Here is a 453,541-nt window from a genome sequence, read left to right as displayed (position 1 = left end):
TTTTGTTTGTTCAGAGTGTGTTTTATTACAGAATATGGAGTATAATTCATTTCACGTATGATGAAATTAAAGTAAAGAGGATAACTGGAATGAAGAGTTCTTTGGGGAGTCGAGTAGGTTCCACCTTGTTGGTCAGGTTGTTGAAGTAACTCCACCAATATTCATATATTCATATTCTCGGTTTCTTTCATAGTCGTAGCACATTAGACTCTTTCTAGCATTTACAATTCGCTCCGAGCAGTCGAAGCGTACAGACAGATAGATGTTGATTGACATAATTTATATTTATTTATTTAATGCCAATACTCGTACACAGGAAGTAAATTTCTAGCTACATATTGCCCTCGCAGAGAGGAGCACGTACTTACGCTGGAAACTAAGTAAGGAGACAGAGGCAAAGGATCCAATCTGAAAGGCATTGTAGGACTGGCAGGCAAGCAAGATTGAAGTTGCGAAGCAGATAGTCCAATCGGGAGTTTGTTTTAAAGACAGTCCGGGTAAATTTGCTTTGGACAGCTTCAAGGGCGCGACAGTCATGATTGCGGAAGAGAAACCCGACTCCACAGCAATATTCAAAGATGCTTGGAGTCCTAAGTCCGCACCCACTTGATAACGGAACGGACCACTTGGGAAGCAACTTACTTCCTCTCTTTTGGTCCACAAACTCCTCTTTTTTGGGTTAAACACCCAAATCGTCAGTCTTTTTTTGGAAAACTTCAGTGTTTAACCCAAAAAAGAGAAGTCCATGGACGGCAAGAGAGGAAATAAGTTGCTTCCCAAGTGGTCTGATCCGTCATGAGAGCAATATGTTGTTTACAATTAACAAGAAAGAGGTTGGGAAGTTCATCGGGACCAAGCCCGACAATTGTATCAAAAATTCCGAATTTGGAGCAGTATGCATCTAGAAAGGAAGTGATCGAAGTAGTAAATACAGAAGAGAATTAAGATAAGAGTAGGTCGCAGGATTGTTGTGGGGAGAAAGGAACGATTATGCGAAAAAACATTTTCAAGTTACTGCGTACAAGGGCAACGCTCAACAAGTATCTCTTATGCTCTCTTTTAATTAAAGACTATGAGCTAGGTCGACGTCATTCTTAGAATCCCGAAACTTCGCAATGGACGTTTCGGGCGGGTGTTATTAAGAATCTCTGTGGTAAAACAATTTGGGCTCGAAGGTAGACAACTAAGACAAAAAGAGACATGACAAAATAGAAAATCGGCCAGGATATTGTAAAAGATGTTAAGAGCTTGAGTTAGATAACATATAATCACAGTTGACGCTAAAGCTCAGTTAAGGCCAAATGGAGTTCGGTTTAATATACGACCAAAACAACAGCTACATCAGCGGCAATCGGCAGCAGTCCACATTTACGTAGAAGGATCAGAAACTGAAAATATGTTCCTGGAAGTAGTTCCAAACGAAGACCAATTCAATTTCGTAGCAGGTGGCAGAAATGGGACTAAAGAGCAGGTTAGTGCTAAGCATGTAAGAGCTCCACATTCCCTTCCCGTCACATTCGAACCAGTCTGATGGTCAAAGAGGAAAGGGTTACTGCCGTCAAAGATATCATTTGAATGTACTGCAACTTGCCAGTTTGAAAGGAAAAGGATTTGAACGCAACCTATAAAAGCACGAGAGAAGATAGGTCCATCATATTCGCGGAATCTGTCGCTGAACGCACAACAAAAACCCCCATCTTCAGTAAGCACACATTCATTAATTATTCGCCCATAATTTACCGGATAATAAAGTTAAAAACCTTCAACTTAAAATACATTCGGTTCTTCAACTTAAAATACATTCGGTCCCAAACAATATACAAAAGGAATAAAGCTCTCCACTTGGAGAATTTAACGCCCCTGAATAAATCGCAAACGCGGCTGTTCACGGCCGTCTTCAAGCTTATTCAAGAGCTCATTGAAGTCATAGAAATTAAGTATATCCTTCACTGAAAGTGGGTCTTGAAAAGGTAAAACCAGTTGAATAAGTACAGTGTTTTATCTGAAGAACTTAGGGCACATCGCCCAAAGTCACAAAGTTTGACAAGTCCCGTATCTCTTACGCTCAACTCACTAATAAGACTCTCCCGAAATTGGCTGTTCAATCCGCTTCCAGTCCACCTACCAACGCTTTCCGCGAATTGAAGCCCCCCAGCGTCAATTTGCAGTACCAAACTAATTCTCAACCTATAGAGTTACACATCATAACTTTTACCTCCGCGTGCGTGATCTAATGCAACTGTTGATTGACCCTCGGAAAACAGACATCTACTGCGTTTTGAAAATCCAGCTTAAAACCAGTAAATCAGTAAATCGTTATCGGTAACCTGCTTGCCTCTTCCTCTGCGGCGACAATAGTGAAAACTGCAAATACTTAACTGCCCTCGTCCTATGCACTGCAAATGCGAATGATAACAACTACCACATCCTTCTGCCAGAAGAACTGGGATAAATTCCAGAACTTCGTTTTGATTAAGAACAGGGAACCTACACGCAGTGACGCTAGAAAAGCGGAAGTTCTAACGGAATTTTCTGAGCGACAGGCCAACCGGTGTCCTTCATGGAAAAACTAAACCGGCACTGTGACTATTTAATCAACAATTAAAGAATTCATCTCAAAAAATTACTACAAACTCACTACTTTTTCCCCAACGAATCCGTCAACCAAACTCATGGATTCACGAAATCTAAGGTTATCACAATTCACCTCCCTGACGAAAAACCTAAACGGTAAGTCAGTAGGGCTTGACGAATTTCCAAGCTTCGTCATAAAAAACCTCCCTGCGGATTCAAACAAGTTCCTACTTGCAGTCTACAAGAACAGCATAAATAACGGTTACTTCCCATCGATCAGGAAAAATTACTGCCATTAAGAGCATAGGTGTCTCTAGCGAACCAGAGAATTATAGGCCCATTTTCTTATTAACTAACTTGAGGAAAGTATTATATTTAAGAGAGCATGGAGAACGCTTTACCAGCAATTTTAAGGTACCTCCACGATTCCATGAATATCCGACTAAACGTCAACGTCCTTTTAACAAGGAAAAGCCCTTTAACTCCGTGTGGGTAAATGAACTCAGTCACCTCAGTCACCTATACCATAAGACTTGCTATCAGTGTTTTCGAAGATAGATAGTGTTGGAAATGACATTTTCCGATATTTTGTCGGTAATATCTGAAGTGCCGCAAGAATCCGTGTCTGGCCCAACCCTGTGTAACGTTTTCACAGCTGATATTTCAAACCCTGAAATCGACACCAACCTGATTCGATTTGCCCGACGCAGACACGATACTAGAAACTTCTAACATATATGTCCAGGTTTCATTTCCCAACCGAAGCTAGGTATTTATGTATTTTGTTGTTGTATTTTAAAATATGTATCATGTATTTTAAAACATTATTATGTGCCATTACGCTAAATTAAAAAATGAGTGATTCGTCTTTCGGCTCCAAACGTCACATGGACTGCTCCATGTCCATGTCCTAAAAAATATTTTGAATAAACACCCGTTTGGATTCCCAATTAAACATGGAATACAGTATACATTTAGCTACCTGTCCGACACCACGACTCTTTCTCAAGAGATGCGACTGCAGTATCAGCTTCACACTTCACACAAAATCGAACAGTAGACCATAGTTCAAATCACCAACTCGAGTAAGGATTACTTGCAGAAATCCTAGATATTTGTAGAAGTCACTCTCAGTCATAATTTGGATGTCGAGGTCTCCAATATATGTCCGGCATGCGGCTCGTCATAGGGTTTGTAGAAGGCTTAGATTCGACACTTGTCTAATCCCAATTCCATCCGGGTGTCCCGGCTAAACGGCGCAATAGACTTCTAAGATGGCCTTCAGTACCAGTCAATTCATACTTAACATATAAGCCATATTTGCTTATGTAACTATGCCCACTGAAATCATTCAATAGCTGCAAACCAAACAGGACTCATTGAATTCTCTTCAAGGATGCGTTTCCGTATGCGGATGGACTCAGAGGCATTGGCGCTTTCAGATAAACTCACTGACATCGTTCCGTTACTGTCGGTAAAAACTTAAACTTAGCTATTAGTTTGGGTTCAATGTGATACAGATGCAAGATGTTGATTAGCCAAGTGTGCGGAACGCTTTCAAAAGCCTTGGTGTAATCGATATAGCAACTAAAAAGGCTTCTTGAGCCTTGACCCAACTCGGCAGCCCTTCTGCTTTTCGGACAGAATGTTGTTGGTCTGGAGATGGGCATTAACCTTTTCACTAATAATGGGCATAATAGATTTGTAGAGGGTTGTTATCGGTAGTTATCGGTCTTCGCGATTCTGTACCGTGTACAGGTTGCAGTTAAGGTAGGCAATCCCGGCAGTGAGGAACGGTAGAAGTTTCTTCGACTAATGACCTGATTTATGATATGTGCCCATCCACCGTGAATACTCCCCACTTCCCTTGTTTCAACAACCGGACTTGAGACCGGCTACCGCGGAGTTATTATTATTGCAATCGAGGATACATAATAGTGGTATCGTCCGTTTATTTCTTCGCACTTAAAACTATACTTCTCTAAATGTTTCCGGTTGAAATAGAACATTTTGCTTCCTGCAAACCTCTTAAATAAAAAGTAAGAATCAATAAACACCAAATTATGGAAAGCTTTTTTTTAAATCATAGAAAAAAGTTAACCACACTTTCAAGTCTTAGCACAACATCAACTTTACGCCCTATTAATGAAAACAGGATAACCTCCAAAAAATCAAACCGCAAAGCAATAATGGATGTTTTGCCTCACTATGATTTACAGCCTTATGAAGCCCCAATTGAAAGGTAATTTTCTGTGTCGTGTGAAGCCTCGAAACCACAATAAAGCAATAACAGATTTGAATTAGGAACTTGGTCAGAGACCATGTGACATTTATCTGCACTGAAATTGGTATATGGCTGTTCTGCCACCGCTACAATCCAATACCCATCCATAATGTCAATTTATAATCTCGACAGCCTTTGGTGCTTTGATTCTTTCCAATACTGTAACTGCTGTTCCGGTTTTCGGTGGAAAGTTTTTATGTAATTCAGTGAATTTCAACCTTTATTTAAAAGGATTCTAATTGAATTTTACATGATTACGATTCGATGGTTAAGTAGAAGACTCTGTCTAAACGCCTCCTTCCCTCACAATTGCCCTACACCTATTGTCAGGAAAGTCAGTGCCCCTTGTCCTCCGATTTTCCATGCATGAGAAAGGGGTACATTCTTTCATTCTCGCTTATTATGTTCAATGAACGTGGCTGATAAGCACTTCTGGATCCTCTCACTGCCATTATTGAAAATGTACGAATGCAAGGAGTAGTATTGAATGAATTCAGGAGAATAAATGCGTTATTGCTATCAATTTTCGCTGAACTAATCGAGCTAGACACAACTATCAGTTGCATGCCACCTAAACTTGCAAAAAGATCAAAGTTTTTGATAAAATATTATCTGCATCTATGATTATATCTAATAATTGCGGTTATCTTACAGTACCAGATTAATGGCAAGAGGGAAACGTCATAATTGCCCCTGCTTATTTATCCTATGATTCCTTGTTTCCTTCGTCGAAGCAAAAACTAAGGGACTGTAATGTATGCAGAATCAAGTAGCTCTGAACTTTTAATAGGTTGTGATGCGAACGCTCAGCATATTTTTTGCGGCAGAAACAAATGCATTCCTAAAAGGGAGAAACCATGAAGTCAAGGGGCAGTGAAGTTATTGATCTAACAATCTGCACTTCAAAGTGGTTAGAGCTGATTAGAAACTAGCAGGTGCTAAACGAAATCTCATTCTAAGATCTCCGTTATTTAGAATTAAGTCTGACTGTTGTAGGCGAACGGACTGTAACACAAAGATAGAATCCCAGAAAAAAGGATTGTACAAAGTTCAATGAATCTCTCGTCCCTAGGCGACTAAGATTGATTGGAAACTCTAAACCGAACACTTTAAAGAGGCTTGTATAAAGTACGTTGCTACCAATAGGCCGATGTTCGCTTATGTACTTCCCTGCAAACTGGGTCTAGGTATCACCAGTACCATGAGCGCAGCTCTAAATACATTACTCAATTTGCACATCTGGGATAAAACTATGCAAAACACTGCAATGAGAGCAGCTCATGGACTAACTCAATTGGAAGAGTTATTGAAAGAACTGAATCCAGTTTTTTCAATCCCTTTTGATGCTCGAATTCCCGTACATCTATTTGGTACAAGATATAAAGTTATCCTAGATCGTAGTGAAAACTAGGAAGAACCAGAAGAGTGTGTGGCATTATATACTGAGGTCTTAGGTTAGTTCTAAAGCAGCAGTCTATCTCTCGAATAAAAACGGGAGATAGACTTTTCCCTTGGGGCGATTACTTTAGAAGTAATCAATCAGTATTTAACAGAAAATGGTGAGGGTAAGGGGTCCGTGAATCGTTAGGTGAAAGGGCAACCGAAGAATCTACCTTACATTTTCGCAGTGATGGTAACAAACTATGTAGCAACTTCTAGCAAGTGTTCACCCCCGAAACGAAAGTACACCTGTAATCAAAATGGGTCATCTCCGAAATATTGCTACAGGTCCCAGCTTAAAAGTTACGGATACAATGCAGTAAAGACAAGGCATTTCATTCGCGAGGAAAATGTTTGCACGACTTTGGCTCAAATAAGGCCCGAACACAAGGTGCATAAAAATCTTTACTCACGTCTTCACCTGGGTGTCGGTGAAATGTAGGTTTTTGAAAAATTTGCAAAATATTCGATTAGCACTGAGTGGGATTCGAACCTTGGGCCGGTTGAATATTCTGCGGGATCTCTCTCTGACTTGATTTGAGGTTAATAGCTCATTTATCTTCTGCAGAACGCTTGCGAAGACAACGCTTTCTTTGTTATTTTCCAGCTGCAGGTAGAATTTTACCAGATGAAGCCATTCTGAGACTTTGGAAATGAAATCTAATAAGAACTACATGTAATTCTCACGGTCCTCCTTCACCTAAACATGAAAGGTCGGAAGCTGCAAGGTATGAAAGATTTTGTTGATTTTTTAAGGTTTTGTGTAAAACGAAACCTTATTAGAATCGATTCGATATCTGTCCGTCTGTCTGTCTGCCGTCGGCTGCACCGATTGTCACGGAAATTGGTGAGAGGGTGTGGTCTGTCGTTCCCTTTACATATAGCAAGTGGCGCCATTTTGTGTTGAGGGGGCTCCCCACACATATGAATGGAAGGTGAAAATTTTTTTTTCGCAGTATGTGGCCATGTGGGGTATCAAATAAAAAGGCTCAATTAGTACTTTCCCATATTTGATATCGGGTGATATGTAGCGGAGTGAGGACTCTAAATATGACTGTCAAAAAGTGTAACAGGTCTCGTTCTCAGGACCTATGCAACCAAAAAATCTTAAAAAAATCACTGTGGTGCATCTCTACGAAATCTAGGCTTCAAAATACATCCGGTTATGATATCTGCACAAATAAAGTTAATAATAGTATATTTCCACACTTTAGAAATTTACCCGGCAACTCCCCTTATGTCTATCCCAGAAGTACAAAATTTGGCATGGGTGTAAGGGATAACGCAAGGCACAATTTGGTCAGTTTGAAGAAAATTGAGCTACTATTACCAAAGTTATATAGGGTGAAACTTTGCCATTTTTTGTGAATTTCGTGCATTCTACAACGTGTATGACGTCATCATCATATATCATTCGTCAATACCACAAAAAGTGAGTTCACATGAATTATTTTGTGTTAATTTTTGGTCATTTGTACATGAATATCAATTACTTCAAACAAACATGTGTGTGTGCAGGTATATATGTAGTATATGCGCGCTAATGAAGTTTGCGGGTAGTGTCTAATTCAGATAGATTTATGTGTACATTAAGTCAGCCCTATTTAATGTACTTACTATATATGTGCATATGTATGCTTTTGTGCAAGAAGTAAATCGGAAATATGGGTACGATCACTTTATATAACGTGCAGTGTATTGTATTCCGAAATAGGCAATTGTTTGTTTAGGGATAATTTCTGTGGCTGTAATACAGGTCTTAGGGTGCGGCAGCATAACTTCCTTTTTTAAAATGCGCGCCACTCAGTTAGTTAATGTCATAGCGGAGCGCTAGTGGTCTCGTTCAAGAGGGGATACTGTAAAGTTTTGTCCCGACACGGTCCAGTCGCCATCATGCGTTGGAATAGTGAGGAGCGTGCCTTTGCCGTTGAGGTTTACTTTTCAAGCGGATGTTCGGTTATTGCAACACAACGTGCATTTCGGAATCGCTTTAATTTAGCCCCGTTGGCTCCCGTCCCAGACCGCAAATCAATTGTTACATGGGTTGCTACATTCAAACAAACTGCAAGTCCGACAAAAGGAAGAACTGGAGTCCCTCGGCCGATTAGATCACCTGAGAACATTGAAGCAGTGAGAGCGTCAATGTTACGATCGCCACGGCGTTCTGCGCGCAAACACGCATCTGCCCTTGGACTATCCGATCGTTCTGTGAGAAGAATTCTTCGTCATGATCTTCATTTTCACCCTATAAGATGGCGATAGTGCAGGAACTTTTAGAACGTGACTTCGTTTCTCGGATGAACGCGTGTGAGCTTCTTCTTGATGTCGTTCCCGAGGGTGCTATTGTTTTTTTTTAGCGATGAAGCCTATTTTCATTTGTGTGGGTCGGTTAACAAACAAAACATGCGCTACTGGGCTGACACCAACCCTCGAGAATTGCATCAAAGGCCTTTGCATTCACCCAAAGTCACAGTGTGGTGTGCAATTTCCTCAGCTGGAATTAATGGTCCCTGGTTTGTTGAGGAAAATGAGGTTACAGTGACAGTGAATTCGGACCGGTATGTAAACATGCTACAGAATTTTTTTTTCCCACGGCTAGAAAATTTGGATTTGAGGGACACTTGTTTCCAACAAGACGGTGCAACAGCACACACTTCAAGAGCATCGATGGCTGTTTTGAGGGAACACTTTCCAGAGCGCCTTATCTCAATTAGAGGCGATTTGGAATGGCCGGCACGCTCTCGCGATCTGTCCCCTTGTGATTTTTTTCTATGGGTTTTTTTGAAATCCCGTGTTTATGTGAACCGTCCAAGAACCCTACAAGATTTGAAGACCAACATCCAAGAAGAAATTGCCAACATAACACCTGCTATGCTAACAAGAGTCATGATAAACGCCAGAAATCGGTTTACGCAATGTATGGAGAATGGGGGACGTCACCTAACAGATTTGATCTTCAAAACAATGTAAATAAAAACTTTAGACATGTACCTACATTATAAAAAATAAATAAATATTTTCCGATGCATACAATAGTTTTTATTGAGTTTTGAAAAAAGGAAGTTATGCTGCCGCACCCTGTATATACGTATGTCTTGTAGTTTGGAAAAATATGAGGGAATGTGTTGGATTTGTAGCTATATACGGGTAGAAAACTGTTCGTAGAAGTTTCTCACATAAGATGAATACCAAACCTTTATACCCGAAGCGCGAGCTTCCGGTATTCCGATTTGTTATATATTATTTGGGTATTCGATGATTCCATTTAATTCGGTATGATACTGACATTGTATTTCTTAAGGAATAGTGATTGAGATGCGAAAATGGCTACTGCCTACTATACCTTTGTTAATAATAATAGGATTTCCACCAACCTGTTTGTTACTATATTACTGCTAAACTTTCCGAATCTAGGATTAACTTAAGGAGGGTTTGCACTACATTTTCAAATTACTTGACGGCTCGATGGTTCACGGAGTAAAGCGTCAGCCTCCCAATCGCGTTGTTCTGAGTTCCAGTCATCATGGGTGTCCATGTTCGTCTTGTGTTTTCTCTCCCTGCTGTGAGTTTATCACTTGTACAGTGTTAAGTGTAATGATACTGAAACTGAAGGATAATCTGACTGCGGATGCCCGAAGGAGGAGGAGGAGGAGGACTGAATAGGAAACACTATTCAATTTATTAGAGGACGAAGGTACCGTACCGGAGAGTATTTCGGAGCGTAGATACCATATGCACGCACCACCAAAATCTTTCGTTTTCTCCCTCTGCAACCAGTGTCAAAACTAACACCGATCCCAAAAGTACTTTCATTTGTCACCCCACATGGCTATATTCAGTGAAAAAATATTAAACCGTTCTTTTGGCTGTATAGGGACCCCCCCCCCCTTAAGTTCTTCGCACAGTCGCGTAGGAGTCCACAGTTCCAGCGTTTCTATTATACTTTCGTGCCAAGAGGTACAACTATTTCTAAGAAACACTATTAAAAATTGGAAACAAACTTTCCTTGCCAGAACACACATACTGCGTACTTTATGCATTCTGACTGGTCCTAATTTACTATCTGGGCATATAAATGAGTTTTATATTCATACATCGACTTACCCCAAAATTTTCTTTGTATTGGAAAGATTTTTTTTGTAGTAAAGGGCAGCTTTTCAGGCCCACGGCTTCTGGATTATGGTACAATATTTCTAGCAGGCAATATTATAAGAACTACAACCACCGTCTCGAGATACAATTTCTCTGATTTCTTGAGCCATAGGCTTCTCTGTGTATTTCCCCCCCCCCCCCTCCCCTTCCTAGTTATTATTAAAGGTAGCAATTAAAGAGGACGCGCGGAGACTTATCACGAACTCTGTCGAGCAGCGAAAAGGTTTCACGGACGAAAAGGAAGCCTGGGAGAACCAACAAGTGTGTGTCCAGGCGCGCAAGTTTTACCAACAAGTCAGCAGGATGAAACCATATACACCTCGATGCTCATCCTGCCGAGACAAAGAGGGAAATCTGATTTCCGACAGAATGGGCATATTAGAGCGATGGGTTGAGTACTTCGATGAGCTACTGAACAACCAGAACATCGGCGAATTGGAGGTCCCGCCAACTGAAGACGCCGGACAAACACCTGCACCACCAAGTATAGGAGAAACAATCTGTGCAATTCATCGGCTAAAAAATCATAAGTCGCCAGGATACCAATGAAATTACAGCCGAATTGGTTAAATATGGTGGTGACCAGTTAGACCAAGTGGTTCATCAACTTGTGCTCAAGGTATGGGACAGCGAATCAAAGCCTGACGATTGGCAACGAGGCATTATCTGTTTCATACATAAAAAGGGAGATATCACACAGTGCATGCGATACGATGCGATGAAAAAACTGTCGGAATATGGACATAAGTTGAACCATCTAATCATCGACTTTAAAGCCTCCTATGATAGCATATCCAGGGTAAAACTGTACACGGCCATGAGAGTTTGGTATCCCGATGAAATTGATAAGACTGACTAGGCTGACCCTGACCAATGTGCGAGACTAGATAAAAGCAGCAGGATCACTCTCAAGACCATTCGACATCAACAACGGTCTACGTCAAGGAGATACCCTATCATGCGTCCTCTGCAAGATTAAGAGACCTTGCTTTGACAAGAGTGTCAGCTTATTGTCTAACTGCAGAAAACAAAGGAACCAATTTTAAGAATCTCGTACCTGCTACTAAGAGGACCCTGGTCATCTCAATTGGATTACGCCATAGGTAGGCCAAGCTTAAGAAGAAATTTCGCTAAAGGATCCCCAAACGGAGCGGAATTTTGGAAGATTACCACAACGCACAACGACGAGTCTAAAAAGAGTAAGAAGTCTCCCTTAAAAGCATCCAACATGGCTGAATCGAGTAGTTTTCTAAAGTATGCCTGCGGCGGATGCGGTGCGGTTAGACCTCTGAGCCAAATATAACTATTTTGACCGATAATCAAGCCACTCTTAAAGGTTCGGCGTCTGCTGCAACATAGCTGTTAGGTCAGTGCAAAGGTAAACTAAACTAAAACTGAGCTTTCACAACACATGTATACAGAGAACATCTCGCTAACTGTAATGAGGAGAGAAATCTATTCGCACTACTTAGTATTTCGTGATCCCAGAAAGAGCACTTACTATCTTTAGAGAAGGAGAAGAAGATTTTGCCCTTGTGCAAAAAAATACGGCCATAGGAGCTTATGAGCCAGATACGAGCGAATACTTAGAGGATCATAGTAATCTGCAGAGGGCATTGGCCAATAGGAGATCATGCCAGTTATTCGGATATATGCCCAAGTTGGAAAGAGGGAAGCGTGATTTTCAAGCGCTTCCTTTGCCACTGCCCAGCTTTAGTTAGAACTAGGCAGAGGACACCAGGGAAGCAACTCTAAAAAAATCTTTAACTCTAGGATAAAAAGTGGATATCATCCGCATCCGCGCATCCGACTGAATCAGGGCCTACCCGGTTTTACTGTTACTGAATCAAAGTGGACGACTATAGCGCTAACTGTGGACCAGCCACTTTTACCGACCTATTCTAACCATCACCGCCTAAGTGAACAGTAAGGGAAAATATTTAATCCTCATCTTTGTACCAAATTTTGAAATAACACTAGAGTAGAGAGGGTTAACAATCCCTGACCACCGCTAACTATTTCAGAAAAGCCTCAATATATGCACACTATACCCGAATTTCTAGGACTTACTCAAGCCGATTTCCCTGTCCTAACTGTCACGCTAGCAACTGACAAAATAGACCTGAACAAAAAACTATTGGAAAAATGCCAAACAAACAACCGACATGCATAAAAATGAAAAATACTCTGGGACATATTTAAGGGAGCACACCCGGAAAACCAAGACTTGTTCAGCTCCCATCCTTTCCCGTGAAAAAAGACAATAAATGTGTACAGCTATATGCATTAAATTCCAACATTTCATTGAGCAACGGATGCGGAAAAAACGCAGAGCACATATAGGTATGTACATGCATGCAAACAGTTTAAAAATCCAAATGGAAATTTGAAAATAAATTCCCTTCAGTCAAAATCGAAATGTTTACTGGGAGATACTTTTTTTCCAGCAAAGCGGAAATAGATGGCAATTTCGCGGAAAATAAATTTCAGGAGTGCACTCCAAACTAGGTACGTGGCGTACATGGACGCAACCCATGAACCGTGGAAAATAGTGCTCCATGCGAAGCAATTTCCAGGTTATTAGATGTGGGATAATTTCCTGTCCAGGATAATTGTTAAAGCGACGTTTGGGCACGTTGCCCGTCGTTTGTTTCAGTCAATGAATAATCAATAAATTTGGGTCAAATTGCAGATATTGGGACGAAAAACGGGGGAAGGATGGGAACAATTTGGCCTGGGAACAGGTGTCATCCTTTGAAGTAGGGATGAAGAGAAACGTTCGCTAATGTGAGTAGTGAGCAGTATTTGTTAGGATTAAACGAAAAAAGGCTTTTGATTACTCTGCGTCAAATTCCAATTAATGATATTTAGTCATGGCTCGACTAATGGGAAAGCTTTCAAACATGTAATCCGGATTAACGATTACTTTGCAAATTCCCTCAAACCTGTCTCAAAATCTACCAAATATTGCGGTCTTTCCCTACTACACAATATACCCGCCGAAAGGCTGTGGTTAAGAGATATAAAATGATGGCAGCCAATTTTCCGGGCACCGATATTTCCTGCTCTGGTGTTATTTTCCATCATCGTCGCCTTGCGTAAATTATTAACAAAGGCTTATTAAATTTTATGTTCAACGACGCCCCCACCACCTCGTCAGCAAATAAAAAATTCTTATTTCGTAACAGCTTAGGTCAGAGTCGATTACATTGGCCAAGGACAAGGAGGAAAATTTCATGTATCTGCTCCTGCAACAAGCAAAATAGAGCGGAAGATGGGGATGCAAGTAAATATCTGGTTGTCGTGTAATTTTGAAGGACCCATCTATCCCACCCGGCCTTGTGGTAAACACAAGTCATACTCCATGTAATCTCTCAATCAGTGCCTGAAAGGTTATGCCTTAACATTCTGGCACAATGACATGCCATTCAGCCAAGATGGGAGATTTCAGCCCTCCGGGGAAGAGTGACCATCTGAATGAGGTGAAGCCTGGAGGAACCGGAACCAGACATTTTCATGAATTCGGTCATGTATACACTTCCCGGCATATAACCCCCACCAAGAGCACAGATGGCCAGGCATGATTATTTTAAAATTTAGCTATTTTCCTCTAGCGCTTTCGAGGGGGAGAGCTGGAAGCATTACTGTATTGATGTTTACCCAAATCTTGTTTTCGGAAGGGTGGATTGAGTACAGTAAGATATCTGTTGTCATTGTACTGATGATGAAATGTGATGAGGATCCACATTAGGGAATATACCAAGTTTGTAGTCCATTAAAATGGTATAATGAAGTTGTTATCTTTTTCATTAGATAATGAAAAAGTCATTTTATTTTTACCACCCCTTCGTAATGAATACGGCTTCATTGATTCTGTATCAGTTAATAATTTATTGAGTTGGAATGAAAGTTTGAGTCCGACGTCGACATTGACACTTTTAGTGATATTTAAGCGCTCTGCGTCAAATAAGTAGCCGGTTCTATTATAAATGTCAAATAAAAAATTAGGGGGTCGTTAGTTTGCTATACGATATTCTTACAAAATTATATATAATTAAAAACTGAAATGTGTTAACTGTGTGCTGTGCTACCTCCAGCTATGATATAATGCGTTCCAGCCACAGTCCAGTCCGTGCTGGTGAAAGAACTACAAATTAAAACCTTTTGTGGACAAAAAAGTGGACATTACTGTACCAACAAAGGTGGCAATGCTTAGAACAATCGTTGTAATGCCCATGGCTTTGCGACATATAAAACTAGTCCGAGGACAATCTGACGGGAGAATGCATTTAATAATATGCAATATTTCTTTGTTTTCTCACATTTTCACACCCCTTAGCTTTCGTAACATACTCCTTTCAATTTTCTAATTCCAATCCCGATATCCACTTATATCCAAAATTTAACATTTTAACTTTATTTGAGGGGGTCATCCCGTGTGGATTTTCTTTGGCATCAATTGTATCTAGATATAGTATAGAATATATGGACAAGGTGAAACGAGAAACAGAGGTCAAACATTTGGGAATCACGCTAGACCAAAAATTACTCTGGAAAACACATGTCGGAAACACTTGTCGGAAAGCCACGAGGGCTCTGATGACTTGCAGATCCATAGCAGAAAAAAAATGGGGTTGCAGCCCGAAGATACTACTTTGGATATATACTGCAATAGTAAGGCCAATGATTACCTATGGAGCGGTAGGGGCAGAAAGAACCCAACTCAGCACACAAGCCAGGAAATTACATAAGCTCAAAAGGCTGGCTTGTGTGTGTATCAGTGGGGCAATGAGGACATGCCCAACGACATCCCTGGATATCCTTCTGGGATTAACCCCTTCCATCTGCACATACAGATGCAGGCAAGGAGATCAATATTCAGGATGGCCGGTAGTATGAGTGAGGCGAGGAGCTGCCTAAATCGACGGAAGATTGATATCCTTTCTAGGCGGTATCCCGAATTACTGATACCGAGGGACAACATGACAACGAGGTTTCACTTCGATAAGAAGTTTGACACACGTTGGAGTAACAAGGCAAACTGGGAGAGCGTGGCTGCGACATACGGCTTAAACCAGCAACTGATTACTTGGTACATTGACGGATCCCTCACAGTACAGGGAGCGGGTGCCGATGTCATTGGTCCAAGGAAAATGTACTTTGAGCCAATGGGCAGGTACACTAGCATATTCCAGGCGGAAATATACGCCATAGACAAATGTGCCTCCTTTATTCTGCGAAGGAACTACAGGGGGAAGAACATAGCTATTCTCACCGATAGCCAAGCAGCGATCAAGACACTTAGGTCTAACCAGGTGAACTCTAAACTGGTATGGGAATGCATTGAGAGATTGAATACACTACTTTGGGTTCCAGGCCATACTGGTTTGGAAGGCAACGAGGCAGCGGATGAACTAGCCAAGAAAGGGGCAGGGATGCCTTTACACGGGCCAGAACCCTTCTGTGGAATCGGAAACGGTTTCATGGCTATGAATCTAAGAAACGAAGAGAAACGGTTGAGGGAACTATATTGGGCGGACCTACCAGGGATGGAGCAGTCCAAGGTGCTTATTGGGGGATACGAACCCATGCGTACAAAGGATTGCTTAAACGTCACCAAAAAGAACCTCCGAATCATAGTGGGAATTCTCACTGGTCATTGTCGGCTGAACTATCACCTAGGGAAGCTAGAGATATCTACGGACACTGCCTGTAGGTTTTGTGAGGAGGAAGTGGGGAACATACTAAAGTTGCTAACGGTTACAGGCCTGCTTGAGATACTATGATCAATAGGTACACTATAACCAGGACGCGGTGCGACTTTCCCTTAACAGAATAATAATAATGGGCAAGGTTACTTTTTGATATTCGGAATCGTTCGGAAATTATAGTCTTAAACACATAATAAGTCACATGCCAGATTTATGTCGATTGCCGTAATAAAGTGCGCATTTATCGGTCCGAATGACGTTTGAATGACTTCGCTAAAAGGACAAGAATTGAATCCAGGGCTATACATGTGTTTCTTGAAGAAACCTAAGGTTTATTTACCAGGTATAGCAGATTAATGATCAGTTAAAATTTCATGGCTAAAAATCACACTCTATTTTTCTTTAAGATGACTGCAGTGCCCTCTAGCGTGTCAGCAGGAAAACACCTGTTTTTGGAAATGGATGTGCAAATTGCGCTGTATTTCAATAACGATGCTATAGTGCTGAAAAAATTACTACCCATGCTCAATAAATATGATATATCGTGAAAAATTCGTATTTGTATTTTTATCCAGTTCTTCACAAATAATTTCTAAAAAAGCGAACAAAAGGCCTTCACACGGGATGACTCCCTTAATTTAAAAAAACCAAAGAATTGGTAGCTTTCACCTAAACCCTAAAATCGATTTCCATTTTTAAAAAATGTAATTTGTACACAATAACAATTCCCTAATATTGTAAACGAACATTCACCGGGCAAAATGTAGGTTGACCTTTCTTCTTGCCCACGCTGCCAATTGCGAGTGTAGCAGCCGATTCTGGTTTGGAAGTTGTTGTTATTTTCGAAACACAATGTACTACGGTAACGAAAGGGTCATCATAATATTGGGAGAGTCCTCTAGCCGTCATTTGATTCTAAGCGGGACCTTGTTAGCGTTTTTTTTAAAGACAAATTTTATGAAATTTTGCATTTGCCAGGCTGGCTTGGACTTTGAAGTTCAAGGTCGGGGTCAACAAAAGCAAGTGTTAGCAGCATCCAGATCGGCAAGATCGATGGAGTTTGGAAGAGCTTAGTAGAATGCTGGATTCTTGCCCGTGGAGGAGATCGATTTAGGCTTTTGGGTGAAGATCTGTCACCGTGATAGGATGGATGGGGGAGTTTGGGAGTTTTTATGTAAATGGCGCAGATTGAGAGTGGAGAAGTTTTGGAAAATTATGAGTGTGAAGCAGATCGTATCATGGATCGCCAGTAAAGAAATGGCTTAAAGTGGCAAGCCGTTAGCAAGCAGTCAACAAGTTGATTTTCTAAATTGCAATTAGCTGTACCCGGAGACGATTTTTCAGAGTGGTTAATTTTTTGCGGGACTACGAAAAATGGTGGGTAATTAAACATAGCTTAATAACAACCCTCCAGGAAAGTTTGGCTCAGGAAACGAAAAATTCCAAGGATTAGAAACTAAACAGAAGGTTTTGCATCTGCGAATTGAAATTGAATTGATGGGTAGCCTAATTAGCATGAATGAGCAACGGAAGTGTCTTATGCTAAAGTTTATCAATGGGAAATCCATATGGATTAAGTGATCCGCTTACTGCAACCTATTGAGCCGGATTTTGTCCAGAACCTGAGGGCCATGGTATCATTCATAAATTTCTTCGTTATGTAGGGGCCAAAAATTCTTCAAAGGATTCTTCTCTTGAATGCAGCCCAGAGTTCGCAATTTTTTTTGCTAAGAACCTAAGTCTTCGAGGAATACATGAAGACTGGCAAGATCATTGTCTATGACCCTATGGTGAGGCGTTTCGAGCGAAATAACTTTTGTAAGCTAAAATAAGGTCTGTTGGCTGCCAACAACCGTGCGCGAATTTCACACACAATTGGTTACGATTTTTGACCATAGATAGGAGAAATTATCAACAGTCTCCAAGTTGTAGTCCCCTATCTTTATTTTTCTTATTTTATCAGTGTGATTTGATGGCTCTTTGGTTTTTGATGCTGATGGTACCATCATATATTTTATCTTCCCATCATTAATGTATAGTCCAAGATCTCATGCCAATGACCGCCTGCTCAATCTGAATGAAGCCAGTTTGTACATTCCTTTTTGTTCTTCCCATGGTGTCATTATTGACAGCATTGGTCAGTTGGATGGACTTAAAGAAGATGATGTCTCTCGAATTTACCTCAGCATCACCGATCACTTTTCTCTGGGCCTGGTTAAAAAGGATGCACAATAAGGCATCCCCTTGTCTTAGACAGTTGTTGAAGCCGAATGATCTCAGAAGTGATCCCGCTGCTTCCATGCGGCCACGCAGGGTTAGCCTAGTCAGTTTTATCAATTTTGTCGGGATACCGAATGCTCTATGCTGTTATAGGTGCCTTAATAAACAATAATAATAATAATCGTTAGCGCAACAATCCAATTGGACCAGCAACTTAAAGTGTGTTAGAACACTTCTTTCAAGACCGTAACGGTACACTACGGGATAAAAGTACCCTGTAGGAGGCAATGTGGTCAGCTTTGCACTCGCCTGAAATTATTACCCTGATTTGACTCAGGTACTCATTCGAAGCTGAATCGGCTGGTATTCGACGTCAAATTGCCATACAAATCCAACTGCCACCGATGAGATTTGAAGCGTGATCGTCCGTACGACAACCTCGTGCTCTAGCCACTGCGCTATCCGGACACACACATAGGCGCCTTAAAGTCTATGAAAAATAGTGCAACATATTCCAAATTTGATCGGTTGCTGATTTGCCTGGAGTGAAGCCTCTTCGTTGTGGGCCGATGATGTTGTAGGCATTTTGGGCCATCCAACCTAGCAAGAGGCGGAGAATATCTTATAGAAGGTACTCAGCAACCTGACGCCTCTATGATTGTGGAACTGTGTGATGTCTCTCTTTTCATGCATACTAATCGCTAGGTATTGATTCGCTATCCCATACCTTCAGTTTAAGTTGGTAAACTGCTTGGTGTAGCAGGTCCCCTGCATATTTAACTAGTTCGGCTGCAATTCCATCGGTTCCTGTCGAATTATGATTTTCCTTCCATACTTAGCCATGGCAATATTTGTCCGTCGCTCGATTCTTCCCTCGTGCGTAATCCTCCAGGCATCGAAGAGCTACTTATTCAAACTGAAAAGAATTCCTCCTGAAGGACACGTCCAGAAAGTCAAACGCAGCACTTTTAGAGTGCTGGGAAAAGGCAGACGGTTCCTTGATTGAATTGAGGAATTCAACGACTCGAGAAACTAAACAGGCGTCTTTTGAATCGTGCTTGTAAAAGGAACAAATCGGAAGCTGGAACCTTAACACTTCAGGTATGAAAGGTTTTGGAGTATTTCCTACACAAGTGTATTTGAGTACAGAACTATTCCATTTGTACGTAACTCGTAATGTATGTATATGCATTTGGCATGTCAAACTACTCACTTTTGTATGATATTGATATTCAGTGTTGAAGGTTTGCTGTAAATTTACACGAACGGAGAATATTGAGCTACTCTAACTTTGTAACAAATACCATGATTCTCACTAAACTTGAGGAGGCGATTAGCAATAGCCTACAAACGTCGTGTTTCAGCTAGCATTTCCTGCACTATCCACGTCAATACTCAACCAAATTCCCCTTAAATTAACTTTTGTCAACTAAGAAAGTAGAGCAAGATCTCATATGGAAAAGTGATCAATAGCTAGTGCTGAACTAGGTTCAACTGCACAGCAACATTCACTTAACAGTACTTGCACACGACGATGGTAACCACTTTAGGAAAGCGACTGCGGTTCTTGACACTGCCCTCAGATTTATTGTATAAAAATACACATGCCCCAGCACATAGCTCCTGAAATGTGGAACTGGGTAACTCTTGAACCCCGACGTGTATTCTCGGTGGGATCACAAAAAAACTAATCAAAGGCCCACCGAATTTCATTCCACTTCTTATAATAAGCTAATATCAGCAAAAAGAAAAATTTTAAACTTAGGACGCAAGAACGCAGAACCCCAGTATCGATGGCTTTTAGCGGTGGGCAAAGTAGCTCCTGGCCGTCGGTTTTCCTCGATTGCAGCGTTATGATGGTTAGTTGCTTCGACAACATTCGGTTACTAGATCACCTACAACAATAGCGCCGAAAGATGCGCTTAGTGAAAAATGATCGGTATCGCCAGCCGTAATGACGTCAGTCATACAAAGCTACCTCAGGTTGAGTGCTGGGTCCATTTCGCAGAAACTCAGTGATTATGAAATTTTCTCCAATATCCAGAGTAATAGGAGTTATAGGCAAAAGGAGCTATCTAACCATTGTGAAATGTGGACAAGCAGGAATGCAGATCACTCTAGTTGTTGAGAGAGAGAAGCGTTACATCGCCCGAGAAGTAACTAGTGTGCTGAATTGAAACAAGTCGGGAAACCGGAAGCTAAACGCTTCAAGTATGAAAGGTTTTGTGTATTTCTTATATAAACACAGTTGAGTGTGCATTTGCCCCATTAGTACGTAGCACGTCATATATGCATATATGTATTATGTGAAAATATCCACTTTCAAGTGATATTGACATTCAAAGTTTTGAATTTTCAAAGAAGCGACAAATCTGGCCTATTATATCTTTGTTAGTAATAGTGCGATTTCCACCAAATTTGGTAGGATCATGACCTATTCTGTAGTCAATATTACTGCAAAATTTCTTGATTCTAGGATGAACTTAGAGGGGGTTTTCCTGCCAATTACTAAAAATCATAGTACTGTACTATTATTAACTTTATTTGAACGGATATCGGTATGCAGGGTATTTCAGTGCCTAGACACCATATTGTGGCAGCATCTTGATCTTTTCAGATTTTTCGGTTGAGTAGTTTCTGAGAATGGGTCCGTTAAAGAAATGATCACTTTCGACTCCCCGCACCTTTCCAACAAATGTCAAAACTAAAAGTAACTTCGGAAAGTACTAGCCGAGAGCTTTCATTTGATATGACTATGACATGACATGACATGACTATATTCGGTGAAAAAAAAAATTACATACTCCTTTTGCATGTATGCTCCCCCCCCTTAAATTCGACGTGAAAGGATGTAACTCACTGTATGCATGAGCGTTCACAGTTGCCACCTTTCCACAAAATTTGATGTCAATCGCTACAACCGTCTTCGGGACAGGCAGACAGTTAACCGATGTTAATAAGGTTTTGTTTTACATAAAACCTTAAAAAGGGTTAACTGCAATGTAAAAATGAGGATAATTCAAATGAACCTCAATTATTGATCTACTCTTGCAGACCACCAACGAATTATAGATTACAATAGTTATAATAAGCGTGCAAAACATGTAATGGATGTTAAGTTGTATTCATCCGGAGCAATTATTGCTATACATGAATGGCTTGAAAAATACAGACCTTGTTTTCCCTAGCATCAGAATGGGAAACCAACTCATCACACACCGAAAACAGCTATCAAATACCTATACTACTTTACTTAGGACCACTTTAAGGATGTATAATCCTTACCGAATGAAATGTTCAAGAAATGACTACGGTTTACAAGAAGACATCCTTAAGAGTGTACTGTAGCCTTAGATGATGTCACCCAACATTTTAGTCCATGAGATGACGTCTATCTATGATGGGTTCAGTGGGCACTTGAAAAACGGAACCCAACGGAAAAATCGTTGGACAAGTGCCAATAACGATGGTGCAGAGGAGACAGGGAAAGATAATACACAGTCTCATTCAATTTATCGCGGGACATGGTGAGTTGTGACGGTATCTAGGAAAATCCAGTGCATGTTTTCTTCCATTGTCTTACATTTACTGGGGAAATGAAAAATTTGCAGGACACATCGAGAACGATGGCAGCACCTAATTATGGAAAGGAAGGAAGAATTTTTGAATATCCTAACATTCCATAATTGTTACAAAGTCATGGAGAAAGCCAATCGTATATTTCTACATATATCCCATGTAACCACCCCATTTCTACCGAAAATAGCAGTTGAACCTTGAGCTCTCTAGAATAATTAATAAAATTGAAATTCAATTCATTCGTGCTCCGTAGAACATACTCATTATTTCCTGCATCTACTTTTCAAGTGTTTGGATGAAAAAACAAAATGAATTAAATTTCAACGGAATCGTCGTCAAAACACCGTTCCTGACATATATCCTCGTACGTCGTAGTTGAATAAACCACAAAAATATCGTATATCAAACATCCTTCACCTAACTTGATGTGACATTATAGCATCAACAGCGACACATCCTTTCAAGATAACTGTACCCACGCTGACGTTTGCGTTATCTGAAATTGATATTTTCTTTTGAATTTATTTTAAGTGAAGGAACTCCCTGCAGTACAAGTGTAGATAATGTGTATTTTGTAAGCTTGCATGTATGGAAGAGACAATGAAATCCAAGGAAAGCTGGAATAAATTGATTCTCAAATTTGTCACTCATGGGATCGATTCAAATGTCGTAAAATTGTATAAATTGGAAATGAAACCGGTTGGAAAATCAAGGATTAAGTACTGCGTTCTAAACATTCACAATTTGCTCCTTGGAAAGATATAGATTATAAAAACCACTATGCAAATTGTATCTAGAATGGGTTTGACGAACCGAAGAATCCAAATAAACCATGATCTCTATAAAATTCTTTATTAGGATTCTTCACTAATTTCTCTCCATTTCTAAGCTGATCTTGTTCACAAATTCCCCCAAAAACTACGTATATAATATAAAGACACTGGGACAAAATTGGTTTTCTTTCTTAAGTACAGAAGGGTCGCTACCCTACTCGGATATGCATCCCATTCTCCCAAGAAACGGGATGAAATGGTAATAGTTATGTAATGCACCCTCTCCTTTTCCTATCCGAATAGCTGAAAATGTCATAATATAGTACAAATTTATTTAAAATATCCGCGATCACTAAGGTTTTGCACCGATCGTGGAAAAATTGCGAAAGAGGCGTCTTCAATGGTATGGTCACGTAATTCGCACTAATGAGAATTCACTCGTCAAGATTGGTCTGAACATCGAAGTCAATGGCAAGCAACCAAAAGGCCGGCCGAAACAACGGTGGCGTGATACGCTGGATGGGGATTCAAAAGCCTCGCGATTGCATCCAGATCAGGTATTTGCAAGAACCAAAGGGGGAAACCGATCACGACGAGCCAGCCCCGCTTGTAAACGGGACAAAGGCTAAAGAAAAAGAAAGATCGATTGCACCATTGACACAATAGCATCCTTGTAACAGTCCTTCTGCAGTACATTACTGATTCCAGTGATTGTGGAGTGCTTACCTCACTGACCCCACGGCACTCAATGGATTTTATAATATTGGCTATGCGGTTTCGATCGCAGGTCAGAGGCGATCTCTCATGCGCCATGAAGTAGATGGTGGGCTCTGGACATGCTCATCCCAAAACAAAATTTTCCATTTTTATTAACTCAATGGATATTTACTGGCTCTCATTCCATCCTCTTTACTAGCTTCCACCGTCACTCGAAATTGGAAATATCACTCGGTTGACGAGCAAGGTATTTGCAATAATATTATACTTCCATGTGCTTTTGAATATACGTCGTCTGTTTTATTCGACTCAGTTGATATACAATAAGTTTTATATTTAACTACGCGAGAGCCTGATTCAATTCAATTGATATACTATAAGTTTTAAATTTAACTAGTCGTGAGAAAAGCCGTGCGTGTGCACATGCCGGTGGTCAAGACAGGAGAGACCGGCTTATCTCCATGCGGTCTTTTGCTGTCCCAACCAACGGCACCTTCTCAACGCTAGTCCTGGCGTGGCGAATTCTAAATAGTGGAGAGTTCGGCGCGCCATCTATCTGTTCACATTCGCAACATTCGAAATAAATTTCGAATGCTGCGAATCCTGCCGCGCCACAGATATTCGACTAAAATGGTAACGCATGAATCGAAGCAACCATGTAGAATTGGACCTTTCTGAAAGTGCGTGTTTCCGATTATTTGCAATTGCCTCGTTACCCAAAGTCACAGGAGCCTCTAATAAAAATCTACTCATAGCGAACAAAATCGAATAATTTTTTTTTAATTGGATTGGAATCTGAAGTTGCAGTTAATAGAACTAAGAAATTACAACGAATGAAAAGAACCAAATAAAAGTCGGTGTAATGTCGACATCATCTGCGAATAGAATACAAACCATTAAGCTTTCAAAAAAAAAATGTTCACTCAGCAAACTCATAGGAGCAGATACCAGCCCACAGAAAACGATCTCCTTAAAAATTAGGAAATAAAGATTACCTTAAACATCCAAGCTAGCAGAGGAAGCCGTCCATTAAGCTTTAGATGGTAATTTGAGAACCTCTTGACTCCATTTCAACCAAACTGACAGTTTTGATGAATCTAATCCAGATGACTCCGCCACCGACAAAGGACAAAAGGATAATAATAACAACAAACGTTGGCGCAACAATCCATATTGGATCAGGGCCTTCAAGTGTGTTAAAGCATTTCATTCAAGACCGCAACGGTACACTACAGTACACTGTATGAGGAAATGTGGTCAGCAATACGCTCGCCCGAGGTTATTACTCTAATTTGACTCAGGTACTCATTCACAGCTGAGTCGACTGGCACCCGACGCCAAATCACGTTAGAAATCCCACTGCCACCAGTGAGATTTGAACCGCGACCTTACGTACTATAGCCTTGCGCTCTAACCACTCAGCCATCCGAACCGGAAACAAAGAATAATGAAGAACTAGAGAAAGAAGATGATAGTGAGCTGATGAGCTTTTAACTTTTCTAACTTTTCGCCAATTGCGTTCCTCAGCCTATGCACTTACTTTCAGCTCCTCCAGCTTATTAAACTGGCGATTACAAATGAGGTTTCTATGCTGTACTATCGAAGGAAGTGCGTGGTGATCTCTACCTGCCAACGAAAAACTGCTACCAAGGAGATCTACTATTGGCCCTTCGGGGGAGTATATTGATTAACTTAATAATATGTTAACTGATGTTGGAGCTAGCTGTTGCTTGATGCCTCTAAACGTCGTGGATAAATATATAACGGACCGTTGATTTTATTAATATGATAGTTAGGGTCTCAAAACCGCCTTAAAACAGGAATTGTATTATTTACAGATTAAGGTGGGCAACCTTCAGAATGTAGCTACCCAAATTGAAGAAAGATTGTCGCATTTTTTCCAGACGTCATCCTCAATTGCTGATACTGAGAGATAGCACGACAATGAAGTTTCATTTCGACAAGAAATTGGAAACATTACGGAGCAACATCGTGACAGTGACATACAATTTAAATCAACAACCGATTACCTGGTACATTGACGGGCCCTTCACAACAGACGGAGCGGGCGTAATGGACATTAGTCCAAGGAAAACTTACTCCAAAGCAAATGCGTGAACACACTAGTGTATTTCTGGCAGTAACATGGGCCATAGATAGATGCGCCTACTTTAACCTACAGAGAATCTATAGGGTTCCAGGCCATATTGGATTAGAGGGCAATGAGGTAACGGATGTACTATAATCATCTTATGGAATTATTATATTCAAAAAATCCTTAAATCTTCACGCTAAAGAAAGGTGATAAGTTTCGGTTGTGGGGCATTGAATTTAAAATAGAACGAAAAACTCTGGAGTGAGCAATTCAATTCAATTCTCCGGGTTCGTTATTGTCCAGATTGTATTCCTCCTTCTAACTAATATGAAGCAGATCTTCCTCAACCATTACCTACCTTGTCGCGGTGAGGGAGCTCAGAAGTGACGCCTGAAGCTAGGTGGTAAGCAAAATCCCAAGCCAAGGTGTCCCTACCGTGCCGATAGTTGAATGGTCAGTCTGAAGTCTGGCTACCAGGCGGCCCGCAGTTTTAACAAGCCTTGTCACGGCAAAAAGGGACTTCATCGAAATCGACTTAATTTTCCCAGTAAAACAAAGGCAATGACAGCCAACTAAAAAAAAATTAAAAACTCAAAACATAAAACAAGACATAAGCATAAAATAAAATTTAAACCCTGAGCAAAGAGACAACCCTGAGCCCATCAATGGGAATGGGAACCAATCCAATTGAAAACCACCCCTTAACGGGCGAGCCGAAGCTGTCCCTTTCTGTCAGCAGTCGTGACCCCGTGCTCGAGTCGATGCCACCTGCAGAGGCCAAAATCTTGCCTACGGGTATGTATCTGTCTTCGGGCAGCAAACAACCATCAAAACAATGCCTTCGAACAACCCGCTTCCGGGCGAACCAACTCGGGGCAAACCGCCTCTGGGCAAACCTCCTTCAAACAACTGCCTTCGAGCGAACCACCACCGAGCAAAACCCCAGGGATGCGTTTTGCATCCCTGGGTTGTGCCAATGTTGAAGGGAAAAGATCGTCCCGGGCATTTGCGGCTAAAAGCAAACCAAAATGGCAGCGATCTTCTGACGATCCCAGTTTCATGGCTCAAATGGCTGCAAGGAGGGCTTGACCAGTAAGGACTAAGATTTCATTTGCAGCCAAGGCTACCAAACCGATGGATAGGACTTGTATGACGACACCAATCCATCCGGTTACGATACCCAGTAATGCGCGCGACTTAGGAGGAAACGACGACGAAAGCACGAACGAGTGAATCAGGCAGTAATTCTCCTCCTTCAACGATGTGTGGGAGGAAGCACAACTGACTCTGAAAAAGGTTTCTTAGCTGCCATCTTTTAAAAAGTGCTTTCCCTGGCGTACAAAAGAGGAGTGTAATGGTGCTGAGGTCCTGGAACAAATTGATGTTCAAAATAACCTCATCACCGCCACCTAAATTCTGATAACTTTCCTCACTACCGGCGTTCCTGAAAGAATATTAACAAAGTTCGGAACCAAGGGGTTGCTGGGTCTACTATGGGCTTGTGACCGTCACATTATAAGTGTCGGTTCCTAAAACCATCAAAGGGAACGCGCAACACACGACGATCCGAATCGTAGACGAAATATCACATCTCTGAAATAAATTTGCAGGATTGCAAAGAGGCGATTGCACTTACCTGTAGTCGAATCAATAGCTGCAAGACATGTATATGCCCCATACAAGAACGATGGGCTGTTAGTGGGGTAATTAGGTCCGTAAACTTTTGACATGCTGACTTGTTGTATGCCAATGGAAGTGATAGACCCCGCTTCTGAATAGCGGTTTCAAAAGACCTCCAAGCTGCCTTTGATGACGACCTATGTGATGGCGTAACCTCAACGATCAAATTGATCATAAAAAAATCAATAGGGAGATAAGGAGATCCTGTGGTGCTCTGCTTATTTCCTTTTTGACGTAGACGAAGTTCCCAGTGGAACATTCATCAGAGCTAACGCTCATCACATATGCTGGAGAAGTTATCAACGCGAGATATTATGGAAACCCAATTTTAGGTCCTCAATTTGGGTAATGAACCCACTTTCTTCAAGGTGGTCATGCAAGAGATCATCGACATCACGGTGGCATCCCCTAACATTGCGGCTTTTAACGGAGAATGGAGAGTATTAAACGATATCACGCTCTCGGATCACAGACACATTGATTTTGTAATGAGCATGGATCCACCTCCATTCACACTAGAAAAAAGAAAAACAAGAAAACAGAAAGCGATGAAGTGAACTTTCCAGGCAGCATTGAAAATTTCATCTCGGGGCAGAGAGCCCTCAAAAGAAAGATTGGTCTCCGCATGAAACGAAACGAACGAAATGGGCATTTAACTCGTTCCATAGATAAAAGACTGCGGGCCCAGATGGCATTATTCCTGCTCTAGTAATAAAACGAATGGATACCTAGGTACATGCCGTGCTTGCCATGATGTAAAGGTAATATTTATTCCCAAACCAGGGAATCCCACCTGCACGAATAAATGGGTAATCATCTTAACTTCCTTTTTGATAAAAGGACTGACAAGACAAGTAGATCAGTTCATAAGAGATACATTCATCCGTAGGTGGCGACTTCAGTGTAGGCAACATGCCTCTCAAAAATGCAAATTCATGGAGACAGAACTGTATGAGCTAACGGCAAAAATTGAAAGGCCGATGCCTTAGATGCATTCATGGATATTGAAGCCATCTTGAATTATGCCTCTTTTGCGGCAATTTGTAAGCGGCAGTGGTTGAATTCTTCTCATGCTACAATGGAGAAGGATATACACATTAGTCGGAGAGAAGTCTATTGGGGCAAATGTCTTAAGGGTTGCCCATAGAGAGGGGTTTTCTCTCCTCTATTATGGCTCCTGGTTATGGACACCTTGATATGGCTCCTGGAGGACAGAAAAGTCTTCGCATAAACGTTTGCGAACGATCTAACCATAATAAACATCGGCAAGTTTGCCTGCACTGCATGTGACCGTTTGAATACAGCACTGTATGTAATCCACAGTTTGGGCTTTCGTTATGCACGCTCGAAATACTGGACTAGTCATATTCACTAAGTGGGGCAATATCCAAAGTCCTGCAGATTGCTCTGTGTTGTAGGACTGCAACAGGTTAAGACCTCGGTACCTTCGCCAAAACGGATTGTTGGCACAGATTCAAAGGCACGGTTGCCTAAGTATTACTAGAACAGTCAGTGCTACTCCGACCGTGGCATTCAAAGCTATCCTAAATCTATTCCTCGTTTATTTGCAAGTCAAACGCAAAGCAACTAATGACGCATATAGGCTTGATACTATTGGCACATGGATAAAGGGCGAATCATACGGGCATGTGTCCATCTGGAAATTCCTTGTCAAACATCAGGTGGCTCTGATGCCCGCCAATTACATAGTTTCCAGATTCTACTCGAAGTCTTCAAGAATCAAGAGGCCTGGTAAAGGAGGAGGGTTTGAGGGAACATACTTTTTACTATCCTAAGTAAAACAAAAATTAAGTGCTGAGATCAGGGAAAGAGGGAAATAAAGTATAGTTAGAGTTATTCCACTAAGTTAAATTTTACCTGATCTCTCTTGATGGCTGGCCCGCCACAGTCTGACTAAGAAAATGCAACTAACGCTATTAAAAACAATGTGATCGTGTTGAATCCAAAGTGTCGGAAAAATACCAGAGCATTAACTTCAATCAATGCGGCAGGACGAGCCCCAGTCTTGTCAGGAAATGGGCAAGGCTTCTTACACACCAACAGGGTCAGGACGTAAGTAAATTAGCCAGAGCAAAACAAATACGTACTCATCATCATCAGAGGCGCAACAACTGGTATCCGGCCAGCCTTAGTAAAGAACTCCAGACATCCTGGTTTTGCGCCAAGGTCCACCAATTCGATATCCCTAAAAGCTGCCTGGCGTCCTGTAGGCCACGGAATCTTCCGTACTCACGTAGTGGGCAAAATTTTTTTGAAGGATTCTTCTCTTGAACGCGGCCAAGAGTTCGCCATTCTCACCGATGAATAAATAAGAACTGGCAAGGTAATAGTCTTACACAGTAAGAGTTTTGACCCTATGGTGATACGCTTCGAGCGAAACAGTTTTTGTAAGCTGAAATTGGCTCTGTTGGCAGCTAACAACTGTACGCGGATATCATCGACATAGCTGTTATTGATTTTGATTTTCGACCCTATATAAGAGAAATTATCAACGGTCTCAAAGTTGTAGTCTCCTATCTTTATTGTTTTTATTTAATCAGTGCGATTTGATGTTTTTTGTTTTTTGGTTTTTTTTTTGCGCTGACTTTGGCACCATGTACATATTTCGTTTAACCTCCATTAATGTGCTGCCCAAGGTGTCACGCCGCCATCTAGATTTTGGGTTGTTCTCCCCACAATATCAACATCGTTAGCGTAGGCCAATAGCTAGGTGGACTTGGAGAGGTTGGTGCCTCTTGCATGAACATCGGCATCGCGAATGACTTTCTCCAGGGCCAGGTTGAAGAGGGCACATAATAGGGCATCCACTTGTCTTAGACCATTGTTGATGTTGAATGGTGTCGAGATTGATCCTGCTGCTTTCTCTGGCCTCGCACATTGATCAGGGTCAGCCTAGTCAGTCTTATCAATTTCGACCGGATACCGAATTTTCTCATAGCCGTGTACAATTGACCCTGGCTGTCATAGGCGCGTTTAAAGTTTAAGAGATGGTGCAACTGATGTTCATATTCCAACAGTTTTCCACCGCTTACCGCAGAGAGAAAATCTGATCTGTTGCTGATTTGCCTGGAGTGAGTCTCTTTGGTAAGGGTCAATGATGTTCTGGGCGTATGGGGCTATCCAGCCTAGCGGAGTGGAAAATATCAAATAGGTGATACTCAGCAACGTGATACCTCCATAATTCCTGCACTGCGTGGTATCTCCCTTTTTATCTATGATAACGATCGCCTCATGCAACACGGTCTCAGATTGAATTTAAACAAAACTGAATTTTTGACGACCGATCCCCATGAAACAGGCGAGGGATTTAAATACCTCGGGTCAACGCTATCAGCCAATGGAGAACTGCGTTATGAAATTGCTTCACGCATTAACGCAATCTGGATGAAGTGGCGTTCCACAACTGGTGTTCTTTGTGATCGACGTATCAACGAACGTCTCAAATCTAAAATTTACCGCAATGTCATCCGTCCAGTCGTTCTCTATGGTTCTGAGTGTTGGCCGACTATAAAAGACAATGAACGGCGTCTTGCGGTAATTGAGACGAAGATGCTACGTTGGACTAGTGGCGTCACACGTTTAGATCACATCCGAAATGAGGATATCCGCGATCGTTATGGGGTTGCACCGATCCTGGAAAAGTTGCGAGAGTGGCGTCTTCGATGGTATGGTCACGCAATTCGTGCAAACGAGAATTCACTTAATAAGATTGGTCTGAACATCGAAGTCGATGGTAAACGACCAAAAGGCAGACCTAAACAACGGTGGCTTGATACGCTAGCTGGGGATTTAAAAGCCTCGAGATTACACCCAGATCAGGCATTCGATAGAGCCAAATGGTGAAGCCGATCACGACGAGCCGACCCCGCTTGTGAACGGGAGAAAGGCTGAAGAAAAAGAAGAAGAAGATGTATGGGGCAGATAATGCTTCGTTGCTAGTCGTCAGGCATTGATTTGCTGTCTCACACCTTGAGCATCGGTTAACAAACTGCTTGCTACCATCGGCTCCTGTCGACTTATGGTTTTTAATAGGTCTGTTCGTTAAATATTGCCACCCTTACTGGAAACACTAAGGAACTCGCAAGAGTCCTTCGTCAAAAGCTATGACATAGAAAGCGAACGCAGTAAAAATGGCTATAAACCCCTCTATTTTGGTAGCTCACATACTCAGCACGATGTTGGCCATTGTCGCCCCGAACAATCTGATGACCAGCTGATGAAGCTCACCATTATTTTAGCTGATCGCACGTGGTAAAGAAGTGAATATCTTTACCGCGTAACCGTCATGGACATTTCGACCTGATGGTGAAAAAGATGCCTGCTGGCAATTTCTCAATGCAAAAAGCTGTAAAGTGCGTCTCATAGTAAAAATTATCTCTAACGACTTGTCGAAAAATGTAATGATCGCCACTCTCAATGCCAGTGGGAAACTGCGTTATGAAATTGCTTCAATATTAGCGCAACCTGGATGAAGTGACGTTCCAAAACTGACGTTCCTTGTGATCGACGTATCAAAGAACATCTTAAATCGAAAATTTACCGCAATGTCGCCGCACTGTCGCTCTCTATGGTTCTAAGTGTTGGCCGAATAGAAATGACAACGATCGACATCTTACAGTAATAAAGACGAAGATGTTGCGAAATGAGAATATCTGCCATCGATATGGGGTTGCACCGATCGCGGAAAAATTGCGAGAGCGGCGTCTTCAATGGTATGGTCATGCAATTCGCGTTAACTAGAATTCACTTGCTGAGATTGGTCTTAACATCGAAGTCAACAGTAAACGACCAAAAGGCCGACCGAAACAACGGTGGCTTGATACGCTGGATGGTAATTTGAAGGCCACGTGACTACATCCACATCAAATGGGAAAATGCAGCCAATGTGAGAAGGAAGAAGAGACTGCCCTGCACTTCGTATGCAGCTGCCCTGCCTCCTAAGACCTCAGACGAAGAAGTAAAGTTTTCTTCAAAAAATATTCTCTATCTCTGGAGAGTTTTCTCAGATTCGCGGTCTCCGGGGATATTACAATGGGCCTAATAAAAGCCTGAGTATTTGGAGTTGCGACTCCTCCCACTAAATTAATCTAGACTAAACTAATATGAACCAGGTAGGTGCCAATATGCATATTCTTTGAGGCTCTGATGATAGCTTAAAACCATTTCATAAGAGCTGTTGTAGAAATGCATATAAGCTTCTGCAGGTGCAGCTGTCTGACTCCGCCTAATGCAATGTTTACAGAAAACATGCTTATTATCCGTTTACCCCTAAGAATGCAATAAACTAGCAGTTGGATAATCGCAGAAAGTAGATTGGCAAAAGTTGGAGATAGTCTTGAATTCCTTTTGACTCTTCCTCCTGCTTCGCTACTGTGATCAATGCAACACCCCCTAAAAATACAGTAATAACCATAATCAATAATCATAATGTGAGGCGCGTCTGCATCTATAGAAGATTTTCTTCAAATGGCGTCGAGAGACGAATGATAATCCCTTATCATCCTTAACGAACTTGAAGTCAGCCATATTTTTTTTCCATTCCTCCTCATTATGTGCAGCTAAGTATGGGATCATAGTCTAGCATTAAAAAGTGCTCAGTGCTGAAATGTCTTCATATTTGTACAAAAACTGCAATTTCCCCGATATCATTAAGATAATCCTTCTAATTGCTTTTGACGTCATCAAAAATTTTGCAACTTCGCAGAGGAGTGCCCTGGTTTTCCTGGAAGGCATATTCCGCTCCAAGTGTTTCCTTCTACATCCTCCGGGCGTGAGCGCGAATTGGTCCTACTCGCCGAACATAAAAAATCAGCTCTGCTTCAAAAGCACTCCGGGCTGCCTTTGTGGTAATGGAACCAATATATGATAGTATTTTCGAAAGTTTTTATATTTATCGTTATTTTATGCTCGCTTTGTTATGACAGCTCCAGCTTTGCATCATAGTCAAGGCATCATTGATAGCCAGGATCAAAGTGATATATTTCCTGCATAGCGCACAGCTCGCAATGTAGCGACACGTCCGCCCATATAGAATCCAATATGCCGCGATGGGGTGAACTCTCTATAATTCCGAAGCACACATCGGGAACTTATTGCGTTCGACTCGAGTTCATGTAGCACTCGAGGCCTCCTAACCATATCCTTGGAATATGACAGCATTACGGTAAATAGCAGGGAAATTTCGCTTTCGCTTTCGCGTAAGATTTTATTGTTACTTTTAGAAAGCTTCTGGGGATGATTGCGGATTATGACGCCAAATTGAATTTTTAAACGAAATCCCTATGGTGTAATGTTTCGGGAAGTTCTTAAATATTTGGAGGATTCGCAAGGAAATTTAGCACCGCCGTAGCCGTCGCCTTCATCGCGTAGAGCACAGCTTCTGGAAGATAAAACTGGCGTGGAATGAGCATCGCCGCGAAAGGGAACAGCTAAAGAAAATTTCTGGCAGGAGATTGGTACGGTTGTTTGCTTGGTGTATTTTGCATACATTGTAAATATTTGGATATTTGGCAAAGTAATGGTATCGCTCGCTTCCATCATTCGAGTTTGGAAGCAATTCCTAGCGAAATTTGTTTTCGCATTGGCCCCAACCTCCACGCAAGAGTTCTCAACGGGGCTTTAATCGGATTTTGAAATCTATTTGTTTTCCTATTTAGAATTAAGATACAACATGAGAGGATTTTTAGCTGGAAATCAAATTTATCGTAATCCTAGCAAAATGAAGTCTTATTGGAAATGTGGATTTGTAATTAGCATTACGAAAAGCTGAAAGGAAACAGCCTCTAAATATTGTAATACACATTGAAAAGGACCAGAATCTTTACCATACAATGTCGGCCTAGGAGAGTTTAGCGCACAAGTTTTCCCTCTGATAAGCACCATTGAAACAGTGGAAGGAAGAAACAAGAAAAACGACAAATTCAAATGAGAGTAATACAGAAAGTAATCTCTTCATCATTTAGACAAATCCTGCAATTCAAAAGTATCAGTGATGCTCATGGAAGCCCATGAGATCGTGCTGTATTGGCAAAATCCTCTGTATTCTTAACATATCAGAAAATGGTAGGCAATTTTTCATGGGAAAATGATATTTCCTTTCATTTCCCATAACGATCACTAAGAAAAGAGGAGGAAAAGAGGAAAAAATAGCCGTCAGTGCCCTAATTTAAAGTAGGGCGTGCCGTTCCAGTGGAGAACTCTACGAAGGATTTTTGGCCTCATGCAAGAGGATGAACAATTCTGGAGCGAAGAACTTTACGAGCGATATCACGACCATTTGTGTTGTGGACAAAATCCGAATCAATAGGCTGCAATGGGCGAATCACCTTCTCCGTGTGAGTGAGGATGATCCATCTCAGAAAATCTATAAGGGTAATATCTATAGTAGAGAAAGAAGATGTGGCAGACCTGCTTAAGAAGGAGCGATAACGTAGGTGAAAATGGCAAACATCTGCTAGAGATATCGAATTGGCAAAACTCGACAAAAACTGGGATGTTGGATGATAATAATAATGTTGCACCAGAGATTCGTCGAGCGTTTCCCGCAATTCGCGCACGTGACTGTGCAGCGAGTCGCAGACTAGTACCGCTTTATTACTCGCAGCGACACAATCCCGGCCACCATCAGGGAGCGAGTTCGACTTGAGGTCATCGGGGAAAAGAGTGACCGAGGGTCGATGGGGGCAGAGGCGGCGGCATCAACAACACCACGCCGCACTGCAGGAAATAGTTTCAGTACTCGCCGAAGCACTCTTCTCCACCGTCCAGATGAGGTTTCCGCTGAGATTCGAGGCGAATTCCAAAGAGCATGTATAGAATTCTCGGATATGGATCGTTTGGGTAGACCAGGTATTCTCAGGCTCTATGCATCTCCAGCAACTCCGGGAATTCTATTTCAAATCAATGATGAGATTGCATCTCGGCTGTGTGCTGATATGTCGCTGCTACAACTACAGTCACTTGTGTATTGTAGTGCAGTTGCGGCTATCAGATTGTACGGTCAGAAGATTCGCTTTCGTGTTATTGGTTTGAGTGACCAAAGAGATCCACCCTTGGAAAATTCGTCTGGAACGTCGCCGGGACTCAATAAGGCAGGACATTGCTAGACTGATTCAGATCAGCACTGGCAATGCCAGCCGACGGGTGAAGAATAAAGTGCAGAGGGTTTACCGGAACTATGCCATCCCCAGTGAGACACCTGTAATTGAAATTCTGGACACACTAAAGCAGAAACTTTCTATCATATGTACTCGGTTACGACCGTATAGCGAAAGTTATTCCAGACGTGTCCAAAATGCAACATACGCGAGGAAGCAGCAGAGCGTCCAGACAGTGCAGTTTTCGGTGACGGAAGCGAAAGAGTATTGGGATGGATTTTGGGCGTTACCCGCCCAGCATGCTGAGTGGCATGAATTTTGCGGATGTTACCGAAGAGGAAGTTCGACGGGCCATAAACAGCTCGAAGAACTGGAGGGGCCCAGGTCTGGATCGGGTGCGGAATTTCTAGTATAAGAAATTTACTAGCGTACACAGTCTGTAGGCACGTAGTATAAATGAGGTCATGAGTCGGCCGGAGGAATTTCCACCCTTCCTCACTGCGATTACTTGCTTACCAAGGTGGAAAGATCAATGCGCACCTCGAGACCAACAACATTCTCTCCGAGGAGCAGAAGGGCTGCCGAGTTTGTTCAAGGGGTTGCAAAAAGCAACTCATTATCAACTCGGTAGTTGTAGGACAATCAATTAGAGGCCAAGGAAATCTCTTTAGTTGCAATATCGATTATGCTAAGGCTTTTGATAGCATTCCGGATACCTGACTAATCGATATCCTACATCTGTATCGCATTGATCCGAAACTAATAGTTTTTGGCGACAGTCATGAGCTCCACATCCAAGCTATGACCGAGACAAACTTCTACAAGTACCTAGCAATTCTGCAAGGAACCCATGCTCGAGTTGGAGATCTGAACGATGCTGTACTGTCTGAATTCCTGCGACGTGTAAAACTGGTGCTGAAATCGCATTTCTCGGGGAAGAATAAAATAAGCGCGTTGAATGGATTCGCTATCCCTTCACTGACTTATGCATTCGGAATATTGCCGTGGACGAAGACCGATCTGGAAAACGTCCAGCGGCGGATACGGACAACTATGTCCAAATTACGAATGCATCATCCAAAGTCTGTCGTGGAGCGGATGAACCCACCACGTGACATCGGAGGTAGGGGCGTGGTTGACGTGGCAGCACAACATCATCGCCAAGTCGACTCGTTGCGCGCTTATTTTTACAGCAAAGAGCAGGCGTGTCCCTTGCATGCTTCTATCTGTAAGGCAGACTGTGGGTTGACTCCACTTAACTTGAAGAATCGATCTTTCAATCCTCTGAGTGGGGTGAAGTCGGACCAAGAGCGGATCGATGAATGGAAGTCGAAGGCAATGCACGGTAAACGCGCGAAATATCTTTGGTAGCCAGTTGTCGATTTGCATTTGTCGAACAGATGGCTGTGTGCTGGGGGAGCTCTTTGCTGAGACGGAGGGGTTTATGTGCGCCATTCAGGACGGCGTGGTCGCCATCCGAGCTTATAAAAAACTCATCATGAAAGAACGGGTGGAGAACGACCAGTGCAGAATATGTGGTTCGGCGTTAGAGACGTTGGACCATCTCATTTCTGACTGTATAATGCTGTATGTAAGGTTATCCATCAAAACCTTGCATACAAGCATGGGCTTATCACGGGAACATGTCCGGTTTACCGATATGAGCCGTAAACAGTACTTGATAGTTCTGATTACAGCATGTATTGGACCGGCAAGTTGTGACTGATCGCCATACTCCACACAACAAACGTGACTTACTGTTAGTTGACAAGACGGGTGGCTCCGCGTATATTATTGATGTTTTTATCCCCCATAATAGCAACATTAAACGGAAATACGTGGAAAAGAAGGCGAACTATGAGCCATTGGCTCGGGAAATCAAAGAAATTTTTCGTCTCGAGCGGGTGGTTGTAGTTCCCCTAATATTGTCAGCTACAGGTATTGTACCTAAATCCCTCACGGCTTCACTTGATGTTCTGGGACTTGCGCACAGTCTGGTTCAAACCATGCAGAAGTGCACCATTCTGCATACGTGCTCGATGTTACGGGGAGTTCTCGACGGATTCTCCTATTAACCTACCACCAACCAGCACCACCAGCGCTCCTTTAGTTTTTAAGTAGGTAGGATCCTCCGAGCCTAAATGCTTAGCACTTAGTGCTAGTATTGGGTAAAATCCGGCATTTGCCGAGATTGTGATAACTCGGAAATAATAATAACACAACAATCCATATTGGATCAAGGCCTTGAAGTGTGTTAGAGCACTTCATTTGAGGCCGTAATGGTACAGTGCAGTACAGTGTAGGAGGCAATGATGTTCGATGATGATGGCGATAAGTAGCGAATTTGAGACGTAACAATATCTCTGCTATCTTTCGAAGACCACCATCTACATGGACGAAAATGCAACTCTATGCTGACCTCAAAGAATTTCTTTTTTGTGAATTTAAATATAAACCGGTGCACACCTCTCACAAGCACGTCTACAACAAATAGATCAGGCAAAAACAAATTTCGGAAAGATCCACGTTCAATTTGGCAATGCCACTCCAGGGCAGGTACTCCTCAAATACGTCACTATTCCATAACGAATTGTAAAATCACAAAAAAAAAGCAAGGCAACTCGACCGGCAGAGAAAGAGTGAAGGGCATTATAGTCCTTTTTTAAGGTTTTGTTGAAAATAACTCTCATTTACAAATCTGGACACACAAAGAGTATGGGAAGAAGGGAGAATAATCATGTTCAAAACGATATAAATACCTACTGTGTCCACGATGCCCAGTCAGGAAATGAGTGAAGTGATAGTAGACTCTCAAAGCTGGATATATGGAATCAACCTATCCCAACGTGCCTACCACACCCTGATTGTGTGCATTTTCTCCTCCCTTCGTAGATTTGCGGCGTTATGGTCACCGCATTATTTCCAGTTTTATAATCTTCACATCTCCTCAGCCAAAATATCAATGGCCACCATTGTTCGGAATGCGTTAGAGACTCTTAACGTGATCAGATGATATACTGAAAATAATTTTTTCCCATACGCGTGAACAAGCAAAATGGATGAACATACTTTGGTTAGCGGCAACCTCCTCGGTGGTTTGGGTCCTCCAATACTGGTCTTGCAAGTTAACACAGTTACAACTTTCTCTGATTTTTCGCTCGCGTTGCTCAAGAGGTCCTTGAAGGTCAATCGATGATCACATGCTGTCCCACACGAAACCGTTCCGTTCCGTTTGCGACTTCTGACCAGCACACTCTTAGTTTTGTGTTCCGCTAATTCTAATCCATGTGATACCAACCAATCCTTGATCAGCCTAACCGATGTCTCTCATGCACAAACAACCTCCTCCAGTTGTTTGTCTACTACAACAATTGCGATGTCGTCTGCCTAGCCGATATAGGTAGCTTGTCTTGGGAGTTTGATGGGCAGGACATATAACACGTTCCGGAATAGTGAGCTGAGCACCGATCCTTGAGTCACTCCGCTGGTTACCAAATATTCAACTGGACCTACGTCCGTGTCATTAAGGAACTTTCTATCCACGAAATAGTATTTTTCGGTACCGCCCTGCCACCTTATGCCTGCAATTACTTCCTCTGCCTGATTGACCACATAGCAACAAAACCAGGTTGTTATGTGGACATGCCTCCTATTTCCTCCAGAATTGGGAGGCGCCTGTAACATATAATGCGCTCCAGCAATTTTCCCATACTATCCAGAAAACAAATAGGACGATACCACCGATGGCTTACCAGATGGGTTATCACTCTTTGGTAGCAGCACCAGCATTAGCGGGTTCCACTGATTCGGAAAAGTGCTATTCCACCCAATCCACATACTTTTTTAACTCCTACCTTTTCGCAGGCAATGGTGAGCACTTTTATTATGCTTAGGATATCTTTTAGAAGGTGCTCTTTTTCGATCACAATAGTGTACTTGCTTTGTTGTGGAAATAAAATGATCACTATTCTTCCCTGGATTGATTTCGGCCTCTTCGCAGTTTTCTGAAGGAGTTCCGTTTAGTTTCATGGATCGCTTTCTGAAGCTCTCTTCGACTAGCTTTGTACTTCGCCTTTCTCTGGGCAATTTCCTGCTCATCATTCCCGCGCTAGTAATTTCTTCTTATTTGCAGGTATAAGGCACGCAGTCGTCTGATTTCGTCGTTCCACTATGATTTCAGTAGTCTGTAAACGCAATTTCTACGCCCTGGCATAGAAGCATCGCAAGGTGCATTTACGTTTCTGACAATTTGCTCAAATTTTTCTCTCGCTGTACTTGTTGGTATAGAACTATCCTTAAATATCTCAGCGAAGATTGCTGTGTCAAACATCTTTTTGAACTCCGCTGCTGCATCCGGTATGACTTTGTCTCTCAGATGCTATGCATATAGTTTTTACTAACTCGCCAGGTAATGACCTCCACTGCTTACGAAGGTTATATCTGCCACTGAATCTACCCTCCTTTTACAGAAGGTATAGGTACTTCCGACATTAGTAAGAACAATGTCCAGCGTGGAAAAAGTTTCCAGCAATATCAACCCCCTGTTATTAGAAATCTTGCTTCTCCACTCGGAAGACCATGCGTTGAAGTCTGCCGCAATGACAACGGGGTTCATAAAATTGCATCTAACGCCAGTTCATGTAACATTCGCTCATATTCCACACTTGGCGGAGCGTAGCCACTATAGACATGCAAACCATTAAATTTAGCTCTTACAAATCGATTACCCAGGCGTTGCAGTTATTTCTTCGAATGTGTATTGTCTTGTCGTCCAAATTGTGCGCCTCCCACTTTTGTAAGTGTCCCATACTGCGTTATCTTCTTCTCTGTATGGTTCGCTAATAATCGGCACTTCCCCATCGACCTCCTGGACAGGAAAGATCGTGCGCGGTATCACACGTCCGTCTATCTGTCACCTGCATTTTTTTCAGAAGCGGTTACACATAACTTATCATCACGAAATTTGATAGAAAAGTTGGAAATGTGAACCCCCACACGTGCGATGAGTTACATTTCATCAATTGAACCCCTCATATACCTAAAAGAGGGTTGCAAAATTGTTTTCAGCGAATATAGCCTTGTGGAGTGTTAAATAAAGGAAGTAAATGTTATTTTTGATATTGGTTTCAAAGGGGAAGAATGCATGGGTGCGAAAAGGATCAGTTCATCCTGGATTCCTTGCGTTTAGCAAGAAGCACTAAAAACCGGAAATTTGGCGGAAACCCTACTAATATTAACAAAGTTATAACAGGTCAAAGTTGCCCCTTTTCGCGTCAAATCACTACTTTCTACGAGCTAAATTATCAGTACCACATCGAATTAAATATCGGGTATTTTCAACGTGCTATGTACATATATATATATATTAAATGGAACTATAGTGTACCCAAATATTCTTACACAAAAAATCAACAAAACCTTTCATACTTGTTTTCTTTTTGAGCAGATGGGAATCTTTGAATGAAATTGACCTGAAGGCGCTATTGTGCGGGGCTTTCTGTGGAACCACCGCAAGGTGTTACATGAAGGAGCGCAATCAGCTTAATCTAGCTTGTGCCCTTTTTTTCTCTCCGTAGCGTACGTAACTATCCTTCGCTCGTCTCCTCTGCCTTTCACAGTTTGCTCTGTCTAGTTCCAATTATGGAGTTGATCACATGCCAATCCCCCTCACAAGCTAGCATTCTCCGTACCAAATTTTCTGATACCAGTAGCTCATCTACAATCTCCTCTAGGTTCTTCATTTCTTGCAAAAATCATAGGAAGTGGAAGAATACATGTTCTGGGCACTTTGGGACTCCACGAGAAGAACTGAGTAAGATTATAAAGGATCTCACCGCGCCGTCTCTTCAACCACTCCTTGATGGTAAGAATCGATTTGTTTCTCCACTGGCCCTTTATCGAACGTTCCCGGTGCTCTTCCCATCTATGTATTTACAGATCTCCCGTTTTAGCGTGGATGTAATTTCTTTTACAGCGCTTCGCAAAAAGGACCGCTTTTGTTTTCTTCTCCAAAACTTTTAGATCTGAATTAGCAGCACTAGTTGCTTCGCATGAGTACAATTCAGCAACTTCGAGCTTCTTTGCAACCATAACTAGTGCTCTGTCTTCGGCATAACCCACCATCGTGGTCTCCCCAGGAACCGGAAGATTAAGTAAATAATTTTACATGATGTTCCACAGAAGTGGGCCCAGTATGGAGCTTTGTAAAGAGAGGAGGTAAAGTAATTCTGGCGTCTGTCATCGATGTTATACCAGAACATTCGTTCTTGTAAATACCTATCGACAAAAGCAGCGAGATAGCCACAAATATCGTCGCGAAGGATTTCCATATTAAGTTACAATTGGCCCAGCTGCATGTATTTTTCATGTCCAGGTCGCCGTAACACAATATTTGCTGGTAATACCCTTTCCGTTAATTCTAGCTTCAGTTAAGCCAGTAACCATTTTGATGGAATGAATGGATGATTTGACTTTACGGAACCCCAAAGATCTCATTGGCTGTCCACAACCGGTAATAATCTACTGTAGATTACTCGCTCTAGTATTTTCCCCATAATGTCCAGAAGATATAAGGGTCTGTAGGAGTCTGAAAGTTTAGCAACCTTAGGCATCAGTGACAATTTCTGTCACTTCCATACTGAAGGAAATGTCCCCTCTGAGATACGAGCTTCGAACGACTCTGTCTGAATATGTCGCGTCCGGATTTCACGGCAAGACTTCGGTATTCCGATCAGGCCCGGGGCTTTACAGTCACCTATTCTGCTGCAGATCTTCAGCAACTCTTCTCTGGTGGCTGCTGAAATCTCTTTCGCATTCAGAGGTCACTGAAAGCTGTCGATGGTCCTCTCTTGCTAGAGGAATAACCCTTTAATGAATTTCAATAACAGGAAAGCCCCATGATCTACGGAGCAGAGCTCCTTGAAACATTCCCTCTTGCTTCACTAGATGGCCAGCTTAAGTTGTTTGCGGGGTTCCTTATATACATACCCTTTTTGCACCTGATCCGCTCTCTGAGCTGTTCGTCCCGCTCGGTGGGCGTGGGCTGATCAGGGGCTGGTCAGTTCGCTATTGCACCAGTAGTTGAGACTTCTTCTGTACAATGTGCATCTCTTAGGCATGGATGCCGCCAGCTTTACTAGGTTGATAAAGCCACATTTCCACGGTTTGCCGTCCAATATTTTTGAAGACCAGAATGAAACTTAACTTTTCTCGGCTTTACCATGGTTTAAAACTGATTGTCTGGTGATAGCTGTGACTATAGCCTTCGCTGACGCACCACGACATATCACTTCCCACTTGCCAATGCATGGCTGAAAAAAGTCAGATCTATGATTCGGTTAACCTTCCTTTTCGAAAAGTGCTTACATCACCCTTGTTGGCTTATTTGAGAAATTTTCAGGAATTGCATTTTTTCCAAATTTACCACTTAAAACAATATGCCCGCTATTGCGTCCCTCCTTTCCCCCGCACAGTGGTTCCTATTGCAATCCCTGGTAATATGGCGTTTCTTTCCACACTGTCAGCATACCTTCGTGTGGTGTGCAAACATAAGGCATTTAAGGCACCTTTTTAGAGAAATCTTAAACGCCAGACTATCCATTTGGACCGAATTTTTGTGGCTGCCAACAACTTCTTCGGTGACTCCACTGCTAATCTGCACTCGAAGGTTGCTAGCTTCCGCTTGAGTATTGCATCCGCATCTATTTGCAGGGGTGAGGAGCCTCAACCCCCAAGTTCAACACTATCTGTTTCTGTGATACAGCTATCATTCGACAGTGGAAACATCTTCCTGATCAGATAGCAAACTTCTTGAACAACTGGCAGGACAATATTGAAAAGCATCGGCCGCCAGCTCTAGTGCAATTCAAGTTGTTAACCACTCCCAGTAGAAGCGACATAAAATCTGGCTGTCTGCCGAAACTTGAAAGCGGATCGTCAAACGTAAGGAACTGAGAGTTTGAGAGACAAACATGATGCACTGGAATTTCAATAATAATAATAATCGTTTGCACAACAATCCATATTGGATCAAGGTCTTGAAGTGTGTTAGAGCGCTTCATTCAAGACGGTAACGGTACACTACAGTATTCTGTAGGAGGCAATGTAGTCAGCATTGTGCTCATTGTCTAATCCGAACTCCATCCGAATATCGCGACTTAACAAATCTACTATGCATTATCAGTACCAACTTATAACTTCATATTATCTAAGTACATCAAATGTGTCAGCCCGCACTTAGCACATAGGCCATACTTTATTTCGAAACCATGCCCTCTAACATCATTTAGTAGCCAAGAAAAGAGGTTCAATGCCATACAGAACCAAAGAGGACTCAATGGATGGAGGATGTCTCTCGGTATGCGGGTAGGCTTAGGATTAAGCCAGGTGTGCGGGATGCTGTCCAATTTATCAAATAAGGAGATTTCTTTAGCCTCTAGTTGCTTGTCCTACAACTACTGAATTGTTAATGAGTGACTTTTTGTAACCTCTTTATCCAACTCAGCAACCCTTCTGCTCCTCGTTGCTGAGAACACTCTCTGTTTCGAGGCGCGCATTAACACGTCCCTTCCTTTCTGAATTTGGAAAGGGTTGGTAAGCAAATAAGCGGTCTTATATCTGCGGAATCGCGTACCGTGTCCTTCTAAGGGATAAGGTAGGTAATTCTCGCAGTGAGAAAGGTGGAAATTCCTCAGCCCGACTAATGGCCTAGTTTATGCTATCTACGAAGCGACCGTGTTCAATGGTGAACTTTTTGTACCTGAAATTCTGCGCCAATCCAGATCAGGAACTCTCCAATTCTTCGAGCTGTTTATGGCTCGGCAAATCTCCTCTTCGGCAACATCCGCAAAATTCATACCCGGTGACGTGATATGGCGGGTCTCTTCGATGGTAATCCACTCAGCAAGCTCAGCATGTTCGGCAGGCAATCCGGCAAGCTGTATTGTGTGCTCTGTCTTGCTCAGACTCTTTGAGGGAACTGAAAATAACTCCGCTGGTTCTTCGCATATGTTGCATTCTGGTGATGTCTGGAGTGAATTTTGCCGTGCCATCGTAACCGACTTCATACGATAACATTTTCTGCTTTAGTGCGTCTAGAATTTCAACTACGGATGTCTCACTGAGGATGGCATAGTACCTGTAAACCCTCTGCACTCTATTCTTTACTCGTTTGCTGCCATTGCCAAAGTTGATTTGAATCAGCCTAGTAATGTCCTGCCTTAGTCACGCCGACGCTCCAGACGAATTTTGCATGGTCGATCTCCTCGGTCACTCAAACCAATAACCCGAAAGCGAATCTTCTGACCGTGCAATCTGACAGTCGTAACTTCACTACAATAAACATGCGATTATAGCTGCAGCATCGACACATCAACCCACACCCGAGATACAATGTCATCATTGATTTGAGGTAGAATTCTTAGAGTTTTTAATAATACCTGGTTTACAAAGGATCCACCTCAGAGGTTTCTATACACGCGCTTCGGAATTCGTCCCGAACCTTTAACCTGTACCTCTAAGTTACAATAGGTGTGTCGCTTTTGTGCAAATTTAATCCAATCTAAGACTTTGAATGTCAGTAAGACACTAAAATGTAGATATAATCTGACATAATATGTGCATCTACATTATGAGGTAAGTTCAAACCGGACAACTATCCACTCAAATGATTTTATGTAAGAAATATGCAAAAGCTTTCAACCTGAAACGTCCAACTTCTGGTTTACCGACTAGCTCTAATGTCAACCATTCATATATGAATACAATTATACATTATATGCCGCTACTACACACATGCAAGCATATTACTCATCCGAAAATAGGGGAGTATGTGACCAAAACTCGGTGGGTTTTTTTTCAAAATCCTATGGATTACGCGTACCTTACGCAACTATTGGTTGAGATTAAACCCACAAATGTAAATTACAATTCCTCCCTCTTCCGGGTATATAAGCATTTCAACAAGGACCTTTTCACTTTCCACGCAGTGGTGTTTTTCATTATGTAACCCTTTTGTGTCGGTTTCGTTTTGTTATCGTAATGAAACCCATTCATACCATTGACTCGCAAGTTTAATTGAAAATCCTTCTGGCTTTGAACTCGGTAAATCTAAATTAATATCGGAATTCCACAGATACGTACTATGCCAACCGCAGTCGATTTCGAAATTGAAACAAAATTTGAAATGAAGGGAAACAGAAGCAAGTACATGAGGGAAAACCTATCAACAGGATAAACACCATTATTCGAGAGTTACAAAAAAATTGAATATATGCGAATCGTCGAAAGGCTCGCGTCGGTTAAATTAGCGCCAGAAATGCAGTGCGATGAACGATGGTCTGCTATTCAATGGATTCGTCAATATTCCTGAAACCAGTCTATAAGATTAAAGCAATACTCAAAGCTGACTGCAGACTAATCTACCCAGTTTGGATATTCCCTCCTCCCTACCCTCCATGGGACCTAAAGCCTTTCCTTATCTACATTTCCAATACTTCTTCAAACTCGAATGAATTTCGACCCAATTTTCCCGATTTTCTTTTCGAATTTCTCAAGAGAAACGCCTACAAACATATTGTTTATGTCAAAGTAAATTGGAAGGATATTGACTCAGTTGCTCCTTTCCTGACTGTCACTGCCGGCGCCGTCGGAGCCAGAGCTCCAGTTCACCATTTAGCGTATTTCAAAATCAGCCTACATATTGCACATTTATCGCACCACCGAAGAAAGACAGTTTGAAAAATGGAAGTTACCTGATGCATGACAATGAGACGCTATTATTGGTTTTATGGTTGAAAGGGAAAACGTTCCAATCCAGCGATAAACGTAACCGAAGTGAGGGTCGAATTTGTGCTTAGTCGGGGATCAAGTTAGTAGTATATATCGAATTGTAAATGACTTTTCGGCATTTAGAAAGAAAGCATTTAATTTTATATGTATATCAAGGAAGGACGTGTTCTTCAAGTGAATTTCCAACTGACGAAAAGCTTCGATAACTTTTTCAACTCCAAACGAACGATATTTGAAAATCTGTATTTCTTTGAAATTTTTCGAAAAGTTTAGAATGGATAATACATATTTTAATAAGATTGCAAGGTAAAATGCGAATAATACAGAAGAAAAGAATTAAGACTACCATTTAGGGGATATTTCCACAACCAATGAGATAGATGTCTGGCTACGGTGATAAAATCTGATGATACAATTCTACAATTCTCCCGAATATCATCGTAGTACAATCCTGCACCGCCTCAAAGAAAAGGAAAGCCCCTAACTATTTTCCAACCTGCCTCACTCTGTGAGCTTAGGCTTAAAAACACACTCAAAGTCTTGCTTGTCGTAAGAGCCAACGAAAAGGGATAGAAATCTGTGGGTTAGAAGCCCGCAAATTGTGAAACGTTATTGCTACCAAAACGTTAACAGCAACGCCAGGGATAGGAAATCACCTCTCGGCTATGACCCTCAGCTATCGAAAACGTACTAAGATTGGTTTCTGGGATGCTCCTGCGCTCCTCGACAACGGCGGCGATAGTCCTCAGAATAATCGCTTTCTCCACCTCGAGCGGGAATTCCAATGTATGGAATGTAAACTAGACATTGTGGGCCTAAGCGAGGTAAAATGATGGGAATATAGAGAGTACTCCTCTTCTTCTTGCCACACCTATGGCAAAGTGCTTATGTACTCTGGCAAGTGGATTGTGTTTGTGTGATTTTGTTTCTGGTGTCGTATTGTTTCTGATGTTTACCACAAGGAGCGCTCTCTTAATCTGGGAGCGGCTTCTGATGGACTTCTAACTTATTGTAGAGTGCTATACACCAACAGCAATTTCCAATATAATAGTATAGTCTATGAGCAATTACACGCAGTTCAGAGGAGGCTTCCTAAAAGTGACACTGTGTGTGTGTGATGGATGATCTAAATGCCAAGATGAACTCTGACAACACCTTGCTCGGACACGTGATGCGGAAGCATGGATTCTGGATATCTGCAACTTCCACTGTCTCGTCATTGGTGGCACAAGGCTTACCATAAGGTCAGTTGGATTTCAGCTGACCGATACCGTACGGGCAATCAGACTGACGACTTTGCTATCAGTGGCAGATTTAGAAGTTGTCTCCTGGATAAGTGTAATAAGAGAGGGGCTGACATCGGCCTTGAAAGGGATCATCAACTCATCTTCGTATGAGTGTTGAATCCGCCAGTTGTCGCGGGGTTGGAGAGCTACGATCACCCAAGCTCAAAAACGCCCGCTTATAAGACCCATCTGCTGCTCGACAGTGGGAGAACTATCCTGCTAATCGGAAGGCAGATACGCTGAGTAACCCATATGAGAATAACGACGTACATTTCGCCACCATCAAACATACTCCACCCTCGGCTACGGCCACGTCCCGAAGGGGCGTCATAAGATCTGGCTGACTGTGGAATCGTGGTAGTAGATCGATGAACGGAGAAGATTGAAGGCTTGAGGCGCTGGAACTCCGACATCGAGCAAAATCCCGAGAAGTTCAACGTAGTGTGCGCTGTAACTAAAGGGAATTTGTCATTGCACTTGCCAGGGAAGTGGCAGATGCTGTAGAACCCAATGATTTTAGAAGTGAACTAATACGAAAGAGCTTACATGTGGTCGCAAATCTTTCAATAGTCATACGGAGAAAACTAACTAAGATAACAAGTAGCTGAAGAGGTGGAAGGAACACTTCATCACGGTTCTTAAACGTATCACATCCAGTTAAGTTCCACTTCTTGAGGATGAAATGACTAATCACCGTAGCATATGGATACGGACTGTTTGTCTAAGCAGAAGAAAAATTATTCCGGCCAACAATGCACTGGAACGGAGTAAAACCCCTGGGCTAGACGGTCTCCGCGCAGAGCTATAGTGGCACCCATGTTTGCCACAGATCTACTGCTTCCACCATAGTGAAATCTTACTAATCCGAGACCTTTCCCATAGAGTGGAAAAATTGGACGATCATTAAGATTCCAAAACAGGTGTGACAATTACAGGGGAACACGCGTGCACCCTTTCATCGCAAACACAAAAGCTAAAATAATCCTAGAACACATCAAAGAACATCTCGAAAGCTTTATCGACAGAGAGCAGGCTGCTTTCCGCTCCGGATCCTCCCGCATGATGTGATCAATCAACAATGCATAAAGTTTAGATCTGCGCTTCACCTGTTCATCATCGATTTCGTGAAGTTTCCGATCGTGTAAACATGGTGGAAAGTACGCCGGAGGGGGATTCCGGAAAAACTAATAACTATTATCAAAAGGCAATGGCCCAAAATGTCACCTGATGCAAAGAAGTAAAATTTCAGAGAATTTAGAGATCCAAAAACCGAGTTCGACAGGGTCGCATTTTGTCTCCGATATTATTTCTTCTTGTTATCTATGACGCTCTTCATGCTGCCTTGTCCGGGGACATGGAGCAGTTCAATGGACTATGACTTCTTTCCTCAAATACCACTACTACGGTCATGACATTTGTTTTCTCTTTTACCGAGTCATGGACCCTGGCCAAATAGATCTGGATTTCGAAAAAAAAAGGCAAGAGTAGTTGGACTGAACAGAAACACTAAGAAAACCAAGGTTCTCAGCCTAACGGGTCACCGTACCCTCCCTATTTGCATTAATGGACAGAGCATCGAAGGCAATTTTCAATTTGTTTATGGATTCTGCCGAAGGTAGCACCAAACTGGATATCGCCCGACACATTAACAGAACTAAATCCGTTTTCGCTGGCTTGGCTAAAATCTGGAACGTCTGAACACCAACACCAAGATGACATCCTAGTGTTATTTCTGTATGGTTATGTGGAGGCACAAGCTAATTAGCGAGGATTCGTCCGGGGTCTGCACGGGAATAATGTAATTCACAATGGATTGAAATTTATCCGCCTACCTATGGGTAGGTGAAAGTCACGAGGCTAGCGGAGCAATCGAGTATTCGAGAAAAGCCGGTTATTAGTGATGGGTGAAAAATAGTTGAATTAAGTTTTCCTCATTTTGAATAAACAATACAAAAATGACATTGTTTTATAATTGATTTCTAATAATTGGTAAATGTTCTTCAATTGAGTTACCATAAGTCATTAACGTTTATAATATAAAAGAAAAATATGTAGTAAATGACTTAAATTTAATGGACGAAATAGCCGCACTTTAATTGTGTGTGTGTATCGTCGGAGTACGCTAGTCTGATACTATTTCGAACAAAGGAGGAAGCAGAATCTCTCAGCATTCAGACCGTGGTGGTCCATTAAAGATCTGATATCTGATGCGTCCATAGGCAAGGCATTCATATAGAAAATACTCCATGGATTCCGCTTCCTTATTACAGGAATGACACGTATCATTCTGACGAAGCCGACATGGAGGTAATCGAACAGTCTTTTGCTAAGGCATTCGAGATTTCATTTCCCTCTACACCCTACAAAGCAGTTCCACCCTATTGAATCTAGAAATTTTCGAGGTGATCAAAGGCGGACTACTCAACGTCGCCAATACAACCTGGCTATGACCGCAGATTGCGATGCGCTGCCCTTCAATCGCTCGTAAATCATCCAGGGTGTAGCCCTTAGGATCGCATATATTCCAACTACATACAACCATTGGATATTGTCCCAAAGAAAAAGCTCACTTGTTGTTTTTAGAGGTAGACTCCAGCTCCAGAACCGTGTTCTGTTTTTGAGCCATCGATGTAGCAGACGCCTGTATATACTGACATGCATTCTTCTGGTTCCAGTTTTCGCTTCATTTCAAGATAAATTCATATCTTCTACCAAACACATGTATGGGGATCAGAAGGCTTCGCGAAAACTGGATTCAGTTCTGCCAATAACTCTTCCAATGCTCTGTGCTCCCCCACGTCCGTTATTTTGGTCTATAAGCTTCTTTAATTGCAGTGCTTTGAATAAATATTTAGGGCTGCACCGGCTGTTGTTTTCATGGGACCGGTAATCTCCAAACACACAGTTCTTTGCAGTGCGGCTAGTTTGCAGTGAAGGCTTTTTTTGTCTCACCTTAACACACCACACTACGGATGCATAAGCGAACATCGGCCGAATGATATTCTGACTTATATCCACATTACCACATAAGGCCTGGATCCCCAGATCAAAGTAAAGGTCATCTTCATAGCTCGTAGGCTATGAGAGCTCGTTTCATCTTTACCTATACATGTTTGTTTCAAAGAAGCTTTTTATCTAGAGTGACTCCCAGATATTTCATTTCTTCGGAGAGTGGAAGGGTTGTAGCCCTCATCTCTGGGAAGCAAAGTCATCCAGTTTTCTCCTTTCTATAAATAATACCATTGTGGTTTTATTTGGAGTTACTGAAAGTCCATGCCTAAGGCACGTTGTATATTCTACACACAGTTCCCAATTGACAGTAAGCACAACCACGTCATCAGCATAAGCTTGAGCGTGTAATGGCAAATTTTGCAGTTTGAATAGTAGCGTGTCGATCAGCATACTCCACAGAAGTGGCAATAGCACACCTTCTTGGAGGCAGCCTTTCCCATAAGGACTCTGCGCAGCGTTGAAGTCTCCCTTTCGCCTTCCAGTTGCTCACAGTACGCTCTAAAGGAGCCTCGTTTTGAACACCTAACGAACCTTTTATTATATATTCACCCTGTGATTTCTGAAGGTTTAACCAGTCTTCATTCTTATTGCTTTTACAAACACGATTCAGAAGTCGTCTGGTTAATTCAAATATATTGAGCACTCGCGTCGGTCGGTATCATGCGTCGTCTTTAACCTGACCCTCGAGAAAGTGATCCGTGATGTTGACTCTGACCAATGTGCGAGGCCTGATAAAAGCAGCAGCATCGCTCTGGAGACCATTCAGTATCAACAACGGTTTAAGACAAGAGGATGCCCTATGATGTATTCTCTTTTACCTGGCCCTTGAAAAATTGATCCGTCATGCAGATGTTCATGCAAGAGGGACCATCCTCTTCAAGTCCACCTAACTACTACCCTACGCTGACGATATTTACATTATGGGAAGAACAAACCGTAATATACAATATACCTTCATTCAGATCCAGCAGGCGGCGCGAGATCTTAGGTGCACATTAATGAGGGCAAGACGAAGTACATGGTGGCAACATCAGAACCAAAAACCAAAAAACAACATCAAACCGCACTGGTCAAATAAGAACAATAAAGATAGGAGACTACGACTTTCAGACCGTTGATAATTTCTCCTATATATGGTCGAAAATCACAATCGATAACAGCTACGACGATAAAATCCGCGCACGGTTATTGGCAGCCAACAGAGCCTATTTCAGCTTATAAAAACTGTTCCGCACGAAACGTCTCATCAAAGGGTCAAAGCTCTTACTGCACAAGACTATGATCTTGCCAGTCCTCATGTATTCCACAGAGATTTGAGCAAGAAAAATTGCGAACTCTTGGTCGCGTTCAAGAGAAAAATCCTACAAAGAATTTTTGGCCCCCTACATGAGGATGGATGATTCCGTAACCTCTATAACGATAAAGTCAATGAGCGATACCACGATCGTCTGGTTGTAGATAAAATCCGGCTCAACAAGCTGCGGTGGGCGAGTCACCTAATCCATATAGGTGAGGATGATCCAGCCCGGAAAGTCTATAAGGGCAACATCTATGGTAGAAAAAGAAGACGACAACCTCGGCGCAAAACCGGGATATCTGGAGCTCCTTACTAAATCAGGCCTACATTGCATACCGGTTGTTGTGTCGGTGATGATAAAAATAATAGAACTTATTCGAAGCTAACACTCGTCTCTAATTGTAGATCTTAGCGAATGTGCAATGCCAACAATTAAAATCAGGAATATACTGCAATGAAAAATTATGCATGAATGCCATCGGTCGAAATTAGAAGTAGCGATAATTAACAAGAATACAAGGAAAAGGGACTAGAGTCCGCCTCCAGAGTTGTTTATCTAATTTGAGAAGCAATCAATCCTGCTTCGGCTTATAAATATGAATCAGAAATAAAGAATGAATGCATTGCAATGCACTATACTTCCATAAAGTATAGTGCGGTGCAAACTTTTTCGACTACACTCTTTTGGTTAAAATAGTAAAGTATTCATATTTTTTGACCAGATGGGTGTAGATCTTAATGTAATGAGTATAGCATAGTAATTTTAAAGAGAGGAAAAAAGGTTTAAAAGTTGAAAATTGAGGTCCAAAAAAATTGGCTTTAGCCCGGCTTAGGTTTAAAATACTGGCATTAAGTTGGATACAATTCGCAGCCTTGCCGTGTTTGCAATTCTATAAAAAGGAGTAATTTCCATTTGTTGCCACTTTCGGGTGCTCTGAGGTGGCGGTGAGGAAGATGGGGTGGCAACCCTATCGGCCAAACCAAAACCAAGTGGCCGAGGAGAACCTCCATAGTGGTGGCACCGGGAGACGGTGTATTCACTTTGGTTTGCCGGCCGTGATGCAGTAGGCGAATACTCCAAGGCCTAATCAGGGCGATCAGACCCGAGTCTGCACGGAGACTCATCTGAAGTGGCAAATTGGTAACGAAACCTTACCAGGGGTATACTGGTACCATGGGAACCGGGAAAGCCCCTGGACTCACATATAATACTTCGGGTGAACTGCTGTTGTATGTGAGGACAGCTCGGTTATTTGCGGCTGGCCCCCCTAGTGGGAGTTTCATGGTGGTTGTGGTGGTGCTCCAGCGAGAAGAGACCTTCGGACCTCGACGTAGTGTTGCGTATCAACACGGGTGCCGTACTCCATAGTTCAGTAGAGATTTAGGTAATTCTTGCATCCACCAGTATGAATGCTAAGCCATGCACTTGGTATAGACTGGTACCGTGGTGATTGTGGTCACAAAATCAATCCGTGTCTTAAGAGGACCGTAGGATTAAGTCTCACGACTTAAACACCATGGACGAAACTGTTGCCACTTTCGGTCACGCTGTTCCTAAAACAGAGGTGGGGTAGAGTCTGATGAGTGGCCTGAACGAAACCGTTAGTCATTCTTTTTAATTTTGAGCCAATTGGCAGCTGGCACCTGCACAAAATGACTACTGTAACTTTGATATTGGAATTTCTTTATAAAAATGTGAGCGGTGATTCCTAAAGATATTTAGAATAGAAAAATTCAAACAAAAGAAAAAATCGATTTTTCAAAAATGATTCACAGTACTACACAGTACCTCAAAATTTATTTAGGGGGGTAATCCGCTATGTCGGATCCGCTGAATCGATTTTTTTTGCAGCAATTGTATTTAGATATAGGTAGACCATGATTGTTGCTATGGGAGTAGGGAGGCAGAGTCCTGAAGGCTCGGATCTTCAGGGCCAGCCCGTAGCATTCACGAAAGAAAGCAGCTCTCCCACCCTGCAGCTAGAGATCTCTCTGAGGTCCCCAATGAATGGTTTACCCAGTGTCCGAGGCCTGACTCTAGCCAGAGCTGGGCAATCGCAGAGAAAGTGCATGAGGATTTCCCTTCCCCCTCCGCAGCTTCGGCAATGCGAATTGCAGGGTATGCCGAGCCTGGCGGCATGGTCTCCTATGGGCCAATGCCCCGTGTAGACCGCCGTAATCTTGAATGCATTTGCATGTTATAAGCGGGCCAAATCCTCCTTGACTTGGCACAGCTCGGAAGCCTTCGCCATCTTAGGCCCGCGGCTGCTAGGTAGTGCGACTAGACTCGGCCCTCGACAACCGCCAGCGGAACACCGACTGTATTCGCCAAAGGGCAGAGCTTCGCCTGGCCAATTCGTCAGCCCGCTCATTCCCCTTTATATTCCTATTCCCGGGAACCCAGGGGAGAGTGACCTTGAGCGCGCTGCCCAGACGGTTCAGCGCGTCTCTGCACTGCCCCACCAGCCTGGAAGATGTCGTCGCTGAGTACAAGGCCTTGATGGCCGCTTGGCTGTCGGTCAGAATGGCTATGTTACGCTTAGGGTTCGAATCTCGCTCCAACCATCAACAGACTTCCAACATCGTCAGTACTTCCGCCTGGAATACACTGGCAAAACCTGGGAGACTATATGACTTGGATACACTATGTGTATTCGAGAAAACCCTCGCGCCGACTCCACAGGCCATCTTTGATCCGTCCGTAAAGAATGCTTCCACTTTGCCCTGGTTGGAAAGTCCACAGCAAAGTTTCTCGTGAAATTCAGCTTGCGTGTGGCATAGTCCGTGGAGAATGCCCAGATTTCCCGAGGTACTTCGTCTATGATGTTATTGTAGCCATAGGACTTCGCTGCCCGGCATCCGGACTCACCTAGTCTGACGGCACCGCACGCTGCAATGTATATAATGTGGAGTTTAGGGGGAGAAGATGCAAGAGTACATTGAGGGGCATCTGCCGGGCAGGACTGCAGAGCCCCAGTAGCACCTGCACACGCGGTTCTTTGAATCCTATTAAGCTTCATCCTATTGTATTTTTTCTTCAAAGCCTGCCATCATACAATAGAACCGTACGTTAGGATCGGACGCACTACAGCGGTGTACATCCAGAGAACCATCCTCGGGTATCTAGATATAGTGTGAATACATGGGCAAATTGAATTTTTGATGTTCGGAGTCGTTCGGAAATTACAGTGCGCCGTAATAAAGCGCGTATTTATCGGTCCGAATGACGTTCGAATGACTTCGCTAAAAGGACAAGAATTGGGCCAAGGCTATACATGTATTTCTTGAAGAACTTAAGGCTTATGGACTAGATCAATTAAGATTTTATGGCTAAAAATCAGATTCTCCTTTTTAAATGCGTTTTTTCCGAAAATGCATATTGAAAATTGAAAATGCATATTGAAATCTCATCATCATCATCATCATCATCATCAACGGCGCAACAACCGATATCCGGTCTAGGCCTGCCTTAATAAGGAATTCCAGACATCCCGGTTTTGCGCCGAGGTCCACCAATTCGATATCCCTAAAAGCTGTCTGGCGTCCTGGCCCACGCCATCGCTCCATCTTAGGCAGGGTCTGCCTCGTCTTCTTTTCCTACCATAGATATTGCCCTTATAGACTTTCCGGGTGGGATCATCTTCATCCATACGGATTAAGTGACCCGCCCACCGTAACCTATTGAGCCGGATTTTATCCACAACCGGACGGTCATGGTATCGCTCATAGATTTCGTCATTGTGTAGGCTACGGAATCGTCCATCCTCATGTAGGGGGCCAAAAATTCTTCGGAGGATTCTTCTCTCGAACGCGGCCAAGAGTTCGCAATTTTTCTTGCTAAGAAGTTTCCGAGGAATACATGAGGACTGGAAAGATCATAGTCTTGTACAGTAAGAGCTTTGACCCTATGGTGAGACGTTTCGAGCGGAATAGGCTCTGTTGGCTGACAACAACCGTGCGCGGATTTCATCATCGTAGTTGTTATCGGTTGTGATTTTCGACCCTAGATAGGAGAAATTGTCAACGGTCTCAAAGTTGTATTCTCCTATCCTTATTCTTGTTCGTGTTTGTGTTTGACCAGTGCGGTTTTATGTTGTTGGTTGATTCGTCTTCGGTGCTGACGTTGCCACCATATATTTTGTCTTGCCTTCATTGATGTGCAGCCCAAGATCTCGCGCCGCCTGCTCGATCTGGATGAAGGCAGTTTGTTCATCTCGGGTGGTTCTTCCCATGATGTCGATATCGTCAGCATAGGCCAGTAGTTGGGTGGACTTGAAGAGGATCGTACCTCTTGCATTCACCTCAGCATCACGGATCACTTTCTCGAGGGCCAGGTTAAAGAGGACGCATGATAGGGCATCCCCTTGTCGTAGACCGTTGTTGATGTCGAATGGTCTTGAGAGTGATCCTGCTGCTTTTATCTGGCCTCGCACATTGGTCAGGGTCAGCCTAGTCAGTTTTATTAATTTCGTTGGGATACCGAATTCTCCCATGGCCGTGTACAGTTTTACCCTGGCTATGCTATCATAGGCGGCTTTAAAGTCGATGAAAAGATGGTGCAACTGTTGTCCATATTCCAACAGTTTTTCCATCGCTTGCCGCACAGTGAAAATCTGATCTGTTGCTGATTTGCCTGGAGTGAAGCCTCTTTGGTATGGGCCAATGATGTTCTGGGCGTATGGGGCTATCCGGCCTAGCAAGATAGTGGAGAATATCTTATAGATGGTACTCAGCAACGTGATACCTCTATAATTGCTGCACTGTGTGATATCTCCCTTTTTATGTATGAGACAGATAATGCCTCGTTGCCAATCGTCAGGCATTGATTCGCTGTCCCATACCTTGAGCACAAGTTGATGAACCACTTGGTGTAACTGGTCGCCTCCATATTTAACCAATTCGGCTGTAATTCCATCGGCTCCTGGCGACTTATGGTTTTTTAGCCGATGGATTGCACGGACTGTTTCTCCTAAACTTGGTGGTGGCAGTATTTGTCCGTCGTCTTCAGTTGGCGGGACCTCCAACTCGCCGATGTTCTGGTTGTTCAGTAGCTCATCAAAGTACTCAACCCATCGCCCTAATATGCCCATTCTGTCGGAAATCAGATTTCCCTCTTTGTCTCGGCAGGATGAGCATCGAGGTGTATAAGACTTCATCCTGCTGACTTGTTGGTAAAACTTGCGCGCCTGGTGCGGTTGCTCCCTGTACTTTTCTAGTTCACAGACTTGTTGGTTCTCCCAGGCTTCCTTTTTCCGTCTGTGAAGTCGCTTCTCCGCTCGACGGAGTTCGTGATAAGTCTCTGCTCGTGCCCGCGTTCTTTAAGAATGCAACATTACTCGGTATGCGGCATTCTTCCGTTCCGTTGCTAGCTTACATTCATCGTCAAACCAGCCGTTCCGACTCCTTTTGCGGCTGGGGCCAAGTATATTTGTGGCCGTATCCATGATAACGTTCTTCAGGTGGTTGTGAAGATCATTAGTTGATGCTTCATCTCCAGGTCCTCTCTATTGACTGCGGTTATTGCGGCATCCATTTCCCTCTTATAGGTGTCGCGAAGGGTTGTGTTGTGGATGGCTTCAGTGTTCACTCTCACCTGATTGTCAGAGGGGATTCTAGGTGGTATTGTTATTCGAGCTCGGAGCACCATGCCAACGAGATAGTGATCCGAGTCTATATTGGCCTCCCTATATGTTCTGACATTCATCAAGGCTGAGAGGTGGCGGCGTTCGATCAACACGTGGTCAATTTGGTTGAAAGTGGTCCCGTCTGGAGAGGCCCACGTATGTTTGTGGACCGCTTTCCGCGCAAACCAGGTACTTCCAACAACCATTTCGTGTGATCCTGCTAATTAAATAGTCCGCAGTCCGTTATCATTTGTTTTTTCGTGTAAGCTATGGGAGCCAACGTATCGCCTGAATACGGGCTCCTTCCCTACTTGGCTGTTAAAATCCCCAAGTATGATTTTGATATCATATCTGGGACAGGCTTCGAGGGTTCTTTCTACTGCCTCGTAGAAGGTATCCTTCTGCGACTCTGCAGTCTCCTCTGTAGGGGCGTGAACGTTTATGAGGCTTATATTTCTAAACTTGCCTCGCAAGCGCAGAGTGCATAGCCGTTCGCTTATGCTTTCAAAGCCGATAACAGCAGGTTTCATTTTGAAATCTATCCAACGAAATTCTTTGAAATTTTCAAGACTTATTCAGAACGGTCCGCAAACTGGGATAATTGCGATTCATTCGGTAGTTTTTTTTTATTCATTAAAGAAGCCGTGAAAAAACACTAAAATTCACAAAAAAAAATGAACACGGTGCCAAAAATTTAGTTTTTAATATTTCACATAATCCTAGTTTGCGGGCTGTAGTTAAGTCTGCACCTTAAAATGCGCTTTACGGTTTTTCTATAAAATGATCGCAGCGCCCTCTATCCTGACAGCAGAAAAACACCTTTTTTGGAGATGGATGTATAAATTGCTCTGTATTTTAATAATCAACTATACTATCGGACTGGGAAAATTATAACGCATGCTCAAGATATTAATGATATATGGTGAAAAATTCATATTTGTATCTCTATCCAGTTCTTCACAAACAAATTTCTAAAAAAAAAAAGCGAAAAAGAAGGCCTTCACACACAATATTTTAATTTAATCAAATAAACTTGAGAACATAAATATTTGCATTGTGTATCGGAAATACTGGATTCTTGGTGGCCATGTCTTGCCTCATTCTAGCTTAATGAAATTTGTATACGTATCATCGTTTTTTGGCTATTAACTCAACGAATTAGGCGGTGAGCTATGATTTTCCCATCAGATAGCAGGTATGACTAAACAATGACTAGCTTTCCGCGAAGTTGATGGTAATTCCGATTCACATCAGATTCTTCATCTATCGAAAGACAATAGCTATCTAATCCGTCCACATAAAATATCTACTGATTTGAAAAACAGTGTTTTTTTGTGAAAAAGCTTCTCTGATCCACTTTTGTATTACCTCTGCCTCCCTTATTTCATGCTCTTTCGACACGGTGACAGGATTATCGTTTCTTTTTATCTTTTCAAACGGTACATTAAACATGTTGGATACAACTGAGCTACTTTGGTAAATTTGATGTGGCTCTATCTTTTATTTTTTGAGTGTAAAATACATTTAAGCACAGAAAACAATAAAATATACTCTAATTACCGTTAACTATCAAATTCATTATCAATAACGGTGCAACAATCGGTATCTGGTCTAGACCCGCCTTAGTGAGTCCACCAATTCGATATTCCTAAAAGCTGTCTGGCGTCCTGGCCTACACCATCGCTCCAGCTCAGGCAGGAGTTGTCCAGTCTTCTTTTTCTAACATAGATATTAACCTTATAGACTTTCCGCACCGGATCATCCTCACCTATACGGATTAGGTAACTCGCCCACCGCAGCCGGATTTTATCCACAATCAGGCGGCCGTGGTATTACAGAGGCCATTCTCACTGTCAGAGAGAGAGGAGGGGTGGAAATTGATGATTTCTTTAACAGACCCATTCTTAGAAACTACTCAACCGAAAAATCTGAAAAAAAATCATGAAGCTGCCTCTATTTGTGTCCAGGCATCAAAGTATTCGCCATATCAATATCCGTTGAAATTAAATTAATAATAGTTTATTACCACCTTAAGTTTATCTCAGAGTTATAAAAGTTGGTAGTATTATAAAATATAACATGAAGCATATTATCCCCAAGTTTAATCAAAATCATATTACTGACAAAGTTACAGTAGTTCAAAGTTGACTTTACCCTGTAAATTTACTGGAACTAAATATCAATAACACACTAAACTGGGTAGACATGCTACATGCATATACATAATGGGCTACGTACAAATGGTGTAGTTCTTCACTCAAATATACTCACAGAAGAAGCAAACAAAACCTTTTATACCTGAACCGCCCAGCCTCCGGTTTCCCGACTTGACTAAGCTGAAATAGGCTCTGTTGGCTGCCAATAACCGTGCGCGGATTTCATCGTCGTAGGTGTTATCGGTTATGATTTTCGACCCCATATAAGAGAAATTATCAACGGTCTCGTTTTTTGTTTGTTTTTTGGTTCTGACGTTGCCACCATGTACTTCGTCTTGCCTTCATTAATGCTCAAGACCTCGCGCTGCCTGCTGATCTGGATGAAGGCAATTTGTACATCTCGAGTTGTTCTTCCCAAAATCTCAATATCATCAGCATGAGCGAGTAGTTTGATTTAAAAAGGATGGTGCCTCTCGAATATACACCGGCATCGCGGATCATTTTTCCAGGGTCAGGTTAAAAGAGATGGCATTCCCTTGTCTTAGACCGTTGTTGACATTGAATTGCTCAGTCAGCCTAGTCAGTCTTATCAGTTTCATTGGGATGCCGAATTCTTTCATGACCGTGTACACTTCTACTCTCGCAACGCTTATCATAGACACCATTGAAGTCGATGAAAAAATTATGCAACTGATGTCCATATTTTGACATGAGAAATTCTGATCTGTTGGCGATTTGCCTGAAGAGAAGCCTCTTTGGTATAGACCGATGATGTTCTGAGCGTATGGAGCTATCCGACCTAACAAGATTGCGGAGAATATCTTATAGATGGTACTAAGCACCGCGATATTGAGCTATTGTTGCACTGCGTGATATCTCCCTTTTTATGTATCGCGTATAATTCCATAGGCTCCTGGCGACTTATGATTTCTAAGCCGATGGATTGCATGGACTGTTTGTTTCCTGCTTGGTGATGGCAGCATTTGTCCGTCGTCCTCAGTTGGCAGGACATCTAAATCGCCAATATTTGAGTTGTTGAGCAGTTCACCAAAATAGTCCATCCATCGCTCCAATATGCCTATTCTGTCGGAAATCAGATTGCCTTCTTTATCTCGGAAGGATGAGCATCGAAGTGTATGAGGGTTCATTCTGACTTATTGGTGAAACTTCCTTGCCTGGCGCACTTGCACTTGCACTTTTCGAGTTCACAGACTTGTTGGTTCTCCCGGGCTACCTTTTTTTCTGTGAATTCGCTCTGTTGCTTGCTTACATTCATCGCCAAACCAGCCATTCGGACTTTTTTTGCGTAACTAGAGTCCAGTATGTACGTGACCGTACCAATGATAACATTTTCCAGCTGGTGTGAAGATAATTTATTGATGCTTCACCTCCAAGACCTCTCCCCCCCCCCCCTCCTTAGTGTTCTGATATTCAACGCTGGGAGACCGCGAAGTTGGATTGGCTCGCGGACAATTTGGTTGAAGGTGGTCCCGTCTGGAGAGGCCCACATGTATTTGTGGATTGCCTGTATCCGGACTCCGTCCCTACTTTGCTGTTAAAATCTCCAACTATGACTTTGATATCAAAGCCGAGGCAAGCTACGAAGGTTTGTTCTACTGCCTTATAGAAGGTGTCCTTCTCCGACTCTGCATTCTCCTCTGTAGGAGCATGAAGGTTAATGAAGCTTATATTTCGAAATCATTTTTCATTCATTCATTTTTTGGCTGACTAGGAAACCTACTCCGAGCACATGGTTTACCAGATGGCCATTATGGTATATGGTATAGTGGCTTTTTTCCAGGGAACCAGTCCCTTTCCAGCGCATCTCTTGTAACGCTGCTACATCAGCCCTATATTGGGACAGCGTATGGGCTAGCTATTTGGCAGCTTCTGCAGAGGGAGCGCACATTCGATGAGAAAGTGCACAAACAATTAGTTCATTTTCGTTGCCAGGTTCGTCGTTTTATTGTCAATCCAATCCGAGTCTCCATTCGTGGCTCCATAACTTTGGTTTTCCACGTAAGGTTGTCAGCCCTATCCAACCCCGATTTTGAAGGCCCAGTTGATACAATTCGTCTCGTTTTTAAGCGTGGGAAGCCCGCCTTTATTCTTCTCCATCTGGAGTTTTTCATTAAGCAATCACCACGTGAAGGTGGAGATAGGGTTTGGTAGTAGAGCTGTAAATGATGGTACAGCAAGTGTTGTCCAGGTTTTATGCTCCATCGTGTGTAACAGTCCACATTTCGCGCTAGGATCTATACTACCCTTTAACCGTTTAGTTACCATATTTTTTAGTTATTTAGTTAAGATATTTTCTTGTAACGAAATTAACAAAAAATATGGTAACTAAAAAACAAATTGATTTTCAAATAAATTTCGCTAATTAATAACTGTGAGGGCACTTCTAATGCCAACTACATAATCCTAGCGGAAACCAAAAAATTTGGTAAAAATTAACAAAATTTGATGTGTCGAAAAATGTTACACCGCACTATAGTACGCTACGCAATTTAATTAAATTAATCCACGGTAACCGTGTTTGCTATTAATACTAGGCCTTTGGGAACGTGGATAAGAAATTCAAGAGAGGAAACCTCAGGGGTTTATTTACCTTTACCAATTCGAAGCCTCAGTATTCACGTAACCATAAGATATCGACAGAAAACAAAGACACATATTTCAGTTTTGAAAATAATAATAATTATTTTTTCATCATTATCCTTAAAAACTACCAGAAAAAATGTTTACATCTAGAAAACAATCTTCTAACTTAACTTTTTATATTTGTTAAAATATCCTAGTCCTAAGTCTACAGTTTTGTTTCTTTGTTTTTAATACACGACATATAAATTAGTTTTTTGAACATCACCATTACATGCTACTATTAATTACGTACACATACTTGCCATTATCGTCTGTTCAATAGTTATTTTGATACAAGTATCTTCTCAATTATTATACAATGTTCGCTAAACAGCTCTTTACAGCGCTTAATGATCTGTGCCTTTTTTGAATTAGTTATTGTCAGTTCTTATAAAACATAAAATACCAAATGCAAACTTGTGTTTTGGAAGCTAACGAAATCGAGCCACTTTCTAGAATGTAGAATAAATTAATAAGGTTATATTCATAATATGTACAAGTGGTGTAGGGATAGCAATAACAAGCTAAAAGATATTTTGGGGAGTTAAAAAAGGGGAAATCATTACTTGCTTTATGTGTATACTATGGATGTAAAGCAATAACAAAACTTAAATACTAGTAAACAATGTATTCTCCATTTTATACGTCTAGTTATTCATTTGTCTCCTCACTTAGGAAGCGGTGTCAACAAAGCGATAAATTATGCTTGAAAAAGACGCTCCTCTCATGGCCATTGCCACGTTAATTCCCCTTGAACTTGGCAGGGTGTGCATCTTTCGGATCGGAAGCAAGGTTTCAGGACGTGCATCCAATGCACGCCTGCCTCAAATCCTTGCATACCTGCAAAGAAGCTTGTGCCTCCATTTTGAAACCTGACAAAGCTTCACCAATCGCATTTTCCGACCCAAAAGCTGCTCCGTTCGATTGTATCCTGCAAGTTCACGAGTTGTGTATTACCAACGTGAAAGTCTGCAACGACCATGAGAGAGCGGAGGTTTCCGGTCATTTATTGGTTTGTGTCGCCGAATGTGGATGGTGTTGTTGGTGAGTTTGCGACTGGGGTTGATGCTGGTGGGGTTGATTGGAGGTTTGTTGCCGGTGCTGTTGTAGTTGTTGATGTTGTTGAATGGAACTTGTACAAGGAGGTGCAGGAGCTATTTTAATAGGTTTAGTTCTTTGGTGTCCTATCGTTGAATTCGTGGCCGGTTGTCGCCCACGACTTTTGCTTTTCCCCGGTGTGGTAGCTACACCGTGTGTGGTTGATGTGGGCTGGGCCATAGCCGAGATTCGGTCCAATTCGGTCATTGCTTCCTGTATGGCACGTTCAAGTTGCTGATTCAATTTTCGGCTCCTAAAAAGCATGATGTCAAGACGACTCATTAGTAATTCAGCAAGTGAAAATAGGAAAAGCGAATTGACCTCAATTCAGAACAAGTGAATTCGAATTGATTTCAACTCTGCTTGAAATATGAAACTTTGAAACTGAATCAAAACCAATGTTTAAACTATCTAATCAATCAAACTAAACAAAATCTTAGAATTGGCCAATAATCCAAATTTCTTTTCAAGGAAACTAAGAGTTACGCAAACTAGATAAAAGCAAATCTGGAAAAAAGTAGCATTGCCGTATCTTTAAATAAAACTCGAATATAGTTTTCAAAACAAACGGAAAAAATCAGATACACTTCGACTTTCGATTAGAAACTTACTGATCCGATTGATTTTCAATGAAGCGGATTTTTCTTAAAGAAAACATTTTTTTATCCTAAGAAACTAAAGTCTATTTTCTTATTATTGTGCTCACTTTCTAGTATCCTTCTGAGCTTTATGATGCGCCTCCAGGCCCTCAGAAAGAGTTTTAAGGCTTAGAATGCCAACAAGTTCAGGATTCGATCGACCGCCAAACCATTGAACCCAGGTCGAATCCGAGGGTGTACATGCCCCATCCGGTGGATTGACAATTTTTCCAGGCCAGGCCGGATGGCCGCGTGCGGCACCCCATACTAATTGGCCAATACTGAACGATGGCAAGCCTACATTGAATCCATTGGCTCCACCGATGCTGTTGTTACCTAAAGAAATGCCGCCAGAAGTAAGTTGTCCGCCAACTGGTGCTGAAGATAACGAAGAAGAAGTTGAAGAGGTCGATGAAGCAGTTGGTGAATTCGATGGCGACTCTAAATTGGGGGTGGTTCGATGGATTGTTTAGAATTTTTACAACAAATATATAAAGGGATTCTAGCTAATGTTGCTGAGAGTTTTAGGAACTATCTGTTTGAGTCAGATGTTAAAATGAACAGGTTTAGGCAGATGGACGTGAAAAACTTGATTCCTATGAGTATATGGCCACAGTTGAGTTTTGCTTCACTTTATACACTTCCATTCGGAAATTTTTATGTTCCCTTCTATCCCCGATAGGAAAATTTATTCCATTTTCTTGTGTAATCGACAGACCTAGGGAAGCAGTTGAATGAAGTAGCAATGTCTTCTGAGAAAAGCAAATAACTCCTGCTCTTTTTAAGTTATATATAGGCAAGATGAACATATGACTGGGGGTAAAGTTTACCCTTAACTGGTATCGATATTTTCATCGATAATTTTAATTAGTAAGTCCGTCGATTGAGAAATATTCAGTCAACTGAAGAGAGAATAGCGAATCTGTCACTGGAGATTCCTCTTGTCGGCTAAATAAATAAAAATGTTATTCTGCTTAAACAGTTTTGCCAATTGATTCCTAAAAAGAGGACTTCCAGTTCTCAATTCATCACTCTCCACAAACTTCCTCCCTGACACACACATTCCGAAATTGGGTAAAAGTGAAGCAAAACCAAATCAGAGCCAAGTAGAATTTATGCCGAAAAATCAAGTTCCCTTAGTTCCTTTTATTGATGAAATGAGATGTAAAATGAAAAATGGACAACACAAAATATATACGAATATTCATTATATGTAAACGATGAGATGGTAAACATAAATCACCATTGTTATAACAGATATTGAAATATTGAACTAACTAACGAAAATGAAGCTCCAACACCTAAGCGAACAAGTAAATGTATTGTCTGTGATCTTGTTAATTATGCGTAGATTGCTAGTACATGTAAGGAGTTTAAAAATTTGGATGCATTTCATGAAAACACCGATACCTGATGTTAGTTGTTTTATAACGTGAAAATCAAAAGCAGATTATAAAATATGTACAGGTAAAAGGTGGCTTAAATCGCTCTTTCTTCAAAAATAAGTTCAAATTTAGATTTTCTTCAGAAGTCCTTATTAACGACCTCCACGGATTGTTGTTTGGATCCAGTAATTTAATTCTGTTTTGTTGATGTTCAATTTGTAATGGATTCTATTCCAAAATGACCTGAAAATAGCACCCGTATTTGCATCTACCAATCCATCATTGAAGGCCATTCGTTGCTCTACAAATTTACTCATCCCCTCAAAAACTATCCTAAGTTCGGTTGGCGAAGGAGTCATTATAAACTAAATGGCTAAGTAAATTCTAAACTTCTTAGAGGACAATTAGGCTAAAATTGAAAATGCAATAGATGAAAATTGAGAACTTATCCACAAAACTGCCTGCATGAAAAGATTACGATCCAACGCATCAAGCTACCTAGAGCCTTGTAACTTGATGCGATCCCCAAAGCCGCTCGTAATTTCTTAGTGCACTATCTTTGCAACTTCGTCAATAAATCCACTTTGTAGCATTCCAACACACATTTTTTCTCTCCGCAAGAAAACTCTAGACTTTGAGTTCACAAATCACAAATTCTTGACTGTTTTCTCATCACGGGAAAATCGCTTCATCATAGACACTGGCCAGATGGCTCTGGATTTAGAAGAAGTAAATGGCTGCAATGCCGGGCAAATGGAAACTACGTTGGAAAACTGCCCAATGGATAGATCAAGCATTGCAGAATGCTCTACTGTCAGCTATGACATGCAGTGCAACCTACTATCCTAAAATAGCTGACAAGTGCACCATCCTAAAACTACATGGCATAGAACGGTTAAGGCATGAAAGTTCTGTGGAATTGATGGGGGAACTAAAACAAATCGCCAGAAAGCGAAGAAAGAAAAAATCGAAAATATCCAACGTAAATCCGCCCACAGTTCGTACCAAAGTTTAGCCGGAGCTCGACAATTTTTGTTTAGGGATTGAGGATGCACTTGACACATGCACACGGACTGGACCAAATAGAGAGCAACTTACTCCCACTCTTTATGATCCACGAACTCCGGTTTTTGGGTTTAACACGCGAAGTGAGGCAGCGTCTGAAAAGTTGCCTCCGCCCTGGTAAGAAACCGTAGCCGTCTTCGTCCCTGTTTTAATTTTGGAATCTTTGGTGCTAAATCCAAAAAGAGGAGTCCGTGGACCATCAAAAGTGAGAGCAAATTGCCCTCCATTTGGCCAGATCCAGCTCCAAGTGACTTAGGATTCCCCATTCCCTAAAAAAAATATATTTGAGCTGCCCGTCAGAAAGAAGTTGGTAACAACCAAGTTAACATAACGTCGTGGTCCGGAACTGAAGGTCTATGAGATAGCTGAGACACAGTTATATTAACTGAATTGATCATTTCAATTCTAGACGACTTTTTGTGCATGAAAAGCGTGTTTAGAAGCCGATAGTAGTATACTAAAGGATCCAAAGAAAGAAGAAGCGGCCAGAAACGTAATGGGGCTTCGATTTTTATTTGTGCGATTTACTGGCACATACCGCAAATGCCAATTGTAACAAACATGAAATAGCGGAAGATTTTTACGTGTAGTTTTGTATGTTGCGTGCTAGAGAGCAACCCCACAAAAGTCGGAAAACATCGGCTAGAAGGCATACTAACACATTTTTCTTTGTACCGAACCACCCAGAGAGGTGCGTAAGCAAAGAGGGAGCAGAAATCAAATAAGGCAATCATTGAATCGGGAGAAGTAATTTAAGGTAAAAATTCTTCAGGAAATAAATTATCAATTGTGTTCTTTTCACTAATATTGGTATTATTGGAAGTTGTAATGACTCATTACATTGTGAATGCCCAAAATGGACATCCAAGTTGAATATTGTCGACCACGAAAACAGAGGCATTTAATCAAACGGAAAAACATGGCGAAGTGAGTTCGTCCAAGTCTACTAGCGCCTAAATTGTTCGCTGGCCAGTTCGGCAAGGTGGATCGAATGCTTTGGTACTTCGTTCCCTCCCACATCATGATCGCTACTTGTTAGAGCACTTCATTCAATACCATAACGGTACACTACAGGATTATAGTACCCTATAGGAGGCAATGGGGTCAGCATTTTGCTCGTCCGAGATTATTACCCTGATTTGACTCAGGTACTTATTCGTAACTGAGTCGACTGATATCCGACCAATGAGATTTGAACTGCGACCTTCCGTACGATAGTGGGATACACAGGGTCCACTCTTGCTAAGTAACATTATGACCTGGTCTTGGTTTCAAGAAGAAAATAAGAGAAACTACCTTTCCTTATGGTATTCAGCGTGGTTTTTGCTTGCACAACAGCAATATTTTGATCCGCTACATGCAGAAACCTGGATAATGGTGACCCTGAGCAATTTGCCTCGACAGTTCGGTTTCGTTTTTAACCATTTTTTGTCTTTCATAAGTTCCTTTTCTATAAGCTTGAATACTGTCGCACTTGAAAGGTTAAAATTCGCCACTTATCGGTTTGTTTGATAGTTTAGTGACGTCAATAAATTTGAATGTTCACTTTGATCATTCCCACACATTTTGTTTCACACTTTATCCCATATGAACCTACATTTGCTTCGCAAAAGACCTATCGCGCCCAATTCCTTGTATGTTGCATTCATCGGAAGATATGAAGTTATAGATTTCACTAAGGGGCCTTACGGGCTGGAAACCAGGTGGTAAATGATTTTCCCGTCCAACTCCTTTCACACAGTTATTACTGTGTTTAAGGCTTCGATTCTCGGAACTCCTTTAAGTCCTGCAATGTGGGGCTTTGTGATTGAATGCTGATGAAAAACAAGTAAGACCTGTAGCGAGATGTTATCATTAAGCAAAATTTGCTTGGCTAACGGGCTGTCAGGTACTAAGTCTGTCCATTAAGTTCCGTCCTCATTTTGCTTTCAAATCCTAGACAGAGAAGAAGAAATTTCCTTTGAATAGGATAGGGTAAACCCCCGGCTCGGAGGAACTTATTGTGGTATTTCCAGTTATGGGCTTGGTTTCTTTTATACGATTTACGTAGCACGGGATCGTGAAGGCACTTAGTAATTTGCTTGTACTTCGCTTGAGATTTTGGAGTAAAATATTGAGGAGTAAAACATCCCCTAATTGAAAAGTGTGATTTTGACTTGGATTTTAAGTTTAATTTTTTTTTTTTGTTCTATACATTGGTTCTTAAATAATTTCGTTATTTCTTCCAACGGCAATACAGACGGGAAAAGCACTCTCATAGCTTTCGTGTTAAGTAAGAGCTAAAACAACAAGATGATCACGCCCGCATTTTTTTCAACTCTCTTGAATCTGTTTGTGAAAAAGGTGACCCCGGTGGATACAAGAAACTCCCTGTAACCAAATTTACACAGCAAGTAGCATATGTTGTTGATGTTGACATCATGCCTTACTATTTCATTTGAAGGAAGCGTTCCAAGAAATAGGGTCAGCTGCTAAGGGGAAGAGTAAACTAGTGAAAAACAAAGTATGATCCAAACAAAAAGGGGCTCTCTATTATGTAAAACATCCCAATGGGCCATTACAATTTTGAACAAACGAATTTGCGCAAAAGACGGCAACGAAAAACACTAGACACGCGTATTACGGAAGCCAATCTTCCATACTGTCCAAATTAATATCAAAGCTAGTCTACAAAGATAATGTACTACCAGAACAAGGATCCGACTTCATGGCATCTCTACTTGCTGGGTACCGCTGCCACCGAGACTTCGATCTGTTGCCTAAAGCCGAAGGAATGACTTTGTCTAGATTCGTTTTTAAGCTTTTGTGTAGAGACAAAACCCTATTAGAATCGAGTCGATGTCTGTCTGTCCGTCTGTTTGTCACACCCAATTTATTCGGAAACAGCTAGAACCATTGTTACGAAAATTGGTAAGAGTGTGTGATCTGTTGTTCCCTTTACATACAGCAAGTGGCGCTATTTTGTGTTGAGTTTAAGGGAGGCTACCCATTCATGTCAATGGAGGGTGCAACATTTTTTTTTATAAAATGTAGCCACATAGGGAAGTGAGGGCTCAAAATATAACCATTAAAAAGGGTAACAGGTCTCGTTTTCAGAACCTATCCAACCAAAAAATCTAAGAAAAATCAATGGTGTATCTAGCCGAAATCTAGGCCTCAAAATACATCCGGTTCCTATATCTGCACAAATCAAGTAAATAATAATATATTTCCACATTTTAGAAATTTACCCGGCAAGCCCTTATCTCCATCCCAGAAGCATCAAATTTGGCATGGGTGTAATTGATAACATAACGCACGATTTGGTCAAGTTAATGTATATACATGCATATATATGTACAGTATTCAAAAATAGGCAGTTTGTTTAGGGTGAGGATAATATCTATGGCTGTAATATGCACGTATGTCTTGTAGTTTGGAAAAATCTGAAGGAGTATGTTAGATTGGTAGCTACATATATACGGATAAAAAAATGTTCGTTGGAGTTTCTTACATAAGATGAACACAAAACCTTTATACCTGAAGCGCGAGCTTCCGGTATTCCAACTTGTTTTAATCTGTACCTAACACCCAATGAGACGATACCAGACATTTCACGCAGGGTTGATATTTTGAAGAACGGCGTTTTGGGCACGGGCGGGCGAATCCTGGTAGGTGGTGACTTTAATACTAGGGCCCTTGAATGGGGCGTGCCTCACCCAGACTCCAGAGGGAAACTAATCCTGGAAATGACGGCGAGAACCGGGCTCATAATTTAAACACCGAATCCACGACAACGTTCCAAGCTGTGAAAGAACCATCCTTAACGTAAGTTTTGCGTCAAAATCTCTGGCACCGTCGGTAGACGGGTGGCAAGTTCTAGAAGACTTCTCGGCAAGTGATCAACAGTACATCGCGTTCGAAGTATGGGCGTGCACCAAACCAGTGCTTGCCCCGCTCGTGGTAAGTTGTGGGGGTGAACATCGGAAGATTCGTCGAAGCTATTGAAACAGGCAGAGTTGCACTGGAGGGCACTTCGGGACTGGAACCTTTAGAGCTGATGCTGTCGCAAATTCAGTGATGGACCTGATAACGAGAACCTTTGAAGTCCTCGCAGATGCCCTAGCAGTGACAAGCCTTCTATGCACTGGTGGACGACAGAAATCGCAAATGTACGGAAAGGGTGGCATAAGTTTCACTGTTTGGCACAACGTTTACACGCCAGCGAGAAGGCATGCTTTATAAAGGCAGAGAAGAGATTCGTGGAAATTTGGTTGTAAATTTATCACCCAGAAAATCGGGGCTCTGCGGAAACCATGCATTTTTAGGAAAGACCAGATGGCTCGCGTTGTACGGGCATTGTTCCCCAGATGGGATGTCTGTACATATTGATGTCAACAGCGCATAAAGCCGAAGAGGGAGTTTTCACCATGAAAAATAAGAAGGCACCAGATCCTGATGGCATTCCGGAGTTTATGAACTGGTATTCCGCCAACGACCATATTTGAGCTGCCACCTGTATACCGACCACAGTGAATGCTTGACCCGGCTGGGGAAATACTCGAAAAGGTCATCAGGAGTAAACTCGCTGAAGCAATCCGTGCTGCCAAAAAAATCCCAATGATGCGGAAGTACTCTGTAGTCCGAGAGCGCCTCTGGTGAAGGAAGATGCGGCCCGCGGAAATGATGCAGGTCTTATTACGGAAGGCGTCAAAGTCTCGAGGATGAGTTTGGTGAACTTTATAGTTGCTTATGAGGAAAAACAGTTGTGTATAGTGGCTAAGGTTTCAATTTTGTAATTTGGAGATACTACACATATACATATAAGATGTTGGAGAAATGTTCATACATATGATCTGGTGGCTACTTCTACCACTTTGAATATATAAGTGCTACGCTGACACCTATTGCCGCAAAATTTTGAAAACCTTAGGGACATGCGATTCGTGTCTTTTATTCTTAATTTTAATGTGGATTTTGTTCGTGTAAACTGTTTTTAATTCCGAAAAGGGTTATATATGGCTGATATACCCTCTGATTTTCCAGATGTTAATCCATCCGATTGTCCGGATAGCTGAGTAGTTAGAGCACAAGGCTGTCGTACCGAAGGTCGCGGTTCAAATCTCGCTGGCGGCAGTGGGATTTATATCGTGATTTGAAATCGGATATCAGTTGACTCAGCTGCGACCTGAGTCAAATCAGGGTAATAATCTCGGGCGAGCGCAATGCTGACCACATTGCCTCCTACAGTGTACTGTAGTGTACCGTAACGGTCTTAAATGAAGTGCTCTAACACACTTCAAGGCCCTGATCCAATATGGATTGTTGCGCCAACGATTATTATTATTATTATTATTAATCCATCCGGTTACCATATGTTCGCATTCTTTGCATTATAAGGCTTCCAGTTCAAACACATTAGCCTGTAATCAATAGCAGCTTTAGAAGTGATATTTTGGATGATCGTGATGGAAGGCATATCGAAATCGGCGTCGAAATTAATCACCGTTTGAAGGTTATACTCTTCCATCTGTCCGTACACACTCATAAGAATGAAAGACTATGGCTAAGCCAAATCTCAACATAGAACTTCTTTGTTAACTGTCATAATCAATCGATCAAGGTGTAGCAACCCTTTTCCAGGAATAACCAATGTACCTTGTATGTTTAAAAAAAAACTACTCCTCTATTTATAATCGATCAGTAGTGAGGTTAGCATATATCCCTGAAACACAAAGCAGAATGTAATTCTTGGATGGTATAGCAGCTTTAGGTTTGCTCAGGAATTCAGACTTTAGAGCACATTTACTGCAGATTGAAAAATCAACCATCCTCACAGTTTTAACAAATTTTCTTGATTTCAAAAAATGACCTGCATGGCGAGGAAGCTAACCTACAAAAAAATTAAGACAGAGTAGAACAAATGAGAAATTTAAATATTACCGACGTATGCATCCTCTCAATCCTGTAGAATGAATATTCAACACCCACAAGCAAACCCGAAATCCAAGCCAGGGATTCTTGCTGCAGATATTCCCGATCATCTCATTGTCTCAATTTTAACAACAGTTTGCTCATTTTCCACAACTTCCTTCATCGAATTACATTTGCCCATAAATCATAAAAGTTCATTTACAATTCCTCCAACCCCTTGCCCACCACATGCATTCAATTGGACAGAATACCTTTTCTATAATTACATTTACTCGATTTTTCGCAATGAAATTTTTAAAACAAAATCCTAGGAAAGGGATGACCACTGCCAGCATACAGGGCGGATTCCACCAATAAAAAAGTAGGAACGAATGGTAATCTTCTGCACTGAACCATTGTCTCTCACATGTAGTAGTTTACGATGACAATGAACAATTCACCAGGGCTTTGGATTGGACCCATTCCACAGCCAAAAAGAAGTTAACCAACTGTGAAATTTACGTGAAATTTCCAGTAGAGTTGTTGGATGTCCTTTGGATCTCTTTTTATTTTTTTATCCCAATAAAATGTGTCTGCAACCGATGAGTTTAATTTATGATTTTCATTAGCGGGTAGTTCTGCATGTCTGTGTAATTATAGACAGTTCTTGCCTGTTTTTATTTTATGGGACTTGTTACATTCCTAGAGAACAGGTCTGCGTCTAGCCAAATTTTGCTGATGCAGTGTTCGAAACAATTATTATTCTTTTCCGTATAGATGGATAAATTGATCAGCAATTTTATTGATAAATATGAAAGCAAATTTTTTACACTAGATAGAGAATAGCCCATTTTTCAAAGAGGTTCTAATAACAAAGGCAATGTTTACTATATGCTCAGGAAATTGTGTTTAGAATTTGGTGGATCTGCAGAAGTATCTCGCACTAGGAATTACCATCAACAAACACCACTCTCGTCCCTGAAGTTTATTGCAAACAGACAAATTAACAGCAAATTGTGGGAAATGCTACATCAGGGGACTAAGCTGTATCGCCCATGAAAAGTCCAAAAACAGGTTACTTCTCTAGTTCTTCGCAGCATCTTCCTCGCGAACTATGCTTCTGTACTGATAAACGTAGTGGCGGCAGACGCGAATCGGGAGTCGTGAAGGCACGTTCTCATGAACTGGAAGCCGGTTTCTGACAGGATTTTGACTGCTGATGATCGGTGCTATATATGCAAAAATGTGGCTCTGACAACAACCCGCATGGGCATGTAATGTGCCGACATAATCTTGGTGACCGTAACAATAATGATGAAAGGTTCGTAAATTTCTGTCTGTGGCCGCCGCACCACCAGCGGCACATTGTTCAAGCACAGAGCCTGCTACAAAATTAATTGAATATCGACTGACCGGCAACGAACATTTGATTAGGTTGACTATGTTGCGATAGATTTAGGAGTCGTCCTTTGATTATATAATGCTGACACGTCTGCTTGCAGTAAAACAGGGCGTCGGGTGTGAACGAAATTACCGGCCAAGGAAGTCACAGGACCTGACTGACGGATATGTGATAGCGGATCGATGAACGTAAGGAACTAAGAGCTCTATTGATGTCTGGGATTGAGGATGAGCACGACGCGCTGGAACACCATTACCATGAAAATGTACCAGAAGTACAGCGTGGCATACATGTTGACGAAAGGAATTCTACCACTGCGTTAGAGCATGAAGCCTTAGCTGTCACAACTTTTATCGATTTTTTTTACAATACAACGCATCACGAAAGAGCTTACAAGTAGTCGTAAACCTGAGGGACATTAGCGGCAGACACTTCTTGTGGGTGGTATGGCAAGCAACAGTAATATATGTATACGGATTGCTCCCCCAAACAGAAGTGATAACCGTCAACTTTGTCGGCAGCCCCTGCAGTCATTATTTCTGCTAATTTGTAATCAAAGATCTTTTCCAATGAGTAAAAGAAGAGGATAATTGTTAAGATTCTAAAGAGGGGTTAGTGGGTACTTACTGCTTTGGCGAAGATATTAGCTAAAATAATCCCAAATGCGTCAAAAACAACTCGAAAATTTGATCAGCAAAAAGCAGACTAACTTCCACTTTGGATGATCCTGCATCATTGTGGAAAGACTTTCCGAGTTTGGATCACCGTTTCACCTGCTCTTCAATTGTGTTAATAGCGAGTACATCTCTAATACTTATTATCAGAGCGAGAGATGATGGCGCAATATGTCATCCATGTAAAATGTCAGAGGAATTTGAAGTTCAAAGCAGAGTTTGCCAGGTCACAGTTTGTCACCCATATCTTTTATTCAAGCTGCTTTGACCAGAGGACATGGAGGACATACACCTCAACTGGGCTAATGACATCTGACTAGGTGAGCCTTCGCCTAATGGCTCTGAATTTATCGAACTGAGTAAAAAGTCATTACATTTTTTTTTTGTATTTTTATAAAGGACAAACGTCAAACAAAGATATATTTCCCTTTTGTTCGATAATTATTTACCAGCCGTTATTAGAGAAAAATTGAAAAAGGTGTTGCTTTACCGCCTCATCTGAATCCAGGTTAACGAAGTTTTGGAGAGAGCTAAGCAAGTTTAAATCTAGCGGCGTAAAGTTAGAAAAGTATACTGGTAGAGGAGTGCGCCCATCCAAACTTCAATATTTTTTTACCGATTACCAAATATGTGTGTGGTCTCATATTTTTGTGAAGAATCGCAACTTCTTCACTTTTGACGAACTCTAGGGGTGTTTGTAGGGGAGATGCATTCTAATTGTCGAATTACCGACAACACGGTTCTGAATTTATCATCCGTTTCCATGGTACGAGTTTAAAAAACACCTGATAAAATTTTGCTCTTAAAATCGCTTGAGGCGAATCCTCTTATCGAGACCCGGACCGTTTCCCTTGCACACTCTTCTAAACTACCCTTTCTTATTATCAGTTAACATTGTTTTCAAAAAATGATTTGAGTTGATGGAGCAATATCTGGATGTTAATACACGCCATCAAAAAACCTCTTTGAGTTGTGCCAGTTGTGTAAAGTGGTTTGTAACTAGCGCAATTTCGTCGCTATCAATCTTGCCAATCTTTACCAAGGAGAAACTTTAATATCAAAATTCCCAGCGCGTAATTTTTTGGCCAGTTTTGGCACTGGCTCCTCTTTGTTTTGTGTTCTTTTCTTTTTCATCAAATAGAGGCATGTGGGGTATCAAATGAAAAGTTTCGGTTAGTACTTTCCGAAGCCGGTATTAGTTATAACATTTGTTGGATATCTATTCAAAGAAAATTAATAATAGTGTATAACTATAATTTCTAATGATTATCTGCAAAACCCCTTAAGTTCATTCTAGCACCACCATATTGCGACAATGTAGGATATAGCATAGAGCATGATCCAGTATTACTAACAAAGTTATAATAGGTCGAAGTTGTCGCTTCTTTACAAGTTCAAGACTTTGAGTGTCAATATCACCTGAATGGTGGTGAATATTCTCACATAATATATGCATATATTACGTGCTACGTACTAATGGGACAAATGCATACTCAAATGTCTTCATAAAAGAAATAAACAAAACCTTTCATGCCTGAAGCGTTCAGCTTCCGGTGGTCCGATTTTTCAGATGCAAAAGAGTAAAACATGACGAAAATGTAGTTTGTCGAGCAATTTGTAGCACGTATCTCAGCTGTACTGAGCTTGATGTCATTCGCCGCATTAACCGGGGTAAATTTGCTTTCATTGGTTTGTTCGAAATTTGGAAAGGTGACTATCTCAACATTAACATTAAGTTGAGGCTGCGATTGTTCTCTTGGTGCTATTATATAGGAGTAGTCCGTGGAAAGTGACTACCACTACCAATTGATAGTCGCGCCATTTCATTGGAGTATTCTGGCCTAAGACAATAACTACGCCATATGGCCCTGTTACTCATGGCCCTGTTACTCATGGACAGCGAAGATGGAAATGGGTGGGCCACATATTAAGGAAGAGCAACAAATCTATTGCGGACTATGCTTTGCCATGGAACTCACTATTCTAGGTAGGGGGACAGATTGGTCGCCTAGGACTAAATGGCGTAAAACAGTAGAGGAGGAATGCAAGCTTATCGAAAAGGAGGATTTTATAGCCCCCAGCAAGCAGTGGAAATATATCTCTAGCAAAGAAAATTCTACAAATTTTGTTTCAAGGGGGCTTATCATAGATTTATCAGAATCCAGCTTCAATGTACTATACTTGCTTTTATTAACGAATTCAAAATGGTCGGAAGGCCTTCAGAGCATCACTTACTACATTTCCAAGTAACAACACTTGGCCGCTCTATTCAATCGATCATGAAAACTCATCCCATAAGCTGTAAGAGTTTTTAGCTTTTCTCCTTCGCAATACCAACCTTTTCAAAAAGGAAAGGATCAACGTCTCCTCCTATCCTAAGAAGCAGTAAATTTGAATACGCTTTAATTGGAATTATGAGGGACGTACACACACAAACAAGCTTCTAAAGGCTAAACGAATTTGCCTATTTAAATACAAGCATTGCAAGCCATCGCTAGGCAAAAGTATTGGAGAGTCCAACAATGGTTGTTGCCGCAAATTGTGATCAAGATCAAAAGTAAAGCCACAGTTATGTTGATAACAAGTGGGCAGTTTTTCTAAACATCAGGTTAAAAATAGTCAACTATTCCATTTTGTGAACGGATCTATACTCACGTTAAAAGCCGAGATAAGTGGTCGCAAAAACCCTATTCACCTAGAAATGGTTTCAAATTTATCAACAGAAAGTTTCCTAGATTCACTTCAATGAGTTACTGTCCGGCGAGGAAATTGCAAGAACATCTACTGTGGCAACGGTCGTAACTTTATAGAAGTCAGGAATCAACGACAAGCAATTCATCCTCTACTTAGTGAGAAAAAGTCTCAACCAAAAATAACATATCCTGCTGCGACTCTGTTTCTTTTATATTCAAGGAATTCTGCACAGTAGCGTCTAAAATTGAAACAATCCTCAACAACCAATTACCAGAATTATCGCCTGGTCCATACGAGTTACCTTCATTAACACCGGCCCATTTCTTATTAGGATAACTTTTGTTGGGAACATCGTGTTTCAAATGAGTAAAACAAAATTTTACATACCGGGTGGCAGTTAATATTAACACTCTGAAATGAATGAGGGAGCTTCAGCAAAAAACTGAATGGAACAAGACAATTGCAAACATTCTTCCCTCTCGATCCCCTAACCACGTGCTCCAATGGCTAAATCCTACCAATGATCCGCTGTAGTCATATAGCATGGCCACCAATATTTTTTCCTTGTGGTCGTGTGGCTCAAACTACACCTTTCAGCGTGTGCTTGGGGAATCTACCGTCATCCATATGCCCCACATGGCCTACCCACTGCAGCTTGCGAAGTTTGACTAGAATGGATACACCAGTATTGTCAAAGATTTCGTACAGTACGTAGTCCATTCGCTGATACCGGCTAAATGAATAGGATTGATTCTAAGCTGCCTTCACCGCAAGTTTGGATGTATCTGTCATAATATTTCGAACTGGATAGGAAAGGGACCAGCCAAGACCACGTCGATGGAAAATTTGATGAAGCTGCGCTTAGGTGCGAGCAGACCTGAACGACCAAAATTTGCCAATTTTTTGTCTAATTGTTATACAACTTTGCCTTCGTTATTACTAATAGTCAACTCGGGTCAGCATTTGAACATCCCCACTCCAATATTTACTACATATTTCCCTGAATAAATTTAACTTTTAACATCTTCCTTCGCTAGTTTACAGTTGAAGATTTCTAGAAGTCATAAGAATTAGTTCTAAATACTGAGAACTCCCTGGATTTCAATAGTGGATCCAACAATAAGTCTTCATTTCCTTTATATTCACACTTTTACTATTCAAAGTCCCAGGCAGAACAAACACATGGTTCAAAAAATGTCTGCATGAAAAGTCCATTCTATTCAGAATTTCAATGCTTTCATGGATTCCTCAGGAGATAAAAAAACGAACTAGTGGAAAAATCCACAAACAATGAAAGCTTTGTAACAAATAACCAATTTGTAAAGCCCGAAAAGAGCGTAAGTAAACAAATCTATTTTGGACAAATGCCAACTGGCTATCAATCTGTACAAAGGCATTTTGGATGGCATCATTCTAATGCAAATTTCATATCTGCAGCCGGTTCGAAATTTCACTGTCACGCCAATTAAACATGAATTAATGTCAGCCTTCAGAGATAAATCTCTCATTTTCATAATTTTATTTTAAATCACAGCAGGAATAATAGTTTTGGTAGTTCGCATAAATTTTCTCACAATTAATCGAAAACTACTTTGTTGTTTTTTAGGAGATATCTTTTGTAGTGTTTGATATCGAAAGTGTTGTTTCATTTCGGTTCTATGGTTTTGTTATTGTTACCAAAGGCAATTCATCTAAATTGAAGCGTCTGATGAGAATTCTTCGTTGTCTAGTAAGTTCGCCTCAGGCAATCATCATCAATAAAAGATACATATTGTCTCGAAAAGAAGACCAAAGGCGTATTCGCCATCTGTAGTTATTTATAGCAAACCATCATAATAAACAGAATCTGATTTGCATTAGTGATGGAATCCGATATAATTATCAGTTTGGTTGATAAATTCACAATCAATCTTAAACGAGTAGCGAAATTGCGCATTCTGGTTAGCAATTTATCAACGTGATGAACGGCACATACAAGGGAACCGGATTCACATAAATGTTTACCCAGAAGATTATGAGTTTGTTTGTTAGGAAACTAACCCGAATGCAACAATATTTTGCATTTAACATATGGTTGTTATGCAGACCCTTAAAATAATACAATTGGATTACAATTATTGAAATGCTGATTTCAAAGCATAGATGACGTGTAACACTTGTTTCGTGTAATATTATCTATGTTTACGTTTGCTGGCAAGTTGATTTTGAAACACAAAATGAAATATCAAAAAGTATCCAATGTCGTATTCAAATTCAGTCAATCAAGATTTAAACAATAAAAAAAACAAAACAATTGTTAGCCAATTCCAAAATATAAATTCTACAAATACATCACAACCGGACATGCATTTTAATGTAAAACAACAACAGTAAAAAACACAAACATTCAATACAAACTTTACAAAACTACTTTTTCAAAACAAAAATGAACGCACATCCGAATAAACTTTAAATGCAAGAGCAGTGAATGAATGGGTGAAAGTGTATGGAAATATGAAAATCGTGTAAATTGCAATGAAAGGAAATCAGAACCTGCTTTACTCTCTTCTCCAAGACTCTCGATACTTACCATGTGAATCCGGTGGCATTTGATTTGAACTCTCCTGGATAATTGTGGTGGTCGAACTGAATTGTGGCGGAGTTTCAACTCGCCTAATTTTAGCATCAGATGGCTTATACATGTTAGTAGTACTCGACTGATATGATATGCCTAAAAATATTTGAGTATTTATTTAGAAATTTAGCAGAAAACTGAAAAAATTGTAAATATCGATGGCAAAAACACGTAAATTATTCTTTAGATTAAGATTTCGGCAAGAATATTATGTAAATGAATGAATTTAACAAATCCGCACAGGTCCAACAAACTCGCTTCAGTCTCTTGTCAAAAGATCATGATCGTAAAACCTCTTCCGAGAGAATGTAAAACTCCGCCTCCCAAAAATGGCAGTCGTTCTGCTCTCTCCGTAGAGGTAACGAAGAAAATAATCCTCGTAACAATGAAAAAATATGAAACTTAGTTAATGAAGGGCAGACTTCTATCCTTTTGAAATTTTCTTATGAACACGAGGGTGGTTGTTCTAGTAGCTGAAAACGTTCAACATTCATCGTGAATGACCTTTCTGTGGCGTGCAATTACCTAATGTCCACGCCATCAGTCACTGCTTGATCTGAGATGTGTTGCATAACTCAATCTTCAAAATCCTCATTCGCCGCTATCAGCTAAAATGCATTCATGAAACGACTAAAACGTCTGTCAACAAATGGTAGAGGATAAGCAGAGATAACCACTTTGCGCGCATCAAGATAAAGGCTCATTTTTTCACGCTTCATCAAGAGGATAGTCGACAGAGGTCAAGCCAAAGAGTGTCTACATGAGGGACGACATCCAGGTGTGTGGGTCTTAAGCCCTCCGACTCGAAAGACAAAAAAATGTCAAATAATAGCATAGAGTCTTGCTCACAGGTGTGTCGACAACTAATGTTAGTAAACGTTCTCCACATTTTCTAGCGAAAAATTGGTCTAGATTTCGTCTTCACAAACGGATAGTGGAAGACGTCATCGACGGTACGGCCACTGTAGAGTGACTACTTCCGTAAGTTGTCCTAATATCGAAGCATAGTTTCTACCACTTCCACCGGTCGTCCCTATTATTTTTTCTTCAATGAATGAATCAGCTTATCAAGATCACAGAATAGTACAGCCGGTGGCTCTGCATAATTCGCTTTCAATGCGCTTATAAACGAAGTCACAAGAGCTTTGATTTTAGCATCACCAACTCTATCATTCTGAAGATACATTCTCTAGTAGATTCACATTTTCGCAGTCTTACATGAATCAGCCTCAACGGTGCCATATAATAACAGAAACTATCTCGCTTGCCCTGAAAATCCTGACAAAAATCGATTTTTGTAATTGTACGATGCTAATAATCGACTTTAAGCATTACGAACTCGATGTAATCAAATTCTGCCAAAGCTGTGCTTATGATTCCATCTTCCTTAAATGATAATGTGAAGGACTGGACTGAACCTACGACCAATCGTTCTTGATAGCTCTCATATTTGCAGACCCAGCTACAGAAAGATGCACACATTTGATATGATCGAAGCCTTTTCTAGTCCCCTTCTCCTGGGGAATGTTGCACGCATGCTACCATTATTTAAATGCTCGGTTGCGAATCCGTCCCCAAAAAATATCAAGTCTTATAATCGATCTCAGAAGTGATAGCTCAGCACTGCCTTCAATTTCACCCAATTTCTTGGTGCGGTGGTTCTCTAAACAACATATTCCACAAGTTCTCTAGTCGACTACCTACTACGATGTAATGAGGGAACTAGATAAGGGAGATCTTCTGGGAAACTAAGAGGAAAACCGGAAGCTGAGAGACAAAGCCCGAAGATAAGGTTCGACTTCCATGCTTAGGGACTGAGACGTCTTAGAGGCTAACACGTGGCCGCGACCGGTGAATACGAACGGTGAATTCCGAGTACCAGGCAAATTCCAATTTTAGCTAGTATTGCCACCGTCACTAAAAGCTTTGTCAGCAGCCTATTTTCACCAGAAAAAAACTAATACTATGGCAGTGAATCAAATCACTCTAAAACAGCAAAGTAAATAATAAGATCCAACGTTGAGCCTCATTCAGGGAGAAACTCAACCTAGTCTCAGATTCTTCTGATATTAAATCAGAAAACAATTCAGTTGAGATCCAACCCTTGATGAGCCCAGTTCCAACTTCCAATCGGAGCGACCTGCTGAGAACAAAGTTATGCTCACGTGCAAACATCTGCCCGCATTCAGAAAAAAAAAATCCGGGAAAAAAACCGCCTTCGATTAAGTAGGGCAAACTGGGTTGTAGGAAGAGTGTAATAGAAGGATCATCCAAGAAGTCTGGGGACGATCAAAACTTGTCAACCCAAATAATTTACAGAAAATGCTATCGAAAGCGATGGATGATTCTTGCACATCTGATAATACCAACCTACAGAACCTACGATAGTGAGGAGTGGGCAGGGCTTAGAAGGAAACTCATCTTAGTGGTAAGCAAAGCACCATCGCAAGGAGTTAGGCTTTAGTTCAAGTCGTCAATTAAACTTTGACGAAGATGGCACGAACGAGAAGACACAGGCAAAATCTCCCCTCCTTCAACGATGACTGGGAGAAGGTACGACTAACTGAAAAAGGCTACTGAGCTGTCATCGCTCAACAAGTGCTTTCTCTGGTTTCCAAAGAAGCGCAATAGTGCCAAGGTTCTAAAACAGCTTTATGTCTCCTCAACTGCTAGGTAGCAGGCGAGGAGAAATTTCCTAACTGCCGGTGTTTCCAAAGCAAACATTAAGAAGATTGAGGAAAAAAGGGGCTGGCAGCTCTATTACGAGCTTAGGACAAGAACTTACTTGAGATGGTAAAAACAGAACAGGAAAGGAAATTCTTGGTCGCTTTGCTCATTTTCCTTAAGTACCTAGAACTACAGATCCTTAACTTAGGCAATGAATTCACTTTTATTATTTTATTAAAGTGATCACGGTAGAAGTCATCGATATGATGGTGATGTCCCCTTGCATTGCGACTTTCGTCGAATGTTGACAAGCATCGAATGATATCGCACTCTTGGACCATAAGCGCGTTGATTTTGTAATGGATATGGAACCCTCTCGGTCAGGTAAAGCAGGATAAGACACTATGGGGGAACTCGGCTTTGATAATAAAAGGACAACAAAGGTAGCCCTCAATCAAGCTCTGAAGATCAAATGAACTGAATGCTAAAATCAGTATAAAGAAATTTAGAACGCTCTGAAAAAGAACCAAAGATCAGCAAAATCTTAAAGACGCTCCTATGAAAAGACTAACTCGTTAAACCGCATCCTAGTCAAAGGATGCAACCAGCAACTAGATTATCTACGATTACAAAATGAAGAGGATTGCAGCCGTTCCATTCAGCCAAATGCACTGGAACCAGATGACATGATTCCTACCTTAATAATAGAAAATATTGCTGAGTTGACCCATCCAGATTATAAACTCATATCCTTCACACCTTTTTAGATTCCAACAATCCGATGACACATGGAAGAAATTGAAATAATAAAACTTGTTGTTTCTTTTTCGTTGGTGTGGGTATTTATTCTTGCAAATACCGATATTTCGGGAACCACTTGTTCCCTTCATCAGTGCAAACAAGTCGCATAATTTCACTCTGATGGAAGAAATGTTTATTTCCGAACTTGGCAAAACCACCCATATGGCATACAAACTTCGATCGATCAGTCTAACTTCCTTTCTACTAAAAATCCAAGTGTGAAGACAAAGAAGCGGAATTTCGCAGACGATATATAATAGGTAACTCGATAACAAACTCACGGTGAACGCTAGAAGTAATGGACTAATAATGTCCACTAAGAATACTACCGGCAGCTACACTATAACAACTTTACAAGGAGTGGAAATGCAACTAGCGCCTGGAGTCAGGTTTCAAAATCAACGCGGAAGCACCACATCCAGGAAAGATGTGATGAGTGAGACTAGGGAATTTTCACACCAACTGGATGTAAACACCTATAAACCCTTTTTGATATATAGACGCATTGTCTGGTGGTCGATATTGAACTTTGGTTAAGGGATGAAAGATTACTGAGATGCAACCGACTTGCCTAAATCTATCTTCTTCCCCTCTCCTGTTTCCCAACCATTAATTTGGAAGCAGAAAGCGGTTAATCAACCATATAGTATGCCCATGTGTCTATGGGAATCAATAGGCAAACATCAGGTAACTCGGGGAGATGTTCTGAGAACTTGTGAAGGCGCAGATAGGAAACCATCTGAACAGGCGCTTTAGAGAATAGTATAATGGGCCTAATATTAAGTTTGAATGCTTGGAGCTGCCGCTCCTCCCTCCCGAAGCCGGACACAATAATAACGTCAACGTCCAGGAATGGGACATTTAGAATACTAGATAAATCGTCTATCGACTTTTTACATACCGTACCTGGATGCCAGCCGTATAGAAACAACCACAACAAACTTCAGAAATGTGTTGAAGACTTCAAACTCTACCTTTAATGGAACCAAACTTAACCAGAGGATCTTTTCTGGTCCAAAATTGCAAATCCACATCATTAACTTTACCACTCGCGTTCGTAAATTCAAGTATGGATTTTCCAGCGACATACCGTCAAATTCTTCTGAAACAAGATCAAATTAAATTGCGAATTTTCTAGAGAAGATGCCTATTTTGAACCATCACTTATGGCTTAGATTATATACAACATGGTAGGCGAGTGGAACCCTCCATCAGGTGAATAAAGATTGTACCTCCGACAACGATACTAAATGAATAATAAAAAAAACATTTTCTAGGTGAAGGGCTCATTATATAGAGCGACGAGTGTTGAAGCGGACAAAGTAATAATCCAGATCACGGAGATGTTGACAGAAGGCAAACTGCCCTCAACTAGGTGGGCAGCTAATCGGAAAGCTGTCCTGGAAAATATGCGATTGAATGACTTTACACAGGATTCAAAAAGACCGAGAATGACTTAAAAAATGTGGAGTTATCTCAGCCCCAAGATCAAGTTGAGACGGTTCTGTACCAGTGTCCCAATTTAACATAAAAAAGAACAATACAAGTTATTTACCAAGTGGAAAATTCTAAGTGTAGTTGCTCGCTTGTACGACCCCAGTGGAGGGCTGCTGCTGAAACTCAGAGATCACGACAGGAAGGGTAGGGAGTATGAAAGTTTGCGAAAATATTCTCTTGCTTTAGGTATCTCAATCAAATTTAAATAGCTAGTTGGACTGGGACGTTACGTGTTTGGTCAGTTTTAGTGATGGTGGAGATGGATATATTGCAGTATTTTACAGCAGAATTGAATGAATACAGGCATATAGTGCGGCTGAACACGAGTAAGGACCGTGTTACTCCACCGAAAACTAAACGAAACCAGAATTTAACAGCCTATATTATTTCTAAGTTAGAGTTAGGAAGCGTAATCCTGTTGTGAGAGCTATATCGAGATGTAAAAAAAAGTATTCTAGATCCCCCCCCCCCCCCAAAATTCCTAGCTCGGACTTAATCCCTTAATCCCAGAATGAGAATGAGAATAAATTTCTGATGCGTACAGTCGCACCCATTCACAAGATGCTTTCTTTCTCTAACATTCATCATACGAGTATATACGTAGGGTCAAAATGAAATCCAGTTGATTGCGGATCCAGAGGAATGCTTGTGGCTTGAGGCTTTCGTTCTGAAGAGGAGAGTTGCCTACGACTCCCTTACCGACTATTAAGATTGCAATAGGCCAAGTAGCTATCTGTTAGATAGATCTCAGTAGATTTCATTTCACGATTTTCGTCATTGCATCGTCTGGAGCTCAAGTCCCCTAGCAGCTTTGGAGTTGAAGTTTGAATTTTGACAGGCAGATTACCAGCCTGATACAAGGACACTCAGTCTTGAAGAATCTCAACCGTTTGTTGCAATATACAACGGCCTCCTTAGAATAGTCCCATTGTCCTAGGACTTCACTTAACGGATTTAGCGTTTAGACAAGTCCATAAGGGCAATGATCATTGTGGTCCGGGTTAAACTACCACACTGATATGCTGTTCCGTTGTCTCATATGAAGTAGTTGGCACTCGCTTCAATCGACCGAGATTAAATCATCGTTATCAATAAGTTTCTCCAACTTCCATCATTCATCAAATTCAAGAACAAATTAGTTTCACTTTGTTCACCAGTGATAATGAACAGAGGATGTTCAAAATTTGAGGTACGTTGGGCTAATCAGTTGGCCTTTCTCGTACCCCTGGACCATAACACAGGTCAATAAACTTTTTGCCACTTGTCGAGCTCGAATAGTATAGAAGCAGATCCTATCGTTCACTTTGCTCTACAATCATTGCAGAGCAAGATCTTTTACTCGTCTCATTTAAACCAGCAAATTCTATTACGATCTAACAACGATAGAACAGCTATAGTTGCATTTGGAAACGACATATATACTGACGATCGTGGACGGTGTCGTTGCAATTAATTGATGAAATAAGATTTGTTAGGAAACAAAATAGATTCCCAGTTCAGTGGTTATACTCAGCAATGCTCTAGAGTCGCCAACCATAAGAGCATGCAGTCTTCTTGCTAAGCATACTATCAAGTCTCAAACTCACCAATGAAAATACCTACACTAGGTATAGTCTGGTAAATCTACACTAAAGTACAAAAAAGATACCTAAACATCAGATATTTCACCTTCACATCTACAATAATCCAAAGGTCTAAGTTTTCTGGAACAATACCTTATTCTTCTCTTATTCCACTACTCCAAAAAATACTTACTGCTACTCCGGTCATAGTCCGTAGTAGATGGAGACTGTGCGCTGTCAGCAGCAACCGGAGACACAACTGAATCAGGTTCAGAACTAGACACGCATTGTACCTTCAGAGAGAAAAAAAACAGGACGAATTAAATAACTCCACCAAGAATCCTTAATTCATGATCATTTCATTTAGGCAAAGCCATTTTCACTTACCATATCACTTCCACCACTCCGCTCACTTGGTGGCCGTTCCGGACTTCGTGGGCTATGCGTGGTAGTATCAGGCGGACTAGCCGTTCCTTGATTTTGTCCCTGATCTTGGTTAGTCGTTCCAGCACTAGCGCTACTAGTGTTCACACCACTTGTTGCATTACCTGCTCCTCCAACACTTGCTGACGTTGCATGTTGTTGAACGATCGTAGCATTTTGTTGCACAAACGTTGCTGTCGCACCTGTTGCATTCGACTGTGGCACTACCAAGCTCACGGGAGCTCCATACAATTGGCTTAAAGGACTCATTTGGTTATTCCCGCTAACAATGAACTGCTGACCAGCTGGACCGCTTGGCGAGAGGAAATTCTTATTTTGGGGACTAGGAGCGCGTAAGACCATTCCTTGGGGAGTCAGAATGTTGCCGCAGGGACCGATATTTTGAATCTGAAGCAGAGTTGTGTCAGGTGCAACAACTAATCCTGCCGGAACTAGAAGTTGTTGTCCAATGATATTCATAGGCTGAATCAATTGACCATTTTGGAAGATGATTTGTTGTTGTGGGGCAGTCGGTTGAGTGTTTTTGTTTACCACTGCTATTCCTTGAATGCCTGGACTGATTTGGAATCCTTGCGAAGGATATTGTGATGTTATCTGAACCATAGAAGAAGGCTGTTGTTGCTGTTGAATATTTGGACTTTGTTGTGGCGATAGACTAGAAGGCGTGGATGGGGAAGAGCTCGCACTGCTTTTTCGCTTCTTCGCTTTCCTTTTTGAATCAGGTGAGGTCAAAATAATCTGCCGCGTTTGTTGTTGTTGCAAAAATGATGCGTTTCCGTTGTCTTGATTGACAATCTGACCAACTACTTGACCGTCTACGGTAGCGAAATTCGGTTGGATAACATAGCCATTCGGCAGCGTATTTAATACGACTGTTTGCTGGCCAATCAAACCGCTATTATTCGGGGATATTAAATTCCCTGATTGGTTCAATATGTTTCCGCTATTTGAAATAACTTTAGCTCCATTAGGACCTGTTTGAATTAGATTCAAATTTTGTCCGCTCTGTTGGATGAGATTTGAGTTATTAAGCAGCATCGGCTGTATGCCATTTGTAGCTGGATTGACTATGAAGTTCTGCCCGTTTTGACTAATCAAATTCCCTGTGCCCTGTTGGATCATATTAGTTGAAGGTTGAACCAATCCTGTTGTGGCATTTTGAATAACAAGTCCATTGGGAGAATTCTGGATTATGTGATTCGTTGTGGAATTGGCTACATCTACACTATTGACTACACCTCCTTGCTGATTTATAACAGCCACGCTTTGTTGGTGCATGAGGTTATTGCCACTAGGACTGCTGATCAGAACTTGATTTGTTGCAGATTTGCTCGGTTGTGGAGGAGCTGGCATGACAATTAGTTGACCAGTTGATGTCATTATAAGTTGATTTCCTGCCTCGCGCATAGCAGGCTGCAGCTGGAGACCAGATAAAGTGCTTGAGACAGGAATCAGATGATTCGGAGATAGCTTTTGTGAATGATACTGGAATTCTCTATTCTGAATAGTTTGAGAATCCAACCCCAAAGTCGGCTGTAATGTACTCTTCTCACTTGTTGTAGATGTTGTTGTAACGGTAATAGTTCGCCCAGCCTGAACTGATGTTATTGTATTTCTACTTGTAGTTTGCGAAGTGCCGAACGTACTTCCTGGCTGTTGGCTACGCGATATAACCTGAGCCGCTGGCGAGGGAACACTTTTAATAGTTGACGATGTAGAATCTGAATCAGCTGGGGATGGACATGTTATAGGACTCTCGTTACTAGTCGAGATTGCTCCAACCTGTGCCGGACCCTTACTATCCAACATAGATCTCACTGGCTCTGAACCTGTCTGGCTGAATGTCGTACTAGACGAAACCGGAGATTCATGGGACACCCCTATCTTAACTTCATTACCACTGGAACTGTTGTGGTAGGTAGCAGGTAAATTAGCCACAGATACAGAAGAAGAGGAAACAGATCTCAGAGAAGGACCCGCAACTTTCTGGTACTGCTGACTTTGCCTGTAGAGCATGTTATGCTGATGTATCTGCTGCTGCAATTGTACGTGTTGTTGTGGTTTCAAGGGTATCATCATGCTATTATTATCACAGTTTTGCTCAACTTGAACCATTCCATTGGGGAAATGAGTCACCGTTTGGCCACCGATTGTGGTGGTAGTGGCTTGCTGCTGGTCGGCTTCAGTAAGGAAGTGAGCGTTCCTTATCAGTTGACCATGATGGTTCGGATTTTGATTGGGTTGGTGCTTTTCAATTAAATATTGTGGCTGATGTTGACTAGAAGGAACATTAGTAGCAAGAATCTGCGCTTGAGAAAGCGGTTGTTGCTGTATAGACTGATTCGAACCAGTGAGTCCTGGCTGTTGCTGTTGAAGATGTTGATGATGCACTTTTTCAGCTATTTGAGATGGTGCCATCATCCTAGGCTGATTCTGTTGATATAAGAAATTGGGATGGTTCACTGGTTGCAAATGCGGCTGCACTTGCTGTTTGATTACTAATGCAGGCTGTTGCTTTGATTCTATACTTGGCTGAAGATGATTTCGAGGATACAAATTTTGATTTTGCTGTATCACAGACGTTGCGGGCTGTTGCTCATTCCTGACAGGCATTTCGCTTTCTTCCCGATTCTCTACTTTCACAGATACATTGAAATTATCCTCCTCCTCTACAGAGGAAGGTGGCGGTGTTTCATTCAAATCAGGACTACTAACAACATTCAATATCGAGTTATGTAATATGGCTGTTTGGTGGTCAAGGTATCCGGTGGGATCATCCTTGAAGTTAGGCTTCTTTTTATTTGCGGAGGTACCAGTAACATTAGGAGATTGTCTACTCTTAACAACTCTGGTTTGTATCAAATCTGACTGTTGCTGGTGCTGCCACGGTGGCGTCATATTTTGACTTTGCTGTTGTAAATGGGTTTGGGGTAAGGGAGGTATCCTCTCGTTGCCAGTGGCATACATTTGATTTTGTTGCTGTAAAGTTGTACTCTGACCGGTTTGACTCTGTTGCTGCTGGAGGATTGAGTTTTTCCTCCAAGGCGGCGTCTTTGACAAAGTGACACTACCGATTAATTTCTCATTTTCTGGTTCTTGTTTGATTGGTTGCTGCTGCTGTGAATGGTATGCCATATTCGACACTGAACCTGGCTGCTGCGCTCCCAGCATTTGTAATCGAGAATTGGTTCCATTACTGTTGTTATTTGTCACTATTTGACTAGTTTGCATGACATTGCCGGAATAGACCGTGACAGAATTGCATTGTGGTACTGGTGACGTGGATATTTTGCCCGAGCCTGATGTTGATAGCACAGATAAGTCATTGATTTTCCGTCGTTTGAGTTCTGAAATCAAGAAAAGAAATAATTATTGCAATGTGTAGACATTTTAAACATTGGTTCTTATTGAAACTGGGGTAATTTCTTCGGTTCGAAGCAAGAATAGCAAAATGGTCAAATAAGGTTTGCAAGGGAGCCAATATTCACTTGAGCTATACACCAGAAAATAATTTTATTTATTAATTTATTTAAGTGCATCGCTTCGAAAACAGTCATTCTCCAAGATTTTCTCTGGAAGCGATGTCCCCAAAGAAATTTAAGTGCTTTGCATATGCTCATGCTATGTAACATACACGTAACTACACTCTCCGGATAGGATTTGATTTTTGAGCACAGAGTTTTACTACATAAGATAACACGCATCAGTTGGGCTTGGGTGTGAAAACTAAGCTGCTGAGGATCAGTGGCACAGGGCTTAACCAGATTACCGAAGGACGCGCGTCTTAGAGATTGCCGTCAGGAAACCACCTATTGTCTTAAATGTTAGTAGCAATCTGGCTTTTTGAGATCCTGATTATCAGGGTTCTATCTCCGACGTGATCTTTTCTACGGAATTCTTAGCCAGCAGCGCAACGATTGAGGATATTGGTCATAGCTAATGATAACCAGCACATTTCCTTCAAAGTAATCAACGTCTCCTTATGTACTCACGTCTGGAAAATATCATGTGGAACTTCGGGAACGACATAGATAAACTTTCGGAAACTATCTTAAAAAGAGATAAATAAGTCTCAAGACCGGCACGAAAAAAAGGGCCGTTACTGGATCATTAACTCAAGGGTGAGCTCTGTGACAGTAACTTGCTGTACCTCAAATCTGAAAATAGCCACGAGAAACCACCTATGAGCTGGCAAACAACTGCAATGAGCGAAGGAATTGCCTGAGGCACTAGAAGATTACAGAACGCGCAAGAGGTCAAGACGAGGTAGTCCTTAGATCTGGCAAATACCAAACCGCGAAGAGTGAACTCCACCACGAAATCAACAAGCACGCTGCTTACAGAACATGGTGAATGTCATATTAAAGCATAAGTTGGACTCAACGTGTTCAACACATGTTTGGCAGCAGATATTTTCCCTCTTACTAGAAAGCTGCGAACTCAATACTCTCAATATGTTGGACACAAAGAGGAAACTGCTCGAAAAACTGGTTGACGTGATTTGGGCTGCGAACGATGGATGGATGGTCCATAATTGATGTGATTGTGGAATTGATCGAAACGATCAGACATTCACACACATGCGCACAATCACCAACTATCGATAAATAGTGCTCCGAAGTAAAGCCTTCATTCTTACTTTCGGTCGAACAAACCTAACGTACCCTGGGAATGGTAATGCGACAAGTCAGCAGATCTATGACCGAGCGCTGATTCCCTTTAGCTCTGAAAAAATAGAAGTAAAGGTCCTGACCAAAAAGAGGATCGCCACAGTTCCTCCTATACAAGTTGGTGAGATCACGATGGTATCCAAGCCGCTGGTGAGATGTACCGCAAGCGCACAACGCAGGTTCAACGACGGAGACTTTTGCAAGAACACATGTTTGGCAGCAGATATGTTCCCTATCGCACGTCTCGAAGTAAGCGATATTGGTAATTTCATTTCAGCGCAAGACAGCAATTCTAGGCAAATCGAGCAATATATGAGCCATAACTGATCGCAGACGTGCTACCATGATTCAGCCGAAGGTACGATGAGTCCTATTATTTCCTAACTCAACTACTCAGTGGACAAGGATATTTTTGTTCCTTTCTGCACAAAATTGAGAAATTACTCTCTCAGCCCTTGTAAAATATCATTGTCGATGTCTTCCACATCCTTCCTCTCCTGAAAAAGATGGGCCTATCATCGCTAATGCTTCTTTGCTGGAGGGGATCAGATATATCCGCAAAACTTAATTGAGGTCATGCTGCAAAGTGAGGACATGTGAGGCGGGGTGGCATGTTGCACTGAAGGCAGGGTAACAGAAGCTCCCTGAATTACGGATTATGCGCTCTAAAATTGAATAAGCCTAGCCCGATGTATTTCATTTAGTTATTTGAAAAGGATAATATACAGTGAAAATCCAGGTAAATATTGCCACGCGAAGGAGGAAATAGTAAAAACTTAGAAAATAGGGAGTATAAAAAAGAGAGAGAGCATTGTTCAAATTTCAGGGTTACGCATGCTATATAAAGCCGTGTAGATGTCAGTAAAGGCGGAACAGTCCAGTAGACCGGTAGAGAAGGAATTAGAAGAAGTATGCATATCGAGGAAATTTCTGTGTGGTATTAGGTAAGGGCGATTAAAAGAGTAGAGGCGTGTAGGGCAGTCTGTACGGGTACAGTTCTTCTTAAAGGAGGGACAATCACAGATGCGGAAAGATAACCACATCAGGGAGCAATTCTCAAGGATGCTCGAACGAGAAATTTGAAGAGTGTTATGAATCCTTGAACTGAGTGAAATTCAGCAGCAAGTGACATTTAGTGCCAGTTCAACAACAAAACACCAGTGAACCAGAGTATGTAAGTTCGGCTGCGGAAACACGCAGGCTATTGAAGAAACTACAGAGGATAAGTGGTTAAGATTAAGGGCAAATAAGCAGAGAGGATGATGAAAAATGGCTAGGGTATGCCATATTAGAGAGATAGGGACGAACTATGATAGAAGAATGTTAAATGAATTGGGCAGAAGTGTTGCGTGAAATTAGGAAACTGTAGCAGTTTGGTACAAATTGATGGACGTTTCATAAAACCATGTTGGCTTTTAGCTATAAGGTGGTCAAATTATACAAACAATCAGTCGTTGACACATCTCTCAAAGATTTTTTGTAGCAGGAAATAAAACCGCAGTTCTCGGAAAGCGTATAACCGCTACTTCTTTGCATAGAGGGAATGATGACCTTTTCCCACAGGCTATTGAAATGATGAAGGAGGGAAAGGGGAAAAAGATTAAGAGATCCAGCGGGATCGGGCCCAGCATTGTCGTCAAGCTAATAACGTACTCAATTAAAGAAGGGGTATTGCTGAAGATGTGGATCAGATGCATCTAGTCGGGGAAGAGACGAAGGACGATAGGAGCTATACTCCAAGGAAAAATAATTACCGAGCTTACGGATGGTTAAAAATAGAAGGTACGGTTGTGAATGTACGTCCGAAAAAACTTCAAGTTCCAGCAAATCAATGCCGCCTGAACACTAGTCAAATGCTCGTTCCTGTGCTTTGAAAAATTGGAACGTAATGCGATCATAAGGGAAACAAGATGAGGAAAAAATGAGTTTCCCCAAAAGGGGATCAGGATGATGACGCCGCCAGGGTTGTCTCTGTCACACCGAATGACAGAGTTGCCTTCAAGGAGTTCCGAATTCAAAATTCCCAAATCCAGCTAAATTTTGAAACTGCAGATTATTTGGTGCTCGAAATAATATAGCTGGATATTGCCATTGAATTTCAGAACGGGACTGAACCCTACGAGACCGGACGTTACCGGTAAACATAATTAGAGCGCAATGCTGAGCAAATTGCCTCTTACAGTGTACTGTAGTGTACCGTTAAGGTCTTGAATGAAGTGCTCTAACACACTCCAAGGCCTAGATCTAATATGGATTGTTGCGCCAACGATTATTATTATAATTAGAGGCACGCCCCAGGGTGGCGCCATCTCACCGGTGCTCTGGTTAATAGTAATGGACAAAATTTTACGTACATTGGACAGCAGCGGGTCTAAGATAGTCCCTACTACCATAACAACAGTCACGCTCTTAGGAGTTTCTGGCATCAAAACGACGCTCCAAAGCGCTAATTGGGCTGCTCGAAGCCCTTACCCGTAGATGGGACCATTGATTATTTCTATTGTGAAATGAAGTCGCTCTCCAGCATATCCCAACCCCAACTAATGCCATGGTGAATACCTCCTTGCATCTAGGAATCCAATTTACGCAACATTATCTAATGTTACAATAATTAAAAATGTTGCCAAAGCAAATCCGTATTCTACATCTAATGACGCACAAAAGTCATTTTCCAGCCGTTAGAATGGGATGTTAAATTTAGGGGTGAACCAAAAGTTTTTTCCGATTTTTTATTAAAAATTCAAACAAAATTTTACAACAAACGAAAACGAATTAAATTTCAAAGTAACGACCAATTGAATCTATTACTCGAATCCACCTATCATCACGACTTGATCATGGGATCGCTCATAGATTTCGTCATTATGTAGGCTACGGAATCGTCCATCCTCATGTAGGGGGCCAAAAATTCTTCGGAGGATTCTTCTCTCGAACGCGGCCAAGAGTTCGCAATTCTTCTAGCTAAGAACCCAAGTCTCCGAGGAATACATGAGGACTGGCAAGATCATTGTCTTGTACAGTAAGAGCTTTGACCCTATAGTAAGACGTTTCGAGCGGAACAGTTTTTTTAAGCTGAAATAGACTTTGTGGGGTGTCAACAACCGTGCACGGATTTCATCATCGTAGTTGTTATCGGTTGTGATTTTCGACCCTAGATAGGAGAAATTATCAACGGTCTTAAAGTTATATTCTCCTATCTTTATTCTTCCCTTTCATCAGTGCGATTTTATGTTGTTGGTTAGTTGGTTTTCGGTGCTGACGTTGCCATCATATATTTTGTCTTGGCTTCATTGAAGTGCAGCCCAAGATCTCGCCCCGATTGCCGCCTGCTCGATTTGGATGAAGGCAGTTTGTGCGTCTCGGGTCGTTCTTCCCATGATGTCGATATCGTCAGCATAGGCCAGTAGTTGGGTGGAGTTAAAGAGGATCGTATCCCTTCCACTTACCTCAGCATCACGGATCACTTTCTCCAGGGCCAGGTTAAAGAGGATGCATGATAGGGCATCCCTTTGTGGTAGACCGCCGTTGATGTCGAATGGTCTTGAGAGTGATCCTGCTGCTTTTATCTGGCCTCGCATATTGGTCAGGGTCAGCCTAGTCAGTCTTATCAGTTTCATCGGGATACCGAATTTTCTCATGGCCGTGTACACTTTTACCCTGGCTATGCTATCATAGGCGGCTTTCGTTGATCGTTGATTCGTTGTTTTTAGAGGCGAAAAACTGCCGGTACCCATTTTCGGCCATTTGCGGCCACGACAAAAGTGCGCCATGGAAAGAAAAAGATGACAGTCAGATCAGACAAGTCCGGACTATAAGCTGGATACAGAAGAAGTTCAACGGCGTCGAGATTTTTATTCTCTTGGATTTATCTGGCGTTATGTGGTTTTGCGTCATCTTGCTGCATGATTGGTCAAAGCCGGGTATTTTTTGCCGAGTGCACCATACATTCGATCAAGTTGGGTATAGTAGAGGTCTGTGTCTATGGTTCGACCATTTGGAACCAGCTCAAGGTGAATTATACCTTCGAAATTCCACCAAACGCACAAAAGTGTCTTCCTTCAAAATCGATCCCGTTTTGCTACCGGTTCCGCCATTTGCCCAGGATCCAGCCATTGATTTTGTTTGTCTGGATTGTTGAAATAGACCCGCTTTTCGTCGCAACGATTCGGCAGGTGTCGACACGTCGTTGAGCTTGAATTTTTCTGCAACACCTATTCACTTCTCCAAGACCGTGAAGATGCCGCACGATTCAAGTTTGTGGAATGCCGAGTCTAGCTGATTGAGTGCTGACTGAGGAATTTGTTGCAATGCTTTCACCGATTGCTTCAAAATCCACAGTCGAAGGTCGGCCTTAATGTGCTTTGTCTTCGAGGTTAGTGTCGCCGTCGCTCAACTTTTTGAACCAGTTTCGTGCAGTACTATCCGAAACCACGTTCTCATCTTCAACTTCGCATATCTTTTTTGTTGTTGCCGCTGCACTGAAAGCTAGCTTCCAGTAATGGCGTAAAAGGATTCGAATTGCAGATTTTTCCAATATTTTTCAATGAATTAAAAAAAACACCATCAATTATAATGATAATTACTTCTACTTGATAGAGCAGCTCAAGACCTTTACAGTAATATATAAAACATGCTTTTCACATTCCTAAAAGACAAAAAAACGTAACAAATCGGAAAAAACTTTTGGTTCACCAATATATAATATTACCAAACGACATTCTACCTCCTTCCTCCTTTTAGTTCATTCGTGTAATCAGATACCAGCTTGCTTCCTACTATAAACAAACAAGCCATATTTAATTCACTGGGACGATCTAGAGGGTTTAGTATAAACTTTCATAGAATGCAGCAGCTGTTTCTTGAAGTTTTTGGATGCCTCTTGTGATCTACGATCGATGTGATCAACACGGTTCCTGATATAGCTAAATCTGCATTCGAGGAAAAGAAACACTGCAGATTGATAACACAACATGAAGCACGTTTCCAATTCCGTGAAATGGAAAAAATCGCAAACCTAATCAAACTAGTCGACCTAAAATGCATAAATATATTACCAAGTTTCTAATCCGAAGGATTCGGTGCTGCGTTTTAGAAAAAAGACCAAAAATATACATGACTCACCATACCCCCACAAGGGACCGTTTTTAGGTTAACTTCTAAAGGTTTTTATTTACTCATATAATGTAGTACTGCCACTATCCTATCCTATGTCACCATTGGTGTCGCGGATGATACTAAAAGATCGAGATTTATGCTAACGAAGGAGTTTTTGTCGTTAAATCCTGATTGGTGAATTCTGGTTTACTGCTTACCGAGGATAAGACAAAAACGCTAATAATCACAGAGTGTTTACTTTATAAGCTCAGGTTTGCCGTAGAATGTTTCGAATTGTGAACTACAATTGAGACACACATAGAGATGCTAATATGGGCACGGACAACAAGTAAATTCTAATCTGCCCTCCAGGGAGTGTAAAAAAGTTGATATTGGTAGGCGATAGCGTTTGAAAAGTTTTGGAGCTTTCTACTTCCACGGCGATAGGGAACGTAATGAATAAGACAAAACGGAACCTAATGAATTCATACTCAGAATGTCAGAGAGAATATCATTGACTACTTCCAACTGTTTTCAAAAATATACATAGTTGGCAATTCGTTACGTTGAGTAAAGTGCAGTTACCAACTGCATGTCTTCCCTGTCATTAAAAATCCATTTGCAGATTTTACCCTCACACGGGTACCTCTGAAACAGCGACCTCACATGCATCATTGTAACAAAAGCACCCTAAAACAATACGCCGGCCACAAACTGTCACCGCACAAATCCATTATGCATTTCTCTGGCTCACCTGGCTCTAAACAGTCGAAAGTAAGATAGGTGCAACTCACGTAAAAATATATAAACGAAACAACATGTAATTAATACACCAACGAAACGTTGAAACAAAAAGAACTCCTCGCGCCTATCCAGGGACTATCTTCATCACGTTGGCATACATGCAATGGAACATGAGTAAGACGTAAAATTAAATATTTTCCAGTGCATTTTCTCATTTTCTTTGAGGGGACATTCACGGTTGAGTTCCGTGAGTTTGTGTTTTCGTTTCGCGTTCCTCAGATGATTTGCATATGCAGTTAATTATGATCACACGTGTTGATAACGTGCTGATGACGATGCCGCCTCTGCCACCGTTTCTGCAATCAATTTGAATTCCATCTGATCTTTGATAGTAAAGAACAAACATGAATGGGAAACACATGAGGTAATTGATTTTCAGGTAGTGCAAAAGGTGAGTGGTTTGCTTTGAGTGCAAACTAGGAAAGAAGCCGACATGGTTGAGACTCAAACTTCTTGTGCTGCTTCCTTTGATAATGCAATTGGTTATTACATATGGAAACAGTTAAGTAAATTTTCGAAATGAAGTCTCGAAACTGCATTAATAGCAGAAGCCGAAAATGAAATATTAATTTTGAATTGCGCGCCATAAGAACATATCAAATATTTACTTCGCCATCTTGAAAAGATGCTATGTGCTAGGTGTTACGTGATATTTCAGAGAAAGGAAACGCTTGATTGCAATGGAGAAAAAGACTTTGTCGTTGTTTTATAGAGAGAGTTACTTTCGTTGAAAAAGCAAGACTCAACTGACAATCCACAATAGAGTACTTCTATACACTTAAATAATAAATAATGACACTTGTATAACGGCAATTTACCTTAGCTCTTCTAGCATATGCAAATATGAGACATGGCGAACATTTGGACTCTGACGACTGTTTCCCGTAAAGACCCTAGACATTACCACTTAATACGACCAATGCGTCATGGGAGCTTGTAGTTGATGGCACATCAACTCCGGCAATACAGGAACTAGTTATAACTCCAAATGAAAACTGTTGAATGTGCGGAAGAGGTGAAAATCATACATATCAGCAAGTCCTCAGATTGAAAATTCACTTTTGGGGTTAAACATGATAATTGTCGGCAAACTGAAGATGACTATAAAGACCGGTTGGATAAAGGCCGAGCCTTGTTTGTAGCGGTTTCGAAATACGCATTAGCCCCAATATCCAAAAAATATCGCATTTTAGAACCCAACTTCAAATAGCAATGGGTTCCTGTTTTGGGCGCACGTAACTCTGTTAATATCGTGAATAAGCTGCTCAGGGTGATTCCAAAAGCAACTGCACAGAAAATATCTGATCTTCCTACTTTTGATTCACATAAGCTTAACAATGGCCAACATCTCAAAGAAATCAGCACCTTTAGTTTTCAGGCCGTTGCACGTAGGACCACAACGGTACGAAGCGGATTTTCTAAGAAGCAATTCACAGAGCTCAGTTTAAGGTAGCACGTGTAATATGCTTTCGGTAATATATCCACCGCGAGTATGGCTCCTGCAACGATAAGGCTGAATATATGATTCTAACATTATACTATAGCGATGGGGAATCGCAAAAAAGGATCATTTGATTATATAAATTGCGATGGAATCCCGAAGGAACTAGAGGACAATACCACTCTCCACTCTCCGAGATTTTCAGACGAGAGGAGAAACGTAAAGGAATTCCTGGCATCTGAGAATTTGATGAAGCGAATGGTTTTATACTAGAAGAATGAGGATGCGATCAACCACTCGATCGAATCTATTTAATGTAAATTGGTAAAAAAGTGTGGAGACCAGAAAAACGTGGGTACGGACGGCACGTACAGAAGAAGGGAAACAGCTGGAGGAACCTAACTCCGTCCTATTATGTAATATCTGATACCGGTTCAATGGGCAGGGAAGTTATGGATGATTTTAGTGAATAAAATATTACACCCTGGCGATGATTTCCACCCCCTTGAAAAAAACAGACATTGAATAACGCCTTGCTTTACACAAAATCTTAAAAAAGGAAAATTTGTCGTGAAAGGAATTAATGTCAAGGAATTATGAGAATTCAGAATTGAGAGGGTTGTGTCAACAATTTGCACCTACCCTTCCCTTCTCTTACTGTATCGCAGACACGACTATTTCGACTTTTCGGGTTCCAATCTTACAAACCCTCGGCCTCTCCAAACCTTACACTATTCACTTTGACTCAGGAGTAGCAAAACTCTTTTGTCACTGAATAAAAATGTTTAACACCTGTAGGGGCAGTGCACAAATTCAGGGCGTATACCTGCCATTGAAAGTTTCCAATTTACATGCTGACACATAAGAGGATTTACAAGTAAATTCGTATCCCATAACAAGCTTTGGCCCAGCGTTCAACATGTACATACATATGTAGATACGTATCGTTTCGTACCTTCCACTAGGAACGAAGACGACCAAAGGATTCATCTAGAACAGAGGCAACTCCCCAAACCGTTCCCCACTTCTGACCTGAAAGCAGCGTGTGCGAAAATGGTAACGGGTGATAGTCCCGCTTTTTCAGATAATCGCAAACACGGCGTGGTCGCGAACTATATTCAACGTAGACACAAAACTATCACTATTAGTTGACCATAGAAATTAAGATAAGATATTATCGCCAGTCAACTGCATTTCATGTTGGAGATACCATATATGACATAAACGACTTCTTGGACAAACCAGCGCGAAGTAACGACCCAAACTTGATAGAGAGCCCATGAAGGCTTGGCACGGTTCAATACGCCTCAATTTTATATATAACTATCAGATGATGGCGCAGATTTCTTAGGAGTACTCAGACCCCAAAGTTCCTACAAATGTCCTGCCTGCCGTCTTAGACCAAGTACTCTCCAAGTACACCACGTACACTCTTTACTTTCCGCAATCGATTGTGAGGTCGAGGTTGATACAATTTACCATTGTTTTCGCGGAAGAAACTAAAAGATTTGGCAGAAAGGCAGGCAGAGGAATAGCAGAAGATCATATTGCACTTTCTTCGATCGATTTGAATCATACGATATTACTTTTATTCCTCGACTTTAAAGCCGCCTATGATAGCATAGCCAAGGTAAAACTGTACACGGCCATGAGAGAATTCGGTATCCCGACGAAACTGATAAGACTGACTAGGCTGACCCTGACCAATGTGCGACGACAGGTGAAAGCTGCAGGATCACTCTCAAGACCATTCGACATGCGTCCTCGTTAACCTGGCCCTGGAGAAAGTGATCCGTGATGCTGAGGTAAATGCAAGGGGTACGATCCTCTTTAAGTCCACCCAACTACTGATCTGACGATATCGACATCATGGGAAGAATCACCCGAGACGTACAAACTGCCTTCATCCAGATCGAGCAGGCTGCAATCGGGGCAAGATCTTGGACTGCACATCAATGAAGGCAAGACAAAGTGGCATATGATGGCAACGTCAGCACCGAAAACCAACTAACCAACAACATCAAACCGCACTGGTCAAACGGAAAGAATATAGATAGGAGACTACAACTTTGAGACCGTTGATAATTTCTTCTATCTAGGGTCGAAAATCACAACCGATAACAACTACGATGATGAAATCCGTGCACGGTTGTTGACACCCAACAAAGTCTATTTCAGCTTACAAAAACTGTTCCGCTCGAAACGTCTTACTATAGGGTCAAAGCTCTTACTGTACAAGACAATGATCTTGCCAGTCCTCATGTATTCCTCGGAGACTTGGGTTCTTAGCTAGAAGAATTGAAAACTCTTGGCCGCGTTCGAGAGAAGAATCCTCTGAAGAATTATTGGCCCCCTTCATGAGAATGGACGATTGCGTAGCCTACATAACGACGAAATCTATGAGCGATACCATGACCGTCAGGTTGTGGATAAAATCCGGCTCAATAGGTTACGGTGGGCGGGTCACTTAATTCGTATGAATGAGGATGATCCAGCCCGGAAAGTCTATAAGGGCAATATCTATGGTAGAACAAAAAGACGAGGCAGACCCTGCCTAAGATGGAGCGATGGCATAGGTCAGGACGCTAGACAGCTTTTAGGGATATCGAATTGGTGGACCTCGGTGCAAAACTGGGATGTCTGGAGTTCCTTATTAAGGCAGGCCTAGACCTTATACCGGTTGTTGCGTCGTTTATGACGATGATGATATTACTTCGTGTGATTTTTTCTGAAGACACTTCCTCATAATGCAGAAAACCACTGCGCTTGACAGCCAGATGGGAATTAGGTATGATACGTGTGAAGCCCTACGGGTATTGTTAGGGTATCTTTGGTCAGTATATCATGATAAAGAAAATCAGGAAAATACTTATCCTTGAAGTGAATTGCCATTACCATTACTGCTACTACTAATTCTCAAATGAATAATAGGAAAAAAACTTGACGTGGAACTCCATATTTCTGATATTCACCATTGTATTTGCATGCACTACATCATGCTTCTATGTTTATACCCACCATATATTTACGCATGAAATGCTACAATGCTGACACTCTGCATTATGTTAATCGCTCCTAAAAACGAAATCACACGAAACAATGCCCGGAAAACTTACACTCTGCCGAATATTCAATTAAACCTCATTGTTCGCATCGTTGGGCCCAAATTGAAGCCCATCGAGCAAGAAATCATCAAAACGAAAATAAGACAATGCTCTTGCCCCAAAATGAGCTCACAAAAAATTTCAATGATTCATGAAACGCTATTGCCTTTTCTGGATTTTTTATTTTATCTTCTGCAATAGGATCAAGATTCCGAAAGCAACAAAAGATTTGTAGTCTGAAGACGTAAAGCCGGAGGAACGGCTACACGGACGTCCAAGATGACATCGAATTTATTTTAATTACGCTGAAAATTACCCCGGGACTTTTAAATAGGTCTAAGAAGTCGAGGGGGGAGTGGTAATCATCATCATCACATCATCGACTACAACAATGCTCAAGAGTCGCTCCGCCTTTATGGCTGCAATGCAAGAAAACGAAAAACTTTTCCCTAGCTCCGCTAGTTCTTTCCTTTCTGTTATTGAATTAAATTGAAAATAACCAAAAATTAGCGGAGAGATAATGCGAAAAGTTTCTTTGATGTAATTTTTGTATATGTAGGTATCAAGTAATTTCAAGAACCCACGGACACGACTTGAAGGCTATGGAGGTTGGGGGAGGAAACATTGTAACGTCGTGCGAAAAGTTCTCTGGAGTTTAATTTGAATATGTTCAATGACCTATGATGGAAACTTTGGGGGAGTTAGCTACGACAGTGCCTTGAAGATGCTGCAAGTTGGCGTCATGAGGTAACGACCCACAGTTCAGAGGGAAGAGTCCGTGTGAAAATTCAATTCAGAAAAGAAGATACAGAAGTGAACCAGCAATTACAACTTGACTTGAAATGAAATACAGAGCTCACGACTCCATACATCACCATGAATTATATATTCACTGTGCGCTCCCTCATATTAACCACCATTTACTGGATATCTCAACATTAAAATCCAATTTAAAGTTTCTCTTTGTTCAGATGCAGTGACAAAACAAAATGAAAATGCCAGGACATTACTCATTTCACTTATTCTGCGCAAAATGGATTACAGCGACTAGGGTAGATGAAGTGGATAATCTAGACAAGAGAAAATAAAATAAATTGTATCTGCATCTTGCAGATGCGACTACAAACGAAACCAAGGATCTTTGTGGAAAAAGTTTGTTTAAAATATACGAGGACTTGTACTGTTCTATGCAAATAAATATATAATTGCTCAGTCTTTAATTTTAAAATGAAATCTAAACCCTTGAAAAATCCTTTTGCAAGGAACTTGTTTTGGAAGTATCCAGGGAACACGGCGACGTTCTTCCTTTTAACTTGATTTACGGCTTTAGATGGATGGTATTGTAGGTATGTTCTATCTTGAATTTATGGTTGGTGTGGTGCCTCTGTTCACACACACATGTGACAATTTTGAAACAAAATATTAGTCTGTAATCATATTTTTAAGGAAATTTTTCGGAACCGATTATACCGATTAACATCAAATCTAACAACAATATTGGAACCACACGAGCTTGAGGAGAACCCATTCCGAACAATTAACCAACAAAGCCCCTTCCCGCCCTTCCTTTGATTATCTTAAAAGTATAATATTCTGCAGCAATATAGACCATCACTCAGCGAATGAGACTGAAAAATTTAGTGATAATCTACCATTATTAACAATATTATGGTATGTCAGAATTGTCTCCTTCGTATAAATGTGATGCAATCTGAGACATCATAGGGTATCGGCATCATATTAAAGTCAGAACGACTGATTCCACGATGAATTTGCTGCATACCGGGCAATGCTGAACTTTCAAAGAATGCGGACACGTGCAGAGACCTATCACGAACTCCGTTGAGCGGAGAAGTGACTTCCCACACATAAAAAGTAAACCTGAGAGAAACAACAGCTTGTGAACTCGAAAAGTACAGGGTGCAACCGCACCCAAGCGCAGAAGTTTTACCAATCAGTCAGCAGGAAGAAGCCTTATATACCTCGATGCTCATCCATTCGAAAGAAAGAGAAAAATTTGATTTCCCATATAGGCATATCGAAGCGACTGAGTACTTTGATGTACTCATCAATAACCAAAGGTTGCCATCATCAACTATGGAGTAAACAGTCTATGCAATTCACCGGCTTAAAAATCATACGCCGGCAGGAGCCGATGGAATTACAGCCAAAATATTTTAACATGGAGGCGACCAACTACGCCAAGCGGTTCATCAATTGATGTTCAAGGTTTGAGACAGCGAAGGGCTGACGATTGGGAATAAGCATTATCCCTCGCATGTATAAAAAGAGGGATATCACACGGTGCAGCATTTATAGAGGTATCATATTGCAAATACCATCTATAAGATATTCTCCGCTGTCTTGGTAGGCCAGATAGCCCCATACGTCAAGAATATTATCGGCCCATACCAAAGAAGCTTCACTACAGGCAAATCAGCAACAGATCACATTTACTCTCTGCAGGAAGCGACATCAGTTGCACCATATTTGTAATACTAACTAGGCTAATCTTAGACCACTCTCAAGACCATTCAACATCAACAACGGCCTAAGACAAGGGATGCTCTATCATGCATCTTTTCTAACCTAGCATTCGAAAAAGTGATCAGTGATGCTGAGTTATATCCACCCAACTACTGGCTTATGCTAATGATATTGACATTATAGAAAGAACCACCAGAGTTTTACAATGTAGCTTCTTCCAGATTGAGTAGGCGGCTCTGGTCAAATGAAAATAATGAAGAGACCGTTGAAAATTTCCCCTATCTAGGGTCGAAAATCCCAACCGATAACAGTTACGACGATGAAATCTACACACGGTTGTTGGCGGCTAATAGAGCTTATTTCAGCTTGCAGAGACTGTTCCGGTGGATCTCACTGTAGTCAATGATCTTGCCAGTGCTCATATATTCTTCGCTGACTTGGGTTCGATGCGAACTCTTGATCGCGTTCGAGAGTCCGAAGAATTTTTGGCCCCGTGCATGGGGATGAAAGATTCTGTAGCCTATATAACGACGGAATTTATGAGCGATTCCAGGACTGTCTTATTGTGGATAAAATCCGGCTCAACAGATAGGGATGGACGGGCCACTTAATCAGTGTGGGTGACAATAATCCAGCCCGGAAAGTCAATTAGGGCAATATCTATGGGAAAAAAAAAGAAGAAGTGGCCGATCCGCTCTCAGATGGAGCGATGGTATAAGCCAAAACGCAAGACAGCTTTTATAGGCAATGACGGCAGATAGCCTTATGAATATCGAACTGGCAGGCCCCAGCGCAAAACCAAAGTTTTTTACTAAAGCGGTTGTTGTGCCATTGATGATGAAGGCAATAAGCCTAAAAAGATCCAAAATAAAGATTTTTTAACTTTCAAACAATTTCAAGGCGCAATACAGGTTGATCAGGAAATGATGTTCAGACGTCTACAATAATAATAATATAACTCCCCCGAAGCCGGTCTCAAGCCCGGTTGTGAATGGAGGAGGGATGGATAGCTTCAGTCTGAATGGCTGTACGACACCGCAGCGTCCAGGGGGTAGGTGAGGAAAGTGCAGGCACTTTGCAGTCTTGCAGATTACTCACTAAGGAAGCTATCCCAACACCTGGCAGCTAGGGATCAAATGCATCAACAAAAATGAGAAGAAGGAGAAATTTGAGGTCCGGTACGGATAACCGGCGTGAGTCGTCTGACTTGGTCACTGGGTCGGGCTCTCGTAATGGACAGCGCGGCGTCGCAACCGCTAGTCGTGGGGCGGTTCGACGTCTAGGCGCCACGACGACCAGGAGCACAGCTCCGCCTGCTGCAGCTGTTTTGCCACAATCTGTGGCGACTATTTCAGCAGGTTCGCGTAGGAAGCGGATGAAATGGACTGAAGAAATGAACCTCTTCATCATCCGCTCCTATTACGAAATAACGGTGGGGCGGGTACAACATCTTACCGCCCCTTGTTGCACCAGAGATTCGTCGAGCGTTTCCCGCAATTCGCGCACGTGATTGTGCAGCGAGTCGCATACGAGTACCGCTTTATTACTCGCAGCGACATAATCCCGGCCACCATCAGGGAACGTGTTCGACTTGAGGTCATCGGGGAAACTGGTGACCGAGAGTCGACGGGGGCAGAGGCGGCGGCATCAACAACACCACGCCGCACTGCAGGCAACAGTTTCAGTACTCGCCGAAGCACTCTTCTCCATCGTCCAGCTGAGGTTTCCGCTGATATGTCACTGCTGCAACTAGAATCACTTGTGTATTGTGGTGCAGTTGCGGCTATCAGATTGCACGGTCAGAAGATTCGCTTTCGTGTTATTGGTTTGAGTGACCAAAGAGATCCACCATGGAAAATTCGTCTGGAACGTCGGGACTCACTAAGGCAGGACATTGCTAGACTGATTCAAATCAACACTGGCAATGCCAGCAGACGGGTGAGAAATAAAGTGCAGAGAGTTTACCGGAACTATGCCATCCCCAGTGAGACACCCGTTGTTGAAATTCTGGACACACTAAAACAGAAACTTTCTGTCATATGCAGTCGGTTACGACGGTATGGCGAAAGTCATTCCAGACGTGTCCAGAATGCAACATACGCAAGGAACCAACGGAGTTTTTTCAGATCTCTCAACGAATCCCAACAGAGCGCCCAGACAATACAGTTCTCGGTGACGGAAGCGAAAGAGTGTTGGGGTGGACTTTGAGAGTTACCCGCCCAGCATCCTGAGCATGCTGAGTGGATCACCGCCCAAGGCACCCGCCATGCCAATACACCTGGCATGAATTTTGCGGATGTTACCGAAGAGGAAGTTCGACAAGCCATAAACAGCTCGAAGAACTGGAGGGGCCCAGGTCTAGATCGGGTGCAGTATTTCTGGTATAAGAAATTTACCAGCGTACACAGTCGGTTGGCACGCAGTATAAATGAGGTCATGAGTCGGCCGGAGGAATTTCCACCTTTCCTCACTGCGGGGATTACCTACCTTATCCCTAAGAAGGACACGGTGCAGGACCCCACAGACACAAGACCGATCACTTGCTTACCAACCCTCTACAAATTCATCACGTCCATTATTAGTGGAAGGATCAATGCGCACCTCGAGACCAACAACATTCTGCCCCAGGAGCAGAAGGGCTGCCGAGCTGGGTTAAGGGGTTGCAAAGAGCAACTCATTATCAACTCGGTAGTTGTAGAACAAGCAACTAGAGGCCAAAGAAGCCTCTTCAGTTGCTACATCGAATATGCCAAGGCTTTCGGCAGCGTTCCGCATACCTGGCTAATCGATATCCTACATCTGTATCGCATTGATCCGAAACTAATAAAGTTTTTGGCGACAGTCATGGAAGGGTGGCATACCATCTTATCAGTCCGTACATCTAAGGGTGCTAATACCTCAGAGCCCATCCGTATACGGAGGGGCATCTTCCAGGGGGATTCGGTGAGTCCCCTTTGGTTTTGTATGGCACTGAACCCCCTCTCATGGCTACTGAATGATGCTAGAGGGCATGGTTTTGCAATAAAATATGGTCTACGTGCTAACTGCGAACTGACACACTTGATGTACTTAGATGAAATGAAGCTGTATGCTGGGACTGACAACCATCTTAAAAGTCTGTTGCGAATAATAGACATGTTCAGCCGTGATATTCGGATGGAGTTTGGATTAGACAAGTGTCGAATCCAAGCCATCCGCACAGGTCATCACGAGCCGCATGCCGGACATAGCATTGGTGACCTCCACATCGAAGCTATGACCGAGACAGACTTCTACAAGTACCTAGTTCGAGTTGGTGATCTGAAGGATGCTCTGCTGTCCGAATTCCTGCGATGTGTAAAGCTGGTGCTGAAATCGCATCTCTAGGGGAAGAATAAAATGAGCGCGTTGAATGTATTCGATATCCCTTCACTGGCTTATGCTTTCGGAATATTGCCGTGAACGAAGATCGATCTGGAAAACGTCCAGCGGCGGATACGGACAACTAAATTCCGAATGCATCATCCAAAGTCTGCCGTGGAGCGGATGAACCTGCCTCGTGACATCGGAGGTAGGGGCGTGGTTGACGTGGCGGCACAACATCATCGCCAAGTCGAGTCGCTCCACGCTTATTTTTACAGCAAGAGAGTCCCTTGCATGCGGCTGTCTGTAAGGCAGACTGTGGACTAACTTGAAGGATCGATCTTTCAATCCTCTGAGTGGGGTGAAGTCGGACCAAGAGCGGATCGATGAATGGAAGTCGAAGGCAATGCACGGTAAACACGTAAATTGTCTTTGGCAGTCATTTGTCAATTTGCATTTGTCGAACAGATGGCTGTGTGCTGGGGAGCTCTTTGCTGAGACGGAGGGGTTCATGTGTGCCATTCAGGATGGCGTGGTCGCCACCCGAGCTTATAAAAAGCTCATCATGAAAGAACGGGTGGAGAACGACCAGTACAGAATGTGTGGTTCGGCGTTAGAGACGGTGGACCATCTCATTTCTGGCTGTACTGTAATGCACCGGTGCAATACATCACCCGGCATAATGCTGTATGTAAGGTTATCCATCAAAACCTTGCATAGAAGCATAGGCTGATCACGGGAACATGTCCGGTTTACCGATATGAGTCGCAAGCAGTACTTGATAGTTCTGCTTACAGCATGTATTGGGACCGGCAAGTTCTGACTGATCGCCACACTCTACACAACAAGCCTGACGTACTGTTAGTTGGCAAGACAGGTCGCTATTATTGATGTTGCTATCCCCCATAATAGCAACATTAAGTGGAAATACGTGGAGAAGAAGGTGAGCTATGAGCCATTGGCTCGGGAAATCAAAGAAATTTGGCGTCTCGAGCGGGTGGTTGTAGTTCCCATAATATTGTCAGCTACAGGTATTGTACCTAAATCCCTCACGGCTTCCCTTGATGTCCTGGGACTTTCGCACAGCCTGGTTCAAACCATGCAGAAGTACACCATTTTGCATACGTGGCCGATGTTGCTGGGAGTTCTCGACGGATTCTCCCATTGACCTACAGCCGGCCACCACCACCAGCGCCCCTTTAGCTTTTAAGTAGGTAGGATCGTCCGAGCCTACATGCTTGACACTTAGTGCTAGTATTACGTAAAATCCGGCATCTGCCGAGATTGTGATAACTCGCAAAAATAATCGTTGGCGCAACAATCCATATTGGATCAAGGCCTTGAAGTGTGTTAGAGCACTTCATTCAAGACCGTAACGGTACACTACAGTACACTGTAGGACGCAATGATTTGACTCAGGTACTCATTCACAGCTGAGTCGACTGGTATCCGACGTCAAATCATGATACAAATCCCTCTCACTGAGATTTGAACCGCGATCTTCACTATGACAGTCTTGTGCTCTAACCACTCAGCTATCCGGACGTCTACAATACTTTATAAAAAGAAAGGCAGTAGTTTGGTGCAAAAATGGTGAAAAAAATAAGGAAATCCGACAACTTTTGAAACTTCGGCTATCAAACAAAAAAGGGGCTTTCTAGTGAGTGAGACATTCTCTCTCTGCCTTTATTTTAACAGTTGTTTTACTATTTATTTAATTGGGACAATGGAAAGATGTGCTCCACCCATATATCAACCATCTATAGTTTCAAGTCCGTTTGAGAAGAGGAGAGAATAATCACTATAGTCTGAATGACCGTGGACACCAAAGCATCGCACGATATAGGTAGGGTAAATTGCACCCGGACAAATAGGATTGACTGTTAGTTATTAATGAAAAGTTTACTTAAAGTATTCCTTTTGCAAGCAAGGCATTAATCTGATGCAGGATTGATGAGTACTCCCTCCGCAAGGTGCGCTTTTATGTCATGGTAACCAGTATCAGACAGAATTTTAGCTGATCCAGAATGAGGAACATCTCAATAGTGCAGTAAGGTATGAACGAAATATGAAAGAAATTCTCTTTTCAGTTCAAATATTCGTCTGGGGTTTGTTGACTTCGAGGGGGTCAGTCGATTACGGCTTATTGTCATAGACCTAGAAAACCCCACAAAAAAAATCTAGTTTGTTCCATTTGTATCATAGATATTAGCGCTCGTCATTGATTTAGAATTTTGATAGACTCTACCACTAACCAATTGTGAATATACAGCATTGGCAAAGTTCTCGGCCGATCTGTTAGAAATGCTGGACAATCAAACTTTAGGGTTTGATTATTGTGCTTACGTTAAATTGGGAGACGAAGTAAATGTTTGAACGGTTAAACCATGCATTGGAAGAAAAGTTACAGTCACTAATTTGAGGCTGGGCAGGAAAGAAATATGTAGACAAAAATATAATTTAACACCTTCTACTCACGGAAACTATAAAAGATACTACAATACGACTCGTAGACTTCGTTAGTTTAGATCAACAACGAAAAGTAGGTAGATAGAATATTCCAGTTTGCTTTCAATGTAGTCTAAAATGGCATTATGCACGTAACGACAAAATGTCCAAGGAGATGCTCTCCTCCACTTCTGTGGATTATCTAGATCGACTCATTGCTAGAGCATCAGCGTGGGTGCTAGAGGAACCATTGAAGGGCAGGCGAATCGCAATTTGCAATGACAGCAAAGCAGCCTTGTGGGTGTAAAGCAACAAGTTTTAACTCTGGGTACCGGACTTGATGATTTAATAAACATTTTTAACTATGTTTCTACCATCCGAAGGGGCTCACTGTCCAGGAATCAACGAATTCGAAAATTCATGCAGTCGCCACTTTGGGCGGAAATGCGAGAGAAAGAACTCTGACATGTTGTTTATATAGCATGCTGGTCCCAACCTATCCCCAGTAAAACAAAAATAAAATGTTGAGATCAGGAAAAGTGATAAATAAAATAAAGTTGGAGCTAGTCCACTATGCTAAATCCTACATGATCTCTCTTGGTGATAGGACCCGCCACAGGCCGACGAAGAAAACGCGTTAAATGCCGTTAAGGAACAAAAATGATCGCGCTGAGTGAAAAGCCCTCTGAGCAATACTAGGGCGTTCATTCAGTGCACGCGGCAGGGCGAACCCCGATCCTGAAAGGAAATGGAAAAGGGTTCTTAACGAATGGAGAAAAACAAATACGCGTTTGCATGCTAAATATTGGTACCTTCCCTTAAAGACCGAGGAACCCTTTGGAAAAGGCGCATTGATATTTGCGCTCCAGAAGAAGCTCCACGATGTGGTACCGGAAGCTGCGACATAGACCACAAACGCAATACAAATGACTATAAACTTCTCTATTATGGTAGCCCAAAAACTCAGTATGGTGTTGGCATTGCCATCTCTGGGAGTTTCAATAATGCCGTTGTAGAAGCCGAGCGATGCGATTGATTCGACCAAGCCTGGTATGCGGTTCATCAACCGAGATACTTGGCTTTGGAATGAAGATGTCCAAATGAAGGTACCTGAAAAAAACGCCTCTACCATAAGTCTCTCGACGATAAAACGCTGGCAAATTCACAAGGAAACTGGAAAGCAAGAAAAGTGATCACCGTTACCCGAGCGGTCCATTACAAAGATCTTTACGACACTCTAACACTCGGGACGATGAAAGAGATCTATATCGACCGATCCCAATCAAACAGGCACTATCACTGTTAGTGGCAACAACCTGCCCAAAACTGAGCAATTTAAAAATCCCGGATCAATGCTATCAGCCGATAGGCAAATGCATTAGGAAATTGCTTCACGCATTACCTCAAACTTAATGAAGTGACGTTCCACAACTGATATTCATTGTGCCCGACGTATCGCTCTCCATGGTTCTGAAAGTTGGGCAACTATTAAAGACCATGGACGGCGCCTTCCGGTAATGGAAATGAAAATTTTGCGTTTAACTAGTGAGGAGGACATTCGAGATCGATATTGGATTGCACCGATCGTGGAAAAATTACGAGAGAGGCGTCTTCGATGGTATGGTTATATAATTCCCGCTAACGATGATTTACTTGCCAAAAATGGTGTGCACATCGAAGTCGATGGGAGATTACCAAATGGCCGGCCGAAACAACGGTAGCTTAATATGCAGGATTGTGATTTGAAAGCCTCGCGACTGCATATAGATCAGGCAAATGACAGAGCAAAATGGTGCAACCGATTAATACGAGGGGATCACGCTGAAGAAGACTGAAGAAAAAGAAGTGCGAAAAAAAGATTTCATTTCCTCTTCTTTAATCATTATCATGTTGGGTATTGGGACCGGTTCATCCAGAGGGAGTTCACCATATCTAAAGTTTCGTTATCTTGCAAATATTAAGGACTTTTCTATTTCTATTCTTACTTACTCAATGGACAAATGTAGTGAAAGTTCACCGGAGACATACCTGGAAAGAAAACAAAGTCATTATGAAAATCCATTATCATTAATAAACAAAAATTAGAAGTAGACTAGATTAAATGATAAATTATGAGTTTTCAATAAACTTTTCGCGCACTAAATGATAAATATCGTCCCCTGGAAAGGCTTGCATCTTACACGGAAAAAATATTGTTCCCTCTTTCTATTCACTGTTTGGCCCATCAGCTTGCCTAGATCACACTCCCCACTTTTTGCACTCATAAGCTAAGTGAATGACAAAATGATTGAAAAGTGATAACGCCTGTCGTCACTTCCTGAAATGAAGTTTCAAAGCCGTGCGACCAGAACAAAGCCATTCATCTTTGAAAATAACAAAGAAAACAGCTTGCCTTTGTAAAAGAACGTGCTATAAAAATATTAGACTTTTGATACTCCGTTTGACGGTTTGGCAAAAGTAAATAGCACCTCTTTGGGTTTAATAGGGATCAGTACTATATGTCTATAGGTAAGCCAAAACAAGCGTCATACATACATATAAAAACAGAGGTGGAAATATTTTCCTTTTGCTTGAATACAATCGCGCCCATACAAAACACAAAACACAATGCATACAAGTACTACACCACTCGTCCAACGTTATACCATTACTGTGAGCAGAGTTCATTGTACGTAGTAGTCAGCAAGCACTTGAAACCGTAGAAAGCAGCAGGACGAACGACACTACGGTGGATTTTAGAGTTGAGACGTCTGTTGTCGGGTCGATCGAAAGAAACGCTAGTTGTGGAACCCCATTCCATCCAAGTGGCACTAATGCATGAAGCCGTTCGGGAATATTGAACTGATACAATCAAATCGTTCAATTCTGGGCAATCGTCTTTCACTGTTAGTGCCTCTTTCTTTGGAGTAGGATTTTAGAAGCTCTGTTCCATTCAGATGCGGGCGAAGAACATATTGCAAAAGGCGATCGTTTCACTACTGGACAAGTTACTCGAGATCAACTTTGTTGTGAGATGCTAGGAAAACATCAGCGGAGTGTGTAGGGTGCTGGATGTAGGATGTCCAACGAGAAAATGTCTATGACAAGAAGAAAGAAGGGTGGCAATAGGGCACTGCCTTAATGAACACCGACAAAGACATGGAGTAGGTTTCATGTAACTGGACTTCGAATTTTACTCTTCCGGATGCGATAGAGTGATTTGGGCAGACACTAGGTGTTGCATACCAGATGAGTTTGTATGGTTCACGATTAAACTTCCTTTGTAGATAAGGAACACGGTTTTCCGTCATAATTAACTTTGCAGCGTATATTGAGTTAATAAGAGCAGGTTATATATAATAATCGTTGGCATAACAATCCATATTGGATCAGGGCCTTGAAGTGTGTTAGAGCACTTTATTCAAGACCGTAAAGGTACACTACAGAACAACATGTGGTCAGCATTACGCTCGCCCGAGATTATTACCCTGATTTGACTCAAGTACTCATTCACAGCTGAGTCGACTGGTATCCGACGTCAAATCACGATACAAATCCCACTGCCGCCAGCGAGATTTGAACCGCGACCTTCCGTACGACAGCCTTGAGCTCTAACCACTCAGCTATCCGGACCGGAGGTTATTTATACCCCCTCGATAAACGCACCTCTAGGTCCAGCTCAGGCCAGCTTCTGTGAGAAGACTTGTAACATAGCCCGCCCGTTTTCCAGTATAATGTAATACTGTGTCATAATTTAGTAAGACATCGTCCACTCGGTCCTGGCCAAAAAGCTCCTCGCAAAGTTCCTATTGAAATACGTTCCATTGCGAATGCCCAGAGTTCCCAAAAAATTTCCGGACTCAAGGAGCCTGACGGTATCCACCGTATCCGTATTTATTAGGTGTGTGAAAATGACTGTTCGCATTGCAGACAGTTGGCAATATCTTGGCAACCGGTTTGAACCCTGCATGGCAATGCATCCGAAAGGCCAATTAAAAGTGTTGTACCTGTAAAACGTCATTTGTGTGCCGGAATCGGATCAAACGCTTGTTAAAGCATATGGCTCGCATGCACCAAAAGTGATTTCAGCGGTTCAAAGATGGCGACTTCACTGTAGAAGGCAAAGGCCATAGAAGACTGAAGAAATTCGAAAATGGAAAACTGCAAGCAGTATCAGATACAGACTCCTATCAAACACAAAGCAACTTGCCCACGCATTGCGGGTAGATTGATCATCAATTGCATACCGCCTAAAAACCATGAAAAAGATTCAGAAGGAAAGAAAATTGAAGAAGTCTGCATGTTTGCGAATTGCTTCTTGAAAGACATGAAAGAAGGCAAATCCGTCATCGGACAGTAACTGGTGACGAAAACTGGATCTACCTACCAAAGAGAAACATCCACGGTAAGAAGACATTGCTGTGGACCCGGTGGGACCAGAAAGGAATAATCCACCATTTGATCTTGAAACTACTGGTCGAACGATGATGGCAGACCTTTACCGGCAGGAAGGCAAAGTCGAGGTAATTTAGCACGATAATACAAAGCCCCATGTCGTAAAAGCGGTCCAGGGAGCACTGCGAACACCCGGCTGGGAGGAGATACCCCACCCGCTGTATTCACCATATATTGCCCCATCAGGCTATCATTTACTTGGCCCACGGATTAGCTAACCCGCGCTTTGAGTCTTCAGCAAGTGGCGAAAAATGGATACCTGACTTGATCCGCAGCCAAGATGAGCAGTTGTTTCGACGCGGAATCCATATGCTACCAGAAAGATGGGCCAAGGTTATGACAAACGATATAATATATTATGATTAATAAATGTTTTGTTAAATAAAGAAACAAATGGAACAAAAAAAAACAAACGGTCATTTTCGCACACTTAATAATATGAAGGCGCAAGGGGAGCAGATCCAGAAGTACATTGAGAGCCGCCGCCCAGGACTGCAGAACCCAATGACACCTGCACTCACGGATTCTGTTACACTTGGTTCTATTGCTCAGCCACGGCTACCACAAAATAGATATATTACAATGGGACGAACCACGAGAGAACCATCGTCGGACGAAAACCCTTTTCCAGGCGTAGAAAGCTACAAGCCTTCCGAACCTTTAGTTTCTATTTTAACTTAGGATCCAAGATCAAACACAGCCACTTTACCGCGATACGTGGAATTCGAGAATCCTTGACTTGGTGGTGAATAGCATCAACTCCCTTTTGGTTGGATTTATGCCGAGTTCGCATCTTACAGCTCAGAGGCACATATTTCTCTCGAATAGGATAATTTTATAATCATACATTTTCGGAATTTCCACTTTCTGTATAGTTTTTTCTTAACTTCTGAAGAATTTGTGCCTGAACGGGAAAAACAAGAGGATTTTGAAGCAAATAATAAAATGAAAATTTCTATGAATCGTCTGCACCATGTCCTTCCTCTTCACCTCAACTTAAGTAAGCAATCCAACTATGATAGTATAACTCCTCAAACAGACACAGACAATCTGCAATTTCTCTTTGTCATTCCCAGGATAACATTGTTTTGTTGTTATCACTTGGAAAATATCATCCGAACAAAACAAATTTTCATACTAAAGGATCCCAAACGGATAAACCAGCGGCGAGATACTATCCTCTGTCGTATTCAAAAGATGAATATCATCATCCTTCCGTTTATCCCCCGATGCCGAACCCGATACATGTACACTCTATAAAGTTTATGTTATTCCTTCAGTTTAGCATCCTTTTTTTGGATAAACTTTATCTTTGTTGAGTCGTGGATTTCCTTTTTCGCTATGGTCGTTCGTTGTCATTTCGTATTCAATGAAATACACAAAGAGAAAGTTAGCTTGAAATAGAAGTTGTAATTGGATTTTATTGCTTTTGGAAAAAAACGGAGAAAAGGTGGAAATAGAATGGCAGATAGAAACGAAGGATATTTATGTGGATGCTGAAAAAGTGGTAAATTGTTGCGAAAGTTGAATGGCGCATATGGTCGGGGGATGCCTCTCAGAAGGTGAGGCCAAAGGGCAAGCGTTCAATGAAAGAAATTTGTAGCATATGTGCCTGGAAGAGTTTGTTATGTGAAAATATATTGTATGAAGATTGCCCTGAAGAAAATCTAAATTTCTCTTGCTCAGGACAAAGCTGCAGAGCCCAAACACCATTTAAAATACATTATGTTTCTATTTTGCGAGTTTACGGGATAGTTGACTTTTCTAGATGGTGCTTTTCCAAAGATTTTCGATAATATGATTTGTGAAACAAAGATTGCTAATTCTGTCCTTGTCCCAAAAATCGAGCCTAGGGCTTTCATAAAATAAATGACTAAACAGGAACACAACTTTTTTTATACAGAAAATTACTGTTCCATCCGGATTTCTTAGTGGTTAGATTGCTAGGCTATCCCAGTTGAATGTCTCACTGGTAGCAGAGGGTCTTCTAGCGTAACTGGATATCAGATACCAGTAGACTTAATTACCCGAGTCAAATCAGCGACCACATTCAATCTCACAGCGTACCGTAGTCCTATAGTGTACCAATACAGTCTTGAATGAAGTGCTCTAACATGATCCAATTGAATTTTCGCGTCAACGATTATCAAAATATAAAAATGTGATTCTATCCAATAAGCTCCTTCTCTAGTTGTAATATGAACCTTTATGTAGAATTCATATTCCAAGGACAGCTGCTGTGCTGTCATCTGCTTAGAACTTATTAAATAGACGCAAATTATGAGAAGAAATTGTTTTCATTCAAAATTAATTACACCTCCGGTTAATCACCCCAAGGATCAGCATTTTTATTAATGCTAAGCAAATTAATTCATTAGTTCACGTCACTCATTCTCCTTGGTAGTACCCAGGAAGTACGCTTATGTTAATTTGGTGGTAGCATTCAAAACGGCAGGGTTGAGTTGCTGGGAATACTTTTGAATAGTTTTTAAGGTCGGTATCGAAGGGTCACTAATGTCGTGTAACTTAAATAGGAGCATGCTGTAAAATGTTTTCAGTAGAGCATTGTAAACCAGTGGAACAAACCTTTTACTATTCGATTTAATCCTGAATTGCAAAATACCGCCCAAAATTGAAAATTATTATCGGACAATGCAAAGTAAATTACACAGCATAGCAACCTATGTAGGTAAACCAAGCGCGCTACTCGGACAAAATAGAACCAGAAATTGTACCATATAAGTATTATAAAAACAACCACAGGCCAACTGCAAATAACTGTGCCAAAACAACCGTATAAGGAACATATGTTTTCAAAGGGTTTACCGGACAAATCTTTACACTTTCGAATCTGATCTTATTCTTTGATATTCCGGGACGATAGGAAACACTAACGCCAGCAACAAAATCACGTGAGTGATTGACGAAATAATGACCAGTAGCTTATTCGAAAGGAAAACAATACACTCAGGATCCACAAAAAAGAAGCCTGAAGTTGGATGCCTTAGGTATTAAAGGCGAAACTTTTAATCTCAAAGAACCGAATCTATTTTGCAATTTACTAAAAAAATAAACAAATAAAATATTTCGATTTGGTTTCCCACCCAAATGCTAACAACTCAGAACAACGCTTAACTTCGAGATCGATTTCCCATTCAGTTGCTCTTCAAGTTGAGTTAATCAGACTTTTTTCGTCGCTTATTAATGTAAAGTAATATTAAGTGATGTAATTTCGATACTAGATAAATGGATTTCACCAGAGTAGTTATCCAGTAGTTTTGAGCTAACAAGAATACTCTCGTTATATAAATACGTTAGACTACAATGCTACGCAACAGTAATTCTGAATGTAAACATACATTCCGGAATACCGGAAGCTGGCACTTCAGGCATAAAGGCTTTGTGTTCATCTTATGTGAGAAAGTTTGTACGCACCTTTTTCCGTGTGGCTAAAAACCCAAAATATGCCTTCATATCTTTTTCAAACCACAAAAAATACGTACAATTTACAGACTTAGATATTATTCTCACCCTAAACAAGCAAACATTGCCTATTACCGAATACTATGCTTATATATGCACATATATAAATTGATCGTACATATATTTCCGATTTACTTCGTGCATAGTACATATGAAGTACTGATATTGAATACCGCTGGTTTAATTTACAAATATGTCCATTTGAATTAGGCACTACCCCAACGCTTCATTTACATATACATACCACATAAATACATACGTACATCTGTCTGGGGTAACTGATATTGATATATAAATGATTTAAAACTAAGACGAAATATTTCCCTGCGACCTCCCATTCACGTCAGCTCACTTTGTTGGGGTTTTAATGAATTGATATTTTGTGATGACGTCATACACCTTTTAGAATGTACGAAATTCACGCAAAATGTAAAAGTTTCACCTTCTATAATTTGGTTAATAATAGTTGGATTTCCTTCAAACTTCCTAAAGCTATGTCTTATGTTATCCATTATGCAAAGCCAAATTTTGTAATTCTAGCGGGAACTTAAAGGGGGTTTCCGGCAAAATTTCTAAAATATGCTAACATAGTATTATTAACTTTATTTGTGCAGATATCGACGGGGATATATTTTAAGGCCTAGATTTCGGTTAGATACACCACTGTGATTTTTTTCCAATGAATCGAATTTTTGTTTGGCATCAGTTGTATCTAGATATAGTGTAGAATATATGTTCAAAGTGATTTTTTGATATACGGAGTCGTTCGGAAATTATAGTGTTAAAGCTCGTATTTATCGGTCCGAATGACGTTCGAATGACAAGGACAAGAATTGAAGCCAAGGCTGTACATATTATTGGAGATGGGTGTATAAATTGCTCTGTATTTCAATAACGAACTATGCGATCGGGCTGGAAAAATGACTATGCACGCTCAAGATATTAATAAATATATGGTGAAAAATTCGTGTTTGTAAAAAAAGCCAAAAAAGACGGCATTCATATGGGATGACCCTCTTAACTCAACAACGTTGCAATCGTAGCAAAAAGCCTCGACTAGATCGAGATTTATCGAAAGCGATATAAGAGGTGCCGATTATAAAACAGAAGTAGTACTAATCAACAAGAAAAGAAAGGAGACAACTAAAAATTAAAGTTGACCAGCGAATGATTCACTTAAATACTTGGTATCGAAAAATCTTGAGCTGCAGAAAATTAGAACTTGCATACTGTCTGCGCACTCTGGACATGCGATGCCTAGCATACAACACCAAGAGAAGCAGCGGGGATGCCCTTGAATTTCACACTCTGACGAACGAAGCCGGGTATCTCAACGATCAAGTCTATGTAACTGAAGAGGTGGTGGATATCCCTCCATTTTTCGAACTTTTGAAGATGTGTTGAACAAACCCGCGAGGAAGTTAGCTACGAGGTGATACAATTTTTGAGTGGACTTGGACTTGGTCATATGTAGCATAGTAGGATGTGTTCCAAACATTGTAGTATCAGTCACTGTGTTATGGGCTATATTGCTTCCTATTCCTAATATATATGAATATACTATTATTAACTTTATTTGAACAGAAGTCGATATGGGTGCATCAATATGCTTCCAATTAGGAAGATTCTGAGATCGAGGCCTACTTCACTGTACGATGCGTACATGTCGAGGCCTAACTGCACCACTTTTCGTTTGATATTGGGAATTGAACTAATTCAGAAAAGTGCGATCTTTCACATGCTAGGACCACTTTCACAATACGAATACTTTCTCAAAATTTCGGGAGAATAAATTTGACCATTCCATTTTACAAAGGAACTTGCTGTTAGCTTGCATGATGTTGGCAACTTGAAAGGTTAGCAATAATTCATGGGGTTCTGCATGATTCTTCTCCGAAAAAAACACAGAAAGTATACAAAGCAGATATTCCAATGGAATATCATTGCCTTGTGCCAATAGTTAAGATAACAAATTTGTTCAGGTTGATTCTACGCAGGCAAAGGATATTTCTTAGGTGATATTACAGTTTAGATTATATACGACCAACGTCCCAAATCTGAATGCCGTAGGCCTACATTCACTTAATTACAACTTTGTATGAAATGACTCTGAACTCAAGATCACTCCTGACGATTCCCCTACAAACATGGAAATACTATTGCTTTGCCAAGATGGACGACAAGATATTGGAAGGACGAGTTCCATTTTTTGAGAGTAAAAGTGATATGTGAGCATTTATCCTGGTTGACTTTCTTCCCAATAAAAGTGCTGCTAAAATTGGAAGATGCCACTGTTGCCACATGTGTGCAGAGATTGACAGGAAATCATTTTTAGATAATACTCCAGTATCAGACCTAGGAAAGCTCCCTAGTACTCCAGCGAAAATATCGTATTTTTTTCCTCCACTATATTGTTCAGCATCTCTCTCTTAGGAAGTGTGGATGAGCAAAGACAACAAGCTCTTACTTTTCAATATAAGTAAAACCCTCATGCCTAACTCCGTTGGAAGCAGGACTACATCCAAGAACTACACAGACTAGTGTTCTCGTTTTCCAAATGCACCCTTTATTTCTGCGTTGGCTTAGTGTGTTTGTTCTGCAACTGTATTTTTCTCGAAAGCTCAAATGTTGTTGAAGTATTATCCTTTCATCTTCGAGGCAATAATTTCTCATAGAAATTCAAGAGAATCGGTAGAAACCTCGATGGCAACGTCAGCACCAAAAACTAACCAACCAACAACATCAAGTCGCACTGGTCAAACGGGAAGAATAAAGATAGGCGACTACAATTTTGAGACCCTTGATAATTCCTCCTAATTAGGGTCGAAAATGACAACCGATAACAGCTATGACGATGAAATCTGCGCATGATTGTTGGAAGCCAACAGAGTGTTTTTCAGTTTACGAAAATTGTACCACTCGAAATGTCTCACCATAGGGTCAAAGCTTCTACTGTGCAATACAATGACCTTACCAATCCTCATGTATTCCTCGGAGACTTGCGTTCTTAGCAAGAAAAATTGCGAACTCTTGGCCGCGTTCGAGAGAAGAATCCTCCAAAGAATTTTTGGACCCCTACATGAGGATGGACGATTCCGTAGCCTACATAACGAATAAATTAATGAACGATGCCATGACCGTCTGGTTATGGATAAAATCCGGCTCAATAGATCGCAGTGGAAAAGGATGATCCAGCCCGGAAAGTCTATAAGGATAAATGTGATAGGAAAAGAGGACGTGACAGACCCCACCTCAAATGGGAGTGCTGACAATCGTGATGCTAAATGCAGAACTATTAAAGCAAATCTTGCAGCTGCATGTCAGCATTCCTATGAAAGCAGAACGCTTAGAATATACTCTTCCAATCTGAGGTACTTTCGACTAGAAAGTCAATTCCTTTTCTGATTGATGCACATGTTAGGGAAAGGATTAGTAGCTCTCTTTTGTATAACTAAGTACGGAAGTATTTGTTTTCACTTTCTGGCTTCTGCGGAAGTTGTGGAAGGAGTACTGGCCATTTTACACACTACCACTGAGTGCTGGAACTTTGTCGCTTGATTACTATGTGGATGTAATTCCTCAAGTCATCAACAGCTGATCCTTCCGAAATGGACTCATGGGGATTATCAAGAAAACTGGGCTAGTAATATTCATTGAAAACGTTGAGTGAAACCGCTATATGGTTTTCACTTCAGCGGGCGTGAAAATCTAACCAATACACAGAGTAAAATATATAGAAGTGAATGTTGACTACCTATTAATATATTAACTGGGAAATATCACATTAATATGTAGTATATGGAGACTTTTGTCGTAACAGTTTTGATATATACCAGTCTAAAATTTGCTAACACCTGGAAGGATCTAGAACACATCAGAGAACTCGATGACCTAATACAAAAAAAAATGATAAATAAGCGGCGACACATATAACTTTAATACCATTGAAGCGTGGAAAAGTCATAATGGGAAGGAATTGAGATCAGAGGTATTTCAGAAAAATCCTGATTATAGAAATGGACCAAACCAAAAAAAAAATTACCACCATGCTTGAGGCGCTATTTTATTAGCATCAGAAAATTGCCTGTGATCAAATTAATTGAGTTGCACTGTTTGAGTCTATTTCGACAGTTGCTGTGTAATACAAAAGCATGCGAACAACTTTGACCATAAGAAGACTGACAGATTAGCTCGCCAAAAATCTGGCTTCATAATTGAAGGAGGAGAGCCAATTTTTCTCGTTTAGCGCAAAAAGAGCATTTAAATCTGCGAGCCGCTCCGATCACGATGCTCCCAGGGCAGAGATGAGACAGCGTCTGACGATTTGCCCCTGGCCTGATAAGAAACCGTAAAGCCGTCTTTGCCTAAAATTTGTTAAGGCTGCGTGCTAAGCCCTAAACGAAAGCATGGAACGAAAAAAGAGGGAATAAGTAGCTTCCCATTTGGTCCGGTCCGACATCAAGCGGATGTGGATGCGAATGTGGCCTCCTTAAGCAAAAAAGGTATTTTGATTGTTCATAAAGGAAGACGATTTGGAAATCCCTATAGACCTTTTACAACCAGTTGCAAAGCATATGAACCCTGAAACAGGTAAACATGCCAAGAAAAAGAAGAGCAGAGCATTTATTTGTCTGGATTTAAGGATAATGAATTTTTTTCGTTTAGATTTTCTACTTCTCGACTAATGTCTGTAATTGTCTTGCCCTTTCCCAGAATTACATAGTTGACTAGACATGTTTGGCACATATGAAGTATTAGGTTGTTGCATATGAAATGGCCGATTTGACAATCAGTGAAGTTAGTTGCGTTTTTTCTGTATCAAACCACCACGAGTTGGCGCTGTTGGTGTCGGACAATGAAGTATAAATACTCCTAAATTTAATCAAGGAGTCATTTCAGTTTTGACCATCGTTGGGATAACAATGAATAAAAAGGAAAAAAGGATAGAAAAGAGCCAACAACGTATACTTTTTCTGTATGAGTTCAAACTCGGACAGAAAGCAGCGGAGGCGACCAAGGACATTAACAGCGCATTTGGAACTGATGCGATAAGCGAACGAATTACACGGCGGTGGTTCGAAAAATTCCGATCAGGCGACGTAAACCTTCTAAGTGAGCCACGTGGACATCCAGGACCATCGATTGACAACGACGAGCTGCGTTTGTTAGTCGAATCCGACACACGTCAGTCTGTGAGAGACGTTGCAGAGAAACTGGACGTACACTATTCGACAGTTTCCTGGCACTTGGAAAGGTTAAAAAGCTCGACAAATGAGTTCCGCAAGCCCTTACGGAGCAAAACATGGCGCTTCGAATGGAAATTTGCAGTTCTTTACGCTCCCGTAACAGCAGCGATCCCTTTTTGCACAGAATAGTGACATGTGATTAAAAGTGGATATTATACGATAATCGTCGCCGTTCAGCACAATGACTAGATGCTGATGAGCCACCGAAGCATATGCCCAAACCGAGCCTCCAACCGAAGAACATCTGGTCTACAGCTGGAGTTATCCACTATTCTTTCTTGGCACCTGAAGAAACGATAAATGCACAGAAGTACTGTATCCTACCAAAAATCGAGTATTCAACGGCCGAGATTAGTTAACAGAGATGATGTGATACTCCTTCACGACAATACACGACCTCATGAATCCAGAACAGCGGTTCAAAAGTTGAACAAATTGCAGTATGAGACTCTGCCTCATCCACCATATTCACCGGACCTTTCGCCATCCGACAACCACTTTTTTAAGCATTTGGATCATTTCTTGGTGGAATAACAATTGAGGAATGAAGAGGTCATCAAAATTGCCATCGACGAGTTTATCAACCCCTGAAAATTGGACTTCTACGAAACTGGCATACATCATCATTTTTTGGCGGAAAAACAATTTAGGAACGAAGAGACTGTCAAAATTGCCTTCAACGAATTTATCAACACCCGACAGTTGGACTTCTACAAACTGGCATACATGCTCTTGTATCTCACTGGGAGAAGTGTTTTGAATCGACTGACACCTATTTTGATTATTTAAATAAATTTTTGTAAGCTTTACAGTCGTTTCAAATTTTAGTACCAAATCGACCATTTCATGTGCAACTAGGTATCTGATGAGTCTTGGGGTCTAAAGTATTCTAATGCTGAATACACCAACTAGAGGCGCCCAAACCGAGGGGAGATGAATGAGGTGATCATGGAGAAGAGGTCCTTTCAAAGCGCCCTAAAGTGGTAGATCATTCAATTTTCCACAGCTAAATTGCATAAGCTCTTAGTATCCAGTTTGGTTTTCACTGAATTGAAAAAGGTTTTTAAGAACCTACACAGAAAAGCGGAAAAAAATGGACGTGAACATGTGTTACAAAGACCTCCTTTACGTGGGTAAAATTTTGCGTTTTTTTCCGAGTTGCCAACCTTTCCTAAATGGAAAACGCTAAAAATAAATACAAATAACAAAATGACTATGCTCGCCCGCCCTTCTGACTTGATATGGGCACCAGCCAATCCCTGTAGCTAACAAAAGGGCGAAACTGGCAGTGAATAGGTCGTCATGTAAAAAATATAACAGCCTAGTGTCAATTACAGCGACAACTTCTAACTCCTAATCAAGCCCAATCAGTTCCACATTTGCTATATACGAAGCATTCAAGATAAATCCCCGCTTTAGTCCCCACTGAAATTTTGAACGTACGTAACTTTAGTATGCACGGTATTCGTTTGATGTTCTTATTTATCAGCACAACCCTATCTCATTGCATTTTCCAACGAAGCCCCGGAATAGAGTAGAGTGGATTTCAAATTAGCTCCAGTCCTCCTTACTGTAATTAGGCAACAAAGTCTGATCTATGATATCTACTTTCTTTTCCACCTGACCATAAATTTCTCTTAATATCTCCGTCACCGGAGCGAAATGTAAATGAAATTTGTCAGCCGGTGGTCGTTGTCGTTTCCTTTTTTTCTCGTTGCATTTCTCATTTCCATTTCAGAATTTCACTATGTTTGCTTATCGCGAGATTTTTATCGAGGTAAGAGGAAAAAAATCATGGGGCAGCCAGCCAAGTTGTTTGTATTTTTATGGAAGGGACCCATGGCCGCCAATTTGAATATCCTGCACTCAAGACAAGGGGGAAACGGTGCGCATTTTAAAACAAATACGACCACATCCCTTTCAATGTTCTTTGTCGTTGTTTGCTATTATTTTGTTTTAAGCGTACGCGACTGCACCCTTTTTTTCGTGCATTGCATCTGAGCAACTACAGTAACGATTCCGTTGGAAAAAATGTCCTTTGCCAATTTTCCCTTTCTGCTGCTCTGAAGAAAGTGTAGGCTGACGGACTGGCGTACATTCTGCACGTTGGGCTTTTTATTTGCTGTCGGGCTCTCCCGTATGTCTGTTTTTCGCTTTGTGCATAGTTGAAACAGAACAACTGTTAAACAAATGCAGTGCCAAAAAGAAACCTTTGGAATATTTTATTGAACCAACTTCCCTATCCGCTTTGCAGGCTTTCCTTTGGGTTTTCCGTAGATCCGCTTAAACCTTGCGCTTTGCTTTAGTGCGAATGGTCTGGGGTAGTTTCACGAGAGTGCAATACGTAGGTAGACACTGAGTGATTCCATGGTTGGGTGAACGCACATTGTAAAGCTGATTGCAGTAATGAATGTGCACTGTTGACGACAATCGACTGCATATTTTCAAGTCCTTTGGATTCAACGGACAATGAGGTGTAAAAGTGTTTAGACAATGCAGTTGTTTATCAAGTAATTGCGGCGTAAAACTTCAGAGAATATCCAAGGATACACTAAATTGAAAATCGGTTTCTTTCCTTGCTGTCGATATAGAAGATAAAGGCGAAAAGGATACATGCTTATAGTGATGGTACCAACAATGAATATGCTTTCATCTTTTGAAAGAGAACCCTATTGGATTTTACCGAAGATACTCTTTCACTAATTTACCCGTATATGAAATCACAGGCCACTAGCAAAAGGGAGGTGATTCTTACATTCTAAGAAAGGATACTTCGTTTAGCAATTGGGCACAGCTAAAAGTTGAAAACTTCCCATCAGCACTGTAATGTGACTTTCTACGTCTAGAGGACAATGCACGCCATTTGAGAGCTTATCACCTTACCTTCCAGCTTTGCATATCGCATATTGCACACATTGTTTGCATTTTCTCCGCGGACGCAGTCGATATGACGCGACACTGACACAAAACAAAATTCAACACATCACCCAAGAGGCGATCAATTCAAAAATGTAAAATGCAATCGTCCTTGCAAACAGGCAAAAACAAAGGCGACCTCCACCTCCTTCTCGCCACCACCAAAGACCATTTTTTGATTGTAAAACGTATAGGAAAGAACTTGGCCATTATCGTAGTCATCGGAAAGAACCAGCCGCAGCGAACGAAACTCCAGTCCGAGTCAATTAAAATGGAAAGAAATAATGCATTGAGAGTTGCAGTGAAAAAGAATGGAGGGAATGGCGGAAGTGCGCGCGAATTGAATTGCATTCGAAATGGAGTGCACTATTGCAAAAAGTGCTAGTGCTTACGTCAATAGCGTCGTAGTCGTCATCCTCCATCGGGTCCTTCGAAAAGGACTTCGACCGCCCCGACGCGAAAAAAAATTAAAATTGAGTACCCTCGAAATTGCCATTGCAGCATAGTGTAAGGAATAGGGGTTGATGGTTGGATGGTGCTAGGAGGTATTTTCACGAAATAAAATAGTTGAACTCATATCGATCGATTGGAAGAGCAGGAGTCATTCAAGTCATTGACACTATTGATGAATTGATGCATTTGTTGATGGAATCAAGTGAACAAAGAATCCAATCAGAAGAAAGGATCTGGTTTGTATGCACATACATATCTGTATATACATAATATATGAAGCAGTATGTAATACATAATAGAAAACTTCGAATTTCACTGACACCTAATTTTTCGCCCATCCTTTCCACTTTTTTTCTAATTCTTTTTCTCCTTCCTTCTTTTGTTAGACAATAGAGAATCGTCGAAGTGTTTCGTTTGAGGGTTCCAAAAAGATGGAAGTTATAGGAGAAAAATCCAGAATATAGAGAGGATTTTTAACGGTTCTTATCTCCAATCCAACTTTTAGCTAGAAACGTTTGCTGAATGAGATCTGACCATGCGTACAGATTATTGCGGTCTATATTCCAAACTTGACGAAGAAAGGAATAATTTTTGGTCGTATAGCTAACACGTTGCTCTTACATCATTCAAGACCTGGATCCAAAATCGATTGTTACGCCACCGATTATCAGCATCATAGGATCATATTTATCTCAAGCAATGATCCTAAAACCTACAAACCAAGGGACTCCCATGTTGTAATAAATATTGAGAATTCATGTGTAATCATAACAATACAATCAAGCACTTCAGCTAGAGTCAACGGAGGCAACTATCTTTCATATTTCGAAACTGCCCTGCATAAGCTGACGGATGTATTATGGTTTTTTTTAGTTTAGTTTAATGGGGCGAGTCTATCCCCATAAATCGCCTATTGAAAGGCTTTCCGCCTACGGCGTTCGCAGGCTTTTGCGAATCGAAGAACATTCTCCAGAGGTAGAGAGTGTGCAGATTCTTCATTGAACTAAACCTTACCAAGGTTTCTTCGTCTAAGATCTGAGGAGGCCGGACAGCTGCATGTCAAGTACAGGACCGTCTCTATAGCCGAAATCGCCATCCCAATCTTTTTCATATAGTAGTTTAAGTAGCAGTGGCCCGTTGGAAACCCTACTAGGGTTCTCAGGCCCCACTTTTTAAGGGGCAGAAAAAATGCCGCTCTAGTGGCCCTAGGTTCTTTCACAAGGATTTTCGCCTGCCGACAAGAGTTCGAATTTCTCCACTTGACTGCGTGAATGCTTGCAATTTCAAACGCTGGTTCTGGCCCTAGCATTGCGGATCCAGACTCTAGGCGAAACAGTCTGTCAGCCTTCTCATTACAGTGGGCCAAGTTTTAGCATCTGATGTCAACTCCACATCAACTGGCTTGATACGCCATTGCCGTTTAGTGCTAATAATGTTGCCCGACCTTCGGGAACAGATTCGCATGTTGTAACTCCTCCATTTTTCTCGCACACTTCATCCTAGTAATGAAATGACATAAATATCCGCCTGGAATATGGTCGTGGTTTTTCCGAGAGGTCGGGTCAATTCCATAATTAGATTACCCGAGAACAACCCTGCGCCCGATCCATCTTCCATGATGGGCCCGTCGGGGAACATTATTAAGTCTGTAATCTGAAAAAACTTATGAATATTTATCGACCATTCTTTTCTTTTAATGATTACGACAGTGTATGTCTTTTCAAAGATGGATCTGTAAACCATATGATCGGTCGGCGTCAGAGCTACCGGATGTTTTTCATGGAACTTCCAGATGGATGCATGACCGTATGATTGGCTGTCCTTCTACGTTCCAATGGTATTGACTCTATATGCGTTGTTGGCTGCTTTCCGTTTCACCTCCAAATGAATAGGGGGTATACTTAGGATAGCTTCGAGTGCCGCGGTAGGCGGACTAGTCATTGCTCCAATAGTATTTACGGAACCGGGCCCACGAATGTGCGTTAGCAACTTCCTGCTGTTAAGTCTTGGCCAGCAGAGGATGCATGCATACACCAAAATGGGTTTTATTATGGATGTGTACATCCAATGAATGTGTTGCGATGAAACTCCCCAGGTCTTACAGCACCATATTGTTCCTGGATATAGTGCTTGGAGTCTAAATATACTCCTGAATACTTAACTGTTTGTACCAGCTGGATTTTCGCCCCTGTTAAAGTAGGTAGCGTATAACTGCCCCACTTGACGTTCCTAGTGAACAGAACTAATCCGGTCTCCCTAGCGTTCACCGAAAATTCATAGCGGAGGCACCAACTGTGGATTTCATGCAGAGTTACATTCAAGCGATCACATACTTTTTTTCCGCAAACTTGCCGGGAATTATTATTGCTAGATCGCTGGCACATGTTTGCGCAAAAACTTTCTTGTCCTCCAGGAGCCACAGCAAGGTGCTCATTACTAGGAACCATAACAAAGGAGAGAGAACACCACCCTGTGGGCAGCCCTTAAGACATCCTGCCTCAATAGACTTCTGGACGACCAATATGCGGATTTTTCTTCACTCCAGCATGTGAAGGATTCAACGGATTAATAGTGGTTTGATTCCACGCTATCTTTCCGCGTCGCAAATTGCCACGAATGAGGCTTAATTGAAGGCACCTTCGAAATCCATGAATACGCCTAAGGCGTATTATTTTTCGGTATTATTGGATATTAGGGAAACTTTATAAATAGCCCTATGTGTGTTTTGGGATATCGAAGGAGCATTCGATAACATATCGCACACAAAGATACGAGATGCTCTGATCTGCAAGGGAGTGAGAAACATCCTGGATGAGTAGGATGTTAGAAAGTAGACAAATAGAAGTATCAACTGGAACAAACTCCATTGTCATGAACGCTACCCAAGGGTGTACACAGGGCCGGATTAATATTATCGCTTATGTGGAGTGTGGTAGTTGACGAACTCCTAGGAGAGCTAACTCACACTGGAATATAGGTCCAGAGGTACGCTGATGGCATTGATTTAATCTGTAGGGGTAAATATGAAAATACCCTATGTGACACAATCCAAATGGGACTGCGAATCACTAGTATCTGGTGCAGGAAGTCGGAGCTGTGCATCAATCCAACCAAGGGAAATCTTTTACTATTCACTAGGAAGCCAAAGCTTAAACATTGGAGGGTCATTAAAATACATGTACGAATAAATGCAACTCAAATATTTTGAAATCACACTAGACCAAAAACTACTCTAGAAGACACATGCCAAAAACATATGTTGGAAAACTGCTAGGGCTTTGATGACTTTCATGTCCATAGCAGGGGATGTGTCTCGAAAACGCCGCACTGGATATACAATAGATCGAAGGAAAATTGCTATCCTTTCTAGGCGGTATCCCGAATTATTGATAAAAGAAGTTCTGTAGGTTCGAGAAGAAGTTTGAAAAATCTTGGAGCAACAGGGCAAACTGAGGGAGCGTCGCAGTGACCTACGGCTTAAACCGGCAACTAACTACCTCCTGGTACACTGACAGATCCCTCAGAGTAGAGGGAGCGGGCACTGAGGACTCTGGTTCCAGGAAAGCGTACTTCGAACCAATAGGTAAGCATTCCAGGCAGAAATATACCCCATAGATCCAACCTCCAAAGGAGCTACGGAGAGCAGAACATTGCTATTCTAACGACACCCAATGAATTCCCAACTAGTATGGAAAGTAGGCGGCGGATGAACTGGCCGGAAAGAGAGCAGGGACGCAGGTGCGTGGACCAGAACCCATAGGGGGGGATAGTGAAAAATAAAGAGGAACCGCTGAGGGAACTGTACTGTGCGACCCTACGAAGAATAGAAAGTCAACACACTGCTAACTACAGAAGTTGCCGAATCCATGCCAAAATCAAGGAAAAATCGTAACCGAAGCAACAAATTCAACGCCCCGAGACAAATACAGTCCAGCCAACACATTTACGGTTGAAGGCTCTATAAACATAACTCAACAAGGCGTGAGCTATCGTAGCCTTTGAAATCCGCACTTGGAAAGAGAGGAAATAAACACTGGCTCAAAAGATGAACCAGTTTATGATCTCGATGTAAAACATGATGCGCAATCGGACCCTGAAATTACAAGTCCTTCTCAAAAGCAAAATGTGTCATTGGAATCCAAACGGTGTCAGCAAGCATTAACTGGAAATATGAAACTTCTGTTTGACAAAGAAATCGACATAATGCTCATATCCGAAACGGATCTCACTCCCAAAAACAGTTTTCATATTGATGGGTATTGCTTGTATGACTCTAAGCTTCCCGGATTAAGCATTACCTTCAAGAAGATTGCTGCAAAAACTACCCCGAAGCAACTTCAATCGGAGCGGGAAATAACCATCATTTCGATCTACTCTCCTCCAAGGTTTAAACCAATTTTTTAAGCATTCGAAGAATTTTTAACACACCGTGGAACAGATTCCTTGCCACTGGGGACTTTAATGCTAAGCATATGTATTAAGGAAGACAGTTGTGGGGCGTTCTAACCCGAGATATTAGACTTGACATCGTGTTATTTGGGCAGCTCATTTATTAGACAGCAAACTTACCAAATCTGAAGTAATAAAAACTTGTTATTTCTTTTTCGTTGGTGTGGATATTTATTCTTGCAAACACCGATATTTCGGGAACCACTTGTTCCCTTCATCAGTGCTAACTTGTTAGCTAACTAACTTGTTAAATATCGGTTTTTGCAAGAATAAATATCCACACCAACGAAAAACAAACAACAAGTTTTTATTACTTCCGTTAATTAATCGTTGGAAACACCACATAATTTCACTCAGATTCCCAAATCTTCCAAAAAATAGGACACTGCAACATATTACAGCTGGTCCAAGTGAAATGCAAGTTGACAATGAAGACTTACAGATCTCCAGAGCTAAAAAAACAATTAGCTAGAACAAATCGATCCTTTTAATTTCTGATTGAAAAAATACCCACAGACGTTGTGGGTTAGCAAAGGAGAAAAACCCCACAGTGTGCTCCGAGCCACTGGAACGGATGGAGTGTGGTCTGAATAAGAGCGTGTTTTGACGTCGACCAGTGAAAATGCCGTGGTCCTTAGAGGAGCGTTATTAGGCTAACTTTTATTTGATATTACGAAAATGACAGGGATTCATATTGTGACTCATAAAAGGGTTTTTCGATTTTTTTGGGAATTTTTTGTGAAGAATTGGATAAAGATACAAATACGAATTTTTCACTATATATTTATTAATATCTTGGGCTATGTATGCCCGATGGCACAGTTCATTATTGAAGTAAAGAGCAATTTATACACCCTCTCCAAAAATAGGTGTTTTTCTACTGCCACGCTGTGCGCTGTGCTCATCTCAAAGAGAAAAAATAAACGGTTCGATTATTAAAAAATATTTAAAAGTAAAATTTTGATGACTTGGTAAACTTTTTTTTTGTAAATTTTTGTGTTTTTTCACGGCTTCTTTAATGAATAAACAAATCGGGAAATCGGAAGCTTGACACTTCAGGTATAAAAGGTTTTGTGTTTCCCTATGTGAGGAGCATAACGTACCTCTCCATTGGCTGATAGCATTGACCCGAGATATTTAAATCGCTCAGTTCTGGGCAGGTTACTGCCAGTGCCAGAACTAAGCGATTTAAATATCTCGAGGGGCAGGTGACTGCCGTTGTCAGAACTCAGCGATTTAAATATCTAGAGTCAATGCTATCAACCAATGGAGAACTGCGTAATGAAATTGCTTCACGCATTAACGCAACCTGGATGAGGTGGCATTCCGCAACTGGTGTTCTTTGTGATCGACGTATCAGCGCACGTCCCAAATATGAAATTTATTGCAATGTCGTCCGTCTGCCGCTCTCTATAGTTCCAGTGTTGGCCGACTATAAAAGACACTGAACGATGTCTTGCGATAATGGGGACGAAGATGTTGCATTGTACTGTAAACTGTACTACTGTAACCCATATCGATGGTTTGCATCGATTGTGAAAAAACTGTGAGAGAGAGGCGTTTTCGATGGTGTGGTCACGTAACTCACACTAACAAGAATTCACTTACCAATATTGGTCTGAACATCGAAGTCAATGGTATGCAACCAAAAAGCCAGCCGAAACAACGGTGGCTTGATACTTTGGATGGGGATTTAAAGGCCTCGCAATTACATCCTGATCAGGCATTTGATAAAATAAAATGATGACCCCGCTTTTAATTCGCACGAAACTGATAAGTTTGAACTGCAATAACTTGGGCGTTAATGGCCAGATTTTCATGAAATTTAGTACGCACATACGAAATTTTGTCCTCTATGCTGGAAGTCCTACGATGAATTTAAGTGGGGTTTTTCAGTAAATTTCTAAAAATTAGTAATATACTATTAGTAGGTTTATTTGAGCAGATATCAGAATGGGACATATTTTGAGGCCTAGATTTCATCTAAGCGCACCACCGTTTTTTTCGTATTTTTAGGTTGGATAGTTTCCGAAAATGAGTCCTGTCTCACTTTAAGTGCGTACATTTTGACTTCTTACTCACGCACTTTGCAATTTACGCCAAAACTAATGTCAGTTTCGGAAAGTACAAATCGGCCTTTCATTTGATACCCTACGTGACTATATCTGGTGAAAAAAATTTTTGAATCCCCCTTTTGCATATATGCCCCCAGCCCCCCTTTAAACTCCACCTAAATTTATGCCACTTGCTGTATGAGTGGGACTTCATAGTTCCCACTTGTAGTTCGGATCGGTTTAGCCGTTTTGAAGAAAAGTGCGTGTGACAGACAGACAGACATTGAATCGATTTTAATAAGGTTTTGTTTTACACAAAACCTTAAAAAAACTACCCAATGAATCGCAAATTATCCTAGTTTGCGAACCGTACAAATATGTGTTGAATATGTCATGAAAATTTGAAAGAATTTCGTAGGATGGATTTTGAGTTATGGTGCAGCAGATTTTCAACACGCACTTTCGAGAAAAGCGCATTTAAAAATTAGAATGTGATTATTAACCAAAAAATCTTAACTGATCATTAATCTGCTATACCTAGTCAACAAACCTTCGTTTTCTTAAAAAAAAAAACACCTGTAAAGCTTTGGCTTGAATTTTCGCTCTTTTTGCGAAATCATTCGAACGTCGATCGGACCAGTAAGTTCGCACTTCATTACGCGGTCGGCATATACATGACATATGGCACTTTACCTGTTTAATACTGTAATTTCCGAATGACTTCAAATACCAAAAAATCACTTTGCCCAAATATTCTACACTATATCTAGATACAGTTGTTGCCAAAAAATATCGACTCCTGGGATCCGAAACACGGGACGACCCCCTTAAATGATAATGTGCAGAAAGCTGGTGTTATTTTGAACACCGACCTGAGTGTGCAATGATTGGCTCATAAACTGAATTTCAGTAAAACTTCAGTTTATCGCATCGTGACATAAGAGTCAAACATGAGGCCCAAAGCTCTGACGGACGTTCAGAAGACACAGCGTGAGGCAGTATAAAAGTTCGATAGAAGAAAAAAAAATTTAGAGCGATTACTGGTGATGAGAACTAATTTTATCAATACGACTCGGCAAGAAAGCGTCAAAATAGCAAGTGGCATACCGACCATACGATCACGCGTCAAAAGTCTGCTCATTGTCTTTTTCAATATGAAAGGAGAGGTGAACAAAGTTTCTACCTATTGCAAAGACTATTACCAGATAGTACTACGAGAGTAAAACATTGGGTTGCACAGTTTGAGCTCTCCGACGAATGGAACCTCCATCACTACAACGCGGCGAGCCTTACGTTGCTTACGATGGTTTAGGCAGAACATTGCCACACCTTACCTACAGCCTTGACGCGGCTTACTTCGGCTTTTTTCGCTCTCCCGGATGAGAAGGGGCTTGAAACGTGGAAAGTTCGACACAAGCCCAGAAGATTATGCCAGTTGCCAAATTCATGAGAGTCTATGCAGCTTGGAATACCCCACTGGCTGCGATGCATTGACGTAGAAAGATGTCTCTTTGAAAGAGATGTGCTGCCAAAAAACTGGCAATTTGGTTGTTCTGGGATCTATTATGGTATTTTTGGAATGTACCATATATTACGTGAACTGAACCGAGGTATAAACTCTACTTGAAGCTGAAGCTCAGCAACCCAAAGAAGCAGATGGCTGAAATGCGGACATTCGTTTTTAGAATGACTTCGAATGTTATTTCTCTTCACTATCACATAAAAACAGCTATCGCTTCATCGTTACCCTCAGAAGATCAGTGACTTTTTTGTGATTTGTGTAGAGAAGTTGGATCTATAGATAGCTTTTTATCTTTAAAAGTCAAATCATATGGAAAATGCGTGAATTGATTCCAATTTTCCATACTCTAACAGGATGTTTCACGTAATTGTTTCCTTCCACAAACTAGACCATTTTTGAAAATGATTCCTACCGAAACTGATAACCACGAATTTGTTCCTTTTCTGAAAGTCGCGCGAGTCATACCATCACCATCTACCAAATTTTGTTCTTTTCACTTTTTGACCCTACTTTCCATGTATCACTTTCGTGTCCTTTTCGACCCGAAACCAGCGATCTAGATTAAGTGTGGAAGAAATGACTCTCTCCGAACTCTACTAAATACCGGGATATGGGGTCGCAGTTCGACATTTTCATATATGTGAGGAGCTCTTCCTTTAAGATCAAAAAATTATATTTATGGGAAGCCATGCAATGCAGTTGCTACTATAGAAGTTACCCATAAACAGTCTCCTCGGTTAGTAAACATTTTAAATTAAATAAGAGACAATACGGGGCTTTTTATTTGACTTGCATCATAGTAAATACTTAATTCCATAAGCGCTCTTTGCATTTTCATATGCGCATTTTCACATTACCAACTATAACCGATAAGTGAAACAGCATCAATGCTAATATTTATATTACTAGACATCTACGTAGATGTACATTGCGATGAATGCATAATCAAAGCTACTCTTGTAGATATTTTTAAATCATCATCTCAATGCAAGCTACCATCATGCGATTATTTCTGTTGAGACCATGAAAAATGAGGCGTGTACTTTCCATATTTACTTCAGCCGAATACCAGCATACCCGATGTTCATGGCCCCCTTTAAAGTGAATTAATCAAGCACATGAAGAATAAATGCAAAATCGGAAATGATATAATAACTAAAACGGATAAATCACATGCACACCGAATCGTGGGTTTTTCTCGTATTTCCTGGAAGTCTGTTGGATATTAGTATATAAATACGGGGATCGATCATCAGTTCGCAGTCTTTGCTTTATTGTAAGCGGCTGGTGGAAATAATCTATTAGACGCAGAAAGTCAAAAATGGTGCAGATACTGGTTTTCGTTGGATTGACCTTTTTGGTAGTGGCTAGTGCACATGAAAGCTATCTCCCTAATTCAAGGCATCCAGGTAAGTTTTGAGAAAGTTCTTCCGGCCATATTCCCATCGTTCAATTGCTTAAGTTATGGTAGATGTAGCTTGAAAGTATTAATCGGAGAATTCACCAATACTTAAAAGTTGTTGTTATTTTAAGTATTATTCTTCCAAATGACATCTGTTTCCTTCAGCGTAAACCAAACGTTCTCTCTTTCCACTTAACGTATTCTTTGTTTTATTTCCGCTGATACTATATTTCGGGAACCAGCTGTTCCCATCTTCGGTGCGATCTGCAGAAGTTTAAAATATTATTTATTTCGGGAACCAGTTGCTTAGTTCCTGAGTGAGAGATCTATATATCTAGATCACGTATCAAGGAAGGAAATAACTAGTTCCTGAAATACGTATCTGATAGAGAAACCGCCAAGAAAGCAGCCCAACTTTCTTTATAATAATAATAACCGTTGGCTCGATAACCTCGTTCATTCAAGACCGTTATGGTACAATACAGATCTACGGCATTGCGCTCGCCTGTGATGATTACCCTGATTTCGCTCAGAAATTCATTCACAGCTGGATCGACTGGTATCCGAGATCCAATCAGATACATATCCCTCTGCCACTAGTGAGATTTAAACTGCGACCTTGCGCTGCAGCAACCTAGCGCTCTACCCACTAAGGCATCCGGCCACATTCTTCTTCCAAATTTTATTAATTATTACATAAAATGTTGGTAGAAATTCAACTCCTGGAGGTGATACCGAGATTCTTGCTTGACTTAAAAGAATACACAGAATAACAAATATCATTTGGTTAACAGAACGCAATTTACAATAAATTATCTCAACCAGTTTACATTCCATTCCAGATGTGCAGGACAAATGTTTCATTAAAGAAACTGGAGATTTTATCGAATTCGATAAATCATTGAAGCCTATTGGAAAATGTGTTAGATACACTTGTCGAGATGATTTCGTCGTTCAAGTCAATGAGTAAGTACCCAGTGGATATTTAAAAGAAAAACATGCTTCATAAGCAATATCTTCTGCCAGATGTTCTCGATATATGCAACCAGATAACTGTGAGATATTGCCCCGCGACTTGAAGCAACCATTCCCCGACTGTTGCCCCAAATTGAGCTGTATCGATAATGATGGTAATATTGAAATAAGGAATACGAGTGCATGATGAGATTACCGTAATGCTACCCTGGTGTGGAGTTCACACACGTCTACACAATACATTTACTTGTGAATACAAAGATACAGTGATTAAATTAAATTTAAGAATGAAATAAAATAAGTTAAATTTCTACGGCTTTTTTTTAACTCAAAAATTGCTAACGATTTCGTCGCAAGATCCAAGCCAACTCTTCAGACGTTGTCTCATTTCTACCCTGAGAGCAGGAACCAGGAAACACTGCATTCACAATGACTTGCTAGTTGGGTTGCAGTAGGTGAATGATCCAATGCCTTGGAAGATCAGACCCGAGTCTGTATAGGAACTCATCTAAAGTAGCTTCGACAACATAAGTTCACCAGAGATTATCTGGTATCATGGAAACCAATATAGCCCTTCGAGTTTATGTCTCAGGAGAATTCTTTCGGACATCTATTTCCGGTCTGGTTATTTGTGGTCGTCCCCTAGAACAACAAATAGTCTTTCGAGTCTGAAATGTGGAGTTGTGCTGTACTGGTGTCATACTCCTTAGTTCGAGAAAAGCTTTATGTAGATCTTGCAGTATCATCCAATATCAATGCTGAGCCTGCACTCAGTATAAACTGGTGCAGGGGCTCTGATTGTAGTCACAAAATCAACCCGTGTCCGACGCAACGTTCACGGAAAGCATCGTTAGGATAAACTCACCGAAATCGAGGATGGCGGGAAAAGAAAAAGAAAGAGAAAGGGACGTTTCCACCAGACTGGCCATTCAAACTTGTAATCACGGTTAAACCGGCAGGATTTTAACCTTGGACCAGATTTTTCCTTCCTACATCCCTGCGAGTTAGGCATGAAAAAATCAACCACCATCAGAATAGAGAATTGTTATTATTATTCTGTTAAGGGAAAGTCGCGCCGCGCACCTATTAATCATAGTATCTCAAGCAGGCCTATAACCGCCAGGAACTTTGCATCTGGTATTAAGTGTTCTCCCAATTGCCGCGACATGCTTTAAGCAAGTGCCGGACACTGTCCCAGGACGTGTATAGAGGTTTCATCACTCTCCGCACAAAACCGACAGGCAGTGTCGGTAGATATTCCTAGCTTTCCTAGCTAATTTTAGCCGTCAGTGACTAGTGAGAATTCCCACTATGATTCGGAGTTCTTTTTGGTGAGGTTTAAACGATCCTTTGTGTGCTTGGGTTCGTATCCTCCAATAAGCACCCTGCACTGCTCCATTCCTGGTACGCCCGCTCAGTATAGTTCCCTCAACCGTTCCTCTTCATTTCTTAACCTCATAGCCATGAAACCGTTTCCGATTCTACAGAAGGGTTCTGGCCCGTGTAAAGGCGTTCCTGCTCCCTTCTTGGCTAGTTCGTCCGCTGCCTCGTTGCCTTCCAACCCAGCATGGCCTGGAACCCAGAGTATCCAGACCTTGTTGGACGAGCCGAAGGTATTCAGTCTCCCAAGGCTATAGGGGATAAACAACGAACCATTGAAGAATTAAAAATTCGTTCCAGACGGACCTGTTCGGGCGAATTGAAACGCTTTCGTAAAAAAAATCCATTCAATGTGAACAAATTTTTTGAAAAGTAATTTACGGGTTTTATATTAATCTAAAGCTAAAATATAAGGGTTCATTTTATCTTGAATGATTCATCTTCATCTTAGTCAATTATATTCTTTATTGGAAATGCTGGGAGTCCTTAGTCCGTCCCACTTGGTGGCGGGCCGGACCACTTGGGAAGCAGCTTACTTGCTCTTTTGTAGTCCACGAACCCTTCTTTTTTGAGTGAGAAGCGTTTTCTTTCTCTTTTTTATTTTTATATTTTTTTCCTTTAATTCAAATTACGTTAAAGAGCAAATTTTTAGGGAGTGGTGATCAATATTTATTTTTTTCTGTAAAAAAAGAGCAAAATTTTTAAACTGATTCAAGTGTAGACGTCGTTGCGAGATCTAGGGCGTCAATTCTTTTCAGCTTTTTGAATTTCCGATGAAACAAAACTCTCTTAGCCATCGTGTTCAGTCTGGCTAAGTGTTTATTAGCAGAACACTCTATTACTTCCACTATTGTCCTGGTTTCTAAGTCTTTATAGAGACCAACGTTGCGGAAATACCAGACAACATCAGATATACATCTTAGAATTTTAAACTAAGGCCGCTGAAGGAAATTAAAGTTAGATGGTTTGACAAAGCCCCATAGTTGAATCCCGTAAGTCTACACAGGCTTAAGAGGGTCATCCCGTGTGAAGGCCGTTTTTTTTTTGGCTTTTTTTTGAAATTTTTTGTGAAGATTTGAGAAAGATACAAATACGAATTTTTCACTATAGATTTATTAATATCTTGAGCGTGCATAATATTTTTTTCAGTCCGATCGCAAAGTAATTTATTGAAATACAGAGCAATTCATACACCCATCTCCAAAAAAAGGTGTTTTTTTGCTGCCACGCTAGAGAGCGTTGCGGTTATCTTAAAGAAAAAAAGTAAACGACATTTTAACGTATAGACCTAACTACAGTCCGCAAACTAGGATTATTAAAAAATATTAAAAACTAAATTTTTAGTGCCTTTTTAAACTTATTTTTTAATTCTGGTGTTTTTTACGGCTTCTTCAATGAATAAAAAAAAACTACTGAATGAATCGCAATTATCCTAGTTTGCGTACCGTAGAAATATGTTCTAAATAAGTCCTGAATATTTCAAAGAATTTGGTTGGATAGATTTTGCGCTATGGTGGCAGCCGATTTTCAACATGCAGTTTCGCCAAAAATGCATTTAAAATATAGAATGTAATTTTTAGCCACAAAACCTTAACTGACCATTAATCTGCTATACCTAGTCCATAAACCTTAGGTTTCTTGAAGAAACACATGTATGGCCTCGGCTTCAATTCTTGTCCTTTTAGCGAAGTCGTTCGAACGTCATTCGGACCGATAAATGCGAGCTTGATTACGGCGATCTACATAAATCCTGCATGTGATTTATCACTTGTTTAACGCTATAATTTCCGAACGACTCCGAATATCAAAAAATCACTTGCCCCATATATTCTACACTATATCTAGATATAATTGATGCCAAAAAAATTCGATTCCGCGGATCCGACACACGGGGTGACCCCCTTAAGCACCGATTTAGGCATTTGATGTCATCCGATTGGAGTAGAGCGATATTACTGATCGTCACTTGAGGACAATTTCTTTTTGGCAAAGTGAAACTTACTTGCACACACTTCGACTCGTTAAATTTTATCCTCCACATTTGAAGCCAGTTTTCAACTTCCCTTGGATGCCATTCCTGGTGCAAAGAAGCTATTTTTGGGTCAGCAAAGGTAGCTGTGGTGGTTAACCCGCTAACAGGAAAATCGGTGTAGATAAAATACAGTAGAGGACCGAGTACGCTGCCTTGAGTAACTCCTCTTCTGATCTTATGTTGTTCACTAACAATACCCTTGTAGTTCACCTGGGATCTCCGTTTCGTTAAATATAATATTAACAAATTATGGAAACAACCAGGGAATAGATGTTTGGTTTTATTAATGAGACCTGCGTGCTAATTCTTGTCACATCTAGAAATGCTGCTGTACAATATCTTCTACCTTTGGGAGCATTGTTTATTTCTAATACAATCCGATGGACTTGTTTCTAAATGCGGATTGATGATCAGCGACGTTATGCTGTCTGCTAGCATTGGCAACAGCTTCTGGAGTAGTAATTTTTCGAATACTTTCGATATTATCGGAAGAAGACTTATCTCTATACAATTTGACTTGCGTGGCATCCCTTCCAGGTTTTGGAATCACTGTTATGATTGCATTCTTCCAACAATTTCGGAAATATCTGATTCTCAAGATTGCATTGAAGATATAGCGGAGTAATTTCAGGGCTTTAACTGGCAGCTGTTTCAACATGAAGGAAGTAGTTAAATCATACCCTGGAGCCTTTCTAGGGTTGACTTTTTCTTTAATGATCAGGGAAGTTTATAGGCTGCTTTGGCTTTGTCCTCATTACTTTTAGCCCAATCTCCTGGGTAGTTCTTAGCGGGGACTCTCTGAACATTGGCCTATTAATCTTTTTAGCTGCTTTACACAACGAACAGTCACTGAATTCACAAGCAGACAGTCCGCCCAGGAACCGTTGAATATCAGACTCTTGATCCTCTATAAGCGCAGATTTAAGCTGTTTTATGGTTTCATTAAGTCTGTTTCTTGCTTGGGGAGACCTATGCAGTTGTCATTCCCTTCGTTCTCGTCTTTTATCCTGCAAAAGATTTAAAATTGTCGACGAATAGACTTCTTTTAATTCGACTCTCTTCGAAATATTTGGTGTTGCTGAAACGCTCAAGTACTTCATCAATATCGGATTTACTCCTTAATCGAACGTTCAAAGAAACACCATTGTTGATTTCCTTTTTGAATCTTCGCCAGTTGGTGGATTTGTTCATCAATCCAGGTTAAGAGTTATTGTACTTTGGCTTATTTTGCACCGTGATAATAACGGGAGAGTGGTCTGACGATAGTTAGTAAATTGTTTGCGCTATTGGACATTGGCGTGGGATTCCTTTTGCGACCCCAAAATACATTGGGTCTGGAATTTTGTTGATGTCAGTCGGTCAGTAAGTACGCTGACCTGCAGATATGTGGTCAAGTTTGCCACCTAAGACTGCCTCATACAGTTCTTTACCTTTAGGAGAGACTAACCTTGAACCCCGGTGGGTATGCTTTGTATTGAAATCTCCAGCGGCGATGAATTGGTTCCCTAAGATCTTCAGGAACTAAGTAAACCACTCCCGTGTTATTTTATATCGCAGGGGGTAATAAACCGATGATATGACAAGTTCTCCTGACCCCATCTGCAGGCATAGCGAGATTGCTTCAATGAAATTCTTATTGATTACTTCCAGTGGATACTGTTTGATCTGGCGTTTAATCAAAATTGCTGTGCCATCTCTGGCTTACGCTCCAGGGTGTATAGCATCATAAAAAATATAGCCGGGAACATTGAACTTGCTATTTTTTTCTGTGAAATGAGTTTCTGATACTAGAAACAGATTGATGTCATAAGTTTTCAAGAAGAGAATAACTTCAGCCCTGTGTAGGCCGAGGCCTTTTGCATTCCAATGAGTAATTTTGATGGTATATATTTTTTTAATTAAAAGAATCTGCAACATCATTTTCTGGTTCTTTATTAGCTCCGGAATCGTGGCGCTGATAGTGTTCATGAACTGATTCAGATTAGTCGATATTATTATCACTGAGGAACCAGGGAGACCGACTGACCAACTGCGTTTCACACCTGAAAAGACGAAGAGAGTCTTTTCGAAACTCCAGCGAGATCCCGTATCGGATTGTTGTTGACTCAATAACTATGAGTAATTCGACGGAATCGACACAACCTGACGACCACATTCGAGATATAGAGCAGGCTAAATCAGGGTGATCTGGCATTAGAGTACATCATAGAAAAGCTCCAGGTAAAAGCCAAAGGTAAATATTCTACGAGTTCAACCAAAAAACAGCCTATGCGGAGTACATTGTTATTATTTCACAATCATTGACGTCCGCTAAGAAAATTTGTAGCAACCTCAACAAGGCAACAAATCAGAACCTGTGTTATGCTTTGCATGCGAAACATGGATGCACACGCAGGCAATTGAGGGAATACTGAGAGTTCTGAGAAGAATGAATAGAGGTTGGATCAAGCGCAGGTACAATTCCGTTGCATAGGGACTACTTTAAAGGGGACAATATCGATTTTGATGAATACTTTTGCCTTTTCAGCCCTTTAAACTGGAGTTTAAAAATTCGCTCTAAGCAGCCCATGGCTGTTTTAAAAGGCGGCTGCGTGCTGCGCCCTTGTACTCTAGAGAGCCTAGCGGTAGCAGCTGTGAATCCGGCGGATTGTTCTTGACTTCGACGTCAGGACGCACTTTCATGGCCTATATGACGATCTCTGGCATGACCTTAACTGCAAAATTCCAGTCGAGGTTAAAGACCATCACAATTGTGCAGTGCTACGACATATGTAAGGACGAAAAATGTTAATATCTGGAATTTCATTATTGGGTTGGTCAGCGAAACCGAAGCTGCTGTACATAACAACAATTTCAGAACCGCTTGCAGTTAGTCATCATTTCGATGATCCCCTTGTGGCACTAACGGTAGGCTTCTCATCCTCGATGATGCACAGCTGAAGAGGTGAAAGGGGGGTATCACAACAACTCTGAAACATAAAAATCCGGCATATTGCCACCCCAATACGGGAACTTGACCTACCTATCTATAAATGCAACTATCTCAACGCCAATAATTTTCTCTCGGTGCTGCTACAAGGAAATATGCATTGCATCTTCAGGGTATTCTGGCTAGAGACATTTTCAAATGGAGAACTTCGTTATTGTGCGGGCCAAATGCCTGTGGACGCAGGCGGATAAGCCACACATTGAAGAAGGACGACGATTTCATTGCGGGTTTTATTTCTCGGTGACATAGATCTTTCTCTTTTGACAGAAGAGCTCAATAGCGAACGGGAAATCCAATCTTAACGCAAAACTGTGCTTTCAGTTTTAGATGATTAAATTTCAGTGAGTAGTCAGGCAATCATTTTTCTTTTTCCGAAATCTTATTATACAGTTTTCAAAAATTTTATAAACGCAGTTCTTTTGTTTTCTATAGTTCTTTTTAAGTAAAACTATTAAAAGGAAAAGTTTTCTGTTTAACTATAGATTTATTGTTTTTTTAAGAAATGCAGACAGGTGTTTCGGACACAACAGTCAACAGAAGCATATATGCCCTTGCGTCAATTTCGAAAAATCGTACAATGTGCGTTTAGATACTAGAATCAGAATAACCAGAGACTTTGGTGGGAAAACTTATAAAACTAAGAGGGTCTCAGAAACACTTCACAACACCCTTCACAGGGCAAACCAATCCCGTACAATGTCGCAGATATAGCACAGGGAGAAAACTTCCTTACGGATAAAACTAACCCAATCGCATATATTTTATAATCGAAAAAATTCAATGTTCTTCCGCTCTTCTAGAGATGGTGTTAAAAAAAAGTTCACCTTGTTATAAGGGTGACCAGTTTATACCCTTGAAACTGTGAACAATCTTTTTGTGGTGAAGTTGATTCAAAACGAACTCCGCGGTGTCTACAACCCGAAGCGTATTTGTAAATTTAATGTACAGAGGTTTATTAGAACTGGTCCTTACAACCTTTTGTGTATGATTGAGAACTTAATTTTGTAGACTTTCGGCAAACCAAACCGGATAAAAAATCACTTTTTTAGGGAGCTGACGCCATAGAGGAATGTTGTCTAAACGAGATTAAACTCCACTTGGAATCTAATAATCGCAACTCAAAATCCGCTTAATTGGGAAGTAATTCGAAATGAAAAAATACCAGTAATGAGTCAGAATAATTACAGATGCATCAGCAGCTGCCGGATCGTGAAACGATTTGTATTTCAAGTGGACAGAAAGACGCACAACATAAAATATTCCAATAATTATCCCCTCACACATTTGCTATCGATAAATTACTGGCATCCGTAGGAATCACTGCCTGGGCCGTTCGGCGACACTTTTCCTTGAAATCGTCGTTAATACGCTTGTACTCAAAGGTGACGCCATCCCTTTATCATTATTGTGATAAACCTCCACACTACATATATGTAAACATCTTAAGCCTCTTGCCAATAATTAGATCCGATATTAACCTAACCTTCGGGCACTTAATGAGAGTCAGCTTAATCCAGTGTCGCTTGTATCACTCCATTTCAAGAGGCCGCAACATATCACTCAGTTGGTACCTTTACGCACTCGATCCACGGCTAAGCGGCGACAAATAAATCCATTACGTGTAATATCGCATACACCGGATTTTAATTGACCATAATTGGAATTAATTCCGCAAATTGCTGTAATCTGCAACATGTCTGAAACCCTTTTCCAGCTTGTCCATTATACGAAGGGAACGGGTACAACTGGCAGCTTAGTGCCGGACTTCTCATTAAATGTGGAGAAAATTCTATGATAAATGGACGATGGGCCGACATGACTGACTGGAATTGAAGGAAACTTGAGCAATGTCAAGCACATGTGAGACTGTGATGTTCAGTTATAACTATGTGCTCTGTCCAGATCCTAGTCAGGTTTGAAATTATGCTTCCTGTCGTTGCGATGAGGAATGGAGAGCACGTTCAGAGATATTCCGGTCTGCATCCTAGATACCGTGTTCGGCGCTAGCATGCCTCTAACTATATGGAATGAAGGGATTGTGATGAGAACTATTTCTCGGAATTCTGCGAACATTGTCAGAGAATATGATATGACGGATGAACAGACATCGTTCAGGATAGAATTACAAGAGTACTGTCATCGTTCAGGAGCTGATTTCAAACTCAATGACTCCAAATGTTGTCATCCCTCCTTTGAATGATTCAATTACCCATTCAGCATGTGTACCCAATAAACATTAGAATTTTCCGGAAAATGTACAAATTTCATTATTCTTGCAAGACATTTTCAGGAACAAAAAAGGATTGTCTGGGAGTGTGCGAATTTCAGCAATATAGAGGCACCTAGTCTTTCTCTCGACAGACAGCGGCAGGACAACATGGAATAGACACTCTAATATTGCGCCACGTCTGTTATCCTGTGATGTTGAGCTCTAGTGTTTCTCTTCTTTGTTCGTCTTGACAAGTTCATTATATTTCGAGGTTGTCGTACAAATTTAATTGACGCTAAAGACGTAAACTACCTTGGAATGGTTTCATGTCATGTTGGCGCCATTATTCTTGACGAAACTTTGCTGACGTAAAATGCTTTTTCAAATAAATAGTGCCCTGGGGATTTGTGCTTGATAGTTGGCCTTGGATCTTGGCAATTATCCCACTTTTTTAAGGCACCGATGGAATGAAATAGTGGATTATTCAACCGAAACCAATCAACGAGACTTGCTATCCTGCACACCAAAAAGGATCAAATGAGTACTATTAAGAAAAATAGGAATCCATGCGGTAAAATCCTTATTGAACTACCCAAAGAAATCTTTTGTCAACTTTTGCGGTGTGTAAAGTTACTCTTATTGGCATGTAACACTATTATTATGTTCCGGAAGGAAATCAGAAGTGTGTTTAGAGTAACATTAATATAAAACCTCGGTCTGCTGTCAATCAATTTCTTGAGTGACTTTAGCAATCTCGCCCTTAAGACCGTTAATGCAGGAAGGAAAGATCAGATCAGCACTGTTCTAATAAAGACGCCCACGACAGCTTTTTGTTTCCCTTCTGTATTCTGTTTCTGTATCTCATTCACCAATATTCAAACCTAACGTCCTTTAAATGAGCGATACCATGACCGTCAGGTTGAGGATAAAATCCGGTTCAATAGGTTACGGTGGGCGGGTCACTTAATCCGTATGAATGAGCATAATCCAGCCCAGAAAGTCTATGAGGGCAATATCTATGGTAGAAAAAGAAGACGAAGCAGACCTTGCCTAAGATGGAGCGATGGCGTAGGTCAGGACGCCAGACAGCTTTTAGGGACATGGAATTGGTGGACCTAGGCCCAAAACCGGGATGTCTGGAGTTCCTTATTAAGGCAGGCCTAGACCGAATACCGGTTGTTGCGCCGTTGATGATGATGATGATGATGAATGTCCTTTAAATATTCATTTTAAATAATCATATTAATAGTATTCGGACAGTGAGTGGTTATAGCGCAAGGCTGTCGTATGGAAAGTCGCGGTTCAAATCTCATTGGTGGCAATGGAATTTGTATTGTGATTTAACATCGAATACCAGTCGACTCAACTGTGAATGAGTACCTGAATCCAATCAGGGTAATAATCTTGAGCGAACGCAATGCTGACCACCTTGCCTTCTTAGGGCACTGTAATCCTATAGTGTACCGTTACGGTCTTGAATTAAGTGCCCTAAGGCACTTTAAAGCCCTGATTCAATTGGATTGTTGCGCCAATGATTATTATTATTCTATTAATGAATGTTTACCCAAAACCCGTCAACCTTACAATCCCCGTATACATTTCAAGCCAAAAAAGATCATTGAACCTCGTATATTTTAGCATTGCAATGCTACGTACATTTGCATGCTAACGTACAAATAAATGCATTTAATCTAAGTGGACCATCCCTGAAATATGGGAATACTCATGTACGAAATATTATGAAATTATCGGATATGCGTTGCACTATTAACACACAAGAGATTGAGCTTTTTGTTATTTGTCGCGGAAGGTAGAATTTCCATCGATTGACGAGGGAAACAATGGCTGAATCTTTAATCTTTGTTTTGAAATTTTGGACCGGAAGAAGAGATTGGATTCTTAGAGAGTCATGTTGGATCGTGGAGGCTCTGTAAGCGAACTACTTTTAAAAATAGGGGTCATTGAACATTTTGAAACAAGGAAAGTGTAATACTTATTTCCTGGACTTACTTCCAAAAATGCTGTGTTGGATAGCTCTGGTGGAATTTCTTTTGATATTCGAAATCGAAATAAATTTCACCGGCCTTTGGTTTAAAGAAAATATTGTGAAGGAGAGAAATATATTTCAAAACTAAGATCTTTCTTATCATACAACCACTATCATTGAATAACTTCCAAAAGGACATTTCCATAATCAATGATCGGAAGATCGACATCTGATGTACAAAAAACATCAAAAACGGATGCTGTCCATCGTGGATTCCGCCTCCGAGCACGCGATTTAGTCTATATTTTTTCTGGTCGTCAACTTTGCTGTAATCCATCCGACCATCTATTATTTCAGTACAAAATCGGCTTTTAGCTTGATTAGTCAGGCTCGAAATAAGCCCTTCATCCAGAGAAAATACGAAGAATTGGATTGATTAATTCATCGAATCTAGGCCTACAGAACAGACTGATACAGCTCTCTGGAAGCCAACCTATCGCTGATGTGTGGGCCTCGAAGAACCAAGCCCTACTATTAACAAAAACCTACAAATCTAGACGCAGAAGTCTGAAAAATATCTCTTGCGCTCAGGGTGTTATGTAAACCCGGTCCATTGGATAGTTTCCAGTTAGGAACAATTCGGATGGAGTTTCACAGATACCTGGACATCCCAATGAAATTAAAAAAATAGGCGACAGAGCCAACTTGAGGTTAGAATAATGGATGCTAAAAATAAAAGAGGTTCAGTGGCGCAACCGATCTGAAGGCCTGAAACTGGATATTTCGTCCTCAAAAAAGCTTACAATAGATCTAGTAAGACCGCAACAATAGAACCAAAAAAAGGAGCAGCACAAATTTGATGATGCGGTCGACCCAGGTTTAACAAAGCCGTGTTATTCTTTCATTATAAGATGACCCAAGTGAGCCAAATCGTTAACACATTTGTACAATTTTGGAACAGCAGAAGACGACCGAAATAGGGCGGCAATTCTCAGCAAAAGTGCTATTTCCCCTTTTGTGAATGGAGATGATGAGAGCCTCTTTCCATATACTGAGAAAATGGTTCCCTTCGAGGATCTTGTTGAAAATCATGGGAAGAGACGGAAGTGAACTAACTAAGGGACTAAGTTTTAATCAAAGAGAAGTTTAGAAAACCATCGTGACCAAGGCTACTAGGACTAGGAAAGAAGAAAGTTGGTAGGCCAGGCTGCATCCTGTCATTACTTTTTGCAGTCTCAGAAAAACCCTGTCAGATTACAGAATAATAAGATTCGATGTTGAGGGTAACTCTGAAATGAAAACAGTAGTGGAAGACCTCAAAAGAGTCATCATTGACGCGTATGAAGCTAGCAGCCCAGTTAAGACAATCACTTCATCAAGGGAAGTACCTTAAACCTGATGAAACCGGAATTTAGCCGAACGGCCATGGTGCAGGTACAAAAATACTATGAGGACGTACAGCAACGCAATCAAAGAAGAAAAGGTAAATAATTCCCGGAAGTTCTGCTAACAAACCACAGGCACATGCAGATCATATAAAGTTGTAGACAAGCACAGAACAATGGATTTTGTCTATCAGAAAAACGAAAATGAAACATTTACCAGGAATGAGGGCAGGATGTACTTTTTCCTCAAAACTTATTTCTATGTAGGATAGGAACATTCTATCTTGCACCTAATAACAGACAGAGGGAGGAAAAAGGAAATTCGGAAAATAGTTAAGAGGTACGTTCGGAAGCTAGAGTAGAATGGGTAGTGGGAATCTTTAAACCGTTAAAATCACACAAAGCACATAATATTTTCCCATCACTACGGCATGAGGAGCTACAAATCAAAATAGGCCCAATCTTGAGGGAGGTAAGGGGTAATGTAACCAACTGCGCGGAGGCGGGAAAGGTGATACTTATTCACGGGTAAGAAGCACCCTTTTCGTCCTATATCTTGCAGACCAATTTTCCTGTCACCATTTGTACTGAGAACAGTGGAGAATGCCCTGGGCAAATACATCAAAACTAACGTCTTCCAACATGCTCACCGGGCAATCAACCGAAACTGTCTTGCATCAGCTGATGGATCTACTTCCCAATGCCATAGACCCCAAAGGAATAGCCCTGTGTACAATTTTGAATATCGAAGGTACCGTTCTTATACCTTAATCGGCAAGGTAACCATAAAGGCCTTGACCATACCGGATAAGTACAAATACAGCTAGCAGTTCCACTATCATGGACACAACTCAAGGTCGTCCACAGGGACGTATAGTACATAGTTGATCAACTCCTAGGAGAGCTAATCGATACTGAAATACAAATCTAGGGTTACAGTTACGATATTGTTTCAATTTGCAGGGGAAAATATGAACTTATTTATTTTTGATAGAAGCCAATTACGATTGACAATTACTGGTAACTGCCGCAGGATCGAAACAGAAGCTTGATCACGCAAGAGCCATTAAACTGAATGCCATAACAGTTAAACAGACAACAGAGGACAAATATTTGGAAATTCCACTAGATAAAAATGTACACTGGAAGAGGCACTTCGGAAGCATATGTACGGAAGCTAGAACAGTTTTGATGAATTTCCGGACCAAAGAAGGATGAGGGGAATTCTGATCATCTTCACTTACAAATGCAAGCAAGGAGGACATTCTTCAGAATACCAAGGGATGGCTTAACAATAAAGTATTTCGATGAGGACACTGTTTGTCTGTCGCACGCACTTTTCTCTAAACCGGACATACCGATCCAAACGAAATTCCGGGAACATGCGGGAGTTAGAAAATCCAACGCATAGAGTGATTGACACAAATTTAGGTGGAATACATGTAAATGGCGGATGTACATTTTTTTACCTCAATTAGTATGATACTTTCCGAAACTCATATTAGTTTTGATGTAAATTGTAAAATGTGACAGTAAAGAATCAAAATGTGCTCATTTAAAACAAGACACGAGTCATTTTCGGAAGCTACCCAACCCAAAAATCTGAAAAAATCAGGGTGATGTACTAATAAGGATATGTCCCTATGCAATATTTTATCAAATAAACTTACTAATAGTATATTACCAGCTTTTTTGAAATTGACTGACTCTTTAGTTTACCTTAAGAGTACTAATATTTTGCAGCAGCATAGAGGGCAGTATCGAGCATAATATTGCCATGCGAGCCCGGCTATTAGTATCAAAGTTACAGCAATTCAAACTTATCAATTTTGCACGAATTTACTGCATCTTGAGTTATGCAAATAAGACCCTGACGTCATAATTAACGTGAATAATTGACAATCGAGTAAAATTCCATTTATGAAGATTTTCCCCAGCCGTTTTTACGGTTTTGTGTGAAACAAACCTTATTAAAATCCGTTTACTGTCTGATAGACTGTCTGTCTGTTCACCCGTGTCTGTCTGTCACACATATTATAAGAAACAGTTACTTCTATTTGTAAGAAATGGTAGATAGGTGGTACCTGTGAATCGCCTTGAATGCAGTAAGTAATAGAGCTCCACGATGAGTGTAAGGGGGGCCCCCATACATGCAAAAGAGGGTATAAAATTTCTTTTCCCCCAATATAGTCATGTGGGGTATCAAAGTAAAGATCTCGATCAGTACTTTCCGAAAACAGTATTAGTTTTGACATTAAAGGGGAGGGGATCAGAAAAACTTTAAGCCCCCATTCCCAGAAACTACCCATCCCAAATATATGGAAAGAAATACGGTGGTCAATGCACATGATATCTAGGCGTCAAAATACTCTCCACACCGATAAATGTTTGAATGAAATTAACAATAGCAGATTACCATATTTATTATAACTATATTTTTAGAAATTGCCTGGGAACCTCCTTGCAGTAATATAAACTCCACTATATAGGATGATACTACCAAGTTTGGTAGAAATCACATAGTTCCTAACAAAGTTATAATAGATCAAAGTTTTCAATTTTATGCAATCTTTTGTATTCTAAGACTTTGAATGTCAATGTCATACTAAAGTAAATAGTCCGATAAACTAAATGCGTCGACATTACGCGCTAATACAAATGAGACAAATGAACACTGAAATACCTTACATACCAGAAGGGTTCAGCTTCCTGTTGCCCGGCTTGTTTTCCTTTGAAACTCGCTCATATTTTTGTCAACAAGCTTAAAGTTAAAAACAGTTAAGGATAACAACCGTAGAAACTTGTGCTTCCTGGGTTAAACTACTTGAAGTAAGCGACCGCAGAATGTGTTATTTAATGGGCTGCACGTTACTGAGTTTCATTTCTGTAAGGCTTTTCAGAGTTTTTATTGCTGCTTTCTGTAGGAGAATCTCGTCGTAAGATTACCCTACGGCAAAATGAAATTCAAATGTGATCGTTTTCTTGCGCCCACTATTCAAAGTTTAAATAAGTTTTCACCTAGTGCATGTCGCAGTCCGATAGTGATACTTTCACGCTAATGAAACCGGTAAACTGCGTGAAGCATTTCACCAACAAAATCGTTGTCATACAAATACGGTCTATTCAGTGGAGAGCTGCATCCATGGTTCTTTTCTGGCTTGCATCATTATGTAGAGGCTCTGACACAAAATGCAATTATAGAGTGTTAATGAAATGCAACGCGGCCGGTGTCTGCTGAGTGCGTTGTTATATCTCCACACAAAATCCAATTGAATTTTCGGTGAATGCACTCATTCCCCCTCGTTCATTCGGCAATGATTCGACTAATGGAATGTGAAGAAGCATTTAGTCTTCTAATGGAAAATCAGGGGGAGGACGTGGATCAATTGTGTTTCTGAATAAATTGTTTTAAACAGAGTCGGAGAAGATACGATATAAATGGGTAATTAATGAAATTATACCTTGGTTGTTATAGAAAAGGAGGACCTCCCTTGCTAAAGACTAAAGCATCAAAGGAATGGGAACTGTCTATTTAATAACAAACCCTTCCTCTACAGTCCTAGTAGTTTTAAAGCATTTGCGACTAATTGTTTCCATTTGTAGAAATCAAAATCATTCTGAATCCACTGCATATTGCGCACAGATACAAAAAAAAATTCAACGCATCCAACCATTATTTGTAATTATAGAAAAAGAGGACATAAACCTACTTGAATCAAACGTTCAGAAACGTTTTTGAATTATCTTAAATTGAAATCAGTATGCATACACACCAAGCAAAAGGATGGCTCGTCCCTTGTAAGTTTGCCATGAAAAACCAACCTGCAACGTTCAGATGCAGATCGTCCCATAAAGTGAAAAATAGCCACAGACCAAGAATAAAATGTAATTTCAAGGAAACTTTTCACTCCGTTTTCTTTGACATCCAACGTCCACATACCAAAAAATGAACCCATGGCTTTATCCTTTCACTTAAGGTTCCTGGGTTTATGGTTTTCGACCTTGCAACCAAACGAAGAAAGTCTCCCGTTACCAACTGCAAATCGCCTTCGTTCTTTATTCCAGTCTCCGCTTACTTATTTTGTCCTCCTTCAATTTGCTTCTTTTTCTGGTTTACCCGTTCCTTTGCAAGGAGTGCACTCTAGAGAAATGCAATGAATAGTTTCCTTAAAAGCACAGCATTCGTAACGTTGGGAGGACTTTGAGGAGGACAGACTAGATATACATCGCAGTGTGTATGAAATCGAATAACCATCTCATCCTGCAGACCGAATATGGAAAAGCAAAGATAAATGAGAAAGACTAAATTCTGTTGGCATAAGATTGTGGAAGTCTCATGCTATCGTTCAACCGCCACCGTTGAAAATTTCATAGAACCCTAACTGCAGTGAATCTTAATTCAAAAGGAGAACGAAACCTTAATCCGTTTTGGAAGCCAAACAACGACGTTCAAGAGAAGCTGAACACATAAAGGCTTGAAAACATGGACGGGTTTCGGTAAGGACGAGGCATTCGTACGGGATTTCATTTGCCGGAGTGCTGAGCGTACACATTCAGAAAAGTGAATACTGCTCCACTACGTAATCGGATGCAGGAAGGATGGCTTCTATTGAATAGGTCAAAAGGACATGCATGGTTTGTACCTGCTGCATGTTGGCTTATCTATGGGACAGTCGACAGCACGTGATTGACTTCTGCTGCAAACTAATGGAACACCCGTGTCCTCCAACTAGTGAATAGTTCCACGTCCTCTATCAAGAAATTGTTGAAATGCTCGTCAGAAAATGTTTAAATGCCTCCCAGCAAGTATCATAGTCCGAAAACTCTATCTACCCGACCAATAATGACAGTTCCGTGTATTGACTCAGCCCAACACAATATGATATGAAATATGTTGATAGCAACAAGCAAGTACCCCCGAGTGTTGAGTCGAAGCAATCTGGGGAAGGTTTCATTCGTAACCTTATTTGGAGCTGAAGTTTATGTAGAACGGATTATCCCGACTTCACGGATAAAAATATTGAAAACCTGTGGATTATCCCCTGATGCATACAGAGAAATTTTTAGACTTAATTAAAAACAATAGTTGCTCTTCCCTTTTGTAATGGAATTAAGGTTTCCGAATATTAAATTCATTTTTGCTTCATAAGAAAGGCAGGACATCCTTGATTTCCGATTTCCATGAACTCCTTGATAAAATTTTCAAAAGTCCTTACTGCTTGAGCACTTCACCCTAATTTCCACTACCATCTTCACGACCAAATAATCCAACTGAAAAAAGGCTTGCATCATTAATTGAAAGGCCCTGCCTTTTAGCAAGGACGGATAATTTACTCCTTACTTTTTTCATCCTCCTTCCATCAAAGCATTTATCTTCATACTTATTGTCATTTGAAGCCTTTTCTCTCGCGAAAGATAACAAAGGCAATGAATATTTTCAAAGGAAAATTAGCAGATGAGTTGCATGTGAATGAGTATGAAAGTAAAAAGGAGTGTTGTTGACTAACCTTTATGCATAATGTTCTGTTGACTTTCAAAGTACTTCCTTTGATGATTGCATGCTAATGACGACGAACGGGCTGGTAATCCATTCTCCAGAGGTATTTGCAATAACATAGTAGGAACCTGAAAAAAGTGGAAAGAAGGAAAAATCAAAGTTGGTGACTTTTAAAAAGGATTTTATAGCATTTTGTACCCTATTTGCAGTATGAATTTTAATTAGGCAGCTTTGATGTAGGTTCGTGTAATGCTCAAGGAGAACTTTTGAGCTTAACTACTGATTTTTATCTTTTTGTATTCCTTACCAGAATTATCGTTGAGATGACAGAAGAATTTTAAAGAGCTCGTGAACACTTTATATTATGGGAGAGAAGAATTATTCATTTAGAGGGTCTTGTCCTGAATTTGTCTAGACGAAATGAACCGAAAGTTTGCGTTATAGATTTTTATGATTTGATTGCCTCCCCCTCTACAAAAAGCCTTTTCTTGTAAGGACCACGCAACGAATACTAATTGAAGATTTCATTTGTGAAATAACAACAAAACAACCCACACTTTGGCTCAGACAGTGCAAACATGCGTTGAAAATATGCAACCCTTGAACGACATATCAAAAAATCAAGACACGATTATTCACTTTACACTGGTAGGTCAATAGAACGGGCTATTTTTAAGGAGATCCTAGAAAATTTGTAATGAACATAAATGCATGTATGTGGTCAAATGATAATTTCGAGTTGAGTAGTGGTGAACCACAAAGGAAGAGCTGCAAATGTTGATCGTTCAAGTTCGCCCAAACGTAAGTGCAATTCCCGCGAAGGGCGTAGATTGTGAACAAAGGCCTCAATAATTCTGCTTTTTTCAAGCCATTTTACAAAATATTATCCATTTACGCCCGTTCCATTTGAATCCGGAATAGGTCTAGAAACCAAAAGTATCAACCAAAAATCGAAATAAAAACGTTAACAGCTGGAATACAAGCAAAAAAAAAAATAAATAGCTCGAGCGTGCACATCTAGCTGAACATCCCACGATCGAAATGAGAGAAAAGGGTAAATCCTTCGTCTTTCTTTCGATACTACCTTCAACATTAGCTTTGGCATCTTATACTAGGAAGGAAAAGCTAGTACCGGGACGAATGATGAACATATGGTTACCATAAATCCGCATAGAACATGGCATGTCAACCACACCTACAGGCCATCGCTGCCGATTCCCGGCAATGTACCTCAACTCCCTTTACGATTTTCCGTGAAATTTGCAGTCCTCCTCCCATGTCATACGCCATGTAGCTCTAAGGCAGTCCATTTGCCGACCATCCTGGGATAGTGGATTCCATTGCATGGCATAACTCATAATGCAGTTGTCGCTCTCTCCTAATATGTGAACTATCCCCTGCGACTTCTACTTTCTGATCGATAATTTGACCTACCCTATACGCCGACCACGTTCTTTATTTGTTGTTGTCTCACGACAGAGTATCTCACTGACAAGACTCAGACATGTGCTGATGAAACCTTAAACCCTTCAAGTGACAGTAGTGGACACTTTCAATGCTCTAATCCCACATAGCACCACCACAGCGAAGGGAGATTTAGCCCTGTTAATGCATCGAACGACATCAAGTTCGATACCCCCATCGGCAGACACAACACTTCCAAGATATAAAACTTGCTCGGCGATTTCGATGTTCTGTCTGTAAATGCAGACAGAAAGAGTGAGATGACCAATCAGACAGAAAACATTGGCTTCATTGGCATTCACCTTCGTGTGTTTCGGGATTAATTTAGCTATGATTGGCGGGAAGCGCATCAATGATCCTCCAATTGTTGCACTGTAAGAAGATATCCTTTTCAGTAATTTTCACAAACATCCTGCTCTTCCACCCATAGTGGAAGCAGGAACCCTGCAGAAATTGCATAGTTGCCCGATTGGACCGCCAAGGTCGGAGAAATTACTCGGCTGTCATCCAAAAGAGGTTTTTTTGAACTCCTCGGCTATCCATCATTGTGGATGAGAAGCTTAACGTTAACGTTCCTCACACAAACATCAAAAGACTTACGACCACTAGCAAACTGTTTCTTAATGCGGTAAACAATCGCGAAATCGTTGCTACAAGGCGCAGCTTCTGTTTCCCTGATCAACATAATGGTGGAATTATAATACTTTTGTCATACACACACCATGCAAACACGCGAGTTTGTCCCAATGACGGAATCCCAGTCTGTCGGGCTAACCCTCGCACTCCGCAGCCATCAACAGACCACTGCCGGATCGCGGACCGACATACTGTTCTCATGACAGACGCAGTAGCGACACACAAGAAAAGTTAAGCGACAAATGACACCCCCCTCCTCGTGTATTCAGAACACAGCTCCTAAATAAACTGCTGATCACAACATGATCAATCAGGTTAGATTCATCACCGGTAAGTGAACCTATTGTAGACACTGTGCTCACCAATGACAACCTGTCAACATTGTTGTTACGATCACCGGGACCATGCCTCTCCATCACATAACTAAGCAAGACGTTGTCTAACCTTACTTTGACATGTTGCGTGATGTGAAGCGCATCACGATTACAATGGAACATTTAGGAAACCTCTTTTGGAGAGCATGTAGTTGCTCATAGAAAGCACTTCTCTTCTCTACATCGTAAATCTGCGTTGAGCACCACACAATCGCGATATTCATTAACATTGACCGAAATCTACTAATCAAAATCCACAGTCCCATGTTTTACTTCGCTTAGGCCCAGTACATCCAACTTATATCATTAGAATTCTTGATTAAATTGAAAAGAACATTCTGGAAGCCCTCGAAATTATTGTCAAAGGACGTGCGTACATTCTACAAACCAATCAAAAGACATTTTCAATCACCGTAAGGTTAGTCGCTATCCGAGGCGATAAAGAAGTTTTAACAAGAATATTTCGAAATTCACTAGTCCTAGCCCATCAATGTCTATCCCCTTTAATAGCCTTTTTCAAAAAACCCGAAATACTTTGATTGTATGTATTCTTAAAACCCCAACTTAAGATATGAAAATTTGCATAGCCGATTAACTCAACGCATCAGCCCGCCAAACCCCTTCGTTCTCCAGACCACAGTTTCGTTTACCTTTGTCTCTGCAAAGAGAGTTTGGAAAATAACCCTCACATTCCGAAGATAGGTAATTATTACTGGAAAGCATCTGTTGCTAACAATTAACCGCCTTTATCTGGACTCATTAATTTGGTTTTCTCAGTACGGTTTCAAAGAAAGAGTTCCGTCAGTGCAAAACTTAAAATTTTGCTAAAATTGGTCACTGCAAAGACTGTTTGTTTGAAGTCGAAACATCGGATGTTTTTCATGTCGAGGTTTGAAGGTAAAGATCCTGGTTGTCAAATCTTGGAAATCTTATTAAAAACAACATCAATTTCGATCAAGACATTCACACCTCGAGCGATGGGCAAACTCTGAACTAAAGACAGGAAAATCTCCAGCAATATAATCCACAACCAATCCGACTGGTGATACTGATATTCATTCGTCAGCAACAGATCTAAAGCAGGATGCTATCGCCAATACGCATTAAGCTCCATTTACTAAGAAGAAAACTTCATATATAAGTAAGCAACGGTCTCGAAGCAGAAAACTTTCCTCGAGCAAACCACGATCTTCAAAAGGTACAACTTACGAAAACAGAAAAAAACGGATGGGGAGCATGATTGAGTTCGATTTTGGAAAAAAAAACCTAGCGTTAAGAGCAATCCTAACGCAGCATCCTGGACTAAACCAAATAGCACTTCCTGCTTTATTCAGAACGACTCCCTTGATATCATTGCCAATGTTCATCATGGGCTCGAAATCATGGCGAACTACGTTATGGACATCATTATCACCAGCCCTACTAACCGGAACGAGGAATGTTACTTCATCTTTTGCTAACAACCGAACCTGGTGATCTTGAAAATTAAAAACCCACTTCCAAGCAAATCTTCAGCGACTCCACGATTTATTGAGTATCCAGAATGGGTGACAACGGGTGACAAGGAAAGGACAAATTATCTACCGTGTACTTTCCAAGCGCTGCAACCATATCTCTAAGCTTACAGCTAAACATAATCCTGAACTCCAAGATTCGTCTCTAGCAAGCGAAATTATGTAAGTCCAGTGGGATAAGTCGGTTTTCACCAGGTTCTAAAAAATACAAAGGTAGTTTCATTGTGTCCAGCAGCCGGAAGCTAGGAAGACTCAACTAGGTGTATATCCTTGTCGTTATGGCTGAGAACTAGTATTTCGGCTCGGCACAGTTCTTCCACTTATAAGGATGCCAATTTGGATGAGATGCCCTTAATAGTCGCCTAAATACCTAATATGGAAATAAAACCATTCCTCCCAAATGGGTTCAAATTAAAAACACATCAGAGGAATTAAGTGAGCCAAATGACAGTACTATACAAAACGGTTTCTTTGATTTAGCAATGGACAATATATCAAAAGAGTACACTTTTCCATATTGACTTTAGTACCCAAATTACGTCGAGTAGGACATTCATTTCTGTTACTATGCCTTCACAAATCCATCCTCTCAAATGCTTCCAATGATGACAAAAAACGCAACGACAAAACGCTTTTTGCGGCCTCTTAGAAGGGCAGATGGTTTTTTTTTACAAGAAGTGGTAAGTGGTCTTCTGTAGGAAAAACAGTTATCTATGAGGAATCGGTGAATCGCAACGAAGGAGGCAAATCTCACCATGACTTTGATCAACTTGACAAAGACGTTCAAAAAAGAGATGAGTCAAAGGTTAGATCCTACTTTCTTGGAGAATGATTTAATTTGAACTAAATCTAGGTTAACGTTTACAGAAGTACTGCTTTCATTGGATAGTTGGATCTGGGGCTAACTGGTTTGTCAAGAGCGTTGTTGAATTTGGCAGACGAGAAGAGTTGCATAACAAAGGGAGCTTGAGAGGCGGTGATTTTATCTGAATCACGTAAGTTGTATTAATTTTTCATATATTGTCACTACACAGAGTTTTTTGTAAAATTCGAAATCTGCTGTCAGCTTTGCCAAAATCCAGACAGAAAAAATTCGATGCCAAGGGCGACCAGTTTTCTTTAGCGCTGCATCGGCACGAATTTATATATCTTATGCCACAGATACGTTGCAAATATGTCTAATTCTTGATAACTCCACTTATTCGACTGAGAATGAACTTGATTCGCTGGGAGTCTTTAATTTCAGAGGAAATTCTGGTCCCCATACATACAAAAGGGGAGTGTAAATTTTTTTTTCATCAAATGTAGTCATATGGGATATCAAATTAAAGGTCTCGATTAGTACTTTTCGAAGCCGGTCTTAGTTTTGACATTTGTTGAAACTCGATTAGTACTTTTCGAAGCCGGTCTTAGTTTTGACATTTGTTGGAAAGGTGTCGAGTGCGGGGGGTTGAAAGTGATCATTTCTTTAAGGGGGTCATTCTCAGAAACTACTCAACCGAAAAATCTGAAAAAAAATCATGAGGCAGCCACTATGTGGTGCGTAGGCTCCGAAATACCTTCCATACCGATATACCGAAGCTAAAGTATAGAGCATGATCCTACCAAGTTTGGTAGAAATCGCACCATTACTAACACGTCAAAGCCGTTGCTTCTTTGAAAATTCAAGACTATGAATGTCAATATCCGAAAGTGGATACTCTGAAATAATATATGTATATATTATGTGCTACGCACTAAGAAATACAGAAAACCTTTCGTACCTGAAGCGTCCAGCTTCCGGTCTCCCGGCTTGTTTTCACTACACACTATATTGTTTTTTAGACTGACTCTAATATTTGAACATTAAACTTAACGTAAAATAGTTGTAGTCGTAGTAATTTTCTGGGAGGATGAGTAGAAATGGCGGGTATGTATGTATCACAAAAAACCCCTGATGAAAACGAATATACATATAATTGTTATTGATAATTGATATACTGAAGCTAGACCAAACAGGGTTGATATAAAACGGGCTACAACTTGTGGACCAACTTTACAAGTAGAAATATAGACATGCTGGGGTAGGTCGGATTCTTCTCCGAAAAGTAATAACTCATGGCGGCCGTCTGAGAGTGCGGCCAGGAGTGTGAACAGAAGTGGTTTCAGAGGAGCAGGTTACTATTTCAAAACAATCGGATAAGAGTAGAAATCCCAACAGAGCTGCCAAAAATAGAAAAAGAGTACCAACAACACTTCAACTTATTCTGGACGGAGAAAAGCTGGTAGCCACATTCCCAAACACCTTTTAAAAAGATCGGAGATTAGGAAACTAAAAAGAATCCATGGTAGACTAGATTGACAACGCGAGTTAAGAACTCTTAGGTTTTTTTCAATTGCAAGATATAATTATTCGACCAAGACCAACTACGAGAAATTTTACGTGAGACCACAACAGCCACCGTCAAAGTCTGCGGTATTTTTTTATGATTCCAAACTACAGAATGGCTGGTTAGTATCATACTTAATCTCGACAACACAAATTTGAAATTTCAAATTAGACCATTCTACATTTGTGCGGAGACCAAAAATCCTTATGACAGGTGGCAGAAATTGCAGTTCGAAACTGCAAACAGTCAATGAAAGTAGAATCGATTTAGAAAATATTTATCCATGAAACCTGTACAGAAAGCGTGGATACATGTTTGAGATTGTCAGTAGACATCTTTGCGATTGTCAGTAGCATGTGCGACAATACAATACTAGGATGCAAGAATAACGTAGATTCATAGACCTTTGCATGCTGCGTGTAAATTCCGAAATTGTTCGCCTTGTATTGTACGAAAAAGGCTATTCGGCCGATTAGCGAATTAACTAAATTTTATGACAGGATCATCGTCATGCTTGGAGAATGGAAGTTTTTCAGACCAGCAATATGAATTTTTCATAAGACACTCCACTGTCACTGACATCATCAATGTTATTGACCCTGTGAAAATAACTTAAATAGTTGTCAGGATATACTATGCTATCATCCATTTAGCCCGTCTCAGTAAAATAAAGATAAACTCATATTTGGAAATGAATGTTGAAGAACTAGTAGTTGAATGTAATACCTAGAAATGGCTATCGATATCGACTTTATGAAGCATCATTATCAAATTTTTGACGGTGTGATGCCCGAGTTCGCTGAGTGCCAACCTCTAGATTTCCTTGATCCGGGTTCGATTCTCGATTTGTCATGGATTTTGATATTTGTATTTGTGCTTCATCCGTTCCCTTAGGATTACCATTAGGCACAGAGGTAGGTGTAATGATAACGAAACTAAAACATATTTCCGTTGCACATGAAATATGAAAAAATGACATTACCAGAGAAGTGAGCTCCACAAAGGAGTGAATCGTATATGCATGAATTTTCTAAAACGGTTAACAAAAGAGGCTTTGGGACAACATGGTATTAATAATAATCCTCACATCTTTTAGTGATTAATACGATTTTTATTCCTTAGTTCTCATAGAGACAAAGAAAAGGGTAACGTTAGGGTATACAATGAAATATAATAATAAGAATTCGAGAGCCAAATTATGGCTGCTACTTGGGACAGTTAGTTGTTCAGCATTAATTTACGTATCAGCAGTAAGCTATGGAACCTTAGAAATTCCAAGAAAGTTGTCCTTGTCGCTATTGTTATATAATGCTTAAGAGGATATGCAGGCACATTTTTGTTTAGCTCCTTCAAACTTAACCCTGAAAACCTCCCAATAAAATATTTATTGACAAACAAAGAAACAAACTCAAAGCAGAATTGTGCCTGCAGCATTGAATGCCAGAATTTTCATTGCTAGCAGGGAGAAGAAACGATAATTACCTCAAAATATTCATTGAACCGAGAGACCATGGTCCTTCTTCTTCAAAGTAAGCTGCTTGACTTTTTTAACCGCTACACTCACCAGAAGTATGCAATTTCAGCATATGTGGATGCAATTCCACTATTTTTTATTAACATGTAATAAATGAACATTATTTTATGATAAACCAGCATGCGACGAGCAATATCCCTCAAGTTTGATTTTAATTTTCATCGTTATCTTCCTTATGCTCTGTGCACGTCGTCGAACATCCATTTACCTCTGCAGCAAACAAAATTTATTATCCCCTTAAATATGAAGCATGTCCACAGTCGTTTCTCCATCAGTTGATTTCTCTGCAAAACTCCACATTTTATCCAGATACACCGACTATCTCCTAAGTCAATCTATCTGACTCCAGCGAACTCCTATTATCTGAAAAAGAAAATCTCCATAGATCGTGGAAATGCATTTGAATGCCATTCAACTAGAAAAACAGGGGGAGTGAGCGAATGCCAATGCAATGGTGAATTAGAGAAGGAACATCTCCATAAAATTAAAACCACTTTGCGGTTAACATGCACCCGAACAAGAAGAGTCACATCAAAAAAGGTAAATCGAATTTACAAGAAAATTGCATACCTGTCAGTTACCTTCTCTCTGATTAAATTGCATTTTTTTACTGTTTTGTTGGAAGTGACTTTTTCATTGGTTTTTCTTGATTTTTATGTTGTTTTCCCCATGAATAGTTTTCGGTTTTATTGACACGTTTCAAGGATTTTATATTCGGTTTTTATGTCTTCATGCTATGGAGATGGTGTCCACAAATATTTAGCAATAAAATTGTTGTTTGGAAAATTGTGTGCTGTTGCGAGATTAAAATCTCAAACAATCATAAAACGTCGCTTAAGCTTTAACGAACCAATTTATTGTGACACATATCACGCCTCCATATTTTCATGTTTTCGTAAAAACACATAAAGGCTCTTGGAGAAAACTCATTATCTCTTTCTTATTCTTAATTTGAATTTCACTCTGAAAATAACTCAAAAATACTTGCCATAAATTTTAATCCCTTCTAGGACCATTATTAAAGAATTCTATGAGAAATGTGAAGCAGAAATTGTAAAGGACTTGTTCTAATCGACATCCTTTCGAAGAACCCGTTTTTAAAAGAAGAGACTGTGGGTATCTTTCATTTCAAACTAAAATTATTTACCTAAGCTCATAGCTCGGAAATTCGCTTAAAGGATGCAAGACCATCGAACAACTTTGCCATTACGAAATCGTGGTGTCCTTTGGAAGAAGTTTCCATTCCCTATTCAGTGCAAAAGGGTTCTTCTCGACAATATTCAGCATCAAGTAACAAGTAACCTTTCAGATTTCGAATTTTAAAGGAATTGTACTTCAAGAGGGTCCACTCAATACCTGTGCGACCAATTGAATTTCTTAAGGCTCTGTAGTAACTACATAAGCGAGACTATAAATACGTAAAATTGATGAGTTATACATTTGCTAGAGCAATGCCAAACCATCAATTAATTTTTAGGCTTTCCTATAATTTACATTTTTCGAGGATATAATCTTTTTGGTGGTCAAGCCGAAAGGATTTTACCATTCACTCTGCGTTTTACAAGCTGCATGTGTTAGTTAGGTTCGCTATGAATAAATATTAAAAATAAAATTTATTATTATACTTGGAGCCGTTTATCTGGCGAGAGCGATCATTAATCATATAAGCTATGGGGTAGCGAGACTATTCTACATCAAAGTGTAAATGTGGTTGCGTAATCAGTCAAATGATGACAGTGCATGACCCATTAAATTTATTCTATTCTATCACTGTGAACTCTTCGACATCTCTCGTTAGGATAGGAATAATTCTTGATAAATTTTGAACCGTAAATTAGTATAGGCAGTTGACGAAAACCACAGAGTGAGTATTTCTTAAAGCCTCTGCGTAGCTAACCATGGTACTGGCCAATATTGTGTGACCACTTTCTAAGGCGCAGAATCAGAGACGATGCTCGATCTAACTTATGTCTAAACTTCATCGACGAGGGGGAAAGTCTGAAAAAACCCAACAGAAAGCGGTCTTGCAGCAGGACACCCACACTGCTCGATTGATCCACCTGAGGTTATGAAAAGCATATATTACTGGTGGTGTACACAGGGTCATGACCTAAAAGAAACTATAATGAAGAAAGTGGAACAGTTGCGACATGAAAAGCTATTTTGTCGAGACGACGTTAATCTCCAAAAGGACACCAAACTATGGATGAAGCTAGGAAATTATAACGATGAAATCGTCGTGTCTACAAGAAGAAAGTGTGTAAAATCACATCCAATGGCGCTTGTTCAAAATAATAACTAGCGTTTTTCCGGAGAAAAAGGAGGATGGATATTGGTAAATGCCGCCATTCAAGGCGAACTACAGAAGAAATTTAAAATAATGTTCTAAAGCTGGTTGATAACAGTAGTTAGTTAACCAGCACTTTTGAATAACGACATAAGTAGTATTTTATTTTTACTCAAGTGCCAATGGTAGAATTTTGCCTTTTTACGGAAACCTCGAAAGCGCCTCGTTGGGTTATCATTATATCGTCCTATCTGTCGTTAAAACCCGATAGAGTCGTTTGCTAGTATAAGATTGGAACATGAAAACGTTTGCTTTATAATTTAATGTTTCCTTTCGTAAATTATATATAGGTATCCGTCCCCTTACCTACCTGGCCTAACCTGTCTGCTTCAATTTTTCGATTTTTCTTGTTTTTTTTATATATAAAAATTTTTGTTTTTCCCCATATAAGGAACAATGAGCGCATGACAGCTTCATGCGTGCGTAGTAAAAAATTCAATGGGACATGCTATTTTGAGGCTTAGATTTTTTTTCAGAATTTTAGGTTGGGTAGATTCCGAAAATGAGTCCTGTCTCACTTTATGTGTGCACATTTTGACTCCTTCCTCGCGCATTTCACAATTTATGTTACAACTAATATCAGTTTCAGTACTGATTGAGACCTTTCATTTGGGGATTCATACGGGATATGTATGACAATAATCGGAAAGCCCTCCTTTAAACTCCACCTTACTGTGCGTAAGATTTCATAGTACAAAACCTTAAAAATTATGACTTCAAATCCGAAGACACACCCCGCTCCGACCACTTCAACCAGAATCATCTTTATTCATTCTTAAAAGAGAGTGCGTAGTTACACCGAAAGGTAAAGTCGAACGTGTGGCGGGTATATCAAAATCGCAACGTGTCCGGTGTTCATCAAGGGAACGCCTCTCCACACTCCTCTTTGTTCTTTTTATTGAAACTGTCACACGGGACATCCAGCGTCCAAGGCCCTACCACACTGCTTTACGCAGATGATATTTTGGTCTGAATATCGAAGTCGATGAGAAAAGACCAAAAGGCGGGCCGACACAACAGTGGCTTGATGACTCGCGACAGCATCCAGATCAAGAAGAAGAATGGGCGATAATTGACCGGTAACTTGGACTACAGCCAGAACACTAGTATTAGTCAGGAGGTACCTTTGTCAGAAGACTTTGAAAATTGGCTTGACAACTTCTGCAACTCCTTAATGTTTTAGGCAACATTAGTCGATAGGTGGGCGCAAATTATAATCAATGAAGTAGAATACACTATTGATTGACTTATTAGTTTCATATTCATTTCTTGTTTCAAAGTTATTAATCAAAATACGAATATTTGTTCATATATAAGGTGCATCCGTTCATTGAAAAAGCTGCTAGGTTTTCGCAAACCCATTCTATAGTCATTGCTCGGAATTTGGGAGCCTTCAGCAAGTGGTGACATAGGGATATATGAAATGATTTCAATACGGTCAAATGGTATTTCATTAAAAACATTTGAATAGAAACTTTTGGAAGTATTGATAACTTTATTTTTTATTCAATTGTCCTTTTCCCACCCAAATTAAAGTTTTTAGTTTGGGCCGAAGCGCTTTTTTTCAAAGGAATAACTTCAGTTTTGCCTCAAAACTCACGCTCAGATAGAAGATTAAATTAACAATACTGAGATTTCTATTCAAATCAAAAAAATACTGCGCAACAACCGCTAAACCGATCGTGCCTTAATATTGCACGCTGCTGACGAGAACCTCCTTCAAGAAAGACATCAACAGTAACTCTTCAAGGTTCTATAGTAGACTCTCCTTTATGGAACATAATGTATGACTTCTCGTGTCGAAGGAGACAAGGGGAATCCGGTTTTGAATATGACCGGGCACTGTTTGTTGTCGTGAAATTTGCCGAAAATGAGGAGTTATATGCAAGTCATCCTAGTGTTGATTTTATGTCCAAAGACTTGATGCAATCACCTGTTGTTGGCTTAGACGTCAACCACAAATCCCACAAGTCTACCCCTTGGAATAAAGATTGGTTACCCGGCTACTGATAGTATTCTCTATACGGTTGAGTCGCATCGTTCGAGTGGGAAAGAACTAACCTACTGCTCGAGCTCCGTGTCTCATCAATGCAATGACGCATATCATACGGCACTCCCCATCACCGTACTAGGAATTGACGGAGACACAACAAGCTCTGAACTCATTCGCTTCCTTCTAATACATTCATCCTATATACAACGACGTACGACCCCATGTATGGACATCAGCGAGAGAATGTCCTTGAAGCTTTGCCAGTAGTCTTACCCAATTACACCTAACCAGGTATAATAATAATAATGCACCATTCCTTAACGAAACCAAATCAGATTGTCTACTAGTCCTATCCAGAGAGGAAGAGAAAATTTTCTCCGTGTCAAAAAAGAGGAACCTTTAGTCTGTGACGTGCTATCAAAGTTGCTGACCCGAGAACTGTCCATTAATCCTTCGCGACCCACCATCCACACATCAAATCCTACTTAAGAACAATCAAACTAGACCAGGCTGAGGAAAAAACAAAGGCCCTTATCCGCGGAAAAATATAAATGCTAAAATCCGTTAAGTTTCAAGGAACACCAGATTTACGACAGGAAGAAATAACAAGGATTAACTCATTTCTAGCAAAAAGTATGAATAACATAGGAGGAAAGAGATGTAATCATGAATTACCATAATCGGTGCTGGAATGGTTGATCTAACCTACTACATACGAATTCTATCTGCGAACTAGAGAAAGACTGATCTAACAAACCATCTAAGTCCTGAGGGTAACCAGCGAACATCAAGTGAAGGACGGGGCTTCATAGTGGGAATAATCCCTACAGATCTTATAGGGATTCAGGCACATCATCTTTACGAGAAAACGAATCTACTCGATATGACCGTAGACTTCCGAAAAGGAATTAGGACAGAATTGAACAAAAGATGACAAGAATGGTGGGAGAACTCTGAAAAAGACCGCTGAACCCTCACACTAATCCTTTGTATTGAGAAGTGGACATGGGGTACGCGAAGTATATTATTATTATATTTGCATCGCTTCGAATTAGATGAATCTCCGTCTGAATGGCAAAAATGTAACGCTATACTCGAGCGCCTAGACCACGTATGTTCCATTGTACGACTTTCATAAAGAAAGTATGAGCGAGAAATGAATGTAAACGTTCGACTCAAAAATTGAATCGAGATGTTGATAATTATATCGTGCTATGCGCCATTACAAGGTGGAATGGAACAAGCTCAAAGAACACGAGTGTACAACTAAGATGAATATGTTGATCCAGATCAGAGTCCTTCGCGCAAAGTAATACTTCATCTCTGTTACTGCAGAAATAAAACCAGGAGGCAAGTGACTGCGGCATTCTCCTAAGATGATCTAGCGAATTTCCAATACGTAGTAAGATATTATTCAGTTTATCTGAGTAGGCTGTTTTGAGACCTATATTTCTTATAGGGACATCTGAGTATAATTTCTCGGTTTTTCTAGCGATTAAATTATTTGAAATAATCACGACTTGCTTTTTCTATTCGCTAGTGATATTTATTAATCTTGCAAATACCGATATTTGCAAGAAGGAAATAAGTATCTCCTGAAATACACATTAAATAAGAATAAAATATAGAATAAACACTTTGTAAGAGGGTAGCTATTTTTACATCAATAAAAAATCATAGCAATCCAATCCAAAGAATTGGGGAATTCCCAGAAGTAGAAATTTTCAGGCACAAGTAGCTAACGTGTTAATCGAAATATACATAACAAAGATAGGCAGGGCTACAGAAAAGAAAGTGCAGACAGTAAGAGGCGCACTGGAAGTGTGCGACGCTACAATGCGGTCAAAATATTGGTACAAGGTTGAGGTCGGGAGCTGTAAGCTTCATGTAGAAAACTCTGCAAGCGGTTTAGCTGCAAAGAGCACACACAAATCTTCAGAGTAGGCTTAGGGAGATCAAAGACATCAACAAGCAAGAATGCTTCGAATAACTTTACACTAAGGCAGATTTGAATCCTTGATAAACACCATGTAAGACTTTTATGAAGAAACTGAGCGTACTGAGCTGTCCGTATCTTTCTCGGAATTTAGTGTTTAGGGTAGTTCACACAATGGATGCGATTAAAAATACAAGCATAAAGCAGTGCTGGATGTCATTACCGTATCTGAATTAAGAGGTTTCCACGAGAATGGGGGATAACAAAGCTTTCAGCTTAAATAACAACTTAATAGAGCTCTTAAGTTCGCTCTCAACAACAGGCCATTTCGCTTTTGAGATATGCATAATAAAAAAGAGTTTCATCACGCGTTGGGAGAAACAGACACACAAAAACGGATTTTGTAGCCCACTCCAATTAGCAATCGGATCACCCATCCTAGTATTGCTCTATCTGCCTCATAGACATGTTAGAAAGGATAATTCAAAACAAAATTCGCCATCACAATGCTAAGTGAGCCGGCCGATATAGCGTTTGATACATTACAATAATAAATTGCCGATCTCGGTTTAGAATCAAATTAACGATGTATGGGACTTTGACAACAATCACAACTGAGGCACCGCATGTTATTTCAGCAATGGTTCCAACAGATCACAAAATACATGAGAGTACATATCATATGAGCAAAAGAGGATAAATCCGCTTAAAGGAGACATAGATGATAACAAAAAACGCCACAATAAAGCTACACGAAAAGTAGCAGATCTATATAGAAGAATGGATTCGTCGACGCCACGAACCCTCCACCCGATCAAACTAATGACAGGACATGATGATAAAGAAAACAGAAGCAGATTGGATGATTTCACCTTTGGCCTGGAATGTGGTAGCCCACCCGAAGGTTCAGGACTGCCCCCAATTTGATGCTGAGAAAGGAGGGCTCGAAAATGCGCTGAGGCTGACATAGCTCCACAAAATATTATTGGAGAGATATTAAATCCAGCGGAAAACTGCAATAGTATAAATTCTGTAATAGTGAGCATTTAGGCGGAGCTTAATAAGACGAAGCAAGTAAGAAAGAAGCTCAAAGAATGGAAACATTATCGCTTGAAGCGCTTCACAATACAGTTACACACATACGAAAGGTTAGTACCGAAATGATTCGCAGAAACCTCATAACTGGCCAAAAGGACAATGTGTGTTGATCTTCTTGATCGAATTGCCACCAACCACGATTGCTTCAATCATGCGATCGCAGGTGATGAATCACGAATTTCTGAATACGATCCTGATACAAGCCGACAAAGGGTAATATATGGGATTTCACAGCTATTAGCTGTTTTTCGCGAACCAGTCTCGGAAACCCAGGTGCCCTGTATTATCCGATTCACGACATGTGAACCATCGCTCCTTTTTCATTTTACCTTTCCGAGCTGGTATTTATTTGCTCATTTTCATCATCATGCATCTTTCCTCGACCCCACAATATGAAAATGATCGTGTTAAATTCACTTCAAAATTTTTATTCAAAGAACTTCATACTTGATCTTATTTAATAATTATACTGTATACATTTGAAAACTAAAATGATCATTGACATTTTCTTCGTGCAATGAGCACTACAATGCTATACACATTTTCATGGTAGCGCACAATCAAATACATTTTTGCCTAACGGATCGGCTCAAACAATAGAGAAATATTTACGCAAGGTTACGTAAGGTTGTGACATTACGAAATACGCGATGGATCACTGTGGACCAACGACAGGAGTCAGTTTTTGAACCGAGGCGACAACAGTTGGGTAGAAAAAATGAATAAAATGCTGAAACTTAGGAAATAAAAACTAGTCGGAATACCGGAAGTTCGCGCTTCGGGTATAAAGGTTTTGCGTTCATCGTATGTAAGAAACTTGAATGCACATTTTTCTATCCGTATATAGCTACAAATCCAACATATCCCTTCATATTTTTCGAAACTGCAAGACATGCGTACTTATTACAGCCATAGATATTATCCTCACCCTAGACAAACTGCCTATTTCTGAATACTATCCATATACATGCACGTATATAAATTGATCGTTCCCATATTTCCGATTTACTTCGTGCGCAAAAGCATACATATGTATATATATAGCATATATAGACAGACAGGCAATCTTCTTTGGGATATGGGTGGAGTCACTGGGCATAAGACCATCATGGCCGAAATCCAAAAAAGATGTCAAGCTGATGCGCTAAAGCTCTGGATAAGCAGACCTTCATAGAGGTGTGGTTAGACCAACCTAATAAAGCAGGCGCCTCTACGGAAAATGCCGTCCATGTGGCCCAATGCATCGCCAAGGCGTGTGACGGATCCATGCCTAGGAGGTGCTCATTCCCCAGTAGAAGACCACACTACTGGTGGAATACTGAACTGGCCAGCCTTCGATCAGCCTACCAGTGAGCCAGAAGAGTGGCAAGAAGGCCCGCAAAACCCTCAAGCTCGCCATCCAACGGAACAGATGGAAGTGCTTTAAGGAGCTCTGTTCAGAAGCCGTGGGGGAGCGCCTATAGAATCGTGATGGTGCGTTTCAGAGGCCGATCGATCATCTCCGCAGATCACGTGCCCTTCACTCTTGTTAAAAATTATCCCGGGTTCATTCCCCCAGCAAGAGGAGGGCATAGACAGCTTCCAGCGATCTCTGAACGATACGACAGTACCGCCAGTCACCAGTGACGAGCTGCTGGAGATCTGCGCTAGGATAGGAGATAACAAAGCTCCGGGTCTGGATGGCGTGGCCGAATAGGGCCCTTAAGCTTGCCGTGAAATTCAGACCGGACATGTTCGCTGAGTTGTTCGAAGCGTGCATGTCCGAGGGGATATTTCCTGCATCATGGAAACGACAGAATTTGGTGCTACTGCCTAAGGCAAACTTCCAGGTGAGCCAGCCTCCTACAGACCTATTTGTCTTTTGGACACTGTGGGCAAAATACTAGAGCGAGTAATCTAAAGTAGATTACTCCCGGTTGTTGAGAGCCAGGGAGGTCTTTCAGATCGGCAGTATGGGTTCCGTAAAGCCAGATCAACCATTGATGCCATCAAAATGATTATTGGCTTGGCCGAAGACGAAATCCACGGAAAGAGCAGTATTAGCAAATATTGCCTGGTAGTGACCCTGGACGTGAGAAATGCATTCAATTCGACCAATTGGAACCTAATACGGGAATCTCTGGTGAAGATTGGTATTCCCGCTTATCCCGCTTAGCTTGCCAACAGCTATTTACAAGAACGGAGGCTTTGGTATGGCACCGATGACGGACCCCAGGAATGGTTCCAGGTTGTTTATAGCTAGGGTAGTGAGTTCGAACTTGCTCTATGCAGCTCCAGTTTGGAGAAAGGCATTGCAGGTTACATTTATCGCTAACAAACTGAGTTCAGTCTACAGAAGAACAGCCCTAAGGATGTGCTCGGCATTTAGGACTGCCTCAGATGATGCAGCATTTGTCATCTCTGGAATGATGCCCATTGACATCTTAGCAGATAGATGACGAATATATATAATGCGAAATCTATCTCTCCTTTATCGCAGACGAAGAATGCCGAAAGAGAGAGATCTATAAATAGATGGCAAGAGCTCATCCCTACCATCAAGGAGTGGTTGGAGAGAGGCACGGTGAGATTAATTATAATCTTACTCAGTTTCTCACGGGCCATGGAGGATATCGCCAGTACCTGTTTAGGTTTAAACTAGATACCTCAGGAAGAAACTAGAGGAGACTCGAGGAGAGGTGCTCGTACCAGAGAATCTGGTGCAAAGAATGTTAGCATGTCAGGAAGACTTCATGGTTGTATCTATCCAGAGCAAACTGCGAAAGGCAGAGGAGACTAGAAAAGCGCGGTTACGTACACCGCGTAGAGACGAAAGGGGACCAAGCTAAAATGAGCTAACTCCGCCCCGTGATGTAATATCGTACGATGGTTCCACAGGGCTTGGGGAGAGTCTTGGGTGGTTTTAGTGGGTAAGAATCCCACACGCTGGCGTGTCCAGGCCAGTGTGATTTCCACCGCCTCAAAACAAAAAAACCTGGTTAAATTAACCTTGAAAAATTTAGTAGTGCTTTTCGAAGGTGCAAGGTGTTCACCGCAGATTTTTGGAAGGTATAGGGTACATGAGTCGAAAGTTGAAAGTTGAATCGTTTTTGATGTGATTTTATGATAAAATGTGAGGGGAAAACATATATACATAAATTATATTCCATTTCTTTACTTTGTCATAAATGAGACAATTTTTCTTTTTAATTTTGGAGAATTTATAAATTTTCGGATATATTTAAATAATTTGTGCATTTTTAGATACCAAATAGCCAAGTATTTAACGGCGCGCTGGTTGAGATGGTACAGCGTCAGCTTCTAATCTCGTTACTCTGGGTTCGAGTCCCATCATCAAGGGTGTCTGTGTTCTGTGTTTGCCTCGCTTATATGAGCTTATACCTTACAAAACATCAAGTGTGATGATAATGAAACTAAAGCAGAATCTGACTGTTTGGAAGCCCTATACTCCAAGAAACACTACTGCTCAATAAGTATTTCACCACTTATACTTTAGTAGATTATGAGACGGACTCTGAAGTGCCATATTCCAAGACTTATAGATCCCGATACTAGGGCCGAAAAGGTGCATAAACTGTAACACTGAATTTTCTAGCCCAGCAGAGAACATCTAAGACAGTGTGCCGGACACAATAAAGCCTACACCGGTTTTCTAGCGTTCCTACCAAGCTGGAAAAAGTTATTGTTCCTTGAAGAAAACAAAGTATTTGTAAATAAAAAATCCACTTCATCAGCTTTCTATGACGCCTAACACAGTCCTATACACAATAAAGGAGGTGTGTGGGAATGAATGAATGCAAAATTATAACGATAGTACGAGTTAAGGAAAGTAATCGGTTAATCGGTCAGGATTTACACGCCCGACGAAGTGCCTCTACACACCTAAACGCTATTCTAAGCTTTGGGTATTATTCCCAATTAAGCGAAACCACTCTCCGTAACTATCAGCTTTATCAAATCGAAATGATTCCTTTGGTAACGTTTTATCATAATCGCTCCGTAATCTCGTTACACTTTATACCCAGCAACGATACTTTGCCACTCGAGACGTTTTAACGAAATCATGCAAAATAACTTTCCAAGCTCTTGACGAATTACATCTACTCTACCCTTAATCCCCCTAAGCATCATCAAAAATAGTGGCCGGAAACAAAGTTTTCCATACTTCACTGAGCTATCGTAATCCTTATTACTTATAATTAGCAAGGCCATAAATCCTTTTCGTCCGGAATTTCCAGGCGAATTAAAAGCGGAGGCATGAAGTCCCCAATGGAGGAAACATTAGCTTTAGGTAAGGTAAAGTGAACTCTATGGGTCAAAAACGACATTCGTAAGTTTTGTAGAGGATTTAGTCCGAGATAAGGATACGACAGGAGCAGGTAAATTGTGCAACTGGCAGCGTGTTGCTTGTTCATGATTTCGCTCCTGGCAATTTGGGGAATTAACTCTGAAAACGGGGCAGGGATCGTTGTTGCTGGAAGGTGTGATATAAATCTTTGCTTAATTGTCCTCACTGATATGCTACGAAAGATAACAGCTAGTGATATTAGTGAATTCATAAATCTTCAGTCTGCTAAAGCCTAGAGGTGGTGGAAATAAAATAACTATTTAACTGAGACACTGCATCAATTAGTTTGGAATTTATGACCATTCGGCAATCAACTATGAAAGCGAACAGTCACTCGCGTAAGAAAACAAATAAACTTCCTAAGACGGCTAAATATTTACAGATATAATATACACAACAGTAAAGTGATTTGTTTAGATAAAATAGTAGCGTAATCCTCCTCTGTTATCGTACATTACACGCTAAACGTTTTCCTCTATTGTCTAGCATTACGAGCACTTTAGTGAACCCCAAAGAAACGAATGGAAATGCTCTTGAAAGGAAAAACAAAGACAATTTCTTGATTATCTCGTTAATCGCATTCTCTTCCACTATAAATATGGCTTGGACCCTCCGTTCTTAGTTCACTAGATAAAATTCTTTCTACCGCGTTTGGATAAAGTTCATAAATAAATATCTCCATTCTCATAAGTTCGGATATGGTGGCAGTTTAAGGGGGAGTTCTTTTGAGAAGATGTAAATGGGATTTGGTTGAGATACTTTTGCATTGGAGGCTTGAAATCTGGAGGGGACTTTGGAAGATATTTGAAATGTTGTTCTTATTTTAGGGAAGCTTTTGTGAAATTTGGGAAGAGATAATGGTACATATCCAGACTTTTTATTTAGAATGAGTCAACTCCCCTTTAAGCTCCAACATACAAAAACACTCCCAACTTTCCAACCCGAAGACTAACTAAAATCCCAACAATTTCACTACCTACTTACCCTGGCTCTTTGTTCAATTACTTTATCTCGCCACGATCAACGTATTTATGTGAAACAATAAAACAAGAATGGAAAAAGGAGGTGAACAGAGGCCATGGTACCTAAGAGTTTTATACCACCTGAAGTAAAAATATGGCATTACCTGGACTGAACGCTACATGGAGTGAACGAGGCCCAGAGTTAATGTGCAGGCGTGCGTTGGTAACCAGCAATCACTGACCGAGCATTTCCTTTCGCGCGCTATTATCAATTTTTAATTTGAAAGGCAGCCAGCCATTGTGCACTTGGCAAACTGCTTTATTGGGAAATGATGTTTTCCTACTTGGCACATTAGATCGCACTTATATGCATGATCGGTGCAAGCAAGACCAAAGTCCCGGATTCTGGCCTTACACGGGCTCGTACACGATGACTATCAATTGTGGGAGAAGATATCTTCGGGAAATCGTAGGGATTGGAGCGCAACTTATAACCATAAAATTGCACTGAATCGGTGCTGCTTCAATGAGGCTAGGCATTCACTTGGATGCTGAGGTACGGTTGTATGGAGAAGTGACGGTAGGAATGGTGGACGCTGGGATCGATTTAATCCGATACTTAACTGGTAATTTTCATTTTATGCAGTTGCTCGAAAGAGGTCAAGCAATCCCAAGATTAATTCAACTGCTCCATGTGTGTAGTCCACCACTTCAAAGAGGTTCTTCGATCTATTGCCACTTAATAACTTCTTATTTACGATATTAGGAACGTACAATAGTCCCTCCTGGATCCGCACTCCTGTTTCCCGCAGGTACTTGGAGTTTTCAATAGCAAGACAGCTTGTATAGCGCCCAATGGTAAATTCATTCCACATACACTTGTTAAGGAAGTAATCTCATAAAATTACTGCTCGCGAAGGAAAAATAAAGCTGAAATATGTGGCCAAGAAAGCGCACTATTGAAATGGCATGTTACAGGCAGTCATATAATTGCCAGGTGTTCAATTTAGATAAGCAAAATTAACTGTGATTAATAATAACTGAAAGGGTTACTTATACTGAGTAAAGTAGAAAGGATTGGAGTGGAAGTACATTGATATGAGCGTCAAACCATATGTACCTGTACCAAGTCACATACCAATTGCTCCTAATAATTTATAGCGTATTTGAACCCGATCGGTTACAAGAATGGAGGAAGGAGAGTTCATGTGGGAACATGAAAGTTTCACCTCCCCCAGGGGATATCTTTTATGCTGGCACTGAATGTCAGATAACTCCTCGATCGATTTCTATACTATTTTCGGCAAGGTCGCCCTGAAAATAAACATATCAGCAGCGCCGAATACGGTAGTAAATGTTCATCAACACATCAACGTGAAAGCACATAGGCTATAGTGATTCATGTTCAAAAAAAGCTCAAGGATACGAGTTCAATGAAGCTAGCATTCAATCTGTTATTAGCAAGTAGGCCACAAATTGAAAATTCTACTGCTACCGAAATGTCAACAACTTATTCAAAGCATTCGCGGAGTTGAAAGTGAAGGAGTAAGCCTAGAGTCTCTAATAGGTCTGGCATACACGAGCGCCACGTTAGCCGGAAGCGTCGCTTGTTATGTTAGTGAAAACTATATTGAGACTGACCACCAGGCAATCAGCATGGAAATCAAAAGAAATCGAACTACAAAAGTAATTCTCAAAGAATAAGATATGCCCCATGAAGAGCGGAGAATTTCAAGTGAGACGTTTTCCGGAACGCTGAGACCAATATACCCTGAGAGGTTCCTTCATAGAAAATGTCACCTAGATCACATATGTCACGTAAGCATACGATACGACTGCGTAGGGGAGGCGACTGTTCCCCAAGATGTACACCAATTACTGATGGATTAAAGAAATCACAAGACTGCAAAATCCATTTTTCTCTGGCAGGGACACTTTAAAAGAGGCTCCGAAGGTAACCTGGTAGCGAACGATTGTGGGGCAGCCGAAAGAAGACCATTCCAACATGCAAAAGAAATTGCTTCAAGCAGAAAATGTCCGAATAACCCCTTGAGATAGTAATTCCTGAGTGGTAAAGAAAGAAAAGGCTGCGCGGACAAACATTACTGCCGGTAGTCTGCCCTGCGCTTTCTACGTGCAATGTTTCTGTTTTTAGTTACCGTCGAGGAACTCCGGGCAACTTGCGGAAGAATCGGCAATAATAAGGCTACCGGATTTGGATGCCATTCCCACCAAAAAATGAGAGATGGCTGTGGCGACCAGGCTTGACCTATTCACTAATACCTCCGAGGAACGCCTATAAGAAGGAATACTTCCTGCCTAATGGACAAAAACTAAAGATACTTCATAAACCCAATGAACTATTCAAGACTGACAATCATCATTTTTGCTCGCTTGAAACAATGAAGAGGATCACGGAGAAAATCATCTAGAAGAGACTGCTGATCAACAACGGAGGCGCAGAATGAGCTTCTGCTCAACTACTCCACTGTGGATGCAGTAAGCACGATGGTGATCCTGGAGCGATTCGATGAATTATAGCAGGTATTGTGCCATACGGGCATTGAACATCAAAAATAAATTCAATTGCGCCCCTCGAAACCTGGCAAATTTTTTCAAGAATTAATTCTCAGAGAAGACTCTCTATTACGCCCGGGGACATGGGGAGGACAACACGACTTTGTCACCGGTTAGGATCGGTTTCTGGAACAGGTATACCTACTCTTTTCGAAAATGGTAACAACCGTCCTCAGAATGCTCGCTTTCTCCACTAGTAAGTGATTCCGGCGATATAAGCTGGACATTCTGAGCCTAAGCGAAATGAGATGGTAAGAGTCTGGAAAGTACTCCTCCTCCTCTTGCGGTATTTTGCTTTTCTACTCTGGAAAACAGACGCGGATACGATGTTAAACTGTTGACTTCTATGATCGGGAAGCCAGTTTCTGACAAGATCTTTATTGTGAGGTTCTGGTTAAGGAGCATCACAACGAGATTTCCGATATAAATAAGAAAGTATGCCTGACATTATGATCTGGATGACAAAATTTTGGTCGGCGCATGTGATGCGGCATGGTCCTCATGACCGTAACAACAACGGCCACAGGGTTGTAGACTTCCGTACTATTCACGCCTTTTCATCGGTGCCACAAGATCAGTTAGATTTCGACTGACCGCCAAATAACATGGATCATATCGCGATTAACAGTAGATTTAGGATTTAGGTGCTGTTGACATCAGTCTCGAAAGGGGCAATCATCTGATGTTCGCTTATCTTCGGTTGCGTGTCGCTGCTACGTCTGCTCGCAAGGGAATAGGGATAAAGTTGTCGACCACGTCGAAAAAGGACGTTACAAGAAACGGCTCCCGAAATTGGGAAGTGAATGGAAGAACTTAAGAAATTTAGAAGTCTGTTGATCGCTGCGACCAAGGGTGAGCGCGACGCGATGGAACCCTATTACTGTAGAAAAGTACGAAAGGTGCAGGTGTCATGACAAAAGGAATTCTAACATTCCGTTGATGAGGTAAGCAGAAGCTGCCGTTAATATTTTAATAATAATTTCGCTATCGTATACCGCATTACGAAAAAGCACGCAGCTATTTATAAGCCTCTCAATGATCCTATACAAGCCGTTGACGACAGGCTTACATCCATGATGACAAGAAGCTGAAGAGACAGAAGGAGCACTTCACCACGACTCTCAATCGTATAACATCCGGTCAAATTCCAACTTTTGTGAATGTTATGGTTAGATAACATGCGGACACCGACCCTCCAAACAGAGTTAAATTATCCACTTAAGCAGAACCTAGAATTGTTACTTCAACTCATTTATAAATCCCTGAAATATAGGAGCTTTTTCAGAGCGTAGAAGTAGGGTATGATTGCTAAGTTTCCAAAGAAAGTCAACCCTCTTGAATATGACAACTGTCTAATATTGCGATGAACTAGGAATATGAAGTTCAAAATGAAGTCCGCTACCGTTGTGGTTTTTTATTATCGATGAGTTGGCTGCCTTGGCTGTAGGACGGGGAAGAACTCGGTGGACAATGTTACCTTTCCTCATTTGCTTACCCTCTTCCCAAACCATGGAACTTGACCAAATGACTCTCAATTTGGAAAAGAAGGTAAGCAGTGTCAGACCAACAAAACAACAGTTTTCAATCTTACTGCTCACAGCACTCTTCTCATATTTGTTTGCATTAATGGATAGAACGTTACACACATAAACCCGTTGAACAATTCGTATATCTAGATAGCGTTGTTTTCGTGGGCAACAGCACCGAACCGTTTGTCGTATCAATTCCACACCAATGTTCTTTCTTTGCTACTATATGAGAGTAATACATGAAAAGTGATCACCACTGCATCACGTTCATTGTTTCCACTCTGGTTAGAAGATTGGTTTTCATTTAGCACCTTCAGGCCCTATAGTGTATATAACCTCAATCAGCTTATCAAGACATTTCAATAATACTGACGTTAAGGTAATTTCTCTGAACTTCTTAGGGTTTGAATAGCCATCGTTTCCGGGCTTCGAGTTGAAGACTGCTTTAATCTTTTACCAAGAAGTTGGCAGGTCGTCCAGAGCACAAGGCACGTCAGAAATATTTACTAGATGCCATTCGAGGTGTTCTACGATAGATGCTTTGAAATCTTCGGAGGATAGTATAACAGCATTCCAGTAGCCAATTTTTGCTATGACTGATTTGCATAACCGGGAAAAGGTGGGTTTTTTAACCACAATAGACCCACTCTACTATGCCCTGGTATGCCAGACATCTAAGTCAGAGAAATTGCAAATTCTACATTATAGATTAGGATGAGAAAGTCGAAAAGGTCCATGCAAAATACAAGGCCGAACTCGACTCTGCTCGATTTTCTTTAGATGGCAATGCTTTGTTGGATACCACAGAAACATTCTCATGTCCCCATTTAATGGTTCTTAAGAATATTCTATCGAGCTCGGGTTTCTCTACAAATATGAAACGCTCGCCAAAAGGAGTTAAAACTACTCAATTCGGTTATGCGAATGCTCCTAACCTCGCTCTTCGAACATTTTACTTTGATCCTATCATTGTGGAACCAGACCCCTGTTAGCTTCTTCGTTTTATCGACCAAATTTAAGCAACGCCTAGTTTCTTTAAACTGGCTTCATATGCTATTTAATATAGTGCTGAACGCTGCTTGATGTTCAGGAACAAATTCGATCCCAAATTTGTCCGAAGCTATGTGGCCCGAATAGTAGTGTAAGTTATTTGATTACCTAGAAAAACCTCAAAAAGGAAAATACTGAAGTGGCGCTCACAAAGTATAAAACAGAAGCAATTTATCATTCTGTTGGCCAAGACACCAAACATGATTACGCTGATCAGGAAGGGGTCGCGGAATCTACAGACTTATTGCTAACATCAAAGTCAAGATGTGCATCAAAAGGTTAACTATACCGCAGATACCTACATAGGTTTAAATTAAACGGTTCATCTAACTGACCCACCTATAACTATGTCCAGAAAAAAAAAGCAGGGAGAATTCAGGTAGGGTGGGCGCGCCGGAAGACTTTGTTGAGGAAATTGTGTTTCGAAAAGTGAAATGCAATTGCCGACATTCAGTGTAGGCTGCGGGCAACGGATGAGTGAGAGAAGAATTAATTTCACAGGTAAATGGACAATAACTGATGAGAACTTTTAGTAACTTGTTCAAGTGCAGACATAATAATGAGTGATGAGAGGGTCTTTGGTACAAAGGCCTGTCATACTTTGAGTTTATATTTTTGATTCCTACTTTCCTGAAATGTGATGTATACAGAAAAGATGCGCCTCCTCGATTCTATGTTTTCAATCACAACTACTCTCCTTCTTACCAATGTATACTTCTTTAAGACCCATAGTAGATCCACATAGCTACTAATTTCCTGTTTTATTGTTGATAAGACTATGGTTCAGTTTCATTTGCATGGCAATGCTATGCTTATAATAAGCCTAGAACAGCCGAACAAGCACAAATTGAACAAAAACCTCTGGTTGAAACCAGGATCGGAACTCGACTCACGATATCGTGAAGCTGGGACACCTCTGCAATCTTCCTTCAATAAAAACAAACAACTCAAGCAGAAAGTCGAGATTAAGGGATACTACGACCACTATAAAATAGAGGACACAAATGGGGGGAAGTTACTGCGTGTAAGTATAATCCTGCAAATTTTTGGAAATATATACATATTATATATAAAAATGCCGAATTAGAAAAGCTCTGCGGCACGCAGTATAATATGGAAATATTGGATGTAGGGACCCAAAAACTTGAGTTCAGTTATCATTAGAATATCTAAATATCAGATATTCGGGTAAAGTCTGGGTACATATTTGTAGTTATTTCATCAACATCACATTCATTTCAGTATATTCCATTAGGAGTCGGCTTAAATTATGACTATGTCACCACCCAACCATGTCCTCCCCGGCTACAGTTAAATATAACCCTGGAGTACATCAAACATTCCACCGTCCTATTCAAACGATTATGACCGTTGCGCGTGATGTTGCAATTTAAATGCATGTGCACAAAAATATCACAACAATTGCATGCCAGTTACATCTCTCTCACCTCACCAAGCACCGTAGAAATTTATGAGTTTTATCGTGTGTTATTGCAGAATGGTCACATTGAATGGTATCGCCCAGAAACTGAGTAGTTGCGAATGAATGACTTGCAAGCAACATTACCAATTAGAGACCATGTCGATAAAAATAAAATATATGCGCGCATACAGTTGGGAGCCAAGCTGGGTATGAAATCGTAAGCTGGCTCGCCTGTAATTAATTATGATTAATTGTGCGAATACAAACGTTACGTGTATTTTAATTGCCCCGCGCCAATTGTATTTTATTATGCATTGAGTGTGTGCACTATCGGAGTCTATCGGATTTGTAGGGTGAATGACAAGTTTAGCAGGATTAGTCGGCGGTACTTTTGAGGTGCATAGTGGAAGCTCTGTGTGGGCCGATGGAAAACCAAAGAGCCAGATGGAATGACCTCGGTATCAGTCTAAATCCTCAGAGAAAAAAATAAGTCCAAAAACACTAGCGCCTCCGCGCACTCTCTCCAGCACCTCATCGACGCCCGATACCACTGAATCACAGGCTATACCTGCCGTCGGCGGCCTGGTCTGATTATGCTTCAGGTTAAAGTTGCGTAATTAGGCAAGTCCTCACACGACCTCCGCGTGGTGGCCGCTGGAAACCGTCTTCGGGCGGAATCATGATATCATGTCGCTCCTGCGGTTTCCTGCTGAACGTTGCCTCGGCACCAAAACATGTCAAGAAGGATGGTTCTGCACACCAAGTGATAGCTTCCTTCGCCGCATCGCCCAATTTCCATTTTGGCCGCAAGAGGTCTTCATCAAACTTTATCAGAAAACTAAGCATCGAGAAAATGTCCGGCCTTAGCATTCCAACATCATGACGTCTGCATCGCAAACACTGGATGACAGGATTTTAGATTTCTGTGACAGCTCTTACTGTACAAGACAATGATCTTGCCAGTCCTCATGTATTCCTCGGAGACTTGGGTTCTTGGCAAGAAGAATTGCGAACTCTTGGCCGTGTTCGAGAGAAGAATCCTCTGAAGAATTTTTGGCCCCCTACATGAGGATGGACGATTCTGTAGCCTACACAATGACGAAATCTATGAGCTATACCATGACCGTCCGGTTGTGGATAAAATGCGGCTCAATAGGTTACGGTGGGGAGTCACTTAATCCGGAAAGTCTATAAGGGCAATATCTTTGGTAGAAAAAGAAGACGAGGCAGACCCTGCCTAAGATGGAGGGATGGCGTAGGTCAGGACGCCAGACAGCTTTTAGGGATATCGAATTGGTGGACCTCGGCGCAAAACCGGGATGTCTGGAGTTCCTTATTAAGGCAGGCCTAGACCAGATACCGGTTGTTGCGCCGTTGATGATGATGATGGTGATGATGACAGAGACTAACGCTGCACTTGGCAACTCAACCAGTGGAAGTACTAAGTCCACTTTCGGTAACGAAACCATCTTTTTCTCCCCCTCCTCCATCTACCACTCTGTCACTGGACGAACCAAACGTATGACTCTTTATCATATATTATATATATTTTCCCGACATTAGTCCCCCTTCTCTGCACGAAAATTTCTTCGAAAGTTTATCAGGAGTCCTAACCGTTTTGTATCCTTCTTTTCTTTCCATTCTCTGTGGCGACTTTAACTTTTCTATGCTCTCTTATCCTTCTACTCTTGACCTTTCTTCCCTTCCTTGATTCATTTTCATGAACAACTGAGCCGCCCTCCAATTTGTCCTTCCTAGAAATCACTTGAACCGCACTCATGAGCTTGTCCTCTCAAAACTTCCCGTATGTTGCCTTTCCCAATCCCCTCATGACCATTTTTACATAACCCGACTCCACTACCCTCTCATGCGCAAACTCTGGTGACAATCAACTGGGCTCTCCTCCGCTCTCCAGCAAGTTCTAAACCATTTGAACAGATCTTCCCTCTTATGTCCCATCATTCCCTAAGCCTCTGCGCTCTTACCTTGTCTGATTCACCACTGAAGTCCACAAAAAGGTTCGTCCAAAACACACTACTAGAAAAAAGTTGCCCTCTGGAACCAATGCTGACTTCGCTTTTTTCAAAATTCTGCGTTCCTCGATCAAATCCCTTCAGTCCAGAAAGGAATATCTGGCTAGTGTTGAAAACTCAGTGGAGCGTGGACACCTCAAACCATTCTGGCCCGACATTCGGAATGCCCGTAGTTCCCCGCAGCTACTTCTATTCAATTTTCTGATTGCCCTGTTAACTCCCCCAATATCTTGTGACTTACTCTGTCGCTACTTTTCCTCAGTCTGTGTTCCCTCTCCATACTCCTCCAACCTTCCACTAGTGAATGTAGCCTCCCCTTATCTCCCACCATTGGCCTCCTTCGCGTCTCCTTGTCGAGTACCTCATTGGCAAACTTGATGCCAATATCGGCCCTGGTTACGACGGTCTTCGAAACCTCTTTTTGCCAGTCAGTCCATCTCCCTTCTCCTCTTCATTATTTTCAACAAAAGCCTTGAAGAGAACCATTTCCCTGAACTTTAGAAAGAGGTTCGCATCATATCCATTCACAAAAATGGCAATCGCACTTCTTCTGAGAGTTACCGTCCCATTTCGCTTCTTTCCTCATGTCCCAAAATCTTGGAAAGGTATGTCAGCGACTGGTTATCCGTCCACTTTGGACCTCATAGTGAAAGAGCAATACAGCTTTATTAAGCGTAGGTCCATTGCCTCCAATCTGGTTGAGTTCACCAACTAATCAATTCAAGGCAGGAAGTGTATATTTTCTACACTTAATTTGCTAAACCCTTTCACGCTGTAAATCGTGACATACTTCTATCCAAACTCTCTTCTCAAAACTTTCCCACATCACTTGTTTCATGGCTTGCCTCTCACCACTGCAACTGACCTTTCCGCGTTTCTTTTGATGACTGCACATTCCATTCTTTCTCCCTCTCTTTTGGGATCTTTATTATTTTTATCTTTATCCCTCCCTCCTTACTTTTTGCTATTTGCTCTTATGTCGACGACCTTAGCTGTTTCCGCTATATCGTCGCCTATGGGCTGTGTCTCCCTTCAATCAAATCTAGTCACTTTGGCTCACTGAGCAATCTGGTCAGCTTCACGTAACTATGATTGTCTTGCCCTTGAAAATTCATTCGTTCCCTCTTCTTTAAAGAAAACTTCCCTCATGTGGACTATTTCTCCCGGCTGCAGTTTCTGCACCTCACATTCCCACAACAGCGTAGTACCAATCTAGATTTATGCACATTTTTAAACAGCCTATACAATGCAAATTCGGCCTTTAAATAATCGCGTTCAAACAAATTTAGACAATTTGTTACTTGACTTGATTTTTTAATGATTTGATTGACGGTGCAATGGTCGAATTGTTTTAAACTTAGCCTCAAGGTTGAGCCCAGCCACAGCCGTTTTTATGTCTCCCGCAGGACTATCATTTGTATAGTAATAAGAAGCCGACATTTTACCACCGTCACCGATTGCAAGGCCATTCCCTATGAGACCGCCGCACCTCAACTTTGCTCGTTGGTTGCGTCTTGCGAATCAAGTCACCGATAAAACAGCGTGAGGAACGCACTAGTCCGACGCGCAATAAATAGTGGCGATTTCGTGAGAAGAAAGAAGAAATGATCTCACTTACGCAATTACCAATAATTACGAATGTCGAAGAATCGAGGAACCAAATTAAAGACACGATTCCCAAAGCGACCTCTGCAACCCTCGCGGTCAACAAGCCAGGTAAGCGATTCATCAACCGCGATACTTCGCTTTGGAATGACGATGTTGAAATGAAGGTCCGTGAAAGGAACCGCCTCTATCATAAATTTCCCGACGATGAAAGCTGGGCACTTGGCAAATTTATAAGAATGCCGACCGGGAAGCAAAGAAAGTGATCGCTTTCACCCGAATGGTTCAAGATCTTTGTATCTTTACGATAAACTGGACACTCGGGATAGCGAGGGAGATCTGTATCAACTTGTCAAAAGTGGACACACACGATATCGAACACTTCTATTGCATTAAAGATTACAACGGTACTTTGCTTACCGATCGTCGAGCTCCGACAAATAGATGCCGGCAATATTTCGAGCAGATTTCACTGGAGCATTTGTTCATCCTCCACTTCTGCAAGCATTGCCCACATTTCGAGCAATTCCACCTTTCAGCGTCACTGAAGTCGAAGAAACAAGAAAACAGGAGAAATCGGAGTAAGCACCAGGATTTTACGATATAGCATCTGAGTTATAGGAAGCGCAGAACTGGGACCCAACACTGTGGCTTAGTGTGTTCTTCAATCGGGTTTTTCAGGAAAGTATCACCTGACTGGCAAGAACGCATGACCGATCCAAAACGGAAAAAGGTAAGTAATTCAGTAGAGTGTTTAAATTGCCGTCTGACTCGGTTGTTGTAAGGCGGGTGTATAAAAACGGCTTCGTGCCTCTATTGATGTTCATCAAGGAAACAACCTCCCACCATTCCTCTTTGTTCCTGTTATGGACACCGCCCTCTAGACTGCTTTCCTAGCTTTCAATAGCAAAAATGATCTTGAGCAACTTGTAAAATGGGTGGAATTATCGCCCCATGCAACACGGACTCAGACCAAATCTAAATAAAACAGAGTTTTTGAAGACCGATCCCTATGGGACAGACACTAACCCTGTCAATGGCAGTGACCTGTCCAGAACTGAGCAATTTAAATATTTGGGGTCAATGTTATCAACCAATAGAGAACTACCTTGTGAAATTGCTTGACGCATTAGCGCAACCTGGATAAAGTGGCGTTCCACAACTGGTGTTCTTTGTGATTGGCGTCTTAAATCTAAAATTTTCCGTAGTGTTGGCCGAATATAAAAGACAATCAACGGCGTCTTGCGGTAATGGAGATGAAGATGATGCGTTGGACTAGTGGCGTGACACGTTTTGATAACATTCCGAAATGAAGATATCCGCGATCGATATGGGGTTGCACCGATCGTGGAAAAATTGGAAAAGAGGCGTCTGGTATGGTCACGTAATTCGCGCTAACGAAAATTACTCCCCAAGATTGGTCTGAATATTGAAGTCGATGATAAGCGACCAAAAGGCCGGCCGAAACAACGGTGGCTCGAAAGCCTCGCGATTGCATCCAGATTAGGCTTTTGATAAACCAAAATGGCAAAGCCCATCAGAATGAGCCGAACAACATTGTGAACGGGACAAAGACTGAAGAAAAAGAAGAAGTAATAACTGTAAAGCTGATTACAATTTGAGTAGGAATTAAATAGTAAAAAAAATCTCCGTTTATCTAAAGGAGCCGTGTATATGTAGCAGGGAACTGCGGCTGGGGGCGAAGGAAATGAAACTTACTCGTCTCAGCAATATGCATCAAACAATGACTTTTCCACACTAAAAAAGACACACTAATCCCACTAACTTTCTATCCACCCATTCCTCTGATTTCGCAAGCATCATCAATGATTTGAACTCAGCGCACATTTAAAATCTCACAGATTTCAAATCTCTATCGATGCGTATACAACAACAATGGATCTACAAAATGCTTTCTGCATTGGATAATTGGTTTTCCCTTGTAATGCTCTACATATTTAATACCGTGCGTTTCCCATTGTTTATTAGCAACCTCCGTGAACACGGAGCGTGCAGTCGTACCCGATCAAAAGTGTAGTTTCCAGTGATTCATACTAAATTGAAAAATATGCTTGAAATTGCAGCGCCATTATACCAACGTACGTTTTCGCCATATTCAAACCGCATTTCCTTTTCATTGTGAACCACCAGCAGATTTTGGGCATTTCTTGTTGCCATTATTCTAAGTGCAGATACTCCGAGCTTACTCCCGACAATGGTGCTCAGTCAAGCGATTAAATTAGATCGGTTTTAGTGCCATGTCTGCTAAAAAGATCTCTAATTTAATAATAAGAATAATCCAGCGAAAATAACACCTTGCTTGGCATTCACTGAACCGAAGCCCTAGAAGTGTGGTGGCCTCGGTTACGTGATACTCTCCATGTCTTGTAGGAAGTTGTGATTTAGCTAAACTGGATTCGCGGCGCCTCTTTTCTTATTTTCATTCTATCAGGGAAATGAGTTTCAAATCGTTGATAATAAAGACAAATGGGAGAGTTAAATCTTGCAAACATTCAAACGTATTTCCAAAATGCCAGTAGAAATATGATAAATAAGCCAGTAATATGTGCCCATAGATACTGCTTAGCTAGACTAACCGTCGAATTCTTAACTCCATTTGAAAGGGAAAAAGGAGGAGGACGTTGCGGTCGTAATAAGTAATTTAAATGCCCCGGTTAGTTTTGATAACACCTCACGGTCTTACCGACCATAACGATAACGGCGAGAAGTTTACGGATCAATGCAGTCTCTACTGATTGGTCATTGGCAGCACATTGTTCTAACGCAGGTCAGTTATTTTTCAACTTACTGGCGACATATATCTAGTCAGATCGATCAAATAGTAGTCAGCAATATACTTGGGTACTGCGTTCTGGATGTGCGAATCAAGAAAGGCGCCGACACTTCAAGATTGCTTGCATTCGCTTGCCTATTGCATCCACATCTACTCGCAGGAACAGAGAGCTTTGACCATCAAGTTCGGCAGGTCTTCTTTCGTGATCCGCAGTTGTCCGGTAGTGAGAGAACTACCTTTCTGAACGACGACAGATATCTTAAATAGTTCGCCGGAGAATATTGATGGGCACTACTAGGTCATCATTGAACATTTTCTTTTCTCTTCTGCAAGTCAATTTTTCGACCAAGTCACGATAAGAACTTGTAAACAGATCGGCGAGCGTAAGGAATATAGCTTGTCCTTCCAGCCCCTGCAATTTCTTCTACTCCTAATTATTTCTAAAGACAGGGAAATAATCCTTTTCAGAGAGTGGAAGAAAATAATAACCGCCAATATTCCGGAAAAATTCTATCCGCCTTGAGTGCGACAACTGCAGGGTGCTGCCTTTCGTCACAAGTAACCAAAATAATCCTGAAAGGTAGTTTGATAAAAACAAGTTAGAAACTGGAAGCTCGCCACTATAGGTATGAAAGGTTTTGTTGACCTTTCATGTAAGAATATTTGGGTACACAATAGTTCCATTTATGTAAATGTATACCCGATATTCTATTCGATGTGATACTGACATTTTATCTCTTAGGGAATAATAATTTGACGCAAAAAAGGCAAATTTGACCTACCACAACTTTGTTAATAATAGTAGGATTTTCACTAAACCTTTCAGTATGATACTTTACATTAAAACCGGACTGGATGGACTAAATTTTTGAATTTTCATACCTTTGCAAACAATGTCAAAGTCATATCATCATGTCTGCTTCTTTCCGAAGTACTAATCGAAACCTTTCATTTGCCTACACCACATGACGATATTCGGCAAAAAAAGGTTTCATCTCCACCGTTTACGTTAAGTGATAACTCATTATATTCGAACGAAGACCCAATAACTACAAAAGCAACCAAGAAGGTAGAAGTTCAAAAGTCAGGCAGCAAAGCCAAGCTGAGCATTGATCTGATGTGAAAGCCAGAACCAACAAAGACGAACGATCAGCAAACAGGGCCTCGAAGGAACCGGAACCAAATAGTATCTATTTCTTTGCTTATTTATTTAAGGCCAATGAAGTCTTCAACAGGACAACCGAAAAAGAAAAGAAAAACAAAAGAAAGGCATGGTCCAAAAAATCCAACTCAAACCGAAGAACGAGTTCAGAGTAAGTTAAGCTAACGCGGTCAAAGGATTCGACAGGTCATCAATTATTTTCGGAACAAATACTCATTTGTGAGGTGCAGGAAATAATCGGAAACGTTTTCGTCGGCAAATGTACAACGGGTGAGCTGACAAGTTAACGCTTGACCGTATGGATATTGGTAGATTGCGTAAGAGAGGATACAGCTAACCATATCCTCTAAATTGCTAGGTTTCCGCTTATGATAGGGATAATAGTGATAGCCTACTTTTCCAAAACCACAACGATGGAAACCAAGAAAATTCGGAGCTTTATGATTACCCGAAATTTAGATTTCCAATTACAACGATGGAAACCAAGAAAATTCGGAGCTTTATGATTACCCGAAATTTAGATTTCCAATTACCGTTACGGAGGAACAGCAGAAGGCAAATGAAAACTACTGAGAATCAGGAGAGATAGCAGATTTTTGAAGGCAAACAAGTGTAACAAATTCCATATTAATTAAAGATTCGGTAATATGCTGATGCACGTATACAAGGAGGACATATCGGGTGAAAAATTTAGTGAGATTCCTAAAAGAATCGTGGACGCTATGGAAACCGAAAGCGCGGAGTGAATACGCTGATAAAAAGAAGCTGGATGATCCCGGTCTGGATCTTCTAAGCCTTAAGGCGGGCAGAGAATCACGGGCTAGTGCCATGTTAGAGGAGATGGTCTTCCCCCGTGTCTTTGACACTGTGTGTATGGTGAGGAGAAGCTACAGCTTCTGAGCACTCAGGCCGTGTTGGCCCATTGTACTCGCTTGACACTGGATCATTAATCATTAATGGTGCCGATGCTAAAAACTAAGACCGCCCAGGTTAATTTCTACCAGATAAAAGTTCAGTCTACAGCAATTGCTAGGCAATTTTCAAGAATCAGATTGGAATAACGCTGCTTCAAGAGCCGTGGGGGTACCGGGGGCAGATCCATGGTCTGCAAAGAGGAAGTATGTCGATGGAGAACATTCTTTTACGGAAAAGAAACAGAGGTGTAGACTGAAGACCTCCTTCAAATTTCATTGAAAACCAAGGAGAGAACTTCTGGAGTAGCATTGGACATTTGGCTAAAGACGATACTCGGATCCCACAGGAGCAAATTTTTAGACTTGTGGGTTGTCCTTCTCAGCTACGTTGTCAAGGAACACAATGAGATTTGGGGAAGCAGAGAAGCAAGAAATACCAGTATTCGTGACTAACACTAGACTAGGCAAAAGCGCGTGAGCCAAACCCAAAGGAATACAGTACAATTCTGATAATCCGGCAGCTCGCTGCTCCAGCACTTTCGGTAATCTGGCGCTTCTGCGAAACACCGCGGGATGCAAAGAACCAAAATTATCGTCGTGCAACCTTGTGTCTCCGTATCCTTCCCTATTTCATCAAGTACGCCGCTTTCCATTGCCTTGCGCTAATCACCGATGTGGATTTATTTCAAATTACATATTGGCGTTAGTGATGGAATAAAAATATCGACAAAAGCGAAACACGTGACTTTAAGTTAGAGCGATAAAAAGGAAAGAATAAAAAAATTAGGCAAAAGAGAATCTATAGCGAACCTTGAAGATATTCACCGCGTTGGACGATCTACATCAAAGTCAACCGTGTTATTATTTTTTACAGTAAAAGAGTTCCGTCGATAGTCCGGAGCTCTTCGAAAAGTGGTTTTCGGTCCTGGACATAGAATTAACCTTGTAACACGTAACACATTACATTCATAGCACCATATCTACCAAACAGGATAATCAACTGAAACAGCCGCAATGGATACAAAGGAAGGAGCTATGAAATGTCCTTCTCCATAGAGGAGTTAAAATCACTTTGCCGTTCTGTATGGCCAAGTTCTTAAACAACAGACAAATAGATGTACCTATAAAATATATGAATACATCCCGAGGTTGTCTACAGGGTGGAATACTGTCATGCTAATGCGCAATAGAGTAGTAGACGAACTGTTAGGAGAGTTAACTAATAATCAAATAAAGTTCCAGGATTATGTTGATGTCTGGCTCGTGTGTATATCGCTGGGGCAACGGAAATATAATCAACGGCGTCTGTAAAGGTCTTTTCGGAATTGTTTCCTCTTCATCCTCACAGACAAATGCAGACGAGCAGGGGTAAACTTCAGAATGTTCTGATATATCAAGACAAAGGTTTACTTAAATCGAAGAAAGATAAGCATTCCTTCTATGTGATATTCCGGTTTACTAATACCGAAGAATAGCGCGACCATGGCGTATAATAGTGACCTACTTACTTGATTAACGGATCCCTCACCTTAGAATGAATATGAGTGTAGGGTGACAGGTCCAAGGCAAAAGTACTTTAAGCCAATGGCTAAGCACACCAGTAGATGCCATAGATAGATGTGTCTACTTTAACTTTTATAAACTGCAGGATATCGAATATTACGATTCTAGCTGACAACTAGTTGCTTATCTGAGAACTTGGAAATCTAACAAGGTGGACTCTAGATTGGTATGAGAATGCCATAATAAATCATATAAGCTTGGCTCGTTAAATATGGTCTGCTCGGAACTCCGGACCATAAAGGGTTAGAAGGCAATGATATAACAGATGTGAGGCGAAGAAGAGCAGAAACGGTGCTCTATGTTAGGGACCAGAACCACACTGTCAAAACGGGAAGGGTATCATTGAGATAACACTCAAGAAAGAGAAAGAACGATGGAGGGAACTATATCGGGAAAAATTACCAGGAATGGAATGATATGGAGCGACCCTTCTTGTTAAATAACAGAACGTCATATTTATTGTGTAGAATTTGGCGATCAGTAAAAACTTTCCGATCTCAATACATACCATAAGCATGAACTATCAAATGCTATCTTCGTTTCATATCGGTGAGGCGGACATGTTTTCTTGATCGACCGATACTCGTACGCCCAATAAATAATAAATCACCTAACACGCAGCATTAGTCCGGCCGGGTGTTGCACCGCTCCCATGGCATTGCAGCCAGAAATGAGATGATCCAACGACTATCAAGCCGGATTACACATTTTGCATTGGTCATTCTCCACTCACTCAGGACCACACCATCCTGAATGATACGCATAAACCCTTCCGCTTCAGCAAAGAGCTCGCCAGCACAAAGCAAACGGCTGCCAAAGATTAATTCACGTGTTTGCCGTGCATTATCTTAAACCTTCCAGTCGCCGTTCCGCTCTTGGTCTGCCTTCATCTCATTCAGAGGATTGAACGATCGATTCCTCAAGTTAACTAGAATCAGCCCACACTCCCCTAGAAACAACCGCATGCATGAACATGGTAGCCCGTACCCGCCGCTAAATGTTTTCCAGATTGGTCTTCTTTCACGACAATTATATATGTTAATTTCCCTAACACACGGTCCCAGCATTACAGAAAAAATGAACAAACTAACAAAGAAAAATAAAGCTAGATTCCTAACTGTTTTTGCAAAATATCACAAATATTGTTCGACAATAGGAGAGCTATGTTGCTGATTGGACGGTAGATATACTGAGTAACCCACCTGAGAATATTGATGCCATCCAAAATACTCTTTTCTCGGATGCTGCACAGGTCGTCGCTATGTCCCGAAGAGGCGACATAATCGTGGGAATCGTGAAAGCCGATCGATAAATGAAAAGAGTTGAAGCTTCTATTGACCACTGCCAGCGATGGTGGGCGTGACGCGATCGAAATCCGATACCGAGTGACATCCCGTGAAGTTCAGCGTAGTATACGCAGTGACAAGAAAGAATTTGCTATTGCGCTGGTCAGGAAAGTAGAAGATGTCGCAGAACGCAATGATTTCAGAACTGCATATCACATCATGAAAGAGCTTGCATGGGGTCGAAACGATCAACTTCTCAACCATGATGACGCGCAACTGAAAAGGTGGAAAGAACATTTCACCACGGTTCTCAACCATATTACATCTGGTGACATTCCTCCTTTTGTCGTTGAAATCGCTAGTCACCGTAACATACGAATATGGTCTGTTTCTCCAAGCAGAAGAGAAGTCATTTCAGCCATCAATGCAATCAAACGGAGCAAAGCCGCTGGGCTTGACAGTCTTCCCGCAGACTTATTTGTCACTGAACCTGCAGACACTACGGATCTGCTGCTTCCACTCGTACGGAAATCTTGGAAATCCGAGACTTTTCCCAGAGGGTGGAAGAAAGGAATGATCGATAAGATTCCAAAGAAGGGTACTCCTTTTGAGTGTGCCTGCTCCCTACCGCCGCAAAGACAAAATCTAAAATAATCCTGGAAAGTATCAAAGAAAATCCCGAAAGCTTGATCGACAGAGAGTAAGCTGGTTACCACTCCGGATCTTTCTACATTGACCACATCAACACCTAACAGATCATTTCGGACCAGAGCGCGAAATTCATCGATTTCGAGAAAGCTATCGACATCGTCAATAGGGAGTGCATCTGGAGTGCTCTATGCAGGAGGGGCATTTCGGAGCAACTAATAGCCACTATCGTAGCAACATATGATGACGCAAAATTTCACGTGCTGCACCGAGGTAAAATCTCGGAGGGTATTAAGTCCAAAGCGATGTCCGCCAGGGTTGCATTCCGTCACCGATATTATTTCTTCTGGTTATCGGTGACGTCCTTCATGCTTCCTTGCCCTGAAGACGTGGAGGAATTTAATGAACTACAATATCTTTCCTAAAACACCTCGACTACGCTGATGAGATTTGTTTGCTCTCTCACCAGGTCATGGACCTTTGCCAAATGGCTCTGGATTTGTGAAGTGAGACGAGTAGAGTTGGACTGAAGATAAACACCAAGAAAATCAAAGTTTTCTGTCTAATGGGTCATTCACGCTCTCCACCTGCATTAATGGGCAGAGCATCGAAGGCATCGATCAATTTGTATATCTAGGAAGCATGGTTCTGTCTCATACATAAAAAGGGAGATATCACACAGTGCAGCAATTATAGAGGTATCACGTTGCTGAGTACCATCTATAAGATATTCTCCACTATCTTGCTAGGCCGGATAGCCCCATACGCCCAGAACATCATTGGCCCATACCAAAGAGGCTTCACTCCAGGCAAATCAGCAACAGATCAGATTTTCTCTCTGCGGCAGGCGATGGAAAAACTGTTGGAATATGGACAACAGTTGCACCATCTGTTCATCGACTTTAAAGCCGCCTATGATAGCATAGCCAGGGTAAAACTGTACACGGCCATGAGAGAATTCGGTATCCCGACGAAATTAATAAGACTGACTAGGCTGACCCTGACCAATGTGCGAGGCCAGATAAAAGCAGCAGGATCACTCTCAAGACCATTCGACATCAACAACGGTCTACGACAAGGGGATGCGCTATCATGCGTCCTCTTTAACCTGGCCCTCGAGAAGGTGATCCGTGATGCTGAGGTGAATGCAAGAGGTACGATCCTCTTCAAGTCCACCCAACTACTGGCCTATGCTGACGATATCGACATCATGGGAAGAACCACCCGAGACGTTCAAACTGCCTTCATCCAGATCGAGCAGGCGGCGCGAGATCTTGGGCTGCACATCAATGAAGGCAAGACAAAATACATGGTGGCAACGTCAGCACCGAAGACGAATCAACCAACAACATCAAACCGCACTGGTCAAACAAAAGCACGAACAAGAATAAGGATAGGGGAATACAACTTTGAGACCGTTGACAATTTCTCCTATCTAGGGTCGAAAATCACAACCGATAACAACTACGATGAGGAAATCCGCGCACGGTTGTTGTCAGCCAACAGAGCCTACTTCAGCTTACAAAGACTGTTCCGCTCGAAACGTCTCACCATAGGGTCAAAGCTCTTACTGTACAAGACTATGATCTTGCCAGTCCTCATGTATTCCTCGGAAACTTGGGTTCTTAGCAAGAAAAATTGCGAACTCTTGGCCGCGTTCGAGAGAAGAATCCTCCGAAGAATTTTTGGCCCCCTACATGAGGATGGACGATTCCGTAGCCTACACAATGACGAAATCTATGAGCGATACCATGACCGTACGGTTGTGGATAAAATCCGGCTCAATAGGTTACGGTGGGCGGGTCACTTAATCCGTATGGATGAAGATGATCCCACCCGGAAAGTCTATAAGGGCAATATCTATGGTAGGAAAAGAAGACGAGGCAGACCCTGCCTAAGATGGAGCGATGGCGTGGGCCAGGACGCCAGACAGCTTTTAGGGATATCGAATTGGTGGACCTCGGCGCAAAACCGGGATGTCTGGAGTTCCTTATTAAGGCAGGCCTAGACCGGATACCGGTTGTTGCGCCGTTGATGATGATGATGATGGTTTCTGCCGACGGTGGCACCGAACTGGATGTTGCCCGACACATTAACAGCCTTAGACCTGCTTTCGCTGCCATACCTAAAATCTGGAAACGCAATTATCTCAATACCAAGATCAAGTTGAGATGGTCCTATGGTAGCGTTCTTTCTGTGTTGTTATATGGGAGTAACACATTGAAATTGAACTTCATTGTTAATCAAAAGCGCCAAGCCTTTGTCGTATCATTGGAGTACGCTGGTTTGACATTGTCTCAAACGAACGACTTGGTCGGCGCAAAGGCACTCATACGCATCGGAAGACGGAATTGGCAGTGGATAGGTCACACATTAATACTCCAAGACACCGGACGATCAGACCCGAGTCTGTACGGTACGGTTCTAGGAAGCCTCACCAACGGTTATCTGGGCCCATAAGAACCAGGATAACCCTCCAAGTTCATATGCCCCATGAGAATTCCTGGATCATGTGTTCTTGGCCTGGTTAATTGCGTTTCGCCTTGTGCGAGTGGTTGTGGTTATGTCTATGTGCATCACGGAAAGAGCTCTTTCATATTCATGTGTAGAGTTGCAATGTACAAGCCGGGTGGCATACTCCTTAGTTCAGTAGGTACTTTAGGTAGACCTTGCCTGAATGTGGTCACCAAATCCATCCGTGCCTTAAAAAGACCGTGGGATTAGGCCGACACAGTGGATACCACGTAAAACCACCAGGTCTTAACTAAAGGTTTCTATTTATGTTACATACTACGAAAAAAACGATTGCGAATAAAGTTTTATTTGTGCCTATTTGGTGCGTTCATTTCTTCTGTAATGCCGTGATGAAATATTACTGTGGTGAAATGTACATGGAATAAAACAGGTAAACAGGCGGGGATCTAAACGAAATAATCTCCAACCATAATTATAATAGAATAGGTACACCTTCAGTGCTACAATAATCTCTGACAGAATTATTGAAATAAACCTGTTTGCTGACACTACTAGCTAAGAATAAGCAATTCTCATTAACCTATCCTACGTTGTAGACTGCACATGTCACCATCAAGTGAAAACATCACTGCAATACATCATACAAAAACGCACCATCTAAAATCTACAAAACGCTTCCATAAATGGAATAGGCTATGGTAATCATAAACATAAATAAACAAATGTCACCCTAAAAGACGATAAATGGAACAGAAGGACTGATCTCAATGTTCATGCCTTAAATACCTTCCACACTTGAAAACTTGTTTACTAAAGATTTATGGAGTCAACTACATACTCCCAAATGGAATATGAACTTTTATTTATTTATTGGCTGTAAGTGGTAGTTCATTTAATTGAAAAGAGAAAAATAAACGATTCAAGAATTAAAGAGGTTTTGAAAAGGATCCAAGTCATTATTGCTTAGTCAACTTTTGCGTTACATCCTGCCTTAGTTTAGTAGGATGCCGTTGTTCATCCGAAAATTAGATATCTTCAGATAATTTCAACTAGAAAATTAAATATTTTAGTTAAGCATCTTTTACGTTAGCATTTTATTATATCTTCCATATATTTTATATTTATTTTCACTTCTTTCAAAATAGGATTTATCGTCATAGAGTTTTCGTAGAAAAAGATTTTCGTAATATTATTTTGATCATCTTGAAGCCTTCCAAAATCTGATCACAATTCTTCTAGGACTAATTTACATTCGCAGGGAAGCCACTTGAAATCAACCAATAATTCCAGGCATTGCTGAAAACCGTGTCAGTCGATAAATGACTTTAGGAAAAATTTGAATAATTTTTGGGTTGGGATTGAGGGAGTTATGTGTTCGCCATCCACTTGATGGATCGACCAATTAGCGAGAGTCTTCCTCTCACTGTTTTTGGGCCACGAACCTCTCTTTTTTGGGCCGAGGTGAGGCAGCATCTGATGAGTTACTTCTGCCTTGGACGAAACCACAAGTCATCGGAACAATGATTTTACTTACTGGATTTTCGAAGGGCACATCAGCAACGAATAAGCCCATGAATCTTACCTGAAAGAAAAAAGATATTGAATTAGTGAGGTGTGTTTTCCGTTTCTAAGTAATAGTGAGTAAATCGACCGATATAACAACGGCGAATAAAAGGAAGTGACTTGTACAAGAGATCCCTACTATGAAACCATATATTCCATCTCATTAAATCCGTTTCAAACAAACCTTAACCATATTACATGGCACTGCTAACGTTCGAATCAAGATAATTTGTACTGACACTCATTCATGTTTCAAACCAATCGACCGTTTTCTATTAAATGCATTTCATTCAAATGTCAGAAGAATATTTTTGATTGAATTACCTTGCAAGACATGTTGGACATTCAAAAGCACTAAATATTTATTATAGATTGCGGCAGTGGTTCACAGCGAACCGTACCCGTATCCGCCCCTTACGTGCTAGACGCAGTTAGTGTGGCATAAGTGATATTGTTTATGCAACATGATATGTAAATAAAGCACAAATAAACTGAGAATAACTCAAATGACTGGGATGTCATTGTACTTTTGCCTCGCAAATAGTAAATCACGAGATACTTTACGACTCCAATCTTTTCTAGCGCGACTTGGTCTTGGGAATGTACACAAAGTATCCAGCCCAGCATATCTTGAAAGACGGTTATGTTCCCAGAGGATATTTAATGCACGGAATAGTCATAAACACTTAAGAGTGGTATTTATTCTTGGACGAGGGGGAATATGCCCAACACTCCAGAACGTAGGTATTGCAATGATTCGCATGTTTTATTATTGAGAAAACCGGCAAAAATTGAAAAGGTGCATAAAAATAAAAAGAAAGTTGTGAAAAGTACACGAAAGATTTGGAGGGAGTCATTGGCGTTGAAGCTTGAAGTTTGAGCCCTTTTTATGACCTCGAAATCATTACATACGGGCCGAGAAAGAAGCTACAGGCGACTTCGAACCCTACCTATAAAATTTCGTTCTATGCTCTCTTAAATCCCATGGTTTGCACCATTTAACTTCAAATAGGAAGCCATAAAATCTTTTCACCCTACGCTTTGTGAGGATAAAAGATTTAACCATAGAATGAAACTTTTGCTCGATTCTCATTGCCATCATAAAATGGTTTATTCGAGATTAAACGAAGCTGATATCTAGCCCATTATAGAAAGTAGTGTAGCTGTCCATCTTAGCCGGTTCTTGCATCGTTGCCGTTGTTGCAGTTTGTGTACTTAATTAAAATTCCTATACCGCTCAAAAATCAAGAGTGCATTGATAAGAGAATTACCAAATGGAGTCCAGTTTCCCTTCAATGTAAACTTAGATTGAAATTCCTCTCTATAATCCTCTCCGTTCTAAGAAGTACTCCTTGCTCTCTCGACTAGAGAATACTTCAACTAGGTACTCATATGGATGAGGACCGCCCTTACAAGATTGTACGCTGCAAGTTAATATGGCCGAAAAAAATTGATTCAGATGCGTTCCCCACTCATTGAAATCCTTTGTGAATAAGATATAACATAATCGACTTAAAATTTACACGGTACTTACTACCATCTATTCTAAGCCAAGGTATTTCCACTGGCTCTAAACCCCTGATCCAGCGGCCCCTATGCGACGATTTACGGTCCACCGAGCCTCCGATCCTGTCTCGCTCCATCGCGCCTAAAACGCAGTCTCATCAGCAAGTCAGGAATCAGGACACAGCCGCCCCACTTTTTGACATCGTTCCTGTCGCCAACGAAGCTCCACTTCCCGCCGCTGTCATATATCCTGGCACTTCATCCACCCATACCAGTAGCCCCAAGCTAAATATGGCGTCCCCACCTAAACAGCTCTTTATCTCCAGGCTAGCGTTCGTAACTTCTACGGACGATGTTCTAGAGTATATAAAGGGAAAAGTTGGTTTACTTTCTCCTCCTCTCTCCCTTTCGAGGTGACTTATCCACACGAAGTTGACGTCCTCGGCAACCCTTCTTTCTGGCCTGAAGGTGTATTCATCAAGCCATACAAGCGCCCCAATTCGCGGGAAAATTTCAGGGCAACCCGCCTGCGTCGCCGAGCTATATAACTGGATTCACGTTTACTGTCCGTCTGTTTTATCAGAACGTTAAGGGTTTAAGAACCAAGCTGGGGGCCTTCAATTTATCCGCGCTGGCTCAGCAACACCATGCCATATTAAACTCCGAACTGTGACAAGGACTGGGATGCATCTCGTAAGTCCACGGCCGGTGGAGTCCTAATTGCAATAAAAGCGTACACTCCCCGCCGAACTCGTCTTCTCCTCCTTTGGGTTTCCTTTTGATTATGTTGCTTTTCTTGTCTCCCCGCCCAACTTCCTCCCGTTCATTGTATCTTGTGTATATGTCCCCGGTGCTTGCCCTTCTCACCTGTATGAAGAATTGTTTGACAGATTATCTGAATTCCTTGCTGTCAGATTCCCTTCCCTCCCTTTCTTCCTTTGCAGAGATTTTAACCTCCCTATGCTCCACTGGCCTAATCATGCTAGCTTTCTTCCTTCATGAACACTTGTTCTGCCCTGAATTTCAATACCACCAAAAACTCCTTGGGCCGCACTCTCGATCTCTTCATTTCCAACCTCCCCGAGCGCGAACTCTCGTTTATTTCCTTGCACATCCCCGTATGACAAAACTGACGTTCACCACCCCGCAGTTGAATTTGAAGCGGAGCTCCTTCGTTCAAAACCCAAAATCAAACGTAAATCCACTAAGTTCAACTTCCGCAAAGGCAATTTTAACGGTCTGAACTCAGCTTTAGCGTCTTTCAACTGGGTACATATATTGAACAACTCATCGTGTGATCAAGCTCTAAACACCTTTTACAATATCCTGTCCGATCTCCTCTCCTGTTATGTCCCTTCTTCCCCTCCCTGCCTACTTTCGTACCCAACTTGGTTCACAACGGAAATTCTTATTAACATTCGCTTGAAACATACACTGCGTAAGTAGCAGTAACTTAAAACCCTTTTGGTCTCACGCTCGCAATTCTCGTAATCCCACTCAATCTCTCCCTTCTTCTATCAGTTTCGCTGACTCCACTGCCAACTCCCCGCAACAATCCTACGACCTTCTCTGCACCTACTTCTCTTCAGTGTTTTCTCCCTCGAGCCCTCCACCCTCTAAACCTCTCATAACTGCAGACTGCTCCGAATCTCAGCCCATTCCTCTCCTTACGCCTCCCTTGGCTCAGTTTCTCATTGGTAATCTTGACCCCAATGTTGTACCAGGCCCGATGCACTTCCTAATCCCTGCCTCTTTAACTGTAGAAAACACATTTTCCTCCCCCTGAGTATAATCTACAACAAAAGTCTAGATGAATGCTACTTTCCCCGTCTCTGGAAAGAAGCCCTTATCATACCTATCCTCAAGAGCGGAGACCCTTCTCTTGCTGTGAACTACTGCCCCATTTCTCTTTTCTCCTCTTGCTCCAAAATCCTCGCAAGATACGTCAACGACTGGTTGACCGCGCACTTCGGTCACCTCATTGTCAAAGAGTAGCATGGTTTCGTGAAACATAGATCTACGGCTTCAAACCTTCTGGTCTTTACCAACTTTGTTGCTAAATGCTTGAATTCACGACAGGAGGTACATGCTATTTATACCGATTTCTCTAAAGCCATTGATACCGTTGACCATAACATTCTCCTTTCTAAACTTTCATTACTAGACTTCCCTTCCTCAGTTATCTCCTGGATTTCCTCCTATCTCTCATACCGTTCCTGCAAAATTTCTTTTGATGGTTACTCATGTCGTTCCTTCCTCTGGTGTTCGCCAAGGCTCTATACTTGGCCCGCTACTCTTCCTGTTTTTTATCATAACCTCGCCTCCATCCTCACCTGCCCGTATTTACTTTACGCAGACGACCTTAAATTGTTTGCCTCTTTTTCGTCTCCATTGGACTGTACTCTCTTACAGTCCAACCTTGATAATTTAGTCCGTTGGTGTTCGGTTAACAAGCTAGCACTGAATATGAAGAAATGCCACTGGAGTGCTATTCGCTTAAGCCCCCCCTAACATCCTTTTCCTATTCTCTCAGTGGACAACCCCTTTCACTACTGACCTCCTTCAAAGACCTGTGGTTTATATTCGACGACAAACTCGTAAGCTGCGTGGACTGCACGTGGTGAGCAGCCAAGCATGCAAAGACGCAACAGTCGGCTGACAAGGCTATGGCATCAGTATTTTGTATGCGCATGGTATAATATTCATCGACTACCTTGAGAAGTGAGAAACCATCAACAGCGACTATTACATACCGTTATTGAAGCGTTTGAGGAAAGAAAAGGAAAGTGCTGTTTCATCAAGACAATGCCACGTCTCACAAATCAGTGAAAACGATGGCAAAGTTGCATGAATTGGGCTTCGAATTGCTTCCACATCCACCGTATTTTGCAAATCTGGCCCAGGGACTTTTTCCTGTTCTCAGGCCTCAAGAGAATGCTCGCTGCAAAAAAAATTAGCGCCGATGAGAGGCGGTTGCCGAAACTGAAACCTATTTTGAGGCTAAAGACAAACCGTACTGTAGAAATGGTATCGAAAAATTGTATGACCGCTATAATCGTTGTAATCGTGGAAGACAACTATATTGAATAATAAAATCAAATTTTATCAAAACAAATTATTTTTCTATGTTAGTCTACGAACTCCACCTACTCATCGGAGGGGAAATGGAAAACGTTCAACAGAGGATGGGATAAATAAGGAAAAGAACTCCGCCGTAGCCGGTCCTAGGCTCCCGGTTGTGAAAGGAGGACGGGCCAGTCTGAATTGTTGTACGTCACAGCAGCGTCTCAGGAGTAGCTGAGGAAACTGCAGTCTTGCAGATTATCCACTGAAGAAGCTATCACCCCACCTGGCAATTAGGTATAAATTGCAAATTGCTCGAATGAGAAGGAGAAATTTGAGGTCCGGTGCGGATAACCGACAATAATCGTCTAACTTAGTGACTGGGTCCGGTAATGGACAGCACAGTGTCGAAACCGCTTATTGTAGGGCGGTTCGACGTCTAGGCTCCTCGATGACCAGCAGCCGATGTTTCGCCACTATCTGTGCCGCTCACTTCAGCAGGTTCGCGTAGGACGCGGATAAAATGGACTGAAGATATGAACTTCTTTATTATCTGCTCCATCTACAAGAAAACAACACCGGGGACAGGTGCAACAGCTTATCGCCCCTTGTTGCGCCATAGATTCGTTGAGCGTTTCTCCCAATACGAGCATGTAACTCTGCGTAGGTCACAGCACAGTACCGCTTTATTACTCGCAGCGACACAATGCCGGCCATCATCAGCGAGCGTGTTCGACTTGAAGTCATCGCGAAGCACTCTTCTTCACTATCCACTTGAAGTCTCCACTGAAGTTCCGAACCAATTCCAAAGAGTGTGTATAAAATTCTTAGAAATCGATCATTGCATAGACCAGGTATTCCCAGGCTCTATACATCTCCAACAAACCCGAGAATTTTATCTCAAATTACATACAATCACTTGTGTATTGTGATGCAATTGCGGTTGTCAGATTGCACGGACAGAAGATTTGCTATCGCGTTATTGGTTTTTAGTGACCGAAGAGATGGAAAATTCGTCTGGAACGTCGGCATGACACATTAAGGCAGTACATTGCCAGGCTAACTCAAATCAACACTGACAATGCCAACATATCGTAGAAGAATAAAGTGCAGAGGGTTTACCATTCCCAACCAGACACTCGTAGCTGGAGATACGAAAACCGAAACTTCCTGTCGTATGTGACGGTATGGCAAAAGTCACTTCAGAATTGCGCAAAATGCAACGTACGCGAGGAAGCAGTGGAGTTTTTTTAGATCTCTCAGCGTCTCGGAACAGAGCGTCCAGACAGTACAATTTTAGGTAACAGAAGTAAAATAGTAGACTTTTGACAGTCTCCCGCACACTTGGTTAATTGATGTCCTACATCTGTTTCCCATTGATCCCCAACTAATAGTTTTTGGCGACAGTCATGAAAGGGTGGCATACCACCTTGTCGATGTATTCATCTAAGGGTACCAACACCTTAGAGCCCATCTGCATACGGAGGGTGAGTTCGTTGCATCGTCTTTGGTTCTGTATAGCAACGAACCCACTCTCATGGCTACTGAACGATACTAAAGGGCATGGTTTCGCAACCAAATAAGGCCTACGTGCTAATTATTTGCTGGTAGTACTGATGGGCACCTCAGAAGTCTATTGCGAATAGTAGATATGTTTAATCATGATATTCGAATGGAATTTGGATTAGAAAAATGTCGAATGCAAGCCATCCGCAAAGGTCATTACGAGCCGCATGCCGGACATATTGTTACCTCCATATCCATAGTATTGGTGACCTCCACATCTGCAAATACCTAGGAATTCTACAAAGAAGGATGCTCTGCTGCCCGAATTAATGCGACGTGTGGAGCTAGTACTGAAATCATACCTCTTGGGGAGGAATATAATAAGTTCGATGAATGCACGTGAATTCTCTGGCAGCCATTTGTCGATTTGCGCTTGCTGCACAGATAGCTTTGTGCTGGGGAGTTCTTTGCTGAGACGAGGGATTTATATGTGTTGTTCAGGCTGACGTGGTTGCCACCCGAGCTTATATGAAGTTCATACTAAAAAGCGGACTACAACGAGTGTAGAATGTGTGGCTCGGCGTTGGAGACGTTGGACCATCTCATTTCTGTCTGGCATAATGCTCTACGTAAGGTAACGTGGGCGGATCACGGGAACATGTCCGGTTTACCGGTATAAGCCGCAAGCAGTACTCCATAGTGCTGCTGTATTCGAACCGGCAAGTTTCATATAGCGAACAATAAGCCTAAAGTACTGTTAGTTGACAAGACGGGTCGCTCCGTGTACATCACTGCGGTAGCTATTCCCCATAATAGCAACATTGAACGGAAATGCGTGGAGAAGAAGGTGAACTCTCGAGAAGGTTGTTGTAGTTCCTATAATATTGCCAACTACAGGGATTGTACTTAAGTCCTGGGACTCTCACAGCCTAGTTCAAATCATGCAGAAATGGAAAATTCTGCTTACGTGCTCGATGTAGTAGGAAGTTCTCAACGGTTTCTCTCACTTACCTACCATCGAACACCGCGACCAGAGACCCTGTATCTTTTAGGTAGGTAGAACCGTTCGAGCCTAAATGCTTCGCACTTAGTGCTAGTATTGGGTAAAATCTAACATCTGCTCAAGTTGTGGAAACTAGGAAAACACAAAATGAGCGTTGTGTTTTCTGGAGAGCACCGATAGACTGCATAGGACGGGCTTACGCTATAACTAGAACAATTTGTCAACCCTCTAGCTGAATTTACGCTGTTCATGTTAGACGACATTGAAAGCTTTATACGCGTCTAGGAGATAGGCGGTTGTTGAAATATTATCGCCGCGGATAGCTAAATTGTAATGTACTGTAACCTGCGAAGTCTTCATTTCGATTGAGAACTTGAAAACTCATTGGTCATTTGAAGAGGCCTGAAAGCGCAAAGCCTTTTAAATTATCAATTTTATGTCTCCTATTTTTATTTTTCTTTCTTATTTGTTTCCAATGCATTAATTCCGTCTTCACCATACTTAGTCCAGTACAAGGGATGAGCTTGCAGCAGAAACACGCAACAGATTCGGGTTAGCGGGATTGAGAGGGTGACGCCGAACCAACTCGTTGTCAGTTTGGAAGGAAAAAGTGGGCTGCCGTCTTGATGAGGAGAAAGTTGCTTGTGTTATTTTGGAATGGGCGCCGAGAGCATAGTTTCTTTAAATTCCGGATAGAAGGACAAATTAGGATCATTTTTGAAGTGACTGCTGTTGGCTCCATTAAGTTTCATTTTACTTACTACCAGACAGACCAGGGTTCCTCCGGACCCGAACTTTTCTCGGTAGCAGACCATTTAAGTCAAAAGCAAGATTTAATCCTGATAGGCTCTTGTTGTGTGTTTGGTGAGATATTCAAGAGACCATTCACTGATAGAGGAAGTATACTGTGTCGAAATAGAGAATCTTTAAGCCGCGTTGAAGAAAAAACATCTTATATGCTCATATTTCACCATGAGGCTGCCACACTCACTCAGAAAAAAATTGCAGGCTTAGGTTTGTTGCAATTGGTCCAACCGTTGTATTTCCCTGACCTTAGCCTTTCAGATTGCTCCCCTCCTTGGTCAATGAAGTATTCGTGTAACTGCTACGCTCCCCAAGTCTTATTTTGAAAGAGTTCGAGAACATATTTCAGTAGCCTGCCCTCTTACATCCCAATTAATGACAAGCGAAAACCCAAAAGAGCACAGTTGATTGTTAGCTTTTGCGGAGTTAAACATGGAGGAAGCCAATGAAAAGGGTGGATCTCATTTAGTTGCCAGACTCACGTTTTAGCACTTCAAAAACAATCTTTCGTACACCGCATAACAGACAATTTTATGCCAGGGAAACAATTTTATTCCGGGAGACCTATTATAGAAGTACTGTTAAATCAGGTTCCCAAATATAACGGTTTCCACAGAACGAAATGTAAATCAATGTTAGGATGGTGTGCATTCTTTACCAGAAAATCCAACTATTGGAGGATTCTGAACTGCCTAACCTTCACTTGAATCGTCGTCGATTCAAACAACTGCGAAGACGACCGTAGGTAAGTTTGATTAAAATGATTTCTTTCGGTTGCCTACGGCCTAACGAAACTTCAACTAAATTGTGTAGCAAAGTAAGGAGGGCCTTTGAAAGTAGAAACGAATATAAATTTGCGGTGGGTCTCTACAGGGTTGTGTCCACTTCACTTCAAAATCATATGAGGTATTACGGGCACTCATTTTATTATCATACAGAAGTTACTCCCTTAGTAACGGTCACATCGAGATTGCCATAAGAAACTTAGGAGATGATGGTAATCGCAGTAATCGCAGTAATCGAAGAGGAGTTACTGGAAAATTTGGGTAAAATATAGGGAGGCGAAAATTGTTGCCCGGAAAGCAAACCCAAAAATGCCTTCAAGTTCGGAAAAAGGCAAGATCGGACAAGTTTGCCAAGTTATACAAACATGCAATGCAGAGAAAATTTCCCAAGCATTATCAAAGTAACAAAAGTTTCTGTAGGAGTCTAATGCTGAATTCTGCAACCACTAAGCATACTGATAACATGTGAATGTGAGAAATGCTTCGAATTTGGTCCACTAGAACTAGAAGGGAGGCTCCTAATGACGACTAATTTTGGCAGTTATCTTTCACTCTTGCTACCTGAGCTACCTGAGGGAAAAACGGCTCTAGCACCACCCTAATGATCGACTTAAAATGGATTGTCAATTTATCAGATGTACAACTATGAAATGCCGACTTTTCTTCAAAACGGAAGCTGGGCACTTCAAGTATGAAAGGTTTTGTTTGCTTCTTGTGTAAGTATATTTGAGTGTAGAACTATCCCATTTGTATGTAGCCCGTTAAGAATATGCATTTAGCATGTCAGATTTAGTACTTCGGATTGTAAATTTTCACGGTAAAGACAACTTTGAGCTTCTGTAACTTTGTTACTAATACTATGATTTTGATCAAACTACTAATATGCTTCATATTACATTCTATACTACTACTAACTTTTATAACTCTGAGATAAACTGAAGGGGGGTTTTACTCAATTTACTCAATTACTCAATACGTAGAAGGATATCACTCACTGCATATCTGGGGGTCCCCAGGTCAAACCTTCTCACCAAATTTCGTGTCAATCGGTATAGCCGCTTCTGAGGAAAGTGCCTGTGACAGACAGACAGACAGACGGACAGACAGACATTGAACCGATTTAATAAGGTTTTCTTTTGTTTTTTGCAAACAAAACCTTAAAAAAAACATATTCATTTCGGAAGAATGCTAAAAGGTTTATTCAAGATATATTCCAATACTAGTTACACAATTTCCCCATCTATCGAGCAATTCGTGGACACCACGCCAGTCACAAACCTCCCCCTTCGCCGCAAACCAATCAGAAAGTCATTTTTTTCAAATCTTTCTACGACCCAACGATGCAAATAAGCGTTAATCGGAAGGAGCCAAGCCCGATCAGCAAGTAGGATGGGATAGATCTTCCCGACTGAGTACGTGTTACGTGTCAGGAACCGGTTTGCCGTATGTGATGAAGATTGTCCGCCTTTTGCCTCTCCTGGTATCATTGAATTATTTTTGACAGTAGCTAATGTTAATCTTTCTGGCGCTTTAAGAGGTCATCACAAATCAAGCCTTTCCGGTCCCACAGCCGATGTGGATGTTCCGCGGTGACCCATGATTTTTTCCACTTGGGATTCTCAAAAATATCCATTTTTCACCCCCAGCGAAGATTCAACGCAAGCATGAATTTGTGTTTTTGGGGCTCTCCACGTGCCTTTCTTTCAACTCATGTGCTACGCCACCACCGAAGAAGGAAAGTCAAAAAGAGTCAATGTAGTCTGAATGGAAGTGGAATATCTACCAAACGTCTTCCGGAAGTATGTAGTATTGCGTTCTAATTCGTTGTAGCGAATAACCCGGTGAGATACAGACTTCCCTTTTAGCTAGAGCATAGACTTTACTCAAAATATTCACGGATTGGTGCCGAATAAAAGGAATAGAAAAAGTTTATTGACCTGTACCCTGGAAAAACAAAACTGCACGCAGCGCATGGGATGACTTCGAGAATTTTCTGCTCGAGCATGCGATGCGAACGACAAAAGGTTAGTAGAATTGAGCAAAGTTCGCCGCGTCATCATAAGTTCCACATTTTACCATTTACCATCAAGCCAGTTGAATTTCAAATGGATCACCATAAGAAGCTAATTAGACAGAATAATCGTCGATAGTGAGTAACAAAAGAGGTGCTGCCATCGGCTTCAAAAAGGACCATCATTTGATTGTCACTTACCTACCACCCCCCAGAAGAAATTGGCTCTGTTGGCTGACAGTAACCGTGCGCGGATTTCCTCATCGTAACTGTTATCGGTTGTGATTCTCGACCCTAGATAGGAGAAACTATCAACGGTCTCAAAGTTCTCTTCTCTTATCCTTATTCTTCCTATTTGACCAGTGCGGTTTGATGTTGTTTGATGGTTGGTTTTTGGTGCTGACGTTGCCACCATATATTTTGTCTTGCCTTCATTGATGTGCAGCCCAAGATCTCGCCCCGATTGCCGCCTGCTCGATCTGGATGAGGGCAGTTTGTACGTCTCGGGTTGTTCTTCCCATGATGTCGATATCGTCAGCAGGCTAGTAGTTGGGTGGACTTAAAGAGGATCGTACCTCTTGCATTTACATCAGCATCACGAATCACTTTCTCGAGGGCCAGGTTAAAGAGGACACCTGATAGGACATCCCCTTGTCGTAGCCCGTTGTTGATGTCGAATGGTCTTGAGAGTGATCCTGCTGCTTTTGATGAACCGCTTGGTGTAACTGGTCGCCTCCATATTTAACCAATTCGGCGGTAATTCCATCGAATGAACAACCTGCCCGAGAATATTGATGAGGACTGAGTTATCATCAAAAGTGCCTTTGTCTCTGGCGCGGATAAAGTGGTCGGCCATGTCGTAGGTGGATCAATGAATGAAAAGGACTGAGAGTTATCTTGATGGCTACGAACGTGGACTGGAGGTTCGTTACCGTGGAGAAGTACGAAAAATGCAGCGTAGTGTACGCTGTGCAAAAATTCCACCAGTGTGTTGATCAGGGAAGCAAATACTGAAATACGTAACAACGATTTCGTCATCGTACACTGCAATATGAAAGGAGGTGGTGGTAGTAAGACTTTTGATGTTCCCGTAAGGGGCGTTAATGCCATGTTTCTCATTCACAATGGTAAGAAGTTGAAGAGGTCGAAGGAGCACATCACGACGATGCTCAATCGTATAAAATCTGTTGACGTTCCACCTCTTATCGATGACATAGGAAGCCAACATAACATACGAATACGATCTGCTCCTCCAAACAGAAGCAAAATTATCTTTGCCATCAACACACTCAAATAGAGGAAAACCATCAGGTTTGATAGTCTCCCTGTAGTTTCTTAAAAATTGTTACTTCCACTCACTCGTAAATACCCTGAACTTAAAATCTTTCCCAATTGCGGCATTTTCGTGCTTCCAGTCGTCTCGAAGATATTAGCTAAAATCTTCCAGGAACGCATTAAGGAACACGAAAATTTGAGCGGCAGAGGCCAGATTGGATCCGCTCTGGATCTTCCAGTACCGACCACGTTAACACCCTACGGGTCATTATGGAAAAGTGTACGGAGTTTAGATCACCATCCCATCTCTTCTTCATCGATTTCGAGCAAAATTCCAATAGCGTCAACAGGGAGTGCATTTGGAATGCTCTACACAAAGGGGGCATCCCGGAAAAACTAATAATTATTATCAGAGCGACACATGATGACGTGAAATGTTACGTGCTACATTGAGGTAAAATTCCGGAGTAATTTGAAATTAACATCGGAATCCACTCTAGTTTGGATTGAATGAGATTAAGATTGGCAGTGAAATTGCGGAAACTAAGACGAAATTCATGGGGAAACGGCCTTTTCGACTCTCCTCTTAAACTTGATAGCAAAATTACGGTTTATAACTGGCTGACCTTGGAAAATATTGATGGTATGTTCTTCCTGAATTTCTTGGACGATGGAATTAGGCTACTGGCTAAGTGCCCAACATGTCTCTCTTTTTTATCTCTTTCATTTATCTTAAAATTCTTGACTGCAGACACAGGACCGCGTTCTGTTTTGGAAATCTCATTATCCTCACTTTATCTATTCTGCTGTTGTCAAACGTTTACACCACTCTAAGAAAGTCTGGATAAGATTGAATTTCTGTTTCCAGTATTTCTTCTTAGTACACAACGCTATTCTGTGCGGTCCGAATATCAACAAGACTCAGTCAAGGATATTTGCAATGTTTTATCTCTAGAAGCTGAACATGACAGTGGACAGACAAACCCACAAGAAAGTCTCACTTAACTTGGTCATCGTCTTGGCGCAGGATATACTCTAACCACTTCACGTGCTGCAAGAAAGACTAACTTTCTTTCCGTTTCTTTAATTTTCATCTCCTTTCGCACATAATTTACGACTGGATCATTCAGCAACGTCCGACATCGTACAATTATTGATGGTCTGCAGTCGATCCATTACACATTTTATTGGTGCATTTTATACGAACTGTGCGCCCGCACTAAACCTAGTCGACCATTTGATTTGAACCTTTTTGCAGAAGCATTTGAGCATGTCATATTCCCTGTATGCTGTATCTTGTACAATTGCCAATGTATCCGTGAGCCCGGAACAGATACTGACCAGTCAAGAGTGCAAGGAGTAAGCAAGCGAGAAATGGCAGAAGAAAGAAATTGCAGAGCTGGAATTTATATGGTTGAAAGTAATTTATGGTCCCGACTAAGACGGCGTATGAATGATCGTCCGGGATCCAACGTGGGAACGTACATATTCCAGTGATAGATGCTTTCTTCTGGTAGAGATGTGTTGGTCTTGAGGAAGTTGCCTTGTCATAATAAATAAGTTCATCGGAGCAAGGGGGAAAATGTTTAATGAATCATGAAGATTTTCCTCGGACGCAATCTGGTAATTGTCAAGGAAACTCGTTGGGATTAATTTCGCTTCATTTGAGTAGCTGGAGAAAGATGAAATCGCTGTAACGGATTCAGTTGAATAATTGTTACCAATTAAGAGGAATATTTCAGAAAATTAAATAAAAGGAGGGCTCCAAATAATATATTCAAAGCGATGAAACTGGAGTATTCAGGCTGGAAGTTAAAGCCAAATTGAATAATTATGCAGCCCTAGGCTCGGCCTCTAAACGATAATATTCAAATTTTGGACCATTCATCATCAGATTTCTGAATGCTTTATCATCAGCCCCTTATCCTACAACAAATCTCCAAGTCAACAGCAGAAACAAAACGAATTTCCATGTCATTTTCCACACAATACACGTGGAAAACTTTCCCTCCTTGCAAACACTTTTATTGCCCACGCATAACTCCATGGCACCCGCAAAATCATTACAACCGATTCAAAAGAAGAAGTTGCTGTGTCATCCAATGCGGAAACATTCCAACTCTCAACCTTGTAATTATGCAAATTAGTTCGTTTCCGACTCATATGCTGGTTAACCCAGTGAACCACAACAAGTTACCAACCTCGATTCCCTGAATCAAACAATATACAGGAACAAGCCCAAGAATTTCTGCCATGAAGCAAAGAAAGAACTTTTTGATTCATATCTTCTGCAAATGAATTCCACGAAAATCCTCCCATGCCCAACGAAGGAGTCAGTGCTGGTTCCACTTTGTATCACGTCAAATTGTTTTTATAATTCTGGGAAAATTTATGATTTCATCCCGAGGGAAATAGGTAATGTTTTAAATTATTTTTTTTTCATATATGACTCGTGGCATCATAGGAGTCATTATTTTGAGGTGCCACATAAAAGTCCTCCTCGAAATAGAAAGAAAATGAGAGTCTATAGAACTTTTAAGGAGGTACTTTGGGCTCTTGCACTCTTTGCGAAAAATCATTTTGAGCTTCTAGAAATGATTGGAATGGTCTGCAAATTGATAGGGCCCGAAACTATCTGTTCAAAGATTTTATCTCCCTCAGTTGTTCATCAAATTCTCACCCCAAACAGGACTATTTATCGATATTATTCAACAGTTTCTTGTTTTAATTTCTTTATAGATGAAATATCTCAGCAAAATACCACCCCATGCGAATCATCCCCCTTAAAAGCTCCAACCGCGATATTCCACCATAAACAGTGATATATACAAAATCAGCGACTAATAGTCATTCGCACTATAATAAATTCCAAAGTTATGAACAATTCCCCGCTGGTGGCAATCCAGCTCCATTCGCGCTGCAATTGTACTCCTGGAGGAAAGCAGAGAAATTCTGACGCCAAACTTCTTTCCGGAATATATGGCACCTAGCGTATGTGTCGAGAATGGAGCGTTGCCTCTTTTATGAATATGGAGATTAGATTTTCGCAGATGATACACCTTTATGACTTTCGAGCCATTCATAAGAATGCTATGAGGAGAGGTATCATATGGGGAATGTTATCCAATTGTTTAAGCCATGGAGATCGCAGATGTGAACTGAGATTGAATGTTTATGATATCGAACGGTGCTAACTTACTTCCATATGTGTTGGCATTTTGAAGGAAATTAAAAGTTCACGTTACTAATTAGCTGTCGAGCTATTAATTGAGAGCAATCTCTGGGATCAATAGTAATACCAGGAGAACTCGAAAATGGGGTAGTGGAAAACAGTTGAACCGTTCAAACTTGAAAGTATTAGGTTGTTGCATATGAAATGGCCGATTTGGCAATCAAGTGAAGTTAGTTGCGATTTTCCTGTATCAAACCACCACCAGTTGGCGTTGTTGGTGTCGGATAATGAAGTACATTTAATCAAGGAGTCAGTGAAAACAGTGAATAAAAAGGAAACAAGTCGGGAAACCGGAAGCTGGGCACTTCAGGTATGAAAGGTTTTGTTTGTTTATTCTGTGAGTATATTTGAGTGTAGAACTATCCCATTTGTACGTAGCCCCTTAAGAATATGCATTTAGCATATCAGATTTAGTACTTCGGGTTGTAAATTTACACCGTAAGGCAACTTTGAGCTACTGTAACTTTGTTACTAATAGTATGATTTTGATCAAACTTGTATAATATGCTTCATATTATATTTTATACTACTACCAACTCTGAGGTAAACTTAAGGGGGGTTTTGCTCAATTTCCCCAAAAGTATGGTAATATGCTATTATTAACTTAATTTGAACAGATATCGATATGGAGAGTATTTTGAGGCCTGGGCACCATATAGAGGCAGCTTCATGTTTTTTTTTTCAGATTTTTCGATTGGGTAGTTTCTGAGAATGGCTCCGTTAAAGAAATCATCACTTTGCACCCCTCCCACTCCCCGCCTTTTTAACAAATCTCAAAACTAAGACCGGCTTCGAAAAGTACTAATCGAGACCTTTCATTTGATACCCCACATGACTATATTTGGTGAAAAAAAATTTTACACCCCCCTTTTACATGTATGGGGACCCCCCCTAACTCTCAACGTAGGAGGATATTACTCACTGCATGTGTGGGGGTCCAGAGTTCCGACCTTCTCACCAAATTTCGTGTCAATCGGTATAGCCGTTTCTGAGAAAAGTGCCTGTGAAAGACAGACAGACAGATAGACAGATAGATAGACAGACAGATAGACAGCGATTAATCGTTGACTGGAGCGGAAGTGTATTGCGAACGCTCGCAAATCAAGAAGGAAAAAAAGGCAAAGGAACTCAGTGAAAATTGTGAATTAAACTGCCCGAAGGTGAAAAGTGCGGGAGTAGTTAAAGGTGAAGTGAGATCGGTGGCGTTTCTTACGTGAAACTTATTTAAATAAGTTTTATCTTCCCTTTGTTCTCTTCTCCGCTGAACCGGTCATTTGAATTGCCGTTTATGAAATATATCGGCGGGTGTTAGCTGGTAATGTCCAGTAACTAATATTGAACAAGGACATACGGCGTCGAGGACAGACTAGTGGAAGCGCGCGTGCTCGCGGACCGGGCGGCCTTGGTTCAATCACGTAAGGGAGATCTTTTTTTTTTTTCTATTTTTTCTTTTTATATTCAAAAAATAATAAAGGGAAAGAAAAAAAAAATTGTTTTCAATTTAACCGAACCAACACGGCGGAGCGCTTAATGGTTGATGTTTGCTGATCGAAGTGGGAACAGGTTGGAGTTTGGCTCTTCCTCTTTATTTATTTATTTCTCTCGCTGAATGCTGAATTGGACATTCAAGGCGCTCGTACTGAATGCGAGTAGAAAGTGCAATTATTGTCTGGACTAATCCACATAAAGTGTAATTTTGAGGCAAGAGTGTGTAGCTTGCTGACAGCACGCTTGCTTCGCGTTACTCGTGATCTGGGGTCGATTCTCGTTTCGAGCGCGGGAGGTTTTGCTTTTATATATTATACTATAACAAATAAATTTTTAAATTTCCAATTAGGCGGTTGGTGAGTGAAGCCCGAGTTCCATCCCCACTTAAAGCGGACAAGTTTTTATAAACTACACTATTATAATTTCACTTTTTTTGAGTTAAATTACTGTAAGCAGTGGAGGAAGCGGAGGACTCCGGTGGGCTTCCCACTAGCAAAATGGCTAGTGGGGAGTCTCCACTGTTACCTTCTAGCGCGAGTGATCCCTTCAAGCGGAGCGCAAAATTAGTGAGATCACCAGCAGCGAATTCGACGGAAAAGCGCATGTTGGGCCCTAAGAGTAGCAGCAGTGTAGTTACTGCTGAAGCCGAGGGTGACGCATTTACGAAGCTGGGATCGATGATTAATAATCTAATGGAGTACGTTAACCAACGCAATAATGTACACCACGCGATAAAGGATCAGGTGCGTTCTATTAGGGCCACATACTTTAAGGTCAAAGAGGACATGAAAGCACGGGCAGAAGCAACAGTGCCGATAAGCCAACAAAAAGCGATGGTTGCCGTAGCAACCCAAACCACGCAGAAGACATCTCTTCCTAAAAAGCTCTTCCAAAGTGAAAAGAATATCTCGGAAATTCGGAACAAACGATTAAGAGACCCAAATGAAGAAGTGCTATCTCCCCAACGAACAGCAAAAAGGAAAAAGGAGAAACAGATGCCGGTGCAACCTGGGAATGACGGAAGATTATCTGGGCATACGGAAAAGGCCACTAACAGCGCCGAAGACACGTGGACTAAGGTAGGACCTAAGAAGAAGCTGCAAAAAAGAGCCAGGCCGGACGCGCTGATAATAACAAAAACCAGCGAGTTGACGTACGCGGAAATCCTACGCAAGGTTAAAGCAGATGCCTCCTTGACGGATCTGAGTGCAAATGTCACGCGGATAAGACGAACACAGAAAGGCGACCTGTTGTTCGAACTTAAAACCGGTGATGACGGAGGCGAAAACCTACGGAAGAAAATTGAAGCATCACTAGGTGAGGCTGCGGCGGTCAAAATGAGTAAGGATTCGGTGGTGATCGAATGCAAGGATTTGGATGAAGTCACCACAAAATCTGAGATCTGCGAGGCCTTGCAAACCCAATTGGGATTACAAACATTGAGCGAGTCTAATGTGCTACGACTTAGAAAAGCGTACGGTGACACGCAGATAGCGTCGATAAGTCTTCCTATTGAAGCAGCGAAAAAGGCGATTGCAGTGGGCAAGGTACGTATTGGATGGGTGGTCTGTCGGTTACGGGAACAGAGTCCAGTACATAAATGCTATAAGTGCTGGCAGGTTGGTCATATAGCGAAAGCTTGCACTAGCTCCCAAGACAGATCAAATCTGTGCCGCAAATGTGGAGAACAAGGCCATTTGGCAAAGGACTGCAACGGAATGCCCAAGTGCGTATTCTGTGTGGAAGCAAAAAGTAATGACAGCGCCCACATTGCAGGAAGCAGTAAATGCCCAGTGTTCAGAAAGGCGTGCATAAATAAAGCCAAATGAAGTTTATGCAACTCAATCTGAATCACTGTCGAGCGGCCCAAGACCTACTTTCCCAAAGCGTATTCGAGAACAACGTCGACGTTGCGATTGTATCTGAACAATACGAAAATCTGCATAGCGGAGTATGGATAGCAGACAAAACCAGTAAGGCGGCGATATGGAGCTGCGGAAGCCAAGCTATAGTAGATGCGAAAAGACATCCAGAAGACGGGTTCACCCGTGCCAAGATTGGAGGGATATATATCTATAGCTGCTACGCAGCACCGAGCCTCACAATAGAGGAATTCACGTCATTGCTGGAGAAACTATCCTTCAATGCAAGTCGCTACAACCCCAAAGTAATAGCCGGCGACTTCAACGCATGGGCAGAAGAATGGGGTAGCAGAGAAACCAACGCAAGAGGACGAATATTGCTGGAGACATTCTCGCGCTTGAACGTGGTACTTGCCAACTCTGGGGGAGCCAACACATTCCGAAGGGGAGAATTGCAATCGGTGGTAGACCTCACCTTCGTCAGTGATACCTTAATCAGAGACTTGGAGTGGCGTGTCAGCGAGGAGTACACACACAGCGATCATCAGGCTATCATCTTTCAAACCTCGCAAAGGAAGAATTTGAAGCCATTAACACGAATAACGATGAGCTGGGTAACTAAGAAATTCGACGCAGAAATGTTCAAGGAGGTACTTCTGGAAGATACATCGCTATCGGGAAGCGCACAAAACAAAGTTTCACAGGTCGTGGAAAAATTGCAGCGGGCATGCGATGCCGCTATGCCTCGACGTAGCACTTTCCGAAGACGAAATCCTAATTTTTGGTGGAATTCCGAAATTGAGGAATGCCGGAAAAAGTGTCTCAAAGCTAGGAGACGCTCCCAGCGCAGAAGAAACCGACCTGAGTTCGAGGAGCTACACGTGCAATATAAAGATGCGAGGAAAAAATTGCAAGTAGCTATCGCAAGGAGCAAATCCGAACATTTCAAGCGGATGTGTACTGAAGCTGATTCTGACCCATGGGGTGGCGCATATAGGTCAGTGATGTCATCACTAAAAGGCGAGCGCTCCCCACCGATTACTTGCCCAGAGTTGTTGCAGAATATAGTGAACACTCTATTCCCAGTGGATCTGAATGGTACAAGTTTGCCTGCAGTACAGTTAAATCCCGACGAAGTTCCGATAGTGGAAAATGAGGAGGTTCTAGACGCAGCAAAAAGATTGATTGAAAAAAAGACTCCAGGACCGGATGGAATCCCTAGCATTGCCCTGAAGGTAGCCGCCAGGACAGCACCAGGTATGTTTGCCCAAGTTTTCACGGCATGCCTTAGGGAAGGAGAATTCCCCGAGCAATGGAAGGTACAGAAGCTAATACTCATTCCGAAGGCAGGTAAACCATTGGGTGACCCCTCCTCATATAGGCCGATATGTCTGGTCAATACCATTGGCAAACTTTTTGAACGAGTAATATATAACAGACTGCTCGCTGTTGCGGAAAAGGAAGGAGGCCTTTCCGACAAACAACTCGGATTTCGTAAGGCAAAATCAACTGTCGACGCAATCAGCATGCTGACTGGCTTGGCTCAGGCTGCAATAGAAGAAGGAAAATGCTGTGCAGTAATAACCCTCGACGTAAAAAATGCGTTCAATAGTGCAAAATGGAATAAAATCATCGAGGCACTCGAAAAGATACAAGCCCCGAAGTACATTGTACGCATTGTGGTCGAGTTTCTCCTTGGGAGAAGACTTTACTGCGACTCGGACGATGGGCTAAAAATATTCCCGACAACTTGCGGAGTGCCACAGGGTTCTGTCCTGGGTCCCTTGCTGTGGCTAGTTATGTACGATGGAGTGTTGACGCTACGCCTACCGGACAACGTGACAACTATTGGCTTCGCCGATGATATCGGAATAACGGTGGTCGCAAAGCACCAAGACGAGATCGAGATCTATGCAAATGAAGCGATATGGGAGATCAATTCCTGGTTGAGAAATTCTGGCCTTTCACTTGCCGAGCATAAAACAGAAGTAGTTCTCATTAGCAAGAGAAGAAAGAACACAACTGTGAAAATCAAAGTTGGCGGAAAAAACAATTTACTCCCAACCATCGCTCAAATACTTGGGAGTAATTATTGACAGAAGACTCAACTTCAAAAGACACATTGAGTACGCCGCAACTAAAGCGTCTTCCATCGCTACAACGATCTCGAGGATACTACCGAACATTGGTGGGCCAAGACAAAGTCGACGTCTTCTGCTCTCCAGGGTAGTCAGCTCCGTGCTACTCTACGCAGCTCCAGTTTGGGCAACTGCTCTGAATAACAAAGTGAACTGCCGAAAATTGGGAATGGCATATCGATTAAGTGCACTCCGGGTATGCAGTGCATATCGGACAACATCAGGAGAAGCGGCATATGTACTAGCAGGGATGCTCCCCATAGACATCTTGGCGAAGGAAAGTCGGCGACTCTACGACAAAACGTATGCAGCTGGAGAGTCTAGCGCATTTCGACGGCAGCTGGCACGGTGGGAATCTATCGAACGGTGGCAACAGCGATGGGACGAGTCCCAAACTGGTCGTTGGACATACCGCATCATTCCGGATATTCGGAGATGGTTTGAACGAAACCATGGGGAACTAAGCCACGAGTTAACACAATTCTTGAGTGGACATGGAGGTTATCGTGCCTATTTACATCGATTTGGTCACGACGAATCACCATGCTGCCCAAGATGTGGTAACGTGGCTGAGAATGCGGAGCATGTCATATTTGATTGCCCCAGGTTCACCGCGCACCGAGCAAGAATGGAAGCGGTCGCAGACAGGCGTTTAACACCCGAAAACATTGTGGAGTTTATGCTGGAGTCAACGGATGCCTGGAACCAGGTTGTAAGGGAACTGCAAGCTATTCACCAACAGCTTAGGCAGGAAGAACTACGACGAAAACAAGGAAGGGAGAGAACCATAATGAGCCGCAGTTAAAAGCTGATCCAGCCCCGCGATGCAATACTTGATAGGAGTTCCGTGGGGAGAGTGGAATGAGAAGGAGGTGGTTTTAGTGAGTAGAAGTCTCACATAACTGCGTGGCAGGAGCCAGCAGTAGGTTTTGAACCTTTCCACCTTCCAACGCCGAAAAAAAAAAAAAAAAAAGACAGATAGACAGATAGATAGACAGACAGACAGACAGAAGAACTGAAGATGGATCGTTGGACGACAAAAACTGTAACAACACCCACAGCATATGTTCAAGATGCGCGACAGCAAGAGGTGCTCCATAAGGATCCATTCAAAAGAAGCTCATCAACTTTGAGATCTCCACCAATGCTAAAGGCGATGAAGGAAAAAGTACAGGCAAGATCAATAACTGGCAAAAGTGAAACAGCGTATAAAAGGAGTAACCCTGTCGGGACTTATAGAGAACAGAGTCCCGATCCGGAGGAATTACCCTTCACCCAGCTTGGGGTAAAGATAGTTGAGCTGTCCGAGTTTATCAAGGACAAGCACAACGTGCACCAAGCCATAAAGAATATGGTGAGGGCCATTAGAGTCCTCTATAATAGATCACAGATAGAGGACAAGAATAATAACAACACGCCGAACCCCGCTGTGCCAACAGTATCACAAGCGACCCAAGTGACGCCTAACCGTACTACCATCGAATCCGAGCGAAAGAAGCGAATACGTGAAAAAGAGGGAGATCCTTTAAATAATCAGCAGGCGCCTAAGAGAAAAAAAGGCAGACAGGACATCCTGAAAACCAACACCAACAGTTCAGAAGGAGGAAAGCATACAGCGAATCTAGGAAACTCGACCAGCGTTGCGAAGCCCAAGACGAACGAAAAGGATGGATGGACTAAAGTAACCAACAAAAAAGCGAAACGAAAAGCAAAAGTCCGAACTCGTCCAGATGCGATTGTTATCTCCAGTAAGGGCAATCTGTCCTACGCGGAGATACTCAAAAAGGTCAAAGCGGATCCCGACCTAAAAGATCTGAGCAGAAATGTGAACAGAATCCGAAGAACCCAGAAAGGGGATCTCATGTTCGAGCTGAAAAGATCCAGCGGTGGCAAAACTGATGACTTTCGCACTGAAGTGAAAAACTCACTTGGGGAGAATGCCGCAGTGCGTGCCCAAAAACATGAGATCTATATACAATGTAAGGATCTCGATGAAGTTACATCGAAAGGAGAAATTTGTAATGCTCTGAAGGAGCAATTCAAGTTGAAATAACTTACAGAGGAGTCTGTTGTCGGTCTACGGAAAGCCTATGGTGGTACTCAAACGGCCACCATACGAGTGCCAGCGGAGGCAGCGCAGATGTTGTTAGCTGCCGGAAGGGTTCGGATTGGATGGGTTGTTTGCCGTTTAAGGGAGCAAACTTCACTAAAGAGGTGCTTTAAATGCCTCATGTTTGGGCACTTCGCGAAGGCATGCACCAGCAACATTGATCAGTCCGATCGATGTAGAAGGGGTGGGGAGAAAGGCCATATCGCCAGAGAGTGCAATAGGGACCCCAAATGCCTATTGTGCGTAGCCAAAGAGGGACAGGATAACCGGCACATTGCCGGAAGTGCCAAATGTCCGGAATTTAGGAAGGCGCTCACTGCAATGAGAAAATGAGGTTTATTCAAATAAACCTCAATCATTGCAGGGTCGCTCAAGATTTACTTGAGCAGACCACGTTCGAATCTAAGATGGAGGTTGACATCATAAGTGAACCGTACAGAAACCGTCACGGTGGCGTATGGGTCACAGATTCGACTGGTGGAGCGGCGATATGGGCTTGTGGTCGACAAGCCATACAATGTACTGCAAGTCAGGCAGCCAGTGGCTTTGTGTGGGCGAAAATAAGTGGTGTATATGTATACAGCTGCTACGCCCCACCAAGTTTGACACTGCCTGAATTCGAGCAAACGCTTGATAATCTTGTTCTCGACGCAAGGGGACGAAGTCCAAAGGTGATTGCTGGTGATTTCAATGCTTGGGCCCTAGAGTGGGGTAGCAGAGAATCAAATGCTAAGGGGCGCAGCTGGACATGGTTTTGGCTAACGAAGATGCCGTAAACACCTTTCAGAAAGGGGGGTCAGGCTCGGTTGTAGACCTGACCTTTATCAGCCCTGCGCTGGCGCGTGGTATGTCCTGGTGCGTCAGCGAACGCTACTCCCACAGCGATCACCAGGCAATCTTCTTTGAGACATGTGTCGAGCCACAGGGCAAAGAGCTATCATGCCCAAAACCGAAAAAGATTTCAGGCTGGTCTGCAAAATCTTTGGATGAGCAGAGCTTCTTAGAGGTGTGATTAGATCAACCTGATATAGCAGGCGCCTCTACGGAAAGAGCCGTCCATCTGGCTCAATGCATCGCCAAAGCATGTGACGCGTCTATGCGTAGGAGGTGCTCATTCCCCAGTAGAAGATCAAACTACTGGTGGAATGATGAACTGACCGGTCTTCGATCAGCCTGCCACCGAGCCAGAAGAGCGGCTCAGAGGACGGTAGGTAGAGTCGATCAGGGGCAGAAAGAGTGCGCCTATAAGGCAGCCCGCAAAACCCTCAAGCTCGCCATCCAGCGAAGCAAGACAAAATGCTTTAAGGAGCTCTGCTCAGAAGCGGACATCAACCCGTGGGGGAGTGCTTATAGAATAGTGATGGGACGATTCAGAGGCCGCTCCTCTCCGCAGATCACGTGTCCCACCCTCTTGCTGAAAATCATCCAGGGGTTATTCCCCCAGCAAGAGGAGAGCACCGACATATTCCAACCACCTCTGAATGTGACGGCAATTCCTCCAGTCACCAGAGACGAGCTGCTGGAGATCTGCGGCAGAATAGGAGACAATAAAGCGCCGGGCCTGGACGGAGTGCCGAATAAGGCCCTTAAGCTTGCCTTGAAATCCAGGTCGGACATGTTCGCTGAGCTGTTCGAAGCGTGCATATCCGAAGGAATATTTCCGGCGGCTTGGAAGTGACAGAAGTTGGTACTTCTGCCTAAGCCTGGTAAACCTCCAGGTGAACCATCGTCATACCGACCCATATGTCTTTTGGACACGGTGGGGAAAATGTTAGAGCGGGTAATCTATTACAGATCTATAGATCTATAATAGATCTATAATAGATTACTCCCGGTTGTTGAGGGCCAAGGCGGCCTTTCAGATCGGCAGTATGGGTTCCGAAAAGCCAGATCAACCATTGATGCCATCAAATTGGTTACTGGCTTGGCCGAAGATGCAATTCACGGAAAGGGTAGTACCAGCAAATATTGCGTGGTAGTAACCCTGGACGTGAAAAATGCATTCAATTCGGCCAATTGGAATCTAATACGCAAATCCCTAGCGAAGGTTGGTATTCCCGCCTATCTCGCTGCTATCGTCGATAGTTACTTAACTGAAAGGAGGCTATGGTATGACACTGAAGACGGACCGCAGGAGTACGTTGTTTCCGCCGGTGTTCCACAGGGCTCCGTATTGGGCCCACTACTGTGGAACATCATGTACAACGATGTACTTAATCTTCCCCTTCCGGAGGAAGCCACAGTGGTGGGTTACGCTGACGACATAGCATTGGTTGTTGTCGCAAAGCATCTTGAAGATGCTGAGTTATACTCAAGCGAGGCAATCGGTGCTGTCAAATACTGGTTGGAGAGCTCTGGTTTGACGCTTGCGGAGGAAAAAACAGAAGCGGTCCTCATCACGAAGCGCCGGAAGAGAAATTACGCCTGTGTTAGAATCGGGAATCATATCATCACTTCCAAGCCGACCATCAAATACTTGGGGGTGGTGATAGACAGGAAGCTCCAGCTATAAGCAACACGCACAGTATGTTTGTGATAAATCATCCACTGCCAGTATGGCCCTGGCGAGGATGATGCCGAACGTGGGAGGGCCATGGCATACCTCTAGGTTGCTTATAGCCAGAGTGGTGACCTCAACCATGCTCTATGCGACCCCAGTTTGGAGCGAGGCATTGCGGATGTCAGTTAACACCAGCAAACTGAATGCAGTCTACAGGAGGACAGCTCGTCATCTCTAGAATGATGCCGATTGACATCTTGGCAGATGAGATAGCGAATATATACCATGCGAAGCCAATCTCTCCCTTATCGCAGACGAAGAACGCTGAGAGGGAGAGATCCATAAATAGATGGCAAGAGCGGTGGGAACGCTCGGGAAAGGGTCGGTGGACTCACAGGCTCATTCCTGCCATCAAGGAGTGGTTGGAGAGACGACACAGTGAGATTAATTATAATCTCACCCAGTTTCTCACGGGACATGGAGGATATCTCCAATACCTTCACAGGTTTAAATTGGAGACCTCACCCAATTGTCCAAATTGCAATGGAGTCCCAGAGGACCCAGAGCATGTATTCTTCCACTGTCCGAGATTTGTGGAAGAAAGGAGGAATCTAGAAGAGACTCTAGGAGAGGTGCTGGTACCAGAAAATCTGGTACCGAAAATGCTAGCACATCAAGAGAATTGGGATGCGGTCAACTGCATGACCCCGCGGAGCAGGGATGGAGTCGGGGGTGGTTTTAGTGGGTAAAAATCCCACACGCTGGTGTGTCCAGACCAGTGTCTTTTCAAAGATTTCCACCTCCTCAACAAAAAAAAACACGATCTGCAGTGGTATGTCAGTGACGAATATACACATAGCGACCACCAAGCCATCATTTTTGAAATCAGACATGATAAACGAATGAAACGATCTCGGACGAGAGCTGAAAGGTGGGAAGCTAATAGGTTTGACGAGGAGATTTTCAGAGAAGTTCTGCAGCAAAATACAGCGCTTGAAGGAAGCGCAGAAAATAAAGCTTTGCAGATTGGCGAGAAGTTGCCACGAGCATGTGACGCATCCATGCCAAGGTATGTTGTATCACAGAAGCGAGTTCCGAACTTTTGGTGGAATTCTGAAATCGGAGAATGCCGCAAGGCCTGCCTCAAGGCCAGAAGGCGCAGTCAGCGAAATAGAAACCGATCTGGATACGAACAATTACATGAAGAATATAAAAACGCTCGGAAGAAACTACATGTGGCCATCATGAAAAGTAAAAGCGAACACTTTAAGCGACTGTGTAATGAAGCTGACACGAACCCCTGGGGTGGCGCCTATAAAACCGTAATATCGAAAGTTAAAGGCAAACGCTCCCCACCGATCTCTTCCCCTACTCTGCTTGATGAAATAGTAACGGATCTTTTCCCACAGAATGTGAGCACCGCTGACCTTCCCACTGTCGAGATAGACACCGCCGAAGTTCCCATGGTAAGCGAAAAGGAGGTCCTCGAAGCTGCGGATAAAATTGTTGGAAATAAAGCACCTGGCTTGGATAGCATCCCCAATAAAGTTCTGAAGGCAGCAGTAAAAATAGCTCCAAATATGTTTGTCGAGGCGTTCACCACATGCCTTAAAGAAGGAGTATTCCCTACACAAAGGAAGAAGCAGAAATTAATTCTAGTCCTCAAGCCAAACAAACCTTTGGGTGAAGCTTCGTCCTACAGGCCGATATGCCTTCTAAATAATACTGGCAAACTATTCGAACGAGTAATCTATAACAGATTAATTCGAATTGCCGAAAAGGATGACGGTCTCTCCGAAAATCAGTTCGGTTTTCGAAAGGGGAGGTCTACAACGGATGCACTTGTCCTAGTAGCTAACACAGCACGGCACTTGACGAGGGCAAATGTTGTGCAGTGATTACACTTGATGTGAAGAATGCCTTCAATTCCGCTAGATGGAGCAAGATACTTGAGTCCCTAATTAACTTAGGCGTGGCGAAGTACCTGGTGCGTATTGTTGCCGACTTCCTAATCGATAGCACTCTGTGCTGCGAATCAGATGAAGGAATGAAATCCTACCAAACGACATGCGGAGTTCCACAAGGGTCTGTCCTAGGGCCACCCTTGTGGATTATTATGTATAACGGGGTACTGACCCTAGACCTTCCTACTGGTGTGGCCTCCATTGGTTTCGCGGACGATATTGGTGTGACGGTTGTTGCACGCCTTCTCGAGGAAGTCGAGCTCAATGCAAATGAAGCAGTCTATGAGATTAAATCCTGGTTAGAGAATGCTGGTCTACAGCTCGCAAAGCATAAGGCGGAAGTAGTACTTATTACCAAGCGGAGAAAGTGCACTTCCATGAAGATCAAAGTTGGAACGCAAACAATTTATTCCAAGCCTGCACTTAAGTACTTCGTTGTAATGATTGACCAGAGGTTGAATTTCAGATTGCATGTGGAGGGTGCAGCAACCAAGGCATATAACATCGGAGCGCTGGTTGCGAGAATGCTACAAAATATAGGTGGCCCAAGGCCGAGCCGTCGACTCCTTATTTCAAGGGTGGTCAGTTCGATCCTACTGTATGCAGCCCCAGTATGGGCAGATGCACTGGAAAATATAATAAATAAGAAAAAGATTGGAGCTGCGTATCGCATAAGTGTACTCCGAACATGTTGCGCTTACAGAACAATTTCTAATGAAGCAGCTTGCGTGATAGCAGGAATGATCCCGATTGAGATTCTGGCGAAAGAAACACAACGACTTTACGATCGAACGTACCTCACCGGAGAATCTTCTGCCCGTCGGCGACAGTTCGCACGAGCTGAAACTGTCGCGGAATGGCAAGAGAAGTGGGACGAGTCAGAAAAAGGCCGTTGGATTCACAAAATCATATGGGATATCCGGAAATGGATCGAGCGACCGCACGACGAAGTAGGTTTCGACCTAACTCAATTCTTGAGCGGACACGGAGGCTATCGAGCATATCTGTATCGATTTGGGCGTGATGATTCGCCATATTGCCCACAGTGAGCGAACATTCCAGAGGATGCAGAACACGTCTTTTACAGCCGAGGAGCACTTTACACCCGAAAATATCATGGAGCTTATGGTGAAAGCCAAGGGGATATGGACCGAAGTTGAAAAAGTGGTTACAGCCATCGGAAAGAAGCTTAGGCAGGAGGAAGTCATCCGAAAGAATGAACGCGAGAGGAACACGAATGTTGACATGAGCGCAGAATAAATTCTGAATCAGCCCCGCGACGTAATACCAAATGGGAGTCCCGCGGGGAGAGTGGAAGGAGAAGGAGGTGGTTTTAGTGGGTAAGAGTCCCACATAATCGTGTGGCAGGAGCCTGCGGTAGCTTTTGAAGCTTTCCACCTTCCATCGGGAAAAAAAGACAGACGGACAGACAGACAGACACCGATGACGGACCCCAAGAGTACGTTGTCTCCGCGGGTGTCCCACAGGGCTCCGTACTGGGCCCACTGCTGTGGAACATCATGTACAACGATGTTCTTAATCTTCCCCTTCCTGAGGAAGCCACGGTGGTGGGCCACGCCGATGATATAGCGCTGGTTGTTGTCGCAAAGCATCTCGAAGATGCTGAGTTATACTCATGCGAAGCGATCAGTGCTGTTAAGGGTTGGCTTGAGAATTCTGGTCTGACACTTGCGGAGGAAAAAACGGAAGCGGTCCTTATCACCAAGCGCCGTAAAAGAAATTTTGCCCGTATTCAAATTGGGAATCATATCATCACTTCTAAGCCTGCGATTAAATACTTGGGAGTGATGATAGATGGGAAGCTTAGCTATAAGGCACACGTGCAGTATGCCAATGACAAAGTATCCACTGCGAGTGTGGCCCTGTCAAGAATAATGCCGAGCGTGGGAGGGCCACGGCATGCTTCCAGGTTGCTTATAGCTAGGGAAGTGAGTTCGATCCTGCTCTATGCAGTTCCAGTTTGGGGAAAGGCATTGCAGGTTACATTTAACGGTAACAAACTGAGTTCAGTCTACAGAAGAACAGCCCTAAGAGTGTGCTCGGCATTCAAGACTGTCTCAGATGATGCAGCATTCGTCATTTCTGGAATGATGCCCATTGACATCTTGGCAGATAAGATGACGAATATATATAATGCGAAGTCTATCTCTCCTTTATCGCAGACGAAGAACGCCGAAAGGGAGAGATCGCTAAATAGATGGCAAGAGCGTTGGGAACGCTCGGGAAAGGGTCGGTGGACACACAGCCTCATCCCTGCCATCAAGGAGTGGTTGGAGAGACGGCACGGTGAAATTAATTATAATCTTGCTCAGTTTCTCGCGGGGCATGGAGGATATCGCCAGTACCTGTTCAGGTTTAAACTGGATTCCTCACCCGACTGTCCAAACTGCGATGGAGTCCCAGAGGACCCAGAGCATGTATTCTTCCACTGTCCAAGGTTTGTGGAGGAAAGGAAGAACCTAGAGGAGACTCTAGGAGAGGTGCTTGTACCAGAGAATCTGGTGCGAAGAATGCTAACATGTCAGAAAGACTGGGATGCGATCAACTCCATGGTCGTATCTATCCAGAGCAAACTGCGAAAGGCAGAGGAGATCAGAAAAGCGCGGTTACGTACGCCGCGTAGAGACGAAAGGGGACGAAGCTAAAATTATCTGACTCCGCCCTGTGATGTAATACCGTACAGTGGTTCCACGGGGCTTGGAGGGAGTCGGGGGTGGTTTTAGTGGGTAAGAATTCCACACGCTGGTGTGTCCAGGCCAGTGTCTTTTGAAGATTTCCACCTCCTCAAAAAAAAAAAGACAGACAGAGATTGAACCGATTTTAATAAGGTTTTGTTCTACAAACAAAACCTTAAAAAAGGATGGAAAAGAGCCAAGAAGGTATACTTTTTTTGTATGAGTTCAAACTCGGTTATAAAACAGCGGAGGTGACCAGGAACGTTAACAGCGCATTTGGAGCTGATACGGTAAGCGGACGACAGTTTCCCGGCACTTGCAACAACTTGGATAGGTGAAAAAGCTCGACAAATGGGTTCCGAATGTCCTTACGGAGCAAAACATGGCCCTTCGAAAGGAAATTTGCATTTCTTTACTCTCCTGCAAAAGAAGCGATCCCTTTTTGCACAGAATAGTGACATGTGCTGAAAAGTGGATATTATACGACAATCGTCGCCGATCAGCACAACGGCTAGATGCTGATGAGTCACCGAAGCTTATACCCAAACCGAGCCTCCATCCGAAGAAGGTAATGGTGAATGTTTGGTGGTCTACAGGTGGAGTTACCGACTATTCTTTTTTGGCACCTGGAGAAACAATAAATGCACAGAAATACTGTGCCCAACTCGAGGAAATGCACAAAAAATTGAGTATTCAACAGCCGAGATTAGTCTACAGAGACGGTGTGATACTGTTTCACGACAATGCATGACCACATGTTTCCAGAACAATGGTTCAAAAGTTGAACGAATTGCAGTATGAGACGTGGCCTTATTCACCATATTCACCGGCCCTTTCGCCAATCGACTACCACTTTTTTAAACATTTGGATCATTTTCTGGCGGAAAAACAATTTAGGAATGAAGAGGCTGTCAAAATTGCCTTCGACGAATTTATCAACCCCCGACAGTTGGACTTCTACGAAACTGGCATACATGCTCTTGAATCTCGCTGGGAGAAGTGGAGAAATGGACCCCTTTATCCCACAAATCCCACACAAAATACCCGATACTAAAAGGACATTTCCAATATCGACAGTAACCGCAGAGAATCTCCGAGAGCACATGCGCTCAAAGAGCCATCCTGGTTCCCAGGGTACCAAATAACCTCCGGTTAGGCATTCTCGCAAGAGTCAGATAAGTCCCATTGCAGACTCGGATCTGAGTGCCCTCCTCGGGTAGGTGAAGACGGCTCTGCTCAACGGCTTGGCTGGAATCAGCCCGATGTGAAGAACAGCAACGAAACCTTTCACACCAGTGAACTACGACATCGACAAGACAAATTACTTTCGGTAATAATAACTATTTTCAAAAAAGGAGAAAATGGCTTCCGTTTGCATCCTTCGAAAGACCGGTCCATAGCCGAGTCCATTGATCGGTTGTGGGAGGCATATCAAGCAATCCTTGAAAGAGGATTTTTTATTAGTATTAATTAAATCCAGCCTCCCCTCGGATACCACCTTACTGTTCCAGGGTAGCCTGATGTAGTTTTCTACTGCACTTATAGTGTCCAATCCATGAATAAAGAAGCAAGGGATTTCGACTTTCCAAATGATAAGGACACATGTGCTCCACTTCAGTAGAAAGTTTCTTTGGGGTGATACGCTAGAAAGGAGAGAACAGCATCGCCTAAAATGAGAAAAGCAAACCCGACAGCAGTTGGCCTGTCAGTGAACGTGGGCATTGCTGCACGACCAGGTGTGAGAATATCAAGAGAAATCAGAGAAAAGGAAGCGGAACTTCTGGCGTAAGATGGGGACAAGCTGGTAACCCCGATTAGACCCAAACTGGAAGCACATATTACACTACACTTATTTCTACAAACATAAGAGTTAATCAAATTAACTTTCACATTTCAAAGCCCTTCTGTTTAACAAAATCTGTGGTATTGGATCAGTAAGGGGAGCAAGGATTTTCTACGATGAGGGGTCCTCAGGACCCAGAGTCTGTGTGCTAAAAGCAGCTAGATCCTGAAACAATCTAGCTGCAGCCATCATTCAATACTGGGTTAACGCGTAATACTTGCATCTGTGTAAGCTATAATTCTTCGCATCCTCCACCGATGAAGTAACTCAGGGATCTAATAACGCAGGCAGAATCAATTGGTCGTGAACTCTTAATAGGTTGTAACTCAAACGCTCAACAGCTTTCTTGGGGAAGTAGCAGCAAATCGAATGCTAGACGAGAGAAGCTATTTGATTTCAACACTTTCATTTATATCATGACTGCAAACGTAGAGCATGCTCCAATGGTCGTCGGGCTAAAGAGAAATAAAGTAATTGACCTGCCAATCTGTACTTCAAAAATGTGCCATTTGATTAGAGACTAGCGGTTGGTAAACAAACTTCACTATCAGACCCCCGTTACCTAAAATTTAGTCTGACTATTCCAGGCGAACAGACTGTAATACAAAGACGAAATCCTAGTTAAATAGGTTTGACAAAGTTCAATGAGTTTCCTAGAAATTAAACAACGAAAGTGAGTTCTCTAGGCGGCTAAAACCCCCTTTGGGTCAGTTGGAAACTCTGAATCGGACACTTTTAAAGCACTTTGAAGCGGCGAGCTAAACCCGGTGGAACCGAGAACTGTAAAAACTTCTGAATTTTGCTGATAAAAGCAATGAGAATAAAAACTGAATAAAACTTCAGGAACTCTGCCTAGCCTGAATTTAGGAAGCACGTAAAAAAGGTTCGAAACGAGAATACTTTAGAGCATATTGGGAGGAATTGGAGGGCGAAAAACAGACTTCAAGGCTGTACGGGGTCCTTGAAACGGATAAGGTGGCGCAACTAGGTTTCCTTAGAAAACTGGATGGAACTTTCAAGAACTCCAGAGGTTGAGCGCAACATTCGCGAGAAAACGCTAAGAACGCACCCACTAAACGGAAACCAACATGCTTACCAGTGCTGAAGATCCTGTTAGTTTGCTCTTCATTCCTCGGTCTCAAAAAGGAGGAGGAGGCAACTCTGAAAAGTGAGTATGCGATGGGGGTGCTTATAGACATCGAAGGGACTTTGGATTATGCGCTCTTCCAAAAACTTTGGATAAATAAATCTATGCTATGTTAATTGGTGATTACTACTTGGTGACAGGAGCAACGAAACACTGCCCCAAGGAAGTGAGGAGATAACACTTCAAATCTATCAAGGAGCGAAATATTTGGGATTTATTCTAGATGAGAAGCTTCTTCCGAACAAAGAAGTAGACAAAATGAACTATCACAGCTAACATTATTCCATTTGCAAGGCTATAGATGTCTACTATCAAAGGACTGCAATGAGATCAGATCAAAGGCTCATTCATTTAGATCTATGAGGAAACAACGAAAGCTTTATGAGAGATATTGTGAGAACTGAAATCAGTTTTTGTAATGCCTTTTGAATATAAGATCCCCATACGTCTCTTTGGTAGAAGATATGAAATTATCCTCAAACGTAGTTAAAACTGAGACGAACCAGAAGAATGTGTGGCAGGACATAGTGAGATCTTCTGCAGCGGCGACTCAAAAATACACAACACAGTCTACCTTCCGGATCAAAACTAGAATTGGGACTTTTCATTGGGACAATATACAATGGTCTTTCAGGTTGAGGTGTATGAAATCCTAAGGGCAGCAACCTGATTAAAGGACCGGCGCACCGCAAATTGGAGCGATAAACAAATCGCACTAAGGACGTTGAGGAGTTATATGATCATCTCATGAATCGTTCAGGAATGTAAAAAGGGTTTGAACTCAATTTCTAAGTTCAGTACGGTGCAGCTACTCTGAGAATCGAGTCACTTCAGTTTAGCGGGAAATGAAATCTCGGATGCCTTAGAAAAAGCCAACAATCGGAGTGTCAGTAGCATTGGTTAATGTTGCTATCTGAAACTGGAAACAAACTTCCGATAGGGACAAATGGCAAAGCCTAAACGTTGCTATGAACACCAAACTTTTCCCGTGGGAACCAAACAATATAGAGTGATCAAGACCATGATGAAAGAATATAAAAGAGCGCAAACAATAATCTTTAGCTTTCCGGTGGAATTAGCGCTAAAACTGAATAAAGTAGGAAGATCGAATACCGCTCAGGGAGGAAATATTTCTAAAGAGATGCATAGATCAAAATTTTGGAAGGTGCAGCATGTGCCGAGAAAAGGAATACCTTCTCCTGGTCTGTACTGAAGAATCATGATGCAAGTTCCATAAAGGATTAAAAATACGAATAATCGGTATACATGAATTGTAGGTAGCGACAAATGGTCAGTAAATAAATGTTCGCTGTCGGAACAGCCATTTTGAAGCGACATCGTGAACTCTGCGTCACAAAAAGAGGTGATTGAAACTATACAGGGTATACCTGGATACATCAAATTTCGGTGAAACCCGTAATTCGATTAAAACACCAGTGAGGTGGCCAAAAATGGAGCGGAGACAAGCTGTCAAAAACGGCTCATTCACCCTCCCCCTGAAAGCATTGTTGCAATTGCCACCCTTGGATCTCGAAGTAAAGGAAGAAACGCACGTCATTCAAATAATGCTACAATTTCAAAATCGATAATTTGATGTACAGATGGATCTAAATAGAAAACGGAACTGGTATGCGCAGCGAATCCGAGAACCCTCCAGTCAATATGACAGGATTTTTCAAGCAATGTGACGAACCAATATTTCAGCGAAATTCATGGAGGAAGGAGGAACATTTTTACATCATCCCAAACCAAATTTACATCAATATGAGAATGACATTAAAGCAGACCGGAACTGAGAACGTCGAAGTGAATTTTCGAAATTCCAAGAAATGAACCCCAAGCATCCTTTATATACCGAAAATCGGCACTTATAATTTACAATACTGTAATTATAACAACTATACGGAGCTGGGCAACTAGTCCTTTGATAGGAGATTGAATGGACAGCGGATGGACATTGGACAACATTGGAATATGCTTAGCTGAGAAAACTAGAAAGAGTGGAGACCAACGTTCAGAAGTAAGCGTGTTAGGATCGATTAGAAGGTCACTACCGTCTTAACGAGGGGAGAAGGATATGGTGTGACATCTGATAGATGATACAGCGACTACCAAGCCTCCTCGCTCAATATGAAGATAGAAGAACAGGCAACCAAGTTAATTCCGCAGCGAGATAGCCAATGTGTTTGGTTGCCCTACGTAACAGTGCCTTTGTAGGAAGAGCAAGGCGATGATGACCTAAAAAAATAGTGATGAAAAATACAAAACAATTGTTTCAACGAGTAATGTGTGGTACTGCTCCTCAATAGAAGAAAATTGGGAAACTGAGATCGTCCTGACTCCGAGCAGAACGGGTTTGCTAAAAGACAAAAAGAAAGCCGGATCATCAAGAGCTGCAGCAACAATACCAAGATTTCTAGGTATCCTTGGGCGAACTACATAGTGGAGCAAACGGGAATCTTACAACATACTCTGCCTTAAAGTGAACATGCAACTTATCTCAAGTGGCCCATCCAAAGGGAAGGGAGTGTAATTCCGAGTATAGTTCCGAAACTAACTGAGATGATTCCCAATTGGTACTCTTAATAATATTTTTTGTTGAGGATGCTGGGAGTCCTAAGTCCGCACCCACTTAGTGACGGACCGAACCACTTGGGGAGCAACTTACTCCCTCTTTTGTAGTTCCAGGGACTACTCTTTTTTTGAGTTAAACCCAAGTTTATAAAAAAAGGCAAAAAGTTGACTGACGGTTTTGTCCAGGGCAGAGGCAACTTACCTCAGACGCTGCCTCACCTCTGCCCTGGGAGCAGCGTGACCGAAAGTAACGATAGATGGAAAATGCTCCATTTATATATAATCGCAAACACGTAATGGGTACGAATTATATTTAATTTACTTAAATCCGTCATCAGTCTAGACCTAAACCAGGCCGATGTAAATAAATAATAATTTTTGTTGAGGATGCTGGCAGTCCTAAGTCCGCACCCACTTAGTGACGAATTTCAGTTAAATATAATTCATACCCATTACGTGTTTGCGATTATATTTAAGTGGAGCATTTTCCATCTATCGTTACTTTCGGTCACGCTGCTCCCAGGGCAGAGGTGAGGCAGCGTCTGATGAGTTGCCTCTGCCTTGGACAAAACCGTCAGTCAACTTTTTGCCTTTTTTTTATGGTACCCTTAGTTCATGCATAATACAAGGATTGTTTTCCGCCCTGTAGAAAAGGCGGAAATTTATTTTACTATCGAATGCCAGAACTACTTGGACTACACTCTTCATGTATCCCCGTCTATCTTTTGAACACCATTTGAAGAAGAATGGGAACGCCTAGGATATAAGATAGACTGCTCTCGGTAGTTTATTATAGCAGCAATATGAGTTTTAGTGCCCGTTTTATGGTAGATGTAAAGCAAGAGAACAAAGTGTAATGAGTAAATACTGGCCCGATGGGAAACTTATGCAACTACACCCATTTCCCGGAATTGCAGAATCTAAATTCTCAACGTCGCTATACTCGGTGTTTCCGAGAAATCACTGGAATGAATCCTCCTCGCTGCCTCACCAATTTGAAATACGTGGCCTTCGCAAATACTCTTTAGTGACGCAGTTTTTAATCCAACCAACTAGAGCTAGTTTCAGGACACTTTTGCAAAGCTGAGGGTCTGCCAGGCTCAGTTAATATAGAATTTTCTATTAGAAAAACTCCTATAGTACGAGGCAGATGAGGTGGTTTCACTAACGGAGTAGGCCAAAAATGAGGAGCTATATGCGTGTGGAGCCATTCATAAAATCAAATCATGGTCAAACTGGACCTAGCAGGGAAGACGGCGGGGGACCTTATGGCATCACTTATTTAGTACTTCGAATTTTTGAAAGCATTTGGATTATCTTGGGAAAACAGCAAAGGCCAACTCATGCTCAATAATCAACGGCATTAAACCACCAAAACAAACACCGCCGTATTACTAAAGGGTCTCTCTGGCCAAACGAGCCTAATTTTTAAATCGTTAGGAAGTCTTTACGGATGCCAAAATGTGTATTGCAATCTAACAGGGAAAGCCGAAAAAATGTGGTTACATATAATAGACAGACTAAGCACGGCATGTGATGCTTATATAGCTAGATGGGTAGGTGAAAAACATAGAGGACGTAAACTAGTCAAACAGGGGTATTAGAAGGTTAAAAACTGAAGGTTTGGAAGCGAAGAAACAGTAGCGCAAATACAGCTTTTACACTCAATTATGTAACGGCCCCCTAGAATAAAGTGATAACTGTAGAGGAGGAGGAAGAATTCTGCTGCGCATACCAACGAATGATAAATTCTAAGCGCCAGAATTGAATGGAATTCCCAATGAGGCAAATAAAGTTGCAGCCAAAACCAAAGTGGATGAATTTATCAGCGTATTCATCGCCTGCCTGAAAGAGGGAATACTTCCGTAACAATGGAATTGACAGCTTCTTGTGCTTATTTAAGGAGCCCTTCAGAAGGGGCATATCGATATCTATGCTCGGCAAGAAATTCTTTCGCCAACATTAACGCATACAGGATATTGAACACTTCTGTTGTGTTAATGACAAGAAGGGTACTTTGTTTACTGACCGATGAGTCGCGAAGGACAGATGGCAGTACGCTACGAACAGATGCCGACGGAAAGGTTTGCCTATCCACCACTCCCGGAGGCACTGCCGACATTTAGAGCAATTCCAGAGCTGGGACCCAAAACTGTGACTCCATCGCGTTATTGAGGAGGATAGAACACTACCTGATTGGCCAAGAAAGCACAACTTTTTCAATAAAGAGAAAGAAGTGCAACCCAGCAGATTGTTTCATTCAGTGATATGACCGAAAAAGGTGGTGAATCCGGTGTAGGATTTGGCAAGAGCGCGTTGTGAAGATACAATTACCAAGCTATGCAGAAATATGTCAGGCAACTGGTAATTAGTTTTATGTTAAAAGAAGTAGGCGGCGTATACCCACCAAATACGAGAATATTGTTAATAAACTGAAAATGCATATGCAAAAGGACGGAACACAAAAGCAATTGACGGCGATTTCCATACCTAGGACGAATACTAAGAAGGATGAAAATTGCCCAATTAAATATAGGAGGTGAACACCATCTATGAAAAATCAGAGGGTTCCATCTTTATATTGATTTGAAAATTGTAATGAAAACGAAAAAATCCTCCTTAGACGTATCCTGGAACGGAAGATAGCCACCGAAGGAAAACCGAGACGGACTCGACTGGGGACGTTAGTCAAGAACTACCAGGTATACTAACTAACTATGACCTATGAAATGCAGATTTAGGAACACAAATGGTCCATTAATGCGTGTGTGGTATGAAAATATGACATTCATGCCATTTTGTTAGACAATCGGCAAGTGCCAAGCGAACCTGAACCTGATAACCTGAAAAAATGTTTGCATAGTGTTTTGTGGTTGTGTTCAATATGTCGCATTTTACACCAAATAACGATTCACGGACATTATTCATTTTTTGTTTTCGTTTGTAAAAAAACTTCGAATGATTGGTACCACTTACTTCCATACCCTTATGGGAAACGTGCTCCATCGCAAGATATGTACGAAAAATGGTTTGGGGGTTTCAAAAATGGTCATTTCGATAAAGACCTCGAAAACCAAAAAAAAAAAAAGTGCGAAGATGTGAAATCACAAACACAAGAACAACTCGCAGAGCAATCGACCGTAAGTCAACAAACGGTTTTCAAGCGTTTACGAAAGATGCTGAAAAAGCAAATGTCAAATTTTGTTTATACGATACAAAATAACGTTACGTACGTCGAATTATTACTGATGATGATTTTCTTTGAGAATACCAAGTGGAAAACGTCATGGGAACACAAAGGCGCACCATCCACAAGGTCGTAAAACCAAATCGTGGCTCTTGATTTTTTTCAAATTTTTCGGTTATTTAGTTCCTGAGAATGATCCTCGATCCTCGACACTCCCCATCTTTCCAACAAAAGTCAAAACTAAGACCGGCTGCGGAAAATACTAACCGGACCTTTCATTTCCTACTCTACATGTCTAGATTTGGCGAAAAAAATACACCCCCCCATGGGGAAATTCGATGTAGAATGATGTAATTAACTGACAGATACGCCTTTTAAATAATACTGGCAAAATTATTTGAACGAATAATCTGTAACAGATTATTTTCAATTGCTGAAAAGGAAGGCGGTCTCTCTGAGAACCAGTTCGGTTTTCGAAAAGGGAAGTCTACGATGGATGCAATTAGCCTGGTGGCTAACACAGCTAAGACCGCATTTGATGATGACAAATGCTGTGCAGTAATCGCACTCGATGTGAAGAAAGCCCTTAATTTCGCGAGATGGAACAACATGCTTGAGTTCCTAATCAACTTAGGCGGGCTAAAATACCAGGTGCGTATCATTGCCGACTTCCTAATCGATAGGCTTTTTTGGTGCGAATCAGATGAAGGAATGAAATTTTATCAAAGGACATATGGAGTTCCACAAGGGTCCGTCCTAGGCCCACTCTTGTGGATTATTATCTATAATAGAGTACTGACGCTAGACCTCCCTACTGATGTGGCCTCTATTGGTTTCAAGTTGGACATTGGTGTGACGGTTGTTACACGCCTCCTCAAACAAGCAGAGCTTTATGCTAATCAAGTAGTCTACGACATTAAGTCCTAGGTAGAGAATTATTATCGCCTTCTAGTAGAACATAAAACGAAAGTAGTACTTATTACCAAGTGGAGAAAGTGCACTTCCATAGAGGTGAAAGTGGGAACAAAAACCATTCATTCCAGGCCTGCGCTCAAGTACTTAGACGTAATGATGTATGACATTGGAGCATTGATTGCAAGAATGCTACCAAATATAGATGCCTCCTTTTTTCGAGGGTGGTCAGTTCGATCCTACTGTACGCAGCTGCAGCGTGGGCACATGCACTGAAAAATGCAACAAATAGGAGCTGCGTATCACGTAAGTGCAGTCCGAACATGTTGCACTTACAGAACAATATCCCATGAAGCAGCCTGCATGATAGCTGGAATGATCCCCATTGAGATTCTGACGAGAGAAGAAAAACGACTTTACAATCGAGTGTTTCTCACTGGAGTATCTCCTGCCCATCGGCGGCAGTTCGCTCGAAGTGAAACTATCGCGGAATAGCAGGAAAAGTGGCACGAGTCAGAAAAAGGCCGCTGGACTCACAGAATCATATGGGATATACGGAAAATGGAGATAGGTTTCGATCTAACCCAGTTCGTGAGCGGACACAGGGGTTATTGAGCATATCTTTATCGTTTTGGAGTTGATGATTCGCGATATTGCCCAAAGTGCCCGAATATTGCAAAGGACGCAGAACACGTTTTATTTCAGCTCTTTGCACCTGAAAATATGGTGTAACATATGTTGAAATCAAACGGAATATGGACCGAAATCGAAAGGGTCATGGCAGCGTCATGAACGGAAGAGAAACACGAATATTAATACAAGTGCAGGATTTTCCAGTGCAGAATTTGTTTTACACGATGAATGGTTCAAGGCGAAGGGGCAGGTTTTTTACTGGCGTGATACCTACTAATTGCTCGAAAAATGTAACTGTCAACGAAACATACTTTTTTTGGAAAAAAACTGCATCTCATAGTTCTACACTTGGTAACTAGAAGGTTGTTTCCTCAGTTATATGCACTCACAGGACTGAGGGCGAAGGATAATTCCTCGTGGAAGCAAGTACTGAAATTAACAAATGATCAAAATCTTTAGAAGGGAGGCTTCATATATATATTGGCGACATGGAAATAACTAGTGTGCGGCTAGGTAAAAATCAATGAACCAACTAAGCCAACTTATAAACTGGTAAAAGACAACCGAGATTGTACATTTCAAAGACTTGGCCGCGCTTTTGATTCTGAGCCCTTTTTGGGCCGCCTCCCATTAAAATTTTGTGCAGCTAATTAATATCTCGCATATTCACCAACAAATTACTGCAAAAACAACGTCAAAGGTAAAAATTCTTAATTAGCTTTTCGTGGAGCCTTCCGTTTGTTTTTTTACCTCCTTCAGAACTGAAATAACGAAGCAAACAACGTTAATTGTTGTATATTGCAACAACTCATATAAAAATGCCTACGGTGAAGGTGCTCCTTTCCTCATTTAAATATGACTTGCAGCGCGACACAGAAGGCAAAATGCTCCTCGGAGAAGTCATCATCGCCAGCTTCATTAGAACGTTCCAACTCATCTTCCTTGTGACAGCATCTGCACTATGCATGCCCATTTGGCCAATTTTCTCTGCACTGAATAAATGCATTTTGCTGGTGTACACGACTGAATGGCTGGAAATTAAAGCAAATGAACATTTTTATGCACAATATCATCACATCGAGTTTTGTGAGGGAATTCATGATGAACTTGAAGAGCTACTAGGGAATGTTTGTCATTCCAAGCAGTGGCGATGAACATTTTGCTGATTATATTCCCATAAACTGGGGGAAATCCTTCGTATATATCTTGAGGGAAGATCCAGAAATCAGCTTCAACAGGGAATGGAATGGTTCGGCATTAAATGCAGTCTCATGCTTTTAACCAGTACCAGTTTCACTTGGGACTTCTACCCGGCTTAGGACAACAAATCGACCCCATCATCCATTAGTTAGTGATCCCTGCCCTGAAAGATGCACAAATTCAAGGACAAAGTATCCTCTTCACATTGTTCATGTACGCAAACACTTATTGCAGGCATACGAGATAATTCACGACACGGTAAATTGCATATATGCGGACTTTGAGGAGTTCCACTTCTCATTTGTAAGTTCTGAGCGTTGAGTGGGTTCAACTTAATGGTGGATAAACGCAGCAACATCAAGACGTCCTCGTTTGTACTGTTTGCAAATAGTATTCACATTCGTACAAACGAAACGAATAATCTCCACATTAGCCATACACAGGCCGCCGTCATATTACGGACGGACCTAGGGGGACTTCTCGCCAGTGTTTGTATGTGGCGAGCCTACACTGGGGCCAAACGACAGGCAATTACGGCTAATTGGCATCTATCAGTTACGGGTCATTTTGAATTATTTATAGGACTTTACACACTTTATTTGGGTGCGGAATGTTGAAAAATTTGTTGCTTGAGTGGCGGACGAAGTGGCGTTCCAAAAGTAGCAGATAAATGATCTTGTCTCAGGACAGGGTTAGATCCGAATGATATATTGCGGTCTTGGCAACTGCTTCCGCCAAATAAATTCAAACAAATTATCTCCATAATAAGCGCCAACCTAAATTCATTCATCAACATTGCATTGTATAAAAAATGACCGACATATTGTATATGCATTCCCTCGATCAGGGCGCTCACTTTTTTCCTCGTTACGAAATCATAATCTACTTCGATATCCAATTTGCGATAAATTGTGCAAACTTTCGTGACCTCCAGGTTAAGGCAAAAAACGCTTACATGGGCTTTCATGTAAGCAGACACTGGCAGTCGTAATTCACTGTTCCCAAGCGCTTATCGCCATCATTCACAGCCTGCCTTCAACTAATCAGTCGAATTTGCAGCAGCAGGTAAAGCCTCACGTCGTGCCAATTCCTTCCCATGTTTTACATAATCCAAACATGGAATGACAAACGACAGAAGCAATTATTCATTGACATTTAGCCGACATGGCATTTCACAGCATTGATTCCTCCTGTAAACTCCATCGTCTGCATTCTAGACAAAAGGAACGGCGCAGGGTAGCGAACGTGCGGTGAATGCTCGAAGGTCTTTGAAACAAATCGCGAAGGAATCTCCTCCGATTCGCGAATGCTAATACCACTTAATCATGCAAATAAGATTTAAAATGTTCCCTGCATGTTCTTCAGCCAACGTGTGGAGTATGTGGTATACTTGGCCCCGATTATACAAGCTTGATTTCTTCAATTCTACATTGCAAATCAAAGGAATCAGATAGGGAGCACTTCGGTTGATTGGTTCTCAGAAGGTAATGCAGGGGAATGCTCCCCGGCTATCTTTGTTTATGGAAATTTATATCATTCGCAAGTTGTAAATCTTCAGTCATATTTTCACCTCCGAGGCTTCGCTAGCTTGGAAATACTACGAAGAGTCAACGGGACTTTTTAATTTCTAATTCTTACTTACTCGATGCGTAGATGCAGTGAAAGTTCATTGCAGACATACCTGGAAAGAAAGAAATTCATTATGAAAATGGGTTTTATAAATTATTGTTTTAAATTACCTCCAAAGGGAGGGGTTTGAATAATTAGGCTAGACTTAACGATAGATTTCTACATGAACTTCTCCGACACTAAATTGCAAATTTTATATGTCTACTATTCACTCCTTTGGGAAGTATAGGGCATCCACAGTCTCTTTTTCGGTAAAAATGAGAGTGCGCTTGAATTTCATTTTAATCACACTTAATGCTTCGCAAGTAACAAGCCTAAGCCAGCTGGAGAATTCAAAGATGAACACAAACATCTATCACCGCGAGGGACTGCCAGAATTTTAGCTTCCACCAGCTGTTGCTTGGTGGTCTAAAAAATCTGGACAGCCTCCGTGGCCCATGCAATTTGGACTTCGACCCAGACAAGGATTGTTTGATGGTGAGCAGCCTTGGCCAAGAAACAACGGTAGACGTTTAACAGGCCCAAGAACCTTCTTAAATCCTTAACTGTTTTCGGAAGCGCGAAGCTCGAAATCGCCTGCATTTTGACTGGATCCGATCGAATACCTTCAGAGGGAATTTCACCCGCATTTATAAAGATTTGCATTTCTCAACGTTGAGTACTAGACCGGCCTTAAAGAGACGTTAAAAAATGCACCCCAATTGCTCTTCATACTCGTACTCAGAGGAAGACGGGACCAGAACAACATCCAAATAAACGAAATAAAAGTCGGAGTATCACAGCACATCGTGGATGAATCTCTGAAAGGTTTGCGCCAGGTTCCACAGTCCGAAATTCATCCTAGTGATTCGAGGAGGCCGAAAGATGAACACATTGCCGTTTTCGGAATGTCTTCAGAAGCAACAGAGATTTGATGCCTAGACTAAATCCAAGGTCGAAAAAATATAGCAGTTTGCGAAAAAATGCGCAAAGTCGTGGATGAGTGGAATCTTCTCGGCATTTGGATGTCTGTAATCGTCTCCAGTCGCTATTGGGTTTAGGGACGATGTTAAGTAGCGAAGACCAACAGTTATCTTGAGGTTTGCAAATATCCTATTTCTGCGCAATTGCGGGCTTTTAATGCTAATTCTAAACCGCCAAGAAAACGTTCTTCGGAGTCCTATGTTATTTTTTTTAACGCATATTTATTTTATTGAATTTTTCTAAATAGAAACTAACAATCAATTTTTAAATCTTAGAGCTAAAATTCAGAGGTATTCCTCGCCAGTGCTGTAGAATACATTGTTCTCAAAGTAAGATTACAAATTAGTCTACAACACAACATCTTCTCAGTCTTTATTTACATTCTAGAATGTTCGTTCATTTTTTTTCGAACTACGTCATGATATTAACATAGCATGCTGCTCCCAAATCCAGGTAAAGAAGGAGGGTGTAAGGCATAGTACTTTGTACTATCCTCAGTAAGACAAAAATAAAATGCTAAGATCAAGGAAAGAGATAAATAAAGTATAGTTGCACTTATTCCACTATGTTATATCGACCCGATTTCTTTTGGTGATAGGCCTTGCAACAGGCTGACCAAGAAAATACATCCAATGTTGTTAGAAACAACACGATCGGATCGAGTAAGAAGCCTCGAAAAAATGCTAGGGCGTACACCTCAGTGGACGCGGCAGGACGGGTCCCGATCCTGTCGAGACAGGTGTCAGGACAAAAGAAATACGCGACTGCACCCGAAATGTTGGCACCCTAACTGGAAAGACCGATCAACTCGCAAGAGCCCTTCGGAAAAGGTGCATTAACATCTGCGCTCTGCAAGAAACTCGATGGTCTGGTGCTAAAAGCTTCGACATTGAACGCGAACGTAGTAAAAATGGCTATAAACTTCTCTATTTTGGTAGTCCGCACACTCAGTACGGTGTTGGCATCTCCAAGGGTTTCCGTGATGACATTAAAGAAGTCGAACGATTCGATGACCGACTGATGAAGCTCACCATTATGAAAGCAGCTACTTTATTTCAAAGATCACACCTTCGTGCTACACTTTGTCGAAGGCTTGCGTCACATCCCAAAAGACCCCTGATCAATACTTTACATTCTCCAGTGCACTCCTTATCTTAGAGACGATACTGCGAACTTGTTCGATTGTACCATGCTCTTCTCGAAAGACAAACTGGTGCTGACAAATCACTTTGGGATATTTTTGAAGGTAGTAATTTTTCGAACACTTTTGAGTGGATGGGTAACAGATTTATAGGCCTATATGATGCAAACTGCGTTTGGTATCATTGTAACTTCTGAAACCTTCCAAATCTTCGAGAAATAGACGAGAGTAGAATTGCGTCCAATATGTGAGTCACATAAACGATTCCAATACCTGGAAATACCTTCAACATATTTCTGTGATTGGTCATATCCTAGAGCTTTTTTGGATCCACTTGTTCTGTAAAGATTTGAGCAACTTGTTTCGCGATATGATAAGCTTTTTTTCGATGTAGGCATGGATATTTTTATAAGGCTTGACTCCACCTCAAGGAAGTGGGGGAAGAATACTTTTCTCTCTTTTCTCTCACTCACTGACAGGCGTTTAATGTGCTCCTCCTTCAGTCTCCTGTAAGAACAGTCCTCCTCAAGTGAGTGATTAAATCGTGTGACGTCCATTGTGATGTCGGCCGTACTGCTCAGAGACCTGACTCCATTCTGTCTGTGAACATCCTAGAGCGAAGCAAAGCGACGCACAAGGACAACCAACCTACGACAGAAACGCGCCCTGGAAAGAGCGGGCGAAAAAAACATTTTCTTTTTAATTTTGAAAGATTTAACCAGTGCCACTACTAATTATTATAACATCAATATTAACGCTTAAAATGAAATTTATCTTACTGCTGCAACCGATGCTTGCCAAACACTTGAGTTGCTGGCGACAATCGACCAAAGACTTCTTTCCGTGGGCATTTTGCCCATCTGAGGAGCACCTAACAAACGAAAAATCTCGATAAGTACTTTCCCAAACAAACTACACCAAAAAGCATGGGCTGTTCGGGCACAGTACCCGTATTTGACCCATTAAGCGGCCGACTTTGACCTGTTTTTTTTCAGTTTCGATGCACTTAGTGGCACCTGAGCACCTTCAGTTTCAATTAAGAAGAAATATACACCTGGATGGTCAACATTTGACATTTTCTTGAAGTTTGAGGTCACCAGAATATCTAGTGAAAACGACAAACTAATATTTCCATATACAAGACAACTACAGCCGAGAAAACAAAACGAAAGTTTTTACACTCCTAAATTTTCAAACGCGTCTTTCTCAAAACCACGTTTTTTTAATCGGCACCCAATTTTTCTTGAAAACCAATGAACCGATTGCCTTCAAGTTTTTTGTTCTATACACCATTACCTAGTACTTGTCATAGGATTTTATTCCGTTATTTAGTTCTTGTTTTATAGGAAAAGTAATCACTAAATTTTGGCTCAAAAATCACTATTTATGTTCAAACGTCTACATTTTTACATTAAATTTTTCGATAATTAAAATCCTAATCTAAAATTTTAAATAGTTTTTCTGAAAGCATTCACAAAAATTACCCTTTTCCCCTCCAAATAAAAAAAAAGTAAACATTTGACGTTAGGAAAAGAAGAAATGTTGATGCCAAACGCATCGTTAGAGGACGAGCTTCTAATGTTCAAGTATGAGACAGTAGCCGTTGAAGGCAGTAGAATCGGTGCCAACCGTAGCATTGCTGTGCTGGAAAACCAATAGTATGTAGGAACCTCTAGGAGCGAGGCGCCCCACACACTAGCACCACTAGCTTTCAGACTGGGAGCCCTTGTCGTCGAATTGGATATTAAGAGTACCAGACACGACATTCCTACCGACGTGGGGCCCCAAGGAACAAGGACTGACAAAAAAGAAGTAGAGTTTTCAAGGGTTCGGACATTAAACAACCTCTGCAAACAGGGCAGCAGCAACGGCCGGGCCATGGAGCACACACTTCGAAACCTTTCAGCGACGTGACCAGAAGTCACTTATCGGTGGCCCTGGCGGAACTGGGTTCCAAACGCTACATGTACCACCCGGAACTACACAACCGCTCTACAGTGCCCCTGTAGGTTTTCTCCAGCAAGAGATTCTGCTATCAACACAAACACTTCGCACTTAATTTTCCTGATAGTAAAGAATAAAGAAGAAATTCTCGTGAAAACCCCTCCCCCTCTTAAAACACTGTGCTGTTGCATTATAGTAAACTTATCAGAAGTGAGTGTGAATTCAACGTCGAACTGGATATCTAAATCCACTAGGGTCACCTTCACATCCTAGGAACAGGTATCAGACAGAATATTATTTAAAAAATTCCAGCTCAGAGGCGCTAAACAGGCTATTGCCCACGTTCTAAAGGAACTTCATAAGATCTGACTAACAGTCGAAACTTGAAAGCGAATCGATAAGCGTAAGAAACAGAGGACTCTTATTACCACTGAAAATGGGGTTGAACATATTGCCTTTCAGCTCCAAAGCTCCAATACAGCGCCAAATCTCGGAAAAAGTAGCACAGTGTGTACCATGACAAAAGAGGATTTTTTAATGTTTCCGCATCGACGATAACAAGCAGCTTTTCCACGGTTTTTAATCGTATAACATCTGGTCAAGTTCCTTCTCTTGTGGATTACTTCTACCATCCATGCACTCACGCGTTGCAAAGCCGCTGAGTTGCGTAACTGTTCTTTACAGCCCCTCCAGCATCTGAAAAGTTACTAATTCCGATTATTCGAAAATTCTGTGCATTGGAGATCTTTTCCAGCGGGGGTGATTGTTAAGATTGCAAAGAAGATACTCGTCTCGAGTACGTTAATTAGAAGAATAGTCGCTGTCGCCAATATAATAACCAAAATGATCCTGGAACCCATAAAAGATGGTACCGAAAGCTTGATCGACATAGAGCAGGCTGGTTTTCACTGTAGATCCCCTTGTAACAACCACGTTCACACTCTCCGGATCATTGCAAAGCAGTCATTCCTTAATATGCCCATGGTCAAAATGTCAAGTGCTACATCGAGGTAAAATCAGAGGAGTTTGAGGTTCAAAACATAGTCTGCCAGAGTTACATCTCATCACCGACACTTTTCCTTCTTATTATCGGTGGCGTTCTTCAATATACTTTGAAATTCAATGGCGTGCAACAACCTTTCTACCATTATGCTGATAATATCTCACCGAATCATTAACGTCGGTCAAACGGCTCTGGATCTGAAGAAGACGTCAAGCAGAAGCACTAACAAAACTAATCTGCATAAATTAGCGGATCATGGAAGCCGTTGATCAATTTATATATCTAGGAAGTGTTGTTTCTGCCGACGCTTATTGATGTTTATATTCCTCCTGAGCTGATATATGAGAGCGGCAGATGGCAAGTGACAACCACTATTACTGGAAAGCTCGAAGCTCGTATCGTATCTGCGTATCTCGTATCTGCGTCGTCTCATCGGGTACTCTGCCCGATACAAGTTGAAATGGAAAACTTCGAAGGTATAATGGGTTATACCGGCGGACGTATTGTTGAGAAGACAAAAGTGGCATTCGATAGGTGGCATATTGAGAAACGACAACAGCTGAATCTACTACCCGACGACGGCCAACAAGTGGAAGTAGAAACAAATGGCGCGGAAAAATGGAGGAGTGCAAGTTTCTCGGGAAGTCTTCGAGACAACTGAAACATATTTCAAATCAACTCTACTTTGCCAACAGCGCGACCGAAAGCGGCAAATATATTGGCTGGAAATCCTGACATGGGTATGAACATATCGAGTAAAACACTGTCTGTTCACACCTTCCTTGACAAAACATCTTTTGTTTGAGGAATGATAGATCGAGAGGCTGACGCTCAGAAAACTCAGATATCACCGTCTCAATAGCTTACCAGACTTTATTTCAATTATTCTATATAAAAGACCTCATCACGGCAAGTGGGTTTAGATTTGATTAGCTTCTTTGTTTATAGATGATCTTGAAGTTATCCTAAACTTCACCAAATTGGCACGTGCTTCCCGTCTAAGAGATCCACAACTGATTAGATTTACAAGCTCCTCTCAACCTCAAACTTCATTCGTAATTTGCATCGATTTCATAAACACTTCTCTCTAGTTTAACTCCATTCAAGGAATTTTCCTAAACCCACTCATACTTTTCTGCGATCTGATCTTATTCTTATTTCCGTTGCCAACATAAGATTTTCCACGAATCTACTACTAGTGAATAAATTTTGTATCTCAGATAAATATTTCTAAAATTTTCCATTTAATTTTCCAAGAAAATGCAAATTGAATTTGACCTTTACATGAAAAAGCAGTTAACATTCAAGAGTGCATTGCCTGTCTGTCAGCAATGACTTCAATCGCGGGCAACTACCTCATTCACCTCAGAACAAAGTTCCCAAGAACCACCAGCAACCCATTTGCGGTTCACTTTCTGTAGTCCAGTCGACAGGTGCTCGAGTCCTTCAATCTATCTTGCAAATGCCCCATCGTCGTGAAATCTTGTCTTGCAAATTGCAATCCATTATCGACAATTATGCGATGTGGGCGCGCAATTCCTCTCGAATACAATCCAAATATTTCTGCAGCTCCTTCAGCTCGTTTGCGTTCCTTCTGCTCACTTAGGCAACAGATGTCGATCTAATCAACGTAATTGTGGAAAACGTCTCCGAATATAACACTCAAAGATACTGCATTTGGCGTCCAATTGTTGCATGCCTGGCTCTCCTAGACGGGCAGCGACGTGCAATTTCAATCGTTCCGAATGACATGACTCCAATTAATTTATGATTCGATCGGCCTACTTTTGGTTTCCATTGAAATAAGCGGCTGAACTGAACATTTGAACGGACTTGAACCCCGCTGTTGTACTAGCGCGATTCTAAGTACCCACAAGAGGCCGGGGCCGGTCGTTGAGCCTCTATTCACCCCGACAGCGAGCCAAAGCATTTTCCTTGGCATCTCGAGCGCTAGATTCTAAGGAAAATCATAATCTGATATCTTGAAAATCATTTTCGATAAATAGTAGAAAATCTCTCCTGCAATAGCGACTGCAGAGCTACGGACATGTCGCTGCACAGTTAGTTATTTTCTTATTGATTAATTTCAACTTGACAGCCACTATCACGACTTGGGCTTGAAGAATGTGAATGGGTGTAAAATGAAGCGATCCCAGCGAGAGGAAAGATATACGAAATGACGGTTACAAGTAAATTGTATGGTTATGGCAGTTCGTTAGATAGAAATTCGTGATCAAATAAATATTTTCCGACTTTTACTTGGTCGGTGGAAGTATGGAAACTTGGTAGTAACGCAATGGGACGTGGAGATGCCGTGTTGGTTAGTCAGCCAAGTACTCTGCCATTCTCAGAGGTTATTGAACGAATGAGATATAGCATTGTATGATGGTTGAAGATGAAAGCAACTTGTTGCAGAACCCAAGCGAAAATCCTTTGCCCTTTCTGCCACCAGATACCGAACAATGGAAAATGATGTCTCAATTTATCAAGTATTAACAGGAAGAAGTAATGATTTAGGTGGCAGCACTGAACCCGACTATCTTTTATGGCTCCTTGATTATCCATACCTATAGTATATCCTAGAGTTATAAAGATACAAAACTTTACAGCCCACCGAGATAAATATGGTGTTCATGTTGATTAGTGAAGCAAACCAAACTCATTTTCAGTTTATCTGAGCATACTTCGACTCCACAGACTCACCTCAAACACACCAACAACTGCAATCAGATAGTACTGCACACGAACGGCATGGGAACCAACTTTTCTGTGAGAGGTGTCCCCGACTTGAACCCGAGTGCTCAGGAACGTGTGATAGCCAGATAATACCATGTTCACTGAAGCAATGTATTTGGTTCCGCAAACAGTGAAAGGACATTGTTGAAAACAAATTGCTTTGAAAGTACCATGCACCATTAACATGATCGAAGGTAGACACTTGTTGCGCAAAGAAATTATTTTTCATTTATTGATAACTTTCATTATATGATGAATATTGTCGCCCGATTGAAAAAAAGAGAAAGGAGTTACTTTGGATGGCCGAAAAACATCTACGCATCTCTGAAAGAAGATGAAGAGGAATACGAAGATTCTAAAAATGTCTACTCACTAAACGACTTCTAACATAATGGTCACCATGTAAGGCAGGGGTTTGACAATTTTCAAGCTCCAAGTAACTCAAAATTGCCTGGCGGCGGAATTACTGGTCTTTCCTTGGCAAACTGGGAAACCTACCAGTCCCATTAGATATTTGGCCGTCTCTGCCTGAAGATGGAAATACTCTACATACATCAATCGACGTATCAATTCTAGCACCACCTAACTGCGAAAATAGGTACCCAATTATTCCAGCTAAGGTCGTGTTCGGGAAGTCCATGCCCCTTTCATAAATCTCTTTCGTACAAAAATAGTGACCAACAACTTCATACAGAATAGCAAAAATTGGTACCCCTGAACGTCCATTAAACCAACACCAACAGCTCTGCCAGCAAAACTCATCTGCATCTCCACCTGATGGGGTTCTTCTTCCGAGCGCAAAAACGGGAACAACTGTGCCAATTGGTCTTCTAATTTGGGGGCCTACGCGGGGCCTCGAAACGATCTCGAACTGGATTAGACACCCAACAACAGACCCAGCAAAAACTAGAACCAATGTCCCAACTTAAGAATGATTGTAGCCAGATAAAAGAAATGCGCTGGACAGGAGGCGGTTCCCTAGGCAAGCCTAGGTTTTCTAGATGCAAAAAATGAAACCCGTTGTTACTGACATTGAAAATATAAGTGTAGGACTCAGCACTTGCAAAGCAAATTTCGAAACATCTACCTATGGGGCTAAACTTTCATGTCCCTACAGGAGAGTACCGGAAGCGTGTCCCAGATGTAAAATAAAAATAATGGACATTTCTACATATAATAATGGACAGTAACTAGGTAGGGAGCTCGTATTCAGCTGGTACATAAAAATTCATGACTTACATAAATATGCGAATGGTAACGGATTGCAGATTATCTAACTTACAATGTAAAACGTTAGAACTATCTATTAAGTTGTTGCATATGAAGTAGCCGTTTTGGCAATCAAGTGATTTTGATGTATCAAACCACCACCAGTTGGTACTGTTGGTGTTGAATATTGAAGTATAAATATTCCTACATTTAATCAAGGAGTCATTTCAGTTTTGACCATCGGTGGGATAACAGTGAATAGAAAGGAAAAAAGGCTGGAAAAGAGCCAAGAACGTATACTTTTTCTGTTTGATCAAACTCGGTCAAAAAGCAGCCGAAGCGACCAAGAACATTAACAGCGCATTTGGAGCTGATACGGTAAGCGAACGAACCACACGGCGGTGGTTCGAAAAATTCCGGTCAGGCGACGTAAACCTTCAAAGCGCCACGTGGACATCCAGGACCATCGATTGACAACGACGAACTGCGTTTGTTAGTTGAATCCAACACACGTCAGTCTGTGAGGGACATTGCAGAGAAACTAGGCGTACACTATTCGACATTTTTCCGGCACTTGCAGCAACTTGTAAAGGTGAAAAAGCTCGACAAATGGGTTCCGCATGCCCTTACGGACAAAACATGGCGCTTAGAATGGAAATTTGCAGTTCTCTACTCACCCACAAAAGAACCGATCAATTTTTGCACAGAATAGTGACATGTGATAAAAGGTGAATATTATACGACAATCGTCGCCGATCAACACAATGGCTAAATGCTGATGAGCCACCGAAGCATATGCCGAAACCGAGCATCCATCCGAAAAAGGTATTGGTGACTGTTTGGTGGTCTACAGCTGGAGTTATCCACTATTCTTTTTGACTGTGCCCAACTCGAGGAAATGCACCAAAGTATTCAGTATAGCCGAGATTGGTTAACAGAGACAATGCACGACCTCATGTTTCCAGAACAACGGTTCAAAAGTTGAACGAATTGCAGTATGAGACTCTGCCTCATCCACCATATTCACCGGACCTTTCGCCAACCGACTACCACTTTTTTAAGCATTTGGATCATTTTTTGGCGGAAAAACAATTTAGGAACGAAGAGGTTGTCAAAATTGCCTTCGACGAATTTATCAACACCCGGCAGTTGGACTTCTACGAAACTGGCATAAATGTTCTTGAATCTCGCTGGGAGATGTGTTTTGAATCGACTGAATACATTTTTGTAAGCTTTACAGTCGTTTCAAATTTTAGTACAAAAACGGCCATTTCATTTGCAACAACCTAATAGTTTGCGTGGAAAGAGATCCACAAGCACTTCTCCAAATGAAACCACTTTCAAGCAATCTTAAAGAACGTGGACAAGTACAGAAACTTGAACTCTATCGAGCAGAGAAGCAACTTGAAAGACTGAAGTAAGTCTGAGAAAATCAAATCTGTGAACTCGAGAAATGCAAGAAAAAACCATATCAAGGACAGAAGTTTTACCAACAAGTCAGCAAGATGAAGCCATATACACATCAATGATCAACCAGCCAAAAGGAAGAGCTGAAAACAATGAACAAATGCTGTCACCACCAAACACAGAGGCTTAAAAACCATAGCCCATCAGTATTTACAGGGTTTGTTATTCTCCAGCTTTAACGGCTCCACAGCGAGAGTACGGAACCGCAAGCGAAACCCAACGGCGAAACAGCGCTGGTTGTGTATGACACCTTCTTCAGTACAACATGAGCTGCGATGCACAAAAAAGAAAAGCAAAAAGAATGACTTCAAGTGCCTTTGCGAAGAAGTAAATAATAAAGTCAGTAATCGTCGGGAAAAAGACCTCCCTCAAATACTTGCCCTAGCTTGATGCGCAAAATTGTGACAACATTGTTTTTCCAACACTAGACCATTATCTTTGCGACAATAATAACATGCCGAAGATGTTCTACCAATAGGTGAAAAGGATGGTCTAGATGCTACAAAAAGACTGTGAAGCAACACAGTTCTAGTCTTAATCGAACAGCGTTCACACGTTGGGCCACGTTGGGAAGACCCATTCCGCACAGAGTCGCAAAGAATGACGCTAATCCCAAATCCGAATAAGTGGTGAACCATCATCAAACGACTTCTTTTGTTTTTATAGCAAATTCTTCATATGGAATAATAGAACCTTCCACAGACCAGGAATAGACCTCTCAAAACATCAAGTCACTAGACTCTTGGACTGCACTTTTTAATGTACAATTGGGTATTTTGCATTCGATGCATTCAATGATTGGTACTATCTAAACACAAAACAATACCTCAGCATAAAATTGGCACTTGAGCAGCGGATCAGGACTCAGAAAAATGAAAAACTAAATATTACAGGAACACGGAACTCTAGCAATTCTATATTTAGTTAGTTTTATAGCAGCTACCCCTAGTGTGTAGATGACATTTATTTCATGATAGGCTCTGGCTTTTGTGCAAAGTATTGGTCATGCTTCCGATGGTTACTCCAGCAGTAACAATAGCAACTGCGTAATCCAAATGGTACTATATCCTTCAATATATACTGAGGAATTGTTTTTAGGGTCAGACAAGCACCACAGTTTCTAAAAGAGCCCCTAATACAAGATCGACCCCTTTATGTTCCAAATGAATGATGTTTTTTCACTGGTGCAAATTCAATTTCGAACCTTGATCGAATTGAAATTTCGTGAAGTTTGACAATTAATGGGCTCCTTGTTTTTCTCACAAAGACCAACACTTTCCGAAAATCTTATGGCCATCATTTTGGACTAGAAATCAACGTCTTGAGTTGACCATCTATCATCTACCATCATACAAAAAGCGGTAATTACTTGTAGCAATAAGTCTGACAAATCCATTTTTTTGGTGCGATCGTATGTATATATGCAACAGCTTCCCATATACTGAATCGGGACCAACCAACTAAATGCTTAGTCGCATTTTTTTTTCATTTACAACTTTCGCCAAACCAAGTATGTAGCAGTACCTGTTTCTTCAGGACATTTGAAATATCAAGGTGGACCAGAGAGACCGATCTTGATTAAGAGACTTTAATGCCAGGGCACTTAAGTGGGGCATATCTTCTCCAGACTCTAGAGAAAGACGGGTCCTGGAGTTGGCGTCAAGAATGAAGATCGTAGTTTTAAACATCGATTCAGACCAATGTTCCGGTATCCAGGATCCGAAGGAAGCATTCCTGGGCTACATTAGGAAATCCATCGAAGCTCTTAGGAGAGTGAACCCGAAGGATACTTCAGGGGTTGGATTGGCTTCAGTTGAAACTGTCATAGACTCTGTTATATGATAAACCTCTTAGCATGGACGTGTACCGGAAGTGCTTTGCTGCTTTATACGCATCGGGGTTTACCCGTCTGAAACGTATAACTATGTACGCTGAAAGATTGGCAACTATCATGAAAAAACGAATCAAGAGGCAGATGAACCACATGACTCATCAGGAATTTATGTCCGTGGCTAAGCGTGGAAATTTAGGTACGGGACATGGAAGGGTTTACTTTTGCCAGAACAATTTCGGTAAACCACGATCTACTATCTGTGTGTTCTGCGACCCACGACCCCATTCGTGGATAACGTCGATCGCATCTCTATTTCTTGTAAACAGTAGAATAGCTTTCGTCATCAACTATGCATATATGGGAGAGTTCTCTCCGAGGAGATACGGACAGACTATTAGAGCCGTATTGCATACTACGTTCGAATTCATAAGCTTGATTGGCGGAGGAACCAAATGATTGCTGATTTTCAACATGCAGTTTCCAGAAAAACCCATTTAAAAATTAAAATGTGATGGTTAACAATAAAATGTTAAATGACGATATCAGATCCATAAATCGTTTCTCAGCTTCAATTCTCACTTTTTTAGTGAAGTAATTCGAGCGTCGCGTGGTTCGGACCGCTAAACTCACGCTTCATTACGGCGATTGATATAATATGCCGCCTTGCCTGTTTCGCACTACAATTTCCGAATGGCTATGCCCAAATATTCTACAATATATCTGGATATAACTGATGGCGATGATCGCGACACACGGGATGACCACCTTAACTTTAAAAACGAAGCAGCTTTCCAGGTACTAACCACAAATTAATGTAATGTAGGAAAACAGACCGTTATCTTCCCATGGCTATGGAGTCATTTTCAACGAATGTCCATCATTGGAGTTAGTTTCACGAACATATATATAGACTCATTCACTTCTCGGTGGGATATAGCGTATCAACCACACCTACACCCCAAAATACGCAATGCATTGAAATGCGTTTCAACCTCTTTCAGGATTGAGGCGCCCGTACTTAATATTCGGTGCCAAGTGCTCTTAGATTAAACTTCAAGGCATAGCTAGCAATAGAATTGCCGCCCTTTCTTAATGTCTGGCCTATCAACTGCCATTTCCGCCTTTCAAACATATCGCCCAAGGGTAACTGACCTGTGCGTCGAACAAGTTCTTTATTGGAAATAGTATCAGGCCAGTGTACTCTGATGATAAGTCGTATTCACGAAGGTTTGAAGTTTTTGAGTAGCAGGGAGGGCCACTACTCTCATGTAACAACACAGAAAGAACACTAGCACAAAACAGTCTCAACTTGATCTTGGTGTTGAGATAACTTGCATTTCCAGAATTGAGACAAGGAAGCGGAAGCGGATCTAGCGCTGAATAATGCGTCGTGCAACATCCAGTTTGATGTCACAGTAACAGAAACCGCGCTACAAATCACTTTTTTCGATGCTCTCCCAAATAATGCAGATAGAGAGAGAATGCCTTTTCCCCTCTTTCCGAATTCAGACCCATTTGGTCAAGTTCCATGACCCAGTGAAAGAGCAAACAGATTTTATGCGCATAGCTGAGGTATTTTAGGACAGACTTCATGGCCCATTAAAGTCTTTTCCTTTGAAGTTCGGACAAGACAGCATGAAGAACGTCGGATTTCACTTCAATATAATTCACACGATTACCACTTGCCGCTACTTTCGGTCATGCTGCTTCCGAGGCAGAGGTGAGGCAGCGTCTGATGAGTTGCCTCTGACCTGGACAAAACTGTCAGTCAATTTTTTTTATATACAAACTTGAGTGTTTAATCCAGAAAAGAAGAGTCCATGGACCACAAAAGAGGAAGTAAATTGCCTCCCACGTGGTCCGTACTCAGGACCTCCAGCATCCTCAACAAAAAATTCACTTCGGCCTGGTTTAGGTTTGAACTTACGGCGGAATTCACATTAATATAATTTGCACCCATGCTGTGTTTGCGATTATATATAAATGGAGCGATTACCACCCGTTGCTAATTTCGATCACGATACTCCCAGGACAGAGGTGAGGCAGAATCTGATGAGTTGCCTGTGTCCTGCACGAAACCGTCAGTCAATTTTTTTTATAAGCTTGGGTGTTTAATGGAAAAAAGAGGAGTCCACGGACCACAAGAGAGGAATCAAGTTGCTTCCCAAGTGGTCCGGTCCGTCATCAAGTGGATACGGACTCAGGACTCCCAGCATCGTCAACAACAAAAAGAAATAATCTCGGCGAAAAGATGCAATCCCAGTGAACTCCGCTTTCGATTTCAAATGACATTTTGCGTCATCATATGTCGCTCTGATAATAGCTATTCGCTTCTCGGGCATACCCCTTCTGCGTAGAACACGCCAGATACACAGGAGTGTATCTGGCGTGCACTATGCATAAGATGATCAATGTAGGACCATCAAAAACGGAAACCAACCCGCTTTTGCCGATCGAGTTTTCGAGGTGTCCCTTAATGCATTCCTGGATTATTTTAACAATTACCATATCTTTGCGATGGCAGGGAGCGCACAGATGCCCTTTCAATTGTCATTCACGTCACGGATACCCTTCTCTGCAATCTAAACGATCATACCCTTCTTCCACTCTCTGAGAAAGATCTCGAATCTCAAAAATGTACATACGAATGGAAATAGCTGATCCGTAGACACTACAGGTACGTCAATTCCAGCGGCTCTACTCCGTTTGAGTGGGTTGATAACCGAGATATGTTTTCTGTTTGGAAAAGCAGTCCGTATTCGCATTTTACGGTGGCTAGTCTCATACCATTATTCCTCATCAATAACTGCGTACTTTCCAGTGCATTCAAGAATTGATAGCAGGAAACTCTTCTACGCCAGATAGATTACCTACATTACAAACCGATAAAAGTGGCTTAAAACTTTTGACTTAACAAAAAAAAGACTTTTTCGAAACAGCAATCTGTACCCCGCTCTCGAAGCTAATGGAAGACGTGATCTTCGTGCAACAAACATCATGATAACTTGTGCTATAACGAAGGACAAAAACTATTATTTTTTCTGATGATTGTTTTCATTGAACGCTAGCTGTGGAAGACTCATCCAATCACTGTTGAAATTCCTAATTAAAAAAAATAATGGAAACCCATCAGCATTGGACTACAATCCACAATCAAATTAAAACCTAAAACTTTCCAGACAATTCAATTAACGAAAATGCACTCTCAAAAATATAATTTTACCTGGGAATTAAATTTAATGAAAGCCGGGCCACATGTTTTACATTTCAACGAATTAAGGGAAAGCCCACATTCATACGTGAACTTCCCCCTATGCAATAAATTAATTCCCCATTCAGGTACTCGTCGGGTGTTCCGTAATCACTTTTCAGCCCAAGCCGACAAATAGTAAAAATAATTGCATTACGAGGTACAATGGATACAAATGGGGCAAAGTGCATTAAATGAGAAAAAAATGCAAAATCGATCCATGTATTGTAATTAATTGACTTGCGTCAACTTTTCCGTGCCTACAGGTTCCAACTTAGAAAATTGTCTACTAAGTGGCGTTAATGGGCGACTCATGTCAGTAAAGCCGAGGGTTTATGAAATAATTGCTGGTGATGGGGCAATGATTATGGGAATATTAAAGTTGTTTACTACTGGAATATCGTGGAAAGTTCAGAGTTAATGGATTGGATGTGAAAACAACTATTCACCTAATGGCTTTTTAGCAGTTTGTACTCGTGGTGGCTCCTTAGTATTGGCTTCACGAAAAGCCAACGATTATCTGCGGATCAATTCATAACTCATGACATTCGCACCAAATCAAAAGCCAAGGGAACCTCTAATATAACAGAAAAGACTTAAAGTTACCAAGAATATTTCCTCATGTCCCTACATAGTATGCTGGTGCCAAGCCCAGATAAAGGAGGAGGGTTTGAGGTGACGTACTTGTACTCTCCCCAGTAAAACAAAAACAAAATGCTGAGATCAGGGTAAAGATAAATAGAGTATAGTTGGACTTATTCAACTATGCTAAATCCTACCTGAACTCTCTTGGTGACAGGTCCCGCGACAGGCCGACCAAGAAAATGCATACAATGTCGTTATAAACATGATGATCAGATTGAATCACAAGCCTCGGAGAAATGCTAGGGCGTCCACCTCAGTCGACACGGCAGGACGGACCCCGGTCCTGTCGAAAAATGGGCAAGGGCTCTTGACGCCGTTCATGCGCCGTTCATAAGCAAGTCAGTCCGAACAAAACAAATACGTGTCTGCACGCTAAATGTTGGTACCCTAACTGGAAAGACGGAGCAACTCGTAAGAGCCCTTCGGAAAAGGAGCATTGATATCTGCGCTCTGCAAGAAACTCGATGGTCTGGTGTCAAAAGCTGCGACATTGAACGCGACTGCGGTAAAAATGGCTATAAATTTCTTTATTTTGGTAGCTCACACACTCAATATGGTGTTGGCATTGCCATCTCAGAGGGTTTCCGTGATGCCATTAAAGAAGTCGCACTATTCACTTCTTCACCGCGTATGCACCACAGACACCGGGACCTGATGCCGAGAAAGATCCCTTCTGGCAACTTCTCGATGAAAAGACTTGTCACGTGCCTGCTGACGACTATATCATCATTGCCGGCGACCTGAATGGTAATGTGGGTGAAAAGGCAAATTGTAATAGGTGCCATGGGGGAAAGGGCCTTGTACTTATGAATACGTGGTTCATCAAACGATTGTCTCATCTTCCTACATTTTATATTGGGAACAGTAAAACGGAAATCGACTATATTTTCATAAGACGCCAATATTTTACCACTGTCACTGATTGCAAAGTCGTTCCCTATGAGACCATCGCACCTCAACATCGGCCGTTGATTCCCGTCCTGCGAATTAAGCCACCGATAAAACAGCGTGAGGAACGCACTGGCCCGCGACGAATTAAATGGTGGCGATTTGGTAAAAAGAAAAGAAACGATCTCACCCATACGATTGACGACCATTACGAATGTGGAACCAAATTCTTTAACCGGGTTCAGGAATGAAGAACAACATCTGATTGGCAAGAAAGTACCACTGTTCCAATGTGGAAAAAGAAAGGTAATCCAGCAGAATGTTCAAATTACCGTCCGATTATTTTTCCATACCATGAAGATTTTTGAACGCATTCTTGACAACCGTATTCGCGAAATCGTTGAAATAATCGTGAATCAAGGGGGGTTGTTCAAAAACTGCGGAACTACTGACGCAATACACGCTGCGTGGTTACTCATGCAGAAACTCCGAGAGAGGCATCGCCCTCTTTACATTGCATCTCTGAATCTAGAAAAAACGTTTGACCGTGTGCCACACGAACTCATCTGATATGCTTTATGACAACACTTAGTACCAGAAGAACTCGTCTGCTAGTTTCAATTGCTCTACCACGATCCGAAAAGTAAAGTTCGAAGTATGGCGGATATATCAAAACCGCTTCGTGTCTCTGTTGGTGTTCATCAAGGAAGCGCACTCTCACCACTCCTCTTTGTTCTTGTTATGGATACCGTCACACGGAATATTCAACGTCCAGCGCCCTACACACTGCTTTATGCAGATAATGTTTACCTAGCATCTGATAGTAAAGATGATCTCGAGCGACTTGTCCAAAAATGGAATGACAACCGATCCCCATGAAACAGGCACAATCACTGTCAGCGGCAGTGATCTGCCCAGGACTGAACGATTCAAATACCTCGGGTCAACGCTATCAGCCAATGGAGAACTGCGTTATGAAATTGCTTCACGCATTAATGCAACCGGGATGAAGTGGCGTTCCAGAACTGGTGCTCTTTGTGATCGACGTATCAACGAACGTCTCAGATTGAAAATTTACCGCAATGTTGTCCGTCCTGTCGCTCTCAATGGCTCTGAGTGTTGGCCAACTATAAAAGACAATGAATGGCGTCTTGCGGTAGTTTAGATCAGGCATTCGATAGAGCCAAGTGGCGAAACCGATCATGACGAGCCGACTCCGCTTGTGAACGGGACAAAGGCTGAAGAAAAACAAGAATTGTTGCCATTATGTCTGTATGATCATAGTAAAAGGAGTCTTAAACTGCTAATTTCGGAATTAACGATTATTTAAACCCGGAAAAAGTAGGATTTATTTGCTTTTACTTTTTCCTTGGAAACAGAAATTGTCCTACTATTGGTCGCTCATTTGTTGAAATACTATCAAAGAGACAGAAATCGTGAACCACTAGAGCGTATTGATGGATGTCCATTGTGTAACGTAAGTAAATTTGTGTCTTCTTCTCTGCAGATCCAGCTTGAGTGAAAAAAGCTAGATCTCAATTCTAGTCCCTTTTTAAGGTTTTGTCTGTCCGCCTGTCTGCCACACATGCTTTTCTCAGAAACAACTGTACCGATTGAAAACTCATGTATGCAAAAGGGGAGTGCAAAATGTTTTTTCCCCGAATATAGTCATGTAGGATATCAAATGGAAGGTTTCGATTAGTACTTTCCAAATCAGGTCTCAGTTTTGAAGCCGATTACTAAACGGGGGCCGAGGGGGTCGTAAAAGAGTCACTTAGACTAGACAAATCTGAAAAAAAAATTATTTGACATCAAGGCTCCTAGACCTAGAATTTGGTGTCAAAAGAAACTACTTTCCGTGGCATGAATTCCCATACCACGAACTAGGATGAAATGTCCGAATACGAAAAAGTAGAACGTTTCGATCGGTGTATGTCAAATAAACTAATTAGTTTGGCAGGAAAACTGTAGCTGCAAACCTTTTATTAGCCCATTTGTGCAGTCCCCTAGAATCGACTATTTGAAGGCCTCCCGTCTGCGACATTGGTTTTGCGCAGGATCTGCATCGAAGAAAACTTTCCTGAGGTATCTTCGTCTTAGGTCTAGAGAGGATGTTGTTATTTTGGAGTGTAGAAGTTTAGATTAACGAAAGGAAGAAGCGACTGCGAGTTTGATCATCAGTTACGAGATCATTGCTCATTAAGAGTACTATGGTTTACACTTTCTGCCCTGAAGCTGGGTCCTCGTTAGCGGTTTCTCTTGAACAGAAGGGCTCCTCATCAGGTGGGATCCTCGTATTAGTCCTAATAACCAGAATCATTTCGGTTCACACAACAATAATTAATGATTTGACTGTATCTTATTATCATTTTAATGAGTGCATGTAGTAATAAACAGTCTGGTTTCAAGTGCTTTTTTTAATCTCGCTGATCCCCTTATTCGGTGCATCTTTCCCCAGTGAAACCGAGAAAAGAAACCTAGCAAAGATATCATATCGATACAAACGGTTCGACATTAAATTATCTTATTTATGGCCAAGTCAATGATACTAACATCATAAACATGAAAGGCGAGAGTGACTTGAATCGACTGCAGTAAAAGCACTTCCATCCGAGCTGAACCAGATGACGAACAAGTTGCAGAAAAACCAAAATACGAAAAGGAAAGATTGTCCATGAAACCAGTTTCAATTTTGATTCTGTGACAGTCATGCATTTTCTGTCAGATAAAATATGGGCAAAAAAACTACGATGATAAAGTACATGAAATTGGCATGTCACGGCTGCATTGGCCGCGATATTCTTCAGAGACGACGACGTGCGCTCATAAAAACTCCAACAACTCTGTTGACATGTTGAATGTTAACAGCAGAAATTTTTCCAAGTTTTAGAAGGAAGAAGATGTGTCACTTGAGTTGCGAATCGATTTGTTTCGCTCGAATGTTACATAGACATGGATGAGGGTAGCGCAATTCCTGATTTTACTGGAAGAGCATTTTAACCCACGGGACTCGAAGCGATACACTTTGAAGATCTTCATTGGGAATAGAGGCATTTGGCGTCAGCTAGATTTTTAACATCACCCTGCCCCCCACTTTCGTTTTATCATTCCCAATTCTTATATTTTCTTTCCATATATTATCTCAGGAAACTGCAGTACTATATATACGCTTCCCAGAAAACACTGAGGAGAAATTTTCTCCAGACGGTCTCATCGCAGGCATTGCTTCAGATCCGAGATTAAGGGGATCAGTTCCTGTGAAGCCAATAATTTAAGACTATTCCATCAATAAATCAACACCACTCGCATTGTAGGATTAATATGCATAGAATTTTCTACTCCTTGTCCTTATCTTGACTCTTGTCTTCATTTTCCTTATTTTCTCACATATGACAGCTCCGTGTTCGTTTGAGCACTTGTAATACTGAGAATGTTATTCAAAAGATGCAAAAAAAGTGAAAGAAAAGAAGTCAATCATCAGCACTGAATTGAACGAAACGATTTCTTCAAAGTTGTTTTATTAAATTCTCGTTATTTTCAGTCGATTTGCTCGTCCTGCTTTTATGACAGGGCAAGATTCTGTATACGGAGGTTGTATGCATGTCATGTTGCTACCGGCGGCGGGAGAAAATGAAAATCGAAGCGATTTGAATACTTTTTAGAGAGAAAATTTCAAGAAATGTATATTTTTCTGAAATAATTCAGAAGGAAATCTACAGCATTTGTTTGTGGATATTCGATGAATGTGATAATAATCGGTCCACGGTCAAAAGGTAGTATAGGTACCCATGACGGAGCATAAAACTTGGAAAACGTCTGATGGACCAACACCAACAGCTCTACTACCGAACTCCTCCACGTTGTGATCTCTGGGATTTCCTTCTTAATGATAAACTGCATATGGGGAAAGATGAAGGCGAGTCTACCGTGCTTGAAAAAAAGGGACAAATTGTACCAGCTGGTCCTCCAGGTAGAGGGGTGAGTAGAGATGACAACCCAACCCGAAAAACCAAGGTTACAGAGCCGCGAAAGGAGCCTCCGACTAGATGAGTTCTACAACAACCAAATCGGCAACAAAACCGAACGAACTATTCGCACATTTTCTCGTTGAACGTACGATCCCTGTATAGAAAAGGTGCAGCTCCAACATAAGGCTGATATCACAGCGTTATCACAGCGTTACCTTGAGAAGAGCGATTACATCATATATAATAATGACCATTCAGTAAACCATGGATTCGGAGTAGCTTTCCTGGTCAGGAAAAAACTAAACTTTCTGCTATCGACTTTGAAAGAATAAGCACTCTGAGTTTGCAATGCAAATTTGGAATGTAAGCCTCATTAACGATCACGCCCCTTTAAAGAAGACTGCAGAATCGAGGAACCATACCTTCTACAAGGCGGTGGAGCCAACCCTCAAAGCCTGCCCCAGGTACGATATTGAAATCATGCTTAGGGATTTTATCAACCAAATAGGAACGGAACCCATTTTCAGGCGATACGTTGCCTCGGATAGTTTGCATAAAAATTCCAATGGCAACGGACTGTAGGTTCTCTAACTAGTATTATCGCACGAAATAGCTGTTTGAAATACCTGGTTTCGACGGAAAGCAGTCCGCAAACAAAGGTAGACCTTAACAGGCGGGACCACTTTTAACGAGACTGACCACATGTTAATCGAACGCGGCCACCTCTCAGCCTCACTGAATGTCAGAACATATAAAGGGGCCAATATATACTTGGATCACTACTTCGTTGGCATGGTGCTCCTAGCCCGAATAAGAACACTACCTTGAATCCCAGCCATCCACAATAAAGCCCTCTATAACACATATAAGGGAAAATGCATGCCGCAATAACAGCTGGTAACAGACGTATAGCAGAAGAAGCATCGACAAATGGCCTCCACGTTATCATTGGATCGGCCACAAACATACTAGGCCTCAGTTGCAAAAACAGTCGAAACGACTGGTTCGACGGTGAATGTAAAATAGCAACGGAAAGTCGAATAGAGAAACGAAGTCATACACTGAAAAAGAAACCCGGGGAAAACCAACAGGACTGCGAACTCGAGAAATACAGGGAGCAACTGCACCAGGCACGGAAGTTTTACCAACTAGTCAGCAGGATGAAGCCCCGATGTTCATCCTACCGAAATAAAAATATAAATCATATTTGTAGCCGTATGGGAGCCATGGGTTAAATATTATGATGAACTGCTCAGCACCCAACACATCGACGAATAGGAGGCCCCGTCAACTGAAGACGGCAGATAAATGCTACCACCACTAACCATGAAGGAAACAGTCCGGAAGCCTTCAGGCGGCGATCGAGTTGCAGCCGAAAAGGTTCAATATAAAGGCGACCAACTACACCCAGCGGTTTATCAACTGAAAGTCTGCGACAGCGAATCAATGCCTGACGACTGGCAATAAGACATTATCTGTCCCATATATAACAGAGAGAATATTAGGCCGCGCATCAATCATAGAGATATCTGGTTTCTGAGGAGATGCTTGCTAAAAATAGCCTCATACGCCCAGAATATCATCAGCCCATACCAAACAGGTTTCACTTTAGGCAAATCAGCATCAAATCAATTTTTTTTCTTTTCGCCAAGCGATGATAAGACTGCCCAATCTGAGGGCCAAATAAAAACAACGGGATCACTCTCGAGACTATTCAACATCAACAACGGTCTAATGCAACAGGATGATCTTACCCTGGATCATTTTTAAACTGACCCTGCAAAAAGTAATTTGCGATACTGATGTAATGCGAGAGGATCCATCCTCCCCAAATCCATCCAAGTACTGGCCCATACTGACGATAATGACATTATGAGAAGAACAACTATAGATGTGCAAAGTGCCTTCATGCAAATGAGGCAGGCAGTGATTGGGATGCACAAGCAAAACGAAGTACATGGCAACGTCAGTACCAAAAACCAAAGAAGCAAATGTCGCCGGTCAAATGAGAATAATAAAGATAGGAGGAGTTTGAACCCGTTGATAATTTCTCCTATCTGGGGTCGAAATCCGCGCACGGCTGTTGGCACCCAACAGAGGTTATCTCAGCTTACGCCTGAATCGTTTCACGTGTACAAGACAATGATCTTCCCAGGCTTGGGTTCTTAGAAGAAAAATTGCGAATTTTTAACCGCGTTCGAGAGAAGAATTCTCCGAAGAATTTTCGGCCCTCTCCATAAGGGTGGACGATTCCGTAGCCTTTATAACGAAGAAATATATGCCCGATAAAACCCGGTTCAATAGGCTCCGGTAAGTTGGGCACTTAATTCAGAAGTGTGAGGATGATCCAGCCCAGAAAGTCTAAAAGGGCAATACCTAGGGCAGAAAAAGAAGATGTGGCTGACCTTGCTTCAGATGAAGCGATGGCGTAGGCCAGGACGCCAGACAGCTTTTAGGCGAATCGGCGCGAAACCGAAGGTGTCTTACTTAGGCAGGCCTAGACCGGATACATTGATAATGATGGATGTCCTATGATCCCCGAAGGAGCAAACAGAAAACATATAGATATACATATATATATATTTGATGAGGCCAATGATTTTTTTTGAGATCAATGACCTCTTATCAAGGCCTATGTTGACATATAATCACCCACTGAGATTTTCGAAAATTTAGAGGTCGCAAGTTGTGATTACGGTGGAGCTACAAAGGTTATGGAACCCAGAGATCGAAGTGGAGTTGCTTGCGGAAATTTATAGCCACATTACAGGTCAACTGTCTTATCTCGTTTTAAGGGGTCATGCCGTGTGTCGGATTCGCGGAATCGAATTTTTTTTTATGGCGCAATTGTATCCAAATATAGTGTAGAATATATGGGCGACGTGATTTTTTGATAGTCAGAGTCGTTCGGAAATTATAGTGTTAAACACGTGATAAATCACATGCCAGATTTATGTCGATCGCTGTATGTCTTCCCTGAAAAGACAAGAATTGAAGTCAAGGCTGTACATATGTTTCTTCAAGAAACCTAAGGTTTATGGACCAGGTATAGTAGATTAATGGTCAGTTAAGGTTTTTGTGGCTGAAAATCCAATTCTACTTTTTAAATGCATTTTTCTCGAAACTGCATGTTGAAAATCTGCTGCCACCATAGCCTAAAATCTATCCAACGAAATTCTCTCCAATTTTCAGGCCTTATTCAGAACATATTTCTACGGACCGCAAACTAGGATAATTGCGATTCATTCAGTAGTTTTTTTTATTCATTGAAGAAATCGTGAAAATTTTGCTTTTAATATTTTTTAATGTCTGTACGATTAAATGCCGTTTACTTTTTTCTTTAAAATAATCACAGCGCCATCTAGTGTTGCAGCAGAAAACACCACCAATGCCGTTTCCTTTTTTTCTTTAAGATGAACGCCCTCTAGCGTGCCTGCAGAACAACATCTTTTTTTGGAGATGGGTGTATAAATTGTATTTCAATAACGAACTATGCAGTCGGGCTGGAAGAATTACTATGAACGCTCAAGATAGTAATAAATTTATGGTGAAAAATTCGTATTTGTATCTTTATCCAGTTCTTCACAAAAAAATTTCTAAAAAAAGCCAAAAAAAACGGCCTCCACACGGAATGACCCCCTAAAGCTTGATTCCTCCTGGTATGCTCACTCAATCAAAGCTAGGTGAAAATTCTGATGCCATATTCGGGAACTTAATCGAGGAAAATATGAACATTTAAACAAATAATCAGAATCCCTAAACGATATTCTAAAGACCTTGTCGAAAAATTCGTACTTGTCGAAAACATAGTGAGCCTTTCATGAGCTACAAACTCATCATTCTGCTGCGATAATCAGGTCATACAATAGTGAATTGTTAGCTTTACTTTCAGGACGTGGCTACTCATTCATTTTATGTATCAGCACCGTATTGTAACATGCGACGAAAGGTAAATCCTTCTCGACAATTCGCAACGCTTTGTTTAATATCAGAGTGAAAGGAAGTGGATAGATATCATTGGATGCCCCGATGAACCCAGCTAGCGCTGTGGTATGCCATATTACAAACCCTAAGGCCACGACGGTTGTGATAAGAGCAAGGGGAGCAGTTTCCAGTCGGTTCAGACTTGAGAGGTAGTCCGTAGCATTCACGAAGCATAGTTCTTCTACCATATATAAGCACAGCTCACCCACCATATAACTAGAGAGCTCTTTCCCCAAAAAATGGTTTACCTAGTGTCCGCAGCCTGGCTATAGCTACAGATGGGCAATCGGAAAAGAATTGCTGAGATTGTCTGTCTCTTCTCCGTAGCTTCGGCAATCCGAATTGTAAGGTATGCCGAGTCGCGTGCACCGTGTGTATCCGAGAAAACTCCCGTACCGACCCCATATACCATTTTTGATCTGTCGGTAAAGAATACTGTGTCATAGCCTTGCAACACCTCGCCAATCCTCCACATTGCCCTGGTTTGAAGCTCCACCGAAAAATTCGGTTTGCATGTGGCCTAGTCCGGTGAGAATGCCCAGAATTCCCGAGATTCTTCATCTTGAATGTACCGAAGCAGTAAATGATCACGTGTTGCTGGATGGAGCTGCAATTGAATGCACTAAGGGGCCTGAAGGAACGAAATTCAACAATGATAACAATAGGCAGCCTTAATCGAGAACAACGAGAGCGATAACTTTCTCCAATGTCCTTGGGAACTCGTCAAGGATTTTCCCGTTTAATGGAATCATATGTGTCAGTATAAATATTCGCACAATATTTATGGAAGTTAACGAAACTATAGCTTCATAACTTGTTGGTTACTACTGACAGATTGTAGCCAGTGATAGCTCCTTTTTCTTAAGTTCACATATGAGCAATAAGAAGGACAAACCGAAACAGCATTAAAAAAATTAATCATCCTTACAGTCGCAGCCATTGACTTAGCTAGAACGAATTAAGCCACTTGGTACCCAACGAAATCAATTCAAACTCGTTAGAGAGTATTAAAACTGAATAATGCGACCACCGCCTCATTACCTTTCGCACTTTACGCTCTGCTCTAGAGTATCAGCAACATAATCCAGCCACAACACACAAACCTAGCCTTTCATCATGTTTGACTACGCAATGAGGCTCCGCAGCTAAATGAGTAATTTAATATTCAATGGGATTGATTAATCGATGTTGAAAACAAGATGTTGGTTGTGAATTAATTAATTAAGCGTTAGCACCAGTAACGCATTGCGACATTGCTAAAAGGGTTCTTATAAATTGCATTGAATTTCAATTAAAACCACTAACTACTGCAATTGAGCTCAATTGAATGGCTTCCATGGTCACAATGACACAATATTCTCGGTAGCTGTAATGATTTAATTCGAATAATATCATTGTTTCGAAAGGAGATTTTAGAGCTACGTCCGAGGAAGATATTTGCAGAAATCAGTCAAGGATACCCCACCACTTCACCTTCCAAACCTTCCAAAATATATTGCGGAATTCTAACTACTATAGAATCATAGATAAATAAAGAAAAAAGTTCATAAGTTGAAAAACATCTCGCGGAATATCTTTGACTATCGAAAACGATTTCTGTAATGTGCACACGTTCCTCGACAACAGTAGCGCGGGTCCTGAGAATGATCGTTTTCTCCAACTTGAGTGAGAATTCCAACAACATAAGCTGGATATTCTGGTCCTAAGCGAATAAGAGTATTCCCCTCCCTCTTGCGACAAAATGCTTTTATGCTCTGGAAAGCCAAGTGGTAGCTGACGCGAATTCGGCATCTGGTTGTTTCTAACGGCTACCGCAAAGGAAGCTCTCTTGACTTGGAAGCCGGTTTCTGACAGACTGAACTGCAAGATTTTGGTCCAAGCTTGAGGGGCATCACAACTGCTATGCACCAACGGAGACTTCCGATATACTGGAGAAGGATGCTTTCTATGATCAATTACACGCAGTTCAGGGGAGGCTTCCCAAAGATGACATTGTAGTCATGATAGATGATCTGAATGTCAAGGTGGGCTCGTAACAACACCTTGCTCGGACATGTAATGGGGAAACATGGTCTTGGCGACCGCAACGGTAATGGTGGGCGGTTCGCGGATTTCTGTAACTTCCACTGCCTCGTCATTGGTGGCACATGTACGAGCACAGAGCCTGCCATAAGGTCTGTTGGGTTTCAACTGACCCACACCATCCGAGCAACTATAGATCAACCAGTTCGCGAGCAGCATCATATTTAGTACTTGCCTCCGGGAAGTACGTAACAAGAGAAGCGCTCGTATAGGCCTCGAAAGGGATCACCATCACCGCCCGCGTGTTGCGTATGCTACTTCTTGCAGGGTGAGGAAGCTGCGACCCTTCCAAGTTCAACATCAACCGCTTGCATGATTTAATTGTTACTCGACAGTGGGAAAGCTCATTTTGATGACCGCACGGTGTGCTGCACAGATCGTCGGCCACGTCTCGAAGGGAAGTCATGTGATCTGGCTGACTGCGGAATTTGTGATGGCCGGGGGACGCGCTTGAACTCCAATACCTAGCGAAATCGCTTGAAGCTCAGCGCTGCGTGCGGCGTGACAATAGAGAATTTGCTATTGCGCTGGTCAGGGAAGCGGAAGATGCCGCAGACCGTAATGATTTCGGGAATGTATACCGCATCATGAAGCAACACGCATGTGGTCGCAAATCTTTCGATCTTCCTGTGAAGGACATTAACGGTTGACTTCACGTCACAATGACGATCAACTGAAGAGGTGGAAAGAACACTTAACCACGGTTCTTAACCGTATCACATCCGGTGATGTTCCCTCTCTTGTGGATGAAATGACTAGTCAACGTTAGATACGGGTACGGACTGTCCCTCCAACCAGAAAATAAATCATTTCGACCATCAATTCACTCAAACGGAGTAAAGTCGATGGGCTTGACGGTATTCCCGCAGAGTTATTTATCGCTACACCTTCAGCTATTGCAGATCTGATACTCCACTGATACGCAAACCGAGGAATCCGAAAACGTTCCCAAAGGTGTGAAGAAGGGGATAATCATTAAGATTTCCAAGAAACGAACATGTTTTAGGTTTGACGATTGGAGAGATATCTGCGTGGTCCCTGTCGTCGCAAAGATAATAGTTATCCTGGAACGCATCAAAGAATATTTCGAAAGCTGGTCTCCGCCCCGGATCCTCCTGCATTGACCACACGCATACATTTTGGAACACTGCGCGGAGTTTCAATCTTCGCTTCACTTGCTCTTCAACGCTTTCCAGAAGGTTTTAAACAGCGTGAACAGGAGTGTATCTAGAATGCTCTACGGGGGGCATTCTGAAGAAACCAATAGCTATTATCAGAGCGACATGTGATGATGCAAAATGTCACTGCACCGAGGTGTCACAAATGTCACTGCACCGAGGTGAAATCTCGAAGGATTTTGAGGTCCAAAATGGATTTTTCTTCTTGTTTCGATGATGATCTTCATGCTACCTTGCCCGGAGGACGTGGAGAGATTCAATTGAATATGACATTTCTCCCCATACACATCGACTACGCTCCTGACATCATCTTTCGCCAGGTCATGGACCTTGGCCAAGAGGCTCTGGATTTGGAAAGAGAGGCAAGTATACTTGGGCTGAAAATAAGCACTAACAAAACCGAGATTCTCAGTCCCTATCTGCGTTAGTGGGCAGAGCATCGAAGCGTCGACCAATTTGTATATCTAGGAAGCGAACTGGATTTTGTCCGGCGCATTAACAGCACAAGATCCGCTTTCTCTGCCCTGTCTAAAATCGGGAAATGCAGCTATCTCAACACGAAGATCAAGTTGAGACTGTTCTGCGCTAGTGTTTTTCCGTGTTTCTATATGGGAGTAGCACATGGAAAGTGAAATCCACTGTTACCCAAACCCTTCAGGTCTTGTCAACACCTGGTTGCCTCGTATCATCGGGGTATGATGGCCTGACACTATCTCAAACGATGAGATCGGAAGGCGAAATCACACATTAAGAATCGGCAACAATTACATTAATAATAATAATCGTTGGCACAACAATCCATATTGGATCAGGGCCTTGAAGTGTGTTAGAGCACTTCAACAATTACATTGCGGGCTACTAATTTCCGAGTTAAGAATTTCGTTTTCTGCTTACGTATTTATTTCCTGTTTTTATCACATGTGGCCATATTCCCGTTTTCTTCTTTTATTATGGTAGCTGAATTTGTCTACGCGCTGAGTGTTCGACTCCCACAAAAGTATGCCGTCGGACTACCAACTAAACACCTCCCCGTCATCAGACATATTACTTCGGGCTAGCACTCCAATTCTTCCACCTTAGGGAGCCTTCAAGTCAGGGAATACCTTTCACCAAATGGAAGGGAGTGGTGGAAGAAAGACAATGTTGTCCAGAGAGAGCCCCCCTCCCTTGTATCTGCATAAAGTTCCTGACGAATCCCACACCAACTTTAAAAAAAAAATTTGGTCCGTCTTGTCCACCATCCCATTGCAGAATACACATTCAGGAAATCGCACCTTCCCAATCTTATGCAATTAATACGGAAGAGTACCATGTCTGCTTAGAAGCTAGGTACGAAAATAATCAATCTCACCTTGCTTTTGCCTCTTGACTCATTTTCCATTCATATCATGAATGTTGCTGTTCTTCACGAGCAACCACTTGTGGATGGTTTTGCGTTTCATAGCAAGGATTGCAACGGGGATCACCCCCGCGATCACCATCACACGATCTTATCTTCTGATTGTGTGTTCTGCAATGGAGTGACGGACGAGGTCGAACATAACTTTTTCTCTTGTGAAAAAGGGGATGGGTTTCGTCAGCAACTTTATGCTTTATGCAGGGTAGCTCTATCCAGAAAACGTTGTAAAAGAGATGCTGACGAACCCTGGCAGATAGAGTTATGTTGCCCATTAGGTTTGCATTCTTCTCGTTGCGAAGAAAATTCAGCTCAACTGGTGGATGGATCGGATGGTAAGGGGTTCCTTGAAAAAACAACTCCCTTCTTCCTCAACTCTCCAGTCGGTGAAAGAAGTTTCCTGACTTGAAGACTCCCTAAACTGGGAGAGCGGGAAGGCTAGCCTAAAGTAATGTGTGAAACGATTCCTAATGACGGTGAGAAGTTTATTTGGTATTCCGGCGGCGAAACGCTGTGTGAGTCAAATACTCTGTACGTAAACGCATTCACCTACCCTAATCCAAAAAAATACCGCCACGTGAAATTATCCTTCGAGTGTGCCTAGCATACCTGCAATCTTACGGAATTGAAGCTATTTCTGACATCAAGCATTACGAGGAGCACCACTCGTCGAGATCAACGATAGGTGCTCCACCTCGAAGAACAACACCCACAACTCCCATGGCAGCATGCCCAATGGCTCTCATTTCCCTTAAAGTAAACTGTCTAGCCATTTTCTGGCGGCAAAAACTTGCCCTATTCAGGTAATTCCGGTTCAATGTGCGATGGTAAAACACCTTTACATGACTTCTTATTTTCCTCTTCCAGGTCTTTCAAATAGACATTTGGGCACCTTCCACGTTTTTGTCACCAGCCTGAACTGGGTCCGTGGGGAATAACGTCTGCACAATTTGGTCCACCTGGTTTCTGCAGGGCCTCGATTTTTTTTGTGAACAGTTTATTACCGAGCCCCATCCACCTCGTTAACTAACTTCTGCCCGTAACGAGCTGCGGAGTCTCCTTTTAGCTGATCTGTACCCTGCCAATGTGGTGCATGCCTCCTTTCGGTCGTTTGGACGCTATGTCAACAGTTGGAGCTCATGACAGTCCCTGCACAGATTGGCAAAGATCGCCGTCTACCAATATATAGGAGGCTTGCCATGGTTGGTTGCCCCAGGAGTATCCATCTTTACCAGGTTCATAATTGAATTTACGAGGATGGCAACTGTAGCGCGTCCACGAAATGTCCCAAAGCGTGGTTCTGACTACTCTAAGAGATTGGATGAAACTACCGATATTCACCTTCGCGATATTTTACGCGCTGGGATAGGACCGGGCTGATACACGCCGAGAAATAGTATCGCGGTTGCTAGTCAGCAAGTGTTCTAAAACTCGCTACCCGCCCATCAACTATCCAAAAACTAGAACGACGACATTATTGATAAAAAGCTAAGTTCATCGACTGATTGCAACTCGAATCCCATGAAGAAACAATTAATTTTGCTAATGGTTTGCAAGAGCTGGCAGACGGCAATCTAAAATACACGATTTCTTGAAGTTCTATCTATCTTTGTGATCAGCTTTTCTCGTTGTTCTATCTATTACAAATCCTTTGAATAAATGCATATGCATAATTAATTTTGTATGAAATTCTTTTGAAATGCAATCACGGACCTTATTTTGCTCATTACCAAAAACGCTTGGAAATTAGAAATTATTAGAAATTAGAATTGTCCAAAAGGCTTTATTTCTAATTCTCCAGCTAGTACTGTATTACCAGGGTTAGATGTATTCTCTTCAACACTACTTCGAGGCACTCTAGCTCCCGCTGCTAGGGTTTAGTTGCCTGGAAATAGTTTCCAGTGAATATTCCCTCAAAAATCCTACCAAACACACAATAGGACTTTACGAGGAAGAAATCCTGCTTCCAATATCGATCACCGTGTTTCGTTCTTCTTGCAAACTGTTCTACTGCGTTTTGTTGAACAGCAACATTTATTTATATCTCTCCTCCAATGCCAATAACACTTGGGAAAACTGAAAAAAAACTTGTGCACACACACAGCTCACAATATACCGGGATCAAATCGTTAAAGTATTTGAACGTACACTGACACTACCCCCTCGCAACCAGGATATCAGATATTCAACCACCTGACGACTTAAACAGCCTTAAAAGAAAGGCACTCCAATCCGTCAGAAAGGTGCTGTAACGAACTAATGCTACCGCAGCGAAGCTCAGCGCACTGTCGTCTGCGCAACTAATCACCACTTCTTTAATGAAGCATAGAACGTCATTACTTTCCATAGCCATATGTCAAACACCTTTCGACCAAACTGACGAATTCTTATCAAGTCAACTCTGAGACTTAGACTTCAGACTGCATGATGACTAATGAAAGGTGGAGACACATGCAGCGACCCTAGAAAATTTCAGTTGGGTGAAAGCAAGAAGATGAAATGTTGAAAATAATTCAAGGACACAGCTTCCACTGCCAGAAAAGCTCGGTGTTCACTCATAGCTCCCCACAGTTATTTTGGGAATCCGGGTCGTTTGGCAATTTGAGTCCCACGCTATCCCAATAGAATCATCCTACAGAGAAATTCTAGCAGATCTCAACAAGTTTTTACCCACATGACAGAGGGCAGATTGACGAAGTTGCGACGAAATCCGTCCGAATGGGGAACCTCTCTTGGTAGCACAGTAGACACTTGTTAGGTGACGATCATTGTAGTCCTCATTAATTACAATCCCTTGAATCGTCTTTATTAAGGTTCCATGCCAGTTGTTTGAAGTAAAATATAAGATCTCTTCCCCAATCTTATTTCAGAAGAAGTTTTGTGGAAAAATTGTGTAGAATTGAAACACATTGTAACAACAAAAGCCAACAACCATGGGAAGTAAGCATGTTTAATACTATATAACATAGGTAAATCAATTTCACTTTATCTTACACTAGTTGCTGATTACCATATCTATGAGAAAAAAGGGAGATCTGTCACCTATTTGTCTTGTCCAAAATGTCAAATTTTATAGTTTGATAGGGGCTCCTAGACTTAAAATTGATAGACCAGTAATTTACTTCAAACTACAATTTTTATCAGTACAAAGCTTTGTACTGATGAAGGGGGTAAGTTGCCCCGAAATATATATGTACACTGTAAAATAAAAATTGTAGTTTGGAGTAAGCTACTGGTCCATCAATTTTAGGCTTGACTACAAATAGCAGACAATATCTAGTCTCTTAGAAATGGCTCCTAGACGTTGCCTTAGTATTTCATTGTATTACGTTTCCTTCTACTTTGTTGGATTTTTGTTTAATATACCATAAAGGAAGAATCAAAAAGGTTAGGTTAAGGTAGGAAACTGAAGAATGTCTGAGCACCAAAGTTTCGCACGTCATTCATGAAACCAATGGCCCCATTCCCTGAAACGCCTGTTTAGACAGCTTCCTGCATATAACGCTCGCAGACTCCGCGGAATCTAAGGGAGTTTGCCAACGGTAGAAAGTACACAAATTCCCCTCCAAACTTGCTTTGCCTTAGGTCTACAGGAAAGCTGTATATCAAACGCAAAGCCGTTCTTTCTTCTTTCAAGCGAGACTGGCACCCTTATTTTCCCTACATGATAGTTTAGAGAATAGGGCCAAAGCTGAAGTTTCCGTGTTCCCTTCTCAAGAGACAATAACAATACAGCACTAGCAGTGTTGACCTCTTCCAGATAAAGTTAACAGTGGATGTCTTCATAACGTTCATCTTTGAACTGGCTTGGGTGTAGCCCGAACTATAACCTTTTCTGATCTTTTTCCATCGATTTGCATTTATTTTAGCAGCAGACAAAAAAATGAGGCCCCTCCAGTTCCGCTCATTCCATATATTAAAGCATATTACTTGAACATCATGTTGCATCCATAATTTGTAACCAGTGAAAGCATTCTTATATGAAACTTTTAGCCCTCTGCAGTATACTTGCCCAATTGCTTTTAAGGGATAAACTTTTTTATTTTTACAAGGTTCCAATTATCAGCCTATATACATATACCTGTACCTCAAGCCTTTTAAGTATCATATATACAAATTCCATAAAATACGTCATCCTAATAATGATCATTAGCTTCCACTCTCTAATTCTATTCGTTGGCCAAAGGCTAATTACCGTATGCACTATTTCCAATCTAAACTCACCATGCTCATGTTCAGAACGTTATCTCTCAATTTGCCAGCTCTCGCTACCAATTATCAAATTCATAATGAAATTCGTTCCCGTATTCATACCTCTTCCCAAAATATTTCAATCCTTTACTCCAAAACACTTTCCAAAAACGGTTCGGGAATGGGATAGATACCATTTAATTTGCCTTAAAAATAGAATCGTCCGTAACCGTTGCCGCTGATATAACTAATATCGGTAGCAACTTTCACGACGAGCAAAATTAATTGAAATCATGTTGCCAGGATATCGCATCGTTAACAATTATTACGAAATACTCGTGTACTGAGCCCGGCATCCATGAAACCATTCTCGCTTGGGTACTCCCTTCAAGTATTGATGAGTTCATAGTTAGATTGAAAGACAGGTCAGTGTCGTGCAGGTGACTTTTAGGTAAGGATTCGGTAAATCCTCCGCGTTAAAGTTCTTGGCATGAATTGATTTTAATAGGAGTTTGTGTCACATTGCCTTATTTTTTAAAATTAGACATAAACTGCTAACATTACAACCTACAAATGCAATTAACCTTATCTGGAAAGGCTGAGCTATACGGGTATATTTAAAACTTGAAGCAATCGAAGAGCAATCCTTTTATAGTAATTGTTCTCCTTTACAATATTCGTTGGTAAACCCCTTTCCTTAGTTCTCCCATAAACTTTGTGTTACATAGTACCGCCAGCTATACAAATATAGTTCTAATCCATTCGTTCACTAGAAATATAGTGGACATGACACAAACCTACTAGGGCTCGCAAAATCCGTACAGGCAACTTAAGCCTGAAGCGTGATTTGAAAACAGAGAAATTATAGTAGCTCTTCGCAAGGGGAATTTATCGATAACCCCTTTGCTCCGAGAAGGCGGTATATAAATCTAGATACGACTAAAAAGACTTTTCACGCATCCGTAACGAAATCACGATACTACAATGTGAAAACAAATAATTTCTCTGGTGTTTGACCCGTTCAGTAAAAGGCTTCGCTCGTCTGAATCCAGTTTGCCACCTTACTTAATCTAGATGAAGTTGAGAATTGCGATTGTCTATCGTGTCAAACCATCGTTATTTCGGGCGACCTTTAAATCGCTTTCCATTGATTTGAATGATCAGGACAATGTTAGCTAATGAGTTATCATTAACATGGTCGTACGATCAAAGCTCTTTGCTTTTTTCTAATGACCTTACACATAAAAAATGTTGCAAGCATTTGGACGGAGTCAACAGAATAATTTTCTGACTATGTTTTTTAGATGGAATTTTGCCCACCATATCACTCGTGACTGAACGCATTGATAATAAACACTAAACCACCATGGATTTAGCGATCACCTAATCAACCACAGCATCGAAAATAGCCGCTAATTTGACTATGCCCTAAATGCAGATGCACTGCCGTCCATTTTCCAAAAAGGGAAAAATGCAGATATTAAAGAATTGGACTCCAAATATTCTTTGTTAACCCCAAGCTTGCCTGCAGCCCATTATCGTGGATTCAGATAAAAAATGTCGGTGCCATATGGTTCAGATACATATAAAAAGGACTGAAAGATAAACTAGGCAAATAGTCCCTTTTTATTCCTGGTTATCTTATATCTGACAGATACCAGAAGAAGGTTAAACACGAGAACCTGAGTACTTTTCTGAAGACCAAGAGTGTCAGGTGACCCTTTCTTATTAAGATTCATCAAAATACCCGATATCAAAAGGGTAGGCTCTCCAAGCTAATTTCTTTGAACCAAATCTTGACTACCTAAAAATTGTCAAACATACTCTCGGCAAAAACTAGTGTTTTTGGATTAGAACTGGCTTGAATTTGTTTTCTTACTGGTTACAGTAGTAGATACTTCCGTGATAGCAAATCCGAAGATCAAATACCATAACTTGCTGTCAAATTCTAACAGAAACTTACTTAACGGGAAATGTTCGCCAATGATCCGAGCATCAAAGTAGCACTCGATTCACACTTCAAATTTCCTAATTATCGATTTATTATTTCTAGATATTTTTCACCGTTAATTACTAATAAAATACAAATATAATCGTAGAAAGGACTGACGCAATGTAGTTATAAATACGCAATTTACATAGCGCTACAAGGTTACGTAAGGACATAAAGCATCTACATTCTGGGCGCTTGAACCTAAGCCTGTACTCAATGATAAGTGTTCAGTTCCACAGTCATAAAATCTAAAGTAACACGAATTTTCCTATCAAATTTACAGGATATTCTGGTTGATCTGAATTCACATATCTTAGAGGAATTCCTGTCTCATGTAAATTCAGTTCGATTATAGCGGTTGGTCCCCTAGTGGGAATTTCATGGAGGTTGTACTTACGTTCAAGCAAACAGAGACCGTAGAGCTTCGGCGTATTGTTGCGCTTAAAGACGGGTGCGGTACTCCTGAGTTCGGTAGAGATTTAGGTAGGTCTTGCATCCACCAGTACGCCAGGCATTGAGTATAGGTCTCAGTCCCAACAAGAAAATTGACGCGCATCAGACAAACTTTAACAAGTGCGAGTACAACTTGAAAAATGTAGCTAACTTTATAGGTGTACAATTGATGAAAGATGGAAATGAAATGAACGAGATACAGAGTCAAATTTAGCTCGCAAACAAAGCCTTCTAATCGTTCCTGCCGATTTTAAAAGCTCCGAGTATACAATTCGATAATAAGGCCTGGGCTATGTAATAGATATGAAACCTGGACCCTAACACAAATTTCCGAAAAATTGGTCAATACCTTCGAGAGGACGATCCTGATAAAAATAATAGGAGCTAAACGAGAGGACGACCAAGGGCGAATCAAATACAGCCATGAGGTTTATCAAATAATTGACGGCACTGAACTCTTCAAAATAATTAAAAATTGAAAGTTGCAGTGGGCTGGTCACGTTCAACGTATAGACGGCACTCGGATAACTAAAAGGCTATTCGAAGACCAATAGGAAAATCCCCAAAACGCTGGCCAGAATTTGTTGACGGAGACAACGGATCACTGCTGGTTTTTCAAAATTGGAGAAACGCGATCTAGATTCATCGACGGTTCGAGGAAGGATATTCTGTCGACGACGACGACGTATATTTACAAACGTCTTACTTCTCTGGATTTGACACCATATGGCTTCTGGCTTGACATTGGAAAAATCATTCCCGATTTTGAAAAGACTATGTGGAATACTATTATATTTGATACATTTAAGAATCTAACAGACTGTAAAAAGTTCGACTAGATTCGTAGTGTTACCCGCGGTACCAAATTCGTACAGTCAAGCAAAGTAAAACAATATTGTCTGTCTGTCCTTCTGTTTGTCTGTCACACCCAATTTACTCAGAAATGGCTGAACCAATTGTCATGAAATTTGGTGAAAACATGTGGTATGTGCGTCCCTTTATCAGCATCATTTTGTGTTGGGATTAAGGGGAGGACTCACTACATATGCTAGAAGAGTGTAAATTTTTTTCACCAAATATAGTCATGTGGGGTATCGAAAGGAAGGGCTCGATTTAAAAAACTGATTTTATTTTTGATATTGGGTGAAACACGTGGAGTGAAGAGTAAAATGTGTGCCCCAGAAAGTGAAACAGGTCTCGTTCACAAAAAAGTATGAAAAAATTAACAATGGTTCATCTATATGAAATCTAGGCCTCAAAAGAAATCCCAATATGATAAATGCTCAAAGAAAATTAATTATAGTATATAATCATTTTAAAAAATTTACTCGAAAGCTCATCAAGGAAGGATATAATTCTGGAAAGCTTGAATGCAATCTAACTATTATTAACAAACTTATAGGTCAGATATCGGCATCGATGGCTGAAACTCCTATATGATGCTAATACTATATATCGCGTTAGGATGCTTTGAAGCGTTGTCAAAAGATGAGCAATTATGCTGTAAATTGCCATTCCAACCTTCGAGTACTTCAATTTCTTTGGTCATTCCTCACCCATGGTTAAAAGGAAGCATTTAATTGAGCTTCATCTGACGCGTCGAGAATGACGCGGAAAGCCAGAGTGACTAGGGAAAAATTTGAGTAGAGAGTAAGAAATTGAACACTTTAAAACTAAATAAGAAGTAACGGAATGCAAAAAAGTGGAAAACCTAATGCTGGTACGGTAAAACGAAAACTTTACCATGATATTTATATATTGTGCTCAAAAAGTAAAGTGAATTTTACCATAAAATGAAAAAACTCATCTGAATTATTTTCATCCCTTTCAAGATAATCCTCCTGGGGTACAATGCTCCACCTTTTCTCCGTTTCTCGAATTTTACCCAAAAGTCGCTTTTCGGTATAACGCGCGGATTCGCGTTGAATTTTTTCAATAGATTTAAAGCGGCGACCCCGAGGCAGCCTTTTGAGTTCTGTCAGAAGTCACATGATAATATGATTGGATATGGAGTGGAATTTTTGACGAAAACTCATGAACATTTGCTTTTTGAACACGGTAGCGTAATATACTAGCCCCAAAGAAAGAGAGAGAGAGAGAGTTTGAAGTAAGAAGAAGATAAAGAAAGTATATAAATTGTTCCGCTATACTAAATCCTATCTGGTCTCACTTGGTGACCGACCGATCAAGAAAACGTATTCAATGTCGTTAATAAAAAATTATTATGCCATTTAAGAAGCCTCGACAGAGAATCCAACTCCGTTGTTGCGGCAGGGTGGGCCCCAATTCTGCCGAAAAATCAATAAGGGTTCTTCACAGATGACGCGTCAGGATATAAGCAAGTTTGTCTAGTCTACTCAAATTCACAAATATATTCTTACAAAACCGCGCCATTTTCTCAACTTCACTGAAATATCCTGGATACCTTCGGATCTCAACATCGGTTGTTGATTGCTGCGCTTTGAATAAAGCCAGCGTTCAAATAGCGTGTGGCCGGCGTTAATTTTGTGAGAAAAGAGAAGAAATAATCTCATTTACAGGACAGTTGCACATTATGACCATCGAAAAAATACCATCCACCAAGTTGGCTACGGAACCCTGGGGATCAACAAACCTAGTAAGCAGCTCATCCATAAACTTTTCGACAATAAAACTCTGGTCGTCGATTGGACAATTTATAAGAAGGCTAATCTGGAAGGCTAGTATAGGTACCGGGGCGAAAGGTGGATTGGTACCCACGATGGAGCATAAAACCTGGGAAATGCCTGCTGAACCAACACCAACAGCTCTACTACCAAACCCTATCTCCACCTCCACGTGGTGACCGCTGGGAGCTCTTTCTTGACGAAAAGCTGCAGACGGAGAAGGATGAAGGCGAGTCTCCCGCGCCTAAAAACGGGACAAATTGTACCAACTGGTCCTCCAGGTTGGGGGTTGGGTAGGGCTGACAACCCTACACGGAAAACAACTTGTTACGAAGCCACAACAGGAGCCTCGGATAGGACGGATTTTAAAACGACGGACACGGCAACGACAAAGGAACAACGATTTACGCATTTTCTCATGGAACGTGCGCTCCCTGTACAGAGATGAAGCTGATAAGCAGCTAGCCGATACCCTGTTCCAATATAGGGCTGATGTAACAGCGTTGCAAGAGATGCGATGGACAGGGACCGGTTTCCAGGAGAAAAGCCACTACACCATATATTATAGCGGTCATCCAGTAAACCATGTGCTCGGAGTAGGTTTCTTAGGCAGCCAAAAAATTAAACCTGCTGTTATCGGCTTTGAAAGCATAAGCGAACGGCTATGCACTCGGCGCTTGCGAGGCAAGTTTAGAAATATAAGCCTCATAAACGTTCACGCCCCTACAGAGGAGACTGCAGAGTCGGAGAAGGATACCTTCTACGAGGCAGTAGAAAGAACCCTCGAAGACTGTCCCAGATATGATATCAAAATCATACTTGGGGATTTTAACAGCCAAGTAGGGAAGGAGCCCGTATTCAGGCGATACGTTGGCTCCCATAGCTTACACGAAAAAACAAATGATAACGGACTGCGGACTATTCAATTACCAGGGTCACACGAAATGGTTGTTGGAAGTACCTGGTTTGCGCGGAAAGCGGTCCACAAACATACGTGGGCCTCTCCAGACGGGACCACTTTCAACCAAATTGACCACGTGTTGATCGAACGCCGCCACCTCTCAGCCTTGATGAATGTCAGAAAATATAGGGGGGCCAATATAGACTCGGATCACTATCTCGTTGGCATGGTGCTCCGAGCTCGAATAACAATACCACCTAGAATCCCCTCTGACAATCAGATGAGAGTGAACACTGAAGCCATCCACAACACAACCCTCCGCGACACCTATAAGAGGGAAATGGATGCCGCAATAACCGCAGTCAACAGAGGACTTGGAGATGAAGCATCAACTAATGATCTTCACAACCACCTGAAGAACGTTATCATGGATACGGCCACAAATATACTTGGCCCCAGCCGCAAAAGGAGTCGGAACGGCTGGTTTGACGATGAATGTAAGCTAGCAACGGAACGGAAGAATGCCGCATACCGAGTAATGTTGCATTCTCAAGGAACGCGGGCACGCGCAGAGACTTATCACGAACTCCGTCGAGCGGAGAAGCGACTTCACAGACGGAAAAAGGAAGCCTGGGAGAACCAACAAGACTGTGAACTAGAAAAGTACAGGGAGCAACCGCACCAGGCGCGCAAGTTTTACCAACAAGTCAGCAGGATGAAGCCTTATACACCTCGATGCTCATCCTGCCGAGACAAAGAGGGAAATCTGATTTCCGACAGAATGGGCATATTAGAGCGATGGGTTGAGTACTTTGATGAGCTACTGAACAACCAGAACATCGGCGAGTTGGAGGTCCCGCCAACTGAAGACGACTCTTGGAATATGGACAACAGTTGCACCATCTGTTCATCGACTTTAAAGCCGCCTATGATAGGATAGCCAGGGTAAAACTGTACACGACCATGAGAGAATTCGGTATCCCGACGAAATTAATAAGACTGACTAGGCTGACCCTGACCAATGTGCGAGGTCAGATAAAAGCAGCAGGATCACTCTCAAGACCATTCGACACCAACAACGGTCTACGACAAGGGGATGCGCTATCATGCGTACTCTTTAACCTGGCCCTCGAGAAAGTGATCCGTGATGCTGAGGTGAATGCAAGAGGTACGATCCTCTTCAAGTCCACCCAACTACTGGCCTATGCTGACGATATTGACATCATGGGAAGAACCACCCGAGACGTACAAACTGCCTTCATCCAGATCGAGCAGGCGGCGCGAGATCTTGGGCTGCACATCAATGAAGGCAAGACAAAATATATGGTGGCAACGTCAGCACCGAATACGAATCAACCAATAACATCAAACCGCACTGGTCAAACACAAACACGAACAAGAATAAGAATAGGAGAATACAACTTTGAGACCGTTGAAAATTTCTCCTATCTAGGGTCGAAAATCACAACCGATAACAACTACGATGATGAAATCCGCGCACGGTTGTTGTCAGCCAACAGAGCCTATTTCAGCTTACAAAGACTGTTCCGCTCGAAACGTCTCACCATAGGGTCAAAGCTCTTACTGTACATGACTATGATCTTGCCAGTCCTCATGTATTCCTCGGAAACTTGGGTTCTTAGCAAGAAAAATTGCGAACTCTTGGCCGCTTTCGAGAGAAGAATCCTCCGAAGAATTTTTGGCCCCGTACATGAGGATGGGCGATTCCGTAGCCTACACAATGACGAAATCTATGAGCGATACCATGACCGTCCGGTTGTGGATAAAATCCGGCTCAATAGGCTACGGTGGGCGGGTCACTTAATCCGTATGGATGAAGATGATCCCACCCGGAAAGTCTATAAGGGCAATATCTATGGTAGGAAAAGAAGACGAGGCAGACCCTACCTAAGATGGAGCGATGGCGTGGGCCAGGACTCCAGACAGCTTTTAGGGATATCGAATTGGTGGACCTCGGCGCAAAACCGGGATGTCTGGAATTTCTTATTAAGGCAGGCCTAGACCGGATACCGGTTGTTGCGCCGTTGATGATGATGAATCTGGGAGCAAAGAAGGCGATCGCTGTTACTCGAATAACCCATTACAAAGAACTTTACGATAAATTGGAAACTTGGGACGGCAAAAGATCTCTATTAACTTGTCAAAAGTCATCAACGCATACACTTCCGATGTGTTACTGCCAAGAACGATATATTATTTTCCGACCGATGGGCCGCAGCGGATTATAATTCGCTTATCAACCATTTCTGCAAGCATTGCGCACATCTGCAATTCTACTTGTCAGCGCCCCATAAGTTCGAGAAGCAATCAAAGGACTGAAATCGGAGAAAGCAACAGGACCTGATGTCATGAAGCTGTGTGGAACCCAGTAGTTACAATTAAGTTATTCAATTACGTTATTAATGAGGGTAGAGCAAAATTTGACCGGCAAAAACACGACTATGTAGCAAAATAGAAAAAGAACGTTGAATGTTTCCTTGGTAACCCTTCAATTACCCCGAACCAAGACCACTCTATCAGAAATTGGGGAATTGCTATAATGCACGCTGCGAGGTCACACATGCAGCAATATGGGGAGAAACATTACCCTCTCCACATTCCATTTTTCGGACTAGACAGAGCGTTTGGCCATGTGCCACACAAACTCATGTGGTACGTATTGCGGCAACACTTAGTGCCAGAGGTCCTTCTATCCTGGGTTAAATTGCTCACCGCGGCGCAAAAAGTAAAATTTGAAGTATGATGTCCTCTCGGATTTTTTTTGTCCTTGTTATGGATACTGTCGCACTGGAAATCCAACGTCTAGCGCCCTACATACCTTAAAACATCTGATCTCCAGCATCTTGTCAAAAAGTGGAATAATTGCAAGTTGCACGGCTGAATCTGAATAAAGCAGAGTTTTTGACGACCGGTCCCAATGAATCAAGTGCTATCACTGCCAGGGAAGGAGATTTGTCCAGAACTGAGCGATTTAAATATCACGGATCAATGCTGGCAGCCAATAGTGATCTTCACTATGAAATTGCTTCACGCATGAGCGCAACTTGGATTAACGAAACAAAAGTTAAAGAAGAAGAAGTGGCACTGTAAAACATAAACGGTTCCGCCTAACTCACCTCAGCTTACACCGTTTTACAATCGGAGTCTCTCCTGGAGCATATAATGAGTTCGAAAACACGAAGCAAAACTCTAATGCATAATTGGAAGAAGTGTAGTATTCTCTCCACTTTCTCCTTAACTGTTACTGTAATATACGAATATGGGTAGTTTATCAACAATACCCTTCACAAACCTAGTCCATTTATCGTGCTTTGAAACCTAACACAGCCCCAAGGCTAGAATTTTTCCGTCGATTCCGTTAATGAAATTCCAACTACGCCTCTGCGCTCAGAAAAAATATCAATCTTTTGAACAGTAAACGAACTTTGAAAATATCATGCTTGGAAGCTGACCACGGCAGGATATCCCAAAGTCAGCGAATACCCATGCATGCCCAGGAACTCCTCTTAACTACAATTTTTCCTTCTACCTCCATTTTCCTCCACTCAGCCTACAAAGTATGTGATAGTTTTTCCAGTACTTCCTGCACAACTGCTCCCACCCTCACTGCACCACTCTCCCATGCAGCAGCGATCTGATGTCACTGGAAATGCAAGTTTTAATTGAAAGAATGGTATCACATGGAAAACCGATTAATTTATGAGGCAACATGAAACGAAGACTAAGCCGACACTCCAATGTTTTCGACATGGATAAATTTACGTTTTTTGCGCTCGCTCTCTCATAGGATGGATGCTGACATCGTTGTCCCTTCTACTGTAGAGATTGGATATGGCCAGATAGAATCTGGAATTGTAGTGAGGGCATAGTCAGAACGGAAATATTGGACGGGAATGCGTTAACATTCATGTGGAGTGGATATGTATCCAGTGTAGTTCCTAGGATACATAGTACGGATGGATATGAAGTCGAGATAGCGAGGAATTTGTATCGTTAACAAGAGACTATTGCTCGCAAGTGATTTTAATGGAAACGCTTTAATTTATTCGATGATGTAACTTTTAATTAGTAGAGTGCCACCGGAAAGTTATGCAAGTTTCAGATACAATGTTCATTATTTGATGAGATGTGGAACTGTCAGTTTCAGACATATTATGGGATCTATACCACGATGTAGGGAAAACGAATTTCTCAGAGTAGCCGTCATGAAGCTCACTGAGCCATCGAATGCAAACAAACGCTAGATACAGATTCAGATACAATTCTGATATTACGCCAATAAGTAGAGTGGGTGCAAGTCAAGCGATTTCATCTCAGCACTTACGTATTCGCAGTATTGAATAACCACATCTAGTGAGGCGCAAAGTCGGAAACATACCTGCAAAGAAGAAAAAGGTTTATTAGTACATGTGAGCAAAATTGGAAATTTAATTTTAGAAACTTTTCCCTAATTGATAGTGTCAAATTAAAAACCCTCCTTACATTTCGTTTTGCACAAATCTTTTCTTTGTACCTTAGTTATAAAATTACATCAGATTTCCTCCTAGAGATGGTAAGTGATCATCTCCGCAGACAAGCAATGGGCCTAATTCTTTCGTCTTTCATTGAGAACGAAGGGAACACTTTCGAAAAACCATTCTCCGTATTAAACCCCATTTAGATACATCTGCACATATCTATCTGCCTCACATCAAATATCTTACAATCGACCAATTTACTGCAGTTCTTGCAAGAAAACATCTCCTTCCTCTGTCCAAAAATAGACGCTCGCATTGCCGTCTAGTCACGTTTTCTACATCAAATTTCAATAGCAATCATAACGACATATTTCCATTTCTAAAAACGGAAAGGAATGAGCTAAATTAGGGCGAAGACTTTGTTAAGCTCTCTATTAACCAATTTCTTGTCTTCATTTCTTTATCGCATTCAAGCCCTCCCTCCACCGCCAAATGGAACAACAGGTCTGAGGCAATTATTTCGAGAAATTTGAATGACTTACGTACACATGACTGAGTTGGGCTCCGACTATGTTCGTGTTTATGATGGTTGTTGTAAATAAACATTTGTAATTCGGTTAACGAGGCAATTAAAAATTTAAAATTAGATTTTGTAATCAGAAACCAATGCAGTTTTTTTGGGTCCCGTAGGCAGTGGAAGTGATAGACGGATAAGTGATACATTGAATTGACTTTGAAACGCAAACCAGGATTTACATTTCGAATCAAAGTGACAGTGGATTTCTGAATTAGACTGTTTTGGATCTACTAAAAATTTTAGTAATGTACTATTATTATTTGTACAGATATCGATATGGAAGGTATTTCGGAGCCTAGACATCGTATAATTTTGTTCGTGGTTCAGATTTTTCGGTTGGGTAGATTCTGAGAATGAATGAATGAAGTGGTCATTTATCACTTTCCACTCCTTGCCCTTCCGTTTTTGCATCAAATGTCAGCACTGAGGCCAGCATTGGAAAGTACTAATCAAGACTTCTAATTTGATACCCCACATAACTATATTTGATGGAAAAAGATTTTTATAGCCCCCTATTGCATATATAGAGACCACCCTTAAGTTCCACATGGAACGATGCGTGCGCATTCACAGTTCCAACCTTCCCACCAAATTTGGTATCAATCGGTCAAACCATTTCTGAGAAAAATGCGTGTGATAGGCAAACAGTCGGACAGACAGACACCACTTTGTTTTACGCAAAACCTCGAAAATCATAACTTTCAAGGACGATTTCGACGGACTAGATAGTTAAGCGCTAGCTTCTTCATCTTGTTGCACCGGGACGGACTGGTATGGTTGGTTGTATTTATGCTGTCCCACTATTGTAGGCTTAACACTTGCCTACTAATAAGTGTGATGATAATGAAACTGAACCACAGTTTCACCGAAAATTGAAACTTTGTAGATACGCTACAATCCACAAAGGCGTGAACAGAAGATGCACAAAAAGAAAGGGCTATTGTGTAATGGAAAAAGTGAGTTCAAAGCGGCTACACTGGCCTGCCAGGATCTAATTGCATTTTATATATAATATTAAACCGAAACTATTCCAGGAGTTTTGCCGCTCATGGCGTTCACCACCCTTTAACTAAATGCGAGCTAAATACAAATGCGGATCATCGACATAGGTCATAAGCAAAACGGACATTTGATGAAACACTAGAAAATTGATTAGATGAAACGCAAAAAATGATAATAAGACTAACATGCATCGACTTTCACACTCTTTGCTCATATACTTTGAAATGAACGCAAACTTGAGAATAGCCTATGTCTAACCACAAAGGCAGAGCTATCCCAAAACAAAAAGAAAGAAAAATGTCAGGCAATGACGGCTTTACGGTTTCTTACCAGGGCAGAGGCAAATCGTCAGACGCTGCCTCACCTCTGCCCTGGGAGCAGCGTGACCGAAGCGACTCGCAGATGTTGATGTGATGTGATGTGTTGATGCGGACTTAGGACCGCACAATTCTCAAAAAAAAAAAAAATATAAAAAGAAAGAATTTAAAACTTGGTTGCAATTCGATTCGATGACATGCCTATAAGGCCGAACCAGACTCGGGAATGGGAGGTTGCGTTTATTTCAGGCACCGAGTCATTGCGTATCTCTCCTGACTCAGTTGTAGACGAGAAGCGTCTTGCTTCGGCATCTCTCGGCTACTATGTGTAGATACTTCTTAAATGTGATTTGCAATATACGCTCCCTTAACCATCATAACTTGCCGCATCATAACTTTTTAAGACGGAGGGAGTGGTGCGAGTTTTCAGCAGTGTTAGATGATAAAAACAGATTCATGCTCAATGGTGGTATAATTTTGTTGACCTTGACCCTGAGGCTTATATGTCGAATATAAGTCATCGGAACATCACCTCTTTGGTTTGCCTTTGCACCGAAACCGGTCCGATCTATACCATAACAGAAAATGGCTTAGAAAAGTGAGGACTATGTAATATCGAAGCCAAAGAGAAATTCGCTTTAAAGCTTAAAGCTTCCGGTTGCCGCCATGAACATTTTTGAACGCATTCTTGACAGCCGTATTCGCGACATCGTTCCAAAAACAGTGAGTCAAGCCGGGTTTGTGAAGAACCGCGAAATTACTGATACACCGATTGTAGAAAAATTGCGAGTGGCCGACTGAAACAACGGTTGCTCGATACGCTGGAAGCCTCGCGACTATATCTAGATCAGATCTTTGAGAGAACAAAATGGCTCACTCGATCACGGCGAGCCGACCACGTTTGTGGACGAAACAAAGCTAAAGAAAAAGTGCGACAACGGTGCATTCAGCGAGGCGTAATCCTGCACAAATCGCCGATGCCACGCATATATTCTAAGAATACGGATGGTTTTCGAACACGGAAAATTGGAGATGACACATACCTTGTCGGGCTAGATACAAATCGTCCCATTTATTAATGATATGTGCAAGTATCAATATTGCTTCATTAGGAATTTGCTATTCCAGATGTCAGCACGTCATCTAGAAATACCAATACTTAATGGCGCAAACAAGCAAGGATGACTTTATTTATCAGCCATTGTACGATCTGAAGTATATCGCAGAGATGAAACGGCATGGTCAAGAATTTATGAGAGAGATGAGAGATTTTATCCTTTGAGAGTTCATCCAGCGGAATTTTCCAGAATGCATCCTTCAGTTCAGGACTTTTAACAAATTCCCTCGATAAGAAGTAAAGAATGAGCGTCCTTCACAGTGACACTGTTCACATTACGTGCATCAAAGTAAAGGCGCCCTTTGCAGGTTTCACAATAAAAAAATAAATAAACCACCAAGTATTTTGCGACTCTTCGATGACTTCCGAAGCCAGCATCCTCTTAATCTCTGTATAGAGGAAGTTCTGGGTGAAGAGACTGAATATGACGTATGACACGAGACTCGTACGTCCTAAGCCATCCATCTTGAAAGATGGACAATTGCCAATGACAGGTATTGAGCCTTGCTCGCTGTTGTGTCGTCAACTGATATTAGTCGACGTTCCCGATATTATCAATTTAAAGATCTAAATAAATTCTGTAAGAGTTCTAGCTTGCTCACAAAATTTGCACCAAGAAACATATTTTAAGTTAGCGATGGAATAAGGAGTAATAACATTGACTGTGTCCCATCAGGAAACATGATGTCAGTCGACATTCTGTTGGTAAGAACCGCGCAGTAGTAGAGATGGCGGGTGCGCATTATAGTAGACGCAGGCGAAGTGTAAAGCGCTTCCGTTTTTTGGCCAGCGCCTCTCTTACTCCGAAAATTCGCTCTTCATTCACTTGGTATTGTTGCAGTCTCACACATAACAGCCTCAGAACCAAAAACTACTGCTGGTGTGGCCGGACTACTTAGACTGAGAATTTCAGGAGAAGCACTGCATATTAATCTTCTATTTGGATTAACAGAAAAGCTGTATGATAAATTAGAATGTCAGCTGCAAAGAGGGTTCTCTAGATTTTCGCTCTTCTGCATTGACTTGCGCAGCTCTTGGGCCGTCTTAGCCGAGAAGCACGGCGTAGCAATTCTACCAATCTTTCTTCAATTAAGAAAGTGTGTAGCCTGTCGACTAGCGGAGTAACAGCTTCTTGATAAATGTTGAAATCTTCGCATGGGCTTTGGGTGCGACTCTACTGCCGAGGGGCCTCACAAAAAAGGGTTCACTCGATTAGCTCGACAGCACGATGGTAATTTCAATACTACTTGCTGTGAGCAAAAAAAAGATTCAAGTAGAAACATCTGAATTGCTCTCTCCAGTAGAGTACAAAATACGTAATGAAAGACAACCGCGAGAAGTCAATCGTCCACGTCTAGAAGTAGAGAACAGAGTGAGGATCAAATATTGAAGACGGAATAGGCACAGGCTAAGCAAAATGCTTCCCTATAGCAGTGAAGTATCATCTCAACTATTTCTTCCAACAAAGAAGAAAGAATATATACTGGGATGGAATTGTGATTTTTGTGCTCTGACGGGTGGACTATTTCCGAGTTCAGGGCCTTTGATGTTCTCTGAAAATCTCCTCTGCAGTGTTGTAGGATTGAGGTGGAAATAGCAGAGCCCAAGTCTCGCAACTCATCTGCCTGAAATGTGCAAAACCAGCAAGTGGACTATCTCGTCTTTTATTCATATCCAACGTCATCTGACAACGATGGAAGTAATCCTAGGTCGTAGAGGGGTATATCGAATATCCGGCTTTTTGGTAAAATCGTGTAGAAAATTAGATTCCAGCGGGTCCATTCGGTGTCTGGAATCAACTTTATTGCCCGTTGTCAAGTACGCGCCCTTGGAATCTTTGCCGATTTCGAAAGTCCACTTGATTATTTCAATTGGTTTCCTATGTTGCCGAAACTTCATGAGTGTGGCTGCTAGGATTTCTGTGGAAAAACCAATATTTGTCCCAGGTGCTAATGAGCACAGGGATATCCACAGGGATCCATAGCATGCCCACTTCTATGGAATCTGAAGGGAGACGAACTGGCAGTTGAATGTGTTGCTTACGGAGGCGATCCCCATATTCTTGCGAAGAGAAACATACAACTTGAAATCAATTAACGGGTTACGGATTAAAGGTGAAGTCAAATAACGGGATAAGAATTAAATGTCAGAGAAAATCGGTGTGTCTGCTTCAACCGAGAAAACTGTTGCGACATTGTTAAAATGAAACCTACACCGCGCGCCAACGCCTAAGTGAAACAGCGCGTATTTAAAATATCGTAAACAGGCAAAGTACTTAGGGATTATAATAATAATAATCTTTGGCACAACAATCCATAATGGATCAGAGCGTGAAGTGTGTTAGAGCACTTCATTCAAGACCGTAACGGTACGCTACAGTACACTGTAGGAGGCAATGTAGTCAGCACTGCCCTCGCCCGAGATTATTACCCTGATTTGACTCAGGTCACGTCAAATCACGATACAAATTTCACTGCCACCAGTGAGATCTGAACCGCGATCTTCCGTACGACAGCCTTGCGCTCTAACCACTCAGCTATCCGAACATGTTGTATGGTACGATGAGCAGCATGTCACTGGTGGAAAAGCTTGCTGGCGGTCCTGAGTTGCTTCCAGTTAAGCCGTGGGATTAGTGCACACATGGGAACCGATCAGATCTGAGCATGCAAAGGGGATCTTACCACGAACCTTCACCGGAAGTTATCTGGTACCAGGGGAACCAAGATGGCATTTGAATACTTACACTCTAGGAAAAACTTCAAGAGAATGTGCTTTCACATCTTGTGGGGGTTTCATTACGATTGCAATTACGCTTTCATACAGGACAGAGGTCAGTGCGTAGAACTACGCTTCAGAACTCGAGTGTCGTACCTTTAAATAAGATAAAAAAAGAAAACAACAGGTGATAGTCAAGGGTTGGCATCAAGGAATATTCCAAAAATGGTTTGGATGCGCAGAGGATTAGATCTTCTCTTCGTTTGCTCTTCATTTATTTCGAAGAAATTTTTACCAGGTAGACATAGAAAACTTATCGGATACTCTTTCGAGAGGCATTATAAAAGCTATAATCAAAATTTCATCATGCCAACGAAAAAGTTCGCACACTGTATCATCGTACAAACTCAGAACAACCAAAAGTATTTTTTTTACCAAATTTTATTTATTTTACTCAAGGAAAAGGAGGCGTTTAATTGGCAATGAAATCTTCTTTCAAATACCTTAATAACAGAAATGACATCCGCTTACAAATTCATCGAGCCATGGACATTGGACCGATATCCGGTCTAGACCTGCCTTAGTAAGGAACTCCAGACATCCCGGTTTGCGCCTAGGTCTACTAATTCGATATGCCTAAAAGATGTCTGACGTCTTGGCCTACGCCATCGCTCCATCTCAGGCAGCGTCTGCCACGTTTTCGCTTTTTACCATAGATTTTCCGGGCTGGATTATGCTTACCCATACAGATTAAATAACTCACCCACCGCAGCCTATAGAGTATGATCAATTTAATCCTTATGTAGGCTACGAAATCCAACAATTCTTGGGAGGGTTCTTCTCTCGAACACGGCCAAGAGTTCGCAGTCTTTTTTTGATAGGAGCCCAAGTCTCCGAGGAATATATGAGGGCTGGTAAGATCATAGTCTTGTACCGCAAGAGCTCTATGGTGAAACATTTCGAGCAGAATAATTTTTGTAAGTTCTCTTGGTTGTCAACAATAGCGCGCGGATTTCATCATCGTAGCTCTTATCGCTTGTAATTTTCGGCCCTAGATAGAAGAAATTATCAACGATCTCAAAATTGTAGTCTCCTATTTTGATGTTTGATGTTGTTGTTTGGTTGGTTTTCGGTGCTAACGTTGCTACGATATATTTCTTGCCTTCCTTAATGTACAGCACAAGATCTTGCGCCAATTACCGCCTGCTCGGTCTGGATGAAGGCAGTTTGTCTGTCTCGGGTCGATCTCCCAATGATGTCGATATCGTCAGTGTACTTGTAGAAGGTGCCTGTTGCATTTACATCAGCATTGCGGATCACTTTGTCCAGGACCAAATTAAAGACAAAGAATGTCGCAACCCCTGGCCTTAGACCGTCGTTGATGTTCAATTATCTCGAGAGTCATCCTGCTGTTTTTATCTGGCCTCGCACATTGGTCAGGGTCAGCCTATTCAATCTTATCAGTTTCGTTAGGATACCGAATTTTCTCATGGCCATGCACAGGTTTACCCCGATGATCTTCTGGGCGTATGGAATTTCCTGGCCTAGCAAAGTAGCGGAGAATATCTTATAAATGGTAGTCAGCAACGTGATACCTCTATAACTGCTGAACTGTGTGGTATCCCCCTTTTTATGTATGGGACAATAATAATAATAATAATCCTCCGTTACGATTCGTTAGCCATTGATTCGCTATCCCACACCTTGAGCATCAGTTAACGAACTGCTTGATATTTAAACATTTAACTTCATATTTAAACATTTCGACTGTAATTCTATCGAGTGTTGCGACTTGACGAAATGCATGGACTGTTTCCTTCTTGGTGGTGGCATTTACCCGTTTCCTGGAATTGACTGTGTCTTGTCGATATTTTTTTGGTGGCAGTATTTGCCTGTTTCCTGGAATTGACTGTGTCTCGCCGATATTTCGGTTGTTGAGCAGATCATTAAGACAAGCCTGAATTTTCAACGCAAATTGGAAATTCGGTCCTGCGAAATCTGAGGTAATTTACTGAAATCGGAACATATAGACATATATTATCTGTGCAGTACACACCTTCACTAAGAGCAGCTTAAGAAATATCGAGCTCTGGTTATCGGTGGCTTCCACTGATTTGCTCGCCTTCAAGGGAATGAAATACTTTAACGCCAAAAAATGAAAAAGTCCAAGAACTGAGGCAATCGAGATACTAAACGGGACTTTCCTAAGATGAGATATGGCAGACCGATAGTAGGGGATAATGAACAGTAGAACTCATCTCCGAAAACATGGGTCCAAGGTTAATTTTGGTGACATAAACTACTGCTCCAATACAATTCTCGTTCAGATATGAATATTTGTCAAATATATCCATCGTATCGGAAAAACAGAACAACTTTATTTTTAGTGCAGCAGGAATAATACGACGAAAGATGTCGAAATAAGAGAGTAATGTTCAAATAGAAAATTGGCGCGAGTAACGTTAGCGCCATAGTTGGAAAAGCAGCCCAAATCGAAGAGCATTGGAACATAAAACATATCAAAATTTATCAAAAATATTCTTTGGTAGACAGAAATGTTGCCCCAATGAAACATCATTAAGTCTAAGACAACAAAGACGGGAGAGAGAAAGACTGATTAGATTAAAAGGTAAAGGCACATTTCTTCTTCTTCCTATTTTTCTTTAGCCTTTGTCTCGTTCTCGAGCGAGGTTGGCTCGTCGTGATCGGTTGCGCCATTCTGTTCTATCAAAGACCTGATCTGATTGCACTCGTGAGACTTTCAAATCCCCATCCAACGTATCAAGCCACCTTTGTTTTGGCCGGGCTTTTGGTCGTTTACCATCGACTTCGATGTTCAGAACAAATGGCAAATTAATTCTCCTTAGCGCGAATTACGTGAACATACTATCGAAGGGGTCTCCCTCGCAATTTTTTCACAATCGGTGCAACCACATATAGATTGTGGATGCTCTCATTAACGATAAGATTAAAGTTTCTCACGCCACTATCTTGGTGAGGATGGACGATTCCGTAGCCTACATAACGACGAAATCGATGAGCGCTACCACGACCGTTGTGGATAAAATCCGGCTCAACAGGTTGCGGTGGGCGGGTCACTTAATCCGTATGGATGAGGATGATCCAGCCTGGAAAGTCAATAAGGGCAATATCTATGGTAAAAAAAGAAGACGAGAATGACCCTGCCTGAGGTGGAGCGGTGGCGTAGGTCAGGACGCCAGACAGCTTATAGGGATATCGAATTGGTGGACCTCGGTACAAAACTGAGGTGTCTGGAGTTCCTTATTAAGGCAGGCCTAGACCGGATACCAGCTGTTGAGCCGTTGATGATGATGGTTGTCTTCGTCTCCATTATCGCGAGGCGCTGTTCATTAGCTTCTTGTGTTCAGTTCTGGACAAACCACTGGTAAAGCGATTCCGGGGTGGAGAAACCTGGCGAAGAAGATTAGCCAGCAACCTTGTAAAATGAGTCAGGCACAACGGCCTGGCAGATGATCCATCAAACGTTTCAACTACCTTACCCACGCAAAAATCAGTTTGCCCATATTCCAATTCTTCGCCAGAAGTATCGCGTCCGTAGTGCCGTGACGCCTCGGATAGTGATTTACAGAAAAAGCACGGCTGCTGCTGCGTGAAACCAGTACTTACGCCACCATGCATGTGCTTTTTATCCCATTTCTAGCGCCTACTTGCCAACATAATATTTCAATGGTTGAAAATGAATGACGAACAAAAGTGGAATCCGCTTGAAATTCCCAACATTTTTCCAACACACGCTCTTTCTCTCCACGCTCCTTCAAAAGAAAATCATCATGCACTCAGGTAACGGATTATCAAAAAAAAATCAAAGAAACCATCAATCATTACACCATAATCAACTCGTCTAAGCCTTCTGACACGAATTTCTATTTTGAGATTTTTTTATGAAGTCATCACTAATTATTGAAAATAATTTTCATATGTTCAAAGATAGCCTGAGATTCTTAGATAAAAATTCGATCGTAAACTATGGAAACATAGAAACAAATTCTTAAGATGAAATAAACATGAGAAGACGAGGACCATATGGCAGCGATATGACTGCTAATGCTGGAAAACGCATATGTTAAGCGTTCTTTTTATATGCGTGTATCTTTTGGGGAGTTTTCCTTCTCGGGAAAGTTCTCATGAAATGTTTTTATCAATGTGAACTGAATTTGTTTTCGGTGGGAATATGCGCGATTGTGGTTTAAGTGACATGGGTAAAAGGCTTCTTTGTTCGGTAGCCTGGTAGCATGTAAGACATACTGAGTCCTTGGTCCAATTGACATTTATCTCAGATGGAATCGCAGCGGTTTCATCAATTTCTTATTTGGATTTGAATCAAATTCTCGCCTCATATTCTACGATTTAAACACATTTTGGATGACCGTTTTTCACTCATTTGAACTCGCGCAATATTGACATTTCTTGGAATTTTTTCAATTTCAGTTCAAACCGGCGAAACAGAGTTTAATGATCCTAGCTCGCAGGCCTTCATTTAAAATTCTGAAAAACGCTTGGGAAATTCGATGTTTTATGGTTGCTTTTCTGTAGTATCTTTTTTGAGAAAAAATCCCGAAAAGTCAACATTGTAAATTAAATTGCGTTCAATCTAAATGAAAATTCCAATAAACTGGTCTATTCTTTGGTACGCCAGTGTGACTAATATCATCTGGCTGTCAATTTGAACTCAATAAAGCCATATGGAAACATCTATTTTTACTCTCGCAGTTCATTGTGTTCATTTATCAAAAAAATCCATCACTAAGGGCCATTAACCCAAAACTGCGAATTGGGGGCATGATATATTGGCTGGTTTTTTTCGTGGTTTCAACTGAGCGTATTCCAAACCAGATACAACTACCGTATTTTGTGTACGCATCCAGACGAAATGAAGCCCATCTAACAATGACACCCACAGTACATTAGCACCAGAAATCGATAAATCATCCCCAAGTACTAGCAGTGGGATAGCAATTAATTTCAAAGCAATAAGATTTCAATAGATGTCTATGAAGTTTGATTGGAATCGGTATGTGTGCGGTGTTAGATACACTTTCTATTGTGTATTTATATGCACCTTCGTGGAGAGAGTTTTGAAATTTTCTCGCACGTATTGGGCGCAAGGAAAACGTGTAAAAAAGTTGTCTATATTCACAGGATTAGAAGAATCTATTAGCATAGCACTGATGAGAATATCTTTTGATAAGTTCTTAGTTTTCACGTCATCTTATGTAGCCAGAAATTCTTGTTTTTTGGGGGTTGCAAAGAAAATACATAATTCGTTTGGGTGTGTTACTGTTTCTACTATTATACTCTGAACGACTTCGCCCACATTAAATCTTAAAATAAGAAAACCCAGCCAAGGTTCGAATGGATCTAAAAAATATAGGAAGTACGTGACTCTATTTTTACTATTATCGATACAATAATCTTGAATTACACCATCTCAAAATAGCCTCTGAATTCATGGATAATTGAAGTGCGTCTTACTCTGTAGTTCCACTCTCTCTTCAAAATCAACACCCAACGGACCCCCTACTCTCCTACACCAGTCAGGTGAAAGTCTAATTCTCATGGCACTACCTTTCAAGAGGAAAATAATAAAAGCGAATTACCTTCAGCTGAATGTGCACTAAGATAATTGACATCTTGGTAATCGCCGTAATGTATCTGGTAACGAGATGACGGTCTTTCTCTTCTTCTCGATATGTTTACCGTTCAATATGCAACCACACGGTGCTGTCTGCAATTTCTTTCAACCAATGATTCATTGTCTATTGGTTTTCACTGCATGTATTCGTAAGCAACCTGCAAAAATTAACTTGAACCAAGCGCCAGATGAGACCACCATGTACAGTCGACGATGGATGATAGCGATCGTCTTCGATGAATAGGAACGCAATTAAGATACACTTTGGACATGGAGAAATCCATTATAGCACTTACAATGGTGTAATAAATGGCTTAATTTGCTTTCTAGGCGAATGGAACAGTTAATTCAGGTCATAATCTCACTTACCAGATTACTAGGAAATCTTAACAAGAATGAACTGTTCGCAATTTTATCTCACACATGAGCTCAATGGAAAGTTTTAACCACAACTTATTTGCAAAGCGTCGAAAGAGGAATTGGGTTCTGTGCAAACAATAGTGCCAATTACTATGTAATCTGCACCGAATTTCACAGATTCGTTATTTACCTAAATAAAAATTAATTCCGGGTTTGTCGGTGGTCCCATGTATTCTACTTAAAAAATATATTCACTTTTTCATTTAAATTTATTCTAGGAAGCAAACGAAATATCACATTAGAAATGAATGTGGAAATTTTGGTGCAAATTTTATCTTCATTAACATACGAGGGAGTAGTGAGAAGTTTCCGGCCTTATTAAAATATGGCGCTAGGAGACATTCTATAAGTCGATTACTCTGTTAGTATACGTTTGAGAGCTTATTGAGGAAGATGCGTCAATTGTCTATATAAAAATGGAGAAAACAAAGAAACGTGCGAATATTTGATATTTGAAGCGCCAAACACCACTTTAAAACCGACGGGTGGGGTTGAAAGGTTTTGTTTTCTTATGTGAGAAAGTTCAAGACATTTCCGCATTGCGCACTACTTTCTGAAACTTTCCAATACGCTGCTCCATATTAAAACGGATCTAGGATGAATTTAAGATGGGTTCGCAGTAAACTTCCTATTATTATATTATTAACTTTATTTGAATAGTCATCGTAACGAGAGTATTTCGAAGCCTAGATACCATGTTCATGGAACAACATAATTTTATAATTTTTTCAGATTTTTTGGTTAAGTAGTTTCTGAGAACGGATCCTTGAAGTAATGGACCAGGACCTTTTTCAGACAACCGCATGCCTCCCCTAAGTTCAACGTGTACCACTTTACTTCTCCGCGTGTGTAAGAGTTCACAGTTCCAACCTTTCTACCAACTTTTGTGTCAAGAGGTGTAAGAAGTGAGAAAGTGTGTATGACAGACAAACAGTAAACCGATTTCAGCAAAATTTGGTAATCGTAGGATCAACTTAAGGGCGTTTTTGGTCAATTTCCAGAAGCTGTTAATATAGTATTATCAAGTTTATTTGAACATATCGAAATGAGACATGCAAGTATTTTGAGGCCTCGATCATATAGACGCATAGCACAGAATCTTCTGAAATTTTTGGATTGGGTATTTTCCGAAAATGAGTCTTGTCTCACTTTTACCTTGCTCATTTTGATCCATGATGCACCCATTTTCTAGAAGATCTGCTTGTGAAATTACTGAGGCCATTCATTTGATACCCCAAATGGCTACAATAGGTGAAAAATTCTTATATCCCTTTTTGTATGTATGAGAAGTCTCCCTTTAAACTCTTCACAAATTTATGCCACTCACTGTACACATGGGATTTGACAGTTCCTCTGTGTGCACGGAATTTCATTGGAAGGGGTGTATCCGTTTTTGAGAAAAGTGCATGTGATAGCCAGACAGACAAACAGACAGTAAACCGATTTTAATAAGGTTTTGTTTTACATAAGACCTAAAGAAAATGAATTGAACACTGAGAGATTCTTCTCCACGACAGTCAAAAAGTTGGTTTCTGAAAAAAAAATAGATCACGCAGTTATTCTCATCAATTTCAGTACGCATCGTTCAGGTCATAATTGTCGAAATGATTGAAAGAAATCATAAAATCGTGGCAGAGAACCGCAGATTGGGCGCAATATTTCACATGAGGATTTCCTCATGGGTGACGTTTCGAAAAGTACTAATTAAGCCCCTTAATTTGATACTCCTCCAATAAACCCCCCCCCCCCCCCGCCCCCCTTCACATGTATGAGGAGCTTCTCTTAAACTTAACACAATATGGTGTTGCTTACTGTATCTAAAGAGAACAACAGACCACACGCTTTCACCAATTTTCGTCACAATCGGTCTAGCCGTTTCCGAATAAATCGAGTGTGACAGACAGACATCGACTTGATTCTAATAAGGTTTTGTTCCACGACAACGCATCCGGCCCTTCGTCGAAATGGCTAGGTCAACAAGCTGAAATTCGAATTATATTCCAATCAAGCATATATATTAGATTTAGCCGTCAATGACTACAATTTTAAAGGCCGCGAAGAAAAAAGAACCGCGTTCATTTTTTCCAAAAAAGCAAGGCAGTGATACCATCTAGTAGACCAAATGAATCGAAGCATGGGCTCGGTTGAAAATGGTATGATTGCGGACCAAAATCCAATTCAAGAAAAGAAAGAGTGAGTTAGATGACCCACTAATTGAAGAGGACGACATATAATGTAATTTTACGGGAAACAATGTAAATTTGTGTAATTAAAAAAATAACTATTTCTCTAAAATAAAGTAGTTTTTTAAGTAAAATGATAAGTAAGTTTAATTTTTTAACTTTTCGTATACCAAAATAATCGACTTGGAAGTTTCAAAATGAATTTGTGCAAAATTGAAAAATAGGGCTCTCATCGTTTTCCCCCACGGCCTTTTATTTGTCCCCTAACTTTAAAACATGGCACGTAATTTACCTTGGGGACAACGAGGATTGATGATTTGCACAATAAAAATAATATCACTGTATATGAGCCCGTTATGAAAAATCTAAAAGTTTTCATGGAGATCACAATGAAAAATCACAATCTCTTGTTTTTTGATCCACCCTCTAGGCTTGGTTCTAAATCGTATCAAAATATTTAAGGCTGACAACCAGTAGTAAATGACACATCCAAGAAAATTCAGCTTCAATCGAATTTAAAGTAACTTTCCCTCCGAATGCTTTTCTGACCCAGCGAAGGGTTTTCGAGAACCATTTCCGCACACATTTTCCCCATTCTCAATTCATTCTTCTATGGGGACCCCCTCTCCCTTAAATCCGATGTAGAAGGATGTAACTTACTGTACGTGCGATCGTTCAGTTTCCACATTTCCACCAAATTTGGTGTTAATGGCTATAGCCGTCTCCGAGAAAAATGTGTGTGACGGACAGACAGACAGACAGTAAACCGATTTTAATAAGGTTTTGTGTTCACACAATACCTTAAAAACAACTACCGAAGAGTATAGCAACCTACGCCGTTAGACTAGCCGCGAATTGTATTGTAAATCAACCTAAGCCAAGCAGAGGAAACAGAAGGAACTCTAGCCCTTAATCGATGTAAGGTTGCAAAACGAAGAAAGGCTAACATGGTATTGGGAACGAGCTGACTCGAGAAGAGGCAAAGATGTCACTCCATTCTGGCGAAGATGTTATAAGCTATCAACCGAATTACTATAGCAAAATTTAAACAAGTCGGGAAACCGGAAGCTCAGCGCTTCAGGTATGAAAGGTTTTGTGTATTTCCTTTATAAAGAGATTTGAGTGTGCATTTGTATCATTAGTATGTAGCACGTAAAATATGCATATATTATGTGAAAATTTCCACTTTCAAGTAATATTTACATTCATAGTCTTGAATTTGCAGAGAGGCGACAGTTTTGACCTAGTATAACTTTGTTAGTAATAGTGTGATTTTCACCAAATTTAGCAGGATGATGCTCTATGCTGTAACCTACCTTGCTGCAAAATTTTATGATTCTAGATTGAACTTAAGGGGGGTTTCCCTGTCAATTACTAAAAATTCTAGTAATGTACTATTATTAACTTTATTTTAACAGGTATCGACATGGAGGGTATTTCGGAGCCTAGGCACAATATAGTGGCAGCCCCCTGATTTTTTTCAGATTTTTCGGTTGGGTAGTTTCTGAGAATGGGTTCGTTAAAAAAATGACCACTTTCAACCCCCCGCACTCCCCACCTTTTCAACAAATGTCAAAACTAAGACCGGCTTCGAAAAGTACTAACCAAGACCTTTAATTTGATACCCCACATGACTATATTTGATGAAAAAAAAATTTACACCCCCCTTTTGCATGTGTGGGGACTGCCCCCCCCCCCCCCCTTAAATTCGACGTAAAAGGATGTAACTCACTATATGCGTGATCGTTCACAGTTCCCACCTTTCTACCAAATTTGGTGCCAATCGCTATAACCGTCTCCGAGAAAAATGCGTGTGACGGATAGACAGACAGACAGTAAACCGCACTATTACTAACAAAGTTATAATACCTCAAATTTGTTGTTCTTTGAAAATTGAAGACTATGAATGTCAATATCACCTGAAAGTGGATACTCTCACATAATATATGGATATATTACGTGCTACGTACTAAAAAATACACAAAACCTTTCGTACCTGAAGCGTCCAGCTTCCGGTTTCCCGACTTGTTTTATAATTATCGATAAATCATTCAATAACTGACAACAAAATCCTTTTTCAAGTTTCTTGTACGATCCTTTTCTTCTCCAGCCTTGGTCCCGTTCAGAAGCACGGACGGATCGTCTTGATTCGTTGCGCCCTCTTGCTCAATCATAGACCTGATCTGAATGTAGTCACAAGGCTTTCAAATCATCATCCACCATATCAAGTCACTGTTGTTCCGGCTACCCTTTAAGTGGTTTCCCATTGACTTCAATGTTTAGATATATTTTGGCAAACGAATTCTTATTAGCGCGAATTACCTGAACATACCATCGAAGAAATCTCTCTCCCAATTTTTCTACGAATGAGGCAACCCTATATCGACCGCGAATATCTTCATTTTGTATGTAATCATGACGTGGTACGCCACTAGTCCAACATAATATCTTTGCCCCATTATCGCGACAAGTCGTTCATAATCTTTCATAGTCGGCCAACACTCAGAACCATAAAGGGCGACAGGATGGACGACACTGCGGTAAATTTTCAACTTGAGACGTTCGTTGATACATCGATCATAAAGAATGCCAATTATGTAACGCCATTTGATATAGGTTGCGGTGATGCGAGAGCAATTTCATAACACAGTTCACCATTGGCTGATAGCATTCAACCGAGATATTTAAATCGCTCTGTTCTAACTATGATAGTACTTGTTTGTCATTGTAGATCTTTTTTTCAAATAGACTTTGAAATTGACTTATCAACTTATCGCATTAAATTTCTTCACTGTTTTCAAATTGCGCAGTACTTCTTTCAAGGGTGCGATAGCAGAACCAAGTTAGATAGTAGAAGGCCCACCGTAGGGTTAAGTGTAAAAAAACTAGAGTTAAGAAACTATGCAGGAATCCATCCAACCAGCAACTACCTACCTTTTCCTAAAAAGTCATGGTACATTGGATTGCATTAGTCTAAGCTCTAATTTGTGATCCAGTGTCGGTATTAATTCACATAATTCACACGTTCATTGGAAAATTTTGCAGGCGTATGAGTACGAATGTTCAAGAGCCTTTTAATCGCTAATGAGCAAAAGGAGGAACTCCTGCTGGTACAGTGGGAAGAATCTGAACCATCTATTTTGGATATTGCAAAGATTGGCCAAAACACGACACCTTATGTATCGTTGAACCCACACTCTCTTTTCCCGAGTGAAAAGTGATTTTTATTTCCCGTATCAGCCTCTAATTTAGGGATCAATTGGTTTTCCGGCGCGGAATACCAGCATAAACTTTACTTAGCATCTTAACGGGAAGCAATCCAACAGACCGGATATGAAACAGTCTTTACTTCTCGAATTCAAATACCACAAATCTACTGGTTGTAACGTTTAATATTGGATACTTAACGATTAACACGAACACGAACAATTAACCGAGCACATAACATATTGATAAGAGAAAATATTCTCTCCTACAAGCAACAAGTGCAGAAATATTCGCATTCCGTGCACACCATTCATGACAATTGTACTTTCATTAGAATAATACCGATTACTGTAGACGTCTCGTTTTATTGAGCGACTGATCACATCCAGCTTCCGAAAAGGTGTATTTCTGCACTATAGATACCATACCATATCATATTTCCAACCAAAACTTCAGGCTATCCTTGTGAGTTAGCGCTTAAAAATATACAAGCGGGGAAGCTTGTCGTGAAAAGCGACTAAAAGGGATAGAGATTTGTGGGTTAGCAACCTTAAAATTGCGAAACCTTACTGTTACAGAAACGTCAACAACGCCTTGGATAGGGTCTGTCCTCACGCCAAAGACCGTTAGCTTTCGAAAACGGACAATGATTGGTTTCTGGAATGTGCGAACGCTGCTCGACAACGATATCGAAGGTCCCCAGAATGCTCGCTTTCTCCAACTCAAGCGAGAATTCCAGCGCTGAACATTCTGATGGTAGACCTTTGGAGAACTTCTCCCTCTTCTGGTAATGTGTTTTTGTACCCTGGAAAGCCAAATGATAGCAATCGGAATCGTGTCTTTAGGCAATCCTGCTTTATGTTTCTACCTTCCGACATGTAATCCTATGGAAAATGTTGGTACCCTTTAATCCTGAGAATAATGTCAGCTAGAAGAAATAATTGTTCAGTTGCTGCGCAATACCTGATTCTTTCGGCTTATCCAATGTCCTATCTGGCATGAATAAATGCACCCCTTTAAACTCTCTCGCTATCGAAAATGGCAATTACCAAAGGCATACTCAAAGAATTAGTACGATTCTAAAGAAAATCAATATGGAAATGGTCTAGTTCAACAATATTACAAAAGTCGATCCAGTAAAATTGACAGTTCAATGCCGAAGTAATTGTAAATTTGGAATGCAATGCAGAGGAAAATCTGAAAAGAATCATACCCCTTTGTCAACCTACAGCCTCACCTTTTCCTAAGCAACTTGTCTCTTGGGTGAATATTTTATGGGGAGAAGTTTACTTCGGCGACTCTTTGAACTTATCTAATCAAAAGATAATAACACCGAGATTCCGACGAATCCAAAGCATAGAACTATAAAGTAAAGGAAATAAGGGAGAGTACTAGAATACAGGCAGACTTTCTACCTGCAGTCTTTCTCTTTTCGAGCATTGGGACTCAATCTTTCGGGGATCATGACCTCATTGCATTATCACTTTCAAATATTTCTGATAGTTATCAAATATTCGCTACAAACGTCCTGGATACCTTCCACTTCCAATTTATGTTTATCTTTACCTGCGTTAAGTGAACCCATCAAAGATTCCAACAATGTTCATGCACCTTAAGTCTGTGTAGCACCATTCGTCCAACTAAGTGGCATGCCATCGTATCAGTAAAAATGCCACAAATTGGATTTAATGACGAAAGTCTTATTAACTTCAAAAGAAGAATCATTAATTCAAATTTATCGTTTTATGAATTCTCTGTTCGTGGTTTGATACGCCAGAATGGAAAAGTTATCATGTCTTACGTTATAGGTTCTTCGATAAGACTTACAGCGAGCGCTAGTGCTTTCAGGTTGCATCCTCTTGGCTCCTAATATTGTCACAGTATTGTCGATGTTGAATTGTAATGGGGTAATAAACTTCGGATAACAGTGGAGCGGATTATGTATGTATATCACAGAGAAAGCATTGGAATCAATGTTCCATTCAGATTTTTAGCACATTTTTTAAATAAAGTTACAACTGGGGATGAGCACATTGTCGGGGCCACGAGGATAATGCATTTCATTGCTTACTCAAACGATGGATGTACGAGGGCTCACTGGAAAAACTCTAAAGTGAGCCTATCTCCTCCACCACCCAATTGCGATTCAAAATGTCCCTGAGAAGAATCATTAAATGTTCATATATGCAATTTCAGCGAAATCAGCAAATTGGTAACCCCCGTACATAGTTTAATAGGATAATTTTCCCTGAGGAGAACGTAGCCAACAGTCGCTTGCTTGATAGTCGGGGACTAGTCGACAAGCCAACAAATAGAGAGTACCATGTTGGAACCTGTGCAACTTATGGCTTTCGAAACTTTTCTGTGGCTTCAACTTGTGCCGAAGATATTAAGTTAAACTTTTGAAGGATTGACGTCGCCTCATGCACACTCCACTTGCACATCTGAACTGAGTTCATTCCAGTTCACTGTATCAACGTAGAAAAAGTCAATCTTAAGACATAAAATAATGTCTGCGAAGTAAAATTTATTTTGAAACAAATTTCATCCATCGCATGGACAAGAACGACTTTTGCTGACGACAGATGCAGACGATTTGAAAATGATTGAGATGGGTCGTTAGTGGGAGCAGCAATGAAAAGTCTCTGGATGTGTGGTTGAAGTGAGCGAAGGGTCATGAAGTTTTGTTGAAGTTATAGTGATGAGGAGGAGACGGTTGTTTTTCTGCAGAAACTAATGGCTAATCGTACTTTGAAACACATCGTCACACAGGGATCGTCCTTTTTGAAGAAGTAAATCAAGTCCTTTGTCTGTTGCAAAGGAGTCAAGAACCAGCCAGAGCTTCAGAGTATATCACATATTTGCGTTCTTCTTCTTCTTTTTCTTCAGCCTTTGTCCCGTTCACAAGCGGGGTCGGCTCGTCGAGATCGATTAAATAATTTTATTGACTCATAAGAAATCCAATCTACGTAAATAGTGAGTTTTCCTGCGCAATTGGCAAATTCTTCATAGGGATATCATTTTTAGGAACTCACTTTTTGAAGTACCAAATTACACCAGTGAATATCTGTGAAACTTAGGGACCTAGAACAGGGAGACATAGGGCTTCCAAACACGCTCTTCTGTCCTATTGTTTTTCTCCTACTCCATTTCCTTACTCTTTACTCTCCTGGCTTCTTGGAACATCCAGAGTCTTGCATAGCGGAAGTCGAACCGGAATCACGGAATAATGGGAGTTGCCCAAAGCAGCAAATTTGATTACATTTTGCAGTGCGCTGCGAAGGAGTATAACCACAGTATATGATGTGGTTACCATGATCCCCTAAACGAGGCGTCGAGGGTCAACCACATCTACACACTGCCACTGTTGGTTTGCTGAAATTTTCCTAGCCCTCCCCCGGTTTTCCCAAAAAGTCCATAAGCCGGCTGGAGCCCAACTTCAACTAGCATTGCCGACGCACCTGTAACGTGAAAGTTTCACGTTTCATTCGAGATGACGCTCAAGGCGAGATAAAATTTACTTTACTCACTATCGATTTGGTCAGAAAATCTGTAATAGGGAAGAGAATTCGGATTTGAAAAACTATAGTCATTCTCTTACATTAGTAATATGTAGAAGGGGTAATTTGCAACAGTCGTCTCTCATTGCAAATAAGACATCTGGTTCAAGATTTTTAATTCAACCCCCACTTTTCTTAAAATATTGTCAATTCCGCTAAAATTTGAATTGTTTGCAGGGAACGATATCTCTGTCGACACTTTCAGAGAAGCACCTGTGTGTCCGGACTTTAGTCACTGTCATTCGTTGAAATGAATCTTCGCAGTAACATACGTTAGACAGACAAAATCGACGGACATCATCTCGAAGCCAAGCCTGTTTTCAAGAATTTTCTCAGAGCCAACTTAAGCACCTCAATATTTGGCTCGAAGCACAAAGAGCATCGACCACACCTCGGAGAAATTTTAGAGAATACAGCCTTGAATAGCTCGGATACCTCATGGGATCCTATGCGACACTTATAGAAAGAAGGCTAAGCGATGTCAGCGAAATTAATAGATGCTTAGGTATCTTAAATTTCTATCGGAAGTTTACTAAATGAGTGGCAATAACGCAAGTTTCTTGGGGAACATGGAAGCAGAGAGCATTTTTACTTTGTATCGTCCCTTACAGTAAACAATTCTTGCAGTCCAAAACGACACGTTAAACACGTCCAAGACAACAACTCTGAAAGAACGCAACAGCAGGAATAAGCTGTCAGTCATCAAAATTTCAACTCACTTTCAGTTTCTTACAATTTTCCAAGTTCGCTCACGCTTGTTGCATATACCCATTCATTATCACACAGTTGCAGAAAATATTCCAGTTGGAGAACACAGCGCTAGATCTTCGATCCTATGAACTAGACACTATTGTGCAACGCATTTCGTTCACCGATGCGGTTAGGACCCTATGTCCCTAGACCTTAATGAAAAGTTTTTAATATGCACATGGCTTTCTTATCCACGTGGGCAAGCCAGGAGGAAGATGACGTGGTCACATTCCCTTTACCCACGAATGTTAAAGAATGTCAAGAACTGGATCTGAATTCGCTATCGTACAGGAGAAGAAAGATACGCCGATAACGTGTCGATTGCGTTCACTTCCATACATACATTTGGACCGCTTCAAACACCAAACATCACTTCGTGACAATAAGCGATCGATAATAGAGGTTGCTGAAAAATATTCCAAGAAAAATTGCAAAGCTTAAACCGTATGCAAGGCAGGGTGGATAGCCCATTTTCGAGTCTCAGTTGGAATCAGTACAGATTGAGGAAAAAAATTTAAGTCTGCACCTTTCAAGACAAACGGTGAGTTACGGAAAACTCCTGTCAAAATCCCAAGCAATAGATAGATATTTTGCAATTTTTTTTATTTGGCCTACGAGAGAGCAATTCTCTAAACCCTTCCACAATTAAAAGATGCTGCCCAATCAAGCAATTCTCATGGAGAAATTAGAAAAGCTCGCTTCCACAACACTTCGCATAAGGCAGGCCTCTTCTGCACCAGGAATTACAGATATGAGTCTTTAAAATCGAAAGAAAAAAAGAAAGAAGTGTGAACATAAAAACAAGAAGTAACCCTATAAAGTCACTATAGTCTGAATGGTGGACAAAAACCTCGAGGTCCTAGGAAATAGATCTAAAATTAAGATACCATTAACAGTAGGTGATATAAATCCCCAGTTATCCCATGTCAATTAGGAGTTAGCACTTCAGTCAGAGTAGAGATGGGCGAAATATCACATTAGCAGCAATGTGATATCAGATCACTTTTTGAGAAACGTTATATTACAAAGAGAAATCACAAATATCACTTTTCATTATCCTAACCGTACATGTGACGCTAATATCACCAACATACAACATACGGCACTGCTGCATTTATCGCATTCATAGTGTAAAATGTAAGCCAGCGCTAAGTAGGCGCGTAAAGACTACGGAAGCACTTCCTATTGCTTTTCTCGGTATCTCAAAGAATTCCCACAGCTAAAAAATATCAGACACAATCCCATTTTCCAGGCCGACGTCAGTAAAGAGAACAAGGAATCATAACACTAACAGATTCACAGCGATAGCCAGCATTGGCACTCGACAACCGCCACCGCTGCTTGTGCTAAGAAGAAGGGTGATGTTTGGTGATGTTTTGAAATGTGATATTATATCGGCACGGGTTTTACAAAAAATCTCTACTGGATGGTGATATGATGATGTTGTGATATTAAGTGATGCCGTAATGTTAAGTGATCTTGTAATGTGGAGTGTTGTTGTGATGTTTTACCTTAATGCACTTTGAGCTGATATCACCTTTTGCACCGCCAAACTATTCCGTTCCTCTACATTGAACAAAAATTTCAGCTATATATATGTATAATAGAATTGAGAAAACCCTCCACTTCCCTGGTTAATTCAAAGACACATGTTTTTGAATTAGAACAATAAAAACCAACGACAAAATATCGGCAACAGTTTTCTCAGATGGTAGGTATGGGAGCATCTGAAGAATTGCTTTTGCGCTATATGAAATCACAGATCACTTTGCTAGAAAAATGAGTTTCTTGTGGCAACTAAGGGATCCTACATCAGAAATAAGGAGAACACTTTCTACTTAATTTATGCGATCCGATATGAAATAGGCCTAAGGCTCCCTCAATTCTATATCAATTATACTTTTTTATATCTTTTTCTAAAGTTTCGTTGTTTATTATAAATAGTCAGTCCCGATTGGGGGATATTTAATAATAAGAACATATAAGCTGTGAGGTTACCATAATTTGGTTCTCTCTATCTGGAACCAAGAGAGGTACACAAAAAAGGCGACAAATTAATATGCGGAAACAGAGACATCTTAGTACTTTGCACGGCCTATAAAATGCTGACCTTTGCATACTTACATAGGTGTACAACTAACGAATGATGGAAATGAAGTTGACAAAAAAAACACCGAATTCAGGTCGCAAGCAGCTGCATACATAGGAAAGCAAAGCTCCGAGTACACAGAACGATAATAAGACATGCTATGCTACGGATGTAAAACATGGGCCCTAACACAAAGTTCCGAAAAACTGGTCAATACCTTCGAGAGGAGGCCTCTGAGGAGAATAATAGAAGCTGAACGAGCGAACGACTAAATTGAATGTATGGATGACTCTTGGATACCTAAAAGGATATTGGAAGGGAGCACAAAAGGGGCTGGGCAAATTGGGTTGCCGAATAGATTGCATCACTGGTTAGAGGGAGGACACCCTGAAGGTCAAGGCTCGAAACAGGCTCCAGAGCCTTAACGATGACAACATATTTGTTTGTCGAACGTAAGAATTATGACGTTAGATCATTCATGAAATGTGGGGACCTCGCTGACCCAATAAAAGCTGACGCAGACAGATATCACGTGAGCTACCGCCCCGTTTTTTTCTTTTTGCTTTTGTTTTGTCAAGCAAGCGAGTTTTATCAGTTTTTACCTAATGTAACTAAATGATAGGATTTTCAGTACCCACCTCCGCGAACTTGGATAGCAACGGAGCATCCAAGCACATATCGACGAGTACTTCGATAAAACCGCAGTTAGGTGTCGTCGGACCTGGAAGGTTGAGTTTCACCACTTTTGGGTCCAGTAGACAGTTTCGCCCTCGTGGTAGACAATTGCCAACTCAGACATTCATTTGGTGCATCTCCACTCTTCTAGTTCATTGCAGGTTCCAGAGGACAATCGTGTTGTGTTATACAATCCAGCAAATATTTGATGCTACTTGAAGTTTTGACGGTAGTAACTAAGATAACCCTCGAAAACAGAGGAGATTTAACAAAAGACCATACTGATTGTAATGGAATTATCGCTGCTGATGTTTGCACCGTGATGCTTCGGTACAAATATAAACATGGAAACTTGAATATGTCAATATCAACAAGGTGAAGTTAGTTCGCATCAATGTTTCTATGGTGGCAACGTCAGCACCAAAAACCAAACAACATCAAATAGCACTGGTCAAACGAAAATAATAAATAGGAGACTACAACTTTGAGACCATTGATAATTTCTCCTATCTAGGGTCAAATCACAACCGATAACAGCTGTGTGTGTGTGTATGGTGGGGGAGAAGCCACAGCTTCTGAGCACTCAGGCCGTGTTGGCCCATTATACTCGCCACTCCCGTCTAACGGAATAGTCCGGATTCGTTTACGTATCGCACGATTTCTGTTAGTGGATGTGATGCTACCCGTCGCAATTGGAGAACATCGGTACCAAAGACCTGATGTCTGATGCATCCATAGGCGGGGCATTCACATAGGAAATGCTCCGTGGATTCCGCTTCCTCATTACAGGAGGGACACGTATCATCTTGAATAATTCCTATTCTGAACATATGCCCAGCTAGTGAATTATGGCCTGTCAGAATACCCACAATACACCTGCAAGTCTTCCTGCTTTTCGACAGAATAAACTTTGCGGTACGCATGTTCGGTTCTGGCAGTAAAAGTTTGGTGTGTCGAGCAGCACTTAGGCTCTGCCACCTGTCACTATGGGAAGCAGTTTTTGAAAACAGACTTAGCCGATGCTACTGATACTCCAATTGCTGGTTCCGGTCCCGACATAGGGGAGATTGACCCCTCTTTCGCTAAAGCATCCGATTTCATTTCATTTCTACGCTACAGTGATCAGGTACCCAGAGTAGTTCCACCACATTGAATCTAAAGATAGAGTTCAAACGGTTTCTACATTCCTGAACGACTTTCGGGGTGATCAAAGGATTACTCAATGCCCACCATGCAGCTTGGCTGTCACTGCAGATTGCGATGCGCCTGCCCTTCAACCGCTCGTCAATCATCCAGTTTGCCGCCCTTAGGATCGCATAAACTTCGGCTTGAAAAACCGTTGGGGCTGCAAATTGAGTAGTGCATTCAGAGCTACGCCAGATGTCGTGCTCACGGCACCAATGATACCCAGACACACAGTTCTTTGCAGTGCGGCTAGTTTACGGTGAAAACCTTTTTATCTTACCTGAACCCACCACACTACTGATGCATATACGAACATCGGCCTAATGATAGCAACGTATATCCACATTACCACATGAGGCCTGAGTCATGTCGAGGCAAAGGTCCGTCTGCACACACCATTAGCTGTGAGAGCTCGTTTCATCTTCACCTCCATATGTTTGTTCCAAAGAAGTTTTTATCAAGAGTGACTCCCGGATATTTCACTTCTTCGGAGAGTTGAAGGGTAATACCCCTCATCTCAGAGAGGCAAAGTCCATCCAGTTTTCTCTTTTCTGTGAATAAAACCATTGTGGTTTTATTTGGATTAACTGACAGTCCATGTCTGAGGCACCAGCTGTCTTTAAAATCAACGGCACGTTGTATATTCCTACACACCGTTCCAAGATCCCGATCAACAGCAAGCAGAGCCACGTCATCAGTATAAGCTTGAGCGTGTATTGGAAAATTTTGCAGTTCGCATAGTAGTGAGTCGATACTCCACAGAAGTGGCGAAAGCACACCTCCTTGGGGGCAGCCCTTCGTTGCTTCTGCAGTCAGGTAGCGATCGATCACCATACCACGATGGCGGCGACATGTAATTTGATCCATACAATCAGGATCCTGAGTACAATATACACTTTAACTCCAATTCGCAGCAATAGCGCACAGCAATCTCTGCGTTAGCATAGCATGGATCCACTTAATTAAAGCATCATCAAAACCATGCGTTCTGGTGGCATCACAAAGTTTTTGAAAAGGCACACAGTCAAAAGCCCCTTCAATGTCCACGAACACCCCCATCGCGTACTCGCCATTCAAAGTATCTTTGTGACCAAAGAATGAAGAGCAGACTCACAGGACTTTCCGACATGTTCCAATAACAGCAACAGAGCCTCTTTCAGTTTACAAAAACTGTTTCACTCGAAACGTCTCACCATAGGGTCCAAGGTCTTAATAAACGAGACAATGATCTTACCAGTCCTAATGTATTCTCGGAGACTTGGGTTCTTAGCAAGAAAAATTGCGAACTCTTGGCCGCGTTCGAGAGAAGAATGCTCAGAAGAATTTTTGGCTCCCTATATGAGGGACAGACAATTCTGTAGCCTACATAACAACGAAATCTATGAGCGATAATATGGCCGTCAGGTTGTGGACACAATCCGGCTCAATGGGTTGCGGTGGGTAGGTCACATAATCCGTATGGATGAGAATGACCCCGCCCAGCAAGAGCAATATCGACGGTAGGAAAAGTAGATGAGGCAGACCCTGCCTGAGATAGAGGGACGCTAGATATCTTTTAGGCATATCGAATTGGTGGACCCCGGCGCAAAACCGGGATGTTTGAAGTTCCTTATTGAGGCTGGCCTAGATCGGATATCGGTTGTTGCGTCGTTGATGACGAATGTTTCTGAGTGCTATTATATGGAAAAGAAAAAGTGTATTGTCCTGAGCTAGAGCACACCAGGACACATGGACATGGATGCTGCGTAAGCATGATTGATACGCTATTTCTCATTTGAGGATTCACAGATCACGTATGCATGTCCTTAATTCACGATATAGGTGGATTTTTGTCATTAATTCCGTTTCACTTGCATTTCTAGCACTGTTGATTGTTTCTAATCGCTATTCAAAAGTTATTGAAGCATTGCATTTGTGTACCGTGTTTGAGCAGAGCTGGGACAAGATCCTGAAACTCAAACTGACTCACAGCACATAAACTTTATTGAGCAAACTGAGCACTAAAAGCCAATAAACAAATTCTGCTAAAAACTATACAATTGAAATGGTGACAACAATTGACAAAGCCCCTCTGACAATGTTATCCATTATCTGTGCAATCATATGCGGGCGACAAACATTACTCGCTTTACTACTCAAGCGTAAATACGATGAACGAAAACCTCAAATTAAAACGACGACCCGAAGCTAATGTGTTCGCTTCAATTAAAATCCCATAAACACGATGGCGGCGACATGTAATTTGATCCATACAATCAGGGTCCTGAGTACAATGTACACTTTGACTCCAATTCGCAGCAGCAACAACCTATCTAGTATTGTATCGATATATCCATGCGTATCTATCTTTTCCACAAGCATTCCAATGTTGTTGATCTCTAATCTGAACCCCAGATATATGTGGTAAGTTGCATGCCATCTAATCTCGCGTGTAAAAGTCCTGCTTGGAGCCACTGACTTTGTTGCGAAGTCTAATTAAGTGATTTACATGCTGGCGAATAAGTCGTTTGTCGCCGCCATCAACCATACGTTCGAGTATCAAGTTTTTCCGTACTTTGTCATTTCTTTTCGTTTGCCCGGGACCATTTGCGATTTGCACTTCAGATTGTTTTTGTACGAAACGAGTTTTCTAGCAATTCGAGCCTTTCCCGCTTCGGCAAGTCATTAAGTCGCTGGGGTGCGGATTGGATTCGGAAGGGTAATTTCTAGGTTTTCCAAACATGTCGCTGTTTGTATTTCTGTCAGCGAAAGGACAAATGTTTCTTGTCATGTACGATTATGAAAAAATGTCGAAAGACGCGCGATATTGCCATTAGCAGTGCTGAAATTGCAGTTAATGCATGAAATCATATCAGAAAATTGTCTGAATATGGAAAATTATTTGCAGTTGTCGGCAAATGCAGGGAAAAACGACACAACATTCCTTCATGTTATCGCACAATCGACTGCAGTCCAAATAGTGCTGCAATGAAAAATGGTTAATAATTGCATTTTGTCGGCGCCATAGATCTTGCATATATAGCTCTCTCACAACAAGGCGTAAATCCAACTTCTAAATTTGGAAAGTTACATAACTCTTCATCCAACCCGCGAAGTGAACTTACCTGGTCCAATGTTTGTTCAGATTCCCACATTCTCGTCTAAGGTAATTTTGTGGCCGATATTTTTGTCTGGGGGCAAAATTGAACTCAGAAAGGACATTTTAAGGAGTTTTAAATAATAAAAACTTGTTGTTCCCTTCATCAGTGCTAACAACTTGTTAGCACTGATGAAGGGAACAAGTGGTTCCCGAAATATCGGTATTTGCAAGAATAAACATTCACACCAACGAAAAAGAAACAAGTTTTTATTATTTCAAATAATTAATCGTTGGAAACACCGCATAATTTCAGATTTTAAGGAGATTTCTTTGAAAGGAAGCATAGACATGCCCATGAGTTCTTTTTTAGGAATTGTTCCGTTGGAGGCCAATCTATATTTGTGTAAATTATCCTTAGAGGATCCGTTTTAGACAACTGCCTTATATGGAAAAGGAAAAAGCAGGACGAAAAACTTGGAAACAAGGAACATGACCAGCGACACAGAAATTGACGAATATACGTTAACGGAGACCTTACGTTGGACTTTAAGAAATCCAAGGATATAACGTATAACGACGGGCAAAGTCTTCAGACAAATTGGAAAATCCTTAGGAAAAGAAAGCAGAAATCTCATCTTTATAGGTCACCACAAAACAGGGGGTTCTCCAGGCTTTGAAAACAGAGTTCTATCTAAAAACATTACTGAAGGTCTACGGATGGACACAAGTCGCCATCATCAGTCTAAAAATGGAGGCAGCACCTAAACTGTTGGCAGCAGGGAGAGTAAGAATAGACTGGATTATATGTCGTCTTAGGAATCAGGTGACGCTAAAAAGATGATTTAGATGGCTTCGTTCATATCGCGAAGTACGGCAGGACATTCAAAGCGGAGGGCCGCATCAGCAGGGACTGTGAAGCAAACCCAAATTGACCACTCGTTCTTCTCGAAGCATTCGCGGACCTAGATGTGATACTCGCAAATGTTGGGACCTTATACACTGACATACATGAGCGCCGCTTTAGTCAGAAGAGTTACTTGGCAAGTTAGTGAGAACTACAATCATAGTGGCCCCCAGACAATCTATATGGAGATCAAGAGCAAATCGAGCTACGAAAAAGGCTACCACAGATTGCCGTCTGGGTTACTAGGTTTCGCACCTTTCGAGAGGGACACGTTCTCTGCGGCATTTGAGACTGATATATCCCTGAATGGTCGCCCAGTCCACTCAATGAGTAACTTAAGCATTTGATGCTAATATGCCCCGGAGGCGACTGCTCTTCAGGAGGCAATCCAATAGCTTGCGAGCCGTATATTTCCGTGCAAGAAGCTTACGGAAAAACCCGGTAGCAATCATCGCGAGGAGTCGTATAGGGACCACTTAAACGAGCCGATTCGCAAAAGAAAAACGAACTGATTCAAACAGTTGTGCAAAAATGCCGATGTAAACCCTTGGGGTGGAGCTCTTAGGACGGTAATGAAAAGGCTGCGAAGGTGGATCTATCCACGCCTTCTGAAAAAAATTGTTGCCGCTCTGTTTCCTTGCCACCAGAATAGCAGAAGGCAAAAAGTGGTGCAGGTCAACGAGTGCGTGGTACATTCATTTGCAGAGGAGCTGCGGGAAAAATGTGATAACATCGGTAACAATAAGGCTCCAGGTTTGGATGGTATCCCTAAAAGAGCTTTGAAGCTTGCAGTGAAGGCTAGAGTCGACCTTTCCGCAAACATCTTTGCGGCGTGCCTAAAAAAGGTATATTCACTAGTGAAAAACGCAAGAATTGTTCTTACTTCCTAAACCCAATAAGCCATCTAAAGATCCAGCATAATCATCAGCATCGATCTGACTATTGGATACAATTGGGAAGATGATGGGGAGAATCACCAATAATATCTTCGAAAACGGCAATGACCTATCGTAGTGCCAGTATAGGTTTGATCATGCCCACTCAACGATATATGTAGTAAGCACAGTGGTGAGTAGACAAAAACGCATTAAATTCTGCTGGCTGCTAAATTTCAAAAACGCATTCAATTTCGCCAATTGGGGGCCGAAATGAAGCCGCATTGGCTAGCATCGGTGTTACTGGATATGTGCCGAGTCTGGGCATCGCAGTCTGATACGAACAGTAGAAGGTCCCAAAGACTACATCGTCACAGCGGTGGTACGGCATGGCTCGGTACTGGAATGTCATGCAAAATGGAGTGTTTGCGCTTCTCGTTACAGAGAAGGCAAAATTTGCAGTCCTAATAGGCCGATAACCTGGCTGTAATTGTTAAAACTAAGCACAGATGAAAGATTTACGTCACGGAGACGGTGAGAGCGATAAAGACCTGCCTAGTAAAGCCCATATTGACTCTGGCGGCTGAGAATACGGAATCGGTCTTAATAACGAACCGTAGAAAGAAAAACACCGTGAAGATGGAAGTCGATGAGCATATGGTAGTTTCAAAGCCGGCTATTAAATACCTGGCGGTGACGCGCCTAAAAACGGGAAAAATTGTACCAACTGGTCCTCCAGGTTGGGCGTTGGGTAGGGCTGACAACCCTACACGGAAAACAGCTTGTTACGAAGCCACAACAGGAGCCCCGGACAGGGCGGACTTTAAAAACGACGGACCCGGCAACGACAACGGATCAACGATTTGCATAAACGTTCACGCCCCTACAGAGGAGACTGCAGAGTCGGAGAAAGATACCTTTTACGAGGCAGTAGAACGAACTCTCGAAGCCTGTCCCAGATATGATATCAAAATCATACTTGAGGATTTTAACAGCCAAGTAGGGAAGGAGCCCGTATTCAGACGATACGTTGGTTCCCATAGCTTACACGAAAAAACAAATGATAATGGACTGCGGATTATTCAATTAGCAGGGTCACACGAAATGGTTGTTGGAAGTACCTGGTTTGCGCGGAAAGCGGTCCACAAACATACCTGGGCCTCTCCAAACTTTACCACTTTCAACCAAATTGACCACGTGTTGATCGAACGCCGCCACCTCTCAGCCTTCATGAATGTCAGAATATATAGGGGGGCCAATATAGATTCGGATCACTATCTCGTCGGCATGGTGTTCCGAGCTCGAATAACAACACCACCCAGAATCCCCTCTGGCAATCAGGTGAGAGTGAACACTGAAGCCATCCACAACACAACCCTCCGCGACACCTATAAGAGGGAAATGGATGCCGCAATAACCGCAGTCAACAGAGGACCAGGAGATGAAGCATCAACAAACGATCTTCACAATCACCTGAAGAACGTTATCATGGATACGGCCACAAGCATACTTGGCCCCAGCCGCAAAAGGAGTCGGAACGGCTGGTTTGACGATGAATGTAAGCTAGCAACGGAACGGAAGAATGCCGCATACCGAGTAATGTTGCATTCTCAAAGAACGCGGGCACGGGCAGAGACTTATCACGAACTCCGTCGAGCGAAGAAGCGACTTCACAGACGGAAAAAGGAAGCCTGGGAGAACCAACAAGTCCTCAGCATGTAAACTAGAAAAGTACAGGGAGCAACCGCACCAGGCGCGCAAGTTTTACCAACAAGTCAACATGATGAAGCCTTATACACCTCGATGTTCATCCTGCCGAGACAAAGAGGGAAATCTGATTTCCGACAGAATGGGAATATTAGAGCTATGGGTTGAATACTTTGATGAGCTACTGAACAGCCAGAACATCGGCGAGTTGGAGGTCACGCCAACTGAAGAAGAAGACTGCCACCACCAAGTTTAGAAGAAACAGTCCGTGCAATTCATCGGCTAAAAAATCATAAGTCGCCAGGAGCCGATGGAATTACAGCCGAATTAGTTAAATATGAAGGCGACCAGTTACACCAAGTGGTTCATCAACTTGTGCTCAAGGTATGGGGCAGCGAATCAATGCCTGACGATTGGCAACGAGGCGTTATCTGTCTCATACATAAAAAGGGAGATATCAGATAGTGCAGTAATTATAGAGGTATCTATGGTAGAAAAAGAAGACGAGGCAAACCCAGCCTAAGATGGACCGATGTCGTAGGTCAGGACACCAGACAGCTTTCAGGGATATCGAATTGGTGGATCTCGGCGCAAAACCGGGATGTCTGGAGTTCCTTATTAAGGTAGGCCTAGACGGGATACCGGTTGTTGCGCCGTTGATGATGATGATGACACCTCATACAAGAATCGTGGGTTGTTGGTGGGGTAGTCAGGGTCCTAAACTTACAACACGCTGACCTGTTGCATGCCAATGGAATCGATCGAACCCGCTCGTGCATGATAGTCTCAAAAGACTTTCAGGCTAATTTGGTTAACGACCTATGTGATGGCGACACCACATCGGCTAAACTAACCATAAAAAGTTAACAGGGAGATAAAGAGATACTATGGTGCTCTGCATATTTCCCCTATGACGCAGAAGACGATCCCAGTGGAATACTCATCAGAGCTATCCAATATGCCAAAACTAGAATGAACCCACTTTTTTTAACGTGGTCAGGCGAAAGGTCATCGACATCACGGCGGCATCTCCTGACATCGCGGCTCTGGTCGGAGAGTATCAAACGATATCACACTCTCGGGTCACACATTGATTTCGGAATGGGCATGGATCCACCTCCACCCACTCCATTTCGGAATCCGCGGAAGACAGATTGGGTGATGTGTAAAATAGAATTGAGCTCCTGAATAACGATTAGCGCATCAAACCCATTGCTGGAATTCAGAAGACAACTCAGATGATCACAACTAGTATGAGAGAAGCTTCCGAAGAAAGCTGTCCACTCAAGATGCCAAAGAAAGGTAAACACCATGATGGAACTCGGATTTGGCAAAACAAAGGAGAATGACAAGGATGCTCCTCAATCGTGCTCTGAAGTGTGATCCAGGCATCGCTATAAACAGGCACAGAAAGCTCTAAAGCAGAGCATAAGATCGGCTAAACGATCATCATGGAGACGCTTTTGCGAAGAGACTAACTGTCTTGAGGCAACCTTAAAGCTGAAGCGGATTTTGGTTAAAGAACATAGCTAGAAACTGGGTTATTTACGTTTACAAAACAGGAGGTACACAGAAAACGACAAAGAAACGGCAAACCATTTGCTTGAAGTGCACTTCCCAGACAGCATCCAAAATCTAATCTCGGGTCCAACAGGTGGCCAGGAACAATATCAGAAATGTAAGAATGCGATACATAAGACCTGGGGACTTTCACTAAAACGGATATACTGGATGTATACATCCATAGTATAATAGAACCCATTTTGATGTATGCATGCATCGTCTGTTAGCCAAGACTGAACTTTGCTAACAGCAGGAAGTTGCTAACGCAGATTCAGAGACTTGGTTGCCTAAGTATCACTGAGGCAATGAATACCACGCCGACTGCGGCACTTGAAGCTACCCTAAATTTACCCCCCATTCTCTTGGAAGTGAAACGGAAAGCAGCTAACGACGCATATAGGCTCGATACCATTGGGGCGTGGAAAGGCGGCCAATCACACAGTCATGCGTCTATCTGGAAATTCCTTGAAAATGGTTTCCAGATTCGTCTCTGAAAAGACATACACTGTCGTAATCACCGAAAGAGAAGATTGGTCGACAAATGGCCATGAGTCTATTCAGATTACAGATTAATAATCTTCACCGACGGGTCAGTCATGGAGGGCGGATCGGGCGCAGGGGTGTTCTCGGGGAATCCGATTATAGGCGGACATATATGCCATTTAATTGGCAGCAGAAGAATGTCTGCGATAAAAATGGAGGGAGTTGTACCATTCGAATCGGGTCCGACAGTCGGGCGGCATTATCAGCACTAAATAGCAACGACATATCAAGCCAGTTGGGGTGGAGTTGTCATCAGGTGCTGTGAAGCCCATAGTGTTTTACGTAGGCACCTGTCGTGAGACTTAATCCTACGGTCCTCTTCAGACACGGATTGATTTGGTGACCACAATCAGACCCCTGCTGAGACAAGCACTATGGAGGTTCCCCTCGACCACTTGGTTTTGGTTTGGCCGATAGGGTTGCCGCCTCATCTTCCTCGCCGCCACCTCTGAGCACCTGTCATCAGGTGCTGCTGAAACTTGGCCGACTGAACGATACATTCGTGATGTGGGGCACTCTAACATCGCTGCTAATGAGGAGGCTAACACACTGGTTCGCCGAGGGTCTGGATCCACAATGGTGAGGTCAGAACTGCCGTTGGAATCTACTGTCAAGTCTACTCTGAAGGGTGAAATTGCAAGGATTCATGCAGCCGAGTGGAGAAATTTGGACTCTTACCGGCCTTGTGGAAGAGCCTAGGGTCACTAGTACGGCATTTTTGTTGTCCCTTAAGAAGTGGGACATCAAAACCCTAGTAGGGCTTTTAACGGGACACTGCTCCTTAAACTACCATATGGAAAAGATTGGGGTATTGGTTTCGGCTCTGTGCAGCCAATGTGAGGAGGAGGAGATGGCCCTGCACTTTTTATGCAGCTGCCAGGACTCCTCAGATCTCAGAAGAAGACACCTTGGCAAAGTTTTCTTCAATGAAGAATCTGCACACTCTCTGCCTCTGGAGAATGTGGTCAGATTCGCTAAAGCCTACGAATGCCGTAGACGGGAAGTCACTGAAAAGCGATTTAGGGGGAAAGTACAATGGGCCTAACAATGGCCTGAGTGCTCGGAGCTTTTACAGCTAACTAACTACTGACAAAAGCGATGGGTCGGTGTTTAAGGGGGTCATCCCGTGTGTCGGGTTGGAGAAATCGATTTTTTTTTTTTTTGCATGAATTGTATCTATATATAGTGGAGAATATGTGGGCAAAGGGATTTTCCGATATTATGAGTCCTTCAGAAATTACAGGGTTAAACAGGTAAGGAGTTTGCAGCCGCGGCTAGAGTACTCGATGAGAAAGAGCATCGAATCTTTTTTTACCTGTTAGTTTTTTACCTGAGCCTTATAAATACGAACACAGGTATAAATATAAAAAGATGAAAAACCAATCAATTGTCTAAACTTATTTGCTGTTTGGAATAAAAAGGATAATCCAGTCTAGAGTGAGCACTGAAAGGCGTTCAAGTTATACTCAGTTATATTTTGTTGTAAGTATTGTGCTGTTTGTGTGTTCAGTGATTTTTTTAAATGGATCGTGCGAAGGGAGATCGCTTTAACGTTCAACGTCATGCTCGCACTAAAAAACGAGTGTTTCATGGGAATCGATAGTTATCAAAGAAGAAAAAGGACTTCGCATCAACTTCAGCAAAGAAACTTTTAGCAAGCATGAACATGGATGTTCCAATTGCGACAAGTTTTGCATATTGTATATTGGATTTTGCTGGAGTTTTCTCCGGTATTTCTGCAAATTTCTGCAAATAATAAAATATACGTAGTAGTGAAAAAGGAATGCGTAGGACATGTCGAGAAAAGAATGGGAACGCGGCTTAGAAATGCAAAGAAGAATCACAAAGGCATTGGTGGAAAAGGGGCTGGAAAACTTACTGATGAGGACTTCACTACATTTTCTGGGCTGGCTATTCGTCGACACGCAAATTTTACAGAAGGAATGAAGCCAGAAATTTGGGAAACTTTCTTCCATAAAGGTTCTACAGACGAAAATCCCCAGCATCAAAATTGTCCAGCAGGCGAGGACAGTTGGTGCAAATGGCGCAAAGCGGAAGCTAAAGGAGAACTGGATAGTTTTCACCACGAGAAGGCACCTTTGACTGAAGAAGTTCAAACAGTCATCAAACCAATCTACAAAGATTTGTCACGAGTTGATCTCGTGAACAGAAATTTAGGAGCAGAGACCCGGAATAACAATGAGTCGTTAAATGCATTGATCTGGACTTTCGCTGCTAAACACCTTCATTCTGGGGCCAAGGTCGTAGAAATAGCCACTTTTCTGGCTGTAATTTTATTTTCAATGAAGGATTCAATGGCATTCTCAAAATCCTAGTGACAATGGGATGTCAAGTTGATCATATATGTCAGGTTTATGCCGACCGCCGTAATGAAGCGCGAATTTGATGGTCCGAACGACGATCGACTGACCTCGCTAAAAGAGCCACAATTGACACCATAGAGCAACAATTGGCCTTACAAGACTTTTTTGAAGAAACGGAGGGTGCTCTTTATGGACCAGGTATAGCAGATTGATGGTGAGCTAAAATTTTACTGTTGATAATCACATTTAAATTTTCAAATGCGTTTTTCTCGAAACTGCATCTTGAAAATCGGCTGCCACCATAGCTCAAAATCTATCCAACCAAATTCTTTGAAATTTTCATGGCTTCTTTAGTACATATTTCTACGGTCCGCAAACTAGGATTGTTGCAATCGGACGGGTAGTTTTTTTTTTTTATTCATAAAAAAAGCCGTAAAAAAACACCAAAATTCAAAAAATTAAGTTTAAGAGCCCACCAAAAATTTACCTTTTAATATTTTCTAATTATCCTAGTTTGCGGACCGTGGAATATTGTCCACATTAAAATGCCGTTTAGTTTTTTTTCCTCAGATGAACACAGAACCTTCCAGCGTGGCAGCAGAAAAACACCTTTTTTTGGAGATGGGTGCATAAATTAACACGTATTCCAAAAATTAGCTACGAAATCAGGCTGAAAAATTTATCACATATACTAGAGATATCAATAAACATATGGTGAAAAAATCACGTTTCTATCTTTATCCAGTTCTTCAAAATAATTTTTCCAAGAAAGGCAAAAAAACGGCCTTCACACGGGATGACCCCCTTAAAGGATCAATAATCTGAATGGCCCTAGCCAAATGATTTTTAATTGTTTCTTGAGGACAGTTTTAATGGACGGGAATTACTTACATTTATATAACTCACTCTATATAAATCTAGCAAAAAAGATTCAACTTTCCAGAATCGTATATTTTTATATTAACTCTTACTTGTTTGTTACAAAGTTATTAATATTAAGAACTAATTTCCTCATAAAGCGACCTCATTATTTCATTCCCACATATGTAAAACAGAACGTACTGATGTTTTCAAAAGAACAACGTAGCACTAATTATCCACATAATATATATCTAAAACACGACCAACATCCAAATGTTAATATGAGTACGCACGCGCTGACTTTTCAATGACCTTTTGTTTAACAGAATTGAGCTGAATAAGCGAAAAGCCAACAGAAACTAGAACCAAACAACAATCATTCCTTCCTAGCAGATGTATCTAAATCGACAACGTAACAAAACTAATTTAATTCATTGTTTCACCATGCCATTTGCAAATCGCTCGTTTGTTCTGGGCTTTTGCCTAATTTAAATTGCCTCTAGCTCAATTTAGATTAGATAATTCAGTCGTAGCCGTCTTAAATCAGTCATCTCAATTCAAAATGAATCCCCCGACTGAAATAGCATCTTCTGCCTTAAATAACTCATTAGAATAAATAATTCTTAGGTTTACGATGATTTGATTTCGGGAACTGAGCAGTGAGACGAGTCGCTAATTAGCCATTAAGATGCGATGCTACCATTTTTGAAGATGGGTTCTATGAGGAATCTATGAGTTTCTCTTTTTTGGTTTAGTAGCTGCGAAGGCATTCATATGCATGTGCCTTGCGCGAACAATTTGCAGAGTTTATAAATATTTATGATATCTCTTAATGAACTTCGATATTTTTTATTTATTTTGTGGAAAATCCACCCAACAGTTGAAAACTAGAATCTCTAATTTAAATAAGGAGGCAAGATACTAATATTATCCAAAAATCGTTGAAATTATTCAGACTTCAAACCGGCTACGTGAAATGGTACCAATGCAAACCCCTAACTACGCACACTTTTGCGCCAGTAAACTTGGTGTCAGCGAATAATTAATCTTCTCAACAGACCTTCAATAATTAGCGAAATTAATTGAAACGTTCCGGAGTTCACCAGCGCACAAATAACAAACGGCTTCATTAAAATGGAAGCAAGGCTGCCTGTTTTGTGGGGCTCGGTTCCCATTTCAGATGATTTAATTTCCCAGTTTCTCTCTCTACAATCAATTACAATTTTCAGATGTAAATTTTCAGATTTGTTTCACTTACCTGAGAATTGAAATCGAAGAAATATTCGGGCCGCAGTGGACACGGAAGACCGCATTTACATGTATTAGGCGAAAGAAGATAATCCTTAATTTGACTATGACTACGTAACGTTGCACCGGACGGGCTGTAATGAAAAAGTGGAAAGCAAGAAGTTAATTAATGACATTGGAACCATTCGTTCGGATTAGATTTTGGATTGGAAATTTAAATAATCTGAATAAACTATTGATTGGATATTCAAGAGCGTGGGAAACGGGTGCTATTCCGGCTGGGATGATACACCATTTTACGGGGAGCAGAGGCACATAATAACTTATAAAATAATGGACTACCCAGGTTGAAGGACTTCCGTCGGCCAGGCATTTTCAGCAAAGCTTATTATTATTATTCTGTTAAGGAAAGGTGTACTGCGTTCTTAAAGAACTATTTTGCGTCCTTTACTGGTTATAGTGTACCTATTAACTATAGTATGTTAAGCAAGTTAATGACCATCAAGAATTTTAATATATTTCCTACTTCCAAATATTCCAACTTCGCATCAGGTATTAAGTACACCCATAGGTGCTTTGACTTACTTTTCACAAACGCCGGACACTATCCCCGCAATGTGTATGGAGATTTCGACACACTCCACCTGCAGACAGTGTCCGCAAATATGCGTCTTCCAATGCGTAATATTCTCCCCCTTTCCTTCCTCTCCCGATTTACTTCTCCCAATTGCCTTTTTCCCTTACCGACATTCGCTTTCATCAACCATTTTAAAAGAACCTACCACTGTTACCTTTCCAAAAAATTTTTAAAACTGATTTATATATTTATACAAATACAAATTGTTAATTAGTATATAAAAGCAATGTTCGAATATTGCATGACCGGTTAAAAGGGAACAGTGACCTTGCATTCAAATTTGATCGGTTCACATATTTCATAGTGCAGGTCTAACGGTTCGTTTGTTTGGTGCGAAAGAAAATGCATTTTTGCACGATATTAGCGGGACCGAGGACCGGCTGATTAGAGGATCAGCTGATGAGCTGGACACGTTATTTGAGTTTAGTGCTTCGAGGAGAAAAGAATAGTGAAACAGTTGGATAAATTTAAATTAATAGTGAATATACAAGTTATAAATCTTTAGATATAGATAATATATGTTACTATTATAATTTTATACGGTGTTTTGAAATTGGCGGTTTCTTTTTGCTTGTGATCCGCGGACACGTCTCGGATCGAAATTTTTCGGAAACAATTCTCTAAGGACCAAAGTGAGTTGGTGCTTTTTTTAATCATTATTTATGGCGAAAAACAAATAACCGATTCCAGTACCAACGGCAGCCATTCCGGGGCGGAAGACATGAATCCGCCATCTAAGAAGGCGAAGCCACCGAGTGGGAAAAATGGGAGAGAACGTTTTTATTCTTTCGGAGAAACAGGGAGTAGAGTAACACGGAGATTTCGGACAAGACCGGATACTGATGGCGATAAATCAGAAAAACGGAACGAAGAGGCAATCTTAAAAGTCGAGCGGAGAAGCGACTTCACAAACGGAAAAAGAAAGTGGGGAGAACCAACAGGTCTGTGAACTCGAAAAGTACAGGGAACAACCACACCAGGCGCGCAAGTTTTACCAACAAGTCAGCAGGATGAAGCCTTATACACCTCGATGCTCATCCTGCCAAAACAAAAAGGGGAATCTGATTTTCGACAGAATGGGCATATTGGAGCGATAGGTTGAGTATTTTGATGAACTGCTCAACAACCAAAATATCGGCGAGTTGGAGGTCCCGCCAACTGAAGACGACGGACAAATACTGCCACCTCCAAGTTTAGGAGAAACAGTCCGTGCAGTTCATCGGCTAAAAAATCATAAATCGCCACGAGCCGATGGAATTACAGCCGAATGGGTTGAATATGGAGGCGACTAATTACACCAAGTAATTCATCAACTAATTCTCAAAGTATGGGACAACGAATCAATGTCTAACGACTGGCAAAGAAGCATTATCTGTCTCATACATAAAAAAGGGGATATCACGCAGTGCAGCAATTATAGATGTATCACGTTGCTGAGTACCATCCATAAAATATTCTCCTCTATCTTGCTAGGCCGGATAGCTCTATACGCTCAGAACATCATTGGCGCATACCAAAGAGGTTTCACTCCATGCGTCCTCGTCAACCTGGCCCTCGAGAAAGTGATTCGCGATGCCGATGTAAATGCGAGAGGCACCATCCTCTTCAAGTCCACCCAACTACTGGCCTACGCTGACGATATCGACATCATGGGAAGAACAACCCGAGGTGTACAGTCTATCTTCATTCAAATCGAGCAGGCGGCGCGAGGTCTCATAGTTGGCAACGTCAGCGCCAAAACCAAAAGAACGAACAACATCGAATCGCACTGGTCAAACGAAAACATTGAAGATAGGAGATTACAACTTGAGACCGTTGAAAATTTATCCTATCTATCTCAGCTTACAAAGACTGTTTCGCTTGAAACGTCTCACCATAAGATCAAAGCTCTTACTGTACAAGACTATGATCTTGGCAGGCCTTATGTATTCCTCGTAAACTTGGGTTCTTAACAAAAAAAACTGCGAACTCTTGGCCGCGTCGAGAGAAGAATCTAGCCTACTAGCCTACATAACCACGAAATCTATGAGCGATACCACCTGGTTATGGATAAAATTCGGCTCAACAGGTTACGGTGGGCGGGTCACTTAATCCGTATGGATTTCGGCGCAAAACTCGGATGTCTGGAGTTCCTTATTAAGGCAGGCCTAGACCGGATACCGGTTGTTGCGCCGTTGATGATGATGACTTTTGAAAGGTAAGAAAACACACCTAGAAAATTACCTAATGCTAGGTACAAGGTGCAGCACATCTAGAAACGGATAACATCCCGATTTTAAGTACAACAATCAAATGTAGAAAAAAACAAAAAAAAAATCAGAAGCATGAAGGAATTTTTCAAAACTTTACCAGACGATAAATAAATTTTTCTGTCGTGAATCTTTCAATATGGTGACAGTTGCAATAAGTCGCACTCTCCTGTTTAGACTAAGGAGCACTACCATTACGCAGTAATACGCTCCAATGGAAATCTTCGATATAGAGAAGAAGGATGCATTCCACGAGCACACAAGGGCTTCGCGAAGGTGGCATTGCGATCGTGGTGGGTGATCTGAATGCAAAAGTACGGTCTGTGGTCAGCTTGCTCGGGTGTGGGATGAGTAGGCATGGTCTTGGTGATTGTAACTACAACAATGAAAGGGTTGCAAATTTTTCTATTATTATCGCCGACAAGTTATCTTCCAAAGGTGCTAACAAAAGGGATATTGAAATGGGTATTAAAGGATATGATGATGTTGTTACTTAGATTTGCTTGTCTTTGCTACTGCATTTTCTCGCAGAATTATATATGGGCCATCTCTGCGATCCGGCTAACACCAAACAACTCACTAGAGAATATGGATAAGCATCAAAAGTATCTTTATCTCTGGTGCGGTAGAAGTTGTGGTGCCACATCCGAAAAGGGCGTTGCAAGACCTGTTTCACTACGGAAATTTGGAGGTATATCGATGAACCTAAGAAAATTGCTTTGAGGGGAAGTGACCACCCATAACTATGAAAAATTAAGAGAAGTGCAGCGTAACGTATATCATGGTAAAGGAAACCCACCATTGCGTTGGTCAGGGAAGCAGAAGCTACCGCAAAGGGCAACGACAACTTACAGGTGTCATAAACCTCTTGATGGTCTTATGAGACTTCTCATCAACAATAGTCAACAATTGAACAGGCGGAAGCAGCATTTCACCACAAATCTGAATGGTATAATATCCGGTGAAGTTCCACCTTTTGCCATTAATATGACAAGCTACCGAAAAATGCGAATGCGGACTGCTCTTCCAAATCGAAGTGAAATTATCTCTGTCATTAGTGCATTCCGGCGGAATTATCGGATCGGATCGGACGGTCCCCAGTTGAACTGTTCATTGCAGCTACTGTAGTCTCTCTCTACCTCTCTCTAGCTATTATGGAACAGTGTACACATGGTTCCAAGACAGTCCGGAGAAGCTAATAGCTATTATCAGGTAGAATCTCAGATAAATTTGAGGTAGAAAGGTCGCAAGGATTGGATTTTGTTACTGATAATTTTTCGTCTCCTTATCGATGTCATTCCCTGACCGAGCTATGGATCTGACTAGAGAATTTAGGATTTGCAGTAGGCAACCAAAGTCAGACTGAAAATAAACACCAACAAAACTAAATCCTTCAGTCTAACGTTAAGTAACATCATTCTTATCTTTATTAATGGCCAGGACGACGAAAGCGGCGATACCAGCGAACTTGCTATCATTTGACGCATTGACAGTCCTAAATCCGCTTTCGCTGTTCTGTCCAAAATTTGCAAAGCCAGCTATCTCAGCACCAACATTCAATGGAGGTCATCGAGGCATTCTGACTTGAGACAATAACAAATGAATGGCTTCGTCGGCTTATGTGAAAAAGGCAGTAGATAGATAACACATTAAGCGAGTTAAACCATACAATACTGACGAGCGGGTCGCCCTAAAACTATGTGGCGCAGTACAGCGGAGCAAGTCAGGGAGAGAACTGAAGCACATCACCAGGAACCGGTTAACGCGTTATGCTTATAACAACCATATCTCTAATCTAAGAGAGTCGGGAAGAAGCAGAACAAGAATTAAGCATAGCTTTAGCTACAGGCATCACACTGGATATTCTGAGATAATTCACCTTAAGATTAATAAGGAACAGGTCGGATAGAAATAAGCAATATTTGCAGGTCTCGTAAATGACAGTGGATAGGTTAACTATTTAAAGAGGGTAACGTCGCTAGTGCTGGCTAAGTTATGCTTTGCGAATTCGACATAGTGACATTCCGAAGGAGGATTTTCTTCTTATTGAAAAATTATTCTACTATTTCCAGTTGAACCTTTCTAATGATGAATCTGTGCAGTTAATCCTTAGAAGTTCTTTGTTATTTTAGTTGGACTCAGATAAACATTCAACTTATAATAACTGCATGTCACAGCGACATCAATCAACTACATTTACCGAGGCAAAAAAAAAATCCACTTCTACAAAGAATCTTTATCCGCGCATCATTGAGATTTGTATTCCCACCTAATTTACACAATAAACATTACGTAATTTGTGTTTTATCCACATAACAAAATAATTGAATTGTACTTCTCACTGTACCCATTTAACAGCACAGTGCAACGATAAATTGTGGTACTTTTTATTGTTATTGTTGTTGTTATGCCATTATGATGATCCTCGTAATTTTCCAGTTTCAAGAACATCTTTTCATGACTGACAATTTAATTAGATGCTCTACGACGCAAAAGCCAGCTTTTATTCTGTTTATCTTGGTAATTTTTGTTCCGTATCCCATGTGTCTAGGAGAGGATTCGAGATTAATGTGGTGATGGTATCGTTATTGAATTACCTTGCTACGACTTCTCAACGGCAATTGCCTGTTTTTGCTTTACAAATGTGGTAATGGATTCTATTTAGTTAAGCGTTTAATTGCTGAGGTTACCAGGGGACGAAGCAAGCCATGCGGATGGGCGATTGGAGCAGAAGTGATTAGACTCAAAGAGAAGAGGTGAACACCGAGTCCCAGCCCCGAAAACGATACTGCCAGGTAGTTATAGTCCACATTCTAGCAGAGGTCGGTTCACCTCCTTTTTACCGCGCTGCTGGCTTCTATGAAATTTTTTATAATCTCAAATTCATGGCCATAACAATTTTATGATGAATTCATCTTCAAACCGCCGACAATATTTTAATAGTTAACATGAGCGCCCACCTTTACCCTGAGCGGATTCTATTTTTCACCATCTAATCGTGCTTCCTCTGAACAAATCCCATTCCGAGAACCACTAAAATAAATGGAAATCTAATAATCCCGCACTTGAACTATTCCCCCTTTATTCAGCTTTGGAGCACAACCGCAGATTCATTAAATGGCACCAAAAAGTCATAACAAAACCCCAACGAAATGAGAAAAAACTTGACAGTCATAAATAAAAGATGTTTGCCCGGAATATGAACTTGGCAACTCATTTATAATACAAAGTCAGGCGTAATGCGTACGTTGCCTGGCTACAAACTGCTTCCTCTAAATGTGTGCCTAATTATTACCTAAGAAGGTGATTTCTTCACGTGTAGGCATGGACTTGGTAGTTTTTTTTCACGGAGAGGTGTTAATTGAATAACCTACTTGCGGTGACCATACAAAGTGTCTGTTGAAGGTGCCATAAAACCAGTTTGAAAAGATGAGTTACCGTTGCCTATTGTGATGGTGTGGTCAAAGGGAGGTCACTGGGAATGTATACCAATATGCCAATTGACGTTGGATGAGTCAGGCCTCGTAATTAGGGGAGAAATGAGTTTTTTTACAGACCACTTCCATAATTTATGATTCAAATCATATAAAAATTCATGTAAGTTACTATTTTTGGTAGAGTAGGCAATTTTAGTTTATAATCTAATTAAAATCCTCAATTTAGATTGTAAAGTTCACCTACTGGGTTAAGTACTTTTTAACCGAGGAAAGGACCTATATATGAGTGTTACATTCAGTTCAATGATCCCTTAAGATATCTATGAATGTATATTTTCGGTTTATTTCTGCAATGCACTATTGACCCTTAAGAATTTGAGGATTTCTCTTTTAGATACATACTAATAATGGTTCCAAAGTGTATATGACACGTAGTTGAAGTTTGACGGATGTTGTTGTAACGAATGTTGAAGACTTCCCTGGTCAGCTTCCCAAGGCTGGACAGACCTCTTTGGCTCATTATGTCTATGGTGGCTATGTTATATGTCTACGGTGGCAATGTCTTCTTGCCATATTTAGGAAGACACAAGACATTGAAGAAGATTTTGAACGCCTTTATAGGGCGTCGAACTTTGACTCCAGCTTGTCTATCGTACCAATGTTGCCTTCACAAAGCTTCCCCCAGTCGGGGGGTTGGAAAACCTCTGCAGCGAAATGTTGACTATCTCTGTTCAGACACTCTCGAGTCCTCCACCCATTGTCGGCTAGTAGGGTGATAACAAGGGCTTGCTCGAAATCATGACAGTTCTCTGAGCTGGGGAATTCCACCTTTCACTTCCCGCAGCTAAATAAATATACATTGGTTCTTGTCTAAAATGTTAAATACTTGGGTGTGATCCTGGATCCTACGTTAAATTGGAGACTGGACATAAAACTGAGGGTTAAGGTCTTCTATGCCTGCAGCAGCACCTTTGCAAGGAAATACGGGTCTTTGGCCGAGGATAGTTCTCTAGATGCACACAGCCGTGGTTTGTCTCATTTTAACGTACGATTCTAATGTCTGTTGATAGGCACTAAGCAAGAAATACAAAAGAACAAAGCTTAACAGGTTTTAAACAATCGTGTGTGCAGATGTTACTGGGAGTCCTGCGCGGCAGATGCTCTCAATGTACTCCTACGCCTCCCCCCAAATACAATGTATGGATGTTAGAGCGCGGTCAAAGGGTAGCATAAGTCCCAGATCGAAACTTGGATTGGTACCCACGATGGAGCATAAAACCTGGGAAACGCCCGCTGAACCAACACCAACAGCTCTACTACCAAACCCTATCTCCACCTCCACGTGATGATCGCTGGGAGTTCTTTCTTTATGAAAAACTGCCGACGGAAGAGAATGAAGGCGAGTCTCCCGCGCCTAAAAACGGGATGAAATGTACCAACTGCTCCAGGTTGCGGGTTGGGTAGGGCTGACAACCCTACACGGAAAACTGATGTTACGGAGCCTCAGACAGGATGATTTTACAACGACAAACCCGGCAACGACAACGAATTAACGATTTTCTCATGGAACGTGCGCTCCCTGTACAGACCGAACGCTGCTCGGAGTAGATTTCTTAGTCAGCCAAAAAATGAAACCTGCTGTTATCGGCGTTGAAAATATAAGCGAAAGGCTATGCACTCTGCGTTTCCGAGGCAATTTTATGAATATAAGCCCCATAAACGTTCACACCCCTACAGAGGAGACTGCAGTCGGAGAAGGATACCTTCTACGAGGCAGTTGAGCGGACCCTCGAAGCCTGTCCCAAGTATGATATCAAAATCATACTTGGAAATTTCAACAGTCAAGTAGGGGAGGAGCCCCTATTCAGGCGATACGTTGGCTCTCATAGCTCACATAGGGATACCAATGATAACGGATTGCGGATTATTCAGTGAGTAGTATCGCACGAAATGGTTGTTGGAAGTACCAAATTTGCGCGGAAAGCGGTCCACAAACATACGTGGGCCTCTCCAAACTTTACCACTTTCAACCAAATTGACCACGTGTTGATCGAACGCCGCCACCTCTCAGCCTTGATGAATGTCAGAATATATAGGGGGGCCAATATAGATTCGGATCACTATCTCGTTGGCATAGTGTTCCGAGCTCGAATAACAACACCACCCAGAATCCCCTCTGGCAATCAGGTGAGAGTGAACACTGAAGCCATCCACAACACAACCCTCCGCGACACCTATAAGAGGGAAATGGATGCCGCAATAACCGCAGTCAACACAGAGCCAGGATTTGAAGCATCAACAAATGATCTTCACAACCACTTGAAGAACATTATCATTGATACGGCCACAAACACACTTGGCCCTACCCGCAAGAAAAGTCCCAACAGCTGGTTTGACGATGAATGTAAGCTAGCAACGGAATGGAAGAATGCCGCATACCGAGTAATGGTGCATTCTTAAAGAACGTGGGCACGCGCGGAGACTTATCACGAACTCCGTCGAGCGGAGAAGCGACTTCACAGACGAAAAAAGGAAGCCTGAGAGAACCAACAGGTCTGTGAACTCGAAAAGTACAGGGAGCAGCCGCACCAGGCGCGCAAGTTTTACCAACAAGTCAGCAGGATGAAGCCTTATACACCTCGATGTTCATCCTGCCGAGACAAAGAGGGAAATCTTATTTCCGACACAATGGGCATATTGGAGCGATGGGTTGAGTACTTTGATGAGCTACTGGACAACCAGAACATCGGCGAGTTGGAGGTCCCGTCAACTGAAGACAACCGACAAATGCTGCCACCATCAAGTATAGCTTAGAAATCATAAGTCGCCACGAGCCGAATTGTTGAAATATGGAGGCGACCAACTACATCAAGCAGTTAATGCTCAAAGTATGGGACAGCGGATCAACGCCTGACGACTGGCAAAGAGGCATTATCTGTCTCATACATAAAAAGGGAGATATCAGACAGTGCAGCAATTGTAGAGGTATCATGTTGCTGAGTACCATCTATAAGGTACTCTCCGCATGCGCCCAGAACATTATTGGCCCATACCAAAGAGGCTTCAGTACAGGCAAATCAGCAACAGATCAGATTTCATGAGAGAGACACCATCCTCTTCATGCCCACCCAACTACTAGCCTACGCTGATGATATCGACATCATGGGAAGAATGACCCGAGATGTACAGTCTACCTTCATCCAGTTTGAGCAAGCGGCTCGATATTTCGAGCTACACATTAATGAAAGCTAGACGAAGTACATGGTGGCAACGTCAGCACGAAAAACTAACCAACCAACAACATCAAATCGTACTGATTAAACGAGAATAATAAAGATAGAAGACGAAAACTTGGAGACCGTTGAAAATTTCTCCAATCGGGGTCGAAAATCACAACCGATAACAGCTACGAATGAACTCCACGCACGATTGTAGGCTAGCTTATTTCAATTTACAAAAACTGTTACGTTGGGAATGTCTCACCACAGAGTCAAAGTAGAACTTGACGAAGAATTTTGCGGACTTTCCAACCAGATCATAGTTGAGGACCGGCGACGTGTTATAAGATTATATACAGTACTTTTCAGCGACGGATAAAAGGTGATCTGTGGAATCGGTGCGGAGTTTTCTCGTATCGCACGGTTTCATAGGATTTACTAGTGTATTCAAGACGGAAATAGTGGCGATACTAAAAGCCTGTTGATGGTTGGGGCATGATCTAGGGCCCAAGCGTAACAAACCCATTCTGACTGACAATCAAGCCGCCATTAGGGCTTTGTATACAGTGGCGACATCCTCCAGGCTGGTTGGGCAGTGCAGGGACGGGACAATGGAGTTTAGGCGACACGCTCAAAGTCAGTCTCGTTTGGGTTCCCGATCATGGAGGTGAATGAGTGGGCTACCAGCGGGGCAAGGCTTTGCTCTTGGCAATCTCTTAGTGGGCACAGTCTGTGCCCCGATGCGTGCAAATGCTTACAAAATTACTGCAGTAAGCATGGGGCACTGACTAATAGGGGAGCATACCGCCACAAATTGCAAACACTTCTTTTGCGACTCCCCAATTTTAGTTAGGGTTAGGCTACGTACACTAGGTAATCCACTCTTTGAGGACCTCCAGGAGATTTTTAGTTGCAGGGTGGGAGAGCTGCTATCCTTCCTGAAGATCCATGCCGGGTGGACTTTGCTCCCCTTGCTTTTGTTATAGCAGCCATGATTTTAGCAATTTGTAACATATAACTGGTCGCTTTCCCTTAAGTTCAAGACCCCAATTTCATTGAACTATTCCAAATTTTATTTTTTGATTATTTTCAAATGGTGCAACCAAAAATCGACCGGCCCAATCATTCGTTGACTATCTTAAACTTGCCTGTATTATGCATTATTGGATGCAGGCACGCGATTGATCGTGGTTGTCGTCTAATACAACACAACAAGTGTGCAGTTGTTATCGCTGAGCCAGTGTCGATTTTTAAGTTCAAGGCCATGTCTAGGGGAATAAGGATTAGCGGGACCGAAACCGGCGGATTGAATTGGCAGCTGATCAGCGGGACGCAGCAGGAGAGAAGAAGTTTGTCTTTGGTGAAAAGTGGTTCGTTCAGCGTCTGGAAGAAGGCGGATGTGTTGGTTTGGTGGCTGGGGAAAAGGGTTTCTTAGAGATGAACCGTTGCTGTGACTGTGAGCAGGTTGCAGAGTTTTTGAGACAGGAAAAAATGTGGTTATTGGAGAGTTAGTAGGACTGAAATACTTGAGACAATTTTGTGTTTTTCTTGCCTGAACTTTAAATATTTCTTGCATTGGGTTTTGTCATGGACTAAAGTCCGAGACCTGACAGATTGGGTTTTCGTGTCTCAAGCCACTGATAGTGTACGAGTGGCTTTCCACAGGTTAACCTGTGCATCTGTCCATCGTGCTTCCGGTGGTAGGGAAAGAACACTAAAAAATTTTTGTGAATTGGAGCTTAAACATTAAGAAGCTGGACAGTTTTCCAATTTGATGCGGCATCAACAATAATAGCAGGGCCATCATCAATTTAACGCCTATGGAAGCGAAAACATTCTAACGTTTGTTATTCAATTCAATTCCTATTAATTGGCGATGTAATTTTTAAGGTTTTGTGTAAACACAAAACCTTATTAAAATCGGTTTACTGTCTGTCTGTCTGTCCGTCACACGCATTTTTCTCGGAGACGGTTATAGCGATTGACACCAAATTTTACAAAAAGGTGGGAACTGTGAACGCTCACGCATACAGCGAGTTACATCCTCTTACGACGAATTTAAGGGGGGGGTCCCCATACATGTAAAAGGGGGGTGTAAAATTTTTTTTCATCAAATATAGTCATGTGGGGTATCAAATTAAAGGTCTCGATTAGTACTTTTCGAACCCCATCTTAGTTTCGACATTTGATGGAAAGGTGGGGAGTGCGGGGGGTTGAAAGTGACCATTCCTTTAAGAGGGCCATTCTCAGAAACTACCCAACCGAATCTGAAAAAAATCAAGAGGCTGCCACTATATGGTGCCTGGGCTCTGAAATACCTTCCATACTGATATCTGTACCAATAAAGTTAATAATAGTATATTACTATAATTTTTAGTAATTGGCTGCAAAACCCCCCTTACGTTCACGCTAGCACTACAAAATTTCGGAACAATATAGGGTGTAGCATAAAGTATGATCTCACTAAGTTTGGTGAAAATCGCACTATTACTAACAAAGTTATAATAAGTCAAAGTTGTCGCTTTTTTGCAAATTCAAGACTACGAATGCCAATATCATTCGAAAGTGGATATTCTCACATAATATAGAATATGCATATATAACGTGCTACGTACTAAGAAATACACAAAACCTTTCGTACCTGAAGCGTCCAGTTTCCGGTTTCTCGACTTGTTTTATCATATGTTTGCTCGTATAATAGTAAATGGCTGGAATTTAATTTGTACTATTTTGGGAACCGGACTTTTAGGGAAGGGGGCTTCATTCCTTGTTTGAGTTTACTATTGATCACCATTCATTAGATTTTTTTATTTTCCTATTTTTATTCTTTTGGTACTTTTATTGCTTTAAGTTTATTTTTTTTATATTCGCTATCTCATTTTAATTTTTAGTTTATGTTGTTAGTAATTTTAGTAAGTTAAAATGAAGAGCAGTTAAATCCTTTGATTTGCGAACTCTTTCCCTATTCCTGTTTAACCCCGAAAAACTAAACAGGTGCATTCTCCAGTTTAAAGGCCTGAGGATGAAGGCCGCACCTCATCATATATCTGAGGTAGGAGAAACATCGATTGAGGATGTGATCCGTATTGGATCCTCCCCTTCGATCGCGGCCCTCGGGTATAGAGTTTTATCGCTATACGCGCGGGGTCGAGTCATTTGTGTTATTTTTGAGTTTTCAACTCGCGTTGTGATATTTCGATAGATGCCCACGAATCTCTTTGTTAATTTTTCAGGAACCGGTGCGGATTCACGTATCGGAAATGTACAATGCCACGTGAAGGATTGAAGTGCTCAAAGGACTCCCCCACATCTCCGAGCCTGGCTAGCACAGAGGGATGCAAGCACGTGTCGATGGATCACTTCGATGTAACTTCAAAATTTGTGGGCAGTTTTTGGGATAACTCTCTCCTCTCGGTCGTCTCCGGCCACTCACGGTGGTTTTTATTAAAATCGGTTTACTGTCTGCCTGTCTGTCCGTCACACGCATTTTTCTCGGAGACGGTTATAGCGATTGACACAAAATTTGGTAGAAATGTGGGAACTGTGAACGCTCACGCATATAGTGAGTTACATCGAATTTAAGGGGGGTCCACATACACGCAAAAGAGGGGTGTAAATTTTTTTTTCATCAAATATAGTCATGTGGGGTATCAAATTAAAAGTCTCGATTAGTACTTTTCGGAGCCGCTCTTAGTTTTGACTTTTGCTGAAAAGGTGGGAAGTGCGGGGGGTTGAAAGTGGTCATTTTTTTAACGAACCCATTCTCAGAAACTGCCCAACCGAAAAATCTGAAAAAAATCAGGGGGCTGCCACTATATGGTGCCTAGGCTCCGAAATACCCTCCATATCGATACCTGTTCAAATAAAATTAATAATAGTACATTACTATAATTTTTAGTAATTGACAGGAAAACCCCGCTTAAGTTCACCCTAGAATCACAAAATTTTGCAGCAACGTAGGCTACAGTATAGATCATGATCCTGCCAAATTTTGTGAAAATCGCACTATTACTAACAAAGTTATACTAGGTCAAAACTGTCGCTCCTCTGCAAATTCAAGACTATGAATGTCAATATCACTTGAAAGTGGCTATTTTCACGTAATATATGCATATTTTACGTGCTACATGCTAATGGGACAACAGAAATACACAAAACCTTTCATACCTGAGGCGTCTAGCTTCCGGTTTCCCGATTTGTGTACTATGGTAATTCCATTTAAGTCACAACGGCGCACCGCAACGTTAATTGGGCTGTTCGGAGTGGCCACTGATACTTATGTACTTTCAAACCCAATTAAAAATTGGCTACACTTTTAGTGGTCTCTAGTTGTGGGTAGTCCCTTCTTCTGAAGAAAGTTGCAGAAATACGTTAACTAATGAAGCCTATTCTGCTTCAATCAACGTTTCAAATTAAAGAAGCAATAGTCAAATTTCGTCATTTAATATTGTATTTAATTCTGCATAAACAAATTGATTTGCACTTTTAAACTTGGGCATTTCGGCTGAACGTATGAGAACGTCTCTTGTCCTTGTTCAATTGCCAATATTGTGCTTGAAAATCTATTTGCCTTGAGGAGTGACCCTAAGTCTTATAACAATCAAATATTGGCAGGAAGGAACAGACATAATGTGAAAAGAAAAAAAAATTGGAGACGTTTCCCCGTTTTTGACTGAAATTTTTATAAACTCGACATACAAATATTTTCCCTTAATCAATGAGAATCCTTTTGAAATATTGAGTTCTAGCAATATCAGAATGGTTCTTATATTGTTATCGAGATCTCGTATTGACTTTTCCATTCATTCTGGGGGACTCAGTTGTTTTAGAGGCGAAATTATTCTCCAACCAGAAAAGGAAGAGGAAACGTCCTCAAATTTCTTGTCTCCAATCTTAGAATATTACCTACAAAATTACTTTGTACGTCAACTATTACGAATAAACTTTATAAAATGCCAGCTTAATATAATGAACAATTCATCAAACCGATACCTTAGAGAAAAATTAAGTGTAACTAAATCGAATCAAACTGGTTTAAAAAGGGTTCTCGAGTAGGCCGAAACGTTACGAAAAGGCATCAATCGTTTATTCCTCTGGGAACTCCACAATAAATCCGTTTTTCATGTAGCTACGTGGCTGTGACACGATATCGACACCTGCTATTTCATTTAGAGCAACTTGAAAGGATCCTGTTGCATTGCACAAAGAGCGTTTACACAAATTTTATGAAATCACTTCTCCCCTTTATGCTTGGAAAAATTTCAATTTTGAATTTCATATTTTCCAACCAAAATGAAATTTTCCAGGGATGCAAAGCATAAAACAAAGGATATAATGTCAGAGCGTCAAATTGAATCTCTGTACGTTCGGCGTTTCATGTACCTAAAGTGTTCCTTGATCTACATCTCCACACATACAAACATGCATATGCAAGGGCGAATGTACGATGCAAGGACATTCAAGTAACACCGAGTAAAGTATTAAGGACAATATTTAAAAAGAAAAAAAAAAACGCAGTAATAAGGGAAGACTGTTGCTAACTAAGTAGCTTGGAACCTTCATTTTAGTTTCCCCGAGTGAAGACGTTCCTTTCAACTCTCTCCTCATGAAGCGCTCCTTTTGTCGACTATAAAGAGATACCGCACCCCAGTGAAATCCCTTCACAGAACAGTCAAAAATCCAATTACATTGCATGCGCCTGTACGTGGATGTTCCAACGATACCTTAGCCACACAATTTCAGGATATTCTCATTTTCCATTGCGTTTTGTTTCAAACTTGGATACATTCATTGCGAAACGCCGGGAACAATCAAACGAAGAAATTGCACCCCAAGAACAAGAACTTGGCGATTTGAAAGTGAACTAAATTCGTCGGGGGTGAATTGTATTAAGTGTAGAGAATTCAACTGTGAATACGAGGAAGGGAAAAACAAGTTGGGATAAAAATCACTTGGAAGGTTGGGAGGAAATCCTTTACCTTCGTTTTGTATACGAGCATTGCGCAATGTGCAATGAATGCATGATGCGGAAACAAGAACATTTTTATTTCGTTGTGCTCCCATTTGAGTATCAACGTCCCTTCTTATTTGTTCCTCGAGCATGTACTTCTGTAGATGAGAAAGAAGTGAAGTGTAAAGTGTTCGGTATGCGGAGGTATTAAGTGAATTTCGAAAGGGTTGTCGGATAGAGATGGCCGAATTGCGCAGATACTTTTTTCATAATTGTGAACCGAAGGCCCTAAGATCACCGTAGTTCATCTCGACTACCACTGCTGAACCTTAGAATCTTCTACTCAGATAGCAGAAGATCTAAATAATATCCCGAGAGTTGTTTTTTCAGGATACTATTCACCAATTTAGAGTCCTAGGTATTATATGGACTATTACTCTCTGACGGATTAAGCAACTTCAGTCCAAAAACCCGAATTACTTAAAGCCTGTCCTTAGCTTCGACACAGCACGGCAAGCCCTTCTGAACGACATTCTAAACAAATCATATGCACAATTCTGCCAGCCATACACCACACATACTACACACGACGCTTAAAGACGACGTAAGAAGAAAGGACCATCGTGTAGCGGACAATCAATAATTCAAGTACCAAGTTTTCCACGACGACATAACATAGCAGAGGAGCGATAACGCCAGCACGACACCACGATGGCGACATAACGCTGATGAGGACGACGTAAGGACCGGCATGTCGACATCGTCGTCTGAATAAGATGGAGTGCACTTTACCAAAGAACTTACTTGCACGGTGTCCCAGGACACGGAACACGGAACTATCGTTAACTCCTTGGCGCAATTGTTCATCACATGACTGAACTGAGTTCGGAAAATTAATTTCCTGTTTTGCATAAAAACACCTCGAGCAGGACTAAAAATATAACCACCACCTTGCACACGGGTAGTTTCTTATGCACAAGTTCCTGTTCCATTTTAGCCCAGCTAGTTTCAGGTCTTGTAGGGTAAACAAGGGCTAAGTGGAAAAGTGAATTAATGTGTGCAATGCCTGGAGCGGAAGTAGAAGTTTCGAGCGCAGTAATAATATTTGGACACTCCAGAGCACATGAATTGCGCTCTGTCGTCTTTCTAAAGCGCCTCATAATTGCAATTTTTTCTGCAACGGGAATGCTTGTGGCGGAGCAAACTCATTACGGTAGTACTTGAGAACAAAAGAGTGATTTAAACTTGATTAAATGCTTGGAACGATTGAGGTGAGTGGAATTTATGAGTAAGCTCATATGCGCCTGAACGGTTAGTTCCCGGTGAAGAACTATTCTGGAAAAATTTGCTTAACAGGTTCAGAGTGATTTCTCATCTGGTCTTATTCCACTGCCACGTCTCTTTAATATCTCCTTATGTTATCCATTCGAAATACGTCACCAAACGACTGACGCTCTCGTAATTTTATTATTCCTGATCCTACTCAAGAAGTGCGCGAAATATCTCCATAAATTTCAAAAATGACTTAATGGAGATGGAAAAGCTCCTGGACCTTATTACACTAACGAAACTCATGTGAGACAGCGGAAGAGGAGATGAGGAAAAAGCACATATCTTGTCCAACCCCTAGTTGAAAAAAGCCCACAGCCCGCTAGAGGTGGAAAAAATAATTGATAAAAAGAGGCGAAGGGAAAACGAGGAGCGCCAGAACCAAGAGGCTCAGGCAGTGTCAGAAAAAGAAGAAATTTCAACGTTAACAACATAAGTTGAATAGCGACGACAGTGACTTCACTGTAGCAAAGTCGAGGTCAACTTCGATGACATCAGCGTCAAAGAAAAAGAGAAGGGGCCAACCACGGTCAGAGGCCCTTGGGCTTCGGATCTTTGGCGGAAAATTTTCAAAAAACCTGCAACAACGCCAAATCCCAAGATACTGGAGTAGACGTTAAGTCTATTCGGTCTACTCGAATCGATGATATACTTGCCGAACTTGGTTTGAAGGCTCACAACGATAGTAGGTTCTGCATGACAGTCCATCCATATCATTCTACGCAGGAAAGCAGTCGTATCTAGTCTAGAACCCACATGTTCTTTGCAAACAACGCGAGTTAGAGAACGATGTTCCAGGTTCCGTGCGGTGCCACTTCAACAAATAAAAGATGTAAAAATTGAAAAATCAAGCATCATGAGTGCAAACGCTCACGACCTGATGGGGCAAATGGTTGAAGAAGAGAAGTGTTGGCTTGCTGTTCCTTAGCGATCAGAACCGAAATAGAACTTACCATCGCGGTATGCCTATATATCTGGTACTACTGGGTGGGAGATAATTTGCAAGTGCGGGTCCATGGTCGAGGGGACGGTTTCATTTGGGTTCGTTGTGCGGAAGTAACTTGTCAGCGTTTACCTCACACCAAACGAATCTTTATCCGCTTTTCGGAAGAGACTCGGTACTTTAGAAGACGAGAAGAGACCCGGAAAGGGGAGTTCTAGTCGGAGGAAATTAACGCCAGGATTGAATGGGACATACCTCAATCATATTTTCGCCTTGGTTGCGATGGCGCTATCATCATCTCATCATCAACGGCGCAACAACCGGTATCCGGTCTAGACCTGCCTTAATAAGGAACTCCAGACATCCCGGTTTTGCGCCGAGGTCCACCAATTCGATATCCCTAATCCTGACCCACGCCATCGCTCCATCTTAGGCAGGGTTTACCTCGTCTTCTTTTTCTACCATAGATATTGCCCTTATAGACTTTCCGGGTGGGATTATCCTCATCCATACGGATTAAGTGACCCGCCCACCGTAACCTATTGAGCCGGATTTTATCCTCAACCGGAGGGTCATGGTATCGCTCATAGATTTCGTCATTGTGTAGCTATCAGTTACGTGATCTTTGCTACGGAATCCTTAGCCTTGGCAGTACCACGATGGAGAGTACTGGAAAATTTCACGGCCGGTGATCATCAGTACATTTCCCTCAAAGTGACAAACGGCTCTTCCCTGTGTTCGGGAAAATCGACGTTAGCAAACTGACCGAAGCTCTTTCAAGAGAGATAAATGAGCCCTAAGCTCCGAACGCGAACAGAAAAACTGCGACTGGATACTTAGTGCATCCAATAATGAGCGTTACACTGCAGATTGCAATTCCTCGGGAATCAAAAGGAGATTCCATCAAGGGGAAGACATCTGGTGGACGGCTGAAATTACAAATCTACGAAGGAACTGCCTCAGACTGTGAAAAAAGAAATCCGCCGCGAAATCAACAGGCAAAGTGCACGCTGCTAGCCGAAGCTGATCAGCCACGTTAACAAAGCCATAGGATGTAAGTTATAAATTAATCACCAAAAAACTTTGTGCCCAATGATCACCCTCAATCGATGTGTTTTAACGGGAGTGATGGTTACAGAGATGACTGCGATTTCGTTACCCCTAGTTCGAGTTCCGATCTTCTTTGATGTTCGCATCCGTACTGCCTCGCTGCTGTAGGCTATCAGTTTCAAAGCATGTGGTGTGAAGAGAATAAAACTGAAGCACGGTCTCGTAGAAACCTCCTCAAAAGGAGTGAAGAGGAGAAATACATCAAAAATTCGGTACCCATTGGTCACCTTGTTCCATGGAAGCAATGAAACTGAAAGAAATCGTGGAAGCACTTTTTTTGGGTGTTTTCCCTCCCGCTGGATGGCTGCGACGCTTGCGATGATAAGTCTCGCGGCCTCAAGACGCCGTCAGCTTACCATCCTCTCAGTATATTGAAGCACATCAAGCTAAGACTGATGACGCAATGGGTACTGCGGGAGACTACTCACCAAAACAATAAATGGTGAAACGGGCCGAGGAACATAGTTAGCACTGGCGAACAATGGTGTGTGACACTAGATGTAACAGGTGCGATCAAGGTGGTGCCACACGATCGAGGTGATAGGAAATTGTTTCCATATTCCAGGTTAGCTTTTGCGGGTATTGAGGAACTAACAAAAACAAAGGGTGGCGAGCTGCTCTAGAAGAGAGGGTAGTTCAAAGTTAAGGTGACATCAGGAGTGGCTCAGCGAACCACCCTTAGTCCGGACCTTTGGAAAGTTTTATAAGATACGGCTCGAAATGCTTGATAATTCGCATCTGGTTGGATACGCGAATAATATTGTGACATTGATTGCCGTACGCACGGTTGAACAAGCTCAGCCCACATTGGGAATGGTGACACGGTGAGTCAGCAGATGAATGAATGAGCATGGCTCCTCTCTAGCCCTGAAGAAACCGAAATCGTCATTCTGACCGAAGAGAGGATTCTCACAGTTATCTCTATTCAGACTGGTGAAACCATACCGAAACCACCGGTGAAATACCTCAGCACCATGATAGGCACGAATATCAGCTTCTTCAAGCAGATTCGCAGCACAAACCTCAGGCTAAAATGCTTGCAATTTACCAAGTGATGTGCAATGTCAAAGATTCCTTCGTCGTCGGCGTCATTTGCTGGGGAATGTGGTTTAATTTGTCATTCTTTACTGACTCCCTCAGTAAATAGATGAACTGCCAGCGCCTAGAGCAAATGCAAAGGTGCGACAGATAAGGAAGCCGCCGCTTGTGAAGAAAGAGCCCATATTCTCAGCGCATTTGTGGGAAAGAGACGTATAATCCTGGTACCAGTGAAAACACTATGAGATTAACTACTATCTAGCCCAGCAGACATTGGTATTTCCATTTTTACCTGGACACAATTAGACTGGCCTGGGGTAATGTGTCGACCGGTTCCAGATTAATGTCCTGGACACTACAGGGAATGTGGTAGCCGGTAGTCTGTCTGAGACATAGGTCCGGCACTTTGTACGTAACTGCATTTTACCTCCCTACACAAAAAATTCTCCAAGTAAATTATATAACTGAATGTTAAACCAATTCACCGTACATATCCATACCCAGGGGCCACAAATTCCCCGCAATAGTTTCGTTTGATTTTATATAATCGCTTTTGCTTAACTTGATTGAGTATTCACGTTTTGGTACCATAGCACAAGAGTCTTACCTCCGTTTTTGTCAATGTGAAGTTACCCTTCCCTATGTACGCATCTAGATTCAATGGTCAAGCGGGCCGAGAAATATAACCAACTGGGGTAGTGAAGGTCTTGAATAAGAAATGAAGTCTTCCCCATTTTTGTCTTTGTCTGTTCCAACACCTCCACCTGAATTTTGCTAGATAGCAAATCAAGACAGAAAGCCGATAGACTGGGAACTTTCTTTACTATCAGCGTTCCTGAACCGGATATTAATGAAGTTCGAAAACAAAATGGGGGAAGTCGATTCCTTCATGGTATTTCCAAGAGACCTTCAGGTTACCTTAATTTACGGCTAATATAATGCCGACAACACAACAGCCAAACTAACCACGGAGATAAGAAGATCCTTTGGGGCTCTGCTTATTTTCCCTATGGCGTGGATGACGTTCCCAGTGGAAAATTCATTAGAGCTATACAATATTCTAAAACTAGGCATGGGGTAATAGCAAGATATGATGTTAACGCATACCATCCATAGGTTGAGAAAATTGTAACATGAACACGAGAGCAGAGGGACTATTAGAGTACCTGGTAAAAAGCGAACTGCAAACGAGAGGTCACTGATATCACGGTGACATCTCCTGATGTGGTAGGTCTTCTCGGAAAGTATTAAACGACATCAAGCTGATCACAGATGCATTGATTTTGTAATGGACATGGATTCACTTCCACCTACTCCATTTCGGAATCCGCAATTGGACAGATTGGGCGACGTCTAAAATGCTAATAAATCGGTTTACAAGAGGTACACACATTCCTAAATGGCCACGGCACTGGAAGCCACATGCCTATATGAAAGGCATTTCCATGGAGATAGCATTCCATGAGCTTACGTCAAAAATTCAAAAGGAGCTGCATTCATGAACATCGAAGGTGTCTTCAATTAAGCCTCATTCGTGACGAATTCCGATGCGGCAACATAGCATGCAATCGATCCGCAGTTAACCAGTTGGATCCTTCACGTACTGAAGTCAAGGAAGAGTTAGTGATTCCGTAACCGACTTACAGTGAACGCTAAAAAGATTAGACTAGTTATGTTGAATAGAAACGTTAGATGAGACACTACCAAACTTATCAGAAGCGAATATCCAGCTGATACTGAACTTTTGCTAACAACAGGAAGCTGTTACCGCAGATTCAAAGGCTCAGTGACTTTAGCATGACTAAAGCAATAAGGACTACAGCGACCGCGGCACCTGTTCATTCGTCGGCCATGCTAAATCTATACATTTGGAAGTGAAAGGGGTAAGCTTTGATAACAAGCACCTAAACAATCGGCTGAGACGGCACCCAATAAACGTGTATCTACAACAGCTTAACGTTCAGAATAATTTCAGCACGACTCCTGGGACGCTCTTACGTAGAGAACGCAGATGATAGAACTGACAGCTGGAAGTTTTATTGGCTTTAATTAAAATTGATGTGGGGTTTCAGAAATTAGAAAATTTGCAGTTCTCAGCCTGACGGATGAACTTGACCTCGTTAGTGCAGTCAAGTGAAAAGTCGTCAAAATTATTGCGACATTCACTGGTGAAGCGTCTTTTGTCATGTGGTAACGGGTATCGAAAATATTATACTCTCAGATCACAGGCGAATAGGTCTTGTAATTACATCCAGCTGCTCCACTCCAAAATCCGCGAAACACTGATAGGATGACATAAAAAATTCACAGTGGAGACCTGAGTTATGGTGGCCGGGGTATGCGTCAAATTGATTACTGAAAGTGAAACAAAAAACCAGACACTTCCGAAGAAGGCTACCATCTCATCTGTTTAAAGGTATATGTTTATTTCAAGTGGCTGTTTTGCGCCAAGCAGTATGGCTACTAAAAGGACAAATCCATAGAAATAGCACGTCACCCGCTAGACGTAAGAATTGAGAAGATCTGCTCTGCATTCATGGTTGATCATCAGTTAGATGCTTAATATGCTACATCGCGTTAAGAAGCACATCATTTTGAATATAAAGTAGAGATGACTCCCAAGACGTTGTTTCAAGTCTGCTTTGAAAGCAATGTCATCGAAAGTTGTCGCAATGGGTTCATTACTCTCTTCCTATTAATTGGTAACATGATGATTAGGGTTTAAACTGCCCCAAACCTGGCTCCTCCAAAAAAAAAAATGTGTACATCGTTTCTCATTAAGAAATCGGTTGATGCAAGATGTCTCCCACCTTATTATGTTTTTTTTACAGGATGAGGCAGAGCCTGCGCAATCATTTGAAGAGAATCTGGGAGTTACAATTGTTGGAGAAATCGCAGGCAAAATGTCCGCTCAAATGACTGCCATTCTGCAAAGGATCCTCAGTTTCTTCCTTCTAAACCTCCTCACGTTTCAGGAAAATTCGAGGGCGAACTTACAGATAGAAGCCATTCTATTGGCGAAGGAGTTCTTGCGACAAAACTAGCGGGGCCACACCAATTGAATTTGCTTATTGGATGAAGCGGCACTAACAGTACTAAAATGGTTGCCATAGATTCGATTTTCTGAGAAGCTTTAATTCTCCACTATTCTACGTCATGTAGTTCTAGGGCGACCTAATCCTCGACCAACCTGAAAAAGTGGATTCTATTCAATAACGTAAATCGCAATGGAGTTGTCGCCTAGCCATTTCTACTTGATTTGTTATAATCCCATGCCAAAATCCCACATGACATGACGCAGACGTAAGTTGATTAATATATGAAGCTTTCGAATAACGATGGTGATCACTTTCCATGTGCTGCTCTCATGTAGCAGCACAGAGCATATATTGGCGCGGTACAGCCTCAACTAGATGCTAGTATTGAGATCCTTGTATCTCCAGATTTGCAGGAGTTGCTAATTTGCCGACCGGCAACAAGTTCGGTGCCTTCCATTCGTGCAAATCAGACTGGGAATCTTGGTTCTGTTGGTGTTCATCTTCATCTTGACTCAACTTCTCTCCTCCAAATTCAGAAGCATTCAGCCAAAGTCCATGACTAGATGACAGAGCAAGCATATGTCATCGGCGTCCAGGCCAAGGCAACATGAAAAACGTCATCGATAACAAGAACAAAATATATCAATGGCAAAATACAACCGTGGCGAATTTCAATTCTCTAAATTTTTTCCACGATGCCGCATTGAAAGGAAACAATATACTATCCAGTTGAAATGAAGCTGCCGTAAAGTTTTAAAAGATTGTAGGGCCCCAAAATGGGGTATCGTAAATCAATACTATCCTGATGAACGGCACCACCACCAATTGAGTAAGGTTTTATCAACAACTAGACGGGTCGTGGTATCATCTACCATCTACCAAGCAAGAGGAGATGTTGGTGGCATGTAGGAAGAGGAAGTTCACTCTTCTCTAACCCTGTTAAAAACTTACGATAACCACCCCCTTAAAAAGTTATGTCACCTCAATTGGGATTATTTCGATGCTAAAACGGCAGAGTTTAATTTTCGATTTTGATGCTAAAGCGGTAGAGTTTGATTTTGGATTTAGAACCCTTCCTCCGAAGGAAAAGAAGAAAGTGAGAAAAAATACGAGGAAGGGAAAGGTCCCCTGCTAACTCTATTGAAGAATTGCGTCACAATCTTAAAAAGTTATGTCGCTTAGAACTGGTGCTATTTATAAAAAGATAGGGTTTAATTTTAAACCTCACCCTCGGACGTCATAGGGTGGATATGGAAAGAGGGTCAAAAGATTTTCTCTTCTCAACCTCGTTGAAAAATTCTTCGGTTATTCCTCTGTAAAAGGTAGGTGGTCAAAGAGTAGTATAGGTCCCAAGGCTCAACGTGGATCGGTACCCACGATGGCGCATAAAACCAGAGAAACGTCAGCTGAACCCACACCAACAACTCTACTACCAAACCCTATCTCCACTTCCGCGTGGTGACTGCTGGGAGCTCTTTCTAAATGGGAAGCGGCCAACGGAGAAAGATGAAAACTAGTCTTCTGCGCCTAACAACGGTACAAATTGTACCAACTGTTGGCAATCCTACACGAAAAACAACTTGTAACGAAGCCACAAAAGAAGTCTCGAACTGGACTAACAATACAACGATGAACCCGGCAACGCAAACGGAATAACGATTTGTGGATTTTCTCATGGAACATGCGCTCTCTTACAGAGAAGAAGGTGCCAAGCTAGCCGATACCCTGTCCCAATATAGGCCTGATGTAACACCGCTGCAGGAGATGCGCTGGACAAAGACCAGTTTCCTGCAGAGGAACCACTACACCATATATGATGGTAGCCATCCAGTAAATCATGTCATCATTTTTATTCAGACAAAAAAATGAAACCTGGTGTTATTGGCTTTGAAAACATAAGCGAAAGGCTATGCACTCTGCGCTTCCGAAGTAAATTTAGAAATATAAGCCTCATTAACGTCCACGCCGCTAAAGAAACTGCAAAGTCGAAAAAGGATACTTTCTACGAGGCAGTAGAACGAACCCTCGAAGCCTGTCCTAGGTATAATATCAAAATTATACCTAGGACACCCCTTCGTCTTGATGGAAGTCAGGACATACAGGAGGACAAATGTAGACTCGGATCACTATCTCGTTGGCATGGTGCTCCGGGCTCGAATAACACCACCCTTAATCCCCTCTGACAATCAAATGAAAGCTAACAATGAAGCCATCCACATCACAGCCCTCCGTAACAACTACAAGGGGGAAATGGATACCGCAATAACCACAGTCAACAAAGAGCCTGGATTTGAAGTATCAACAAATGATCTTCACAACCACCTTAGAACATTATCATAGATACGGCCACAAGCATACTTGGCTCGAGTCGCAAAAACAGCAACAAGCGGTGCACCAACTTATGCTCAAGGTGTGGGACAGCGAATCAAGCAAGCGATGGAAAAATTGTTGGAATATGGACATCAGTTACACCATCTTTTCATCGACTTTAAAACCACCTATGTTAGTATAGCCAGGGTAAAATTATACATGGCCATGAGAGAATTAGATATCCCGACGAAATTGATAAGACTGACTAAGCTGACGCTGAACAACGTCCGAGGCCAGATAAAAGCAACAGGATCACTCTCGAGATCATTCAGCATCGACAGACAATGGGATGCCCTATCATCCATCTTCTTTAACCTGGCCTTGGAAAAAATGGTCTGTGATGCCGGGGTTAAATGCGAGAGGAACGATGCCCTTTAAGTCTACCCAACTACTGGCCTATGCTGACGGTATCGACATTATGGGAAGAATAACCTGAGATGTACAAACTGCGGTTGTTGCGCGGTTAATGATGATGATTGAGTAAAGAAAGGGAGGGTCTGCAAAGGAACGAGATAGCGCTCCCCCCTCTCCCGATTTCTTACCTTGGACTCTTTGGAGCGCCAAAAAGTATCTGTTTTCATATCATTCATAAGCCTATTGGTGGGGCAATTATTTTATTGATAACGCAAGTAACGCGCGCCCTTCCTCCTCCACACCCTCCCCGATGACGCGGCTTGGCATTGGGCGTCTCCCCTCTCAAACCGACTTTGCAAATTGCGACGATAATTGCCCTAGTAATAAGCTTATAAATGATATGAAACTAGCCCCTGTTTGGGGCCTCGTAACCTTTTATGTGAACATAAGTGGCGCAATTCTTTTAGACGGCACACCATCCTCTTCCCTCTACATAATTTTCTCGCTCTCTCCAGAAGTGAGGTTAGGAATTCAAACTTTACCAAGATGACATCAAAATGACCCCTTTTGAAGCGCCAAAACTTTTTAGGAGATAAACTTAGCAATTTTCTAACGGATAGAAGGCTCTCTAAATCCTCTCTAATTCTTTCGGCGGTGAGGTTCAAAATTAAGCCCTGCCGTTATGACATTAAATAACTTTTTAAGAAGCCGCCGTGAAAATTGTTTAGCGGAGTTGTATAGGTCCTCCCCTCTTTCTCCTGCTAAACCTTCCCTTCTCCCCTCCGAGGATAGGGCTGAGAATTCAAACTTTACTACGATGATATTAAAAGGATCCCAATTTGGGGCGTCATAACTTTCTAACGAGAATGCCCGCCACTAGTTTTCATCAAGGCTGTAGGAGGGAGGACATCTTCCTTTCCCTTCTATAAAATTTAACCTTTGCCGAATCTGCCTACATGCGACAGTCGTTTAACGTGGGGAAATATATTGATTGATTTATTTAATAGCCCAAGCCATGAGATGCTGACTGACCCAGGTTGTTGCGATTATCTCGATCGGAGAAGACAATGGAGTTCTGGTGTTATTTACTGGTTTTAATCAAGTTCGGTTTCTATCTTTTTTTCACCAGTGCTTCCCCTATTTACATGAACATAAAATTCAGCTATTTCACCCTTTACTTCACGTCTGACTACCAATCAAAACCATATTCTGTCTTCCTCACAAAACATTTAGAACAAAACACAATATCGTGGCGCTACACGCATATTAAACTTTATGAACCGTAGCAAAAGTGCAAATTAGTCTAAAGATTTTATACTCATTCATTCACATGTGACGAGGGAAGCAACGTGAAATCCTTTCCAGCAGGCGTACTCTGCGGAATGGGAACTGGCGTGCAAGACATTCCACGTACTATTTACTATTGTTTAATGAGTGGGAAATACTCAAACTTTATGCGAATTGGATTATATGGCCGCGTCCATAGTCATATGATTCATGTAAAACTCCAATTTATGCATAACTACCAATCCTGTTGGCACGCAACGAACGGATGTGTGTACATATGGATGCCGTCGTTTGATGAGGTGCTTCCTGGCAGAAAGGGCAGATTAAAATCCCATAGAGCTGACTTAATCTCCAGGAAACAGTTTTAATGTTCAACCAGTCACGATGGCATACCACATTGATTGTGGCTGGCAGGTATAATACGATCACGCCCAATCATTTTAATTGGACAGAATGCAGAATTTCACTTTGTGAAAGTGTTTGACTTACGGAAATACAAAACCAATTGCTGGACACATACCTGGAAAGAAAAGAGAATTTATATTAATATCTCTGGATCAAGTGGAATATGTGGAAAAAGCATGTTGTATTGAATAAATTAGGAAATGAGCTACAAATGGGCAGAAGTCTTGTAGTAAGGAAGCTCCTTCGCATCCAGACATCAAAAAAAGGAAACCTCTTCGAACTTCAGAATCGTGGCAAAGCAGGAAAGGTCATTTTTCTTTCAAATGCACTCTGGACTAAACATAGACACAGCAAATTAATGTGATCACTACCCTTCACTCGGTAGTTAATAAAGCAAGGTCTGAACCAACTAAACAAAGGACATCTCGATTTTCAAACAGCACGAAAGCGTCTTTTCAATTAAGATACGAAATTGTAAAGTTGACAGCACAACAAATAGAAGCTATTAATAAAAGCATTCCAACATAAACTTATGCACAGGACATGTCCGCCGAGGAAAAACAGTTGACAAATGAAGGATTTCCACTCTAGTCATGATTCAGCGCCTCTAGTTCTTCCATGATGCACTACACATTGCATTCTATACTCGTCTGTTATAAAATACACATGTCTACACGAATGCTGCACTCCGAGAGCTAACCTCCTCATTCTCATGGTCATTTTTTTCTTACTTTCTTTCCTGGCGGTAAGTTCTTCACGTTTTTCATTCCAGCTCGGCTCCTAATGGCTTTGTTGCTCCTTCCGATCCCTTGCCAACTCCGAAAGTTAGACTAGAATGGAGCCGTGTTATTTAGTTTCACTAGCGTAATTGCAATCAGTGCAACTGTTGTGCACTCATTTGTTTGTTGAGAAATTTCCGAGCTGGTAACGAGTAGATTTTAAGTGTTGGCGAAGGTTCTGTCTAGGGTTTCGCCTTCTGAAGAGGGTCCTTATGAACTTTGCAGTTTATTTGTTGGAGATTTCGGTATGATTTTTACCAAATTCTGGTGGGATGTGGATATGTATATGTACTATTTAGGGTGTGGAAGGATGTGGACGTAAAATGCAATTAGAAGTTCGGTAGTTGCTAATTGTGTGCAGTTGGTTGCACAGAGCTTCAGTTTATAAGAGAAGAAATAACAATTAGGATAACCTGGAGTTGTGTTATGATATTCTGCTAGAGGTATACTTAATGATAATAGCGAACTCTCGGATTCATAATTCTTTCGAAATGAAATGCATCCTGGCCCAATATTCAAAACCTCCAAAAAGAGAAAGGAAAAAGAACATAAAATATATGTATTATAGATATCCCAATCAGAAAAAAAACCTGCTGTTATGGGCTTTTAAAACACAAGCGAACGGCTATGTGTTCTGCGTTTACGAAGCAACTTTCCAAATATAAGCCTCATTAACGTTCACGACCCTGTAGAGCAGAGTGTAGACCCGGAGAAGGATACCTTCTATGAGACAGTAGAATGAACCCTTGAAACCTACCCCAGGTATAACATCAAAATCAAACTTGCAACCAAGTAGGGTCGGAACCTATATTCAGTCGATACGCCCCCATAAAGCTTTCATAAGACTACCAATAAAAATGGACTGTGGATTATTCAACTAGCAATGTTGCACGAAATCATTGTCGGAAGTACCTCATTTGTGTGGAAAGCACACTATATAGGGGGACCAATATAGACTCGGAACCCGAATAGCAGCACCCCCTCGAATGCCCTTTAACAATCAAGTGAGAGTGAACACTGCGCTATCATCAACCCTACCCTCCGTAACACCTATAAAGGGATATCGATGACCCAATAATCTCAGCTGACAGAGGTGGTGGAGATGAAACATCAGCAAGTGATCTTCGCAGCCATCTGAAGAACGTTATCATTGATACGGTCACAAACATATTTGGCAAAAAAAACGACTGGTTCGACGATAAATATAAGCTAGCAATGGAATGGAAAAATGCTACATGCCGGGCAATGCCGCAATCTCAAAGACCGGACACGCGCAGAGACCTAACAAGAATTTCGTCAAGCGGAGAAACGGCTTCATAGGCGGAAGGTACAGGATGCAAGATGAAGTCTTATGCACCTCGATGCTCTTCGAGACGAGACTGGGCGCGATGGGTTGAGTACTTTGATCAAAATATCGGCGAACGGGAAGTCCCTTCAACTGAAGATGATCTGACCTGATGACTAACAACGAGGCATTATCTGCCCTGTATATAAAAAGAGGGATTTCACACGGTCTAGTAATGGGGTACCACGTTACTGAATACCACCTATAAAATATATTCTGGTTTCTTACTAGACTGGATAGCCCCATACGCTTAAAACATCATCGGCACATACTAAAAAGGATTCTCTCCAGGCAAATCAGCCAAAAATTGCAAACTATTTCCCACAGTCAAGAGAAGAATCCTCCGAAGTGGCTCCCTACATAAGGATGGTGGATTTCACAACCTATATAGACGATGGAATTTATTTGCGATACCAGGACCGTCTGGTTGTACATAAAATCCAGGTCAATAGGTGGCGGTGGGCTGATCACTTAATCTGCACGGGTGAGGATGATCCAGCCCGGAAAGTCTAAGACAATATCTATGCTAGAAAAAGAAGACGTGACAGACCCTGCCTCATATGAAGCGATGGCGAAGGAGAGGACGGCAGACCGCTTTTAGGGATCTCGAATTAGTGACCTTGGCGCAAAACGGGGATATCAGGAGTTCCTTACTTAGGCAGACCTAGCATGGATACCGATTGTTGACGATGATAAAACAAAAATACTTTAGAGTGTGAATTTTTACAGCAGGTACATTTTTTTTGGGTGTGGAGAGTCACAAAAACAAACAACTATCCGAGTAAATAGAAAAATGAATCAAGTGATCTGTTTCCACCGTGGGAACGCGAGGCAGCCCGAAAGAATATAAGAGGTTTCCTATGCACTAGATCATTATGGTGTGTGCGTATGTTTCTGTAAAGTGGCTTACACACTAATAATAATCGTTGGCGCAAAAATCCATATTAGATTAGGGCCTTGAAGCGTGTTAGAGCACTTCATTCGAGACCGTAACGGTACACTACAGTATACTGTAGGAGGCAATGTGGTCAGCATTACGCTCGCGCAAGATTATTACCCTAATTTGACTCAGATACTCATTCACAGCTGAGTCGACTGGTATCCGAAGTCAAATCACGATACAAATCCCACTGCCGCCAGCGAGATTTGAACCGCGACCTTCCGTACGACAGCCTTGTGCTCTAACCACAACTATTCGGACACACACACTAGGTTTGGTTAATTTCCGAGTTACGGCTGTTTTAATAGAGCGTCCATCCTGTAGAACAAATCTGCATCGTCTAAAGTGCACCGATGTCTGCCATAAATGAAATATTTCTTATGTTAACAACTAAACACTTTCTTGCATATTCAACTATCACTTCGTGCCCTGTTATCCATTTCAACGATCGAATTCAATGATCGTTTTTGGCAGCCACGATTTGGAGGGCTAGTTATCCCTTCCATTACAGTTTAGATCTAGTTTAAGGCCTGTCAGAAATACTACATGTTTTCGCGCGTTCGTACTTGCTCCGTAGATTGTTCCTAGTACACAGTACACAGTAACTCAGATTCACTCCATGTATCCCAGTCCCAACCCCATCTTCTGTCTGTACAGTATGTGACTGCTTAGGTGAGAGAGATCAGAGAGCTCAGAAATCTTTAAAGGTTCCACTGCTCCTTAATTATCGTGGTCTTGAATTTTAAATTTCAGTGGCATGAAAAGACATCTCATCTCCACCGTTAAGTTTGTAATTATATTAGTTACTTTGCTATCTCCGTACACCACAAGCGTCCATAGGCTCTTCAGGCGAAACTTGTACTGTGCAGATCTCTGCTTTTACTATGAGGTGCAAGAGCGACGACAGCAACAGCATCTCAAGAGCAAGGGTGGGTATGCTCTCCATGACACATAATGCAAGCAAAGGCAAGTTTTTGAAGCAAGAAGAAAAGTTGACAGATAGCTTCCCTCTGGGGAGGCGAAAAGTGTCCGTTTTGATTTGTTTATTGATATAACCTGGATGTTTGTTTCAAATTAGTTCCATATCCAAGGTCACTCTTGGGCATTTTCTTTCATATGATAGCTGAAATCGCTTACCATTAGGAAATCCTCATGTAGGGGGCCAAAAATTCTTCGGAGGGTTCTTCTCTCGAACGCGGCCAAGAGTTCGCAATTCTTCTTGCTAAGAACCCAAGTTTCGAGGAATACATGAGGACTGGCAAGATCATAGTCTCGTATAGTAGGAGCTTTCACCCTATGATGAGACGTTTCGAGTGGAATAGTTTTTGTAAGCTGAAATAGGCTCTGTGGGCTGACACCTCTATAATTGCTGCACTGTGTGATATCTCCCTTTTTATGTATGAGACAGATAATGCCTCGTTGCCAATCGTCAGGCATTGATTCGCTGTCCCATACCTTGAGCACAAGTTGATGAACCACACCTCCATATTTAACCAATTCGGCTGTAATTCCATCGGCTTCTGGTGACTTATGATTTTTTAGCCGATGAATTGCACGGACTGTTTCTCATAAACTTGTTGGTGGCAGTATTTGTCCATTGTCTTCAGTTGTTCAGTAGCTCATCAAAGTACTCATCCCATCGCTCCAATATGCCCATTCTGTCGGAAATCAGACTTCCCTCTTTGTCTCGGCAGGATGAGCATCGACGTGTATAAGGCTTCAACCTGCTGACTTGTTGGTAAAACTTCCGCGCCTGGTGCGGTTGCTCCCTGTACTTTTCTAGTTCACAGACTTGTTGGTTCTCCCAGGCTTCCTTTTTCCGTCTGTGAAGTCGCTTCTCATTTCAACAGAGTTCGTGATAAGTCTCTGTGCGTGTCCGCGTTCTAAATGCTGCTCCAGAAATGGAAACCCCGTTTTGTATGAGCATAGAGTAGACTTCATCTGACCCAGGTGATTTATACAATCCAGATGAAATTATTGTCGTCTCCAGCTTATTGACTATTACGACCAAGTTTACGAGCAGAAGTATCTCATTCAACTGCATCTCACCAACCATTTTTATTTCAAAACCTAGAAAGCGCTTTTCTAGAGTTTCCTTTGCGTATATGCTCCATCGGATCTCTTCAGTACCGCCCGGGATTAGCTGGATCTTTAGAAAGAGTCCTCTGGAGGCACATTCCTTCTGAAAATGATTCCATATCCCCACAGAATCTGTTCCACGGATCCCTCTTGGATTTGTGAATTTTTTTGTTTTTGTCTCGCGAAAACTAAATTTATCATAAGTCTAAATTTGAAGATTTCATTTGCTGAGACCTATGAAAGTTAAAAGCTCATACTTTTCCCTTTTGCTTTCCGCAATGTACTTGAAACCATGCAGTGGTTGTTGGCTAGAGTTATCCCTGGACACTTGAAATGTTAAATATCTACACACTTCGATGGCTTCACATTCTACATACCAAGGAGATCTTCGGCCAGCATTTTGGTGCTGTTTACTGAAGTGGTTCTGTGCTGGGTTGACATTGACGAAAGAGCGATTTTGTCATGAGAGAGACTCAACACTGCAAAGCTAATTCCGTTTTTGAAATTCTAAGAATGAATCTCTCTTCGCTTCTACTCTTGTATAGTGCCAACTTTATCAAACGTGTCAACATCCATTGCGATTCAAGTCAATCTGGCCTGGGAACACCTTAGATACGGAAGATAGTGAGGGCGGGATAACGTTTTTGCAGTCTATATGTGGAAAAGTCTTACCCAAGCTCAACATAACTGAGCAATGGAAGCAGTGTGTAAATTTAAAGCCTACATGGAACCTGAAAACGGTGGGAGGCTACACTTCGCTAAATCGGTCGATGAGCCAGTGAGACCCTGATGATAGACTTGCCACATGAGCATCACAGTTTCAGGGATTCATCCTCACATATCGAAGAAACTCATAGCATTTTGTGATTTCGAATCTCTCATGTATTCATCAGCCCTCACTACCATCCTTTGTGTATGTGCAATAAATCCTTGGGCAAACTGCGAATCCAGAGCCCAAACTGACGAAGGAATGCATCGCAAATTCTGAATCATATAAAGCAACAAAAGCCCACAGCAAATCTTCACTTCTAATCAATCATCAGCAATCATCGATGTCGCCTAAAAAGTGGACTCAGCAGTCAGGAACGATTTCAATCAAACCGCAGCAAACGCCCGAAATGGACAAACAAGTTTTGCCCAAATATACTTAAAATTTCAATGGGAGTTGACATTTTATTATACTTCCGACAAATTACTAGCACCCATTTGCCTGGTTTCTGATGTTGGTGTCACTCAGCCTGCAGATATTCGGCCTCAACGACACGTTCCAGTGCTTCAAACGACTTTTCCATGGTGGCATCTGAAACCAGTAGCAAATCTTTTGGTTGTGGACCGAACATCCAAGACTGCGTCGCAATATATAAACTGAAGCTGGAACCACAAAATGTCAGTGCGAAGTCCAAAGGCACGCCCATTATGGATTCACGTCATTTACAGCTAATGTGAACACCAGGCTTAAACAACAAGTCTTTCATTCTACGGAATCACCTCGCAGGGTAGGTACATCATATGACTCCTTGTTACCCCAAAAATTTTTCGAGTGTTTGTCGCATGTGGCTGCATAGCGGTTTTCAGACCACGATTACTTTATCACTCGAAACGACACAATCCCAGCTATTAGCAGAAGCTATAGGTTGGTGGTCAAAAGTCGATGAGGGTAGAAACGGCGGCTTCTTGGGTTGATAGACCGAAGAGAATCAAGATCATGGAGGCAGGATATTGCTGAACTCGAAAGAGAGCTAGCAGTGCCAGCAGATGAATTTACAGAAAATAGAATGCAGAGAGTTTGCCGCAGTCATGTCATCATCATCATCATCAACGGCGCAACAACCGGTATCCGGTATAGGCTGCCTTAATAAGGAACTCCAGACATCCCGATTTTGCGCCGAGGTCCACCAATTCGATATCCGTAAAAGCTGTCTGGCGTCCTGGCCTACGCCATCGCCCCATCTTAGGCAGGGTCTGCCTCGTCTTCTTTTTCTACCATAGATATTGCCCTTATAGACTTTCCGGGTGGGATCATCCTCATCCATACGGATTAAATGACCCGCCCAATAAAACACTCGTCGTTGGAAGCTTGCTGAATAGTGCTTAGGACGTTGTTTCGACATGACACGTATCGCCGCTGAACGTTTCAACAACGGATAATTTTTCACAAACATTTTTTCCAAATTTCATCGTTTTGTGGGCGCACATTCCAACAAAGAATGCATTCTCCAATAATGCTGCAAGTTTTTACCAGCAGACATGAATACATGTATATGGGTGTGGTAAAAAGTAATGAACCGAAAAAAATGAATAAAACAAAATAAAGTTCGATGAAATAAGGGATCTACTCTGCAAAAGATTGTTATGTTTAAGAAGGCCAGTTACCTATAAGTTTAATGATTATTATCTTGCCCGTGCATCATCAATATAAAGTTGTTCGCTGTATTCTAACTGTAATATACTGGACTACTCTCTGTCGAAAAGCGGGAAGATGCAGAAGTATTGTGGGCATTCTGGCTATAATCCATTAGCTAGGCGGAAGAGAAATAACGATTGAATTGCCGAGTAGTGTTGACAAATAATAGATAGGAAAGACAATGCTTATAGACAATATATGCAACTATCTGCTAGAATTAAGAACAAGATGGGAAACCGGAAACTGGACGCTTTCCGGTGATATTGACATTCAAAGTCTTGAATTTGCAAAGAAGCGTCAATTTTGACCTATTGTAACTTTGTTAGTAATAGGATTATACTCTATGTTATAACCTATATTGCTGCATTTCGTGGTTCTAGGGCGTATTGCTCCCAATTATTAAAAATTACAGTTATATACTATTATTGACTTTAATTGAACAGGCATCGATATGGAAGGTATTTCGGAGCCTAGGCACCATCTAGTGGCAGCTTCTTGAGTTTTTTTTCAGATTTTTCGGTTGGATATTTCTGAGAATGGGTCCGTGAAAGAAATGATCAGTTTGATCCCCCGCATTCCCCAACAAATGTCCAAACTAAAAGCGGCATCGGGAAGAACTAACAGATACCTTTCATTTTATGCCCCACATGACTATACTTGATGAAAAAAAACGTACACCCCGCTTTTGCATGTATGGCGATGTATGTATGTTTTCGAGCTAGAAGGATCTACCAACGATCTAAAGGAAGACCAGACTTCCATGAGAAACGGCAAGAATATGTGAACATTCGTGGTAGGCTTAAGCAGGCTATACGGATCAGCAAGCGAGAATGATTCAAAGAACTTTGCGCAAAGGCAGACCGAAGCCCGTGAGGAATGGCGTATAGGGTGGTTATGAAGCAGATGAGAGGGCGAACTGACCCATCTGCATCTTCTGCTCGACTCGACTCACTGTTAAGACCAGACTCGACTGGTTTATCAACGTTTTTGAAACATGCATGGTAGAAGGAGTTTTCCCCGATCGTTGGAAGAGGTAACAATCAGTTTTTATCTCGAAGCCGAATAAGCACACAGAACATCCATCATCATATCGCCCAATTTTCCTCATCGAAAAGGTTGCTCGAAAGATGCTCGAAATCTACATTTTTAATATACTGATCCCTATCATTAAATATAAGGATGGATTATCGGAGCAACAATTTGGATTTCGACAAGTCTACTCAACGATCGATACCGTAGACGTTGTTTTGAAGCTTCCTCGTGACGCGATGTCGTCTAATAAATGCTGTGCCTTGGTGACGTTGGACATAACAAATGCACTCAATTTCGATAACTGGGAGAGGATAAAAAGTTCACTGGTTAAAACGGGTGTCCCAAGTTATTTGACTGAGCTCCTCGAAAGTTACCTTTCGGAGAAGACGATACGTATAAGAGATCCAAGCAGTACAACGTCACCGCAGGAGTACCACACGGCTCAGTGTTCGGGAGGCCACGATAATCGGTTTTGCAAATGATCTAGTCATGGTTGTCGTCGCGAACCAACCTGCAGACGTTGAAGTGTACGCTAACGAAATCATTAGCGTCAGATTACCAACCGTGGGAAGAGCAATACCGTTAATATTCGTGTTGGCGATCACATTATATTATTATGGGGGTGATGATTGGCGCTAAAATCAATTTCAAAGGACACCTGGGCTCTGCCTGTGAGAAAGCGGCAACGGCGGGATGACTCGCAGGGGGTCGCTGGAACCATACTTTGATGATGATAATGTATTGAGGAGTGAATCTAGCGACGACACGACGAGATTAACTACCATCTGACGCAATTTCTGTCAGGACATGATAGCTACAGGAAGTATTTGCACCAATTCAGGCTGGATGATTCTCACTTTTGTCTTAAATGTGGTTGGACACCTGGGGATCCGGAGCATGTTATTTTCAACTGTCCACGATTTTACACAGATAGGAGGAGCCTGGAAGACTCACTGAAAATCAACATAAGCCCGCAAAATATAGTCGGGGAAATGCTAAGCCGGAAGGAAACTGATGTACGGTGAACTCCACAATCAAAAGTATAGAGGAGGAACTTGGAAAACCCGAGTGCGCAAGGAGGACGCAAAGAACGGAAGGTTTGGTCGCATAAAGCGCAGTCCTCCCCGCGAAGTAATGCTCTGGGGCGGCTCTGCGGGGAAGAAAAAGAAAGTGGAGGTGGTTTTAGTGGGTGAGAATCCCACACACTGCTGCAACATGGCGCTGCAGTGACTTTGCAAGATTTCCACCGCCATCCATAAAAAAAGGTTTATTTTTACACGAAACCCTAAAAATCGACATGACATTTGGGGAATAGCCGATAGAATACTAAGGAAAATGAAAGATACCACTTTGACAACGCTCTACGCAGCATTATTGTCAGTTTCATGGCAAAAAAAGGAAAGCTTGAGAAGCAGTAAACGGGTAAACATAAAGATGACACCATCAATACACGAAAATTAAACAAAAGATCAGTTTGTCAATACCACAAACGGAGAACACTGATACTGGATTCGAACCAATTGCAGGACATTGATGCAACAATAGAGCAGCTTTTCACCATGAAGCAAGCGCTTCAGAAGTGTTGGGAGTCCAACGTCTACCAAATATTATTCAAATTCAAACGTGCACACGACAATATCGATCGCTACATACTGTACGAAGTTATCCTCCAGTGGGCATCCTAGCGAAACTAGTTCGTCTCACAAGAGCAGTTATTAAGGACCCAACTTCGCATGTGTGCTTTCAAAACAGTCTGACTTATCCATCCTTAAAAAGTTCAACCATCTCAAGCAGAGGGATGGGCTGGCCCCAACATTCTTCAACTTTACCCTTGAACACGCAATCGCAAAAATCAATGTTGACACTAAGATACGCTGTACTTGAAAGCAATGCAAGTGGTAGGGTACATCGATGACAGATAACTTACCGCGCTCCCTTTTCAGTTTCAAAGAAACCTTCGTGAATTTCGATGATGCATCGAAGGAGCTAGGATTAGGGATCAATGAACAAGAAACCAAGATTATGGGAAAAATTAGAAAACAAATTGCATATTTTAGGGGTAAGTTGTCTGAGGACGCATATGAAATATGTGAAAACAAAAGAACATAAGTTGCAAATGAATCTTATTATTCAGTCCTTCTTGTGCTATGTTACGGTTATAAAATTTGAATTGAAGGCTTCTGAAAAATGTTTAAATACCTTTAAAAGAAGAAAGTTGAGAAAAATCCTTGGAGTAAGTTCGTTCTGAAGTGGTAAAAGTACGAATCCTTAAATGGACAATTCGAGAATATCCACACAGATATTCAGATGGGCAATAGATGGCTGGTTGGGAAGGGATTCAGTCGATGTCGGCAGCGCCTTATTACATATAAAGAACTGACACGGATGCGGTTATTGAAATGAGAGGACTGGAAGCAATTCATTTGGGAAGTCAAGGGTCGAAACAGGCTATAGCGCTATGAAGAAAAAGAAGAAGCAAAAAATAATCTCCATCTCGTTGCTCCGGTATTGTTATGTATATGTCAGTATTCGTCTTTGTGCTCTCCCGTTGTTGTAGGCCTATGACACTTAACGTTGTTCAAGTGTGATGTTACTGAAACTGAGGCGCATTCTTTTTGAAAATAAAAATTAGAGAAGAAATTGTGTGGAAGTATTACACTCTACAAAGGAATGAACAGGAGGCACATAACAAAAATTTGGGGGGCCGAATCCCTTTTTTGAGTGTTGAATTATCTATAGTTGACGCGAATTGGCTTTTTTTCGTCACTCATAACTGTAGGCATTTCGAGATTAGAATAGATTTAGTTTCTCATTTCAAGGACAGATTGACCATTAATCGGATTTGGCAGCAGATTAACCTTGGATCAGATACGGAAACATCATTTAATTGACAAATATAATAATTTATTTCTTTGCTGATAATTTATTCTTTGAATCGAACCCACCTGACACCATGCAATTTCCTTGTCGCCAGACAATCGGTTTTGACGTTATTAACTTTTGAACTTTTACTTTTTTTTAAAAAATATTTTTAATGTTTGTGATGCCTCAATTCGAAAAAATTTAAAAAAAAAAAACACACTTTCAGTGACATGGTTCATTTTGAAATGCTGACTGCGTGTTTATAGTCTAGACGCCATTAAATTAGCTTTTTATGATCAATATCTTCAAAATAGACGCAAATTCAATTAGGGAGACCCTCCGCTGAAACATTTTAGCATATTTTGTGAAAACCATGCAACTAAGCATGTGTTTAGAATTTTTAATATATAAACAAAATTTCTATTTGTTATTTTAACGAGGCTCTTGGTTTGTTTTTGGATATATTTTATTGCATTTTTTTCTTAGATGAAAAACAACTTTTTTCGCTATAATATTTTAAGCGAAATATATTCATCCAAATCTCGCTAATTTGAATAAGTTATTGGGAAGAATGATTATAATATGGGAATGAAAACTTGTTGGGAATGAGTTGCAAAAAAAAATCAATTTTTTGTGAGAATTGCGTTATATTGTTGGCACTATTTGCATAGGTTTGATGACTATAATTACAAACAAATGTATAAAAATTTTCCTCTTCAAGGAGCCTTGAGGATGGAGTTCAGCGTTTCATCAGTCATCGGACTCTATACCTGGTTTCAAAATTAACTGGAAAAACACTGCTTGGTGATGAAAGTGACGAGTGCAAGGAACGCGAACCGGATTTTGATTAAACGCGATGCTAAATTCCATTTTCTAGCATAAATAAAATACAAGTGATTACTGGTTTATCTACAAAGTTAGATAGCGTTTCGCTTCTTGGCTAAAGCACTTTATTTTCAAACAACTTATTCCAAGAACAAGTTGTCGCCCTTTTCTGCAGTGACGAAGGGAATAACTGGTTCCAGAAATGCATTATTTTCGGAATAATTTCATAAAGAAACAGAAAACATCCCCTACTTTTATGGAGCCACTCATATAAACGTTTTAAGGCGCTTGAAGTTGCCTTCCATATTCCATTTGTTCAGTATTATCTCTCCAATATTCGCAAAAAACAGTTCAAGATCAACCGTTTGAGGACCATACAAAGCGAAACTAGTAGTTAAGTTGCGAAGTGGTCAATGTCATAAAAGTCTTGATAGACTTATCAAATGGCGGAAATTAGGTTTCTTTTCGAAAAAACTGCTATTTTGACATTTTTTACTTTGGACTCATGTTAGTGAACCCACGTAAACAAACAACGCAGTGAAGAAATGTGGTTCAAGCTTCGAAAGTGAATTTCGTAGGTAATATTTGTGCCATGTAAATAAGATTAGAGGAAATTATTTAGCATTCTATCTTATCTACTTAGCAGATAAGATAGAATGCATTAGGTTTGTGTACCTTGAAAAGTTTACAAGAAGTTGCTTTGCCAACAACATATGCTAATGAGGAATGTTCATTGTCGTTAATGGAGAACACATGTGAGGTTTCGAAAATGAAAGCGAAACTAACGTTATGCTTTCAAAATCGATTCATATGCTATCGATAATTCTAAGTTTTCGTAAAGTTAACATTTTCCTCTGCCGAATAAAACGGTTGATTTTCTTTTGGGACTAAACCTCAATCTACCCGGAAAGCAATTTCCAGTAAATTTCCATGATGGTAGAAACTGCCATCCCAGAGAGCTCCAGAGAAAATGCTTTATTGGACAGCTTGTTTTCCACGAGGATCTCACCCTTCAATTATCAAACCTGGAAACTTAACGAACGAATTGGCGTTAATGAAACTGTCACATCATGCGAAATAGGACAAACAAATCGGGAAACCGGAAGCCATGTACCACGTATATTCAGTTTAACATGAGCCATCAAAAATCTAAGAGTTTACAATGAAGTGACAACTTTGGCCTACTATGGCTTTGTTGTTTGAAGAGGCGTTTCAAATGCCAGATGTTTGGAAATTTCGCGAAGGCATACATTAGCGACATCGAAGGGTGCGACCGACATCGAAGATGTGGAAGCAGGGATGTGGGCGTGCGGTCGTCAAGCCATACAATACATCAAGGGTCAGGCTAAGCTAGCAGAGACGAGCTGCTGAAGATCTGAAGTCGAATACGCGACAGCAAGGCCCCAGGTCTCGACGCATACCAAAGAAGGCCTTCAAGCTTGCCGTGAAATCTATATCGGATATGTTCACGGAGCTGTTGGAGGCGTGCATGTCCGAGGGGATCTTCCCTACATCATGGAAGCGGCAAAAACCTATGCTGCTGAATGAGGCAGATAAACCTGCTAGTGAATCATCCTTCAATAGACCCATATGTGCTCCGGGCTTGAATTACAACACCGCCAAGAATCTTTCCAACAATCATGTGAGAGTGAATACTGAAGTCATCCATAACACCTAAAAGGGGGAAATGGATGCTGCAATAACTGCAGCTAATAGATGTCCTGGAGATGAAGCATCAACAAATGATCTTCACAGCCACCGGAATAACGCTATCATTGATATGGCCACAAACAGTGAATTCTCGTTAGCGTGAATTACGTGACCACACCATCGAAGACGCCTCTCTCGCAATTTTTCCACGATTGGTGGAACCCCATTTCGATAGCGGATATCTTCATTTGATGTGGTCAAGGCGTATCACGCCAATAGTCAAACGAAACATCTTCGTCTCCACAACCGCAAAACGCTATGCATTGTCTTTCACAGTCGGCCAACAATCAGAACCATAGGGGGTAACAGGACGGACGACATTCCGATAAAGTTTAGATTTGAGACGTTCGTTGATACGTGAGGGGTATGAGTGGGTTTGTGAAATGGGGGTACGCCATTCGATAATGATATCGAGTCACCCCAGAATGCTCACTTTCTCTAACTCTGAGTGCAAGTTCCAGCTGGATATTCTGAAGTTAAGTGTGTTAGACTGTGGTATTTTGGAAAGTACTTCTTTTTCTCTTGCGGCAATATGCTACTTTGCTGGCGGAATCAAGCGTGAATGTAAAGTTAGGATAATGCTTACGGCAACAGATTTAGAAGTTGTCTTCTAGAGGATTATCATTTAATGGTCGCGTCTACGCTTCCCTGTTGCGTCTGCCACTTCTAACAGAGTTGAAGGGTTCGTACACTCGCAGGTTTAACTTCGACCGCTTATATGATCCAGCTGTCGGTCGACAGTAGGGGAGGGCGTGGATGGCAGATGCCTTGAATAATGCGTCTGAGGATAGTGATGTACATTGAGCTGCCATTGAAAATGCTCTTTTCTGGGGCGTCACAAAATCTAGCTGGCAGGAGAATCATGGAAGCAGATCGATGAATGTAAAGAATCGAAAATTCCATTGATCGTTGCGAATGATGGTGAGCGTGAGGCGCTCACGGAAATTTCAACATAGTGTGTCCCATGACAGAAGGGGCTTATTCTTGCGCTGCCGCAGAAAGCAATGATTTCAGACCCGTATATCGCATCACGAACAAACTGGCATAGGGTCGCAAATCTGTGGAAAGTCTCGTGAGGGACGTTTACGGTCGACCCTTCATTGACAATAATGAGCAACTGAAGGGATGGAAAGAGCACATCACTTAACCGTATCATATTCGATGAAATTTCTTTTGTGGATGAAGGGACTAGTTGCCGTAACATACTGATTGCTACTCCAAATAAAATATAAATCGCCTCGGGAACCAATGCACTCAAACGAAGTTAAGCCGCTGGGCTCGACGGTCTACCTGCGGAACACTTCTGGCCAGCTTTTGCAGTTTTTTGAAACCACGACCATTTTTACGGAAATCCTGAAACTTTAAGTTTACGTTGACATCTGCTTCTACCTCGTCATCGAGATAGTTTCGCCAAACACAATTTCAAACGAAAACATTGCGCATGGGCCAGGTACCGATAGACGTGTTAATTAAGAGACGGAAGTGACAGTGGATATCTCCCACTTCAACGACGTAATATACTATGCGGACCCACTATCCCTGAATGGCCGACGAGTGAGTTGAAACACACGCCCCATAACAGTGGAGGATGAATATAGGCGTCTTAGGAAGCCCTGAGGGGAGTTAAAACACAACAGTGATGGCGCACAGTTGTGATTGACGGGATATGCTCCATTTGGGGAATAATATCAACTGCATATATTTAATTTAAACAACAATGCATAGAAAAGCGAGCTTCCTATTACGTATTGTCCTTGACGAGAGGAGCAAGTAGTTGTTTTTAAAGAAGTCGAAAACCGGAAGCTCTGTGGTGCAGAATTATTCCATTTGTATGTAGCATGTGAAACTACTTACTTTAGGGTTATATTAATATTTAGTATTTTGGGTTGCAGTAAATTTACACACAAGAGGCAACTTTGAGCGACTGTAACTTTGCCAGCAATAGAACAATTTTGACAAAACTAGAGGGATGTTACGCTTCTTAGTCATGTAGTAATATAGACTATATATTACTACATGACTCTAAGACAAACACTAAATTAGGGGTCGAGCGGTATAGCTGTCTCTGAGAAACGGATGTGACAGATGGACAGACAAAACATTCTATTTTTTTTTTCTTCACAAACGATATATCGGGAACCAGTTCATTTATTCTTCACCTTCAAGTGACAGGTGCAAATACATACTTGACTTGGAGCTCATGTAGACTAAAAACCGGTACGGCCAGCAGTTTTAGATTCTATAATAAACTTCCCTCCTTTCAAACTATCTACATAAAAACCGGTAACTGCAAATTTTTCTCAGGATGAACCAGATTTGCCCCCCAATTTAGACGAGTGAATAAAGATTCTTCAATCATAGAATTACTCGCGCCTAAACTTAAATTTATCTTGTGGCGAGTAGAAGTAGAATGTTATTTAATGAATTTCGAAAGGATTCACCATTTTTCTATACTCACGCCCCCTAGGCCTTTTATGTTTATGTATCTTTTGAAAAATAAATTACCTATTTTAGGAATTGCAATCTTGTCACCTATAAATGTATCGAGGACACAGGTGAAAGAACAAGAAGCTGCGACAAGAGGATAAAATAGTCCGGAAATCACCGGGCTTTCAAAACCTATGCATTGGGAATACGGATATCATTCCGGAAATCTCTCCAAACAAGATATGAAAGGGAATGGTGACAAAAGCGTTTACTTAATACTCGAAAAATATTTCATATAAAATGTTATGATCCAAACTGTTTTCAATTCTTAACGAAGAAAAAAGAAATGTTGGCAGGTACAGAGTGGATTTAGTTCAATGGGCCAATGAGAATACGAATTTTTGAGACTTCGAATGAAAATATTCGTAACGTCGATGGGGGATATTTATCTGCGCTCCAGCAAAGAGATGAGCAGCATTGACCCCTTCCGATGGTAATTCTTTAAGTGCGGATTTTTGACTTGAGGAACAAATATCGAAAATTCTTTAGAAATAGAACTTGTCTAGAAATATCTTGAATTGTTCAGGATGAACCTTGTCTGACCAACGCCATTTGATTTCCTCAGCCGGACTCCTTTCCACTGCAAATTATTGCCGCTGCTAACGAACGGAAATAAAAAAAAACCAAGCATGTCATTTAAAAAATTCCTGTCCTCAAATCATGCAGGAATTTACCCTGTTTTTACCTTCACGTCTTTTTGGCATCACCGCGCACCACAAAATGCCTCATAATTTTTAATATACTCCACATAATTTGATACTTTGCAATAGCAACAATTTCAAATACCACACCAACATCACCCCATTCCTGTGGTCATATTATCTGACATGATTTATACCCGAGTGAAAAAAGGCCAGTAAACTTCTCGCTTGCCTTTCAACTTCTTACTCCCTTCATCCGATAACTCCGGCCACAATGATGATGATGATGACGATTATGTATCCCTTGACCAGTTCATTTTCCTACAGGCCCACTTGGATTGGGAAAAAACAAGTATGGGCGCAGGGTATCGAATATACATGTACACAAAGATATTAGTTAATTTGTTGTTCTCATCTCATCAGGGACACGCAAGTGTCGTCTTTGCCTCCGTCCTATATGAAACGCGTAGACTCGCTCATGGCTATAAGAACGAAATTCCACCGTACTCACCCTTTTTTCAGGTTACTGGTCGATCCCTCGACCGGTCTTTTGGCTGATAGTGATGAAGACCCTTTCGATTTGAGATTGAGTTTGATTGAGTGCAGTTTGTGACGGAAAAAAAAGATTTAGTGGAAAATCAATCCCGAAAGTTTGAATGGAGCCCAGGCGTAAGATATTAGGGTCGGGGGAGCACTTAAGCCCTGAGTACGGAATTCTTGATCGTCGGTTGAATGAAAAATGTTTCCTCTTGAAAAAGAAGCCTTTATAGTGCGTTCAGCAAAAATAAAGCGGCCAAAACAACATTTCACAAAGCAACTAATTTTCCACACAATCTGTATATCAAAAATGTATTCGCCCTAAAGGCGTAGAAAATATCAGAAAATGCATACAAACATTCATTTATGAGCTCATACCAGTTTCACTGGATTAGGTCTCCCCTACTTATTATAAGCCTGGGACGATTGATATTGTTGCTAGATCTAGGTACCACTATAATCTACAAAGGAAAGGTCTTACTTCGGCCCCAATGAACACAACGAAAAAGAAGAAGAGGCAAAAGGGCAAAGCAAGGAATCAGACCTGATTGTGCCACAATGATCTCAACCAGTTTCTTAAATCTCGTGTACCTTCTTCACCTTCGAGCTCTCTCTTAGTTTTATCTGGTTTTACAAGACCAGTCGGGTACATGTGATGAAAAAAGTATTATGACAAATTGGATTTCGTGTACAATTTCTATTAGTGCGATCTTTATTCAATTATAGTTATTAGAAAGATTGGTCGTGGTTACTTCTAGGTTATCCAAGAATTAAAAATCCACTGTGCCTAAGGTCCGCTATGAATCTCACTCGTGTGGCCTTTTGACTTTATATTTAACAAAAAGATGTGAATTATATTTTACGGAAACTTGAGGCTTATATTTCACGGTCATACACTCTAATCGGTGAAGTTAGGAAGTCTTAATTCCGAGATCGTACTTTTATAGAGAATCCCACTAAGAGGGTTGGTGGAGAAGCTTTGATGCTCTCCTCGCAAATGGTCCTGAATTTCAAAAGTATGGTTGGGAGAATCTCTGCCCAGCGCGCGACTGAGTCCCTAGTGATAATGAACGGACCAAAGGACAAGGCTAAGAAGCTTCCTCAGCACAATGTTCTGAATAGTGGTTTGTGATCTTATTGTACGAATTATAAAATTTCAATGGGGTAGTTACTGCCGTTTCTGAAATATCTTCTTTTGCAAGTGTATCCTTTTCAAGTCTATCTATTGTGTACAAGTTTATCGTTGATTCGAGACATCTTGGTGTTGATTTGCGTTTCACGCCAACCAATTGACGAAACCAGGTAAGCCGATTTTCACCATGCGACGCTTAAGGGAAGGGTTTGGTGTTATGACGAAGAGCTCCGCCAGAGGACGACAAAGCCTTCAACTTCTTTCTGTTAGCCCTTTGTTAGTGTTTGGTTTGACTACAGTGCTATGCTTGAGTGAATGAGAGTTGACTAGACCTCTCCGTCTGCGAGGACGAACGGACAGGCGAACGTGCAACGATCCACCCGAATGTCAGGACGGGTGACCCCTTTAGAGCCGCCAGCATGCGATCATAATAATATCTTTTATTGGCGAGCAGATTTTTTGGCAGAATAGAAACAGGCCTGTTGTCGAGTAAAAAGCACAGTCCGAAATATTCATCGTAAATATTAAGTCGATTTTCTCATCAAGGCTTGTTAGCCATTGTTTGGGCGACGGTAGGGCTTTTGCATGTCTGTGCCCATGTGACATATGCCTGGCTGAAAGTAGGCTCTGGACATACCATTGTACGACGGACCCGGCAACGACAAAGGAACAACGATTTGCGCATTTTCTCATGGAACGTGCGCTCCCTGTACAGAGATGAAGCTGATAAGCAGCTAGCCGATACCCTGTCCCAATATAGGGCTGATGTAACAGCGTTGCAAGAGATGCGATGGACAGGGACCGGTTTCCTGGAGAAGAGCAACTACACCATATATTATAGCGGCCATCCAGTAAACCATGTGTTCGGAGTAGGTTTCTTAGTCAGCCAAAAAATGAAACCTGCTGTTATCGGCTTTGAAAGTATAAGCGAACGGCTATGCACTCTGCGCTTGCGAGGCAAGTTTAGAAATATAAGCCTCATAAACGTTCACGCCCCTACAGAGGAGACTGCAGAGTCGGAGAAGGATACCTCCTACGAGGCAGTAAAAAGAACCCTCGAAGCCTGTCCCAGATATGATATCAAAATCATACTTGGGGATTTTAACAGCCAAGTAGGGAAGGAGCCCGTATTCAGGCGATACGTTGGCTCCCATAGCTTACACGAAAAAACAAATGATAACGGACTGCGGACTATTCAATTAGCAGGGTCACAAGAAATGGTTGTTGGAAGTACCTGGTTTGCGCGGAAAGCGGTCCACAAACATACGTGGGCCTCTCCAGACGGGACCACTTTCAACCAAATTGACCACGTGTTGATCGAACGCCGCCACCTCTCAGCCTTGATAAATGTCAGAACATATAGGGGGGCCAATATAGACTCGGATCACTATCTCGTTGGCATGGTGCTCCGAGCTCGAATAACAATACCACCTAGAATCCCCTCTGACAATCAGGTGAGAGTGAACACTGAAGCCATCCACAACACAACCCTCCGCGATACCTATAAGAGGGAAATGGATGCCGCAATAACCGCAGTCAATAGAGGACCTGGAGATGAAGCATCAACTAATGATCTTCACAACCACCTGAAGAACGTTATCATGGATACGGCCACAAATATACTTGGCCCCAGCCGCAAAAGGAGTCGGAACGGCTGGTTTGACGATGAATGTAAGCTAGCAACGGAACGGAAGAATGCCGCATACCGAGTAATGTTGCATTCTCAAAGAACGCGGGCACGCGCAGAGACTTATCACGAACTCCGTCGAGCGGAGAAGCGACTTCACAGACGGAAAAAGGAAGCCTAGGAGAACCAACAAGTCTGTGAACTAGAAAAGTACAGGGAGCAACCGCACCAGGCGCGGAAGTTTTACCAACAAGTCAGCAGGATGAAGCCTTATACACCTCGATGCTCATCCTGCCGAGACAAAGAGAGAAATCTGATTTCCGACAGAATGGGCATATTAGAGCGATGGGTTGAGTACTTTGATGAGCTACTGAACAACCAGAACATCGGCGAGTTGGAGGTCCCGCCAACTGAAGACGACGGACAAATACTGCCACCACCAAGTTTAGGAGAAACAGTCCGTGCAATTCATCGGCTAAAAAATCATAAGTCGCCAGGAGCCGATGGAATTACAGCCGAATTGGTTAAATATGGAGGCGACCAGTTACACCAAGTGGTTCATCAACTTGTGCTCAAGGTATGGGACAGCGAATCAATGCCTGACGATTGGCAGCGAGGCATAATCTGTCTCACACATAAAAAGGGAGATATCACACAGTGCAGCAATTATAGAGGTATCACGTTGCTGAGTACCATCTATAAGATATTCTCCACTATCTTGCTAGGCCGGATAGCCCCATACGCCCAGAACATCATTGGCCCATACCAAAGAGGTTTCACTCCAGGCAAATCAGCAACAGATCAGATTTTCTCTCTGCGGCAGGCGATGGAAAAACTGTTGGAATATGGACAACAGTTGCACCATCTGTTCATCGACTTTAAAGCCGCTTATGATAGCATAGCCAGGGTAAAACTGTACACGGCCATGAGAGAATTCGGTATCCCGACGAAATTAATAAGACTGACTAGGCTGACCCTGACCAATGTGCGACGCCAGATAAAAGCAGCAGGATCACTCTCAAGACCATTCGACATCAACAACGGTCTATGACAAGGGGATGCGCTATCATGCGTCCTCTTTAACCTGGCCCTCGAGAAGGTGATCCGTGATGCTGAGGTGAATGCAAGAGGTACGATCCTCTTCAAGTCCACCCAACTACTGGCCTATGCTGACGATATCGACATCATGGGAAGAACCACCCGAGACGTTCAAACTGCCTTCATCCAGATCGAGCAGGCGGCGCGAGATCTTGGGCTGCACATCAATGAAGGCAAGACAAAATACATTGTGGCAACGTCAGCACCGAAGACGAATCAACCAACAACATCAAACCGCACTGGTCAAACACAAACACGAACAAGAATAAGGATAGGGGAATACAACTTTGAGACCGTTGACAATTTCTCCTATCTAGGGTCGAAAATCACAACCGATAACAACTACGATGATGAAATCCGCGCACGGTTGTTGTCAGCCAACAGAGCCTACTTCAGCTTACAAAGACTGTTCCGCTCGAAACGTCTCACCATAGGGTCAAAGCTCTTACTGTACAAGACTATGATCTTGCCAGTCCTCATGTATTCCTCGGAAACTTGGGTTCTTAGCAAGAAAAATTGCGAACTCTTGGCCGCGTTCGAGAGAAGAATGCTCCGAAGAATTTTTGGCCCCCTACATGAGGATGGACGATTCCGTAGCCTACACAATGACGAAATCTATGAGCGATACCATGACCGTCCGGTTGTGGATAAAATCCGGCTCAATAGGTTACGGTGGGCGGGTCACTTAATCCGTATGGATGAAGATGATCCCACCCGGAAAGTCTATAAGGGCAATATCTATGGTAGGAAAAGAAGACGAGGCAGACCCTGCCTAAGATGGAGCGATGGCGTGGGCCAGGACGCCAGACAGCTTTTAGGGATATCGAATTGGTGGACCTCGGCGCAAAACCGGGATGTCTGGAGTTCCTTATTAAGGCAGGCCTAGACCGGATACCGGTTGTTGGGCCGTTGATGATGATGATACCATTGTGCAGAGTCAATTGCTCAAATTTTCATTACCAATGATACTGGAACAACTTTGCACCCAAATCTAATTCATTCTATCCAATCGAATATAAGCAGCGCCCGGTCCCAGTTCCGTTTCACTTGGCTTTCTACGATGGTTCCTTTTAGTATTATAAACGCTGGTTGACTGTCCTTGGTATTCTCTGGGTGGATACGGTCTCTGTCCCTCTGGCACCTGAATCTACTCGCTCTGCTTAACAGCCGCAGATTTCAATTGGCGAAGGCTCACCATCTGCGCCAATTCAACTGGCACTGATCTATAGGGGACCATGCCGTCAGACTCAACATACCCTACAATTCGGATTGCCGAAGCTGTGGAGAAAGGGAGAAACTTTTAGGCATTTTCTTTGCGATTGTTCAGCGCTGGAAGCCAGGTCACGCCCACCAGGCAAACCATTCTCTGAGCAACTCAGAGAGATTTATAGCTGCAGGATGGGAGAGTTGCTTTCTTTCATGAATGCTCTTATCACAGTGGTCATAGTTTTAAGACCTTGTAGCATCAAAATGCCGCACCAAGCGCTACTTGTGCTTCGCAGAGCGGTCAATGATATTTACCTATCTACTTCGCCTTCAGGATGTCATTCATACAACATTGCCATTGCGTCCTCTAACTTTGAAATCCGGCGATTATGTGCTGGCTTCATCAATAAAATCTGCCCAGGGTTTTCGGGGGTTTCCCACAGGTCTTCAGTTTGTTCTTCTTTATCCCTACGGATACCCTTTTAAATATTCGTTTGTCGTCCATACGTTGAGCGTGGTCAGGCCATTGCAGTTTCTGAAGCTTATTAATTTCAGGGTCGTCAAGTATTTAAGGGGGTCATCCCGTGTGTCGGGTTGGAGAAATCGATTTTTTTTTTGCATGAATTGTATCTATATATAGTCCTTCAGAAATTATAGTGCTATACAGGTAAGGAGTTTGCAGCCGCGGCTAGAGTACTCGGTGAGAAAGAGCATCGAATCTTTTTTTACCTGAGCCTTATAAATTCGAACACAGGTATAAATATAAAAAGATGGCAAACCAATCAATTGTCTAAACTTATTTGCTGTTTCAAATAAAAAGGATAATCCAGTCTAGAGTGAGCACTGAAAGGCTTCCTCAGTTATATTTTGTTGTAAGTATTGTGCTGTTTGTGTGTTCAGTGATTTTTTCAACATCATGCTCGCACTAAAAAACGAGTATTTCATGGGAATCGATAGTTATCAGAGAAGAAAAATGACTTTGCATCAACATCAGCAAACAAACTTTTAGCAAGCATGAACATGGATGTTCTAACTGCGACAAGCTTCGTATATTGTATATTGGATCTTGATGGAGTTTTCTCCGGTATTTCTGAAAATTTCTGGAAATAATAAAATATACGTAATAGTCAAAAAGGAATGTATAGGACATGTCGAGAAATGAATGGGAACGCGGCTTAGAAATACAAAGAAGAATCACAAAGGCATTGGTGGAAAAGGGGCTGGAAAACTTACTGATAAGGTTATTAACGACCCCCCTAAATTTTTTGGGTTAGCTATTCGTCGACACGCAAATTCGATAGAAGGAATGAAGCAAGAAATTTGGGCAACTTTCTTCCATAAATGTCCTACAGATGAAAATCCTCAGCATCAAAAGGGTCCAGTAGGCGAGGACAGTTGGTGCAAATGGCACAAAGCGGAAGCTAAAGGAGAAGTGGATAGTTTCCACCACGAGAAGGCACCTTTGACTGAAGAAATTGAAACAGTCATCAAAACAATCTACGAAGATTTGTCACGAGATGATCTCTTGAACAGATGTTTAGGAGCAGAGACCCAGAATAACAATGAGTCTTTAAATGCATTGATCTGGACTTTTGCTCCTAAACACCTTCATTCTGGAGCCAAGGTCGTAAAAATAGCCACTTTTCTGCCTGTAATTATTTTCAATGAAGGATTCAATGGTATTCTCAAAATCCTAGGGACAATGGGATGTCAAGTTAATCACATATGTCAGGTTTATGCCGACTGCCGTAATGAAGCACGAATTTGGCAGTCTGAACGACGATCGACTGACCTCGGTAAAAGGGCCAGAATTGGAACCAGAGAGCAACAATCGGCCTTACAAGACTTTTCTGAAGAAACGGACGGTGCTCTCTATGGACCAGGTATAGCAGATTAATGATAAGTGAAAATTTTACTGTTGATAATCACATTTAAATTTTCAAATGCGTTTTTCTTGAAACTGCATCTTGAAAATCGGCTGGCACCATAGCTCAAAATCTATCCAACCAAATTCTTTGAAATTTTCACGACTTCTTTAATACATATTTCTACGGTCCGCAAACTAGGATAATTGCAATCGGATGGGTCGTTTTTTTTTATTCATAAAAAAAGCCGTAAAAAAACACCAAAATTCAAAAAATTAAGTTTAAAAGCCCACCAAAAATTTAATTTTAATTATCCTAGTTTGCGGACCGTGGAATATTGTCCACATTAAAATGCCTAGCTACGATATCAAGCTATGATATCAAGCTAGAGATATTAATAAACACATGGTGAAAAAATCACGTTTCTATCTTTATCCAGTCCTCCAAAATAATTTTTCAAAAAAAGGCAAAAAAACGGCCTTCACACGGGATGACCCCCTTAATAGAACTCATGGCTGCATCCGATTGGTCGTGGTTGGATCCATTGGTCGTCCTCGTTTAGATCATGTTATTCTCCTCAGGACCCTCCTTTCGGAAGTTTCGGAAGCTTAGGTTAGAGACCACGTTTCATATACGTAGCATAGCATAAGTCATTATCGTTTTACATGCTCTGTTTGCAATAAGTAAATGTTATTTAACTATGCCCCGGTACTCCGAAAGTTGTATACGCATTTGAAGTATGCAGCTATCAATTACTGAGTAGTACTTTATGTGCATGATCTGTTATTCTAGCGGAATTTTAGATTTGTCTAGTAGTAAACACTATAATGAAAAGCAAAACGTGCACACACTGATACCTTACCATAATGGTTCAATTTACACCACACTCCAGTTCCATTGTCCCGTTGATTACGTTCTGAAGTCATACCTCAGTCGCTTTGTTAAATATAGAAAAGTCGATAACAACAGCTTAATCAAAATTGGCATTGATATGAAAAGAGATGGAAATGAAGTTTGCGATGATTGCCAGTTTCAATTCGTCTTTAGGGAGTTTTCTTTCAGAATTGTCCGTAATTTAAATTCTTATTCTTCCAATCTATTTTTTGCAACTTTATTTTAAAAATAGGATGACCAATAACGCATTTAAGTACAAAAATTTCCCCTGAATTGCTAGTAAAGCGGTGCCCCACAAAAATTTGATGACAACGATTCATCAAGTCTAATAGTGACTAACCGCGGTAGTCTGTATATGTTTACTAAATTTGTTACACAGGTGATATGACTCAAAATGTCAAGGTAGTTCAAGATAACAAATTCCGGAAGCAGGTAACCTAAATGAATTGGACTTTAGTAAAAGAATAAATGGATATGTTTGTTGCTCACTCGCTGGGACCTAGGAAAATTTGGGACTCTAGCATTAGGAACGATAATTTACTCCATAGACTATTGACAAGCCCCGCAGTTACTTGAAATCCAGGGCCCCAACATTTTCCTATGTTGTTTGCTCCAATATTTTCCGACATAACTAAAGCGTAAAAGATTGAGTTCTTGGGCAGAACCAGAACAATATTCGTTTGTCGATATTTTGAATGTGCCTCCTATTTATTCGAAAATATTACTTTCCAGGTAACAATTTTACCTTATGTTTCTAGACCTATTAATTGAAATTTTTGTGAGGGAGCGACATAACCCCTTCATCAGCTTTCGTACTGCAGGAGGTACGTCGTTCCTGAAATATATATATACCAGGTGTAATTTTCGGTTTTTTTTCGATATATGGCGTTCTAGGTTTTGTGTCGCTCTTGGTCACCCATACCTGTCATTTTGTTTAGTTGTTGTCGAGTGTCTAAACTGCGTTGACGTTTCCCCAAAAAGTTACTTAAGCAAGTTTTTATTGTACTTCAAATATGTGGGCGTTCGTACCCAATTTCGAGTATATGCGCCATACATGACTTTTCATGTACCCAATTTCGAGTATATGCGCCATGCATGACTTTTCATGTTCAATCAAGGAAAAAAAGTGTACGAGAGCCGCCGCTGTGCACTTGTGGAAGTTTATGGCGATCGTGCATTAACACTTCGAACATGTGAAAGGTGGTTTCGACAATTCAAAAATGGAGATTTCGACCTGAACGACGCTGCACGCTCCGGCAAGCGAAAATCGTTTGATTACGCCGAATGGCAAGCATTATTGGATGAAGACAACACACAAACGCAACGACAGTTTGCAAATACGTTGGGAGTTCAACAGCAAGCAATTTCGAAACGTCTGCGAGCCATGGGAAAAATTCAGAAGTGTGGAAAGTGGAACTGACTGAGAGACAAATGGAGGACCAAAAAGTGACGTGTGAAATGCTGCTTCAACGGGACAAAAGAAAGTCTTTTCTCCATCGTATTTTTACGGGCGACGAAAAGTGGATTGTCTTGGAGAACCCTAAACGCAACAAATAGTGGGTGAGTCTAGGTGAAACATCGACATTGACGGCACGACCAAATCGTTACGGTCGGAAGGTCATGCTGTGTTTGCGGTGGGTCAGACCGGTGTGATCTACTTTTAACTACTGAAACCAAGTGAAACTGTGAACGCCGTAAGCTACAAACAACAAATGAAAGATTTAAGCCGAGGGATTGCGGAGAAACGACCAGAATATCGAGTAAGACAGGACAAGGTGATTTTGCTCCACGACAAAGCATCATCGCTTAAAGTCGAAAGTCGTTCGCGACACGCTGGAAAAACTCAAGTCGGAGGTGCTTAACCGTGCTGCTTACTCACCAGACCTGGCCCCATCGGATTATCACCTCTTTGCCTCATTGGGCCACGCACTCTGAGAAGCGCTTCGACTCCTACGAAAATTTGCGGAAATGGCTCACTGAGTGGCTTACCTCCAAAGACAGTCAATTCTACTGGCGTGGTATTCACAAATTACCAGAAAAGTGTGAAAAATGTGTAGAGGGCAATGGAAATTATTTCAAATAAAATAACTATTACGATTCCCTTGGAATTATGTGTTTTATTCACAAAAAAACCGGAAATTAATTAGGAGTGCACCTGATACATGTATATACGTCGAAAGACAAAAATTGTAGTTTGGATAAGATTGGTTCTTTGTCTATTAATTATACGCTGGACTACAAGCAGTAAACGAAAATCTTATTCTGTTCCTGTATAAATCTTAAAACAACTGACATATTATTCCATTCTAAATCCGAAGATTTCTCTTGAAAGAAAACGCAGAAACTTATTACCTAGCTCAACAGATGATTTTTCGCACAATCGCATTAAAAAATCCTTTGAATGATTATTTCTTGGTGCTACTATACCAAATGTCAATTTATAAACGATTGAATCAACAATGAACGCACATTGTGCGTGCCCTACAGGCCAATCAGGTTCATGTTATTTCACTTTTGCTCTTATCACAACATCGTCTCATCCACTCACACAGGATCACGATGCTCATATTATATCTTATTGCCTCGCATAAGTACAAATTTCTGGTTTTCAATGTTAACAACCCGAGGAGAGACTAGTTCGCGGCAAATTGAGCCGATTAATGAAAAAAATAAAAAGATGTTGATGGAAGGAAATAATTTTGTTGAGAAGAAATAATCAAGGAGATGGAAACTGCGAACTTTTTATCCAAAGCAGATAAACATGAGAATGAGTCGGTCTGGAATGTTATTTTGGGAGATTCAGGACTTCACAGGTTGAAGGTGCGGAGAATTCACAGCCATAACAATTTTTGACAAGCAAACTACTTGAAAAAAGGCAAATTCCAATGTGAAAAAATACCATTCAAAACAAGGCAAATTTTAATATAATTTGGTGCTCGATTTTTCCAAGTAAACACTTGCCCTTAATTCATTTCTTTCACTACCAAAGAAAAACCCTTACCACCAATGCTTGAAAATTCCTATTTTCAAAAGTCTGAATCCGACAGAAAAACAAATTTCACCCCATCCCCAAGTCGACCCCAGAAAAAAACCATCTTACACAATTCCGGACCTAGCAACAAGAGAATTTCATTGTCATGGCTGCGGGTGGTTCGCACATATTTTTCACAGATTCTCTCTCCTTTCGTCAACATCAATCCTCTTCAGATCGCCTGACGAAAAGGCGAAACCTGTAAATCATTTCAAGTCAATGCCCTTCTCAATAAGATACAAGTTGTCGATGGCAAGGGCTCAGACAAATTAGTCAAAAGCAAGAAAAGATGTTGATGGGAAAGAAAACAATCCTAGAGACTTCTCTTGTCTTACGTCAAGGACAGAATGAGATCAGAAAGTCAAACACTTCTGAAATCGTCCTGAACCCTGGAGTACTGGAATTGCATGTTGTAAATCATTTTTATGAGGTTATATGTGTACTTAAGTATTGGATGTCTAGGAGTTTACTTTCTGCCGTCTCAGATGGTTTTATGGTTGGTTTACCTTTTTCAAAAATCCTTGGATTTTCTCGGAGAAATGGAAAAGTCCTTCTTGCCTACAAAGTATGTCATTGTCTCTCTACTTTGCTGGTGAAGGTAAATCCAAAGGAGGTGAAAAAAAAACAAAGAGAATAATGAAAGGTTAACAGCATGATGTCCCTTTGCTTCCAGTTTGACCCGAGGTGAACTGTTCTAACAGTACACGTAGCCTCAACGCTGCAAGAAATACAACATTCTTACAAGGCCTCTTATCTGTAGGATAAATGAGACGGAAAAAAGACATCAAGACATCCAGTCCATGACTTAGTTATCCTTCAAAGGTAAAGTACTGTCATCCGATATCTTTTGTTTTTTGCTAGTTTAGGCGATATCAGCTTTCATGCAATCTCGCAAATAGTCTTAAAGGAGCAATGAAAGATAATATGGAAAACATGAAAAAATCTTGCAGACGATAGGTTGCAGGGAACTGGTTTAGCTAAGTGAAATCGAGCGGATATTCCATTCAGCATAGCTCGTTGGCCAAGAACTGAAGACATTTTGATTAGTTGATGGGCGACTGCGATTTGCTGCAAATAAACTTCTGAAATTGGCTACTTACATGTACAATGTTAAAGATTAGATGATTTACGAAGCTTACCTGCAATAAAAAAAGAAAAAGTTTTATTGTTGCGTTTTTAAAAATATCTTATAGACATAAACTTACGTCAATAGAGATATGATATTTTATTATAGATCATCGCCAACATAATCAGAGAAAGCAATTATGAGCATCAAATACTTATCCACAAGCATATACTCGTATATGGGCCTTTTCTCGGACACCCATTTGTAATTATAAAGCATCCACTTTATTTATTTCGCACTGGCCTTCTTTTCCTTGGTTAATTTTCAATGAAAATGTGCTTCAGTTCCATGATCATGGCATTTAATCTGTGCAAGTGGTAACCCTACAGCAGCGGAACAGCACAAAGACGAATTGAAAAATCCATCACCAAATGGGATTCGAACCCGATGCAATACGAAATTCAGAGACCGATGCTCAACCGGTAATTCATACCGAAATAGAATCACCACGTACAGATTTTACAAGGACACTTTATGGATAACCGCACACAATTGAAGACAACCTTTACAAGGATTGTCCAGATGACTTATTGGTTTGAATGCTAGATTGCCACATGGAAGGTCGCGGTTCAAATCTCACCGGCGGCAGTGAGACTCGTATCGTGACTAATACCAACCAGGCCATAAAATCAGGATTGATTATGTCTTTTTGAATATTTCGGAACGGATTTCAGAAAGTTTTAAATTTTATTCGCAGGTTAATAAATTTGCCGTACCTGTATAATGAAACAGAAAAGCTATAACAGCTATAACAGACGCATGGCCGGCTGGCGAGTTTAAAATCCCAGAAAACAAATGATAAAAGTATAGATAAATTGGGAAATTTTCATTATGGTGATCCCAGCCCTTCCAACATGGCACCAAAATTCAGAACAAATTAAAGGATTGACAAGGTCCTCTACCACAAATATTTTAATAAAGGATTTCGGGCAACTCAGGTTACTCATTGCCCCCAATGCCAAATGATCTGTTGGTAAACTCAGGACCGGTCGAAGAGAAATGCTAGGACGTTCATCTCAGTCGAAGCGGCAGGACGGTCCCAGGTCCTGTCGAGAAGTGAACAAGCGATCTTGACGCATGGACGGCGTTAGGACGTAAGTAAATTGGGGGAAAAAGGTTTGAAGCGTGCAATGAGGGTGGCAAGCGTATAGTCGATTTTGCGGACATCCACCATCCACAAAGCGGGCTACGGGGTCACTAAGCCAGATAAACGGTTCATCAATCGAGGTACTTGGCTTTGGAATGACAACGTTCAAATGTCAGAAAAGAGAAACGGCGCTACCATAAGTTTCATTCACAAGAATGCCTATCGGGACGCAGAGAAAGCGATCGCTTTTACCCAAGCGGTCCATTACAAAGATCTTTACGATAAACTGGACACTTGGGATGGCGAGAGAGATCTGTATCGACTTGTCAAAAGCCGACACCAACGTACACAGGATATCGAACATTTCTATTGCGTTATTGACAAAAATGCTACTAATCGACGAGTCACGATGGATAGATGGCGGGAGTTCAACGGAAGAATTTGTTGATGCTCCACTTCCGTAAGCACTATGCATATTTAGAACAATCCCACCTGCCAACGCCACTTAAGTCAACAAGAATCGCATCTAAGCTCCGGAAAGGGAAGAGCTAGCAACCAACATTGTGGCTTAGTGGGGAAGCAAAGAAAGCAGTTGCTGTCGTCCGAGCGAACCATTACAAAAATCTTTACGATAAAATGGACACTCGGGATGGCGAGAGAGATCTGTATCCACTTGCTAAAAGCCGTATTGAACGTACACAGAATATCGAACACTTCTGTTGCGTTAATGACAAGAACGGTACTTTGCTTACAAGGACTTAACTGTCAGCGGAACTGAAGTCGAGGAGGCAATAAAATGAATGAAATCGGGAAAAGCGAAGAACTGGAACCCAACACTGTGGCTCAATGAATTCTTTAATCAGGTTATTCAGGAAGGAAGAACACCATCTGACTGATAATAAAGCACTACGATTCCAATATGGAAAAAGTAACATAGTCTAGCAGAATGTTCAAATTACCGTCCGATCCGATTACTATCCCATACCATCAAGATTTTTGAACGCATTTTTGACAACCGTATTCGCGACATCGTTCAAATAACAATGAATCAAGCCGAGTTTGCCAAAAACTGTGGAACCACTGACGTAATACATGCTGCGTGGTTACTAATGGAGAAATATCGCCCTCTTTACATTGCATTTCTGGATCTAGAGATAGCATTTGGCCATGTGTTACACAAACTCATCTGGTATGCTCTGCGGCAACATCTAGTGCCAAAAAACTCGATCCGTGAGTTCACTTGCTCTACCACGATCTGAAAAGTAAAGTTCGAAGTATGGCGGGCATATCAAAACTGCCTCTGTCAGCGTTCATCAAGGAAGCGCACTTTCACTACACACACTACGGGACATCAACGTGCAGCACCCTATACGCTGCTTTATGCAGATGACGTTTCCCTAGCGTCTCTTACACCAAGTTAATCTAGTGGAGAATGACCGCCTCATGCAATACGGTCTCAGATTGAATTCGAATAAAACACAACTTTAACAACCTATGCCTGTTTCACTGCATTATCACTATCAGTGGAAGTAATCTACCCAGAACTGAGGGATTTCAATATCTAGAATCAGTGCTATTAGCCATTGTCGCCCTCCATGCTTCCGAATGTTTGCCGGTTATAAAAGATAATGAACGGCGCCACGCGGTAATCGAGAGAAACATATTGTGTTGAACTATTGGCATAACACGGATATTAGGAAAGTTCGGGAACAAACAGGCTGCCGGCTATACTGCAGGCTTGGGACCGTCACATTACAAGTATCGGCTCCTAAAACCATCGAAGGGGACATGCAGCCCTCGGCATCTTCATCTGAAACTTAAATGAGGTGCCACATTTCCCAAATAAATTTGCAGCATTGTAAAGCGGCGACTGCGGTTATCAGTCGTCGGATCAATAGCTGCAAGACATTTATATACCGCATACAAGAACCGTGGATTGTTGGTGGGGTAATCAGGGGCCTAAACTTCCAACATGTTGACCTACTGTATGCCAATGGAAGCGATCGACCCCGCACCTGCTTGGTCGCCTCAAAAGACTTCCATGCTAATTTGGTTAACGACCTATGTGATGGCGACACCACATCGGCTAAGCTAACCATAAAAAGTCAACAGGGAGACAAATAGATACTATGGTGCTCTGCATATTTTTCCTACGACACAGAAGATGTTCCCAGTGAAACATTCATCAAAACTATCGAATATGCCAAAAGTAGAGGCACGGGGGTAATAGCAGGATGTGATGGCAACGCTCACCACATATGCTGGGAAAGTTCGAACATCAATGCAAAAGGATCGAGACTACTGGAGTATCTAGTAGGAACCGATTTGCAGACTCTCGGATCACAAACGCATTGATTTCGTAATGGGTATGGATCCAGCTCCACCTACTCCATTTCGGAATCCGCGGTAGACAGATTGGGTGATGTGTAAAATAGAATTGAGTGCCCGAATCACGATCAGCGCATCAAACCCATTGCTGGAATTGAGAAGACAACCCAGATGATCACAACTAGCATGAGAGAAGCTTTCGAAGAAAGCTGTCTACTCAAGATGCCAAAGAAGGATAAAACACCATGGTGGAACTCGGATTTGGCAAAATAGAGGAGAACGACAAGGATGCTCCTTAATCGTGCTCTGAAGGGTGAATCAAGCACTAGCTGGAATCGCTATAAAGAGGCACAGAAGGCTCTAAAGAAGAGCATAAGCTCGACTAAATGATCATCATGGAGACGCTTCTGCGAAGAGACTAACTTTCTTTAGGCAACCTCAAAGCTGAAGCGAATTCTAATTAAAGAACGTAGCCAGAAACTGGATTATTTACGTTTACAGAAGGGGAAGTACACAGAAAGCGATGAAGAAACGGCAAAACATTTGCTTGAAGTACACTTCCCAAGCAGCATCCAAAATCTAATCTCGGGGCCAACAGGTGTACACAGCCCACAACCGAGAGACTGGAATCTGGCATGCAAAGTAGTATCACTGGAGCGAGTGAAATGGGCATTTAACTCGTTCCATAGATACAAGTCTGCAGGTCCGGATGGCATCATCCCTGCGCTAGTAATAGAGGGAATGGATGCCCTGGGTCTACACATTCGGAATATATATCGCGTATGCCTAGCACACGCCTATATTCCAATTAAATGGCGTGATCTGAAGGTGTTATTCATTCCCAAACCAGGAAAACCCACCTACATAGACGCAAAAAGCTTTCGACCGATCAGTCTAATGTCCTTTCTGTTAAAAGGACTACAAAGACTAGTAGATCGATTCATAAGGGATACACACATTCCTAAGTGGCCACTTCATCTTAGGCAACACGTCCACCAGAAAGGCAAATCCACAGAGACAGCCCTCCATGAACTTACGGCAAAAATTGAAAAGGCGATGTCCGAAAAAGAATACGCCTTAGGCGCATTCACGGACATCGAAGATGCCGTGAATTATGCCTCATTCCCGGCAATTTGTGATGCGGCAAGACAGTATGGAATCGAACCGCTACTAATCAGTTGGATCCTTGACATACTAGAGTGGAGAAAAATCCACATATCGGACGGTCAGTAGTCTATTGAAGCAGGATGTCTCAGAGACTGCCCACAGGGAGGAGTTCTCTCTCCACTATTATGGCTGCTCTTGATCTGTTTCTCTACTAACGCTAATGAAAACTCCCTGAGAACAAAAGGAGGGTTGGGTCATGACGTCGAGAGAATATGTTACCTTGAGGGAAACTATCACACGACCGAATGTACAATACTTACAACCGGTTGGTGGCGTTAATATTTAAAACTGCCTCTGAGGACTTGCTTTAGTGACCACATCGCTGTTGTAATTAGATTTATAGAGTGTATTCTCCGTCGGAGGAAATGAATCAGATATAACATGGAAATTAGCATCACTTCCTGTTTTATTCCGAAATAAAATTGCAAACTAGAAGCTTTCCTTCACCCCCCAAGTTTCTTCAGTACAGCTGCAAACAGTGATATATTGTAACTCTATATAAAATGTTTTCGAAAATAAGCCGCCTTTTGCAGATGTGTCTCTCAATTCCTCGAATACTTCCAACGAGCACTGCTTACCTAACGTGATAGTGACCTAAACAACTGCAGATTGCATAACGCGGACGTGATTTCGAACACATCCGCTAGAGTCTGCATCGTATCGATCTTCAAATGGAACATAAATTCCTCCTGCAAACCAGGGGGTGAAACTGCCCAAGCACAAAATTCAATACAAAGCCGATTTCCTACGTAAAAATCTGAAAATCCGGAAAATATTACACAAAGCGAAAATATATTCCATAGGAAAATTCGACAATAACGGCACTGAATTCAGAGAGTATAGAAAAAAATGTCCTTCTCATGCACCCTTGCAGGCGAGATGCGGATGCTCTGAATATGATGCAATAACAAAACAGTCATAAAGCTATAAAAGCATAATGACCTCTAAACGGACGCAGCAACGCGTTGGACCTGAATGGCTGTTTGGGCTATGGAATCGCTGGAATCGCCTAAACGGGAAGTAAGCGGATCTTAAACGGTTTGTTTTCCTTTTTCACTGAATTTATGAAATTTCATAGAATATTTAGAGAACAATTGACACGGTCCATCGGATGACTATTGATTTTATTGCCTGCCTACTAAAAGTTAGGCAACTAACAGACAAAAGAAACAAATACCGTGAACCATGCGTTCGAGACCCAGCAACCTAAAGGTGTCTCTTCTGAATGACGACGGTTGTTAAAACTTCATCTTGACTTCTTGGTTAATAAAATTCCTGCACGGGCTAGGGGCTCCCGTGTAATCCTTTCAATGTAATTGCATTCCATGCAATTTACCATTTCTGCTTCCACATTGAGTAATAAAAGGAAACTTTCCAGCATTTCCCAACACACCGTGTAATTATTTTCTTTCATTATTCAGTCATTTCAATGATTTGCATTCATTTAAACGCTACCAAGTGTAGCGTGTAATTTAACATCAATTCACAAATGCCTAACGAACATTTGCTCGACTTCTTTTTGCGGCAGTAGACCCTCGGCTTTGATTTATAGGCAAACGCACGTACACACATATTGCTGTCATGTAATTGCCTTTAATTGATACTTTTTCGTGTTAGAGTTAACATTCAACTGTGCCAATGTTTTTATTGTTAATTACTTTTGAAATAATGTATCTGTTGCGGAAATGGTAGGCTCAAGTGAATTAGTTGGGGGGATCACGTTTGGAAATTAGATCTGTTTCAAGATACAGATGAAAAACCGTTTTCTGATTTATAGAAGTTGGCGTACTGTAGCGTTTTTATTGATGGAAATATTTCCGGAACTTGCAAATCCAAAGAATTGAATGCAGAAACTCGAAAGTTTTGCAACAGAACAATAAAATTGAGGAAGAGTATGCTAAATGTCGGCCTACTATGTTGGACTTGGAAAATCAACTTGATCATTGTTTAAATCCTTTCAAAAGCTCCTTGAAGCTTCTATAATCAAATAGCTTGATCCTCTCGCACTAATCAAGGGCATAAATACAGATATACGAGGATAAGTAGGTAGTTGGCAAGTATCCTTGTCATCTTAGGACCCAAACCTACAACAATCGAGCCACTAGGTTCGTGTCTGGTGGTAAAAAAAGTAAGAAAATGCCACAAATAATGTGGAAGTATTACAATATATAGAGCAAGTTGAACATGAGCTGACTTCAGTTGTGTTCGGTTTAAAGAGGTTTTGCAGAATATGAATGTGTTTAACACTAGCTCTAAATATTATAACTGCTACAAGAACATCAATTAGCTCTTGCCATTCATAAGAATAACCATGAACATTTTTCAGTTGCTGCACATTCAAATTAGGTTAACTTACTCGTGTACCAAAATGTACATTGACAGCAGGACAACTTCTGCAGATCCCTATAGGAAAAATTTGCCGATACTCAGTGTGGATAAAGGACAAAGCTATAACTTTGAAGCCTGAGAGGGATAAGACCAAGAAAGGTGGCCAATATCATACCCGCAAACTCCGATGAGGGAGGGGAAGGAAGTTTACCGTACTACTGCTTGAAAGATTTATGTATGTTAATGAAACATAAAACATCCATACAGTATCTTCATTTTTAATAAGACTGTGCTTCTGTCACTGTTATTGTCAGCATACCTGCTGCGGAAGTGATTCGCCAATAGCAACGGACAAACACAAAGATACATAATGAATCGAGGATCGAACCCGGGATAAGAAGATCGAGAGACTGATACTTAAGATACAACAGATTTACGAACTTTAAGGGGGTCATCCCGTGTGTCGGGTTGGAAAAATCGATTTTTCTTTTGCATGAATTGTATCTATATATAGTGGAGAATATGTGGGCACAGGGATTTTCCGATATTCCGAGTTGTTCAGAAATTACAGTGTGAAACAGGCAAGGAGTTTGCAGCCGCGGCTAGAGTACTCGATGAGAAAGACCATCGAATCTTTTTTTACCTGTTAGTTTTTTATCTGAGCCTTATAAATTCGCAAACAGGTATAAATATAAAAAGATGAAAAACCAATCAATTGTCTAAACTTATTTGCTGTTTGGAATAAAAAGGATAATCCAGGCTAGAGTGAGCACTGAAAGGCGTTCAAGTTATACTCAGTTATATTTTGTTGTAAGTATTGTGCTGTTTGTGTGTTCAGTGATTTTTTTAAATGGATCGTACGAAGGGAGGGGCTTTAACGTTCAACGTCATGCTCGCACTAAAAAACGAGTATTTCATAGCTATCGATACTTATCAGAGAAGAAAAAGGACTTCGCATCAACATCAGCAAAGTAATTTTTAGCAAGCATGAACATGGATGTTCCAATTGCGACAAGTTTTGTATATTAGATTGGATTTTGCTGGAGTTTTCTCCGGTAATTCTGGAAATTTCTGCAAATAATAAAATATACGTAGTAGTAGGAAAGGAATGCGTAGGACTTGTCGAGAAAAGAATGGGAACGCGGCTTAGAAATGCAAAGAAGAATCAGAAAGGCATTGGTGGAAAGGGGCTGGAAAACTTACTGATAAGGTTATTAACGACCTCACTACATTTTTTGGGCTAGCTATTCGTCGACACGCAAATTCAATAGAAGGAATGAAGCAAGAAATTTGGGAAACTTTCTTCCATAAATGTTCTACAGGCGAAAATCCTCAGCATCCAAATTGTCCAGCAGGCGAGGACAGTTGGTGCAAATGGCGCAAAGCTAAAGGAGAACCGGATAGTTTCCACTACGAGAAGGCACCTTTGACTGAAGAAGTTCAAACAGTCATCAAACCAATGTACGGAGGTTTCTCATGAGATGATCTCTTGAACAGATGTTTAGGAGCAGACACCCAGAATAACAATGAGTCGTTAAATGCATTGATCTGGACTTTCGCTCCTAAACACCCTCATTCTGGGGCCAAGGATGTAGAAATAGCCACTTTTCTGGCTGTAATTATTTTCAATGAAGGACTCAATGGCATTCTCAAAATCCTAGTGACAATGGGATGTCAAGTTGGTCACATATGTCAGGTTTATGTCGACCGCCTAAATGAAGCGCCAATTTGACGGTCTGAACGACGATCGACTGACCTCTCTAAAAGCGCCAGAATTGAAACCAGAGAGCAACAATCGGCCTTACAAGACTTTTTTGAAGAAACGGAGGGTACTCTCTATGGACCAGGTATAGCAGATTAATGCTGAGTTAAAATTTTACTGTTGATAATCACATTTAAATTTTCAAATGCGTTTTTCTCGAAACTGCATCTTGAAAATCGGCTGCCACCGTAGCTCAAAATCTAGCCAACCAAATTCTTTGAAATTTTCACGACTTCTTTAGTACATATTTCTACGGTCCGCAAACTAGGATAATTGCAATCGGACAGGTCGTTTTTTTTTATTCATAAAAAGAGCCGTAAAAAAACACCAAAAACCAAAAAATTAAGTTTAAAAGCCCACCAAAAATTTACCTTTTAATATTTTCTAATTATCCTAGTTTGCGGACCGTAGAATATTGTCCACATTAAAATGCCGTTTAGTGTTTTTTCTTCAGATGAACACAGCGCCCTCCAACGTGGCAGCAGAAAAACACCTTTTTTTGGAGATGGGTGCATAAATTGGCACGTATTCCAAAAACTAGCTACGATATCAAGCTGAAAAATTTATCACATATACTAGAGATATCAATAAACATATGGTGAAAAAATCACGTTTCTATCCTTATCCAGTCCTCCAAAATAATTTTTCAAAAAAAGGCAAAAAAAACGGCCTTCACACGGGATGACCCCCTTAAATTTTCAAATGCGTTTTTCTCGAAACTGCATCTTGAAAATCGGCTGGCACCATAGCTCAAAATCTATCCAACCAAATTCTTTGAAATTTTCACGACTTCTTTAATACATATTTCTACGGTCCGCAAACTAGGGTAATTGCAATCGGACTGGTCGTTTTTTTTATTCATAAAAAAAGCCGTAAAAAAACACCAAAATCCAAAAAATTAAGTTTAAAAGCCCACCAAAAATTTACCTTTTAATATTTTCTAATTATCCTAGTTTGCGGACCGTAGAATATTGTCCACATTAAAATGCCGTTTAGTTTTTTTTCCTCAGATGAACACAGCGCCCTCAAGCGTGGCAGCAGAAAAACACCTTTTTTTGGAGATGGGTGCATAAATTGACACGTATTCCAAAAACTAGCTACGATATTAAGCTAAAAAATTTATCACTTATACTAAAGATATCAATAAACGTATGGTGAAAAAATCACGTCTCATCTTGATCCAGTCCTCAAAAATAATTTTTCAAAAAAAGGCAAAAAAACGGTCTTCACACGGGATGACCCCCTTAATTTTAACTTTTTCTCAAACAAGACAAACTTCTACTAAAACAAGTGGGGAAACCGGAAGCTGGGCGCTTCATGTATGAAAGGTTTTGTTTGTTTCTTGTGTGAGTATATTTGAGTGTAGAACTATCCCATTTGTAGGTAGCCCGTTAAGAATATGCATTTAGCATATCAGATTTAGTACTTCGGGTTGTAAATTTACACGGTAAGGCAACTTTGAGCCACTGTAACTTTGTTACTAATAGTATGATTTTGATAAAACTTAGAGATAATATGCTTCATATTATATTTCATACTACTACCAACTTTAACAACTCTGACACAAACTTAAGGGTGGTTTTACTCAATTTTCCCAAAAATACGGTAATATACTATTATTAACTTAATGTGAACAGATAACGATATGGAGAGTATTTTGAGACTTGGGTACCGTATAGAGGCAGCTTTATGATTTTTTTCAGATTTTTCGGTTCTGTAGTTTCTGAGAATGGCTCCGTTAAAGAAATCATCACTTTGCACCCCTCCCACTCCCGGTCTTTTTAACAAATCTCAAAACCAAGACCGGCTTCGAAAAGTACTAATCGAGACCTTTCATTTGATACCCCACATGACTATATTTGGTGAAACAAATTTTTACACCCCCCTTTTACATATATGGGGACCCCCCCTAAATCTCAACGTAGGAGGATATTAGTCACTTCATGTCTGGGGGTCCACAGTTTCCACCTTTTCACCAAATTCTTTTCAATCGGTATAGCTGTTTCTGAGAAAAGTGCCTGTGACAGACAGATAGGAGAAGAAGGAGGCTCTGGTATGACACCAATGACGGACCGCAGGAGTACGTTGTTTCCGCGGGTGTCCCGCAGGACTCCGTATTGGGACCACTGATGTGGAACATCATGTACAAAGATGTACTTAATATTCCCCTTCCGGAGGAAGCCACAGTGGTGGGTTACGCTGACGACATAGCACTGGTTGTTGTCGCAAAGCATCTCGAAGATGCTGAGTTATACTCAAGCGAGGCAATCAGTGCTGTTAAAAGTTGGCTAGAGAGCTCTAGTCTGACACTTGCGGAGGAAAAAACAGAAGCGGTCCTCATCACGAAGCGCCCGAAGAGAAATTACGCCTATGTTAAAATCGGGAATCATATCATCACTTCCAAGCCGACCATCAAATACTTGGGGGTGGCGATAGACAGGAAGCTCCAGCTATAAGCAACACGTACAGTATGTTTGTGATAAATCATCCACTGCCAGTATGGCCCTGGCGAGGATGATGCCGAACGTGGGAGGGCCATGGCATACCTCTAGGTTGCTTATAGCCAGGGTGGCGACCTCAATCATGCTCTATGCGACCCCAGTTTGGAAGGAGGCGTTGCAGATGTCAGTTAACACCAACAAACTGAATGCAATACTGTCTCAGATGATGCAGCATTCGTCATCTCTGGAATGATGCCGATTGACATCTTGGCAGATGAGATGACGAATATATTCCATGCGAAGCCAATTTCTCCCTTATCACAGACGAAGAACGCTGAGAGGGAGAGATCCATAAATAGATGGCAAGAGCGATGGGAACACTTGGGAAAAGGTCGATGGACTCACAGGCTCATTCCTGCAATCAAAAAGTGGTCGGAGAGATGACACGGTGAGATTAATTATAATCTCACCCAGTTTCTCACGGGGCATGGAATCCTCCAAATCCTCCGCCAATACCTGCACAGGTTTAAATGGGGCCCTTCTGCCGACTGTCCAAATTGCGATGGAGTCCCAGAGGACCCAAAGCATATATTCTTCCACTGTCTGAGATTTGTGGAAGAAAGGAGGAATCTAGAGGAGACTCTAGGAGAGGTGCTGGTACCAGAAAATCTGGTGCCGAAAATGCTAGCACATCAAGAGAATTGGGATGCGGTCAACTCCATGATCGCATCTATCCAAAATAAACTGCAAGAGGCAAAGGAGAAGAGAAAAGCGCGGTCCCGTGCGCCGCGTATAGAAGAAAGGTGAATAAGCTAGAGTGAGCTGTCTCCGCCCCGTGATGTAATACCTTATGGTAGTTCCGTGGGGCAGGGAGGGAATCGGGTGTGGTTTTAGTGGGTAAAAATCTCACACGCTGGTGTATCCAGACCAGTATCTTTTGAAGATTTCCACCTCCTGAAAAAAAAGACAGACACCGTCTTGATTCTAATAAGGTTTTATTTGACACAAAACCTTAAAAATCATGTCAACGAGAAAGATTCCAGATACTGGTGTGATGATATCAACCTGCAAAAGAAGTACTAAAAACGATTGCACCCATCTAGGGTTACTGCACCTGCGGCCTTATGATCCATCAAGCACACTACACTCACCCCACTTCAGGTAAATCTAACTAACCAAATTATTAATTAAAAGATATTCGACATTTCCTTTATTATATAGAAAGAAAGTTAAGTGTAAAATTGAAAAGGCGAAAATTGTAGTTTGGGAGGAGGAATATTTACCTTTGCGAGAGATAGCACGCAGATTAAAGAGAAATGAGTCGGATGTGCGATCTTTTCTTAAACTTTATGTACAGACGGGAAAAAAAGAAGCTGCAGGAAAAAAATTGGAATAGATCGCGATTTTTGGGACCAGCCTCCGAACTTGATTAAAACGCTCCATAAATTGAAAGAGAACTAGAGGAATCGACTTTATACAAGATGAGCCTGCGAACAATGTAGCGTTGCCTGAATGAGGTAGCCTCCTCCCCAAAAGCCTACCAAAAAGCCTCCTTTGACAAGAGTCATGAAGTAAAGGCGACTCGAATAAGCGAAAGAGAGGCGAAATTGGAAAAGGGTGGTTTTTCTGATGAGTCCAAATTTAATTTCATTCGCCTAAATGGTACATTCGACATCAACAACGGTCTACGACAAGGGGATGCCCTATCATGCGTCCTCTTTAACCTGGCCCTCGAGAAAGTGATCCGTGATGCCGAGGTGAATGCAAGAGGTACGATCCTCTTCAAGTCCACCCAACTACTGGCCCATGCTGACGATATCGACATCATGGGAAGAACCACCCGAGACGTACAAACTGCCTTCATCCAGATCGAGCAGGCGGCGCGAGATCTTGAGCTGCACATCAATGAAGGCAAGACAAAATATATGGTGGCAACGTCAGCACCGAAGACGAATCAACCAACAACATCAAACCGCACTGGTCAAACACAAACACGAACAAGAATAAGGATAGGAGAATACAACTTTGAGACCGTTGACAATTTCTCCTATCTAGGGTCGAAAATCACAACTGATAACAACTACGATGATGAAATCCGCGCACGGTTGTTGTCAGCCAACAGAGCCTATTTCAGCTTACAAAGACTGTTCCGCTCGAAACGTCTCACCATAGGGTCAAAGCTCTTACTGTACAAGACTATGATCTTTCCAGTCCTCATGTATTCCTCGGAAACTTCTTAGCAAGAAAAATTGCGAACTCTTGGCCGCGTTCGAGAGAAGAATCCTCCGAAGAATTTTTGGCCCCGTACATGAGGATGGGCGATTCCGTAGCCTACACAATGACGAAATCTATGAGCGATACCATGACCGTCCGGTTGTGGATAAAATCCGGCTCAATAGGTTACGGTGGGCGGGTCACTTAATCCGTATGGATGAAGATGATCCCACCCGGAAAGTCTATAAGGGCAATATCTATGGTAGGAAAAGAAGACGAGGCAGACCCTGCCTAAGATGGAGCGATGGCGTGGGCCAGGACACCAGACAGCTTTTAGGGATATCGAATTGGTGGACCTCGGCGCAAAACCGGGATGTCTGGAGTTCCTTATTAAGGCAGGCCTAGACCGGATACCGGTTGTTGCGCCGTTGATGATGATGATGAAATGGTACAGCTCTAGTCCGCTAGAGAGAGGGAGAGCAGTATAGCGATGAATGTATGTTATCAAAAAATCTGTAAATATTAACAATTATTTCCAATACTTTCTTCATTGACCATTCATAAGACTGGCCCCTTTCCGCAGGTAGTGACTTTTGAAGAAGATTTGGGGGTAGAATCTTTACTCTGGCGCGCGAACAGTGCAGACCTCAGCCCAATCGAGAAAATGCAGGGATTAACCTCCTCGAAATTGCAGAAGAAAAAGCCAACAACCCTTGCAGAGTTGAAACATGAAATTGAAATAGTGTAGTATGAAGCAGTGATTAAGACTAAAGGAGGCACAACTCGGTTTTAATTTCCTTACGTTTTTCAAAATTTTGTTGAAATTTTCCGAAAATGAGTTAAGATGTAAAGTAAAATATAAATAAATGCATAAACCTTTCATTCATTTTCTTTTGTGTAAAACAAAACCTTATTAAAATCGATTCAGTCTCTGCCAGTCACACGTACAAGACTTAGCACTATTATTACTGATGAAGAGAACAAGTGGTTCTCGAAATATCGGAATTTGCAAGATTAACAAACGTTACTAATGAATAGAAAAAGCAAGGTCTTATTTATTATTTGTGTAAATAGCTGCCGATGCAGTCGAACTTTAAATTATTATGTAAGTGCAACTGCCACGCACTCAATACACTCTCACATACGAAAAACACAAAACCTTTTATATCTGAAACGTACAGCTTTCGGTTTTCAGACTTGTTTCTAATTCAGAGCGACAATTTTTACAAAAGGTGTGGTATTTTGTGTCCCAGCGTAGTACATAATATTTTCGATCAATATATCCATAGTTCTATTTGGTTTCTGTTAAATATATCGTAGAAAGCAAAAGATGTCCAACTAAGCAAATGCGCGAAATTTTTTTGCGCTCGGTGTATATGTCACATTGACACTTGATGCGCTATTTGGTGTCAATGTCTTCTTTTCGACAGAAGGGATTCGTCATATTTGACTATCTTTTGGAAAACATTAGGATGTCAAATACTAAGTGCCAGTGATCAAACATGAAGGCGGGTCCATGGTGACATAGTATATTTTTTCTCGTGATGCAGTTATCCAATATTCAAGGCCGTAGGTTTAATGAATGCAGCCAAATATTGTAGTTTATTATTGAGACGTCTGATACTTCACTCCCGCCACTAATTGCGCGAGATCTTGGGTTGCACATCAATGAAGATAAGGTAAAATATATATGGTGGCAACGTCAGCACCAAAAACCAACCAACCAACATCAAACCGCACTGGTCAAATGGGAAGAATAAAGATAGGAGAATACAACTTTGAGACCGTTGATAATTTCTCCTATCTAAGGTCGAAAATCACAAGCAATAACAGCTACGATGATGACATCCGCGCGCGGTTGTTGGCAGCGAACAGAGCCTATTTCAGCATACAAAAGCTGTTCCGCTCGAAACGTCTCACCATAGGGTCAAAGTTCTTACTGTACAAGACAATGATCTTGCCAGTCCTCATGTATTCCTCGCAGAGAGAGAGAATTTTTCGCACTCTACATGAGGATGGACGATTCCGTAGCCTACATAACGACGAAATCTATGAGCGATACCATGACCATCAGGTTGTGGATAAAATCCGGCTCAATAGGTTGCAGTGACTGGGTGACTTAATCCATATGGAGGAGGATGATCTCGCCCGAAAAGTCTATAAGGGCAATATCTATGGTAGAAAAAGAAGACGAGGCAAACCCTGCCTGAGATAGAACGATGGTGTAGGCCGAGACACCAAGCGAGCAAGCGAATTGATGGACCTCGGCGCAAAACCGGGATGTCTGGAGTTCTTTGCGATTTTGGGTAATGGAAATATAACGATTCGTAGACGCAGCAGAAACGGAAACTAGGCGGAAACTACCTGTATCGCTGACCAAAGTCGAGAATTGGAGGAATGAAAAGAAAAAATACGAAGCAGACATAATCTCCTCTAAAAAGACCAACTTCATGGCGAAACTCAATAAGAAGAAATCAGGAAGAAACTGTACCGATTGAAATGTTTTGATCCGTAATGCCTCCATATTCATCACTGAGCACACATTTTTTCTGTCTCGAGCAGAATGTATGCGAACAGTACATTGAGTTACCCCTTACTTAGATGAATGGAAAGGGAACCAAATATCCGATACGATTAGACTATGTAAATAGCTTGGCTAGCCTCTGTGAGTCTAAACGAATATCTACCACAATATCAAGTCGATATCTATACTCAAAGCGTCCAGTCCATCCCCACTTGACCTTGACTGTAAAACGCAAATTTTCTGCTGAAAACATTTTCCTGCGTACCGGCTATCATGCGATTCTAATGGTATTTTCTGAATTTGTTTGCTTTTAATGAGCTATTTCCCCCTCATCAGCAAACAAACGAACATAGATACATAAAGTAAATTCACACACATGCCTATCAGACCGAGTCGGCTACAATCTTCACGTGAGTGCGATAAATAGATCAAAATATAATATTTTAAATGAATACCGCACATTTCAAGAACACGCCATCTATTCTTACTCCACCACTCGGTCACCTTCACTGCGAATGCTATCTTGGCTGCTTATCTTTTCGCCTTATTCACATCGTCCACGCCGTCATTATCTCACCTTTGTATAAATTATCGATAGATATTGTTGAAGCAGACGCAGGAGGACTCAGTGCGAAAATACGTAAAGACGAATCATATGACGACCGAATGCGCTCTATTAAGTATTCATGCATTCTGTCCGATGCGTTAATAATTCATAGTGCATGTAATAATAAATAGCTGGACGATGGGAGACCATCGAAGACACTGCATCGTTGCATTATTTGAAATTCATGCATGCATCCTGGTAGGCAATGTGATTGTTCACCTCAGTGAAAAAAAATGTAGGGAAAAATGAATCCTTCAATCTTCATCAAGTCCGCGATGGTTGGTTAGAGTTGCCAATAGGGGATGTATCTTAGTGGGAAAAGTCTCAAAGGAGAAGTTCTTCTTCATGGAACCGAATTGAGGCACATACACCTGCTAAGTTCGAAGATGTTGAGGTACACATCCAGATAGGGGACTATAAGCAAGCGCAACGAGCGACATAATGCCCGTGATATCCTGCTCGTGGTTCTTACTTTCTCGCGACAAGCTCGTCCACATACGAGAAACTATTGACGTGGGAATTGGGACCGGACAAAACACTGATTTTCAAATATTCCAGTAAATGATGCAAGTGCATGCTATGAATGTTAACTTCCTTCAAAGGCCTTAATATGGTCGTCATAGACCCTTATTTGGGGCATAGTTTGTCGAACACACCTATGTTCAGTTTTTCCACACCTTTCCGAAAAGGTTGCACTCTGCCTGCATGATTCTTGACACCAGTCAAATTTAATGCAATGGCAGAATTTGAAAACTGTATAAACATCAAATTACATATGGGTTTGACACAAATTAACTCCAACCGCCACCAGGTAAAGCAAGAGTACTTCTATGGACCATCGACGAGAAAATGGTTGATCTACGATTGGCGAATGATATTGCAATTGCGGGAGTTGTATCAAGACCATATACCAAATCCGAGAGAGAGATACCAGCCGGTGGGTTTTCAGTAATTTAGATGAAGACAAACTGAAAATTCTGACAATGCAGTCATGATTAACGACTTTCAAACACAAATCCTTGAATGCACACTCGAGCCATGAATAATAAGTATCGTTTAAATACGATGGCCATTTGCCACGCTATATCCGCGTCATCGTTCGTAGTTACCTGAAATGCCCTTCAGCTTCCCCCGCGATTTCGTGAGACTGCACTCCTTCAGCATCAAGTTCCTTTGGAGTAAACCACCCGCATGGCCAGGATTACAATCGTCGCCCCTCCTTAATGTGTAACAGTATCAAGCCACAAAGCCAGAACGTCAGTACGGAACAGTCGCAAATCCGTTTGAGTGTTGAGATAATTGCATTTCCAGATAGTAGCGAAAGCGGATCTAGCGCTATTAGTGCGTCGGGCAACATCCAGTTCGATGGCACCGTCGACAGAAACCACGCTTCCTAGATATACAAATTGATCGACGCATTCGACGCACTGCCCATCAACCCAGATAGTTAGAATACGGTGAGCCGTCAGACTGAGAACCTTGGTTTTGAGGCCTTTCTTTCCAAATCCAGAGTCATTTGATTCATGAGGAGAAATGGATGTACGTAATGTATTCAGAGGGATTGTCAAGCAGATCAAATGTGAGTCAGTAATGGAAAATATGCTTATAAAATACTAAGAAGTTGTCAGGTTGGTCCACAAAAACTTTAGGAGGTGACATACATCAATGGGAAAATTCGTAAAGATTATCGAGCGAACCATGGAAGCATGTAATGTCACCATTCCCAAAAAGCGAGTGTCTCTTTAATAGCTCCAGAGCAAATTTGTGTTTTTCTTCAAACATTCGATTAATGGTCGAAAGCATCAATTGTAAAGCTGTAAACTACAAGCTTCAATGCTAAGAACATTTATTAGGCAATTCTAGAGCAACTTCGTAAAATCCATCAATAGGAGCCGAGATAATAGAATGGCACACGAACGGGGAGAAAAATGCGTCAAGTAACTATGTGCGCAGGACCCTCAGTTTCTTCCAAGAAAACTGAAAATGATTATATGGGTTAAAGCCTGCCGAAATAGTGGTCGGGTCAGTTTTTAATTTGACAGGAAATTTTCTTTTTTGGGGGTAGAGTAGGTGAATGCATTTACGCACACAGTGTTGGACACCCGGTTCAGTACCTCATTGGACTACCAACTAAACACCTCCCCATCCTCAGAGAGCTAGCCTGGAAACGTTTGTCACATTACTCTCCCGCCTCACGGAGCCTTCAAATCAGGGATTTCCTTCACCAACGAGAGGGGAGAGAAGGAAGAAAACTGTCAGCTCTTTCTTTTTAGCAACTAGAAGGATCCGAACGTAATGGGAACAAGACTCCACTTGTCAGCTCTACTCAGCATTTCTTCAAAAAATTTTGTCTGGAGAGAGATTCCCTGTGTTTAAATAGAGCTGCTGACGAACCCCGTCCCACCTTCCACAAGAAAAAAAAGTGTAATGGATGTCATCCACAACTCCATTTTTCACGAGCAACAACCTCCCTTGCGCTTGCATATGGCTTGACGCTCCTTAGCAACAAGGAGAACGGGGATCACTCCCGCGATCACCGGGCCGGCTTAGAGACAGTGTGCTACGCGGGCGCCACCCGCAAAGCTCCCCGTCTCTGTACTTGCGCGAGACGTTTACGATATACCTCCTTGCTAAGAGCATCAGCCCACACTCATCAGGAGTCGTCGCCTGCCAGACGCAGGATCCCCAATGTTTGCCATTAGCCTACTTAACGCCCAAAGTCCAACTGCAGCCTTGTTCGCTGCTCCTTTGATTTGCTCAAAAAAGCTCATTTTTGAGTCAAGACTCAGCTCGAGGTATTTTACCGCTAGTTTTGACACGATTATCGACTCGCTGAACTGTATGGGTCGCAGGGTCGGAATTCTCTTTTTAGTCAGGATGACTACTTTTTCCAGTACAAGAATGAAACCATGACTCCGCTTACCCGTCGCATCAATATGCCGAGTCTGCTTTGCGCCTGTTCGACAGTACGTCCAGCAACAAGCGCCGCGACATCATCAGCATAACCGACCCGGCGGGACTCTTCTGGCATGTCGAGTTTAAGTAGACTATCATAGGTAGCGTTCCAGAGGTCCAGCCCTAGGATGGATTCCTGTGCTACCCCCGATGTGACCTCCATCCTCCGCTGACCCTCTAGGGTTTCCTAGCGCATGGAGCGGTTCCTCAGATAGTCCCTCAATATCCATAAGAGATACTTCGGCAAGTTGGAAGTATTGTCAAGTGTGCCTAGAATGTCTTTCTGTCTTACGGAATTAAAGGCGTTTTTGACGTCAAGCGCTACGAGGAGGATCACCTGTCGAGTTCGGCGGCTATGTGCCTCTGCTTGTCGAACGCCATCCACGAATTGCATGTCAGCATCAACTGTGGATCTCCCTGATCTAAAACCCAACTTCCGGGGAGATAAATCTCCGGCAGCGCGTATGGCTTCAGCCGGTGTTGGAATACCAGTTTATATACCTCTGCTGGAATACCATCGGGACCTGGCGCCTTTTTCTTGTCATAGAGAGGACTGCCTGCTCCATATCTTTTATAGAGAAAAGTGGACAGTCCTCTGCGCTCTCCGCGCCGACGTCATCATCCCAACGGGGTTCGCAAGGAATAGTGCCCCTACAATGCGGTCTATCTGCTTGGCCTCAAGTGAACAGGGTTTCCGCAGAGCCCCGATTTTTCGGGTTACCAGTTTGTAACCGAGTCCCCACGGGTCCCCATTGGGCTGATTTATACTCCGTCATTATGGTACTATCTCCTCCCGGTCGCTTAGACGTGTTAGCGGCGGAGCCCGTGACACTCCTCCCGGAGCTCTGCGATTTCCAGTCTCTACCAATATTATCAGGTTCATAACTGACTTTACGACAGTGCCGGCTGCAGCGCCACCGCCCCCAGGAGTACCCTCCAGCCCCACCTGCTCCAAGAGTTTCGAAAAACCTCCCGGTGTTCACTTTCACGACATTCTATGCACAGAAAGAACTCCGGGGTGGCGCACACCGAGAGTTTGTGTTCATCACTTCGAAGGCAATATATTGATGTTCGTTTGCCGAGAAGTCTTCCAGAACTCGCCACCCGTCCACCAGCGACACCAGTGATTCCGATGCGAAGGTTACGTCTGGAATGCTTCCCCGCAGCCCGGGCGCCGGAACGTTAGGAAGGATTTGGTGTTTAGAGCTACTAGTTCTGTTCTCGTCGCCATGAGGATCCGCCCTATGCCTAAGATAACGTCCTCCAAACGCCAAGCCTCGAAAGGCCGGCGTCGTCTCATTCGACGTAAAATAGACACTAAAGATCCTTTGATCAATTTGCCCTTTCATTTGCCTCATATTGACGTATAATATAATAATAATAATCGTTGGCGCAACAATCCATATTGGATCAGGGCCTTGAAGTGTGTTAGAGCACTTTATACAGTACACTGTAGGAGGCAATGTTGTCAGCATTGCGCTCGCCCGAGAATATTACCCTGATTTGGCTCAGGTACTCATTCACAGCTGAGTCGACTGGTATCCGACGTCAAATCATGATACAACTTCCACTGCCACCAGTGAGATTTGAACCGCGACCTTCCGTATGATAGCCTTGTGCTCTAATCACTCGGCTGACGTATAGGCGCCATTTTTCATTCCTTGTCACGATTCGGTACAATAAAGATTGCATATGTTTATGTGTAACTCAGTGGCAGGCAATTGACCGATTGATAAGAAATTTCTTTCCGCTCCCTGGAAGTAGCGTAGAGGTAACGCAGCGTCTGACGAGTTGCTACTGCCCTAGCCGAAACCGTCAATCATTCTTTTAAAAATTTGGGTATTTAGTCCAAAACCAGGGATCCCTAGAACACAAATCTGAAAGAAAGTTTCTTCCCAATTGGTGTGGTCCGAAATCAATTGAATAAGAACTTACGACTCCCTTAATCTTCAAACAATAATAATTTCGCTTCGACTCAGTTTGAGTCTGAATATAAGGCGGATTTTACTTTGATATAATTCGCACTCATGTCGTGTTTACGATTATACACAAAGGAGCGACTACCACCTGTAGTCACTTTCGATCAAGCTGCTCCCAGGACAGAAGTGAGACAACCTCTGATGAGTTGGCTCTGCCCTGGACGAAGTTAAGTACTGTTATATGACCGCAGTGAACTTTTTTCGGTCAATTCTCCACCTGTTTGTCGATCGTCCTTCTCCGAAGGTGCTTTGGGACGTGCAATTGTCGTCCGGCACGACTTGTGTCGTCGAAGTCAGTCACCATTTTCTAATTTTGGAACTACTTCTGTGCTGATGACGCAACCATGATGCCATCTCTGCAAACCTCATATAATTGCATCCGCTTTTTGGCCTCTCTTTCTATAAATGCAAACGAAGGCTCAACCCTTAATTCCCTCACCAAGGATCATTAACGAAAATTTAGGAGAATTTTGAATAACGGTTTTTCTTAAAGATTTGTCAACTGAGATTGGGAGAATCTATGTTTCTTTTTCTGCCGTGTCACGCCAACGTCCCACGTAACGCGTTTAAGGCGGAAAAGAAAAAGAATTATGGTGGGCTTTCAATGAAGAGCTACTCGCATAAGTGTCCCATGGCTTCAAAATTCCTAAATGAAATAATCAGGCAAATATTTGTCTATCCTCCAAGTTCTGTACTATAGATTAATCATTTGTATAGCGTGTTATGATAATGCAACTGAAGCAGAATCTCTTTGCAAATGAAGTAAGGGAGCGGACGAAAATCGTGCGGGAAGGGAACCGAAGACATAATAATAATACCACCGAGGATAAGCAAAGTCTCTCTTTATGAAGATTATCCTTTTGAGTGAATTTATTTTCCTTTCATGATTTGTGCTTCCAAACCTTAATCTTTGCTCGACTGTGGCAAATCAAATTCGCCTCTACATAGTTGACAAAATAGCGCACATCAACTGGGGTATATTTCAATGCCACAGAGAAAGGAATGTCAAAATAAAACGTGAATTAATGGGAGAAACCATCCAACGCGTCCTTAAGCCAAACGACTCTGCTAGAAGACTGGAAGAAGAACAAGTACATAAAGTCAGAGGGCAATCTTAGACTAGCTCTCAATAAAATCCTGCAACTGTAACGCTGTCAACTCTAATAAGGGCCTCAGATAACTACATAACAGAGGCGAAGGGTATTCAAACTGTATGATCGGTTACACAGAGGGCGAGTCCCTACAGACTAATAACCTTTCAAAAATTTGACTGGAAATCCATGGGAAAGATTATATTGTGATCGAGACCTTCAAGCGTTAGACCACTTCATTCAAGACAATACCGATAGGCTACAGGACTACAGTACTCTGAAGGAGGCAATGTGCTCAGTATTAGACTCGCCTGTGCTTACTACCCTGATTTAACTTAGGTACGACAACCTAGTGCTCTAACCATTGAACCCTGCAAACGGACAGGTTTATTGATGCCTAGCATGTTCCTCCCAACGCTACGGGACTTTGAAATCGCACTTCTAGAACTGTTACTAGAACTGCTACGCTTAGCTGCGGGTCGTGTGATCCAACTTCTTTGGCAGTATATAAAGAAATGTAGGTTCCCAGGAATCCATTGAGATACCTACATTTTTGAGCCTCGATGAACAGTTATTTATCGCATAATGTAGAGTTTTAATTGATGTTGCATCAATAGTAATCGATAGTTGCGAAAGTAGTTTTTTGAAAAGGTATGTCTTGTCATATCTGCCTGTCATTATGCTTCACGCATCGAAATGTTGCACCAATGATGCGTCCTGACATCATCAGTTCTCAATGCAAATAATCATCTTCGAAGGTCGACAATGTCTGGCAGTTGAACTTGGGTATCATTCGGTTGCAATAGTGGGTAATATCTTCCACCTTCTAGATTTCTGCACTATTAGATTCAAGACGCATTAATCTTAGTTTTGAGGCCGCCAATGCAATTTTTGGCAGAGTTGAGGCTTGCAGTCATATGGACTTTCTTAATAAGTTTGTTACATATTGCCCGGTAGTTCTCTGCCACTTCATCGACATAACTTTGGGGCAAACTGTCCTTTGGCTTACATTATTCGTTGAAATTCTCGCTGCTAGCCTTCTTGTTAAGGAATGAAGTACTTTTTTCGTAATCACTTTTGAGTTTGAATTCTACATAACGGTCCGATCCTTTTACAATAGATGTATTTCCGCTGTTTCCATATACTTCTCGTATAATTTGCTTCAAATGAACTTATTCGTAGGCTTTGTTGAACTCGAACCAGTAAACTTTTGGCAATCCTAACCTTTCGTCAAAATACTTCTTTGTCTTTCGGGACATTGAGTCCTTCTTGAAGTTGATCAGTAGCTGTCCCATGTTGCTTCCCAACTCGGATTGCGTAGGCGTCAATTCAATAGAGGAATTGGGGGACGCTATACTGTTAGTTCCAGAAAATCTGGATCACCAATGTTTTTATACCTTTAATAATAATAATAATGGTTGGCGCAACGATCCATATTAGATCAGGGCCCTAAGGTGTGTTAGAGTACTTCATTCAGTATACTGTAGGAGGCAATGTGGTCAGCATTGGACTCAGGTACTCATTCAGAACTGAGTCGACTGGTATCCGACCCGATCTAGTTCTGTTTCTCAGGGAAGAACGAGCGTGCTTCATAATCGATGTAGCCGTACCGTTGGATCGGAACACCGTTGAAAAATAGCACGTAAAAATCCGGAACTACGGCCCCTTGGCAGACGATATAAAGCAGACTTGGAGACTACGAAAGATCGAAGTAATTTCGGCAACGGGATTAGTCCCGCAGAATTTACATAAAGCGCTGAAAACGCTCGATCTTAGGATCTTAGGGCTGGACTATACATGGAGATTCAAAAATCGGTTATCCTTGCAACCTGTGCTATAGTCCGAAGAGTCCTGTCCCGTAACAGTCTGACCTAGTGGGTTTGTATTGATTCGTACTGTCTTCCATTTAAGATCTATGTCTCTGTAGTATAGAATCACCGCGAAATTGCTTGAAGTGTTTGCGACAATCGGGATGTAGCAATACATTTTCGCATGGTCGCACACACTTTGCGTTAAAACGCATCATCGCTCTGATCCGCGCATTTGGATGTTGCCTTCAGCCCATCCTAAGGTTGGTCGCCCCTCGGTCCGGTTGGGCGGGAAGGGGGTCCGTGGGCTTTTTTAACTATATATAAATAATAACTTTGCAACTTGACGAAGAATAAACAGAACCAGTGCACTATTGCCTTGAAAAATGAAGACTAGATATATTAGAACTATCAAAATTTCTGATATCATCTTGAATTGAAACCAGAAAGCGGCATTACTGCACCCCAAGAAAATATATGCAAATAAATTCTCCACATGGAAGAACGTTTAAGCGATGAAGTGGCAGCGTACACTTCCTCGCCTTCTTTCCTTACTTTTTATTTCTCCACTCATTTGTTATCTCCACAATATCTCCTTTACAAATACTTTTTTATTCGAGCTCCTACTTGAGCATAATTCAAGAACAAACTTACAAACAGAACCAAGCGCGCATATAGGCAATCCACGAACTATGACTTTGACTAAAATGAATGTATAATTTATGAGCACTTCAAGGACGATGACGGCGAGACGAGCACGCCGAGCGAAGCGTTTTGCCAGCCCACCTCCGTCATAAGACGAGAGAGAATCAAAAGTTGTTTAATAAATAATTGCTTTCGATTTCATTATGAAAATTTGCCAGAAGAAACATTCATCGGATTCGCATTCTTATTATGTGCATTTATTATGTACGCCGGAGTGTGTAGGAGACGCTTCTCCTTTTTCCGACCCCATGACTTGCGTGCAAGTGGAAGATTATGAAAAGTTGATGATGTTAAAAGTAGACGAACTAATTAGCAATGAATGGATTTATTTAGCGGAAAATAATTGTGGGAAAATGCTTGAAGTTTTCAAGGTTAAAAGGCAATTGTTCTTGTGGGCTCTCTACGAGACTTCGATAATAGTCGGCGATTTCTGCAGTTGATTACTTTGGTTGTATGCGCTGGACTACATGGTCGACTGGACTTGACGACTAACATGTATAAGTGAAAGTCTTCCACAAATAGTCAACTTAAGTCACTTGAACACTGATGTGGTTTACAATGCATATGAATAAATAAGGACTGAAATTATAGCAGATATCGAAGCAAGTTGTATATTCAAGAACTCTTGAAATGACGGCGAGGACGGGACACGCAGTTTTAAAAACCGGATCCAATGTTGCAGCGTGCTATGACGGAAGCAATCCTGGCCTGACTTCCGCGTCAGTGGAAGGATAACGAGTTCTGGAATATTTGTGGGTAAACAACATTCATCGGCATCCATGCCTGAAAGGGCACCCAGCCGATACAACCCTCTTATATATTGGTGGAGGGGTAGTAAAAGAACTGAGAGAGAGAGGTAGGTAGAGGTACAAAAACTGGCATTCCACCATCGGTCCTACCTCTAATTGGTTAAGGGCAAACGTTGGGATTCTAAAGCTAAAAGACGACATATTATAAATTCCACGTAAACTGTCCTGTTATTCGGCGTGTAGATATATATAGAATCGTATCTTACTGCCGTGGAGCCGGTTTTGATGACAATTATGGGTTTGATCCCACCTCTCCCCATTGTAAGGTACCATCTAATGTACATTGAATTTTCTTCGGAAAACGATTCAAGAGGCTGATGACCTGCGCGGCACATAGGAAACTTAAGGCCGTGGCTGAACTGAAAAAAAGGGTGAGGTCGATTATTTCATTAACCAGCTTCTAAGCCGGAAGTCTTCAGTTTTAACTACAGATGATTGCTAAGACACGATTCTCTCATAGTGTGTTCTGCAATGGGGTGCTGGATGCCGCCGTTAGCAACATAATACTGACACAGAGGAGCTTACTGCAACCCTGTTGAACATTTCGTTCCTAACGTGAAAAACATTGAACTCAATTGGGAAAGAGATCAGATAACAACAGGTTGTTTGAATTAACGCTTTCTCCTCTGCTCTTTCGTTGGTGAAAGAAATTCCCAGACTTGAAGATTCTCTAGTACGAGAGAGCACGAGGGCTAGCCAAAAGTAATGTATCAGACAGTTCTAGACTATATCTCTGATAAAGGGGAAATGTTCAGGTAGTAGTCCATTGAGGCAGTCCAAAATTCACTGCGGATACGCACGCACCCTACCTATTACCGAATCTTACTCATACTACAGATTATTATCCAGAAAGAGAATTAACGGCAAGATTTTAGCCTTTAAATTAAAACTTTTTATCGAATATGGAAAAGTACCAAAGTAAATCCATAAAAACTGGCGGCAAAATCAGCCATGAAAACGTGTAGGCAACCATGAAAGGGTATAGGCAACCAACAAACTAGATATATCTTCCAGCTTATTATAGGAGGATTGGGAAGCTCATCTCCTCATCCTTGTACCAAACACTCCAACCTGCAGCAAGCAAGCAAGACAAGGCCAATACCTACGTCATATTCGACACCCAATAGCTGCTTACCGTCGATAGGCAACCCAGAAAAGAATGACAAAAACACTGGCCTAAATCGCTGGAACCGCAGTTGACAGTAGCTGCCAGAAGTTAAACAAAATCGAAATTCGGACTTGAAGTGTATTTGAAACATTTGTGCTGTTCAGCAGCGTTTGATTATTCGCTGTGGAGGGTGATTGAACGAATGAAGGACCTACAACAATGCGAATCTCCCATAAAAGTAGAGGATAATTACCCTCCATCGAGCGCAAACATATTTCCATCTTCAAGAGTTACTCTCCGAACAGCAATCATATTGTCATTGTTTCGAAAAATATGTCAATCCAAAGAAAGCCCCACAACATGACCTTATTACAGAAAAAATGAATAAAGTGGTCCCATGCGATAATCTATTTAAGTTATTCAATGCAATATCGCATACTCTCAGAGGTATTTAAGAAATTATTGCTTCGAGAAAATTACGGTTTGTGTACGAAAACAATGTTATTTCCATCAACCTCCTTGGAACGACTAGGGCGTGCATAACCTCCAAACGAAATTCTGTCTTACAATACGCGTGAAAGAGCGCCTGAACATTGCCCGGCAGCAGCTGGCATAGCCAATTACGCAGAAATAGAGCCAGTTGTGCTATCAGGTTCTACCCCTTCCACCATACTATATTCACCAGAAATTTAACCCATAGATTACCAACTTTTCGATTATGTCAACAACCTACTTCGAAAGAAAACCTTCAGAAACCACGACGGAGAGGCTCTTCCTTCTTAGAAGCCCCTCTATCAGTATCGGATCCTGTCGTTGCGGACGTATTGCCAGCAGTATTTGCGAGAATGGCAGAATGGCTTGTAGTTTTCCCATATCATTTTTTCAGATTGAATAGGTACTGAGAACGAGACCTGTTTCACTTTTTGGGACACACATTTTGAATCCTCACTCCCCTGGATTTCACTCAATATCAAAAATAAGATCAGCTTCGTAAAGTGCTAATTGTGTCCTTTCATTTGGTGTATCAAATGACAATATTTTGTGAAAAAAAAATTACAGTACCCCCCTCTGCATATATGGGGGAGTCCCCCATTAATCCCAACGCAAAAATGATGTCACTCGCTGCATGTTAAAGGACACACGGACCACATATTATCACGGATTTTCATGACATGAGTACCCGGCCGGCTCAAATGGTTAGAGCGGTGCTGTGGTAAAGAAAGGTCGCGGTTCAAATCTCACTGGTAACAGAAGGGTTATTGTGACTGGATGTCAGATACCAGTCGACTCAGCTGTGAATAAGTATCTGAGTTAAATCAGGGTAGTAATCTCGGGCGAGCGCAATGCTGGCCACATTGCCTCCTACAGTTTACTGTAGTGTACCGTTACGGTCTTGAATCAAGTGCTCTGATACACTTCAAGGCCCTAATCCAATATGGATTGTTGCGCCAACGATTATTATTATTATTAAATTTCATTACAAGCCGTTTCGGAATGAATCGGGTATGACTTAAAAAGGTATAATCACGATGTTGGACGGGTTAACTTCGAAGAATTACCAAAGGTGCTTCCAATGGCGTATGCAATGTTGGAATTGTTGAGCAAAATTAGAAGGCGAATGAACTAGAGCTGACACAGATCCGAAATTTCCGGGAGACCTGGAATAGAAATAGCTAAAGCTAAAGCGATAATTTTCATAATTCATAATGACCGGTGCCAAGCTGAGTGAGTTTCAAGGGCCATTTGGACTCCGTGCGAGAAAAGGTAACAAAGGGTAGCGCATCTCTTACAAACATAATTTCTTATATTGAAGAGCCCAACTGAATGCAAATTTCTAAAATCTAGTAATATGCTATTATGAGTTTAATTTGAGCGTATATCAGATCGGGGTGTATTTTAAGGCCTAGATTTTATTTAGTTGCGCCATTGCGATTTTATTCACATTTTTCGACTGGATTGGCTTTGAGAACGAGACTTCTGAGACGAAGATTCTCTGACGAAGATTGGCATAGCCGCCTAGCTCGCAGCTATTGTGAACAGCTATTTACCAAAATGGAGGCTCTGATATTGTACCGATGACGGATCCCAGGAGTACGTAATTTGCGCGGGCTCCATACTGAGAACATTATACACAACGATGTTCTTAATCTTCCGGTTGCGGAGGAAGCCCTGGTGGGGGCCTGGCAAGGATGATGCCAAACGTGGAAGGACCACGGAATGCTTCCAGATTGCTTATAGCTAGGGTAGTGAGTTTGATCGTGCTCTATGAAGCTCCAGTTTGGAGAAAGGCATTGCAAGCCAAATTTTACGCTAACAAACTAAGTGCAGTCTACAGAAGAACAGCTATAAGGGTGTGCTCTACCTTCAGGACTGTCTGACATGATAGAGATTTCCATATTTCTTATAAAAAAAGACAGACAGACAGACGATTCTAATAAAGCTTTATTTTACACAAAGCCTTAAAAGTAGAGTATTTTCGAGCAACTGACAGATGCTATGAAAAAGCGATAATCGGTAGACGGAAACTACTCACGTAACTGTATAAGAAAAAACGAATCTCTATATATATGCATGTGCAGGCAGAAACAGACATCTGACACCGTAACTGGTTACACCTTCTCTCCAAATTCTAACAATTAATGACCCAATCAAAAGACCCCATCGTTCTGCACACTAACTTTTTCCGCAAATGTGATTGACGAAGTGAAGCGTATCCAGTCTTATCTTTCCATTCTCAAAAGACTAAACACCACACACTTTCTAAATAGCCCCATTCGGTTCAAATACCCTTTTCCAAAACTATCAAATTAGAGACCAAACGAACTTGATGAGCTCATAACATGTATTCATAGCCACAATTAAGCAATTATGCTGAACTGAATAGGTTTCACTTTATACACCAGCACCACCAACAACCTCTCAATTGTACGGCAATAAACACACGGCCCTGAATACAGTCCGCACGAAGAAACAGCCTTCCCACCAAAAGCAATAACCTTGGTGATACGGAAATGGCCTCATAACCAAACAAAGCCAGAAAGCCAGAGTATTGAAACTCATTACGCACGTTCCAATCGAAATTGACGAATGCTATGCCATTTCGCCAATGTTATCGTTCCGTGGAGCGATGCCTTCATTTCGGCTTGTTTTCAATTGCCTCCAAGGCATGGTAAGTGCCTGCTTAAGGGGATTATGTGTTCCAATGGTTTTTGAAGATCGATTTCCCGGTTTTTAGCAAAGAGCTGGAAATTTCTGGTCAATTTCACCAGTTCGGTGGCTCGAAAAGGTAAGAGCTAGCTTCTTTCCTAATGGATTCAATCCCCCAGGAAGGAAAAGCTTAATAATCCCGCAACTTGCGGAGATATTATCCACCAATTGACCCCCGCCCCAAGCCGTTATCCTCCTTCAATGATGATTATTATCCCCTAATTTTATTGAATTACAACCAAACTAAATTGATTTGAAGCGAGCGTTGTCCGTAAAAAACTCTCCCCAAAACGCAATAAAAAAGATATATGATGGCAGGGAAATACAAAAGTGGTCGTTCGTCAATATATTTTAATCCACTTAGCATTGTTGTCCGGTTTTCATTGTGAGATCTGAACAGAGCCCAACGGTGGAGTTCGCACTGTGCAAATCGTCGATGAATGGCAATGGTGAGCTTTATGGTCATTCGTGTTCCATAGTTAATTCGATTTCGCCACAAAAGAATTTTGTGGCTGTGCGTGTTGATTGGACACGACCCGTTTTCAATTTTATGGAAGTCACGCACTGAATTGCGTACAAGTCAGATACCCTTTGGTTTTTCAGTCGCTTCGAGCTCCGAAATGCGTGTGGTATTGCTTCTTAATTTGGGTTGGAGCTTAATGGAAATGGTGCGTTCACTTGGCCCTTCCATGCAGGATTTTTATGAAGAATAGTAAGTGAGCATTCCTCAACCAGCCATTAGCTCCCCCACTCCCAACATGTGCACCACGTTTTGACCTCAAAGCCGTACTGTCACATTGCCTCAATGTTGAAACTGTTGCCACTAGCAGACGCACCACGTAGTCTGCTCAACTCTCCATCTATTTGCACCTCGACTTTCCACGACTCATTGTTGTGTCCCAGCCACAACTCGGAGAAAACAAATCATCAGTCATCGCTCAAAACCGCCTTGACAGCTAAGTACATAATTAATGGGCAATCATCGATAGCGAACGGGATCCCTCGGCTGATGGTGCTGTTCCTTTTTGGGAGAGGAATTTCAAAAGTAAACACAAAATATTTCTTCATCAGTGCCGAGGCGGATTGAGCCGTATGCACGCAGCAGGTTCGAATCGAAGTCTTTGTTTGTTCAGTGTACCTTGCATGTGTACATAAATCCGGAATAATTGATTCAGCAAAGTATGTGATGTGCAGTTAGCAGATTGGCCGATGAGCGAAACAATTAGCGCTTTGTTAAGGTAATTTTTCATGAGATTGTTATAAAGTCAGATGTTTTTGTCGAGAGCGACAAGACCACATTATTAGAGGATGACCAGACAGTTTTGGAGAAAATGAGGAGCTACGTGCCAATGTAACAAGGGATCCACAGTGAACAGCCGCGAGGGTTCAGTGTTTATTATTGGGATCCAATCATCGCCACTGAAAAAAGCTACATCGTTTCTTGCGCTATTTAGATACGAGAATACCAGACGTCATCGAATAAAGACCTCAATTTAGCATAAAAGTAAATTGGATCTGTGTATCGGGTGGTAACTTTCCAATAATAGATTCTTAGAATTTTCCTTCTGACATATTTTTGAACAAAAGGAATCCCAGGTTAATTAATGCCTCTTTAAAAACTGAGACTTTCAACATGTTTCGTTGCATATATTAGCATTCCTTGATGACTTTGTTATCCTGCTCCACGAGCTCTGGTGGAGAGTTTGTCCTGAAATTTCTGTATGATTCATTCCCGACTTTGTCCGTCATCCTGCTCTTGTAGTCCTCTTTGTCCAGTACAGCCAGGACGGCGGTTGATCTGATTATGCTTCAAGTTAAGGTTGCATAATTCAGCGACCTTCCCGGGGTGGTCGCTAGAAACCGTCTCTATTGTGTAGGGCCGGGCGGGAAGTAGATTCATCCAACCGAAGAGGTTCTATTTGTCTGCTGGCCATGTATTAGGGGCAAGCGGATCTGATAGCGGGATGAACCGAAGCAACAGCATGGGGGCGTCCACCCTGCACTGGAAAAGGTGCTAACAGGACCACAAACCAAGGTGGAACAGCATTCGCCGAGGACTGCATGGTCAATTGGAAGCTTGGTCTAGCATCCGGACTTTGAACACCTTGGACACCTTCAGTTTCAGTAAAGCTCTGACCCTGATTGCCGGGCTAGCCAGGATGGACATTTTTCCCAGATTACTCGTGGGACCAAGACATGGATTCAAAAAACAAAAATAAAAAGCGGTCGATAAGGAAAAAGTGGTGATGGCAAGTGCATCATGGGAGGACAAGCTGGTGACATCCAATCAGGAGGCAGTAGCCGTCGAGGGCAGTACACACACTGTGCTGAAACTGACAACAGAGACCCCGGAAGCAAGGCGACAGACGGACTAATAGTTTCCAACTTGGATATGTTAGTATTCCAGGCAAACCAGCAAAGAAGTGAGGGTCCACTGAAGTCCTGCCCTAAAACCAGTCCTAGAAAATCATACATATTTTGGGCAAGACAACGAGGAATAAGGATGAAAAGGACCTCGCTAAATACAAGTCGATTGACGAAGAATACAATAACATACGCCTGGAAAACCAGCAGAAGGCGACGCCCACCGCCTTCAAGCGCAATCGATATCAAGATGAAGTGGAACAGCAACAGAAGCGCAACAGAATGCACAAGGGTTCGGACGCCAAGCAACCTTTGCAAAGAGGTAAACAGGAACAGCCGACCGTAAACACACGAACTACGAAACCCTTCAGCGGCATGACGAAAAATCATTTAGGTGTACGGCTGGTAATTCCGCTAGCGGCAAACTAGCGCCGAAGGTGCGGACCAGTGTTGAGATCAGGCTATCGGAGATGATCAACGAACATCTCCTGGACGGAAAAGAGCAACAGGGGGATTCATCCCCTGCTTTGATTCCTCCCAGGCGGTCGGTGGATTCCATGGGAGGACCAATTCCCTATGGTCATCCTATATAACGAAATTCTCAGGAGACCAGCCGCTCGAATCTGGTTGCTGAAGATTTGTATGGATAAGGACAAGCTCATCCAATCCTTGCGCCTTCAAACATCAGGATTCACATGGACCACTGGGTGGTTATCAAGGAGGAGGGACTTCAGGTGGGCAGCCAAATTTCTCTGCTCCGCATAATTGTAAAGTGCCTGGAGGCAATGAAAAAGACGGATTATAAAATGCGGTTCGGAGTCAGAGACGCAGAGGTGAAAGTGTTCTGGGATCAGTCGACGATCGCCTTCAAAGTCTTGTGCCCCCGTTAAATACAGAAAAAAGACACTGACACTGTGGCAGAATGAAGACCTGTCCAGCCTCAGGAAGCTAACCAGGGAAATCTTTCAAGGACCGCCTGAAGAGGAACAAATCGTCCATAAAGATTGCAAAGCAGCAGTCCTGGTTGGAATATTGTCAGAACATTGAAAGCACCAGCGAATCTGCGAGACTTAGTAACACTCTGCCGAAGGAACATAGAAGCCCATCCTTACTTAAAAAGCCGGGAGGCTCCTGGACAGAATCCTCTGGTGAAACCCTGGAACTGCTAGTTCAGTCGCCAACGAATAGGACTGTGAGTAAGAATTTTGCTTGCAAGATATGGAGCCCCAGACGTGTAAAATAATTAAATCGGTAATTACCGAGGGTAAAATCGGCTGGCTTATAAGTACTTCTCCGAATTTAAATCTCCGAGCCCAGATGTCATAATATCAGTCATGCTGCAGAAACAGCAAGTAAGGGTTGTGGCGTGGCTTATCGAGATTTACCAGAGCTGCATTTCTTTGGGATACGTACCACACCCTCGTGCCGTGGGGCCAGCAGAAGAAGGACGCGCGTGGCAGGCACGGTTAAGACTCCGCGGAGGACTTTCAACCAATCAGCCTCACTTCTTTTGTGGGGAAGATCCTAGAGCACATTCTGGATGCTCTGGTTGATGTTGATGGAGGAACTTTTACATATATTAGATACGAACGGGGTATGTCTCAGAGTGATATCATGTAAGGAGTGTAGGAAAAATGTGCCTGTGCTGGAAGATGCGGGCTCATTAATCCAACGAAAACGGAGCTGATGCTACTCACCAACAGGACAAGGGTACCCGAATTTTATCTTCCGTAGCAAAATTAACAAAGATTGCTTCTTTCTTCCAATGTAAAGTAATATCTGAATGTGATACTGAATCCTGAGTTAAATTGAAGATTAAATTTAGAATTGAGGATTAAGAAAGCCTCTATAGCCTTCTACGCCTGCACGAAGGCATTTGTAAGGAAATGGAGTCTCCGACATAGGCTGGTTCGTTTTCGTCCTAACGGTCCTATCGTTTGGTGGCAGGCGCTGAGCCAAAAATATCATAGAACGAAGCTTAATATGACTCAAAGAACCGCGTGTTGAGGTGCTACTGAGGCTCTGCAGTCCTGCCCGACAAATATTTTCAATGCACCTAACGTCCTACACCTTCTTCACTTGGATCTCCACATTTAATACGTTTCAGGGTGCAACGCTTCCATAGTGCGTGAGACGGAATATTGGACAGCGAAGCCACACGGCTATAGTGACATCCTAGCCAACATACCTCGGGAACTCTGCATATTCCCTCCGGACTACGCCACACGCAAGCCGAACTTTACTAGGAACATGCTGTGGACTTCCCACTAGAGCAGAGTGAAAAACTGGCGACTTTTATAAGGTTATGGCATCGACGGATTAAAGATCGGTCCAGGATAATAATACAACCAGCGTAGGCGAGTCGTGCGGTTTCCCAGGATTCACCAGTGTGTTCCAAGCGAAAGTACTGACGATACTGGAAGCCTGTTGATGGTTGAGGCATGACCAGACCCCCAAGTGCCCATTAAGGTTTTTAACTCAATGGTGACATCCTCCAGACTGGTGAGGCAGTGCAGGAATGCACTGAACAGTCTGGGCGTCACCCTTATCTGAGTTTCCGATCATAGAAACATAGAGGAAGAGAGCCAAGCGGGGCTCTGCTCTTGGCAGTCCCTCGATAGACCAGTCTGTGTCCCGCTAGGGGTCTCAGGAGTAGAATCTACTCAGACTACTACAGCCGCTGATGCAAATGGCGAAGGCTTATCACCTGCACCAAGTCAAGGGAAATTTGACCCGCCTCTAGTCCCGATCGTAAGAGCGCCTATACCAGACACGTGCAAGTGCATAAGGGGCACTGACCTATAGGACCTCATATCATAGTAGTTATGATCTTAAGATTTTGTGGTATCAAAACGATTTGCCGTGTTCACTGCGCCTCAGCTGAAAATTATTTGAAAGAATTTGAATTTAGTCAAAGTATTAATAAATTCTAGGTGCCCGGATAGCTGAGTGGTTAGAGCACAAGACTATCGTACGGAAGATTGCGGTTCAAATCTTACTGGCGCCAGTGGGATTTGTATCGTGATTTGACGTCGGATACCAGGCGACTCAGCTGTGAATGAGTACCTGAGTCAAATCAGGGTAATAATCTCGGGCGAGCGCAATGCTGACCACATTGGCTCCTACAGTGTACTATAGTGTACCGTTACGGTCTTGAATGAAGTCCTCTAACACACTTCAAGGCCCTAATCCAATCGGATGATTATTATTAATAAATCCTCCCCGCATGTCTCAGATTATTTTTTTTTTTTTTCATTTTAAAATTTTTGGCAGCCATTTAATGTGAAAAGTGCTATTTTTGAGAAAAATTCCGCATTTTGTAAGTAGAAAACCCCGAAAATAAAAAAAAAATGTAAAACTCCCCGTTGTGGGACATTGGGTATTTTATATGCAGAATCTGTGCACCAAATTTAGAACGAATCGATCAAATAGTTTTAAGATGGGAGTGAACACGTACTTGGAGAAAGTTATTTTGGGAAAAACGAAGAACCTCAGAGCTACAGTTTCAAGAAGTGGAGACTAACTGCTTGATAACTTTTGCTCGGATCAGCTTGAAATTTTAGAAATATATTCTTAAAATATTTAACTACAAGAATAGACACAAAAAACAAAATGCATTTTTTGAAAGTGCAAAACGCTATCCCTTTAAACGAGTTATAAAAGACAGAGTTCGGACCAACCACCAACAAAGGGAACCTGCTTAATCCGTATCAAGACCAAATTATTTAACGCCTGTATATTAACTATCATATTCCCACGGAGGAGAAAGACGAATTTTATGGCAATACTTTTGACGTGTTACCTTCAAGCGACATCAACATTTTAACTATGTAAGGGATTTTAACACTATTGCCGGAAATGAATCGTTTCATAGGACATTAAGGGAGGAAACAACCTACACGAAGGAACAAACGACAACAAAAATTTGGCCCTACGTTCTTCTTGCTACACGGGAATATCCACATAGTCACATGGGTATCAACGATACCCATCGAGAAGGATCAACTTATTTCAGTATTCTGGATGTCATGTCTCTATTCTACTTCTCACCAGTTCTGATTCAGGAGGAAACATAAAACTGTCGAACAGGTTCATCGGTTACCCTCCGAAATAAGCTGGCTTTGGAAAGCAGAAAATACCGCTCGGCCGTATTCCTTGATGTTGTATAAATATTCGACAAGGTCGTCATTAAACGAAAAACTTTCACCTCACGAGAATCTAACATCAAAGCGGGGACTACTCCAAGGCAGTGTCATTGGCCTTCTGCTTTTTTTGATAGTGCAGACTTGCCCACAAATGAGAATCTATTTACTTCTATTTTCGCTGACGATACAGCGATTTTCTGCATTTCAATCCTAGTGTTGCACATCGAGACTTCGAGGATCACATGAAATATGTCGTTCAAACTGAAGAAATGAACATGTCCTGCAGATAAGTTTAACAGTGTATGCATTCGTTAGTCTAAAAGGGCAGAATACCATATTGACACCAAAAAAATACTCAGGTCAACCTGATATTCAGTAACGAACAGATACGTTAAGAAATGCGTGGAACCAAAGAGATCCTGAGAAATCGAAAAGTGAAAAAAGAAACAACTGATTCGATGGGGAATGCCAAGAAGCGATCACCAGCCAGACAAAACCAGGAACTCAAACGACACGATGAGAGAATATACGAATGAAAGTAGAAAAATTTTAATAGTGGAAAATTTACTGGAACACATTACAGAATCATGAGGAGCCTCAGCAAAACTAGTCGATTGAAAAAGCCATGACAGTGAAACAAGATGGTGAGGCGACAGTACGAACCGAACTTACACAAAAGTTTTCAAGGAAATCAGGCCTCAAACAAGAAAATGGCTTTCGTCCCATTGCTCTTTAATTTGGTATTTCAGTATAGTGCCAGGAAGGTAACCTCAGTAAGGATTACGCTTCTCGTAAATTCCAGAAGTGGCCGACGACGTCAATAGTATTAACACTCCGGGTAAAGCAGCTGTAAGTGCTGAAGAAAGTATTAGAATCAAAGAAACGAAGACCAAATATATGTCTCAAATGCGAAAAACTATCCTCATAAGAAATACCATGACGACGGATGAACATAATTGCCTTGGGAAGCTTAGGAAATAGGATCGATATTGGAACAGATAGTTATCCAAAAGTTTACGGGTAATTAGGGACAAACTCGGTAAACTCATGGTTGTACCAGCATCGATCTACCTTTATCGACATTACCAGTAACATATAGAGTGAATGTACAAGAATCGGCTCATGAGATGAGCATTTAAAGCAGTGTACAAAGCAAGCGTCCAGCAGGATGGTTACGGTATTTTGAGTCTTCTTTAGACAATACATGCCTACTTTCCTTTGCCTTACGCCTGGATTCGGTCTTCTGATAATGAACCGGCATAGTTTGGCAACAAACATGCTTGGCAACCATCAAACGTCAACTAACTGAAACTAGAGGTAATAGCAGTTGTTAACCATTATTTGTTCTACCCCGTATGGAAGGATAGAGAAAATCTTGAAGCTGAAATTTCGCTTAAATGATAAACTTTCGTATTCTGTTGTGAAGTATACCCAAGTCGAAGGTTACCAACGGAAAGTCCGCAAGAAGAGGAAAACTTCCGTGACACATACAGTACTGTCAAATCTGGCGAAACCAGTAAGACATTCATGCGGCAGTTCAACGTTCAGCGGAAGCCGAACCTTTCTTAAGAGTGAACAGCAACTTCTATTAAATTTTAGGAGAGATGCGTCCACACATACGCAAAAGTGAAGACAAATTTGGAACATTTATCGGTATCATTATCTTAACCAGTTTTCATCTAACAACAAGGAAGCAAACTGCTCTTTTCGTCTTTCCGTGAGTTTTAAAAAATCTAGGTCTAGCCCTCTCCGAATTCGTTTGATATCCATAGAAGTCTTCTCTTTATGAAGTCAAGGGATCGCAGCAAAAAGTCTATTGTAGCTTTCACAGGTATTATCAGTTCTATATTCCAGACATCTTCATTAATTTAAGAGTCACAGCTCCGACACTCAATTCTGTTTGTTTTGCATACAAGTTGTGTTAGTAAACCGAATAATTGTGATACTAACAAGCTACAATTTCCAAACACAATATCACTTACCTAACATAGACGATCTCATTATTGGAAAACAAACGTCGCCAGCCCGGTGCCAAATTCGCCGCAAGTGCGGTTTGGGGCTGCTGCTGTGGCGGCTGTTGTTGGGTGGCTTGCAGCATTATTGGATTCGTCTGTTGTTTCGCAATATTCGGGGCTAGCGCATGCTGTTGCGGAGGTTCTGCGGCGGCACTAATATTTGTCACAACACCCGACACGGCGCTGTGTTTCATTTGCTGCGTTTGCTGCGCTCCATTACCGACCCGCGGCATAAATGGATAGCGCTGTTGATGTGGCAATGCCGCCGTCTGTTGGGGAAGCGATTGATACTGAACGTTGTGATGTGGCCTAATTTGCTGTTGCTGATGGAGCAACTGGCGTTGCTGCTGTTGATGCTGAATGTGATGCGTTTGATGCTGGTGATTTTGTGTTAACACTTGAGTATCAACCGAGGCCGCCACCGAAACAGCTGTTGCTGTCTGTTGAACAGCTCCTGCGCTAGCCGCGGCCATTGGATTGTTTAGTTAGTAACGATTGGGTTCTTTTCTGAAAAGGAGAAGAATTGTTAGAAAAGAATGTGGCTTGGCGTAGCACAAGTTATTAAACTAAAATCATTCCATTTGAATAGGTTGGTAGGTAAATGTAGGTGAAACACCGATTCTGATCATAAACACTGATCCGATGTGGTGGACTAAAAAGTATCATTAAACAGGACAAATTGACTGCTTAGAAGCTGAACACGTCGCAAGAAAAAACCACAGAGACAACGTAGTATTAGTAGCGCTTCTATAGATTAGCAGGTGAATAAGTTGAAGGAACCATACTTGCAAGTACTCATAGATTAGGCCCATTGTATGACCTTCACGCATCTTAGGGCATCTCCTATAGGTAGAGAATGTGCAAACTTTTCGCTGAAGAAGACCTTTCTGTGGTACCTTTATCTTTGTTCGGGGAAGCCGGACGTGTCTTCCCCTTCCTTGCATTAACTACAGATCGCAGAGTACACGCCCATTCATTGTTTAGAGAGTGACAGTGCCAGTCAGCCCGTCGATCTCGCCACCCCGGACTCAAATCCCAGTTTGTCATTAATGTTTGTGTTCGTCGTTCTGTGATGTCAATCAAGCAATCCGAGAGCAAGTGGGAAACCGGAATACCGGGGCTTCAGGTATAAAAGGTTTTGTTGATTTTTTATGTATTTGGCTACACGATTGTTCCACTTATATATAGCTCGTAGTGTATATACACTGAATATACCCGATGTTCACTTCGCTGTGGTACTGACATTTTAAATCATGGGGAGTTGTAATTTGACGCGAAAGTGGCGACTTTGACCCACTATAACTTTCTTAATAATGGTCGGATTTCTATCAAACTTTCCAGTATGATGCGTAATATTAAAACCTACCTTACTCAAATCTGTGGATCTAGGATGATCGGAAGGAGTTCGCAGTATATTTTCAAAATATAGTAATATACCATTATTAACCTATTTTAACAAAAATCGTAAGGGAGAGCACTTTGAGGCCTAGATACCATGTGCCCCGACCACCATAATTTTTTTCAGATTTTTCAGTTGTTTCTGAAAATTGGTCCTTAAAGTAATTGACTCCTTTCGGACCCCCACACTCCTCCCATCTTTTCCGTGTTTGGAGACCTTCTCTCAAATCCAACGCGCAGGAATGTAATTCATCGCGTGTGGGAGTTCACAATTTCCAAATTTGGTATGCATCCAAGAGACAGACAATGAACGGATACTAGTAAGTTTTTGTTTTCAACAAAACCTTAACAAAAATGATATTTCACGAAATAGTGAACAGGAGATGTATACAGTTTAAAAAATAGTGCCTGAAAGTTCCTGATAAGGTTATCTTGACTCCCTTTTTGAGAAACAATAAGAACATCTTTCTAGCATCCTTAGGATTCATCACAAAAATTTACACCAGCAGGCAAGAGTTTAAATGAACCCTTCTCAGCTGCATGAACGGTTACAACCTCGAGCTTCAGAGCTTCTTCACAATAGATTTGACCCCAAAAACAAACTCTTAGCGACCAATCTGTCAACCTGTTCAAGCTGTCTGGCTTCCTAACCTACGCCATCACTCCATCTCAGGCAAGGTCTATCTCGTCTTCTTTTTTTATCATAGATATTGCCCTTATAGACTTTTCGGGCTGGATCATCCTCATCCATGCGGATTAAGTGACCCGCCCACCGTAACCTATTGAGCCGGATTTTATCCACAACCTGACGATCATGGTATCGCTCATAAATTTCGTCCTTATGTAGGCTACAGAATCATCCCTCCTCATGTAGGGGGCCAAAAATTCTTCGGAGGATTCTCCTCTTGAACGCGATGAATACATGAGGACTGGCAAGATCATTGTCTTGTACAGTAAGAGCTTTGACCCTATGGTGAGACATTTCGAGCGGAACAGTTTTTGTAAACTGAAATAGGCTCTGTTGGCTGCCAACAATCGTCCGCGGATTTCATTATCGTAGTTGTTATCGGTTGTGATTTTCGACCCTAGATAAGAGCAATTATCAACGGTCTCAAAGTTGTAGTCTCCTATCTTTATTTTTCCCGTTTGACCAGCGCGGTTTGATGTTGTTGGTTGGTTTGTTTTCGGTGCTGACGTTGCCACCATATATTTTGTCTTGCCTTCATTGCCGTGCAGCCCAAGATCGCGATATCGTCAACATAGGCCAGTAGTTGGGTGGACTTAAATAGGATCGTACCTCTTGCATTTACCTCAGCATCACGGATCACTTTCTCGAGGGCCAGGTTAACGAAGGACCCATGATAGGGCATCATCCCCTTGTCGTAGACCGTTGTTGATGTCGAAAGGTCTTGAGAGTGATCCTGCTGCTTTTATCTAGCCTCGCACATTGAACCTGATCTTCTATACTTGGACCGTCGCGGATGATCATGTTCGTAATCGCAAATGAGTAGACGTCCTCTGGTAAACATTCGGTGATTGTAAGGCGAGGGCCTATAGATTGACTGTGATCGTATTACTCGCATCAGCATTGTAAAGCGGCGACTGCACTTATCAGTCGTCGGATTAATAGCTGCAAGACATTTATATACCGCATACAAGAACCGTGGGTTGTTTGTGGGGCAGCCAGGGACCTAAACTTCAAACATGCTGACCTATTGTATGCCAATGGAAGCGATCGACCCCGCACCTGCATGGTAGTCTCCAAAGACTTCCAGGCTAACCTGGTTAACGACCTATGTGATGGCGGCACCACATCGGGTAAGCCAACCATAAAAAAGATAAAGAGATACTATCGTGCTCTGCATATTTCCCCTACGACGCAGAAGACGTTCCCAGTGGAACATACATCAGAGCTATCCAATATGCCAAAAGTAGAGGCATGGAGGTAATAGCAAGATGTGATGTCAACGCTCTCCACATATGCTGGGGAAGTTCGAACATCAATCCAAGAGGATCGAGACTACCTAGCCGTAATAATTACCGGCAAGTTTGCGGACACAGTATGTGACCGCTTGAGTGCAACTCTGTATGTAATCCACAGCTGGTGCCTCCGCAATGGACTCACGGTGAACGCTAGGAAGACTGGACTAGTTATGTTCACTAGGAACGTCAGGTGGGGCAGCTACACGCTGCCCACCTTAGCAGGGGCGGAAATTCAGCTGGCACAAACAGTCAGGCACTTAGGAGTACATTTCGACTCCAAGTTAACGTGGAAGCATCATATCCAGGAACAATATCAGAAATCCTGCAGATTGTTCTGGTGCTGTAGGAATGCGATAGGAAAGACCTAGGGACTTTCACCTAAACGGATATACTGGATGTATACATCCATAATAAAACCCATTTTGATGTATGCATGCATCGTCTGGTGGCCAAGACTGAACTGAGGAAGCTGCTAACGCAGATTCAGAAACTTGGTTGCCTAAGTATTACTGGAGTAATGAGTACTACGCCGACTGCGGCACTTGAAGCTATCCTAAATTTACCCCCCATTCACTTGGAGGTGAAACGTAAAGCGGCCAACGACACATATAGGCTCGATAGCATTGGGGCGTGGAAAGGCGGCCAATCCAACGGGCATGCGTCTATCTAGAAATTCCTTGAAAAACATCCGGTAGCCCTGATGCCGACCGATCATATGGTTTCCAGATTCGTCTTTGAAAAGACATACACTGTCGTAATCACCGAAAGAGACGAATGATCGACAAGTGGCCATGAGTCTTTTCCGATTACAGACCTAATAATCTTCACCGACGGATCAGTCATGGAGGATGGTTCGGGCGCAGGGGTGTTCTCGGAGAATCCGATTATAGAACTGGCCCGACCTCTCGGAAAAATGACGACCACATTCCAGGAGGAGGTATATGCCATTTCATTGGCAGCAGAAGAATGTCTACGACAAAAATGGAGGGGTCGCACCATTTGAATCTGTTCCGACAGTCGGGCGGCATTATCAGCACTAAATGGCAACAACATATCAAGCCAGTTGGTGTGGAGCTGTCATCAGGTGCTGCTGAAACTTGGCCTACTGAACGAAACATTCCTGATGTGGGTGCCGCGGCACTCTAACATCGCTGGTAATGAGGAGGCTGACAGACTGGCTCGCCGAGGGTCTAGATTCACAATGGTGGGGCCAGAACCAGCTTTGGAATTCGACCATCTACTGTCAAGTCTACTCTGAAGGGTGAAATTGCAAGGATTCACGCAACCGAGTGGAGAAATTTGGACTCTTGCCGGGAGGCTGAAATCCTTGTGAAAGAACTTGGAGTCGCTGGAGCTGTTGTCTTAAGAAGTGGGACATGAAAACCCTAGTAGGGCTTTTAACGGGACACTGCTCCTTAAACTACCATACGGAAAAGATTGGGGTAGTGGTTTCGGCTATGTCCAGCCAATGTGAGGAGGAGGAGGAGACGGCTCTGCACTTTTTATGCAGCTGCCCGGCATCCTCAGATCTCAGACGAAGACACCTTGGCAAGGTTTTTTCAATGAAGAATCTGCACACTCTCTGCCTCTTGAGAATGTTCTCAGATTCGCTAAAGCCTGCGAACACCGTAGGCGGGAAGCCATTGAATAGGCAACTTACGGGGATAGTACAATGCGCCTAATAATGGCCTGAATGCTCGGAGCTGCGGCTCCTCCCAGTTAACTAAACTAACTAAAAACTAACATTACTCGCATCATCAAGACGGAATGATAGAACTTGACGGGTTCCCGTCGTATTGGACAAAAACACCCATCCAAGAAACATTCTTCACACATTCAAATGTCTAGTTCTAGCGATGAATTGCAAATCAGGTTCAGAAAGCTGGAAACTCTAAAATAAGAGTTATTAAAAATCAACCCTATAGAAAAAATGAAGAAAAAGCAGGAAGTGTCTGGTCTAGGCCTGCCTTAATAAGGAACCCCAGACATTCCGCTTTTGCACCATAGTCTACCAATTCGATATCCCTAAAAGTTGTCTGGCGTCTTGGCATACGCCATCGCTCCATCTCCGAGAGGATCTACCACGTCCTCTTTTTTACCGGTCGCAATTTTTCTTGGTAAGAACCCAAGTCTTCGAGGAATACATAAGGACTGGCAAGATCATTGTCTTGTACAGTAAGAGCTTTGGCCGCATAGTGAGACGTTTCGAACGGAACAATTTTTGTAAACTGAAATAGGCTCTATTGACTGCCAACAACCGTGCGCGGATTTCAACGTCGTAGCTGTTATCAGTTGTGATTTTCGACCCTATCAACGGACTCGAGGTTGTATTCTCCTATTTTTATTGCTCTCGTTTGACCAGTGCAATTTGATGTTGTTGATTTTTTTAGCGCTGATGTTGCCACCATATATATCGGCTTGCCTTCATTAATGTGCAGCCAAAGATCTCGCGTCGCCTGCTCGATCTGGATGAAGGCAGTTGGTACGTCTCGGATAGTCTTTCCCATGATGTGGATATCGCCAGCGTAGGCAAGTAGTTGGGTGGACTTAAAGAGGATGGTGCCTCTCGCATTTGCCTCAGCATCACGGAACACTTTTCCCAGGGCCAGGTTAAAAAAGGTGCACGATAGAGCATCTGCTTGGGTTAGACCGTTGTTATGTCAAATGGTCTCAATAGCGATCCTGCTGTTTTTACCTTTACATTGGGCAGGGTCAACCTAGTCAGTCTTACCAATTTTATCGGGATAGCGAATTCTCCCATGGCCGTGTACAGTTTTATCCTAGCTATGCTCAAAAAAGTGAAGCGATGGCGGCTTTACGGTTTCTTACGAATAAAACGAATATCCTAGCCATGCTACCAAAGGCGGCCTTGAAGTCGATAAAAAGATGGTGCAACTGATGGCCATATTCCAACAGTTTTTCCGTCGCTTACCGCAGAGAGAAAATCTGATCTGTTGCTAATTTGCCTGGAGTGAACTCTCTTTGGTATGGGCCGATGACGTTCTAGGCGTATGAGGCTATCCGACCTAGGAAGATAGCGGAGAATATCTTATAGATGGTACTCAGCAACGTGATACATCTGTAATTGCTGCACTGCGTGATATCTCCCTTTTTATGTATGGGACAGATAATGCCTCGTTGCCAGTCGTTAGGCATTGATTCGCTGTTCCACACCTTGAGCTTGATGTAATTGGTCGCCTTCATATTTAACCAATTCGGCTGTGCCTCCACGCGTCTGTTCTTTGAGAATGCAGCATTATTCCCTTCCGTTTCTAGCTTATATTCATCGTCGAGTCAGCCGTTCCAACTTTTCTTACGACTTGGGCTAAATATGTTTGTGGCCGTATCAATGATAATGTACCATCGAGGAAAAATTCAACCAAAAAAATGATCGAGTATATGCTCACAATTGTTATAAAGCCAAAAAAAAAAATACTCCGCGAGTCCAATGTCACCATCCGACTTCTGTCTTTGTATGGTTTGGCGTCTCATATCAGGGAGTAACTGATATTCATTTCTGCGAGGCCGGCGTCAAAACCAATGCGAGTACGAAAAGATGTTAGAGGATGTAGTCGAGCCATTGAGTGAATCTCTATTCGCTGGGAAGCCGAGGTGCTTCCAGCAGAACTCGGTCCCCGCTCACAAAACCAAGATAATTCAGCAGTGGTTAGCGGTGGATGTTGCTGACTTCATAACCGCGAATGCCCAGATTTGAATCCTCTAGGCTACAGCCTGCGGTCGAATTTACACCGATTTGAAAGTTTGAAGTCCAGCCGCTTCATACCGTGCGTGAAGCGACCAATTCATGGCCTCACAGACTTCGGGCCTGTATAGCTACTAGAGGCGGCCATTTTGAATCATTTTTCTTTTCATTTGAAAGCTCTATCTTTTCCTTTTCTAATACTGTACTTTTCCATTGATTTGGTTTATTACTTCGTGAGAAATAAAGATTTGTTTGATTGACAGAACTTATGGCTATACTATGAAGATTTTTTTCAAAATGGTGCGTATCAATTCTGTAATAAGGAAGCAGAATTGGCGGAATATGCTCTATATATAATAACCATTGGACATGCTGCGAACTAGAGGAGGGTGAATTCGCGACCCAGCCAATTGCGCTGAGATTGGGCAACGCATTTAAGGTAATATCCGACGGGCAGTGCATATCATGGTGAGTATAATCACTTTAGATTCTTTAACGAATAAGGCGCACTACCTCTACTGGGGAAGGAGAGCGAACCCATCCGAAATGACAGTACACTTTCGAAACTCTGTAAATAGGAGGTAGCAACAACGGCGGGATAATTGTGAAAGGACCCGTACAAGACTGATTTCAGGAATTCAGAACAGATGGAGCAGGCGGACGCAGAGAATTCAATTCCCTATGGTAAGTGGATATTGCGAGAGATATTTACACAACTTTGGACTGGAAGAGTCAACTGACGGTTCCGAATATACCGCTATAACTAGTGATTCGGAGCACGATACGTCCCATCGTCCGAAATTCATATGAGAGAGAGGAGAATTGATGCAACGCCGCCTGGTGGGGAATACCTTCCGTGTAGACATAAACCCATAGTCCTCTCAAGACACAAATTCATGTAAAGATCAACTCCAGGGTCCCGTCACAAGCACTGGCTTATGCTGAGTGAGGACTTCTTGTCAGTACCTACGGGTGTAAGGGCCTATATAACCCTTCCACCGCAGTTAAGGGGTACGGCCAACAAACGCCCTCCCTCGCAACTCCAGAATTTAACCTAAATTTGCACCAGATATTTGTACACCACACTAATCTGTACCAAATAATACTCGCCTTTGAAAACCCCCTGAAACAAATATGAATAACGAAACTGACGAAGGGTAATTCAGAATTCCAGGGCACAATCCAAGTGGAATTGATAAAGAGGTATTGTATAAACTCGGTTTGAAGCGAGGACAACGTTTCCCTCCCAGTCTCTTCAATGTAAATTTGGAAGGAACGTCGCTACTAAAATCAATTCAGCCAGCAACATAAGGGTGGCACGTTCAACACTCGTTAGTTACAATACTTAATAACAGATGATTCGAATGTTAGTAAGCAGTTCCGTGTCAAAGTATTTGCGTATCCTTTTGGAATTTTCAGCGAGGGCCGCCTTCAAGTGACCCAAGTTTCAGAATTAGAACCATACATTTCGAGCAGATTTCAACAGAAGAATTTGTTCATCCTCTACTTCCGCAAACATTGCCGAAATTTTGGGCCATTTGAAGCAATGAAACGAATGAAATTGGGGAAGCGAAGACCTGGGACCCTACACTGTGGCTCAGTGAATTCTTCAATCGAGTTGCTAAGGATGATAAAACACCTTCTGACTGGCAAGAAAGTACCACCGCTCCAATATGGAAAAAGAAAGGTAGTCCAGCAGAATGTTCAAACTACCGTCCGATCCGGTCACTGCCCCATACCATGAAGATTTTCGAACAAATTTTTAACAGTCATATTCACGAAATCGTTCGGCTGTGGTAATTTACTACTACACTAAGGGTATCCAGTTAAGTCCTTGAGGGTTTAACGTGAGTACTTGTCTCGACGATTTAATCCCACGGTCTTCTTAAGACACGGATTGATTTTGTGACTACAATCAGAGCCCCGCTGCGACAAGCAACAACCGTGCCCGTCTATACCAAATGCATGGCTTAGCATTCATACTGGTGGATGCAAGACCTACCTAAATCTCTACCGAACTAAGGAGTACGGCTCCCGTGTTGAAACGCAACACCACACAGGGGCCCGAAGGTCTCTTCTCGCTTGAGCATCACCACAACCCCGATGAAGCTCCCATTAGGGGGCCAACCGCATATAACCGAGTATGAGAGTCCAGGGGCTACCTCGGTTCCCATTGTACCAGTATATCCCTGGTAAGGTTTCGTGACCAAATTGCCACTCGGGTGTGATCGCCCTGATTAAGCCTTTGGAGCATTCGCCTACTGCATCACGGCCGGCAAGCCAAAGTGAGTACAACGTCTCCCGGAGGTTCTCCTCGGCCACTTGGTTTTGATTTGATCGATAGGGTTGCCGCCCCGTCTTTCTCACCGCCACCTCTGAGCACCACTAAGGGTGTCCAAAAATACGTGAAGATAGAAACAAAGGATTGTAACTCTCCAAGTGGTACGAAGTCACACCTGCGACTTTGTGAAATCAAGACGTGGATTTTGGAGACTCCAGAACCATGTTCCCCACGGAGAAATCTGTAGTAGACAGGCTCTCCACTTCTATGGAAAACCTGCACCTGATGTCTATGTCTAGGCGAGGCGGTCAGCCAGAAAGGATAGTACAGCAACTCCCTTAATGAGAGGAACTGGAAACCTCAACTCTTCCAAAAAACAGGAGAAGAAGGTTCAACTTCAGCCGCACAGGGGAAGAGGCTACAGGCTTGCATGTCAGAACCTTCCCTTCCGCCTCTACCAGGAAAACTGGAACAAAGGGAAGCTGGTAATGTGGACGCAACTGGTCCAATTCCGGTATGTAAAAACAGATCCATGCAGCCCAGATACCGTGAACCTGAGAGAGCTCCCAACTGACGACAACGGAAAACACTAGGAAAGAAGGCGAAGTTTCTTAAGAATGAGGACATGACCGTTACTACACTACAGTGTGGCGATAGCCATAAAAATCGAACGTAAGAAAACGGAACTTTCAGCGGAACGTGAGGACAAATTGGTAACTCTGATGAGATTCACGCTGAATACACAAGACTTTTCAATTAGCGGCGGTTTTCATTTTATACTACACTTATGTTTACAAACATTAGAGTTAGTCAAATGAACCAGCAGCATGCCAAAGCCTCATCCCATCTAGAAGGCTGGCAAAGTTGCAGGGCTGTCCTTATATACTTCCGGTCCAAAAGCCATGCATTCACTTTAACAAAATCTGTGGTATTGGATCAGTAAAGGGACCTACTTCAATGAGAGATCCTCGAGACCGAAGCCCTGCGTCCTGATGTCAAAATTGTTAGAAGTAACGATGCTAAGACAATTCTGTTCCCTGGACCTAGTCGCAGTCAACGTACAATACCAGGTTAATGACAAGAGGAGAAATGTCATAGTTACCTCTGCATCTTCACCCAATGATTTTTTGTGTCCTCCGCCAACGCAAGAACTAAAGGATCTGGTAGTATATGCAAAATTAAATGGTCTTGAACTCATAATAGGTTGTGATACGAACGCTCTGAATATTTGCTGGGGTAGTAGCAAATGCAATCCTAGAAGAGAGAAGCTGTTTGATTTTATCACTTCAGCTGGTCTGATAACCTCTGAACGTAGAGTGCAGCCCTATGTTCGTGGGAGTAAGAAGAAGTGAATTTATTGACCTAACAATCTGCACTTTAAAGTTGTTAGAGTTGATTATAAACTGGCGAATACTAGATGGAATCTCACTCTCAGATCACCGTTACTTAAAATTTGGTCTGATTATTGCAGGCGAACAGCCTGTAATACAAATACGAAATCCAAGGAATATGAATTAGACAAAGTTCAATGGTCTTCTTTGCGGGGATTTGGCGACAAAGCGGAGCTCCATAGGGGACTAACGACTCCTTTGGTGATAGAAGATCAATTTGAAACTCTGAATCGGCCACTTTTAGAGTGCTTTGAAGATACTTGCCCTATTTCCCGAGGCCAACATGGTAAAACAGTTCGATGGTGAAACTGAGGACTGCAAAGACTCAGGAAATCAACTCTAAATCGTGCTTGCCAAAGGAATAAGGATGAAGATTGGTTACACTTTCGGAACTTACAACGTGAATGGAAGAGACTCGTAAAACGTTAGATACGAGACTCCTTTAGAGCATACTGTGCAGAATCTTTAATAAGGATGAGTCGTCAAGTTAGACTGTGTTATAATAGAAAACCGGATGACAATTTCACGAGCTCCAGAGCTGAATCTATACAGACTCTCTTGGAAGTACACCGCGCTGGGCAACAGGTCTCAGTCCTAGGAGGAATGGAATTGGCGGTTTCCGCAAACCTTTCAACATGAAGATGTGCCAAGGGGAATTGGGACACTACGAGAGCGGTTGTTACCAATGAAAAGGTAGATAGATAGCTACTATACTATCCTTTGGATACTTCAAAGCACCTGGCATGGATTGCATCGATCCAGTGAGGTTAAAGGAGGATATAGAGCTTTTAGAGCGACTTCTAAGAAACATTTTTCGAGGATGTCTTGCTCTGGGCTGCGGGCTTCCTCTTAGCAGAAGATTAAATTTGTCTTTATACCTATGCTTGAAGAAATGACTATTCAAATTTTTGCTGAGATATCTGAAGAGACTGGTAGAGCATCACATTCGCGAGAATTCGCTAAAGCCGCACCTACTCAACATCCTAACCAACGTGGAAAGCCCTGTGAGTCTACTCTTCACTCTTTGGTTTCAAAGATAAAAGACGCGAGTACGCGATGGGGATGTTCATGGAAATTGAAGGAACATTTGACTATGCGCCCTACCAAAAATTGTATTGATGAAACTTTAATTATGTGGATCTATGCTATACTAACGGAGAGATTGCTTTGTGCTGAAGTGGATGTTGATCGCGGAAGTGGCGAAAGGCTGTTCTCAAGGTGCTGTGCTATCGACACTTCTGCGGAGTATGTTGATCGACTCCCTACTATGCGAACTACAAAATCTGCCAAAACACGCTCAAGCTTATGCTGATGATGTGACAGTGTTAGTTGCTGGGGGAAATCTTGGAGCGTTGTGTAGGAATACATAACGCGCCATTGATTTTATTGACAGTTGGTGCCTCAGGCACGGACTTTCAGTAAATCCAAATAAACCCAGAATGGTATTATTTATAAAAAGGAGGAAACTGAATGGTCTTTGGCTTCCAAACAGGACTACTACCCTTCAACTCTCTGAAACTGTAAAATATCTGAGATTCATTGTAGGCAAGGAGCTTCTTTGGAGCAAACATGTAGATGTGAAGATGAAACAAGCTCGCACAGCGTATAGACTGTGTAGGCCTCGATATGAAAACTTAGGCCTCAGGTAGTAATGTGGATATATGTTGCTATCATTAAGCCAATGGTCGCTTATGCACCCATAGTGTGGTGGGTTAAGGTGAAGCAAAAGAGCACTGTAAACTAGCCACACTGCAAAAAAAATGTGTGTCTGGGTATTACCAGTACCAAGAGCACCACATTCGGCGCAGCTCTGAATGCATTACTCAGTTTGCAACTATTGAATTTGTTTATTCAGAGCAATGCAATGAGAGCAGCTCATAGACTAAATCGATTAGATCTATGGGGGAACAATGGTCGTGAGGGGTAGAGCATTGAAAGAGTTATTGCGAGAACTGAATTCAGTTTTCGTAATACTCCCTCTGATTCGCGAAGTTATCTTGAAACGAAGAGAAAACTGGGACGAACCAAAGGAATGCGTGTCAGGATAAACTGACGTCTTCTACTCCGATGGCTCAAAAACAGGAGTCTAGTGATAGAAGTAGTAATAGAAGTGAGTCTTTCCCTTAAAACAATATACAACGGTCTTGCAAATTGACGAACGCTTGAAGGGCAGGCGTAGCGATAGTCAAGCTGCATTGAAGGCGTCGAGCAGTCCTTTGATCATTTAAAAAATTGTTCAAATCGATTAAACTCTCTTTCTATATTCAATGTGATGAAACTTCTCTCGGTGGTGTAGAGGGAAATGAAATCTAGGTTGCTTTAGCAAAAGACAAAACTTTCCCCACACCCGGGCCGGAACCAGTAATTGTGGTGTCAGTAGCATTGGCTAATGCTGCTGTCAAAAACTGGGAACAAGTTTCCCATAATGAGACGTAGCTGAGCCTTAATGCTGCTAAACACACCAAACTTTTCCTGTCAGAAACAAGCAAACAACGTTTATCCTGTCGAAAAGCAAGACGACTTGCAGAAGTATTGTGGGCATTCTGAGTGGCCATTATTCACTAGCTGGGCATATGTTCAGAATAGGAATTATCCAAGATGATGCGTGTCCATCCTGTAATGAGGAAGCAGAATTCACGGAACATTTTCTATGTGCAAAGACGTTTTCGCTGGAAGGAGAGAGAGATACCTTGGTCATAAAATTACGGCACCAAAACCTGAAAGGAACGAGTGTGTCACGGGACGGGAGTTGTTGGCAGTAGTTGAAATGATGAGACATTTCCATGAGTAACTCTGTAAATCCTTTCATTTTTGCAAGGACTATGCGGTATTATACTTCATACGGACATAGTCACAACCATCATGACACTCCTATGAGAGGACGGACCAGAAATAAGCGGGCTCAGGTCACTTTTTCCAGGAATTCTCCTAAGTCATATGTTCTCACTACAGCAGTTAAGCTTCGATGAAGTTTCGTGGCAAGAGCCACCTTTGATCAATTCCTTGCGGGGTCAGAACTAATGGTCCTGCTTAGATACGTGTGGGCAACATTCCCCAACGGCTAGTTGCCGAGATTTGTGGCAAACCCCGGAGAGTATAAGGAATGTTGTCTTGGAAGTGAAGACGACGCCAAGAATAATTCAGAATACTAAGCGCGACAATGGAATTCGCTTCCTTTCACGAAGATGCCCGTCCCATAATGATAACATCATCAAATGTAATTAGGATACTATCCTGGACGTTGACCTGTATTTTTCTGGGGATGTTTTCCAAAGATGGAAGGAATGAGGATGGCGAAAACGGATGTCTTTGCTGAATTCTGGGGTAATTGATTAATTTCCATTGCAACATGTGTTGGAATTTTATATTTATCATAGTAAACGTTCTGCACCTGGCAGGATGGGGCGTTTCGATCAAGGATGAAAAAGGAAACCAAATGAAAGGAAAAATTCTTCGATCGGCGGGGATTACGCGAAGTGCAGAGAGTTGAAAATCAGATAAGGAGAATAATCCTCCATCGAACGGTTAAAAATAACTTTATCCTGGACTGAGGTCGATGGGACTCAGTCCCTCATGCTCCAACTTGGAGTTACCCTGACCGGGCTTCAGCCACCCCCAATCATCCATTCAGCACGTCCACTTGATCGAAAAACTTTCTCCACCAGCGGCTAATCCTCTCATTTCATACACCATCGACTCCAAGTGAAAATCATTGGGAAAATGCCAAGAAGAAAATCTCCTTGAGAGAAATCGATCACAAGGACGACAGCTGATGTCCGTGGGGTGTTGAGGTCATACGTGAATGAATCACTCGGAAGGCGGCCGCCCACTCGCAGCACATGCTCCCCATCGCATGTCACGGCCAAAGTGGATTCAATTTGGTCGATTAAAAGCAATTTATTTCGCATTTGGAGCTGAAAACCTGCGAAATTGCATTCCTTCCGCCAGCCGGCACCAATCGCCGAATGTCACCTCAGCGTGCCGTTCACAAACGTTACCGCAACACGCCACCGATGCGAGGAGACTGTCATAAAGTGATAAAACGCTCGAAAAACAAACAGTGCCATTGCCCGTCATCGTGGACGGAGCGCGGAGTAGTCTTCCGAGGCGTTTGTGGTCGACCTAATTTTATGGCTCCAATAAAAATAAATCTTGCCAGCGAAGACGAGATAGCGACGAGCAAAGGTCGAGGGTCGCACGCTCGTCTTCCGCCAGGGCACTTACCTGCTGCTGGTATTTATGATGCGACATATCCTTGTCCCGGGTATCCGCACGGGGCTGAACTGGAACCGGCGAGCGAGACTGCAGGCATCACAATCGATAGGCAAATCACTGAATCCGTGGAACTGAGGCAAATTCGGAAACTGTGCTAAACCGAGAAACTAGGCCACTGCGAATTTGGGGGATGGGGCGCGCCGGAAGGGTAATCCAAGGGCAATTCCGCACAATCACTGCGAGCCGCTCTCGGCGGACTATCTCCGGCGGTTTTCAATTTATGCAACTATCGCAAGGCCACTGGGGCGGGCGAACGAGGAAAATTCAGATAATTTCACGCACAATCGCTCAAATGACAACAAACCGCACGCGAGATGGAACTTTTCCTTTCGGCACACTTTCCAGCGACCGCGGACCCAAATCGAGTTCTCCTGCGTCCGTGAGCGGGCTGACCGGGTGCTTCCCTGCTCCACGTTACAAGGACACTTCACTCTATGCAATTCAACCAGGCACGGCTCGTCCGTGCAATCGAATTTTTCACAATGCGAGCGCAACCGAGAAACGACTCAAAACTTTGACACACAACACCTGCTTGCGCGTTTACGGAAAGCCTCTGCCGTCATTCTGACGGGTCGAGCCGCGTTCGCGATCGCCAATCTGCACCGCAGGACTCGTGGAAATCCAGGAAAATGCACCGAACCACACACTTTTCACGGTAATTAACGATTTATTGACGACTAAATGCCAGATAAGTTGAATGGGAACGCGAAGATGACACCTGAAAGGCAAACGGCGACAAATGCTCAACGAACGAACGACAACGACACGGACGTCGTTGTATGCGTACGCAATCACTGCGAATGAGAAATTTTCAAAATGGCCACGGGAATTTTTCTCGACATTGCACAATTTTCCTCGGGGTTGTCCAATTGGGGAATTTTACTGACATCTGGTGCCGGTATTTTTCGTCGGTATGGTAATGACCCTTGTAACGGAAAAAAGCAAATTTGAAACAAGATAACTCAGTCTTTGAAAATATAAATGAGGTTTTGGCGGCAGGATTTATGTATTTACAAATGGAACAGGAAAGGGAATTGTAAAAAATCAAATCGTTGCCATAACACATAAAACAGTTTATTTTAAAAAGGAAATTGTAGTTTCTACAATGACGAGCGTTAATTAATATTAATATTTGAGAATTTGTGAAGTCATCCAGCTGCACGAGGGCACACTTTAAATAAGTTGCTTAGAGCTATTTTTCCTGCTTTATTGAATAAGTATTAGACATATATTGCTCACATCTCTAGCTTATGTTAATGAAACCTCCAAGGGCACTTTTCAGACCCAGAACGCAATTATTAGGGTGTTTTCAAATTGAGATTTTTCGAAAAGAAATGCATGTGAAATTTACTAAAAACAAAAACGCTAAAATTGTGACAAGGAAAAACTTTGATTAGTTAGTTTTTAGTTTAGTTTACTGGGGGGAGTCACAGCTCCGAGTACTCAGGCCATTGTTAGGCCCATTGTGCTATCCCCGTAAATCGCCTATTCAATGGCTTCCCGCCTACGGCGTTCGCAGGCTTTAGCGAATCTGAGAACATTCTCTAGAGGCAGAGAGTGTGCAGATTCTTCATTGAAGAAAATTTTGCCAAGGTGTCTTCGTCTGAGATCTGAGGATGCCAAGCAGCTGCATAAAAAGTGCTGAGCCGTCTCCTCCTCCTCCTCACATTGGCTGGACATAGCCGAAACCACTACCCCAATCTTTTCCGTATGATAGTTTAAGGAGCAGTGTCCCGTTAAAAGCCCTACTAGGGTTTTCATGTCCCACTTCTTAAGACAACAGCTCTAGCGATTCCAGGTTCTTTCACAAGGATTTCAGCCTCTCGGCAAGAGTCCAAATTTCTCCACTCGGTTGCGTGAATCCTTGCAATTTCACCCTTCAGAGTAGACTTGACAGTAGCTGGTCGAATTCCAAAGCTGGTTCTGGCCCCACCATTGTGAATCTAGACCCTCGGCGAGCCAGTCTGTCAGCTTCCTCATTACCAGCGATGTTAGAGTGCCGCGGCACCCACATCAGGAATGTTTCGTTCAGTCGGCCAAGTTTCAGCAGCACCTGATTGCAGCTCCACACCAACTGGCTTGATATGTTGTTGCCATTTAGTGCTGATAATGCCGCCCGACTGTCGGAACAGATTCGAATGGTGCGACCCCTCCATTTTTCTGCTGCCAATGAAATGGCATATATCTCCGCCTGGAATATGGTCGTCGTTTTTCCGAGGGGTCGGGCCAGTTCTATAATCGGATTCTCCGAGAACACGCCTGCGCCCGATCCATCCTCCATGACTGACCCGTCGGTAAAGATTAAATTTAAGATAGCTTCAAGTGCCGCAGTCGGCGTAGTACTCATTGCTCCAATAATACTTAGTCAACCAAGTCCCTGAATCTGCGTTACCAGCTTCCTGCTGTTAGCAAAATTCAGTTTTGGCCACCAGACGATGCATGCATACATCAAAATGGGTTTTATTATGGATGTATACATCCAGTATATCCGTTTGGGTAAAATTCGCCAGGTCTTACCTATCACATTCCTACAGCACCAGAGCAATCTGCAGGATTTCTGATATTGTTCCTGGATATGATGCTGTGGATTTCATGCAGAGTTGCATTCAAACGGTCACATACTGTGTCCGCAAACTTGCCGGTAATTATTACGGCTAGGTCGTCCGCAAATGCTTGCGCGAAGACTTTTTTGTCCTACAGGAGCCACAGCAGGGTATTCATTACCAAGAGCCATAACAGTGGAGAGAGAACCCCTCCCTGTGGGCACCCGTGAGACGTCCTGCTTCAATAGACTTCTGGCCGACCGATATGTGGATTTTTCTCCACTCTAGCATGTCAAGGATCCAACTGATTAGCAGCGGTTCGATTCCATGCTGTCTTGCCGCATCACAAATTGCCGCGAATGAGGCATAATTGAAGGCACCTTCGATGTCCATGAATGCGCCTAAGGCGTATTCTTTTTCGGACATCGCCTCTTCAATTTTTACCGTAAGTTCATGGAGTGCTGTCTCCGTGGATTTGCCTTTCTGGTAGGCGTTTTGCCTAGGGTGAAGTGGCCACTTAGGAATGTGTGAATCCCTTATGAACCGATTTACTAGTCTTTCTAGTCCTTTTAGCAGAAAGGACATTAGGCTGATCGGTCGAAAGCTTTTTGCGTCTGTGTAAGTGGGTTTTCCTGGTTTGGGAATGAATAACACCTTCACATCATATAAGCGTGTGCTAGGCATGCGCGATATATATTCCCAATGTGTAGATCCAGGGCATTCCCTGACTAATTGAACATTGCGTCAAGCGTGGAATAAAACTTTACACTGCCCACAAAAAATTGTTACCTTATCTAGACATAAGCTTGTGGAGAGAACACCACGAGGCAAACATTGCGCACAATCCCTTCTGGCTCTTTGGAAGCGTTTCCATCCAATCGTTAGCGATACTCGGTCCCGAATGCTGGTTGCTTTCTTCTAAAAGATAAATTTTTCAAAAAATCGTAAAATTAAAACTCCGCCGTAGCCGGTCCCAACTCCGGTTGTTGACGGAAGAACGATAGATAGCTTCATTCCGAATGGCTGTACGCCACCGCAACATCTCACGAGATGGGTAAGGAAAGCGTAGGAACTTTGCAATCTTGCAGATTACTCATGGAGGAAATTATCACATCTGCAAGTTAGGTATAAAATGCAAATCCGAAAATATGTAGAAGGCGAAATTGGAGGTCCAGTACGGATAACCAGCGGAAGTCGTCTGACTTGGTGATTGGTTCGGGCTCCCGTATTGGACAACACGGCATGAAACGGCTAATCGTGTGGTGGTGCAAAGTCTAAGCACCACGATGACCAGGAGCATTGTTCCCCCTGTTGCAGCTTTTTTGCCACAATCTATGGCGACCACTTCAGCAGGTTCGCGTAGGCAGCAGAGAAAGTGGACTGAGGAAATGAACTTCTTTATCATCCACTTCTATTATGAAACAACGGCGGAGGCAGGCACAACAGGTTCGTGGAGCGTTTCCCGCAATACGCGCTCGGGTCGAGATCGTCGCGGAAACTAGTGGCCAAGAGTCGATGGGGACAAAGCAGGAATTACAAATGGTGCAACACCCCGCAGACACAAGATCCATTACTTGCTTTCCAATCCTCTACAAATTCATAACCATTATTAGTGGAAGGGTCAATGCGCACCTCGAGACCGTCCGAAGAGCAGGAGGACTGTCGAGTTGGATCAAGGAGCAAAGAGCAACTCATTATCAACTTTGTAATTGTGGGACTAGCAACTATAATAGAAGGCAAAGAAACCTCTTTACTTGCTATATCGATTATGCTAAGGTTTTCGAAAGCGTTCCACATACTTGGCTAATCTATGTCCTACATCTGCATCGCATTCTTCTTCTTCTTCTTTTTCTTCAGCCTTTGTTCCGTTCACAAGCAGGGTCGGTTTCGCCATTTGGCTCTATCGAATACCTGATCTGGGTACAATCTCGAGTCTTTTAAATCCCCATCCAGCGTATCAAGCCACCGTTGTGCCGGCCGGCGTTTTGGTCGTTTACCATCGACTTCGCTGATAGTGATTGTGCCTGTTTCATGGGGATCGGTCGTCAAAAATTCAGTTTTGTTTAGATTCAATCTGAGACCATGTTACATGGAGCGATCATTCCATTTTTGGACAAGTTGCTCGAGATCATTTTTGGTATCAGTTGCTAGAAAAGCATCATCTGGATAAAGCAGTGTGTGGCGTTAGACGTTGGATATCCCTTGTGATGGTGTCAATAACAAGAACAAAAAGAGTGGTGAGAGGACACTTCCTTGATGAATAACAACAGAGACACGAAGCGGTTTCGATACGCCCATCATGCTTCGAACGCGAATACGGTTGTCAAGAATGCGTTCAAAAATCTTCATGGTATGGGAGAGTAACCGGATCGGACGGTAATTTGAACATTCTGCTGGACTACCTTCCTTTTTTCATATTGGAATTGTGGTACTTTCTTGCCAGTCAGATGGTGTTCTTCCTTCCTAAATCACCCGATTAAAGAATTCACTGAGCCATAGTGTTGGGTCCCAGCTCTTCGGTTTCCAGAGCTCAGATGCGATGTCGTCAAATCCTGTCGCTTTCCCTGATTTCATTTTTTTTATTGCCTCCTTGACTTCGGTTGCGCTGACATGAAAGTCCTAGGGGGGGTTTAACGTGAGTACCTGCCGTGAAGGCATAATCCCACGGTCCTCTTCGGGCACGGATTGATTTTGGGGCCACAATCAGAGCCCCGCCATGCAAGCACAGCGGTCCTGGTTTATACTGAGTGTAGGCTCAGCATTCATACCAGTGGATGCGAGGCTTATCTCACACCTCTGCCGGCACTAAGGGGGTACGGCACCTGAGTTGTACAGCGTAACTCCACGCTTGAGCTCCGAGGAGCTCTGCCCGCGATGTAGGCATAACCACAACCACCATGAAACTCCCACTAGGGGGCCAACCGCAAATAACCGGGGAATTCTCCTGGAGCATATGCTCTCAGAGGGCCATCCTGGTTCTCATGGTACCAGATAACCTCCGGTGAAGCTTCGTGGCAGAGCCACTTCAGATGGCCCCTTGCAGGCTCGGGTCTGATCGCCCTCCTCGAGTACGTGGGAACGGAACTCCCCAACGGGTTAACAGTTGCACTGACAGGTGGAACTGGTCCAAATGTCGACAATGATTGTGGAAGTTGCGAATATTAGACATGTTTAGCCGTGATATTCAGGTGGAATTTGGATTAGACAAGTGTCGAATCCAAAGGTCATCACAAGCCGCAAGCCGAACACACCATTGGTGTTTCCACATCCAAGCTCTAACCGAGACAAACTTCTACAAGCGCCTAGGAATTCTTCGCATCTCTCGGGGAAGAATAAGATTAGAACATTGAATGTATTCACGGTCCCTTCACTGGCGGATACGGACTACTACGTCCAAATTTTAAATCCCTCATCTAAACTTCGCCGTGGAGCAGATTGACATCGGAGATAGGGGCATGGTTGGCATGGCAGGACAACATCACCGCCACGTTGACTCGCTCGGCGTTAGAGACGTTGGACCATCTCATTTCTGGCTGCACTGTTATGGCTCCGGTGTAATGGCATAATGCTGTATGTAAGGTGATTCATCAAAACCTTTCATACAAGCATGGTCTGATCACGGGAAAATATCTGGTTTATCGTTATATCGTATAGTTCCCATAACATTGTCAGTTACATGAGCATGCAAATGAATGTGTGTGACTACCGCGCCAGGGGCTGAATGGTCACAGGGGTTAAGATGTGGCCGTGAACGGTGAACTCTGTGTACCAGGCGTCCTCCAGTTTCAACTAGCTTTGCCTCGCCAAAAAGGTGCGCTGCCTAGATCGATTTATTTTCCCCGGTAAAAAAAGGCTATGGCTGCCACCTATGGGGAAGCAAACAATTAAAAAAAAAACAAAAGAATTTAACAGAACTTTGATCATGACGATCCAACCCTGAACTCTTTGATGGAGAACCTGAGTCTAGACTCAGATTCACCACTTATTGGGAAAGTGGGAAAGAACTCTATTGGGACCCAATCCTTAACGGACGAGCCGAAGCAGGCCCCTTCTATCAGCATTCCTGACCCCGGGCTCCAATCGATGCCACCTGCTGAGGCTTAAGTTTTGCCTACGAGTAAACCTCTGTCTTCGGGCAGCAAGCATATTCCGGGCAAACAGTCTTCGGGCAAAACAACGCCTGGTGCATCTGCGACTAAGGGTAAACCAAAGCGGTGGCGGTTTTCTGATGATCCCAACTCTTCGGCTATAATGACTGCAAAGAAGGATCGGCCAGTAAGGAGCAGCTTAGGAGGAAACTCCTCCTAGCGGTAAGGACTGCATCCTTGCAAGGGATTACACTACACTTTGAGACGGTAGGTGTATACCATTAAATGTCACGGATAAATTTTGCCGACGAAAGCAGGGACGAGTGGCTCAGACAGTACTGCTCCTTCTTCATCGGTGTGTGGGAGGATGCGCGACTGACCCTGAAAAGGGTTTCCGGGCTACCACCGTTTAAAAAATGCTTTCCGTAGCTTCCAGATGAGGAGCATAATGGTGATGAGGTCCTGAAACAACTTGGAGTCCAGAATAACCTCATCACCTCCACCTGGAGAGAGCCGATGACCGGGAACTTTCCTTACTATCGGCGTTCCTGAACCGGATATTAGGAAAGTTCGGGAACAAACGGGCCGGCTCTACTGCAGGCTTGGGACCGTCACATTACAAGTGTCGGCTCCTAAAACCATCGAAGGGGACGTGCAGTCCAAACCATCTTCATCTAAACCGTAGATGAGGTGCCATATCTCTCAGATAAAATTGCAGCATTGTAAAGCGGCAACTGCACTTATCAATCATCGGATCAATAGCTGCAAGACATGTACATAACTCATACAAGAACCATGGGTTGTTGATGGGGAAATTGAGGGCTTAAATTTCCGACATGCTAACTAACTGTATGCCAATGACTCCAAGCACAATGATCAAATTGACCATAAAAAGCCGATAGGGAGATAAACATGGTGTTCTGCTTATTTTGCTTTTGCTTATGACATAGACGAATTTCCCAGTAGAACGCTCATCATAGCTTACCAATATGACAGAAGTAGAGGCATGGGAATATTAGCGGATGTGATATTAAGGCGCGTCATGTATGCCGGGGAAATTCCAACATCAACGCGAGAGGATCGAGACTACTAGAGTATCTAGGCCATGGGAAAACGGTTTGGAGCGCGCAATGAGGGTGGCGAACGTATAGGCAATTTTGTGGACACCCATGCTCTTGTCAATACATTGATCATCAAACGATTGTCTCATCTTCCCTCATTTTATAGTAGGAACAGTAAAACGCAAATTGACTATATTCTCTTAAGACGCCGACACTTTACCAGCGTCACTGACTGCAAAGCCGTTCCCTATGAAACCATCGCACTTCAATATCGGGCTTTGATCGCTGTCTTGGGTATTAAGCCACTGATCAAACACAGTAGGAAACCCACTGACTCATCGCGAATTAAATGGTGGCGATTTCGTGTGAAGAAAGAAGAAAAGATCACACTTAAGCTATTACCAACCATTACGAATGTGGGAGAATCGTGGAACTAAGTTAAAGACACGATTCACAAAGCAGCTAATGCGACCCTCAAGATCACCAAGTCAGGTAAGCGGTTCATCAACCAAGATACTTGGCCTTGGAATGACAATGTTCAAATGAATGGATATCGATATCGACGTTAACAGGGTATCGAACACCGCTGCGTTAACGGCCATGTGCCACACGAACTTATATAGTATGCTCTACGACAAGAAGAAAAACTCGAGCGCTGGGTTCAATTGCTCTACCATGACCCGTAAAAGTAAAGTTCAAAGTGTGACGAGTGTATCAAAACCGCTCCGTGTCTTTGTCGGTGTTCATCAAGGAAGAGGCTTTTCACCACACCTCTTTGTTATTGTTATAGGCACCCTTACAGGAAGCACCCAACGTTCAGCACCCTACACATTGCTTTATGCAAATGATGTTTTCCTAGCGTCCAATAACAAAAGTGATCTCGAGCAACTTCTCCAAAAATCGAATGATCGCCTGATGCATAAATATGCATAAAATTGCAATCTAACATTTAGCGTAGTGTCCTCCGTCCTGTCGCCCTCTATAGTTCTGAGTGTTGGCTAACTATAAAAGACAATGAACGGCGTCTTGTGGCACTGGAGGCGAAGATGTTGAGTTGAACTAGTGGCGTGACACTTTTTGTTCACATCCGAAATGAGGATATCCGCCATCGATATGGGGTTGCACCGATCGTGGAAAAATTGCCAGAGAGGCGTCTTCGATAGTATGGTCATGTAATTCGCACTAACGAGAATTCGCTCGCTAAGGTTGGTCTGAAAATCTAAGTCAATGGTAAGCGACCAAAAGGCCGGCCGAAACAACGGGTGCTTGGTTCGCTAGGTGAGGATTTGAAAACCTCACGCCTCACAACCGATTACGACGAGTCGACCCCGCTTTTGAACGGGACAAAGGTTAAAGAAAAGAAGAAGATGAAGTGTTCCTTCATAATGTTTCTTCTACCTCTTGAGCAGCTCCGTTAATACACTTTGCAAGACGATTGAAAGGTTTGCGACCAAGTTCTTTCGTAATGCAATGTACACTTCTGAAATTGTTGCGTTCTGCGGGATCTTCAGCTTACCTGACCAGTGCAATAACAAATTCCTTTTTATCACGGCGTACATAACTTTACACTTCTCGGAATTTCGTACAGTATCAGAGCTCGAGCGCATCACGCTCGCCATTAGTCGCAGCGGTTAATAGAGCCTTCAATCCCTTCCATTCATCGATCCACTTCGAGGAGACACAAAATCGAGTTCACCAAACGAGAAAGCGACGACCCTTCAAACATCAAGTCAATGGTAGCAAGGCATATGGTGGAAGAGCGACATATCCACCTTTTAGATGCAGCGGAAAGCATATGTATCATCAAGGAAGGGAGCCAGGAAACCTTAAATCACGATGAAGGAAACTGCGCAAGGACCCTGGGAAAAAAGTTATGCAGCAGATAATAAAAAATAGGGGGAAAAATGGAAAGGATAGGAAAAATAAAAAACAATTACAGAGTAATTAGTAGAGCTAAAAGTTACGATATAAATAGGGGTAGTTTAAGACAGGTTAACTTATTAGGTACTAGCACTGAGGAAGAAGGCACGTGGTCTCCGAAACAATTGTATGCGGAAGGAAAATAAAAATATTTACAGTATAAGGAAAAACACCTAGTTCTTTTGTTAACTTATATATTAACTGTAAAAAAAACATGAACATTAATTTCAACTTGGTTAATCTGATTCCTCGTACGATGTCGGTCATTTAAAACCCAACTATTCTTATGACAAGCGCTGCGCTCGAACAATGTGCCACCAATGACATGTTGGCGGCACTTCCACCATTAATATTACGCTCACCAATATCGCGTTAGAGCCCCTCTTGGCGTCCAGATCACACACCACGGTCACAATGCCACCTTCAGGAAGCTTTCGCTGAACAGTGTGTAATTGCTCATAGAAAGCATTCTTCTCTACTATATCGGAAGTTGTGATGCTCCTTAACCTGGACCGAAATTTTGCAGAACCCGGCTACGAAGTCAAGACAGGGCACCTTGCGGTAGCCTTTAGAAATAACCCGACGCCAAATTCGAGTCTACTACCACTTGATTTACAGAGTACAATTGATAAAAAAAGAAGTGGAATAAAACGGAATTTTTGACGACCGATCCCCATGGAGCAGGCGCTATCACTGTCGATGGCAGTGGCCTGCCCAGAACTGAGCGATTTAAATATCTCTAGTCAATGCTATCAGCCAATGGAGAACTGTGTTATGAAATTGCTTCGCGTCTAACGCAACCTGGATGAAGTTGCGTTCCACAACTGATGTTCTTTGTAGTCGACGTACCAACGAACGTCTCAAATCTAAAATTTAACGCAATGTCGTCCGTCCTGTCGCTGTCTATGGTTCCGAATGTTGGCCGACTACAAAAGACAATGAACGGCGTCTTGTAGTAATGGAGACGAAGATGTTGCGTTCGACTAATGGCGTGACCCGACTCCGCTTGTGAACGGGAAAAAGGGCGAAGAAAAAAATAAGAATGTGTTTCCTCTTGCGCTAGGTCTGATAGTACTGGTGACTGAGTAAAGGATGAGAGGGATACTCTAAGACATAATATAAACAAATAAAAATAATTAATAAGTCATTCAAGATTGGGGAAGGAAACTTCTATTAATTTTTATCACCTAGTAAAAGGAGCGAAATCTATCCAAACAGAAATAATCCATTAAGTTAGAACTAAAATGTAGTTAGATTAATTTACGATACAATTGTCATACAATAGTAAAATTAAAAAAAAACCAATTTGCGTAAAAACTACCAACGCCTTCTTTTCTTAATTTCAAATCGTCTTATAACCGTCTACTTTTCCTTCTAGCACAATTGGCTGCCGAACCAGCTGCTCCGTGACATCTCGCTCGCGCGCCAAATGTCAAAATTCAAAGTGAAAAAATATCAACAGGAGTGCATTCACTCCGTAACGGCTATTTTTCATTGCGAACCGCATAATCTCAATTCAACTTCTGACAACGCACGTGAACTACTTCAAATAGGTAACATTCCGCTTTCGATTGATAGTTCAACGCCGTTCAACTTGGAAATACTCCACAGATTACGCCAATCTAACCTCAACCGCAAGTACCGGCTAAAAGCCTGAATATGTCTTCACCGGCAGAGCTCGAGTGCAAGAAACTCTGCGTTCGCCGCTGCCTCTTCGCGGTGACGTTCGGTATCGCCATCCAGTACCTGCTCCTGTCCATATTCCTGCTACTCGTCAACTTCAGCCTGCTCCATCCGATCCAGTGGGTAACGGAAACCTTCAGCCTGGTCTTCTCTGTATACACCTGGCTCAAGATCACTCCGCTGATCAGCGCTCTCGTGCTCTACGGCATATTCCTAGGGAATTCGTTCCTCGCCGTTCCGAAATATTACCCATCTCGGTTCGCCTGGCTCTGCGGAACGTTCCTGAAGAAATGGGTGTCGTTCGTGCTGCACGCCCTCTTGGGATTCCTCACGGCCTGGCTGTACGCTGGGTTCCTGAGCGAGGAGTACAACGTGCTGCTACGTGAATGCTACGAGGGATACTGCCTGAACGAGCGTTACATCTTCCTTGCGTTGGGAGGGGTCTACGCGGGATTGTATTATTTCTCCAAGGAGCGGTTCACTGGGGAGCCGGAGATCGTGTTCCCCGTGATTCAAGAGTGCAAGTACGTGAAGATTCGCTCGCAGATTTACTCGGTGATATACATGTCGTTGATGAAGTCGTTCGTGCCAGTCATGTGCTTTGTGCTCGTCTACTGGGTGGCCAGCTGGACTGTTACCAGCCGGGTCGCGGCAGTGTTCGACGCGGAACCGGACGAGTCCTTCAGCTCCTTGACTTCCATCATGCTCAGTTTCCGCCTCTTGCTGTACACGTGGATTCTCGCCTCGCAAATTCTCTGCAACATGTACTTGCTCTACATCTGCTTCATCATCGTCTTAACCACCGAAGAACACTTCCTCATCGAAAAGGGACCCGCGCTAAATCGCCAGGAAGGGGTGACCATAGTCGAAGCGTTGTCATTAAGCAAAGTCCCAATCGCTCAGCATTTGGCCTCGTTGGACCTTTTCAATTTAGCAACGTCGAAGTCTTCCGAACGGCGCCAGCAAATTTTCTCATTATCGGTTCCCGGGGGACATCCGTACAACTGGAACCAACTTTCTGGACAAGTCCTAAGTATGATCGATGCTTTCACCGATGAACTGACGCAATCTCGCAAAACCGCCCCAATCCAGTCGGCCTACTTCCAGAAGAAACTGCCGGGCCCAATGCCACCTGCCACACTAGAAGCCGAACGGATCCTCATCCGCCAATACAATGAGAGCTTTGGGATTCGTAACATGATGGGTTCGCCCCCGTGCAGATCACCTCCACCCTCCTGCAATATGACTTCCCCGGCGATGAATCCCTGCGATAGAGTCAACGATACCGTCGAGCACATCGGTCAAGTCATAAACGACGCCTGCCGCTCGGCGTTCTACAACATCCCCGGCTTTTACTATCTTTTTGGCGAACAGGAAGGTGCAAAGACAACATTCATCCTAGCTCGCTCGCAGGACATTATTTGGCTAACGCAAGCGTTGGCTGGACTGTGCGCTGCGTCTCTTACTGAGGATCGCTTTGGAGTAGTACAGAAGGAGCTTCCGGTAATAATCAAGTCGTTCCTGAGGCTGAAAGCGGAGCTGGACCAGATTTGCAACATGAACTTGAACGGGAAGAAATTGGACAGGAATTGCATTGCCTTGCGGAACGCCGTGAAGAGGAGTCTGTACAAGATCTGCACGGTCTTCGGTGACTACATCGGGGACCTGATTGCGGACATGGACGAGCTGCGGCGCGTTCAGTGTTATGTTAAATATTTGGAGACGTAGACGCTTAAATTATTTCTCGCTTATTTTTAAGTATTTTGATTTTTTATGACTGTTTTGTGATAGAATACATTTTCTACAATATTTTGAATTGGCGTTTTTGTTGTTTTATTGGCTTCGCTAATAATCCCAACCTTGGGTTTCAGTTTTACAAAATTTCGGGTTAGTACCAGAAATTTTTGAAGTGAATGCGGTGCATGAACTCTTGTCCTTAACTGTACGTGCATAACTGATATTTCAAATATTATGGATGCATCTGAAATGATAATTCAAAGGAGCCATGTTTGAAGAATACGCCACACGCTGGACAGCATGTCAACCTAAGAAGAAGATGAATTGATGCAGCAGAGCAACGCTTAATTTGACCAGCTGAGCCTGGTAATTTGAACAAGTTTCAGAAGCTCGCAGTGAATGGTCCTTTCCAGTATTTCCGGGGTAAATACTCACTCTTGAGGAGCTGGAAAGATTGAGGAACTTATCTTCATGGACATGTGTGAGGGATAGAATAAGGAGTCGTGTTTACCGGTATACGCTTTCGACTAGCTCTTATACGGCGGACTGGCTTCGGACTATAGTCCCTAAATTTCCAGGATGCAAGGGAACTGAATTGTCGACATGTGCTGAGTATAGTATACCAGGGGCGCACATGGTAATAGTTTACCTTTCCAAAGCCGCAGCAATTGCGAAGGGGGAACTTCTACGCCTCCTTATCATTCAAAACACAGGGATCTCCGCACAGGGTCATGGAGGGTTTTTAGACGTAAGGAGGAGGGCAAAGACAGAATCCGCACGATCGGGGTAGACGACCGATTCCTGGTGGCAATTAAACGTCGAAACTGCCTTGGCGATTACAGATTTGGTAACAGACCTGTGCACGTGGATAGGGAGAAATCACAAAATGATACTTCGGAGGGTACATTGGGTGGAAAGCCTACCGAGGTCCCTGAAGGAATCGCGGAGGCCATAAAGCCTGCAAGGGCAGAACCGAGCAGGAAAGTGGACTGCTGACAAGGGAAGAGGAGCACCTTGACCTAGACCTACTAGAGCTCAATTCGGACGGTGAAACATAAGGAAGTGCCATGTCGGAGGAGTAGGACAATACTTCGACGTTGGAGATAAGCTCCAAGCATTAATGGAGCCGATGGTGAGCACTAAAAGAGCCCAGCTAAACCTCTATTGCCCTGTGAGTTGGGTCTTAAGAGTATACTCAAAGTCTTCCCTGCTTGTCGTAAGAGGCGGCTAAAAGAGAAAGAAATGTTTGCGCTGGCAACTCACAAATTTTAAAACTTACTGCTACCGAAACGTTAACAATGCTTCGGATAGGGACTGGTTGGTGTCTGGGATGTGTGTACGCTCCTCGACAATGGTAGCGAGGGACCTTAGAATGTTCGCTTTCTCCAACTTGGGCGGGAATTCCAACGATTTTAGCTTGGCATTCTGGGCCTAAGCGAAGTAAGATTGTAGCAGACGCGAATCCGGTGGTGGGTTGTTTCTGAAGGCTACCACAAGGTGCGCTCTGGGAGCCGATTTCTGACAGATTTCTAATTGCGAGATTCCGGCCCAGGTTAAGGAGCATCGCAATTGTACAATGCGGAGACTTCCGATATAGTGAAGAAAAATATTTTCTAGAGGCAATTAAACGTAGTTCAAGGGAGGCTTCCTAAAGGTGACATTGTGATCGTGATCTGAATGCCGAGGGGGGACCTGACAACACCTTGCTCGGACATGTGATGGCGAAACACGGTCTTGGCGATAATGGTGGGAAGTTCGTGGATTTCTGCAACTTCCACCATCTCGTCATTGGTGGCACATTGTTCGAGCCAAGTGCCTGCCACAAGGTCAGCTGGGTCTCAACTGAACGACGCCGTACGAGCAATCATATCAGCAACTTCGTGATTAGTGGTAGATGGAAGAGTTGTCTGGGTTTGCGTAACAAGAGAGGTCGCGTGTTGCGTCCACCACTTCTTGCAGGGTTGGGGAGTTGCGACCCTCTAAGCACAGTAGATCTACTATAGGCAGTACCCTTACAAAAATGACCCCACTTGCAAATGTACTTGCAGAAGCTTATCTGTACACATCAGAGACGCTAAACAAGGAAAAGGCATAATCTTCGTCAAATCGTATTGGTAAGAGAGAGATCGGTGAGCTTTTGCTATCTGGTACTACGGCCTGCTCACCCATATAGCAAAAAGTTGTTTCACGTATTCACTTATACATAAGCAAAAACTTGCCAATCTCACCAATACATTGGCAAGTCCGGGCGGTATGTCAAACACAGCTGATCGGGTTTTCGGTACATCTCGCTCATGCTCAAGGGCAAAACAATTTGAAATCGTGTGTACTCGCACTGATTTCCCCCCTTGAGGGGCAAGAGGGAGTGAGGTAGCTGTCTAGTATCTAACTGTGCCCCTAAGTTCGTGGGCAGCTTGTATGGCCGAAGTGTCGTTCAATAGTGAGAGAGCTACCTTGCTGATGGGACGGCGCTCTACACAAGTCGTCGGCCACGTCCCGTAGGGGCGTCCTAAGATTTGGTTGAGTGCGGAATCGTGGAAGCGGATCGGTGAACGGAAGGCTCTCCTGTACGCTGCGAGTGACGGCGGGCATGACGCGCTCGAACTCCGATACCGAGCGAAATCCCGAGAAGTTCAGCGTGATGTACGCCGTAACAAGAGAGAATTTGCTATTGTGTTGGTCAGGGAAGCGGAAGATGCTGCGCAATGATTTCAAAAGTGTATGCCACATCACGAAAGAGTAGCATGTGGCCGCAATTCTTTCATTGGTCCTGTGAAGGACGTCAACCATCGGCTTATCATCCACGATGACAACTGAACAGGTGGAAAGAGGAACAGGTGGAAAGAACACTTCACCGTGGTTCTTATCCGTTCACACCCATTGAGGTTTCTCTTCTTGTGGTTGAAATGGCTATTTACCGTAGCATGCGGATACGGACTGGTCCTCCAAGCAGATGAGAGATTATTTCCGCCCTGCCGTCACAAAGATAATAGCTAAAATAGTCCTGGAACGGATCAAAGAACAGCTCGAAAGCTTGATCGGCAGAGAGCAAGCTGGTTTTCCCTCCGGATACTCCTGCAACGACCACATCAACACGAATCACTTTGAAACCTTGCACGGAATTTTGATCTTCACTGCACCTGCTCTTCATTGATTTAAAAAAAAAGCTTTCGATAGCGTGAATAGGGATATCTGGATTGCTCTATGTAGGAGACTGTTCGTGCTAGTGTTCTTTCTGTGTTGGTATATGGGAATAACACATGGAAAGTGAACTCCACTATTACTTAGAAGCCCCATGTTTTCCTCAATACCTGTCTGCGTCGTATCATCGGAGTACGATGGTCTGACACTACTTCAAATGAACAACTTGGTCGGCGTATAGGCTTGGCACTCATACGCGATGTGATTGAAAGACGGAAGTGGCAGTGGAAAGGTCACGCCGACGAGTCGGTCGCTCCAAGGGCACTTGGCGCAGACAGTAGAGGACGAGCGTCTCGGGAAGTCGTGGAGGGAGCTGAATGGCATTTCAGGTAACCGTGAGCAACGGCGCGTAGGTGTGGTTATCGCGCTATACCCCACCTAGAAGTGCGAAAGGTGCATCTGCAGTAATTGCAAGGGCCAGTTCCAAGAATAACATTGGAATAGTGCTGGTTCAAGAACCCTGGCTGTACAGGGGGCAGATTCATGGTTTGCAAGGAGGAAGCATGCAGGTATTTTAGGATTCCTCTTGTGAAAGACTAGGAGTTTGCACCATTCTCAAAAGAAATTTAAAATATATATATCTTTCTAATTGAAGACTCCGTGACTGTCGAAGTCTGACTAGAAGCCGGGAGAAGAACTCGAGAGACAGCTGTGGCAACAGAATACTTTCCAGGAGACAATACCCGGATCCCATTGGAATTAGTTGTTAGGCTGCGATGCCAACGCCCCTCATGAGGCCTGGAGAAGCAGCATTATTAATTGAAGAGATGAGTACCTTCTGAAATTCATCCTCAGTAATAAGTCAGAAATATGAATAAGTAGCCTAAGGCAGGGCAACATCTTCAGTCTGTGTGACATTTACCGAGAATGAGGAGAACAGAGTACATCTGCTTCTCAGAACTCATTTCCCGAAGTCCTAACAAACGGTAGAAAGCCTGACACACCAGCAACGAATAAAATGGGAAGAAAGAGGAACTGGAAACTATTCAAAGAGGTATGCTGGAAAGTTAGCATAAGGTGGTAAGTTGGAAACCTATAAATCACTGGGAATAGACGGCATAGTCCCCCCCCCCCCCTACTCCAGAGATGCCTAGAAATCATCTTAGAGTCTCTTCTAGGGGTGGTAAGGGCAGGATAGCACTGGAATATATGCCAGGGGCATAGAGCCGGTCAAAAGAGGTCTTTTTTCCGAAAATGGGCAAAAAGGATCCTTTTCACTCTAAACCTTTCGGTCCAATTTCCCTAACATTGTTCGTACTTTGAGCGGTGGAGAAGGTTATAGATAACTATAATAGAACTAATGATCTAAGTGTCCGGATAGCTGAGTGGTTAGAGCGCAAGGCTGTTGTACGGAAGGTCGCGGTTCAAATCTCACTGGTGGCAGTTGAATTTGTATCGTGATTTGACGTCGGATACCAGTCGACTCAGCTGTGAATGAGTACCTGAGTCAAATCAGGGTAATAATCTCGGGCGAGCGCAATGCTGACCATATTGCCTCCTAGTGTACCGTTACGGTCTTGAATGAAGTGCTCTAACACACTTCAAGGCCCTGATCCAACATGGATTGTTGCGCCAACGATTATTATTAATGATCTAATACATCATCTCTTACTTCAATGTCAACACGCTTACCCGGCAGGAAGTTCAACTGAGACTGACTTGTATCAGCTGACGGATGTATAACGGGATGGCATCGACATAAAAGAAATAGCACTCCGTGCGTTTTTGGATTTTGAAGGAGGAGCCCTGATCCGCCAGGAGGTGGGAAACACTCTGGCTTTCTGGATGGGCGGAATGTTAGGAACGCGAGGCTGCGCATAAATCCAGCTAGGCCAATATAATACGATTCAGTAGGAAGCGGAAGCTTGACCACCTGAGAGCCATTAGATTACATGGCATGGAGGTAAAATAAGAAACAGCGGTCAAATATTTGAGAATCACACTAGACTCTGGAAGACAAGAAACATATGTCGAAGAGCGACAAGGGCTCTGATGACTTGCAGGTCCATAGCAGGGAAAAATGGGGATGCACCCCGAAGAAGGCTTCCTACGATACTCACATAAGATTCGATATGTCAGAAGAATATGCCTGGTTGGTCACGTAGGTGTGACACATGTGCCGGGCACACTGTTGAACAGGCGTACAGTACACTTGGCATATTGATGTGATGGCTGAGCGGATGTGTAACCGCCCATGGTTTCAGCTTTCTTCTGGAAAAACCGAAGAGATCGTCTTTACTGAAAAGGGAATCCCGAACCCGTCGACAATTGACTCTATGCATAGAGTCAAAGCTAATGGTTAAGTACCTTGGATTGGCTCTCGACTCGTGGATGGGCTTTTTCGAGCCTTAATGGGGAGAAACCACATTAAAAAGTCTATTTTCCCCTACTTTTTGTGATTTTTTTTAGTGGAAAGAATTAATTGGAATGTGATAAAATGTTGACATCATACTAGTGATATTCCAAACAAGAAGAGAATTTTCTTAAAACATTTAAACCAAAGACTAGACTAGAGTTCTTCAACTGTGGGGATCTGAAACCGAGAGGATTTAATTTTACATCACTAACTTATTTTCTAAGAATATGAATCTCAATGCAGTTGAAAATAGTCGAAATGAAAAACTTTGCAAGCGTAAAAAAAATATTTTGATTTTTACTATTTTTTCACTCACTAATTAGGAAAAAAGCACCCTTAAAAATATGATATGACATCATATTTTTAAGGGTAATAATATTCTCCAGAATTTTATAAAGATCATAATGATCGCTTTCTTACTTATTGAGTTAGAATTCCCGCCAATGTGAACCTCGTCATTTTTCGTTTGAAGAAAATTTGTTGCTTTCGGATATGACGACGTTTATCACTCATAATTACGAACAAAATATAGTTACAATAAGTACAAATGCACTCGCGCAAGGTACTGACGTCAAGTATTGATAAATACGCTATATACATACCTAGCGCTGCAAGATTTCGTAAGGAGCCACTCGACCCTGACTGAGCCTGTACGCACTAATCTAAAGGAACACGAATTTCGTTCAAATTTCTGCAGCGTATTCTAGAATAGCTAAGCT

At 41.9% G+C, this 453,541-nt stretch overlaps 3 protein-coding genes across 3 annotated transcripts; 2 read left to right on the top strand and 1 right to left on the bottom strand.

Moving 5' to 3' along the window:
- Positions 1-62,188: 62,188 nt before the first annotated feature.
- LOC119650577 (methyl-CpG-binding domain protein 5-like) lies at positions 62,189-435,045 on the bottom strand. Its single transcript, XM_038053402.1, has 9 exons — positions 434,183-435,045; positions 419,170-419,709; positions 323,584-323,707; positions 154,395-154,512; positions 86,525-89,928; positions 86,331-86,430; positions 79,566-79,706; positions 63,953-64,325; positions 62,189-63,499 (listed from the first exon to the last, which is right to left on the bottom strand). Exons 2-9 carry the CDS (start codon positions 419,673-419,675, stop codon positions 63,151-63,153), a joined length of 5,115 nt encoding a protein of 1,704 aa, XP_037909330.1. The 5' UTR covers positions 419,676-419,709; positions 434,183-435,045; the 3' UTR covers positions 62,189-63,150.
- Positions 135,779-137,218, top strand: LOC119650578. The gene is made up of 3 exons (XM_038053404.1): positions 135,779-135,937; positions 136,773-136,896; positions 136,957-137,218. Exons 1-3 carry the CDS (start codon positions 135,850-135,852, stop codon positions 137,090-137,092), a joined length of 348 nt encoding a protein of 115 aa, XP_037909332.1. The 5' UTR covers positions 135,779-135,849; the 3' UTR covers positions 137,093-137,218.
- Positions 435,046-445,243: 10,198 nt separating the features above from the next.
- On the top strand, positions 445,244-447,347 carry LOC119652598 (nucleoporin Ndc1). Its single transcript, XM_038056825.1, has 2 exons — positions 445,244-445,398; positions 445,457-447,347. The coding sequence occupies exon 2, from the start codon at positions 445,505-445,507 to the stop codon at positions 447,254-447,256; it is 1,752 nt and encodes a 583-aa protein (XP_037912753.1). The 5' UTR covers positions 445,244-445,398; positions 445,457-445,504; the 3' UTR covers positions 447,257-447,347.
- The last annotated feature ends 6,194 nt before the right edge of the window (positions 447,348-453,541 follow it).

This window comes from Hermetia illucens, chromosome 3, assembly GCF_905115235.1.
Source record: "Hermetia illucens chromosome 3, iHerIll2.2.curated.20191125, whole genome shotgun sequence".
NCBI classification, from domain to species: domain Eukaryota; kingdom Metazoa; phylum Arthropoda; class Insecta; order Diptera; family Stratiomyidae; genus Hermetia; species Hermetia illucens.
Note: the sequence above shows the minus strand (reverse complement) of the source record. Positions and strands in the feature narration are given on the sequence as shown.

Coding starts and splice junctions, on each gene's coding strand:
- LOC119650578 (XM_038053404.1), top strand. CDS start 135,850: ATGGTGCAGATACTGGTTTTCGTTGGATTGACCTTTTTGGTAGTGGCT. Junction 135,938..136,772: donor CCCTAATTCAAGGCATCCAG/GTAAGTTTTGAG, acceptor ATTCCATTCCAG/ATGTGCAGGACAAATGTTTC. Junction 136,897..136,956: donor TTCGTCGTTCAAGTCAATGA/GTAAGTACCCAG, acceptor ATCTTCTGCCAG/ATGTTCTCGATATATGCAAC.
- LOC119650577 (XM_038053402.1), bottom strand. CDS start 419,675: ATGGCCGCGGCTAGCGCAGGAGCTGTTCAACAGACAGCAACAGCTGTT. Junction 323,708..419,169: donor AATGAGATCGTCTATGTTAG/GTAAGTGATATT, acceptor TTTTCATTACAG/CCCGTCCGGTGCAACGTTAC. Junction 89,929..154,394: donor ACAGAACATTATGCATAAAG/GTTAGTCAACAA, acceptor TCTTGATTTCAG/AACTCAAACGACGGAAAATC.
- LOC119652598 (XM_038056825.1), top strand. CDS start 445,505: ATGTCTTCACCGGCAGAGCTCGAGTGCAAGAAACTCTGCGTTCGCCGC.